The 576,716-nt window shown below is 36.4% G+C and overlaps 1 non-coding gene and 1 pseudogene across 1 annotated transcript; one reads left to right on the plus strand and one right to left on the minus strand.

Annotated features, from left to right (window-relative positions):
• Positions 1-18,016: 18,016 nt before the first annotated feature.
• LOC110665149 (trans-cinnamate 4-monooxygenase-like) lies at positions 18,017-19,561 on the minus strand (annotated as a pseudogene).
• A 172,063-nt stretch (positions 19,562-191,624) lies between these two features.
• LOC131175103 (small nucleolar RNA R71) lies at positions 191,625-191,731 on the plus strand. The gene has a single exon (XR_009145264.1). It is a non-coding gene; the product is annotated as a small nucleolar RNA R71 (small nucleolar RNA).
• The last annotated feature ends 384,985 nt before the right edge of the window (positions 191,732-576,716 follow it).

Genomic DNA, 576,716 nt, shown 5'->3' on the forward strand with positions numbered 1-576,716 from the left:
CAACAACTACAAATAAAGCATTGGAATGCCTCCATATGAAGCTTTGTATGGCAGAAAGTGCAGAACTCCCTTATGTTGGGATGAAGTAGGTGAAAGGAAGATGATTGGGCCCGAAATTGTTCAGCAGACAGAGGAAAAGATCAGATTGATCAGAGATAGACTCAAGGCTGCATCAGACCGTCAGAAGTCCTATGTTGATCTGAAGAGAAGGGATATTGAATATGCAGTGGGTGATAAGGTATTTCTCAAAGTTTCTCCTTGGAAGAGGATTATGAGATTTGGCAGAAAGGGGAAACTGAGTCCTCGTTTCATCGGACCATATGAGGTTCTGGAAAGAGTGGGTCCCTTGGCATACCGGTTGGCATTACCTCCAGAGCTAGCAAGGATACACAGTGTCTTCCATGTGTCCATGTTAAGGAGGTACAGATCTGACCCATCTCATGTACTATTGGTTGAAGAGATCGAGGTAAATCCAGACCTCTCATATGAGGAAGAACCCATAAAAATTTTGGCATATGAGGTGAAGCAGCTGAGGAATAAATAGATACACCTGGTTAAAGTGCTGTGGAACCATCATTCAAGCCAGGAAGCTACTTGGGAACGTGAAGAGGATATGAGGAGACAGCACCCACAGCTGTTCAGAGACTAATGCCAGGTAAAATTTCGAGATGAAATTTATTTAAGGGGGGGAGAATTGTAACACCCCTATGTTTGGTAGTGCGTACTACTGTTCCGGTGACCAGTGTTGTCCGGACAGCTAGAATGCCTAGAACTACACTTCGAGATGAGTGAGGAGACAAAAAATAATGAAATACAAGAAAAACAAAGGAAAAATAATAGCAAAGAAATGTAACCAAGTTAAGCGAGCCGAGAACCCTAGCGATGAGTGACCGCACCGGGAAGTCACGGCGTGAACCGTTGACTAGCCCTGGACCGTGGGGAACCCAGAAAAATATTTTTAGGACTCCAATAAATATTTATTGAAGTATAAATATCATTAGAAATATCAAAGAAAAATTAAATAATTAGTACAAAGAAAAGTGAGAAATCGAAAAACGGACAAAACCCGGTGTTACCGAAAAATCGGGAATGCAGCCTGAACAGGGGCATTGTGGTCATTTGACACCCCGAGTTGTCTTCTGACCTAAATGTCCATTAAAAATAAATAATATTACACTTGGAAAATATAATGAAAAATTAATTCAGGGGTACCTAATGTAAATAGCCAAAAGTGGAGAGTAAATGGAGTAATTAACACATTTAACATATAAAATGGTTTAATTAATGTGAGTGGACCACTAAGAATTATAAAATGTATTAAGTGGGCAGATTGCTCCACTAAAACATCATCTTCAACCTTTGAAGACCATCCATGCCGAAATGAGAAGCTTGAAATCCTCCATGGCCGTTTTGCTTTGAGCTTCATCAACCTCTTCATTTCACCTCCAAACACCTAGGTTGCTTCATTAAAATTTGTCCCCACATCACAAGGAAGAGTTTGATAACAATTTCAAAAAGTTTTGGTGAAGATTTAGAAGTCTCATCGATAGGTAAGTTTGAGTTTTTGAATATTGCTTTTTTAAAGTTTGTAAGCATGTTATGGGTGTTTGAATTATGAAGAAATTTTGAAGGTTTGATGTTGAATGGGAATGTGTAATTTTGGCAGCCATGGAAATACCTTGAAGGCAGGTTATTTGTGCTTGTAAATGGTGAATTAAATGATTGATTAAATGTATATTGTGTAGGAAATTGTTTAGGTGATATATACTTAGTGTATGTAAATGTAAAATGAGATTTAAAGCTCGGAAAGTAATGGAATGTAAGTGTACCATTGTGGCAGTTTGCTAACTCTTGAAGAATGCTGGAATTCATGCTTGGTTTATGGAATAATGATATTAAAATGTGTTGGTTGTTATGGCAGTTTGAGTGTGTGTATGGTGGTGTGAAGTGGGACATGTAAATGAGTGTAAATTGGTGATTGAATTGTTGTAAATTAGGTTTGAAAAATTCTGCACTTGTTGGTGCACATTGAATGCAATTGTAAGCTGCCAAAATGACCTATAATGTGTTATGAATTATGTTTAGGTCATGATACAACCAGAATTGGCTTGAAGGTTGAGTTTGGTAAGTGTTAAAAGTGATGTTTGATATGCATGCAAGAATTGCAATAAGGCAGTTTCAGTTTTAGGCCTATCACTTTAAGTGTGTGGCTCCACTTGGTATGAGACCAATTGGAGGTGAAACTAGGCACAAAATGTGCCAACTTTCATGAAGGAAGCTTGCCAAAATTCTGTTTGCAAAGTAGCTTGAAAAATGATCAAATTCGGATTAAGTGCAATTGAGGCTTGAAAATTGACCATTTGGGCAGCAGTTAGTGTTTAGGCCATAACTCACTCAAAATAGGTCCAATTGACCTAAAATTTTAACCATGAATAGTTAAGACCCATATCTACAAGTCTTATGAAGACATCAAAGCCCATAAATGACCATAAGCAAGCCAAACGGCTTGCACAAGTTCGGGTCCAAAAACTGGCCGAACCTAAAATGACCTAAAGTGACCAATTTTAGTGCAATTTGACCAGAAATAGTAAAATGACCATAACTTGGACTACATAACTTAGAATGACCTGAAATGTTTCCCCGCGTTCCATAAGACATAGATCTACAAGTTTGTAGTTTTGACCGAAGCCCGAAAACTGAGGGAACTAGGTCGTCCGGCTAGGTCAAACTAGTATCCCGGAATCCAGCAAATTGCAAGAAAATGCAGTATACACGAAAATGAACTTGGTAACATGTACCAACCCTAAAATACTATCGAATGTGACATATTGATAACATTAAAACCTAATTTACCTAGAATGTATCGAGGGTCAACATATTAGGTTGACTAAGCAAATATTTGAATTCAGTGAATTACTTATCAAACATTATCGTTACAGACAGTTTAAATAAGTACTGAAACACTTCAAATTGTGTTTCTCAGTTAGCAAAGACTCAGGAAAAGGGAAGGAAACACTGAGTCAAGACTAGGAGACAGTTATCAGAGGTTTGTGCACAACAACTGTTTCTTTTGAATTTTTCAATTGAAATGAATTATGACTATTTGTATATCATTGTTTTAAATTGTGGAAATGTGTTTGAATGGATACTTATTGCTTGAAAAGCATTGTAAATGGTTTGAAACTATGAAAAATTGTTTGAATGATATTGATGGATACTTATTGATTGAAAAGCATTGGAAATGATTTGAAACCACAGCTATCATGTATATTGATTGTATTCCTCACTAGCTTGTCTAGTGGGATAAATTGAATTTCCTCTCTGGCTGAAGTGTTGAGGTGTGTGCCTGTTGAGGACGAATTGAATGAGTACTCATATTTTTGCTAGCTAGCTATGTTATTCCTCATTAGTCATCGACTTTTGGGACGAATTGAACTTTGAAACATGATTAAGCTGTGTGTTATTTATTGATATGTATTATGAGATTGTGAAATGGAGTTAAATTCTTATTGACATTCACTGTCTTTTGAATTTAATCATGATTTGATTTATTGAAATTATTATTGTGATATTGAGAAATGGAGTTTAAATTCTTGTTGACATTTACTATCTTGAAATTATCTATGGTTTTAAGTATCCATCATTTTTTTAACTTATGAATTGTGATTTAAAGTTGTATTTGGTTAATGTTGTGCACCACTGAGACATTGTCTCAGCGATAGCTTTTTATTACTGTAGCAGGTAGACAGACAGACAGGGAAGCAGACTAGGCTGCTAGTACACCCAGCGAGAGATTTTTCGGGTATAACGAGTATACCATATTTTGCATTTTATACTGTAATGTATGACCACTGTATGTATATATTATTTTTGGTTTTGAGCAGTTGTAAATTAAAATTGTACATTGAAGTTGTAAAGTAAATTATGAGTTATTTTGACTTGTAAAAAAAAATTGTATTATATTTCTTATATCTCAGTCTTTGAAAAATTACTGTGGATTTGAGTTGAGAAATATGTTGTGTTGAGAAATATGTTGGAGTTGAGATTTGGAAATCTATTGAAGTGCTTTTTACAGGTTTTCTGAAGAACTGTTTTATCCAAAATACAGATGGCACTCTGCCAATTTTTACAGAAAATTTCTAATAGTCCAAATGAGTTAGCCGTTTCACTTCAGTTCACAAAAGTTTTTAACACCTGTAAATAGTGCTCACCACTGTAAAAGAAGCAAGAAAAGTTTTTAAAATCCCTTGTAGTGTATTTAATGGGTTATCAGTAGACGGAGTTGGTAATTCATTAGGTATACTACGGGATCATGTTATGCCTTACAGAGGGGTAGGGTCTGACATAATATAACAACAAGCCCTTATCATTTACTGACAACTCTGGTTTCTTATCATCCCGAGCCTCTTCTATTAACTTCACATACTTATCATCATTCTGTGCAGCTGCCTTAATTTGTTCTGTTAGCATTGGCTTCATTTGCCAAGTAGCTACCATCTACCCATCTTCATCAATCTCCAGGTTAGCATGTAATGCCCTTAACTCATGCACCATGGACAATGGAGAAACCCTTTAACCAACCATAGTCTTGCGACTTAAAGTATCAGCTACAACATTAGCTTTTCTAGGCTAATAGTCTATTAAGCAATCATAATCTTTTATCAGTTCTAACCATCTCCTCTGCCTCAAATTTAACTCCTTCTGTGTGCCTAAGTACTTCAAACTTTTATGATTTGTATATATATAACATCTCTTCCTATACAAGTAATGTCTCCAGATCTTTAAGGCAAAAATAATGGCTGCTAGCTCTAAGTCGTGCGTAGGATATTCCTCTCATGTGGTTTAAGCTAGCGAGAAGCATAGGCAATGACATTTCTATCTTGAATCAACACACAGCCCAATCCATTATGAGAAGCATCACAAAATATGGTGTACTCTTTGCCCAAGGTGTGCAAAGTTAAGACTAGAGCTTCAGTTAAACACCTCTTCAACTCATCAAAACTCTTCTGGCACTGATCAGTCCACTGAAATTTCACATCCTTCCTAAGTTGCTTAGTCAGCGGAGATGCTAGCATGGAGAATCCCTTCATAAACCTTCGGTAATACCCAACTAAATCAAGGAAACTCCAAACTTCAGTGACACTTCTAGGTAGCTTCAAATTAAGGATAGCTTCTACTTTGCTGTGATCCACCTTGATAGCCTCTGAAGATACAATATTGTAACACCCCTATGTTTGGTAGTGCGTTCTACTATTCCAGTGACCAGTGTCTGTCCGGACAGCTAGGATGCTTGGAATTATATTTAAATATTAGTGTGAAGATATAAGGTATTGAAATACAAGAAAAGAAAATACAAGAAAAACAAAGGAAAAATAATAGCAATGAAATGTAACCAAGTTAAACGAGCCAAAAATCGTAGCGATTGGTGACCGCACCGGGAAGTTGCAGCGTAGGCCGTTGACTTGCCTTGGACCGCGGAGAACCCTAGAAAATATTTTTGGGACTTAAATAAACATCTATTGAAAAATAAATGGTAGTAGAAATGTCAAAGAAAAATTAAATAATTAGTACAAAGAAGAACGAAAAATTGAAAAACCGATAAAAACTCGGTGTTATCGAAAAAGCCGAAAAGCAACCCGAATAGGGGCATTGTGGTCAATTGACATCCTGAGTTTCCTTTTAACCTAAATGTCCATTAAAAATAAATGATATTGAACTTTGAAAATTTCATGGAAATTGAAATTGGGGTACATAATATAAATAGTGGAAGAATGGTGATAAAATTGCAAAATTGGAAACTTTGGATTATTAAACATTAAAATTCACCAAGTGCTCCACCAACTCAATCCTTGGGACACCTATATAAGCTAAAGTGAGCAGATTTCATATCATCTTCAACCTCATAACAAACAGCCATAAGAACCACCATTAAAGCTCCATTGCCATCCATTGAGCAAGCCACATGCACTCCCATTCCAAGCTTCATTTCACCATAGTTCCTTCACTAAAAGTGATCACCACACCTTGGGCAGCATGCTTGGAGCAAGAAAGATAAGTTTTGGTGAGGTTTTGAAGAAGTCCAAAAGAGGTAAGTGGGTGTTTTCAATCCTTGTTTGATTAAAAGTGTAACCAAGGTTGTGGGTAGTTGATTTATGGAAGAATTTTTGTTGTTGATGAATTATTGGAATTGAGCCATTTAGGCAGCCATGAAACCTCACCATGAATAGCTTTTCCTTGCCTGTAAATGGTTGTTTGGATGATGATTTAAATGTTTAATTGTATTGAAGTTGAATTCCATGTGTAATGTTTGATTTGAAAGCTTGAAAAGTGAAAATGGAAGTTGATGGATATGTGTAAACTTGTGGTAGCCTCATGAAGAAGATTGAAGTGTTTAAGTTCAAGAAATATTGTTGAATTATGTTGCTTATGGTGGCAGCATGTGTATGTGAATAATTGTTTGGATTTGGACATGTGAATGAGGTATGTTCATGTGGTTAAATTATTGTAATTAGACTTTGAAAATTCTGAGTTATAATGTGTATGTTGAGAGTGGTTACAAGCTGCCCAAAATAACCAAAATGTGATGTAAAGTGTGTTAATGTTATGGTACCAAATCAGAATTGGCATGAAAGGTAAACTTGGTAAGTATTGAATGTGTAATTGATAAGTATTGAATGTGTAATTGGTAAGTGTTGAAGAATGTGTAGCAAGGCAGTGTGTGTTTTAGCTTAGAACCTTAAGTGTGTGACTCCAATTGGTATGAGACCAATTAGAGGTGAAACTAGGCACAAAATATGCCAACTTTCATGAAGGAAGCTTACCTAAATTCTGCCTAGAAGGTAACTTGAAAAATGACCAAATCTGGATTAGTGACTTGAAAGCTTGAAAATTGACCATTTGGGCAGTAGTTAGTGTTTTGACCATAACTTACTCAAAACAGGTCCAAATGACCTGAAATTTTTACCATGAATATTTTAGACATAGGTCTACAATTCTTATGAAGACACCAAAGCCCAAAAATTTCCAAAAACAAGCCAAATAGCTTGCACAAGTTCAAGTACCAAAACTAGCCAAACTGAAAATGACCTAAGCCTACCATTTTGGTGGATTCTATCCAGCATTGGTAAATTGACCATATCTTGGTCTACACAACTCAAAATGACCTGAAGTGCAATAAGACATAGACCTACAAGTTTGTAGTTTGGACCAAAACCCAAAAACCAAGGGAACTAGGTCATCCGGTTAGGTCAAATTAGTATACCGAAATCTAACAAATTGCAATAAAATGCAATATACTTAAAAATGAATTTGGTAATATGTACCAACACTAAAAGGCTATAAAATGTGATATATTGGTAACATTAAAATTGACTCACTTAGAGTGCATCAAGGGTTAACATTATAGGTTGACTAATGAAATGAAATGAAGGGAATAGTACCAAGAAAATTTAAATATTGGATTTTATTGTTAGAAACAAATTCATTGAGTATTGAAATACTTGTGTGTTTCAGTTGAAAATGATATTGAGAAGCATAAGGAACACTGAGTCAGGGCCAAGAGGCATATATCAGAGGTTTGTGCACAATAATTTTGATTTCTCATTTTCTACTTAAAAATTTAATTGAACATTATAGTTTTAAATTGTGTCTGTGCACAATACTTTTTATATTCACTGCTTTTACCAGAAAATTTATTTGGAGAATAGAGTTATGAATAATTTTTTATTGTTTTGACTTTGGAAATATTATTTGGAAATTATTGTGTTGCCTACTTTACAAATAAAAATTTGGAGATAAAATGTGATTTGTGATTTGTATAAAATATTGTGATTTGGAATTGTTTTGATTCACACTTGGCATGACAATGTTACTATGTTCCTCCTCCATTTATGAGGTGAGTGTGATTATATTCCTCCCTCTTTGACTGGCCAGTCTGAGGTGAGTATGGATGAGTACTCATTATCTAGCTAGCTTCCTCCCTCATTGATTTCGATTAGTGGGGTGAGTGTGCCTTGTCGTGATGTACACACGGCATGTTCGGAAAATTTGTGTCATGACCTAAATTGTGTTATTGATTGGCAACACTGTGTTATTCAATTGTTTGATCAAATTTGTGTTATGTGAGCTTTGAAAAATTGTAAATTGTTTGGATTGTAAATTGTCAATAAAAGTTTTATATACCGCATTTAAATTGTTATTGTGCACCACTGAGTAAATTTTACTTAGCGATAGCTTTTTCATTGCTGTCGTAGGTAGACAGACGGACAGAGCAGCAGAGTAGGCTGCTTGTATCACATTTTGAGATTTTGCTAGGTATATCGAGTATATCATATTGTGTAGTTTTTATTATAATATATGTGCACTGTATGTATATATTGTACTTGGTCTTAAGCAGTTGTAAATTAAATTTGTAAATTATTTTGGCTTGTAAATATTGTGATATATTTTTTTTTATCTTAGCTTTTGAAAACATTGGAAAATTATTGTGGATTTGAGTTAGCAAATGTTGAGAAACTTGTTGTGTTGATTGGATATTGGAATTTGGGGATTGAACAAAATATTGGAAGTGCTTTTTACAGGTTTTTGAAGAACTGTTTTATTCAAAATACAGTAGGCACTCTACCAAAATTTTTACAGAAATTATTAATTCTTCAAATGTGTTATCTGGTTTCACTTCAGTTAAAAAAAAAAAATTTAACACCTGTAAATAGTGCTCACCACTATAAAAAGAAGTAAGAAAAGTTTTAAAATCCCTTGTAGTATATTTAATGGGTTATCAGTAGATGAAGTTGGTAATTCATTAGGTATACTACTGGATCATGTTATGCCTTATCGAGGGGTAGGGTGGGATAAATATGCCCTAAAAATGTAATCTCCTTCAGCCAAAACTCACATTTCGATAGTTTGGCATACAACTGTTTCTCTCTCAAAGTCTGCAATGCTATCCTCAAGTGCTTGTCATGTTCCTCTGCATTATTTGAGTACACCAAAATATCATCAATGAACACCACAACAAACTGATCCAAATATGGCCTGAAGATAGTGTTCATATGGCCCATAAAAGCAGCTAGAGCATTAGTCAAACCGAATGGCATCACCAAGAACTCATAGTGGCCATACTAAGTCCTAAAGGCAGTTTTAGGAATACTCTGCTCCTACACCCTCAACTGGTAGTATCTCAATCTCAAATCAATCTTGGAGAATACTGTTACACCCTTTAGCTGATCAAATAGATCATCAATTCGTGGCAGAGGATATCTGTTCTTTATGGTCACCTTATTCAACTGTCTGTAGTCTATACATAGATGGAGAGTACCATCCTTCTTCTTCGCAAACAATACTGGTGCTCCCCAAGGTGACACACTAGGGCGGATGAAACCCTTATCTAGCAATTCCTATAATTGCACCTTCAACTCTTTCAACTTAGCAGGTGCCATCCTATAAGGAGTGATGGAAATTAGCTCCACACCAGGCATAATCTCTATTTTAAATTGCACCTCTTTCTTTGGAGGTAATCCTGGCAACTCTTCAGGAAAGGCATCCGAAAAATCACATACAGTAGGAATATCCCTTAATTCTAGACTCCCTACTTGGGTGTTTATCACATGGGCTAAATATGCTTCACACCCTTTTCTAATCATATTTTTAGCAAGTGCAACTAAAATGATGTTGGATGGTAATAACTGCCTCTCCCCATGTATTACTACATCTGCATACTCAAGAAGACCAAAAGTGACCGTCTTCAGTCTACAGTCGATCATGGCATGATGCCTGGCTAACTAATCTATAGCCAAGATGATATCATAATCTCGGAAGAGCATCTCAATAAGGTCAGACAGAAAAGTATATCCTTGGATCACCAAAGGACAATCCTTATACAACCTATTTACCCTGACCTCCTGACCTAATGGACTAGTCACTAATACATCAAAGTCCATTTTCAAGCATGGAATAGTAGCAGAACAAGCGATGGTAGCACTAACATATGAGTGAGTGGAGCCAAGATCAAACAACACATAAACAACTTGTTCAAAGATGGAGAAAGTACCAGCTATAACATCTGATGTCTCCGCCTCATCCCTCTGACGCATAGTATACACCCTGGCTGGTGCACCACTCTGCTCTAGCTGGCTTATGTGCCCTGGCTGCCAGAAGTACTGCCTCTACCCCTGTCCCAGCCTCTACCCCTGTCCCAGCCTCTACTAACTGTCTGTTGTTCTCTGGACGCAAAACCTTGAATTGATCCCACAGTGGTGGTAGGTGGCCTAGATCTATGGGCACTAGTGTAATCCCTAGCAAAATTCCCACTTCCACCACAGTTGTAGCAGGCTTCTGTGGCCTTATAACATACACCTCCATATGTCTTGCCACAGGTCTCATAGGTACGGACAGGAAAGGAACCCCTAGATGTCTACTGATTGAATCTAAGTGGCCTCTGCCCTGAGAATCTTCCCCTACCAGATCCTCTATTACTTGGTTCTTAAAAACTCTTCCTCTTACCCAGATTGCTACTTAAACTCTGACCTGTAGGCTTACTACTCTTTTTAGCTACCCCCCTTTCAGATGCCCCTTCTAGATCTATCCTTTCCAGCTCAAGGGCCTGGGATATCAACTTTGAGAAGTTCCCATGTCTGAAACCAACCACCTATAGTCATATGCTAGGCTTCAATCTAGTTTCAAATCGCTTGCATCTATCTCTGCTGGTGGTGAGTAAGTTCTTGGCATAATGGCTCAGACGTGAAAACACTCTCTCATATTCAGCCACTGTCCTGTCCCCTTATTTCAGACTTAAAAACTCCTGAAGCTTCATATCCACATAGGTATCAGGAATATACTTCTGTCTAAACTCCCTTAGAAAGTCATCCCATGTCAACACTAGGGGCTCAGCCAAACTGTGGGGAATGGTCCTCCACCACTCATATGCATCTCCATGTAGTAGAGAGACTAAGTATTCAAGCTTCAAATCATCGGTGTAGTACAGTTTCTTGAATACCCTCTCCATCCGTTCTAACCATTGCTCGGCTTCCAATGGGTCTACTGTACCCTTAAACTCTATTGCCCCATACTTCATTAACTTGTCATACTATTTGGCTAGGGGTGGTGGTTGCACTGGAGGTGCTTATACTGGAGCTTGGACAGGTATATTACCAGCTATTTGCTGAAATAGTGCAACCATCTACTGAGTGAACTGAGCCAAAAACTGTGTGGGCGAGACGAGTGCAGCTGACCCACTGGCATTTTGAGAAGCTGGGGCCTCTCCCTGTACCTCAGCTGCTACAGATTGCTCTACGGTGTGATCCCCCTCTTCCATGATGAATCACAAAGAATTTTACTCCCTGAATAACCAACACAAGGAGGTTTCCCTCCATTAGTTCATATCCATGATGTAATGCACTATATGTATCAATTTATGATAGTTAAGCAGTTGTACTTATAAAAAATTTTCAAATATAAAATTCAAACTTGTATGAAAACCAAAGCTCTAATGCCACTAAATTATATCACACCTTATCCCTTGCAAGGCATGACATGTTCCCGTAGCATACCTAATGAATTATCGAACTACACCTACTGGTAACCCATTGAATATACTACAAGGGATTGATAAGTGCATAATTTATTAATTTTACTCCCATCACATTTAGTGTTTCTAATATGTTTTTATGTTTAATTCAGTTGGTTAAGTATATTTATCATTTAGGCATATGTTTAGATAGTTGTTGGAATAATTGTGTTAAATAGAGAAATTTTCAACATTTGACCTTTGCTGTATTTTTCAGGTGTTTCTAAAGCTGTGGGTCTCCAAATTGAGTGCTGTTTAATCCATTGAAAAGCTAAGATAGAGCACTTCAAATAATAATCAGGGACCAAAGCTCAAATCAGTCTCCAAGATTGATAAAATGAGCTATGGATCTATTGCAAAAGCACACACTTGATTGTGTCAACCATTTTTAGTATTTATTTTGTATCTAGAGTCCTAGACATCAAAATGAAGCAAGCCCAAGCCCAATTGAACCTTAAGAGCTACCTCTACAACTTCTATGAAGGGCTGGATGTGAGATGAGGCCATTTTAATTGTGAAAAATGGCAATGAAATCGTCACTATGGGCTGGACTGTCTATCTGAATCAATCTTGGTTTTTGGTCCATAAATTGAGCTGTAGACCTCAGATTCAGGCAAATGAGTACCCATTGGAAAGCTAAGAAATAGGGCTACAACTTTCTTGAAGAGGGCAGAGACAAATTCAAAAAAAGAAGTCGCTGAAAAACGGCCTTGATTTTAGAGACGTGAATGCAGGTTGAAAATCTGCCTTTTGAATTTTAAAACTTTTCCTAGTTTGGTTCCTATCGTTTGGATTAGGTTTTTTATTATAAATGTGTCTTTGGGCAGCAGCTAAAACACATCCAATTCAGACCTTCATTCTCCATAGAAGACTTTCGTTCTCCATTCTCTTTTTAGATTTCTTCTTTATTTTTCTTTATTTTTCTGTAAGCCATGAACATGAGTGGCTAAGTTTTTAATTCAGTTCAAGGGATTCAAGTTCATTTGTATGATTTGTGAGACCAGGTTCTTAATTTAATTTAGATCTTTTTGAATATCTATTGTTTTCTGATTTCATTGTCTTTGATCTATTTAATGATTTGCTAAAAAGGCCTATTAGTTAATTGTTTGATGTGGTCAATTGCTAGTTCATCTTCATAATCCGTAATTGTTGTGTAAGATTGAACATGAGTAGCAATTAGGTTTTATTGATTATGATCTCAGTTTGGGATAATAACCTAAGGAAACAATAGGGTGAATTAAATAATTTATGCTTCATAAATTGTTGTTCAGCTTAACTACTTCTTATTCTTAAAGCAGTTATTAATTTGATGAGGATTGCTTAATACTAATTCAGTTAATAATTAGAGTCAACAAGAGTGCTGGGCTCGAATTAATGAGTATAGGGAAGTTAGGAGTTTACCTCGCTATTTGGTAAATCTACGTTAAGTATTCAATAAGATATAATTGTATTTCTTTTGTCTATGATCGAATTAATGCATTGGAATGCGAATTACCTTGGACTGAAGTCTGTTTAATTTGAGAGTTTTATATTTAATTTTAGTTCTTAATTTCTAATTTCTTTTTTGGATTGTGAATTACACCCATGTCACCCCCCTAAACCTTTGTTTCTTTTTCCATTACACAAGTGCACGAAATTTAGTAATTCAGTCTCTAGGGTTCGACCTGGACTTACCACTTATTGTAGAAAATATTTCATTACTGGTAATTTCAGTTAATTTAATTTCTGGTGGAATCGACAACCATAAGGGATTTTGAACAAATCATAGCTTTTTATCTTATCATTATTTTTTTTTTCAAAAAACTGTGTGGTGATAGTTAAAAACTTTAACAAAGCCCAAATATGTTGAAAGCATAATATAAGTCAAGTCAAAGATTTTTCTTCAATCCATTTCATAGCATAAAATTTTTGAATTTACATTTCAAGTGAACATTTGATTTTCAAAAGTTTCATTCATTAGAGATAATGAATTTAATATTATCAAAATCTACAATTACATAAGTCTCAAAATAAAATACAAATATATACAAACTCAAAATGTTATAACAATATAATGCTTTTTAATACAAACTGCTGCACATCCATGCATACAGCTACAAAATACATCTAAATGAAATTGCAGAGGTATACCTACTATATATACTCACAGTCAATACAAAATGCTGCTTCCAAGTCTCTCACTCTGCAGCCTTCTCTTTTCCCTTACCTATGACAGCATAAATAAGCCATTGTTGAGTATATCACTCAGTAGTGTATAAGTAATAACTTTAAAACTTAAAATAAAGTACAACTTATCAAAGCATAATAAATCATATTTTCCTTATGCATGAAAACATCACAATAGTTCTAAGTCCATAAGAACCATTTATTGAAATCACCTTCAAATGAGAAATCATACTTCACAAATCACAATTCACAAAGTATAAGTGTTGCCAATATCAACACACAGTTTAGACCATGACATAAAATTTCACGATCAATGCCGTGTTGTACACCATGACAAAGCAATCTCAAACTCACTAATCATTATTAATGAGGGAAGGGCTAGCTAGCTAGCTAATGAGAACTCATATAGTCTCACCCCAATAACTGTTATTAATGAGAGATATAATCATAATCAAATATCAAACCCCAAGCAACCGTTACTGTTAAGGAGTTTCAAAAGGGACTGTCATGCTAACTATGGTTTCAAAATAATTTTCAAAAGTTTCCCAATCAACAATCACATTTGCAAATCAATAAACACATTTAAATCATCATAAAACCCATATAGAGGTGGCAACACCCAAATTTCTCAAATGCAAGAGAAAAATGATATCTCAATCAAATTAACCTCATTCAAAGCAAATCTATTCAAATAAACTCATTCCAATCAATTTACAAGTTTAAAAACAAGGAAAAAGGTTAGTTGTGCACAAACGTTCAATGAACTCCTTTATCTTTACTTATTTCTCCTTGTTCGTCCTAACCTCTTTTTCTACTAAAAATACACAAGTAGAATGTCTCAATATTCATCTTAACTATTGCCAAAAACTCATTTCATGAATGTCTAATGCCTCCCTAATTTAGATTGGCGAATTGCAAAGAGTTTAGAACTTTGGACAGTTTGGTATCCAAATGTTTGAACCCAATTTTTACCTAGTTCTCATCATAATTTGGTGAAGTATTCTTCATAAAAATTGTTCCTCTAGGTCTTAAATTTATTTTTTATTTTGAATCACCTAATTTAGAATTGTGTAGCTCAAGTTATGACTAAAAGAGTAGTTACTATTCACATGGGCAGATTCTAGCAGATCTGGTGACTTAATTTTGCTCAATAATTTGATTGAGTTAAGTCCATAATTTGGCCATAAGTTCTTCATATGAAGTGTTCTACTATGTTTTAGGTTTCCATCGATTCAAGAATCATCTAAATTGAAGTTTTCTAGAGAGAGTTATGATAATGCAAATTTTACTATTTATGTGGTCCAAATTCTGCAAATTCGGGTTCTGACAAATTCATTGACTTAACTTTGCTCAGCAATTTCATTGAGTTAAGTTCATAATTTAGTCTTGAGTTCTTCATATGAAATATTCTTCTATGTTTAAGGTTTCCATCGGTTTAAGAATCACCTAATTTGGAGTTTTCTAGAGAGAGTTATGACAATGCAAACTTTACTATTCACATAGTCACCACTGCACATTCCAGAATTCCATCTCCAGATTCAAGGCTAGTTTAGGGTAGCTTATGGTCATTTTCGGAGCAGGGTATCTTCATGAAAATTTTAGCCCTATGTTTTAAGTTTCATTTTCAATTGGTTTCATGCCAATTGGAGTTATGTAGCTCAACTTATGGCTGTCTAAACCTGCTGGACTCAGGTTCAGAATTTTCTGCCCTAAGATTCAATTGTCACCTCCCTAATTACTTCCACTAACCAGCATCAACTCACATTTAATTTACCTCAAATGACCATAATTAAACATTAATACATCCATAACACTTTATAGCACAAAACTCCTAAATTTTCCTTAAACCCCCAAATTCCCAACTTCACAATTCATCCAATTCCATAACATTTCTTTCACCAATCATGTATACTTCATCAATTCAACATAAATTCTCAACTAAAATATGTCAAATAACCATGATTAGGTCTTATAACCCTCAATTGTATAACATACTATAAAAGCCCTAATTCTACATAAACCTTAGTTTGCAATTTTCCATAATCCATACCATTTCACTAATTCCTTTCATCTTACAATTGTCAATTCACACTCAAAGAACTTCAAATGACCATAAATTGCCATTATAAACACCAATTACACTTCATATAATAAAAGCTCTAATTTCCCAAGAACCCTAATTTTTAATTTTTTCAATTTATGCAATTTCCATGTAATTCTACAACCCTAAACATGTATACCACTTTAATTAAACTTGAATTCATCATCAATTTAACTAAAGCACATCAAACCTTAAGTTTTTCCCAAATTGGCCAAAATCACACCTCTTCATACATGCAAGATTCTCATGCTTTCTCATGTAATTTTTATCAAAATCTAACTTGATTCAAAAGTTTGTATAACTAATTGAGCAAGAAAAGAAACTTACCTCAAGTATCCAACTTCTAATCTTCAATTTCCCTTTCAAATTCCTTATTCTTCTTGCTTCAATCCCTCAATCAAAGGTCACTTTGGTGTTTTCTACCATTTAGATTGAGAACCCATGGATGAAAGGTGGGAAATCAAGAGTGGAGGGAGGTTGCAACTGGGAGAAATGAAGAAAAGAGAGAGAGAGAGAGGATGGGCAGAGGGTGGCGGCACTAATGGCAAAAGAGAAGAGGGTTTGTTTGCTTTATATATTTATCCCAATTTTGATTTATTTAATTAATTTTTAATTGATTTGTCAAAAGCCCATTGGTTATAAAATTTTAATTGTGTCATAAAGATAATTAAACTTAAGTTTTGATTTCTTTTCTTTTCTTTTTACATTTACACTTAATTTTCCTCAAAATTTCTTCATAATTCAATATATTATTTTCATTTAACTTAATTGACATTTTGGTCAAAAATCAACTCTTGAAGTGAATTGACCAAAATACCCTTCATTGGGTCATAATCCTTCTTTTTCATAATACCCAATGAGTCCTTAGGTCTTTGGTTCACTTGATGTTTAATTGCGTCTATCTCAATTAATTTTCCTTTTATTTTTGGTCCTCAAGGTGTCTTTAAACAGTACTAGTTACAGACCAAAAAAATTGGTACTATTCAGAGCTTGGAGGCTCGGGGTGTTACAGATAAAGAGTATTTCTAGTTGTTTTGGGTCTAAAATAGTGTAATGGACCTAGAATGAGAACTTTAGGACTTGATGATGGGATTTAGGTGTTTTGAACCCTAAGTTTGCACTGTAGATGAATTTTGGGTAAATCGATGGCCAAACCATGAATGTTCAGCAGTGATACATGTGAACATACAAATAAATACTACATGGCAATCTTTAAGTGCCAAACTGCTAGAGTTCCACCACTAAACATGCTTTGACTAAGAATCCCAAGATTAATTAAATTTGTTAAAGGCCTAAACTATGAACCTTTAAATCCCTTCCTTTGTAGACTTATAGATAAGGCACATAAGACTTGAAAATTAATGGATTTAAGGATTGTCTAGCAATAGGTGAGGTACTAGAGTCTAATAACTTTAGGTGAGTAGAACCTACCAAAATTTCTTTAAGTTTATTGCTTATGTTATGATATGCATGCTCACGCATCTTGAAATTACATTCTCATTAATATATTGCATTCTAGGAGCATTTGCATTTATGTTTTACTATCACAAAGATGCTTCGCATTTTTACTTATGATGTGCTAGTAGTTCATAGATGAGCCACTAGTCCCAAATGAGATAAGGAAATGCATAACATGTCAAGAACTAAATTGTCAAGAACTTACAGGTTTATTAAAATGTCAAGAACTAAGTTGTTAAGTTTCAAAATTGCAGAGGCTAATAAGTTATAGGTTTAAACAAATCTCAAAAATAAATTGTAGTTTATCCATTATTATATTATATTTTATTTATATATTATATTATAATTATATATTATTATATTCTATTTTATTATTATTTATTATTTATTATTTTTTTATTATTTTACAATATTGGCAAATGGATGCTACTCAAAGTAAGGTCCAGTTTATAAACTAGCCACCTGAGCAAAATTTCATGTCCTTTAATAATTTAGTTAAAACTCACCCTTATACATTATTTTTTCCTGCTACATTCATTTGAAAAAAAAAAACACCCCCTTTACCATGTTTGCACAGGTCGGACCAAATATTGATAGGTTGCTAATTTTCCACATGCCACCTCATAACTTTAGATAGCAAATCCATATGAGAAGAGCAGAGGAAAGGAAAAGTGTATATAATCGACATCAAATTATTAATATATAGCTAACTATTGCATCTATAGACATGAGTTCCTCCAAATTCTTAGGCTTTGGATGTCAAATCAAAATGATTAATCAATGAACAAGAAAATATACTTAATTATTGTAGAGTCTTAGAGCATCTTTGAAAGCTCATAGATTTACTATAAAACCCCAAATTATATCATAATCAACCAATCATTTCATCTCAATCCCCATATATTTTCATCAAAATCATCTTCCATCTTCCTCTTCAATAATCCATAAGCACCATTACACAAAAAATAAACATAGTGGAATTAAAATGATCTTGGCTTGGCAACAATGGTGGAGTGCTTCAATATATGCAAGCTGAATTGTCCACCTTTCTCTGTGGTATCAAGTTTTGACTATCCTGGAGGTGGTAAGAGCTTGAAATTCTGTACCAAACATCCCAAAGAAATACCAAGAATTGCAATGCAAGAATAATTCCAGGGCAGCTTCTTCTTCCAACACCGAATGGCAGGTACCTGAAATCATTTCCATTAGCCTCAACATTGGACTCCTCTTCCAAGAACCTCTTTGGCCTGAATTCTTTAGGATTCTTCCAGTGAGTAGGGTTGTTGGCAAGCCACCAAGCATTCACCAAAATTTTGCTTTCTGCAAGAATATCAAAACCTTTAAGCGTTGTGCCATGGAGATTCATGTGGGGGACAAGGAGAGGAATTGCCATTATGAGACGGAGAGTCTCTTTGATAACAGCTTCAAGATAGGGGAGCTTATGGGTGTCAGGCTCAGTGACTTTGTGACTAGGTCCAAGCACAGTGTCTATAACACCCCTATTTGCATAGCCTGGTATATTTTACTGTTCCGATAACCGGTGTCAGTTCGGATAATTAAGAGAATTAGAACCACATCTAAGACACCTAGATAAGCTCTGAACACAAATAATTAGTAATTGCCAAATAGTTAAGTATAAATAAGAAAAACAGAACGCAAAAAGTTAAATGAGCCGGAAGTCACAGCGATGGGTGACCTTCTCGGGAATGACTGCGAGGTTAGTCTAAACTCAAATTTTGAACTGTAAAATGTGACGCTGCGTTCCTTAGGACTATTGTGAACATAGTGGAAAAGAGAAAATCACGAAAAAGAATTGTTAAGCAGGTCAAATAATTAGGTCAAGGATCCGAAAGAAATGTCGAATAACTAGTAAACCGGATTGAACTAGTGAGGGGAAATTTGGTCAATTCACCCCTAGAGCTGACACCTGACCTAACTGTTCAATAAAATCAGAGAAAGGAAAATTTTGGGATCAAGAATTAAATTAGAGAACTAATGGAAAATAAATGAAAAAGAAAAAGGAAAAGAAAAGTTTAATTACATCATGAATGACATAAGCATGATGCAATAAATCTAATATTTAAATAATTAAAATTTTGGGGATAAATCCTAATAATTAAAAGATAAAAATAAAAAGAAAAAAAATTCACTTCTTCTTCTCCAAAAAACGTCACCTCTCTCTCTCCCATTTCTCTCACCACAAAACACCATGGAAGCTTGAGTTCAAGCTTATAAACTCCCACCTAACCTTACCTTGCTCCAAATTCTTCCATAAAAACTTGTTAGATCAACTTGAGAAAGAGATTGAAGAAGAAAAAGGGAGGAGAAAAGGAAAGAATTGAGGAAGTGGAACTCCAAAGTTGAGGTAAGAATTTAAATTGGAATTTTTAGTTTAAAATACATGTTTTGAGTTAATTTAACTTAGATTTCAACATAAAAATCAAAACAAACAATTGTTGGGGGAGTAAATAGGAAATTCATCCAGCTAGGGTTAGGATTTGTTATGAATGAGTTTGATGGTTTTGAATGGCTATTTGACGTGAATAAGGTGTGTAGAACATGAATACACACTTTAAATTGCATTAGATTGAGCTTTGTGTGTAGCTAGGGTTTTGAGCATGTGAAAAATTAAAGAAAAATTTGAGAATTGGCTAAATGATGTTATTGACCTTATTTGAGTTGAGAAATGGCCAATTGTGACCATTTGTGGTGTGTATGAATTGTTGGAAACAAGTTTAAATTCGGATTGGTGAGGGTCAATCTATAGGCAGCTTGACCTAGGTCCCTTTTAGGGACCAAAACTGAAAATTTACTAACCCAATTGGTGTGTTGCCAATTGGGAATGAAACTAAACATAAAATGACACATTTTTCATTTAGGAATCATGCCCAGAAAGTGACCATAACTTAGTGAACAATTAGGCCAAATCCGGAATTGGCATACTGACCTGTACAAAAATGACCAAATGAACAGTAGTTATGTAAATGACCATAACTTGGTCTAGGAAGGTCCAAATGACCTGAATTTTTACCAGTAGAAAGCTGAGACATAGCCCTACAACTTTCATGAAGAAAAAAAACCCAAAATTTGACTATAAGCTGCCCAAAAACTCACCTACAGTTAATCCACAAAAACTGCCATTAACCAGTAAATGCCCAGAATTCTGGGTAAAACCAAATCCGGCCAGCCATGTTCAAATGGCTATAACTTGAGCTACAAAACTCCAAATGGAGTGATTTAAAAAGGGAAATAAAGTTAAGACAATAAAGAACAACTTATATGAAGAAAACTTAGCCAAATTGTCACAGCAACATGACAAATGGAACAGTGCAAAACTGAACACCAAAACTGAAAATTTGAAATTTGTGCCTAAGAGACTTGAAGTTTGAGAAAACAACCAAAACTAACAAATTAGGTAACCAAAATGTGGTATGTGGGAGAAATTAGAATTCTTATACCTATTAAGCATTAGAAAGTCAACAAATTGACTTGAATAGTATCGTGAATAGTAAACCCGAAATACAAATTTCAAAGAATGTCAAATTAAGCATATTAAAGTTAGATTTAAAATTATTTTTGGACTTGTGATAATTTATGGTGCTGAACACTGTAAAATTATGCGTTTCAGTGAAAAAGAATACTGGGAAAGAACCTGAAGCATCGAGTCAAGGCTAAGAGGTGACTCGCTTAAGGTTTGTGCGTAACATTAATATTCTTTAAAATTCATTTACAATGTGCATGAAATGAATTACTTATATTACAAAATGTGTATTATGCTTTTGACTTAAATTATTGAAAGTTTACTTGTATGTGTTTGAAAAGGCAATAAATGTTTAGTAAATTGTTAAGATAGTTTTGAAACCACAGTGTCATAACCATATATTTGAATACCTCACTAGCATGACTAGTGGGAAGAAATAGTTTTGAATTTTGATTCCCTCTCTGGCTGAAGTGTTGAGGTGTGTGCCAGTAGAGGAAGAAATTGAATAGGTACCCATAGTTTGAGCTAGCTAGCCTTGTGATTTCTCATAATGTCACACCCTACCCCTCTGTAAGGCATGACATGATCCCGTAGTATACCTAATGAATTACCAACTTCGTCTACTGATAACCCATTAAATACACTACAAGGGAATTTAAAACTTTTCTTACTCCTTTTTACAGTGGTGAGCAATATTTACAGGTGTTAAAAAATTTTTTTTTTGAACTGAAGTGAAATAGTTAACACATTTGAAGAAATAATAATTTCTGTAAAAATTTTGGCAGAGTGCTATTTGTATTTTGAATAAAGCAGTTCTTCAAAAACCTGTAAAAAGTACTTCAAATATATTTCTCAATCTCAAACTCCAACATTTAATCAACACAATATGTTTCTCAACTCAAAACCACAATAAGTTTTCAATATTTCCAAAGGCTGAGATAAAAGAAATATAATACAAATTTTATAAGCCCAAAATAATTTACAATTTATTTTACAACTTCAATGTATAATTTTAATTTACAACTGCTCAAAACCAAGAACACTATATACATACAGTGATCATACATTATAATACAAAATGCAAAATATGGTATACTCAATATACCCGATGATCTCTCACTGAAGTACTAGCAGCCTAGTCTGCTGCCCTGTCAGTCTGTCTACCTGCAACAGCAATGAAAAGCTATCGCTGAGTAAAATTTACTCAGTGGTGCACAATAACAATTTGAAAAGCGATATATAAATCTTTTATTGACAATTCACAAATCAAATGATTCACAATTCCATTTCACAATTTACAAAGTTCATATAACACAAATTTGATCAAATAACTAAGTAACACAGTTTTGTCAATCAATAACACAATTTGATCAAATAACTGAACAATACAGTTTTGCCAATCAATAACACAATTTGATCAAATAATTGAATAACACAGTTTTACCCATCAATAACACAATTTGATCAAATAACTGAAGAATACAGTGTTGCCAATCGATAACACAATTTAGGCCATGACACAATTTTTCCACACATGCCGTGTTGTACACCACGACAAGACACACTCACCCCAATAATCGAAGTCAATGAGGGAGGAAGCTAGCTAAATAATGAGTACTCATCCACACTCACCTCAGACTGGCAAGTCAAAGAGGGAGGAACATAATCACACTCACCCTAGACTGATAAGTCAAAGAGGGAGGAATATAATCGCACTCACCCCATAAATGGAGGAAGAACATAGTAACAGTGTCATGCCATGTGTGAATCAAAACAATTTCAAATCACAATATTTCATACAAACCACAAATCACATTTTATCTCAAAATTTCTATTTGCAAAGTTGGCAACACAATAATTTCCAAATAATATTCCCAAAATCAAAACAATAAAAAATTATTCATAACTCATTTCTCCAAATAAATTTTTTAGTAAAAGCAGTGAATATAAAGGTATTGTGCATAGACACAATTTAAAACTATAATGTTCAAATAAATTTTTAAGTAGAAAATAAGAAATCAAAATTATTGTGCACAAACACAATTTAAAACAATAACATACAAATAATCATAATTTATTTCAATTGAAAAATTCAAAAGAAATAACTATTGTGCACAAACCTCTGATAACTGTCTCTTGGCTCAGACTCAGTGTTTCCTTCCCTTTCCTTGAGTCTTTGCTAACTGAAACACACAATTTGAAGTGTTTCAGTACTCATTTAAACTGTTTCTAAGAATAAAGTTCAATAATTAATTTATCGAATTCTATTATTTCCTTAGTCAATCTAAGATGTCGACCCTCGATGCAGTCTAGGTGAATTAGGTTTCAATGTTACCAATATGTCACATTTTATAGCCTTTTAGTTTTGGTACATGTTACCCAATTCATTTCCATGTATAGTGCACTTTAGTGCAATTTGTTGGATTTTGGTATACTAATTTGACCTAACCGGATGTCCTAGTTTCCTTTGTTTTCGGGTTTCGGTCAAAACTACAAACTTGTAGATATATGTCTTATTGCACGCAAGGAAAAATTTCAGGTCATTTTGAGTTTACTGGACCAAGTTATGATCATTTTACTATTGCTGGTCAAAGTGCATCAAAATTGGTCACTTTAGGTCATTTTAGGTTCGGCCAATTTTTGGACCCGAATTTGTGCAAGCTATTTGACTTGCTTATAGTCATTTCTAGGCTTTGGTTTCTTCATAAGACTTGTAGATATATGTCTCAACTATTCATGGTAAAAATTTCAGGTCAATTGGACCTATTTTGAGTGAGTTATGGCCAAAATACTAACTGCCGCCCAAATGATCAATTTTCAGGCCTTAAATGCACTAATCCGGATTTGGTCATTTTTCAAGTTACCTTCTAAGCAGAATTTTGGTAAGCTTCCTTCATGAACATTGGCACTTTTTGTGCCTAGTTTCACCTCCAATTGGTTTCATACCAATTGGAGCCACACACTTAAGGTTCTAGGCCAAAATGCACATTGCCCTACTAAAACACTCTTCATCACATACCAAATACACTTTTAACACTTACCAAGTTACACATTCATGCCATTTCTGTTTTGTACCATAACATGAACATATTTCACAACACATTTTTGGTCACTTTTGAAGCTTATAACCACACTCACTATGCACATTATAGTCTAGAATTTACCAAGTTCAATTTACACACAATTTAACTACACAACCAAGCTCATTTACATGTCCAAACTCAAACCCTCATACACATACACAAGCTGCCATAACAAATACTATAATTCAACAATAATATTTCACAAACCAAACCATGAAATAACATTTTTTTGGTTCACAATTCAAGCTATCGATTTGTACCTCACTTTGAATAAAGTTTCAAGCTTCCAAATTCAAGTATACATTCACATATACTTAGTATACAACACCCAATTTATTCCTACACATATAAACACTTAATTAACCCTTTAATCTACCATTTAAAAGCAAGAATAAACTGCCCTTAAGGAGTTTCCATGGCTGCCAAAACTACACATCTCCCTTAATACATCAATCTCCAAAAATCTCTCCACAATTCAAGTACCCATAACATCCTCACAAACTTTAATGAAGCAATAATCAAAAACACATACTTACCACTTTGGAAACTCTTCAAAACCTCTCCAAAACTTGGTCTTCTTGTTGCCTATCTACTGCCCAAGGTGTATGGAGAATTTTTAATGAAGGGAAGTGCAAAGAAAAGAGCTTAGATCAAGCTTGCATGAAGCATTCAAGTGGATGGCAATGGAGTTCTTCCTTTCTCCATTTTCGGCTGGTTTTCCAAGGTTGAAGAAGATGATGAATATTCTGCCCAAGATGAAGATTAAGTGGTCCACTTTGGTGGGTGAGTGGAGCACTAAGTGTTGTTTCATGTTTATTTATTCAAAAGTTTCATTTTCCCACATTTAACTCCCCATTTTTGCTATTTACATTAGGTACCACTAATTTAATTTTTCATGACATTTTCTAAGTGTAATATCATTTATTTTTAATGAAAATTTAGGTCAAAACATAACTCGGGGTGTCAAATGACCACAATGCCCCTGTTCGGGTTGCATTCCCCATTTTTCGATAACACCGGGTTTTGTCCGTTGTTTGATTTCTCACTTTCCTTTGTACTAATTAATCAATTTTTCTTTGATATTTATAATAGTATTTACACTTCAATAGACATTTATTTAAGGCCTAAAAATATTTTTCAGGGTTCCCCGCGGTCCAGGGCCAGTCAACGGTCCACGTCGCGACTTCCCGGTGCGGTCACCCATCGCTAGGGTTCTCGGCTCGTTTAACTTGGTTACATTTCATTGCTATTATTTTTCCTTTGTTTTTCTTGTATTTCATTATTTTATGTCTCCTCATCAATATCTAAGTGTAGTTCTAGGCATCCTAGCTGTCCGGACAACACTGGTCACCGGAATAGTAGAACGCACTACCGAACTTAGGGGTGTTACACATAAGCCTTCGGCTATTGAGATGAAAATGTTTCGAATGGCATGATATAACTGTTTGTTTTTATGAAATTGTTTTGAGACTCCCTAAATAAAATTGTTTGGACTAAAGGTTTATAAATCATGTTTTGTATTCATCTTTCATTTTTAGTATTGTATTTGAATAAGTATGATTTGAATTATGCATAAACTATTATTTTTAATATATTGTGCACTACTATGCCATAATACTTAGCGATGGCTGTTATTGCTGTCGCAGATATAGAGACTAGAGGAGCAGCAGAGTGAGCTGCTGAAGATCTTGGAGCTACACCCCCTGAAGTTTTGTCGGGTATATTTTATACCTTGTTTGTAATATTTATTTTGATATATGTAAATGTATGTACATGTAATAACTGGTCATGAGCAGTTGTATAGAGTTTGTAATAATAATATTTTGGATTTGTTAATGTAAAGTTTGGTTGATTAATGTAAAGTGAATTTACTATAATGAAATATGAATAGAATTATTGAGTACTATTTTTTTTGACAATTAAGTTGTGAATTATTGATTTGAATTTTGGAGTTTGAGAAATGATGTTGAAGTTTGTTGTGGTAGTTATTGAATTGATGAAACAAATTATTAGAAGTATTTTTACAAGTATTTGAAGAACTATTTTATTAAAATACAGACGGCACTCTGCCGAAATTTTTCTAAAATTTGTGGACAAATAAAAATGGACAAAAATTTAAGTAGTTTTCAAACTCTAATTAAATGTTTTTAATACCTATTAGAAAATGCTCACCATTTCTAAAAAGTAAGAAAATTGTTTTAAAATCACTTGTAAGGTACTAGATGAGTTATCGGTAGGTAAAGTTCAGTAGTTCATTAGCTATTCTATGGGATCATGTTATGCCTTACAGAGGAATAAGGTGTGACAGTGTCAAGCTCATCTTGCAGCTTCTTTTAGATTTAGACTCCCTGAGGGAATGATCTAGTGTATACTTTTAGAAAAGGGTGTGAGATCCATAAAGATCCCCAAAGGGAATGATCTAGTGTATTCTCCAAAGACCGGTTGCCTAATGATAAGGGGAATTAGGTAAGGTAATTGTGATGCCCCTTACCCATCTACTATATAGCCGAGCAAGAAGTGCCACATTTGGTGCCGGAGCATCCTATCTTGTCTTATCATGTCCATTGTAAAATTTTAATATCATTTAAAATAGGTAATCCATGTGTAGAAATTTTTTTTTTTTGTATAACTTGTTTCTGTGGAGACCCGGATAGAGCCTCCTCTGTTTTGTTAGCATTTGGTCAGTTCCACTAATCACCTGTTCATATGTTCATATTCATTTCACACATTTCTATATCATATTCTATTGTATTATATCATTCACAATTATTGATGAGATCTCAAAAGGGTATCATCTATTGCATTCATATAACAATTCATAGATAATAATTTATAAGTTTACTTATGTCACACCCTACCCCTCTGTAAGGCATAACATAATCCCGTAGTATGCCTAATGAATTACCAAATCCGTCTACTGATAACCCATTAAATACACTACAAGGGATTTTAAAAACTTTTCTTACTTCTTTTACAGTGGTGAGCACTATTTACAGGTGTTAAAAACCTTTTTGAACTGAAGCGATAAAATTAACACATTTGAATTATTTAGAATTTCTGTAAAAATTTTGGCAGAGTGCCATCTGTATTTTGGACAAAACAGTTCTTCAGAAAACCTATAAAAAGCACTTCAATATATTTCCAAATCTCAACTCCAACATATTTCTCAACACAACATATTTCTCAACTCAAATCCACAGTGATTTTTCAAAGACTGAGATAAAGAAATACAGTACAAATTTTACAAGTTAAAATATCTCATAATTTACTTTACAACTTCAATGTACAATTTTAATTTACAACTGCTCAAAACCAAAAACACTATGTACATACAGTGGTCATACATTACAGTACAAAATGCAAAATGTGGTATACTCATTATACCCGATAATCTGTCGCTGGATGTACTAGCAGCCTAGTCTGCTGTCCTGTCCGTCTGTCTACCTGCGACAACAATGAAAAGCTATCGCTGAGACAATGTCTCAGTGGTGCACAACATTAACCAAATACAACTTTAAATCACGGTTCATAAATCATATAAATGATGGATACGTAAAATCATAGTTAAATTCAAGACAATGAACGTCATAAGGAATTTAACACAATATCACAATAAATCTCAGTAATCAAAATGTAGTTAAATTCAAAAGACAGTGAATGTCAATAAGAATTTAAACACCATTTCACAAATTATCGAAGCTCATAATAACACAATTTAGTCAAATAATTTACGAACACAGTGTTGCCAATTCATACACAACTTAAGCCATGACACAAAATTTTCGATCAATGCCGCGTTGTACACCACGACAAAGCAATCACAACCCCACTAATCGAAATCAATGAGGAAGGGAGCTAGCTATATAATGAGTACTCATCCAATCACCTCAACTGGTAAACCAGAGAGGGAGAAAAATAAACGATCACGACTCCATAAATGGAGAAGGAAAATAAACGATCACAACCCCATAAATGGAGAAGGAATGATATGATACCGTCATGCTAAGTGTGAACAAAAAATCAATTCCAAACATTTTATTCAAATGATTCGTGAAAATCCAATAAATTTCTAAAGTCATAAATTCATTCACAAAATGGCAACACAATTCATAATTAACTTCAAATTTTCACAAATCACACTAAATCAAATTTTCCACAGTTTCAAACCATTTACAATGCTTTTCAAGCAATAAGTATCCATTCAAACACATTTCCATAATTGAAAACAATAATATACAAATAGTCATAATTTATTTTAATTGAAAAATTCAAAAGAAATAACTGTTGTGCACAAACCTCTGATAACTGTCTCCTGGCCTTGACTCAGTGTTTCCTTCCCTTTCCCTGAGTCTTTGCTAACTGAAAAACACAATTTGAAGTGTTTCAGTACTCATTTAAACTGTCTCTAACGATAATGCTTGATAATTAATTCACTGAATTCTAATATTTGCTTAGTCAACCTAATGTGTCGACCCTCGATGCATTCTAGGTAATTTAGGTTTTAATGTTATTAATATGTCACATTCGATAGTATTTTAGGGTTGGTACATGTTACCAAGTTCATTTTCGTGTATACTGCATTTTCTTGTAATTTGCTGGATTCCAGGATACTAGTTTGACCTAGCCGGACGACCTAGTTCTCTCGGTTTTCGGGTTTTGGTCAAAACTAAAAACTTATAGATCTATGTCATATGGAACGCGGGGCAAAATTTCAGGTCATTCTGAGTTATGTAGACCAAGTTATGGTCATTTGACTATTGCTGGTCAAAATGCATCAAAATTGATCACTTTAAGTCATTTTAGGTTCGGCCAGTTTTTGGACCCGAACTTGTGCAAGCTGTTTGACTTGCTTATGGTCATTTTTGGGCTTTAGTGTCTTCATAAGACTTGTAGATATGGGTCTTAAATATTCATGGTTAAAATTTCAGGTCAATTGGACCTGTTTTGAGTGAGTTCTGGCCTAAACACTAACTGCTACCCAAATGGTCAATTTTCAGGCCTTATTTGCACTTAATCCGGATTTGGTCATTTTTCAAGCTACATTGCAAGCAGAATTTTGGCAAGCTTCCTTCATAAAAGTTGGCACATTTTGTGCCTAGTTTCACCTCCAATTGGTCTCATACCAATTGGAGCCACACACTTAAAGTTATAGGCCTAAAACACAAACTGCCTTATTGCATTTTTTTGCATACACATCAAGGATCACTTTTAACACTTACCAAACTCAACATTCAAACCAATTCTGGTTGTACCACAACCTAAACATAATTTACAACATATTATAGGTCATTTTGGCAGCTTACAATTACATTCAATGTGCACCAACAAGTGCAGAATTTGTCCAACTCAATTTACAATAATTCAATCACCAATTCATGCTCATTTACATGTCCAACTTCACACCATCATACATGCACTCAAACTGCCATAACCCCTATCACAAATTAACATCATTATTCCATAAACCAAGTATGAATTCCAGCATTCTTCAAGAGCTAACAAACTGCCACAATGGTACATTTACATTCCATTAATTTCCAAGCTTAAAATTTCATTTCACATTTACATATACTAAGTATACATCACCCAAACAATTTCCTACACAATATAAATTTAATCAATCATTTAATTCACCATTTACAAGCAAAAATAAACTGCCTTCAAGGTGTTTCCATGGCTGCCAAAAGTACACATTCCCATTCAACATCAAACCTCAAAAATTTCTTCATAAATCAAACACCCATAATATCCTTACAAACTTTAACAAAGCAACAATAAAAAACTTAAACTTAACTATGGATGAGACTTCTTAAATCTTCACCAAAACTTCTTGAAATTGCTATCAAACTCTTCCTTGTGATGTGCGGATAAACTTTAATGAAGACAAGTAAAGAAAGTGTAGCTTGAAATGGGTGTAAGAAGCCATGCAAATGGGGCGGCCATGGGAGGCTTTGTTGGAGTTCATTCGGCAATGGTGATTCTCAAGGTTCAAGATGAAGTGTTTAGTGGAGCAATCTGCCCACTTAAGATTAAATTTAATCTATAGTGCTCCACTCACCAAATATAAATTATTTTATATGTTTAAATGTGATAATTAGTCAATTTACCCTCCACTTTTACTATTTACATTAGGTCCCATTAAATTAATTTTTCACTATATTTTCTAAGTGTAATATTATTTATTTTTGATGGACATTTAGGTCAAAAGACAACTCGGGGTGTCAAATGATCACAATGCCCCTGTTCGGGTTGCATTCCCGATTTTTCGGTAATAACGGGTTTTGTCCGTTTTTTCGATTTCTCACTTTTCTTTGTACTAATTATTTAATTTTTCTTTGATATTTCTAATGATATTTATACTTCAATAAATATTTATTTGAGTCCTAAAAATATTTTCTAGGGTTCCCCGCAGTCCAGGGCTAGTCAACGGTCCGCACAGTGACTTCCCGGTGCGGTCACCCATCGCTAGGGTTTTTGGCTCGCTTAACTTGGTTACATTTCTTTGCTATTATTTTTCCTTTGTTTTTCTTGTATTTTCTTTTCTTGTATTTCATTATTTTATGTCTCCTCACTCATATCGAAGTGTAGTTCTAGGCATCCTAGCTGTCCGGACAACACTGGTCACCGAAACAGTAGTACGCACTACCGAACATAGGGGTGTTACAACTTACAATCCCAAAGTTTAATTACAATCTAAAATGAAATACATCATGTGTTTATGTATAATGAACAAAAGAACAAGATCTAGACATACATGGGCCCTACTAACAAAATTATAATTGTTGATGTGACTGGTAGACACTGGCAAATCTGATTGGCCTCTGTATGAGCACTACTGCTGCTGCTGTGGTTGCTGGGATTGGTCTCCAGTACCTACGAGATGGAAACCAACGCGCTAAGCATAGTGCTTAGTGGTGCATAATTTATAATAACAATAACTAAACAATTGAAATAATAATTCTATATGGCAATTCATAATTTCTAGGTCTTTTACATTTTCATTGCACTTTGGAAACAATTGAAATTATCGGGATCTTTTCTATTTACTTATTATATATTAATAATTAATCATTATCAGTGCCCAAGAAACCTATAACAAACTATAAAAACTGGATACACAGGAGTATACTAGTTAGACAGCTATATGTCTATACAGTATACGTCGGTCATGTCAGGCATGAAGCCTGCGGGCAGGCATTTAAGCCAGATATAATATTAGGCACAATAGCCAACAGGCAGACATAAGGCCTGTAGAATAATCATGTCAGACAGATTTTATCTATTAATAATTATTCTTATGGGCAGTACTGCTATCTCTAGCCCTTAATTGGTATACCAATTGATCCAAATTAAATAAATCAGTCTAGGTATACTATAGGCAACTAAACATTATTACTTATTTATTTGAAATGTTCATGTCACTTTATAGTGGGAAAATAGGTCTCACATACCCCTTTAATGTGATTTAGAGTTTAATGGCTTGTTAGGGTTAAATTCTTGCCATAAGATAAATTATCTCATAGACCTTTCTTTAGGTTCAGTTTTTGTGTCTCACTTTTACCTATCCATTTGATCAGTTTGTAGCCACTATTTGGCCACACTTTCTTCATGGAAGTTGTTCCTCTATGTCTTGTCTTTATTTTCCCTTTTGAATCATGTTAATTAGGCTTTTAAAACTTAAGTTATGGTCGAATAACCATAACTAATTCATTTCCTAATTCTGGTTCCTTAACTAAGGAGCGTTTGGACTTAAAATTTACCCAATTAATGGAACATATTGCAGTCACTTTTAGGCATAGTGATCTTCACAGAAATTGTTGCCCTATGTCTTATAGTTACTTGGAATTTTTAATCACAATTTTTCAAGTTTTTTGGAATTATTTAGGGCTAATTAACTGACCTGGACTCATATACCCTGTGCCAATAGGATTTCAGTTCAGGTCAGTGACTGCAGGTCAAATTTTAAGGTTCTTAAATTCATAATTTGAGGACGGTTTCTAAAACAAAGTTGGATCCCTATTTCTTAAGTTTTTGGAAAGGTATGGCTCATCCCAATTGGATTTTTCTAGTGGGAGATATGACTAAAAGACTGTTCTAGGGTCAAATGAAGTTTGGTCAGATTCCAAGTTTTGATGTATTGACTTATTCTAATAATTTGTCCTAGTTCTCTTGATTTCTGGGGTTTGGTCAAAATATCAATTTTGTATATCTGTGTCTTTTGGACCTTTTGCCACTAGTTTCATTATATTTGAATTCTTGTAGACCAAGTTATGTCCATTTTGCCAAAACTGGTCGGGTAAGTTTATGTCCAGCAGTTTCTGGACAACCTAGTTCTAGACAGTTTTGTGACGCAAATTGGGCCAGCAATTTGGCTTGGTTTAAGGCATTTCTTAGCTTTGTGGTCTTAATGAAAATTGTAGCCCTATATCTAATCTTTCCAATGGTATAACATTCAGGTCATTTGGACCAGTATAGAGGGAGTTATGACCAAATGAATACGTACTATTCATTTGGTCATTTTCTGGTTTTTGTGCAGGGTCATCCGGATTGGGACAGTGTTTAGGTCAAGTTTTGGATTAAATTTGGGCATGGTTTCTTCATGAAAAATGGAGTGTTTTGGGTCATGTTTCACCCCCAATTGGCCTCATACCAATTGGAGTAACACGAATTTAGTTATGGCTCAAAACTCAAGCTAGACTCAATGAGTCCCAAACCTGCAGAAAAAGCACTCCCAAATTTTTAATCTCCTCCAACTTCCTTACTTCAATTGGCATACATAGCACTTCTATAAGCAACAATTTCATCTCAATTAGGTCAAATGTCAAGCAAAGACAAAATCCTCAATTCATGTACACAAACCCTAATTTCAAATTTCAACTCAATCAATTCAATCCCTTTCACTTCTCATGCATATACTCATACCAATCATCATCTTTAAACTCATTTAAATCATTTGAACACATTAAAGCCCAACACATTTCTTGGCTGTCGAAATTTGGTGGAGGGAGGAAAGAACATGGAGCTGGCCAAGGAGAGAGAGAAGAAGTGGAGAAGAAGACTTTGGATTCGTGGGGTTTATCCCTTATGTGTATATATATATATATATATATATATATATATATATATATATTATTGTACTTAAATTTTTATAATGTCACAATATCATTTTATCTTCTTTTTCTTTCATTTCTTTTCTTTTTCTTTTCTCTTCTTCTTCTTTCTTTTCTCATTTTCCACTAATAAATTTATAAATTAATTTATTTTAATTATTTTATTTCTCTCAAATTTTAATTTGACATTTAGGTCACAATTCACCTTTGGGGGTGAAATGACCAAAATGCCCTTCGTGGTGCTCATTGGGTTATTATTATTATTTTTGTACCAATTAATAAATTCTCTTAAATTTTATTTTGTTTTCTCTATTTTTTTTTATATATTCTTAACATTTATTCCATCAACTTATGCCTCCTCATTATAGTTTAAGTGTAGTTTCAGACATTCTGATTGTCCAAACAGACATTAGTCGTCGGAACAGTAGAATGTACGGACTACCTATGGTGAGGGCATTACAATTCTTCCCCTCTAAGTAAAAATTTCGTCCTTAAAATTTACCTGATGTGAAGAGCTGAGGGAACCGTTGCCTCATCGCCTCCTCACTCTCCCATGTCACTTCTTCTGTGTTGTGGTGTCTCCACAAGACTTTCACTAATGGGATCCTTTTCTTTCTGAGTTCTTTCACTTCTCGTGCCAAGATTCTGACTGGTTCTTCTTCATATGTCAAATTAGATTGCACAATTATCTCCTCTACTGAAATGACATGTGAAGGATCTGATCTGTATCTCCTGAGCATCGATACATAGAATACATTGTGAATCTTGTCCAGCTCAGGGGGTAAAGCTAGCCTATAGGCTACTAGACCCACACGTTCAATAACATCGTATGGACTAATAAACCTAGGGCTTAACTCACCCTTCTTACCAAATCTTAGCACTTCCTTCCAAGGTGATACCTTGAGAAACACCTTATCACCAACGTCATACTCTATATCCTTTCTCCTCAAGTCAGTATATGACTTCTATCTGTCTGAGGCAGCTTTCAAATTGTCTTTGATCAGTTTCACTTTTTTCTCAGTCTGTCTCACCAAGTCTGGGCCCACTACTTTCTCTTCCCCCATTTCTATTCAACATAAGGGAGTCCTGCATCTCCTCCCATATAATGCTTCATATGGAGCTATTTTTTGCTGGCTTGGTAACTATTGTTATAAGTAAACTCTATCAAAGGAAGATACTTCTCCCAACTTCCTTTAAAATCAATGATGCAGCTTCTTAACATATCCTCCAATACCTATCATATCATATCATTCATGTCATTAGAGTCAGGTCATTATTATCATTCCTTTAACAATTACAACAATTCATTAAGTTCTAAGGGTTACCTGAATCACCCTTTCTTACTGTCCATCCGTCTGTGGATGAAAAGCCATACTAAAGTGTAGTTGAGTGCCTAAACACTCCTGTAGCCTCTTCCAAAACCTCAAAGTAAATCTCGGGTCTCGGTCAGATATGATCGATGTTGGCACTCCATGTAGCCGGACTATCTCATCTATGTAAATCTCTGCTAACCTCTCCAGTAAGTAGTCAGCTCTAACTAGTAGGAAGTGAGCTGACTTGGTTAATCTATCCACAATCACCCATATAGTATCATGCTTCCTCTGTGTCAATGGTAGCCCAGTGACAAAATCCATGGTGATGCGGTCCCATTTCCACTCTGATATGGATGTAGATTGCAACAACCCTGATGGAACCTGATGCTTAGCCTTAACTTGCTGGCATGTCAAACATCTGGTCACAAAATCACCAATCTCTTTCTTCATTCCAGGCCACCAATAATGTGTTTTCAGGTCTTGGTACATCTTGGTACTTCCTGGGTGCATAGCATGGAAGCTACTGTGCACCTCTTTCAAGATATTCTTCTTCAGTTCCTCATCTCCTGGTACACATATTCTGCCTTTATAATATAGGCACCCATCTCCTTTCAACTCATAGTCAGTCTCTTTCCCCTCTTGAGTTCTGCCCATAAAAGTTAGCAACTTTTCATCCCTTAGCTATGCTTCTTGTATTTGTTGTAATAAGCTTGGCTTTACAAGCAACTCAGGCAAAAGTACCCCATCCTGTGCTAAAGACAACTGAGCATTCAGTGCTCTTAAAGCCATCATGGACTTCCTGCTTAGTGCGTCAACCACTACATTTGCCTTTCCCTGGTGATAGTCGATCACACAGTCATAATTAAGGAATTCAATCCAACTCCTCTGTCTCAGATTAGGTTCCTTCTGGGTTAGCAAATACTTCAGACTCTTATGATCCATATAGATGTAGCATTTCTCACCATATAGGTAATGCCTCCATATCTTCAATGCAAATATTATTGCCACCAATTTCGGATCATGAGTTGGGTAGTTCTTTTCATGTGGCTTTAGCTGTCTAGAAGCATAGGCAACTACTTTCCCTTCCTGCATTAGAACACACCCAAGCCCATTGCGAGAGGCATCACTGTAGATCACATAGTCTTTCTCTAACTCTGGCTGGGTCAACACTGGAGCTTCTGTAAGCATAGCCTTCAGCTTCTCGAAACTAGTTTGACATTTATCATTCCAATAAAACTTTGCATTCTTATATAGCAGTTTAGTTAGTGCGGCTGTTATAAGGGAGAATCCCTTCACAAATCTCCTATAGTATCTAGCTAACCCCAAAAAGCTTCTGACCTCTGTTACATTTCTGGGAGGCTTCCATTCAACTATTGCTTCAATCTTCTTTGAATCTACCTTGATCCCATCTGCTGACACAATGTGTCCAAGGAAGGATATCTCATCCAACCATAAGTCACACTTGGACAACTTGGCATACAACTACTTTTCCCGCAGTGTTTGTAGCACTACTCTTAGGTGTTCATCATGCTCTTTCCGGTTCTTAGAATACACCAAGATATCATCTATAAAGACCATGACAAACCGATCCAAGTAAGGATAAAAAATACGGTTCATTAGGTCCATGAAAGCTGTTGGTGCATTCGTCAGTCCAAATGGCATCACTAGAAACTCATAGTATCCATACTGAGTCCTGAAAGAAATTTTAGGAACATCTGTCTCCTTCACTTTCAACTGGTGATAGCATGATCTGAGATCTATTGTCACACCCTACCCCTCTGTAAGGCATAACATGATCCCGTAGTATACCTAATGAATTACCAACTTCGTCTACTGATAACCCATTAAATACACTGCAAGGGATTTTAAAACTTTTCTTACTTTTTTTTTTTTTTTACAGTGGTGAGCACTATTTACAGGTGTTAAAAACTTTTTGAACTAAAGTGATAGAACTAACACATTTGAATTATTAGGAATTTCTGTAAAAATTTTGGCAGAGTGCCATCTGTATTTTGGATAAAACAGTTTTTCAGGAAACCTGTAAAAAAACACTTCAATATATTTCTCAATCTCAACTCCAACAGTTAAACAACACAATATTTTCCTCAATTTAATTCCACAATAATTTTTCAAAGACTGAGATTAAAGAGATACAGTACAAATTTTAAAAGTCAAAATAACTCATAATTTATTTTACAACTTCAAGGTACAATTTTATTTTACAACTGCTCAAACCAAGAACAAAATATACATATAGTGAATATACATTACAGTACAAAATGCAAAATGAGGTATACTCAATATACCCGATGATCTCTCGCTGAATGTACTAGCAGCCTAGTCTGCTGCCCTGTCCATCTGTCTACTTGCAACAGCAATGAAAAGCTATCGCTGAGACAATGTCTCAGTGGTGCACAACATTTACCAATTATAACTTTAAATCATAATTCATAAATCATATAAATAGTGGATACTTAAAACCATAGTTAAATTCAAGACAATAAATGTCACGAGGAATTTAAACTCTATTTCGCAATATCATAATAAATCTCAATAATCAAACATAGTTAAATTCAAAAGACAGTGAATGTCAATAAGAATTTAAACTCCATTTCACAATTTCACAATACATATCAATAAATCACACATAGCTTAATCATGTTCCAAAGTTCAATTCGTCCCAAAAGCCGATGGCTAATGAGGAATAACATAGCTAGCTAGCAAAAATATGAGTACTCATTCGATTCGTCCTCAACAGGCATACACCTCGACACTTCAGCCAGAGAGGGAATTCAATTCGTCCCACTAGACAAGCTAGCGAGGAATACAATCAATATACATGATAGCTATGGTTTCAAACCATTTCCAATGCTTTTCAATCAATAAGTATCCATCAATATTATTCAAACAATTTTTCACAGTTTCAAACCATTTACAATGCTTTTCAAGAAATAAATATTCATTCAAGCATATTTACACAATTTAAAACAATAATGTACAAATAGTCATAATTCATTTCAATTGAAAAATTCAAAAGAAATAGCTGTTGTGCACAAACCTCTGATAACTGTCTCCTGGTATTGACTCAGTGTTTCCTTCCCTTTTCCTGAGTCTTTGCTAACTGAGAAACACAATTTGAAGTGTTTCAGTACTCATTTAAACTGTCTTTAATGATAATGCTCGATAATTAATTCACTGAATTCTATTACTTGCTTAGTCAACCTAATATATTGACCCTAAATGCGTTCTAGGTAAATTAGGTTTTAATGTTACTAATTTGTCACATTCAATAGTCTTTTAGGGTTGGTACATGTTACCAATTTCAGTTCCGTATACTGCATTTTCTTACAATTTGCTGGATTTCAGGATACTAATTTGACCTAGCCAGACGACCTAGTTTCCTCGATTTTCGGGTTTCAGTCAAAACTAAAAACTTGTAGATCTATGTCTTATTGCACGCGGGGCAAAATTTCAGGTCATTATGAGTTATGTAGACCAAGTTATGGTCATTTTACTATTGTTGGTCAAAATGCATCAAAATTGGTCACTTTAGGTCATTTTAGGTCAATTTTGGTTCGGCCAGTTTTTGGACCCGAACTTTTGCAAGCTGTTTGACTTGCTTATGGTCATTTATGGGTTTTGGTGTCTTCATAAGACTTGTAGATATGGGTCTTAACTATTCATGGTCAAAATTTCAGGTCAATTGGACCTGTTTTGAGTGAGTTATGGCCTAAACACTAACTGCTGCCCAAATGGTCAATTTTCAGGCCTTATTTGCACTTAATCCGGATTTGGTCATTTTTCAAGCTACCTTGCAAGCAGAATTTTGGCAAGCTTTCTTCATGAAAGTTGGCACATTTTGTGCCTAGTTTCACCTCCAATTGGTCTCATACCAATTGGAGCCACACACTTAAAGTTCTAGGCCTAAAACACAAACTGCCTTATTGCATTTCTTTCATACACATTAAGGATCACTTTTAACACTTACCAAACTCAACATTTAAGCCAATTCTGGTTGTACCATAACCTAAACATAATTCACAACATATTATAGGTCATTTTGGCAGCTTACAATTACATTCAATGTGTACCATTTAGTACATAATTTTTCAAACCCAATTTACAATAATTCAATCACCTAACCATAACACTTTTACATGTCCAACTTCACACCATCACACACATACCTAAACTGCCATAACAACCAACACAATTCAACATTAATATTCCATAATCCAAACATGAAATAACATCCTTATAGTTCACCAAACCAGGCTGCCATTTCATGCATTACATTCCCATAATTTCCAAGCATTCAAACTTCAATACATATTCACATATACTAAGTATACATCACCCAAATAATTTCCTACACCATATACATTTAATCAATCCTTTTATTCACCATTTACAAGCAAAAATAAACTGTCTTCAAGGTGTTTCCATGGCTTCCAAAAACACACTTCCCCCTTTAAACATCAAACCTCAAAAATTTCTCCATAAATCAAACACCCATAACATCCTTACAAACTTTAACAAAACAACAATAAAAAATACAAACTTACCTATTAATGAGGCTTGTTAAATCTTCACCAAACTCCCTTGAAATTAGTATCTACTTCTTCCTTGTGAGGTGGGGATCAAAATTAATGAAGACAAGTAAACAAAATTTAGCTTGAAAATGGGTGTAAAGAGCCATGCATTTGGGCGGCCATGGGAGGGTTTGAAAGCTTCATTTCGGCATGGTGAGTGAATTGAAGATGATGAAGTGTTTAGTGGAAGTAATCTGCCCACTTAGTGTATATTTTAATTCCCATAGTGCTCCACTCACCTAAGAAAATGATTTAATAAGTTTTAAGTGATAATTACTCTATTTACACACCATTTTTGTTATTTACATTAGGTACCACTAAATTAATTTTTCATTATATTTTTCAAGTGTAATATCATGTGTTTTTAATGGACATTTAGGTCAAAAGACAACTCGGGGTGTCAAATAAACACAATGCCCCTGTTCGGGTTGCATTCCCGATTTTTCGGTAACACCGGGTTTTGTCCGTTTTTCGATTTCTCACTTTTCTTTGTACTAATTATTTAATTTTTATTTAATATTTCTTATGGTATTTATACTTCAATAGGGGTCTATTTAAGTCCTAAAAATATTTGCCAGGGTTCCCCGCAGTCCAGGGCTAGTCAACGGTCCACGCCGTGAATTCCCGGTGCGGTCACCCATCACTAGGGTTCTTGGCTCGCTTAACTTGGTTACATTTCTTTGCTATTATTTTTCTTTTGTTTTTCTTGTATTTTATTTTCTTGTATTTTATTATTTTATGTCTCTTCACTCATATCGAAGTGTAGTTCTAGGCATCCTAGCTGTCCGGACAACACTGGTTACCGGAATAGTAGAACGCACTACCGAACATAGGGGTGTTACAATTCTCCCCCCCTTAAATAAATTTCATCTCGAAATTTTACCTGGCATTAGTCTCTGAACAGCTGTGGGTGTTGTCTCCTCATATCCTCTTCACGTTCCTAAGTAGCTTCCTGGCCTGAATGATGGTTCCACAGCACTTTAACCAGGTGTATCTATTTGTTCCTCAGCTGCTTCACCTCATATGCCAGAATTTCTATGGGTTCGTCCTCATATAAGAGGTCTGGATTTACCTCAATCTCTTTAACTGATAGTACATGAGATGGGTCAGATCTGTACCTCCTTAACTTGGACACATGGAAGACATTGTGTATCCTTGCTAACTCTGGAGGTAATGCCAACCGATATGCCAAAGGACCCACTCTTTCCAGAACGTCATATGGTCCGATGAAACGAGGACTCAGTTTCCCCTTTCTGCCAAATCTCACAATTCTCTTCCAAGGAGAAACTTTGAGGAATACGTTATCACCCATTGCATATTCAATATCTCTTCTCTTCAGATCAACATAGGACTTCTGACGGTCTGATGCAGCCTTAAGTCTATCTCTAATCAATCTGATCTTTTCCTCTGTCTGCTGAATAATTTCTGGCCCAATCATCTTCCTTTCACCTACTTCATTCCAACATAAGGTAGTTCTGCACTTTATGCCATACAAAGCTTCATATGGAGGCATTCCAATGCTTGATTGGTAGCTGTTATTATAAGCAAACTCAATCAAAGGCAAGTGTGTATCCCAACTACCTTCAAACTCAATCACACAAGCCCGTAGCATATCCTCCAATATATGAATTACCCTTTCAGACCGGCCATCTATCTGTGGGTGAAATGCTGTGCTGAAGTTCAATCTAGTTCCTAGGGCTCTCTGAAGACTACCCCAGAATCTAAAAGTGAACCTAGGATTTCTGTCAGACACAATTGATATTGGCACTCCATGCAGTTTTACAATCTCATATATGTACAATCTGGCCAATCTTTCCAGGCTATAGTCCATCCACACTGGCAAAAAGTGAGTAGACTTGGTCAGTCTGTCAACTATAACCCATACTGCATCATGACTATTCTGTGTCCTTGGGAGTCCTGTAACAAAATCCATAGTTATTTGTTCCCATTTCCACTCTGGTACTGATAAAGGATGTAACAAACCAGCTGGAGCTTGATGTTCTGCCTTTACTTGCTGGCAAGTTAGGCATTTGGAAACAAATTCAGCTATATCTCTCTTCATACCCATCCACCAATAATGCTATTTCAGCCCTCTGTACATTTTAGTTCCACCAGGGTGCATAGCAAAAGGAGACTCATGTGCTTCCTTCATAATGATTTGTCTCAATTCCACATCATTAGGAACGCACACTCTACCCTGATGTAGTAATAAACCATCATCTCTCACAGAAAATTCAGGTTTCTTGCCCTGCTGGACTTCTTTCAGTAACCGATATTTTTCATCACTCTGAGCGACCATTACGATCTCGATCAATCAACAGTGGCTGTACATGCCATGCAACTACTATCTGTCCCTCATCATCAATCTCTAAACTGGCATGCTGTGCTTTCAATTCATATACCATGGACAAAGGAGAAACTCTGAGACTTGCCATAGTCTTGCGACTTAAGGCGTCAGCCACCACATTTGCTTTCCCTAGCTGATAGTCTATTAAACAATCATAGTCTTTAATCAGTTCTAACCATCTCCTCTGCCTCAAATTTAATTCCTTCTAGGTACCCAAATACTTCAAGCTCTTGTGATATATGTAAATGTAACATTTCTCCCCATACAAATAGTGTCTCCAGATCTTCAGAGCAAAAACAATAGCTGCTAGCTCCAGATCATGTGTTGGGTAGTTCCTCTCATGCGGTTTCAGCTGGCGTGATGCATAAGCAATGACATTCTGATCTTGCATCAGTACACAGCCTAACCCATTGTGAGAAGTATCACTATAAACTATGTATTCCTTACCCGGAGTAGGTAAAGTGAGAACTGGAGCTTCAGTCAAACATCACTTCAACTCATCAAAACTCTGCTGGCATTTATCAATCCACTGAAATTTTACATCTTTACGAAGCAGTTTGGTCAGTGGAGAAGATAACATAGAAAACCCCTTTACAAGTTGACGGTAATATCTAGCTAAACCTAGAAAACTGTGAATTTCTGTGATATTCCTGGGCGGCTTCCAATTAAGGATAGCTTCTACCTTGCTAGAATCTACCTTGATCCCTTCAGCTGACACAACATGTCCCAAAAAAGGAGATTTCTTTCAGCCAAAATTCACACTTCGACAAGTTGGCGTATAGCTGTTTCTCCCTTAAAGTCTGCAGTACAATCCGCAGATGTCTATCATGCTCCTTTGCATTCCTCGAGTATATCAAAATGTCATCAATAAACATCACCACAAATTGGTCGAGATATGGTCTGAAGATAGTGTTCATCAGATCCATAAAAACAGCTGGAGCATTTGTTAACCCGAATGGCATTATAAGAAACTCATACCGAGTTCTAAAAGCAGTTTTTGAAATACTCTGCTCTTGCACCTTCAACTGATAATAACCAGATCGCAAATCAATTTTGGAGAATACAGCTGCACCCTTCAACTGATCAAACAGATCATCAATGCGAGACAATGGATATCTGTTCTTTATTGTCACCTTATTCAACTGTCGGTAATCTATACATAAGCGGAGAGTACCATCCTTCTTCTTAACAAGCAACACTGGTGCTCCCCAAGGTGACACACTAGGGCGGATGAAGCCTTTTTCAAGTAATCTTGCAACTGTATCTTCAACTCCTTCAACTCTGCTGGTGCCATTCTATATGGTGTTATGGAGATTGGATCCACACCAGACATAACATTAATTTCAAACTGCACTTCTCTTTCCGGAGGTAATCCTGGCAATTCATCAGGAAACACATCTGGAAAGTCATATACTGTAGGGATGTCCTTCAATGCTGGACTCCCCACTTGGGTGACTACCACATGCGCCAAGTATGCTTCACACACCTTTCTGATCATTTTTCTGGCTAGTGCAGTCGAAATGATGTTTGATGGCAATAACTGCCTCTCCCCATGTATTACCACATCACTGTACTGAGGGAGGCCAAAAGTGACTGTCTTCAGCCTACAGTCAATCACGATATGATGCCTAGCTAAGTAATCCATTCCCAAGATGATATCATAATCTCTGAAGGGCATTTCAATGAAATCAGACAGAAAAGTGTGTCCTTGGATCACCAAAGGACAATCTCTATACATTCTATTAACCCTGACCTCTTGTCCTAGCGGACTTGTTACTCGCACCTCAAAGTCCATTTTTGTACATGGAACAGCAATGCAATCAATGATGCTAGCACTCACATAAGAATGGGTAGAACCCGGATCAAATAACACAAACACATCTTGATTAAAAGTTGAGAAGGTACCAGCCACAACATCAGATGTCTCGGCCTTTTCTCTCTGTCTCATTGCATAGACTCTGACTGGAGCACTGTCTTGCTCTGAATGTTTCACTGTGCCTTAGCTGCCTGCTGGGCTACCTCTACCCCTGCCTCTACCTCTACTAGGTGGTTGTGAACTTCTGGTGACAGGGCTCTGAACTGACCCTTCTGCAGTAGTAGGAGGTGGTCCAACTCTCCGACTACTGGTGCAGTCCTTGGCAAAGTGTCCTGTGCCTCCACAGTTATAACAGGCTCCAATAGCCTTATAGCATATCCCACCATGATTTCTTCTACAAGTTTCACATTGGCGGGGAGGGTAGGAACCTCTAGTACTCTGCTGACTAGATAGGGGAGGTTTCTGTCCTGAATATCTTCCCCTACCAGATTTCTTGCCACCTCTGCTGTGTCCCCCATGGTTCTTCCTCTTTCCAGTAGGACCACTGGAACTCTATTCTGCTGATTTTCCCTCTTTTTCTGTCTTCTCTAATTTCTTTTTCTCAGGAGTAGCTTCAGACTCAATTCTTTCCAACTCTAGGGCTTGAGAAACAAGTTCAGAGAAGTTAGTGTGTTTGAATCCGACTACTTGTAATCTGATACTAGGCTTCAAGCCGGTTTCAAACCTCTTGCATCTCTCCCTGCTGGTAGAAAGTAGACTTACTGCATAATGGCTTAGGCAGGAAAATTCTCTTTCATACTCAGCCACTGATCTGCTCCCCTGTTTTAGACTTAGGAACTCTTATAGCTTCTGGTCTATATAAGCATCAGGGACATATTTTTGTCTGAATTCCATGAGAAAGTCATTCCATGTTAGCACTGCAGGTTCTACCAGACTGTGGGGAATGGTTTTCCACCAGTCATAAGCATCCCCTTGTAGCAAAGATACTGAGTATTCAAATCTGAGCTCTTTTGTACAATGTAGCTTCTTGAATACCCTATCCATCCTCTCTAACCATTGTTCAGCCTCTAGAGGATCTACTGTCCCCTTGAACTCTGTAGCCCCATATTTTATCAATTTGTCATACTGCCTAGTAGGAGACTATGGTTGTACCACTGGTGTCTGTATTGGGACTTGAGTAGGCACATTACCAGCCATTTGTTGGAATATTGCAGCCATCTCACGAGCGAATCGAGCAGAAACTGCAGATCTGCAGGGTCTTCTTTGAACCACTGACATTGTGTAGGGCTGGGGCATCCCCTTACACCTCAGCCTCTGTAGATTGATCGACTGAACGATCACGCTCTTCCATAGTCAATGCGAGGATCTTAGACCTCCTGAACAAATAACACAAGGAGATTTCCCCCCGTTAGTGCATATTTATAATGTAATGTACTGTATGTATCAAACAATGATATTGAGCAGTTGTACTATGAAGAAAGAATATTCAAGTAACAGGTGAAAACATAATTTAAAAACTAGCTCTGATACCACTAAAACATGTCACACCCTACCCCTCTGTAAGGCATAACATGTTCCCGTAGTACACCTAATGAATTACCAACTTCGTCTACTGATAACCCATTAAATACACTACAAGGGATTTTAAAACTTTTCTTACTTTTTTTTTATTTTTTTTATTTTTTTTTTTTACAGTGGTGAGCACTATTTACAGGTGTTAAAAACTTTTTGAAATGAAGTGATAAAACAAACACATTTGAATTATTAAGAATTTCTGTAAAAATTTTGGCAGAGTGCCATCTGTATTTTGGATAAAACAGTTTTTCAGGAAACCTGTAAAAAAACACTTCAATATATTTCTCAATCTCAACTCCAACAGTTAAACAACACAATATTTTCCTCAATTTAATTCCACAATAATTTTTCAAAGACTGAGATTAACGAGATACAGTACAAATTTTAAAAGTCAAAATAACTCATAATTTATTTTACAACTTCAAGGTACAATTTTATTTTACAACTGCTCAAACCAAGAACAAAATATACATATAGTGAATATACATTACAGTACAAAATGCAAAATAAGGTATACTCAATATACCCAATGATCTCTCGCTGAATGTACTAGCAGCCTAGTCTGCTGCCCTGTCCGTCTATCTAAATATTCATTCAAGCATATTTCCACAATTTAAAACAATAATGTACAAATAGTCATAATTCATTTCAATTGAAAAATTCAAAAGAAATAGCTGTTGTGCACAAACCTCTGATAACTGTCTCCTGGTATTGACTCAGTGTTTCCTTCCTTTTTCCTGAGTCTTTGCTAACTGAGAAACACAATTTAAAGTGTTTCAGTACTTATTTAAATTGTCTCTAACGATAATGCTCGATAATTAATTCACTGAATTCTATTATTTGCTTAGTCAACCTAATATGTTGACCTTAAATGCGTTTTTGGTAAATTAGGTTTTAATGTTACTAATTTGTCACATTCAATAGTCTTTTAGGGTTGGTACATGTTACCAATTTCAGTTCCGTGTATACTGCATTTTCTTGCAATTTGCTGGATTCCGGGATACTAATTTGACCTAGCCGGACGACCTAGTTCCCTCAGTTTTCGAGTTTCGGTCAAAACTACAAACTTGTAGATCTATGTCTTATTGCACGCGGGGCAAAATTTCAGGTCATTATGAGTTATGTAGACTAAGTTATGGTCATTTTACTATTGCTGGTCAAAATACATCAAAATTGGTCACTTTAGGTCATTTTAGGTCAATTTTGGTTCTGCCAGCTTTTGGACCCGAACTTGTGCAAGCTGTTTGACTTGCTTATGGTCATTTCTGGGTTTTGGTGTCTTCACAAGACTTGTAGATATGGGTCTTAACTATTCATGGTCAAAATTTTAGGTCAATTGGACCTGTTTTGAATGAGTTATGGCCTAAACACTAACTGCTGCCCAAATGGTCAATTTTCAGGCCTTATTTGCACTTAATCCGGATTTGGTCATTTTTCAAGCCATCTTGCAAGCATAATTTTGGCAATCTTTCTTCATGAAAGTTGGCACATTTTGTGCCTAGTTTCACCTCCAATTGGTCTCATACCAATTGGAGCCACACACTTAAAGTTCTAGGCCTAAAACACAAACTGCCTTATTGCATTTCTTTCATACACATTAAGGATCACTTTTAACACTTACCAAACTCAACATTCAAGCCAATTATGGTTGTACCATAGCCTAAACATAATTCACAACATATTATAGGTCATTTTGGTAGCTTACAATTACATTCAATGTGCACCATTTAGTACAGAATTTTTCAAACCCAATTTACAACAATTCAATCACCTAACCATAACACTTTTACATGTACAACTTCACACCATCACACACATACCCAAACTGCCATAACAACCAACACAATTCAACATTAATATTCCATAATCCAAACATGAAATAACATCCTTATGGTTCACCAAACCAGGCTGCCATTTCATGCATTACATTCCCATAATTTCCAAGCATTCAAATTTCAATACACATTCACATATACTAAGTATACATCACCCAAATAATTTCCTACACCATATACATTTAATCAATCCTTTTATTCACCATTTACAAGCAAAAATAAACTGTCTTCAAGGTGTTTCCATGGCTGCCAAAAGTACACTTCCCCCTTTAAACATCAAACCTCAAAAATTTCTCCATAAATCAAACACCCATAACATCCTTACAAACTTTAACAAAACAACAATAAAAAATACAAACTTACCTATTGATGAGGCTTGTTAAATCTTCATCAAACTCCCTTGAAATTAGTATCTACTTCTTCCTTGTGAGGTGGGGATCAAAATTAATGAAGACAAGTAAACAAAATTTAGCTTGAAAATGGGTGTAAAGAGCCATGCATTTGGGCGGCCATGGGAGGGTTTGAAAGCTTCATTTCGGCATGGTGAGTGAATTGAAGATGATGAAGTGTTTAGTGGAAGTAATCTGCCCACTTAGTGTATATTTTAATTCCCATAGTGCTCCACTCACCTAAGAAAATGATTTAATAAGTTTTAAGTGATAATTACTCCATTTACACTCCAATTTTGTTATTTACATTAGGTACCACTAAATTAATTTTTCATTATATTTTCCAAGTGTAATATCATGTTTTTTTAATGGACATTTAGGTCAAAAGACAACTCGGGATGTCAAATGACCACAATGCCCCTGTTCGGGTTGCATTCTCGATTTTTTGGTAACACTGGGTTTTGTTCGTTTTTCGATTTCTCACTTTTCTTTGTACTAATTATTTAATTTTTATTTAATATTTCTTATGGTATTTATACCCCAATAGGGGTCTATTTTAAGTCCTAAAAATATTTTCCAGGGTTCCCCGCAGTCCAGGGCTAGTCAACGGTCCACGCCGTGACTTCCCGGTGCGGTCACCCATCGCTAGGGTTCTCAGCTTGCTTAACTTGGTTACATTTCTTTGCTATTATTTTTCCTTTGTTTTTCTTGTATTTTCTTTTCTTGTATTTCATTATTTTATGTCTCCTCACTCATATCGAAGTGTAGTTCTAGGCATCCTAGCTGTCCGGACAACACTGATCACAGGAACAGTAGAACGCACTACCGAACATAGGGGTGTTACATCTATCTTGGAGAATAATCCAGCTCCCCTCAACTGATCAAACAGGTCATCTACCCGAGGTAAAGGATATTTGTTTTTCACAGTTTACTTATTCAGCTGTCGGTAGTCTATACATAGCCAAAGTGTACCATCCTTCTTCTTCACAAATAGCACCGGTGCTCCCCAAGGTAACACACTAGGGCGTATGAAGCCCTTGTCTAGTAGCTCCTATAACTGAACTTTCAACTCTCTCAGTTCAGTAGGTGCCATCTTAAATGGAGCAATGGATATTGGTGCAGTACCTGGCATAACTTCTATAGCAAACTCCACTTCTCTTTCAGGTGGCAAACCCAGCAACTCTTCAGGAACCACATCTAGAAATTCACATACTATGGGGATCTCCTCTATGCTTGGGCTAGTCTTTCTGGTGTCAACCATATGTGCTAAGAAAGCCTCACAGCCTTTCTTATCATTCTTCTAGTTGCTGTGGCTGATATGATAGTAGAAAGACAACTCATTCCTTCACCCACAACTGTAATCTCATCCCCTTTTACTATTTGTAGTGACATCCTCTTTAGCCGACAATCTACCATCACCTGATAACGTGATAACCAATCCATTCCCAATATCACATCAAACTCATGGAATGGTAGCTCAATCAAGTCAGCTGAAAACTCATAACCCTGTATCCTCAGAGGACAACCATTGTAGACCTTTTTCACCATGACACTATGGCCTAAAGGATTTGTAACTTGTATGTCCTCCTCTAACTCCTCTACTTGTGCCCCTTTACCAACAAGTGGTGCAATGAACACATAAGAATGTGTGGAACTAGGATCAATTAATGCACATATAGATAGATCATAAAGTGAGAAAGTACCCCTTATGACATCAGCTGGCTCTGGCTCATCTTTAGCTCTTATAGCATAGGCATGGGGTGCTACTCTAGTCTTCTACCTTTGGACTGTCTCTACAGTAGGCTTCTGTGATGTACCAGTTGTATCAGGCCTTATAGGTCTTCTACCTCTCTGTGCTGCCGGGGTAGGTCTCTCTGTCTGGAGTGGAACAGTGGGAACACTAGCATTCCTCTGTGGACAATCCTTTAGGAAGTGATCTGTAGACCCACATCTGAAACATCCACTAGTCAACAATCTGCACTCTCCTTTATGGGGCCTACCACAATGTGTACAAGCGGGTGGTGGGGTTGATCCCCGTGTAGCTGTACCTAGAGAACTACCCACTGATGCTCCAGACTGTCCTCCTCCTCTCCTTGGGGCAAATCGGGATTTTTGCTTCTTACCTCGACCCTGATTCTGACCCTGAGACTCCTTGGGCCTTTTACTACCTGTGTCTGCTGAACTAGACTGACTAGATCTAGAACCCCTCTTACGTTATCTGTCCTTTTTGGACTGCTCTTCATTTCTGACTCTCTCCACATCAAGGGCTGATGCTACCAACTAGGAGAAGTCTGTGAAGTAATGAGATGTGACTATCAACATGATATTGTCATTTAGTCAGTCCTCAAACCTTCTGCATTTATCAGTTTCTATGGGTATCAACTCCAATGCATATCCGCTAAGTCTCACAAATTCCCACTCATATTTAGAAACTGTAAGCTGCCTGTGACACCCCTTACCCGTGTACAGTATACCCGAGTAAGTAATGCCACCTGGTGTACCGGCACACTCTAATATTCCTCAATTAATTTAGACAATGCTTTTGCATATAATTTATGAAATACAATTTATTTAAAACATTTATCAAAAGTATCATTCATTTAAGGTTCCGAAAATTTTAAGGAAAATCCGGCGGAGTACCGGCTAAAAATGGAGAAAGCCGTTCTTCGGAACCTGTTAAAAACACTTCCAATAAACAAATTCATTCATTCTCAACTTCAATATCATCACAAAACTCAATATCAAGATTTAAACAATTTTTCAGTTTCAGGTTTCAACAACCTTTTCATTTCACAACATCCATTTCTCATATACAAGCAATAAATACATGCTCAAATCTTGCATTCATAGTCATAACTTTCATTATTTACATAAACATCAAAATATATTACATGAGTTCAAATACATATGAGAAAATACAAATCTGCTACAAAATATCAAAATGACAAAATGACACCTAGTGCCCTACCGATGCAATCGCAGTAGTGAGGTGACACGGACACCGAGCGTAATCGGATGGACTCACCCGATGCGTGGTCTACTGGGCTCACGGTCGGAATCTCCAGTACCTACGCGTGGCAAAGCACGCGCTAAGCAATAATGCTTAGTGGTGCAATAATATAATAGAAGAAAATAGCAAGAAAATAAATGTGTATACAATGTGTATGCTTTCTTTGTTTGATCTTGGTATATTCATTAATTCATTAACTTTGTTCACTTTTATTCATTTGATTGCCCCAAGTAACCTACACTAGGCAGTGGGTGGATAACGGGTAACCGCACTGGGTACCTAGTACCTCTGGCAGTCACACCATCGGTCACATATGCATCTCGGTGTGCATGAGCGGCTAACAAGATGTAAATAATATCATTCACAAGGCCAAGTCTCAATGCAAGGTCAGAATGGCTAAAAGCTATGAAATCACAGAATGGCATTTTTGCCATGTGCAGTACTGCTAACCGAACCCTATTGGCATGCCAAACTATCCAAACCAATCTTGTTAGGTATACTAGGGCATTTGAAACTCTTAAATTCGTCAATTTGTGAATTTCAATTTTTTTGGTGTTACTATTCATCATTGGTCAACAAAAATGTTGACTTTTAGAATAAAAATGTGTACATCAACTTTGGCACTCCCAACATACCACATTTGGTGTTTAAAACTTGTTGGCATTAAGTGTTTTTGCCATTCCAAAGTGTAACTCAACACAAACAGATTTTTCAGTTTTGGTGAGTCAACTTCACTGTTCCATTGGACACTGTTACTGTTGGAATTTGAGGAAATGTAAAACATGAAAGTTGTTCCTTATTTTGTCTAGTTGAATTTCCTTTTTTGAATCACTCCATTTGGAGTTTTATATTTCCAGATATGGCTCAAAAACCCAGGCTGTCCGGATATGCAGTCTGCAGAATTTTACCATATCTACAGTGCATGAACAGTGACTTGAGTCACTTGGTTGAATGGGTTCTAGCCATAATTTGGGGTAGGTTCCTTCATGAAAGTTGTTTGTCTATGTCTTAACTTGTTTCTGTAAAAATTTCAGACCAATTGACCAAATCTACAGTGACTTATGGCCAAATGAACAGTTTACTGTTCATTTGGTCAAATTCTGCAGAGGCAGTTTCAGGGTTCCGGATTGTGGCTGAGTTTTGACCCTTTTGCTTTGGTATTTTGGGCATGGTTTCTTCTGTAAAAATGTGCCATTATAAGCCTAGTTTCATGTCCAATTGGCCAAACATCAATTGGACAAGCACAGCTCAAGTTATGGCAGTGCAAAGGGACTGAAATTTCAGTCCCTATGCTGCTGTCCATAGGGCAGCCTGCAACCTCACCTTGCCATAGTGTTTTTCAGTCCCATTTATGGTCAACACATCTAAAATGGTTACTAATTGACCATTACAATGTGCCCTAACAATTTCCTAAGCCCATTCACACTTTCACCTTTCCAAACCCTAAGGTTCAAATCAATTTATCCATAAACCTTGATTAACATACTTAGTTTAATCTTCATGCATATTAATACCTTAACCATGATTTCCAACCATTCTAAGTTTATTAAACAATCAATCTCATACTCTCATAGGGCTGCTGAAAATTTAAAGTACCATAACACATGTAATTTACTTCAATTCCTTAAAATTTCTTAGCTCAAATGATGTTCTAATTAAGATTAAAAGAAGAAGAATGAAATTTGTAGCACTAACCTTGATTGGGCAGAATTTCCAAAGCCCTAAACTTCACTTTCTTCCCTCTTGTTGGCTGCCAAAAACTTCCCCAAGTGATATGGTCAAGGTTTAATGAAAGGGGTTAGGGTTTAGTGGTGGAAACAAAGGAGAAAGGAAGTTTTGGTTGAAAATCAATGGAGGTTTGGCTATGGGAATTGAGAGTTACGGGTGAACTTTGTAAAGGTGATGGCTGCTGGAATTTTAGGAGCTTTTTTTGTGTTTTATACATATTTTATTAGTTAATTTAAGTGTTGACTAAATGTGATTGGTGGGTAATCTTGAATGACATCACTTTGATGTCATAAATTGGCATTTGTTGCATTTTTCTTTCCTTTCCTCCACTACTCATTTTCAATTTAATTTCTAGCAATATTTCTTCATATTTTATGTCATATTAATTATTTACTCAACTGGACAAGTCGGCCAAAAATCACCTCACAAGGCGAAATGACCAAAATGCCCTCCGCTCGCTTAAACACGGGTCAAAATCGTCTATACCGATTGAAAAATTTTTCTAGGTATTTTCTTGGCATTCTAATGCCATAGGAACCTCAATAACCCTTCTCTGGAGTCCCAAAAATTATTTTATAATTTTTCCCCCGGGTCTAGGGCTCCTCGTTGCGAGAACCGCAACTTCCCTTCGGTGACCCATCGCTTGGGCACCGGCTCGTTTGACTCAGTTGTATTTTATTTTTAAAATTTTTACTAAATTTTTCTTATTAATATTTAAGTTAATTAGGGTTCCTGACTTTAGTTTAAATATTTTTCCGGATGTTCTAGCTGTCCGGACCGACACCGGTCTCCGGAACAGTAGAATGTATGGAGTGGTTACGGGGAGGGTGTTACAACTCTTCCCCTCTAATTTAAATTTCGTCCTCGAAATTTACCTGATGCAAACAGTTGAGGGAACTGTTGCCTCATCGTCTCTTCACTTTCCCAAGTTGCCTCCTCGGTGTTGTGGTGCCTCCAAAGCACTTTCACCAATGGAATTTGCTTGTTTCTCAACTCTTTCACTTCCCGAGCCAAGATCCGTAGAGGTTCTTCTTCATATGTCAAATCCGGCCGTATTTCAATTTCTTCTCTGGAGATGACATGTGAAGGATCTGAGCGATATCTTCTGAGCATAGACACGTGGAACACATTGTGGATCTTGTCCAGCTCTGGTGGTAAAGCTAGCCTATAGGCCACTGGACCCACACGTTCAATGACTTCATATGGGCCAATGAACCTAGTGCTCAACTTACCTTTTCTTCCAAACCTCAACACTTTCTTCCATGGTGACACCTTGAGGAACACTTTGTCGCCAACCACATATTCTATTTCTTTTCTCTTCAGGTCGGCATAAGATTTTTGTGCATGCGAGGCAACCTTCAAGTTGGCTTTGATTAATTTCACTTTTTCCTCACTGTTTCACTGTGCAGTCCTACCGATTTGTCTTCTCCCAATTCAGTCCAAAGACCTGGAGTTCTACATTTTCTCCCATACTGGCTTCATATGGGGCCATTTGAATGCTAGCTTGGTAGCTATTGTTGTATGTAAATTCTGCCAGTGGGAGGTATCTATCCCAACTTCCCTCAAACTCAATGACACAACTCCTCAGCATATCCTCAAGGACCTGGCAAGTATTTCACGTTATTGTTATCATTTCAATTCAATATTTGTATCAATTTCATGGGTTTCAATTGTTTACCTGGATTACTCTTTCTGATTGCCCATCCATCTGAGGATGGAAAGCTGTGCTAAAATGGAGTTGTGTACCCAAGGATTCATGCAACTTCTTCCAAAATCTCGATGTAAACCTTGGGTCTCGATCAGATATGATGGAAAGTGGGATTCCATGCAGTCTAACTATCTCACTGATATACAATTCTGCTAACTTCTCCGGTGAGTAGTCGGTCTAATCGGCGAGAAAGTGTGCTGACTTCGTCAATCTATCAACTATCACCCATGCTGCATCATGTTTCTTCCGGGTGAGAGGTAGACCACTTACAAAATCCATGGTGACCCGATCCCATTTCCATTCAGGTATGCGTATAGGCTGTAGCAAACCTGATGGAACTTGATGTTCTGCCTTGACTTGCTGACATGTCAAGCATTTAGTCACATAGTCAGCTATGTCTTTCTTCATACCAGGCCACCAATACTGAAGCTTCAGGTCATGATACATCTTTGTACTTCACAGGTGCATAGCATATACATGGTGTGTGCCTCTTTTAGAATCTTGGCCTTCAATTCCCCATCATCTGGTACACACAGTCTTCCTTTGTAATGTCTGAGACACCCATCTGCTTTCACCCCATAGTCAGTTGCTTTTCCCTCTGAGATCTTGCTCATAATAGCCATTAACTTTTCATCTGTCTTTTGCCCATCTAGTATCTGCTGTAGCAGGTTTGGCCTCACTTGCAACTCAGCCAAAATAGCTCCATCTCGAACCAAGGATAGACGGGCATTCAAAGATCTCAGAGCTGTCATGGATTTTCTACTCAAAGCATCAAGAACTACATTTGCCTTCCCGTGATGGTAATCAATTACAGTCATAATCCTTCAGAACTCAATCCATCGCCTCTGTCTAAAGTTGAGCTCCTTCTGGGTTGGCATCTATTTCTGGCTTTTGTGGTGTGTGTATATGTAGCACTTTTCCCCATACAAGTAGTGCCTCCATATCTTCAGTGCAAAGATAATTGCTGCAAGCTCTAGATCATGGGTAGGGTAGTTCTGTTCATGTGGCCTTAACTGCCTGGAAGCATAGGCGACCACCTTCCCCTCTTGCATCAATACACACCCCAGCCCATTTTGTGAGGCATCACTGTAGACCACAAAGTCCTTCCCTGACACTGGCTGTGTTAACACTGGTGCCTCTGTTAACATAGCCTTCAACTTCTCAAAAGCGGTTTGACACTTGTCATTCCGATCCGTCGACATTCTTGTGTAACAACTTAGTCATTGGAGCAGCTATTAGGAAAATCCTTCACAAATCTTCTGTAATACCCAGCTAGCCCCAAGAAGCTTCTGACCTCAGTTGTATTCCTGGGAGGCTTCCATTCCATCACTGCTTCTATTTTCTTGGGATCCACCCTAATCCCATCAGCTAACACTATGTGTCCAAGGAATGCAATTTCATTCAGCCAAAAGTCACACTTGGACAACTTAGCATACAGCTCCTTTTCTCTCAGGGTTTGTAGAACAATCCTCAAATGCTCATCATGTTCTTCCCTGGTCTTGGAATACACCAAAATATCATCAATAAAGACCACTACGAACCGATCTAAGTGTGGATGGAAGATATGGTTCATAAGGTCCATGAATGCATTGGTGCATTTGTTAAGCCAAAGGGCATCACCAGAAACTCATAATGCCCATATCGGGTCCTGAATGCAGTCTTTGGCACATCTGCATCCTTCACCCTCAACTGATGATACCCTGATCTGAGATCAATCTTAGAAAATACTCCTGCTCCTTTCAACTGATCAAACAGATCATCAATTCTAGGCAACGGATATTTGTTCTTCACAGTCACTTTATTCAACTGCCGGTAATCAATACAAAGCCTCAAAGTCCCATCCTTCTTTTTCACAAAGCAACCGAGCTCCCCATGGTGACACCTTTGGGCGTATGAACCCCTTATCAAGCAACTCTTGCAACCGAGTTTTCAACTCCCTCAATTCGATGGGTGCCATCCTATAAGGAGCAATGGAAATGGGTCTTTGTGCAGCGGTGTCTCAATGGCAAATTCAACTTCCCTTTACGGTGGCAAACGTGCAACTCTTCAGGAAATACCTCTGGGAAGTCTCTTATTGTGGGTATGTCACTCAGGTTTGGCTTAGCCTGCCTAGTATCCACCACATGTGCTAGGTAGGCTTCACAGCCTTTTTTCGTCATTCTTCTTGCAACTGTGGCTGAGATGACATTGGACAGGAAATCTGTCCTTTCCCCCACAACTGTGATCTCATTACCCTCAGGGGTTTTCAAAGAAATTCTCTTCAATTTGCAATCAACCATTGCCTGATGACGTGACAACCAGTCCATTCCCAAAATCACGTCAAACTCATGGAAAGGCAACTCAATCAAGTCTGCCAAGAATTCATACCCCTGAATCCTTAACGGGCAACCCTTGTATACTTTGTTCACTACCACACTGTGGCCTAATGGATTAGTGACCAGAATGTCTTGGTCACTCTCCCCTACCAGTATCCCCCTTTCTACGGGTAGATTGATGCAGATGTATGAATGAGTGGATCCTGGATCCACCAATGCATGCACAGGTGTAGTGTAGAGGGAGAACGTACCCCTGATGACGTCCGGGGCATCTTGCTCCTCCTGAGCTCTCAAGGCATAATTTCTGGCAGGTGGTCTGTTATCTGGCCTCTCTGCTGGCTCAGATGCAGGCCTTTGAGATGGTCCCACAGCTTCGGATTTACCAGACCTTCTACCCCTTGGTGGTGCAGGAGCAGTGCATGCGCTTGTGTCGGGCGGTGTAGTAGTTCTGCGTGGGCAGTTCCTCAACTGATGCTCTGTTGACCCACACCTCAAGCAGGCACCAGTCACTCTCCAACACTCCCCCTTATGCCATCTTTGACAGTGTGGACAGGCAGAAGATGCCGGGGCTGGTCCCCTGAACCCCATCCCTGGAGAGCTGCCCACTGATGGTGTGGACTGACCTCTCCTAGGGGTGAACTGTGGCCTGGGCCCCTGAGGTGACCACGGCCTGTGGCTGAGCTGAACTTTGTGCAGGAGGACCCTTGAACTTCTTCCCTGATGCAGGAGCTGAACTAGACTGACCCGGTCCCCTCTTCTGCTGTCTCTCTCTTCTAGTCCACTCACTAATTCTCACTTTTTCAACCTTTATGGCAGCTTCCACTAACTTGGTAAATTCTGTGATTCCCAAGGCAGTGAGCTGGATCTTGATGTTGTCATTTAGTCCCTCTTCAAATCTCTTACATCTTTCAGCTTCATTAGGGACTATCTCCCTTCCATAACGGCTTAATCGAACAAACTCCTTCTCATACTCGGCCACTGACAACTGCCTTTGCCTCAGATTAATGAATTCCCTTCTTCTCTCTTCTAGGTATACAGTACCCACATATTTCTTCTTGAACTCAGAGAGGAAGAAGTCCCAAATTCTGACTTCGGCTGCACTTCACTGACACGGTGTCCCACCATCCGTAGGCATCGTCTTGTAACAAGGATATAGCGACTTCTAAGTTACGCTGCTGGGTGCAATGGAGTTCTTTTAAGACTCTCCCCGTTCTGTTCAACCAATTCTACCGCAATGCAGTCATCTTCTCTCTTGCCATAGAAGTCCACAGCTCCAAACTTCCTTAGCCTTTCCAGGTGTGATTTCTTCTGTGGAGCTGGTGGTGGTGGTGGTGGTGGTGCTGGCATTACCCCGGCCATTTGTATAAAGAAGTCGGCCATTTGCTGAAACATGGCCTGTGGAGGCTGAGCAGGCTCTGCTTGAGCTGGCAGAGCAGATTCTCTCATGCCCCCAGTCTCAGGTGCTGCAGGTGGAGCATGACTCTCCACTTCCTCCTCAACGGCTCTCTGAGATGAAGGATCCATATCCTATTCAAAATAAGAAAAATAAACAGATCTGCGTTAGTGTCACCTCGACTCTTACAAATGCAATGCATGGTATGGACTCAATCTAGGCCCAGAAACGCCTAAACCGTGCTCTGATACCACTAAATGTGACACCCCTTACCCGTGTATAGTATACCCGAGTAAGTAATGCCACCTGGTGTACCGGCACACTCTAATATTCCTCAATTAATTTAGACAATGCTTTTGCATATACTTTATGAAATACAATTTATTTAAAACATTTATCAAAAGTATCATTCATTTAAGGTTCCGAAAATTTTAAGGAAAATCCAGTGAATCTGGCTAAAAATGGAGAAAGCCGTTCTTCGGAACCTGTTAAAAACACTTCCAATAAACAAATTCATTCATTCTCAACTTCAATATCATCACAAAACTCAATATCAAGATTTAAACAATTTTTCAGTTTCAAGTTTCAACAACCTTTTCATTTCACAACATCCATTTCTCATATACAAGCAATAAATACATGCTCAAATCTTGCATTCATAGTCATAACTTTCATTATTTACATAAACATCAAAATATATTACATGAGTTCAAATACATATGAGAAAATACAAATCTGCTACAAAATATCAAAATGACAAAATGACACCTAGTGCCCTACCGATGCACTGCAGGTAGTGAGGTGAAACGGACACTGAGCAGAACTGTCAGATGGACTCACCCAGTCTGTGGTCTACTGGGCTCACGGTCGGAATCTCCAGTACCTACGCGTGGCAAAAGCAACGCGCTAAGCAATAATGCTTAGTGGTGCAATAATATAATAGAAGAAAATAGCAAGAAAATAAATGTGTATACAATGTGTATGCTTTCTTTGTTTGATCTTGGTATATTCATTAATTCATTAACTTTGTTCACTTTTATTCATTTGATTGCCCCATGTAACCTACACTAGGCATCGGATGGATAACGGGTAACCGCCTTTGGGTACCTAGTACCTCGGGCCGTCACACCATCGGTCACAGTTGCATCTCCCGATTATTGCAGCGAGCGGCTAACAAGTGTAAATAATATCGAGCACAAGGCCAAGTCTCAATGCAAGGTCGAATGGCTAAAAGCTATGAAATCACAGAATGGCATTTTTGCCATGTGCGATCGCTAAGAACCCTATTGGCATGCCAAACTATCCAAACCAATCTTGTTAGGTATACTAGGGCATTTGAAACTCTTAAATTCGTCAATTTGTGAATTTCAATTTTTTGGTGTTACTATTCATCATTGGTCAACAAAAATGTTGACTTTTAGAATAAAAATGTGTACATCAACTTTGGCACTCCCAACATACCACATTTGGTGTTTAAAACTTGTTGGCATTAAGTGTTTTTGCCATTCCAAAGTGTAACTCAACACAAACAGATTTTTCAGTTTTGGTGAGTCAACTTCACTGTTCCATTGGACACTGTTACTGTTGGAATTTGAGGAAATGTAAAACATGAAAGTTGTTCCTTATTTTGTCTAGTTGAATTTCCTTTTTTGAATCACTCCATTTGGAGTTTTATATTTCCAGATATGGCTCAAAAACCCAGGCTGTCCGGATGTGCAGTCTGCAGAATTTTACCATATCTACAGTGCATGAACAGTGACTTGAGTCACTTGGTTGAATGGGTTCTAGCCATAATTTGGGGTAGGTTCCTTCATGAAAGTTGTTTGTCTATGTCTTAACTTGTTTCTGTAAAAATTTCAGACCAATTGACCAAATCTACAGTGACTTATGGCCAAATGAACAGTTACTGTTCATTTGGTCAAATTCTGCAGAGGCAGTTTCAGGGTTCCGGATTGTGGCTGAGTTTTGACCCTTTTGCTTTGGTCTTTTGGGCATGGTTTCTTCTGCAAAAATGTGCCATTATAAGCCTAGTTTTATTTCCAATTGGCCAAACATCAATTGGACAAGCACAGCCCAAGTTATGGCAGTGCAAAGGGACTGAAATTTCAGTCCCTATGCTGCTGTCCATAGGGCAGCCTGCAACCTCACCTTGCCATAGTGTTTTTCAGTCCCATTTATGGTCAACACATCTAAAATGGTCACTAATTGACCATTACAATGTGCCCTAACAATTTCCTAAGCCCATTCACACTTTCACCTTTCCAAACCCTAAGGTTCAAATCAATTTATCCATAAACCTTGATTAACATACTTAGTTTAATCTTCATGCATATTAATACCTTAACCATGATTTCCAACCATTCTAAGTTTATTAAACAATCAATCTCATACTCTCATAGGGCTGCTGAAAATTTAAAGTACCATAACACATGTAATTTACTTCAATTCCTTAAAATTTCTTAGCTCAAATGATGTTCTAATTAAGATTAAAAGAAGAAGAATGAAATTTGTAGCACTAACCTTGATTGGGCAGAATTTCCAAAGCCCTAAACTTCACTTTCTTCCCTCTTGTTGGCTGCCAAAAACTTCCCCAAGTGATATGGTCAAGGTTTAATGAAAGGGGTTAGGGTTTAGTGGTGGAAACAAAGGAGAAAGGAAGTTTTGGTTGAAAATCAATGGAGGTTTGGCTATGGGAATTGAGAGTTACGGGTGAACTTTGTAAAGGTGATGGCTGCTGGAATTTTAGGAGCTTTTGTTGTGTTTTATACATATTTTATTAGTTAATTTAAGTGTTGACTAAATGTGATTGGTGGGTAATCTTGAATGACATCACTTTGATGTCATAAATTGGCATTTGTTGCATTTTTCTTTCCTTTCCTCCACTACTCATTTTCAATTTAATTTCTAGCAATATTTCTTCATATTTTATGTCATATTAATTATTTACTCAACTGGACAAGTCGGCCAAAAATCACCTCAGAAGGCGAAATGACCAAAATGCCCTCCGTTCGGCTTAACGGGTCAAAATCGTCTGTACCGATTGAAAAATTTTTCTAGGTATTTTCTTGGCATTCTAATGCCATAGGAACCTCAATAACCCTTCTCTGGAGTCCCAAAAATTATTTTATAATTTTTCCCCCGGGTCTAGGGCTCCTCGTTGCGAGAACCGCAACTTCCCTCCGGTGACCCATCGCTTGGGCACCGGCTCGTTTGACTCAGTTGTATTTTATTTCTAAAATTTTTACTAAATTTTTCTTATTAATATTTAAGTTAATTAGGGTTCCTGACTTTAGTTTAAATATTTTTCCGGACGTTCTAGCTGTCCGGACCGACACCGGTCTCCGGAACAGTAGAATGTACGGAGTGGTTACCGGGAGGGTGTTACACTGCCTCTGTCTCAGTGCTAGGAATTCTCTCCTTCTGGCCTCCAAGTACACATGACTGATGTATTTCTTTCTGAATTTAGCCAGAAAGAAATCCCAAGTAATATGTACAGGCTATATCACTCTCAATACTATCACCCACCATCTATAAGCATCCTTCTGTAGCAGTGACAGAGCACACTCCATCTGCTACTCTGGGGTGCAGTGTAACTGCTGCAATACCCTCTCTGTCCTCTCCAGCTAATACTCTGTTGCGGCTGGATCATCCTCCTTTTTACCCCTGAAGTCAATTGCCCCATACTTCCGTAGTCTCTCTAGTGGGGATTTGTGTACAGGTTGCGGCCGTGGGGCCATTGGTGGCTGTACAGGTGGTAAGGGCTGTGGCTGTGGAGGTGGAGGTGGCTGTGGTTGAGGTATAGCTCCGGTGACCTGACGGAGCAGCTGAGTCATCTGTTCCAGGAAGGCCTGCTGTGCTCTCCTTGTAGTACCATGGAATGACTTGGCTCTACTGCTTCGCTCCCTACTAGGAGCAAGTGGGGGTGTGTGACTCTCTACCTCCTCCTCTATTAGTCCTGGATGTCCGTGCTCTAAAGGATCAGATGCCATCGATCCTATAAAACAGACAAAGAACATATCTGCATTAGTGTCACCTTGACTCTATTTAAAGGCCCATGCATGTGATGCATTCTATCTATTTCTAACTATCTAGGTCTAGGACCACCTAAACCTCTGCTCTGATACCACTAAATGTGACGCCCCTTACCCATCTACTATATAGCTAAGCAAGAAGTGCCACATTCGGTGCCGAAGCACCCTATATTGTCTTATCATGTCCATTGTAAAATTTTAATATCATTTAAAATAGGTAATCCATTTGTAGAATTTTCTTTTTTGTATAACTTGTTTCTGTGGAGACTCGGACAGAGCATCCTATATTTTGTTAGCATCTGGCGGATTCCACTAATCACCTGTTAACATGTTCATATTCATTTCATACATTTCCATATCATATTCTATTGTACTATATCATTCACAATTATTTATGAGATCTCAAAAGGGTATCATTTATTGCATTCATATAACAATTCATAGATAATAATTTATAAGTTTGCTTACAATCTTAAAGTTTAATTACAATCCAAAATGAAATACATCATGTGTTTATGAACAAAAGAACAAAATCTAGACATACATGGGCCCTACCAACAAAATTACAACTTTCGAGGTAACTAATAGGCACTGGCAAATCTGATCAGCCTCTGTATGAGCACTACTGTTGCTACTGCTGTGGCTGCTGGGGCTGGTCTCCAATACCTATGCAATGAAAAACGCGCTAAGCATAATGCTTAGTGGTGCATAATTTATAATAAAAATAACTAAACAATTGAAATAATAATTATATATGGCAATTCATAATTTTTAGGTCTTTTGCATTTTCATTGCACTTTGGAAACAATTGAAATGATCGGGATCTTTTATGTTTACTTATTGTAAATTAAGTCTTCTTTAATCATTATCAGCGCCCAAGAAGCCTATAACAAATTATAAAAGCTGGATACATGGGAGTATACTAGTTAGACAGTCATATGTCTATCCAGTATATGTCGGTTATGTCAGGCATGAAGACTACGGGCAGGCATTTAAGCCAGATATAATATTAGGCATAATGGCTAACGGGCAGGCATAAGGCCTGTAGAACAATTCTGTTAGACAGATTTTGTTTGTTAATGGTTATTCTTATGGGCAGTAATGCTATCTCTAGTCCCTAATTGGTATACCAATTGATCCAAATTAAATAAATAAGTCTAGGTATACTATGGGCAATTTGTAACACCCCTATTTGCGGTGATCGGTGTCGGTCCGGACAATTAAGGGAATTAGAACCACATCTATGACACCTAGATAAGCCCTGAATGCAAATAATTAGTGATTGCTAGATAGTTAAGTATAAATAAGAAAAACAGAACATAAAAGGTTAAATGAGCCGGGAGTCGTAGCGATGGGTGACCTTCTCGAGAAGTGACTGCGAGGTCAGTCTTAACCCGAATTTTGAACCTGAAAATGTGATGCCACGGTCCTTAGGACTATTGTGAACACAGTGGAACAGAGAAAATCATAGAAAAAAATTGTTAAGCGGGTCAAATAATTAGGTCAGGGATCTGAAAGAAATATTGAATTACCTGCAAATTGAATCGAACCGGTGAGAGGCAATTTGGTCAATTTACCCCTAGAGCTGACTCCTGGCCTAACTATCCAATAAAATCAGAGAAACAAAAATTTTGGAATCGGGAATTTAATTAAAGAACTATTAAAAAATTAAGGAAAAAGAAAAAAGAAAAAGTAAGGAAAATTACTTTATTACATCATCATGCTTACCTGATACATATGACATCATAAATAAAATTTAATTTCCCTACAATTTTTTACTAGGTCAAATTTGACCTAATAAAATACAAAATACATAGAAATTAAAACAAAATTCACTCTCTTCTCTCCCCACTAGTTCGGCCACCCATGCTTCCCCCTCTCTTCCATAGCCAAACCTCCATTAAAGCTTGCTCCAAGCTTTTGTTCCCTCACTAAACCCTAATTTCTTCCACAATCACTTCATAAAATCTTATTTTCTTCCCTTGAGAAGGAGATTGAGCAAGAAAGAAAGAAGGAAATAGATAAGAAATTAGTTGAGTGAACTTCAAAGTTGAGGTAAGTTATTTAAAGTGAAATTCTTTAGTTAAAGCATATTATTTAAGTTAACTTAGAATTCTACTTAAATTCAAAGAAAACAAGTATTGGGGGACCAAAGGGAATTTCGGCCAGCAATAAGTGGAGGTTGAATTGAATAATTTTGATGAACTTGAATGGTTAATTAGGTTGAATTAAGCATGTAGACAATGATTATAAACTTTAATTGCATTAGATTGCACAATTGTGTAATTAGGGTTCTTAAGCATCTTGAAGATTAGGGAAAAATTGGGGAAATGGTCAATTGGTACAAATGATCCTAATTGAAGTGAGAAATGGTCAATTGGGACCATTTGTGGTATGTTTGAATTGGTAGAAACCAAGTGCAATTCGGATTGGTTAGGGCCACTATTTTGGTAGCTTGACCTAGGTCTCTTTAAGGGACTAAAACTGAAAATTTACCAACCCAATTGATGTGAGACCAATTGGGAATGAAAATAGACACATAGTGGCACATTTTTCATTTTGGAACCATGCCCAGAAAATGACATTAACATATTGAATAATTAGGTCAAACCCAGGTGTAGTGCACTGCTACTGTACCAAAATGACCAAATGAACAGTTTTTATTCATTTGGCCATAACTTGGGTTATATAGGTATAAATGACATGCTTTTTGTGGCATTAGAAAGGTATGACATAGCACTAAACCTTTCATGAATGGCATTAGAAAGTTATGACATAGCACTACAACTTTCATGAAGAACACCAACCCAAATTCTGCCCATCCCAGTCATTTTGCCACTTAAAGTTAGTGGTCCAAAATTGCCAGAACCAAATTAGGTGCCCAGAAATCTGGGTTAAAATAATCCGGCCAGCCATGTTTAAATGGCCATATCTTGGGCTACAAAACTTCGAATAGAGTGATTCAAAAAGGGGATTAAAGCTAAGACAATAAGGAACAGCTTCTATGAAGAACACTTAACCATATTCCCACAGCAACATGATCAATGGAACAGTGCAAAACAGGACATCAAAACTGAAAATTTGAAATTGTGCCTAGGAGACCTAAAAATTGAAGGGGCAACCAAAATCAACAAATTAAGCAACCAAAATGTGGTATGCTGGTGGAATTGAAATTCCCATACCTATTAAGCATAAGAAAGTCAACAATTTGACTTAAATAGTGTCATGAATAGTAACCCCAAAATGCAAAATTCAAAGAATGTTAAATTAAGCATATTAGAGCTAGACATAAGTAATTGTGAATTTATTATACGTTATGATACTGAAACACTATAAAATTGTATGTTTTAGTTGAAAAGAATACTGGGAAAGAACCCGAGATATCGAGTCAAGGCCTAGAGGCGACTAGCATAAGGTTTGTGCACAACATAAAATTTTTCTGTAAATTCTCTTGACAATTTATTTTGATGAATAAATTGTGATTTATTTTTTATGCAAATTTGTGAATGAAATGAATATTATGCTTTTGACTTAAATTGTTAAAAATTTAATTGTATGTGTTTGAATTGTCAATAAATGTTTAGTAAAATGTTAGGATAGTTTTGAAACCACAGTGTCATGACTATATATCTGAATGCCTCACTAGCATGCATAGTGGGAGGAATTAGTTTTGAATTTTGAATTCCCTCTCTGGCTGAAGTGTTGAGGTGTTTACTAGTAGAGGAAGAAATTGAATGGGTACCCACAGTTTGAGCTAGCTAGCCTTGACATTCCTTATAAGCCTCTTGCTATTAAGATGAACATTGTACTGATGGTATGATATAACTGTGTGTTTTTATGAAATTTGTTTTGGGACTTCCGAAATGAGACTGTTTTGACTAAAATTATAAATTTTGTTTTGTATTTGTTTTCATTTTCAGTACCATATTTGAATAAAAGTGATTTCATTTATGCATAAAATTTTATTTTAGTATGTTGTGCACCAGTGAGTCATAGTACTCAGTGATGGCTGTTTATTGCTGTCGCAGATAGAGAGACTAGTAGAGCAGCGGAGTGAGCTACTGAGGATTTCAGAGCTACTTCTGGACCTTTTTTCGGGTATAATTTTATACCCTGATTGTGTCACACCCTAGCCCTCTGTAAGGCATGGCATGATCCCGTAGTATACCTAATGAATTACCAAACTTCGCCTACTGATAACCCATTAAATACACTACAAGGGATTTTAAACCTTTTCTTATTTCTTTTTATAGTGGTGAGCACTTTTGACAGGTGTTAAATTTTTTTTTAACTGAAGTGAAACAAAATAACAATTCTGAGTATCAATAATTTCTGTAAAAATTTTGATAGATTGCCATCTGTATTTTAAATAAAACAATTCTTTAAAAACCTGTAAAAAGCACTTTCAATATATTTCTACAATCCCAAACTCCAATAAATTTATTCAACACAATAAATTTTTTAACATTATCAACTCAGTTCAACAATCAATTTTCCAGTGTTTCGAAAAGCTGAGATAAGATAAATATATCATAATATTTTTACAAACCAAAATAATTTACAATTTTAGTTTACAACTGCTCAAGACCAAGTACAATATATACATACAGTGCACATATATTACAACAAAAACTACAAAATATGGTATACTCGACATACCCAGCGAAATCTCAAAATGTGGCACAAGCAGCCTACTCTACTGCTCTGTCCGTCTGTCTACCTATGACAGCAATGAAAATTCTATCGCTCAGCCAATGTCTCAATGGTGCACAACATTAAGAAAATACAATTTAAAACCATAAACCATAAATCATATGAACTGTGGATACTTAAAATCATAGTTGAATTCAAAAGACAGTGAATGTCATAAAGAATTAAACTACATTTCACAATATCACAATAAATATCAATAAATCACACACACAGCTTAATCATGATTCCATAGTCCAATTCGTCCCAAATGCCAATGGCTAGTGAGGAATAACATAGCTAGCTAACAAATAAATGAGTACTTATCATATTTGTCCTCAACTGACACACACCTCAACACTTCAGTCAGAGAGGGAATTCAAAGCCAATTCGTCCCACTGGACAAGCAAGTGAGGAATTCAATCAAATATACATGATAGCTGTGGTTTCAAACCATTTGCAATATTTTCAAGTAATAAGTATCCATCAAATTTCCATTCAAACAATTTTCCACAATTTAAAATAATAATATGCAAATTATCATAATTTATTTCAATTGAAAATTCAAAAGAAATAACTGTTGTGCACAACCCTCTGAAGAGTAACCTCTTGGCCCTGACTCAGTGCTTCCTTCCCCTTCCCTGAGTCTTTGCTAACTAAAACACACAATTTAAAGTGTTTCAGTACTCCTTTAAATTGTTTCTGACAATAAGGTTCAATAATTAATTTATTTAATTCTATTATTTTCCTTAGTCAACCTATAATGTTGACCCTTGATGCACTCTAGGTGAATTAGGTTTAATATTACCAATATGTCACATTTTGCATTTCAATATGCTACCAATATAGTGCAATTTACTATTTTTACAAGTTGGCATTCATTGCCAAATTATTTCAAGCATCATTGTATGTAAATGTTAAGTTCTCAATTTTTGTGTGCTAGATTGGTCTAGCTTAAAGTCCTAATTCTCTTGGTTTTTAGTTTCTAGTCAAAGAAGCAAAATTGTAGCTCTATGTCTTATTGCACTCGGGGCAAAATTTCAGGTCATTCTGAGTTGTATAGACCAAGATGTGGTCAATTTACTAAAGCTGGACAGATTGCACCTTTAGTGCAAAATTTGGTCAATTTTAGGTCACTTTTAGTTCTGGCAGTTTTAGCACCCGAACTTGTGCAAGCTATTTGACTTGCTTATGGTCATTTTTGGGTTTTGGTGTCTTCATAAGAGTTGTAGCTCTATGTCTAATCTATTCATGGTAAACATTTCAGGTCATTTGGACCTGTTTTGAGTGAGTTATGGCGAAAACACTAATTGCTGCCCAAATGGTCAATTTTCAGGCTTTTAAGTCACTAATCCGGATTCGGTCATTTCTCAAGTTACTTTCTGGACAGAATTTAGGTAGGCTTTCTTCATGAAAGTTGGCACATTTTGTGCCTAGTTTCACCTCCAATTGGCCTTATACCAATTGGAGTCACACACTTAGGGTTATAGGCCCATTTGTATACTGCCCTCTACATGCCTTTCAAACACCAAACCAACACACATTCACCAACTATCTCCTTACTTCTCCATACCATTCTGCATTTGGCATTAACTAAAACCATTCCATTCTCTACATTATAGGTCAACTTGGAAAGAATAGAACCACTTCAAAATACACCAAATGCAGTCACAATTCACAAAGTTCAAACCCAATAATATATACACATAAATACTTCTAATTATCACACATACTTCCATTATTAATTTACATACCTTATCACTACTATTCCACACACATATATGCTGCCATTTTTTGTACAATATTTCAACAACATTTCATGAACTTAAACACTTCAATCTTCATCATGAGGCTACCAAAAATTTACACATACACATCAACTTCCATTTTCACTTTTCAAGCTTACCATTCAAACTTTACACATGGAATTCAACTTCAATACAATTAAACATTTAAATCAACATCCCAAACTACCATTTACATGCAAAAATAAGCTATAAATGGTGAAGTTCCATGGCTGTCGAAATGCTCCATCACCAATAATTTATCAAACCTCAAAACTTCTTCCATAAATCAACTCCCCACAACCTTAGTTACACTTTTAATGCAACAAGAATTGAAAATAACCACTTACCTCTTTTGAACTTCTTCAAAACTCTACCAAAACTTATCTTTCTTGCTCCCTTATTGCGGCCCAAGGTGTGTAGGCAAAGATTAATGAAGGAAGTTCACGAATTTAGCTTGAAATGAAGGTGATCTCAAGCTTGCATGGGCGGTTTCCATAGAGAGAAGTTGAGACACCATTTTCGGCCATGAGAGAGCTTGGTGAGGATAATGAAGTGAGTGGAGGATTCTGTCCTCATTTTAAGTATTAATGTATCCAGTTAATGCTCCACTATACCAGATTAATTATATTATAATCTAAGGTTTCAATAATTGCAATTTTAACCTTAATTTCTCTTAATTTACATTTTATCTTTAATTCCATTTTTCATTTAATTTTCCCAAATGTAATACCATTTATTTTTCATTGAAATTTAGGTCAAAAGCTAACTCTAGGTGTCAAATGACCACAATGCCCCTATTCGGGTTGTATTCCCGATTTTTTGGTAACACCGATTTTTATCGGTTTCTCAATTTCTCGTTTTTCTTTGTACTAAATAATTAGTTTTTCTTTGACATTTTTAATGACATTTATACTTCAATAGATGTTTATTTAAGTCTTAAAAATGTTTTCCAGGGTTCCCCGCAGTCCAAGGCTACTCAATGGTCCACGCTGCAACTTCCCAGTGCAGTCACCCATCGTTACAGTTTTCGGCTCGTTTAACTTGGTTACATTTCATTGCTATTATTTTTCCTTTGTTTTTCTTGTATTTTCCTTTCTTGTATTTCATTATTTTATGTCTTTTCACTAACATTTAAATGTAGTTCTAGGCATCCTAGCTGTCTGGATAGACACTGGTCACCAGAATAGTAGAACGCACTACCAAACATAGGGGTGTTACAATTCTCCCCCCCTTAAAATAAATTTCATCTCGAAATTTTACCTAGTATCGATTCACGAGCAGTGTGGGTCTTTGTCTCCTCATGTCCTCTTCACGTTCCCAAGTAGCTTCCTGGCCTGAATGATGGTTCCACAGCACTTTAACCAGATGTATCTATTTATTCCTTAGCTGCTTCACCTCATATGCCAGAATTTCTATGGGTTCTTCCTCATATGAGAGGTCTGGATTTACCTCAATCTCTTCAACTGATAGTACATGAGATGGGTCAGATCTGTACCTCTTTAACATGGACACATGGAATACACTGTGTATCCTTTCTAGCTCTAGAGGTAATGCCAACTGATATGCCAAAGGACCCACTCTTTCCAGAACCTCAAATGGTCCGATAAAACGAGGACTCAGTTTCTCCTTTCTGCCAAATCTCATAATCCTCTTCCAAGGAGAAACTTTGAGGAATACCTTATCACCCATTGCATATTCAATATCACTTCTCTTCAGATCAACATAGGACTTCTGATGGTCTGATGTAGCCTTGAGCCGATCTCTGATCAATCCGACCTTTTCCTCTGTCTGTTGAACAATTTCTGGCCCAATCATCTTCCTTTCACCTACTTCATCCCAGCATAGGGGAGTTCTGCACTTTTTGCTATACAATACTTCATATGGAGGCATTCCAATGCTTGATTGGTAGCTGTTGTTATAAGCAAACTCAATCAAAGGTAAGTGTGTATCCCAACTACCTTCAAACTCAATCACACAAGCCCGTAGCATATCCTCCAATATTTGAATTACCCTCTCAGACTGGCCATTTGTTTGTGGGTGGAATGTCATGCTGAAGTTCAATCTAGTTCCTAGGGCTCTCTGAAGACTACCCCAGAATCTAAAAGTGAACCTAGGATCTCTGTCTGATACAATCAATGCTGGCACTCCATGCAGTCTTACAATCTCATTTATGTATAATCTGGCCAATCTTTCTAGGCTATAGTCCATTCGGACTAGTAAAAAGTGAGTAGACTTGGTCAGTCTGTCAACTATAACCCATACTGCATCATGACTATTCTGTGTTCTTGGAAGTCCCATCACAAAATCCATAGTTATCTGTTCCCATTTCCACTTTGGTACTGGTAATGGATGTAATAAACCAACTGGAACTTGATGTTCTGCCTTCACTTGCTGATAAGTTAGGCATTTGGAAACAAAATTAGCTACATCCCTCTTCATACCCATCCACCAGTAATGCTCATTTAGCCCTCTGTACATTTTAGTTTCACCAGGGTGCATAGCAAAAGGAGACTCATGTGCTTCCTTCATGATGATTTGTCTCAATTCCACATTATTAGGAACGCACATTCTGCCCTGATGTAGTAGTAAACCATCATCTCTCACAGAAAATTTAGGTTTCTTGACCTGCTGGACTTCTTTCAATAGCTTATGATATTTTTCATCACTCTGAGCAGCCATTCTGATATGATCAATCAACACTGGCTGTACATGCCATGCAACTATTGTCTGTCCCTCATTATCAATCTCCAAACTGGCATGCTGTGCTTTCAACTCATGTACCATGGACAAAGGAGAAACTCTGAGACTTGCCATAGTCTTGCGACTTAAGGCGTCAGCCACCACATTTACTTTCCCTGGCTAATAGTCTATTAAGCAATCATAGTCTTTAATTAGTTCTACCCATCTCCTCTACCTTAAATTCAATTCCTTCTGGGTGCCCAGGTACTTCAAGCTCTTGTGATCTATGTAAATGTAACATTTCTCCCCATACAAATAGTGTCTCCAGATCTTTAAAGCAAAAACAATAGCTGCAAGCTCCAAATCATGTGTTGGGTAGTTCCTCTCATGCGGTTTCAGCTGGCGTGATGTATAAGCAATGACATTCCGATCTTGCATCAGTACACAGCCTAACCCATTGTGAGAAGCATCACTATAAACTGTGTACTCTTTACCCAAGGTAGGTAAAGTAAGGACTGGAGCTTCAGTCAAACACCTCTTCAACTCATCAAAACTCTGCCAACATTTATCTGTCCACTGAAATTTTACATCTTTCCGAAGCAGCTTGGTCAGTGGAGAAGATAACATAGAAAACCCTTTCACAAATCGACGGTAATATCCAGTGAAACCCAGAAAACTGTGAATTTCTGTGATATTCCTGGGTGGCTTCCAATTAAGGATAGCTTCTACCTTACTGGAATCTACCTTGATCCCTTCAGCTGACACAACATGTCCCAAGAAAGAGGTTTCTTTCAACCAAAATTCACATTTCGACAATTTGGCATATAGCTGTTTCTCCCTCAAAGTCTGCAGTACAATCTGTAGATGTCTGTCATGCTCCTCTGCATTCCTGGAATATATCAAAATATCATCAATAAACACCACCACAAACTGGTTGAGATATGGTCTGAAGATAGTGTTCATCAGATCCATAAAAGCAGCTGGAGCATTAGTTAACCCGAATGGCATTACCATAAACTCATAGTGGCCATATCGAGTTCTGAAAGTAGTTTTTGGAATACTCTGCTCTTGCACTTTCAACTGATAATAACCAGATCGCAAATCAATTTTGGAGAATACAGCTACACCCTTCAACTGATCAAACAGATTATCAATGCGAGGCAATGGATATCTGTTCTTTATTGTCACCTTATTCAACTGCCGGTAGTTAATACATAAGCGGAGAGTGCCATCTTTCTTCTTAACAAAAATACTAGCACTCCCCAAGGTGACACACTAGGGTGGATGAAGCCCTTTTCAAGTTGTTCTTACAATTATATCTTCAACTCCTTCAACTCTACTGGTGCCATTCTGTATGGTGTTATGGAGATTGGATCCACACCAGGCAAAACATTAATCTCAAACTGCACCTCTCTTTCTGGAGGTAATCCTGACAATTCATCAGGAAACACATCTGGAAAGTCATATACTGTAGGGATGTCCCTCAATCCTAGACTCCCCACTTGGGTGTCTACCACATGTGCCAAGTATGCTTCACACCCCTTTCTGATCATTTTTTTGGCTAGTGCAGCAGAAATGATGTTTGATGGCAATAGCTGCCTCTCCCCATGTATTACCACATCAGCATCGAGGAGATCAAAAGTGGCATCTTGATCTCTGATCAATCATGGTGTGATGCCTGGCTAACCAATCCATGCCCAAGATGATATCATAATCTCTGAAAGGCATTTCAATGAGATCAGATAGAAAAGTATGTCCTTGGATCACCAAAGGACAATCCCTATACATTCTATTGACCCTGACCTCTTGTCTTAGCAGACTTGTTACTAGCACCTCAAAGTCCATTTTCACACACGGAACAGCAATGCTATGACACCCCTTGCCCGTCTATAGTGTAGGCAAGCAAGATATGCCACTCAATGTGCTGGAGCACCAATTCATATTTCAATTTCAATTTATCCCTTTTAATTCATTTATTTATAATTTTTGATAAATCTGAATTTTTTCGTAATTTTTATAGAAAATCTGGCAGAGTGCCGGCTATAAATTGGAAAAACAGTTCTTCTGAACCTGTTTAAAAGACACTTCCAATATAATTTCCAAATTCAAAACTCCATTATACACACATTTCAACTCAATCTCAAAATTTCAATACTATTTTCAAAATTTTTTTTTTTGTTCACATCATCACTTGAAGCATATTCATGAATATTTCTCAACATTTTATTTTTCAACATAATATACATAAAATTTCAATAACATGAAATTTCATATCTTTACATTATCACATAAGTTTAGAAGTTTGTAATTACAATCACAACTAATACAAAATGCAAAATACAAAATGCCACCCAATGTCCTAATGTCCTACTAAGTGCACTGCAGATGTGAGGTGACTCTGGACTCAGTATGCAGCTCTAAAAGTTCACCCAGTCTGATGTCTGCTGGGCTCCCCAGCTATGTCTCCAGTACCTGAGCGTGGCAAAAGCGACGCGTTAAGTAATTCTGCTTAGTGGTGATAATATAAAATAAAATAAAATAAAATAAAATAACTAAAATAATATAAATATGTAGAATGTATGTTTACATTTTTTATAGACTTAATTTCTGATATTTATTGTAGTATTATTCGATTAAAATTTGATAAAATTTATTATCATTGCCCGAGTAACCCATACTAGTCGACTGGACTGGATAAACGGGTAAACTGGCACTAGGTACTAAGTACCTCAGACCATCACAACATTGGTCACATTGTGTCTCCTGGTGTGCAACAGAACAGCTAATAAGTTGTAATAATTATCAGGGATAAAATCCGAGTGTAACAACTCAAATAACATAGCCAAAGGCTATTATGTCACAGAATGGCATGGGAAGCCATGAAAAGCAGAATGGCATGGGAAGCCATGAAACACAGAATAGCATGACGCCATATGCAGTACTGCTAACAGAACCCTATTGGCATGCCAATCTATCCAAACTAATTTTGCTAGGTATACTAGGGCATATTACATTTTTAAGTTTCATAATTCTTAAAATTCAAGTTTTGGTGTTACTATTCAATTTATTAGTCAACAAAATGTTGACTTTTACATGGATAATAGGTAAATTGGTTTTAATACTCCCAACATACCACATTTTGCATTCTAAATTTGTTGGTATTGGTTGCCAATACCATTTTCTAAGCTTAATGTTAATTGTTCAAAATTTTCAGTTTTCAAGCTTTGTGTTTACTGTTCCATTAGTCATTTTTTTAGTGGGAATTTGGCAATATGATCAACAAGAAAGTTGTTCCTCATTTTGTCTAGTTACATTTCCTTTTTCGAATCACTCCATTTGGAGTTTTGTAGCTCAAGTTATGGCCCAAACCACAACTGGCCGGATTATAATTTTTCTAGAATTTCTGGACTGACCAAATCTACAGTAATTGGAGCAGTGATTGCAGGTCACTTTTTGAATATGTTATGATCATAATTTGGGTTAGGTTTCTGCATGAAAGTTGTAGGTCTATATCTCAGCTTGTTGCTGGTAAAATTTCAGGTGAATTGGACCTTTCTACACTAAGTTATGACCAAATGACTAAATACTATTCATTTAGTCATTTTGCCCAGGCAGAATGCAGGTCACCCGGATTAGGGAAATCTTTTGGTCAACTTAGTTTGGTTTTATAGACATAGTTTCTTCACCAAAGCTGTGCCATTATGTGTCTAGTTTCATGTCCAACTGTCCTTGCACTAATTGAACCTCTACAACTCCAGTTATTGCTGCCTAAACCTGCTGGACTCATGCCCAGTCCTACAGGTCACCAAGGGCAGCCACACCAAACTCAAATCCCACTGCACAACCCACCTCATTTTTTATTCAAACAAAACCAAATGGTCACTAATTGACCATTAAAACCTACTTTCATCATCACATGATCAAAGTCTCATTTTCATCCGAAACCCTAACTCAAACATCACAAACTATGCATTATCATTTGCATTTCATCACTCCACTTAAGAGATGCATATTAAGGGCAGCCATACTACCATTTTAACTCCATAAAAATCATCACAATCTTACCCCAACCAAGGCTGCTGAAATTATGGGATGGCATACAAATGGTATTTAATAATTTTCTTTGTAATTTGCACTCATTCATAGTTCTTTAACATGAATTTAAAGAGAAAACCATGGTTAGGTCACAAACCTCTAATGGAGTGAACTTCCCAATTGCTAGGGTTCTTCTTTTTCTTTTCTTTTTGCTCCCAAAAGACTCACCAAGATGTAAGAACAATTTTTTTGTGTTGGGAATATAGGGTTTAGTTAGGTAAAAGCTATGAAAATCAAGCTTTAAAAAGCTTGGTAAGGTTGGCTGTGGAGGGAGAGGTGACGGCAAGGAAGAAGGTAAGAGAGAGTTCTGATTTTTTTCTTCATTTTTCTACCCATTTAGTCTTTTTAAATAAACTTATGCCATGTGTCAACATTGGATTGGTTGGGAGACTTTTAATGACATCATTATGATGTTATAATTCCAATTTCTATCATTTTCTATCCTTTTCTTGTCTATTTAATTTCAATTAAATTTTTAAGAACATTTATTCATATTTTATGTCATATAAATTATTTACATAAATGGACAAGTCGGTCAAAAATCATCTCTGAAGACGAAATGACCAAAATGCCCTCCGTTTGGCTTAACGAGCCAAAATTGTGTGTACCAATAGAAAAAATTTTCTAAACATTTTCTTGGCATTCTAATGCCATAAGAACCTCAATGACCCTTCTTTGGAGTCCCAAAAATTATTTTATAATTTTTTCCCCGAGTCTAGGGTTGCTAACGGCCTTCACCGTCACTTCCCTTTCGGGTTACTCATCATTAGGGTTTCGGCTCGTTTAACCTTAGTGTATTTCGTTTCTAAAAATTTTTCCTTGATTTTTATGAATATTATTTAGTTTCTTCATAACTCCTTACTCTAATCTATTTAAAATTTTAAACATTGTAGCTGCCCGGACTGACATTGGTCACCGGAACAATAGACTGTACGGACTAGCTAAAATGAGGATGTTACAAATGCAATCAATGATGCTAGTACTCTCATAGGAATGGGTAGAACCCTGATCAAATAACACAAACACATCTTGATTAAAAGTTGAGAAGGTACCAGACATAATGTCAGATGTCTCTGCCTCTTCTCTCTATCTCATTGCGTAGACTCTGACTAGAGCACTGTCTTGCTCTGATTGATTCACTGTGCCTTGGCTGCCTGCTGGACTACCTCTACCCATGCCTCTACCTCTGCTAGGTGGTTATGAACCTCTGGTGGCAGGATTCTAAACTGACCCTTCAGTAGTAGTAGGAGGTGGCCCAACTCTACGGGCACTGGTGCAGTCCTTAGCAAAGTGTCCTGTGCCTCCACAGTTATAATAGGCTCCTGTGGCCTTATAGCATATCCCACCATGGTTTCTACCACAAGTTTCACATTGGCGAGGAGGGTAGGAACTTCTAGTAGTTTGCTAACCAGATGGAGAAGGTCTCTGTCCTGAATATCTTCCCCTACCAGACTTCTTACCACCCCTATTGTGTCCCCCAAAGTTCTTCCTCTTCCCAGTAGGACCACTGGAACTCTAATCTACAGACTTCCCTTCTTTCTCTTTTTCTGTCTTCTCTGATTTCTTTTTCTCTGGGGCCGCTTCTAACTCAATTCTTTCTAATTTTAGTGCTTGAGAAATAAGCTCAGAGAAGTTAGTATGCTTGAATCCGACCACTTGTAGTCTGAGACTGGGCTTCAAGCCGGTTTCAAACCTCTTACATCTTTCCCTACTGGTAGTAAGGAGACTTCCTGCATAGTAGCTCAGCCGGGAAAATTCCCTTTCATATTCTGCCACTGATCTACTTCCTTGTTTCAGACTTAAGAACTCCTATAGCTTCTGATCCACATAGGCATCTGGGACATATTTTTGTCTGAACTCCCGCAGAAAATCATCCCAGGTTAGTACTGGAGGTTCCACCAAACTATGAGGAATGGTTTTCCACCAGTCATATACGTCTCCCTGTAGTAGTGACATCGAATACTCAAATCTGAGCTCCTCCATACAATGTAGTTTCTTGAACACCCTATCCATTCTTTCTAATCATTGTTCTGCCTCTAGAGGATCTACTGTCCCCTTGAACTTAGTAGCCCCATATTTAATCAGCTTGTCATACTGCCTAGCTAAAGACTGCGGTTGTACCACTGGTGTCTGCAGTGGGACTTGAGTAGGCATGTTACCAGCCATCTATTAGAACATTGCAGCCATCTGCTGTGCAAACTGAGCAGGGAACTGCGATACTGAGGGGGCTGGTGTAGCTGATCCACTCACATTGTGTAGGGCTGGGCCATCCCCTTATACCTCAGCCTCTATTGATTGATCGACTGTACGATACCCTTCTGCCACAATCAATTTGAGGATCTTAGACCTCCTGAATAAATAATATAAGGAGATTTCCTCCTGTTAGTGCATATTTATAATGTAATGTACTGTATATATCAAACAATGACATTGAGCAGTTGTACTATGAAGAAAGAATATTCAAATTACAGGTTAAAACAGAATTTAAAAACTAGCTCTGATACCACTAAAATATGTCACACCCTAGTCCTCTGTAAGGCATGGCATGATCCCGTACTATACCTAATGAATTACCAAACTTTGCCTACTGATAACCCATTAAATACACTACAAGGGATTTTAAACCTTTTCTTATTTCTTTTTACAGTGGTGAGCACTTTTGACAGGTGTTAAATTTTTTTTAACTGAAGTGAAACAAAATAACAATTCTGAGTATCAATAATTTCTGTAAAAATTTTGGTAGAGTGCCATCTGTATTTTAAATAAAACAGTTCTTCAAAAACCTGTAAAAAGCACTTCCAATATATTTCTATAATCCCAAACTCCAATAAATTTGTTCAACACAATAAATTTCTCAACATTATCAACTCAGTTCAACAACCAGTGTTTCCAAAAGCTGAGATAAGATAAATATATCACAATATTTTTACAAACCAAAATAATTTACAATTTTAGTTTACAACTGCTCAAGACCAAGTACAATATATACATACAGTGCACATACATTACAACAAAAACTACAAAATATGGTATACTCGATATACCTGGCGAAATCTCAAAATGTGGCACAAGCAGCCTACTCTACTGCTCTGTCCGTCTGTCTACCTGCGACAGCAATGAAAAAGCTATCACTGAGCCAATGTCTCAGTGATGCACAACTGTAACACCCTCCCTATAGCAACTCCGTATATTCTACTGGACGTCCAGAAAAATATTTAAACTAAAGTGAGGAACCATAATTAACTCAAATATTAATAAGAAAAATTTAAGAAAAATTTTAGAAATAAAATACAACCAAGTTAAATGAGCCGGTGCCCTAGCGATGGGTAAACCAGTGGGAAGTTGCGGTTCTCGCAACTAGGAGCCCTAGACCTAGAGGAAAATTCATAAAATAATTTTTGAGACTCTAGAGAAGAGCCATTGAGGTTTTTATGGCATTAGAATGCCAAGAAAAGGTTTAGAAAAATTTTTGAATTAGTACAGACAATTTTAGTCTGTTAAGCCAAACGGAGGGCATTTTGGTCATTTCGTCTTCAGAGATGATTTTTGGCCAACTTGTCCAGTTAATTAAATAATTATTATGACATAAAATGTGAATAAATATTGCTAAAAATTAAATTAGAAATGAGTAGAAAAGAAAAGAAATTTAAAATAAAAATTAGACCGATGACATAAGCCATTATGTCATAAAGTTTAAATAAAAATTTACAATAAATTAAAGTGCCAACCAATGGGAGCTTGACAAACATTTTAAGAGGATAAGAACTTAATAAATAAGGATAAAAAAATAAAAAGAAACCAGATTGTTCTTCCCAAATTCGGGCAGCCATCTTCTCCCTCCACCATTGAAGAGCTTCTCTCTTTCTCTCATGCCAAACCTTACCTTTTCACCATAAAACCCTAAACATTCTTCACTAAACCTCTTCCTCACACCTTAAACCATCTCTAGGCAGCAATTAGAAGAAGAAATTAAGGAGATTTATAAGCTCAAGTTATCTCCCAAAAGAGGTTAGTGCCAATTCCTTCTAGAAATTTTATGCATATCATATATGGAGTAGGAATTAAGTGTGAAAATTAAGTGAAATTAAACAAAAGTTGTATGATGAATTTTTACCATTTTTGGCAGCCATGGACTTATGAGAGTTTTGATGATTTTTTTTTAGATTAAAAGAGTATATAAGCTGTCCTTTGATATGAAATTAACACTTAGCACCTTATATTGTAAGTTAATGGAAGAATAGAGGAATTGAGAATTTAGGGTTTTGACCAAATTGAGGTTTTAATCCTATAATGGTGTAGGAACATTTTGATGGTCAATTAGTGACCATTTGGTTATTGGTAAACAAGAAATGAAGTGTGTTTAGTGATGGGATTTAGGTTTAGTGTGGCTGCCCTAGGTGACCTGCAGAATTGGACATGAGTCCAGCAGGTTTGGGCAGCCATAACTTGAATTGTAGAGGTTCAATTGGTGTAACGCCAATTGGAAATGAAACTAGACACATAATGACACAACTTTGGTAAAGAAACCATGCCCATAAGACCAAACCAAGTGGACCAAAAGCTTGCCCCAATCCGGGTAACCTGCAGTCTATTTCTGCAGAATGACCAAATGAACAGTATTTGGTCATTTGGCCATAACTCAGTGTAGAATGGTCCAATTGACCTGAAATTTTACCAGCAACAAGCTGAGATATATACCAACAACTTTCATGAAGAAACCTAACCCAAATTATGACCAGAACATATCCAAAAAGTGAGTTTCAGTCACTGTTCACTGCACTGTAGATATGGTCAGTCCAAAACAATTTCAATCCGGCCAGTTGTGGTTTTTGGACCATAACTTGAGCTACAAAACTCCAAATGGAGTGATTCAAAAAAGAAAATTCAACTACACAAAATAAGGAACAACTTTCATGTTGATCATTTTGTCAAATTTCCACTGCAAAATTGACCAATGGAATAGTAAATACAAGGCATAAAAACTGAAAATTCTGCCCAACTAACATTAAGCTTAGAAATGGTATTGGCAACCAATACCAACAAATTTTGAATGCAAAATGTGGTATATTGATGATATTAAAACCAATGTACCTATTGCCTATGCAAAAGTCAATATTTTTGTCGACCAATGAATGGAATAGTAACACTAAAACTTAAATTCCAAAAATTATGAAACTTAAAAGTGTGAAATGCCCTAGTATACCTAACAAGATTGGTTTGGATAGCTTGGCATGCTAATAGGGTTCAGTTAGCAGTACTGCACATGGCATTATGCATTCTGTGATTTCATGGCTTTTAGCCATTCTGACATTGTGTTGATATTTGGCCTTGTGCCTATTGTTATTACAGCTTATTAGCTGTTCTGTTGCACACCGAGAGATGCATATGTGACCGATGTTGTGACGGCCCGAGGTACTAGATACCCAGTGTCAGTTTACCCGTTTATCTAGTGCAGTCATCCAGTATAGGTTCCTTGGGCACCCAAAAATGAAAGTGAACAAATTTAATGAAATAATGAATAGAACTAGTACATAATAAATAAGATTACCAATAATGATAAAAAAAAAAGTTGTCTGCATAAGACATCAAAACATGCACTGCATATTTACTTCCAATTATTTCTTTTTATTTTATTATTGGCACCACTAAGCATTATTGCTTAGCGCATTGCTTTTGCCATGCGTAGGTTCTGGAGATACTGACCGAGAGCCCAGTAGACCACAAACTGGGTGAGACCTCCTACAGCTCTGCATAGTGTCCGTGTCACCTCACCATCTTCAGTGCATTGGTAGGACACTAAGTTTCATTTTAGTATTTTGTAACTAACTTTTATTTTCTCTTGTGTAATTGAGACTTATGTAATGTATTTTGATGTTAATGTAAATAGTGGAAATTGTGGTTAAGAATGGAAAATTGAGTATTTATTTATTGCTTATATATGAATACCATGAGAAATGAATGATTGAGAAATGGAAATGTTGTTTAAAAATATTGAGATTTTGATGATTATTTTAGTTTGAGAATGATTGGAAATGATTATTGGAAGTGTTTTTCACAGGTTCCGAAGAACTGTTTTCTCCATTTTTAGCCGGTACTCTGCCGGATTTTCTATAAAACTTTCGAAATCTCAAATAAATTATAATTTCAATAAATGACTTAAATGAATTATATTTCACAAATTTTATTCAAAACTATGATAAAAATAAATTAAGAAAGAATAAAAATAATTGAGATAAAATAGAGTGTTCCGATACACTGTGTGACATATCTTACTCGGATATACTGTAGACGGGTAAGGGGTGTCACAACAATATCAAGAAAATACAATTTAAAACCATAAATCATAAATTATATAAACTGTGGATACTTAAAATCATAATTGAATTCAAAAGATAGTGAATGTCATAAAGAATTAAACTCCATTTCACAATATCACAATAAATATCAATAAATCACACACACAGCTTAATCATGATTCCATAGTCCAATTCATCCCAAAAGCCAATGGCTAGTGAGGAATAACATAGCTAGCTAGCAAATAAATGAGTACTCATCCTATTCGTCCTCAACTGACACACACCTCAACACTTCAGTCAGAGAGGGAATTCAAAGCCAATTCATCCCACTAGACAAGCAAGTGAGGATTTTAATCAAATATACATGATAGCTATGATTTCAAACCATTTGCAATATTTTTCAAGCAATAAGTATCCATCAAATTTCCATTCAAACAATTATGACAATTTAAAATAATAACATACAAATTGTCATAATTTATTTCAATTGAAAATTCAAAAGAAATAACTGTTGTGCACAAACCTCTAAAGAGTAACCTCTTGGCCCTAACTCAGTGTTTCCTTCCCCTTCCCTGAGTCTTTGCTAACTGAAACACACAATTTAAAGTGTTTCAGTACTCCTTTAAATTGTTTCTGACAATAAGATTCAAAAATTAATTTGTTTAATTCTATTATTTTTCTTAGTCAACCTATAATGTTGACCCTTGATGCACTCTAGGTGAATTAGGTTTAATATTACCAATATGTCACATTTTGCATTTCAATATGCTACCAATATAGTGCAATTTACCATTTTTACAAGTTGGCATTCATTGCCAAATTATTTCAAGCATCATTGTATGTAAATGTCAAGTTCTCAATTTTTGTGTGCTAGATTGGTCTAGCTTAAAGTCCTATTTCTCTTAGTTTTTAGCTTCTGGTCAAAGAAGCAAAATTGTAGCTCTATGTCTTATTGCACTCGGGGCAAAAGTTCAGGTCATTCTGAGTTGTATAGACCAAGATATGGTCAATTTACTAAAGCTGGACAGATTGCACCTTTAGTGCAAAATTTGATCAATTTTAGGTCACTTTTAGTTTTGGCAGTTTTAGTACCCGAATTTGTGCAAGCTATGTGACTTGCTTATGGTCATTTCTGGGTTTTGGTGTCTTCATAAGAGTTATAGCTATATGTATAATCTATTCATGGTAAAAATTTCAGGTCATTTGGACCTGTTTTGAGTGAGTTATGGCAAAAACACTAACTGCTGCCCAAATGGTCAATTTTCAGGCTTTCAAGTCACTAATCCGGATTTGGTCATTTCTCAAGTTACTTTCTGAACAGAATTTAGGTAGGCTTTCTTCATGAATGTTGGCACATTTTGTGCCTAGTTTCACCTCCAATTGGCCTCATACCAATTGGAGTCACACACTTAGGGTTATAGGCCTATTTGCATACTGTCCTCCACATGCCTTTCAAACACCAAACCATCACACATTCACCAACTATCTCCTTACTTCTCCATACCATTCTGCATTTGGCACTAACCAAAACCATTCCATTCTCTACATTATAGGTCAAATTGGACAGAATATAACCACTTCAAAATACACCAAATGCAGTTACAATTCGCAAAGTTCAAACCCAATAATATATACACATAAATACTTCGAATTATCACACATACTTCCATTATCAATTTACATACCTTATCACTACTATTCCACACACATATATGCTGCCATTTTTTGTACAATATTTCAACAACATTTCATGAGCTTAAACACTTCAATCTTCATCATGAGGCTGCCAAAAATTTACACATACACATTAACTTCCATTCTTACCATTCAAACTTTACACATAGAATTCAACTTCAATACAATTAAACATTTAAATCAACATCCCAAACTACCATTTACATGCAAAAATAAGCTGTACATGGTGAAGTTCCATGGTTGCCGAAATGCTCCATCACCAATAATTTATCAAACCTCAAAACTTCTTCCATAAATCAACTCCCACAACCTTAGTTACACTTTTAATGAAAGAAGAATTGAAAATAACCACTTACCTCTTTTGGAGTTCTTCAAAGCTCCAGCAAAACTTATCTTTCTTGCTCCCTTATTGCTGCCCAAGGTGTGTAGGCAAAGATTAATGAAGGAAGTTCACGAATTTAGCTTGAAATGAAGGTGATCTCAAGCTTGCATGGGCGTTTTCCATGGAGGGAAGTTGGGACACCATTTTCGGCCATGAGAGAGCTTGGTGAGGATGATGAAGTGAGTGGAGGATTGTTTCCTCATTTTAAGTATCAATGTATCCACTTAGTGCTCCACTAAACCTAGATTAATTATATTATAATCTAAGGTTTCAATAATTGCAATTTTAACCTTAATTTCTCTTAATTTACATTTTATCTTTAATTCCATTTTTCATTTGATTTTCCCAAATGTAATAACATTTATTTTTCATTGACATTTAGGTCAGAAGCCAACTCTAGATGTCAAATGATCACAATGCCCCTATTCGGATTGTATTCTCGATTTTTCGGTAACACCGATATTTGTCGGTTTCTCAATTTCTCGTTTTTCTTTGTACTAATTAATTAATATTTCTTTGACATTTCTAATGACATTTATATTTCAATAGATGTTTATTTAAGTCTTAAAATTTTTTTTTCAAGGTTCCCCACAGTCTAGGGCTAGTCAACGATCCACGCCGCAACTTCCCGATGTGATCACCCATCGCTACGGTTTTCGTGTCACACCCTACCCCTCTGTAAGGCATAACATGATCCCGTAGTATACCTAATGAATTACCAACTCCGTCTACTGATAACCCATTAAATACACTACAAGGGATTTTAAAAACTTTTCTTACTTCTTTTACAGTGGTGAGCACTATTTACAGGTGTTAAAGACTTTGGTGAACTGAAGTGAAACAACTAACTCATTTGATTTATTTGGAATATCTGTAAAAATTTTGGCAAGGTGCCATTTGTATTTTGGACAAAACAGTTCTTCAGAAAACCTGTAAAAAGCACTTCAATTATTTTCCAAATCTCAACTCCAACATTTTTCTCAATATAACACATTCCTCAACTCAATTCCATAGAAAATTTTCAAAGTCTGAGATAAGGAAATATAATAGAATTTTTACAAGTCAAATAACTCATAATAAATTTACAACTTCAAGGTACAATTGGAATTTACAACTGCTCAAAACCAAAAACAAAATGTACATACAGTGTCATACATTACAGTACAAAATGCAAAATATTGGTATACTCATTATACCAAGTAATCCCTCACTGGATGTATTAGCAGCCTAGTCTGCTGCCCTGTCTGTCTCTCTACCTGCGACAGCAATAAAAAGCTATCGCTGAGACAATGTCTCAGTGGTGCACAATATTAACCAAATACAATTTTAATTCATAATTCATAAATCATATCAATAGTGGATACTTAAAACCATAGTTAAATTCAAGACAATGAATGTCATAAGGAATTTAAACTCCAATTCACAAATTATCAAAATTCATAATAACACAATTTAGTCAAATAGTTTAAGAATACCGTATTGCCAATTCATGCACAATTTGATCAAATAACTGAATAATACCTTTTTGCAAATCAATAACACAATTCGATCAAATAACTGAATAATATCTTTTTGAAAATCAATAACACAATTCAATCAAATAACTGAATAATATCGTTTTGCAAATCAATAACACAATTGATCAAATAACTGAATAATATCGTTTTGCAAATCAATAACACCATTCGATCAAATAATTGAACAATACAATGTTGCCAATCAATAACACAATTTAGTTCATGACACAAATTTTTCCATATATGCCGTGTTGTACACCACGACAAGACATACTCACCCCAATAATCGAAATCAATGAGGGAGGAAGCTAGCTATCTAATGAGTACTCATCCATACTCACCTCAGACTGGGAAGTCAAAGAGGGAGGAACATAATCATACTCACCCTGCATCGATAAGTCAAAGAGAGAGGAATAATCACACTCACCCCATTAATGGAGGAGGAACATAATATCCGTGTCATGCCAATTGTGAGTCAAAACAATTCCAAACATTTTATTCAAATGATCCGTAAGAATCCAATAAATTTCCAGAGTTATAATTTCATTCACAAAATGGCAACACAATTCGTAATTCACTTCAATTTCCACAAAAACCATTTACAGTGCTTTTCAATCAATAAGTATCCATCAATATCATTCAAACAATTTTTCACAGTTTCAAACCATTCACAATGTTTTTCAATCAATAAGTGTCCACCAAACACATTTCCACAATTTAAAACAATAATATACAAATAGTCATAATTTATTTCAATTGAAAAATTCAAAAGAAATAGCCGTTGTGCACAAACCTCTGATGACTGTCCCCCTGGTCTGGACTCAGTGTTTCCTTCCCTTTTGCTGAGTCCTTGTTAACTGAGAAACACAATTTGAAGTGTTTCAGTACTAAATTAAACTGTCTCTATCGATGGTGTTTGGTAAATAATGCACTGAACTCAATTATTCACTTAATCACCTAATATACCGACCCTCGTTGCATTTTAGGTAAATTAGGTTTTAGTGTCGTTAATATGTCACATTCGATAGGGTTTTAGGTTTGGTACGTTTTACCAAACTCGTTTCTATGTATATTGCGTTTCCTTGCATTTTATTGCAATTTGTCGGATTCCGGGATACTGGTTTGACCTAGCCGGACGGCCTAGTTCCCTCGGTTTTCGGGTTTCGGTCAAAACTACAAACTTGTAGATCTAGGTCTTATGGACCGCGGTGCAAAATTTTAGGTCAATCCGAGTTAAGTAGACCAAGTTATGGTCATTACACTATTGCTGGTCAATTGGTATCAAATTAGGTAAATTTTAGGTCAATTTGGTCAACTCTGGTTCGGCCAGTTTTTGGACCCAAACTTGTGCAAGTTGTTTGACTTGCTTATGGTCATTTTTGGGCTTTGGTGTCTTCATAAGACTTGTAGGTATGGGTCTTAACTATTCATGGTTAAAATTTCAGGTCAATTGGACCTTTTTTGAGTGAGTTATGTCCTAAACACTCACTGCTGCCCAATTGGTCATTTTTCAGGTCCTAATTGCACCTAATCCGAATTGGTCATTTTCTTAGGTCACCTTGCAAGCAGAATTTTGGTATGTTTTCTCAATGAAAGTTGGCACATTTTGTGCCTAGTTCCACCTCCAAATTGTCTCATACCAATTGAGGTTACACATTTAAAGTTATAGGTCTATTTGCACACTGTCCTCTATATGTCTTTCAAACCCCAATTCAAACACACATATACCTTGCAATTTGGTTCACTTCCCTACCAATCTGTTTTGGTACATTACCAAAAGCATTTTCTACTTTACATTAACATTACTTTGGGCAGATTACAATTACCCTCAACACACCAAATATAATTCACATTTACAAGTTCTAAATACCATTACATACACACCTAACCATTACAAATCTTACATACACTTTACAATATCAATCTACATACATATCCATCAATCCTTCTAGGTCAATATTCTGCCTATACTTGCATCAATACATACAATTATTCAAGGGTTCCCAAGCTGCCGAAAATTGTCCTTCAACACCACATTGCCCTACAATTCATCCATACTCATCCAAGTGCCAAAATCACCATATAAATGTGAAATAATTCACTAGGACATTAAATCACCATGATCAACATTATTTCTCATCAATTATGTGCATAATAAATCATTAAATGCATGACCCCATGGCTGTCCAAAATGGCTATCTCAATAACTATTTAAACTTTAAAATTTCCTTCACAAAACTAATACCCATAACATGAACATAAAGTTTAACAAAGGAATTCTCAAAATGTAAATTTACCTTTGATTGTAACTTGCTAAACCTTCACCAAACTTCTCAAATTTGGTATCAATATCTTCCTTGTGATGTGTAGACAAAGTTTAATGAAGAAACCTAAGAGGTTGGAGTTGAAAATGGAGAGTTAAGTGAAGCTTGAGAGAAACGTCAATGGTGGTTCTTTTCTTTCTCAAATCGGCATGAAGGAACTCAAATGAAGAAGGTGAAGTGCAGATGTGATAATGGGTGTACACCTGCCCCATTATGTCTTTAGTTTATTCCCTTAGTGGCCCACTCACATTATTTAACCATATTATAAGTTTAATGTGTTATTTACACCATTTCCACTCCATTTTTGGCTATTTATTTTAGGTACCACTAAACAAATTTTTCATTTCATTTTCTAAGTGTAATACTATTTATTTTTAATGGACATTTAGGTCAAAAGACAATTCGGGGTGTCAAATGACCATAGCGCCCCTGTTCGGGTTACGTTCCCGATTTTTCGGTATTACCGGGTTTTGTCTGTTTTTCGATTTCTCACTTTTCTTTGTACTATTTATTTAATTTTTCTTTGATCTTCCTAATGATATTTATTCTTCAATAAGGGTCTATTTAAGTCCTAAAAATGTTTTTCAGGGTTCCCCGCAGTCCAAGGCTAGTCAACGGTCCACGCCGTGACTTCCCGGTGCGGTCACCCATCGCTAGGTTTCCCGGCTCGTTTAACTTGATCACATTTCTTTGCTATCATTTTTCCTTTGTTTTTCTTGTACTTTCTTTTCTTGTATTTCATTATTTTATGTCTCCTCACTCTCATTGAAGTGTGGTTCTAGGCATCCTAGCTGTCCTGACAAAGATCGGTCACCGAGCAATGAACGCACTACCGAACTTAGGGGTGTTACAATTCTCCCCCCCTTAAATAAATTTCGTCCACGAAATTTTTACCCAGTAGCCATCTTACAATAGTCATACGTTTATTTCTCCTTTCTATATGATCGTATAATCTTCTTTTCCTCAAATTTGTATAAGACTTTTAACAATCTAATACCACGTTTAATTTGTTTGTATAATACTAATCTCCTCTTACTATTGTGTTGTCTAATATTTCGGTTCACGTTCCTTCTTGAATGACCCTTGAGGTCATGTTAGAATCATTCATCAGTCATTGGTCCTCTGACCATTCTAGTCCACAGTCTTCCTCACATTCGTAATATTTCTTTGTTATATATGAATCAACTGTTCAAATCTCTACTTCTATAACTCTTTTTATCTGTCAATATTCTATAACTTACTTCCTTTTGTACTGAACTATAACCTTTCGATATTCTAACTCTTGAGTTTTAGATCTCTAAGTAGGATTTTCAAACTTATTTCTAACAATTAAATTCTGTCATGGCATAACTATACCAAAACAGATGCCGTTGGCAACTATTCTTATCTAGGTGTACTATCGGGTAGTATGTAGCTCTACACAATAATCTCAAGTCAGTACTGTAATCTGCAGCTTACAGTATAAACATCAAGAACATTGCATAGTTACTACGATACATCCCAATAGATCAAACTTTGCTATCTTTTATTCTTTTTGAATTCACTGATATTCGAATCTTATTCTGATTACAATATCCATTAGCAATTTCTAACAGTAACCTCCTTGCCCTCATCTAGAGCAATTCCATTACTGCATCTTACTTTTATGTCCTCTTGCCTTACATTAAGTAGGCTCGCCAATTAGCTTTATAATTTATGGTGTGTTAGAAAATACTTTTCGCCGATAAACTCTTTCAAAACTAATTTCACTTATTATCACAATCCTTATCTTAAGGGCTAATCACTAATGCGTCAAAATTTATTCCCCTGTAAAGGAATAACAACAGAACATATAGTTCTAACACTAACGTAAAAATATGCAAACTCTAGGTCAAACAATACATATATATATCTTAGTTGCTAATTGAGAAAGTACCAGCAATGATGTCAAAAGTCTCAGTCTCTTTTCTGTCGTATAGCGTATACTCTAGTTGAAGCATCACCCTGTTTTGGCTGATTCACAGTAGTCTGACTTCTAGGTGTACTACCCCTACCTCTACCTTTGCCCCTACTAACTGATGGTGAACTTTTTGGGGTAGAAACTTGGGTTGATCCCTTTGGTGTAGTAAATGATCCAGAACGACCTGGATTTACACAATCCCTAGCAAAATGACCAGTCTCTCCACAGTTAAAACATGCTCCTACGGCTCTATAACATACCCCACTATGTGGTTTACCACAAGTTTCACAAAGTCGATCTGACAGTGCATTCCTAGGTTTCTGTTGAGTTTGCTGATCGGATCGAGGTGGTTTCTGTCCAAAAGATCTATCTCTACCGGACTTCTTACTATCTCTGTTGTATCCCCCAAAGTTTTTCCTCTTTCCAGTAGGACCACTAGAACTCTGTTCTGCTGACTTTCCCTCTTTTTTCTGCCTTCTCTGATTTCTTTTTCTCAAGAGCCGCTTCAGATTCAATTCTTTCTAATTCTAGTGCTTGAGAAATAAGTTCAGAGAAGTTGTTATGTTTGAATCAGACCACTTGTAATCTGATACTAGGCTTCAAGCCGGTTTCAAACCTCTTACATCTCTCCCTGCTGGTAGAAAGTAGACTTACTGCATAATGGCTTAGGCGGGAGAATTCTCTTTCATACTCAGCTACTGATCTGCCCCCCTATTTCAGACTTAGGAATTCTTGCAGCTTCTGGTCTACATAAGCATCGGGGACATATTTTTTCCTGAATTCCCTGAGGAAGTCATTCCATGTTAGCACTGCAGGTTCTATCAGACTGTGGGGAATGGTTTTTCACCAGTCATAAGCATCCCCCTGTAGCAAAGATACTGAGTATTCAAATCTAAGCTCCTCTGCGTGCTGCGGTTTCTTGAATACCCTATCCATCCTCTCTAACCATTGTTCGCCTCTAGAGGATCTTGTCCCCTTGAACTCTGAGCCCCATATTTCATCAATTTATCATCTTGCCTTGCGTAAGGCGTGGTTGTACCATCGGTGTCTGTATTGGGACTTGAGTAGGCACATTACCGACCATTTGTTGGGACATTGCAGCCATCTCACGAGCGAATCGAGCAGAAATCTGCGATCAGAGGGGCTGGCATCTTTGAACCACTAACATTATGTACGGCTGGGGCATCCCTTTGCACCTCAGCCTTTATAGATTGATCGACTAAACGATCACCCTCTTCCATAGTCAATGCGAGGATTCTAGACCTCCTGTACAATAATACAAGGAGATTTCCTCCCGTTAGTGCATATTTATAATGTAATGTACTGTATGTATCAAACAATGATATTGAGCAGTTGTACTGTGAAGAAAGAATATTCAAGTAACAAGTGAAAACAGAATTTAAAAACTTGGCTCTGATACCACTAAAACATGTCACACCCTACCCCTCTGTAAGGCATAACATGATCCCGTAGTATACCTAATGAATTACCAACTCCGTCTACTGATAACCCATTAAATACACTACAAGGGATTTTAAAAACTTTTCTTACTTCTTTTACAGTGGTGAGCACTATTTACAGGTGTTAAAGACTTTGGTGAACTGAAGTGAAACAACTAACTCATTTGATTTATTTGGAATATCTGTAAAAATTTTGGCAAGGTGCCATTTGTATTTTGGACAAAACAGTTCTTCAGAAAACCTGTAAAAAGCACTTCAATTATTTTCCAAATCTCAACTCCAACATTTTTCTCAATACAACACATTCCTCAACTCAATTCCATAGAAATTTTTCAAAGTCTGAGATAAGGAAATATAATACAATTTTTACAAGTCAAATAACTCATAATAAATTTACAACTTCAAGGTACAATTGGAATTTACAACTGCTCAAAACCAAAAACAAAATGTACATACAGTGTCATACATTACAGTACAAAATGCAAAATATTGGTATACTCATTATACCAGGTAATCCCTCACTGGATGTATTAGCAGCCTAGTCTGCTGTCCTGTCTGTCTCTCTACCTGCGACAGCAATAAAAAGCTATCGCTGAGACAATGTCTCAGTGGTGCACAACATTAACCAAATACAATTTTAATTCATAATTCATAAATCATATCAATAGTGGATACTTAAAACCATAGTTAAATTCAAGACAATGAATGTCATAAGGAATTTAAACTCCAATTCACAAATTATCAAAATTCATAATAACACAATTTAGTCAAATAGTTTAAGAATACCGTATTGCCAATTCATGCACAATTTGATCAAATAACTGAATAATACCTTTTTGCAAATCAATAACACAATTCGATCAAATAACTGAATAATATCTTTTTGAAAATCAATAACACAATTCAATCAAATAACTGAATAATATCGTTTTGCAAATCAATAACACAATTGATCAAATAACTGAATAATATCGTTTTGCAAATCAATAACACCATTCGATCAAATAATTGAACAATACAATGTTGCCAATCAATAACACAATTTAGGTCATGACACAAATTTTTTCCATATATGCCGTGTTGTACACCACGACAAGACATACTCACCCCAATAATCGAAATCAATGAGGGAGGAAGCTAGCTATCTAATGAGTACTCATCCATACTCACCTCAGACTGGGAAGTCAAAGAGGGAGGAACATAATCATACTCACCCCAGACTGATAAGTCAAAGAGGGAGGAATAATCACACTCACCCCATTAATGGAGGAGGAACATAATATCCGTGTCATGCCAATTGTGAGTCAAAACAATTCCAAACATTTTATTCAAATGATCCGTAAGAATCCAATAAATTTCCAGAGTTATAATTTCATTCACAAAATGGCAACACAATTCGTAATTCACTTCAATTTCCACAAAAACCATTTACAGTGCTTTTCAATCAATAAGTATCCATCAATATCATTCAAACAATTTTTCACAGTTTCAAACCATTCACAATGTTTTTCAATCAATAAGTGTCCACCAAACACATTTCCACAATTTAAAACAATAATATACAAATAGTCATAATTTATTTCAATTGAAAAATTCAAAAGAAATAGCCGTTGTGCACAAACCTCTGATGACTGTCCCCTTGGTCTGGACTCAGTGTTTCCTTCCCTTTTGCTGAGTCCTTGTTAACTGAGAAACACAATTTGAAGTGTTTCAGTACTAAATTAAACTGTCTCTATCGATGGTGTTTGGTAAATAATGCACTGAACTCAATTATTCACTTAATCACCTAATATACCGACCCTCGTTGCGTTTTAGGTAAATTAGGTTTTAGTGTCGTTAATATGTCACATTCGATAGGGTTTTAGGTTTGGTACGTTTTACCAAACTCGTTTCTATGTATACTGCGTTTCCTTGCATTTTATTGCAATTTGTCAGATTCCGGGATACTGGTTTGACCTAGCCAGACGGCCTAGTTCCCTCAGTTTTCGGGTTTTGGTCAAAACTACAAACTTGTAGATCTAGGTCTTATGGACCGCGGTTCAAAATTTTAGGTCAATCCGAGTTAAGTAGACCAAGTTATGGTCATTACACTATTGCTGGTCAATTGGTATCAAATTAGGTAAATTTTAGGTCAATTTGGTCAACTCTGGTTCGGCCAGTTTTTGGACCCAAACTTGTGCAAGTTGTTTGACTTGCTTATGGTCATTTCTGGGCTTTGGTGTCTTCATAAGACTTGTAGGTATGGGTCTTAACTATTCATGGTTAAAATTTCAGGTCAATTGGACCTTTTTTGAGTGAGTTATGTCCTAAACACTCACTGCTGCCCAATTGGTCATTTTTCAGGTCCTAATTGCACCTAATCCGAATTGGTCATTTTCTTAGGTCACCTTGCAAGCAGAATTTTGGTATGTTTTCTCAATGAAAGTTGGCACATTTTGTGCCTAGTTCCACCTCCAATTGGTCTCATACCAATTGAGGTTACATATTTAAAGTTATAGGTCTATTTGCACACTGTCCTCTATATGTCTTTCAAACCCCAATTCAAACACACATATACCTTGCAATTTGGTTCACTTCCCTACCAATCTGTTTTGGTACATTACCAAAAGCATTTTCTACTTTACATTAACATTACTTTGGGCAGATTACAATTACCCTCAACACACCAAATATAATTCACATTTACAAGTTCTAAATACCATTACATACACACCTAACCATTACAAATCTTACATACACTTTACAATATCAATCTACATACATATCCATCAATCCTTCTAGGTCAATATTCTGCCTATACTTGCATCAATACATACAATTATTCAAGGGTTCCCAAGCTGCCGAAAATTGTCCTTCAACACCACATTGCCCTACAATTCATCCATACTCATCCAAGTGCCAAAATCACCATATAAATGTGAAATAATTCACTAGGACATTAAATCACCATGATCAACATTATTTCTCATCAATTATATGCATAATAAATCATTAAATGCATGACCCCATGGTTGTCCAAAATGGCTATCTCAATAACTATTTAAACTTTAAAATTTCCTTCACAAAACTAATACCCATAACATGAACATAAAGTTTAACAAAGGAATTCTCAAAATGTAAACTTACCTTTGATTGTAACTTGCTAAACCTTCACCAAACTTCTCAAATTTGGTATCAATATCTTCCTTGTGATGTGTAGACAAAGTTTAATGAAGAAACCTAAGAGGTTGGAGTTGAAAATGGAGAGTTAAGTGAAGCTTGAGAGAAACGTCAATGGTGGTTCTTTTCTTTCTCAAATCGGCATGAAGGAACTCAAATGAAGAAGGTGAAGTGCAGATGTGATAATGGGTGTACACCTGCCCCATTATGTCTTTAGTTTATTCCCTTAGTGGCCCACTCACATTATTTAACCATATTATAAGTTTAATGTGTTATTTACACCATTTCCACTCCATTTTTGGCTATTTATTTTAGGTACCACTAAACAAATTTTTCATTTCATTTTCTAAGTGTAATACTATTTATTTTTAATGGACATTTAGGTCAAAAGACAATTCGGTGTCAAATGACCATAGTGCCCTGTTCAAGTTACGTTCCGATTTTTCAGTATACAAGGTTTTGTCTGCTTTTTCGATTTCTCACTTTTCTTTGTACTATTTATTTAATTTTTCTTTGAACTTCCTAATGATATTTATTCTTCAATAAGGGACTATTTAAGTCCTAAAAATATTTTTCAGTGTTACCCGCAGTCCAAGGCTAGTCAACGGTCCACGACGTGACTTCCTGTCTGATCACCCATCGCTAGGTTTCCTACTGCTTAACTTGATCACATTTCTTTGCTATCATTTTTCCTTTGTTTTTCTTGTACTTTCTTTTCTTGTATTTCATTATTTTATGTCTCCTCACTCTCATTGAAGTGTGGTTCTAGGCATCCTAGCTGTCCGGACAGCACTGGTCATTGGAACAGCAGAACGCACTACCGAACTTAGGGGTGTTACATTTCGGCTCGTTTAACTTGGTTACATTTCATTGCTATTATTTTTTCTTTATTTTTCTTGTATTTTCCTTTCTTGTATTTCATTATTTTATGTCTTCTGACTAACATTTAAATGTAGTTCTAGGCATCCTAGCTGTCCGGACAGACACTGGTCACCGGAACAGTAGAATGCACTACCAAACATAGGGGTGTTACAGATTGTACATGTTTATTTTGATGTAATTGATTGTATGTACATTTGTAAATTGGTCATGAGCAGTTGTACAAATTTTGTAATAATATTATTTTGGATTTTCTGATGTAAAATTTGGATTGATAAATGTAAATTAATTTTTCTTTAATGTAATGTGTACGAAATTAATTATTACTATTTTTGAAAATAATTGAATTGAAATTTTGAGTTGTGAAATATTGATTGAATTGTGGAGTTTGGAGAAAATTGTGTTGATTTGAGTTATAATGGTGGTTGTGAGTTGATGAAGTATTATATCGGAATTGTTTTCTACATGTAAAATTTTCGGTTTTCTCAAATACAGCTGGCACTCTGCCAAAAATTTTTCAAAATTTGCGAAAAAATCAAAATGGATAAAAATTTTATCAAATTTTTAAACTTCAATTAAATGTTTTTAATACCTGCTAAAAAAGCTCACCACTTTCAAAAAGTAAGAAAATTGTTTTAAAATCCCTTGTAGTGTATTTAATGGGTTATCGGTAGATGAAGTCGGTAATTCATTAGGTATACTACGGGATCATGTTATGCCTTACAGAGGGGTAAGGTGTGACATGTTTTAGTGGTATCAGAGTAAATTTTTAAAGTATATTTTGACTTGTGAATTTGTCTATTTCTTTGATAAGTACAACTGCTCATTGTCCTTATTTATTATATACAGTGCATTACATTATAAATATAAACTAACAGAGGGAAATCTCCTTGTGTTATTTGTTCAGGAGATATCCTACCCCTGATTTGAAATGGAAGAAGAGGACCGCTCAGTTAAGAAATCCGTAGAGGCTGAGGCACAAGGGACAAACCTAGCTCTTCAAAATGTCAGTGGTTCAGTGGCACAAGCACCACAAATACTGCAGTTTCCTACATAATTTGCCCAGCAGATGGTTGTGATGTTCCAATAGATGGCTGGAAGTATGCCTGCTCAAGCTCCACTCCAAACACCAGTGGTGCAACCTCAGGCTCCAGCCGGGCAGTATGATAAACTACTAAAATATTAGGCTACATAATTCAAGGGTACAGTAGATCCTCTAGAGGCAGAGCAGTGACTGGAGAGAATGGATAGAGTATTCAAGAAACTGCACTACCTGGATGAATTGAAATTTGAATATTCAATGTCACTACTTCAAGAGGATGCCTATGATTGGTGGAAGACCATCCCCCACAGCTTGGTGGAACCTCCAGTATTAACCTGGGACGACTTCATCAAAGAGTTTAGATAGAAATATGTCCCATATGCATATGTGGACCAGAAGCGATAAGAATTTTTAAGTCTAAAGCAAGGGAATCGGTCTGTGACAGAGTATGAAAGGGAGTTCTCCCGCTTAAGCCACTATGCAGGGAGTTTCCTATCTACCAGCAGAGAAAGATGTAAGAGGTTTGAAACCAGCTTGAAATCTAGTCTGCGGATGCAAGTGGTTGGATTCAGACATAATAACTTTTCTGAGCTCATCTCTCAAACACTTAAGTTAGAAAGAATTGAGTCAGAAGGGGCACTAGTGAAAGGGAAAACAGAGAAGACAGATAAATCAGAAAAGGAGAAAAGTGGAAAGGCAGTCGATCAAAGTTCCAGTGGCAATACTAGAAAAAGAAAGAAATTTGGGGGATCAGGCAAAGTTGGAAGGTTTGGTGGAGGTAGATTTTTTGGGCAGAGACCCCTTGGTTTGGTCAGCAGACATCTAGGAATTCTCACCCTCCCCGCCCTTATGAGACATGTGGCAAGACCCATGGTGGTGTATGCTATTGGGCTTCAGGAGCTTGTTTTAACTGTGGAGGCAAGGGCCATCTGGCCAAGGACTGCACCAGTGCCCGTAGATTTGGGCCAGCTCCTACCACTGCAGAAGGATCCATCTAGAGTTCTGCTACCAGAGGTTCACAACCGGTTAACGAAGGAAGAGGCAGAGGTAAAGGCAGTACTTCTGGCAGTCAAGGTACCATTAAACAATTAGAATAAAGGAGTGCTTCGGCCAAAGTTTACATGATGAGACAGTGAGAAGAGGCAGAGACTTCAGATATTGTGGCCGTAACATTTTCTATCTCTGATCAGGAAGTATTTGTCTTGTTTGATTCGGGTTCTACCCACTCATATGTTAGTGCTAGCATAGTCAATTCCCTTGCTGTTCCGTGTATTAAAATGGGGTTTGAGGTGCTAGTAACTAGTCCGTTAGGACAAGAGGTCCGGGTCAACAGAATCTATAGAGATTGTCCTTTGGTGATCCAAGGACATGTTTTTCTGTCAGATTTGATAGAAATGCCCTTCAGAGATTATGATATCTTCTTGGGCATAGATTGGTTAGCTAGGCATCATGCAATGATTGACTGTAGACTGAAGACAGTCACTTTTGGTCTCCCTCAGTATGGTGATGTGGTAATACACGGGGAGAGGTAGTTACTGCCATCAAATATTATTTCGACTGCACTAGCCAGAAAGATGATCAGAAAGGGGTGTGAAGCATACTTGGCACATGTGATAGATACCTAAGTGGGAAGTCCAGCATTGAGGGACATCCCTACAGTATGTAATTTTTCGGATGTGTTTCCGGAAAGAGAGGTGCAATTTAAGATTGATGTCATGCCTGGTGTGGACCCAATCTCCATAACACCATACAGAATGGCACCAGCAGAATTGAAAGAATTGAAAGTGTAGTTGCAAGAGCTACTTGATAAGGGCTTTATTAGCCCTAGTGTGTCACCTTGGGGAGCACCAGTGCTATTTGTTAAGAAGAAAGATGGCACTCTCCGTTTATGTATTGACTATCGGTAGTTGAATAAGGTGACAATAAAGAACAGATATCCATTGCCCCCCATTAATGACTTGTTTGATCAGTTGAGGGGTGCAGCTGTGTTCTCCAAGATTGTCATGAGATCGGGTTATTATCAGCTGAAAGTGCAAGAGCAGAGTATTCCATAAACTGTCTTCAGAACTCGATATGGCCATTATGAATTCCTAGTCTTGCCATTCGGGTTAACCAATGCTCCGGTTGCTTTTATGGATCTGATGAACATTATTTTCAAACCATACCTCGATCAGTTTGTGGTGGTATTCATCGATAACATATTGGTTTATTCGAGGAGTGTAGAGGAGCATGATCGACATCTACAGATTGTACTGCAGACTTTAAGGGAGAAATAGCTATATGCAAAATTGTCAAAGTCTGAATTTTAGCTGAAGGAAATATCCTTTTTGGGGCATATAGTATCGGCAAAAGGCATTAAGGTAGATCCCAGCAAGATAGAAGCTGTCCTTAATTGGAAGCCATCCAGGAATGTCACAGAAATTCGCAGTTTTCTGGGTTTAGCTAGATACTATTGCCGATTTGTGAAGGGGTTCTCTATGTTAGCTTCTCCACTGACGAACAAATGCCAGCAGAGCTTTGATGAGTTGAAGAGATGTTTGACTGAAGCTCCAGTCCTTACTTTACCTACACCAGGTAAAGAATATACAGTTTACAGTGACGCTTCTCACAATGGGTTAGGCTCTGTATTGATGTAAGATCGGAATGTCATTGCTTGTGCATTATGCCAGCTGAAACTGCATGAGAGGAACTATCCGATACATGACTTGGAGCTTGTAGCTATTGTGTTTGCTTTTAAGATCTGGAGACACTACTTATATGGGGAAAAGTGTTACATCTACACAGATCATAAGAGTTTGAAATATTTGGGTACTCAGAAGGAGTTGAATTTGAGACAGAGGAGAAGGTTAGAGTTGATAAATGACTATGATTGTCTGATAGACTATCAGCCAGGGAAAGCTAATGTGGTGGCTGACGCCTTAAGTGGCAAGACTATGGTAAGTCTGAGGGTTTCTCCTTTATCTATGGTGCATGATTTGAGAGCATTGCATGCCAGCTTAGAGATTAATGATGAGAGGCAGATAGCATTTGCATGGCATGTACAGCCAGTGTTAATTGATCAGATCAGAATGGCTGCTCAGAATGATAAAAAATATCAGAAGCTACTGAAAGAAGCCCGGCAGGGCAAGAAACCTGAATTCTCAATGCAAGAAGATGGCCTACTGCTACACCAGGGCAGAATGTGCATTCTTAATGACGTTGACTTGAGACAGATCATTATGATGGAAGCACATGAATCTCCTTTTGCTATGCACCCTGGTGGTACTAAAATGTATAGAGGACTGAAAGAACATTACTGGTGGATGGGTATGAAAAGAAATGTAGCTGAATTTGTATCCAAATGTCTAACTTGTTAGCAAATGAAGGCAAAGCATCAAGTACCAGCTGGTTTGTTACATCCATTAACAGTACCTGAATGGAAATGCGAACGAATAACTATGGATTTTATGATGGGACTTCTGAGGACACAGAAGAGTCATGATGCAGTAAAGGTCATTGTTGACAGACTGACCAAGTCTGCTCCTTTTCTGCCAATTCGGATGGACTATAGTTTGGAAAGATTAGCCAAATTGTATATTGATGAGATAGTGAGACTTCATAGAGTGCGAGTATCAATTGTATCAGACAAAGACCCTAGGTTCACTTCTAGATTCTGGGGTAGTCTTCAGAGAGCCCTAGGAACTAGAGTGAACTTCAGTACGGCATTCCACCCACAGACAGATGGCCAGTCTGAGAGCGTGATATAGATATTGGAGGATATGCTACAGGCTTGTGTGATTGAGTTTGAGGGCAGTTGGGACACACGCTTGCCTTTGATTGAGTTTGCTTATAACAACAACTATCAATCAAGCATTGGAATGCCTCCATATGAAGCTTTGTATGGCAGGAAGTACAGAACTCCCCTGTGTTGGGATGAAGTGGGTGAAAGAAAGATGATTGAGCCCAAAATTGTTTAGCAGACTAAGGAGAAAATCAAATTTATCAGAGATTGACTTAAAGCTGCATCAGATCGTCAAAAGTCCTATATTGATCTAAAGAAAAGGGATATTGAATATACAGTGGGTGAGAAAGTATTTCTCAAGGTTTCTCCTTGGAATAAAATTATGAGATTTGGCAGAAAAGGGAAACTGAGTCCCCGTTTCATCGGGCTATATGAGGTTCTGGAAAGAGTGGGTCCTAAAGCATACAGTTTGGCACTACCTCCAGAGTTGGAGAAGATACATAACGTCTTCCATGTGTCTATGTTGAGGAGGTACAGATCTGACCCATCTCATGTATTACCAGTGGAAGAAATTGAAGTAAATTCAGACCTCACATATGAAGAAGAACCCATAGAGATTCTAGCTTATGAGGTGAAGCAGCTATGGAACAAGCAAATATCATTGGTAAAGGTGCTGTGGAACCATCATTCAGGCAAGGAGGCTACTTGGGAACGTGAGGAAGACATGAGGAGGCAACATCCACAGCTATTCAGAGACTAATACTAGGTAAAATTTCAAGATGAAATTTATTTTTTTTTGGGGGGGGGGGGAATTGTAACACCCCTATTTGCATTGCCTGGTATATTTCACTTTTCGGTGATCGGTGTCGGTCTGGACAATTAAGGGAATTAGAACCACATTTAAGACATTTAGATAAGCCCTGAATGCAAATAATTGGTGATTGCTAGATAGTTAAGTATAAATAAGAAAAACAGAACATAAAAGGTTAAATGAGCCGGGAGTCACAGCGATGGGTGACCTTCCCGGGAAGTGACTGTGAGGTCTGTCTTAACCCAAATTTTGAATCGAAAAATGTGACCCTGCGGTCCTTAGGACTATTGTAAACACAGTAGAAAAGAGAAAATCATAGAAAAGAATTGTTAAACAAGTCAAATAATTAGGTCAGGGATCCGGAAGAAATATTAAATTATCTGTAAACCAGATCAAACCAGCGAGGAGCAATTTGGTCAATTTACCCCTAGAGCTGACTCTTGACCTAACTTTCCAATAAAATTGGAGAAATGAAAATTTCGGAATTGGGAATTTAATTAAAAAAATATTGAAAAATTAAGGAAAAAGAAAAAAGAAAAAGTAAGGAAAATTACTTTATTACATCATCATGCTTACCTCATGCATATACATCATATACAACATTTAATTTCCCTACAATTTTTGACTAAGTCAAATTTGACCTAATAAAATACAAAATACATAGAAATTAAAACAAAATTCACTCTCTTCTCTACCCACTAGTTCGGCCGCCCATGCTTCCCCCTCTCTTCCATAGCCAAACCTCCATTAAAGCTTGCTCCAAGCTTTTATTCCCTCACTAAACCCCAATTTCTTCCACAATCACTTCATAAAACCTTATTTTCTTCCTGTGAGAAGGAGATTGAGCAAGAAAGAAAGAAGGAAAGAGAGAAGAAATTGGTTGAGTGAACTTCAAAGTTGAGGTAAGTTATTTAAAGTGAAATTCTTTAGTTAAAGCATATGATTTAAGTTAAGTTAACTTAGAATTCTACTTAAATTCAAAGAAAACAAGTATTGGGGGATCAAAGGGAATTTTGGCCAGCATTAAGTAAAGGTTGAATTGAATAATTTTGATGAACTTGAATGGTTAATTAGGTTGAATTAAGCATGTAGACAATGATTATAAACTTTAATTGCATTAGATTGCACAATTGTGTAATTAGCATTCTTAAGTATCTTGAAGATTAGGGAAAAATTGGGGAAATGGTCAATTGGTACAAATGACCCTAATTGAAGTGAGAAATTGTCAATTGGGACCATTTGTGGTATGTTTGAATTGGTAGAAACCAAGTGCAATTCGGATTGGTTAGGGGCACTATTTTGGAAGCTTGACTTAGGTCTCTTTTAGGGACTAAAACTGACAATTTACCAACCCAGTTGGTGTGAGACTAATTGGGAATGAACATAGACACATAATGGCACATTTTTCATTTAGGAACCATGCCTAGAAAATGACATTAACATAGTGAACAATTAGGTCAAATCCGAGTATAGTGCACTGCTACTGTACCAAAATGACCAAATGAACAGTGTTTTTTTATTTTGCCATAACTTGGGCTATACAGGTACAAATAACCTAATTTTTGTGGCATTAGAAAAGGTATGACATAGCACTACAACTTTCATGAAGAACACCAACATTCTGCCCATAACCTAGTCATTTTGCCACTTAAAGTTAGTAGTCCAAAACTGCCAGAACCAAATTAGGTGCCCAGAAATCTGGGTTAAACTAATCCGGTCAGCCATTTTCAAATGGCCATATCTTGAGCTAAAAAACTTCGAATGGAGTGATTCAAACAGTGGATTAAAGCTAAGACAATAAGGAACAACTTCTATGAAGAACACTTAGCCAAATTCCCATAGCAACATGATCAATGGAACAGTGCAAAATAGGACATCAAAACTGAAAATTTGAAATTGTGCCTAGGAGACCTAAAAATTGAAGGGGCAACCAAAATCAACAAATTAAGCAACCAAAATGTGGTATGTGGGTGAAATTGAAATTTCCATACCTATTAAGTATAAGAAAGTCAACAATTTGACTTGAAAAGTATCGTGAATAGTAACCCCAAAATACAAAATTCAAAGAATGTTAAATTAATCATATTAGAGCTAGACATAAGTAATTGTGAATTTATTATTGAATTTATTATATGTTATGATACTAAAACATTGTAAAATTGTGTGTTTCAGTTGAAAAGAATACCGAGAAAGAACCCGCTCTAGGCCGCGCACAAGGTTTGTGAATAACATAAAATTTTTCTGTAAATTCTCTTGACAATTTGTTTTGATGAATAAATTGTGATTTATTTTTTTATGCAAATTTGTGAATGAAATGAATATTATTCTTTTGATTTAAATTGTTAGAAATTTAATTGTATGTGTTTGATTTGTCAATAAATGTTTAGTAAAATGTTAAGATAGTTTTGAAACCATAGTGTCATGACCATATATCTAAATGCCTCACTAACATACGTAGTGGGAGGAATTAGTTTTAAATTTTAAATTCTCTCTCTGGTTGAAGTGTTGAGGTGTGTGCCAGTAGAGGAAGAAATTGAATGGGTACTCATAGTTTGAGCTAGCTAGCCTTGAGAGCCTCCAGCTATTAAGATTAACATTGTACTGATGACATGATATAACTGTGTGTTTTTATGAAATTTGTTTTGGGACTTCCGAAATGAGACTGCTTTGACTAAAATTATAAATTGTGTTTTGTATTTTTTTTCATTTTTAGTATCATATTTGAATAAAAGTGATTTGATTTATGCATAAAATTTTACTTTAGTATGTTGTGCACCACTGAGTCATAGTACTCAGCGATGGCTGTTTATTGCTGTCGCAGATAGAGAGACTAGTAGAGCAGCGGAGTGAGCTGCTGAGGATTTCAGGGCTACTTTTGGACCTTTTGTCGGGTATAATTTTATATCCTGATTGTACATGTTTATTTTGATGTAATTGATTGTATGTACATTTGTAAATTGGTCATGAGCAGTTGTACAGATTTTGTAATAATATTGTTTTGGATTTTCTGATGTAAAATTTGGACTGATAAATGTAAATTAATTTTTCTTTAATGTAATGTGTATGAAATTAATTATTAATATTTTTGAAAATAATTGAATTGAAATTTTGAGTTGTGAAATATTGATTGAATTGTGGAGTTTGGAGGAAATTGTGCTGATTTGAGTTATAATGGTGGTTGTGAGTTGATGAAGTGTTATATTGGAAGTGTTTTCTACAGGTAAAATTTTTGGTTTTCTCAAATACATCCGGCATTCTGCCGAAATTTTTCTAAAATTTATAGAAAAATGAAAATGGACAAAAATTTTCTCAAATACAGCCTGTAGAACAATCATGTTAGATAGATTTTATCTGTTAATGATTATTCTTATGGGTAGTACTACTATCTCTAGTCCCTAATTGGTATGCCAATCGATCCAAATTAAATAAATAAGTCTAGGTATACTATGGGCAACTAAACATTATTACTTATTTATTTGAAATGTTCATGTCACTTTATAGTGGGAAAATAGGTCCCACATACCCCTTTCATGTGATTTAGTGTTTAATGACTTGTTAGGGTTAAATTCCTACCATAAGATAATTTATCTCATGGACCTTTTTTTAGGTTTAGTTTTTGTGTCTCACTTTTACCTATCCATTTGATAAGTTTGTAGCCACTGTTTGGCCACACTTCCTTCATGGAAGTTGTTCCTCTATGTCTTGTCTTTATTTTCCCTCATGAATCATGTCAATTAGGCTTTTAGAACTCAAGTTATGGTCAGATAACCATAAATGATTCATTTCCTAATTCTGGTTCCTTAACTAGGCAGCTTTTGGACTTAAAATTTACCTAATTAATGGAACATGTTGCAGTTACTTTTAGGCATAGTGATCTTCATAGAAATTATTACCCTATGTCTTGTGGTCACTTAAAAATTTTAATCACAATTTTTCAAGTTTTGTGGAATTATTTAGGGCCAATTAACTAACCTGGACTCATGTACCCTGTGTCAACAGGATTTTAGTTTAGGTTAGTGACTGCAGGTCAAATTTTAAGGTTCTTACATTCATAATTTGAGAAGGTTTCTATAACAAAGTTGGAGCCCTATTTCTTAGGTTCCTGGAAAGGTATGGCTCATCCCAATTGGATTTTTCTAGTGGGAGATATGACTAAAAGACTATTCTGGGGTCAAATGAAGTTTGGTCAGATTCCAGGTTTTGATGTATTGATTTATTCTAACAATTTGTCCTAGTTCTCTTGATTTCTGGGTTTTAGTCAAAATACCAATTTTGTAGATCTATGTCTTATGGACATTTTGCCACTGGTTTCATTACATTTGAATTCTTGTAGACCAACTTATGGCCATTTTGCCAAAACTAGTCAGGTAAGTTTATCTCCAGTAGTTTCTGGACAACCTAGTTCTGGACAGTTTTGTGACCCAACTTGGGCCAGCAATTAGGTTTGGTTTAAGGCATTTCTTGGTTTTATGGTCTTGATGAAAATTGTAGCCCTATGTCTAATCTTTCTAATGGTATAAAATTCATGTTATTTGGACCAGTATAGAGTGAGTTATGACCAAATGAATATGTACTGTTCATTTGGTCATTTTTTGGGTTTTGCGCAAGGTCAGCCAGATTGGGATAGTGTTTAGGTCAAGTTTTAGACAAAATTTGGGCATGGTTTCTTCATGGAAAATGAAGTGTTTGGGTCTAGTTTCACCTCCAATTGGCCTCATACCAATTGGAGCAACACAAATTTAGTTATGGCTCAAAATTCAAGCTGGACTCAATGAGTCCCAAACCTGCAGAAAAAGCACTCCCAAATTTTCAATCTCTTCCAACTTCCTTACTTCAATTGGCATACATAACACTTCTATAAGCAATAATTTCATCTCAATTAGGTCAAATCTTAAGCAAAGACAAAATCCTCAATTCATATACACAAACCCTAATTTCAAATTTCAACTCAATCAATTCAATCCCTTTCACTTCTCATACATATACTTGTACCAATCATCATCTTTAAACTCATTTACATCATGTGAACACATCAAAGCCCAACACATTTCTTGGCTACTGAAATTTGGTGATATCATGAGTTCATGAATTTTTTGTTAATTTCTTACAAATTCTACTTATCTCAAGTCACTTTCAAGAATTAAAAGAAGAATGAAGGAAGAAAAGCACTAACCTCTTGTGACCCAACTTGTAAACTTTCCAAATCTTCAACTTTCCTTCTTCTTATAGGTACCTAGAGCTTCCTTATGGTGTAGGTTAAATTTTTAATGAAGAAGGATAAGGGTTTTGGTGAGTGAGTGAGGAGAAATTCAAGCTCAAAGCTTGATAAAAATGGTGGAAGGAGGAAAGAACATGGAGCTGGCCAAGGAGAGAGAGAAGAAGTGGAGAAGAAGACATTAGGTTGGTGGGGTTTTGTCCCTTATGTATATATATATATATTTATTGTACTTAAATTTTTATAATGTCACAATATCATTTTATCTTCTTTTTCTTTGATTTCTTTCCTTTTTCTTCTCTCTTCTTCTTCTTTCTTTTCTCATTTTCTACTAATAAATTTATAATTTTAATTTATTTTAATTATTTTAATTCTCTCAAATTTTAATTTGACATTTAGGTTAAAATTCATCTCTTGGGGTAAAATGACCAAAATGCCCTTCGTGGTGCTCATCGGGTTATTATTATTATTTGTGTACCAATTAATAAATTCTCTTAATTTTTGTTTTATTTTCTTTAAATTTTTTCTATATTTTCTTAACATTTATTCCATCAACTTATGCCTCCTCACTATAGTTTAAGTGTAGTTCCAGACATTCTGACTGTCCGAACAGACATTAGTCGTCAGAATAGTAGAATGTACGGACTACCTATGGTGAGGGCGTTACAGCAATTTTTTGTCTCTAGCCTTATTTGCTTGAATATATAATTATGATTATGATATGACTAGGGAACAACTGGTGACATGAACAACCTTGATGTAAACTATTTGTGCTATGGAAACAACATGCGATTATCACATCGAACATGCATGTATGTAATTTTTTTATAATATGTTTACTCACTTTAAGTAGGCTTGTACTCGCTAAGCTCTAAGCTCATCCCCTTTTCCTAACTTCCCTTTTAAGGGGCAAGAGTTGAAGATACATCAGCATATTTAGGCTATGAGTTTCAGAGGTTGTTGCCCTATTATGTTATTAAAAGTTACATATAAAGTTTATGGAACTCTCAAGGATATGTAAATGTATAAAGGTTTACTATGCTTGTAATCAAATGTTTTATAATATAAATAAGTTGTCTTATATTTTGAAAAATGCTTTAGGACTAGAATGGGCCTTATCAATAATTATTAAAGTGATTTTTAGGCTTACTATGAGTTCTAGTAGCTCCTTGCCTACCCATTTCTTTAGTGCCAATAACAGTCTTGGATTTTAATCATTACAAAGTTGGTATTAGAGTACTAAATTATGAACTTGGACCTAGATGCTAGTTAAATAAAAATAAAGAGAATAGAAAAGAAACAGAAAGAAAATGAAAAGTGAAAGTGGGGCCCACTTATGTGAAAAAAATGATTTTCCAAAGGACAAGCATAGTAAATTTTGTACACATGCGATGTAATGTGTAGCACGGAAAATGATTGACATATAATCAAACTTTTGAAAATAAATAAGATATCCAAGACCTTAAAATAAAAATAATTAATCCAAAGTCTAAGATATAAAGCAAAGAAAGCTTTATGAAGAAGAAAATTTCATTGAATAATTCTGAAAACTTCTACATAATGAGAATAGAATGGGTATTTATAGAGTTTTAAAGGCTTATCTAATTAGAAATAAATTTAAAAGTTCTAATCTAAGTAGAAAATAATTTAAAATAGCTAAACTGAAAAAGAATAATATTTTAAAGGCCTAAATAAACTAGGAAATATAAATAAAACTTATATGAGAAAATAAAAATCCAACTAAAACTAAAAATTTTTGTGAAATATGGGAAACATAGGTCTTCAAGTCTAATATTGATTTGCACACTATGTCATTCACTACACTTTCTAAAAATTCGACATCGAATTTTAAAGTGTTGAAGAATAAAAAAATTCCATTGGTAGAACACGATATATAGTCTTCTTGGATGATGTCAGTAAGATTACCTTGAACAAAATTGAGCTGAGGAATTCAATATCTTCCTTTGCATCCTTAGAAATATTTGTATAAATAAAATCAACAAAAGCACTAGGAATTAAAAGGTTAAAAAATCTTCAATTTCCATAAACTCCATGATTTGAGTTTCTTCAATTTCCAATATAGTCTCCATAGATTGCTCCTCTTCAATTTCCATTAATATCTCCATGGTTTGTTGTTCTTCACTTTCCTCTAACTCCTCTTGCTCTATCTCATCAATCTCAACTTCTTCTTCTAGAGTAGATGGTTCAAGAATTTCCTATTCAAACTCATCATCATTCACCATAGTGAAAGGTAATACAACCAAAGTTTCAAACTCTTTAAGTTCAGATTCTTCAAGCTTATGGTATTTAACTTTGGGTTGTTTTTCTAATTCAAATTGATCTTTTTTTTTTTTTTTTTAACTTTTGCTCTCCTAAGATTTAAAAGAACAAGGTCGTTATTTAATCTATAATGGCTCTCTCTTCTAGTCTGATCTAATACATTATTCCTATTCCCATTGTAATAGCTTGAATTTGAACTGCTACTGGCGTTATAGCACTGGAAGGCATTGGGCCATCAAAACCATAGCAAGCCTTATTGTAATGTCCACTAAGTTTTCGATGCCAAAATTCTTGCAAATGTTGAATTTGCGATGAAACTTAGGGTTTTGAGTATGGTGGAAATAGTGGTGAGAGTTTTGAGTGTGTGTTATAAGTGTTATGATAGAGGACCTAGTAGGTTGAGACTTAAAGTTTTGGAGTTAAAAATGAAAAAAGGGACAGAAGGACTTTCGACTGTTGAAAGCCCCTATTTCGGTTGTTGAAGTCCTTCTTGCACCATAGGTATATAAAGGGCCAAAATAGGTGAAAATTTAGAGGAACTCTCCATTTTTCTTGGTTTAGGTATAGTTTACACTCTAAATTTCAGCTCTCTTACATACTTTCTCTTTTTGAGTTAAGTCTTGACAAGTTTATATGATTTTTGTGCTAGAAGGGAGTTAGAATTCTTCAAAGATGATTTTGTGTTGTTAAGGGGTCGGAGTCAAGCTTTAAAAAGTTAATTCTTTTCTTCCCTTTTCTTTTCTTTTCTTTTCTTTTCTTTTCTTTTGTATATATGGTTTTAAAATAGATTTTTTTTTCAATAACTTGATATAATATGTTTAAGCAAATTGGAATGTTGGTTTTAACTCCTAATAAGACATTGGTCATATGAGTTTTGATTTTATTGAGAAATGCTCCTCTCCACATGGTTTTTACTAATGGATGGTTGCATGTGCCTATTGTAAGTCCTTTTGGGGTGGTTGTTACATCACTAATACCTTTTAAGTTATGTTTTGGGGTTATGGGGCAATTGAAATGTCTTTCTTTTGTTTCAAATTTTAAATGAATTAAGAATTTTAGGGTTTTAATGAATTATGGATATATGTAGTGTTTTTAGGTTTCATGATGATAGTTGATTGTGTTATAAGTTGTAGAGATGGTTGGATCATGTTTTAAAGCTTTACAGTTTGAGTTTGGGGTGTTTGGAGCTTGATGAGTTGTTATAAGTTCGTAGTGAGGATCTAGAAATTTCCAAGTTTGATAACTGAAAGTGGAACCTTCGGCTGCCAAAGTTGCTTTTATTTTTCAGAGCACTTCTAGCTTTGAACTTCGGCAGCTGAAGTCCCTCACTTTAGCAGTCAAAGTTGATTCTACTAGCAACTTTTCTCTTTTATAAGGCTCCAAAACCTATTTTCTTGTATCTAATTGACCTAGAATTAATAGTGGGATGTATGTCCATCTTTTGTAGGATCAAAATTGAGGAACCCGAAAAACTACAGTTGGTAGGAATAGCTACAGTCCATGTTTTGCTATGGATAGCCTATAAGAGGTCAATAACACTAACCCTAATAAATGATAATAAATTATTTAATAGTAAAATAAATTTATGAGCATCCATATACATCACTTAATGTTATTATTAGGATGTATGTATCTAGGACACAAATATACATTATTATTGCATAACTACTTGTTGATGCTCAATAGATGTTGGATGACCTCACTGATTCCTCCTATTATATGGATATGATATTGATATGACATGATCATGTATGATATGATATGGTAAGACCAGGAGAGGTCTAACCAACCCCTAGCGCATGTTTATGATAGAGAAAGTCTTGAGGAGCCTCTTTATAAGTCAAGCATATTGGTATAAGTTATGTGATAAGAGGAAGTTCTAAGCAGTGTCTTTATGAGCTGGGGCACTTGGTTTGGGAAAACACTAGTGACAAGTCTATCTTATGTGAATGGTTTGTGATGTGTAAAATCAAGCACCTTATGCATTCCATATGCATAAAACAAATGAATTAATAATGATAAACTATTAGTTTACTCACTGAGCTTATCAAAGCTTACCTCTTTTCCAAAATCCCATATGAAAAACAACAGGGATAGCAATAACAATAAAGAGGATAGTTGTGCAGTGTTTAGTACTGATGGATGTATGTTTTGAGGACTTGTTTTTGGACATGTAATTTAACAATTTAATTTATGTGTAATGCTGTAACATCTTATGTATTCTTTAACTCTAAGCACTCTTTTATGAATTATGTATGAATGAATGGATTATACTTTAGCATTCATAAATGTTATGAAAAGACTAAAATTTTAAAGCTATTTTTAAATGAAATGATGAATGTTCATATATGGAAAGTAAATTATAGTTGCTAGTTTTTGTCGTTAATGGAATAAAGAAATGTTTTAACAGGTTTTAGGGTTGCTATAGGTTCCGATAACCTTAAGCTGGCCCGTTCTATAGCGCTAATAGCAACCCTTTAGCCGAGTCATTACACTTATTTACTTCAAAATCTCTTCCTTACCCATTCTTTTATATTGCAAAATAATGGATGGCCAAAAACAGTAGAAAAACAACAGAATGATATGTGTTTACAAAAATGAATTTCACAAAATGTCCATTTACCTTTGTCGACACCATATTTTGGTCGATCCCCAAAATCAATAAAACTTCGAAATCGATCCCCAGTATTAAGTCTCCCTGTGACAGCTAATCACATTTCTGATCCCACTTTGATAGACAGTCACATTTCCGATCTCTCCTCACAAAGAATTGAATCAATGCTAAGTCCTCACATCAGTCAAAGCCTTACCGATCTCTCAAACCCATTGTCGAATCTCCGGACCAGTCAAGTATATTCCTGATCTCTGTTGACAAACGAAATGAACTGACACTAGATCTTTTCTTACCAGTTTTATTGCTGATCTCCCTTTTAAAAGTTTAAGAGCTAAGGTTTTGGTCCGGTTTAATGAGGATTTCGGTCTTAAGTGTTTAAGCCGATTTTGACCAAGTCCCGTTTACCGATCTCATGCTCATTGTGTTTTCCGATCTCTCACACTTAGGTTAATAATCATTTTCAGTTATTTCAACATACTCAGACAGTCCGGTTGTTTTCCAGGAAAGCGATCAGCACTTGAGCGCCACGAGAAGGGGGCCTCGCAGGAGGTCGAGAACGACCCCCTTCTGTGCTTGGAGCAACTGGAGGAGGTGGAAGCGGCTCTTCTCGTCGAGGAGGAGGTCGGACAGCTTCTGCGATCTGCGGTCCCGAAGGTCGAGGCGGGTCCCCTTGTATCTCCCCAGGTTCATGGCCGAGTGTTTGAAGTAGTGCCGAACGCTTCATCTCTTTTACTTTCCGGGAAATCTCTCTTTCTTTCTTCCACTTCTTGGAACCTTCACCTCCCGCCATACCTGCACAAAAAAGAGGTCAGTGAGATCGCTAAGGTCCTGAGATCTGAGATGTAGAAAATACCAATGTCGAGGTCAGAGAGCGGAAGTTCACGATCTTGGCCAGTGATCAACTGTATGGTCCAATGGTGCAGCTCGGCAGTCACCGCATCTAAACAGGAGAACTTCTGAGTGGCCGCCTGATTCTTCAGTTCCATCACTATTAGGCTTTCCTCCTTGTTCAGGGTAATACGCTTCGGAATCAAGGGCCCTTGGTGCCACCAGCTACGGGGGAAGTCCTCAAAGCAGGTCGAATTTTTACTCCTCAGAATGAAGAAGCGGTTCTTCCAATTCTTAAGGGAGGAGGGTAGATCGGTAAAGAGCCCACAATGAGGCTTCGCTTGAAAAAACCAGTGCTCATCGTCCTTTCGGCGAGTTAGCCTGTGCAGTTCGGCGAACACCTTAGCCGTAGGACTGATTCCCTTAGCTCGGCACAGGCCTCGGAAGGCTACTAAGATCCGCCACGAGTTAGGGTGAACTTGAGCAATGCATACTCGATGATATTTTAGGACCTCCTTGAAGAAGTCATCCAGAGGGAACCGAAGACCGGCCTTTAACTGTTCCTCGTATACCATAACCATGTCATTCTCTTCAAAGAAGTGATCGGCTCGGTGATCGCCGTGACACCGGATAAGTTCGTACGAATCAGGACGAATATTATACTCCTGGCTAAACGATTGCAGATCGGATTCTTGCAAGATCAATGGCAGCTCGTCCATAGGAAGATTCTCCCTCCCTGAAGAAGGTACATGCCTTGACGGTGCGATCCGCCCCCGAGCTGGAACGGAGACCCTAGGAGGTTCTGGTTGTGTGCTCGGCCCGACCACCTCTTCTTCATAAGACGACCACGAGAACTGAATGGAAGGAGGGCTCGTCACTCTCTGACCTTCGGCGCCGCTCATTTTCAAAGGAAATAAAGAATTTAAACTAAAAAGAAGATCAAAGCCCTTACCGGAGTCTGATCGGCGCCGGAAGAACTTGAGAAAACGAGAGAACTTTGAATTTGTGAGCAAGAGACTGAAAATGACATACAGGAGCAAATGGCTAACCCTTCACCCCTATTTATACTCGTCCGAGCATTTAATGCTCACGAGGTTCCAGGCAGCGCATTGGTTAGCGGGACTTGCCAGCTGTTCTGACACGTCTCACGCATATTCCCAAGATCCCATGAAGAGATCAGTTAATTATAGAGCGGCAGATTCAGGTGTTTCGAATTATGGATCGGATAAGTGTCATTCAGGTAAAGAATCAGATCGGATAATCATATTAGAGCTCGGAAAATAATTAATAAGATAATAATTGACAAAATAAAATCTTTATTTCCAAGAGATCGGATTACATCATTTGGGCGATCTCAAGAGATCGGAATATATTTCCAAAAGTCAGATTACATAATTTGGGCGATCTAAAGATCGGAACACATTAGAGATCTGATTACATCAAAAGGCCGATCTCTAAAAGATCAGCGGAACATCCTATCTAAAGAGGCCTGTGTCAATAGTCAACATTGTGACCGATCCAAAGGGGTGTCACCGACCAGAACCGAGGCGCTGTCGGAACACCCAATGTGGAGGAAAGCCGCTGTCGGAACACCCAATGTGGTGAGAAGTCAAATAAACTTGGAAGAGCAACCATCAAGGGTCGGCAGAACATCAACAATTTGCTCGGTCAAAATCGGTTCGCCGATTATGCCAGTTGAACGACTCGAGATCGATACAATCAAGGTCTGCAATCCAGATTGGTTAATTGATTTAGTTCTCTCACCAACATCAGATAAGGTCATCACGATTACTCGATCACCAGGGTCATGAGTTTTCAGTCGGGGAATAAAAAGGTCCATCGAAAAAGATCAAAAACCACAATCCTGCCGGAACCACTGCCAGAATAACTAGAATAGGAAAGTAAAGAAGAAAAGAAGAAAATCAGATGGAGAAAGTTTTGGGTCAGGGTGTATATATAGGGGGAATTCAAGCATTTATTGCTGAGCAGAAAACGAAGCGGACGCTTCGGGAATTGAGGGGAATTAATGCTTTGACCAGATCGAGCCTGGTTAAGGGAAGTATTGGAATAATAGAGATCGGAAGAGGGAAGATCGGCATGAAAGATCGGAGAAGGACCATGTTGAGAAAATCGGAAAGCAAGAGAGAATAGAAAACGAAAGGGCGCCTACTGCTGTCACCATAATCAGAACCGAGGTAGTTAAAGCATTGCCAGGTAAAATCTCAACCGCACGCTCCAGAATCGCCCACGTTTCTGACATGCGCTGTACATCCTAATCTCCACCGTTGATCCAACTTGTAAGGACGAGCTCAGAGCCCTTGGATCAAAGAAGAAGACGACAAAACCAGCGCCTTTCACTCCTAGCCCTCAGATCCCCCCGGACAAGAGAATTTGGGACTGTTAGATTAGAAGAAGAAAATGACAAATTTTCTAAAGAGGATCTCAGCCGTCCGTTCTGATTCTCTTTAATTCCTGAGCCTCAGATCATGTCCTTTGAAATCCTGACCCTCCATTTCCCTCAAAATAGATCCTGACCCTTTATGGGGAGCACCCGGTTCCTATAAATACCTGCATGAAAACTGTTCAAGCAGGACGGAAAAAAAGAAAGAAGGTTGTTAATATAGTGGAAGAACTCTGAAATTTAATTCAGATTATTACTCTGCTTTCATAAGAAGAGCTTTTGGAACCAGTTTCCTGAAGTGTTTTCTTAAAAGATTTTGAACACTGGAATATTTTCATTTTCAGCTCGTTCATTATCCAGTAGCATTCCCATTTTTTTTCAGTTCCTGGTTACCTGTATTTTTATTTCCGTCGTCCATGTTCAATCTCATTTAAACTCGGGTATAATTCTGACTCGATTGCATTTAGTGAAGTACTCTTTGTTTCAAGGCGGACCTTAGTCTCCTGGCTACCGACTTGCGATCTTATTACGTTATGTGATTCTGTAGTTAGCTCACTAAATTCGACTTCTTACAGGTCAGTGTTCATATTGCCATTTTATTTAGTTCTTGTTTTGCGTATTTCTTTTTTTTTTCAGGCATGTTATTTCCTTTAAGGTCATATCACATTTGAAAATGCAAAGGTAGGTCGTGCTTCAATTGGCTTCTACGTCGGCTAAATCATATTTTTGTTGATCTTTATTATTTTGGGAACGCAAGTCATCTAGTCTTGAATAATATATAAATGGTTATGATAAAATAGGTAACTGTATTTTAGGGGTCTCTTTGAAAAAAAAGGGGGTCTAAATAACACGTCAGGAGAAATAGCTAAATTGAATCACTAGGCTGACGTAGAAGACAGGCCGGCATGACACCATAAGACGGAATAAAGATCAAATCTCAGATGAGTAAAATGGAACAGATGAAATACTGGTAAGGCGACCACATGGGAGGTCGGTAAAGTTCAGTCTAGCATCCCTTATTTAGTCACAAAGTACCAATAAGTTAAAGGAAGCCTTATTATGACCCTTGGCATCTTTAAATACTAGAACTCTTAAACTTAGGCTCTTAAGATATATAGCTGTGATCAAGTTTTGAAGAGATCGGAGGAGAGTTCTTATCCGGTCTCAATTCAAAATTTTAATGAATACTTAATAGAGATCGGAGGAGAGTTCTTATCCGGTCTCAACTCAAAATTTTAATAAATATTAAATAGAGATCGGAGGAGAGTTCTTATCCGGTCTTAACTCAAAATTTTAATAAATATTGAATAGAGATCGGAGGAGAGTTCTTATCTGGTCTCAACTCAAAATTTTAATAAATATTAAATAGAGATCGGAGGAGAGTTCTTATCCGGTCTCAACTTAGAATTTTAATAAATATTAAAGAGTTCGGAGAAGAGTTCTTATCCGATTTTTAAATTAAATTTTAATAAAATATTTCTCTCAAATAAAATTCACATACAACAGTAACTCACTAAGGTTGTCTCATTTACTTATGTATCTGGGTGATCCAAATTTAGTGAAAAATCAAATGTTCCTTTAGTCAAAAGGATTAACATGTCCATTCAAGCCCTCCTAACTAATGCAAAGTTAAATATACTTACCCTTATTAAGGGACGAGGTGGGGTGCCTAACACCTTTCCCACCCGTTTACGGACCCCGAACCAAGAATCTCTGCCTAGAAGTGGTTTCATCTCAATTTATTTTCATATACGATTTTCCTTAATTTCCCTCAAAATTAAAGTGGCGACTCCTCACTCTTTCCCACTTCGGTGAGGGTCTGCTCAGCGATCAAAACTCCTTGCGATACCGCGACTCACTGGGATGCTTGAGATTTAACCCCGGTCTAGAGGTCCAAAAGTAGATTTAATTTTTCAATCAAATTATAGTTAGGTGGGCTCACCCGGCAATATTTTATGTGTTAATTTTTGTTTATTCCTACTAACTGTTCCGCTTGTTTTGCTTGTTTTGCTTGTTTTATTCCCTACAGTGCTCTCCGTTTCAAAAAAAAGGGGAAAAAAGGAAAAAATGGGAAGAATAAAATCCCCCTGAATTGGGAAGAGGTAAAGGTATCCCTTCACACACTGAATACTCACACGATGTCCTCACACACTGAACACTCACACGATGTCCTCACACACTTCGGTCCTATACCCGGGCTTTCTTACCCTTTTAGGAAAGTAGGAGGGGGTCATGTAGCGGTACCCGTGGGTTTTACCCTGTTAGTATCCGTGAAGGCTTCTGCTCAGATTGAAACTCGTTCTATCCACTGTGATACTCGTGGAATTTTCCCGATAATATCATGGTTATGGAACGGGGCTCTACTATTACAGTAGGGGCAATTTGGGAACCTGTGGCTTTTAGAAAATTAGACCTTGAGCTAAACTATCACAATAGCTGAAAGCCGTAGTAAGCTACCTTATAAGATAGAACTATCCAATTAGGTAGCACTCATCCGGTATCAGGAGTCTCCCTATGCTAGGACAAAAGGGACATACTTACTCTTACCCTATTCTGTTTATTTTACTTTGTTTTTACTTTGAAGGGTAATCTTGAATCATATTGTTAAGAAAACCTGCACATTTTCCTACTTTGATAAATGTGTAGGTACCACTCTGCCAACAATATAATACAAGATTACCTGAATTTATCCTGCTAACGAGTTTTCCTGCAGGCATCACCAAAAGTCTGTAAAAGGATAAGCATCATTTTTAATGGCATCCTCGAGTCAGTCGGCAGAAGAAGTTCTTAGACTAGAACAGAATGCTAAACCATTGTTGAACCTGTGAGGCGGTTCGGGTCATGGTTTAGTAAATTTGTGAATGAATAATATGACTCCCGTAGGAACTTCCTCGCTAGGGTTATGTGAAAAATTGAGTGCGCTATATGGACAGGTATCATAAATGCGCATTCAATCCAGTCATTCACGGTCAGACTATCGAACGATGCCATGATAAAATTAATGCAATCATCCTTTCGCAGATTTCATTCTGGCTCTCAAACGCCACTGTATCCTTTGTCCGAACAAGAACTTTTAGTTTTTTTTACAAAATTCGAAATTCCTTAAAAACCTTTTTTCTTACAGGAAATCAACATTGCTTCAAACAAGGCAAGTCTGACCAAACACACGGTTCAACCCAAGCGAGTGTACTTAACAAGATCTCGAACAAAGAAGATAATGGAAGATCAGGAACAAGTATAGAACCTACAAGGACAGGTTTCCGAATTGAAAGATCTGGTCTCAGAACTTATGAGACTAATGAGGGAAATGTCCCAGAATAAACACACAGCAGAGCCTAGCCTACCGCTACCTCCTCCACCACCTCAAACAAATGATCCACACCAAGCTTCAACTTCTTTTACCTTCCATTCACCAATTCCGGACCCGACAATCACTGTCAATCCGGCTGCCATGAATAATGACTTACCTTACTCTCATTACCCAACCGTTTTAAACACCGACCCATACCCTTCCATTCTAATCCCTCCAGTTCACTCCACCCCTCATTTCCCAGCTGGCGGAGCATTTCATACAGTGGGAGGAGAAAATAAGACGAGAGAAAACGAGAAACTATCTGCTCTAGAAGAGAGATTGAGAGCGATAGAGGGGCTGAATATGTATGGCTCAGTTGATGTGGCATCACTTAGATTGGTTCCCAATGTGGTGGTGCCACCCAAGTTCAAGGTCCCTGATTTCGATAAGTACACAGGGAATTCAGATCCTCACATTCACTTGGCCACCTATATCGCCAAGATGTCTGCTTTGACAGAGGATGACAGACTGCTGGTCCACTTCTTTCATGAGAGCCTCTCTGGGGCAGCTTTGAGGTGGTGTCTTCAGTTGGACAGGAGCAAATTGCGCTCCTGGAAGGATTTAGCTGATGCCTTCTTAAAGAAGTACAAATTTAACTGCGATGTGGCCCCCACAAGGAGGGATCTTCAAAACCTGGTGTAGAGGGACAGGGAAAGCTTCAAGGAGTATGCCCAGAGATGGAGAGAAAAGGCGGCAGAAGTACACCCTCCGGTGACTGACAATGAGTTGTGCTCTATGTTCATTGAGACGTTGAAAGCCCCCTATTTCAATTTGATGATTGGGAACACTTCCAACAGCTTTTCTGACATCATACAGGCCGGTGAAAGAATAGAGGCCAATCTAAGAATGGGACGGTTGCAGGAGTTGGCTGAGAACCCTGCGAAGAAAACTGCCAGCTTTGGCAAGAAGAAGGAGGGTGATGTGCATTCTGTCACCCGTCAAAGCAATTATTCCCCATTCCCTCAAAACAATTACCGGCCATATCCCTCCCCTCACGGCCAAACCATCGCAAATATTCCGCCTCCTTTCCCAAATTATCCACACCCGCGCCCACAATATCCCCTACTTACAAATTACCAACCGAGACCACCTCCTCCTCCTGCTCAACCAAGACCACCACAAAACAACCCAAGACCCCCAAGAAACCCTGATCCACCTCTTCCCCTCCCACTCAGTGAAATATACCGATACCTTGTCGGTATAAACCAAATTGTACCAGTTCCCCTAGACCCGATCCAGTTGCCATACCCTAGGTGGTATGATGCCACTACCCATTGTGAGTACCATGGAGGGGCACAAGGGCATTCAACTGACAATTGCGGGGCACTCAGAGGAAAGGTGCACGCTTTAATCCGAAACGGTTGGTTGAAGATTGAGGGAAATGGTTCCCTCCCCAATGTTACCTCAAACCCATTGCCCAATCATGGTACAGGCAATGGCATGAACATGATAGAACTTGGGGATGAAAGCGAAGAATCACCTGATGAATCATCCATCGATGTCGTCCACCTGGATTCCCTGTATGAGGCTCTGGTCTCTCCAATAGCTGAGGGACAAGAACTGGACAACTGGACCGCAGAGGACATCCCTGTACTCAATTTCGAGTAAAGTACCTTTGGTGGCAAGTGTAACGTTGTAAATGGACCCTTTTCTTATGACATAAATTTTTAATGAATTAATAGCGCATTTATTTCCAAATCCTTTTTATGCTCTTCATTTGAATTCCATCTTTATAATATATTCTATTTTCGTTCATCCAGGACCTTTCATCTAACACCTAATAATCCAATAGACTCAGAGATTCCTCTGGTTAATTTTGAAATCCCCATAACTGCCATTACTTCAAGTGATTCTGAGGTGGAGCTCACAGAGGAAAGCAATGAAAACGATAAACCTTCCCTCGTGCCTTGTGGAGATGAAACACGCACCATAAACTTAGGCACGGAAGAAGTAAAGAGGGAACTTAAGGTTGTGGAGAGTGAGGAATTGGGAGATATGATCGGTTTGCTCAGAGAATTCCTAGACGTATTTTCCTGGAGCTATGATGATATGGTTGGTTTGGACCCCCAGATAGTGGCGCACAAAATTCCCCTAATTCCAGGGACAATCCCGGTAAAGCAGAAGCTAAGAAGAATGAATCCTAACACACTGCTCAAAGTTAGGGATGAGGTCAAGAAACAGTACGACGCTGGGTTCATAGAAGTAGTCAAATATCCCCAATGGATAGTTAACGTTGTCCCGGTAATGAAGAAGAACGGGAAAGTTAGAGTGTGTGTTGATTACAGGGATCTTAATAAAGCAAGTCTAAAAGACGATTTCCCTCTCCCCCACATTGATGTGTTAGTAGACAATGCTGCGGGATTGGGCAGGTGCTCATGCATTGATGGGGCATCTGGGTACAATCAAATCCCAATGGATGAGGAAGACAAAGAGAAAACCGCTTTTATCACTCAATGGGGAGTATTTTGCTATCGGATCATGCCTTTCGGACTGAAGAATGCTGGTGCCACCTATCAGTGCGCCATGGTCACATTATTCCACGATATGATGCATAAAGAAGTGGAGGTGTACGTGGATGATATGATCATCAAATCCCGGGGAGAAGAAAGCCATGTGCAGGTGCTGAGGAAAGTATTTGAGAGACTCAGAAAATATCAGCTGAAACTGAACCCTGCCAAATGCATATTCGGAGCTAGATCTGGGAAATTGTTGGGATTTATAGTAAGTGAGAAGGGAATAGAGGTTGATCCAGACAAGGTTCGAGCTATTCAAGAAATGCCATCCCCAAAAACAGAAAGGGAGGTGCGCAGTTTTCTGGGAAAGTTGAACTACATTTCGAGATTTATTTCTAATCTCACTGCCAAAGCTGAGCCTATTTTCAGACTACTCCGGAAGAATAATTCCACCCAATGGGATTCAGTTTGCCAGGAGGCGTTTGAGAAAATTAAGCAATACTTGACCAGCCCACCAGTATTGGTTCCACCCGTGGCAGGGAGGCCTCTTATCCTGTATATGGCGGTCCAACAGAACTCGATGGGGTGCGTTTTGGGACAACCTGATGATACCGGCCGAAAGGAGAGGGTTATTTATTACTTGAGCAAGAAGTTCAATGATTGTGAGTCAAGATACTCTTTCTTAGAAAGGACTTGCTGCGTATTAGCCTGGACAGCGAATCGTCTCAAGCACTACATGCTGAATCACAAGACATGGCTCATCTCCAGGATGGATCCTATCAAATATGTATTCGAAAGCCCATTCATGCCAGGCAGAATAGCCAAATGGCAGGTTATACTCTCCCAATATGACATAGTCTATATGACCCGGAAGGTGGTGAAAGGTAGCGTGATCGCTGATCTCCTAGCAGAAAATCCTATCCAGGATTATGAAGCTCTGGATTTTGAGTTCCCTGATGAGCACATCAATGAAGTAGACTGCGCGGAAGGAGGGTCAGCCGATGTATGGGAAATGTATTTCGACGGAGCTGTCAATTTGTCCGGTAATGGAATTGGAGCTGTGTTGATATCCCCAGATGGAAAACATTTTCCGATAGCTGTCAACTTGAGATTTGACTGCACCAACAATGTCACGGAATACGAAGCTTGTGTGATGGGTCTACAAGCTGCCATCGAAATGAAAATCAGGAAGTTAGAAGTATATGGAGACTCAGCCCTGATTATTTATCCAATCAAAGGAGAATGGCAAACTAAGGATCCTAAACTAATCCCATATCAGAAGTACTTACTGGAGCTGATTAAGAAATTCGAAGAAATCTCTTTCACTCACCTTAGTAGAAACAAGAATCAATTTGCTGATGCTTTAGCTACTCTAGCTGTTATGGCTCAAATCGAAGAGGGTCAGATGATTCAGATGTTGAAGATTAAGGCAAGAAGTGAGCCAGCGTATTGCTTCATGATTGAGGAAGAACCAGACGGTAAACCTTGGTATCATGACATCCTGGTCTACATCAAAACCAGAGAATTCCCTCCAGGGGCCAGTAGAAACGAAAGAAGAATGATCCGAAGATTAGCATTGGGATACTTCCCCAGTGGCGAAACCCTATACAAGAGAAGCTCCAACGGCGAATTGTTGAGATGTGTGGATGCAAAAGAAGCGAAGAAGATCCTTTTTGAGACTCATGAGGGAAATTGTGCAACCCATGCCAATGGGCACATGATGGCTAAGCAAATCATGCGACGGGGGTATTTTTGGACCACAATGGAAAAAGATTGCATCGAGTATTTTCGGAAGTGCCATAAGTATCAGATCTATGCCGATCCGATAAATGTGCCACCTCACAAGTTGTTCAACCTCGTCTCACCATGGCCTTTCGCAATGTGGGGCATCGATGTGATTGGTCCCATCAATCCCAAGGCATCCAATGGGCACAGATTCATCCTTGTGGCCATCGACTATTTCTCCAAGTGGGTCGAGGCGACATCCTATGCGCACATCACACAGAATACGTTTCTCAAATTTCTCAGAAGCAATATCATCTGCCGGCATGGTCTCCCCAATAAAATCGTCACTGACAACGCCACGAATCTCAATGGTCCAAAGATTCAAAAATTGTGTGATCAATACAAAATCCGACATCTCAATTCCTCCCCATACCGTCCCCAGATGAATGGAGCGGTGGAAGCCGCAAATAAAAATCTAAAGAGGATAATCCGAAAAATGACAGTCACATATAGGGATTGGCATGATATGCTTCCTTACGCTCTTCACGCATACCGGACTTCTGTAAGAACCTCAACCGGGGCAACTCCGTACTCGCTGGTTGACGGGATGGAAGCAGTATTACCTTTAGAAGTTGAAATTCCTTCCCTAAGGATTCTGAAGGAATCAGGGATTGATGAGTCAGAATGGATCCGATCGAGGTTGGATCAGTTAAACTTGCTGGATGAGAAAAGATTAACAGCGGCATGTCATGGGCAGTTATACCAGAGGAGAATGGCTAAGGCATTTGACAAAAGCGTTCGCCCACGCGAATTCCAACCCGGGGACCTAGTTCTGAAGAAAGTACTGCCGAATCAAAATGATCCCCGGGGCAAATGGTCACCAACCTACGAGGGACCCTATGTGGTTAAGAAGGCATTTTCTGGAGGAGCCTTGATCTTGACCCACATGGACGGTGAAGAGTTTCCAAGGCCTGTGAACACTGACACCGTCAAGAGATACTATGCCTAAAAAAAAAAAAAAAAAAAAAAAAAGAGAGAAAAGTAGGAGTGAAAACCCAAAAGGGCGCTCCTAGCAAAATGTGGGAAAGAGGGTGAAAACCTGAGAGGGCGCCTTCTGCAAAATGAGTGAAGGATGAAAACCCGAAAGGGCATCCTGAAAAAGTGAGATATTCAAAAAAAAAAAAATATATATATATATAAATATATATATATAAATCTAGGGGTGAAAACCCGTAAGGGCATCCCAAGAACCAAAAGGGAGAAATAAGAAAAGAAGCATGAGACCAAGAAGGGAAATAAACCGTCGTGACATGAGGCTTCAGAGAATTTGAAATAATGGCAGTTAAGGGATTCCAAAGCCAGCCACAAGGAATATGTGAGATCTATCCTTGTACCCTTCTTCTTTGAAACTCTGTCTTTGTTTTTATTAAAACCGTAATAAAGTTATACTTCATTCCCTGTGCTTTTATCTTTCCCTTATATTTATTCTTTAACATTATCCTTCTGCAATCTCGTTATTTAATGCGCTATTAATCAGTTAAAATTTTTGCCATAAGATTAGGATTTAACAATTGATAACCTCACATACTTTACTATGAGATTTGCAGGGAATGACCAGGAAAAGGGTACACAAAAGGAAAATAGGGATGAAAACCCGAAAGGGCATCCTTAAAAAAAGGAAAAAGGAGTGAAAACCCGAAAGGGCACTCCTAGCAAAATGTGGGAAAGAGGGTGAAAACCCGAAAGGGCATCCTTAAAAAAAGGAAAAATGAGTGAAAACCCGAAAGGGCACTCCTAGCAAAATGTGGGAAAGAGGGTGAAAACTCGAAAGGGCGCCTTCTGCAAAATGAGTGAAGGATGAAAACCCGAAAAGGCATCCTGAAAAGTGAGTTATTCAAAAAAAAAAAAAACTAGAGGTGAAAACCTGGAAGGGCGCTTCTAGTCATATAGACGAAGGGGAAGTGAAAACCCGCAAGGGTGCTTTTCGGGAGAAAGTCAAAAAACAGAAATGGAGCATTTGAAGAAATGAGGCCATAGGTCAAGTCTTGCGACTCGTCGTCCATTAATCATCGGCCTTCGGGATTCTGTTAAGTACACTTCATTGGGGAAGGACTTCTTGTGTCCGGATTAGGCTTGCTTTGTAAGTGCAATTTAAATTTCCCGTTATCAACCTCTGGTTCCTTGATCTAAGTTGATTTTAATTTTCTTGCAATTTAAATTTCTGTTATCGACCTCTGGTTCCTTGACCTAAGTCGATTTTAATTTCCAGCAATTTAAATTTCCTGCCAATTTTAATTTCCTGCAATTTATATTTCCTGCTATCAACCTCTGGTTGGTTGATCTAAGTTGATTTTAATTTTCTTGCAATTTAAATTTCCTGTTATCAACCTCTGGTTCCTTGATCTAAGTTGATTTTAATTTTCTTGCAATTTAAATTTCCTATTATCAACCTCTGGTTCCTTGATCTAAGTTGATTTTAATTTCCTGCAATTTAAGTTTCCTGTTATCAACCTCTGGTTCCTTGATCTAAGTTGATTTTAATTTTCTTGCAATTTAAATTTCCTGTTATCAACCTCTGGTTCCTTGATCTAAGTTGATTTTAATTTTCTTGCAATTTAAATTTCCTGTTATCAACCTCTGGTTCCTTGATCTAAGTTGATTTTAATTTTCTTGCAATTTAAATTTCCTGTTATCAACCTCTGGTTCCTTGATCTAAGTTGATTTTAATTTCCTGCAATTTACATTTCCTGTTATCAACCTCTGGTTCCTTGATCTAAGTTGATTTTAATTTCCTGCAATTTAAATTTCCCGTTATCAACCTCTGGTTCCTTGATCTAAGTTGATTTTAATTTTCTTGCAATTTAAATTTCCTGTTATCAACCTCTGGTTCCTTGATCTAAGTTGATTTTAATTTTCTTGCAATTTAAATTTCCTGTTATCAACCTCTGGTTCCTTGATCTAAGTTGATTTTAATTTCCTGCAATTTACGTTTCCTTTTATCAACCTCTGGTTCCTTGATCTAAGTTGATTTTAATTTTCTTGCAATTTCAGTTTCCTGTTATCGACCTCTGGTTCCTTGATCTAAGTTGATTTTAATTTCCTGCAATTTAAATTTCCTGTTATCAACCTCTGGTTCCTTGATCTAAGTTGATTTTAATTACCTGCAATTTACATTTCCTCCTATCGACCTCTGGTTCTTTGATCCAAGTTGATTTTAGTTCAACTTCTGTTGCCAATTTTTAGGTCACCAACTTAAGTGTGCTTTAGTTCCCTAACTTCGAGCACTTAATCGTCCAAAATATGAGTCTGAATCTTTACATAATTCCTATACGGGAAAATTTTTCCCTTTAATAGAAATTATGTAAAGAGGGGCAGCTGTCGACACCATATTTTGGTCGATCCCCAAAATCAATAAAACTTCGAAACCAATCCCCAGTATTAAGTCTCCCTGTGACAGCTAATCACATTTCCGATCCCACTTTGATAGACAGTCACATTTCTGATCTCTCCTCACAAAGAATTGAATCAATGCTAAGTCCTCACATCAGTCAAAGCCTTACCGATCTCTCAAACCCATTGTCGAATCTCCGGACTAGTCAAGTATATTCCTGATCTCTATTGACAAACGAAATGAACTGACACTAGATCTTTTCTTACCAGTTTTATTGTTGATCTCCCTTTCAAAAGTTTAAGAGCTAAGGTTTTGGTCCGGTTTAATGAGGATTCCGGTCTTAAGTGTTTAAGCCGATTTTGACCAAGTCCCGTTTACCGATCTCATGCTCATTGTGTTTTCCGATCTCTCACACTTAGGTTAATAATCATTTTCAGTTATTTCAACATACTCAGACAGTCCGGTTATTCTCCAGGGAAGCGATCAGCACTTGAGCGCCACGAGAAGGGGGCCTCGCAGGAGGTCGATAACAACCCCCTTCTGTGCTTGGAGCAACTAGAGGAGGTGGAAGCGGCTCTTCTCGTCGAGGAGGAGGTCGGACAGCTTCTGCGATCTGCGGTCCCGAAGGTCGAGGTGGGTCCCCATGTATCTCCCCAGGTTCATGGCCGGGTGTTTGAAGTAGTGCCGAACGCTTCATCTCTTTTACTTTTCGGGAAATCTCTCTTTCTTTCTTCCGCTTCCTGGAACCTTCACCTCCCGCCATACCTGCACAAAAAAGAGGTCAGTGAGATCGCTAAGGTCCTGAGATCTGAGATGTAGAAAATACCAATGCCGAGGTCAAAGAGCGGAAGTTCGCGATCTTGGCCAGTGATCAGCTGTATGGTCCAATGGTGCAGCTCGGCAGTCACCGCATCTAAACAGGAGAACTTCTGAGTGGCCGCCTGATTCTTCAGTTCCATCACTATTAGGCTTTCCTCCTTGTTCAGGGTAATACGCTTCGGAATCAAGGGCCCCTGGTGCCACCAGCTACGGGGGAAGTCCTCAAAGCAGGTCGGATTTTTACTCCTCATAATAAAGAAGCGGTTCTTCCAATTCTTAAGGGAGGAGGGCAGATCGGTAAAGAGCCCACAATGAGGCTTCGCTTGAAAAAACTAGTGCTCATCGTCCTTTCGGCGAGTTAGCCTGTGCAGTTCGGCGAACACCTTAGCCGTAGGACTGATTCCCTTAGCTCGGCACAGGCCTCGGAAGGCTACTAAGATCCGCCATGAGTTAGGGTGAACTTGATCAAAGCAAACTATTGGATATTTTATGAAGTCCTTGAAGAAGTCATCCAGAGGGAACCGAAGACCGGCCTTTAACTGTTCCTCGTATACCATAACCATGTCATTCTCTTCAAAGAACTGATCGGCTCGGTGATCGCCGTGACACCGGATAAGTTCGTACGAATCAGGACGAATATTGTACTCCTGGCTAAACGATTGCAGATCGGATTCTTGCAAGATCGATGGTAGCTCGTCCATAGGAAGATTCTCCCTCCCTGAAGAAGGTACATGCCTTGTTGGTGCGATCCGCCCCCGAGCTGGAACGGAGACCCTAGGAGGTTTTGGTTGTGTGCTCGGCCCGACCACCTCTTCTTCATTAGACGACCACGAGAACTGAATGGAAGGAGGGCTCGTCGCTCTCTGACCTTCGACGCTGCTCATTTTCAAAGGAAATAAAGAATTTAAACTAAAAAGAAGATCAAAGCCCTTACCGGAGTCTGATCGGCGTCGGAAGAACTTGAGAAAACGAGAGAACTTTGAATTTGTGAGCAAGAGACTGAAAATGACATACAGGAGCAAATGGCTAACCCTTCACCCCTATTTATACTTGTCCGAGCATTTAATGCTCACAAGGTTCCAGGCAGCGCATTGGTTAGCGGGACTCGCCAGCTGTTCTGACACGTCTCACGCATATTTCCAAGATCCCATGAAGAGATCGGTTAATTATAGAGCGGCAGATTCAGGTGTTTCAAATTATGGATCGGATAAATGTCATTCAGGTAAAGAATCAGATCGGATAATCATATTAGAGCTCGGAAAATAATTAATAAGATAATAATTGATAAAATAAAATATTTATTTCCAAGAGATCGGATTACATCATTTGGGCGATCTCAAGAGATCGGAATACATTTTCAAAAGTCAGATTACATAATTTGGGCGATCTAAAGATCGGAACACATTAGAGATCTGATTACATCAAAAGGCCGATCTCTAAAAGATCAGCGGAACATCCTATCTAAAGAGGCCTGTGTCAATAGTCAACATTGTGACCGATCTAAAGGGGTGTCACCGACCAGAACCGAGGCATTGTCGGAACACCCAATGTGGAGGAAAGCCGCTGTCGGAACACCCAATGTGGTGAGAAGTCAAATAAACTTGGAAGAGCAACCGTCAAGGGTCGGCAGAACATCAACAATTTGCTCGGTCAAAATCGGTTCGCCGATTATGCCAGTTGAACGACTCGAGATCGATACAATCGAGGTCCGCAATCCAGATCGGTTAATTGATTTAGTTCTCTCACCATCATCATATAAGGTCATCACGATTATTCGATAGTTTTCAGTCGGGGAATAAAAAGGTCCATCGAAAAAGATCAAAAACCACAATCCTGCCGGAACAACTACCGGAATAACTAGAATAGGAAAGTAAAGAAGAAAAGAAGAAAATCAGATGGAGAAAGTTTTGGGTCAGGGGGTATATATAGGGGGAAATCAAGCATTTATTGCTGAGCAGAAAACGAAGCGGACGCTTCGAGAATTGAGGGGAATTAATGCTTTGACCGGACCGGGCCTGGTTAAGGGAAGTATTGGAATAATAGAGATCGGAATAGGGAAGATCGGCATGAAAGATCGGAGAAGGACCATGTTGAGAAGATCGGAAAGCAAGAGAGAACAGAAAACGAAAGGGCGCCTACTGCTGTCAACATAATCAGAACCGAGGTAGTTAAAGCATTGCCAGGTAAAATCTCAACCGCACGCTCCAGAATAGCCCATGTTTCTGACATGCACTGTATATCCTAATCTCCACCGTTGATCCAACTTGTAAGGACGAGCTCAGAGCCCTTGGATCAAAGAAGAAGACGACAAAACCAGCGCTTTTCACTCCTAGCCCTCAGATCCCCCCGGACAAGAGAATTTGGGACCGTTAGATTAGAAGAAGAAAATGACAAATTTTCTAAAGAGGATCTCAGCCGTCCGTTATGATTCTCTTTAATTCCTGAGCCTCAGATTATGTCCTTTGAAATCCTGAACCTTCATGGGGAGCACTCGGTTCCTATAAATACCTGCATGAAAACTGTTCAAGCAGGACGGAAAAAAAGAAAGAAGGTTGTTAATATAGTGGAAGAACTCTGAAATTTAATTCAGATTATTACTCTGCTTTCATAAGAAGAGCTTTTGGAACCAGTTTCCTGAAGTGTTTTCTTAAAAGATTTTGAACACTGGAACATTTTCATTTTCATTTCGTTCATTATCCAGTAGCATTCCCATTTTTTTTCAGTTCCTGGTTACCTGTATTTTTATTTCCGTCGTCCATGTTCAATCTCATTTAAACTCGGGTATAATTCTGACTCGATTGCATTTAGTGAAGTACTCTTTGTTTCAAGGCGGACCTTAGTCTCCTGGCTACCGACTTGCGATCTTATTACGTTCTGTGATTCTGTAGTTAGCTCACTAAATCCGACTTCTTACAGGTCAGCGTTCATATTGCCATTTTATTTAGTTCTTGTTTTGCGTTTTTTTTTTTCATGCATGTTATTTCCTTTAAGGTCATATCACATTTGAAAATGCAAAGGTAGGTCGTGCTTCAGTTGGCTTCTACGTCGGCTAAATCATATTTTTGTTGATCTTTATTATTTTGGGAACGCAAGTCATCTAGTCTTGAATAATATATAAATGGTTATGATAAAATAGGTAACTATATTTTAGGGGTCTCTTTGAAAAAAAAGGGGGTCTAAATAACACGTCAGGAGAAATAGCTAAATTGAATCACTAGGCTGACGTAGAAGACAGGCCGGCATGACACCATAAGACGGAATAAAGATCAAATCTCAGATGAGTAAAATGGAACAGATGAAATACTGGTAAGGCGACCACATGGGAGGTCGGTAAAGTTCAGTCCAGCATCCCTTATTTAGTCACAAAGTACCAATAAGTTAAAGGAAGCCTTATTATGACCCTTGGCATCTTTAAATACTAGAACTCTTAAACTTAGGCTCTTAAGATATATAGCTGTGATCAAGTTTCGAAGAGATCGGAGGAGAGTTCTTATCCGGTCTCAATTCAAAATTTTAATGAATACTTAATAGAGATCGGAGGAGAGTTCTTATCCGGTCTCAACTCAAAATTTTAATAAATATTAAATAGAGATCGGATGAGAGTTCTTATCCGGTCTCAAATAGAGATCGGAGGAGAGTTCTTATCCGGTCTCAACTCAGAATTTTAATAAATATTAAAGAGTTCGGAGAAGAGTTCTTATCCGATTTTTAAATTAAATTTTAATAAAATATTTCTCTCAAATAAAATTAACATACAATAGTAACTCACTAAGGTTGTCTCATTTACTTATGTATCTGGGTGATCCAAATTTAGTGAAAAATCAAATGTTCCTTTAGTCAAAAGGATTAACATGTCCATTCAAGCCCTCCTAACTAATGCAAAGTTAAATCTACTTACCCTTATTAAGGGACGAGGTGGGGTGCCTAACACCTTCCCCACCTGTTTACGGACCCCGAACCAAGAATCTCTGCCTAGAAGTGGTTTCATCTCAATTTATTATCATAAACGGTTTTCTTTAATTTCCCTCAAAATTAAAGTGGCGACTCCTCACTCTTTCCCACTTCGGTGAGGGTTTGTTCAGGCGACCGCAAAACTCCTTGCGACAACCTTTAAGCTAAATTGATATAATAACCTTTAGAACTCAACTAGCCAAAATTGCTAACTGTATTTTCTGTACTTGTCCCTAAAGGGAAATATAGGGAAAGGGAGTGAACTAGGGGTTCAGTGACTAGAAGCATACTTTAGGAAAATAAAACATTGTAATAAACTAGTTTAAACATACACATGAACATGCAAAAGTCACATGATGTTCCATAGTGCAAACAATTCATAACAAGGCAGTCATGCCACCAGTGGTTCTCTAGCTTCATTATAATTACATTATATTACAATTTTAATTGTTTTACATAATTGATAACAATACATTTTACCAAACGTAACCTTATTACATTAGCATAAGGCAGTTAGATCAATAGGAGTGAACTGCATTCTTAAGGGAACTTTACTTGCATAATTAGAAGTTTAGATGCTATAATTACCACTATTAAAGAGAGTTTATCTTAATATACCTCTAATCTGAATATAATCCCATCTGTGTAAGCTAATGATTACAACACGTGGTGCAAACTAAAATATAATAATAGAAAAAAAGCCTAATAATGAACATAGTAGTGTTTATATAAGACATATAAATTCAAGTTTGAATTAGAAATTACTTAAAAGTAATTGTAGTTGTATTTGTTTTTGTCTGAAATGGTGCGTATGTCAAATTCTAATGGAGAGATGTTGACTTCAGCTTGTTAGTTCGTATCGGAGCAATGCCAACTGAAGAACACGATTGCTTTATTAAAACGCGTAAGATTATACTACCAAGAAGAAAAAAAAAAATATATATATATATATATATATATATATATGCGTGTATGTGTGTAATATTCTTATTTTTCTTGGTGATTTTTGCCACTGATTCTTTTAAAGGCTTTAAATTTTAATTGTTTATCGGTGAATTTTTCCAATGATTCTTTCAAAGGCTTTTTTTTTTTTTTTTAATTTCAGTAATTTTTTTGAATTTTAGAAAGCAGTGGTGATGCCTAATAAAGATTCCAGTAATTATTAATGGTCGTACCAAGTATTCGCCCTTTTATGATTAAATTTAGTCGCAAAATGTTAATTTTAACTCCTTCAATTCAATTTACTTTTATTTTTTTATTTAAATTAATAAAAAATTTTAATTTAAGGCTATATTTAATATGACGTAACTAAAATTATAATGTAATTGCGATTATATTATATATTTGATTACATTATTTGATAATGAAAAAAATTTGACATAATGAAATGACAATTACGTAACATAATTAATTATACTTAAAGTAATGTAATGGTTATTATATATAAAAATGAATGTAATCATGATTATTTATTTTAATTTTTTTATTTATTATAAATACTATTATTACCACCACTACTCGGTTACCATTGCTACTACTACCACTACTATTTTGTCACAACTATAACCACTACCACCAAAACCACTACCACCACCACCACCATCTTTATCACAACCACTGTCCTATTGCCATCATCGCTGTCACTATCACTTGATCTACTGTTATCACCACGTAGCTATTGTTAAGTCACCATCATTTGGCCGCTACCACCACCATCACCACCTTACATTGCCATCGCCACCATCATCTAACTATTGCTGTCATCATCACCAACACTATTTAGCCACTATTACCACTCGACTATCAATCACTATAACAATTATTACTTATTATTAACATTATAAATAAATTAAATATTAAAATAAAAATTATTATTACATTATACTATTTATATTTTTATTTTACAATCAAATAGAGAAATGTAATGATAATTACATTACATTACATTACATTACGTTTTACCAAACATAGCCTTTCCTCTTTTGCTAAGACCACCATCTTAAAAGCCTAGAATAGCAACTAGAAGAGCTTCATTATTAAATTTACAATGTAGTCGAGTGAGGCATGTCATACCTGATGCTAGAGCGCCTTAACTTATCTTATAACATTTCCTAATAATCACATTAAATTTTTATTTAATTAGGTGTAATTAATTTGTCAGAGAAACTGATGAAGTTTCCCATAATTTATTAGTAATTTTGACGATTTTTCTACCTGTTAAAAGTCTCAATAATATAATCTCCATGGCATAAATTTTCCGTAATCTAAATATTTCAGTTCATTCATCTTAAATTCAAAATTTTTATTCATACGTAACAAATAAAATGATGCTCATTCATAAACAAAATGCTTAATTTCAATTAATTTATATAATTTACAATAATTACATAAGTGTCTAATTTACGTAACAAAATGAAAGTCTAATTACAAAATAAAAAATACAAAATTTCCTGATGAAGCCTAGTGGTCCTACCACAATGCATTGCTCTGGTGAGGTGACACTAGACACAATTACAGATCTGGACTCTCACAGTAATCCCAGTCTACGATTTATTGGGCTCACGCTCCTGATCTCCAGTACCTACGCGTGGCAAAAAGTGATGTGCTAAGCATACAGCTTAGTGGTGCCAATATAATATAAAAATAAATTAAAATAATTAAATATGCAGAATTTATGATATTAATGCATGCGGATTGAAATTTTGGTAATTGTTCGTAATATTCATAATTTAGTGATTTTATGTTCATTATTTAATTAAAGAAATTGAAAACCTGTTTTAGTTGCCCAAGTAACCTATACAAATTGACTGGATTGGATAAACGAGTAAACTAGTACTGGGTATCAAATACCTCAAGCTGTCATACCATCAGTCACATAGTGTGTGTTAGGTGTGCAACAGAACGGCTAACAAGCCATAATAACCATTGGGCAATAAACCAAGTATGTCCAGAGTATCAAAATAGCTAAAAGCCACAACATCACAAAATGGCACTAAAAGCCATAAAACATGGAATATCATGAAGCCATGGGCAATATTGCAATCGAAAACCTATTGGCATACCAAACTATTCAACCAATCAATCTAGACATACTAAGACATGTTGACAAAGTTAAGTATTTGGTTATTTGCATTTGAAGTTGTGGTGGTTACTATTCACATTACTATTCATGTAAAAATATTGACTTTTTCATAATTAATAGGTATACCATTTTTTAAACACATGGTCATACCACATTTTGGGTCACAATTTTGTTGGCATTGGTTGCCAATTGTAATTCAAAGCTTATTGAAAGAAATTTTAAATTTTCAGATTTGGTCACTTATGTTTACTGTTGGATTAGATCATTCTACAATGGGAATTTGGCTAAAATTTCTTCATCAAAGTTGTTCCTAATGTGTCTACTTTAATTTTCCTTTTTGAATCACTCCATTTGGAATTTTGTAGCTCAAGTTATGGCATTTTTACCATAAATGGCCGGATTGGTCATTGTTCGGGTTTTCTAGACAATTTTGGTTCTGCTAGATTTGGTGAGCTAATTTTGGTTAGCAATTTGAATAGGTTATGGTCATAATTTGGGTTTTCGTACTTCATGAAAGTTGTTCTACTATATCTAAGCTTTCCATAGGTTTAAAAATGAGGTCATTTGAACCTCTCTACACAAAGTTATGGACATTTGAACAAACACTGTTCATTTGCTCTTTTTTCCAGGTCCAGATTTTGGTTACCCGAATTTAGGAAAATTTCATGTCACTTTAAGTTGGTTTTCTATGCAGGGCCTCTCCATGAGAAATGTGGCATTGTGTCCCTAGTTTCACCTCTAATCAGCCTTATACCAATTAAAGCTACATGAGTCAACTTATTGCTATCCAAACTCTCTGGACTGAAGCCCAGAAATTCTGGCACATAGGGCATCTTAACCATTTCACCATTCAATGCCACAAACAATTCACTCCAAATTAAGGTCAATTCACCTCAAATGGTCATTAATTGACCATTAGAACACTAATTCACCATCAATTTAGCAAAACCCTAAATTTGGCTCAAACCCTAATATCCAAACTCACCAATCTTACACTACTCATACAAATTAAAGTTCAAATCATAAAATTCATATCAAGGCCATCACCAACAATCTTTAATTTATCTAAAAGTCATCAAAACCCTAGCATGTTCATGGCTACTAAAAATTTAGGGGTGTCCTAACATGTATATTTTTGTTAAATTTCCACAATTTCTAGCTCAATTTAAAGTCCTAAGCATGCATAGGTAGAGAGATAAGTAAGAATTGGCACTAACCTTGAAGTGAACCAATTTCAAGCTTGCTAAATCTCTTTGTTTCCACTTCTTTTTGCTGCCTAGTACTTGTTCAAGGTGCAAGGATTAATTTTAGTGAAGACAACTAGAAGTTTTGAGATGAGATAAGGAAGAAAATGAAACTTACAAGTTTATAAATGGTGGAAAGCTCTTGAAGGAGTTTCGACCGGCTGAAAAAAAAGGGAGAAGACAACTGAATTTTCTTTAATTTTTATCCCTTTTTAATGGTTTTATGTGTGGCTGTTTCATTTTGATTGGTTGTAAATTTTTAATGACATCATTCTTACTTATGCATGATGTCATAATTGCATTTTAACTTTATTTTGTTTTCATTTCCTTTTGCTCTCTTCCCTACTCATTTTTAATTAAATTTTTATTAATATTTATTCACATTTCTGTCATATACCTCACTTACTTAAATGGACAAGTTGGTCAAAATCATCTCTAAAGGTGAAATGACCAAAATGCCCTTCGTTTTGCTTACAGAGTTAAATTTGTCTGTACTAATTTATAAAATTTTTTTAGCATTTCCTTGGCATTCTATTGTCATCTAAGCCTCAATAATTCTTTACTGAAGTCCTAAAAATTATCTGACAGGGTTTTCCACGAGTTTAGGGTTGCTAACTGTCTTCACAGTCGCTTCTTATTAGGGTTACCTATTGTCATAGCTTCGGCTCATTTAACCTTATCACATTTCATCTCTTAAATTCTTCCTTAATTTTTCTTATCAGTATTTGAGTTATTTATGACTTCTCACTCTAGTTTAAATATAGTTATAGACATTCTGATTGTCCAGACAGATGTTAATCATCGGAACAGTAGAATGTACGGACTACTTAAAGTGAGGGCGTTATAGTAGTAGTCCCAGAATTTGAGTGCCCAAATCCCCTAAAATTAAATTGTGATCATATTAAGCTAGTCTCATGTTATTAATTCCATGACTTAAATTATGCCTCACTCAAAATAAAATTCACAAATATTTCGCATGGAATATCTAAACTTTGATGTATTCATTTAAAAAAAAATTAAAATTAATTATTAATACAAAGAGAGAAAAGGAGCCAATTTATGTATTCCACTTCATATGGTTAGAATGCGCATGAACGGTTATGGCTATATAATTTTATAATTGTTATTTTTTAAAGAAAATTTATTTTTATCTTCTAAATAAAAAATTTAAAAATTTTAATTTATTTAACAAATAAACATAAAAAATAAATTAATATAGTATGGGAGAGATTATTTGATTATCTTATATAAGGTTAGTAAATATTTTTAAATATTAAAAAGTAAGTAAATTAACATAGAAATATATATTTTTATCAAATTGATTAATATAGAGGATGAATAATAAGTAGTGACTGCAAATAACTCACCCTAAAATTCTTCTTGATTTTTAAAGATACTTCTATTAAAGCCTAATATTGAAATTCAACTATTGATTCGGTTGTTAAAAAAGAAAAAACCTTGACAAGCGCCAGGTGTATTGATGTCTATGCACATGAATTTCTTTTATTTGAGTAGGAACTTTGCCCATGTGAGTTTGCACATTAAAGTTTATTATATTAATATAATGCATTTTTACTGAAGAAGTGGAATTGCACCTTAATTTGAATCGGTGTAAGTTATTACTGTTCAAATTTAGATGTACTCAATGTCAAATACAATATATGAATTATTAAATATTTGATTAGTCATCAGACACCAACCGCACTATGGAAATTCAATTAATTCATAATAGATAAAAAGTCAATATTATCATATATTCTTATATTGAAGTTATGTAGCAATAAAGAGAAAAAGAATAAGATAATTCTATCGTCGTTAGACTAAAATATGTAATTAACAAAACTAAAGAAATCCTACTACATATGAATAATGGAACTAAAGAAAATGATTTAAAAAAAAAAGTTCAATTGTACTTGGGACTAACAAACAAAACATAAAAAAAGTGATAAAAAGGCAAAAACTAACTTTAATTAAGAGTAAAATATAATTATGATAATTTGACATTATGACAATAAAGGATTAAATTTAATTGTTGATTGAAAATTAATATATTATACTAATATTATATCATATATGAAAAATTAATTCAAAAAAATTATATATAAAAAATAAATTATGAGTATGTATAACAAATACAAATAACGTGCAATACATGTTAATAAAAAAATTAGTAAATATAAACTTAAAATATATTTTAACTTAATATATTATTGTATTTTACAATGCCATAAATTTAAATTTAATTTAATTAAAATTAATAGAATTTATAATATAAGATTTTTAATTATAAAAATTTTTAAGAATTTATTTAAGAATATATTTGAATCTTATTATTTTAGGATTAACATTTTTAATTTTACATTATAATCATTAACAATATCATATTTTGATTGATTAAAGTGTTCTAAAAATCTCAATGTAATATGATTAAAAATACTAAAAGGTATATTATGATACGAGAATTTTAGGGGAAATTATAAAAAGGTATGCTATAGTTCCACTCATTTTCACTTTAGGGTTTATGTTTCACTTTGTGATAAGCTGTTACCCTATGATTTCACTCTATTAGCAAACCTTGAATTTCGTCTTTCATTGTCAAAACTTGCTAATGTGACATTAAATATTTAATTAAAAATTATTTTAATTATAATTATGGGTCCCACTTTTCTTTTCACATGTTCTTCATCTTCTTATTCTTCTTTTTTGATAAGCACATACTCTTCAAATTATTCAAAAGTAGCCTTTGATCCAACTAGTTGTGAGGAAGAACATTGTAGGAACTGTGGTTAGAAGTTACATCATGGTTGAAACAACATGAACAAAGAGCTGAACTAATATCCATTTTAGTGTTTATGGCACATATGGAAGAATCAGAACCAACTTATTTTTAAGTAGCATATTATGCCATTCCAGAAGGTGATTAACTCAGCCATCCAACATTATAAAGAGTTTCAAGCAGCAAAAAGTCATCACTTTGCTAATCAAGCAGTAATCAATTTATGGCACCTCCATCTCGGAAAGTTAAAATCAACTTTGATACTATGGTGTTAAAGCACAACAGAGTTAGTTCTACAGCTACCATAACTCGAGATTCCCTGAGCAACCCTTGTGGCTGGACATGCAAAAAGATTCAAGCTATTATTGATGTACTTACCATAGAGACACTGGCATGCAAGGAAGCAATGCTCCTTGCACATAATGAAGGCTTTGAGAATATAATTGTGGAAGCACATTGCCAAGTTGCTATAAGGGCCCTAAATGGAGAAGATGCAACACCTATTGAGGTCAAAGATATCTGAAGAGATTATAAAAGACTTCCATCTTCTATCACAAATGTTTCTTGCTTCTTTATACGCCAAAATGGCAACAGAGTTGCCTGATGCTAGTCGCCCATTTTAACCACCTAAATAGGGTTGGTTGCCTACCCAAATGCCAAACTAGGTGAAGGTTGGTCATCCCCGGATAAGATTTGGGAGACTATTTCCCTTGCTCAGATAGGATTTCGAGATACTCACCTAACAGAGTTAAAATCCTAGGTCCATGAGAGATTCCTTGTCCAACAAGGACTCTGCCTACTAACCAACATTTGAGATATCTAGAGTCCAAGTTCTATCTTAACTTAAACTCCTATTCCAACTAGGAGTCTAACTTATGCCTATATATATGGGAGCTGTCAGGTATGCAGAATCTCATCTTATTTTATCATTCTCTACTTTCATGCTCCAGTTCCCAATATTGATTTAAACATCAGAGAGTTTGCTCAAACTAACCTTTTGGTGCTCTCTCATATCTTGTAGATCGATACCCATAGAGATGCCTTAAGTGGCATCATTGGTGCCATCTATGGGAGAACCACCATTCTTTTAATCAATTTTTTTTATTGCTGTCATCTCCACCATATCATGGCTTCAAATCCACCACTACCACTGTTACCAGATCCACCAATTGTGGAAATTGAAAGAGAAATGCACCAATTGCAAGAATAATTCATCAATAGGTACAAATATTAGCAATTTAAAATTTTTCATAACCTAGGGTTTCATGCATCATACAACCACCTTAAGCTATTGAAAAACACATCATTTAGTCATCCTAAATCATGTTTCAATTGCTAATAAATCCTAATTGCCATTGGGAAATAATTTCCTCAAATTATAACAAGTTAGGGTTTTGGAGAATTCTTACCCTAATAGGCATAGAATCAGATTCTAAACATCTAATCTGGGAAGTAAGGCCACCAATTGCTAGCCCTCTAGCTTATCTACACAAGCTCTTTGATTAAAGCCCCTTGATTAACCCAAAACCTCTTCCTTGTGCTTCCTTGTGGTTCAGCCAAGATTAGGAAGGGAGGAAGAGTATGTTGTTTCAAGGTTTTTCTCTTTTGGAAGTGATGATAAACACTTTCTCAATTGTTATTCAAGAGGATCAATACTTGATTCTCTTGAATTCTTAGCTTCGAGGATGAAGATGAAACTAAGAGAAAGGCGAGAAGTGGCAGGCCAAGAGATGAGAACAAAAGATGATATTAATTTCTTTTTATCTCATCCTTTAAATATCTTTATTTCATAATTAATAAAAGCTAACAAGTGTGCACTTTCAATTGGCTAATTAAAAGTCTTATTTTAATCACATTGGTTCACTTGTCCAAGCTTAATATTAATTAAGAAATTAAGATTTGATTAATTACTATTAATCATGTTAATTAATTAATTAATCAACCATTAATTAATTAATTTTCCTTTCATATTTGAATAAGTCAATAGTTTGTTGGTTTTACAACCACAGCAAGTGCATGAATCGCTAACAAGTAATAAACTGATAAGTTAAGTATCATTACCACGAGAAATTTGATTAGTAAGTACAAATCTACACAGTAAATTTGACTGTTTAGGCTCTCGAACAATGAAGGAATGGAAGTTGTATATTTTAAACACTAAAATGATAAACTTAAAATGAAGTAATCTATTTTGGAATAATTTCAGAATTAAGATTTCACACTTGAATCTTGCTATGAATGTTATCTTATTTATTTACTGGTTTTGAGAATCGTTTACCTTGATGGAAATCAGTCCCAATGTATCCTAAGTCCTCTCTGTCATACCTTACTCCTCCGTAAGGCATAACGTGATCCCATAGTACATCTAATAAATTACCTTATTTTGCCTATCGGTAACCCATTAAATATACTACAAGAGATTTTAAAACAATTTTCTTACTTTTCGAAGGTGGCGAGCACTTTTGGTAGGAATTAAAAACTTTTACTTGAAGTTTAAAGACTAGTTAAAATTTTTGTACATTTTTATTTTTACGCAAATTTTGAAAAATTTTCGGCAGAGTGCCGTCTATATTGGGAAAAGCAGTTCTTCAAACACCTGCAAAAACACTTCCAATAATTCATTTCATCAAAATCAATCACTTCCACAACACAAATCAACATCATTTCTCCCAACTCCATAATTCAAAACAATTCTCAATTCAATTGTCTTCAAAAATAATATTAAATAACTTCATTCATATTCCACTAAAAAAATAATAATTTACATTCATTACAAAACTCAAAAATAAGTTTGAACATTACAATAATTTGCACTTCCATTACACACCCAAAATAATATTTCAAAAGTTTTATACATCTACTCAAATAATTTACACACATATATTTACATGCATAATCAAATCTAATATACAAGGGTATAACTAAATACCCGTACAAAAGCCTCAGTGTAGTCCCAACAATCAGCAGCTCACTCTGTTGCCTTTTTATTTCTATTTGTGATAGCAAATAAAGCTATCACTGAGTATAAAAATACTCAGTGGTGCACAATAAAATATAAAATTCAAAATATAAAACATTTGTTATTAATTCACAGTTCAAATATTTCACAATAACATTTTAATTTTTAAATCACATTTATCACCAATCACAATTTAAATATTTCACAATTTTCAAAGCTTAATATAACACAAATTTGAACAGACAATTTAATGAACATAGTGTTATCAATCACTAACACAACTTAGGTCATAACACAAAATTTTCGAACATGCTGTGTGTACATCACGACAAGGCATACTCACCCCACTAATTGAAATCAATGAGGGAGGTGGCTAGTTAGCTAATGAGTACTCATCCAAACTCACCTCCGACTGGCATGCCAGAGAGGGAGGAAAATAATCATACTCACCCCATAATGGAGGAGGAACATAGTGATATTGCCATGCCAAGTGTGAATAAAAAACAATTTAAATCAAGTTATTCAAACATTTTACGCAAAAACACAAATCAATTTTCAATTCAAATTTCATAAAATGGCAACACAGCATTTCTCGAAACCCATAATTAGTACAACTAATTCACAATGCATAGCTAAATAAGTTTTTAATTAGAAAACAATAAATTAAAGTTTATTGTGCACAAACCTCTTTTGTCGACTCAATTTACTCAAACTTTCATTTCTCCTTCGAAGATCCCTTTCCAACTAAAACACATAAATTTAAAGTGCTTCAGTACCCATTTCTAATACTTAAATTCCAACAATTTCATTACAAACTTATCCTTCCTATTATGGTTTATAAATTTTGGTTCTTTCACATTTTTGTGTATAGTGGCACTATTCATGTTAAAACGTTGACTTTTCTATACTTAATAGGTTTATTAGTTCTAATTGCACCCATATACCACATTTTGGGTGTCAATTTTGTTGGCATTGATTGCCAATTCAATTTCTAAGTCTCCTAAGAGAAATTACAATTTTTTAATTTTGGTCCCTTGTTTTCTACTGTTCCATTGGTATGGTTACTGTGAGAATTTGGCTAAGTATCCTTCATCAAAGTTGTTCCTTATTGTCTTAGCTTTAATTCCCTTTTTGAATCACTCCATTTGGAGTTTTGTAGCCCATGATATGCCTATTTAAATGGGGCTGGCCGGATTTGGTGTTACCCAAAATTCTGGGCATTTTCTGGATATTGGCAATTTTTGTACACTGACTGCAGGTGACATTTTGGATAGGTTATGGTCAAAATTTGGGTTTGTTTTCTTCATGAAAGTTGTAGGGCTATGTCTCAGCTTTCTGTCAGTATAAAAATTCAGGTCATTTGGACCTTCTTAGACCAAGTTATGGTCATTTACGTAACTACTGTTTATTTGGTCATTTTTATACAGGGTAGTGTGCCCTAATCCGGATTTGACCTAATTTTTCACTAAGTTATGGTCATTTTCTGGGCATGATTCCTAGATGAAAAATGGTCCATTTTGTGTCTAGTTTCATTCTCAATTGGCCTCACACCAATTGGGTTGATAAATTTCTAGTTTTGGTCCCTGAAAGGGACCTAGGTCAAGCTGCCTGCATATTGACCCTAACCAATCCGGATTGAAACTTATTTCTAACAATTCATACACACCACAAATGGTCACAATTGACCATTTCTCAACTCAAATAAGGTCAACTACATCAATTGACCAATTGTCAAATTTTTCTCTAATTTTTTAAAATGCTCAAAACCCTAATTACATAGAGTTCAATTCTAAGGCATTCAAAACATATATCCATAATTCACATGCACAACTCAACCTAAACAATCATTCAAACATCACAAAATCATTCATATCAAACCCTAACTAAGGCTAGCCAATATTTCCTTTTTGATCCCACAACTAGTATTTTCTTTTGATTTTAAGTTAAGATCTAAGCTACATACACTAAAAACATAAATATTAAACATAAATTTTCAATTCAAACCACTAACCTTAAACTTTGATGCTCAACTCCTCAATTTTTTCCTTTTCTTCTTTTCCTTCCTTCTTTTAAAGCTTCCTCAAGTTGATCTAACAAGCTTTTATGGACTAGTTTGGGGTCAAAGTAGGGTTAAGTGGTTGGAAGAAAGCTTGAACTCAAGCTTCAATGGTGGTTTTCATGGTGGTTAGTGAGAGAGAGGAGGGCAGCCGAATGGTTTGAAGAAGAAGATCTGATTTTCTTTTTTTTTTTTATGTATTTTTAAGTCTTTAAAATTGCTTTTGACTTGGTCAATATTGATGGGCAAAAAAAAAATATTTATGATGTCATAATTGTGATGTAAGCATGATGTAATAAACTTTTTCCTTTTTCTTTTTCTTTTGCATTTATTTTTCCATTAGTTCTTTAATTTAATTCTTGATTCCCAAAGATTGGTTTCTCCAATTTTATTGGACAGTTAGGTCAGGAGTCAGCTCTAGGGGTGAATTGACCAAATTGCCTCTTGCTGGTTCAATCCGATTTACAAATTATTTGATATTTCTTCCCGATCCCTGACCTAATTATTTGACCTGCTTAACAACTCTTTTTCGTGATTTTCTCTTTTCTACTGTGTTTGCAATAGTCCTAAGGATCACAACGTCACATTTTCCAATTTGAAATTTGAGTTAAGACTGACCTCACAGTCATTTCCCAGGAAGGTCACCCATCGTTGTGACTCTCGGCTCATTTAACTTTTTATGCTTTGTTTTTCTTCTTTATACTTAACTATTTGGCAATTACTAATTATTTGCATTCAGGGCTTATCTAGTTGTCTTAGATGTGGTTCTAATCCCCTTAATTGTCCGGACCGATACCGGTCACCGGAACAGTAACATATACCAGGCTATGCAAATAGGGGTGCTTCACTCTCTCAAGGTACCCAGGGTGTATTATAATTAACTTAAACCCAACTTTCGTGGCGATCAAATTAATTAAAATCCCTTAAGTTCTTTGACTAATTTTGAAGTTCCACAAAGTTATCAGCCTATGTCTATGTCAGAATTCCTAGGTTCAAGATCTTAATTTTCTAATATTAATCTTCACCTTTCAGTCCTTCAATTAATATCTACAATCAATACTAAGTGGGTACCAGCACATAGCATGCATTATGATCACAAGAAATTGAATCAAGGAACAAATCTCAAATCCAATAAATAAAACTTAATGTTTATCCATAACAATGATTATAAGCATTACTCTCCCAATTCCAGAATTTAAAAACTACTCACTCATGAGTTTAGCAAACATCATGATAAAAAGATAAAGAATGTAAAAAGAAATCATATAGAAGAAATAAAACAATAAGAATCCATTTAAGGAGATGGAATGAAGGAACCGAAGAGAGTTTGTAGCTTTGATCTTGAGGGACTTCGGCTGGAAGACTCCTCTTGATACTGATATTCTTCTCCTCAAGACGGTTGGAGAGAGTGCAGAATACGAGTGTTTCTAAAACTTCTAAAAGTGTTGTCAAAGAATCCCCCTCCTCCACTTTTGGATGTTTTCTCTTTCTATTTATAATAGTTGTTCTAAGCTTAGGTCATTTTGAGTCCCAAAAGCCTTAGGAGTCTAATTTGAATTTGTAAACAAGAGCGGGAATTCGAGTTTGAAAACTGGCTACCGCAAGGTACACGGCCCGTGTGTCACTACACGGCCCAGGGCCGTGTCACTTACTATAGGGGAATTGCGGAGTCTTGCATTGGCACAGAGACTTACACGAGTCTGTGCTGGCTACACGGGCCTGGTTATAAGGGCTGTGTACTTTTGTTCTCTGAAAGTTCTTCAAGCCTGTGCCCGGCAGAGACTTACACGGGTCCCTGTAGATTACACAGGTCCAATTACATGACCCATGTACTTTGGTTTCTCTATTGGCTCTTTGGCTTTCGTCTAGCAGAAGGTTACACAGGTCTGTGGCTTGGCTTACACGGCCCGTGTACTTTGTAAATTCTGTGCCTTTTGACTTCTCCAAGCTTTCCTTTTGCACTCCTATACTTTGGGGCTTCACCCAAACACCTAAAATAATGCAGAAACATGGAATTAAGGGCTTGATAATAGAAATTACAAAAACTAATGAAATCGACTACTATGCATGAGATTACTTACCTAATTGCTATGAGATAGTATACAATTGTGCTTACAAACATCTATACAATTCAAGTGCATCAAATACCCCCAAACTCAAACTTTTTCTTGTCCTCAAGTAAAACAAAACTCTGTTTTAAAACACATTTCAGGAGATACTTAGGAATATAACCAACAACTTAATAAGCACAAAAGTGAACTCCTCCAACCTTCATACCAATTACCCTCTTTCAAGGCATAAGGGTTCTAATAGCTGCCTGTTTAGAACTTCACCCCTTTTTTGGTGCTTCAACTAATTATTACTCTTTGCAAGCCCATTAATAAGCCACAAATAACCTATTTTATCAAGGTAATGTAACACCACTTTGTTCAGTAATGCGTTCTACTATTCCGATGACCAGTGTCTGTCTGGACAGTTAGAATGCCTGGAACTACACTTAAATGTTAGTGAGGAGACATGAAATAATGAAATACAATAGAGGAAAATATAAGAAAAATAAAGAAAAAATAAAAGAGAGAAAATGTAACTAAGTTAAACAAGCCAAAAACTGTAGCGATGGGTGACTGCACTGGGAAGTGGTGGCGTGGACCGTTGACTAGCCCTTGACCGCAGGGAACCCTGAAAAATATTTTTAAGACTTAAATAAACATCTATTGAAGTATAAATGACATTATATGTCACACCCTACCCCTCTATAAGGCATAACATGATCCCGTAGTATACCTAATGAATTACCAACTCCGTCTACTGATAACCCATTAAATACACTACAAGGGATTTTCAAAACTTTTCTTACTTCTTTTATAGTGGTGAGCACTATTTACAGGTGTTAAAACCTTTTTGAACTGAAGTGATAGAATTGACACATTTGAATTATTTGGAATTTCTGTAAAAATTTTGGCAGAGTGCCCTCTGTATTTTGGATAAAACAGTTCTTCAGAAAACCTGTAAAAAGCACTTAAATATGTATTTGCAAATCTCAACTCCAACATATTTCTCAACACAACATTTTTTCTCAACTCAAATCCGCAGTGATTTTTCAAAGACTGAGATACAAGAAATATAATACAAAACTATTCAAGTAAATGAAATCTCAAATTTACATTTACAATAATTTACATTTAAGTACATACCAAAATGTTTTACAAGAGTTTTTATACAACTGCTCAAATAATTTACATACATATTATTACATGCTTACATCAAAAACTATGTACATGGGTATATCTATGATATACCTGGAGCTGATCTGAATGTATCCTCAAAGCAACTTAATCACTGCTCTATGCTCTTCTTACCTGCGACAGCATGCAAAGCTATCGCTGAGTGGTGAACTCAGTGGTGCACAACTATAATTTAAAACATAGTACAATATACATTGACAAATTTCTGATAACTAATTTGAGAATCTGAATACTGATCAAATTCCAAAACTCAAAATATTCATTGCCAATAATGTAAATCATTTGTATAAATGACTTGGAGCACAAAATTCAATTTATCAAATCATGACTATCCATTTAAGTAATTCCAACAAAATCAATTATACATAAACCATAATTGAAATCACCATTCCTTACCATTCAAAAGCCATTCTGTATCTCAAAAATCATTATGTATCTCAAAAATCATACTGTATCTCAAAAATCATACTGTATCTCAAAAATCATACTGTATCTCAAAAATCATACTGTATCTCAAAAATCATACTTTATCTCAAAAATCATTCTTTATCTCACTAACCATGCAAGACTAATCCGAAAGGGCCATATTCGATGTGATTCTAACTCCTTATGGTCGGGGAGGTCGAATCAGATTCTAACTCCCTATGGTCGGGGAGGTCGAATCATCGTGCACAGTACCATCACAATAATGAATCTTCCGCAAGGGCCATAACGATAAAATAAACTTAGATCTAACCTCAAATCAGAGGAAAATCTAAGCCTGTGCACGTACCATGGTAATCAAAACACAACTAACTCCATTGTCTTCTCAACAAATGAGAGAGACGGGTAATAACCTAGTCAAGCATCTATAGTGAGATATAAAACAATATCACAATCCATTTAGTGAGCATAAATCACAATACAATTCGATTCAAAGTCAATTTCAATATCCAATAAAGTTTTATGCTCATCACAATTCAAATCATACAATTGCATTTTTCCATGAAAATTGCCATCACAATTCAAAACATGTTCTATCACAATTTTCTAAAACATAATTTATTCAATCCATAACAATGCTTAATACTTGTGGAAATACCATTTCACAAAGCTAAATTCATACATACTATAACAATTTCAATAATCATTGAATTAAATCCTATGCCTGTTAAACATAGTTCATAAGAAAATATGTCATTTAATCATATAAAATATTCAGAACAAAATCAGTTAAAACTAGTTGTGCACAAACCTCTGATGACTGTCTCCCTGATCTGGACTCAGTGTTTCCTTCCCTTTTCCTGAGTCTTTGGTAACTGAGAAACATAATTTGAAGTGTTTCAGTACTAAATTAAACTGTCTCTATCGATGGTGTTTGGTAAATAATGCACTGAACTCAATTATTCACTTAATCACCTAATATACCGACCCTCATTGCGTTTTAGGTAAATTAGGTTTTAGTGTCGTTAATATGTCACATTCGATAGGGTTTTAGGTTTGGTACGTTTTACCAAAGTCATTTCCTTGTTTAGTGCATTTTAATGCAAATTGCTGGATTCCGGAACACTGGTTTGACCTAACCGGACGATCTAGTTCCCTCGGTTTTCGGGTCTCGGTCGAAACTACAAACTTGTAGATCTAGGTCTTATTGCACGCGGTGCAAAATTTCAGGTCAATCTGAGTTAAGTAGACCAAGTTATGGTCATTACACTATTGCTGGTCAAGTGGTACCATTTTAGGTCAATTTTAGGTCAAATTGGTCAATTCTGGTTCGGCCAGTTTTTGGACCCGAACTTGTGCAAGTTGTTTGACTTGCTTATGGTCATTTCTGGGCTTTGGTGTCTTCATAAGACTTGTAGGTATGGGTCTTAACTATTCTTGGTCAAAATTTCAGGTCAATTGGACCTGGTTTGAGTGAGTTATGGCCTAAACACTCACTGCTGCCCAATTGGTCATTTTTCAGGTCCTAATTGCACCTAATCCGAATTAGTCATTTTTTTTGGTCACCTTGCAAGCAGAATTTTGGCATGGTTTCTCAATGAAAGTTGGCACATTTTGTGCCTAGTTTCACCTCAAATTGGTCTCATACCAATTGAGGTTACACATTCAAGGTTATAGGCTAAAATATACACTGCCCTCAATATGCATTTCACACCCCAACTTCAAACACACACTTACCTTTGCCATTTGTTTACTTACCTACCAAACTGTTTTGGCACATTACCAAAAGCATTTTCTACATTACATTAGCATTATTTTGGGCAGATTCCAATCACCCTCAACACACCAAATATCATTCACAATTACAATTTCTAAGTACCATTACAAACACACCAAAACATTACAAACTTTACATACACTTTACAATGTTAATTTACATACATATCATCAATCTTTCTAGGTCAATATTCTGCCCACACTTCCTTCAATATATACCATTACTCAAGTGTCCACAAGCTGCCACAAACCATTCTTCAACATCACATTGCCGTCCCATATACCAATTCCCATCAAAGTGCATAATTCACCATATAAACATGAAATAATTCACTAAGTTACTAAATCACCATGATTAACATTATTTCTCATCAATTATATGCACAAATACCTCATAAAAAACGTGACTCATGGCTGTCCAAAATGAAGACAACAATAACCCTTCAAACTCAAAATTTTCCTTCACCAAACTAACACCCATAACATGAACATAAACTTTAACAAAGAATTTCTCAAAAATGCAAACTCACCTTTAATTGTAACTTGCTAAACCTTCACCAAACTTCTCAAAATTGGTATCAATATCTTCCTTGTGGTGTGTAGACCATTTTTCATGAAGCTATCAAAGTGATTGGAGTTAAAAATGGGGAGTGCATGGAGCTTTGAAGAAAAACGTTAATGGTGGCTTTCTCCTTTCTTTAAATTCGGCAACTTTGAATCCAATGGGGAAGATGAAGTTTCAGCTGGTTAGTGGACTTACATCAGCCATATTTATGTTTAAATAAATCCCTAGTGGTCCACTAACTATGTTTAAATCATTTTATAAGTTAAACTTTCACTTAATCCCACATTAACCCATGATTTTAGTTATTTACTTTAGGTACCACCCAATTAATTTTTCATTTCATTTTCTAAGTGTAATACTATTTATTTTTAATGGACATTTAGGTCAAAAGACAATTCGGGGTGTCAAATGACCATAATGCCCCTGTTCGGGTTACGTTCCCGATTTTTCGGTAAAACCGTATTTTGTCTGTTTTTCGATTTCTCACTTTTCTTTGTACTAATTATTTAATTTTTCTTTAATCTTTCTAATGAGATTTATACTTCAATAAGGTTCTATTTAAGTCCTAAAAATATTTTCCAGGGTTCCCCGCAGTCCAGGGCTAGTCAACGGTCCACGCCGTGACTTCCTAAGTCACCCATCGCTAGGTTTCCTAAGCTTAACTTGATCACATTTCTTTGCTATTATTTTTCCTTTGTTTTTCTTGTATTTTCTTTTCTTGTATTTCATTATTTTATGTCTCCTCACTCATATTGAGGTACGGTTCTAGGCATCCTAGCTGTCCGGACAACACTGGTCACCGGAGCAGCAGAACGCACTACCGAACTTTTGGGTGTTACAATTCTCCCCCCCTTAAATAAATTTCGTCTCGAAATTTTACCTGGCATTAGTCTCTGAACAGCTGTGGGTGCTGTCTCCTCATATCCTCTTCACGTTCCCAAGTAGCTTCCTGGCCTGAATGATGGTTCCACAGCACTTTAACCAGGGGTGTCTGTTTGCTCCTCAGCTGCTTCACCTCATAAGCCAGAATTCTTATGGGTTCTTCCTCATATGAGAGGTCTGGATTTACTTCAATCTCTTCAACTGACAGTACATGAGATGGGTCTGATCTGTACCTCCTTAATATGGACACATGGAAGACATTGTGTATCCTTGCTAACTCTGGAGGTAATGCCAACCGATATGCCAAAGGACCCACTCTTTCCAAAACCTCATATGATCCGATGAAACGAGGACTCAGTTTCCCCTTTTTGCCAAATCTCACATTCCTCTTCCAAGGAAAAACTTTGAGGAATACTTTATCACCCACTTCATATCCAATATCTCTTCTCTTCAGATCAACATAAGACTTCACGGCCGACGCAGCCTTGAGTCTATCTCTGATCAATTTGATCTTTTCCTATGTCTGCTGAACAATTTCTAGCCCAATCACCTTTCTTTCCTCTACTTCATCCCAACATAAGGGAGTTCTGCACTTTCTGCCATACAAAGCTTCATATGGAGGCATTCCTATGCTTGATTGGTAGCTGCTGTTATAAGCAAACTCAATCAAAGGCAAGTGTGTATCCCAACTACCTTCAAATTCAATCACACAAGCCCGTAGCATATCCTCCAATATCTGAATAACCCTCTTTGACTGGCCATCTGTCTCTGGTGGAATGCCGTGCTAAAGTTCAATCTAGTTCTTAGGGCTCTCTGAAGACTACCCCAGAATCTAGAAGTGAACCTAGAATCTCTGTCAGACACAATCGATACTGGCACTCCATGCAATTTTACAATTTCATATATGTACAAAATGGCCAATCTTTTTAGGCTATAGTCCATCCGAACTGGCAAAAAGTGAGCAGACTTGGTTAGTTTGTCAATTATAACCTATACTGCATCATGACTATTCTGTGTCCTCAGAAATCTCATCACAAAATCCATAGTTTTCTGTTCCCTTACAATGTTTCATAGGGTGCCACTTGTATGCTAGCTTGACACTCATTATTGTATACAAATTCTGTTAGTGGGATGTATCTGTCCCATCTCCTCTCGGATTCAATGACACAAGTTCTCGATATATTCTTGAGGGCTTATCACGCATTACAGGTTATTATTATCATTTCATTTCATTATTTACAGGAACTCAATGAGTATTTTTAAAATTTACCTGAATCACTTGTTTCGACTGTCCATCCATCTGAGGATAATAAGTCGTACTGATATCTCTAAGCTTATAGCAATTACTGTGGTACAGGTAATTCACACTAATGTAACCGAGTCACTGACTCTAGCTACCTTACAAGTGTAGTCGTTTGATAGGCTAGTTCTGAAGTTTTAAATTTATGACTAAAATTTCCACATTTATTTCCAGTAATAGTACTCTATTCGGGTGCAACTGTATCAATTTATAGATTACTTACAATTATTCTTAATTTACTGTATCACGAGGAAGTACGTAGCTCTACACAATAATCCCGTATCGGTACTGTAATCTGTAGCTTACAATACAAACATCGAGAACATTATATAGTCACTACGTTATAACCTCATGAACTAGGTTTTCTAACATCTTATCTTTCTCGAATCCCCTAATATCCCAAACCGATTCTTATTACAATTTCCTTTGACAATTACTAACAGTAACATCTTTTCCCTCATCTAGAGCAATTCTATTATTGTAACTTACTTTTCGGTCCTCATGCCTTACATTAAGTAGGCTTGTCAATTAGCTTTATAATTTATGGTATGTTAGAAAATACTTTTAGCTAACAATTCTTCCAAAATTAATGTCAACCATACTTGTTATTGTAGTTATTATCCTAAAGGACTAGTCACTAATACATCAAAATTTATTCCTCAGAAGGAATAACAACAGAACATATAGTTCTGACACTAACACACAACTAAGTAGTGCTGGGATCAATAACATCTAATTGTTTCTTTAAAAAAAAAATTAAGAACTTACCAGCAGCTACATCTGAAGTTTCTGCTCTTTCTCCTTAGCGCATAGTGGACGCTCTGACTGGTGCGCTACTATATTCGGGTTGATTCATTGTGTTATAGTGGTGAGGAGTACCAACTCTATTTCTATCTTGACTCTGACTGACGGTCTGTGAAATCCGGAGAGCAGATCGAGGTGGTTTAGTACAATCTTTAGCAAAGTGTCCAAGTTTTCCACAATTGTAGCAGGCTCCAGACGCCTTATAGCATATCCCACCATGATATCTTCTACAAGTTTCACATTGGCGGGAAGGGTAGGAACTTCTAGTTGTTCGACGACTGGACCTTGATGGTCTCTGTCTTACTGATCCACCTCTATCATATCCTTGAGCTCGGGGTTCCTCAAATTCTTTTCTCTATCTCAAATTACTGTTCGAGCTCTGACCCATAGGTTTCTCCCTCTTTTCCATTTCACACTGCCCTTGTGAGGGTTGGGTCTGTACTTGGGCTTGGGCTGACAGATTATCAGCCATTTGTTGAAAGAAAGTGGCCATTTGCTGGGCCATTTGTGCAGTAATTTGTACCGGTAAAACTGGTACAGTCAGGCCTTCGACATTTTGTGGAGCTGGGGCTTCAACTTGTTCTTCTGCCATCACAGACTGTTCTATTATCTCATTCTTCTCTTCCATTTTTCTCACAGAATTTTCTATTCCTGTATAACCAACACAAGGAGATTCCTCTCCATTAGTTCACATTTATGATGTAAATGTACTATATGTATCAAACATTTGAGCAGTTGTAGTTACCGACAAAAAGATTTCAAATTCACAGTTCGAAATTCACTTTAAAACCATTGCTCTGATACCACTAAAACATGTCACACCCTACCCCTCTGTAAGGCATAACATGATCCCGTAGTATACCTAATGAATTACCAACTCCGTCTACTGATAACCCATTAAATACACTACAAGGGATTTTCAAAACTTTTCTTACTTCTTTTACAGTGGTGAGCACTATTTACAGGTGTTAAAACCTTTTTGAACTGAAGTGATAGAATTGACACATTTGAATTATTTGGAATTTCTGTAAAAATTTTGGCAGAGTGCCCTCTGTATTTTGGATAAAACAGTTCTTCAGAAAACCTGTAAAAAGCACTTCAATATGTATTTGCAAATCTCAACTCCAACATATTTCTCAACACAACATTTTTTCTCAACTCAAATCCGCAGTGATTTTTCAAAGACTGAGATACAAGAAATATAATACAAAACTATTCAAGTAAATGAAATCTCAAATTTACATTTACAATAATTTACATTTAAGTACATACCAAAATGTTTTACAAGAGTTTTTATACAACTGCTCAAATAATTTACATACATATTATTACATGCTTACATCAAAAACTATGTACATGGGTATATCTATGATATACCCGAGTCGATCTGAATGTATCCTCAAAGCAACTTAATCATCGCTCTATGCTCTTCTTACTGCGATAAAGATGCAAAGCTATCGCTGAGTGGTGAACTCAGTGGTGCACAACTATAATTTAAAACATAGTACAATATACATTGACAAATTTTACAGTAAATAATTTGAGAATCTGAATACTGATCAAATTCCAAAACTCAAAATATTCATTGCCAATAATGTAAATCATTTGTATAAATGACTTGGAGCACAAAATTCAATTTATCAAATCATGACTATCCATTTAAGTAATTCCAACAAAATCAATTATACATAAACCATAATTGAAATCACCATTCCTTACCATTCAAAAGCCATTCAGATCTCAAAAATCATTATGTATCTCAAAAATCATAATCAGATCTCAAAAATCATATCAGATCTCAAAAATCATATCAGTATCTCAAAAATCATATCAGATCTCAAAAATCATACTTTATCTCAAAAATCATTCTTTATCTCACTAACCATGCAAGACTAATCCGAAGGGCCATATTCGATGTGATTCTAACTCCTTATGGTCGGGAGGTCGAATCGATTCTAACTCCCTATGGTCGGGAGGTCGAATCATCGTGCACGCACCATCACAATAATGAATCTTCCGCAAGGGCCATAACGATAAAATAAACTTAGATCTAACCTCAAATCAGAGGAAAATCTAAGCCTGCACGTACCATGGTAATCAAAACACAACTAACTCCATTGTCTTCTCAACAAATGAGAGAGACGGGTAATAACCTAGTCAAGCATCTATAGTGAGATATAAAACAATATCACAATCCATTTAGTGAGCATAAATCACAATACAATTCGATTCAAAGTCAATTTCAATATCCAATAAAGTTTTATGCTCATCACAATTCAAATCATACAATTGCATTTTTCCATGAAAATTGCCATCACAATTCAAAACATGTTATATCACAATTTTCTAAAACATAATTTATTCAATCCATAACAATGCTTAATACTTGTGGAAATACCATTTCACAAAGCTAAATTCATACATACTATAACAATTTCAATAATCATTGAATTAAATCCTATGCCTGTTAAACATAGTTCATAAGAAAATATGTCATTTAATCATATAAAATATTCAGAACAAAATCAGTTAAAACTAGTTGTGCACAAACCTCTGATGACTGTCTCCCTGATCTGGACTCAGTGTTTCCTTCCCTTTTCCTGAGTCTTTGGTAACTGAGAAACACAATTTGAAGTGTTTCAGTACTAAATTAAACTGTCTCTATCGATGGTGTTTGGTAAATAATGCACTGAACTCAATTATTCACTTAATCACCTAATATACCGACCCTCATTGCGTTTTAGGTAAATTAAGTTTTAGTGTCGTTAATATGTCACAGTCGATAGGGTTTTAGGTTTGGTACGTTTTACCAAAGTCATTTCCTTGTTTAGTGCATTTTAATGCAAATTGCTGGATTCCGGAACACTGGTTTGACCTAACCGGACGATCTAGTTCCCTCGGTTTTCGGGTCTCGGTCGAAACTAAAAACTTGTAGATCTAGGTCTTATTGCACGCGGTGCAAAATTTCAGGTCAATCCGAGTTAAGTAGACCAAGTTATGGTCATTACACTATTGCTGGTCAAGTGGTACCATTTTAGGTCAATTTTAGGTCAAATTGGTCAATTCTGGTTCGGCCAGTTTTTGGACCCGAACTTGTGCAAGTTGTTTGACTTGCTTATGGTCATTTCTGGGCTTTGGTGTCTTCATAAGACTTGTAGGTATGGGTCTTAACTATTCTTGGTCAAAATTTCAGGTCAATTGGACCTGGTTTGAGTGAGTTATGGCCTAAACACTCACTGCTGCCCAATTGGTCATTTTTCAGGTCCTAATTGCACCTAATCCGAATTGGTAATTTTTTTTGGTCACCTTGCAAGCAGAATTTTGGCATGGTTTCTCAATGAAAGTTGGCACATTTTGTGCCTAGTTTCACCTCAAATTGGTCTCATACCAATTGAGGTTACACATTCAAGGTTATAGGCTAAAATATACACTGCCCTCAATATGCATTTCACACCCCAACTTCAAACACACACTTACCTTTGCCATTTGTTTACTTACCTACCAAACTGTTTTGGCACATTACCAAAAGCATTTTCTACATTACATTAGCATTATTTTGGGCAGATTCCAATCACCCTCAACACACCAAATATCATTCACAATTACAATTTCTAAGTACCATTACAAACACACCAAAACATTACAAACTTTACATACACTTTACAATGTTAATTTACATACATATCATCAATCTTTCTAGGTCAATATTCTGCCCACACTTCCTTCAATATATACCATTACTCAAGTGTCCACAAGCTGCCACAAACCATTCTTCAACATCACATTGCCGTCCCATATACCAATTCCCATCAAAGTGCATAATTCACCATATAAACATGAAATAATTCACTAAGTTACTAAATCACCATGATTAACATTATTTCTCATCAATTATATGCACAAATACCTCATAAAAAACGTGACTCATGGCTGTCCAAAATGAAGACAACAATAACCCTTCAAACTCAAAATTTTCCTTCACCAAACTAACACCCATAACATGAACATAAACTTTAACAAAGAATTTCTCAAAAATGCAAACTCACCTTTAATTGTAACTTGCTAAACCTTCACCAAACTTCTCAAAATTAGTATCAATATCTTCCTTGTGGTGTGTAGACCATTTTTCATGAAGCTATCAAAGTGATTGGAGTTGAAAATGGGGAGTGCATGGAGCTTTGAAGAAAAACGTTAATGGTGGCTTTCTCCTTTCTTTAAATTCGGCAACTTTGAATCCAATGGGGAAGATGAAGTTTCAGCTGGTTAGTGGACTTACATCAGCCATATTTATGTTTAAATAAATCCCTAGTGGTCCACTAACTAAGTTTAAATCATTTTATAAGTTAAACTTTCACTTAATCCCACATTAACCCATGATTTTAGTTATTTACTTTAGGTACCACCCAATTAATTTTTCATTTCATTTTCTAAGTGTAATACTATTTATTTTTAATGGACATTTAGGTCAAAAGACAATTCGGGGTGTCAAATGACCATAATGCCCCTGTTCGGGTTACGTTCCCGATTTTTCGGTAAAACCGTATTTTGTCTGTTTTTCGATTTCTCACTTTTCTTTGTACTAATTATTTAATTTTTCTTTAATCTTTCTAATGAGATTTATACTTCAATAAGGTTCTATTTAAGTCCTAAAAATATTTTCCAGGGTTCCCCGCAGTCCAGGGCTAGTCAACGGTCCACGCCGTGACTTCCCGGTGCGGTCACCCATCGCTAGGTTTCCTGGCTCGCTTAACTTGATCACATTTCTTTGCTATTATTTTTCCTTTGTTTTTCTTGTATTTTCTTTTCTTGTATTTCATTATTTTATGTCTCCTCACTCATATTGAGGTACGGTTCTAGGCATCCTAGCTGTCCGGACAACACTGGTCACCGGAGCAGCAGAACGCACTACCGAACTTTGGGGTGTTACATTATAAATGCCAAAGAAAAATTAATTAATTAGTACAAAGAAAAACAAAAAATCAATAAAAATCGGTGTTACCGAAAAATCGGGAGTACAACCCGAATAGGGGCATTTTGGTCATTTGACACCTAGAGTTGACTTTTGAGCTAAGTGTCAATGAAAAATAAATAGTATTACATTTGGAAAATCTAATGAAAAATGGAATTAAAGATAAAATGTAATTTAAGAGAAATTAAGGTCAAAATTGCAATTATTGAAACCTTAGAATATAATATAATTAAACTATGTTTAGTGGAGCACTAAGTGGACACATAAATCCACTCACTTCATCATCCTCACCAAGCTCTCTCATGGCCGAAATTGGTTTCTCTCAAACTCTCCCATAGCCGTTTCTTGCAAAGTCCTCATCTACCATGATTCAAGCCATTATTCCTATAAGTCTCTTCATTAAAAGTGGTCTACACACCTTCGGCAGCCTTTAGTGAACAAGAAAGAAGAGATTTAGTGGAGATTTAAGGAAGTCCATAAGAGGTAAGTAACCATTTCTTCATCCTTTCTTTGTTAAAGCTTATGTGGGTGTTGTGGTGAGTTGATTTATGGAAGAAATGTTGAGGTTTGATGAGTTATTGAAGTGTACCATTTTGGGCAGCCATGGAAGTGAAAGCTAAGTGGTTTGTTCTTATATGAATTTGATGGGTAATGAAATTAATTAGAGTGCTTAAATGTATAAGAGTTTGGTTTTTATGTATATGTGTGAATTGTGAATGTAAAGTGAGATCACATGTTAAAATTGGGAAGCTTGATGTATATGAACAATTTGGGCAGCCTTATGGTGAAGTTGGAAGGGTTTAAATTCATGAAAGGTTTGTTGAATTATGGTACTAAAAGTGGCAGCATATGTATATGATTTAGTAGAGAATGAATATGTAATTTGATGATGGAAGTTATGTGCAATGGTTAGGAGTATTATGTTTATATGTTATTATAAATGGACTTTGTAATTTAAGAATTGTATTTGGTGTATTTAAAGTCATTGTATTATGCCCAAAGTGACTATAAAATGAAGTGATAGATGGTTGTGGTATGATACAAATGCAGAATTTGGTTTGGGAATGAAGTATGGTTAGTTGAATGTGTGAATGGTTAAAGCTTCAAAAATGTGTTAAGGGCAGTATGTGTTTTAGGCTATAAATGGAATTGTGTGACTCCAATTGGTATGAGGCCAGTTAGAGGTTAAACTAGGCACAAAATGTGCCAATTTTCATGAAGAAAGCCTACCTAAATTCTATCCAAAAAGTGACATGAGAATTGACCAAATCCAGATTAGTGACTTTGCAAACCTGAAAATTGACCATTTGAATAGAAGTCAGTATTTTGTCCATAACTCACTCAAAACAAGTCCAAATGACCTGAAATTTATACCATGGATAGTTTAGAAATAGAGCTACAACTCTTATGAAGACAGAAAAACCCAGAAATGACCATAAGCAAGTCAAAATGCTTGCACAAGTTCGGGTATAAAAACTGCCAGAATTAGAAAAACTCAACTCAACTCAACTCAACTAAGCCTTTATCCCAAAAATTTGGGGTCGGCTATATGGATTCGCTTTTTCCACTCTGAACGATTTTGGGTTAAATCCTCAGAAATGTGTAACTGCCAGAATTAGAAATGACCTAAAAATGACCTAAAAATGACCTAAGTTTGCCATTTTAGTGCAATCTGTCCAGCAATAGTAAAATGACCATAACTTGGTTTAGTAAACTCCAAATGACCTAAAATTTGTGGCAAAAGTTCACTAAGACATAGACCTACAAGTTTGTAATTTGGACCAGAACCCGAAAACCGAGGAAACTAGGTCATTCGGCTAGGTCAAAACAACATACTAAAATCTAATAAATTGCAATAAAATGCAATAAGCTTTAAAATGAAATTGGTAACATATACCAACACTTGAGGACTATAAAATGTGATATATTGATAATATTAAAATTAATTCACCTAGTGTTCATTAAAGGTCAACATTATAGGTTGACTAATGAAAGGAGTAGTATCAATAAAATTTGATTATGGAACCTTATGATTAGAAATAATTTAACTGAGTACTAAAACACTTTGAATTATGTGTTTCAGTTGAAAAGGATATTGAAGAGCATAAGGAACATTGAGTCAAGGCCAAGAGGCGACTCATCCGAGGACTGTGCACAATACTTTTTATATTCATTGCTTTTACTAGAAAATTTATTTGGAGAAATGAGTTATGAATAATTTTGATTGTTTTGGCTTTGGGAATATTATTTAGAAATTATTGTGTTGTCTACTTTGCAAATAGAAATTTTGAGATAAAATGTGATTTGTCGTTTGTATGAAATATTTAAATATTGTGATTTGGAATTAGTTTTTATTCACACTTGGCATGGCAATATCACTATGTTCCTCCTCCATTTATGAGGTGGGTATGACTATATTCCTCCCTCTATGACTTGTCAGTCTGAGGTGAGTATGGATAAGTTTTCATTAGCTAGCTAGCTACCTCCCTCATTGATTTTGATTAGTGGGGTGAGTATGTCTTGTCGTGGTGTACAACATGGTATGTTCGAAAAAGTTTGTGTCATGACCTAAGTTGTATTATTGATTGGCAACACTGTGTTTATTAAATTGTTTGATAAAATTTGTGTTATATGAGCTTTGAAAATTGTGACATGAAATTGTGAATTATTTGAATTGTGAATTATCGATAAATGTTTTATATACCACATTTTAAATTGTTATTGTGCACCACTGAGTAAATTTTACTCAGCGATAGCTTTTTCATTATTGTCACAGGTAGACAAACAGACAGAGCAGCAGAGTAGGCTGCTTGTGCCACACTGTTGGAATTTTGCCGAGTATATTGAGTATACCACTTTCTTGTAAATATTATTGTAATGTATGTGAATTGTATGTATATATTGTACTTGGTCTTGAGCAGTTGTAAACTAAAGTTATAAATTATTTTGGCCTATAAAAATGTTGTAATATATTTTTCTTATCTCAGCTTTTGGAACTACTGAAAATTTATATTTAACTGAGTTTGACAAATGTTGAGGAAATTGATTTGTGTTGAGCCGTATTGGAGTTTGGGATTGAACAAATATATTGGAAGTGTTCTTTTTACAAGTTTTTGAAGAACTGTTTTATTCAAAATACAGACGGCATTCTGCCGAAATTTTTACAAAAATTACTGATACTTCAGATTTGTTAATTGGTTTCATTTCAGTTAAAAATTTTTTTAACACCTGTCTAAAGTGCTCACCACTGTAAAAAGAAATAAGAAAAGGTTTAAAATCCCTTGTAGTGTATTTAATGGGTTATTAGTAGACGAAGTTTGGTAATTCATTAGGTATACTACGGGATCATGTTATGCCTTATGTAGGGATAAGGTGTGACAGTAAACTTGAGAAACACTTACTCTCCCAAATTTGCCTCTTTTGTGAGTAATTGTGATGAAGTAATTCAATTCCAATTCCATAGGCAAATCTCAATTTCTTATCTCCACTAATGTAACATATACTTTTCAAAAGATCAAAAGGTCTTTAAAATGGTTGTAATGGGGCTAAAGGGATAATGACTTGGTTGCCAATGAAAGGTCTATAGGGAATGCAAATATAAGGATAGCATGTATGCATAAAATATCAATTATACTAAGTTTATTCTACTAATTTTGTATGGAGATGAAGGGTTTTTAGTTTTTATAGTGCCAAGCATGCTTCCATGATTCTTGACCCTTCCTTTTTCTCTCTTTTTTTTTTTTTAATTTAAGTACCTTTTGTCTTCTCCCCCAAACTCATTGCTTTTGTTGGGTTAGGAAGGCAGACTTTTCTTTGATTTCAATTTCACACTAACACTCTTTCTCAAGTTCTTCATCCTCTCTCCATTTTTTTTTTTTGCACTTTAATATACTTTTTACTTATGCATTTAGCTTCCTTAAAAGGGTAGGTATGTGTTTAGGCTAGGGGCTAGCTAAATAATATGTGTAAGCAAGGAAAATGTAAGGGATAAATATAGGCTTCAAGTTGGCTACAAGGGATATACATTTTAATTAGGGGTAGTTAAGGCTTAGTGAGGCTATAGCAAAGAATGCCTTAATCATTTCTTCATCAAGCATATGCTAGGATTTCGCCTTGATAGGTCCAAGAGACATGTTCTAGAGCTGCTGAAGCATTCTTAGGTTTACTTGTATTTCAAAAAATTTTCTCCTAATTTCACAAGTTCAATGTGGTAGATTAATGGCTATGAAAGGGGTTTAACTAGTCTAGTTCCACTAAAGAGATTAGGTTTTTCATAGACAACATGTTAGAATCCCTTTTTGCCTATCCAGATACGTTCATTCCTCTATCCCGTAGAGTCCAATTATTAGCTTAATAGAAATTGGTTATAATTCTAAGTTTCACACTTCAAAGTTCAAAATTTTAAAAAATTTTCAATATTTTTCTGGTTTTTGGAATTTTGATACACAAGAATATTATAGCTGAATTTAAACAATGTAATGATATGCATGTAATGATATGCAATGCACTTGTACCCCCCCAAACTAAAATAGGACATTGTCCTCAATGTTAACATAATATGCAAAATTACAGAAAACGTATACAAATTATAAGAAAGCATATTATTTATCAAGCATTGAAAAGTTTTGGAACAAAGCAAATAAAAGAGACCAATGATTGCAATCTAGGACTAAGGTATTCAAGATTTTACAATAAAGAACCTATCCTATAGTCTTAGGTCTAAAAGGCCTTTGATGGTGATTGTAACATCCTCATTTTCGTAGCTCGTACATCCTACTGTTTCGACGGCTAATGTCTGCCCCGGAAAGTCGAAATGTCTGGAACTATACTTAATTAACAGTGAGGAAGCATAAAATAATGAAATATGTGATGAGAAAAATTAAGGAAAAATAAAAGAGATAAAATGTGACTAAGTTAAACGAGCTGAACCCGTAACGATGGGTGACCACACTGGGAAGTTACGGCGATGACCGTTGACTAGCCCTAGACCGCGGGGAACCTGGGAAAATATTTTTGAGACATAATTAAAGGTCTACTGAGGTGTAATTGACATTGGAAATGTTAAAAAAAAATTAGTAAGTCAGTATAAATGGAAAACAAAAATTAAAGAAATCAGCGGTACAAGGAGTAAATCGGTAATACCGAAAAATCCGAAATACAACCTGAAGAGGGGCATTTTGGTCATTTGGCACCTAGAGTTGACTTTTGACCTAAATGTCCTTTAAAAATAAATAGTATTAAATTTTGAAAATGCCATGAAAAATAAAATTTCAAGTGTAGTATAAAAAAAAAAAATAAAGAGATATAATATGGGATAATTAAAAGTTTAATTATAACAATATTTAAACCTAAGTTAGTGGGGTTAGTGGAAGGTTAGTAGAGGTATATAAGGATGCATATGGACAGATTTCACCACTTAACAACCTCATTTTCTTCATTTTACACATCCATGGCCGAAATGAAATCCTCCCAAATCCACCATGGCCGTTTCATGCATGAGCTCAAGTCCTCTATGATCAAGCCATTATTTCTTCAAGCTCCCTTCATTAAAAATGATCCTTACACCATGGGCAACCTATAGGCAGCAAAAAGGAGAGGAAATTTTAAGGATTTGTCAAGCTGAAGTTGAGATTAGTGCTAGTTTTTCATCCCTTGCTTCATTAAACTTTGTTTTAAGGTTGTGATGAATTGAATTGACAAGAAATTTGAGAGAAATTGATGATTAGTGATGAAGCATGAATTTGTCAGCCATGGATTTTAAAGGAGTTTAATTTGTTTTTACATGTAATTAATGGGTAATGAGGTTGATTAGGCTTATTACATGTATTAGTAGTTTGGTGTTATGTGTATGCATGAAATGGGTACTTTGAAGTAAGGTTGTGAAGTGTATATGGAAGATGGAAGCATATGTACAATTGGGCAGCCTTGTGGTTCATGGAAGAGTGCTTGATTTCATGAATTTATTTGATGAATTATGGTACTAAGGGATTAATGTAGGTGTATGTAAATTATTGTGGGAATTTCATGTATTAGTTGGGTGATTTCATGTGTAAATTATGTGAACTTTGACTTTGTGAATTAGGATTGTATTTGGTATATTGAGGATTGGTATATTCTGCCCAAAATGACAAAATTGAGATGTGATGAATGATATAGAAGTGCCATGAATTCAGAATTGTAGTTTTGGGAGGAGGATGAATGACAATTGGAAGTGTTATTTCATGTGCAGGTTGTATTGTGTTGCAAACAGTAGATAATTTGAGCCATAAATAAAAATGTGTGACCCCATTTGGTATGATGCTAATTGGAGGTAAAATTAGACATGTAATGAACCAACTTTCATGTAGGAACCTTGCCTAAATTTTGTACAGAAAGTGACTCAAAAGGTGACCTAATCCGGAATAGGTAACTTGGCAAATCCAGAATTTGACCATGTGAATAGTAGCCAGTATTTTGGCCATAACTCACTCAAAACATGTCCAAATGAGCTTAAATTTATACCATGGAAAGCTTAGACATAGAGATACAACTTTGGTGAAGATCACAGAACCCAAAAATGTCATTTACTAAGTCAAATTGCTTGTACAAGTTGAGGTAATAAAACTGTCCAGAACCATTGCAACCCAGAATTTGACCATATGAACAGTAGTCACTAAAATGACCATAACTCACTCAAAACTGGTCCAAATGACCTGAAATTTATACCATGGAAAGCTTAGACATAGAGCTACAACTTTGGTGAAGATTACAGAACCCAGAAATGTCATTTACTAAGTCAAATTGCTTGCGTAAGTTGAGGTAACAAAACTGTCCAGAACCATTGCAACCCAGAATTTGACCATATGAACATTAGTCACTAAAATGACCATACCTCACTAAAAACAAGTTCAAATGACCTGAAATTTATACCATGGAAAGCTTAGACATAGAGCTACAATTCTTATGAAGACAACAAAGCCCAGAAATGACCAGAACCAAGTCAAATTGCTTGACCAAGTTAGGGTATCAAAACTGCTAGAACTGAATTTGACCTAAAATTGACCAAATTTTGCACTAAAGATGCAATCTGTCCAGCTTTAGTAAATTGACCATATCATGGTCTATACAACTCATAAGACCTGCAATCTATGCCAAAAGTTCAATAAGACATAGAGCTACAAATTTGCTTCTTTGACCAGAAGCTAAAAACCAATGGAAATAGAACATTTAGGTAGATCAATCTAGCATACTAAAACTAAAAAATTGACAATAATATGCAATGAAGCATAGAAATAATTTGGCAATAAATGCCAACTTGTGAGAATTGTAAATTGCACAATACTTGCAGCATATTGAAATGCGAATTGTGACATGTTGATACTAAAATCAACTTATGCATGATGTATGAAAAGGTCAACATTTTCATTGACCAGTGAATTGTATAATGACCAGTAAACCCTAAAAATAAATATTTAATCTTGTACTATGCCCTAGTTTGCCTAGTTTACTAGTTTGGATAGGTTGGCATGCCAATAGGATTCTGACAGCTGTTCTGTAAATGGCTTTCGTCTGTCGACACCATATTTTGGCCGATCCCCAGAATTAATAAACTCTGAAACCGATCCCCAGTACTAAATCTCTTTGTGCTAGATAATCACATTTCCGATCTCTCCTCACAAGGAATTGAATCAATGCTAAGTCCTCACATCAGTCAAGGCCTTACCGGTCTATTAAATCACTCACCGATTTCTCAAACCCATTGTCGAATCTCCTGACCAGTCAAGTATATTCCTGATCTCTGTTGACAAACGAAATGAACTGACACTAGATCTTTTCTTACCAGTTTTATTGCCGATCTCCCTTTCAAAAGTTTAAGAATAATCAAAGGTTTCGTTCCGGTTTAAGGATGATTCCGATCTTAAATGTTCAAGCCAAATTTCTAATTTTAATCAAGTTTCGTTTAGCGTTGGTTCTCTACTGATCTTATGTTCATTATGCCTTCCGATCTCTCACACTTGGGTTGATAATCACTTTCAGTTCTTTCAAGATATTCAAACAATCAAGTGTTTAATAATTTAGAAAGGTTCCGATCACAACCATTCATCGAACAAAAGAGGCATTCCATTTCATTTCATTTCAAAATTTATACAAGTTATTCAGCTGGAGGATCACCCCCAGCCTGATCTACATTTTGTCCGTCTTCTCCCTCACCCTCAGCCTCCTCCTCACTATCCTCACCCTCGCCTCCGAGAGCCAGGTCGGCCATCCAAGAGAAGTCCTCCTCTGGGTAACGCTTCTGGAGCTCGGCCAAGAGATCCTTGTGAGCATTCACAAAAGCACCGGCTATTCCTATCACCATCTCTTCATCTTTTGCCTTAAGCTCCTCAGTAAGGTGAGCGACCCGAGCAGCTTCGTTGGCCCGGAGTGCCTAGACTTCTCCAAGAGCACGATCCTTTTCAGCCAGAACATGAACCTGTTCGGCCAGCTTATCCTCATAGTACTTCATACGCCCCTCAATTTGAGATATGTAATCCTGAGCGGATGAGAGTTGGGATCGGAGGGATGCCACTTCTTGACTCTTCTTCTCGACCTCCTTACCCAGGCGGTGAGCCTTCTCCCGGACTATGTGCTGGTTCACCAGGCACTCTACATTCAGACTCATGGATCGGGTCAGAATGTCGTCGAGATTGTCCGTAGACAGCCGGTCCCGATCCTCCCGAAGGCAGATGGAAGACCCCAAGACTTTGGCAAAACCTGGGTTCTCCCGAACAGTCTGGTTCTTCTCCAGGGAAGCGATCAGCACTTGAGCGCCACGAGGAGGGGGCCTCGCAGAAGGTTGAGAAGGACCCCCTTCTGTGCTTGGAGCAACTGGAGGAGGTGGAGGCGGTTCTTCTCGTCGAGGAAGAGATCAGACAGCTTCTGCAATCGGCGGTCCCGAAGGTCAAGGCGGGCCTCTTTGTATCTCCCCAGGTTCATAAAAGGTCTAAATAATGATAAAAGGTCTAAAATGTAGGTAACGGCAACTTAAAAGTCCTTTTATAATGATAAAAGGTCTAAATAATAAGACAGGAAATTGGTGAAGCCAAATCACGAGGAAAATTCAATAGGTCATTAGGCGAGATGTCATAAGACAAAATGAAACCAAACCTTGGATAACTAAATAGAATAGATCGGGCATTAATAAGTATTGGTAAGGTGACCACATGGGAGGTCGGTACATTCAGTCTAGTATCCCCCGTCTAGTCATAAGGTATCAATTAGCTAAAAGAAGCCTTATCCCCAGCATATTTGAATGCCAGAATCCTTAGCTTTAAGACATGTAGCTGAAATTAAGATTCGGGAGATCGGAAAAGTCCCTTTCAGGCCCCTGTTAATTTAAAAGAGATCGGAGGAGAGTTCTTATCCGATTCTCAACTTAAAATTCCAATAGACACTTAAAAGAGATCGGAGGAGAGTTCTTATCCGATTCTCAGTTCAAAATTTTTAATAAGTACTTAAAGGAGATCGGAGAAGAGTTCTTATCCGATTCTCAATCCTAAAACTCTAAATACTTCAAAAAGAGATCGGAGGAGGGTTCTTATCCGATCTCCAATCAGAATTTTAATAAATATTTAAAAGAGATCGGAGGAGAGTTCTTATCCGATTCTCACACCAAATTTTAACCTGTGCACAAAAATAATCCCAAAACCAAAAATGATATGCGACGTCAATTCACTGAGGTTGTCTCATTTACTTATGTATCTGGGTAATCCAAATTTAGTGAAAAATCAAATATTCCTTTGGTCAAAAGGATTAACATTCCCATTCAAGCCCTCCTAACTAATGCAAAGTTAAATCTACTTACCCTTATTAAGGGACGAGGCGGGGTGCCTAACACCTTCCCCACCCGTTTACGGACCCTGAACCTAGAATTTCTGCCTTGAAGTGGTTTCATTTCAATTTATCTTCATAAACGGTTTTCTTTAATTTCCCTCAAAATTAAAGTGGCGACTCCTCACTCTTTCCCACTTCGGTGAGGGTTCGTTCAGGCGACCGCAAAATACCTTGCGACAACGTCATATTGTGTTTTATGGCTTATTATGCCATACTATGATTTTAATAGCCTATGGCTATACAGATTGTGTTATTATACTCGGCTTAATGCCTGATTGATTATATGGCTTTTTAGGCATACTGTTTGCACACCGGGAGATACTTTGTGACCGATGGTGTGACGGCCCGAGGTACTAGGTGCCCAGTGCTAGTATATCCGTTTATCTAGTCTGGTCAGTGTATAGGCTACACGGGCAGTCAATTAAAACATTATTCAATTCAGGCAGTTAAGTTAAGTTAAGTATACGAAAATTTCAGTACAATTAAATTAAGCATTGAATGAAATGAGTAAAAGAGATTAGCAATAGAAACATAAAAAAGATACAATTTGCAGAATCACAGAGACTTAAAATACAATACAGTTAGAATAATTGATTCCTAGATATCCGAATTATTATTTATTTCTTTCTTTATTTGTATATATTATTTCTTGTTATACTATTGCACCACTAAGCAGAAATGCTTAGATCGACAGAATTGCTTCCTCGCGCAGGTACTGAAGGTAAAACTAGTAGACTGTCGACTAAGATTTTTGGAGTCCAGATCTACAGAAGTGTAACACCCCTATTTTCATAGCCTGGTATATTTTACTGTTCCGGTGACTGGTGTCGGTCCGAACAACTAAGGGGATTAAAACCACACTTAAGACAACTAGATAAGCCCTGAACATAAATAATTAGTAATTACCAATTAGTTAAGTATAAATAAGAAAAACAGAACATAAGAAGTTAAATGAGCCGAGAGTCACAACGATGGGAGATCTTCTCGGGAAGGATTGCGAAGTCGATTTAAACTCAAATTTCAAACTGTAAAATGTAACGCTGCGGTCCTTAGGACTATTGTAAACACAGTGGAAAAGAGAAAATCATGAAAAGGAACTGTTAAGCAAGTCAAATAATTGGGTTAGGGATCCAGAAGAAATATTGAATTATTTGCAAACCGGGTCAAACTGGCCAGGGGCAATTTGGTCAATTGACCCCGAGAGCTGACTCCTGACCTAACTGTCAAATAAAATCAGAGAAAAGAAAATTTCAGAATCGAGAATTAAATTAAAGAACTAATGAAAAAATAAATAGAAAAAAAAAGAAAAAGGAAAAGTGAAAATTGGTGACATCATGCATGATGTAATAAACACTAATTAAAAAAAATAAAATTGGAGAATTAGTGGTCTTCCATAAAGGATAAAAATTTAATAAAAGAAAAAGAGAAAAAAAAAAGAAAAGAGAGTCATCTTCTTGCCGTCCCTCTGTCTCCCATAGCTCCTCCATGTGCAACCCTCCATTAAAGCTTGTTTCAAGCTTTAAAACCTTTACTAAACCCTAGTTTCTCCCATAACCACTTCTTAAAACCTTGTGTTTGAGTTTTGAGAAGAAGATTGAAGAAGAAAGAAGAGGAGAAAATTTAAAGAAAGGGAGGTGGAAAATTCTGCACTAAGGTTAGTGATCCAAACTTGAAATTTTTGGTTTAATTCTTGTGTTTATAGTTGAATAAACTTAGAAATTAACATAAAAAGAAACAAAAACAATTGTGAGAGACCAAACCTAAAATTCGGCTAGCCTATGGAGGGGAGTGATTTTCTTGTGTTTTGATTGAATTAATTATGTTAGGAAGCTTAATTGAGTGATGGAGTGATGTTAGTATGCTTTGAATTAGTTAAATGTAACAATTAGTGTAGTTAGGGTTTTGGCACCTAAGGTTTGGAAGACAAAAATTTGGAGAAGTGGTGAAATGGTGTGTTTGACCTTGTTTGAGGTGAGAAATGGTCATTTGTGACCAATTGAGGTATGTTGGAAGTGTTCGAATTGAATGGAAATTCGGATTGCTTAGGGCCACTATGCAGGCAACAGGACTAAGGTCCCTTTCAGGGACCAAAACTAAGAATTTACAAGCCCAATTGGTGTGGGGCCAATTGGGAATGAAACTAGACACAAAATGACACATTTTTCATTTTGGAATTATGCCCAAAAAGTGACCAAAACCTAGTGAACAAATTGACCAAATCCAGACATAGGCAATCTGACCTATACAAAAATGACCAAATAAACAGTGTTTGTACATTTGGCCATAACTTGGGCTAGGCAGGTCTAAATGACCTGAAATTTAACCAGTAGAAAGCTGAGATATAGAACTACAACTTTCATGAAGAACACAAACCCAAATTATGCCTTAACCAAGTCATTTAGCCACCCAAAGTTGGTGACTTAAAACTGCTAGAACCAGTTTTGGTGCCTAGAAATCTGGGTTAGGCCAATCCGGCAGCCATGTTCAAATGGCTATAACTTGAGTTACAAAACTCCAAATGGAGTGATCCAAAAAGGAAAATAAAGTTAAGATAATAAGGAACAAATTCTATGAAGGAAACTTAGCCAAATTCTATCAGCAACATAACAATGGAACAGTACAAAACAGGATACCAAAATTGAAAATTTGCAATTTTGCCTAAAAGACCTAAGTTTTGAGAAAACAACCAAAACCAACAAAATTGGTGACCAAAATGTGGTATGTGAGTATAGTTAGAGTTCTCATACCTTTTAAGTATAAGCAAGTCAATATTTTGACTTGAATAGTACCATGAATAGTAACCTCAACATGAAAATTTGCAATAATGTAAGTTTAAACATATTGGAATTAGTTATTGGAATTGTTATGAAGTAAAGATACTGAGACACTATAAATTTTGTGTTTCAACTGAAAAAGACTCGGAAGGTCTGAGAGACTGAGTCAAGGCTTAGAGGCGACTCACGTCAGGTTTGTGCATAATAAACCTTATTTGAGCATTTTGTCATTGAAAAATTGATTTGGTATGATTTATGAAAATTTGGTGTTAATCACGAATTGTGTTGCCACTTTGTGAATGAAACTATGACTTTAGAAATTTATCATATTTCTAATGAATTATTTGAATAAAATGTTTAAAATAGATTTTTGATTCACACTTAGCATGACAGTGCCTTATTATTCCTCCATTTATGGGGTGAGATCGATTATTTTTCCTCCCTCTCTGGTTTACCAGTTGAGGTTGTAGATCGGATGAGTACTCATTAGCTAGCTAGCCACCTCCCTTAGTGATTTTGATTAGTGGGGTTGTAGATCGCTTTGTCGTGGTGTACAACACGGCATTGATCGAAAATTTTGTGTCATGGCTTAAGTTGTGTATGAATTGGCAACACTATGGTTATTAAATTGTTTGACCAAAATTGTGCTATAATGAGTTTTCATAATTTGTGAAATGTAATTGTGAAATATTTAAATTGTGATTTATCAATAAATGTTTTATGTATTGCATTTCAAATCTTTATTGTGCACCACTAAGTATTTTTATACTCAGCGATAGCTTATTTTGCTATCGCAGATAGGAGCAAGGAAAAAGCAGTAGAGTGAGCTGTTGAACTGGAAAAGCCTTCGCTAATTTTGTACGGGTATTATTTTATACCCAATGCAATTTAGTTTGATGTAAATAAATATTGTTCATATGTATTAATGTAAAGTTGAGCAGTTGTATTTATAAATTGTAATAATATTATTTTTGGATTTTATATCTGTAAATTAAACTTGTGAATGTAAATTAGCTTTATTGAATGCAATATTGATGGAATTATTTTGAAATGGTTTGATTTTAGAATTTTGAGTTGAATTGAGATTATTTGGAGGTTAGGAGTTGTGGAAATTTATTAGAAGTTTTTTTTTTCCAGGTATTTGAAGAACTATTTTCTCAAAATACAGACGGCATTCTACCAAAATTTTTCTAAAATTTGCAGAAAAATAAAAATGGACAAAAATTTATACTAGTTTTAAAGCTTCGAATAAATGATTTTAATTCCTACCAAAATGCTTGCCACTTCCAAAATGTAAGAAAATAGTTTTAAAATCCCTTGTAGGATACTTAATGAGTTATCGGTAGGTAGAGTTCGGTAGTTCATTAGGTATTCTACGGGATCATATTATGCCTTACAGAGGGGTAAAGTGTGACAAGAAGTGTCAAAAGAGTTCAAGGTTGTCACCTCCTCAACAATGCATGTAGATAGGGCTCATTTTAAGCATGTTTTCTAATCTGTACATTATAATTACTGCTTATATTGTAATGTGAATTAGTAACTATAATTTCATTTGTATATCCTGTACTTGATAAATTTATGTACTTAATTGGCAAATTATATAAGTTAATGAAATATAAGAATTCTGATATTTGAATTGATTATCTAATCATAATGATTCTGAATGAGATTGAGTTTGAGAATGCTTTGAGGTAATCTGAGTTATGAATTTAAGCATATATTGAAATTATTTTTCGCAGGTTCAAAGAACTGTTAGTCCAAATTACAGTCGACACTCTGCCGGATTATTGTTAAAATTTTTGAAATTTCCAAATTAGTTAGATTTTGACAAAAGTAAAAATAGCCTAAACCTTAAATAAAGTTTTTGAATAAATAAATCAAGAGCTGTAATGAAATCAGATAAGATCAGGTGCTCCGGCACTCCGTGTGACACACTTTGCTCAACTACACTGTAAACGGGTGAGGGGTGTTACAGTGATGATGGTGATGCTAGTGATGCCCGTAGATTTGGACTTGCTGGAGTTATACGACTCCGTGTTCAGGGTAATGGAACTTTAGAAGTTGTTGTTGTTATAGAGCATGCGGTTCCTAGGGATCTCTTAGTGGCTGGTGCTGTCAAAGCCAAAGATGGCGTTGAACTCATCTATGTTCATTACTCGATCAATACCCAGGAGGCGAAATTTAATTCTGCCTCTGTCTTCCCTATGTGTAGTCTATAAGGTGGCCTTGAAACTGCCCAAAAACTCTAATGTGGTGTCCTGGTATGCTGGGAACTGGAGTTGGGCGAACCTTATCCACCCGATGCTATCGAGTAGCCCGTTGATCTCATTCTGAAGCCTGATTTGTTCCAGCAGTGCAAAATCCATGTATTTTGTGGAGCTTATTTTCTGGGTGTGAAGCCGAGTACACATTGCCTTGTGGGCATCATCACGGAATCCCTAAGGAATGGAGATTTCCGATTGGGGAACAGCTTGTGGTTGGTGTCGCAGTGGAGGATGGGTTGGTTGAGAGGGTTGAGGAGAGGCTGCCCTTGTTCTTAGGCATTAGGGTGTCGGCTAAGGGGGAGAAGGTGAGGATTCCCCTCCGTGCTTTGAGGAAGAGCCCATTCTTCGCACAGATCTCTTTGTTGGAGCCATTGATGAGTTTTTTTTTAGGAGAAGAGTAGGGTTTGGTGAAGGGAGAAGAGATTTGAGGGGTTTTTATATACTAGGAGGGGTGGAGATGAAGGGTTTTGCCTTTATGAATGGGTTTTGTCACACCTTACCCCTCTGTAAGGCATCACATGATCCCGTAGAATACCTAATGAACTACCGCACTTCACCTACCGATAACTCATTAAGTACCCTACAAGGGATTTTAAAACAATTTTCCTATTTTTGATAAGTGGTGAGCATTTCAAATAAGTATTTAAAACATTTAGTTGAAATTAAAACTAATTAATATTTTTGGCAATTTTAGTTTTCCGCAAATTTTATAAAAATTTTGACAGAGTTTCCTCTGTATTTTGAGAAAACCGTTCTTCGAATACCTGTAAAAAGCACTTCTAAAAGTTTTTCTCAACCACTACTTCAATTTCAAACTCAATCTCAATCAATTTCTCAAATTCACAAGTTCAATAATTCCTTCAAAATACTGTCTATCAATATCATTTATTCATATTCCATTCAAGATAAACAATTTATTTCATTTAAAACAAAATAATTTATACACAACCTTACAAATTTATATCAAAAGAAACACAAACTAAACTTTATTACAAACTTCGTACAAATTTGTGTACAAGCTGCTCAAGACCCATTTTTACATGTCCATACATTTATGTGCAATATATACATCAAAAGAAGTATTTCTGATTAGGGTATAAATTATACACGAATGCTTCAAGCTGATGACTTCACACACCTCAGCAGCTCAGTCTGCTACTCCTCTAGTCTCTGTATCTGGGACAGCAATAAAAGCTATCGCTGAGTACTAGGACTCAGTGGTGCACAATATACTAAAATAATCTTTATGCAAAACTTAAAGCACATTCATTCAAAAATTTGGCTAAACATGAAAATTAAATACAATCATGCATTGTAAGATTTTACATGTAAACCAAGTTCATTTCAAAGTATCAAAACACATTTCATAAAACCCACAGTTAGATCACGCCATTCGAAACAAATAGAATCTCAATAGCCAGAGGCTAAAGAGAAATCATATCACAAGGCTAGCTAGCTCAAATATATGGATATCCATTCACATCCTCTTCTACTGGCACACCTCAACACTTCTCCAGAGAAGGAATCAAAATTCGAAACTAATTACCCCCACTAGTCGTGCTAGTGAGGTGTTCAAATATATGGTCATGACACTGTGGTTTCAAAACTTATCTTAACAATTTGCTAAACATTGTCATTTCAAATATACACAATAACTTTCACAATTTAAATCAAACATCATAAAAATGCTATAATCCAATATTTCACATTATTCAAAACATTATGCACAAGATGATTATAAAAGTATATGTTGTGCACAAACCTCAAACAAGTCACCTGTTGGCCTTGACTCGAATCCTCGGGTTCTGTCCCGGTATTCTTTTCCACTGAAACACGAAATTTTCCAATGTTTCAGTACTAAAACTTAAATAAATCCAAAATAAACTTAGCTTCACATTTACCTAGCTCTAACGTGTTAAATTCGACGTTCTCGAAATTTTGTGTTTCGGGTTACTATTCACTGCACTATTTAAGTCAAATTATTGACTTTCTAAGGCTTAATGAGTATGGGAACTCCAACTTCACCCACATACCACATTTTGGTCACCAAACTTGTTGGTTTTGGTCATTTGTTTAAAGCTTAGGTCATTTTGGCAAAATTGCCAATTTTCGGTTTTGGTTCTCCGAAGTTGCACTGTTCCATTGGTCGATCTACTGCTGGAATTTGACAAAACTTCCTTCATAGAAAATGTTCCTTATTGTCTTAAGTGTATTCTCATTTTTGGATCACCCCAATCGGAGTTTTGTAGCTCAAGTTATGGCCAAAATAAGTTTACTGTTCACATGTACTGTTCATACTGAGATTTTAGTGCTGGCAGATTTTTGGTCCAACTTTGGTTAATAATTTGACCAAGTTAAGTTCATAATTTGGTCTCACTTTCTTCATATGAAATGTTGTACTATGTCTTAGGTTTCCATCGGTTCAAGAATCTCCTAAATCCGAGTTTTCTAGAGAGAGTTATAGCCATCCAAACATTGCTGCTCAATGAAAATTCTGCAAAATCTCAGTACAGTAATTTAATTTTGCTCAATGATTTTGAAAGGGTTAATGGCCTAATTTGGGTTGGTGTTCTTCATGAAAGTTTTAGGTCTATATCATATCTAATTTCTGGTAAAATTTCAGGTCAATTTGACCTACCTAGCTCGAGTTATAACCAAATGAACAGTTACTGTTCATTTAGTCAGTTTAGTGCAGTGGCAGCCTGCAATCAATCCACTTTGGTCAATTGTTTCACCAAGTTTTGGTCAGTTTTTGGCCATGTTTCCTTAATGAAAATTGTGCTCTTTTATGTCTATTTTCATCTCCAATTGGTGGCATATCAATTGGACTTGTAAAATTTGAGTGTTGGTCCTTCAAAGTGGGTTTGGTCATGCTGCCCGGCATGATGACCATTGACCTACGAATTTGGTTTAGTTTTCTATCATTCCCACACAAGTTATTTGGTCATAATTGACCATTATTTCACTTCACAATAGGTCCAAGATATCATTTATGCATTTCTCCAAAATTTTGCCTCAAAACCCTAACATTCAAACCCTAGCTCTTCCATCTCATGCATTAAATCACAACTAGTGCACTTAACCTTAACCATTCACTAATCAAAGCTTTTAAACTTATTCTAATGCATCAAATTCATGTAAATCATACTCCTCTCAAGCTGCCCAAATTTTAGTTTGGTCCTTCTCCCATGTTTTTATTTCATTTCATAACTTCTAAGCTCATGTCAACCATTGCATATGCATTTAAAGAAGTAATATAATGAGTTAACACACTAACCTTTCTTAAATCTTCAAAACCCTAACTTTTGTTCTTCTTTCTTTCTTTCTTTCTTGCTCAATCCTCTTCTCAAGTTGCCTAGATAAGCTTTAACTATGGTGGCTAATTTTTCTATGGTGAAATTTTATGATATACAAGCTCAAAATTGAGCTTTAATGGAGTTTGTGGAGATGGAGAGTTAAGAAAAAGAGAGAGATGAGAGAGGAGATGAAGGTTGACGGAAATGAAGAAGAAAAAAAACCAATTTCTTTTCTTTTTATTTTGCTTATGGAAGACCACAAAGTCACAATTTAATAATTCATTTAAATAAATTCTTTTATGACATCACCTTTGACTTTTCTAACTTCTTTCTTTTTTTTTTTCTATTTATTTTTCTATTAGTTCTTTAATTTAATTCTCGATTCCAAAATTTTCTTTTCTCCTATTTTATTTGACAGTTAGGTCAGGAGTCAGCTCTCGGGGTCAATTGACCAAATTGCCCCTCGCCGGTTCATCCCGGTTTGCAAATAATCTAATATTTCTTCCGGCTCCCTGACCTAATTATTTGACTGACTTAACAGTTCTTTTTCGTAATTTTCTCTTTTCCACTGTGTTCGTAAGGGTCCTAAGGACCGCAGCGTCACTTTTTACGGTTCGAAATTTGAGTTTAAAACGACTTCGCAGTCGTTCCCGAGGAGGTCACTCATCGTTGTGACTCTCAGCTCGTTTAACCTCTTATGTTCTATTTTTCTTATTTATAGTTAACTAATTAAACATTACTAATTATTTGTGTTTATGGGTTCTCAAGTTGTCTTAGGTGTGGCTCTAATCCCAATAATTGTCCGGACCGACACCGGTCACCGGAATAGTGAAATCTACCAGGCTATGCAACGGGGGTGTTACAATTCTCCCCCCCTTAAATAAATTTCGTCTCGAAATTTTTACCTGGTATCAATCTCTGAACAGCTGTGGGTGTTGTCTCCTCATGTCCTCCTCTCGTTCCCAAGTAGCTTCTTGGCCCGAATGATGGTTCCACAACACTTTTACCAATGGTATCTGCTTGTTTCGTAGCTGCTTCACCTCATAAGCCAGAATTTGTATGGGCTCTTCTTCATATGTGAGGTCTGGATTCACTTCAATTTCTTCTACTGATAGTACATGAGATGGGTCTGATCAATACCTCCTCAACATCGATACATGGAAGACATTATGTATCTTTTCCAACTCTAGAGGTAGTGCCAACCGATATGCCAAAGGACCCACTGTTTCCAGAACCTCATATGGCCCGATAAAACGAGGACTTAGTTTCCCCTTCCTGCCGAATCTCATAATCCTCTTCCAAGGAGAAACTTTGAGGAAAACTTTCTCACCCACTGCATACTTAATATCCCTTCTCTTCAGATCAATGTAGGACTTTTGACGGTCTGATGCAGTCTTAAGTCGATCTCGAATCACCTTGATTTTCTCTTCAGTTTGTTGAACAATTTCGGGTCCAATCATTTTTCTTTCACCCACGTCATCCCAACACAATGGGGTTCTACATTTTCTGCCATACAAAGCTTCATATGGAGGCATCCCAATGCTTGATTGGTAGCTGTTGTTATAAGCAAACTCAATCAAAGGAAAGTGTGTATCCCAACTACCCTCAAACTCAATCACACAAGCCCGTAGCATGTCCTCCAAGAACTGAATTACCCTCTCGGGTGGCCATGCATGCGTGGGTGGAATGCGATCGAAGTTCAATCTAGTTCCTAGGGCTCTCTGAAGACTACCCCAGAATCTAGAAGTGAACCTAGGATCTCTGTCTGACACGATGGATACTGGCACTCCATGCAATCTCACAATCTCATCAATGTATAACTTGGCCAATCTTTCTAAACTGTAGTCCATTCGAATTGGCAGAAAATGAGCAGATTTAGTCAACCTGTCAACAATGACCCAAACTGCATCAGGACTTTTCTGTGTCCTCGGAAGTCCCATCACAAAATCCATCGTTATTCTCTCCCATTTCCATTCTGGTACTGGTAGTGGATGTAACAACCCAACGGGTACTTGATGCTCTGCCTTTACTTGCTGACAAGTTAGGCATTTAGATACAAACTCTGCCACATCCCTTTTTAAACCCATCCACCAGTAATGCTCCTTTAGCCCTCTATACATTTTTGTGCCACCAGGGTGCATGGCAAAAGGAGACTCATGTGCTTCCTTCAAAATGATCTGCCTCAAATCAACATCATTAGGAACACATATTACGCCTCGTGTAGCAATAGACCATCATCTCGATTAAGAATTACGGTTTCTTGCCTGTCGGACTTCTTCCATCAACCGATACTTCGATCATTTTGAGCAGCCATTCTTATCGATCAATCAACACTTGCCGTACATGCCATGCAACCGCTGCCCCTCATCATTAATCTCTAAAGCGGCATGTAATGATCTCAACTCATGTACCAAAGACAAAGGAGTAACTCGTAGACTTGCCATAGTCTTGCGACTTAAGGCGTCAGCCACAACATTAGCTTTCCCTGGCTGATAGTCTATCAGACAATCATAGTCTTTTATCAACTCTAACCATCTCCTCTGTCTCAAATTCAGCTCTTTTTGGGTGCCCAAATACTTCAAACTCTTATGATCTGTGTAGATGTAGCACTTCTCCCCATACAAATAATGTCTCCAGATCTTAAGAGCAAACACAATGGCTGCAAGCTCCAAATCATGTGTCGGATAATTCCTCTCATGCGGTTTTAGCTGGCGTGATGCATAGGCAATGACATTTCGATCTTGCATCAACACACAGCCTAACCCATTGTGAGAAGCATCACTATAAACTGTATATTCTTTACCCGGGGTAGGTAAAGTTAGGACTGGAGATTCAGTCAAACATCTCTTCAATTTATCAAAACTCTGCTGGCATTTATCCGTCCACTGAAATTTTACATCTTTTCTAAGTAGCTTGGTCAATGGAGATGCCAACATGGAGAATCCCTTAACAAATCGACGGTAGTATCCAGCTAAACCCAGAAAACTACGAATTTCTGTGACATTTCTGGGTGGCCTCCAATTAAGGACAGCTTCAATCTTACTTGGATCTACCTTAATGCCCTCTTCTGATACTACATGCCCCAAGAAAGATATTTCTTTCAGCCAAAATTCACACTTCGACAATTTGGCATATAGCTGTTTCTCCCTCAAAATCTGCAGTACAATCCGCATATGTCTATCATGCTCTTCTGCATTCCTCGAATAGACCAATATATCATCTATGAATACCACAACAAACTGGTCGAGATATGGTCTGAAAATAATGTTCATCAGATCCATAAAAGCAGCCGGAGCATTAGTTAACCCGAATGGCATGACTAGGAATTCATAATGGCCATAGCGGGTTCTGAAGGCAGTTTTAGGAATACTTTGTTCTTGTACTTTCAGCTGATAATAACCTGATCTCAGGTCAACTTTGGAGAACACAGCTGCACCCCTCAACTGATCAAACAAGTCATCAATGCGGGGTAATGGATATCTATTCTTTATCGTCACCTTATTCAACTGTCGGTAATCAATGCATAACCGGAGAGTGCCATCCTTCTTCTTTACGAACAACACTGGCGCTCCCCAAGGTGACACACTAGGGCGGATAAAGCCCTTGTCAAGCAATTCTTGCAACTGCACTTTCAATTCTTTCAATTCTGCAGGTGCCATTCTATATGGCGTTATGGAGATTGGGTCCACACCAGGCATAACATTAATCTCAAATTGCACTTCTCTTTCTGGAGGTAATCCTGGCAGTTCATCAGGAAATACATCCGAAAAGTCACATACTGTAGGGATGTCCCTTAGTGCTGGACTCCTCACTTGGGTGTCTATCACATGTGCCAAGTATGCTTCACACCCCTTTCTGATCATTCTTCTGGCTAGTGCAGCCGAAATGATGTTTGATGGCAGTAAATGCCTCTCCCCGTGTATTACCACATCACCATACAAAGGGAGACCAAAAGTGACTGTCTTCAGTCTACAGTCAATCATAGCGTGATGCCTGGCTAACCAATCCATGCCCAAGATGATATCATACTCTCTGAAGGGCATTTCAATCAAGTCTGACAGGAAAACATGTCCTTGGATCACCAAAGGACAGTCTCTATAAATTTTGTTGACCCAGACCTCTTGTCGTAATGGAATAGTTACTAGCACTTCAAAACCCATTTGCACACATGGAACAGCAAGTGAACTGACTATGCTAGCACTAACATATGAATGAGTTGAACCCGGATCAAACAATACAAATACATCTTGACCAGAGATAGAGAATGTACCAGCTACCACATCAGAAGTCTCAGCCTCTTCTCACTGTTTCATTGCGTAGATTCTGGTTGAAGCACTTCCTTGTCTTTGATTGACCAATCGCGTGCTCGATCGCTGAAGCAGTGCCTCTACCTCTGCCTCTTCCTCTGCTAACTGACTGTGAACCTCTGGGAGTAGGACTCTGAATAGATCCCTCGGCAGTAGTAGGAGCTGGACCATATCTCGGAGCACTAGTACAGTCTTTAGCTATATGGCCCTTGCCTCCACAGTTAAAATAGGCTCCAGTGGCCCAATAACATTCCCCCCCATGAATCTTGCCACAAGTCTCACAGAGCGGCGTAATGTGAACCCTCGCTGATCACCGACTGCACCTAGGGGTCTCGACCGTAAAATCTACCTCTACCAAACCTTCCACCTCGACCCCTGCTGGGTCCACTAAACTTCTTTTTCTTTCCGGAGGTAGCACCAGAACTCTGCTCAACTGATTTTTCCCCCTTGTCTTTTTCTAATTTCTCGACTTTTTCCTTCACTGGGTTTGCTTCTGCTTCAACTCTCTCCAGTTCAAGTGCTTGAGACATAAGCTCTGAGAAGTTGCTGTGTCGAAATCCTACAACTTGCATCCGTATGCTGGGCTTCAAACCCGTCTCAAATCTCTTGCATCTTGCTTTACTGGTAGTAAGGAGACTCTCCGCATAGTGACTCAGGCGGGAGAACTCCCTCTCATACTCTGCCACTGATCTATTCCCTTGTTTCAAACTCAAAAATTCTTGCAACTTCTGATCAACATATGCGTCTGGGATGTATTTCTGTCTGAACTCTCTAATGAAGTCATCCCAGGTCAGCACTGGTGGTTCAGCCAAGCTGTGGGGGATGGTCTTCCACCAATCATACGCATCCCCTTGCAGTAGCGACACAGAATATTCAAACTTCAATTCATCTTGGCAGTGCAGCTTCTTAAATACTCTGTCCATTCTTTCAAGCCATTGCTCTGCCTCAAGTGGGTCTACTGTACCCTTAAATTCTGCAGCCCCATACTTCAATAATTTATCATATTGTCTGGCTGGAGGCAGTGGTTGTGCCACAGGTGGTTGGGGTGGAGATTGAACGGGCATACCCCCAGCCATTTGTTGAAACATCGCAGCCATCTGCAGGCGAATCTGGCAGAAATCGCAGATTTGTGGGGTCTTTGCCGACCCACTAACATTCTCGCAAAGTCGGGCTTCCTTGTGCCTCGGCTTCAGATCGCTCAACCGAGCGATCCTTCTTCCATTTCACCAAGTTAGGGTATCTCCTGAACAAGTAACACATGGAGATTTCCCTCCGTTAGTTCACATTCATGATGTAATGCACTGTATGTAACAATTATGGACATTGAGCAGTTGTACTTAACAAAGAAAAACACAAATTCACAATTTAAAACATAATTCAAAAATTTGCTCTGATACCACTAAAACATGTCACACCTTACTCCTCTGTAAGGCATCACATGATCCCGTAGAATACCTAATGAACTACCGCACTTCACCTACCGATAACTCATTAAGTACCCTACAAGGGATTTTAAAACAATTTTCCTATTTTTGATAAGTGGTGAGCATTTCAAATAAGTATTTAAAACATTTATTTGAAATTAAAACTAATTAATATTTTTGGCCATTTTAGTTTTCCGCAAATTTTATAAAAATTTTGACAGAGTTTCCTCTGTATTTTGAGAAAACCGTTCTTCGAATACCTGTAAAAAGCACTTCTAAAAGTTTTTCTCAACCACTACTTCAATTTCAAACTCAATCTCAATCAATTTCTCAAATTCACAAGTTCAATAATTCCTTCAAAATACTGTCCATCAATATCATTTATTCATATTCCATTCAAGATAAACAATTTATTTCATTTAAAACAAAATAATTTATACACAACCTTACAAATTTATATCAAAAGAAACACAAACTAAACTTTATTACAAACTTCGAACAAATTTGTATACAAGCTGCTCAAGACCCATTTTTACATGTCCATACATTTATGTGCAATATATACATCAAAAGAAGTATTTACAGTTAGGGTATAAATTATACCCGAATGCTTCAAGCTGATGACTTCACACACCTCAAGAAATTTCACGCTGCTCCTCTAGTCTCTCAGATCTGCGATAAAGAATAAAGCTATCATTGAGTACTAGGACTCAGTGGTGCACAATATACTAAAATAATCTTTATGCAAAACTTAAAGCACATTCATTCAAAAATTTGGCTAAACATGAAAATTAAATACAATCATGCATTGTAAGATTTTACATGTAAACCAAGTTCATTTCAAAGTATCAAAACACATTTCATAAAACCCACAGTTAGATCACGCCATTCGAAACAAATAGAATCTCAATAGCCAGAGGCTAAAGAGAAATCATATCACAAGGCTAGCTAGCTCAAATATATGGATATCCATTCACATCCTCTTCTACTGGCACACCTCAACACTTCTCCAGAGAAGGAATCAAAATTCGAAGCTAATTACCCCCATTGGTCGTGCTAGTGAGGTGTTCAAATATATGGTCATGACACTGTGGTTTCAAAACTTATCTTAACAATTTGCTAAACATTGTCATTTCAAATATACACAATAACTTTCACAATTTAAATCAAACATCATAAAAATGCTATAATCCAATATTTCACATTATTCAAAACATTATGCAAAAGATGTTTATAAAAGTATATGTTGTGCACAAACCTCAAACAAGTCGCCTGTTGGCCTTGACTCGAATCCTCGGGTTCTGTCCCGGTATTCTTTTTTACTGAAACACGAAATTTTCCAATGTTTCAGTACTAAAACTTAAATAAATCCAAAATAAACTTAGCTTCACATTTACCTAGCTCTAACGTGTTAAATTCGACGTTCTCGAAATTTTGTTTTTTGGGTTACTATTCACTGCACTATTTAAGTCAAATTATTGACTTTCTAAGGCTTAATGAGTATGGGAACTCCAACTTCACCCACATACCACATTTTGGTCACCAAACTTGTTGGTTTTGGTCATTTGTTTAAAGCTTAGGTCATTTTGGCAAAATTGCCAATTTTCGGTTTTGGTTCTCCGAAGTTGCACTGTTCCATTGGTCGATCTACTACTGGAATTTGACAAAACTTCCTTCATAGAAAATGTTCCTTATTGTCTTAAGTGTATTCTCATTTTTGGATCACCCCAATCGGAGTTTTGTAGCTCAAGTTATGGCCAAAAGAAGTTTACTGTTCACATGTACTATTCATACTGAGATTTTAGTGCTGGCAGATTTTTGGTCCAACTTTGGTTAATAATTTGACCAAGTTAAGTTCATAATTTGGTCTCACTTTCTTCATATGAAATGTTGTACTATGTCTTAGGTTTCCATCGGTTCAAGAATCTCCTAAATCCGAGTTTTCTAGAGAGAGTTATAGCCATCCAAACATTGCTGCTCAATGAAAATTCTGCAGAATCTCAGTACAGTAATTTAATTTTGCTCAATGATTTTGAAAGGGTTAATGGCCTAATTTGGGTTGGTGTTCTTCATGAAAGTTTTAGGTCTATATCATATCTAATTGCTGGTAAAATTTCAGGTCAATTTGACCTACCTAGCTCGAGTTATGTTTAGTGCAGTGGCAGCCTGCAATCAATCCACTTTGGTCAATTGTTTCACCAAGTTTTGGTCAGTTTTTGGCCATGGTTCCTTAATGAAAATTGTGCTCTTTTATGTCTATTTTCATCTCCAATTGGTGGCATATCAATTGGACTTGTAAAATTTGAGTTTTGGTCCTTCAAAGTGGGTTTGGTCATGCTGCCAGCAGCATGACCATTGACCTAGGAATTTGGTTTAGTTTTCTATCATTCCCACACAAGTTATTTGGTCATAATTGACCATTATTTCACTTCACAATAGGTCCAAGATATCATTTATGCATTTCTCCAAAATTTTGCCTCAAAACCCTAACATTCAAACCCTAGCTCTTCCATCTCATGCATTAAATCACAACTAGTGCACTTAACCTTAACCATTCACTAATCAAAGCTTTTAAACTTATTCTAATGCATCAAATTCATGTAAATCATACTCCTCTCAAGCTGCCCAAATTTCAGTTTGGTCCTTCTCCCATGTTTTTATTTCATTTCATAACTTCTAAGCTCATGTCAACCATTGCATATGCATTTAAAGAAGTAATATAATGAGTTAACACACTAACCTTTCTTAAATCTTCAAAACCCTAACTTTTGTTCTTCTTTCTTTCTTTCTTTCTTGCTCAATCCTCTTCTCAAGTTGCCTAGATAAGCTTTAACTATGGTGGCTAATTTTTCTATGGTGAAATTTTATGATATACAAGCTCAAAATTGAGCTTTAATGGAGTTTGTGGAGATGGAGAGTTAAGAAAAAGAGAGAGATGAGAGAGGAGATGAAGGTTGATTTGAAATGAAGAAGAAAAAAAAACCAATTTCTTTTCTTTTTATTTTGCTTATGGAAGACCACAAAGTCACAATTTAATAATTCATTTAAATAAATTCTTTTATGACATCACCTTTGACTTTTCTAACTTCTTTCTTTTCTTTTCTTTTTTTCTATTTATTTTTCTATTAGTTCTTTAATTTAATTCTCGATTCCAAAATTTTGTTTTCTCCGATTTTATTTGACAGTTAGGTCAGGAGTCAGCTCTCAGGGTCAATTGACCAAATTGCCCCTCGCCGGTTCATCCCGGTTTGCAAATAATCTAATATTTCTTCCGGCTCCCTGACCTAATTATTTGACTGACTTAACAGTTCTTTTTCGTGATTTTCTCTTTTCCACTGTGTTCATAAGGGTCCTAAGGACCGCAGCGTCACTTTTTACGGTTCGAAATTTGAGTTTAAAACGACTTCGCAGTCGTTCCCGAGGAGGTCACTCATCGTTGTGACTCTCGGCTCGTTTAACCTCTTATGTTCTATTTTTCTTATTTATAGTTAACTAATTAAACATTACTAATTATTTGTGTTTATGGGTTCTCAAGTTGTCTTAGGTGTGGCTCTAATCCCAATAATTGTCCAGACCGACACCGGTCACCGGAACAATGAAATCTACCAGGCTATGCAACGGGGGTGTTACAGGTTTAATGCGAGGGGTGCATTTAAAGAGCCGTTAGGACTCTTCGTTTCGCACATTTTGTACCACAGGAGTCATGTCTGCGACATGATACACAGGTCGTGTATCACTACACGGGTCCCAACATGTAGGGCCGTATAAATTTCTGCCCGAAAATTTCAAATTCTATCATAGTACATGGCCCGTGTAAATGAAGCTCTGGGACCCTTGTAACTTACTGCCTCTCGAGTTGCTTTGTTGGGCGTGTTACATGGCCCATGTCAAGTTCAAAGAGGACCGATGTAACTTTCTGTCTTCAAGTTATTTTGCTAGCAACATTATACAGTTCGTGTAAATTGGGCTATGGACCCGTGTAACTTTCTGTCTCCCTTTGAACTAAAATTGCAAGAAATTTACGGACTTCCAGAAAGTTACATGGGGCGTGTGAAACCAGTACACAACCCGTGTACTTTCTGATTTTCCAAAATTTTCCCAGATGAAAATTTTTGTTATCATAACACATGAAATGGATGCAAAGATTAGCAATAGAGCTACTTCCCCAGTTTTGTTCAATCTTCTCTTTTGTGGTTTTGACTTGGTGATTCCTCTCCTCTCTTATTCTCTACTCCCTTTTTTTTTTTTTTCCAGAAGGTCTTACAAAATGAAATACTAATAAGTATGAAACAAAAATCAATATGAAAAAGGAAAAGAAGAAAAGTTTAGAAAAATTTTGGGTTGTCTCCCAAAAAGCACTTGTTTATAGTCTTTAGCTGGACTTTGCTTGTTTATGGTCTGTCAATAGGATGGTCGAGGGTGTAATTGACTCCCATTTCTATGGGTTCTCCCTAAAAGTAAGGTTTCAGCCTCTGGCCATTGACCTTAAATGCTCCTGAGGTTTCACTCCACACTTCTACTGCTCTATGTGGAAAGACTTGAGTGACCTTAAAAGGTCCAGACCATCTTGATTTCAGCTTCCCTAGAAAGAGTTTCAATTTAGAGTTGAATAAAAGAACAAGATCTCCTTCTTTTATTTCTTTCCTTGCTATGCACCTGTCATGCCATCTTTTGGTTTTATCCTTAAAGATTTTGGCATTTTTGTATGCATCATGTCGGATTTCTTCCAACTCATTCAGTTGTAGGAGCCTTTTTTCACCAGCAGCTTTGAGATCAAAGTTTAGGATATGAATTGCCCAGTAAGCTTTATGCTCAAGTTCGACAGGGAGATGGCATGATTTTCCATAAACTAGTCGGAAGAGTGTTGTGCCAATTAGGGTTTTATATGCAGTGCGGTATGCCCACAGTGCGTCATCTAACTTCATGCACCAGTCCTTCCAGGATCTGTTTACAGTTTTCTCTAAAATCCGCTTCAATTCCCTGTTTGAGATTTCTACTTGGCTGCTGGTTTGAGGATGATAAGGTGTGGCCACCTTGTGAGTCACTCCATACTTTTTCATTAGTGTTTCGAATTGTTGGTTGCAGAAGTGACTTCCTCCATCACTGATTATTTCTCATGGTGTGCCAAATCTTGTGAAGATATTCTTCTTAAGGAACCTTATGACCACTCTAGCATCGTTGGTTGGTGTGGCTATTACTTCTACCCATTTTGACACATAATCAACACCAACCAGAATATACTTGTTTCCATGGGAAGAGGGGAATGGGCCCATGAAGTCTATCCCCCATACATCAAACAATTCTACCTCAAGTATACCATGCAGTGGCAATTCATTCCTACTTGAAGTGCTACCTGTTCTTTGGCATTGATCACAAGCTAGGACAAAGGATCTCACATCTTTAAACAAATGTGGCCGGTAAAACCCTGCTTGCAAGATCTTGGCTGCTGTTTTTGAGGTGCCAAAATGTCCTCCATATAGTGATGAATAGCAGTGATGAAGGATACTTTCCATATCTACCTCTGGTTTGTATCTTCTTATCTGCCCATCATTACATCTCTTATACAGTAGAGGTTCCTCCCATATGTAATATCTCACATCATGTAGGAATTTCTTCCTTTGCAGATAAGTCATGTTTGGCAGCAATACCCTACATACAAAAAAATTAACAAAGTCAACATACCATGGAGCCTTGGAGAATGCAAGTAATTGCTCATCAGGAAATGAGTCATTAATTGGCAAATCCTTGAAGTCTCTTGTGTACTCCAATTTTAGCCTGGCAAGATGGTTAGCCACTACATTTTTGAATCCCTTTTTATCCTTGATTTCAAGGTCAAATTCTTACAAGAGTAGAATCCATTGAATCAGCCTTGGTTTTGCTTCCTTTTTGTTCAAAAGGTACCAGATTGCAGCATGATATGTGAATACAATGACTTTTGACCCAATTAGGTAAGGTCTGAATTTGTCCATTCCAAACACTACTGGTAGGAATTCCTTCTCTTTAGTGGCATAATTGATTTGCGCATCATCGAGTGTCTTGTTAACATAATAAATGGCATGGAGCTTTTTATCTTTTCTTTGCTCGAGCACCGCTCTAACTGCAAAGTCACTCGCATTGCACATCACCTCGAATGGTAGCTCTCAATTTGGTGGTTACATTATTGGTGCTGAGATCAGGGCTTCCTTGATCCTGTTCAAAGAAACAAAGCAATTTTCATTAAAATGAAAGGGAACATCTTGACTTAACAGGTTGGTAAGTGGCTTAGGTATTTTAGAAAAATCGTTAATGAATCTTCTGTAGAACCCTACATGTCCCAAAAAGCTTCACACTCCCTTGATTGATGTTGGTGGTGGCATGTTTACATTGATCTCAATTTTTGCCTTATCAACCTCAATTCCTCTTTCTGATATCAAATGTCCCAAAACTATACCTTCCCTTACCATGAAGTGGCATTTTTCCCAATTTAGGATCAGGTTTTATTCTTCACATCTTTGCAATACTTTAGATAAATTAGCTAGGCAATCATCAAAAGTAGTTCCATAGACAGAAAAATCATCCATAAAAACTTCCATGATATTTTTCAATATAATCAGAAAAAATAGCCATCATGCATCTTTAAAAGGTAGTAGGGGCATTACAAAGACCAAAAGGCATTCTCCTATATGCAAATGTTCCATAAGGGCAAGTGAATGTAGTCTTTTCTTGGTCTTCTGGGTGAATGGGAATTTGGAAGAATCCCGAATACCCATCTAGATAACTGAAATAAAAGTGCTTTACTAAACTTTCTAACATTTGGTTGATAAAAGGGAGAGGAAAATGGTCTTTTCTGGTAGCACTATTCAATTTCCTATAATCTATGCACATTCGCTAACCATTGACTACCCTAGTGGGGATTAGTTAATTGTTTGCATTTTGAATTACAGTTGTCCCACCCTTCTAAGGAACTACATGTACTGGACTAACCCATTTACTATCAGAAATTGGGTATATGATACCTACATCTAATAGCTTTAAAATTTCTTTCTTGACTACTTCTTTCATGTTTGGGTTAAGTCTTCTTTGGTGCTCGATAGTGGGTTTACTGTTTTCTTCCATGGGTATCCTATGAATGCAAATCGAGGGGTTGATTTCTTTCATGTAACATCCTCATTTTCATAGTCCGTACATTCTACTGTTCCGACGGCTAATGTCTGCCCCAGAAAGTCAGAATGTCTGAAACTACACTTCGGTGATAATGAACAGACATATAATGATGAAATAAATAAGAAGAAAATGCAAGAAAAATCAAAGACAAATGAAAGAGAGAAAATGAAGCTAAGTTAAACGAGCCGGCACCACAGTGATGGGTGATCGCACAAGGAAGGCCGTTGCCAACCCCAGGACTGCGGGGAACCCTCGGAATTTAATTTTGAGACATAGATAAAGGTTTATTGAAATGTAATTGACACTAGAAATACCAAAGAAAAATTAATAAATTAGTACAAAGAAAAATAAAAAATCGAGAAACAGAGAAAAATCGGTGTTACCGAAAAATTAGGAATATAACCCGAAGTAGGGTATTTTGGTCATTTGACACCTAGGGTTGCCTTTTGACCTCAATGTCCATTAAAAATAAATGATATTACACTTTAGAAATGTCATGAAAAATTAAATTGTGATACAATATGTAAATAGTAAAAGAATGGAGCCAAATGAGCAAATAAAGAAACTTTAACTAATTAAACATTAAAATCCAAGTTAGTGCTCCACTAACTCTTAATTTGGGACACTTAAATATTCCTTTGGGATAGAAAAACCATCATTTTCCACCTTGAGAAATAACCAACCAAGAGAAATGGAGTTCACCATGGAAATCACCATGGATGCCCCACATGCAACCTCCACGAGTGCATGATCAAGCCACCATTTCTACTTAGTTTCTTCATCAAAGCTTGCACACACAGCTTGGGCAGTATGTTGGAAGCAAAAAGAAGAGGATTTGATGAAGTTTTGGTGAAGCTCAAAAAAGGTTAGTGCTAGTTTTTCATCCCTTGCTTCATTAAAGTTTGTATTAAGGTTGAGATGAGTTGGATGGTGAAGAAATTTGAAGGATTCGATGAGTTATTGATATATTCAATTTTGGACAGCCATGAAAGTTTATTGTAGTTGAGTTTTTCTTACCTATAATGGATGGAAATTAAGGTTGAATAACTTAAATGGAGGAAGTAGTAAGTTAAAATCTAAGTATGTTCATGTAGCGCTTGAATTAAGGGTGTGTAATGGAACCTTAATGCTTTGGGCAAACTGCCATGTTTGGCAGCCTATTAAACCATGAATTTGTGTGTGAACATGTAGTTATTAATGAAATATGATAATGTTAAATTGTGGGTAGCAAGTGTAAGTGATATTGAAGTATGATTATGTTGAAGTGTATGTGTAATATTGACATTGAGATATGTTGAATTTTGGTGGAAGTGAATGTTGAACTTAATGGTGAATTGTGTGCATTGAGCACTTGAATATTCTGTCCAAAAGTGTTGCTGGAATTGTGTACAATATATATATGGAAGTGTTATTGATTGAATATTGAAGTAATGAGGAGGAGAAGGAATATCAAATTGGAAGTGTATGTACTTTGTGCAGGTTGTGTATTGAAGGCAGTACCTAAATTAGGCCATAAGTGCCAAACTATGAACCCAATTGGTATGAGGCCAATGGGGGGATGAAACTAGACACCAAATAGGCCAACTTTCGTGTAGAAATGTTGCCAAAATTCTGCCTAGAAACTGACCTTAAAAATGACCAAATCCGAAATAGCAACCTTGCAACCCAGATTTTTGACCATATGAATAGTAGTCCTTGGGATGACCATAACTCACTCAGAACAGGTCCAATTGACCTGAAATTTTTACCATGGTTAGTTTAGACATAGAGCTACAATTCTTATGAAGACACCAAAGCCCAGAAATGGCCAGAACCAAGCCAAATAGCTTGCAAAATTTCAGGTACCAAAACTGGCAGAACCAAAAGTGACCTAAAAATGACCTAAGCCTACTATTTTAGTGCATTCCGTCTAGCATTGATAAATTGACCATATCTTGGTCTACAGAACTAAGAATGACCCGAAATTTTTCCCCGCGTGCAATAAGACATAGACCTACAAGTTTTTAGTTTGGACCGAAACCCAAAAACAGAGGGAACTAGGTCGTTTAGTTAGGTCAAAATAGTACACCGAAATCCTGTAAATTGCAATAAAATGCAATACACGTAGAAATGAAAATTGGTAACATATACCAACACTAAAGGGCTATAATATGTGACATATTAGTAACATTAGAATTGACTCACGTAGAGTGCATTAAGGGTCAACATTATAGGTTGACTAATAAAATGAATTGAAGGGAATAGTACCAAGAGAAATAGGACTTTAAGCTAGACAAATCTAGCACACAAAAATTGAGAAATTGACCAAATTTTGCACCAAAGGTGCAATCTGTCCAACTTTAGTAAATTGACCATATCTTGGCCTATACAACTCATAATGACCTGAAATTTTGCTCCGAGTGCAATAAGACATAGAGCTACAATTTTGCTTCTTTGACCAGAAGCTAAAAAACTAAGGGAAATAGGACTTTAAGCTAGACCAATCTAGCACACTAAAATAAAAAATTGGTAATTACATAAAATGATGCTTGAAGTGATTTGGCAATGAATGCCAACTTGTGAAAAGGGTAAATTGCATTATATTGACAACATATTGAATTGTAAATTGTGACATGTTGATGCTAGAATCAACCTATCCATGATGCATAAAAAGGTCAATAATTTTATTGACCAGTGAAAGGCATAAAGATGTATAAACCCTATAAATAAAGAATTAAATATGTAACATTGTAATATGCCCTAATTTGCCTAGTTGACTAGTTTGGATAGGTTGGCATGCCAATAGGATTCTGACAAATTGCTCAGAAATGAATTTACGTCATACTGTGTTTTATGGCTTATTATGCCATACTATGATTTTAATAGCCTATGGCTATACAGATTGTGTTATTATACTCTGCTTAATGCCTGATTGATTATATGGCTTTTTAGCCACACTGTTTGCACACCGGGAGATACTTTGTGACCGATGGTGTGACGGCCCGAGGTACTAGGTACCCAGTGCTAGTATATCCGTTTATCCAGTCTAGTCAGTGTATAGGCTACATGGGCAGTCAATTAAAACATTATTCAATTCAGGTAGTTAAGTTAAGTTAAGTATACAAAAATTTCAACACAATTAAATTAGGCATTGAATGAAATGAGTAAAAGAGATTAGCAACAGAAACATAACAAAGATACAATTTACAGAACCTTAGAGACTTAAAATACAATACAGTTAGAATAATTGATTCCTGGATATCCGAATTATGAGTTATTTCTTTCTTTATTTGTATATATTATTTCTTGTTATACTATTGCACCACTAAGCAGAAATGCTTAGCGCGATGGAATTGCTTCCTCGCGCAGGTACGAAAGGTAAAACCAGTAGACTGTCGACTGAGATTTTTGGAGTCTAGATCTGCAGAAGTGTCAGAAGAGTTCAAGATTGTCACCTCCTCAGCAATGCATGTAGATAGGGCTCATAATTATACATGTTATGTATTTTGTTCATTCTAAGTATATTGTAATTTCATTTGTATATCCTGTACTTGACAAATTTATGTACTTAATTGGAAAATTATATAAGTTAATGAAATGAAAGAATTCTGATGTCTGAATTGATTGTCTAATCATAATGATTCTGAATGAGATTGAGTTTAAGAAAAATTGAGAAACTGATGAGATATTATTGAGAAAAATTGAGCTATGAATTGGAATATGTTGTGAATTGTCTTTGGTAGGTTCAGAAGAACTGTTAGTCCAAATTACAGCCGACACTTTATCGGATTATTGTTAAAATTTTTGCAATTTCCAAATTAGTTAGATTTTGATAAAAGTAAAAAAAATAGCCTAAACCTTAAATAAAGTTTTTGAATAAATAAATCAAGAACTGTAATGAAATCAGATAAGATCAGGTGCTCCGGCACTCCGTGTAACACACTTTGCTTGGCTACACTGTAGACGGGTGAGGGGTGTTACATTTCAGGTCTTCTATTTTATACCTTATGGCCTTGTTATGGATCCTAAGTTCTCTTAACAATTTTTCCTCTTCTAACTTAGACAGGCTAGCATTAATTATAATAGGATATTTAGAGTTTGAGTCCATAAATGCATACCTTAGCGAGGATGGGAGAGGTTTAAGCTCTACCTGTTTGGCATTTTCCTGGAGCTTGATCTTAGGCTGTTCCTCCTTTAACTCCTTCATCTCGGAGGCTTTAGCTAGGGGTGGTAGGGGTGGATGAGTTGCTAACTATTGCACACGGGCTATTATTTCTATGTTTTCATCATTCACTGTGTGGTTGTGCACAATTCTTCTTCAACTTGTTTGTCAATTATGTCAACCTTGAAGCATTCATCAGGTTCGATTTTGTGTTTCATTGTATCAAACAAGTTGAATTCCACTTCTTCTTCTCCTACCTTGAGGGTTAGTTTCCCATTTTTGACGTCTATGATGGCTCCGGCTGTTGCCAAGAATGGTCTTCTCAAGATGATAGGGATCTGAACATCTTCTTCCATTTCAAGGACAACAAAGTCTACTGGAATGAAGAATTTGCCCACTTTGATACGGATGTTCTCAAGTATGCCCATTGGATACTTAATAGCTCAATCAGCCAATTGCATTGAAATTATCATGGGCCTCAGTTCTCCGATCTCCAGTTTTTTGCATATTGGTAGAGGCATTAAGGTCACGCTTGCCCTAAAATCACAGAGAGCCTTGTCTATTTTCTTGTTGCCAATGAGGCAGGGTATGGAAAAGCTTCCTAGATCTTTCAACTTTAGAGGCAGTTTATTTTGCAGTATGGCACTGAATTCCTCTGTTAGAGCTACTGTCCCATAGTCTTCCAACTTTCTTTTCTTTGACAGAATTTCCTTAAGAAATTTGGCATAGAATGGTATCTAAGAGAGTGCTTTAGTGAAGGGGATGTTGATATAAAGTTTCTGTAAAACTTATAAAAACTTCCCAAACTGCTTGTTCAATTTGGCTTTCTGAAATCTCTGAGGAAAAGGTGGGGGAGGCTGATATGGCTCTGGTAGCTTCTTTTTCTTCCCTGCTTCCTTTTACTAATCTTTCTTGGCTTCTCCCTCCTTTTTCTCTGCTTGGCTTTCAGATTTTCCTAAGGTCTCATCTGTTGGTTCTTTCTCTGATTATACTAGAGTTCTCCCACTCCTCAATGTAACTACCTTACAATGCTCCCTTGGGTTCATCTCCAATTGACTAGGCAGTTTACCATCAACCTTACTTGAAGAACTTGCTTACTGAGCAATTTGATTCTCCAACATCTTGTTATGGGTAGCAAGTTGGTCCATTCTAGAAGTCAGCTATTTAATCAATTCATTCTGTTATTGTTGAGCTACTAGGAACCCTTCCATCATGGATTCCATGGTCATCTTCGGCTCAAGTTGCTGAGTTTGAGGAGGCGGTGGTGGCTGTGTAAAGTTTTGGCCTCTGTTTTGAAATCCAAGGGGTGCTGATGGTTTGTATCCCTATTGCTTATTTATTGGCTGGTTTTATTGATTGGACCATGAGAAATTTGGGTGATTCCTCCATCCAGGTTTATAAGTGTTTGAATATGGATTGTTGGGCTGTCTCTGGTTAAAGTTTCCTCCATTATTCACATAGTTCATCTGTTTTGTAGAGGGTTCATTAAAGCTGTTATATTCTGAATATCCTCCTCCATAGTTGTCCTCATGTTGACTATTCATTCTTACTGCATTGGCTTGCATTTTATCAAGCCTCCTTGTGAGCTGATCAAATTGAGCATTTATCATGTTTAGGGTGTCCACTTCCAGGACTCCTGCTGTTCTCTTTGCATTTCCTCTTTCATTTGACCACTCATAATTATGGTATGCAACCCTTTCTAAAAGTTCAAGTGCTTGTGTCACTGTTTTCTCCATTAAGTCACCTTCTGCAGCTGAATCAACTGTGCTTCTTGTAGAGGGTAGTAACCCATTATAGAAATTTTGTACTAGTAGCCAATGCTCTATGCCATGGTGTGGACATTTCCTCTACAGGTCTTTATATCTTTCCCATGCGTCATAAAGTGATTCACCTTCCTTTTGTCTGAAGGTTTTGAGCTCAAGCCTCAGTTTTGTAGTCTTTATAGGTGGAAAATACCTTGCTTGAAAAGCTTGTGAGAGGTTTTCCCAAGTGGTGAACATTCTAGCTGGTTGAGAAAGTAACCACTTCCTTGCTCTGTCTCAAAGGGAGAATGGAAATGCTCTGAGTCTTATGGCTTGATCAGACACTCCATTCATCTTAAATGCGTCACAAAGGGCAAGAAAGCACTAGAGCTGATAATGTGAATCTTCTGTTGGTGAACCCGCAAACTGTGTTTGTTGAATCATTTGAAGCCATGCTGGTTTTAATTCAAAGTTATTGGCTTCCATTGTGGGTCTAGTGACACTGGGCTGAAATCCTTGGACAGATGGAGCTCTGTAGTCTCTCAAGAGTCTTGGCCTGTCATTATTATTGGCCATGGTTAGAATTTCAGGATCTTCTTAGTCGTGCTCTTGATGTTCCTTTCTCTCCTGATGGCTCTTCTAGTTCTGTCTATCTCTGGATCACAGTAAAAAATTGTCACACCCTATCCCTTATAAGGCACGACATGTTCCCGTAGCATACCTAATGAATTACCAAACTCCACCTACAGATAACCCATTAGTTATGCTACAAAGGATTTTAAAACAAATCATAACTTTTTATCTTATCAATTCTTTTGTGGAAAACTGCATGAGAATAGTTAAAATTTCATGTAAACATTCATTGGAAATAATGATAGACTAAATATTACAAAAGTTACATTTTCATAAGTCTCAAAGTAAAATACAAAATAGTTACAAACTCAAAATGAGATAGCAATGCAATGCTTTTAAATACAAACTGCTCAATATCCATACATCCATACATATAGGTACAAAATACATCTAAAGGAATCACAAGGGTATACCTAACGTAAATACCCACAAACAATACCAAAATGTTGCTTTCAAGTCTCTCACTCGACAACCTTCTCCTTTCCCTTACCTGCGACAGCATAAAGAAGCTATCGCTGAGTATATCACTCAGTGGTGCACAGCTAATAACTTTAAAACTTAAGGTAAAACACAATTTGTCAAAGCATAATAAATCACATTTTTCTTAAGCATGAAAACTTCACAAGAGTTCTAAGTTCATAAGAGCCATTTATTTGAATAATATTGCAAATGAGAAATCATACTTCATAAATCACAATTCACAAAGCATTAGTGTTGCCAACATCAACACACAGTTCAGGCCATGACACAAAATTTCACGATCAGTGCCGTGTTGTAGACCACGACAAAGCAATCTCAACCTCACTAACCGTTATTAATGAGGGAAGGGCTAGCTAGCTAATGAGTACTCATATAGTCTTACCCCACTAACCGTCATTAATGGGAGACATAATCAATATCAATTACCAATCCCAAGTAGCCGTTGCTACTGGGGAGTTCCAAAAGGGACTGTCATGCTAACTGTGGTTTCAAAACAGTTTCCAAAAATTTTCCATTCAACAATCACATTTATAAACCAATAAACACATTTAAATTCATCATAATATCCAAATAAAGGTAGCAACACCTAAATTTCTTAAATGCAAGAGAAAAACCATATTTCAGTCAAAGTAAACTTGTTCAAAGCAAACTCATTCAATTTAACACATTCCAAGCAATTTACAAATTTAAAAACGAAGAAAATGTTAGTTGTGCATAAACCTTCAATGCTCTCCTTTATTGTTACCTACTTCTCCTTGTCCGTTCAAACTTCTTTTTCTACTGAATATACACAAATAGAATACCTCAATACCAATCTCAATTGCAACCAAAAACTCATTATATGCATGTCTAATGCATCCCAAGTTAGCTTTGAAAATTTTAGAATATTTTGGTTTTGGGACAGCTTGGTGCCCCAATTTTTGAACCCAATTTTTGCCTAGTTTCGATCATAATTTGGTGAGGTGTTTTTCATGAAAATTGTTCATTTAGGTCTTAAATTTATTTTCCTTTTTGAATCGCCTAATTCAGAGCTGTGTTGTTCAAGTTATGCCCAAAACACCATTACTGTTCACGTCACTGTTCATGCTGCAGATTTTGTTCTGGCAGATTTATCGATCCAACTTCGTTTAGCAATTTGACCAAGTTAAGTCCATAAATTGATCTAATGTTCTTCATATGAAATGTTGTAATATCTCTTAGGTTTCCATCGGTTTAAGAATCACCTAAATCTGAGTTTTCTAGAGAGAGTTATAGCCTTGCAAAGTTTACTGTTTATTTGGTCAATTTTAGGTGCCCAGATTCTGGCAGATTCGGTGACTCGAATTCGTTTCGCAATTTGATTGAGTTAAGTTCATAATTTGGCCTAACATTCTTCATATGAAATATTATACTATGTCTTAGTTTCCATCGGTTCAAGAATCACCTAAATTGGAGTTTTCTAGAGAGAGTTATAGCCTTGCAAAGTTTACTGTTCATTTGGTCAATTTTAGGTGCCCAGATTCTGGCAGATTCGGTGACCTGAATTCGTTTCACAATTTGATTGAGTTAAGTTCATAATTTGCCCTAACATTCTTTGTCACATCCCGACTTAGCGGGCCCCAGCTCAAGCCCCTCTCTGGGTGGCCATCTTGCAGCGTACCCAGAGGCGGCAGACTCTACAATGTTCGCTTTGGAGTTCAATCCGCCTGCAGCTAGGATTCGAACCCATATCACCTCACGGGTTTGCTTCGCCTCTTACCAATTGAGAGCTGAGAGCTCAATTGGTAAGAGGCGAAGCAAACCCGTGAGGTGATATGGGTTCGAATCCTAGCTCTGCAGGGCGAAGGGATTGAACTCCACCAAAGCGGACAGTACCTTGTGAGTCGCACCGCCGGCCTCTAGGGGGGTACGCCGGCCAGAGAGGGGCTTGAGCTGGGGCCCGCTAAGTCGGGATGTGACAATAAAAAGGCGCAGTTGTAACACCCTCCCGGTAACCACTCCGTACATTCTACTGTTCCGGTGACCGGTGTCGGTCCGGACAGCTAGAACGTCCGGAAAAATATTTAAACTAAAGTCAGGAACCCTAATTAACTCAAATATTAATAAGAAAAACTTAGTAAAAATTTTAGAAATAAAATACAACCAAGCAAAACGAGCCGGTGCCCAAGCGATAGGTAACCAGAGGGAAGTTGCGGTTCTCGCAACGAGGAACCCTAGACCCGGGGGAAAAATTATAAAATAATTTTTGGGACTCCAGAGAAGGTTCATTGAGGTTCCCATGGCATTAGAATGCCAAGAAAATACTTAGAAAAATTTTTCAATCGGTACAGACAATTTTGACTCGTTAAGCTAAACGGAGGGCATTTTGGTCATTTCGCCTTCAGAGGTGATTTTTGGCCGACTTGTCCAGTTAAGTAAATAATTATTATGATCTAAAATGTGAATAAATATTGCTAAAAATTGAATTGAAAATGAGTAGCAAAGAAAAGAAAAAAAAATGAATTAAAATTATAATTTTGACCTCATGCTTATGTCACTAAGCACTCTCACCCAATCACATTGTGACACATGTCCATAAACCAATTAAAATGAGTCAAATGGGCAGAAAATTGAAAGGAAAAACTGAATTCTTCTTCTTCAATTCCCGTATACCAAATCAAGAAGCTTTCTCTCCATTTTTTTTCTTTTAAAGGTTGATTTTCCTAAGCTTCCTCACCTCAAAACCTTATCCTTCCTTCACAAAAAGTTATACCCACATCAAGGACAAGTGTTTGGCAACCAAGAAAAGCCAAGAAAGTGAAGGAATTGCTTGGGAAAATTCTGCTAAAAAAAAAAAGGTTAGTGCTAACTCTTACATTTTTCTTTTTATTCCATGTTAGGAAGTTCAAGTGAATAAGAAATTGTTAAGAAATTGAATAAAACACTTATGTAGGAGTATGTATGAATGGTGGCAGCCAAGTTAGGGTTAGGGTTTTGATGGTTTAATTGCAATTAAGTTGGTATATTAATGTCAATTAATGCATATATATGAATTGGAGTTTAATGGAGTTGAATTTTTTGAGTTTGTATGAGTAATTGGTTTGGACATTAGGGTTTGGAAAGGTGAAATTGTGACTTAGCTTTGGAAATGGTTAGAGGACTTTTTAATGGTCAATTAGTGACCATTTTAGGTATGTTGACCCTAATTAGAACTGAAAAATGGGATGGTAAAGTGAAAGTATAAACTGCCCTATGGACAGCAGCATAGGGACTGAAATTTCAGTCCCTTTGCACTGCCATAACTTGGGCTGTGCTAGTCCAATTGAAGTTTGGCCAATTGGACATGAAACTAGGCTTATAATGGCACATTTTTGCTGAAGAAACCATGCCCAAAAGACCAAAGCAAAAGGGTCAAAACCCAGCTCCAATCCGGATACCCTGCACTGAATTCTGCAGAATTTGCCAAATGAACAGTAACTGTTCATTTGGCCATAAGTCACTGTATATTTGGTCAATTGGTCTGAAATTTTTACAGCAACAAGTTAAGACATATACAAACAACTTTCATGAAGGAACCTACCCCAAATTATGGCCAGAACCCAGTCAACCAAGTGACTCAAGTCACTGTTCATGCACTGTAGATATGGTAAAATTCTGCAGACTGCATATCCAGGCAGCTTGGGTTTTTGAGCCATATCTGGAGCTACAAAACTCCAAATGGAGTGATTCAAAAAAGGAAATTCAACTAGACAAAATAAGGAACAACTTTCATGTTTTACATTTCTTCAAATTCCAACAGTAACAGTGTCCAATGGAACAGTGAAGTTAGGGCACCAAAACTGAAATTTTCTGCTAGTGTGGGTTACACTTTGAAATTGCAAAAACACTTAATGCCAACAAGTTTTAAACACCAAATGTGGTATGTTGGGAGTGCCAAAGTTGATGTACACATTTTTATGCTAAAAGTCAACATTTTTGTTGACCAATGATGAATAGTAACACCATAAAAGTTGAAATTCACAAATTGACGAATTTAAGAGTTTCAAATGCCCTAATATACCTAGCAAGATTGGTTTGGATAGTTTGGCATGCCAATAGGGTTCCGTTAGCAGTACTGCACATGGCAAAAATGCCATTCTGTGATTTCATGGCTTTTAGCCATTCTGACTTTGCATTGAGACTTGGCCTTGTGCCTGATATCATTTACAGCTTGTTAGCCGCTCGCTGCACACCGAGATGCATATGTGACTGATGGTGTGACGGCCCGAGGTACTAGGTACCCAGTGCCAGTTTACCCGTTATCCAGTCCAGTCGTCTAGTGTAGGTTACTTGGGCAACCAAATGAATGAAAATGAGCAATGCAAAAGAAATAAATGAATGGATATACAAATACATGACAAACAAAACATGTACATACAATACATATTTATATCTGTCATTTCTTGTTATTTTATTATTGCACCACTAAGCATTATTGCTTAGCGCGTTGCTTTTGCCACGCGTAGGTACTGGAGATCCCGATCGTGAGCCCAAGAGACCACGCATCGGGTGAGTCTATCCGATAGCTTCGATGTCCGTGTCACCTCACTACCGCAGCAGCATCGGGAGGGCACTAGGTGTCATTTTGTCATTTTGATATTTTGTAGCAGATTTGTATTTTCTCATATGTATTTGAACTCATGTAATATATTTTGATGTTTATGTAAATAATGAAAGTTATGACTATGAATGTAAGATTTGAGCATGTATTTATTGCTTGTATATGAGAAATGGATGTTGAGAAATGAAAAGGTTGTTGAAACCTGAAACTGAAAAATTGTTGAAATCTTGATATTGAGTTTTGTGATGATATTGAAGTTGAGAATGAATGATTTTGTTTATTGGAAGTGTTTTTAACAAGTTCCGAAGAACGGTTTTCTCCATTTTTAGCCGGTACTCCGCCGGATTTTCTTTAAAATTTTCGGAACCTTAAATGAATAATACTTTTGATAAATGGTTTAAATAAATTGTATTTCATAAATTATATGCAAAAGCATTGTCTAAATTAGTTGAGGAATATTAGAGTGTGCCGGTACACCGTGTGGCATTACTTACTCGGGTATACTGTACACGGGTAAGGGGTGTCACATTTAGTGGTATCAGAGCACGGTTTAGGCGTTTCTGGGCCTAGATTGAGTCCATACCATGCATTGCATTTGTAAGAGTCGAGGTGACACTAACGCAGATCTGTTTATCTTTCTTATTTTGAATAGGATATGGATCCTTCCTCTCAGAGAGCCGTTGAGGAGGAAGTGGAGAGTCATGCTCCACCTGCAGCAGCTGAGACTGGGGGTATGAGAGAATCTGCTCCACCAGCTCAGGCAGAGCCTGCTCAGCCTCCACAGGCCATGTTCCAACAAATGGCCGACTTCTTTAGACAGATGGCTGGAGTAATGCCAGCACCACCACCACCACCACTCCACACAGTAAATCACACTGAAAGGTTAAGGAAGTTTGGAGCTGTGTACTTATATGGCAAGAGAGAAGATGACTGACTCTGCGGTAGAACCTGGTTGAACAGAACGGCAGAGTACTAAAACAGCTCCACTGCATCTGCAGCAAAACTCGAAGCCGCCATCTCTTTCTTTGCAAGATGATGCCTATGAATGGTGGGACATCGTGGTTCAGTGAAGTGCAGAAGTCAGAATTTGGGATTTCTTTCTCTCGAGTTCAAGAAGAAGTATGTGGGTACTGTATATTTGGAAGAGAGAAGAAGAGAATTTATTAACTCGAGGCGAGACAATTGTCGCTGGTCGAGTATGAGAAAGAATTCGTCCGATTAAGCCGCTACGGAAGGGAGATAGTCCCAAATGAAGCTGAAAGATGCAAGAGATTTGAAGAGGGACTAAATGACAACATCAAGATCCAGCTCACTGCCTTGGGAATCACAGAATTTACCAAGTTAGTGGAAGCTGCCATAAAGGTTGAAAAAGTGAGAATTAGTGAGTGGACTAGAAGAGAGAGACAGCAGAAGAGGGACCGGTCACGAGTTCAGCTCCTGCATCAGGGAAGAAGTTCAAGGGTCCTCCTGCACAAAGTTCAGCCCAGCCACAGGGCCAGGGTCAGTCTCAGGGGCCCAGGCCACAGTTTACCCCTAGGAGAGGTCAGTCCACACCATCAGTGGGCAGCTCTCCAGGGATGGGGTTCAGGGGACCAGCCCCGGCATCTTCTGCCTGTCCACACTGTCAGAAATGGCATAAGGGGGAGTGTTGGAGAGTAACTGGTGCCTGCTTGAGGTGTGGGTCAACAGAGCATCAGCTGAGAAACTGTCCACGCAGAACTACTACAGCTGCTCCAACACAAGCGCATGCACTGCTCCCGCACTACGCAGGGGTAGAAAACTGCAAGTCTCGAGGTCAGAGGACCATCACAGAGGCCTGCATCTGAGCCAGCAGAGAGGCCTGACAGCAGACCACCTGCAAGAGCTTATGCTATTAGAGCTCAGGAGGAGCAAGATGCCCCGGATGTCATCAGGGGTACGTTCTTCCTCTACACTACACCTGTGCATGCATTGGTGGATCCAGGATCCACTCACTCATACATCTGCATCAATCTACCCGTAGAAAGGGGGATACTGGTAGGGGAGAGTGACCAAGACATTCTGGTCACTAATCCATTGGGTCACAGTGTGGTAGTGAACAAAGTGTACAAGGGTTGCCCGTTGAGGATTCAGGGGTATGAATTTTTGGCAGATCTGATTGAGTTACCCTTCCATGAATTTGACGTGATCTTGGGAATGGACTGGTTGTCACGTCATCAGGCAATAGTTGATTGAAATTGAAGAGAATTTCTTTGAAAACCCCTGAGGGTAATGAGTGAAGGAACGGAAGCGTGAAAAACACAAGATTATACCATTGAATTCAAAAATTTTCACCTAGGGTCACATGCACCATGCAAGATTTATTTTTATCTATTTGATTTCAATGATAAACAACATATTAAAACTCTTTTAATATGTTTTTGGATCTGTATTTGCCATTTAAGATTTTAAAATTAATCAGATTAATTTTAGAACCCTAGATTAAATCAAGAATGATTACACTAACCTCTTGATGTGCTACAGTTATGCGCCTTTGAGATTCGTCTTTAGGACACCAGATGTTGTCCCTCTAGCTTGTCCACACCAAGAACACCTATGGCAGCCCTTGAACAGCTTCTAAAGCATTTTCTATCAATTAGAAATTCAAGTTCTGCCTTTTAAGAGATTAGAGATGTAAACAGGACACTAGAAACAATTTCTAGTGTTCTTAATTCAAGAGATTGATGGCTAATCTCTTTGAATTGATGAGAGATGAAGAGAAATAGCTGGAGAGGCTCAAAGTGGCGTGACAATTGAGAGGAGAGGCTGCTGGTTATGTTTCTTTTCATAACCACACTTAAATAGCTAGGTTAACACATTAAACCCTAGCCACATGTCACCTTTTGATTAGCTCTAGGTTTAAGTGACCCAATCACATTGTGCCAAGTGTCAAACCTATATTTAATCTTGATTTTAATCATCTTACATGATTAAAAAAACATTTGGCAAGCTTATGTGTTATGCCATGTGTCACCATCTCATGGTGCCACGTGTCACACTGTAAAATGACCAAAATGCCCCTGTGTCTTAATTTTGAGTTCTCAACCCAAAATAATTATTTTTCTTCTTCTAATTAATTTATATCAAATATAAATTAATTAATTAATCTCTATTAATTAATTTCTCATCAATTAAATTCATATTTAAACACTTTAAATATAAATTTAATTTATACTACACATCCAATAATCTAGATTTGGTTTCAAGTCATGCTAGGGACTTTGCAATTTAATTGCAAACCAAATCTATTTAATTAATCAATTAAACTCTTTAATTAATTAATTAAATCATATTTAAATAGGTGATAACTTGTGTATGTGTGTGACTTACTAGGCTCATCACTAATTGGCAATGAGACATGATATCAACTCTTAATATCATCGAACTCTTTCTTACCATAAATGATTTCTCTAAATCATTTTATGAACCTCCTAGACCATGGTTAACACCTAGCATAGCGTGCCATGGCCACCCAATTAGTAATAAGGTTTACCTTAAATGAACCTATAATCATATGTTACCATGCACTAGAATCTCTCATTACAAAATCCCAACTCAAGCCGGGTCATGGTTTATGTCAAACTCCATTTGCTATGAATATTATGTTCTCTTTAATTCCAGTTCTTGATTAAAAGATTTTCTCATCGTAAACTCTTTTCGAATAAATCTATCTGTCTGCCAGAACTTGAAACATCAAGAACAATTAAATGAACATAGGATTTTAACTCTATTTACTTAGAGGAACAGATTCCATCTTGATCAACACCTACCTCCATATATAACTAGCAGAGCCAACAGATGCCCATATACCCATACACAAGACAAGTATGAAAGCAGATCAAACTCAAACTACCTATATACAAGATAACTGTATATCTCAGTCTAAAGATTATATGCATCGATATGATTTATGACAAAACATTGACAAGAGTAAACTCCATGTGCTTGTCATAAGTGTCACTGGTTCGGCCTACTTATCATTTATAAGTGCCTATCATGTTTGTTATATGGCATGAGACTCACCATTCCATCTTATTTATATCTCATATAAATAACTTGGGAACAAACATGAATACAATCTTTCTGGATAAGTCATGTCCTTATTATGAAGTATCCTCGATTGTGAACCTATTTATGATACTTTGTGCTAGAAATATTGTCACTCATATTCTTAACAACTTAAGAATAATATTTCTAACAAAATATCAATGGACCTTTTCTATTACACATAAATATATTATGTAAACGGAAAAGTGGAAATGCCTTTTATTATTAAAAATATGTACAAGATACATACTAAATGATATGCTCTAGGGCATACTACTAACAATCTCCCACTAGCACTAGAGCCATTTATTACAATATCTTAGACCTATCTTCTCAAGATGTCGGTCTAACTGAGTCTGTGAGATAGGCTTAGTGAATGGATCAGCTGGATTTTCAGCTGATGCTATTTTCTGCATGGCTAAATCGCCTTGCCCAACTATATCTCTGATAATGTGGTAGTGCCTTTCTATGTGTTTGGATTTTGGGTGAGACCTTAGTTCCTTAGCCTGTATGACTACTCCATTGTTGTCATAGTGTAATGGAACTGCTGACTCAATGGAAGGAACTACTGTAAGTTCTGTCACGAACTTCTTTATCCAAACAGCTTCTTTTGCAAGATCTCGATGCAGAATATACTCACCTCGTGAGTGGAATCTGCAATGCGTGCTCGCTTGGAACTCTTCCAACCGATCGCACCTCCATTACAAATGAACACATATGCAGAGGTAGACTTTCTATCATCGATATCTGATTGGAAATCAGAATTAGTATAACCATCCAATTGCAAGTCTCCACCTCCATAAATCAAGAATAAATCCTTAGTTCTTCTCAAGTACTTAAGGATATTCTTGACAGCTATCCAGTGTTCCAAACCTGGATTGGATTGATACCTGCTAGTCAAACTAACAGCATATGCGATATCCGGCCTAGTACACAACATTGCATACATTAAACTTCCAATAGCCAAAGCATATGGAATCCTGGCCATCTTTTCTCTTTCTTCAGGTGTCTTTGGAGACATCTCTTTAGAAAGGTGGATACCATGTCTCACTGGTAACAATCCTCTCTTAGAATCAAGCATGTTAAACCTCTTTAACACCTTTTCCAAGTATAGACTTTGGGATAAACCAATTATTCTTTTCGCTCTATCTCTATAGATGCGAATCCCAAGAATATAGGTTGCCTCCCCTAAGTCTTTCATGGAGAATGTATTTGACAACCATACCTTTATAGTCGTCAACATACCTATGTCATTACCTATCAACAGTATGTCATCCATATATAAGACAAGGAAAGTGATAGCACTGTCACTAACCTTCTTATATACACATGGCTCATCCTCATTTTTGATAAAACCAAAAGATTTAATGGCTTCATCAAAACGGATCTTCCAACTCCTCGAAGCTTGTTTCAACCCATAAATGGATCGCTTTAGCTTGCATACCTTGGAACCATCTTGGGATTCAAATCTCTTAGGTTGTTCCATGAAAATGTTTTCTTCAATGTATCCATTGAGAAAAGCTGTTTTGACATCCATCTGCCAAATCTCATAATCATAGTATGCTATTGCTAATAAAATCCTAATTGATTTAAGCATGGCAACAAAGCAGAAAGTCTCCTCATAGTCTATTCCTTGCCTTTGGCGAAACCCTTTCGCTACTAGCCTTGCCTTATAGGTCTCTACCTTTCCATCAGAACCAATTTTCTTCTTGAAAACCCATTTGTTCCCTATAGGTACAATACCTTCAGGTGGGTCAACAAGATCCCAAACTTGATTCTTATACATGGAATCAATCTCGGATTTCATAGCATTAATCCATTTTGAAGAGTCTATATCTGATATAGCTTCTTCATAGGTAAGTGGATCATCTCCATGATCTACTTCTTCATGAGTAGACAACTCTTGTTCTTCTTCATGAAGAAAACCATATCTCACCGTGGGTGAGATACCCTGGTTGTTCTACGAGGAACAGTGTAGATGTTTCATCAATGGGTATAGGTTGACTAGATGGATCTATATCCATCGACCATTGGTTGGTCGAATTCTCCAATTCTAACTCTATTTGCCTTCCTTTGCCTCCTTCTTGAACAAACCGTTGTTCAAGAAATGTGACATCTCTACTTATCACAACCTTTTGTGAAGTAGGCAAATAAAAATAATATCCAAAACTATCTTTGGATATCCAACAAATCGACCTCTTTACGATCCGGTCTCCAATTTATCGGTGTTCACTTTTGATATAAGCTGGACAACCCCAAATCTTAACATGCTTAAGACTTGGTTTTCTTCCATGCCATATCTCATAAGGTGTGGAAGAAACTGATTTTGATGGAATCCTATTCAGAATATATAAAGCTGATTCTAATGCAAATCCCCAAAAAGAGATTGGCATATCAGTATAGCTCATCATACTACGTACCATATCCAATAAGGTATGATTTCTCCTTTCAGATACACCATTCAGCTGTGGCGTTCCTGGAGGAGTCGGCTGAGAAACAATGCCATGCTCTCTCAAGTATTCATCAAATTCAGTACTCAAATATTCACCTCCACGATCTGATCGAAGAGCTTTAATACTTTTTCCTGTTTGATTTTCTACTTCAGATTTAAATTCCTTAAACTTTTCAAAGGATTCATGTTTGTATTTCATCAAATACAAATACCCAAACCTTGATTTATCATCAGTAAAGGTAATAAAATAATGAAAACCCCCTCTAGCCATTTCTTTAAATGGACCACATACATCACTATGTATTAGTTCCAAAATATTTTCAGCTCTTAGCCCTTGTCCAACAAAGGGTGATCTAGTCATTTTGCCTTGAAGGCAAGATTCACAAGTTGGAGTAGGCTCAGAGCCCAATGAGGATAGAATCCCCATTTTCTCCAATTTTGCAATCCTATCTTCTGCAACATGACATAACCTTAAGTGCCAAATATATTTTGAACTTGAGTTGGCTTTCACCATGGCATTGCATTCATTTAGATTACTATACTCTAGCCAGTGGAAACACTTTCTTACTGACAATGGAAACACTTTCCTGTTGGCAATGGAAACACTTTCCTGTTGGCAGTGGAGACACTTTCCTTTGCCTTTATCAGCTTTAATCATCCTTTTCTGTTTAGCTATTTTCTTGGAAGGACCAAGAATCTGAGGTTTCTTTTTCTTATTACCCTTCTTCTTGTTGGACTTTCCAGCAGAAGAAGATGCAACCAAAGCTACCTCTTTTCCTTTATTGCCTGGCATATTCTTTTGGGCAATAACGAGCATGTTGAGTAATTCACTAAGGTGCATTCTGTTTAGTCATATGGAAATTTGTCACAAAATTCCCAAAAGACTCGTGAAGGGATCAAGGATCAAATCCGTTTGTAGTTGGAAATCCATGTTGAAGTCAAGATGTTCCAAGCTGCTCAATCACCAATCATCTTGTGGACATGATCCCCAACATTCATCCCTCAGACATCCTCATACGGAATAGCCGTCTAGATATCTCATACCTAGCATTCTGCTTTGTGCTCACCATACAACTCTTGTAGGTGAAGGAGGATCTCACTTGCACTCTGCAAGTTTTCATGTTGCTTCAGAACTCATTACTCATGGAAGCAAACATTTAACACTTAGCTCTCATATCATGCTCCTTCCACTTGTCCAAAGTTTCATGTTCCTCTTAAGTGGCCTCTGGAGGTAAGGGACCAGAACATTTGAATCTAGAACATATCCTATATGTTCAAGGTTCAAGACAAGTTTCAAATTTCTTAGCCAATCGCATGATTAGGTCCTGTCAACCTGTTGTGATCAAGTATGCTTTCAATGATTTTGGATGGTGGTTGTTGTTTTGTGCTAATTTTTATCATAAAATTAAATTCAGAAAATAACCAGATTAATTAGTAAATGTATCATGTAATTAACCAAAATGATTATGGTCTTTTAATCAAATTGGTCCTCCCACTAACTTAGCGAATCCTACACTTCCAAAGTAGAAAACGGAAATCCTAGTTGGATGGATTTCTAGTGGGTGATTGAATTCTTATAATTCTATTGATCATCCTCACGTACATCCATTATTGGAATTACAATAAACTATAAGTGAGCAACTCCTTGCCCATCACATCTCATGTGAGGTTCAATCCTTTACCTAGCCCCTAATGCTCAAAATCTCAGGTACATCCATTATTGACTTATCTTGCATTAGTTAAGTTGATCCCATTGAGTCGAGAATTATGCAAATAATTTTAATGTCCTCAGTACATCCAATATTGGCCACTAAACCATTTACATATTTACAACATCTCATGCTTAACAATTATTCTTAAGAAAATCTCTTAAATAAATTGCATCTTATGCAACTATTTAAAATTTCTTAAAATAATTGCCCCAATGGAGGGCCTATGTTATAATTACTTTAATTATAGCATTTCCAACTTAATCATTTGTTTGGAAGATTTTATGGTCATTCTAATTACTATTAAGGTCTCACTTTTCACATTATCCATTTAGCATGCATATATCATATAATTGCATACATTCCCATACATCTCATGCATTCATGGATAAGCAGTAAATATGGTATGATCATGGACTTTCTAAGGGATTCAATTCTGAGCCACCAAGAATTGAATCAGGGCATTCCTAGGTGCATTTCATTCATTCATTTTACAAGAGTTGCTGAAGGAGTACATAATCAACACTTGATATTGAATTCCTCCCACTGGTCCCACCAATGCTCTTGACCTCCTTGAACTTCTTGCAATCCAATATTACATAGTAATCCTTGGCATACCAAGGCGAATTTACAAGAACTTAAATAAATGAAATTACAACCCATGAATTATTATAAACTTAATAATACATGCCCAAAATAAATTAAAATAAATTAATTAATTTACAATCCCAAAGAAACATAAAAGAAATAAATCCAATCACATTGGTCTTTTATAGTCCATGATCATCCATCATGCATATCACTATTTAACAATTAAATAAAACATACATACTTAAATTAAATTGAATATCTCATATTCAACTTAAAAATCCAGATTTGAATATGATTCAAATAAATTTAAAAATTCAGATTTGAATCTCATTCAAACAAATTTAAAAATTCAGATTTGAATCACATTCAAACAACTTCAAAAATTCAGATTTGAATCACATTCAAACATTTTTTAAAAAATCAGATTTGAATCACATTCAAATATTTTTTAAAAAATCAGATCTGAATTTTATTGAATCAATTTTAAAAAAATCAGATTTAAATATGATTCAAACAACTTTAAAAATTCAGATTTGAATCACATTCAAACAACTTTTAAAATTCAGATTTGAATCACATTCAAACAATTTTTAAAATTCTGATTTGAATCATAATTTAATTGTGTGATTAAAACAACTAATTAAACACTTTAATTAGTCAAAGAATAGGCCTTAGATCATACAATAATTGCAGAATTAAAAGCCAAACCTTGAACCACCCAAGGAACCATTGTTGCCGCCACCAATGGTGGCTTCACCATGTGTGACGCCACATCTCATGATCCAACCAGCAATGAATCTCTTGATCTCATGATTAAACACACAATTAAATTATATAATCAACAATCTAAATGGCAAATATAGTGGCTCTGATACCAATTGAAGGAACGGAAGCGTGAAAAACACAAGATTATACCATTGAATTCAAAAATTTTCACCTAGGGTCACATGCACCATGCAAGATTTATTTTTATCTATTTGATTTCAATGATAAACAACATATTAAAACTCTTTTAATATGTTTTTGGATCTGTATTTGCCATTTAAGATTTTAAAATTAATCAGATTAATTTTAGAACCCTAGATTAAATCAAGAATGATTACACTAACCTCTTGATGTGCTACAGCGTGTCTGCGCCTTTGAGATTCGTCTTTAGGACACCAGATGTTGTCCCTCTAGCTTGTCCACACCAAGAACACCTATGGCAGCCCTTGAACAGCTTCTAAAGCATTTTCTATCAATTAGAAATTCAAGTTCTGCCTTTTAAGAGATTAGAGATGTAAACAGGACACTAGAAACAATTTCTAGTGTTCTTAATTCAAGAGATTGATGGCTAATCTCTTTGAATTGATGAGAGATGAAGAGAAATAGCTGGAGAGGCTCAAAGTGGCGTGACAATTGAGAGGAGAGGCTGCTGGTTATGTTTTCTTTTCATAACCACACTTAAATAGCTAGGTTAACACATTAAACCCTAGCCACATGTCACCTTTTGATTAGCTCTAGGTTTAAGTGACCCAATCACATTGTGCCAAGTGTCAAACCTATATTTAATCTTGATTTTAATCATCTTACATGATTAAAAAAAAACATTTGGCAAGCTTATGTGTTATGCCATGTGTCACCATCTCATGGTGCCACGTGTCACACTGTAAAATGACCAAAATGCCCCTGTGTCTTAATTTTGAGTTCTCAACCCAAAATAATTATTTTTCTTCTTCTAATTAATTTATATCAAATATAAATTAATTAATTAATCTCTATTAATTAATTTCTCATCAATTAAATTCATATTTAAACACTTTAAATATAAATTTAATTTATACTACACATCCAATAATCTAGATTTGGTTTCAAGTCATGCTAGGGACTTTGCAATTTAATTGCAAACCAAATCTATTTAATTAATCAATTAAACTCTTTAATTAATTAATTAAATCATATTTAAATAGGTGATAACTTGTGTATGTGTGTGACTTACTAGGCTCATCACTAATTGGCAATGAGACATGATATCAACTCTTAATATCATCAGAACTCTTTCTTACCATAAATGATTTCTCTAAATCATTTTATGAACCTCATAGACCATGGTTAACACCTAGCATAGCATGCCATGGCCACCCAATTAGTAATAAGGTTTACCTTAAATGAACCTATAATCATATGTTACCATGCACTAGAATCTCTCTGTTACAAAATCCCAACTCAAGCTGGGTCATGGTTTATGTCAAACTCCATTTGCTATGAATATTATGTTCTCTTTTAATTCCAGTTCTTGATTAAAAGATTTTTCTCATCGTAAACTCTTTCGAATAAATCTATCTGTCTGGCCAGAACTTGAAACATCAAGAACAATTAAATGAACATAGGATTTTAACTCTATTTACTTAGAGGAACAGATTCCATCTTGATCAACACCTACCTCCATATATAACTAGCAGGAGCCAACAGATGCCCATATACCCATACACAGTACAAGTATGAAAGCGAGATCAAACTCAAACTACCTATATACAAGATAAGCTGTGCTATCTCGTGTCTAAAGATTATATGCACTGATATGATTTATGACAAAACATTGACAAGAGTAAACTCCATGTGCTTGTCATAAGTGTCACGGTTGGCCTACTTATCATTTATAAGTGCCTATCATGTTTGTTATATGGCATGAGACTCACCATTCCATCTTATTTATATCTCATATAAATAACTTGGGAACAAACATGAATACAATCTTTCTGGATAAGTCATGTCCTTATTATGAAGTATCCTCGATTGTGAACCTATTTATGATACTTTGTGCTAGAAATATTGTCACTCATATTCTTAACAACTTAAGAATAATATTTCTAACAAAATATCAATGGACCTTTTCTATTACACATAAATATATTATGTAAACGGAAAAGTGGAAATGCCTTTTATTATTAAAAATATGTACAAGATACATACTAAATGATATGCTCTAGGGCATACTACTAACAATGAGATCACAGTTGTGGGTGAAAGGACAGATTTCCTGTCCAATGTCATCTTAGCCACAGTTGCAAGAAGAATGATGAGAAAAGGCTGTGAAGCCTACCTAGCACATGTGGTGGATACTAGGCAAGCTAAGCCAAACCTGAGTGACATACCCACAGTGAGAGACTTCCCAGAGGTATTTCCTGAAGAATTACCTGGTTTGCCACCAGAAAGGGAAGTTGAATTTGCTATTGAGACAACTGCAGATGCTGACACCCATTTCCATTGCTCCTTATAGGATGGCACCCACTGAATTGAGGGAGTTGAAAACTCAGTTGCAAGAGTTGCTTGATAAGGGGTTCATACGCCCCAGTGTGTCACCATGGGGAGCTCCAGTGCTGTTTGTGAAAAAGAAGGATGGGACTTTGAGACTATGCATCGATTACCGGTAGTTGAATAAAGTGACTGTGAAGAACAAATATCCGTTGCCTAGAATTGATGATCTGTTTGATCAGTTGAAGGGAGCAGGAGTATTTTCTAAGATTGATCTCAGATCAGGGTATCATCAGCTGAGGGTAAAAGATGTAGATGTGCCCAAGACTGCATTCAGGACCCGGTATGGGCATTATGAGTTTCTGGTGATGCCCTTTGGCTTAACAAATGCACCAGCGGCATTCATGGACCTTATGAACCGTATCTTTCATCCACACTTAGATCGGTTCGTAGTGGTCTTTATTGATGACATTTTGGTGTATTCCAAGACCAGGGAAGAACATGATGAGCATTTGAAGATTGTTCTGCAAACCCTGCGGGAAAAGGAGCTGTATGCTAAGTTGTCCAAGTGTGAATTTTGGCTGAATGAGATTGCATTCCTTGGACACATAGTGTCAGCTGATGGGATTAGGGTGGATCCCAAGAAAATAGAAGCAGTGATGGAATGGAAGCCTCCCAGAAATACAACTGAGGTCAGAAGCTTTTTGGGGCTAGCTGGGTATTACAGGAGATTTGTGAAGGGATTTTCCCTAATAGCTGCTCCAATGACCAAGTTGTTACACAAGAATGTCAGATTTGACTGGAATGACAAGTGTCAGACCAGTTTTGAGAAGTTGAAGGCTATGTTGACAGAGGCACCAGTGTTAACACAGCCAGTGTCAGGAAAGGACTTTGTGGTCTACAGTGATGCCTCTCATAATGGGTTAGGGTGTGTGTTGATGCAAGAGGGGAAAGTGATTGCCTATGCTTCCAGACAGCTAAGGCCACATGAACAAAATTACCCTACCCATGATTTGGAGCTTGCAGCAATTATCTTCGCACTGAAGATATGGAGGCATTACTTGTATGGTGAAAAGTGCTACATTTACACGGACCACAAAAGCCTGAAATACTTGCCAACCCAGAAGGAGCTCAACCTTAGACAGAGGCGATGGATTGAGTTCCTGAAAGATTATGACTGTGTAATTGATTACCATCCTGGGAAGGCAAATGTAGTTGCTGATGCTTTGAGCAGAAAATCCATGACAGCTCTGAGATCTTTGAATGCCCGTCTATCTTTGGCTCGAGATGGAGCTATTTTGGCTGAGTTGCAAGTGAGGCCAAACCTGCTACAGCAGATACTGGATGGGCAAAAGGCAGATGAGAAGCTAATGGCTATTATGAGCAAGATCTCAGAGGGAAAAGCAACTGACTATGAGGTGAAGCGGATGGGTGTCTCAGTATTACAAAGGAAGGCGTGTGTACCAGTTGATGGGGAATTGAAGACCAGATTCTAAAAGAGGCACACACGGTGTATATGCTATGCACCGTGAAGTACAAAGATGTATCATGATCTGAAGCTTCAGTATTGGTGGCCTGGTATGAAGAAAGACATAGCTGACTATGTGACTAGATGCTTGACATGTCAGCAAGTCAAGGCAGAACATCAAATTCCATCGGGTTTGCTACAGCCTATACGCATACCTGAATGGAAATGGGATCGGGTCACCATGGATTTTGTGAGTGGTCTGCCTCTCACCCAGAGGAAACATGATGCAGCATGGGTAATAGTGGATAGATTGACAAAGTCAGCACACTTTTACGCGATTAGGGGTGACTACTCACTAGAGAGGTTCGCAGAATTGTATATCAGTGAGATAGTTAGACTGCATGGAATCCCACTTTCCATCATATCTGATCGAGACCCAAGGTTTACATCGAGATTTTGGAAGAAATTGCATGAATCCTTGGGTACACAACTCCATTTCAGCACAGCTTTCCATCCTCAGACGGATGGGCAATCTGAAAGAGTAATCCAGGTAAACAATTGAAACCCATGAAATTAATACAAATATTGAATTGAAATGATAACAATAACGTGAAATACTTGTCAGGTCCTTGAGGATATGCTGAGGAGTTGTGTCATTGAGTTTGAGGGAAGTTGGGATAGATACCTCCCACTGGCAGAATTTGCATACAACAATAGCTACCAAGCTAGTATCCAAATGGCCCCATATGAAGCATTGTATGGGAGAAAATGTAGAACTCAGGTGTCTTTGGACTGAATTGGCGAAGACAAGCAGTAGGGCCGGACACAGTGAAACAGACTGAGGAGAAAGTGAAACTAATCAAAGCCAACTTGAAGGTTGCCTCGGACAGACAGAAATCTTATGCCGACCTGAAGAGAAAAGAAATAGAATATGAGGTTGGCGACAAGGTGTTCCTCAAAGTGTCACCATGGAAGAAAGTGTTGAGGTTTGGAAGAAAAGGTAAGTTGAGCCCTAGGTTCATTGGCCCATATGAAGTCATTGAACGTGTGGGTCCAGTGGCCTATAGGCTAGCTTTACCACCAGAGCTGGACAAGATCCACAATGTGTTCCACGTGTCCATGCTCAGGAGATACCGCTCAGATCCTTCACATGTCATCTCCAGAGAAGAAATTGAAATACAGCCGGATTTGACATATGAAGAAGAACCTCTACGGATCCTAGCTCGGGAAGTAAAAGAATTGAGGAACAAGCAGATTCCACTGGTGAAAGTGCTTTGGAGGCACCACAACACCGAGGAGGCAACATGGGAAAGTGAAGAGACGATGAGGCAACAGTTCCCTCAACTGTTTGCATCAGGTAAATTTCGAGGACGAAATTTAAATTAGAGGGGAAGAGTTGTAACACCCTCCCGGTAACCACTCCGTACATTCTACTGTTCCGGTGACCGGTGTCGGTCCGGACAGCTAGAACGTCCGGAAAAATATTTAAACTAAAGTCAGGAACCCTAATTAACTCAAATATTAATAAGAAAAACTTAGTAAAAATTTTACAAATAAAATACAACCAAGCAAAATGAGCCGGTGCCCAAGCGATGGGTAACCGGAGGGAAATTGCGGTTCTCGCAACGAGGAGCCCTAGACCCGGGGGAAAAATTATAAAATAATTTTTGGGACTCCAGAGAAGGGTCATTGAGGTTCCCATGGCATTAGAATGCCAAGAAAATACTTAGAAAAATTTTTCAATCAGTGAGACAATTTTGACTCGTTAAGCCAAACGGAGGGCATTTTGGTCATTTCGCCTTCAGAGGTGATTTTTGGCCGACTTGTCCAGTTAAGTAAATAATTATTATGATCTAAAATGTGAATAAATATTGCTAAAAATTGAATTGAAAATGAGTAGCAAAGAAAAGAAAAAAAAATGAATTAAAATTATAATTTTGACCTCATGCTTATGTCACTAAGCACTCTCACCCAATCACATTGTGACACATGTCCATAAACCAATTAAAATGAGTCAAATGGGCAGAAAATTGAAAGGAAAAACTGAATTCTTCTTCTTCAATTCCCGTATACCAAATCAAGAAGCTTTCTCTCCATTTTTTTTCTTTTAAAGGTTGATTTTCCTAAGCTTCCTCACCTCAAAACCTTATCCTTCCTTCACAAAAAGTTATACCCACATCAAGGACAAGTGTTTGGCAACCAAGAAAAGCCAAGAAAGTGAAGGAATTGCTTGGGAAAATTCTGCTAAAAAAAAAAGGTTAGTGCTAACTCTTACATTTTTCTTTTTATTCCATGTTAGGAAGTTCAAGTGAATAAGAAATTGTTAAGAAATTGAATAAAACACTTATGTAGGAGTATGTATGAATGGTGGCAGCCAAGTTAGGGTTAGGGTTTTGATGGTTTAATTGCAATTAAGTTGGTATATTAATGTCAATTAATGCATATATATGAATTGGAGTTTAATGGAGTTGAATTTTTTGAGTTTGTATGAGTAATTGGTTTGGACATTAGGGTTTGGAAAGGTGAAATTGTGACTTAGCTTTGGAAATGGTTAGAGGACTTTTTAATGGTCAATTAGTGACCATTTTAGGTATGTTGACCCTAATTAGAACTGAAAAATGGGATGGTAAAGTGAAAGTATAAAGCGCCTATGGACAGACATAGGGACTGAAATTTCAGTCCCTTTGCACTGCCATAACTTGGGCTGTGCTAGTCCAATTGAAGTTTGGCCAATTGGACATGAAACTAGGCTTATAATGGCACATTTTTGCTGAAGAAACCATGCCCAAAAGACCAAAGCAAAAGGGTCAAAACCCAGCTCCAATCCGGATACCCTGCACTGAATTCTGCAGAATTTGACAAATGAACAGAAACTTATCATTTGGCCATAAGTCACTGTATATTTGGTCAATTGGTCTGAAATTTTACAGCAACAAGTTAAGACATAGACAAACAACTTTCATGAAGGAACCTACCCCAAATTATGGCCAGAACCCAGTCAACCAAGTGACTCAAGTCACTGTTCATGCACTGTAGATATGGTAAAATTCTGCAGACTGCATATCCAGGCAGCTTGGGTTTTTGAGCCATATCTGGAGCTACAAAACTCCAAATGGAGTGATTCAAAAAAGGAAATTCAACTAGACAAAATAAGGAACAACTTTCATGTTTTACATTTCTTCAAATTCCAACAGTAACAGTGTCCAATGGAACAGTGAAGTTAGGGCACCAAAACTGAAATTTTCTGCTAGTGTGGGTTACACTTTGAAATTGCAAAAACACTTAATGCCAACAAGTTTTAAACACCAAATGTGGTATGTTGGGAGTGCCAAAGTTGATGTACACATTTTTATGCTAAAAGTCAACATTTTTGTTGACCAATGATGAATAGTAACACCATAAAAGTTGAAATTCACAAATTGACGAATTTAAGAGTTTCAAATGCCCTAGTATACCTAGCAAGATTGGTTTGGATAGTTTGGCATGCCAATAGGGTTCCGTTAGCAGTACTGCACATGGCAAAAATGCCATTCTGTGATTTCATGGCTTTTAGCCATTCTGACTTTGCATTGAGACTTGGCCTTGTGCCTGATATCATTTACGACATTGTTAGCCGCTTACATTGCACCGGAGATGCATATGTGACCGATGGTGTGACGGCGAGGTACTAGGTACCCGGTGCGGTTACCGTTATCCATCCGATCGTCTAGTGTAGGTTACTTGGGCAACCAAATGAATGAAAATGAGCAATGCAGAAGAAATAAATGAATGGATATACAAATACATGACAAACAAAACATGTACATACAATACATATTTATATCTGTCATTTCTTGTTATTTTATTATTGCACCACTAAGCATTATTATTGCTTAGCGCGTTGCTTTTGCCACGCCGTAGGTACCGGAGATCCCGATCGTGAGCCCAGTAAACCACGCATCGGGTGAGTCTATCCGATGGGCTTCGCTTGTCCGTGTCACCTCACTACCTGCAGTGCATCGGTAGGGCACTAGGTGTCATTTTGTCATTTTGATATTTTGTAGCAGATTTGTATTTTCTCATATGTATTTGAACTCATGTAATATATTTTGATGTTTATGTAAATAATGAAAGTTATGACTATGAATGCAAGATTTGAGCATGTATTTATTGCTTGTATATGAGAAATGGATGTTGAGAAATGAAAAGGTTGTTGAAACCTGAAACTGAAAAATTGTTGAAATCTTGATATTGAGTTTTGTGATGATATTGAAGTTGAGAATGAATGATTTTGTTTATTGGAAGTGTTTTTAACAGGTTCCGAAGAACGGTTTTCTCCATTTTTAGCCGGTACTCCGCCGGATTTTCTTTAAAATTTTCGGAACCTTAAATGAATAATACTTTTGATAAATAGTTTAAATAAATTGTATTTCATAAATTATATGCAAAAGCATTGTCTAAATTAGTTGAGGAATATTAGAGTGTGCCGGTACACCGTGTGGCATTACTTACTCGGGTATACTGTACACGGGTAAGGGGTGTCACATTCTTCATATGAAATATTCTACTATGTCTTAGGTTTCCATCGGTTCAAGAATCGCCTAAATTGGAGTTTTCTAGAGAGAGTTATAGCCATTGAAACTTTACTGCTCATATGGCAATTCTGCAGTTTTGCAGATTCAGTAACTCAACTTTGCTCAATAATTTGATTGGGTTAATGGCATAATTTGGGTTTGGGTCTATATCTCATCTAACTACTGGTAAAATTTCAAGTCATTTTGACCTGCCTAGCTCGAGTTATGACCCAAATACGATTACTGTTCATGTGTATTGTTCATACTGCAGTTTTTCAAGTTTGGTCAGTTTGTTCACTAGGTTTTGGTCACTTTTTGGGCATGCTTCCTAAATGAAAATTGTGTCATTTAGTGCCTATTTTCAGTCCCAATTAGTCCCATACCAATTGGACTTGTAAAATTTCATTTTTGGTCCCTCAAAGTTGACTTTTGGTCATGCTTCATACCCAATCTGAATTTGGCTTTGATTTAAACACTTCTCACACACTCAATTAGGTCACAAATGGCCATTTCTTTCCTTAACCTATGTCAAAGACATCATTTAGCACTTCTTCACATTTTTGGTCTCTAAAACCTAATGTTCAAAACCCTAATTTTTCTCCCATTTGGCCAAAACCCTAGTTTAGGTTCCATATATGTTTTCTTTCATTTTCTTATGAAATTTCATCATAAATTAACTTCATTCCAAGCTTATACAACTAATCTAACATGAAAAGAAAATTACCTCTTATTGATTTCTGTCCAACTTCACTTTTCTTCCAATTCTTGTTCTCCTTGCTTTTAATCTCTCAATCAAAGATCTCTTTGATGTTTTCTTTTAGTGGGCTATTGAATTTATGAAGGGAATTTAAGGGAATTAAAACTTGAGAGGGGAAATCAATGAGGGGAAGAAGTGGAAGAAGAAGAGAAAAAGAGAGAGAGAGAGAGGAAGAGAGAGGAGAGGGTGGTGGCCTCTTATGAAAAAAAAAAGAAATGAAGAAGACATTTGTTTTCTTATTTATATATATATATATCCTCTTATAAAAAAAAAAGAAATGAAGAAGACATTTGTCTTCTTATATATATATATATATATATATATATATATATATATATATATATATATATATATATACATACATTTATCCCCAAAATTAGCTTATTAAAATTATAAATTTTAATTGTGTCATAAGGATAATTAAACTTAAATTTTTATTCCCTTTTTTTTTTTACATTTACACTTAATTTTTCCTTTTAATTAAATAATTAAATTTAACTATCAAAAGTCCATAAGTCTTTCATTTTAAATTTTGTCATAATGTAAATGAAAGTTTAAGTTTTCATTTCTTAAATTTTCCCTTACTTATTTTTACTTGAATTTTTCTTCAATTTTTTCCCATAATTCAATTCATTAATTTCATTTAATTTAATTGATATTTTGGTCAACAGTCAACTCTTGAGGTGAATTGACCAAAATGCCCCTCATTGGGTCATGATCCTTCTTTTTATAATACCCGATGAGTCCTTAGTTTTTTTTTTTCGCTAGAATTTTTATTGTGTCTATCTCAACTAATTTTCTATTTATTTTTGGTCCTCAAGGTGTCTTTGAATAGTATTAGTCACGGACCAAAAATGGTACTATTCATAACTCGGAGGTTCGGAGTGTTACAATTCTCCCCTCCTTAAAAATAAATTTCGTCCTCGAAATTTACCTGGTCTCAGTCTCTGAATAGCTGTGGGTGCTGTTTCTTCATGTCCTCCTCACGCTCCCATGTAGCCTCCTGGTCTGAATGATGGTTCCACAGCACTTTGACTAGAGGTATATGTTTGTTCCTCAGCTGCTTCACCTCATGTGTCAAGATCTTTATGGGCTCTTCATCGTATGTCAAGTCTGGATTCACCTCAATCTCCTCTATTGGCAAAATGTGAGAGGGGTCTGATCTGTACCTCCTTAACATGGAGACATGGAAGACATTGTGAATCTTTTCCAACTCCGGAGGCAATGCAAGTCTATATGCCAATGGACCCACTCTTTCCAGAACCTTATATGGCCCAATGAAGCGAGGACTTAGTTTTCCCTTTCTACCAAACCTCATGATCCTCTTCCATGGGAAAACTTTTAGGAACACCTTATCACCCACACTATACCGAATATCTCTTCTCTTTAGGTCAATGTAGGACTTCTGTCTATCCGTTGCAACTTTGAGTCTGTCTCTAATGAGCTTAACCTTTTCTTCTGTCTACTGCACTAATTCTGGACCAATCAACTTCCTCTCGCCCACTTTATCCCAACACAAGGGAGTTCTACACTTTCTGCCGTAAAGTGCTTCGTATGGAGGCATTCCGATGCTTGACTGATAACTGTTGTTATAGGCAAATTCAATTAAAGGCAAGTGTGTGTCCCAACTCCCTTCAAACTCAATCACACAAGCCCGAAGCATATCCTCCAAAATCTGAATTATCTTTTCAGACTGGCCGTCTGTCTGTGGATGGAATGCTGTACTAAAGTTCAATCTAGTCCCTAGGGCTTTTTGGAGACTACCCCAGAATCTAAAAGTGAACCTAGGATCTCTATCAGACACAATAGACATTGGCACTCCATGCAACCTCACCACTTCGTCAATGTATAGTTTGGCCAATCTTTCCAGGTTGTAATCCATTCTCACTGGCAAAAAGTGTGCAGACTTGGTCAATCTATCAACAATAACCCAAACTATATCATGATTCTTTTGTGTACGTGGAAGTCCTCTCACGAAATCCATAGTGATTCTTTCCCATTTCCACTCGGGAATTGGCAATGGTTGCAGCAACCCTGCAGGCACTTGGTGTTCTGCCTTTACTTGCTGACAAGTTAGGCATTTGGCAACATATTCTGCAATGTCTTTCTTCATTCCGCTCCACCAATAGTGCTCTTTCACACTTCTGTACATTTTGGTTCCACCAGGGTGCATTGCAAAAGGTGAATCATGTGCTTCCTTTAAAATGGTTTGCCTCAGTTCAACATTCTTAGGAATGCACATTCTGCCCTTATATAACAACAAGCTCTCATCATTTACTGATAATTCTGGTTTCTTGCCATCCCGAGCCTCTTCCATTAACTTCACATACTTATCATCCTTCTGCGCAACTGCTTTAATTTTTTCTGCCAGGATTGGCTTCACTTGCCAAGTAGCTACCATCTGCCCATCTTCATTAATCTCCAAATTAGCATGCAATGCCCTTAACTCATGCACCATGGACAATGGAGAAACCCTCAAACTAGCCATAGTCTTGCAACTTAAAGCATTAGCTACAACATTAGCTTTTCCAGGCTGATAGTCTATCAAACAATCATAATCTTTTATCAGCTTTAACCATCTCCTTTGCCTCAAATTTAACTCCTTTTGTGTGCCCAAGTACTTCAAACTTTTATGATCTGTGTATATATAACATCTCTCCCCATACAAGTAATGTCTCCAGATCTTCAAGGCAAAGACAATAGCTGCTAGCTCCAAGTCATGTGTAGGATAATTCCTCTTATGCGGTTTAAGCTGGCATGAAACATAGGCAATGACGTTTCTATCTTGCATCAACACACAAACTAATCCGTTATGAGAAGCATCACTATATATGGTATACTCCTTACCCAAAGTGGGCAAGGTTAAGACTGGAGCTTCAGTTAAATGCCTCTTTAACTCATTAAAACTTTCCTGGCATCGATCAGTCCACTGAAATTTTACATCCTTCCTAAGTAGCTTGGTCAGTGGAGATGCTAGTATGTAGAATCCCTTCACAAACCTTCGATAATACCCAGCTAAACCAAGGAAACTCCGAACTTCCGTGGCATTTCTAGGTGGCTTCCAATTAAGAATGGCTTCTACTTTGCTAGGATCCACCTGGATACCTTCTGCAGATAGAATATGCCCCAAAAATGAAATCTCCTTTAGCCAAAACTCACATTTCGACAGTTTGGCATACAACTGCTTCTCCCTCAAAGTCTGCAATACTATCCTCAAGTGCTTGTCGTGTTCCTCTGCATTCTTTGAGTGCACCAAAATATCATCAATGAACACCACAACAAACTGGTCCAAATATGGCCTGAAGATAGTGTTCATTAGGCCCATAAAAGCAGCTGGAGCATTAGTCAACCCGAATGGCATTACCAAGAACTCATAGTGGCCATATCGAGTCCTAAAGGCAGTTTTAGGAATACTTTGCTCCTGCACCCTCAACTGGTAGTAACCCGATCTCAAGTCAATTTTGGAGAATACAATTGCATCCTTCAACTGATCAAATAAATCATCGATCCGTGGCAGAGGATATCTATTCTTTATGGTCACCTTATTCAACTGTCTATAGTCTATGCATAGGCGGAGAGTACCATCCTTTTTCTTCACAAATAATACTGGTGCTCCCCAAGGGTGCATGAAACCCTTATCTAACAATTCCTGCAATTGTACTTTCAACTCTTTTCAACTCAGTAGGTGCCATCCTATAAAGAGTGATGGAGATTGGCTCCACACCAGGCATAGTCTCAATTTCAAACTGCACCTCTCTTTCTGGAGGCAATCTCGGTAATTCTTCCGGAAAGACATCCAGAAAATCCCATACTGTAGGAATATCTTTAAGATCTGGACTCCCTACCTGGGTGTCTATCACATGAGCTAGATAAGCTTCACATCCCTTTCTAATCATCTTTCCAGCAAGTGCAGCTGAAATGATGTTGGATGGCAATAATTGCCTCTCCCCGTGTATCACTACATCTGCATACTCGAGAAGACCAAAAGTGACTGTCTTTAGTCTACAGTCGATCATGGCGTGATGCCTGGCTAACCACTCCATGCCCAAGATGATATCATAATCTCGGAAGGGCATGTCAATTAAGTCTGACAGGAATATATGTCCTTGGATCACCAAAGGACAATCCTTATACAATTTGTTCACCCTAACCTCTTGTCCTAAAGGACTAGTCACTAGCACATCATAATCCAATTTCACACAAGGAATAGCAACAGAGCATGCAATACTGGCACTAGCATAAGAATGTGTAGAACTAGGGTCAAACAGCACATATACATCTCTATCAAAAATAGAGAAAGTACCAGCCATAACATCTGATGTCTCAGCTTCATCCTTCTGGCGTATGGTGTATACCCTAACTGGTGCACCACTCTGCTCTGGTTGGCCCACTGTGCCCTGGCTGCCAGAAGTGTTACCTCTACCCCTGCCTCTGCCTCTACTAGTTGTCTATTGTCCTCTGGAAGCAGAACATTGAACAGATCCCTGAGTGGTAGTAGGCGGTCCAGATCTGCGGGCACTAGTGCAATCTCTAGCAAAATGCCCACTTCCACCAGAGTTGTAACAGGCTCCTATGGCCTTATAACATACTCCTTCATGAGTCCTGCCACAAGTTTCACAAGCACGGGTAGGAAAGGAACCCCTAGATGTCTGCTGTCTGGATCTAGGTGGCCTCTGCCCTGAGAATCTTCCCCTACTAGATCCTCTGTTACTTGGTCCCCCAAAGCTCTTCCTCTTACCTAATTGTTACTTGGACTCTGACCTGTAGGCTTACTGTTCTTCTCATTTTCAATGATTACCTTCTCAAATGCCCCTTCCAGTTCTATCCTTTCCAATTCAAGGGCCTGTGATATCAACCCATAGAAGTTGTCATGTCGAAACCCAACCACTTGCAATCTCAAACTAGGCCTCAAACTGACCTCAAACCGTTTGCATCTGTCTCTACTGGTAGTGAGTAGGCTTCCAGCATAGTGGCTGAGGCGAGAAAAGTCTCTCTCATACTCGGCTACAGTTTTGTTCCCTTACTTCAAACTGAGAAACTCCTGTAGCTTCATATCCACATAGGTATCAGGAACATACTTCTGTCTTGTTATGGAAAGTCAATCACTATGTTATGGAAATTCAATCACTATATTATTTTTCTGTATATTTTGTGTTCTGTATTCCTATTTAGGATTTCTTATTTAGGATTTCTTCCTAATTAATAGAACACAATTATAGGAATCAATTGTATATATATACCCATGTACAGATTAATTGAAATCAATAAGAATCATCTCTTTCTACATGGTATCAGAGCAGGTCATCAATCTAGGGTGACTATTTGTTCTCACTACCCAGCTCAGGAGAGACCTTGGTCGCCGACCGGCCGTTTCAACCCCGATCAACATTGCCAGCGTTGTCTCAACCCCCTCATTCCACCACCGTGTGCTGTTGCCTGATCCAGTATAACCATTAAAGGACTTCTGAGGTTTGGCTCTCAGATCCTATTTCGGTATTTGCTTGATTTGTGATTTTGGGTTATTTTGCTGCTATAAGCACTTTGGATTAGCGTTTCGGTTAGTTTTCTTTGTCTCAACAAATGGCAGACAATAAGAATATTATTTCTAATGTGATTCCGGTGATGACCAAGATGACGAAACACAAACTTAATGGTTCGAATTACCTAGAGTGGAGCAAGACTGTTAGGGTCTATTTGCGTAGCATTGATAAGGATGATCACCTTACTAAAGATCCACCCACTGATGATACACGACAAACTTGGCTAAGGGAGGATGCTCGATTGTTTTTGCAGCTTCGGAACTCGATTCATAGTGAGGTAATTAGTTTAATTAATCACTGTGAATTTGTTAAGGAATTGATGGATTACTTAGATTTTCTGTATTCTGGTAAAGGGAATATCTCCCGTATTTATGATGTTTGTAAGGCATTCTACCGTGCTGAGAAAGAGGATAAGTCTCTCACGGCTTATTTTATGGATTTTAAACGGGTATATGAGGAACTTAATGTATTGTTGCCTTTTAGTCCTGATGTGAAAGTTCAGCAGGCCCAACGGGAGCAACTGGCTGTTATGAACTTCTTACAGGCCTTCCTTCAGAGTATGAGACTGCTAAATCTCAGATTCTCTCCAGTACTGAGATTTCCTCTTTGCATGAAACGTTCACACGGGTCCTTCGTACAGAGAGTACTCAATCTTCACAACCTGTCAGTAGTGCTCTTATTAGCCGTAATCCAAATGGACAACAGGGTAATAGAAGAGGAAGTAGAGGAGGAATTACAGGCAACAGAAGTAATCAGCGTAATGGAGAGGCTAGTTCTAATCAGGACTCAAGAGGAGTCATTTGTTATTATTGCCATGAGCCTGGCCATACAAAATATAATTGTCCGCAACTTCAGAGAAAAAATCAGCGATCACAGATGGCAAATATGGCAGCAGAGAATTCTACAGTATCTTCCTCTGAGAAAACTATTTTGGTATCTGCAGAGGATTTTGCACAATTTTCCCAGTATCAGGCATCTCTAAAGCCTACCAGTTCCCCTGTCACTGCGATCGCTGAGTCAGGTAAATCTACTACATGCCTTGTGTCTTCTTCATCCAAATGGGTTATTGATTCTGGTGCGACAGATCACATGACAGGTAATTCTAGTCTTCTATCTGCTTTTCAGTCTAATCTCACTTCCTCTACTGTTACTTTAGCTGATGGTTCTACTTCTTGTGTCATGGGTTCTGGAACTGCAAACCCGACTTCGTCAATTTCTTTGTCTTCTGTTTTGTGTCTACCAAAATTCTCTTTTAATCTACTTTCTGTTAGTAAACTTACTCGTACCTTAAATTGTTCTGTTTCCTTTTTTCCTGACCAGTGTTTATTTCAGGATCTTACGACGAAGCAGATTATTGGTAGAGGACGCGAGCCAGGTGGTCTTTACATTCTGGAAAATCATGTACCGCGGTCGCTTGTTTGCTCCAGTACCTTAACACCTTTTGAAGTTCATTGTAGATTGGGTCATCCTTCTTTGTCTACCATGAAGAAACTGTGTCCTCAATTTCAGTCTCTATCAGTACTAGAATGTGAGTCGTGTCAGTTTGCAAAACATCATCGTTTGCCTTCTGTGTCTAGAGTCAATAAACGGGCTTCATCTCCTTTTGAGGTAGTTCATTCTGATGTTTGGGGTCCTTGTTCTGTTACATCTAAAACTGGGTTTCATTATTTTGTTACTTTTGTTGATGATTACTCTCGTGTTACCTGGTTATATTTAATGAAAAATCGTTCTGAGTTGTTTTCTATCTTTTGTGCCTTTTGTAATGAAATCAAAACTCAATTTAATATTTCTGTGCGCATATTAGGAAGTGACAATGCCAAAGAATACTTTTCAGCACAATTTCAGCCTTATATGACACAAAATGGCATTCTTCATCAGTCTTCCTGTGTGGATACCCCATCCCAAAATGGCGTGGCCGAAAGAAAAAATCGCTATCTTCTTGAGGTAACTCGTGCTCTTCTTTTTCAGATGAAAGTACCTAAACACTTTTGGGCGGATGCAGTTTCCACGGCATGTTTTTTGATCAATCGTATGCAGTCTTCTGTCCTTAATGGGGATATTCCTTATACTACTTTGTTTCCTACAAAATCTTTGTTCCCTATTGAACCCCGTATTTTTGGTTGTACCTATTTTGTGCGTGATGTTCGTCCATAGGTTACTAAATTGGATCCAAAATCTCTTAAATGTGTCTTCCTTGGGTACTCCCGGCTCCAAAAAGGGTACCGTTGTTTCTCTCCTACTCTTAATCGTTATCTTGTTTCTGCAGATGTCACATTTTTTGAGTTCACTCCATTTTTTCCTCCATCATCTGTGTATGAGAGTCAGGGGGAGGAGGATGATCTCTTAATATATACTGTCCAACCAATGTCTAGTACTCTCTCACAGCCTGTTCCTTCTGTCTCTAGACCTACTCGACCTCCCGTTGTTCATGTTTATTCCAGGAGATTGGAGATTCCTGACTCAGATCCTCCACCAGCTACTTTGTTGGGAGATCCTATACCTCATACTGATCATGATTCTGATCTAGACTTACTCATTGCTCTTCGTAAAGGTAAACGTTCATGTACTTACCCTATCTCTTCTTTTGTTTCTTATAATCAATTGTCTTCTTGTTCTTGGTGTTTTGTTACTTCTTTAGACTCTGTTACTATCCCTAATACTGTTAATGAGGCACTGTCTCATCCTGGCTGGTGTGATACTATGAAAGAGGAAATGGAGGCTTTAGATGCTAATGGTACATGGGAACTATTGCCTTTACCCACTGGTAAGAAAGCTATTGGTTGTAAATGGGTATATACAGTAAAGGTAAATCCTGATGGTTCTATGGCTAGGTTAAAAGCACGCCTTGTAGCAAAAGGATATGCTCAGACATATGGGGTTGATTACTCTGATACTTTTTCTCCTGTAGCTAAACTTACTTCTATTCGCTTGTTTATCTCTTTAGCAGCTACATATGATTGGCCCCTGCATCAATTGGATATCAAGAATGCTTTCCTTCATGGTGATCTTCAGGAGGAGGTGTATATGGAGCAACCACCTGGGTTTGTTGCTCAGGGGGAGTTGGGTAAAGTTTGTAGGCTTCGAAAGTCTCTTTATGGCTTGAAACAAAGTCCTAGGGCATGGTTTGGGAGATTCAGTGAAGCAGTACAGGAATTTGGTATGCAAAAGAGTAAGTGTGATCACTCAGTATTTTATAGGCAATCTGAGGCTGGTCTAATTCTCTTGGTAGTCTATGTGGATGACATTGTCATCACCGGGAGTGACTCACAGTATTTCATCTCTTAAAACCTTCCTCCAAACTCGCCTGGACCAAAGACTTGGGATTGCTAAAGTATTTCTTGGGTATCGAAGTTATGAGAAGTAAGAAGGGTATTTTCTTGTCTCAAAGAAAATATGTCCTCGATCTATTGACAGAGACAGGAAAATTAGGTGCTAAGCCTTGTAGCACACCAATGACTCCAACTTTACAACTGTTAGCAGGGGATAGTGAGTTGTTTGAAGATCCAGAGAGATACAGGAGATTGGTAGGAAAATTGAACTACCTTACAGTCACTCGTCCTGACATTGCTTATGCCGTTAGTATGGTAAGTCAGTTTATGTCTTCCCCAACTGTTGCTCATTGGGAAGCCTTGGAACAAATCTTATGTTATCTGAAAGGCGCTCCAGGAAGAGGTTTGCTATATGGTAATCATGGGCATTTGAATGTTGAATGTTTTTCAGATGCCAACTGGGCTGGATCTAAGGTTGACAAGAGGTCAACTACTGGATATTGCGTTTTTATTGGAGGAAATTTAGTGTATTGGAGAAGCAAGAAGCAGAGTGTAGTTTCTCGATCTAGTGCTGAATCCGAATACAAAGCCATGGCACAATCAGTATGTAAGGTAATGTGGATACTTCAATTACTAGATGAGACAGGTTTTAAGACCTCCCTGCCTGTGAAATTGTGGTGTGATAATCAAGCTGCTCTTCATATTGCTTCTAATCCGGTGTTTCATGAGCGAACCAAACATATTGAGATTGATTGTCACTTTATTCGTGAAAAGATTCAACAACAGATCATCTCAACAGGACACATCAAAACTGGAGAGCAGTTAGGAGATATTTTCACAAAAGCTCTGAATGGAGCTAGGATTGACTACATTTGTAATAAGTTGGGCATGATTAACATCTATGCTCCAACTTGAGGGGGAGTGTTATGGAAAGTCAATCACTATGTTATGGAAAGTCAATCACTATATTATTTTTCTGTATATTTTGTATTCTGTATTCCTATTTAGGATTTCTTATTTAGGATTTCTTCCTAATTAGTAGAACACAATTATAGGAATCAATTGTATATATATACCCATGTACAGATTAATTGAAATCAATAAGAATCATCTCTTTCTACATGTCTAAACTCCCTTAGAAAGTCATCCCATGTCAGTACTGGCGGCTCAGCCAAACTGTGGGGAATGGTCTTCCACCACTCATATGCATCTCCATGCAGCAAGGAAATTGAATATTCAAACTTCAACTCATCCGTGCAGTGCAATTTCTTGAAGACCCTCTCCATCCGTTCTAACCATTGCTCAGCTTCCAATGGGTCCACTGTACCCTTGAACTCTGTTGCCCCATACTTCATTAACTTGTCATATTGTCTGGCTGGGGAAGGTGGTTGCACTGGAGGTGCTTGCACAGGAGCTTGGACTAGTATATTGCCAGCCATTTGCTGAAATAATGCAGCCATCTGCTTAGCGAACTGAGCAGGAAACTGCATGGGTGGGAAGGGTGCAGCCGATCCACTGACATTCTGAGGAACTGGGGCTTCCCCCTATACCTCAGCTGCTACTGATTGCTCTACTGTGTGATCCCCCTCTTCCATATTGAATCACAAGGAATTCTACTCCCTGAACAACCAACACAAGGAGATTTCCCTCCATTAGTCCATATTTATGATGTAATGCACTATATGTATCAATAATGACAATTGAGCAGTTGTACTTATCAAAAAATTTTAAACATGCAATTTCAAAACTTGTATAAAAACCTGGCTCTGATACCACTAAAACATGTCACACCCTATCTCTTATAAGGCACAACATATTCCCGTAGCATACCTAATGAATTACCAAACTCCACCTACAGATAACCCATTAGTTATGCTACAAAGGATTTTAAAACAAACCAAAACTTTTTATCTTATCAATTCTTTTGCGGAAAACTGCATGAGAATAGTTAAAATTTCATGTAAACATTCATTGGAAATAATGATAGACTAAATATTACAAAAGTTACATTTTCATAAGTCTCAAAGTAAAATACAAAATAGTTAAAAACTCAAAATGAGATAGCAATGCAATGCTTTTAAATACAAACTGCTCAATATCTGTACATCCATACAAATAGGTACAAAATACATCTTAAGGAATCACAAGGGTATACCTAACGTAAATACCCACAAACAATACCAAAATGCTGCTTTCAAGTCTCTCACTCGGCAGCCTTCTCCTTTCCCTTACCTGCGACAGCATAAAGAAGCTATCGCTGAGTATATCACTCAGTGGTGCACAACTAATAACTTTAAAACTTAAGGTAAAACACAATTTGTCAAAGCATAATAAATCACATTTTTCTTAAGCATGAAAACTTCACAAGAGTTCTAAGTTCATAAGAGCCATTTATTTGAATAATATTGCAAATGAGAAATCATACTTCATAAATCACAATTCACAAAGCATTAGTGTTGCCAACATCAACACACAGTTCAGGCCATGACACAAAATTTCACGATTAGTGCCGTGTTGTACACCACGATAAAGCAATCTCAACCTCACTAACCGTTATTAATGAGGGAAGGGCTTGCTAGCTAATGAGTACTCATATAGTCTTACCCCACTAACCGTCATTAATGGGAGACATAATCAATATCAATTACCAACCCCAAGTAGCCGTTGCTACTGGGGAGTTCCAAAAGGGACTGTCATGCTAACTGTGGTTTCAAAACAGGTTCCAAAAATTTTCCATTCAACAATCACATTTATAAACCAATAAACACATTTAAATTCATCATAATATCCAAATAAAGGTAGCAACACCTAAATTTCTTAAATGCAAGAGAAAAACCATATTTCAGTCAAAGTAAACTTGTTCAAAGCAAACTCATTCAATTTAACACATTCCAAGTAATTTACAAATTTAAAAACGAAGAAAATGTTAGTTGTGCACAAACCTTCAATGCTCTCCTTTATTGTTACCTACTTCTCCTTGTCCGTTCCAACTTCTTTTTCTACTGAAAATACACAAATAGAATACCTCAATACCAATCTCAATTGCTGCCAAAAACTCATTATATGCATGTCTAATGCATCCCAAGTTAGCTTTGAAAATTTTAGAATATTTTGGTTTTGGAACAGCTTGGTGCCCCAATCTTTGAACCCAATTTTTGCCTAGTTTCGATCATAATTTGGTGAGGTGTTCTTCATGAAAATTGTTAATTTAGGTCTTAAATTTATTTTTCCTTTATGAATCGCCTAATTCAGAGCTGTGTAGCTCAAGTTATGCCCAAAACACCATTACTGTTCACGTCACTGTTCATGCTGCAGATTTTGTTCTGGCAGATTTATCGATCCAACTTCGTTTAGCAATTTGACCAAGTTAAGTCCATAATTTGGTCTAATGTTCTTCATATGAAATGTTCTAATATGTCATAGGTTTTCATCGGTTTAAGAATCACCTAAATCGGAGTTTTCTAGAGAGAGTTATAGCCTTGCAAATTTTACTGTTCATTTTGTCAATTTTAATTGCCCAAATTCTGGCAGATTCGGTGACCCAAATTCGTTTCGCAATTTGATTGAGTTAAGTTCATAATTTGGCCTAACATTCTTAATATGAAATATTCTACTATGTCTTAGGTTTCCATCGGTTCAAGAATTGCCTAAATTGGAGTATTCTAGAGAGAGTTATAGCCTTGCAAATTTTACTGTTCATTTGGTCAATTTTAGGTGCCTAGATTCTAGCAGATTCGGTGACCCGAATTCGTTTCGCAATTTGTTTGAGTTAAGTTCATAATTTGGCCTAACATTCTTCATATGAAATATTCTACTATGTCTTAGGTTTCCATCGGTTCAAGAATCGCCTAAATTGGAGTTTTCTAGAGAGAGTTATAGCCATTGAAACTTTACTGCTCATATGGCAATTCTGCAGTTTTGCAGATTCAGTAACTCAAATTGCTCAATAATTTGATTGGGTTAATTGCATAATTTGGGTTTATGTTCTTCAGGAAAGTTTTAGGTCTATATCTCATTTAACTACTGGTAAAATTTCAGGTCATTTTGACTTGCCTAGCTCGAGTTATGACCAAATATGTTTACTGTTCATGTGTACTATTCATGTGTACTGTTCATAATGCAGTTTTCCAAGTTTGGTCAGTTTGTTCACTAGGTTTTGGTCACTTTTTGGGCATGCTTCCTGAATGAAAATTGTGTCATTTAGTGCCTATTTTCAGTCCCAAATGGTCCCATACCAATTGGACTTGTAAAATTTCATTTTTGGTCCCTCAAAGTCGACTTTTGGTCATGCTTCATACCCAATCTGAATTTGGCTTTGATTTAAACACTTCTCACACACTCAATTAGGTCACTCACACACTCAATTAGGTCACAAATGGCCATTTCTTTCCTTAAACTATGTCAAAGACATCATTTAGCACTTCTTCACATTTTTAGTCTCTAAACCCTAATGTTCAAAACCCTAATTTTTCTCCCATTTGGCCAAAACCCTAGTTTAGGTTCCATATATGTTTTCTTTCATTTTCTTATGAAATTTCATCATAAATTAACTTCATTCCAAGCTTATACAACTAATCTAACATGAAAAGAAAATTACCTCTTGTTGATTTCTGTCCAACTTTACTTTTCTTCCAATTCTTGTTCTCCTTGCTTTTAATCTCTCAATCAAAGATCTCTTTGATGTTTTCTTTTAGTGGGCTATGGAATTTATGAAGGGAATTTAAGGGAATTAAAACTTGGGAGGGGAAATCAATGAGGGGAAGAAGTAGAAGAAGAAGAGAAAAAGAGAGAGAGAGAGAGGAAGAGAGAGGAGAGGGTGGTGGCCTCTTATGAAAAAAAAAAGAAATGAAGAAGACATTTGTCTTCTTATATATCTATATATATATATATATATATATATATATATATATATATATTTATCCCCAAAATTAGCTTATTAAAATTATAAATTTTAATTGTGTCATAAGGATAATTAAACTTAAATTTTTATTCCCTTTTTTTTTTTACATTTACACTTTATTTTTCCTTTTAATTAAATAATTAAATTTAATTATCAAAAGCCTATAAGTCTTTCATTTTAAATTTTGTCATAATGGAAATGAAAGTTTAAGTTTTCATTTCTTAAATTTTCCCTTACATATTTTTCCTTGAATTTTTCTTCAATTTTTATCCCATAATTCAATTCATTAATTTCATTTAATTTAATTGACATTTTGGTCAAAAGTCAACTCTTGAGGTGAATTGACCAAAATGCCCCTCATTGGGTCATGATCCTTCTTTTTATAATACCCGAGGAGTCCTTAGTTTTTTTTTGTTCACTAGAATTTTTATTGTGTCTATCTCAACTAATTTTCTATTTATTTTTGGTCCTCAAGGTGTCTTTGAATAGTATTAGTCACGGACCAAAAATGGTACTATTCATAACTCGGAGGTTCGGCGTGTTACAAAAATTTCTTCTTTTGGCCTTGTTTTGGTCATATACTAGATCGGGCACCTAAGAGAAAAGAAAAGGAATAAAACAAATCAAACAAAATTAGATAATAAATATAATTGCCTAAATCAGCTAAATTGCCTATCGCTCGATATTACTAAAGCCAAAGATTCCCCGACAACAACGCCGAAAACTTATTTGCTGGTTTTACAACTATCGCAAGTGCACATATTGCTAACAAGTAATAAAGTGATGAGTAAAGTATCGTTCCCATGAGGAATTTGATTAGTAAGTACCAATCTACACAGTAATTTTGACTATTTAGGTTATCGAACAATGAAGGAATGGAAGTTGTCTATTTTAAACACTAAAATGATAAACTTAAAATGAAGTAATCTATTTTGGAACAATTTCGGAATTAAGATTTCACAACTGAATCTTGCTATGGATGTTATCTTATTTATTTACTGGTTTTGAGAATCGTTTACCTTGATGGAAATCAGTCCTAAGGTATCCTAAGTCCTCTCTCAAGGTACCCAGGGTATATTCTAATTAACTTAAACCCGAATTTCGTGGCGATCAAATTAATTAAAATCCCTTAAGGTCTTTGACTAATTTTGAAGTTCCACAAAGGTATCAGCCTATGTATAGGTCAGAATTCCTAGGTTCAAGATCTTGATTTTCTAATATTAATCTTCACCTTTCAGTCCTTCAATTAATATCTACAATCAATACTAAGTGGGTACCAGCACATAGCATGCATTAAGATCACAAGAAATTAAATCAAGGAGCAAATCTCAAATCCAATAAATAAAACTTAATGTTTATCCATAACAATGATTGCAAGCATTACTCTCCCAATTCTAGAATATAAAAACTACTCACTCATGAGTTCAGCAAACATCATGATAAAAAGATAAAGACGGTAAAAAGAAATCATATAGAAGAAATAAAACAATAAGAATCCGTTTATGGAGATAGAATGAAGGAACCAAAGAGAGTTTGTAGCTTTGATCTTGTGGGACTTCGGCTGGAAGACTCCCTTTGATACTGATATTCTTCTCCTCAAGACGGCTGGAGAGAGTGAATGCGAGTCTCTCTAAAACTCCTAAAAGTGCTGTTAAAGAATCCCCCTCCTCCCCTTTTGGATGTTTTCTCTTTTTATTTATAATAGTTGTTCTAAGGTTAGGTCATTTTGAAAGCCTTAGGAATCTGATTTGAATCTGTAAACAAGAGCGGGAATTCGAGTTTGAAAACTGGTTGCAGCAAGGTACACGACCCATGTGTCACTACACGGCCCAGGGTCGTGTAACTTACTAGAGTGGAATTGTGAAGTCTTACATTGGCACAGAGACTTACACGGGTCTGCGCTGGCTACACGGGCCTGGTTACACGGGCCATGTACTTTTGTTTTCAGAAAGTTCTTCAAGCCTCTGCCCGATAGAGACTTACACGGGTCCCTGTAGATTACACGGTTCTAATTACATGACTCGTGTACTTTTATTTCTCCATTGACTGTCTGGCTTTCATCTAGCAGAAGGTTACATGGGTCTATGGCTTGGCTTACATGGCCCACGTACTTTGTATCAGCAGAAATTCTAAGCCTTTTGACTTCTCCAAGCTTCCCTTTTGCACTCCTATATTCTGGGGCTTCACCCAAACACCTGAAATGATGTAGAAAACATGGAATTAAGGGCTTGATAATAGCAATTGCAAAAACTAATGAAATCGACTACTATGCATGAGATTACTTACCTAATTGCTATGAGATAGTATACAATTATGCTTAAAAGCATCTATACAATTCAATTGCATCATCAATATGGTCAAACTTTAACAAGTCAAACTAGTCAAAATTAATTTTTGCCCTTATGCTAATTTTCAAGTTTATATTTAAACACTTTAAATATTAACTTGAATACTTCCACAGATAAATTTAATTTCAAGTCATGCTAGGGACTTTGCAATCTAATTACAAATTAAATTAGTTAATTTAATTAATTAATTAATTAATTAAATTAAATTAAATTTACTTTGATCAAATTGCTCTTATGTGTGTGACTTACTTAGTTCATTACTAATTGGCAATGAGAATAGTATTAACTCCTTAATATTATTAGAATTGTTCCAAACTCAAAATAAAATTTCCTTTTCATTTAAGTTCTCATAAGTCATAGTTGACATCTAGCATAATGTGCTATGACTACCAAATTAGTTTTGAATTAGTTCTCCAATTCATAAACCTTTGATCATACATACTGTAACACCCCTATGTTCAGTAGTTTCATACATTCCACTGTTCCGGTGGCCAGTGTCTGCCCGGACAGTTTGGATGTGTAAAACTATATTTAAGTCACCTAGAAAAGCCATGAATGAAAATTAACAACAACTACATGAGGGTAAAATGGAAATGAGGAAAACAAAGCATAATGGGTTAAATGAGCCAAGGCCACAGTGATGGGTAACCGAACCAGGAAGTGACTGTGAGCTCAGTTGCAGCCCTAATTTTGTGTGGGACCCTATGGCACCCCAGGCCTAAGGATTATTGTGAAGCTAATGGTAATGTGAAAACCATAGAAAAGAATAAAGAACTAACTCAAATAATTGAACCAGAGTTTCGGAAGCAATTTAATGTTATTGGGAAAAATGGATTAGACAGATAAGGGGCAAAATGGTCAATTCACCCTTAGGGGTGACTCTTCACCTAAATGTCCATTAAAATGTAGGAAATTAAAATTATGAAAAATAAATTAAAAGAGGAGAGGTGTATGGAAGAAAAGAGAAAAAGAAAAGAAATTAGATGTTTAGGATGTTTTATGACCTCATCAATGAACTCATCAAAATTTTTATTTTTTAAATTATGAAAATTAAAGATTGTTATAACATAAATTAAGACATAAATTAAAAGGAAAAAAAAATCATTGTCTTCTACTGCAAAGTTGCCGAAATTCTCTCTCTCACTACCTCTCTCATTTTTCTTCCATGGAAGCATTTAGTAAGCTTCTAAACCCTAGTTTCTTCCCTTAAATTCCATACTTAATTAAATAAAAACTTATTCTTGCATCTTGATTTGAAGAGTGGAAGAATGAAATTCCAAAAATATTGGAAGGAAGTGAAATTGGGAAAAACTCCATATAAGGTAAGTCTGTAACACCGCTATATTTGGTAGTGCATTCTACTGTTCCGACGACCAGTGTCTGTTCGGACAACTAGAATGCCTAAAATTATACTTAAATATTAGTGACGAGACATAAAATAATGAAATATAATAGAGGAAAATACAAGAAAAATAAAGAAAAAATAATAGCAATGAAATGTAACCAAGTTAAACGAGCCGAAAACCGTAGCGATGGGTGACCGCACTGGGAAGTTGACCGTTGACTAGCCCTGGACCGTGGGGAACTCTGAAAAATATTTTTAAGACTTAAATAAACATCTATTGAAGTATAAATGACATTGAAAATGTCAAAGAAAAATTAATTAATCAATACAAAGAAAAACGAGAAATCGAGAAACTGACAAAAATTAGTGTTACCGAAAAATTGGGAATGCAACTCGAATAGGGGCATTTTGGTCAATTGACACCCCGAGTTGCCTTTTGACCTAAATTTCCATTAAAAATAAATGATATTAAACTTTGAAAATTTCATGAAAAACTAAAATTGTGGTATATAATAAAAATAGTGGAAGTTGGTGGCATATTTGCAAAACTAAGAAACTTTGGATTATTTAAATAATAAAACAAGGTTAGTGCTCCACTAACCATGCTTAAGTGGCCATGTGTAAGCCTTCTTGGACAGAAAACAACCTCATCTTCAACCTCTCACCATCCAGCCGAAACTAATTCTACATGGAACTCCATGGCTGCACCTTGAAGTCCTCCATGCATCCATGATCCAAGCTTCCAATGGTTAAGGTTTCTTCATTAAAAGTAATCACCATACCTTGGGTAGTCCAAGCTTCCAATGGTTAAGGTTTCTTCATTAAAAGTGATCACCACACCTTGGGCAGCCTTTAGGGAACAAGAAAGAAGAGATTTAGTGCAGTTTTGAGGAAGTCCACAAGAGGTAAGTAACCATTTCTTCATCCTTTCTTTGTTAAAGCTTGTGTGGGTGTTGTGGTGAGTTGATTTATGGAAGAAATGTTGAGGTTTGATGAGTTAGGGTGATGTTCCATTTCGACAGCCATGGAAGTTCAACATGTTTATTTTGTTTTTACATGTAAATGGTAATTTGAGGTGTTGATTTAAGTGTTTATATATATAGGAGTGATTTACCATGTATAAAGTTTGAATTGTAAGTTTGAAAAGTTAAAATGGAAGCTTGATGTATATGTGTTACTTGAGCAGCCTCATGGTGAAGATTGGTAGTGTTTGAATCCATGAAAATTTATTGAATTATGGTACAAAAAGTGGCTGCATATGTATATGAAATATTAGTGATAATGTATGTAATTTGGTAGTGGAAATTATATGTATTGGTTAGGAGTATTATGTGGGAAAATTATTTAGAATTGGATATTGTAAATTAGGAGTTGCATTTGGTGTATGTAAGGTCATTGTATTCTGCCCAAAGTTACTATAATGTAAACTAATGAATGGGTATGGTATGTTGCAAGTGCATAATTGTTTGGGAAGTGAAGATATAGTTGGTGAATGTGTGATGTTTGAGAGACATGTAAGGGCAGTATGCAAATGAGCCTATAACCCTAAGTATGTGACTCTAATTGGTATGAGGCCAATTGGAAGTGAAACTAGGCACAAAATGTGCCAACTTTCATGAAGAAAGCCTACCTAAATTCTGTCCACAAAGTGACATGAGAATTGACCAAATCCGGATTAGTGACTTTGCAAACCTGAAAATGGACCATTTGAATAGCAGTCAGTATTTTGGCCATAACTCACTCAAAGCAGGTCCAAATGACCTGAAATTTATACCATGGAAAGCTTAGACATAGAGCTACAACTCTTATGAAGACACTAAAACCCAGAAATGACCATAACTAAGTCAAAATGCTTGCACAAGTTCAGGTATAAAAACTGCCAAAATCGGAAATGACCGAAAAATGACCTAAGTTTGCCATTTTAGTGCAATCTGTCAAGTAATAGTAAAATAACCATAACTTGGTCTACTAAACTCCAAATGACCTAAAATATATGGTCAAAATTCACTAAGACATAGATCTATAAGTTTGTAATTTGGACCAGAACTCGAAAATCGAGGGAATTAGGTCATCCGGCCAGGTCAAAACAGCATACCAAAATTCGATAAATTGCAATAAAATAAAATACACTTGAAAATGAATTTGATAACATGTACCAAAACTAAAGGACTATAAAATGTGACATATTGGTAACATTAAAATTTATTCCCCTAGAGTGCATCAAAGGTCAACATTATAGGTTGACTAATGAATGCAATAATATTAAATAAATTAATTATTGAACCTTATTGTTAGAGACAGTTTAAATGAGTACTGAAACACATTAAATTGTGTGTTTCAGTTAGAAAAGACTCAGGAAAGGGGAACAAAACACTGAGTCAGGGCCAAGAGGTTACTCTTCAGAGGTTAATGCACAATAATTATCTCTTTTGAATTTTCACTGGAAATAATTTATGACAATTTGTATGTTATTGCTTAAATTGTGAAAAATTTTATTTGAATGATATTTGATGGATACTTATTGATTGAAAAATATTGCAAATGGTTTGAAACCACAGTTATCATGTATATTTGATAGAATTACTCGCTAGCTTGTCTAGTGGTACGAATTGGCATTGAATTCCCTCTCTGGCTGAAGTGTTGAGGTGTGTGCCAGTTGAGGACGAATAGGATGAGTACTCATATAATTACTAGCTAGCTATGTTATTCCTCATTAGCCATTGGCTTTTCGGATGAATTGGACTTTGGATTCATGATTAAGCTATATGTGTGATTTATTGATATTCATTGAAACATTGTGAAATGGAGTTTAAATTCCTTATGACATTCTCTGTCTTTTGAATTTAACCATGATTTTAAGTATCTATAGTTTATATGATTTATGGTTTATGGTTTTAAATTGCATTTTCTTAAAGTTGTGCACCACTGAAACATTAGCTCAGCGATAGCTTTTTCATTGCTGTCGCAGGTAGACAGATAGACAGAGCAGCAAAGTAGGCTGCTTGTGCTACACTTTTGGGATTCTGTTGAGTATATTGTGTATACCACCTTTTTGTAATTTTTGTTGTAATGTATGTGCACTGTATGTATATATTGTACTTGGTCTTGAGTAGTTGTAAACTAAAGTTGTAATATATTTATTTCTTATCTCAGCTTTTGAACTACTCAGTCATTTTGTAGTCTATCTTTGGAAATATTGAAAATTGATGTTGAATTGAGTTTGATAAATGTGAGAAAATTGAATTGTGTTGAGCCATATTGGAGTTTGGGATTGAACAAATATATTGGAAGTGCTTTTTACAGGTTTTTGAAGAACTGTTTTATTCAAAATACAGATGGCACTCAGCCAAAATTTTTACAGAAATTACTGATACTTCATATTTTTTATTTGGGTTCACTTCAGTTAAAAAAAAAATTAACACCTGTCAAAAGTGCTCATCACTATAAAAAGAAATAAGAAAAGGTTTAAAATTTCTTGTAGTGTATTTAATGGGTTATCAGTAGATGAAGTTTAGTAATTCATTAGGTATACTACGGGATCATGTTATGCTTTACGGAGGGGTAGGGTGTGACAAAGTCTCTCTCTACATTTAAATTGGTTTATAATTATAGAAATAATGTTGACCGAGTAGGAATTACATGGAAAATTAAAGAAATTATGTATGAATCTTCAAGAAGGAAATTCGGCCAGCTAGATTTAGATTAGGGTTTGGATAGGTTTGATCAAAATTAAACATATAATCTTGCTTAAATAATTATGTGAACATAGTTTGAGTGGTGAATTTACATGAATTAGGGAATTAAAAAATGAGGGTTCTTGGTAGAAATTGGGGATTTTGGTGAATTGATAACCAATTGACATTATTGATGCCAAAATTGGTCAATTGGTGTGCTTATAAGTGCATTTGAATGAATGGAATTGAAATGGGATTGAATGTGGTAAGTGTTGAATTCTGGACAGCTTGACCCCTGTTCACTTAGAAGGTTATAAGTTAAATTCTTTTGCTCCAATTGGTGTGAGGACAATTGGAGATGAAAATAGGGTCATAATGCAACATTTTTGCCTAAAAATTGACCTCAAATGGACCTAAAATCTGCTTGAATCCGGATTTGGTACCTTGTTACTGGGCAAAATTAACCAAATGAATAGTGCATGTTCAGTTGGCCATAACTTTGTGTAGAGAGGTCCAAATAACCTGATTATTGAACCATTGGAAAGCTTAGACATATTAAAACAACTTTCATGAAGAACACAAACCCAAATTCTGACCATAACCTAGTAAAATTGCCAACTAAAGTTGGCTCACCAAATCTGCCAGAACCTAAATTGCTCAGAATTTTTGGGTTTTGACCAATCTGGCCAGCCTTAGTAAAAAATAGCATAACTTGAGCTACAAAACTCCAAATGGAGTAATTCGAAAAAGGAATTAAGCTAGACATATTAAGGGACAACTTTGATGAAGGAAAGTTGGCCAAATTTCTACTGTAGAAAGGTCCAATGGAACAGTAAACCTTAAGGATAAAAACTGAAAAATTGCAAATTCTCTTAGGAGACTTTGAATTTTAATTGGTAACCAATTCCAATAAAATTGTCATCCAAAATGTGGTATGTGGGTGTAATTAGAACTAGTATACCTATTAAGTATGAGAAAGTCAATATTTTACCTAATTGGTCAAGTGAACAGTAACCTCATAATCTTAAATACAAAGAACTCAACTTGGAAGACCTTATAAGTAAATTTTAAATGAAAAATTTAATTGTAAGAAATAATTGAGAATGAGTATTGAAACACTTTAAATTATGTGTTTCAGTTGAAAAGGAGCCCTCTAAGGAAGGGAGAAGTGTGGACTAAGTCAAGGCTAATATAAGAGGTTTGTGCATAATAATTTTTGACTTCTTGTTTGCTATTTGAAAAATTTATTTGAATATGTATGGTGAACAATTTGTACTTTACATGAAATGTTTGAACAATATGTTTTTGAATTTGGTTTTGGATTCATACTTGGCATGGCAATATCATTGTGTTCCTCCTCCATTTATGGGGTTGAGATTGACTATTTTCCTCTTTCTTTGGCTTGTCAGTCAAAGGTTGAGATTGGATGAGTACTCATATAGCTAGCTAGCCACCTCCCTCATTGATTTCGAATAGTGGGGTGGAGATTGCTTTGTCGTGGTGTACGACACGACATTGTTTGGAAATTTTGTCTCATGACCTAAGTTGTGTTATTAATTGGCAACACTATAAATTATAAATTTTTTTGATAAAATGGTATTATAAATGTTAACATTAGTTTTGTGAAATGTGATTGTGAAAGGTTTTAAATTTTTGTTTATTGATGAATGCTTTTATCTTCAGCAACTTTAAAATTTTTATTGTGCACCACTGAGTAAAATTACTCAGTGATGGCTTTTTATTGTTATCGTAGATAGGAGAAAAGATAAAGCAGTAGAGTGAGCTGCTATAGTAGCAAAGAAGCACATTTTGAGGACTTTTTATAGGTAAAATATTTTATACCCTTATAATTTCATTTGATGTAATGTATCTATTAAACTAGTTGAGCAGTTGTACAGTAAAGTTTGTAATGATATTATTTTTGGTTTTCTCTTTGTAGATTGAGACTTTTATATGTAAATTGAGTTAAAATTATTGATGATGAGATTTATTGAAAATGTGTTGCATTGTGTTGATTGAAATGAGTTGGATTGTTGAGATTAATTAGAGTTGTGGTTGAAAGCTTTACTGGAAGTGTTTTTAACAAGTTTTTAAAGAACTATTTTCTCAAATTACGGCCGGCACTTTGCTGAAATTTTTGTAAAATTTGTGAAAATAAAGAATTAATTAAAAATTTAACTCATAACCTAAACTCTAATTAATGGTTTTTTAATAATGATTTAACATCACTTTACAATTTTAAAATGAATTGAATTTGTTTAAAATTCCTTGTAGTATGTTTAATAAGTTATCAGTAGGCGAAGTTTGTTAATTCGTTAGGTATACTACTGGATCATGTTATACCTTATAGAGGGGTAAGGTGTGACATATTTTAGTGGTATCAGAGCCATGTCTTGAATGAGTTTTGAACTATGCATTTGAATTATTTTCTTTGATAAGTATATCTGCTCAAGTGTTCTTAATTGATACATGTGATGCATTTACATCATGAATATGAACTAATGAGGATAATCCTCCTTGGGTTGGTTGACAGGGAGTAGAGAATCTCTATAAAGTTAAATGGAGAAGGAGACCGCTCTGTTGAGCAATCAGTTAAGGCTGAGGCATAAGAGGAAGCCTCAGCTTTACAGAATGCTAGTGAGTTAGCTACACCAGCTCCATCAATGCTGCAGTTTCCTACTCAGTTCGCTCAGCAGATGGCTGCCCTATTTCAACAAATGGCTAGAAGTATGCCCACCCAAGCCCCAACTGAAACCCCAGTAACACAACCACAGCCTCTAGCCAGGCAGTACGATAAATTAATGAAATATGTTACGATGGAATTTAAGGGTATTGTGGATCTGCTAGAAGCTGAGCAGCAGTTGGAGAGAATGGAAAGGGTGTTTAAGAAGCTACACTCTATAGAAGAACTAAAGTTTGAGTACACTATTTCTTTGCTACAAGGGGATGCATATGAGTGGTGGAAGACCATCCCCCATAATCTAATGGTGCCCCCAGTCCTCACATGGTCAGATTTTCTGAGGGAGTTTTGACAGAAATGGATCCCCGACACATATGTTTGCATGAAGTTACAAGAATTTCTAAGCTTGAAGAAAGGGGACAAAAAAGTAACAGAGTATGAAAGGGATTTCTCCAAGCTGAGTCACTATGCTGGGAGCTTACTTATTACTGCCAGAGATCGGTGTAAACACTTTGAGGCCGGGTTAAGGCCTAGCTTGAGAATGCAAGTAGTGGGGTTCAGACATCAAAATTTTTCAGAACTGATTTCGCAAGCTCTGGAGCTAGAGAGAATTGAATTGGAAGGGGCACCTAGAAAGGGATCAGAGGAAAAGAAGAAGGGTGGAAAGGCTACTGGTTAAGCTCCTAATAGTGGATCCAATTCACAAAAGTTTGGTAGAGGCAGATTTTCTCGGTAAAGACCACCCCGATCTAGTCAGCTAACCCAGCAGACACCTAGAGGTGCACTGTCGCCAACTTCGTGAAACCTGTGGCAAGACACACAGTGGAGTATGCTATAGAGCCACAGGAGCATGTTTTAACTATGGAGGGACTGGTCATTTTGCTAAGGATTGTACAAGTGCATGCTATTCTTGGCCACATACTACTTCAGAGGGATCAGCCCAAGTCTCTACCCTGAGGAGTTCACAATCAGTTAGTAAAGGCAGAGGCAGAGGTAGGGGTAGTACACCTGGTACTTAAAATATAGTGAACTAGCCAGAACAGGGTGGCACCTCAGCCAAAGTGTATACTATGAAAGAGAGAGAAAAGGCTGAAACTTCCGACATTATTACTGGTACTTTCTCAATCTTTAACTAAGATGTATATGTCTTGTTTGACTCGGGGTCTATACACTCTTATGTTAGTGCCAGCATTGCTTGCTTTACTATTGTTCCTTGTATAAAAATAGATTTTGAGGTGTTAGTGACTAGTCCTTTGGGATAAGAGGTTAGAGTAAACAGGATGTATAAGGATTGTCCTTTGGTGATCCAAGGACATACTTTTTGTTAGATTTGATAGAAATGCCTTGTAGAGATTATGACATTATCTTGGGCATGGATTGGTTAGCTAGGCATCATGCTATGATTGACTGTAGATTGAAGACAGTCACTTTTGGTCTCCCTCAGTATGGTGATGTAGTAATACATAGGGAGAGGCAATTATTGACATCAAATCTCATTTAGGCTACACTAGCTAGAAAAATGATAAGAAAGGGGTGTGAAGTTTACTTATCTCATGTGATAGACACCCAAGTAGGGAGTTTAACATTGAGGGATATTCCTACTATATGTGACTTCCTAGATGTCTTTCCTGATGAGTTACCAAGATTACCTCTGGAAAGAGAGGTGCAGTTCAAAATAGAGGTTATGCCTGGTGTGGACCCAATCTCCATTATTCCGTATAGAATGACACCTGCTGAATTGAAGGAGTTGAAGGTGCAGTTACAAGAATTGCTTGATAAGGGCTTCATTCACCCTAATGTGTCACCTTGGGGAGCGCCAGTGTTGTTTGTTAAGAATAAAGATGGCACTTTCCATCTGTGTATCGACTACAGGCAGTTGAATAAGGTGATAATAAAGAACAGATATTCGCTGCCCTGCATAGATGATTTGTTTGATCAGTTAAAGGGTGCAGCTATATTCTCTAAAATTAATTTGAGATCGGGCTATTATCAGTTGAAGGTGTAAGAGTAGAGTATCTCAAAAACTGCTTTCAAAACTCGATATGGCCACTATGAGTTTCTGGTCATGCCATTCGGGTTAACCAATGCTCCAAATACTTTTATGGACCTGATGAACACTATCTTCAGGCCATATTAAGATCAATTTGTTATTGTGTTTATTGATGACATATTGGTATATTTGAGGAATACAGAAGAGCATGATAAGCACCTAAGGATTGTGCTGCAGACCTTAAGAGAGAAACAATTGTATGCCATGTTAGTAGTATGCCCTAGAGCATATCATTTAGTATGTATCTTGTACATGTTTTATTAATAAATGGCATTTTCACTTTTCCATTTACATAATATATTTATGTGTAATAGAAAAGATCCATTGATATTTTGTTAGAAATTCTTTTCTTAAGTTGTTAAGAATATGAGTGACGGTATTTCTAGCACAAAGTATCATAAATTGGTTCACAATCGAGGATACTTCACAAAGGACATGACTTATCTTGAAAGATTGTATTCATGTTTGTTCCCAATGTATTTATATGAGATATAAATAAGATGGATGTTAGTAGTATGCCCTAGAGCATATCATTTAGTATGTATCTTGTACATGTTTTATTAATAAAGAGGCATTTTCACTTTTCCATTTACATAACATATTTATGTGTAATAGAAAAAGTCCATTGATATTTTGTTATAAATTCTATTCTTAGATTATTAAGAATATGAGTGACAATATTTCTAGCACAAAGTATCATAAATTGGTTCACAATCGAGGATACTTCACACAGGACATGACTTATCCTGAAAGATTGTATTCATGTTTATTCCCAATGTATTTATATGAGATATAAAAAAGATGGAATGGTGAGTCTCATGCTATATAACAAACATGATAGGCACTTATGCATGATAAGTAGGCCGAATCAGTGACATTTATGATAAGCACATGGAGTTACTATTGTAAATGCATTGTCATAAATCATATCAGTGCATATAATCTTTAGACCTGAGATAGCACAGTTATCTTGTATATAGGTGGTTTGAGTTTGATGCTACTTGCATACTTATACTGTTATGGGTATATGGGCATGTGTTGGCTCCCACTAGTTATATATGGAGATAGGTGTTGAACAAGATGGAATCTGTTACCCAAGTAAATAGGGATAAAATCCTATGCTCATTTAATTGTTCTTGATGTTTTAAGTTCCTGGCCAGGACATATAGATTTAATCAGAAAAGAGTTTCTGATGAGAAAATCTTTTTAATCAAGAACTAGAATTAAAAGAGAACATAATATTCATAGCAAATGGAGTTTGACATAAACCATGACTCCAGCTTGAATTGGGATTTTGTAACAAAGAGATTCTAGTGCATAGTAACATATGATTATAGGTTCATTTAAGGTAAACCTTATTACTAGTTGGGTGGCTATGGCATGCTATACTAGGTGTTAATCATAGTCTATGAGGTGCCTAAAATGACTTAGAGAATTCATTTAGGGTAAGAAAGAGTTCTGATGATATTAAGAGTTGATATCATATCTCATTGCCAATTAGTGATGAGCCTAGTGAGTCACACACATACACAAGTAATCACCAAGTTAAATGTGATTTAATTAATTAGTTAAAGAGTTTAATTGATTAATTAAATAGGTTTGGTTTGCAATTAGATTACAAAGTCCCTAGCATGGCTTGAAACCAAATCTAGGTTATTGGATGTATAGTATAAGTTAAATTTATATTTAAAGTGTTTAAATATGAATTTAATTATGAGAAATTAATTAATAGAGATTAATTAATTAATTTATATTTGATATAAATTCATTAGAAGAAGAGAAATTGTCACACCTTACCCCCCTGTAAGGCATAACATGATACCGTAGTATATTTAATGAATTATCGAACTTCACCTGCCGATAACCCATTAAATACACTACAAGGGATTTTAAAACAATTTTCTACTTTTTGAAAGTGGTGAGCATTTTTGGTAGGAAATAAAAACTTTTAATTGAAGTTAAACCACATATCAAATTTTCAATCAATTTAAAGATTTCAAAAATTTTATAAAAATTTTGGCAGAGTGCCGTCTATAATTGGAAAAAACCAGTTCTTTAAAACCTATGAAAACACTTCCAAATAGTGCACTTCGTCAAATCTCAACCACTAAAACTTTCAATCAATACAAATCAACCCAATCTCCACAATTCAAAACAAAATTGTCATCTCAAATATTTCAAATTAATTCATACACATTGTATTCAAAATAAATAATTTGCAATCACAATTTAATTTACAGGCATAAAAATCCAAAAGGTAATATTATTATAATTTACTATACAACTACTCAATTTTACATATATACATATGACAATACCATATTTACATCAACCAAAACACAATGGGTATAAATAATATACCCTTACAAAATCTTTAAGTTGTGCTCCCCTATTACTGTAGCAGCTCACTCTGCTGTTATATCCTTTTCCCTATCTGCGACAGTAAAAGAAAGCTATCGCTGAGTATAAAAATACTTAGTGGTGCACGATAAAATATAAAATACAAAATATAAAAAATTTATTATCAATTCATAGTTCAAATATTTCACGATTACATTTCACAATTTTTCAAATCATATTTATAACAAATCACAAAATTGAAAGCTTAATATAACACAAATTTGATCAAACAATTTAATAAACACAGTGTTGCCAATAAATAACACAACTTAGGCCATGACACAAAATTTCCAAATATGCCGTGTTATACACCACGACAAGGCAAACTCACCCCACTAATCGAAATTAATGAGGGAGGTGGCTAGCTAAGTAATGAGTACCTATCCAAACTCACCTCAGACTGGCAAGCCAGAGAGGGAGGAAAATGATCAAATATCAAACTCAACCCCACAAGTGGAGGAGGAACATAGTAAGGGATTGCCATGCCAAGTGTGAATCAAAAACAATTTCAAAATCATATTATTCAACAATTCATGCAAAACATTAATCAATTTTCATTTCAAATTTCCTTTTACAAAGTAGGCAACACAACATTTCTCAAAGTATTATTTAACATAAAATGCTCCAAAAATGTATTCAAATGAATTTTCTAATAGCAAATCGAAAGTGAAAAGTTATTGTGCACAAACCTGATGTGAGTTGCCTCTAGGCCTTGACTCAGTTTGCCCTATCCTTATCCAGGTCTTTTTTAGCTGAAACACGCAATTTATAGTGTTTCAGTATCTTATCTCACAATAAATCCAATAATTAATTCATATATACTTAATTCTAGCCCCAAAATGCTTAAACTAACATTGTTGGAAATTTTCATTTTGGGGTTACTATTCATGTCAATATGTTGACTTTCTTATGCTTAATAGGTATGGGAAATCCAATTATACCCACATACCACATTTTGGGTGCCAAATTTCTTAGTTTTGATTGTTTCTTCAAATTTTAGGTCTCTTAGGTACAATTTCAAAATTTCCAGATTTGATGTCCTGTTTTGTACTGTTCCATTGGTCATGTTGCTGTTAGAATTTGGCAAAGGTTTCTGCATATAAATTGTTTCTTATTATCTTAAATTTAATTCCCTTTTTGAATCACTACATTTGGAGTTTTGTAGCCCAAGATATGACTATTTGAATGGGGCTTACCGGATTTAGTGTTACCTGCACTGGCATTTTCTGATGCCGCGCTTTGGTATCTTGATCGCAGTGACTTTTTGGATAGGTTATGGTCAAACTTTGAGTTTGTTTTCTTCATGAAAGTTGCAGGGCTATGTCTCAGCTTTCCATCGGTATAATATTCAGGTTATTTGGACCTTCCTAAAGCAAGTTATGGTCATTTAAGTAACTACTGTTCATTTGGTCATTTTGGTACAGTGGCAGTGCACTACACCCGAGTTTGACCTAATTGTTCACTAAGTTATGGTCATTTTTTGGGCATGATTCCTAAAATGAAAAATGGTCCATTTTGTGTCTAGTTTCATTCCTAATCAGCCTCATACCAATTTGGTTGGTAAATTTTTAGTTTTGGTCCCTGAAAGGGACCTAGGTCAAGCTGTCAGCATACTAACCCTAACCAATCCGAATTGAAACTTGGTTCTAGCAATTCACACACACCACCAATGGTCCCAATTGACCATTTCTCAACTCAAGTAAGGTCAATTACATCAATTGACAAATTCTCCAATTTTTTTTCCAATTTTCAAAATGTTCAAGAACCCTAATTTTGCTACTTGATTTAATTCTTAAAATTAAAATGTATACGCATTACCTACACACTCATTTAAGCTTACATACATAATTAATTGAACTAAAATACTTCAATATCTCATAATCCTAAGACTGCTGAAAATTCACACCTCTCATACATCCATGATTTTCATGGTTCTTTGCATAATTTCATCAATTTCCTACTTGATTTAAGTATCTAATTCATAAAGATAGAGAGAAATTGAAGGAATAATCACTAACCTTTTTCCTTCAATTTCTAAAGCTCCAATTTCTTCTATTTCTTTTCCTTCTTCAATCTTCTTTTCAAGTTGCAAGAGCAAGGTTTAACTAAGTGAGTTGGGAAATTAGGGCAAATTTTTGGGTTTAGAAAGCTTAAGTGAAGTTTTCATGGACGAATGATGAAAAAAGAGAGAGAGGTGATAAAGGAGTGGCCGGCCAAGGTAGGAGAAGAGTGAAAAAAATTGCTTTTCAATTTGTTTTTATCCTTTAATTTGACTTAGTCAAATAATAATTTAAATTGATAATTAATTATATAGTCATGCTTATGTATGATTGATGATATCATAATTCTATTTTTTTTTTTTAGTTTCTTTTCTTTTTCTTTTTCTTTTCTTTTTCCTTACTTCTTTAATTTAATTATATATTTCAAAATTATCATTTTTTAGATTTTATTGGACAGTTAGGTCATGAGTCACCTCTAGGGATGAATTGACCAATTTTCCCCTCACCTGTCTGATCCGGTTTGCAAATAATTTGATATTTCTTTCGGATCTCTGACCTAATTATTTGACCTACTTAAAAATTATTTTTCATGATTTTCTCTTTTGCACTATGTTTGCAATAGTCCTAAGGACTGCGGCATCACATTTTCCGGTTCAGAATTTGAGTTAAGACTGACCTCGTAGTCACTTTCCGGGAAGGTCACCTATCGCTGTGACTCCCGGCTCATTTAAACTTTTATGCTCTGTTTTTCTTATTTTTACTTTTTCATCTGGTAATCACTATTTATTTTTGATTAGGGCTTTTCTATATGTCTTAAACATAGTTCTAATCCTCTTAATTGTTCGGACCGACAGCAGTCACCGGAACAGAAACATATATCAGGCTATGCAAATAGGGGTGTAACAATTCTCCTCCTCTTAAAATAAATTTCATCCTCGAAATTGTGTCCACTATCTGTTCTCAAATAGTCATATGTTTTGTTTTCTCATGTTTTTCTCACATTTCTACGTAGCTTCATAGTCTAAATAATAGTCCATAGCACTTTAACAAATACTATTTGCCTAATCATTGGTCCTCTGACCATTCTATTCAATAATCTTGCTGATATTCGTAACATTTCTTTATTACATCTGAACTAACTATTCAACTTTTTACTTCCATAACTCTTTTATCTATTGATATTTAATAATTTATCGTATTCTAGGTGATGTCTTTCACTAACAAACTCTTCCAAAACTGATTCTAAAAAGACTAGTCACTAACATATCAAAATTGATTTTTATACATATACATATCTTAGTTAAGAATTGAGAAAATACTAGCAACAATGTCAGAAGTCTCATCCTCGTCCCTCTGCCGCATAGTGTATACTCTAGCTAGAGCATCACCTTGTTCTGGCTGATTCATAGTACTCTGACTTCTAGGTATACTACCCCTACTTCTGCCTCTACCTCTACCAATTGATGGTGAACTCTTTGGGGTAAAAACTTGGGCTGGTCCTTCTAACGTAGTAAATGATCCATAACGGCGTGGACTTACACAATCCTTAGCAAAATGACCAGTCCCCCTATAATTAAAACATGCTCCTATAGCTCTATAACATACTCCACTATGTGGTTTACCACAAGTTTCACAAAGTCGATCCAACAGCGTATTTTTGTGTGTCTACTGAGTTTGCTGATTAAAGGTCCCTTATGTTAGTAGTATGCCCTAGAGTATATCATTTAGTATGTATCTTGTACATAATTTTATTAATAAAAGGCATTTCCACTTTTCCATTTACATAATATATTTATGTATAATAGAAAAGGTCCATGAATATTTTGTTAGAAATATTATTCTTAAGTTGTTAAGAATATGAGTGACAATATTTCTAGCACAAAGTATCATAAATAGGTTCACAATCGAGGATACTTCTTAATAAGGACATGACTTATCCAGAAAGATTGTATTCATGTTTATTACCATGTTTTTTATATGAGATATAAATAAGATGGAATGGTGAGTCTCATGCCATATGACAAACATGATAGGCACTTATAAATGATAAGTAGGCCGAACCAATGACACTTATAACAAGCACATGGAGTTTACTCTTGTCAATGTTTTGTCATAAATCATATCAGTGCATATAATCTTTAGATCTGAGATAGCACAGTTATCTTGTATATAGGTAGTTTGAGTTTGATACTGCTTTCATACTTGTACTGTGTATGGGTATATGGGCATCTGTTGGCTCCTACTAGTTATATATGGAGGTAGGTGTTGATCAAGATGGAATCTGTTCCTCTAAGAAAATAGAGATAAAATCCTATGTTCATTTAATTGTTCTTGATGTTTCAAGTTCCTGCCAGATGATAGATTTATTCAGAAAAGAGTTTCTGATGAGAAAATCTTTTTAATCAAGAACTGGAATTAAAAGAGAACATAATATTCATAGCAAATGGAGTTTGACATAAACCATGACTCCAGCTTGAGTTGGGATTTTGTAACAGAGAGATTTTAGTGCATGGTAACATATGATTATAGGTTCATTTAAGGTACATTGAATTCAAAAATTTTCACCTAGGGTCACATGCATCATGCAAGATTTATTTTTATCTATTTGATTTCAAGGATAAAGAACATATTAAAACTCTTTTAATATGTTTTTGGATCTGTATTTGCCATTTAAGATTTTAAAATTAATCAGATTAATTTTAGAACTCTAGATTAAATCAAGAATGATTACACTAACCTCTTGATGCACTGCAGCGTGTCTGCGCCTTTGAGATTTGTCTTCAGGACACCAGATGTTGTCCCTCTAGCTTGTCCACACCAAGAACACCTATGGCAGCCCTTGAACAGCTTCTAAAGCTTTTTCTATTAGTTAGAAATTTAAGTTCTGCCTTTTAAGAGATTAGAGATGTAAACAGGACATTAGAAACAATTTCTAGTGTTCTTAATTCAAGAGATTGATGGCTAATCTCTTTGAATTGATGAGAGATGATGAAGAATAGATGGAAAACCTCAAAATGGCATGACAAAGGAGAGGAGTGGCTGCTGGTTGCTTTTCTTTTCATAGCAACACTTAAATAGCTAGGTTAACACATTAAACCCTTGCCACATGTCACCCTTTGATTAGCTCTAGGTTTAAGTGACCCAATCACATTGTGCTAAGTGTCAAACCTATATTTAATCTTGATTTTAATCATCTTACATGATTAAAAAAAACATTTGGCAAGCTTATGTATAATCCCATATGTCACCATCTCATGATGCCACGTGTCACACTGTGAAATGACCAAAATGCCCCTGTATCTTAATTTTGAGTTCTTAACCCAAAATAATTATTTTTCTTCTTCTAATTAATTTATATCAAATATAAATTAATTAATTAATCTCTATTAATTAATTTCTCATTAATTAAATTCATATTTAAACACTTTAAATATAAATTTAATTTATACTACACATCCAATATTCTAGATTTGGTTTCAAGTCATGCTAGGGACTTTACAATTTAATTGCAAATCAAACCTATTTAATTAATCAATTAAACTCTTTAATTAACTAATTAAATCATTTTTAAATAGGTGATAACTTGTGTATGTGTGTGACTTACTAGGCTCATCACTAATTGGCAATGAGACATGATATCAACTCTTAATATCATCAGAACACTTTCTTACCATAAATGATTTCTCGAAATCATTTTATGAACCTCATAGACCATGGTTAACACTTAGCATAGCATGCCATGGCCACCCAATTAGTAATAAGGTTTACCTTAAATGAACCTATAATCATATGTTATCATGCACTAAAATCTCTCTGTTACAAAATCCCAACTCAAGCTGGAGTCATGGTTTATATCAAACTCCATTTGCTATGAATATTATGTTCTCTTTTAATTCTAGTTCTTGATTAAAAAGATTTTCTCATCAGAAACTCTTTTCTGAATAAATCTATCTGTCCTGGCCAGGAACTTGAAATATCAAGAACAATTAAATGAACATAGGATTTTATCTCTATTTACTTAGAGGAACAGATTCCATCTTGATCAACACCTACCTCCATATATAACTAGTAGGAGCCAACAGATGCCCATATACCCATACACAGTACAAGTATGAAAGCAGTATCAAACTCAAACTACCTATTTACAAGATAACTGTGCTATCTCAGGTCTAAAGATTATATGCACTGATATGATTAACTCCATGTGCTTGTTATAAGTGTCACTGGTTCGGCCTACTTATCATTTATAAGTGCCTATCATGTTTGTCATATGGCATGAGACTCACCATTCTATCTTATTTATATCTCATATAAATAACTTGGTAATAAACATAAATACAATCTTTCTGGATAAGTCATGTCCTTATTATGAAGTATCCTTGATTGTGAACCTATTTATGATACTTTGTGCTAGAAATATTGTCACTCATATTCTTAACAACTTAAGAATAATATTTCTAACAAAATATTAATGGACCTTTTCTATTACACATAAATATATTATGTAAACAGAAAAGTGGAAATGCCTTTTATTAATAAAATTATGTACAAGATACATACTAAATGATATGCTCTAGGGCATACTACTAACAATCTCCCACTAGCACTAGAGCCATTCATTACAATATCTTAGACCTATCTTCTCAAGATGTCGGTCTAACTAAGTCTGTGACATAGGCTTAGTGAATGGATCAGCTGGATTTTCAGCTGATGCTATTTTCTGCATGGCTACATCGCCTCGCCCAACTATTTCTCTGATAATGTGGTAGCGCCTTTCTATGTGTTTGGATTTCTGGTGAGACCTTGGTTCCTTAGCCTGTATGACTGCTCCATTATTGTCACAGTGTAGTGGAACTGCTGAATCAGTGGAAGGAACTACTGTAAGTTCTATCACGAACTTCTTTATCCAAATAGCTTCCTTTGCAGCATCTGATGCAGCAATATACTCAGCCTCTGTAGTGGAATCTGCAGTCGTGCTCTGTTTGGAACTCTTCCAACTGACTGCACCTCCATTACAAATGAACACATATCCAGAGGTAGAATTTCTATCATCGATATCTGATTGGAAATCAGAATCAATATAACCATCCAATTGCAAGTCTCCACCTCCATAAATCAAGAATAAATCCTTAGTTCTTCTCAAGTACTTAAGGATATTCTTGACAGCTATCCAGTGTTCCAAACCTGGATTGGATTGATACCTGCTAGTCAAATTAACAGCATATGCGATATCCGGCTTAGTACACAACATTGCATGCATTAAACTTCCAATAGCCGAAGCATATGGAATCCTGGCCATCTTATCTCTTTCTTCAGGTGTCTTTGGAGACATCTCTTTAGAAAGGTGGATACCATGTCTCACTGGTAACAATCCTCTCTTGGAATCAAGCATGTTAAACCTCTTTAACACCTTTTCCAAGTATAGACTTTGAGATAAACCAATTATTCTTTTCGCTCTATCTCTATAGATGCGAATCCCAAGAATATAGGTTGCCTCCCCTAAGTCTTTCATGGAGAATGTATTTGACAACCATACCTTTATAGTCGTCAACATACCTGTGTCATTACCCATCAACAGTATGTCATCCACATATAAGACAAGGACAGTGATAGCACTGTTACTAACCTTCTTATATACACATGGCTCATCCTCATTTTTGATAAAACCAAAGGATTTAATGGCTTCATCAAAACGGATGTTCCAACTCCTCGAAGCTTGTTTCAACCCATAAATGGATCGCTTCAGCTTGCATACCTTGGAACCATCTTGGGACTCAAAACCCCAAGGTTGTTCCATGAAAATGTTTTCTTCAATGTATCCATTGAGAAAAGCTATTTTGACATCCATCTGCCAAATATCATAATCATAGTATGCAGCTATTGCTAATAAAATCCTAATTGATTTAAGCATGGCAACAGGCGAGAAAGTCTCCTCATAGTCGATTCCTTGCCTTTGGCGAAACCCTTTCGCTACTAGCCTTGCCTTATAGGTCTCTACCTTTCCATCAGAACCAATTTTCTTCTTGAAAACCCATTTGTTCCCTATAGGTACAATACCTTCAGGTGGGTCAACAAGATCCCAAACTTGATTCTTATACATGGAATCAATCTCGGATTCCATAGCATCAATCCATTTGAAGAGTCTATATCTGATATAGCTTCTTCATAAGTAAGTGGATCATCTCCTTGATCTACTTCTTCATGAGTAGACAACTCTTGTTCTTCTTCATGAAGAAAACCATATCTCACTGGTGGGTGAGATACCCTGGTTGTTCTACGAGGAACAACTGTAGATGTTTCATCAACGGGTATAGGTTGACTAGATGGATCTATATCCATCTGATCTGTTGGTTGGTCAGAATTCTCCAATTCTAACTCTATTTTCCTTCCTTTGCCTCCTTCTTGAACAAACTGTTGTTCAAGAAATGTGGCATCTCTACTTATCACAACCTTTTGTGAAGTAAGCAAATAAAAATAATATCCAAAACCATCCTTTGGATGTCCAAAAATCGACCTTTTTCTGATCTGGTCTCCAATTTATCAGTGTTCAGCTTTTTGATATAAGCTGGACAACCCCAAATCTTAACATGCTTAAGACTTGGTTTTCTTCCATGCCATATCTCATAAGGTGTGGAAGAAACTGATTTTGATGGAATCCTATTCAAAATATACAAAGCTGATTCTAATGGAAATTCCCAAAAAAAGATTGGCATATCAGTATAGCTCATCATACTACGTACCATATCCAATAGGGTACGATTTCTCCTTTTAGATACACCATTGAGCTTTGGCGTTCCTGGAGGAGTCAGCTGAGAAACAATGCCATGCTTTCTCAAGTATTCATCAAATTCAGTACTCAAATATTAACCTCCACGATCTGATCGAAGAGCTTTAATACTCTTTCCTGTTTGATTTTCTACTTCAGATTTAAATTCTTTGAACTTTTCAAAAGATTCATGTTTGTATTTCATCAAATACAAATACCCAAACCTTGATTTATCATCAGTAAAGGTAATAAAATAATGAAAACCCCTCTAGCCATTTCTTTAAATGGACCACATACATCACTATTTATTAGCTCCAAAATATTTTCAGCTCTTAGCCCTTGTCCAACAAAGGGTGATCTAGTCATTTTGCCCTAAAGGGATAGAATCCCCATTTTCTATCCCTTTTTGCAATCCTATCTTCTGTAACATGACATAACCTTAAGTGCCAAATATATTTTGAACTTGAGTTGGTTTTCACCATGGCATTGCATTCTTTTAGATCACTTGCATTCAATTTGTGTTTGTCATTATTATCCAAATAGTAAAGACCATCATTCATATAACCCGAACCAACATATTTATTTCCAAAATAAATATTGCAAACATTATCTGTGAACTGAAATTCATAGCCATTTCTAGTCAAACTATATATAGAAATGATGTCTTTAAAAGCATCAGGTACATATAAAATGTCATCCAAACACAAAACATGTCCAAACATGTAAAAATATTTAGATCCTATGGCTAAAGCTTCAACAGTTGAGCCATTGCCAATCCAGACTCTAATATCTTGAGAACGCAAGCTGCTACTATTTGCTAGTTCCTGCATATCATTAGAAATGTGAAAACTGGCACCAGTATCTAAAACCCAAGCTGTAGATGAACTATGAGTATCATCAGAATCTAAATAACAAGATATGGACATAACTTCTGAAGGTGTATCCTTCTTGTCCTTCAGAGAAGCAAGATACTCTGGGCAATTCCTTTTCCAGTGCCCATCCTTTTGGCAGTGGAAACACTTTCCTTTGCCTTCATCAGCTTTAGTCTTCCTTTTCTGTTTAGCAATTTTCTTGGAAGGACCAGGAATCTGAGGTTACTTTTTCTTATTGCCCTTCTTCTTATTGGACTTTCTAGCAGAAGAAGATGCAACCAAAGCTACCTCTTTTCCTTTATTGCCTGGCATACTCTATTGGGCAATAACCAGCATGTTAAGTAAACCAGCTAAGGTGCATTCCTGTTTAGTGATATGGAAATTTGTCACAAAATTCCCAAAAGACTCAGGAAGGGACTGAAGGATCAAATCCGTTTGTAGTTGGAAATCCATGTTGAAGTCAATATGTTCCAATTGCTCAATCAGCCGAATCATCTTATGGACATGATCCCCAACATTCTGTCCCTCAGACATCCTCATACGGAATAGCTGTCTAGATATCTCATACCTAGCATTCCTGCTGTGCTCACCATACAACTTTTGTAGGTAAAGGAGGATCTCACTCACACTCTGCATGTTCTCATGTTGCTTCTGTAACTCATTACTCATGGAAGCAAGCATGTAACACTTAGCTCTCATATCATGCTGCTTCCACTTGTCCACAGTTTCATGTTCCTCTTGTGTGGCCTCTGGAGGTAAGGGACCAGGAACATTTGAATCTAGAACATATCCTATATGTTCAAGGTTCAGGACAAGTTTCAAATTTCTTAGCCAATCAGACAGATTAGGTCCTGTCAAACTATTGTGATCAAGTATGCTTGCAAGGATATTGGATGGTGGTGGTTGTTTTGTGCTCATTTTTATCAGAAAATTAACTGCAGAAAATAACTAGATTAATTAGTAAATGTATCATCTAATTAACCAAAATGATTATGGCCTTTTAATCAAATTGGTCCTCCCACTAACTTAGCGAATCCTACACTTCCAAAGTAGAAAATAGAAATCCTAGTTGGATGGATTTCTAGTGGGTGATTGAATTCTTTTAATTCTATTGATCATCCTCAGGTACATCCATTATTGGAATTACAATAAACTATAAGTGAGCAACTCCTTGCTCATCACATCTCATGTGAGGTTCAATCCTTTACCTAGCCCCTAATGCTCAAAATCTCAGGTACATCCATTATTAACTTATCTTGCATTAGTTAAGTTGATCCCATTGAGCCAGTAATTATGCAAATAATTTTAATGTCCTCAGGTAGATCCAATATTGGCCACTAAACCATTTACATATTTACAACATCTCAAGCTTAACAATTATTCTTAAGAAAATCTCTTAAATTAATTGCATCTTATGCAACTATTTAAAATTTCTTAAAATAATTGCCCCAATGGAGGGCCTATGTTATAATTACTTTAATTATAGCATTTCCAACTTAATCATTTGTTTGGAAGATTTTATGGTCATTCTAATTACTATTAAGGTCTCACTTTGCACATTATCCAATTAGCATGCATATATCATATAATAGCATACATTCCCATACATCTCATGCATTCATGGATAAGCAATAAATATGGTATGATCATGGACTTTTCTAAGGGATTCAATTCTGAGCCACCAAGAATTGAATCAGGGCATTCCTAGGTGCATTTTATTCATTCATTCATTTTACAAGAGTTGCTGAAGGAGTACATAATCAACACTTGATCTTGAATTCCTCCTACTGGTCCTACCAATGCTCTTGACCTCCTTAAACTTTTTGCAATCCAACATGGTAATCCTTGGCATACCAAGGCGAATTTACAAGAACTTAAATAAATGAAATTACAACCCAAAAATTATTACAAACTTAATAATACATGCCCAAAATAAATTAAAATAAATTAATTAATTTACAATCCCAAAGAAACATAAAAGAAATAAATCCAATCACATTGGTCTTTTATAGTCCATGATCATCCATCATGCATATCACTATTTAACAATTAAATAAAACACACATACTTAAATTAAATTGAATATCTCATATTCAACTTAAAAATCCAGATTTGAATATGATTCAAATAAATTTAAAAATTCAGATTTGAATCTCATTCAAACAAATTTAAAAATTCAGATTTGAATCACATTCAAACAACTTTAAAAATTCAGATTTGAATCACATTCAAACATTTTTTTAAAAAATCAGATCTGAATTTTATTCAATCAATTTTAAAAAAATCAGATTTAAATATGATTCAAACAACTTTAAAAATTCAGATTTGAATCACATTCAAACAACTTTTAAAATTCAGATTTGAATCACATTCAAACAATTTTTAAAATTCTGATTTGCATCATAATTTAATTGTGTGATTAAAATTACTAATTAAACACTTTAATTAGTCAAAGAATAGGCCTTAGATCATACAACAAGTGCAGAATTAAAAGCCAAACCTTGAACCATCCATGGTAGCCAAACCATGCGCACCATTGATGGTGTTTTTTTTTTTAAAGTATGCTGCTACCTTGCTTTGCAACCAGCAATGATCTTTTGATCTCATGATCAAACACACAATTAAATCATATAATCAACAATCTAAATCACAAATATAATGGCTCTGATACCAATTAAAGGAATGGAAGCGTGAAAAATACAAGTTTATACCATTGAATTCAAAACTTGTGTTTTTCACGCTTCCGTTCCTTCACCTTAGGCAAATCCCACATCGGCAAAGCATAGAGTTAGTCTTGCGTTCAAAAAGTAATGATATATAAAATGGGAAAACTAATCATTAGAGGCGCCTTTTAGTGGAATGGCCTGGAGAGTTGGAAGAACTCCAGGGTTAAGCGTGCTCGCTTGAAAGAAATCCTAGGATGGGTGACCTCTTGGAAAGTTCTCTATTCCACTTATGGGATAAAACCGTAAGACTTATGGCCAAAGCGGACAATTCCTCTAGTGGTTGGAGCCCGATCGTTACAATTGGTATCAGAGTAGCTCGCATGTCCTCTTGAGCGATGGTGGGGCAAACCTCAGCGAGGATGCTGAGTCCCGAAAGGGAAAGGGGGGGGGGGGGGGGAAAGGTTCCTTAGGTAAATCCCACATCGACAAAGCACGGAGTTGGTCTTGGGTTCAAAAAGTAATGATATATAAAATGGAAAAACTAATCACTAGAGGCGCCTTTTGGTGGAATGGCCTGGAGAGTTGGAAGAACTCTAGGGTTAAACGTGCTCGCTTGAGAGAAATCCTAGGATGGGCTCTCTTGGGAAGTTCTCCATTCCACCTATGGGACAAAACCGTGAGGCTTATGGCCAAAGTGGACAATTCCTCTAGTGGTTGGAGTCTGATCATTACAGAAATAATTATTTTGGGTTGAAAACTCAAAATTAAGACACAAGGGTATTTTGGTCATTTCACAGGGTGACATGCGACACCATGAGATGGTGACACATGGAACTACACATAAGCTTGCCATTTATCTTTTAATCAAGTAAGATGATCAAAGTCAAGATTGAATCTAATTTTGACACTTGGCGCAATGTGATTGGGTCAATTAAACTAAGAACCAATCAGAAGATGACATGTTGCAAGGGTTTTAAGTGATGATCTAACTATATAAGGGAAAGGATGAAAGAACAAAATGCAATATTCTATTCTCTCATTTTGTGCCACCACCTTTGAGCCTCTCTTCCTCTCTTCTTCTTCATCTCTCATTAATTCCAAGAGAATTGCCAACATTCTCCTGAATTAAAATTGCTAGAAATCGTTTCTAGTATCCTATATACATCTATAACATCTCTAAAGGTAAAACCTTGATTTCTAATTGATTGGAAAGGCTTGAGAAGCTGTTCAAGGAGCTTCCATTGGTGATCTTAGTGTGGACAAGCTAGAGGGATAACATCTGGTGTCCTACGTGCATCCCAAAGGTACCAAACACAACTACAGTGCATCAAAAAGTTAGTGCACATGTTCTTGAATTAATCTAGGGTTCTAATTAATTAATCTATTAATTCTAAAATCTTAAATGGAAAATGTAGATCCAAAAACATATTAAAAGTGTTTTAATATGCTGTTTAACATTGAAATCAATTAGGCAACTAATGAATCTTGCATGATGCATGAGACCCTAGAAGAAAATTTTTGAATTCAATGTTCTAAACTAATATTTTTCATGCTTTCGCTCTTTCAAATGGTATCAGACCCACTATATTTGCCATTTATATTGTTGATTATATGATTTAATTGTGTGATTTGATCATGAGATGATTGATTCATTACTGGTTGTAAAGAATAGCTGGCGGTATGATGATGAACACCTTTGGTGCGCATGGTTTGGTGCATTCAACCATGCGCATGGCTTTTGTTCTTGAATGTGGGCTTGGTTTCAAGGCCCATAATTAGGCCCATGACTAATTAAAGTGTTTAATTAGGAGTTTTAATCATTTAATTAAATTTTGATTCAAATATGAATTTTTAAATTTGTTTGAATGTGATTCAAAACTGAAATTTTAAATTTGTTTGAATGTGATTCAAAACTGAAATTTTAAATTTGTTTGAATGTGATTCAAATCTGAATTTTTAAATTTGTTTGAATCATATTCAAATCTGGATTTTTAAGTTGAATATGAGATATTCAATTTAATTTAAGTATGTATATTTTATTTAATTGTTAAATAGTGATATGCATGATGGATGATCATGGACAATAAAAGACCAATGTGATTGGATTTATTTCTTTTATGTTTCTTTGGGTTGTAAATTAATTAATTTATTTTAATTTATTTTGGTGGCATGTATTATAAAGGTTGTATTATTTTTTGGGTTATAATTTCATTTATTTGGTTCTTGTAAATTCGCCTTGGTATGCCAAGGATTACTATGTAATTGGATTGCAAGAAGATCTAGGAGGTCAAGAGCATTGGTGGGACCAGTGGGAGGAATTCAAGATCAAGTGTTGATTATGTACTCCTTTAGCAACTCTTGTAATATGAATGAATGAAATGCACCTAGGAATGCCCTGATTCAATTCTTGGTCGCTCAAAATTGAATCCCTTAGAAAGTCCATGATCATACCATATTCATTGTTTATCCATGTATGCATGAGATGTATGAGAATGTATGCAAGTATATGATATATGCATGCTAATTAGATAATGTGCAAAGTGAGACCATAATAGTAATTAGGACGACAACAAAATCTTCTAAATAAATGATTAAATTGGAAATGGTATAATTAAAGTAATTATAACATGGGCCCTCCATTGAGGCAACTATTTTAAGAAATTTTAAATACTTGCATATGATGCAATTAATTTAAGAGATTTTCTTAAGAATAATTGTTAAGCATGAGATGTTGTAAATATGTAAATGGTTTGGTGGCCAATAATGGATGTGCTTGAGGACATTAAAACTATTTGCATGTTTACTGGCTCAATGGGATCAACTTAACTAATGCAAGATAAGTCAATAATGGATGTGCCTGAGATTTTGACCATTAGGGGCTAGGTAAAGGATTGAACCTTGTAGTGATCAAATTAATCAAAACCCTTTAAGGTCTTTGACCAAGTTTTAAATTCCATAAAGGTAATCAGCCTATGTCCAGGTCAGAATTCCTAGGTTCAAAATCTTGATTTTCTAATATTAATCTTCACCTTTCAGTCCTTCAATTAACATTTATAATCAATACTAAGTGAGTACCAACACATAGCATGCATTAAGATCACAAGAAATTAAATCAAGGAGCAAATCTCAAATCCAATAAATAAAACTTAATGTTTATCCATAATAATTATTACAAGCATTACTCTCCCAATTCTAGAATATGAAAACTACTCACTCATGGTGAGTTAAGCAAACATGATAAAAATGAAGTAAAGAACAATAAAAATATGTTTAAGGAAATGGAATGAAAGAATTGAAGAGGGTTTGCAGCTTTGATCTTGTGGAACTTCGGCTGAACAACTCCTCCTTGATACTAATATTCCTCTCCTCAAGACAGTTGAAGAGAGTGCAGAAGCAAGCACTCTTTGAAACTCCTAAAAAGCTCTATGAAAAGATTGATCTCCCCCTCTTGATGTTTTCTGCTTCTATTTATAATAGTTATTCTAGGGTTAGGTCATTTTGAGTCCAAAAAGCCTTAGGAGTCTGATTTGAATGTGTAAACAAGAGCGGGAATTCAGGTTAGAAAATTGGCTATCGCATGATACACGGCCCGTGTGTCACTACACGACCCTGGGCTATGTAACTCACTGGAGCGAAATGGTGGAGTCTTCCATTGGCATAGAGGTTTACACGGGTCTGCGTTGGCTACACGGGCCTAGTTACACGACCCGTGTACTTTTATTCTCAAAAAATTCTTCAAGCTTATGCCCGGCAGATACTTATATGGGTCCCTACAAATTACACGAGTCAAATTACACGACCCGTGTACTTTTGTTCCTCTATTGGCTCTCTGGATTTCATCTGGCAGAAGGTTACACGAGTCTGTGGTTTTGCTTACACGGCCCGTGTACTTTGTATCAACAGCAATTCTTAATCTTTTGACCTCTCCAAGCTTCCCTTTGCACTCCTATGCTCTGTGACTTCACCAAAACACCTGAAATATTGTAGAAAACATGGCTTGACAATAGAAATTACAAAAACTAATGAAATCAACTACTATGCATGAGATTACTTACCTAAATGCTATGAGATAGTGTACAGATGTGCTTAAGAACATCTATATAATACAAGTGTATCAAATACCCTTAAACTTAAACTTTTTCTCGTCCTCAAGCAAAATAAGACTTTGTTTTAAAACGCATTTTAGGGGATAACTTAGGAATATAACCAACAATTCAAAAAGCATATGATTGAACTCCTCCAATCCTTCATACTATTTACCCTCTTTCAAGGCATAAGGGTTCTAATAGTTGCCTGCTAGAACTTCACCCCCTTCATGGTGTTTCAACTAATTATTCCTCTATACAAGGCCATCAATAAGTCACAAATAACCTGTTTTATTAGGATAGACTTGAGAAACACTTACTCCCCTAAATTTGCCTATATTGTGGATAATTGTGATGAAGTAACTCAATTCCAACTCCATAGGAGTATCCCAATTTTCTATCTCCACTAATGTCGCATACACTTTTCAAAAGATCAAAAGGTCTTTAAAAGGGATATAATGGGGCTAAAGGGATAATGACTTAGTTGCCAATGAAAGGTTTTTAGGGAATACAAATATGAGGATAGCATGTATGCATAAAATAACAAGTATACTAAGTTTATTCTATTGATTTCGTATGGAGAGGAGGGGCTTTTAGTTTTTTATAATGCCAAGCATACTTCCATGATACTTATCTTGGGACTTCTTCTTCTTTTTTTTTTCTTCTTTTTTTTTCTTCTTTTTTTTTTTATTTATGTCCCTTTTGTCCTCTCCCCCAAACTCATTGCTTTTACTGGGTTAGGAAGGCAGATTTCACACTTGCACTCTTTCTCGAGTTCTTCTTCCTCTGTCCATTTTCCTTTTTACACTTAATATACTTTTTACTTATGCATTTAGCTTCCTCAAAAGCGTAGGGTAAGTGTTTAGGCTAGGGGCTAGGTAAACATATGTGGGTGGACAAGGAAAATCATATATGTAAAAATATAGGCTTTAGTTGGGTGCAAGGGACATATTGTGACTAAGGGTGGCTAAGGCTCAAAGAATGCCTTAATCATTTCTTCATCAAGCATATGCTAGGATTTCACCTTGATAGGTCCAAGAGAGATGTTCTAGAGTTGGTGAGGCAAGTTTAGGTTTGTTTGTATTTAAGAAATTTTCTCCCGATTTTGTAAGTCAAGTGTGAAAAATTAATAACTATGAAGGGGTTTTAACTAGTTTAGCTTCACTAAGGTGATTTAGTTGTTTCACAGATAATAACTTAAAATCCCTTTTTGCCTATCCAGATACATTCATTCCTGTATCCCGTAGAGTCCAATTATTAGCTTACTAGAAATTGGTTAGAGTTCTAAGTTTCACAATTCAAAGTTCAAAATTTTCAAAAAGTTTTTCAATATTTTTCTAGAATTTTGATACACAAGAATAATATAGCTGAAATTAAGCAATGTAATGATATGTAAGACATGAAATGCACTTGTACCCCCCAAACTCGAATCGGACATTGTCCTCAATGTCAACATAATATGCAAAATTAGAGAAAACCATACATAAATAATAAGAAAAGCATATTATTTATTAAGCATGGAAAGGTTGGACAAAAAGCAAATAAAAGATACCTATGATTGCAATTTAGGACTAAGGTATGCAAGATTTTACAATAAAGAACCTATCCTATTGTCCTAGCTCTAAAAGGTCTCTGATGGTGATGATGGCGATAATGGCTCCTCCTCATTGAGTCTCACCATTAACAAGTCCAGATTATTGTGGGCTTTCTAAAGGCTATCCTCGATTGCTTGCATCCTGTTGTTAATGGTGCTCTCCATACACTGTAGGTATGCGAGGACTAAGTCTGTGGGTGGTAGTGTGCATGGAGGCACTCGAGTGGGGGACTTGTGAAACAATGGCTCTTGGGCTTCCGCCTGTGGCTGCGAGGTCTCACCAGGTCCTTCTTATGCTTCATCTCTCCTAGGGATGGCATTCCCTTCGGCATCAAGTCAGTAGGAGGTGTTACCGACCATCTTACATATCCCCATAGATATGCAGATGGTTTGATCGATTCTTGATGTTCCATTGATGGAGCGCAGCTTGTGATATCCTGGGACGATTCCAAAGTGGAGGGCGATGGTTGTGATGAGGCCACCAAGCACGATGTGCCCAGTAGGTTGATGACAGAGGCGGCGAAGGTGGTTAAACAAAAAGAAGCTGATGCTGCAATGCTGCCCGGTGACCATACACCACAAGATAAAGAGCTCACTGGCATTTACCACGCCAATACTGTCACCACTGCCCATTATGGTGTGGGTGGCTAACCGGTGCATGTAATGCAAGGCTAGGCTAGTGATACCTAAGGATTTGTACTTGCTGGAGTTATAAGGCTCCGTGTTCGGGGCTATGGAACACCAAAAGTTAATGCTGTTGTAGAGCATGCGGTTCTGAGGGATCTCTTGGTAGCCGGTGCTGTCGAAGCCAATGATGGCATTGAACTCATCTATATTCATTACTCGATTGACACCAAGGAGGCGAAATTCAAATCTACCTGTATCTTCCCTATTGGTAGGCCATAAGGTTGCCTTGAAACTGCTAAAAAACTCCAGTATGGTGTTCCAGTATTTGAGGAATTGGAGTTAGGCAAACCTTATCCATCCGATGCTATCGAGGAGTCCGTTGATCTTGTCCTATAGCCTAATTTGCTCTAGTAGGGCGAAATCTATGTATTTTGTGGAGCTAATTTTTTGGGTGTGAAATCGATTGCACATGGCCTTATGGGCATCCTCACCAAATTCCCAAGGAATGGAGATTTTAGGTTGTGGAGCGGCTTGTGGTTGGGGTTACAGTGTGGCTAGTTGAGAGGATTATGGTTAAGGAGGGGCTGATTGAGGAAAGGCTGTCTTTGTTCTTGGTCGTTAGGGTGTCAGCTAAGGGGGAGAATGTGAGGATTCTCCTCCTTGCCTAGAGGAAGAGCCCATTTTTCGTGCAGATCACTTTGCAAGAGCCATTGATCAGTTTTGGGAAAGAGAAAACTAGGGTTTGGTGAAGGGAGAAGAGATTTGAGGGGTTTTTATAGACTAGGATGGGTGGAGATAAAGGGTTTTCTTTATGAATGGTTTCAAGGCAAGGGGTGTATTTAAAGAGTCATTAGGACTCTTCGTTTCACGCATTTTGTGCCCTTGGAGTCGCGTCTACGATGAGATACACGGGTCGTGTATCACTACACGGGTCCCGACATGTAGGGCTGTGTAAGTTTTTGCCCAAAAATTTTAAGTTCTGTCATAGTACATGGCCTGTGTAAATAAGCTCTGGAACCCGTGTAACTTATTGCCTCTCGAGTTGCTTTGCTAAACATGTTGCATGGCCCATGTAAATTACAAAGGGGACCCGTGTAACTTTCTATCCTCAAGTTATTCTGCTAGCAACATTATAAGGCCCGTGTAAATTATAAAGGGGACTCGTGTAACTTTCTGTCTCCTTCAGAGTTAAAATTTGCAAGAGTTTTATAGACTTCTAGAAAGTTACATGGGGCATGTGAAACCTATACACGACCCATGTAATTTTCTGATTCTCCATTTTTTTCCTTACGAAAGATTTTTCCCACCACAATGCATAAAATGGATGTAAAGGTTAGCAATAGAGCTACTTCCCTGTTCTTGTTCAATTTTCTCTTGTGTGGTTTTAACTTGATGATTCCTTTCTTCTCTTGCTTCTAGCTCCTTGCTTTCCCAGAAGGTCCTACAAAATGAAATACTAATGAATATGAAACAAAAATCAAAATAAGAAAGGGAAAGAAGAAAAGTTTAGAAAAATTTTGGGTTGCCTACCAAAAAGTGCTTGTTTATAGTCTTTAGCTGGACTCTGTTTTCATCTTTCATGGTCTGTCAGGAGGGTTTTCGAAGGTGCAATTGACTCCCTTCTCTATGGGTTCTCCTTGAAAGTAAGGCTTCAGCTTCTGCCCATTGACTTTAAATGTACCTGAGGTTTTACTCCACACTTCTACTGCTCCATGCGGGAAGACTTGAGTTACCTTAAAAGGTCTGGACCATCTCGATTTCAGCTTCCCTGGAAAGAGTTTCAATCTGAAGTTGAATAACAGGACAAGGTCTGTAACGATCGAGCTCCAACCACTAGAGGAATTGTTTGCTTTGGCCGTAAGCTTCATGGTTGTGTCCCATAGGTGAAATGGAGAACTTTCCTGGAGGTCATTCATTCTAGGATTTCTCTCAAGCTAGCACGCTTTACCCGGGAGTTTTTCCAAGTCTCCAAGCCATTTCACCAAAAAGGCACCTCTAGTGATTAGTTTCCTTATTTTATATATCATTACTTTTTAAATCCAAGACCATCTCTGTGCTTTGCTCATATGGGATTTGCCTAAGGGACCTTTCTTCCCCCTTTTTGGGACTCAGCGTCCTCGCTGAGGTTTGCCCCACCATCATCCAAGAGGACACGTGAGCGGCTCTGATACCAATTGTAACGATTGGGCTCTGACCACTAGAGGAATTGTCCACTTTGGCCATAAGCCTCATGGTTTTGTCTCATAGGTGGAATGGAGAACTTCCCAGGAGGCCACCCATCCTAAGATTTCTCTCAAGCGAGCACGCTTAACCCTGGAGTTCTTCTAATTCTCCAGGCCATTCCACTAAAAGGCGCCTCTAGTGATTAGTTCTCCCATTTTATATATCATTATTTTTTGAACCCAAGACCATCTCCGTGCTTTACCGATGTGGGATTTGCCTAAGGGACATTTCTCCCCCCCTTTCGGGACTTAGTGTCCTCACTGAGGTTTGCCCCACCATTACCCAAGAGGACACGTGAGCGACTCTAATACCAATTGTAACGGTCGGGCTCTAACCACTAGAGGAATTGTCCGCTTTGGCCATAAGCCTCACGGTTTTGTCTCATAGGTGGAATGGAGAACTTCCCAGGAGGTCACCCATCCTAGGATTTCTCTCAAGCGAGCACGCTTAACCCTGGAGTTCTTCCAACTCTCCAGGCCATTCTACCAAAAGGCGCATCTAGTAATTAGTTCCCCTATTTTATATATCATTACTTTTTAAACCCAAGACTATCTCTGTGCTTTGCCGCTGTGGGATTTGCCTAAGGGACCTTTCTCCCCCCCTTTCGGGACTCAGCAACCTCGCTGAGGTTTGTCCCACCGTCGCTCAAGAGGACACGCGACCGGCTCTAATACCAATTGTAATGATCGGGCAATTGTAACATCCCTATTTGCATAGCCTGGTATATGTTACTGTTCTGGTGACCAGTGTCGGTCCGAACAATTAAGAGCATTGAACCATGTTTAAGACATATAGAAAAGCCCTGATGAAAAATAAATAGTGATAACCAGATGAAAAAGTAAAAATAAGAAAAACAGAACATAAAAGGTTAAATGAGCTGGGAGTCGCAGGGATGGGTGACCTTCCCGGGAAGTGACTGCGAGGTCAGTCTTAACTCAAATTTCAAACTGAAAAATGTAACGCCGTGGTCCTTAGAACTATTGCGAACACAATGGAAAAGAGAAAATCACAAAAAAGAGTTATTAAGCAGGTCAAATAATTAGGTCAGGGATCCAGAAAAAATACTGAATAACTTACAAACCGGATTGAACCGGTGAGGGGCGATTTGGTTAATTCACCCCTAGAGCTGACTTCTGACCTAACTATTTAATAAAATCAGAGAAACGAACCTTTGGGAATCGAGAATTAAATTAAAGAACTAATTAAAAAAAATAAAGGAAAAAGAAAAAGAAAAGAAAATAGATTAATGACATCACCCAAAATGACCTAAGCATTACCTCAAAAAATAATTTTCATTTAGAGGATAAATATCATAAAAATTGAAAAGGAATTTAGTCATCTTATTCACTAAGTGGCCGGCTCTCTTCTACTCTCTCTTTCTCTCATTACAACCTCTATGGAAGCTTGATTCAAGCTTTTGAAAATCCTCACTTTGGCCATAATTTTCCCAATCCACTAAATTAAACCTTATTCTAGCACTTTGGCTCAACTATTGATCAAGAAAAGGAAGGAGGAAAAATAGAGATTGAAGATTGGAAATTCAATGAAAGAGGTTAGTCATCAATCACCTAGTTTTTCTTTAAAATTCATGCACATATGCTTTAATAAACTTAAAAATTATATAAAATAAAATAAAAACTATTATTGGGGGACCAAATAATAATTTCAGCCAGCCTTAGTTAGGATTTGATGTTTAGGTTGAGTTGTGTTTGTGAAGTATGTGTATATGTTTTGAATGCATTGGATTTGAGCTCTATGTAATTAGGATTTTTAGCATTTTGAAAAATTAGAGAAAAAGTTGACAATTGGTCAATTGATGCAGTTGACCTTATTTGAGTTGAGAAAAGGTCAATTGTAACCATTTGTGGTGTGTGTGAATTGTTAGAAATAAGTTTCAATTCGGATTGGTTAGGGTCAATATGCAGACAGCTTGACCTAGGTCCCTTTCAGGGACCAAAACTGAAAATTACCAACCCAATTGATGTGAGTTCAATTGGGAATGAAACTAGACACAAAATGGACCATTTTCATTTAGAAATCATGCCCAGAAAATGACCATAACTTAGTGAACAATTAGGCCAAATCCAGATTAGGGCACACTACCTGTACAAAAATAACCAAATGAACAGTAGTTACTTAAATTACCATAACTTGGTCTAGGAAGGTCCAAATGACCTGAATTTTAATACCGATGGAAATCTGAGACATAGCCTTATAACTTTCATGAAGAAAACAAACCCAAATTTTGACCATAACCTATCTGAAAAACCGATTGCAATCAACAAACCAAAAAATGCTAATGTCCAGAAAATGCCCAGAATTCTGGGTAACACCAAATCTGGCCTGCCCCATTCAAATAGCCATATCTTGGGCTACAAAGCTTCAAATGGAGTTATTCAAAAAGGGAATTAAAGTTAAAACAATAAGGAACAACTTCTATGAAGAAAACTTTACCAAATTCTAACAGCAACATGACCAATGGAACTGTACAAAATAGAACACCAAATCTAGAAAATTAGAAATTGTGCCTAAGAGACTTAAAATTTGAGGAAACAACTAAAACCAACAAAATTGGTAACCAAAATGTGGTATGTGGGTATAATTGGATTTCCTATACCTATTAAGCATAAGAAAGTCAACAAATTGACTTAAATAGTATCATGCAGAGTAACCCCAAAATAAAAGTTTCCAAGAACGTTAGTTTAAGTATATTGGGGCTAGAATTAAGTATATATGAATTAATTATTGGATTTGTTATAAGATAAGTTATTGAAACACTATAAATTGCATGTTTTAGCTGAAAAAGACCTGGATAAGGATAGGGTAAACTGAGTCAAGGCCTAGAGGCAACTCACATCAGGTTTGTGCACAAAAATTTTTAAATTATACTTTTCACAATGAAAATTGATTTGTTATACATTGTGAATGTATTTTACTCATTATGAATTTTGAGAATATTGTGTTGCCTATTTTACAGTGGAAATTTGGAATGAAAATTATTTATTGATTTGTATGAAATATTTGAACAATATGGTTTTGAATTTGGTTATGGCCTTGGAAATTTTAATTGAGAATTTGTGTGTTGCCTACTTTAGAAATAAAGATTTGAGATGAAGTTTTTTGATTGTTGTATCAATTATAATTGAACATCATACTTTTAAATTGTTTTGATTTACACTTGGCATAGTAGTCCCTTACTATGTTTCTCCTCTACTTGTAGGGTTGTGTTTGTTATTTGATCACTTTCCTCCCTCTCTGGGTTGCCAGTCTGAGGTGTGTTTGGATGAGTACTTATTAGCTAGCTAGCCACCTCTCTCATTGATTTCGATTAGTGGGGTGAGTTTGCCTTGTCGTGGTGTACAACACGATATGTTTGGAAATTTTGTGTCATGGCCTAAGTTGTGTTATTGATTAGCAACACTATGTTTATTAAATTGTTTGATTAAATTTATGTTATATTAAGCTTTGAAAATTGAAATGTGATTGTGAAATATTTGAACTGTGAATTGATAAAAAATGTTTTATATTATGTATTTTACATTTTATTGTGCATCACTGAGTATTTTTATACTCAGTGATAGTTTCTTTTGCTGTCGCAGATAGGAGCAAGGAGAAAGTAGCAGAGTGCGTTACTGTTGATAAGACTACATTGACTTTTTGTACAGGTATCTTATTTATACCCTTGTAAATTTAACTTGATGTAAATAATCTTTTGTTCAAATGTGTCTAAGTAGTTAGATGAACAGTTATACATTAAATTTGTAATAATATTATTTTTTATTTTTCTTTTTTAAATTAAGATTTGTGTATGTAAATTTAATTTAATGCAATGTTTATGAGTTTATCGAATTATTTTGAAAAAATTTATGAGTTATGAATTTTGAATTGAAATTTGGTTGAATTGTATTGATTTGAGGATATATTGGCGGTTGGGGTTGAGAAATGAAATTATTGGGAGTGTTTTCACAGGTTTTGAAGAATTGGTTTTTCCCAATTATAGACGGCACTCTGCCGAAATTTTTATAAAATTTGCGAAAACTTTAAGTTGATTGAAAATTTGATATGTGGTTTATCTTCAAATAAAAGTTTTTAATTCCTACCAAAAGTGCTCGCCACCTTCGAAAAGTAAGAAAATTGTTTTAAAATCCCTTATAGTGTATTTAATGGCTTATCGATAGGTGATGTTCGGTAATTCATTAGGTATACTACGAGATCATGTTATGCCTTATAGAGGGGTAAGGTGTGACATGTTTAGTGGTATCAGAGCATGGTTTTGAAATGAATTTTGATTGTGCATGTACATATTTCCTTTGATAAGTATAACTGCTCAAGTGTCCTAAATTGATACATATGACATATTTACATCATGAATATACACTAATGGAGGTCAACCTCCTTGTGTTTGATCTCAGAGAGTAGAAAATTTCTGAAAGTAGAATGGAAGAAGGAGATCATTTTGTAGAATAATCTGTCGAGGCTGAGGCCCGAGGAGAAGCCCTTGCACTCCAGAATGTGAGTGGGTCAACCAGTCCAGCTCCTCCTTAAGCACCACAGTTTTTTGCTCAGTTTACATAGTAGATGGCTGCGTTCTTTCAACAAATAGTGGGAAATTTGCCAACACAAGCTCAGACACAATCCCCTACAGCACAACCATAGGCCCCAGCAAGACAATATAGCAAGTTAATGAAATTTAGGGCTACAGAATTCAATGGAACAGTGGATCCACTAGAAGCAAAACAGTGGTTAGAGAGGATGGAATGAGTTTTTAGAAAACTACAGTGTGCTGAAGAGTTAAAGTTTGAATATTCAGTATCACTTCTCCAAGAGGATGCATACAAATGGTGGTAGACCATCCCCCATAGCCTGGTAAAGCCACTAGTTCTCACTTGGACAGACTTTTTAAGAGAATTCAGACAGAAATGGATCACCAATACTTATGTAGACATGAAGCTGCAAGAGTTTTTAAGTCTGAAGCAAGGGGATAGAACTGTAGCAGAGTATGAGTGGGACTTCTCTCGACTAAGCCACAATGCCGGAAGCTTGGTCACCACCCCCAGAGACCCGTGTAAGAGGATTGAGGCTGGGTTGAGACCTAACTTGAGAATGCAAGAGGTGGGGTTCCGACACTAGAATTTTTCTGAATTGATTTCATAGGCCCTAGAACTGGAAAGGATAGAATCAGAAGGGGCATTGAAAAAGAGTACACAAGAGAAAGAGAAAAATGAAGAGGTTACTGGCCAAGCTACTGAGAGTGGTTCTGGAAAGAGAAAACATTTTTGAGGATCTAGCTCACGCGAATCGGGTAGAGGTAGATCTTTTGGTCAGAAACTACCCCAATCCGGTCAGCAAACTCAGCAGAGACACAGAAATACGCTGTCGAATCGACTTTGTGAGACTTGTGGTAAACCACATAGTGGAGTGTGTTATAGAGCTATAGGAGCATGTTTTAATTGAGGAGAGACTAGTCATTTTGCTAAGGATTGTGTAAGTCCATGCCGTTATGGATCATTTACCACGTAAGAAGGATCAGCCCAAGTTTTTACCCCGAAGACTTCACCAGCAGTTGGTAGAGGTAGAGGCAGAGGTAGGGGTAGTAAACCTGGAAGTCAGAGTACTGTGAATCAGCCAGGACAAGGTGATGCTCCAGCTAGAGTATACACTATGCGACAGAGGGATGAGGATGAGAATTCTGACATTGTTGCTGGTATTTTTTCAATTCTTAAGTAAGATATGTATATGTATAAAAATCAATTTTGATATGTTAGTGACTAGTCTTTTTAGAATTAGTTTTAGAAGAGTTTGTTAGCGAAATACATCACCTAGAATACGATAAATTATTGAATATCGATAGATAAAAGAGTTATGGAAGTAAAAAGTTGAATAGTTAGTTCAGATGTAATAAAAAAATATTACGAATATTATCAAGATTATTGACTAGAATGGTTAGAAGACCAATGATTAGGTAAATAGTATTGGTTTAAGTGCTATGGACTATTATTTAGACTATGAAGCTACGTAGAAATGTGAGAAAAATATGAGAAAATAACACGTATGACTATTTGAAGACAGATAGTAGACACAATTTCAAGGATGAAATTTCTTTTAAGGGGGGGGAGAATTGTAACAACCCTATTTGCATAGCCTGGTATATGTTACTGTTCCGGTGACCAGTGTCGGTCCAGACAATTAATAGGACTAGAACTATGTTTAAGACATATAGAAAAGCCCTGATAAAAAATAAATAGTGATTACCAGATGAAAAAGTAAAAATAAGAAAAACAGAACATAAAAGGTTAAATGAGCTGGGAGTCACAGCGATGGGTGACCTTCTCAGAAAGTGACTGCGAGGTCAGTCTTAACTCAAATTTCGAACCAGAAAATGTGATGCCGCGGTCCTTAGGACTATTGCAAACACAGTGGAAAAGAGAAAATAATGAAAAAGAGTTGTTAAGCAGCTCAAATAATTAGGTCAAGGATCTGGAAGAAATACCGAATAACTTGCAAATCGGATTGAACCAGTGAGGGGTGATTCAGTCAATTCACCCCTAGAGCTGACTCCTGACCTAACTGTCCAATAATATTGGAGAAACGAACCTTTGGGAATCGAGAATTAAATTAAAGAACTAATGAAAAAAAAAAAAGAAAAAAAAAAGAAAAGAAAATAGATTAATGACATCACCTAAAATGACCTAAGCATGACCTCAAAAATAATTTTCATTTAATTACATTTTTTACCAAGTCAATTAAGAGGAAAAATATCATAAAAATTAAAAAGGAATTTAGTCATCTTCTTCACAAAGGGCCAACTTTCTTCCACTCTCTCTTTCTCCCATTACAACCTCCATGGAAGCTTGATTCAAGCTTTTCAAAACCCTCACTTTGGCCACAATTTTCCCAATCCACTAAATTAAACCTTGTTATAGCACTTTAGTTCAACTATTGATCAAGAAAAGGAAGGAGGAAAAATAGATATTGAAGATTGGAAATTCAAGGAAAGAGGTTAGTCATCAATCACTTAGTTTTTCTTTAAAATTCATGCACATATGCTTTAATAAACTTAGAAATTGTATAAAATCAAACAAAAACTATTGTTGGGGGACCAAATAAGAATTCCAACCAGCCTTAGTTAGGGTTTGAAATGAATGATTTTGAGGTGTTTGAATGGTTGTTTAGGTTGAGTTGTGTATGTGAAGTATGGATATATGTTTTGAATGCATTAGATTTGAGCTCTATGTAATTAGGGTTTTGAGCATTTTGCAAAATTGGAGAAAAAGTTGAGAAGTTAATTGATGTAGTTGACCTTATTTGAGTTGAGAAATGGTCAATTGTGACCATTTGTGGTGTGTGTGAATTGTTAGAAATAAGTTTCAATTCGGATTGGTTAGGGTCAATATGCAGATAACTTGACCTAAGTCCCTTTCAGGGACCAAAACTGAAAATTTACCAACCCAATTGATGTGAGGTCAATTGGGAATGAAACTATACACAAAATGGACCATTTTTCATCTAGACTTGGTTCTGAAGAAAGTACTGTCGAATCAAAACGATCCCCGGGGCAAATGGTCACCAGGCTACGAGGGGCCCTATGTAGTTAAGAAGGCATTTTCTGGAGGAGCCTTGATTTTGACCCACATGGACGGTGAAGAGTTTCCGAGGCCTGTGAATGCTGACACCGTCAAGAAATACTACGCCTAAAAAAAAAAATAAAATAAAAAAAACCAAAAATCTAGGGGTGAAAACCCGCAAGGGCATCCCAGGAACCAAAAGGGAGAAATAAGGAAAGAAGCATGAGACCGAAAAGGGAAATAAACCGTCGTGACAAGAGGCTTCAGAATACTTGAGATAACGGCAGTTAAGGGATTTCAAGATCAGCCACGTGGAATATGTGAGATCTATCCTTGTACCCTTCTTCTTTGAAACTCCTTCTTTATCTATATTAAGCCACACTTCATTCCCCATGTTTCTATCTTTTTCTTATATTTATCTTTCTACAATCTCGTTATTTAATGCGCTATTTAAATCAGTTAAAATTTTTGCCATAAGATTAAGATTTGACAATTGATAACCTCATGAACTTTACTATGAGATTTGCAGGGAATGACCAAGAAAAAGGTATATAAAAGAAATAGGGATGAAAACCCGAAAGGGAAAAAGACAAACTAGAGGTGAAAATCCGAAAGGGCATTTCTAGTCACATGGACGAAGGGGAAGTAAAAATCCGCAAGGGCGCTTTTCGAAAAGCAGAAAAGGGGTATTTGAAGAAGTAGGGTTATAGGCTAAGTCTTGCAACTTGTCCTCCATTCGTCATTGGTCTTCGGGATTCTGTTAAGTACACTTCATCGGGGAAGAACTTCTTGTGTCCGGATCAGGCTTGCTTTGTGAATGCAATCTAAATTTCCTGCCAGTTTTAATTCCTTGCAATTTACATTTCTGTCATCAACCTCTGGTTCCTTGATCTAAGTTGATTTTAATTTCATGCAATTTAAATTTATGTCATCAACCTCTGGTTCCTTGATCTAAGTTGATTTTAATTTCTTGCAATTTACATTTCTGTCATCAACCTCTGGTTCCTTGATCTAAGTTGATTTTAATTTCATGCAATTTAAATTTATGTCATCAACCTCTGGTTCCTTGATCTAAGTTGATTTTAATTTCATGCAATTTAAATTTATGTCATCAACCTCTGGTTCCTTGATCTAAGTTGATTTTAATTTCATGCAATTTACATTTCTGTCATCAACCTCTGGTTCCTTGATCTAAGTTGATTTTAATTTCATGCAATTTAAATTTATGTCATCAACCTCTGGTTCCTTGATCTAAGTTGATTTTAATTTCTTGCAATTTACATTTCTGTCATCAACCTCTGGTTCCTTGATCTAAGTTGATTTTAATTTCATGCAATTTATATTTATGTCATCAACCTCTGGTTCCTTGATCTAAGTTGATTTTTATTTCATGCAATTTAAATTTATGTCATCAACCTCTGGTTCCTTGATCTAAGTTGATTTTAATTTCATGCAATTTAAATTTATGTCATCAACCTCTGGTTCCTTGATCTAAGTTGATTTTAATTTCATGCAATTTACATTTCTGTCATCAACCTCTAGTTCCTTGATCTAAGTTGATTTTAATTTCTTGCAATTTACATTTCTGTCATCAACCTCTGGTTCCTTGATCTAAGTTGATTTTAATTTCATGCAATTTAAAATTATGTCATCAACCTCTCGTTCCTTGATCTAAGTTGATTTTAATTTACATTTCTGTCATCAACCTCTGGTTCCTTGATCTAAGTTGATTTTAATTTCCTGCAATTTACATTTCCTGTTATCAACCTCTGGTTCCTTGATCTAAGTTGATTTTAATTTCTTGCAATTTACGTTTCCTCTTATCAACCTCTGGTTCCTTGATCTAAGTTGATTTTAATTTCTTGCAATTTACAATTCTGTCATCAACCTCTGGTTCCTTGATCTAAGTTGATTTTAATTTCCTGCAATTTACATTTCCTGTCATCAACCTCTGGTTCCTTGATCTAAGTTGATTTTAATTTCCTGCAATTTACGTTTCCTGTTATCAACCTCTGGTTCCTTGATCTAAGTTGATTTTAATTTCCTGCAATTTAAATTTATGTCATCAACCTCTGGTTCCTTGATCTAAGTTGATTTTAATTTCATGCAATTTAAATTTATGTCATTAACCTCTAGTTCCTTGATCTAAGTTGATTTTAATTTCATGCAATTTAAATTTATGTCATCAACCTCTGGTTCCTTGATCTAAGTTGATTTTAATTTCATGCAATTTAAATTTATGTCATCAACCTCTGGTTCCTTGATCTAAGTTGATTTTAATTTCATGCAATTTACATTTCTGTCATCAACCTCTGGTTCCTTGATCTAAGTTGATTTTAATTTCTTGCAATTTACATTTCTGTCATCAACCCTGCTTTTCTTGATCTAAGTTGATTTTTTTTTTTAATTTACATTTCCTGTCATCAACCTCTGGTTCCTTGATCTAAGTTGATTTTAATTTCCTGCAATTTACGTTTCCTGTTATCAACCTCTGGTTCCTTGATCTAAGTTGATTTTAATTTCCTGCAATTTACGTTTCCTGTTATCAACCTCTGGTTCCTTGATCTAAGTTGATTTTAATTTCCTGCAATTTACATTTCCTGTTATCAACCTCTGGTTCCTTGATCTAAGTTGATTTTAATTTCTTGCAATTTACATTTCCTGTTATCAACCTCTGGTTCCTTGATCCAAGTTGATTTTAATTTAACTTCTGATACCGATCCCTAGGTCACTGGCTTAGGTATGAACACCTAATCGTCCAAAATACGGGTCTGAATCTTTACATAATTCCTACACGGAAATTTTTTTTTTCCTTTAATAGAAATTATGCAAAGAGGGGCAGCTGTCGACACCATATTTTGGCCGATCCCCAAAATCAATAAAACTTTGAAACCGATCCCCGGTACTAAGTCTCCTTTGGACAGCTAATCACATTTCCGATCCCTCTTTGATAGGCGATACAATTCCGATCTCTCCTCACAAAAATTAAATCAAATTGTTAAGTTCTCGTGATCACCAAAGCCTTACTAGTCTATCGCTCACCGATCTCTCAAACCCATTGTCGAAACTCGGGACCGTCAAGTATATTCTCGATAAACGAAATGAACTGTCATAAGATCTTTTCATACCAGTTTTATTGCCGATCTCCCTTTCGAAAGTTTAAGAGCTAAGGTTTTGGTTCGGTTTAATGAGGATTCCGATCTTAAGTGTTCGAGTTAAATTTTCAATTTTAATCAAGTCCCATTCAGCATTTCTTCCCCACCGATCTCATGCTTATTGTGCTTTTCGATCTCTTATACTTAGATTAATGATTGCATTTAGTTCTTGTTTCGCTATGCTCATACAATCAAATACTTAGGCAATTCAGAGATTTTCCAATCACATCCATTCATTGAACAAAAGAGACATTCCATTTCATTTCATTTTTTTGTACAAGTTATTCAGCTGGAGGATCACCCCCAGCCTGATTTACATTTTGCTCACTCTCTCTCTCACCCTCGGCTTCCTCCTCACTGTCCTCATCGTCGCCCCCAGGAGCCAGGTCGGCCATCCAAGAGAAGTCCTCCTCTGGGTAACGCTTCTGGAGTTCGACCAAGAGGTCCTTGTGAGCATTCACATAGGCTCCGGCTATTCCCGTCACCATCTCTTCATCTTTCTCCTTAAGCTCCTCGTCTTTCTCCTTAAGCTCCTCGATGAGTTGGGCGACCTGAGCAGCTTCGTTGGCCTGTAGCGCCTGGACTTCTCCGAGAACCCGATTCCTTTCAGCCAGGACATGAGACTGTTCGGCCAGCTTGTCTTCATAAAACTTCACCCGCCCCTCAACTTGAGATATATAATCCTGAGCGGATGAGAGTTGGGATCGGAGGGAAGCCACTTCCTGATTTTTCTTTCCGATCTCCTTACCTGCACGAACCTTTTCCCGAACCATGGTCTGATTCACCAGGCACTCCACGTTCAGGCTCATGGATTGAGTCAAGATATCATCAAGGCTGTTCGGGGATAGCCTGTCCCGATCCTCCCGAAGGAAGATAGAAGACCCCAAGACTTTGGCAAAACCGGGGTTCTCCCGAACAGTCCGGTTATTCTTCAGGGAATCGATCAGTACCTGAGCGCCACGAGAAGAGGCCCTCGCAGAAGATTGGGAAGGACCCCCTTCCGCACTAGAAACAACTGGAGGAGGTGGAGGCGACTCTTCTTGGCGAGGAGGAGACCGGACCACTTCTATGGTCGGCGGACCCGAGGGTTGAGGCAGGTCCCCTTGTACTTCCCCAGGTTCATGACCAGGCGTTCGAAGCATTTCCGAACGCTTCATCTCCTTTATTTTCCGGGAGATCTCTTTGTCCTTCTTCCGCTTCCTAGAACCCTCACCACCCGCCATACCTGCACAAAGAAAAGGTCAGTGAGATCGCTAAGGTCCTGAGATCTGAGATATAGAAAATACCAATGCCGAGGTCAGAGAGCGGAAGTTCGTGGTCTTGGCAGGTGAGCAGTTGAATAGTCCAATGGTGCAGCTCGGTAGTCACCGAATCCAAACAAGAATACTTTTGAGTGGCAGCCTGACTCTTCAGATCCATCACTATTAAGCTATCCTCCTGGTTTAGGGTAATGCGCTTCGGAAGCAAGGGCCCCTGGTGCCACCAGCTACGGGGGAAGTCCTCAAAGCAGCTCGGATCTTTGCTCCTCAGAATGAAGAAACGGTTCTTCCAATTCTTAAGGGACGAGGGCAGATCTGAAAAGAGCCCGCAATGAGGCTTCGCCTGAAAGAACCAGTGTTCGTCATCCTTTCGGCGAGTTAGCCTATGCAGTTCGGCGAACACCTTAGCCGTAGGTCTGATTCCCTTAGCTCGGCACAGGCCTCGGAAGGCTACTAAGATCCTCCACGAGTTAGGGTGAACTTGAGCAATGCACACTCGGTGGAGTTTTAGGACCTCCTTGTAGAAGTCATCTAGAGGGAACCGAAGACCGGCCTTTAACTGTTCCTCGTACACCATAACTCTGTCATTCTCCTCAAAAAAGTAATCAGCTCGGTGATAGCCGTGACATTGGACAAGTTCATACGAATCAGGATGAATACTGTACTCCTGGCCAAACGATTTCAGATTGGATTCTCGAAGAACCGACGGTAGCTCGTCTATAGGGAGAGTCTCCCTCCCTGAAGGAGGTGCACGCCTTGATGGTATGACCCGCCCCCGACCTGGAACGGAGACCCTAGGAGGTTCTGTTTGCGCGCTTGGCCCGACCACTTCTTCTTCGTCAGACGACCACGAGAACTGAATCGAGGGAGGACTTGCCGCTCTTTGACCTTCGGCGCCGCTCATTTTCAAAAGAAACAAAGAACTTAAACTAAAAAGAAGATCAAAGACCTTACCGGAGTCTGATCGGCGTCGGAAGAAACTTGAGAAAATGAGAGAACTTCGGAGTTGTGAGCAAGAGACTGAAAAAGGAATGAAAGAACAACTGGCTAACCCTTCACCCCTATTTATACTAGTCTGAGCATTTAATGCTCACGAGGTTCCAGGCAGTGCATCGGTTAACGGGATTTGCCAGCTGTTCTAACACGTCTCTCGAACATTCCGAGATCGGTTAATTGGAGATCGGCATAATAAGTTGAATATTTTGAATAAAGGATCAGTTAAGAGTCATTTTGTTAGGAACCAGATCGGACAAATATATCAGAGATCGGAAAATAATCAATAAGATAATAATTGGAGAAACAAGATTTTTATTTCCAAAAGATCGGATTACATCATTAGGGCGATCTCTAGGGATCGGATTACAATAAAGGTCTAACTACATCATTTGGACGATCTCTAGAGATCTGATTACATTGATAGATTACATCATTTGGGCGATCTCTAAGGATCGGAATACACTAGAGATCTGATTATATCAAAAGGCTGATCTAAGGATCAGTTTATAACTGATCCCAAGGATATTGCCGACCGGATGCTTCATCCATTTGGAACACCCAATGTGGGAGCAAACCGCTGTCGGAACACCCAATGTGATGAGAAGCCGAATGAACTCAGTTGAGCGACTCGAGATCGGTACAACCGAGGTCCGCAATACAGATCGGTCAAATCCAGTTCTCTCACCATCGTCAGTTAAAGTCATTCGATCACCGGGATCGTAAATTTTCAGTCGGTGAGTAAAGAAGTCCATCAGAAAAAGATCAAAGCCACAGTTGTAGTCGGAACTTCACGAGCAATAGAAACAGGAAAAGTAAGAAGGAAGAGAGAAAATCAGATGAAGGAAATGTCTCTGTCGATGGGTATATATAGGGAAAATGAGCATTTATTCTTTGACGAGCAGCGAACGGCTTCGAGAATCGAGGGCAATTAATGCTTTGACGAACGGACTGAGCAAGGGAAAGATTCGAATAATATATCGGAAGATAGGAGACCAGCATGAAAGATCGAAAAAGAGCATGTGAAAGAGATCAGAAAGAGGAGGGATCGGAAGGCAAAAAGAATAAGACAAATCCCAAAAACCGTCGTCGAGAATCGGGTGAGGTAGTTAAAGTGTGGCGACGAGATCTCCACCACACGCCTAAGAATCGCCCACAATCTTGACAGTGCGGGTATGTCATGGCGATCCTGTACACCCCAATCTCCACCGTTGATCTCACTTGTAAGGACAAACCCGGAACCCTTGGATCAAGAGAGAAGACGACAATACCAGCGCCTTTCGCTCTTAGCCCTCAGATCGTTCCGGACAAGAAGATTTGGGACCGTTGGATCGAAAGAAGAAAAGGACAAATATTCTGAAGAGAGATCTCAGCCATTCATTTTGATTCTCTTTAGTTCCTGAACATCCAATCATGTCCTTCGAAATTTGACCCTCCATCTCCCTCCAAATAAATCCTGACCCTTCATGGGGAGCACCCGATTCCTATAAATACCTGCATGAAAAACTGTTCAAAGGACGGAAAATATAGGCAAGAGGCAGTGACTATAGTGGAATAACTCTAAAACTTAATTCAGTTTGTTGCTCTGCTATTTTGAGTTTTCATAAAAAAAAACTTTTGAAACTAGTTTTCTGAAGTGTTTTCTTGCAAAAGGGATTCTGGAATACTGAAACTTTTCATTTTCAGTTCGTTCATTATCCTGTGGCACTCCCACTTTCTGTCTCTGTTATCCTCTATTTCCATTCATATTATCTAAGCTCAACTCCACTCAAGCTTGGTTATTTTGACCTGTTTACATTTTAACAAAGAATACTTCATTTCGAGGCAAACCACAGTCCTCCGGCTGCCAACCTACAATCTTGCTACTTTTTACGATTCTGTAGTTAGATCAATAGACTCGACTCCCTACAGGTCAGTGTTAATATCGCCATTTTATTAAGTCTAGCTCTCGTTTCACGTATTTCCTTTGTTCTCTTTCTTATGCCTGTTGTTTTCTTTAAGTTTATGTCACGCTAAAAAAAAACAAAGCAAAAATATGTTCTAGTTTACTCCCGTGTTGGTTAACCCACACTTCCGTTAATCTTTATTATTTCTGAACGTTAGTCATCTAGTCCCGAGTTACGTAGAAACAGCTAGACAAAATGTAGGTAACTGTGTTTGAATCACTAGGCTGACGTAAAAGGCGATCCAGCAAAATGCCATAAGGCGGAATAAAAATCAAAACTCAGGTAAGTAAAAGGGTACAGATAGGATACTGATAAAGTGACCTTAGGGGAGATCAGCAAAATCCCGCAATGCCAACAAGTTAAAAGAAGTCTTTTTTCGACCTTTGGCACCTTTAAGTACCAGAACTCTTAAACTTAGGCTTTTAAGATATATAGCTGCGATCAAATTTCGAAGAGATCGGAGGAGGGTTCTTATCCGATCTCCCCTCAAAATTTTAATAAACATTAAAAAGAGATCGGAGGAGAGTTCTTGTCCGGTATCAACTCAAAAATTTTAATAAACGTCTAGAGGAGATCGGAGGAGAGTTCTTATCCGGTCTCAACTCAAAATTTTAATAAATGTATAATAGAGATCGGAGGAGAGTTCTTATCCGGACTCAACTCAAAAAATTTTTAATAAACGTCTAGAGGAGATCGGAGGAGGGTTCTTATTCGATCTTCCTCCAAAATTTTAATAAATAACTTAAAAGAGATCGGAGGAGAATTCTTATCCGATTCTCACACCAAATCTTAACCTGTACGTAAAATAATCCCAAAACCAAGATGATTCGCGACACCAACTCACTAAGGTTGTCTCATTTACTTATGTATCTGGGTAATCCGAATTTAGTGAAAGATCCAATATTCCTTTTACTAAAAGGACTAACATTCCCATTCAAGCCCTCCTAACCAATTTATAAAGAACGCCAAAATTAAATCTACTTACCCTTATTAAGGGACGAGGTGGGGTGCCTAACACCTTCCCCACCCGTTTACGGACCCCGAACCTAGAATCTCTGTCTTGAAGTGGTTTCATTTTTCCTCCAAATGGTTTTCTTTAGTTTCCCTCAAAACTAAGGTGGTGACTCCTCACTCCTTCCCACTTCGGTGAGTGATCGTCTAGGCGACCGCAAAACCCCTTGCGACACCCGTATGCATGGCTTTTATGCCCGATTATGTGATATCATGGCTTTTTAGCCATACTGACTGCATACATGGTTGACGTTCTGCGTCCCATGGTATGACGGCCCGAGGCACCGCGGTGTCCAGTGCCAACGACCCGTTATCTAGTCCAATGCCCAAAGATAGGTTACTTGGGCATGGAAAAGTATAACTGTGATTGAACTGATTATTAAAGAAAATACAAAAATTAAGAATCAGGAATGATTACAAAAATACAAAGAAGCTCAAGATCATGAAGAAAATAATTAACGAAATGCATGAAGAAGTTAATATCATAAAACATGATTAGCCCTCAACTAAACAATAAGTTAGTAATTATTCATTTCTTATGAACACAATAGCAAGGAAATTATTATTTTTATTTGCATATTATATTTTCTTGTATTATTGGCACCACTAAGCTTTATGCTTAGCGCGTCGCTTTTGCAACGCATAGGTACTGAAGAATTGGACAGAGGGCCCAGTAAACCACAGATTGGGTAAGGCCGTTCACAGTTCTGCATAGTGTCCATGTCACCTCACCATCCACAGTACATTGGTAGGACACTAGGTCCCATTTTGTATTTTGAGGTTTTTGTAAATTTTGTAATTAAACTCTTATTTTATCATGTGTATTTGAAACAAATGTAATATAATTTTGTATTAATGTAAGTACTTGTAAATTGTGATTATAAATCACATGTGAGAATTTATTTATGATTTGAGTCTAATGATGATGTGAAATGATAAATAGAGGAATCGTTAAGAAATTGTCAGAACTTGATGTGATACAAAATGTGAATTGTATATGAGTACCATGAGATGAATGATTGAGAAATAAATGAAATTGATGAAATTATTCTGAGACTTTGTTGATAATTGGAGTTGGGATTGATTGAATATGATCATAGGAAGTGTTTTTCACAGGTTCCGAAGAACTGTTTTCTCCATTTTTAGCCGGTACTTTGCCGGATTTTCTATAAAATTTTCGGAACCTCAAATAAATTACAATTTCAATAAATGAATTATATTTCACAAGTTATTTTCAAAACTATGATAAAAATATATTAAGATAAAATAGAGTGCTCCGACACACTGAGTGGCATAACTTGCTCGGCTACACTGTAGTCGGGTATGGGGTGTCACATTTAGTGGTATCAGAGCGCAGTTTAGGCGTTTCTGGATCTAGATAGATTGCATATCATGCATTGCATTCATAAGAGTCGAGGTGACACTATTGCAGATCTGTATTTCCTGTTTATTTTAGGTTAAGGTATGGAATAAGAGAGTGAAGAGACAATGAGATAGCGAATGGAGATGAGAAAGAGACTGTATTTAAGATGAAAAAGGATGAGTACATAACTGTTTGAGGATAGGATTGAGACTAAGGAGAAAGTGAAGTAGGATAACACGGAAAGGAGAAGAAATAAAGAGGTAGTAGCTCCTTGGCTATTTACATTGAATAAATTTCGAGGACGAAATTTAAATTAGAGGGGAAGAGTTGTAACACCCTCCCGGTAGCAACTCCGCATACCATCGTCTGGATCGTGTCACCTGCATACTAGAACGTCCGAAAAAATATTTAAACTAAAGTCAGGAACCATAATTAACTCAAATATTAATAAGAAAAATTTAGTAAAAATTTTAGAAATAAAATACAACCAAGTTAAACAAGCCGGTGCCCTAGCGATGGGTAACCAGAGGGAAGTTGCGGTTCTCGCAACGAGGAGCCCTAGACCCAGTGGAAAAATTATAAAATAATTTTTGGGACTCCAGAGAAAGATTACTGAGGTTCCCATGGCATTAGAATGCCAAGAAAATACTTAGAAAAATTTTTCAATCGGTACAGACAATTTTGACCCGTTAAGCCAAACGGAAGGCATTTTGGTCATTTCGCCTTCAGAGGTGATTTTTGGCCGACTTGTCCAGTTGAGTAAATAATTAATATGATATAAAATATGAATAAATATTACTAAAAATTAAAGTGAAAATGAGTAGAGAAAAGAAGAAAAGAAAATGAAAGAAAAACCTAAATATGACATCACATGATGTCATTTGGAAGGCTTCCACCAATCACAACCCAACAAGCCGAATTAAAAGAGATAAAAACTAATTAAAAAGAGACAAAATGAAAGACCAAATCTGCACTCCCATCTTCATCCTTGGGCAGCCAAAACGTAGAGAAAGAGAGGAGAGGGTTTCCACCATAGTTCAAGCTTCCAAGCTTGGAAACCTTGCTTATCTTGCACCAAAAACCCTAGATCCCTTCAATAAAAATTACCCCCACACCTTGTAGGAGTGTTTGGCAGCCAAGAAAATCCAAGAAAGTGAAGGAATTGCTTGGGAAAATTCTGCTAAAAAAAAAAGGTTAGTGCTAACTCTTACATTTTTCTTTTTATTCCATGTTAGGAAGTTCAAGTGAATAAGAAATTGTTAAGAAATTGAATAAAACACTTATGTAGGAGTATGTATGAATGGTGGCAGCCAAGAGAGGGTTAGGGTATTGATGGTTTAATTGCAATTAAGTTGGTATATTAATGTCAATTAATGCATATATATGAATTGGAGTTTAATGGAGTTGAATTTTTGAGTTTGTATGAGAATGAGATTTGATCAATTAGGGTTAGTATGAAAATTGGAGATATTTTTTTTAAATGATTAATGGACATTCTAGTGGTCAATTAGTGACCATTTAAGGCAAGTTAATCATAATTTGAAGTGAGTTAATGCATGGCAAAACTGAAATGGAAGGCTGCCCAATGAGTGCAGCAGAGGGACTGAAAATTCAGTCCACTTGCACTGCCATAACTTGGGCTATGTTGGTCCAATTGGTGTTTGGCCAATTGGACATGAAACTAGGCTTATAATGGCACATTTTTTCTGAAGAAACCATGCCCAAAAGACCAAAGCAAGTGGACCAAAACTTGGCCCCAATCCGGACACCCTGCAACAGCCCCTGCAGAAATGACCAAATGAACAGTAATTGTTCATTTGGCCATAACTCACTGTAGATTTGGTCAATTGACCTGAAATTTTTACAGAAACAAGTTAAGACATAGAAAAAAAACTTTCATGAAGAAACCTACCCCAAATTATGACCAGAACCTAACCCAAATGGCAGTCACAGCATCGCTCAAACCTGCAACTCTGCAGATTTTCATTTGAGCAGTAATGTTTGGATGGCTATAACTCTCTCTAGAAAACTCGGATTTAGGTGATTCTTGAACCGATGGAAACCTAAGGCATGGTAGAATATTTCATATGAAGGAAGTTAGACCAAATTATGAACTTAACATGGTCAAATTACTGACCAAAATTGGACCAAAATCTGCCAAAACCCAAAATCTCAGCAGGAACAGTACACGTGAACAGTAAACTAATTTTGGCCATAACTTGAGCTACAAAACTCCAAATGGAGTAATTCAAAAAAATAAATTCAACTAGACAAAATAAGGAACATTTTCTATGAAGGAAGTTTTGTCAAATTCCAACAGTAAATCGACCAATGAAACAGTGCAACTTCGGAGCACCAAAACCAAAAATTGGCAATTTTGCCAAAATGACCTAAGCTTTGAGAAAGTGACCAAAACCAACAAGTTTTAAATGAAAAATATAGTATGTTTGAAGTGCCAAAGTCAATGTACATATTTTCTATACAAAAGTCAACATTTTAGTTGACTAATGAAGTGAATAGTGATATGAAAACTTGAAATAAGCTTGGAAATGGATTTGGTAATTGATTCCAACAAGTTTTAAATGCAAAATGTGGTACATCGGGAGTGTTAAAACCAATGTACCTATTGTCTATGCAAGAGTCAAAATTTTTGTTGACCAATGAGGTGAATAGTGACACCAAAACTTGAAATTCAAAATTTGAAATTAGAAATGCATCTAGGGGATTTTAAATTGCAATTGGCAATTAATACTAGTAAATGTAAAACTCAAAATGTGGGATCTTGGTGTAATTAGAATTAATATATCCATTAAGTATAAAAAGGTCAACATTTTGGTTGACTAGTATGGTGAATAGTAATCAAAATGATTAGTGAATTAAGATGAAGACCTAGAACCAATTCTAAGCTTAAATGCTTAGAATTGTATGACAATTATGGACTATGCATCCTAGTCAAAATTGTTAAAAAGAAATTTAGGCCATAAATTTAAAATCCATGAAATATTCATGGATTACTTGAAACATGAAAAATAAGTCACCTAATTGATGTGAATAGATAGTTAGGGCATATATGCCCATCACAAATGGAATTCATAAAATATTAGTAACTCAACTTGAAATATAAAATTTGTAATTACATAAGTAGATTCTTGAATGTATAAATGAGAAAGGAAAAATGTTTTGAATACAATGGTACATGTGAACCATTGTTTAGAATTGTGATCAATATGAATAACATAATGAATGGATAAATAAACCATATTAATGTATGAATGAGACATTAGTTCTCATTATTGTAAAGAGGAGAAGTATTTTGAGTACAATGGTATAAAAGAATAATTGATGTGAATTGTGATCATATAAATGATCAAATGAATGTATGAATTATGATTGAAATTTATCATGAAATAATAAAGTCATAAAGCACAATATATATTAGCATTTTAAAGTATTAAATGCCCTAGTATTCCTAACAAGATTGGTTTGGATAGTTTGGCATGCCAATAGGGTATTGTTTTAGCAGTACTGCGAAAGGCTTTATGCCTGTATTCATCGCTTTATGCCCGTATTCATGGCTTTTTATGCCCGTATGCATGGCTTTTATGCCCGATTATGTGATATCATGGCTTTTTAGCCATACTGACTGCATACATGGTTGACGTTCTGCGTCCCATGGTATGACGGCCCGAGGCACCGCGGTGTCCAAGGTTAACGACCCGTTATCCACCCGATCGTCCAAAGATAGGTTACTTGGGCATGGAAAAGTATAACTGTGATTGAACTGATTATTAAAGAAAATACGAAAATTAAGAATCAGGAATGATTACAAAAATACAAAGAAGCTCAAGATCATGAAGAAAATAATTAACGAAATGCATGAAGAAGTTAATATCATAAAACATGATTAGCCCTCAACTAAACAATAAGTTAGTAATTATTCATTTCTTATGAACACAATAGCAAGGAAATTATTATTTTTATTTGCATATTATATTTTCTTGTATTATTGGCACCACTAAGCTTTATGCTTAGCGCGTCGCTTTTGCAACGCGTAGGTACTGAAGAATTGGACAGAGGGCCCAGTAAACCACAGATTGGGTAAGGCCGTTCACAGTTCTGCATAGTGTCCGTGTCACCTCACCATCCACAGTGCATTGGTAGGACACTAGGTCCCATTTTGTATTTCGAGGTTTTTGTAAATTTTGTAATTAAACTCTTATTTTATCATGTGTATTTGAAACAAATGTAATATAATTTTGTATTAATGTAAGTACTTGTAAATTGTGATTATAAATCACATGTGAGAATTTATTTATGATTTGAGTCTAATGATGATGTGAAATGATAAATAGAGGAATCGTTAAGAAATTGCTGTAACTTGATGTGATACAAAATGTGAATTGTATATGAGTACCATGAGATGAATGATTGAGAAATAAATGAAATTGATGAAATTATTCTGAGACTTTGTTGATAATTGGAGTTGGGATTGATTGAATATGATCATAGGAAGTGTTTTTCACAGGTTCCGAAGAACTGTTTTCTCCATTTTTAGCCGGTACTTTGTCGGATTTTCTCTAAAATTTTCGGAACCTCAAATAAATTACAATTTCAATAAATGAATTATATTTCACAAGTTATTTTCAAAACTATGATAAAAATGTATTAAGATAAAATAGAGTGCCCCGGCACACTGAGTGGCATAACTTGCTCGGCTACACTGTAGTCGGGTATGGGGTGTCACAACACCTATGGCAACCCTTGAACAGCTTCTAAAGCTTTTTCTATTAATTAGAAATTCAAGTTCTGCCTTTTAAGAGATTAGAGATGTAAACAGGACACTAGAAACAATTTTTAGTGTTCTTAATTCAAGCGATTGATGGCTAATCTCTTTGAATTAATGAGAGATGAAGAAGAATAAATGAAGAGCCTCAAAATGGCGTGACAAAGGAGAGGAGTGGCTGCTGGTTGCTTTTCTTTTTTCATAACAACACTTATATAGCTAGGTTAACACATTAAACCCTTACCACATGTCACCCTTTGATTAGCTTTAGGTTTAAGTGACCCAATCACATTGTGCCAAGTGTCAAACCTATATTTAATCTTGATTTTAATCATCTTACATGATTAAAAAACATTTGGCAAGCTTATATGTAATCCCATGTGACGCTATCTCATGGTGCCACGTGTCACACTGTGAAATGACTAAAATGCCCCTGTGTCTTAATTTTGAGTTCTCAACCCAAAATAATTTTTTCTCTTCTTCTAATCAATTTATATTAAATATAAATTAATTAATTAATCTCTATTAATTAATTTCTCATTAATTAAATTCATATTTAAAGACTTTAAATATAAATTTAACTTATACTATACATCCAATAATCTAGATTTGATTTCAAGTCATGCTAGGGACTTTGCAAATTAATTGCAAACCAAACCTTTTTAATTAATCAATTAAACTCTTTAATTAATTAATTAAACATATTTAAATAGTTGATAACTTGTGTATATGTGTGACTTACTAGGCTCATCACTAATTGGCAATGAGACATGATATCAACTCTTAATATCATCAGAACTCTTTCTTACCGTAAATGATTTCTATAAATCATTTTATAAACCTCATAGACCTTGGTTAACACCTAGCATAGCATGCCATGGCCACCCAATTAGTAATAAGGTTTACCTTAAATGAACCTATAATCATGTGTTACCATGCACAAGAATCTCTCTGTTAAAAAATCCCAACTCAAACTGGAGTCATGGTTTATGTCAAACTCCATTTGCTATGAATATTATGTTCTCTTTTAATTCCAGTTCTTGATTAAAAAGATTTTTCTCATCAGAAACTCTTTTCTGAATAAATCTATCTGTCCTGGCCAGGAACTTGAAAAATCAAGAACAATAAAATGAACATAGGATTTTATCTCTATTTACTCAGAGGAACAGATTCCATCTTGATCAACACCTACCTCCATATATAACTAGTAGGAGCCAACAGATGCCTATATACCCATACACAGTACAAGTATGAAAGCAGTATCAAACTCAAACTACCTACATACAAGATAACTGTGCTATCTCAGGTCAAAAGATTATATGCACTGATATGATTTATGACAAAACATTGATAAGAGTAAACTCCATGTGCTTGTCATAAGTGTCACTGGTTCGGCCTACTTATCATTTATAAGTGCCTATCATGTTTGTCATATGGCATGGGGCTCACCATTCCATCTTATTTATATCTCATATAAATTACTTGGTAATAAACATGAATACAATCTTTCTGGATAAGTCATGTCCTTATTATGAAGTATCCTCGATTGTGAACCTATTTATGATACTTTGTACTAGAAATAATGTCACTCATATTCTTAAAAACTTAAGAATAGAATTCCTAATAATATATTAATGGACCTTTTCTATTACACATAAATATATTATGTAAACGGAAAAGTGGAAATGCCTTTTATTAACAAAATATGTACAAGATATATACTAAATGATATGCTCTAGGGCATACTACTAACAATCTCCCACTAGCACTAGAGCCATTCATTATAATACCTTATACACATCTTCTCAAGATGTCGGTCTAACTGAGCTTGTGACAAAAGCTTAGTGAATGGATCAGTTGAATTTTTCAGTTGATGTTATTTTTCTGCATGGTTATATCGCCTTGCCCAACTATATCTCTGATAATGTGGTAGTGCCTTTCTGTGTGTTTGGATTTTGGGTGAGAGCTTAGTTCCTTAGCTCAGATGATCGCTCCATTGTTGTCACGCAGTAGTGGAACCGCGACTCAATGGAAGGAACTACTGTAAGTTCTCGGGAACTTCTTTATCTAAATGACTTCCTTTGCAAGATCCGATGCAAAGAATATACTCAACCTCAGTAGTGGAATCTGCAGTCGTGCTCTGTTTGGAACTCTTCCAACTGACTGCACCTCCATTACAAATGAACACATATCCAGAGGTAGACTTTCTATCATCGATATCTGATTGGAAATCAGAATCAGTATAACCATCCAATTGCAAGTCACCACCTCCATAAATCAAGAATAAATCCTTAGTTCTTCTCAAGTACTTAAGGATATTCTTGACAACTATCCAGTGTTCCAAACATATTGGATTGATACCTGCTAGTCAAACTAATAGCATATGCGATATCCGGCCTAGTACACAATATTGCATACATTAAACTTTCAATAGCCGAAGCATATGGAATCCTGGCCATCTTATCTCTTTCTTCAAGTGTCTTTGGAGACATCTCTTTAGAAAGGTGGATACCATGTCTCACTGGTAACAATCCTCTCTTGGAATCAAGCATGTTAAACCTCTTTAACACCTTTTCCAAGTATAGACTTTGGGATAAACCAATTATTCTTTTCGCTCTATCTCTATATATGCGAATCCCAAGAATATAGGTTGCCTCCCCTAAGTCTTTCATGGAGACTGTATTTGACAACCATACCTTTATAGTTGTCAACATACCTGTGTCATTACCCATCAACAGTATGTCATCCAAATATAAGACAAGGAAAGTGATAGCACTGTCACTAACCTTCTTATATACACATGGCTCATCCTCATTTTTGATAAAACCAAAGGATTTAATGGCTTCATCAAAATGGATGTTCCAACTCCTCGAAGCTTGTTTCAACCCATAAATGGATCGCTTTAGCTTGCATACCTTAGAACCATCTTAGGATTCAAAACCCCTAGGTTGTTCCATGAAAATGTTTTCTTCAATGTATCCATTGAGAAAAGCTATTTTGACATCCATCTGCCAAATCTCATAATCATAGTATGCAGCTATTGCTAATAAAATCCCAATTGATTTAAGCATGGCAACAGGCAAGAAAGTCTCCTCATAGTCTACTCCTTGCCTTTGGCGAAACCCTTTCGCTACTAGCCTTGCCTTATAGGTCTCTACCTTTCCATCAGAACCAATTTTGTTCTTGAAAACCCATTTGTTCCCTATAGGTGCAATACCTTCAGGTGGGTCAACAAGATCCCAAACTTGATTCTTATACATGGAATAAATCTCGGATTTCATAGCATCAATCCATTTTGAAGAGTCTATATCTGATATAGCTTCTTCATAGGTAAGTGGATCATCTCCATGATCTACTTCTTCATGAGTAGACAACTCTTGTTCTTCTTCATGAAGGAAACCATATCTCACTGGTGGGTGAGATACCCTGGTTGTTCTACAAGGAATAGCTGTAGATGTTTCATCAACGGGTATAGGTTGACTAGATGGATCTATATCCATCTAATCTGTTGGTTGGTCAGAATTCTCCAATTCTAACTCTATTTGCCTTCCTTTGCCTCCTTCTTGAACAAACTGTTGTTCAAGAAATGTGGCATCTCTACTTATCACAACCTTTTGTGAAGTAGGCAAATAAAAATAATATCCAAAACTATCTTTTGGATATCCAACAAATCGACCTTTTTCTAATCTGGTCTCCAATTTATCAGTGTTCAGCTTTTTGATATAAGCTGGACAACCCCAAATCTTAACATGCTTAAGACTTGGTTTTCTTCCATGCCATATCTCATAAGGTGTGGAAGAAACTGATTTTGATGGAATCCTATTCAGAATATACAAAGCTGATTCTAATGCAAATCCTCAAAAGGAGATTGGCATATCAGTATAGCTCATCATACTACGTACCATATCCAATAGGATACAATTTCTCCTTTCAGATACACCATTCAGCTATGGCATTCCTAGAGGAGTCAGCTGGGAAGCAATGCCGTGCTCTCTCAAGTATTCATCAAATTCAGTACTCAAATATTCACCTCCACGATCTGATCGAAGAGCTTTAATATTCTTTCCTGTTTGATTTTCTACTTCAGATTTAAATTCTTTGAACTTTTCAAAGGATTCATGATTGTATTTCATCAAATACAAATACCCAAATCTTGATTTATCATCAGTAAAGGTAATAAAATAATGAAAGCCCCCTCTAGCCATTTATTTAAATGGACCACATACATTACTATGTATTAGCTCCAAAATATTTTTAGCTGTTAGCCCTTTTCCAACATACATTACTATGTCATTTTGCCCTGAAGGTAAGATTCACAAGTTGGAGTAGGCTCAGAGTCCAATGAGGATAAAATCCCCATTTTCTCCAATTTTGTAATCCTATATTCTGCAACATAACATAAGCTTAAGTGTCAAATATATTTTGAACTTGAGTTGGTTTTCACCATGGCATTACATTCATTTAGATTGCTATACTCTGGCCAGTGGAAACACTTTCTTACTGGCAATGGAAACACTTTCCTGTTGGTAATGGAAACACTTTCCTGTTGACAGTGGAAACACTTTCCTTAGCCTTTCTCACCTTTGGTCTTCCTTTTCTGTTTAGCTATTTTCTTGGAAGGACTAGGAATCTGAGGTTTCTTTTTCTTATTGCCCTTCTTCTTGTTGGACTTTCAAGCAGAAGAAGATGCAATCAAAGCTACCTCTTTTCCTTTATTGCCCAGTATATTTTTTTGGGCAATAACAAGCATGTTGAGTAAACCAGCTAAGGTGCATTCCTGTTTAGTCATATGGAAATTTCTCACAAAATTCCCAAAAGACTCAGGAAGAGACTGAAGGATCAAATCCGTCTGTAGTTGGAAATCCATGTTGAAGTCAAGATGTTCCAACTGCTCAATCAGCCGAATCATCTTGTGGACATGATCCCCAACATTTTGTCCCTCAAACATCCTCATGCGGAACAGCTGCCTAGATGTCTCATACCTAGCATTCCTACTGTGCTCACCATACAACTCTTGTAGGTGAAGTAGGATCTCACTTGCACTCTGTATGTTTTCATGCTGCTTTTGTAACTCATTACTCATGGAAGCAAGCATGTAACACTTAGCTCTCATATCATGCTCCTTCCACTTATCCAAAGTTTAATGTTCCTCTAGAGTTGCCTCCGGAGGTAAGGGACCAGGAACATTTGAATCTAGAACATATCCTATATGTTCAAGGTTCATGTCAAGTTTCAAATTTCTTAGCCAATCAGAGAGATTAGGTCCTGTCAACCTATTGCAATCAAGTATGCTTGCAATGATATTGGATGGTGGTGGTTGTTCTGTGCTCATTATTATCAGAAAATTAATTACAGAAAATAACTAGATTAATTGGTAAATGTATCATGTAATTAACCAAAATGATTATGGTCTTTTAATCAAATTGGTCCTCCCACTAACTTAGAAAATCCTACACTTCCAAAGTAGAAAATAAAAATCCTAGTTGGATGGATTTCTAGTGGGTGATTGAATTCTTATAATTCTATTGATCATCCTCAAGTACATCCATTATTGGAATTATAATAAACTATAAGTGAGCAACTCCTTGCCCATCACATCTCATGTGAGGTTCAATCCTTTACCTAGCCCCTAATGCTCAAAATCTCAGGTACATCCATTATTGACTTATCTTGCATTAGTTAAGTTGATCCCATTAAGTCAGTAATTATGCAAATAATTTTAATGTCCTCAGGTACATCCAATATTGGCCACCAAACCATTTGCATATTTACAACATCTCATGCTTAACAATTATTCTTAAGAAAATCTCTTAAATTAATTGCATCTCATGCAACTATTTAAAATTTCTTAAAATAATTGCCCCAATGGAGGGCCTATGTTATAATTACTTTAATTATAGCATTTCCAACTTAATCATTTGTTTGGAAGATTTTATGGTCATCCTAATTACTATTAAGGTCTCACTTTAGACATTATCCATTTAGCATGCATATATCATATAATTGCATACATTCCCATACATCTCATGCATTCATGGATAAGCAGTAAATATGGTATGATCATGGACTTTCTAAGGGATTCAATTCTGAGCCACCAAGAATTGAATCAGGGCATTCCTAGGTGCATTTCATTCATTCATTTTACAAGAGTTGCTGAAGGAGTACATAATCAACACTTAATCTTGAATTCCTCCCACTAGTCCCACCAATGCTCTTGACCTCCTTGAACTTCTTGCAATCCAATTACATAGTAATCCTTGGCATACCAAGGCGAATTTACTAGAACTTAAATAAATGAAATTACAACCCAAAAATTATTACAAACTTAATAATACATGTCCAAAATAAATTAAAATAAATTAATTAATTTACAATCCCAAAGAAACATAAAAGAAATAAATTTAATCACATTGGTCTTTTATAGTCCATGATCATCCATCATGCATATCACTATTTAACAATTAAATAAAACATACATACTTAGATTAAATTGAATATCTCATATTCAACTTAAAAATCCAGATTTGAATATGATTCAAATAAATTTAAAAATTCAGATTTGAATCTTATTTAAACAAATTTAAAAATTCAGATTTGAATCACATTCAAACAACCTTAAAAATTCAGATTTGAATCACATTCAAACATTTTTTAAAAAATCATATTTGAATTACATTCAAACATTTTTTAAAAAATCAGATCTGAATATTATTCAATCAACTTTAAAAAATCAGATTTAAATATGATTCAAACAATTTTAAAAATTCATATTTGAATCACATTCAAACAACTTTTAAAATTTAGGTTTGAATCACATTCAAACAACTTTTAAAATTCTGATTTGAATCATAATTTAATTGTGTGATTAAAACTACTAATTAAACACTTTAATTAGTCAAAGAATAGGGCTTAGATCATATAACAATTGCAGAATTAAAAGCCAAACCTTGAACCACCCATGGAAGCCAAACCATGCGCACCATTGATGGTGTTTTTCAACCATGCGCACCATGGTGTTCATCATTTGTACCTCATCCTTGGCTTTGCAACCAGGAATGAACTTCTGATCTCATGATCAAACACACAATTAAATCATATAAACATCAATCTAAATGGCAAATATAGTGGCTCTGATACCAATTGAAGGAAAGGAAGCGTGAAAAACACAAGTTTATACCATTGAATTCAAAAATTTTCACCTAGGGTCACATGCATCATGCAAGATTTATTTTTATCTATTTGATTTCAATGATAAGCAATATATTAAAAGTCTTTTAATATGTTTTTGGATCTGTATTTTCCATTTAAGATTTTAAAATTAATCAGATTAATTTTAGAACCCTAGATTAAATGAAGAACAATTACACTAACCTCTTGATGCATTGCAGCGTGTCTGTGCCTTTGAGATTTGTCTTCAGGACACCAAATGTTGTCCCTCTAGCTTGTCCACACCAAGAACACCTATGGCAGCCCTTGAACAGCTTCTAAAGCTTTTTCTATTAATTAGAAATTCAAGTTCTGCCTTTTAAGAGATTAGAGATGTAAACAGGACACTAGAAACAATTTCTAGTGTTCCTAATTTAAGAGATTGATGGCTAATCTCTTTGAATTGATGAGAGATGAAGAACAATAAATGAAGAGCCTCAAAATGGCGTGACAAAGGAGAGGAGTGGCTGCTGGTTGCTTTTCTTTTTTCATAACAACACTTATATAGCTAGGTTAACACATTAAACTCTTGCCACATGTCACCCTTTGATTAGCTCTAGGTTTAAGTGACCCAATCACATTGTGCCAAGCGTCAAACCTATATTTAATCTTGATTTTAATCATCTTACATGATTAAAAAACATTTGGCAAGCTTATGTGTAATCTCATGTGCCGCCATCTCATGGTGCCACGTGTCACACTGTGAAATGACTAAAATGCCCCTGTGTCTTAATTTTGAGTTCTCAACCCAAAATAATTATTTCTCTTCTTCTAATCAATTTATGTCAAATATAAATTAATTAATTAATCTCTATTAATTAATTTCTCATTAATTAAATTCGTATTTAAACACTTTAAATATAAATTTAACTTATACTATACATCCAATAATCTAGATTTGGTTTCAAGTCATGCTAGGGACTTTGTAATTTAATTACAAACCAAACCTATTTAATTAATCAATTAAACTCTTTAATTAATTAATTAAATCATATTTAAATAGGTGATAACTTGTGTATGTGTGTGACTTACTAGGCTCATCACTAATTGGCAATGAGACATGATATCAACTCTTAATATCATCAGAACTCTTTCTTACCATAAATGATTTCTCTAAATCATTTTATGAACCTCATAAACCATGGTTAACACCTAGCATAGCATGCCATGGCCACCCAATTAGTAATAAGGTTTACCTTAAATGAACCTATAATCATATGTTATCATGCACTAGAGTCTCTCTGTAACAAAATCCCAACTGAAGCTGGAGTCATGGTTTATGTCAAACCCCTTTTGCTATGAATATTATGTTCTCTTTTAATTCCAGTTCTTGATTAAAAAGATTTCTCTCATCAGAAACTCTTTTCTGAATAAATCTATCTGTCCTGGCCAGGAACTTGAAACATCAAGAACAATAAAATGAATATAGGATTTTATCTCTATTTACTTAGAGGAACAAATTCCATCTTGATTAACACCTACCTCCATATATAACTAGTAGGAGCCAACAGATGCCCATATACCCTTACAAAGTACAAGTATGAAAGCAGTATCAAACTCATACTACCTATATACAAGATAACTGTGCTATCTCAGGTCTAAAGATTATATGCACTTATATGATTTATGATAAAACATTGACAAGAGTAAACTCCATGTGCTTGTCATAAGTGTCACTGGTTCGGCCTACTTATCATTTATAAGTGCCTATCATGTTTGTCATATGGCATGAGACTCACCATTCCATCTTATTTATATCTCATATAAATAACTTGGTAACAAACATGAATACAATCTTTCTGAATAAGTCATGTCCTTATTATGAAGTATCCTCGATTGAGAACCTATTTATGATACTTTGTACTAGAAATACTGTCACTCATATTCTTAACAACTTAAGAATAGAATTTCTAACAAAATATCAATGGACCTTTTCTATTACACATAAATATATTATGTAAACGGAAAAGTGGAAATGCCTTTTATTGATAAAATATGTATAAGATGCATACTAAATGATATGCTCTAAGGCATACTACTAACAGGTGCTGTCTCCTCATGTCCTCTTCATGTTCCCAAATAGCTTCCTTGCCTGAATGATGGTTCCACAGCACTTTGACCAGGTGTATCTGTTTATTCCTTAGCTGCTTTACCTCATAAGCCAGAATTTCTATGGGTTCTTCTTCATGTGAGAGGTATGGATTTATCTCAATCTCTTCAACTGATAATACATGAGATGGGTTAGATTTTTACCTCCTTAACATGGACTCATGGAAGACACTGTGTATCCTTTCTAGCTCTGGAGGTAATGCCAACCGATATGCCAAAGGACCCACTCTTTCTAGAACCTCATATGGTCCGATGAAACGAGGACTCAGTTTCCCTTTTCTGCCAAATCTCATAATCCTCTTCCAAGGAGAAACTTTGAGGAATACCTTATCACCCACTGCATATTCAATATCTCTTCTCTTCAGATCAACATAGGACTTCTGATGGTCTGATGGAACCTTGAGTCGATCTTTGATCAATCTGATCTTTTCCTCTGTCTGCTGAACAATTTATGGCCCAATCATTTTCCTTTCACCTACTTCATCCCAACATAGGGGAGTTCTGCACTTTCTGCCATACAAAGCTTCATATGGAGGCATCCCAATGCTTGATTGGTAGCTATTGTTGTAAGCAAACTCAATCAAATGCAAGTGTTGAAGGAACAGAAGCATGAAAAACACAAGTTTATACCATTTAATTCAAAAATTTTCACCTAGGGTCACATGCATCATGCAAGATTTATTTTTATCTATTTGATTTCAATGATAAACAACATATTAAAACTCTTTTAATATGTTTTTGGATCTGTATTTTCCATTTAAGATTTTAAATTAATTAGATTAATTTTAGAACCCAAGATTAAATCAAGAACGATTACACTAATCTCGTGATGCACTGCAGTGTGTCTGTGCCTTTGAGAATCGTCTTCAGGACACCAAATGTTGTCCTTTTAGCTTGTCCACACCAAGAACACCTATGGCAGCCCTTGAAAAGCTTCTAAAGCTTTTTCTATTAATTAGAAATTTAAGTTCTGCCTTTTAAGAGATTAAAAATGTAAACAGGACACTAGAAACAATTTCTAGTGTTCTTAATTCAAGAGATTGATGGCTAATCTCTTTGAATTGATGAGAGATGAAGAAGAATAGATGGAGAGCCTTAAAATGGCGTGAAAAAAGAGGAGTGGTTGGTGGTTGCTTTTCTTTTTCATAACAACACTTATATAGCTAGGTTAACACATTAAACCCTTACCACATGTCACCCTTTGATTAGCTCTAGGTTTAAGTGACCCAATCACATTGTGCCAAGTGTCAAACCTATATTTAATCTTAATATTAATCATCTTACATGATTAAAAACATTTGGCAAGCTTATGTGTAATCCCATGTGTAACCATCTCATGGTGCCTCGTGTCACACTGTGAAATGACCAAAAATGCCCCTGTGTCTTAATTTTGAGTTCTCAACCCAAAATAATTATTTCTCTTCTTCTAATCAATTTATATCAAATATAAATTAATTAATTAATCTCCATTAATTAATTTCTCATTAATTAAATTCACATTTAAACACTTTAAATATAAATTTAACTTATACATCCAATAATCTAGATTTGGTTTCAAGTCATGCTAGGGACTTTGCAATCTAATTGCAAACCAAACCTATTAATTAATCAATTAAACTCTTTACATCATATTTAATTATGTGATAACTTGTGTATGTGTGTGACTTACTAGGCTCATCACTAATTGGCAATGAGACATGATATCAACTCTTGATATCATCAGAACTCTTGATATCATCAGAACACTTTCTTACCATAATTGATTTCTCTAAATCATTTTATGCACCTCATAGACCATGGTTAACACCTAGCATAGCATGCCATGGCCACCCAATTAGTAATAAGGTTTACCTTAAATGAACCTATAATCATATGTTACTATGCACTAGAATCTCTCTGTTACAGAATCCCAACTCAAGCTGGAGTCAAGGTTTATGTCAAACCCCATTTGCTATAAATATTATGTTCTTTTTTAATTCCAGTTCTTGATTAAAAAGATTTTTCTCATCAGAAACTCTTTTCTGAATAAATCTATCTGTCCTGGCTAGGAACTTGAAAAATCAAGAATAATAGAATGAACATAGGATTTTTATCTCTATTTACTTAGAGGAATAGATTCTATCTTGATCAACACCTACCTCCATATATAACTAGTAGGAGCCAACACATGCCCATATACCCATACATAGTACAAGTATGAAAGCAGTATCAAACTCAAACTACCTATATACAAGATAACTGTGCTATCTCAGGTCTAAAGATTATATGCACTAATATGATTTATGACAAAACATTGACAAGAGTAAACTCCATGTGCTTGTCATAAGTGTCCTTTAGTTGACCTACTTATCATGTATAAGTGCCTATCATGTTTGTTATATGGCATGAAACTCACCATTCCATCTTTTTTATATCTCATATAAATAACTTGGGAACAAACATGAATACAATCTTTCAGGATAGGTCATGTCCTTATTATGAAGTATCCTCGATTGTGAACCTACTTATGATACTTTGTCCTAGAAATACTATCACTTATATTCTTAACAACTTAAGAATAATATTTCTAACAAAATATCAATGGACCTTTTCTATTACACATAAATATCTTATGTAAACGAAAAAGTGAAAATTCCTTTATTTAATAAAACATGTACAAAATACATACTAAATGATATGCTCTAGGGCATACTACTAACAATCTCCCACTAGCGCTAGAGCCATTCATTACAATACCTTAGACCCATCTTCTCAAGATGTCGGTCTAACTGAGTCTATGACATAGGCTTAGTGAATGGATCAACTGGTTTTTTTAGCTGATGTTATTTTTTCTGCATGGCTATATCGCCTTGCCCAACGATATCTCTGATAATGTGGTAGTGCCTTTCTATGTGTTTGGATTTCTGGTGAGACCTTGGTTCCTTAGCCTGTATGACTGCTCCATTGTTGTGACAGTGTAGTGGAACTGCTGACTCAATGGAAGGAACTACTGTAAGTTCTGTCACGAACTTCTTTATCCAAACAGCTTCCTTTGCAGCATCTGATGCAACAATATACTCAACCTCTGTAGTGGAATCTGCAGTCGTGCTCTGTTTGGAACTCTTCCAACTGACTACACCTCCATTAAAAATGAACACATATCCAGAGGTGGACTTTCTATCATCGATATCTAATTGGAAGTCAGAATCAGTATAACCATCCAATTGCAAGTCTCCACACCCATAAATCAAGAATAAATCCTTAGTTCTTCTCAAGTACTTCTGGATATTCTTGACAGCTATCCAGTGTTCCAAACCTGGATTGGATTGATACCTGCTAGTCAAACTAACAGCATATGTGATATCCGGCCTAGTACACAACATTGCATACATTAAACTTCCAATAGCCGAAGCATATGGAATCATGGCCATCTTATCTCTTTCTTCAGGTGTCTTTGGAGACATCTCTTTAGAAAGGTGGATACCATGTATCACTGGTAATAATCCTCTCTTGCAATCAAGCATGTTAAACCTCTTTAACACCTTTTCCAAGTATAGACTTTGGGATAAACCAATTATTCTTTTTGCTCTATCTCTATTGATGCGAGTCCCAAGAATATAGGTTTCCTCCCCTAAGTCTTTCATGGAGAATGTATTTGACAACCATACCTTTATAGTTGTCAACATACCTGTGTCATTACCCATCAATAGTATGTCATCCACATATAAGACAAGGAAAGTGATAGCACTGTCACTAACCTTCTTATATACACATGGCTCATCCTCATTTTTGATAAAACCAAAGGATTTAATGGCTTCATCAAAAACGGATGTTCCAACTCCTCGAAGCTTGTTTCAACCCATAAATGGATTGCTTTAGCTTGCATACCTTGGAACTATCTTGGGATTCAAAACCCCTAGGTTGTTCCATGAAAATGTTTTCTTCAATGTATCCATTGAGAAAAACTGTTTTGACATCCATCTGCCAAATCTCATAATCGTAGTATACAGCTATTGCTAATAAAATCCTAATTGATTTAAGCATGGCAACAGACGAGAAAGTCTCCTCATAGTCAAATCCTTGCCTTTGGCGAAACCCTTTCGCTACTAGCCTTGCCCTATAGGTCTCTACCTTTCCATCAGAACCAATTTTCTTCTTGAAAACCCATTTGTTCCCTATAGGTACAATACCTTCAGGTGGGTCAACAAGATCCCAAACTTGATTCTTATATATGGAATCAATCTCGGATTTCATAGCATTAATCCATTTTGAATAGTCTATATCTGATATAGCTTCTTCATAGGTAAGTGGATCATCTCCATGATCTACTTCTTCATGAGTAGACAACTCTTGTTCTTCTTTATGAAGGAAACCATATCTCACTGGAGGGTGAGATACCCTGGTTGTTCTACGAGGAACAGCTGTACATGTTTCATCAACGGGTATAGGTTGACTAGATGGATCTATATCGATCTGATCTGTTGGTTGGTCAGAATTCTCCAATTCTAACTCTATTTGCCTTCCTTTGCCTCCTTCTTGAACAAACTGTTGTTTAAGAAATGTGGCATCTCTACTTATCACAACCTTTTGTGAAGTAGGCAAATAAAAATAATATCCAAAACTATCTTTTAGATATCCAACAAATCGACCCTTTTCTGATTTGGTCTCCAATTTATCAGTGTTCAGCTTTTTGATATAAGCTGGACAACCCCAAATCTTAACATGCTTAAGACTTGGTTTTCTTCCATGCCATATCTCATAAGGTGTGGAAGAAACTGATTTTGATGGAATCCTATTCAGAATATACAAAGCTGATTCTAATACAAATCCCCAAAAGGAGATTGGCATATCAATATAGCTCATCATACTACGTACCATATCCAATAGGGTACGATTTCTCCTTTCAGACACACCATTCAGCTGTGGCATTCCTGGAGGAGTCAGCTGGGAAACAATGCCATGCTCTCTCAATTATTCATCAAATTCAGTGCTCAAATATTCACCTCCACGATCTGATCGAAGAGCTTTAATACTCTTTCCTGTTTGATTTTCTACTTCAGATTTAAATTCTTTGAACTTTTCAAAGGATTCATGTTTGTATTTCATCAAATACAAATAGCCAAATCTTGATTTATCATTAGTAAAGGTAATAAAATAATGAAAGCCCCCTCTAGCCATTTCTTTAAATGGACCACATACATCAATATGTATTAGCTCCAAAATATTTTCAGCTCTTAGCCCTTGTCCAACAAAGGGTGATCTAGTCATTTTGCCCTAAAGGCAAGATTCACAAGTTGGAGTAGGCTCAGAGCCCAATGAGGATAGAAACCCCATTTTCTTCAATTTCACAATCCTATCTTCTGCAACATGACATAACCTTAAGTGCCAAATATATTTTGAATTTGAGTTGGTTTTCACCATGGCATTGCATTCATTTATATTGCTATACTCTGGCCAGTGGTAACACTTTCTTATTGGCAATGGAAACACTTTCCTGTTGGCAATGGAAACACTTTCCTGTTGGCAGTGGAAACACTTTCCTTTGCCTTTTTTCAGCTTTAGTCTTCCTTTTCTGTTTAGCTATTTTCTTGGAAGGACTAGGAATCTGAGGTTTCTTTTTCTTATTGCCCTTCTTCTTGTTGGACTTGCCAGCAGAAGAAAATGCGATCAAAGCTACCTCTTTTCCTTTATTGCCTGGCATATTCTTTTGGGTAATAACCAGCATGTTGAGTAAACTAGCTAAGCTGCATTCCTGTTTAGTAATATGGAAATTTGTCACAAAATTCCCAAAAGACTCAGGAAGGGACTGAAGGATCAAATTCGTCTGTAGTTGGAAATCCATGTTGAAGTCAAGATGTTCCAACTGCTCAATCAACTGAATCATCTTGTGGACATGATCCCCAACATTCTGTCCCTCAGACATCCTCATGCAGAACAGCTGCCAAGATATCTCATACCTAGCATTCCTACTGTGCTCACCATACAAGTCTTGTAGGTGAAGGAGGATCTCACTTGCACTCTTCATGTTTTCATGCTGCTTCTATAACTCATTACTCATGGAAGCAAGCATTTAACACTTAGCTCTCATATCATGCTCCTTCCACTTGTCCAAAGTTTCATGTTCCTCTTGTGTGGCCTCTGGAGGTAAGGGACCAGGAACATTTGAATCTAGAACATATCCTATATGTTCAAGGTTCAGGACAAGTTTCAAATTTCTTAGCCAATCAGACAGATTAGCTCTTGTCAACCTATTGCGATCAAGTATGCTTGCAAGGATATTGGATGGTGGTGGTTATTTTGTGCTCATTTTTATCAGAAAATTAACTACAAAAAATAACTAGATTAATTAGTAAATGTATCATGTAATTAACCAAAATGATTATGGTCTTTTAATCAAATTGGTCCTCCCAATAACTTAGCGAATCCTACACTTCCAAAGTAGAAAACAAAAATCCTAGTTGGATGGATTTTTAGTGGGTGATTGAATTCTTATAATTCTATTACTCATCCTCAGGTACATCTGTTATTGGAATTACAATAAACTATAAGTGAGCAACTCCTTGCCCATCACATCTCATGTGAGTTTCAATCCTTTACCTAGCCCCTAATGCTCAAAATCTCAGGTACATCCATTATTGACTTATCTTGTATTAGTTAAGTTGATCCCATTGAGCCAGTAATTATGCAAATAATTTTAATGTCCTCAGGTACATCCAATATTGGCCACCAAACCATTTACATATTTACAACATCTCATGCTTAACAATTATTCTTAAGAAAATCACTTAAATTAATTGCATCTTATGCAACTATTTAAAATTTCTTAAAATAATTGCTCCAATGGAGGGCCTATGATATAATTACTTTAATTATAGCATTTCCAACTTAATCATTTGTTTGGAATATTTTATGGTCATCCTATTTACTATTTAGGTCTCACTTTGCACATTATCCATTTAGCATGCATATATCATATAATTGCATACATTCCCATACATCTCATGCATTCATGGATAAGCAGTAAATATGGTATGATCATGGACTTTCAAAGGGATTCAATTCTGAGCCACCAAGAATTGAATCAGGGCATTCCTAGGTGCATTTCATTCATTCATTTTACAAGAGTTGCTGAAGGAGTACATAATCAACACTTAATCTTAAATTCCTCCCACTAGTCCCACCAATGCTCTTGACCTCCTTGAACTTCTTGCTATCCAATTACATAGTAATCCTTGGCATACCAAGGCGAATTTACAAGAACTTAAATAAATGAAATTACAACCCAAAAATTATTACAAACTTAATAATACATGCCCAAAATAAATTAAAATAAATAAATTAATTCACAACCCAAAGAAACATAAAAGAAATAAATCCAATCACATTGGTCTTTTATAGTCCATGATCATCCATTATGCATATCACTATTTAATAATTAAATAAAACATACATTCTTAAATTAAATTGAATATCTCATATTCAACTTAAAAATCCAGATTTGAATATGATTCAAATAAATTTAAAATTTCAGATTTGAATCTCATTCAAACAAATTTAAAAATTCAGATTTGAATCACATTCAAACAACCTTAAAAATTCAGATTTGAATCACATTCAAATATTTTTTAAAAAATCAGATTTGAATCACATTCAAACATTTTTTTAAAAATCAGATCTGAATATTATTCAATCAACTTTAAAAAATCAGATTTAAATATGATTCAAATAACTTTAAAAATTCATATTTGAATTACATTCAAATAACTTTTAAAATTTAGATTTGAATCACATTCAAACAATTTTTAAAATTCTAATTTGAATCATAATATAATTGTGTGATTAAAACTACTAATTAAACACTTTAATTAGTCAAAGAATAGGCCTTAGATCATACAATAATTGCAGAATTAAAAGCCAAACCTTGAACCACCTATGGAAGCCAAACCATGCGCACCATTCATGGTGTTTTTTCAATCATGCCGCCACACCTCCATTGCAACCAACAATGGATAAATCATCTCATGATCAAAACACACAATTAATTATAAAATCAACAATCTAAATGGCAAATATAGTGGCTCTGATACCAATTGAAGGAACGGAAGCATGAAAAACACAAGTTTATACTATTGAATTCAAAAATTTTCACCTAGGGTCACATGCATCATGCAAGATTTATTTTTATCTATTTGATTTCAATGATAAACAACATATTAAAACTCTTTTAATATGTTTTTGAATCTGTATTTGCCATTTAAGATTTTAAATTAATCAGATTCATTTTAGAACCCTATATTAAATCAAGAACGATTACACTAACCTCTTGATGCACTACAGCGTGTTTGTGCCTTTGAGATTCGTCTTCAGGACACCAGATGTTGTCCCTCTAGCTTGTCCACACCAAGAACACCTATGGTAGCCCTTGAACAGCTTATAAAGCTTTTTCTATTAATTAGAAATTTAAGTTCTGCCTTTTAAGAGATTAAAGATATAAACAGGACACTAGAAACAATTTCTAGTGTTCTTAATTCAAGAGATTGATGGCTAATCTCTTTAAATTGATGAGAGATGAAGAAGAATAGATGGAGAGCCTCAAAATGGCATGACAAAGGAGGAATGGCTGCTGGTTGCTTTTCTTTTTCATAACAACACTTATATAGCTAGGTTAACACATTAAACCCTTGCCACATGTCACCCTTTGATTAGCTCTAAGTTTAAGTGACCCAATCACATTGCGCCAAGTGTCAAACCTATATTTAATCTTAACATTAATCATCTTACCTGATTAAAAACATTTGGAAAGCTTATGTGTAATCCCATGTGTCACCATTTCATGGTGCCACGTGTCACACTGTGAAATGACCAAAATGCCCCTATGTCTTAATTTTGAGTTCTCAACCCAAAATAATTATTTCTCTTCTTCTAATCAATTTATATCAAATATAAATTAATTAATTAATTAATCTCTATTAATTAATTTCTCATTAATTAAATTCATATTTAAACACTTTAAATATAAATTTAACTTATACTATACATCCAATAATTTATGTTTGGTTTCAAGTCATGCTAGGGACTTTGCAATCTAATTGCATACTAAACCTATTTAATTAATCAATTAAACTCTTTAATTAATTAATTAAATCATATTTAATTAGGTGATAACTTCTGTATGTGTGTGACTTACTAGGCTCATCACTAATTGGCAATGAGACATGATATCAACTCTTAATATCATCAGAACTCTTTCTTACCGTAAATGATTTCTCTAAATCATTTTATGCACCTCATAGACCATGGTTAATACCTAGCATAGCATGTCATGGCCACCCAATTAGTACTAATGTTTACCTTAAATGAACCTATAATCATATGTTACCGTACACTAGAATCTCTCTGTTATAAAATCCCAACTCAAGCTAGAGTCATGGTTTATGTTAAACCCCATTTGCTATGAATATTAAGTTCTCTTTTAATTCCAGTTCTTGATTAAAAAGATTTTTCTCATCAGAAACTCTTTTCTGAATAAATCTATCTGTCCTGGCCAGGAACTTGAAACATCAAGAACAATTAAATGAATATAGGATTTTATCTCTATTTACTTAGAGGAACAGATTCCATCTTGATCAACACCTACCTCCATATATAACTAGTAGGAACCAACACATGCCCATATACCCATACATAGTACAAGTATGAAAGCAGTATCAAACTCAAACTACCTATATACAAGATAACTGTGCTATCTCAGGTCTAAAGATTGTATGCACTAATATGATTTATGACAAAACATTGACAGGAGTAAACTCCATATGCTTGTCATAAGTGTCACTGGTTCGACCTACTTATCATGTATAAGTGCCTATCATGTTTGTTATATGGCATGAGACTCACCATTCCATCTTATTTATATCTCATATAAATAACTTGGGACCAAACATGAATACAATCTTTCTGGATATGTCATGTCCTTATTATGAAGTATCCTCGATTGTGAACCTATTTATGATACTTTGTTCTAGAAATACTGTCACTCATATTCTTAACAACTTAAGAATAATATTTCTAATAAAATATCAATGGACCTTTTCTATTACACATAAATATCTTATGCAAACGGAAAAGTGGAAATGCCTTTTATTAATAAAACATGTACAAGATACATACTAAATGATATACTCTAGGGCATACTACTAACAAGTGTGTATCCCAACTACCTTCAAACTCAATCACACAAGCCCGTAGCATATCCTCCAAGATCTGAATTACCCTCTCAGACTGGCCATCTGTCTGTGGGTGGAATGTTGTGCTGAAGTTCAATCTAGTTCCTAGGGCTCTCTGAAGACTACCCCAGAATCTAGAAGTGAACCTAGGATCTCTGTCAGATACAATCGATACTGGCACTCCATGCAATTTTACAATTTCATATATGTACAATCTGGCCAATCTCTCCAGGCTATTGTCCATCCGGACTGACAAAAAGTGAGCAGACTTGGTCAGTTGTCAACTATAACCCATACTGCATCATGACTATTCGTTGTCCTTGAAAGTCCTGTAACAAAATCCATAGTTATCAGTTCCCATTTCCACTCTGGTACTGGCAATGGATGTAACAAACTAGCTGGATCTTGATGTTCTGCCTTTACTTGCTGACAAGTTAGGCATTTGGAAACAAATTCAGCTATATCCCTTTTCATACCCATCCACCAGTAATGCTCTTTCAGCCCTCTGTACATTTTAGTTCTACCAGGGTGCATAGCAAAAGGAGACTCATGTGCTTCCTTTACATTGATCTGTCTCAATTCCACATCACTAGGAATGCACATTCTGCCCTGATGTAGCAATAACCCATCATCTCTCACAAAGAATTTAGATTTCTTGCCCTGCTGGACTTCTTTTAGTAGCTTCTGATATTTTTCATCATTCTGAGCAGCCATTCTAATCTGATCAATCAACACTGGTTGTACATGCCATGCAGCTACTGTCTGTCCCTCATCATCAATCTCTAAACTGGCATGCTGTGCTTTCAACTCATGTACCATGGACAAAGGAGAAACTCTGAGACTTGCCATAGTCTTATGACTTAAGGCGTCAGCCACCACATTTACTTTTCCTGGCTGATAGTCTATTAAGCAATCATAGTCTTTAATTAGTTCTAACCATCTCCTCTGTCTCAAATTCAATTCCTTCTGGGTGCCCAAGTACTTCAAGCTCTTGTGATCTGTGTAAATGTAACTTTTCTCCCCATACAAATAGTGTCTCCAGATCTTTAGAGCAAAAACAATAGTTGCTAGCTCCAAATCATATGTTGGGTAGTTCCTCTCATGTAGTTTCAGCTGTCATGATACATAAGCAATGACATTCCGATCTTGCATCAGTCCACAGCCTAACCCATTGTGAGAAGCATCACTATAAATTGTGTATTCTTTACCCAGAGTAGGTAAAGTAAGGACTGGAGCTTCAGTCAAACACCTCTTCAACTCATCAAAACTCTGCTGAAATTTATCTGTCCACTGAAATTTTACATCATTCCGAAGCAGCTTGGTAAGTGGAGAAGATAACATAGAAAACCCCTTCACAAACCGGCTGTAATATCCAGCTAAACTAATAAAACTGCGAATTTCTATGATATTCCTGGGCGGCTTCCAATTAAGGATAGCTTCTACCTTGCTGGAATCTACCTTGATCCCTTCAGCTGACACAACATGTTCCAAAAAGGAGATTTCTTTCAGCCAAAATTCACATTTCGACAATTTGGCGTATAGCTGTTTCTCCCTTAGAGTGTAACATCCTCATTTTAGCTAGTCCGTACAGTCTACTATTCCGGTGACCAGTGTCGGTCCAGACAGCTAGAACGTTCGGAAAAATATTTAAACTAAAGTGAGGAACCAAAAATTAACTCAAATAATTAATAAGAAAAAAATTTAGGAAAAATTATAAAATAATTCTTGGGATGTAACATCCCCACTGTACGTATTCTGTACGTTCTATTGCTCCAGTGGCCAAATAACAATCCAGGCAAGTCAGGATATCTGGAACTACACTTTGGTGATAGTGAACAGACATATAATGATGAAATAAATAAAAAGAAAATACAAGAAAAATCAAAGAAAAATGAAAGAGAGAAAATGAAGCTAAGTTAAACAAGCCGGCACCGTAGCGATGGGTGACCGCACCGGGAGGTCGTTGCCTACCCCAGGACCGTGGGGAACCCTCGAAATTTAATTTTGAGAGATAGATAAAGATTTATTGAAATGTAATTGACACTATAAATATCAAAGAAAAATTAATAAATTAGTACAAAGAAAAATGAAAAATCGAGAAACAGACAAAAATCGGTGTTACCGAAAAATCGAGAATATAACTCGAAGTGGGATATTTTGGTCATTTGACACCTAGAGTTGCCTTTTGACCTCAATATCCATTAAAAATAAATGATATTGCACTTAGAAAATGTCATGAAAAATTAAATTGTGATATATTATAAGAATAGTGAAAGAAATGGGGGGTAAACTTAGGATAATTAAAAGTTTAATTATATTAAGATATATTATAAGTTAGTGGAGAACTATGGGATTATATAAAGCACCAAATGGACAGAATTTATGACCAAAACACTTCACCTTCAACCTCACATGCCCATGGCCGAATTGGAGCTCCCAAGCTTCATCCATGGTCGCCCCATATACAAGCCTTCATCTACCCATCTTCAAACCTTGATTTTCATAAGTTCCTTCATTAAACTTAGTCTATACATCATGGGCAGTATATTGGAAGCAAAAAGAAGAGGATTTGATGAAGTTTTGGTCAAGCTCAAAAAAGGTTAGTGCTAGTTTTTCATCCCTTGCTTCATTAAAGTTTGTATTAAGGTTGAGATGAGTTGGATGGTGAAGAAATTTGAAGGATTCAATGAGTTATTGATATATTCAATTTTGGACAGCCATGAAAGTTTATTGTAGTTGAGTTTTTCTTACCTATAATGGATGGAAATTAAGGTTGAATAACTTAAATGGAGGAAGTAGTAAGTTAAAATCTAAGTATGTGAATGTAGTGCTTGAATTAAGGGTGTGTAATGGAACCTTAATGCTTTGGGCAAACTGCCATGTTTGGTAGCCTATTAAACCATGAATTTTTGTTTGAACATGTAGTTATTAATGAAATATGCTAATGTTAAATTGTGGGCAGCAAGTGTAAGTGATATTGAAGTATGATTATGTTGAAGTGTATGTGTAATATTGACATTGAGATATGTTGAATTTTGGTGGAAGTGAATGTTGAACTTAATGGTGAATTGTGTGCATTGAGCACTTGAATATTTTGCCCAAAATTGTTGCTGGAATTGTGTATAATATATATATGGAAGTGTTATTGATTGAATATTGAAGTAATGAGGAGGAGAAGGAATATCAAATTGGAAGTGTATGTGCTTTGTGCAGGTTGTGTATTGAAGGCAGTACATAAATTAGGCCATAAGTGCCAAACTATGAACCCAATTGGTATGAGGCTAATGGGGGGTGAAACTAGACACCAAATAGGCCAACTTTCATGTAGAAATGTTGCCAAAATTCTGCCTAGAAACTGACCTTAAAAATGACCAAATCTGGATTAGCAACCTTGCAACCCAGATTTTTGACCATATGAACAGTAGTCCTTGGGATGACCATAACTCACTCAAAACAGGTCCAATTGACCAGAAATTTTTACCATGGTTAGTTTAGACATAGATCTACAATTCTTATGAAGACACCAAAGCCCAAAAATGGCAGAACTAAGTCAAATAGCTTGCACAAGTTCAGGTACCAAAACTGCCAGAACTAAAATTGACCAAATTTTGCACTAAAGGTGCAATTTGTCCAGCTTTAGTAAATTGACCATATCTTGGTCTATACAACTTAGAATGACCTGAAATTTTGCCCCGAGTGCAATAAGGCATAGAGCTACAATTCTTATGAAAACATCAAAGCCCAGAAATGGCCAGAACCAAGTCAAATAGCTTGCACAACTTCGGATACCAAGATTGCCAGAACTAAATGTGACCTAAAATTGACCAAATTTTGCACTAAAGGTGTAATCTGTCTAGCTTTAGTAAATTGACCATATCTTGGCGTATACAACTCAGAATGACCTGAAATTTTGCCCCGCGTGCAATAAGACATAGAGCTACAATTTTTCTTCTTTGACTAGAAGCTAAAAACGAAGAGATATAGGACTTTAAGCCAGACCAATCTAGCACACTAAAATTCAGAATTTGACATTACATACAATGATGCTTGAAGCAATTTGGCAATGAATGCCAACTTGTAAAAATGGTAAATTGCACTATATTGGCAGCATATTGAAATACGAATTGTGACATCTTGATACTAGAATCAACTTATGCATGATGTATGAAAAGGTCAACATTTTCATTGACTAGTGAATTGTATAATGACCAGTAAACCCTAAAAATAAATATTTAATCTTGTACTATGCCCTAATTTGCCTAGTTGACTAGTTTGGATAGGTTGGCATGCCAATAGGATTCTGACAGCTGTTCTATAAATGACTTTACGTCATACTGTGTTTTATGGCTTATTATGCCATACTATGATTTTAATAGCCTATGGCTATACAGTTTGTGTTATTATACTCGGCTTAATGCCTGATTGATTATATGGCTTTTTAGCCACACTGTTTGCACACTGGGAGATACTTTGTGACTGATGGTATGACGACCCAAGGTACTAGGTACCTAGTGCTAGTATATCCATTTATCCAGTCTGGTCAGTGTATAGGCTATATGGGCAGTCATTTAAAGCATTATTAAATTCAGGAAGCTAAGTTAAGTATAATGAAAATTCAGTACAATTAAAATTGAATGAATGAGTAAAAGATATTAGCAAAAGAAACATAACAAAAATATAAATTGCAGAACCGTAGAGACTTGAAATACAATACAATTTTAATAATTTGTATACTGGGTAGTATTACTGAAAAGTTATAAACTAAGCACTTCCAAAGAGGAACAAGCTAGTATATAAGATCGTTGATACTAGAAATACTATACCAAATTAAATTGATTCTTAAGTATCCGAATTATGATTTATTTCTTTCTTTAATTGTATATATATTATTTCTTATTATACTATTGCACCACTAAGCAGAAATGCTTAGCGCGATGGAATTGCTTCCTCATGGTACCAAAAGGTAAAACCGATGGCTATCACAACCGAGATTTTTGGAGTCCAGATCTGCAGAAGTGTCAGAAGAATTGAAGGTTGTCACCTCCTCAGCAATGCATGTAGATAGGGCTCATAATTATACATGTTATGTATTTTGTTCATTCTAAATATATTGTAATTTCATTTGTATATCCTGTACTTGACAAATTTATGTACTTAATTGGAAAACTATATAAGTTAATGAAATGTAAGAATTCTGATATCTGAATTGATTGTCTAATCATAATGATTCTGAATGAGATTGAGTTTAAGAAATTTTGAGAAACTGATGAGATATTTGTTAGTAGTATGCCCTAGAGCATATCATTTAGTATGTATCTTGTACATATTTTTTATTAATAAAAGGCATTTCCACTTTTCCGTTTACATAATATATTTATGTGTAATAGAAAAGGTCCATTGATATTTTGTTAGAAATATTATTCTTAAGTTGTTAAGAATATGAGTGACAATATTTCTAGCACAAAGTATCATAAATAGGTTCATAATCGAGGATACTTCATAATAAGGACATGACTTATCTAGAAAGATTGTATTCATGTTTGTTCCCAAGTTATTTATATGAGATATAAATAAGATAGAATGGTGAGTCTCATGCCATATAACAAACATGATAGGCACTTATAAATGATAAGTAGGCCGAACCAGTGAGACTTATGACAAGCACATGGAGTTTACTCTTGTCAATGTTTTGTCATAAATCATATCAGTGCATATAATCTTTAGACTTGAGATAGCACAGTTATCTTGTATATAGGTAGTTTGAGTTTGATATTGCTTTCATACTTGTACTGTGTATGGGTATATGGGCATGTGTTGGCTCCTACTAGTTATCTATGGAGGTAGGTGTTGATCAAGATGGAATTCGTTCCTCTAAGTAAATAGAGATAAAATCCTATGTTCATTTAATTGTTCTTGATGTTTCAAGTTCCTGGCCAGGACAGATAGATTTATTCAGAAAAGAGTCTCTGATGAGAAAATCTTTTTAATCAAGAACTGGAATTAAAAGAGAACATAATATTCATAGCAAATGGAGTTTGACATAAATCATGACTCCAGCTTGAGTTGGGATTTTATAACAGAGAGATTCTAGTGCATGGTAACATATGATTATAGGTTCATTTAAGGTAAACCTTATTACTAATTGGGTGGCCATGGCATGCTATGCTAGGTGTTAACGATGGTCTATGAGGTTCATAAAGTGATTTAGAGAAATCATTTATGGTAAGAAAGAGTTCTGATGATATTAAGAGTTGATATCATGTCTCATTGCCAATTCGTGATGAGCCTAGTAAGTCACACACATGCACAAGTTATCACCTATTTAAATATGATTTAATTAATTAATTAAAGAGTTTAATTGATTAATTAAATAGGTTTGGTTTGCAATTAAATTGCAAAGTCCCTAGCATGACTTGAAACCAAATCTAGATTATTGGATGTATAGTATAAGTTAAATTTATATTTAAAGTGTTTAAATATGAATTTAATTAATGAGAAATTAATTAATAGAGATTAATTAATTAATTTATATTTGATATAAATTGATTAGAAGAAGAAAAATAATTATTTTGGGTTAAGAACTCAAAATTAAGACACAGGGGCATTTTGGTCATTTCATAGTGTGACACGTGGCACCATGAGATGGTGACACATGGAATTACACATAAGCTTGTCAAATGTATTTTAATCATGTAAGATGATTAAAATCAAGATTGAATATAGGTTTGACACTTGGCACAATGTGATTGGGTCATTTAAACCTAGAGCTAATCAAAGGGTGACATGTGGCAAGGGTTTAATGTGTTAACCTAGCTATTTAAGTGTTGTTATGAAAAGAAAAAGCAACCAGCAGCAACTCCTCTCCTTTGTCACGCCACTTTGAGGCTTTTCATCTATTCTTCTTCATCTCTCATCAATTCAAAGAGATTAGCTATCAATCTCTTGAATTAAGAACACTAGAAATTGTTTCTAGTGTTCTGTTTACATCTCTAACCTCTTAAAAGGCAAAACTTGAATTTCTAATTAATAGAAAAAGCTTTAAAAGTTGTTCAAGGGCTGCCATAGGTGTTCTTGGTGTGGACAAGCTAGAGGGACAACATCTGGTGTCCTGAAGATGAATCTCAAAGGCGCAGACATTGCGATTGCATCAAGAGGTTAGTGTAATCATTCTTGATTTAATCTAGGGTTCTAAAATTAATCTGATTAATTTTAAAATCTTAAATGGCAAATACAGATCCAAAAACATATTAAAAGAGTTTTAATATGTTGTTTATCATTGAAATCAAATAGATAAAAATAAATCTTGCATGATGCATGTGACCCTAGGTGAAAATTTTTGAATTCAATGGTATAAACTTGTGTTTTTCACGCTTCCGTTCCTTCAATATTATTGAGATAAATTGAGCTATGAATTTGAATATGTTGTGAATTGTTTTTGGCAGGTTCAGAAAAACTGTTAGTCCAAATTATTGCCAGCACTCTGCTGGATTATCATTAAAATTTTGAAATTTCCAAATTATTCAGATTTTGATAAACAGTAAAAATAGCCTAAATCTCAGATAAAGTTTTTGAACAAGTAAATCAAGAACTGTAATGAAATTAGATAAGATCAGGTGCTCCAGCACTCCGTGTAACACACTTTGCTCGGCTACACTGTAGACGGGTGAGGGGTGTTATATGGGACTCCAGAGAAAGGTCATAAAGGTTCTTATGGCATTAGAATGCCAAGAAAATACTTAGAAAAATTTTTTTCAATCGGTACAGACAATTTTGGCCCGTTAAGCCAAACAGAGGGCATTTTGGTCATTTCGTCTTCAGAGATGATTTTTGGGCCAACTTGTCCAGTTAAATAAATAATTTATATAACATAAAATATAAATAAATATTATTTAACATTTAATTGCAATTAAATAGACAAAAGATGGAGAGAAAATGAAAGAAAATGGATTTATGACATCATTATGATGTCATTAAAACTCACCCAACCAACCCAATCTTGACACATGGCATAAGCATATACAAAAGAGGTAAAATGGGCTGGAAAAAGAAAGAAAAATCAGTTGCTTCTTCAACCTTTGGGGCAGCAAAAAACATAGAGAGAGAGAGAGAGAGAGAGAGAGAGAGAGAGAGAGGAAGGAAAAACTCCATTAAAACTCACCCAAGCTCCCAACCTCACCAAATCTCACTCAAAAACCCTAGCCTTCTTCACAAAAAAATAACCTAGCACCTTGAGGAAACTTTGGGAAGTAAAAAGAAAGAAAAATCAAGAAGTTTTCTAAGCTAGGGAAACTCTCCAACAAAGTTTAGAAACCAATCCTTGCTTTCATTTAGAAATTCATGTTTAGGGACAAAAAATTGAGCTAGAAAATGAGAGAGATTTAAATGAAATTGATGATTATGTAAACCCCCATTTTCAGTAGCTATGTGAAGGGTAGGGTTTTGATTATTTTCCTCGAATAAATTTGGTATTGTGGCTGCCCATAACACTAACCTATTGTTTAGAATGGTGAAAGGCAAGTTAAATGCATGATTTGAGATGTTAGGGTTAGGGTTTGGGTATAAAATGGAGACTTTGATAATGTAATGATGAAAGTGAGTTTTAATGGTCAATTAGTGACCATTTGGTTATGTGTAAATAAGAAATGAGGTGGTTTGATTAGTGGGAATTACAGTTGGTGTGGCTGCCCATGGTGACCTGCAGAATTGGACATGAGTCCAGTAGGTTTGGGCAGCCATAACTTGAATTGTAGAGGTTCAATTGGTGCAAAGTCAATTGTATATGAAACTAGACACATAATGGCACAACTTTCATGAAGAAACCATGCCCATAAACCAAACCAAGTAGACCAAAAGCTTGCCCTAATCCGGGTGACCTACAGTCTATTTCTGCAGAAAGACCAAATAAACAGTATTTGGTCATTTGGCCATAACTCAGTGTAGAATGGTCCAATTGACTTGAAATTTTACTAGAAACAAGAGATATAGACCAACAACTTTTATGAAGAAACCTAACCCAAATTATGACCAAAACCTATCCAACAAGTGAGTTGCAGTCTTTGTTCACTGCACTATAGATATGGTCAGTCCAAAAAAATTTCAATTCGGCCAGTTGTGGTTTTTGGACCGTAACTTGAGTTATAAAACTCCAAATAGAGTGATTCAAAAAAGGAAATTCAACTAGACAAAATAAGAAACAACTTTCATGTTGATCATTTTGCCAAATTCCCAATGCAAAAATGACCAATGGAACAGTAAATATAAGGTATGAAAACTGAAAATTCTACTCAATTAACTTTAAGCTTAGAAATGGTATTGGCAACCAATACCAACAAATTTTGAATGCAAAATGTGGTATGTTGGGAGTATTAAAACCAATATACATATTGTCTATGCAAAAGTTGACATTTTGATTGACTAATGAAGTGAATAGTAACATAAAAACTTGAAATTCAAAAATTGTAAAACTCAAAAGTGTAAAATGCCCTAGTATACCTAACAAGATTGGTTTGGATAGCTTAGCATGCCAATAGGGTTCTGTTAGCAGTACTGCATATGGCTTCTTGCGATTCTGTGTTTCATGGCTCACATGCCATTCTGTGACATAATAGCCTTTGGCTATGTAATTTGAGTTGATATACTTGGGTTTTAACCTTGATAATTATTACAGCTTATTAGTCATTACATTTGCCTGCCGGAGACACAGTGTGACCGATGGTGTGATGGTCTGAGGTACTTAGTACCCAGTGCTAGTTTACCCATTTATCCAGTCCAGTCAACTAATATGGGTTACTCGAGCAATGATAATAAACCTTATCAAATTTTAAGTGAATAATACTACAAATAATACCAGAAATTAAGTCTACCAAAAAAAATGAAATCATACATTCTGCATAATTATTTTATTCTACTTTATTTTATTTTATATTGTCACCAATAAGTAAAACTACTTAGCGCGTTGCTTTTGCCACGCGCAGGTACTTGAGACCTAGCTGGGGAGCCCAGCAGACATCAGACGGGGTGAGTCTTCAGAGCTGCATCAAGAGTCCAAAGTCACCTCAAATCTGCACTGCATATGGTAGGACATTAGGACTATAGGTGGCCCTTTTGTATTTTGCATTTTGTATTAGTTTGGATTGTAACTATAAACTCCTGTAATTATGTGTTAATGTAAATATATGAAATTTCATATTATTGAGATTTTCTGCATTATGTATGTTGATAAATGAAATATTGAGAATTATTTGTGAATATGCTTCAAGTGATGAAGTGAACAGAAAAGTTTTGAAAATAGTATGGTGATTGAGATTGAGATTTTGAGATTGACTTGAATATATATAATGGAGTTTGGATTTGGAAATTATTTTGGAAGTGTTTTTAAACAGGTTCAGAAGAACTGTTTTTTCAATTTACAGCCGGCACTCTTCCGGATTTTTTATAAATTTTGCGAATAAATTCAGATTTATCAAAATTGAAAATAAATAAATTATAAAAAGGATAAATTGTAATAGAAACATAAATTGGTGCTCCGGCACATTGAGTGGCATAACTTGCTCGGCTACACTGTAGACGGGTAAGGGGTGTTACATTTAGTGGTATTAGAGCCAGGTTTAGGCGTTTATGGGCCTTGGTAGAGTACATACCATTGCATTGCATTTGTAAGTGTTGAGGTGACACTGATGCAGATCTGTTTGATTTCTTATTTTGAATAGGATATGGATCTTGCTTCACAAAGAGCAGTTGATGAAGAGGTGGAGAGTCATGCTCCACCAAGGGCTGAGTCTGGGGGCAGGGGAGAACCTGCTCCACCAGCAACTGAGGCACCTGCCAATCCTCAGTTTGCACTATTTCAACAAATGACTGAATTCTACCGGCAAATGATGGGGGCAATTCCACCATTACAACCACAACCACAACCTCCACCAGCACCACAGAAATCTCATCTAGAGAAATTTAGGAAACATGGGGCTGTGGACTTCTTTGGGAAGAGGGAAGATGATCCCATGGCCGCAGAAAATTGTTTGGATAGAACCATCAGAGTGCTGAAACAGCTAAATTGCACCCCCAAGCAGAACCTGGTAAGTGTTGTGTCCCTACTTCAGGATGATGCATATCAGTGGTGGGACACAGTAACTAGTGAGGTGCAACCTGAACGGATCACCTGGGAATTCTTCCTCACAGAGTTCAGGAACAAATATATTAGCAAAGTGTATTTAGAAGAGCGAAGAAGGGAATTTATCAGTTTGAGACAGAGACAGTTGTCAGTGGCTGAGTATGAGCGTGAGTTTGTCAGACCAAGCCGATATGGGAGGGAGATAGTCCCTACAGAGGCAGAGAGGTACCGAAGGTTTCAAGAAGGGCTCAATGACAACATCAAAGTCATGATCACAGCATTGGAGATCACAGATTTTGCTAAACTGGTAGATGCAGCATCAAAAGTGGAAAGGGTCAGAATTAATGAACGAAATAGAAGGGAAAGACAGCAGAAGAAGTGCAGTCACTCCGGACGTTTTCTGCTCCCGGCAAGAAAGAGTAAGGGTCCTCTGCTCGAGTTCAGACCACCACGAGTCGGAGTCGGATCTCGAGGCCGGACCACGATTCACACCTAGGAGAGGCCAGTCCACACCATCAACTGGCAGCTCTCCAGGGACGGTATTTAGGGGACCAGCCCCTGCATCTTCTGCTTGTCAGTACTGTCAGAAGTGGCATAAGGGGGAATGTTGGCGAGTGACTGGTGCATGCTTACGGTGTGGATCGACAGAACACCAGATCAAGAATTGTCCGAAGAGGACTACTACTATTGCTCCAACACAAACTGACAGACCTGCTCCTACACCACAAAGGGGTAGGAAGCCCAGTAAACCTGAGGCAGCTGGTCCATCACTGAGGCCTGCATCCGAGTCAACTGAGAGGCCAGATACTAGAATACCTGATAGGGCCTATGCCATTAGAGCTCAGGAGGAGCAAGATGCCCCGGATGTCATCAAGGGTATGTTTTCCCTCTATAACACTTCTGTACATGCATTGGTGGATCCAGGATCCACTAATTCCTACATTTGCATCAAACTACCCATAGAGAGGGGAGTTCTAGTAGAGGAGTGTGATCAAGACATTCTGGTCACAAATCCACTAGGCCACAGTGTGGTAGTGAATAAAGTGTATAAAGGCTTCCCGTTGAGGATTCAGGGGTATGAATTCTCAGCAGACCTAATTGAGTTGCCCTTCCACGAGTTTGACGTGATTTTGGGAATGGACTGGTTGTCACGTCATCAGGCAATAGTTGATTGCAAATTGAAGAGGATTTCTCTGAAAACTTATGAGGGTAATGAGATCACTATTGTGGGTGAAAGGACAGATTTTCTGTCCAATGTTATCTCAGCCACAGTTGCAAGAATATTGATGAGAAAAGGCTGTGAAGCTTGCCTAGCACATGTGGTTGATACTAGGCAAGCTAAGCAGAACCTGTGTGATATACCCACAGTAAGAGATTTCCCAGATGTGTTTTCTGAAGAGTTGCCTGGTTTACCACCAGAAAGGGAAGTCGAGTTTGCTATTGAGGTAATACCGGGTACAACACCCATTTCTATTGCTCCTTATAGGATGGCACCCACTGAATTGAGGGAGTTGAAAACTAAGTTGCAAGAGTTGCTTGATAAGGGGTTCATGCGCCCCAATGTGTCACCATGGGGAGCTCCGGTGCTGTTTGTGAAGAAGAAGGATGGAACTTTGAGATTGTGTATTGATTACCGGCAGTTGAACAAAGTAACTGTGAAGAACAAATATCCATTACCCAGAATCGACAATCTGTTTGATCAGTTGAAAGGAGCCGGTGTATTTTCAAAAATTGATCTCAGATCAGGGTATCATCAGTTGAGGGTAAAGGATGCAGATGTGTCAAAAACTGCATTCAGAACCCGGTATGGATACTATGAATTTTTAGTGATGCCGTTTGGTTTGATAAATGCACTAGCGGCATTTATGGACCTTATGAACCGTATCTTCCATCCATACTTAGATCAGTTTGTACTGGTCTTCATTGATGATATTCTGGTGTATTCCAAGACCAGGGAAGAACATGATGAACATTTGAGGATTGTTCTGCAAACCCTGCGAGAAAAGAAGCTATATGCTAAGTTATCCAAGTGTGACTTTTGGATGAGTGAGATCTCTTTTCTTGGACACATAGTATCAGCTGAGGGGATTAGAGTGGATCCCAAAAAGATAGAAGTAGTGATGGACTGGAAGCCTCCCAGATATACAACTGTGGTCAGATGTTTCTTGGGGCTAGCTGGGTATTACAGAAGATTTGTGAAGGGGTTCTCTCTTATAGCTGCTCCAATGACCAAGTTGTTGCACAAGAATGTGAAATTTGGCTGGAACGACAAGTGCCAAGCTAGTTTTAAAAGGCTGAAGGCTATGTTGACAGAAGCCCCAGTGTTAACACAGCTAGTGTTGGGAAAAGACTTTGTAGTCTATAGTGATGCCTCACATAATGGGCTAGGGTGTGTATTGATGCAAGAGGGGAAAGTGGTCGCCTATGCTTCCAGGCAGTTAAGGCCACATGAACAAAACTACCCTACTTATGACCTGGAGTTAGCAGCAATTATCTTCGCACTGAAGATATGGAGGCATTATTTATATGGTGAAAAATGCTACATCTATACAGACCATAAAAGTCTAAAATATTTGCCAACCCAGAAGGAGCTCAATCTTAGACAGAGGCAATGGATTGAGTCCCTGAAAGACTATGATTATGTGATAGATTATCATCCTGGGAAGGCAAATGTAGTTGCTGATGCTTTGAGCAGGAAGTCCATCATAGCTTTAAGATCACTAAATGCCTGTCTGTCCTTAGCTCAAGATGGAGCTATTTTGGCTGAGTTACAAGTGAGGCCAACCCTGCTACAGCAGATACAAGATGGGCAGAGGGCAGATGAAAAATTAATGGCCATTATGGGAAAAATTCCTGAGGGGAAGGAAACTGAATATGAGGTGGAAGCAGATGGGTGTCTATACTACAGAGGAAGAGTGTGTGTACCAGATGATGGGGAATTGAAGACTAGTATTCTGAAAGAAGCACACACTAGTGTTTATACTATGCACCCGGGGAGCACAAAAATGTATAATGATTTGAAGCCTTATTATTGGTGGCCTGGTATGAAGAGGGATATAGCTGACTATGTGACTAAGTGTTTGACATGTCAGCAAGTTAAAGCAGAACATCAAGTTCCATCGAGTTACTCTGACCTATAAGCATACCTGAATAAAAATGGGACCGGGTCACTATGGATTTTGTTAGTGGTCTACCTCTCACCCAAAAGAAGTATGATGTAGTGTGGGTGATAGTGGATAGATTGACAAAGTCAGCACATTTTCTGCCAGTTAGGACTGACTACTCATTGGAGAAGCTAGCAGAATTGTATATCAGTGAGATAGTTAGACTGCATGGAATCGTACTTTCCATCATATCTGATCGAGACCCAAGGTTTACATCGAGATTCTGGAAAAAGTTGCAAGAAGCCTTGGGCACACAACTTCGCTTTAGCACGGCTTTTCATCCCCAGACGGATGAACAGTTAGAACGAGTAATCTAGGTAAACCCAAGAACTAATAGAATTTTCGCAATTAATAAATTGAAATGATAGTAACAATGTGAATTATGATATAGATACTGGAGGATATGCTAAGGAGTTGTGTCATTGAGTTTGAGGGGAGTTGGGATAGATACCTCCCACTGGCAGAATTCGCATATAACAATAGTTACCAAACTAGCATTCAAATGGCCCCGTATGAAGCACTGTATAGGAGGAAATGTAGAACACCTGTGTGTTGGACTGAATTGGGTGAAGATAAACTGGTAATACCAGGCCTGGTGAAACAGACTGAGGAAAAAGTGAAGATAATCAAAGCTAACTTGAAGATTGCCTCAGATAGACAGAAGTTTTATGCCGACCTGAAGAGAAAAGAGATAGAGTATGCAGTTGGTGATAAAGTGTTTTTCAAAGTCTCACCATGGAAGAAAGTACTGAGATTTGGAAGGAAGGGTAAGTTAAGCCCTAGGTTCATTGGCCCATATGAAGTCATTGAACTTATGGGACCAGTGGCCTATTGGCTAGCTTTACCACTAGAACTGGATAAAATTCATAATGTGCTCCATGTTTCTATGCTGAGAAAATATCGCTCAGACCCTTCACATGTCATTTCCATGGAAGAGATTGAAATCCAACTGGACTTGACATACATAGAAGAACCTATAGAAATCCTAGCTCGGGAAGTGAAAGAACTGAGAAATAAACAAATTCCACTGGTGAAATTGCTTTGGAGGCACCACAACACTGAAGAGGCAACTTGGGAAAGTAAAGAGATAATGAGGCAACAGTTCTCTCAACTATTTGCATCAGGTAAATTTCAAGGACAAAATTTTTCTTAGAGGGGAAGAGTTGTAACATCCTCATTTTAGCTAGTCAAAATGCATTTCTTTATTCGGTGACCAGTGTCGGTCCGGACAGCTAGAACGTTTGGAAAAATATTTAAACTAAAGTGAGGAACCAAAAATTAACTCAAATAATCAATAAGAAAAAAATTTAGGAAAAATTATAAAATAATACTTGGGACTCCAGAGAAGGGTCATAGAGGTTCTTATGGCATTAGAATGCCAAGAAAATACTTAGAAAAAAATTTTCAATCGGTATAGACAATTTCGGCTTGTTAAGCCAAACGGAGGGCATTTTGGTCATTTCGTCTTCAGAGATGATTTTTGGGCCAACTTGTCCAGTTAAATAAATAATTTATATAGCATAAAATATAAATAAATATTGTCAAAAATTTAATTGCAATTAAATAGACAAAAAAATGGAGAGGAAATGAAAGAAAATGGATTTATGACATCATCATGATGTCATTAAAACTCACCCAACCAACCCAATCTTGACACATGGCATAAACATATATAAAAGAGGTAAAATGGGCTGGAAAAAGAAAAAAAAATCAGTTGCTTCTTCAACGTTTGGGGCAACCAAAAATGTGGAGAGAGAGAGAGAGAGAGGAAGGAAAAACTCCATTAAAGCTCACCCAAGCTCCCAACCTCACCAAATCTCACTCCAAAACCTAGCCTTCTTCACAAAAAATTAACCTAGCACCTTGAGGAAACTTTGGGTAGTAAAAAGAAAGAAAAATCAAGAAGTTTTCTAAGCTAGGGAAACTCTCCAACAAAGGTTAGTGACCAATCCTTGCTTTCTTTTTGAAATTCATGTAAACCCCCATTTTCAGTAGCTATGTGAAGGGTAGGGTTTTGATTGTTTTTCTTAAATAAATTTGGTATTGTGGCTGCCCATAACACTAACCTATTGTTTAGAATGGTGAAAGGCAAGTTAAATGCATGATTTGAGATGTTAGGGTTAGGGTTTGGGTATAAAATGGAGACTTTGATAATGTAATAATGAAAATAAGTTTTAATGGTCAATTAGTGACCATTTGGTTATGTGTAAACAAGAAATGAGGTGGTTTGATTAGTGGGAATTGCAGTTGGTGTGGCTGCCCATGGTGACCTACAGAATTAGACATGAGTCCAGCAGGTTTGGGCAGCCATAACTTGAATTGTAGAGGTTCAATTGGTGCAAGGCCAATTGGACATAAAACTAGACACATAGTGGCACAACTTTCATGAAGAAACCATGCCCATAAAACCAAAACAAGTGGACCAAAAGCTTGCCCTAATCTAGGTGACCGGTAGTCTATTTCTGCAGAATGACCAAATGAACAGTGTTTGGTCATTTGGCCATAACTTAGCATAGAATGGTCCAATTCACCTGAAATTTTACCAGTAATAAGCTAATATATACACCAACAACTTTCATGAAGAAACTTAACCCAAATTATGACCAGAACCTATCTAACAAGTGAGTTGCGATCCTTTATTCCTGCCTTCTGAGATATGGTCAGTCCAGAAAAATTTCAATCCGGCCAGTTGTGGTTTTTGGACCATAACTTGAGTTACAAAACTCCAAATGGAGTGATTTAAAAAAGGAAATTCAACTAGACAAAATAAGGAACAACTTTCATGTTGATAAAATGACCAATGGAACAGTAAATATAATGAATGAAAATTAAAAATTCTGCTCAATTAACTTTAAGCTTAGAAATGGTATTGACAACCAATACTAACAAATTTTGAATGCAAACTGTGGTATGTTGGGAGTATTAAAACCAATATACCTATTGTCTATGAAAAATTCAACATTTTGGTTGACTAAAGAAGTGAATAGTAACATCAAAACTTGAAATTCAAAATTTGTAAAACTCAAAAGTGTAAAATGCCCTAATATACCTAACAAGATTAGTTTGGATAGCTTCGCATGCTAATAGGATTCTATTAGCAGTACTGCATATGGCTTCATGCCATTCTGTGTTTCATGGCTCCCATGCCATTGTGTGACATAATAGCCTTTGGCTATGTTATTTGAGTTGATATACTTGGGTTTTAACCCTGATAATTATTACAGCTTATTAGCTGTTTTGTTGCACACCGGGAGACACAGTGTGACCGATGGTGTGATGGTCTGAGGTACATAGTACCCAGTGCCAGTTTACCCATTTATCCAGTCCAGTCAACTAGTATGGGTTACTCGGGCAATGATAATAAACCTTATCAAATTTTAAGTGAATAATACTACAAATAATACAAGAAATTAAGTCTACCAAAAAAAATAAAATCATACATTCTGCATAATTATTTTATTCTATTTTATTTTATTTTATATTGTCACCACTAAGCAGAATTGCTTAGGGCGTCGCTTTTGCCACGCGCAGTTACTGGAGACCTAGCTGGGGAGCCCAGCAGACATCAGACGGGGTGAGTCTTCAGAGCTGCATCAGAAGTCCAAAGTCACCTCACATCTGCACTGCATATAGTAGGACATTAGGACATTTTGCATTTTGTATTAGTTTGGATTGTAACTATAAACTCCGGTAATTATGTATTAATGTAAATATATGAAATTTCATATTATTGAGATTTTCTGCATTATGTATATTGATAAATGTAATGTTGAGAATTATTTGTGAATATGCTTCAAGTGATGAAGTGAACAGAAAAGTTTTGAAAATAGTATCGTGATTGAGATTGAGATTTTGAGATTGACTTGAATATATATGTAACACCCCTAAGTTCGGTAGTGCGTTCTGCTGTTCCGGTGACCAGTGCTGTCCGGACAGCTAGGATGCCTAGAACCACACCTTGTTATGAGAGAGGAGACATAAATAATGAAATACAAAAAAAGAAAATACAAGAAAAACAAAGGAAAAATCATAGCAAAGAAATGTAACCGAATAAGTGAGCCGGGAAACCTAGCGATGGGTGACCGCACCGGGAAGTCACGGAGTGGACCGTTGACTAGCCCTGGACTGCGGGGAACCCTGGAAAACATTTTTAAGACTTAAATAGACCCTTATTGAAGAATAAATATCATTAGAAAGATCAAAGAAAAATTAAATAATTAGTACAAAGAAAAGTGAGAAATCGAAAAACAGACAAAATACGATTATTACGAAAAATTGGGAATGCCACGAGCAGGGCATTATGGTCATTTGACATCCCGAATTGTCTTTTGACCTAAATTTCCATTAAAAATAAATAATATTACACTTAGAAAATGAAATGAAAAATTTGTTTAGTGGTACCTAAAATAAATAGCCAAAAATGGAGTGGAAATGGTGTAAATAACACATTAAACTTATAATATGGTTAAATAATGTGAGTGGGCCACTAAAGGAATAAACTAAAGACATAGTGGGGCAGGTGTACATCCATTATCCAAGGCAGAAACTTCATCTTCTCCATTGTACCAAAGTTGCCGTGAATGAAGGAGAGGAAACTCCATGGACATTTTCATGCAAGCTTGATCCATCCCTCCATTTCAACTCCATTCACTTGGGTTCCTTCATGAAACTTTGTCTACTCATCACAAGGAAGAGTTTGATACTAAATTTGAGAAGTTTAAGCAAGGTTTAACAAGCTCCAAGCATAAGGTAAGTCCATAATTTTGAAGATAGCTTTGTTAAGTTTTGTGTGCATGTTATGGGTGTTGGTTTTGTGAAGGAAAATTTTGAGTTTGAAGAGTTATTGTTGTTTTCATTTTCGACAGCCATGGAGTCACGTTTTTGATGACATATTTATGCATATAATTGATGAGAAATAATGTTGATCATGGTGATTTAATATCCTAGAGGATTATTTCACATATATATGGTGATTTATGCACTTGGATGGGAATTGGTAAATTGTAGGGCACTTTGATTTTGAAGAAGGTTTTCGGCAACTTGGGGACCCTTGAATAATTGTATGTATTGATGGAAGTATTGGCAGAATGTTGACATAGAAGAATTGATGAATGTGTATGTAAATTAGTAGTGGAAATTATATGTAATGATTAGGTGTAATTATGTACATATATTGCTAAATTTGGACTTTGTGGTTTAGGGTTGTAATTGATGTATTGAGAATGTTTGTATTCTGTCCAAATTGACCATAGTAAGAAGTGATAAATGAATATGGAATGGTATAACATCAGAATTGGGTATGGGGATTTAAGGTAGAGCAAGTTAAATGTGTGTTTGAATTGGGGTTTGAAAGACACATAGAGGACAGTGTGCAAATAGACCTATAACTTTAAATGTGTAACCTCAATTGGTATGAGACCAATTGGAGGTGAAACTAGGCACAAAATGTGCCAACTTTCATTGAGAGAACATACCAAAATTCTGCTTGCAAGGTGATGTGAAAAATGACCAATTCGGATTAGGTACACTTGAGACCTAAAACTGACCATTTGGGCAGCAGTGAGTGTTTAGGCCATAACTCACTCAAAACAGGTCCAATTGACCTGAAATTTTAACCATGAATAGTTAAGACCCATACCTACAAGTCTTATGAAGATACCAAAGCCCAGAAATGACCATAAGCAAGTCAAAAGCCTTGCACAAGTTCGGGTCCAAAAACTGGCCGAACCAGAGTTGACCAAATTGACCAAAAATTGACCTAAATTGATACCATTTGACCAGCAATAGTGTAATGACCATAACTTGGTCTACTTAACTCGGATTGACCTAAAATTTTGCCCCGCGTGCAATAAGACATAGATCTACAAGTTTGTAGTTTTGACCGAAGCCCGAAAACCGAGGGAACTAGGCCGTCCGGCTAGGTCAAACCAGTATCGAAATCCGACAAGTTGCATTAAAATGCACTAAACAAGGAAACGAGTTTGGCAAAACGCACCAAACCTAAAACCCTATCGAATGTGACATATTAACGACACTAAAACCTAATTTACCTAAGCATAGCGAGGGTCTGTATATTAGGTGTTTTAGTGAATTATTGAGTTCAGTGCATTATTTACTAAACACAATCGTTAGAGGCAAATTATATTAGCTGAAACACTTCAAATTGTGTTTCTCAGTTAACAAGGACTCAGCAAAAGGGAAAGAAACACTGAGTCAAAACCAGGAGACAAATATCAGAGGTTTGTGCACAACAACTATTTCTCTTGAATTTTCAATTGAAATAAATATTGACTATTTGTATATTATTGTTTTAAATTGTGTTTGTGCACAACAATTGTTTCTTTTGAATTATTTTCAATGGAAATAAATATTGACTATTTGCATATCATTGTTTTAAATTGTGGAAATGTGTTTGGTGGACACTTATTGATTGAAAAACATTGTGAATGGTTTGAAAATGTGAAAAATTGTTTGAATGGTATTTTATGGATAATTATTGATTGAAAAGCAACGTAAATGGTTTTGTGGAAATTGAAGTGAATTACGAATTGTGTTGCCATTTTGTGAATGAAATTATAACTTTGGAAATTTATTGGATTCTTACGGATCATTTGAATAAAATGTTTGGAATTGTTTTGACTCACAATTGGCATGACACTGATAATATGTCCTCCTCCATTAATGGGGTGAGTGTGATTATTCCTCCCTCTTTGACTTATCAGTCTGGGGTGAGTATGATTATGTTCCTCCCTCTTTGACTTCCCAGTCTGAGGTGAGTATGGATGAGTACTCATTAGATAGCTAGCTTCCTCCCTCATTGATTTCGATTATTGGGGTGAGTATGTCTTGTCGTGGTGTACAACCACGGCATATATGGAAAAAATTGTGTCATGACTTAAATTGTGATATTGATTGGCAACCTTTGTATTCTCGATTATTTGATCGAATGGTGTTATTGATTTGCAAAGCGATATTATTCAATTATTTGATCGAATTGTGTTATTGATTTGCAAAAGCGATATTATTCGATTATTTGATCAAATTGTGTCATTGATTGGAAAAAGCGTGTTATTCAGAATTTGATCAAATTGTGTATGAATTGGCAATACGGTATTCTTAAGCTATTTGACTAAATTGTGTTATTATGAATTTTGATAATTTGTGAATTGGAGTTTAAATTCCTTATGACATTCATTGTCTTGAAATCAACTATGGTTTTAAGTATCCACTAATGATATGATTTATGAATTGTGATTTAAAATTGTATTTGGTTAATGTTGTGCACCACTGAGACATTGTCTCGATAGCTTTATTCTTGTCGCAGTAGAGATAGACAGCGGCGAGACTAGGCTGCTAGTACCGCCAGCGAGAGATTTTGGGTATAGTGAGTATACCATATGTGGCATTTTGTACTGTAATGTATATTCACTGTATGTATATTTTGTTCTTGGTTTTGAGCAGTTGTAAAATAATTATGAGTTATTTGGCTTGTAAAAATTGTGTTATATTTTTGTATCTTAGTCTTTGAAAATCACTGTGGATTTGACTTGAGAAATGTGTTGTGTTGATAAAAATATTGGAGTTGAGATTTGTAAATTTATTGAAGTGCTTTTTCTGAGTTTTCAAGAACTGCTTTGTCAAAATACAAATGGCACCTTGCCAAAATTTTCTGAGATACTCCAAATAAATCAAATGAGTTAGTTGTTTCACTTGATTCACCAAAGTCTTTCACACTGTAAATAGTGCTCACCTGTAAAGAAGAAGAAAAGTTTTAAAATCCCTTGTAGTGTATTTAATGGATTATCGATGAAGCGGAGTTGGTAATTCATTAGGTATACTACGGGATCATGTTATGCCTTCTGAGAGGGTAGGGTGTGACATGTTTTAGTGGTATCGAGCAATGGTTTTAAAGTGAATTTGGTGTGAATTTGAAATCTTTATGTCAGTAACTACAATTGCTCATATGTTTGTTACAGACAGTTCATTTCATTATAAATATTCACTAACGTGAGTAAATCTGATTGTATTATTGTACAGGAGTTCAGGTTAATAAATTTTTATTCATTATTGAGTAGTCCTTTAGGATTAGGATGGTGATAACAAGTGAAATTAGTTTTGGAAGAGTTTATCGTGAAAAGTATTTCTTGACACACCATAAAATTATAAGCTAATTGGCGAGCCTACTTAATGTAAGGCAAGAGGGCGTAAATGTAAGATGCGATAATGGAATTGCTCTAGATGAGGGAAAGAATGTTACTGTTAGAAATTGCTAATGTATATTGTAATCAGTATAAGATTCGAATATCAGTGAATTCAAAAAGATTAAATGATAACACAGATTGATCTATTGGGATGTATCGTAGTAACTATGCAATGTTATTGATGTTTATCTTTGTAGTGCAGATTACAAGATTGACTTGAGATTATTGTGTAGAGCTACGTACTAACCGATAGTACACCTAGATAAGAATAGTTGCCAACGGCATCTGTTTTGGTATAGTTATGCCATGACAGAATTTAATTGTTAGAAATAAGTTTGAAAATCCTACTAAGGGATCTAAAACTCAAAAGATCAAATAACGAAAGGTTATAGTTCGATACAAAAGGAAGTAAGTTATAGAATATTGTGAGATAAAAGAGTTATGAAAGTAGAGAATTGAGCAGTTGATTCATGCGTAGCAGAGAAATATTACAAATGTGAGGAAGACTATGGACTAGAATGGTGGAGGACCAATGACTGATGAATGATTCTAACATGACCTCAAGGGTCATTCAAGAGCAACGTGAACCAAAATATTAGACAACATAATAGTAAGAGGAGAGTGGTTTTATCCAAATAAATGAAACATTGTATTAGATTGTTTTAAGTCGTACGATCATATAGAAAGGAGAAATAATCGTATGACTATTGTAAGATGGCTACTGGGTAAAAATTTCGTGGACGAAATTTATTTAAGGGGGAGAATTGTAACACCCTAAGTTCGGTAGTGCGTTCATTGCATTCGGTGACCGGTCTTTGTCAGGACAGCTAGGATGCCTAGAACCACACCTTGTTATGAGAGAGGAGACATAAATAATGAAATACAAAAAAGAAAATACAAGAAAAACAAAGGAAAAATCATAGCAAAGAAATGTAACCGAATAAGTGGTAGGAAACCTAGCGATGGGTGACCTTAGGAAGTCACTGAGTGGACCGTTGACTAGCACGGACTGCGGGAACCACGGAAAACATTTTAAGACTTAAATAGACCCTTATTGAAGAATAAATATCATTAGAAAGATCAAAGAAAAATTAAATAATTAGTACAAAGAAAAGTGAGAAATCGAAAAAGCAGACAAAATACGATTATTCTGAAAAATTGGGAATGCCACCCGAGCAGGGCATTATGGTCAATTGACATCCCGAATTGTCTTTTGACCTAAATTTCCATTAAAAATAAATAATATTACACTTAGAAAATGAAATGAAAAATTTGTTTAGTGGTACCTAAAATAAATAGCCAAAAATGGAGTGGAAATGGTGTAAATAACACATTAAACTTATAATATGGTTAAATAATGTGAGTGGGCCACTAAAGGAATAAACTAAAGACATAGTGGGGCAGGTGTACATCCATTATCCAAGGCAGAAACTTCATCTTCTCCATTGTACCAAAGTTGCCGTGAATGAAGGGAGAGGAAACTCCATGGACATTTTCATGCAAGCTTGATCCATCCCTCCATTTCAACTCCATTCACTTGGGTTCCTTCATGAAACTTTGTCTACTCATCACAAGGAAGAGTTTGATACTAAATTTGAGAAGTTTAAGCAAGGTTTAACAAGCTCCAAGCATAAGGTAAGTCCATAATTTTGAAGATAGCTTTGTTAAGTTTTGTGTGCATGTTATGGGTGTTGGTTTTGTGAAGGAAAATTTTGAGTTTGAAGAGTTATTGTTGTTTTCATTTTCGACAGCCATGGAGTCACGTTTTTGATGACATATTTATGCATATAATTGATGAGAAATAATGTTGATCATGGTGATTTAATATCCTAGAGGATTATTTCACATATATATGGTGATTTATGCACTTGGATGGGAATTGGTAAATTGTAGGGCACTTTGATGTTGAAGAAGGTTTTCGGCAACTTGGGGACCCTTGAATAATTGTATGTATTGATGGAAGTATTGGCAGAATGTTGACATAGAAGAATTGATGAATGTGTATGTAAATTAGTAGTGGAAATTATATGTAATGATTAGGTGTAATTATGTACATATATTGCTAAATTTGGACTTTGTGGTTTAGGGTTGTAATTGATGTATTGAGAATGTTTGTATTCTGTCCAAATTGACCATAGTAAGAAGTGATAAATGAATATGGAATGGTATAACATCAGAATTGGGTATGGGGATTTAAGGTAGAGCAAGTTAAATGTGTGTTTGAATTGGGGTTTGAAAGACACATAGAGGACAGTGTGCAAATAGACCTATAACTTTAAATGTGTAACCTCAATTGGTATAAGACCAATTGGAGGTGAAACTAGGCACAAAATGTGCCAACTTTCATTGAGAGAACATACCAAAATTCTGCTTGCAAGGTGATGTGAAAAATGACCAATTCGGATTAGGTACACTTGAGACCTAAAAACTGACCATTTGGGCAGCAGTGAGTGTTTAGGCCATAACTCACTCAAAACAGGTCCAATTGACCTGAAATTTTAACCATGAATAGTTAAGACCCATACCTACAAGTCTTATGAAGATACCAAAGCCCATAAATGACCATAAGCAAGTCAAAAAGCTTGCACAAGTTCGGGTCCAAAAACTGGCCGAACCAGAGTTGACCAAATTGACCAAAAATTGACCTAAATTGATACCATTTGACCAGCAATAGTGTAATGACCATAACTTGGTCTACTTAACTCGGATTGACCTAAAATTTTGCCCCGCGTGCAATAAGACATAGATCTACAAGTTTGTAGTTTTGACGAAGCCGAAAACCGAGGGAACTAGGCCGTCCGGCTAGGTCAAACCAGTATCCCGAATCCAGAAGTTGCATTAAAATGCACTAAACAAGGAAACGAGTTTGGCAAAACGTACCAAACCTAAAACCCTATCGAATGTGACATATTAACGACACTAAAACCTAATTTACCTAAAACGCAACGAGGGTCGGTATATTAGGTGATTAAGTGAATAATTGAGTTCAGTGCATTATTTACTAAACACCATCGTTAGAGGCAAATTAAATTAGCACTGAAACACTTCAAATTGTGTTTCTCAGTTAACAAGGACTCAAAGAAAAGGGAAAGAAACACCGAGTCAAAACCAGAGACAAATATCAGAGGTTTGTGCACAACAACTATTTCTCTTGAATTTTCAATTGAAATAAATATTGACTATTTGTATATTATTGTTTTAAATTGTGTTTGTGCACAACAACTATTTCTTTTGAATTATTTTCAATGGAAATAAATATTGACTATTTGCATATCATTGTTTTAAATTGTGGAAATGTGTTTGGTGGACACTTATTGATTGAAAAACATTGTGAATGGTTTGAAACTGTGAAAAATTGTTTGAATGGTATTTGATGGATACTTATTGATTGAAAAGCAATCAGAAATGGTTTTGTGGAAATTGAAGTGAATTACGAATTGTGTTGCCATTTTGTGAATGAAATTATAACTTTGGAAATTTATTGGATTCTTACGGATCATTTGAATAAAATGTTTGGAATTGTTTTGACTCACAATTGGCATGACACTGATAATATGTCCTCCTCCATTAATGGGGTGAGTGTGATTATTCCTCCCTCTTTGACTTATCAGTCTGGGGTGAGTATGATTATGTTCCTCCCTCTTTGACTTCCCAGTCTGAGGTGAGTATGGATGAGTACTCATTAGATAGCTAGCTTCCTCCCTCATTGATTTTGATTATTGGGGTGAGTATGTCTTGTCGTGGTGTACAACACGGCATATCTGGAAAAAATTGTGTCATGACTTAAATTGTGATATTGATTGGCAACACTGTATTCTCCAGTTATTTGATCGAATGGTGTTATTGATTTGCAAAACGATATTATTCAATTATTTGATCGAATTGTGTTATTGATTTGCAAACGATATTATTCGATTATTTGATCAAATTGTGTCATTGATTGGAAAAAGCGTGTTATTCAAGAATTTGATCAAATTGTGTATGAATTGGCAATACGGTATTCTTAAGCTATTTGACTAAATTGTGTTATTATGAATTTTGATAATTTGTGAATTGGAGTTTAAATTCCTTATGACATTCATTGTCTTGAAATCAACTATGGTTTTAAGTATCCACTAATGATATGATTTATGAATTGTGATTTAAAATTGTATTTGGTTAATGTTGTGCACCATCGAGACATTGTCTCGTGATAGCTTTTATTGTCGCGCAGTAGAGAGATAGGCAGGCAGACTAGGTCGCTAGTACGCCAATGAGAGATTTTGGGTATAGTGAGTATACCATATGTGGCATTTTGTACTTGTAATGTATATTCACTGTATGTATATTTTGTTCTTGGTTTTGAGCAGTTGTAAATTTAAGTTGTACAATAAAGTTGTAAAATAATTATGAGTTATTTGGCTTGTAAAAATTGTGTTATATTTTTGTATCTTAGTCTTTGAAAATCACTGTGGATTTGACTTGAGAAATGTGTTGTGTTGATAAAAATATTGGAGTTGAGATTTGAAAATATATTGAAGTGCTTTTTACAGGTTTTCTGAAGAACTGTTTTGTCCAAAATACAAATGGCACCTTGCCAAAATTTTTACAGATACTCCAAATAAATCAAATGAGTTAGTTGTTTCACTTCAGTTCACCAAAGTCTTTCACACCTGTAAATAGTGCTCACCACTGTAAAAGAAGAAAAGTTTTTAAAATCCCTTGTAGTGTATTTAATGGATTATCAGTAGACGGAGTTGGTAATTCATTAGGTATACTACGGGATCATGTTATGCCTTACAGAGGGGTAGGGTGTGACAATATATAATGGAGTTTGGATTTAGAAATTATTTTGGAAGTGTTTTTAAACAGGTTCAGAAGAACTGTTTTTCCAATTTACAGCCGGCACTCTGCCGGATTTTCTACAAAATTTGTGGATAAATTCAGATTTATCAAAATTGAAAATAAATGAATTATAAAAGGATAAATTGTAATAGAAACATAAATTGGTGCTCCAGCACACTGAGTGGCATAACTTGCTCGGCTACACTGTAGACGGGTAAGGGGTGTTACATAGAGTCTGCAGTACAATCCGTAGATATCTGTCATGCTCCTCTGCATTCCTCGAATATATCAAAATATCATCAATAAACACCACCACAAATTGGTCGAGATATGGTCTGAAGATAGTGTTCATCAGATCCATAAAAGCAGCTGGAGCATTTGTTAACCCGAATGGCATTACCAGAAACTCATAGTGGCCATACCGAGTTCTGAAAGCAGTTTTTGGAATACTCTGCTCTTGCACCTTCAACTGATAATAACCAGATCGCAAATCAATTTTGGAGAATACAGCTACACTCTTCAACTGATCAAACAGATCATCAATGCGAGACAATGGATATCTGTTCTTTATTATCATCTTATTCAACTGTCGGTAGTTAATAAATAAGCGGAGCGTGCCATCTTTCTTCTTAACAAATAATACTGGCGCTCCCCAAGGTGACACACTAGGGCGGATAAAGCCCTTTTCAAGTAGTTCTTGCAACTGTATCTTCAACTCCTTCAACTCTGCTGGTGCCATTTCGTATGGTGTTATGGAGATTGGATCCACACCAGCCATAACATTAATTTCAAACTGCACCTCTCTTTCTGGAGGTAATCCTGGAAATTCATCAGAAAACACATCTGGAAAGTCATATACTGTAGGGATGTCCCTCAATGCTGGACTCCCCACTTGGGTGTCTACCACATGTGCCAAGTATGCTTCACACCCCTTTCTGATCATTTTTTTGGCTAGTGTAGCCGAAATGATGTTTGATGGCAATAGATGCCTCTCCCCATGTATTACTACATCACTGTATTGAGGGAGACCAAAAGTGACCGTCTTCAATCTACAGTCAATCATGGCATGATGCCTGGCTAACCAATCCATGCCCAAGATGACATCATAATCTCTGAAGGGTATTTCAATGAGATCAGATAGAAAAGTATGTCCTTGGATCACCAAAGGACAATCTCTATACATTCTATTAACCTTGACCTCCTGTCCTAGTGGACTTGTTACTAGCACCTCAAAGTCGATTTTTGTACATGGAATAGCAATGCAATCAATGATGCTAGCACTCACATAAGAATGGGTAGAACCCGGATCAAATAACACAAACACATCTTGATTAAAAGTTGAGAAGTTACCAGCCACAACATCAGATGTCTTAGCCTCTTCCTCTGTCTCATCGCATAGACTCTGACTGGAGCACTATCTTGCTCTGATTGTTTCACTGTGCTTTGGCTGCCTGCTGGGCTACCTCTACCCCTACCTCTACCTCTACTAGGTGGTTGTGAACCTCTAGTGACAGGGCTCTGAACTGACCCTTCTGCAGTAGTAAGAGGTGGTCCTACTCTGCGAGTACTGGTGCAGTCTTTGGCAAAGTGCCCTGTGCCTCCACAGTTATAACAGGCTCCAATAGCCTTGTAGCGTACCCCACCATGATTTCTCCCACAAGTTTCACATTGGCGAGGAGGGTAGGAAGCTCTGGTACTCTGCTGACCAGATAGAGGAGGTTTCTGTCACTCCTTACCCCTCTGTAAGGCATAACATGATCTCGTAGAATACCTAATGAACTACCGAACTTCACCTACCGATAACTCATTAAGTACCCTACAAGGGATTTTAAAATAATTTTCTTATTTTTGATAAGTGGTGAGCATTTCTAATAAGTATTTAAAACATGTAATTAAGTGAAAGGCTAGTTGGAAATTTTGGCCCATTTTGTTTTTTCGTAAATTTTATAAAAATTTTGACAGAGTTCTGTTTGTATTTTGAGAAACCAGTTCTTCAAATACCTGTAAAAAAAGCACCTCTAAAAATTTTTCTCAACTACTACTTCAATTTCACAATCAAACTCAATCAATTTCACAATCATTTCAATAAATTTCTCAAGTTCAAAATTTAATAATCCTCAGCATACTAGCAACACATTTCATTTAAATTAAATAAAATAGTTGTACTCATATTTCATTAGAGACAAAACAATTTATATACATTCTTACAAAATTTACATTAAGAGAGTTTCAAACTACAATATATATTACAACTTTATACAAATTTTATATAAACTGCTCAAGATCCATTTTTACATGTCCATACATTTATGTGCAATATATATACATAAAAAGAAATATTTACAGTTAGGGTATAAATTATACCCGAAGACTTCAAGCTGAATGATCCTCAATCTTGACTCGATCTCTTTGCTCCTCTAGTCTCTAAATCTGCGACAGCAATAAAAGCTATCGCTGAGTACTAGGACTCAGTGGTGCACAACATACTAAAATAATCTTTATGCAGAATATAAATCACATTTATTCGAAATTTTAACTAAACATGAGCATTAAACACAAAACACGAATTATGAAATTTTAATGCAAACCAAGTTCATTTCGAAGAATCAAAACACATTTCATAAAATCCACAGTTAGATCATGCCATTCGAAACAAATAGAATCTCAATAGCCAGAGGCTAAAGAGAAATCACATCACAAGGCTAGCTAGCTCAAATATATGGATATCCATTAACATCCTCTTCTACCGGCACACCTCAACACTTCTCCAGAGAAGGAATCAAAATTCGAAACTAATTACCTCCACTAGTCGTGCTAGTGAGGTGTTCAAATATATGGTAATGATACTGTGGTTTCAAAACTTATCTTAACAATTTGCTAAACATTGTTATTTCAATATACATAATAATTTTTAACAATTTAAATCAAAACATCATAAGAATGCCATAATTCAATATTTCACATTATTCAAAACAGTATGAAAAAGATGATTATAAAAATTATACGTTGTGCACAAACCTCAAATGAGTCGCCTGTTGGCCTTGACTCGACTCCTCGGGTTCTGTCCCGATATTCTTTTCCACTGAAACACACAATTTCACAGTGTTTCAGTACCATAACTTAGCATAAATCCAATAATAAATTTAACTTCACTTTTACCTAGCTCTAACGTGCTAAATTCGACGTTCTTGAAATTTTGTGTTTTGGGTTACTATTCACTGCACTATTTAAGTCAAATTATTGACTTTCTAAGGCTTAATAGGTATGAGAATTCCAAATTCACCCACATACCATATTTTGGTCACTAAACTTATTGGTTTTGGTCATTTTCTCAAAACTTAGGTCTTTTAGGCAAAATTGCCAATTTTCAGTTTTGGTGTCCCTAATTGTATTGTTTCATTGGTCAGTTTACTGTTGGAATTTAGCAAAACTTTCTTCATAGAAAATGTTCCTTATTGTCTTAAGTTTATTCTCCTTTTTGAATCACCACAATTGGAGTTTTCTAGCTCAAGTTATAAGCAAATAATGTTTACTGTTCATGTTGTAGAATTTTATTCTGGCAGATTATTGATTCTAACTTTGTTCAGCAATTTGATCAAGTTAGGTCCATAATTTGGTCTAATTTTCTTCATATGAAATGTTTTAATATGTCTTAGGTTTCCATCGGTTCAAGAATCACCTAAATCGGAGTTTTCTAGAGAGAGTTATAGCCATTGAAACTTTACTGTTCATATGGCAATCTACAGTTCTGCAGATTCAGGTCACCAACTTTGCTCAGTATTTTGATTGGGTTAATGGAATAATTTGGGTTGTTGTTCATCATAAAAGTTTTAGATCTATATCTTATCTAACCCCTGGTAAAATTTCAGGTCATTTTGACTTGCCTAGCTCGAGTTATGACCAAATGAACAAACACTGTTCATTTGGTTAGTTTGTGCAGAGGCAGCCTGCGATTTTCCGACTTCGGCCACTTTGTTCACTAGGTTTTAGTCACTTTTTGGGCAGGCTTCCTAAATGAAAATTGTGTCATTTAGTGGCTATTTTCATCCCCAATTGGTCCAATATCCATTGGACTTGTAAAATTTCATTTTTGGTCCCTCAAAGGAGATTTTGGTCATGCTGCCAGCACATGACTTTATCCAATCCGAATTGGCTTTTAATTCCAACACTTCTAACACACCTCATTTGGTCACAAATGACCATTTTTCACTTCACATTAGGCCAAATATATCATTTACCAATTTCTCCAAATTTTTTCCTCAAAACCCAAGGGTTTAAACCCTAACCACACTAATTCATTGTAATTAACTAATTCAAAGCATATAAACACAATCTTTCAACTCATTCAAGCATTTTAACATGTTTTACTCACTCAAACTCATGCAAATCACTCTCCCCTCCCTACTGGACGAATTTTAGTTTAGTCCCTCATACATATTTTTTTTCATTTTAAGCATATTACAAGCTAATTCAAGCTAAAAACACAACAAGTAAACTAATTTTGCACCTTAAATCACTCACCTTTGTGTAGCAACTTCTAACTCTCCTTTTCTCCAATTTTCTTTCTTTTTCTTGCTCCTCTATACTCTTCAAGATGCAAGGATGAGGTTTAGTGAAGAATTTTAGGGGAACTTTGAAAGAATGGAAGCGTGAAAAACACAAGTTTATACCATTGAATTCAAAAATTTTCACCTAGGGTCACATGCATCATGCAAGATTTATTTTTATCTATTTGATTTCAATGATAAACAACATATTAAAACTCTTTTAATATGTTTTTGGATTTGTATGTGCCATTTAAGATTTTTAAAATTAATCAGATTAATTTTAGAACCCTAGATTAAATCAAGAACGATTACACTAACCTCTTGATGCACTGCAGCGTGTCTGCGCCTTTGAGATTCATCTTCAGGACACCAGATGTTGTCCCTCTAGCTTGTCCACACCAAGAACATCTATGGCAGCCCTTGAACTGCTTCTAAAGCCTTTTCGATTAATTAGAAATTCAAGTTCTGCCTTTTAAGAGATTAGAGATGTAAACAGGACACTAGAAACAATTTCTAGTGTTCTTAATTCAAGAGATTGATGGCTAATCTCTTTGAATTGATGAGAGATGAAGAAGAATAGAGGGAGGGATGCAAAATGGCGTGACCAAGGAGTGTGGCTGTTGGTTGTATTTTGTTTTCTCATAACAACACTTAAATAGCTAGGTTAACACATTAAACCCTTGCCACATGTCACCCTTTGATTAGCTCTAGATTTAAGTGACCCAATCACATTGTGCCAAGTGTCAAACCTATATGTAATCTTGATTTTAATCATCTTACATGATTAAAAAAATTTTTGGCAAGCTTATGTGTTATGCCATGTGTCACCATCTCATGGTGCCACGTGTCACACTGCAAAATGACCAAAATGCCCCTGTGTCTTAATTTTGAGTTCTCAACCCAAAATAATTATTTTTCTTCTTCTAATTAATTTATATCAAATATAAATTAATTAATTAATCTCTATTAATTAATTTCTCATTAATTAAATTCATATTTAAACACTTTAAATATAAATTTAACTTATATTATACATCCAATAATCTAGATTTGGTTTCAAGTCATGCTAGGGACTTTGCAAACTAATTCCAAACCAAACCTATTTAATTAATCAATTAAACTCTTTCATTAATTAATTAAATCATATTTAATTAGGTGATAACTTGTGTATGTGTGTGACTTACTAGGCTCATCACTAATTGGCAATGAGACATGATATCAACTCTTAATATCATCAGAACTCTTTCTTACCATAAATGATTTCTCTAAATCATTTTATGAACCTCATAGACCATGGTTAACACCTAGCATAGCATGCCATGGCCACCCAATTAGTAATAAGGTTTACCTTAAATGAACCTATAATCATATGTTACCATGCACTAGAATCTCTTTGTTACAAAATCCCAACTCAAGCTGGAGTCATGGTTTATGTCAAACTCCATTTGCTATGAATATTATGTTCTCTTTTAATTCCAGTTCTTGATTAAAAGATTTTCTCATCGAAACTCTTTTACAATAAATCTATCTGTCTGGCAGAACTTGAAACATCAAGAACAATTAAATGAACATAGGATTTTATCTCTATTTACTTAGAGGAATAGATTCCATCTTGATCAACACCTACCTCCACATATAACTAGTAGGAGCCAACACATGCCCATATACCCATACACAGTACAAGTATGAAAGCAGTATCAAACTCAAACTACCTATATACAAGATAACTGTGTTATCTCAGGTCTAAAGATTATATGCACTGATATGATTTATGACAAAACATTGACAAGAATAAACTCCATGTGCTTGTCATAAGTGTCACTGTTCGCCTACTTATCATTTATAAGTGCCTATCATGTTTGTTATATGGCATGAGACTCACCATTCCATCTTATTTATATCTCATATAAATAACTTGGGAACAAACATGAATACAATCTTTCTGGATAAGTCATGTCCTTATTATGAAGTATCCTCGATTGTGAACCTATTTATGATACTTCATGCTAGAAATATTGTCACTCATATTCTTAACAACTTAAGAATAATATTTCTAACAAAATATCAATGGACCTTTTCTATTACACATAAATATATTATGTAAACGGAAAAGTGGAAATGCCTTCGATTAATAAAAATATGTACAAGATACATACTAAATGATATGCTCTAGGGCATACTACTAATAATCTCCCACTAGCACTAGAGCCATTCATTACAATATCTTAGACCTATCTTCTCAAGATGTCAGTCTAGCGAGTGCGTGACATAGGCTTAGTGAATGGATCACTGGATTTTCAGTGATGCTATTTTACGCATGGCTACATCGCCGCCGCCCAACTATATCTCGATAATGTGGTAGTGCCTTTCTATGTGTTTGGATTTACGGTGAGACCTTGGTTCCTTAGCTCAGTATGATTGCTCCATTATTGTCACGCGATTAGTGGGCTGGCGACTCAATGGAAGGAACTCTTGTAAGTTACATCACGAACTTCTTTATCCAAACAACTTCCTTTGCGACATCGATGCGAGAATATACTCGACCTCAGTAGTGGAATCTGCGATGCGTGCCTGTTGGAACTCTTTCAACTGACTGCACCTCCATTACAAATGAACACATATCCAGAGGTAGACTTTCTATCATCGATATCTGATTGAAAATCAGAATCAGTATAACCATCCAATTGCAAGTCTCGACCTCCATAAATCAAGAATAAATCCTTAGTTCTTCTCAAGTACTTAAGAATATTCTTGACAGCTATCCAGTGTTCCAAACCTGGATTGGATTGATACCTGCTAGTCAAACTAATAGCATATGCGATATCTGACCTAGTACACAACATTGCATACATTAAACTTTCAATAGCCGAAGCATATGGAATCCTGGCCATCTTATCTCTTTCTTCAGGTGTCTTTGGAGACATCTCTTTAGAAAGATGGATACCATGTCTCACTGGTAACAATCCTCTCTTGGAATCAAGCATGTTAAACCTCTTTAACACCTTTTCCAAGTATAGACTTTGGGATAAACCAATTATTCTTTTTGCTCTATCACTATAGATGCGAATTTCAAGAATATAGGTTGCCTCCCCTAAGTCTTTCATGGAAAATGTATTTGATAACCATACCTTTATAGTCGTCAACATACCTGTGTCATTACCCATCAACAGTATGTCATCCACATATAAGACAAGGAAAGTGATAGCACTATCACTAACCTTCTTATATACACATGGCTCATCCTCATTTTTGATAAAACCAAAGGATTTAATGGCTTCATCAATACGGATGTTCCAACTCCTCGAAGCTTGTTTCAACCCATAAATGGATCGCTTTAGGTTGCATACCTTGGAACCATCTTGGGATTCAAATCCCCTAGGTTGTTCCATGAAAATGTTTTCTTCAATGTATCCATTGAGAAAAGTTCTTTTGACATCCATCTGCCAAATCTCATAATCATAGTATGCAGCTATTGCCAATAAAATCCTAATTGATTTAAGCATGGCAACAGGCGAGAAAGTCTCCTCATAGTCGATTCCTTGCCTTTGGCGAAACCCTTTCGCCACTAGCCTTGCCTTATAGGTCTCTACCTTTCCATCAGAACTAATTTTCTTCTTGAAAACCCATTTGTTCCCTATAGGTATAATACCTTCAGGTGGGTCAACAAGATCCCAAACTTGATTCTTATACATGGAATCAATCTCGGATTTCATAGCATCAATCCATTTTGAAGAGTCTATATCTGATATAGCTTTTTCATAGGTAAGTGGATCATCTCCATGATCTACTTCTTCATGAGTAGACAACTCTTGTTCTTCTTCATGAAGGAAACCATATCTCACTGGTGGGTGAGATACCCTGGTTGTTCTACGAGGAACAGCTGTAGATGTTTTATCAACGGGTATTGGTTGACTAGATGGATCTATATCCATCTGATCTGTTGGTTGGTCAGAATTCTCCAATTCTAACTCTATTTGCCTTCCTTTGCCTCCTTCTTGAACAAACTGTTGTTCAAGAAATGTGGCATCTCTACTTATCACAACCTTTTGTGAAGTAGGCAAATAAAAATAATATCCAAAACTATCTTTTGGATATCCAACAAATCGACCTTTTTCTGATCTGGTCTCCAATTTATCAGTGTTCAGCTTTTGATATAAGCTGGACAACCCCAAATCTTAACATGCTTAAGACTTGGTTTTCTTCCATGCCATATCTCATAAGGTGTGGAGGAAACTGATTTTGATGGAATCCTATTCAGAATATACAAAGCTAATTCTAATGCAAATCCCCAAAAGAAGATTGGCATATTAGTATAGCTCATCATACTACGTACCATATCCAATAGGGTACGATTTCTCCTTTCAGATACACCATTCAACTGTGGCGTTCCTGGAGGAGTCAGCTGAGAAACAATGCCATGCACTCTCAAGTATTCATCAAATTCAGTACTCAAATATTCACCTCCATGATCTGATCGAAGAGCTTTAATATTCTTTCCTGTTTGATTTTCTACTTCAGATTTAAATTCTTTGAACTTTTCAAAAGATTCATGTTTGTATTTCATCAAATACAAATACCCAAACCTTGATTTATCATCAGTAAAGGTAATAAAATAATGAAAACCCCTCTAGCCATTTCTTTAAATGTACCACATACATCACTATGTATTAGCTCCAAAATATTTTCAGCTCTTAGCCCTTATCCAACAAAGGGTGATCTAGTCATTTTACCCTGAAGGTAAGATTCACAAGTTGGAGTAGGCTCAGAGCCCAATGAGGATAGAATCTCCATTTTCTCTAATTTTGCAATCCTATCTTCTGCAACATGACATAACCTTAAGTGCCAAAAATATTTTGAACTTGAGTTGGTTTTCACCATGGCATTGCTTTCATTTAGATTGCTATACTCTGGCCAGTGGAAACACTTTCTTACTGGCAATGGAAACACTTTCCTATTGGCAGTGGAAACACTTTCCTTTGCCTCCATTAGCTTTAGTTTTCCTTTTCTGTTTAGCTATTTTCTTGGAAGGACCAGGAATCTGAGGTTTCTTTTTCTTATTGCCCTTCGTCTTGTTGGACTTTCCAGTAGAAGAAGATGCAACCAAAGTTACCTCTTTTCCTTTATTGCCTGGCATATTCTTTTGGGCAATAACCAGTATGTTGAGTAAACCAGCTAAGGTGCATTCCTGTTTAGTCATATGGAAATTTGTCACAAATTTTCCAAAAGACTCAAGAAGGGACTGAAGGATCAAATCCGTCTGTAGTTGGAAATCCATGTTGAAGTCAAGATGTTCCAACTGCTCAATCAGTCGAATCATCTTGTGGACATGATCCCCAACATTCTGTCCCTCAGACATCCTCATACGGAATAGCTGTCTAGATATCTCATACCTAGCATTCCTGCTGTGCTCACCATACAATTCTTGTAGGTGAAGGAGGATCTCACTCGCACTCTGCATGTTCTCATGTTGCTTCTGTAACTCATTACTCATGGAAGCAAGCATGTAACACTTAGCTCTCATATCATGCTCCTTCCACTTGTCCAAAGTATCATGTTCCTCTTGTGTGGCCTATGGAGGTAAGGGACCAGGAACATTTGAATCTAGAACATATCCTATATGTTTAAGGTTCAGGACAAGTTTCAAATTTCTTAGCCAATCAGACAGATTAGGTCCAGTCAACCTATTGTGATCAAGTATGCTTGCAAGGATATTGGATGGTGGTGGTTGTTTTGTGCTCATTTTTATCAGAAAATTAACTGCAGAAAATAACCAGATTAATTAGTAAATGTATCATGTAATTAACCAAAATGATTATGGTCTTTTAATCAAATTGGTCCTCCCACTAACTTAGCGAATCCTACACTTCCAAAGTAGGAAACGGAAATCCTAGTTGGATGGATTTCTAGTGGGTGATTGAATTCTTATAATTCTATTGATCATCCTCAGGTACATCTATTATTGGAATTACAATAAACTATAAGTGAGCAACTCCTTGCCCATCACATCTCATGTGAGGTTCAATCCTTTACCTAGCCCCTAATGCTCAAAATCTCAGGTACATCCATTATTGACTTATCTTGCATTAGTTAAGTTGATCCCATTGAGCCAGTAATTATGCAAATAATTTTAATGTCCTCAGGTACATCCAATATTGGCCCCCAAACCATTTACATATTTACAACATCTCATGCTTAACAATTATTCTTAAGAAAATCTCTTAAATTAATTGCATCTCATGCAACTATTTAAAATTTCTTAAAATAATTGCCGCAATGGAGGGCCTATGTTATAATTACTTTAATTATAGCATATCCAACTTAATCATTTGTTTGGAAGATTTTATGGTCATTCTAATTACTATTAAGGTCTCACTTTGCACATTATCCATTTAGCATGCATATATCATATAATTGCATACATTCCCTTACATCTCATGCATTCATGGATAAGCAGTAAATATGGTATGATCATGGACTTTCTAAGGGATTCAATTCTGAGCCACCAAGAATTGAATCAGGGCATTCCTAGGTGCATTTATTCATTCATTTTACAAGAGTTGCTGAAGGAGTACATAATCAACACTTGATCTTGAATTCCTCCCACTGGTCCCATCAATGCTCTTGACCTCCTTGAACTTCTTGCAATCCAATATTACATAGTAATCCTTGGCATACCAAGGCGAATTTACAAGAACTTAAATAAATGAAATTACAACTCAAAAATTATTACAAACTTAATAATACATGCCCAAAATAAATTAAAATAAATTAATTAATTTACAATCCCAAAGAAATATAAAAGAAATAAATCCAATCACATTGGTCTTTTATAGTCCATGATCATCCATCATGCATATCACTATTTAACAATTAAATAAAACATACATACTTAAATTAAATTGAATATCTCATATTCAACTTAAAAATCTAGATTTGAATATGATTCAAATAAATTTAAAAATTTAGATTTGAATCTCATTCAAACAAATTTAAAAATTCAGATTTGAATCACATTCAAACAACTTCAAAAATTCAGATTTGAATCACATTCAAACATTTTAAAAAAAAATCAGATTTGAATCACATTCAAACATTTTTTAAAAAATCAGATCTGAATTTTATTCAATCAATTTTAAAAAATCAGATTTAAATATGATTCAAACAACTTCAATCATACCGCCACACCTCCATTGCAACCAGCAATGGATCAATCATCTCATGATCAAATCACACAATTAAATCATATAATCAACAATCTAAATGGCAAATATAGTGGCTCTGATACCAATTGAAAGAACGGAAGCGTGAAAAACACAAGTTTATACCATTGAATTCAAAAATTTTCACCTAGAGTCACATGCATCATGCAAGATTTATTTTTATCTATTTGATTTCAATGATAAACAACATATTAAAACTCTTTTAATATGTTTTTGGATCTGTATTTGCCATTTAAGATTTTTAAAATTAATCAGATTAATTTTAGAACCCTAGATTAAATCAAGAACGATTACACTAACCTCTTGATGCAATCGCAGTGTCTCGCGCTTTGAGATTCGTCTTCAGGACACCAGATGTTGTCCCTCTAGCTTGTCCACACCAAGAACACCTATGGCAGCCCTTGAACAGCTTCTAAAGCCTTTTCTATTTATTAGAAATTCAAGTTCTGCCTTTTAAGAGATTAGATATGTAAACAGGACACTAGAAATAATTTCTAGTGTTCTTAATTCAAGAGATTGATGGCTAATCTCTTTGAATTGATGAGAGATGAAGAAGAATAGAGGGAGGGCTGCAAAATGGCGTGACCAAGGAGTGTGGCTGCTGGTTGTATTTTGTTTTCTCATAACAACACTTAAATAGCTAGGTTAACACATTAAACCCTTGCCACATGTCACCCTTTGATTAGCTCTAGATTTAAGTGACCCAATCACATTGTGCCAAGTGTCAAACCTATATGTAATCTTGATTTTAATCATCTTACATGATTAAAAAAAATTTGGCAAGCTTATGTGTTATGCCATGTGTCACCATCTCATGGTGCCACGTGTCACACTGCAAAATGACCAAAATGCCCCTGTGTCTTAATTTTGAGTTCTCAACCCAAAATAATTATTTTTCTTCTTCCAATTAATTTATATCAAATATAAATTAATTAATTAATCTCTATTAATTAATTTCTCATTAATTAAATTCATATTTAAACACTTTAAATATAAATTTAACTTATATTATATATCCAATAATATAGATTTGGTTTCAAGTCATGCTAGGGACTTTGCAAACTAATTCCAAACCAAACCTATTTAATTAATCAATTAAACTCTTTAATTAATTAATTAAATCATATTTAATTAGGTGATAACTTGTGTATGTGTGTGACTTACTAGGCTCATCACTAATTGGCAATGAGACATGATATCAACTCTTAATATCATCAGAACTCTTTCTTACCATAAATGATTTCTCTAAATCATTTTATGAACCTCATTGACCATGGTTAACACCTAGCATAGCATGCCATGGCCACCCAATTAGTAATAAGGTTTACCTTAAATGAACCTATAATCATATGTTACCATGCACTAGAATCTCTCTGTTACAAAATCCCAACTCAAGCTGGAGTCATGGTTTATGTCAAACTCCATTTGCTATGAATATTATGTTCTCTTTTAATTCCAGTTCTTGATTAAAAAGATTTTCTCATCGTAAACTCTTTTCTCGAATAAATCTATCTGTCTGCCAGGAACTTGAAACATCAAGAACAATTAAATGAACATAGGATTTTATCTCTATTTACTTAGAGGAATAGATTCCATCTTGATCAACACCTACCTCCACATATAACTAGTAGGAGCCAACACATGCCCATATACCCATACACAGTACAAGTATGAAAGCAGTATCAAACTCAAACTACCTATATACAAGATAACTGTGCTATCTCAGGTCTAAAGATTATATGCACTGATATGATTTATGACAAAACATTGACAAGAATAAACTCCATGTGCTTGTCATAAGTGTCACTGGTTCGGCCTACTTATCATTTATAAGTGCCTATCATGTTTGTTATATGGCATGAGACTCACCATTCCATCTTATTTATATCTCATATAAATAACTTGGGAACAAACATGAATACAATCTTTCTGGATAAGTCATGTCCTTATTATGAAGTATCCTTGATTGTGAACCTATTTATGATACTTTGTGCTAGAGATATTGTCACTCATATTCTTATCAACTTAAGAATAATATTTCTAACAAAATATCAATGGACCTTTTCTATTACACATAAATATATTATGTAATCGAAAAAGTGGAAATGCCTTTGATTAATAAAAATATGTACAAGATACATACTAAATGATATGCTCTAGGGCATACTACTAACAAACCTATGGTTAATTTAGAGTGTATAAAGCTTGAGCTAAGAGCTCCAATGGAGGTTTGAGAGTGAGCTTTGGGAGAGGGAAAGTGGATGGTTGGTTTTGGGGGAGAAGATGAGAATAATTTCTTTTTTTTTATGTTGTTTTTATCTTATTTAAAAGATATTTAACTTAGTCAAATTTGGTAGGAAAAGAATTTTTTTATTATGACATCATCCTTGATGTGACACATGATGATGTCACTACCTTTTTACTTTTTCATTTTCCTTTTTTTTATTTATTTTTCTATTAGTTCTTTAATTTAATTCTCGATTCCGAAATTTTCTTTTCTCCGATTTTATTTGACGGTTAGGTCAGGAGTCAGCTCTCGGGGTTAAATGACCAAATTGCCCCTCGCCGGTTCATCCCGATTTGTAATTAATTCCATATTTCTTCCTACTTCCTGACCTAATTATTTGGCTGGCTTAACAGTTATTTTTCGTGATTTTCTCTTTTCCACTGTGTTTATAAGGGTCCTAAGGACCGCAGCGTCACTTTTTACGGTTGGAAATTTGAGTTTAAAACGACTTCGCAGTCGTTCCCGAGAAGGTTACCCATCGCTGTGACTCTCGGCTCGTTTAACTTCTTATATTCTATTTTTCTTGTTTATACTTAACTAATTGGACATTACTAATTATTTGTATTTATAGCTTCTCTAGTTGTCTTAAGTGTGGTTCTAATCCCCTGAATTGTACGGACCGACACCGATTACTGGAATAGTAAAATATACCAGGCTATAGAAATAGGGGTGTTACAATTCTCCCCACCTTAAATAAATTTCGTCTCGAAATTTTACCTGGTATCAATCTCTGAATAGCTGTGGGTGCTGTCTTCTCATGTCCTCTTCTCGTTCCCAAGTAGCCTTCTGGCCCGAATGATGGTTCCACAACACTTTTACCAACAGTATTTGCTTGTTTCGTAGCTGCTTCACCTCATAAGCTAGAATCTCTATTGGTTCTTCTTCATAGGTGAGGTCTGGATTCACTTCAATTTCTTCTACTGGTAGTACATGAGATGGGTCTGATCGATACCTCCTCAACATAGACACATGGAAGACATTATGTATCTTCTCCAACTCTGGAGGTAGTGCCAAACGATATACCAAAGGACCCACTCTTTCCAGAACCTCATATGGCCCAATGAAACGACGACTCAGTTTCCCCTTTCTGCCGAATCTCATAATTCTCTTCCAAGGAGAAACCTTGAGGAAAAATTTCTCACCCACTGCATACTCAATATCCCTTCTTTTCAGATCAATGTAGGACTTCTGACGGTCTGATGTAGTCTTAAGTCGATCTCGAATCACCCTGATTTTCTCTTCAGTTTGTTGAACAATTTTGGGTCCAATCATCTTTCTTTCACCCACGTCATCCCAACACAACGGGGTTCTACATTTTCTGCCATACAAAGCTTCATATGGAGGCATCCCAATGCTTGATTGGTAGCTGTTGTTGTAAGCAAACTCAATCAAAAGCAAGTGTGTGTCCCAACTGCCCTCAAATTCAATCACACAAGCCCGTAGCATGTCCTCCAAGATCTGAATTACCCTCTCAGACTGACCATCTGTCTGTGGGTGGAATGCAGTACTGAAGTTCAATCTAGTTCGTAGGGCTCTCTAAAGACTGCCCTAGAATCTAGAAGTGAACCTAGGATCTCTGTCTGATACGATGGATACTGGCACTCCATGCAGTCTCATAATCTCATCAATGTACAACCTGGCCAATCTTTCTAAACTATAGTCCATCCGGACTGGCAGAAAATGAGCAGACTTGGTCAGTCTGTCAATAATGACCCATACTGCATCATGACTCTTCTGTGTCCTCGGAAGTCCCATCACAAAATCCATTGTTATTCTCTCCCATTTCCATTCTGGTACTGGTAGTGGATGTAACAACCCAGTGGGTACTTGATGCTTTGCCTTTACTTGCTGACAAGTTAGGCATTTGGATACAAACTCTGCCACATCTCTTTTCATACCCATCCACCAGTAATGCTCCTTGAGCCCTCTATACATTTTTGTGCCACCAGGATGCATGGCAAAAGGAGACTCATGTGCTTCTTTCAAAATGATCTGCCTCAAATCAACATCATTAGGAACACACATTCTTCCCTGGTGTAGCAGTAAACCATCATCTCTGATTGAGAATTCTGGTTTCTTGCCCTGCCGAACTTCTTCCAACAGCTTCTGATACTTCTGATCATTCTGAGCGGCCATTCTAATCTAATCAATCAACACTGGCTGTACATGCCATGCAACTGCTGTCTGCCCATCATCATTAATCTCTAAGCTGGCATATAATGATCTTAACTCATGTACCAAAGACAAAGGAGTAACCCGTAGACTTGCCATAGTCTTGCAACTTAAGGCGTCAGCCACAACATTAGCTTTCCCTGGCTGATAGTCTATCAGACAATCATAGTCTTTTATCAACTCTAACCATCTCCTCTGTCTCAAATTCAGCTCTTTCTGGGTGCCCAAATACTTTAAACTCTTATGATCTGTGTAGATGTAACACTTTTCCTCATACAAATAGTGCCTCCAGATCTTAAGAGCAAACACAATAGCTGCAAGCTCCAAATCATGTGTTGGATAATTCCTCTCATTCGGTTTTAGCTGGCGTGATGCACAGGCAATGACATTTTGATCTTGCATCAATACACAGCCTAACCCATTGTGAGAAGCATCACTATATACTGTATATTCTTTACCCGGAGTAGGTAAAGTCAGGACTGGAGCTTCAGTCAAACATCTTTTCAATTCATCAAAACTCTGTTGGCATTTATCCGTCCACTGAAATTTTACATCTTTTCTAAGCAGCTTGGTCAATGGAGATGTCAACATTGAGAATCCCTTCACAAATCTATAGTAGTATCCAGCTAAACCCAGAAAACTACGAATTTCTGTGATATTTCTGGGTGGCCTCCAATTAAGGACAGCTTCAATCTTACTTGGATCTACTTTAATGCCCTCTTCTAATACTACATGCCCCAAGAAAGATATTTCCTTCAGCCAAAATTCACACTTCGACAATTTGGCATATAGCTATTTCTCCCTCAAAGTCTGCAGTACAATCCGCAGATATCTATCATGCTCTTCTGCATTCCTCGAATAGACCAATATATCATCTATGAATACTACAACAAACTGGTCGAGGTATGGTCTGAAGATAGTATTCATCAGATCCATAAAAGCAGCCGAAGCATTAGTTAACCCGAATGGCATAACCAAAAACTCATAATGGCCATAACGGGTTCTGAAGGCAGTTTTAGCAATACTCTACTCTTGTACTTTCAACTGATAATAACCTGATCTCAAGTCAATTTTGGAGAACACAGCTGCACCCCTCAACTGATCAAACAAGTCATCAATGCGGGGCAATGGATATCTATACTTTATTGTCACCTTATTCAACTGCCAATAATCAATACACAAATGGAGAGTGCCATCTTTCTTCTTTACAAACAACACTGGCGCTCCCCAAGGTGACACACTAAGGCGGATAAAGCCCTTGTCAAGCAATTCTTGCAACTGCACTTTCAACTCTTTTAATTCTGTAGGTGCCATTCTATATGGGGTTATAAAGATTGGGTCCACACCAGGCATAACATTAATCTCAAACTGCACCTCTCTTTCTGGAGGTAATCCTGGCAATTCATCAGGAAACACATCCGGAAAGTCACATGCAGTAGGGATGTCCCTCAATGCTGGACTACCCACTTGGGTGTCTATCACATGTGCCAAGTACGTCTCACACCCTTTCCTAATTATTTTTCTAGCCAGTGCAGCTGAAATGATATTTGATGGCAGTAAATACCTCTCCCCATGTATTACCACATCACCGTACAAAGGGAGACCAAAAGTGACTGTCTTTAGTCTACAGTCAATCATGGCATGATGCCTGGCTAACCAATCCATGCCCAAGATGATATCATACTCTCTGAAGGGCATTTCAATCAAGTCTGATAGGAAAACATGTTCTTGGATCACCAAAGGACAGTCTCTATAAATTCTGTTGACCCGGACCTCTTGTCCTAATGGACTAGTTACTAGCACTTCAAAACCCATTTGCACACATGGAACAGCAAGTGAACTGACTATGCTAGCACTAACATATGAATGGGTTGAACCCGGATCAAACAATACAAATACTTCTTGATCTGAGATAGAGAATGTACCAACTACCACATCAGAAGTCTCAGCCTCTTCTCGCTGTCTCATTGTGTAGATTCTGGTTGAAGCACTTCCTTGTCCTGACTGACCAATCAGTGCTCGATCATCAAGTAGTGCCTCTACCTCTGCCTCTTCCTCTGCCAACTAATTGTGAACCTCTGGGAGCAGGACTCTGAATAGATCCCTTGGAAGTAGTAGGAGCTGGACCATATCTCGAAGATGGAGCACTAGTGCAGTCTCTTGCTAAATGACCTTTGCCTCCACAGTTAAAGCAGGCTCCAGCGGCCCAATAACACTCCCCCCCATGAATCTTGCCACAAGTCTCACAGGGGCGGGCAGAATGTGAACCCTTGCTCGATCACGACTGCACTAGGGGTCTCTGTCCGGAGAATCGGCCCGTACCAAATCTTCCACCTCGACCCTTGCTGGGTCCACTAAACTTCTTTCTCTTTCCAGAGGTAGCACCAGAACTCTGTTCAACTGATTTTCCCCCTTGTCTTTTTCTGATTTCTTAGCTTTTTCTGATTTTTCTTTCACTGGGGTTGCTTCTGATTCAATTCTCTCCAGTTCAAGTGCTTGAGACATAAGCTCTGAGAAGTTGCTGTGTCGAAATCCCACAACTTGCATCCTTATGCTGAGCTTTAAACCCGTCTCAAATCTCTTGCACCTTGCCTTGCTGGTAGTAAGGAGACTCCCCGCATAGTGACTCAGGCGGGAGAACTCCCTCTCATACTCTGCCACTGATCGATTTCCTTATTTCAAACTAAAAAATTCTTGCAGTTTCTGATCAATATATGCATCTGGGATGTATTTCTGTCTAAACTCTCTAATGAAGTCATCCCAGGTCAGCACTGGTGGTTCAACCAAGCTGTGGGGGATGGTCTTCCACCAATCATACGCATCCCCTTATAGTAGCGACATAGAGTATTTAAACTTCAGTTCATCTTGGCAGTGCAGCTTCTTAAATACTCTGTCCATTCTTTCAAGCCATTGCTCTGCCTCCAAAGGGTCCACTGTACCTTAAATTCTGCAGCCCCATACTTCAATAACTTATCATACTGTCTGGCTGGAGGCAGTGGTTGTGCCACAGGTGGTTGGGGTGGAGCTTGAACAGGCATACCCCCAGCCATTTGTTGAAACATTGCCGCCATCTGCTGTGCAAACTGTGCAGGGAACTGCGGCATTTGCGGGGCTGGTGCTACTGACCCACTGACATTCGGTAAAGCTGGGGCTTCCCCTTATGCCTCAGCTTCAACAGAGTGCTCAACTGAGCGATCCCCTTTTTCCATTTCAGGCTGAAGTTAGGATATCTCCTGAACAAGTAACACATGGAGATTTCCCTCCGTTAGTTCATATTCATGATGTAATGCACTGTATGTAACAATTATGGACATTGAGCAGTTATACTTAAAAAAGAAAAGACACAAATTCACAATTTAAAACATACTTCAAAAACTTGCTCTGATACCACTGAAACATATCACACCTTACCCCTCTGTAAGGCATAACATGATCCCGTAGAATACCTAATGAACTACCGAACTTTACCTACCGATAACTCATTAAGTACCTTACAAGGGATTTTAAAATAATTTTCTTATTTTTGATAAGTGGTGAGCATTTCTAATAAGTATTTAAAACATGTAATTAAGTGGAAGGCTAGTTGGAAATTTTGGCCCATTTTATTTTTCCGCAAATTTTATAAAAATTTTGACAGAGTTCTGTCGGTATTTTGAGAAACCAGTTCTTCAAATACCTGTAAAAAAAGCACTTCTAAAAATTTTTCTCAACTACTACTTCAATTTCATAATCAAACTCAATCAATTTCACAATCATTTCAATAAATTTCTCAAGTTCAAAATTCAATAATCCTCAGCATACTAGCAACACATTTCATTTAAATTAAATAAAATAGTTGTACTCATATTTCATTAGAGTAAGGGTCCTAAGGACCGCAGCGTCACTTTTTACGGTTCGAAATTTGAGTTTAAAACGACTTCGCAGTCGTTCCCGAGAAGGTCACCCATCGTTGTGACTCTCGGCTCGTTTAACTTCTTATATTATGTTTTTCTTGTTTATACTTAACTAATTGGACATTACTAATTATTTGTATTTATAGCTTCTCTAGTTGTCTTAAGTGTGGTTCTAATCCCCTTAATTGTCCGGACCGACACGGGTCACCAGAATAGTAAAATATACCAGGCTATACAAATAGGGGTGTTACAGTTTCTGTCTTGAATATCTTCCCTTACCAGACTTCTTGCCACCTCTGCTGTGTCCCCCATGGTTCTTCCTCTTTCCAGTAGGACTACTGGAACTCTGTTCTACTGATTTTCCCTCTTTCTCTATCTTCTCTGATTTCTTTTTCTCTGGGGCTACTTCAAATTCAATTCTTTCTAACTCTAGTGCTTGAGAAATAAGTTCAGAGAAGTTGTTATGTTTGAATTCGACCACTTGTAATCTGATACTGGGCTTCAAGCCGGTTTCAAACCTCTTACATCTCTCCCTGCTGGTAGTAAGTAGACTTACTGCATAATGGCTTAGGCGGGAAAATTCCCTTTCATATTCAGCCACCGATCTACTCCCCTGTTCCAGACTTAAGAACTCTTGCAGCTTCTGGTCCACATAAGTATCAGGGACATATTTTTGTCTAAACTCCCTGAGAAAGTCATTCCATGTTAGCACTGAAGGTTCTATCAGAATGTGGGGAATGGTTTTCCACCAGTCATATGCATCCCCCTGTACCAGAGATACTGAAGGAATCAAGTGGAAAAATAGCTTGGATCATGCTTGCATGAAGGTTTTTCAAATTCGGCCATGGAGGAATTTCTTTCTTCCATTTTCGGTTGGATTTTGAGAGGTTGAAGAAGGTGAGTTTCTGCTATCCAAAATGAAGGTTAATGGTCCACTTTAGGTGTTAGTGGACTACTAAGTGGAGAATGTAATATTTGTTTATTCTTAAGTTCCCATATTCCCACATTAATTCCCTATCTTTTGCTATTTGAATTAGGTATCACCAATTTAATTTTTCATGACATTTTCAGGTGTAATATCATTTATTTTTAATGGACATTTAGGTCAAAAGACAACTCGGGGTGTCAATTGGCCACAATGCCCCTGTTCGGGTTGCATTCCCGATTTTTCGGTAACACCGATTTTTGTCGTTTTCTTGATTTCTCACTTTTCTTTGTACTAATTAATTAATTTTTCTTTGATGTTTCTAATGATATTTATACTTCAATAGACATTTATTTAAGTCCTAAAAATATTTTTCAGGGTTTCTTGCAGTCCAGGGCTAGTCAACGGTCCACGCTGTAACTTTCCGGTGCGATCACCTATTACTAGGGTTCTCGGCTCATTTAACTTGGTTATATTTCATTGCTATTATTTTTCCTTTGTTTTCTTGTATTTCATTATTTTATGTCTCCTCACTCATATCTAAGTGTAGTTCTAGGCATCCTAGTTGTCCGGACAACACTGGTCACAAGAACAGTAGAATGCACTACCGAACATAGGGGTGTTACAATTCTCCCCCCCTTAAAATACATTTTGTCTTGAAATTTTACCTGGCATTAGTCTCTGAACAACTGTGGGTGCTGTCTCCTCATGTCCTCTTCACGTTCCCAAGTAGCTTCCTGGCCTGAATGATGGTTCCACAGCACTTTGACCAGGTGTATCTGTTTATTCCTTAGCTGCTTTACCTTGTAAGCCAGAATTTATATGGGTTCTTCTTCATATGAGAGGTTTGGATTTATCTCAATCTCTTCAACTGATAATACATGAGAAGGGTCAGATCTGTACCTCCTTAACATGGACACATGGAAGACACTGTGCATCCTTTCTAGCTCTGGAGGTAATGCCAACCAATATGCCAAAGGACCCACTCTTTCCAGAACCTCATATAGTCAGATGAAACGAGGACTCGATTTCCCCTTTCTGCTAAATCTGATAATCCTCTTCCAAGGAGAAACTTTGAGGAATATGTTATCACCCACTACATATTCAATATCTCTTCTCTTCAGATTAACATAGGACTTCTGACGGTCTGATGCAGCCTTGAGTCGATCTCTAATCAATCTGATCTTTTCCTCTGTCTGCTGAACAATTTCTGGCTCAATCATTTTCCTTTCACCTACTTCATCCCAACATAGGGGAGTTCTGCACTTTCTGCCATACAAAGCTTCATATGGAGGCATCCCAATGCTTGATTGGTAGCTATTGTTATAAGCAAACTCAATTAAAGGCAAGTGTGTATCCCAACTACCTTCAAACTCAATCACACAAGCCTGTAGCATATCCTCTAAGATCTGAATTATCCTCTCAGACTGGCCATCTATATGTGGGTGGAATGCTGTGCTGAAGTTCAATCTAGTTCCTAGGGCTCTCTAAAGACTACCCCAGAATCTAGAAGTGAACCTAGGATCTTTGTCAGATACAATCGATACTGGCACTCCATGCAATTTTACAATTTCATATATGTACAATCTGGCCAATCTCTTCAGGCTATAGTCCATCCGGACTAGCAAAAAGTGAGCAGACTTGGTCTGTCTGTCAACTATAACCCATACTGCATCATGACTATTCTGTGTCCTTGGAAATCCCGTAACAAAATCCATAGTTATTCGTTCCCATTTCCACTATGGTACTGGCAATGGATGTAACAAACCAGCTGGAACTTGATGTTCTGCCTTTACTTACTGACAAGTTAGGCATTTGGAAACAAATTCAGCTATATCCCTCTTCATACCCATCCACCAGTAATGCTCTTTCAACCCTCTGTACATTTTTGTTCTACCAGGGTGCATAGCAAAAGGAGACTCATGTGCTTCCTTCACAATGATCTGTCTCAATTCCACATCACTAGGAATGCACATTCTGCCCTGATGTAGCAATAACCCATCATCTCTCACAGAGAATTCAGGTTTCTTGCCCTGCTGGACTTCTTTCAGTAGCTTCCGATATTTTCATTATACTGAGTAGCCATTCTGATCTGATCAATCAACACTGGCTGTACATGCCATGCAACTATTGTCTGTCCCTCATCATCAATCTCTAAACTGGCATGCTGTGCTTTCAACTCATGTACCATGGACAAAGGAGAAATTCTGAGACTTGCCATAGTCTTGCGACTTAAGGCATCAGCCACCACATTTGCTTTTCCTGGCTGATAGTCTATTAAGCAATCATAGTCTTTAATCAATTATAACCGTCTCCTCTGTCTCAAATTCAATTCCTTCTAGGTGACCAAGTACTTCAAGCTCTTGTGATCTGTGTAAATGTAACATTTCTCCCCATACAAATAGTGTCTCCAGATCTTCAGAGCAAAAACAATAGCTGCTAGCTCCAAATCATGTGTTGGGTAGTTCCTCTCATGCCGTTTCAGCTGGCGTGATGCATAAGCAATGAGATTCCGATCTTGCATCAGTACACAGCCTAACCCATTGTGAGAAGCATCACTATAAACTGTGTATTCTTTACTCGGAGTAGGTAAAGTAAGGACTGGAGCTTTAGTTAAACACCTCTTCAACTCATTAAAACTCTGCTAACATTTATCTGTCCACTAAAATTTTACATCTTTTCGAAGTAGCTTGGTCAATAGAGAAGATAACATAGAAAACCCCTTCACAAACCAGTGGTAATATCCAGCTAAACCCAGAAAACTGCGAATTTCTGTGATATTCCTGGGCAGCTTCTAATTAAGGATAGCTTCTACCTTGCTGGAATCTATCTTCATCCCTTCAGCTGACACAACATGTCCCAAGAAGGAGATTTCTTTTAGCCAAAATTCACAGTTCGACAATTTGGCGTATAGCTGTTTCTCCCTTAGAGTCTGCAGTACAATCCGCAGATGTCTTTCATGCTCCTCTGCATTCCTCGAATATATCAAAATATCATCAATAACACCACCACAATTTGGTTGAGATATGGTCTGAAGATAGTGTTCATCAGATCCATAAAAGCAGCTGGAGCATTTGTTAACCTGAATGGCATTATTAGAAACTCCTAATGGCCATACCGAGTTCTGAAAGCAGTTTTTGGGATACTCTGCTCTTGCACCTTCAACTGATAATAACCAGATTGCAAATCAATTTTGGCGAATACAGCTGCACCCTTCAACTGATCAAACAGATCATCAATGCGAGGCAATGGATATCTGTTCTTTATTATCACCTTATTCAACTGTCGGTAGTCAATAAATAAGTGGAGGGTGCCATCTTTCTTCTTAACAAATAATATTGGCGCTCCCCAAGGTGACACACTAGGGCGGATAAAGCCATTTTCAAGTAGTTCTTGTAACTGTATCTTCAACTCCTTCAACTCTGCTGGTGCCATTCTGTATGGTGTTATGGAGATTGGATCCACACCAGGCATAACATTAATTTCAAACTGCACCTCTCTTTCTGGAGGTAATCCTGGTAATTCATCAGGAAATGCATCTAGAAAGTCATATACTGTAGGGATGTCCCTCAATGCTGGACTCCCCACTTGGGTGTCTACCACATGTGCCAAGTATGCTTCACACCCCTTTCTGATCATTTTTTTGGCCAGTGCAGCCAAAATGATGTTTGATGGCAATAGCTGCCTCTCCCCATGTATTACCACATCACTGTACTGAGGGAGACCAAAAGTGACTATCTTCAGTCTACAGTCAATCATGGCATGATGCCTGGCTAACCAATCTACGCCAAAGATGATATCATAATCTCTGAAGGGCATTTCAAAGAGATCAGATAGAAAAGTATGTCCTTGGATCACCAAAGGACAATCTCTATACATTTTATTAACCCTGACCTCCTGTCCTAGTGGACTTGTTACTAGCACCTCAAAGTCCATTTTTGTACATGGAACAGCAATGCAATCAATGATGCTAGCACTCACATAAGAATGGGTAGAACCCGGATCAAATAACACAAACACATCTTGATTAAAAGTTAAGAAGGTACCAACCACAACATCAGATGTCTCGGCCTCTTCTCTCTGTCTCATTGCATAGACTCTGACTGGAGCACTACCTTGCTCTGATTGTTTCACTATGCTATGGCTGCCTGCTGGGCTACCTCTACCCCTGCCTCTAGCTCTACTAGGTGGTTGTGAACCTCTGGTCACAGGGCTCTGAACTGACCCTTCTGCAGTAGTAGGAGGTGGTCCAACTCTGCGAGTACTGGTGTAGTCTTTGGCAAAGTGCCCTGCGCCTCCACAATTATAACAGGCTCCAATAGCCTTGTAGCATACCCCACCATGATTTCTTCCACAAGTTTCACATTGGCGAGGAGGGTAAGAACCTTTGGTACTCTGCTGACCAGATAGAGGAGGTTTCTGTCCTAAATATCTTCCCCTATCAAACTTCTTGCCACCTCTGCTATGTCCCCCATGGTTCTTCCTCTTTCTAGTAGGACTACTGGAACTCTGTTTTACTGATTTTCCCTCTTTCTCTATCTTCTCTGATTTCTTTTTCTCTGGGGCTGCTTCAGATTCAATTCTTTCTAACTCTAGTGCTTGAGAAATAAGATAAGAGAAGTTGTTATGTTTGAATTCGAACACTTGTAATCTGATACTGGGCTTCAAGCCGGTTTCAAACCTCTTACATCTCTCCCTGCTGGTAGCTAGTAGACTTACTGCATAATGGCTTAGGCGGGAAAATTCCCTTTTATATTCAGCCACCGATCTACTCCCCTGTTTCAGACTTAGGAACTCTTGCAGCTTCTGGTCCACATAAGCATCAGGGACATATTTTTGTCTGAACTCCCTAAGAAAGTCATTCCATATTAGCACTAAATGTTCTATCAGACTGTGGGGAATGATTTTCCACCAGTCATATGCATCCCCCTGTACCAGAGATACTGAATATTCAAATCTGAGTAGCTTCTTGAATACCCTATTCAAATCTGCCTCTAGAGGATCTATTGTCCCCTTGAACTCTGTAGCCCCATATTTCATCAATTTGTCATACTGCCTAGCAGAAGACTCTAGTTGTACCACTGGTGTCTGCAGTGGGACTTGAGTAGGCACATTACCAGCCATTTGTTGAAACATTACTGACCATCTCGAGCAACCGAGTAGGAAAGCTGCGATCGAGGGGGTGCAGCTGATCCACTGACATTGTGTAGGGCTAGGGCATCCCCTTATACCTCAGCCTCTATAGATTGATCGACAGAATGATCACCCTCTTCCATAGTCAATGCGAGGATCTTAGACCTCCTGAACAAATAACACAAGGAGATTTCCTCCTGTTAGTGCATATTTATAATGTAATGTACTGTATGTATCAAACAATGACATTGAGCAGTTGTACTATAAAGAAAGAATATTCAAATTACAGGTAAAAACAGAATTTAAAAACTTGCTCTGATACCACTAAAACATGTCACACCCTACCCCTCTGTAAGGCATAATATGATCCGGTAGTATACCTAATGACTTACTAACTTCGTCTACTGGTAACCCATTAAATACACTACAAGGGATTTTAAAACTTTTCTTACTTCTTTTTATAGTGGTGAGCACTATTTACAGGTGTTAAAAACTTTTTTGAACTGAAGTGAAACAGCTAACACATTTAAATTATTAGTAATTTCTTTAAAAATTTTAGCGGAGTGCCATCTGTATTTTGAATAAAACAATTCTTCAAAAACCTGTGAAAAGCACTTCAAATATATTTATCAATCTCAAACTCCAAAATTTAATCAACACAATATGTTTCTCAAAAATTGCCAGCTCAATTGCACAATAATTTTTTTCAGTATTTTCAAAAGCTGGAATAAAAGGAATATATCATAATAATTACAAACCAAAATAATTTACAATTTATTTTTACAACAATGTACAATTTTAATTTATAACTGCTCAAAACCAAGAACACTATATGCATACAGTGAACATACATTACAATACAAAATGCAAAATACGGTATACTCAATATACCCGATGATCTCTCATTGTTGCCCTAGCAGCCTAGTCTGCTGCCCTGTCAGTCTGTTTACCTGCGACAGTAATGAAAAGCTATCACTGAGACAATGTCCCAGTGGTGCACAACATTAACCAAATATAAATTTAAATCACAAATCATAAGTCATATAAATAGTGGATACTTAAAACCATAGTTAAATTCAAAGACAATGAATGTCATAAAGAATTTAAACTCCATTTCACAATATCACAATAAATCTCAATAAATCAAAACATGGTTAAATTCAAAAGGCAGTGAATGTCAATAAGAATTTAAACTCCATTTCACAATCTCACAATACATATCAATAAATCACACACAGCTTAATCATGTTCCAAAGTTTAATTCGTCCCAAAAGCCGATGGCTAGTGAGGAATTCAATTCGTCCCAAAAGTCGATGGCTAATGAGAAATAACATAGCTAGCTAGAAATAATATGAGTATCATTCTATTCATCCTCAACAGGCACACACCTCAACACTTCAGCCAGAGAGGGAATTCAATTCGTCCCACTAGATAAGCTAGCGAGGAATTCAATCAATATACATGATAGCTGTGGTTTCAAACCATTTACAATGCTTTTCAATCAATAAGTATCCATCAAATATCATTCAAAGAAATTTTCACAATTTAAAATAATAATATATAAATAGTCATAATTTATTTCAATTGAAAATTCAAAAGAAATAACTGTTGTGCACAAACCTCTGATAATTGTCTCTTGGCTCTGACTCAGTGTTTCCTTCCCCTTCCCTAAGTCTTTGCTAATTGAGAAACACAATTTGAAGTGTTTCAGTACTCATTTAAACATTCTCTAACGATAATGCTTAATAATTAATTCATTGAATTCTATTATTTCCTTAGTCAACCTAAGATGTTGACCCTCGATGCAGTCTAGGTGAATTAGGTTTTAATGTTACCAATATGTCACATTTGTAGCCTTTTAGTATTGGTACATGTTACCAAATTCATTTCCATGTATATTGTGTTTTATTGTAATTTGTTGGATTCCGGTATACTAATTTAACCTAACCGGATGACCTAGTTCCCTCGGTTTTCAGGTTTTGGTCAAAACTACAAACTTGTAGGTCTATGTCTTATTGCACGCGAGGCAAATTTTAGGTCATTCTGAGTTATGTAGACCAAGTTATGGTCATTTTACTATTGCTGGTCAAAATGTACCAAAATGGTTATTTTAGGTCACTTTTAGGTCACTTTTGGTTCAGCCAGTTTTTGGACCTGAGCTTGTGCAAGCTATTTGACTTGCTTATGGTCATTTCTGGGTGTTTGTGTCTTCATAAGAGTTGTAGATATATGTCTCAACTATTCATGGTAAAATTTCAGGTCAATTGGACCTGTTTTGAGTTAGTTATGGCCAAAATACTAACTGCTACCGAAATGGTCAATTTTCAGGCCTTAAATGCACTAATCCGGATTTGGTCATTTTTCAAGTTACCTTCCAAGCAGAATTTTGGTAAGCTTTCTTTATGAAAGTTGGCACTTTTTGTGCCTAGTTTCACGTCCAATTGGTCTCATACCAATTGGAGCCACACACTTAAGGTTCTAAGCCAAAACCTACACTGCCCTATTGCTCATTGTTCATCACTCATCAATTACACTTTTAACACTTACCAAGTTACACATCCATGCCAATTCTGGTTTGTACATAACATAAACACATTTCACAACTCATTTTTGGTCATTTTGGCAGCTTATAACCACACTCAATATACACATTATAGTCCAGAATTTTCCAAGTCCAAATTATAAACAATTTAGCCACATAACCTAGCTCATTTACATGTCCACATTCAAACCTTAATACACATATACAAGCTACCATAACAAGCACCATAATTCAACCATATAATTCCATAAACCAAACCACAAAATAACATATCTTGATATACACTTCAACTTTGCCAAATTGTACATCTCTTCAATTAACTTCCAAGCTTCCAAAATCAAGTGCACTTTCATATACATTTAGTATACATCACCCAAATTATTCCTACACACATAAACACTTAATCAACACTTTAAACTACCATTTACATGCAAGGATAAACTGCCCTTATTGAAGTTTCATGGCTGCAAAAAATGGACCTCTCCCTTAACTCATCAAACTTCAAAAATCCTTCCACAATTCAACTACCCATAACATCCATACAAAGTTTAATGAAACAATAATAAAAAATACATACTTACCACTTTTGAAACTCTTCAAAACCTTGACTAAACTTGATTTTCTTGCTGCCTATCTACTGCCCAAGTTGTGTAGAATAATTTTTGTGAAGGAATCAAGTGGAAAAATGGCTTGGATCATGCTTGCATGAAGGTTCTTCAAATTCGGCCATGGAGGAATTTCTTTCTTCCATTTTCGGCTGGATTTTAAGAGGTTGAAGAAGGTGAGTTTCTGCTGTCCAAAATGAAGGTTAATGGTCCACTTTAGGTGTTAGTGGACCACTAAGTGGAGAATGTAATATTTGTTTATTCTTAAGTTCCCATATTCCCACATTAATCCCCTATCTTTTGCTATTTGAATTAGGTATCACCAATTTAATTTTTCATGACATTTTCCAAGTGTAATATCATTTACTTTTAATGGATATTTAGGTCAAAAGACAACTCGGGGTGTCAATTAGCCACAATACCCCTGTTCGGGTTGCATTCTCGATTTTTCAGTAACACCGATTTTTGTCATTTTCTCGATTTCTCACTTTTTTTTGTACTAATTAATTAATTTTTCTTTGATATTTCTAATGATATTTATACTTCAATAGACATTTATTTAAGTCCTAAAAATATTTTCTAGGGTTCTCTGCGATACAGGGTTAGTCAACGGTCCACGCCGCAACTTTCCGGTGCGGTCACCCATCGTTAGGGTTCTCGGCTTGTTTAACTTGGTTACATTTCATTACTATTATTTTTCCTTTGTTTTCTTGTATTTTCTTTTCTTGTATTTCATTATTTTATGTCTCCTCACTCATATCTAAGTGTAGTTCTAGGCATCCTAGCTGTCCTGACAACACTAGTCACAGGAACAGTAGAATGCACTACCGAACATAGGGGTGTTACATATCTAGTCATTGGTCCTTTGACCATTCTAGTCAATAGTCTTCCTCACATTTGTAACATTTCTTTGTTATATCTGAACCAACTGTTCAAATTTTTACTTCCACAATTCTTTTTATCTATTAATATTCTATAACTTACTTCCTTTTGTACTAAACTATAACCTTTTGTTTTTCTAACTTTTGAGTTTTAAATCCCTAAGTAGGATTTTCAAACTTATTTCTAACAATTAAATTCTGTCTTGGCATAACTATACCAAAACAGATGCCGTTGGCAACTATTCTCATCTTGGTGTACTATCGAGTAGTTTGTAGCTCTACATAATAATCTAAAGTCAGTACTGTAATCTGCAGCTTACAGTATAAACATCAAGAACATTGCATAGTTACTACGATACATCTCAATAGATCAAATTTTTCGATATTTTATCCATTTCGAATTTGCTGATATTCAAATCTTATTCTGATTACAATATCCATTAACAATTACTAACAGTAACATCCTTGCCCTCATCTAGAGCAATTCTATTACTGTAACTTACTTTTACATCCTCTTGCCTTACATTAAGTAGGCTTGCCATTTAGCTTTATAATTTATGGTGTGTTAGAAAATACTTTTTGTCGATAAACTCTTTCAAAACTAATTCCACTTATTATCACAATCCTTATCTTAAAGGACTAATCACTAATGCATCAAAATTTATTCCCCTGTAAAGGAATAACAACAGAACATATAGTTCTAACACTAACATAAAAGTATGCAAACTCCAAGTCAAACAATATATATATATATATATATATATATATATATATATATATATATATATATCTTAGTTACTAATTGAGAAAGTACCAGCAACAATGTCAAAAGTCTCAGCCTCTTCTCTTTGCCGTATAGCTTATACTCCAACTGAAGCATCACCCTGTTCTGGCTGATTCACAGTACTCTGACTTCTAAGTTTACTACCCCTACCTCTACCTCTGCTTCTACTAACTGATGGTGAACTCTTTGGGGTAGAAATTTGGGTTGATCCCTCTGGTGTAGTAAATGATTCAAAACGGCATGGATTTATACAATCTATAGCAAAATGACCAATCTTTCAACAATTAAAACATGCTCTCATGGCTCTATAACATAACCCACTATGTGGTTTACCACAAGTTTCACAAAGTCGATCTGATAGTGCATTTCTGGGTTTCTATTGAGTTTATTGATCCGATCGGGGTGGTTTCTGTCCAGAAGATCTATCTCTACCGGACTCCTTACCACCTCTGTTGTTTTCCCCAAAGTTTTTCCCCTTTCCAGTAGGACCACTGGAACTCTGTTCTACTGACTTTCCCTCTTTTTCTATCTTTTCTGATTTCTATTTCTCAGGGACCACTTCAGATTCAATTCTTTCTAATTCTAGTGCTTGAGAAATAAGCTCAGAGAAGTTGTTATGTTTGAATCCGACCACTTGTAATCTGATACTATGATTCAAGCCAGTTTCAAACCTCTAACATCTCTCCCTACTGGTAGAAAGTAGACTTACTGCATAAGGCGGGAAAATTCCCTTTCATATTCAGCCACCGATCTACTCCCCTATTTCAGACTTAGGAACTCTTGCAACTTCTGGTCCACATAAGCATCAGGGACATATTTTTGTCTAAATTCCCATAGAAAATCATTCCATGTTAGCACTGAAGGTTCTACTAGACTATGGGGAATGGTTTTCCACCAGTCACATGCCTCCCCCTATAGCAGAGGCACTGAATATTCAAATCTGAGCTCCTCTGTGCAGTGCAGTTACTTGAACTCCCTATCCATTCTCTCTAACCACTGTTTTGCCTGTAGAGGATCTACTATCCCCTTGAAATCAATAGCCCCATATTTCATCAATTTGTCATACTGCCTAGTAGAAGACTGTGGTTGTACCACTGGTATCTGTAGTGGGACTTGAGTAGGCACGTTACCAGCCATCTGTTGGAATATTGTAGCCATCTGCTGAGCGAACTGAGCAAGAAACTACGGTACTGAGGGGGCTGGTGTAGCTGATCCACTGACAATGTGTAGGGCTGGGGCATCCCCTTGTACCTCAGCCTCTATCGATTGATCGACTGAACGATCACCCTCTTCCATAGTCAATTCGAGGATTTTAGACCTCCTGAACAAATAACACAAGGAGATTCCCTCTCGTTAGTGCATATTTATAATGTAATGTACTGTATGTATCAAACAATGACATTGAGCAGTTGTACTATGAAGAAAGAATATTCAAATTACAAGTGAAAACAGAATTTTAAAACTTTGCTCTGATACCACTAAAACATGTCACACCCTACCCCTCTGTAAGGCATAACATGATCCCGTAGTATACCTAATGAATTACCAACTTCGTCTACTGATAACCCATTAAATATACTACAAGGGATTTTAAAACTTTTCTTACTTCTTTTTACAGTGGTGAGCACTATTTACAGGTGCTAAAAAAAATTTTTGAACTGAAGTGAAACAGCTAACACATTTGAATTATTAGGAATTTCTGTAAAAATTTTGGCGGAGTGCCATCTGTATTTTGAATAAAACAGTTCTTCAAAAACCTGTAAAAAGCACTTCAAATATATTTCTCAATCTCAAACTCCAACATCCAAATCAACACAATAAGTTTCTCAACATTTGTCTACTCAATCCACAATAATTTTCCAATGTTTTCAAAAGCTAAGATAAAAGAAATATATCACAATATTTACAAACCAAAATAATTTACAAATTTAGCTTACAACTTTAATGTACAATTTTAATTTACAATTGCTCAAAACCAAGAACACTATATACATACAGTGAACATACATTACAATACAAAATGCAAAAAATGGTATACTACATATACCAGATGAACTCTCAATATAGCATTAGCAGCCTAGTCTGCTGCCCTGTCAGTCAGTCTACCTGCGACAGCAATGAAAAGCTATCACTGAGTAAAATTTACTCAGTGGTGCACAATAACAATTTGAAATGCGATATATAAATCTTTTATTGACAATTCACAAATCAAATAATTCACAATTCCATTTCATAATTTACAAAGTTCATATAACACAAATTTGATCAATCAATTGAATAACATAGTTTTGCCAACCAATAACACCATTTGATTAAATAATTGAATAATACAGTGTTGCCAATCAATAGCACCATTTGATCAAATAACTGAATAATACAGTGTTGCCAATCAATAACACAATTTAGGCCATGACACAATTTTTCCGCACATGCCATGTTGTACACCACAACAAGACACACTCACCCTAATAATCGAAATCAATGAGGGAGGAAGCTAGCTAGATAATGAGAACTCATCCACACTCACCTCAGACTGGCAAGTCAAAGAGGGAGGAATTTAATAACAGTGTCATGCCAAGTGTGAATCAAAACAATTCCAAATCACAATATTTCATACAATTCCCAAATCACATTTTATCACAAAATTTCCATTTGCAAAGTAGGCAACGCAATAATTTCCAAATAAGATTCTCAAAGCCAAAACAATAAAAAATTATTCATAACTCATTTCTCCAAATAAATTTTCTAGTAAAAGCAGTGAATATAAAAAATATTGTGCACAGACACAATTTAAAACTATAATGTTCAAATAAATTTTTAAGTAGAAAATAAGAAATTAAAATTATTGTGCACAAACACAATTTAAAACAATAACATACAAATAATCATAATTTATTTCAATTGAAAAATTCAAAAGAAATAAATATTGTGCACAAACCTCTGATATATGCCTCTTGGCCTTGACTCAGTATTCCTTATGCTTCTCAATATCATTTTCAACTGAAACACACAATTTAAAGTGTTTCAGTACTCAATGAATTTGTTTCTAACAATAAAATCCAAAATTTAAATTTTTCTTGGTACTATTCCCTTCAATTCATTTAATTAGTCAACTTATAATATTGACCCTTGATGCACTCTTAGTGAGTCAATTCTAATGCTACCAATATGTCATGTTCAATAGCCTTTTAGTGTTGGAACATGTTACCAAATTCATTTTCAAGTACATTGCATTTTATTGCAATTTGCCGAATTTCGGTATACTAATTTGACCTAGCCGGATGACCTAGTTTCCTTGGTTTTCGAGTTTCAGACAAAACTAAAAACTTGTAGGTCTATGTCTTATTGTACCCGGGGCAAAATTTCAGGTCATTCTGAGTTTACTAGACCAAGTTATGGTCATTTTACTATTGTTGGTCAGAATGTACCAAAATGGTCATTTTAGGTCATTTTTAGGTCACTTTTGGTTTAGCCAGTTTTTAGACCTGAAATTGTCCAAGCTATTTGACTTGCTTATGGTCATTTCTGGGATTTGGTGTCTTCATAAGAATTGTAGATATATGTCTTAACTATTCATGGTAAAAAGTTCAGGTCAATTGGACCTGTTTTGGGTGAGTTATGGCAAAAAAATCAACTGCTGCTCAAATGGTCAATTTTCAGGCCTTAAATGCACTAATTCGGATTTGGTCATTTTTCAAGTTACCTTCCAAGCAGAATTTTGGTAAGCTTCCTTCATGAAAGTTGGCACATTTTGTGCCTAGTTTCACTTCCAATTGGTCTCATACCAATTGGAGTCACACACTTAAGGTTCTAAGCCCAAAACATACACTGCCCTATTGTATATTATTCACCACTCATCAATTACACATTTAACACTTACCAAATCATTTCCTTCATGCCATTTCTGGTTTGTACCATAACATAAGCACATTTTACTTCACATTGTTGGTCATCTTGGTAGCTTGTAACCACACTCAATATGCACCCTATAGTACAGAATTCTCCAAGTTCAAATTACAAACAATTTAACCACATGACAAGCTCATTTACATGTTCAAACTCAAACCTTTATACACATATATAAGCTGCCATAACAAGCACCATAATTCAACCATATAATTCCATAAACCAAACCATTAAATAACATATTTTGGTCCACACTTCAAGTTTGCCTAATTATACATCTCTTTTACTTACTTCAAAGCTTCCAAAATCAAGTGTATAATCACACACACATTTAGTATACATTATCCAATTTATTCCTACACACATAAACACTTCATCAACACTTTAATCTACCATTTACATGCAAGGATAAACTGCCCTTATTGAAGTTCCATGGCTGCCAAAAATATGCCTCTCCCTTAACTCATCAAACTTCAAAAATCCTTCCACAATTCAACTACCCATAACATCCTCACAAGGTTTAATGAAACAATAATAAAAAATATATACTTACCACTTTTGAAACTCTTCAAAACTTCACCAAAACTTGATTTTCTTGCTGCCTATCTACTGCCCAAGTGGTGTAGAACAATTTTAGTGAAGGAATCAAGTGGAAAAATGGCTTAGATCATGGGAATTGGAAGCTTGCATGAATTCGGCCATGGAGGAATTCCTTTCTTCCATTTTTGGCTGGTTTTTGCAATGTTGAAGAAGGTGAGTTTTTGCTATCCAAAATGAAGGTTAATGGTCCACTTTAGGTGTTAGTGGACCACTAAGTGGAGATTTAATGTTTGTTTATTCTTAAATTTCCAAATTCTCATATTAAGCTCCTATCTTTTGCTAATTGAATTAGGTACCACCAATTTAATTTTTCATGACATTTTCCAAGTGTAATATCATGTATTTTTAATGGAAATTTAGGTTAAAAGACAACTCGGAGTGTCAAATAACCACAATGCCCCTGTTCGGATTGCATTCGTGATTTTTCGATAACACCGAGTTTTGTCATTTTCTCGATTTCTCGTTTTTCTTTGTACTAATTAATTAATTTTTCTTTGATATTTCTAATGATATTTATACTTCAATAGACATTTATTTAAGTCCTAAAAATATTTTCCAGGGTTCCCTGCGGTCCAGGGCTAGTCAACGGTCCACGCTGCAACTTCCCGTTGTGGTCACCCATCGCTATGGTTCTCGGCTCGTTTAACTTGGTTACATTTCATTGCTATTATTTTTCCTTTATTTTTATTGTCTTTTCTTTTCTTGTATTTCATTATTCTATGTCTCCTCACTAATATTTAAATATAGTTCTAGGCATTCTAGCTGTTCGGACAGACACTGGTCACCGAAGCAGTAGAACGCACTACCGAACATAGGGGTGTTACACTTCTGACCTCAGTTATATTTCTGGGAGGCTTCCATTCCATCACTGCTTCTATCTTCTTAGGATCCACTCTAATCCCATCAGCTGACACTATGTGTCCAAGGAATGCAATCTCACTTAACTAGAAGTCACACTTGAACAACTTAGCATATAACTTCTTTTCTCTCAGGGTTTGCAGAACAATCCTCAAATGTTCATCATGTTCCTCCCTGGTCTTAGAATACACCAGAATATTATCAATAAAGACCACTATGAACCGATCTAGGTATGGATGGAAGATACGGTTCATAAGGTCCATAAATGCTGCTGGTGCATTTGTTAGGCCAAAGGGCATCACCAGGAACTTATAATGCCCATACCGGGTACTGAATGCAGTCTTTGGCACATCAGCATCCTTTGCCCTCAGCTGATGATACCCTGATCTGAGATCAATTTTGAAAAATACTCCTGCTCACTTCAACTAATCAAACGAATCATCAATTCTAGGCAACGGATACTTGTTCTTCATAGTTACTTTATTTAACTACCGATAATCAATGCAAAGCCTCAAAGTCCCATCCTTTTTCTTTACAAACAGCACCAGAGCTCCCCATGGTGACACACTGGGGCGTATAAACCCCTTGTCCAGTAACTCCTGCAAATGGATTTTTAGCTCCTTTAATTCTGTGGGTGCCATCCTATAAGGAGCAATGGAAATTGGTGTTGTATCCGACAGTACCTCAATAGCAAATTTGACTTTCCTTTCTGGTAGTAACCTAGACAATTCTTCAGGGAACACATCTGGGAAGTCTCTTACTGTGGATATATCACATAGATCTGGCTTAGCCTACCTAGTATCAACCACATGAGCTAGGTAGGCTTTACAGCCCTTTCTCATCAGTTGCAACTGTGGCTGAGATGACATTGGACAAGAAATCTATCCTTTCCCCCACAATTGTAATCTCATTACCATCAGGAGTTTTCAAGGATATCCTCTTCAATTTACAGTCAACCATTGCCTGATAACGTGACAACCAGTCCATTCCCAAAATCACGTCGAACTCATGGAAAGGCAATTTGATAAGGTCTGCCGAGAATTCGTACCCCTGAATCCTTAACAGGCAACCTTTATATATCTTATTTACCACCACACTGTGGCCTAATGGATTAGAGACCAAAATGTCTTGATCACTCTCCTCTGCTAATATCCCTCTTTTTATGGGTAGATTGATGCAGATATATGAATGGGTAGATCCTGGATCCACCAATGCATGCACAGGTAAGGTGTAGAGGAAGAACATACCCCTGATGACATCTGGGACATCTTGTGTTAGTAGTATGCCCTAGAGCATATCATTTAGTATGTATCTTGTACATGTTTTTATTAATAAAAGGCATTTCCACTTTTCCATTTACATAATATATTTATGTGTAATAGAAAAGATCCATTGATATTTTGTTAGAAATTCTATTCTTAACTTATTAAGAATATGAGTGACAGTATTTCTAATACAAAGTATCATAAATAGGTTCACAATCGAGGATACTTCATAATAAGGACATGACTTACCTAGAAAGATTGTACTCATGTTTGTTCCCAAGTTATTTATATGAGATATAAATAAGATGGAATGGTGAGTCTCATGCCATATAACAAACATGATAGGCACTTATAAATGATAAGTAGGCCGAACCAGTGACACTTATGACAAGCACATGGAGTTTACTCTTGTCAATGTTTTGTCATAAATCATATCAGTGCATATAATCTTTAGACCTGAGATAGCACAGTTATCTTGTATATAGGTAGTTTGAGTTTGATACTGCTTTTATACTTGTACTGTGTATGGGTATATGGGCATGTGTTGGCTCCTACTAGTTATATATGGAGATAGGTGTTGATCAAGATGGAATCTGTTCCTCTAAGTAAATAGAGATAAAATCCTATGTTCATTTAATTGTTCTTGATGTTTCAAGTTCCTAGCTAGGACAGATAGATTTATTTAGAAAGAGTTTCTGATGAGAAAATCTTTTTAATCAAGAACTGGAATTAAAAGAGAACATAATATTCATAGCAAATGGAGTTTGACATAAACCATGACTCCAGCTTGAGTTGGGATTTTGTAATAGAGAGATTCTAGTGCATGATAACATATGATTATAGGTTCATTTAAGGTGAACCTTATTACTGATTGGATGGCCATAGCATGCTATGCTAGGTGTTAACCATGGTCTATGAGGTGCATAAAATGATTTAGAGAAATCATTTATGGTAAGAAAGATTTCTGATGATATTAAGAGTTGATATCATATCTCGTTGCCAATTAGTGATGAGCCTAGTAAGTCATACACATACACAAGTTATCACCTAATTAAATATGATTTAATTAATTAATTAAAGAGTTTAATTGATTAATTAAATAGGTTTGGTTTGCAATTAGATTGCAAAGTCCCTAGCATGACTTGAAACCAAATCTAGGTTATTGGATGTATAGTATAAGTTAAATTTATATTTAAAGTGTTTAAATATGAATTTAATTAATGAGAAATTAATTAATAGAGATTAATTAATTAATTTACATTTGATATAAATTGATTAGAAGAAGAGAAATAATTATTTTGGGTTGAGAACTCAAATTTAAGACACAGGGGCATTTTGGTCATTTCACAGGGTGACATGTGGCACCATGAGATGGTGACACATGGCATTATACATAACCTTGCCAAATGTCTTTTAATCATGTAAGATTATTAAAATTAAGATTAAATATAGGTTTCACACTTGGCACAATGTGATTGTGTCAATTAAACCTATAACCAATCAGAGGGTGACATGTGACAAGGGTTTAATGTGCTGACCTAGCTATATAAGTGTTATTATGAAAAGAAAACAACACAACCAGCAGCTGCTCTTCTTTTTGCCACCACCTAAAGGCTCCTTTCCGTCTCTTCTTCTTCATCTCTCATATATTCTAAGAGATTAGTAAACAATCTCTTGAATTAAAAATATTAGAAATTGTTTCTAGTGTCCTGTTTACATCTTTAATCTCATAAAAGGCAAAACTTGATTTTCTAATTAATAGAAAAAGCTTTAGAAGCTGTTCAAGGGCTGCCATAGGTGTTCTTGGTGTGGACAAGCTAGAGGGACAACATCTGGTGTCCTGAAGATGCATCCGAAAAGGCACAAATACACTGCAGTGCATCAAGAGGTTAGTGCATTTGTTCTTGATCTAATCTAGGGTTCTAAAATTAATCTGATTAATTTTAAAATCTTAAATGGCAAATACAGATCCAAAAGCATATTAAAAGAGTTTTAATATGTTGTTTATCATTGAAATAAATAGATAATAATAGATCTTGCATGATGCATGTGACCCTAGGTGAAAATTTTCAAATTCAATGGTATAAACTTGTGTTTTTCATGCTTCCGCTCCTTCAATTGGTATCAGAGCCACTATATTTGCCATTTAGATTGTTGATTATATGATTTAATTGTGTGTTTTGATTATGAGATGATTTATCCATTGCTGGTTGCAATGGATGTGTGGCGGCATGCTTGAAGAACACCATCTTTGGTGAGCCAATTTTGGCTTCCATGGGTGGCTCAAGGTTTGGCTTTTAATTTGCAATTGTTGTATGATCTAAAAGCTCATCCTATGTCTAATTAAATTGTTTAATTAGAATTTTAATCACAAAATTAAATTTTGATTCAAATCAGAATTTTAAAAATTGTTTTAATGTGATTCAAATTTGAATTTTAAAAGTTGTTTGAATGTGATTCAAATCTAAATTTTTAAAGTTGTTTGAATCATATTTAATTCTGATTTTTTGAAGTTGTTTGAATAATATTTAGATCTGAATTTTTAAAAATTGTTTGAATGTGATCCAAATCTGATTTTTTAAAAATTATTTGAATGTGATTCAAATCTGAATTTTTAAGGTTGTTTGAATGTGATTCAAATCTTAATTTTTAAATTTGTTTGAATGAGATTCAAATCTGAATTTTTAAATTTATTTGAATCATATTCAAATCTGGATTTTTAAGTTAAATATGAGATATTTAATTTAATTTAAGTATGTATGTTTTATTTAATTGGTAAATAGTGATATGCTGATAGATGATCATGGACTATAAAAAACCAATGTGATTGGATTATTTCTTTTATGTTTCTTTGGGATTGTAAATTAATTTATTTATTTTAATTTATTTTGGGCATGTATTATTAAGGTTGTAATAAATTTTGGGTTGTAATTTCATTTATTTAGTTCTTGTAAATTCGCCTTGGTATGCCAAGGATTACTATGTAACATGGATTGCAAGAAGATCAAGGAGGTCAAGAGCATTGATGGGACCAGTGGGAGGAATTCAATATCAAGTGTTGATTATGTACTCCTTCAGCAACTCTTATAAAATGAATGAGTGAAATGCACGTAGGAATGCCCTTATTCATTTCTTAGTGGCTCAGAATTAAATCTCTTATAAAGTCCATGATCATACCATATTTACTGCTTACCCATGAATGCATGACGTGTATGGTAATGTATGCAATTATATGATATATGCATGCTAAATGGATAATGTGCAAAGTGAAAGCTTAATAGTAATTAGGATGACCATAAAATCTTCCAAACAAATGATTAAGTTGGAAATGCTATAATTAAAGTAATTATAACATGGGCCCTCCGTTGGGGCAATTATTTTAAGAAATTTTAAATAGTTGCATAAGATGCAATTAATTTAAGAGATTTTCTTAAGAATAATTGTTAAGCATGAGATGTTATAAATATGTAAATGGTTTGGTGTCCAATATTGGATGTACCTGAGGACATTAAAATTATTTTCATAATTACTGGCTCAATGGGATCAACTTAACTAATGCAAGATAAGTTAATAATGGATGTACCTGAGATTTTGAGCATTAGGGGCTAGGTAAAGGATTGAACCTCACATGAGATGTGATGGGCAAGCAGTTGCTCACTTATAGTTTATTGTAATTCCAATAATGGATATACCTGAGGATGATCAATAGAATTATAAGAATTCAATCACCCACTAGAAATCCATCCAACTAGGATTTTCGTTTTCTACTTTGAAAGTGTAGGATTCGCTAAGTTAGTGGGAGGACCAATTTGATTAAAAGACCATAATCATTTTGGTTAATTACATGATATATTTACTAATTAATCTGATTATTTTCTGCAGTTAATTTTCTGATAATAATGAGCACAGAACAACCATCACCATCCAATATCCTTGCAAGCATACTTGATCGCAATAGGTTGACAGGACCTAATCTGTCTGATTGGCTAAGAAATTTGAAACTTGTCCTGAACCTTGAACATATAGGATATGTTCTAGATTCAAATGTTCCTGGTCCCTTACCTCCAGAGGCCACTCAAGAGGAACTTGAAACTTTGGACAAGTAGAAGGAGCATGATATGAGAGCTAAGTGTTACATGCTTACTTCCTGGTCCCTTCCTGAGTCTTTTGGGAATTTTGTGACAAATTTCAATATGACTAAATAGGAATGCACCTTAGCTGGTTTTCTCAACATGCTAGTTATTGCCCAAAAGAATATGTCGGGCAATAAAGGAAAAGAGATAGCTTTGATTGCATATTCTCGTACTGGAAAGTCCAATAACAATAAGGGAAATAAGAAAAAGAAATATCAGATTCCTGGTCCTTCCAAGAAAATAGCTAAACAGAAAGGGAAGACTAAAGCTAATGGAGGCAAAGGAAAGTGTTTCCACTGCCAAAAGGATGGGTACTAGAAAAGGAACTGCCCATAGTATCTTGCTTCTCTGAAGGATAAGAAGGATACACCTTCAGAAGGTATGTCCATATCTTGTTATTTTGATTCTGATGATACTCATAGTTCATCTACAGCTTGGGTTTTAGATACTGGTGCCAGTTCTCACATTTCTAATGATATGCAGGAACTAGCAAATAGTAGCAGCTTGCATTCTCGAGATGTTAGGCTCTAGATTGGCAATGGCTCAACTATTGAAGCTTTCACTATAGGATCTAAATCTTTTTACATGTCTGAACATGTTTTGTAACATCCCCACTGTACGTATTCTGTACGTTCTATTGCTCCAATGGCCAAATAATAATCCAGGCAAGTTAGGATGTCTGGAACTACACTTCGGTGATAGTGAACAGACATATAATGATGAAATAAATAAAAATAAAATACAAGAAAAAATCAAAGAAAAATGAAAGAGAGAAAATGAAGCTAAGTTAAATGAGCCGGCACCGCAGCGATGGGTGACTGCACTGGGAAGGCCATTGCCGACCCCAGGACCGCGAGGAACCCTCGAAATTAAATTTTGGGACGTAAGTAAAGGTTTATTGAAATGTAATTAACAGTAGAAATATCAAAGAAAAATTGATAAATTAATACAAAGAAAAAAAAAATGAAAAATCAAGAAACAGACAAAAATCAGTGTTACCGAAAAATCGGGAATATAACTCGAAGTGGGGTATTTAGGTCATTTGAAACCTAGGGTTGCCTTTTTACCTCAATTTCCATTAAAAATAAATGATATTGCCCTTAGAAAATGTCATGAAAAATTAAATTGTGATACATTATAAGAATAGTGAAAGAAATGGGGGATAAAATCCAATTTATGAAACTTTGAAAAATTAACATTAAAATCCAAGTTAGTGCTCCACTAACTTGGATATTGGGACCCTTATCACAGCCTTGGGATAGCAGATAGCACTCAGCATCATCTTCTTCATCACCCCATTTTACCTTGCCGAAATGAAGTCCACCATGGAAATCACCATGGCCACCCCACATGCAACCTCCATGGATGCATGATCAAGTCACCATTTCTACTTAGTTCCTTCATTAAAGCTTGCCTACCACCTTGGGCAATATGTTGGAAGCAAAAAGAAGAGGATTTGATGAAGTTTTGGTGAAGCTCAAAAAAGGTTAGTGCTAATTTTTCATCCCTTGCTTAATTAAAGTTTGTATTAAGGTTGAGATGAGTTGGATGGTGAAGAAATTTGAAGGATTCAATGTGTCACACCCTACCCCTCTGTAAGGCATAACATGATCCCGTAGTATACCTAATGAATTACCAACTTCGCCTACTGATAACCCCTTAAATACACTACAAGGGATTTTCAAAAACTTTTCTTACTTCTTTTACAGTGGTGAGCACTATTTACAGGTGTTAAAAACCTTTTTGAACTGAGGTGAATTAACTAACACATTTAGACTATTAGTAATTTCTGTAAAAAATTTTGACAGAGTGCCCTCCGTAATTTGGATAAAACAGTTCTTCAAAAACCTGTAAAAAGCACTTCAATATTTTTCTCAATCTCAAACTCTAGCATAATTCAACACAAATCCACAATAATTTTTCAAAGACTGAGATACAAGAAATATAATACAATTTTTACAAGTCCAAATAACTCATAATTTATTTTACAACTTTAATGTACAATTTTAATTTATAACTGCTCAAAACCAAGAATACTATATACATACAGTGAACATACATTATAATATAAAATGCAGAATATGGTATACTCAATATACCCGATGTTTTCTTGCTGAATGTACTAGCAGCCTAGTCTCTGCCACTGTCGATCTGTCTACTGCGGCAAGAATGAAAAGCTATCGCTGAGTAAAATTTACTCAGTGGTGCACAATAACAATTTGAAATGCGATATATAAATCTTTTATTGACAGTTCACAAATCAAATGATTCACAATTCCATTTCACAATTTACAAAATTAACCTAACACAAATTTGATCAAGTAATTGAATAATATCGTTTTGCAAATCAATAACACAATTTGATCAAATAACTGAATAATACTGTTTTGCAAATCAATAACACAATTCGATCAAATAACTGAATAATACCGTTTTGCAAATCTATAACACAATTCGATCAAATAACTAAATAATACCGTTTTGCAAATCAATAACACAATTCGATCAAATAACTGAATAATACTGCTTTGCAAATCAATAACACAATTCGATCAAATAACTGAATAATACAATGTTGCCAATTAATAACATAATTTAGGCCATGACACAATTTTTCCACACATGCCGTGTTGTACACCACGACAAGACATACTCACCCCAATAATCGAAATCAATGAGGGAGGAAGCTAGCTGAATAATGAGTACTCATCCACACTCACCTCAGACTGGCAAGTCAAAGAGGGAGGAACATAATCACACTCACCCCAGACTGATAAGTCAAAGAGGGAGGAATATATAACAGTGTCATGCCAAGTGTGAATCAAAACAATTTAAAATTACAATATTTCATACAAACCATAAATCACATTTTATCTCAAAATTTCCATTTGCAAAGTTGGCAATACAATAAGTTCCAAATAATATTCCCAAAACCAAAGCAATAAAAAAATTATTCATAACTCATTTCTCCAAATAAATTTGCTAGTAAAAGCAGTGAATATCAAAATTATTGTGCACAAACACAATTTAAAATAATAACATATAAATAATCGTAATTTATTTCAATTGAAAAATTCAAAAGAAATACTTATTATGCACAAACACAATTTAAAACAATACAAATAATCATAATTTATTATAATTGAAAAATTCAAAAGAATTAATTATTGTGCACAAACCTCTGATAACTGTCTCTTGGCTCTGACTCAGTGTTTCCTTCCCCTCCCTGAGTCTTTGCTAACTGAGAAACACAATTTGAAGTGTTTCAGTACTCATTTAAACTGTCTCTAACGATAATGCTTGATAATTAATTCACTGAATTCATTTATTCGCTTAGTCAACCTACTATGTCGACCCTTGGTACATTCTAGGTAATTTAGGTTTTAATGTCATTAATATGTTACATTCGATAGTCTTTTAAGATTGGTACATGTTACCAAATTCATTTCCGTGTATACTGCATTTTCTTGCGATTTGCTGGACTCCGGGATACTAGTTTGACCTAGCCGGACGACCTAGTTCCCTCTATTTTCGGGTTTCGGTCAAAACTACAAACTTGTAGATCTATGTCTTATGGAACGCGGGGCACAATTTCAGGTCATTCTAAGTTATGTAGACCAAGTTATGGTCATTTTACTATTGCTGGTCAAATTGCATCAAAATTGGTCACTTTAGGTCATTTTAGGTCAATTTTGGTTCGGCCAGTTTTTGGACCCGAACTTGTGAAAGCTGTTTCACTTGCTTATGGTCATTTCTGGGCTTTTGTATCTTCATAAGACTTGTAGATATGGGTCTTACTATTCATGGTCAAAATTTTAGGTCAATTGGACCTGTTTTGAGTGAGTTATGGCCAAAACACTAACTGCTGCCCAAATAGTCAATTTTCAGGCCTTATTTGCACTTAATCCGAATTTGGTCATTTTTCAAGCTACCTTGCAAGCAGAATTTTGGCAAGCTTCCTTCATGAAAGTTGGCACATTTTGCGCCTAGTTTCACCTCCAATTGGTCTCATACCAATTGGAGCCACACACTTAAAGTTATAGGCCTAAAACACAAACTGCCTTATTGCAATTCTTGCATACATATCAAATATCACTTTTAACACTCACCAAACTTAACATTCAAACTAATTCTGGTTGTACCATGACCTAAACATAATTCACAACACATTATAGGCCATTTTGGCAGCTTACAATTACATTCAATGTGCACCAACAAGTGCAGAATTTGCCCAACTCAATTTATAACAATTTAACTCCATAACCAAGCTCATTCACATGTCTAACCTTCACACCACTATACATACATTCAAACTGCCATAACAACCAACACATTTTAACATCATTATTCCATAAGCCAAGCATGAGTTCCAGCATTCTTCAAGGGTTAGCAAACTGCCACAATGGTACACTTACATTCCATTACTTTCCAAGCTTTAAATTTCATTTTACATTTACATATACTAAGTATACATCACCTAAACAATTTCCTACACAATATACATTTAATCAATCATTTAATTCACCATTTACAAGCACAAATAAACTGCCTTCAAAGTGTTTCCATGGCTGCCAAAAGTTCACTTCTCCATTTAAACATCAAACCTCAAAAATTTCTCCATAATTCAAACACCCATAACATCCTTACAAACTTTAATTAAACAATAATAAAAAACACAAACTTACCACTTTGGAAATTCTTCAAAACCTCACCAAAACTTCTCTTTCTTGCTTCCTACATACTGCCCATGATGTATAGAACAAGTTTAATGAAGAACAATTGGAGAAATTCTGGCTTGATCATTAGGAGTGGAGCTTGCATGCAAGGTGTGGCCATGGTGGACAATGGAGAGAAAATTCAATTCGGCAAAGTGAGGATTTGAGAGGAAGAAGAAGACAATAGTGGAGTAATCTGCCCACTTAGTGAATTTTTAATTCCCTTAGTGGTCCACTCACCTTAATTAAATCATATTATATGTTTTAATTGATAATTACTCCATTTACCCTCCATTTTTGCTATTTACATTAGGTACCCCTAAATTAATTTTTCATTATATTTTCCAAGTGTAATATTATTTATTTTTAATGGACATTTAGGTCAAAAGACAATTCGGGATGTCAAATGACCACAATGCCCCTGTTCGGGTTGCATTCTCGATTTTTCGGTAACACCGGGTTTTGTCCGTTTTTCGATTTCTCACTTTTCTTTGTACTAATTATTTAATTTTTCTTTGATATTTCTAATGGCATTTGTACTTCAATTGGTGTCTATTTAAATCCTAAAAATATTTTCTAGGGTTCCCCGCGGTCCAGGGCTAGTCAACGGTCCACGCCTTGACTTCCCGGTGCGATCACCCATCGCTAGGGTTTTCGGCTCGCTTAACTAGGTTACATTTCTTTGCTATTATTTTTCATTTGTTTTTCTTGTATTTTCTTTTCTTGTATTTCATTATTTAATGTCTCTTCACTCATATCGAAGTGTAGTTCTAGGCATCCTAGCTGTCCGGACAACACTGGTCACCGGAACAGTATAACGCATTACCGAACATAGGGGTGTTACACAATGAGTTATTGATATATTCAATTTTGGACAGCCATGAAAGTTTATTGTAGTTGAGTTTTTCTTACCTATAATGGATGGAAATTAAGGTTGAATAACTTAAATGGAGGAAGTAGTAAGTTAAAACCTAAGTATGTGCATGTAGTGCTTGAATTAAGGGAGTGTAATGGAACCTTAATGCTTTGGGCAAACTGCCATGTTTGGCAGCCTATTAAATCATGAATTTGTGTGTGAACATGTAGTTATTAATGAAATATGCTAATGTTAAATTGTGGGCAGCAAATGTAAGTAATATTGAAGTATGATTATGTTGAAGTGTATGTGTAATATTGACATTGAGATATGTTGAATTTTAGTGGAAGTGAATGTTGAACTTAATGGTGAATTGTGTGCATTGAGCACTTAAATATTCTACCCAAAATTGTTGCTGGAATTTTGTACAATATATATATGGAAGTGTTATTGATTGAATATTGAAGTAATAAGGAGGCGAAGGAATATCAAATTGGAAGTGTATGTGCTTTGTGCAGGTTGTGTATTGAAGGCAGTACATAAATTAGGCCATAAGTGCCAAACTATGAACCCAATTGGTATGAGACCAATGGAGGGTGAAACTAGACACCAAATAGGCCAACTTTCATGAAGAAATGTTGCCAAAAGTCTGCCTAGAAACTGACCTTAAAAATTACCAAATCCAGATTAGCAACCTTGCAACCCAGATTTTTGACCATATGAATAGTAGTCTTTGGGATGACCATAACTCACTCAAAACAGGTCCAATTGACCTGAAATTTTTACCATGGTTAGTTTAGACATAGATCAACAATTCCTATGAAGACACCAAAGCACAGAAATGGCCAGAACTAAGTCAAATAGCTTGCACAAGTTCAGGTACCAAAACTGCCAGAACTAAAACTGACCAAATTTTGCACTAAAGGTGCAATCTGTCCAGCTTTAGTAAATTGACCATATCTTGGTCTATACAACTCAGAATGACTTGAAAATTTTCCCCGAGTGCAATAAGACATAGAGCTACAATTCTTATGAAGACACCAAAACCCAAAAATGGCCAAAACCAAGTCAAATGGCTTGCACAAGTTTCGGTACAAAAACTGCCGAACCGAAAGTGACCTAAAATTGACAATATTTTGCACTAAAGGTGCAATCTATCCAGCTTTAGTAAATTGACCATATCTTGGTCTATACAACTCAGAATGACTTGAAATTTTGCCACGAGTGCAATAAGACATAGAGCTACAATTCTTATGAAGACACTAAAGCTCAGAAATTGCCAGAACTAAATGTGACCTAAAATTGACCAAATTTTGCACTAAAGGTGCAATCTATCCAGCTTTAGTAAATTGACCATATCTTGGTGTATACAACTTAGAATGACCTGAAATTTTGCCCCGCGTGCAATAAGACATAGACCTACAAGTTTGTAGTTTGAACCGAAACCCAAAAATCGAGGGAACTAGGTCGTCCGGCTAGGTCAAAATAGTACACCGAAATCCTGTAAATTACAATAAAATGCAATACACTTGGAAATGAAATTGATAACACATACCAACACTAAAGGGCTATAAAATGTGACATATTGGTAACATTAGAATTGACTCACGTATAGTGCATCAAGGGTCAACATTATGAGTTGACTAATGAAATGAATTGAAGGGAATAGTACCAAGAGAAATAGGACTTTAAGCTAGACAAATCTAGCACACAAAAATCAACAAATTGACCAAAATTTGCACCAAAGGTGCAATCTGTCTAGCTTTAGTAAATTGACCATATCTTGGTCTATACAACTCATAATGATCTGAAATTTTGCCCTGGGTGCAATAAGACATAGAGCTACAATTTTGCTTCTTTGACCATAAGCTAAAAGCCAAGGGAAATAGGACTTAAGCTAGACCAATCTAGCACACTAAAATTGAAAATTGGTAATTACATAAAATGATGCTTGAAGTGATTTGGCAATGAATGCCAACTTGTGAAAAGCGTAAATTACATTATATTGACAACATATTGAATTGTAAATTGTGACATGTTGATGCTAGAATCAACCTATCCATGATACATAAAAAGGTCAATAATTTTATTGACCAGTGAAAGGCATAAAGATGTATAAACCCTATGAATAAAAAAATTAAATATGTAACATTGTAATATGCCCCAATTTGCCTAGTTGACTAGTTTGGATAGGTTCACATGCCAATAGGATTCTGACAGCTGTTCTGTAAATGACTTTACGTCATACTGTGTTTTATGGCTTATTATGCCATACTATGATTTTAATAGCCTATGGCTATACAGATTGTGTTATTATACTCGACTTAATGCCTGATTGATTATATGGTTTTTTAGCCACACTGTTTGCACACCGGGAGATACTTTGTGACCGATGGTGTGACGGCCCGAGGTACTAGGTACCCAGTGCTATTATATCCATTTATCCAGTCTGGTCAGTGTATAGGCTACATGGGCAGTCAATTAAAACATTATTCAATTCAGGCAGTTAAGTTAAGTTAGGTATATGAAAATTTTAGTACAATTAAATTAAGTATTGAATGAATGAGTAAAAGAGATTAGCAAAAGAAACATAACAAAAATGTAAATTGCAAAACTGTAGAGACTTGAAATATGATACAGTTAGAATAATTTGTTTACTGGGTAGTATTACTGAAAAGTTATAAACTAAGCACTTCCAAAGAGGAACAAACTAGTATATAAGATCGTTGATACTAGAAATTCCATACCAAATTAAATTGATTCTCGAGTATTCGAGTTATGATTTATTTCTTTCTTTATTTATATATATTATTTCTTGTTATACTATTGCACCACTAAGCAGAAATACTTAGCGCGATGGAATTGCTTCCTCGCGCAGGTATTGAAGGTAAAACCAGTAGACTGTCAACTGAGATTTTTAGAGTCCAGATCTGCAGAAGTGTCAGAAGACTTCAAGATTGTCACCTCCTCAGCAATGCATGTAGATAGGGCTCATTTTAAGCATGTATTATAATCTGTACATTATAATTACTGCTTATATTGTAATGTGAATTAGTAACTGTAATTTCATTTGTATATCCAGTACTTGACAAATTTATGTACTTAATTGGAAAATTATATAAGTTAATGAAATGTAAGAATTCTGATGTCTGAATTGATTGTCTAATCATAATGATTCTAAATGAGATTGAGTTTAAGAAATTTTGAGAAACTGATGAGATATTATTGAGATAAATTGAGCTATGAATTTGAATATGTTGTGAATTGTCTTTGGCAGGTTCAGAAGAACTGTTAGTCCAAATTACTGCCAGCACTCTGCTGGATTATCATTAAAATTTTTGAAATTTCCAAATTAGTCAGATTTTGGTAAACAGTAAAAATAGCCTAAACCTCAGATAAAGTTTTTGAACAAGTAAATTAAGAACTGTAATGAAATCAAATAAAATCAGGTGCTCCGGCACTCCGTGTAAAACACTTTGCTCGGCTACACTATAGACGGGTGAGGGGTGTTACATTTAGTGGTATCAGAGCACGGTTTAGGCATTCCTAGGTAAAGATAAATGGAAAGATAGTGTGCATACATGCATTGCATTCATAAGAGTCGAGGTGACACTAATGCAGATCTGTTTACTTTTGATTATTCAAAGTTAAGATATGGACTCAGAGTCGCAGAGGGCATTAGAAAAAGAAGTAGAAAACCTAGTTCATGAGGTTATAACGTAATAACTACGTAATGTTCTTGATATTTGTATTGTAAGCTGCATATTACAGTACCGACATGAGATTATTGTGTAGAGCTACGTGCTTCCTCGTGGTACAATAAACTAAGAATATTTGTAAGTAATCTATAATTTGATACAGTTACGCCCGAATAGAGTACTATTACGGGACATAAATGTGAAAATTCTAGTCAGAAATTTAAAACTTCAGAACTAGCCTATCAAAAGACTACACTTCTAAGGTAGCTAGAGTCAGTGACTCGGTTACACTAATGTGGACTACCATTACCACAAAAATTGCTATGAACTTAGAGAATTCAGTATGGCTATAAATTAGAAAGAAAACCTGGAGGATGAAGATATCTGGACATCGATATGGAGTCTTATCAGTATTTTAATATTTTTGACAGAAAGGAATGATGTAGGTGTTTGGGAATACATTTAGAAATTGTATTGATGCTCTCTCCGGAAGTAAGAATAGATACCTTCCATTGATGGAGTTCTTTTGGCTGAGTTGCAAGTGAAGCCGAATCTGTTACAACAGATACAGGATGGGCAGAAGACAGATGAGAAATTAATGGCTGTTATGGGCAAAATCACTGAGGGAAAGGAAACTGAATATGAAGTGAAAGAAAATGGGTGCCTATACTATAAAGAAAGAGTATGTGTACCAGATGATAAAGAGTTGAAAACCAGTATTCTGAAAGAAGCACATAACAGTGTGTATGCTATGCACCCAGGAAGCACAAAAATGTACCATGACCTAAAACTCCGATACTGGTGGCCAGGTATGAAGAAGGACATAGTTGACCATGTAACTAGATGCTTGACATATCAGTAAGTCAAAGCAGAACATCAAGTTCCATCAGGTTTGTTACAGCCCATAAACATACCTGAATGGAAATGGGACCGAGTCACTATGGACTTTGTTAGTGGTCTACCTCTCACTCATAAGAAGCATGGTGCAGTATGAGTGATTGTAGATAGGTTAACCAAATCAGCACATTTTTTGCCAGTCAGAACTGATTACTCACTGGAAAAGCTAGCAGAATTATACATCAGTGAGATAGTTAGACTACATGGAATTCCACTTTCCATTATATCTAATAGAGACCCGAGGTTTGCATCTAGATTTTGGAATAAATTATAAGAATCCTTGGGCACACAACTCCATTTTAGTACGGCTTTTAATCCTCAGACGGATGGACAGTCAGAAAGAATAATCCAGTTAAATTTTGAAACTCATTGAGTTATTGCAAGCAATAAACAGATAAAAATGATAGTAATAACTGAATATGTGTGATAGGTCCTCGAGGAAATGCTGAGAAGTTGTGTTATTGAGTTTGAGGGAAGTTGGGACAGATACCTTCCACTGGCAGAATTTGCATATAATAATAGCTATCAAGCTAGCATATAAATGGCACCCTATGAAGCACTGTATGGGAGAAAATGCAGAACACCTGTATGTTGGACTGAATTGGGTAAAGATAAGCTAGTGGGGCCAGACCTAATAAAATAGATAGAGGAAAAGGTGAAACTGATAAAGGCCAATTTGAAAGTTACCTCAGACCGACAGAAATCTTATGCTGACTTGAGGAGAAAAGACATTGAGTATGAAGTTGGCGAGAAGGTATTTCTCAAAGTATCACCGTGGAAGAAAATGTTGAGATTCGGGAAAAAGGAAAAATTAAGCCCTAGGTTCATTGGCCCATATGAAGTTATTGAACGTGTGGGACCAGTAGCCTACCGATTAGCCTTACCACCTGAGTTGTACAAGATACATAATGTGTTCCATGTCTCGATGCTCAGAAGATACAGATCAAATCCTTCACATGTCATCTCAGCAGAAGAAATTGTGGTAAAACCTGACCTAACATATGAAGAAGAACCAATTAAAATCTTGGCACGAGAAGTAAAAGAGCTCAGAAACAAGACAATTCCACTAGTGAAAATCCTATGGAGAAACCACAACACGGAAGAGGCAACATGGGAGAGTGAGGAGACAATGAGGCAATAGTTCCCTCAGCTCTTCACATCAGGTAAATTTTGAGGACGAAATTTTTATTTAGAGGGGAAGAGTTGTAACATCCCCACTGTACGTATTCTGTACGTTTTATTGCTCTAGTGGCCAAATAACAATCCAGGCAAGTTAGGATGTCTGGAACTACACTTTGGTGATAGTGAACAGACATATAATGATGAAATAAATAAAAAAAAATACAAGAAAAATAAAAAAAAATGAAAGAGAGAAAATGAAGCTAAGTTAAATGAGCCGGCACCGCAGCGATGGGTGACTGCACTGAGAAGGCCGTTGTCGACCCCAGGACGGCGAGGAACCCTCGAAATTAAATTTCGGGATGTAAGTAAAGGTTTATTGAAATGTAATTAACACTAGAAATATCAAAGAAAAATTGATAAATTAGTACAAAGAAAAAAAAATGAAAAATCAAGAAACAGATAAAAATCGGTGTTACCGAAAAAATCGGGAATATAACCCGAAGTGGGGTATTTAGGTTATGAAAATTTATTGTAGTTTAGTTTTTCTTACCTATAATGGATGGAAATTAAGGTTGAATAACTTAAATGGAAGAAGTAGTAAGTTAAAATCTAAGTATATGCATGTAGGGCTTGAATTAAGGGTGTGTAATGGAACCTTAATGCTTTGGGCAAACTGCCATGTTTGGCAGCCTATTAAACCATGAATTTGTGTGTGTACATGTAGTTATTAATGAAATATGCTAATTTTAAATTGTGGGCAGCAAGTGTAAGTGATATTGAAGTATGATTATGTTGAAGTGTATGTGTAATATTGACATTGAGATATGTTGAATTTTGGTGGAAGTGAATGTTGAACTTAATGGTGAATTGTGTGCATTGAGCACTTAAATATTCTGCCCAAAATTGTTGCTGGAATTTTGTACAATATATATATATGAAAGTGTTATTGATTGAATATTGAAGTAACGAGGAGGAGAAGGAATATCAAATTGGAAGTGTATGTGCTTTGTGCAGGTTGTGTATTGAAGGCAGTACCTAAATTAGGCCATAAGTGTCAAACTATGAACCCAATTGGTCTGAGACCAATGGACGGTGAAACTAGACAGCAAATAGGCCAACTTTCATGTAGAAATGTTGCCAAAATTCTGCCTAGAAACTGACCCTAAAAATGACCAAATCCGGATTAGCAACCTTGCAACCCAGATTTTTGACCATATGAACAGTAGTCCTTGGGATGACCATAACTCACTCAAAACAGGTCAATTTGACCTAAACATTTTACCATGGTTAGCTTAGACATAGATCTACAATTCTTATGAAGACACCAAAGCCCAGAAATGGCCAGAACTAAGTCAAATAGCTTGCACAAGTTCAGGTACCAAAACTTCCAGAACTAAAACTGACCAAATTTTGCACTAAAGGTGCAATTTGTCCAGCTTTAGTAAATTGACCATATCTTGGTCTATACTACTTAGAATGACCTGAAATTTTTCCCCGAGTGCAATAAGACATAGAGCTACAATTCTTATGAAGACACCAAAACCCAGAAATGGCCAGAACCAAGTCAAATGGCCTGCACAAGTTCAGGTACAAAAACTGCCAAACCAAAAGTGACCTAAAATTGACCAAATTTTGCACTAAAGGTGCAATCTGTCCAGCTTTAGTAAATTGACCATATCTTGGTCTATACAACTCAGAATGACCTGAAATTTTGCCCCGAGTGCAATAAGACATAGAGCTACAATTCTTATGAAGACACCAAGGCCCAGAAATGGCCAGAACCAAGTCAAATAGCTTGCACAACTTCGGATACCAAAATTGCCAGAACTAAATGTGACCTAAAATTGACCAAATTTTGCACTAAAGTGCAATCTATCCAGCTTTAGTAAATTGACCATATCTTGGTGTATACAACTCAGAATGACCTGAAATTTTGCCCCGCGTGCAATAAGACATAGACCTACAAGTTTGTAGTTTGGACCGAAACCCAAAATGTCACACCTTACCCCTATGTAAGGCATAACATGATCTCGTAGAACACTTAATGAACTACCGAACTTCACCTATCGATAACTCATTAAGTACCCTACAAGGGATTTTAAAACAATTTTCTTACATTTTGGAAGTGGTGAGCATTTTGGTAGGAATTAAAACCATTTATTCAAAGTTTAAATACTAGCAAAAATTTTTGTCCATTTTAATTTTGCCGTAAATTTTATAAAAATTTTGACAGAGTTCCGTTTGTATTTGGAGAAAACTGTTCTTCAAATACCTAAAAGAAACACTTCTAAAAATTTTCCACAACTCCCATCCTCTAATAAATCTCAATCAACTCAATTTAAATCACTTCAAAGTAATTCCACAATCCAAATCAAAATTTATCATCTCAAAATATTTAACAACTTCATTCACAAGGCATAAAATGTGAAATTCACATGTACAATTATTAATTTACAGAAGGAAATCCAAAAATAATATGATTACAATTTATTTACAACTGCTCAACTTACATTGATACATATAACATTACTATATTTACATCAAAATTAACTACAAGGGTATAAAGTAATACCCGTACAAAAAGATCAGTGGAGGCCTCAACTCAATAGCAGCTCACTCTGCTGCTTTCTCCTTACTCTTATCTGCGACAGCAAAATTAGCTATCGCTGAGTATAAAATACTCAGTGGTGCACAATAAAAATTTAAAATGTAATACATAAATCATTCATTGATGAAACATAATTTTAATACTCCTCAATCACATTTCACAAATATCAAAGCTCATAATAACACCATTTAGTCAAATAATTTATTAAACACAGTGTTGCCAAAATCATATACACTTAAGCCATGACACAAATTTTCCAATCAATGCCGTATTGTACACCGCGACAAAGCAATCTACAACCCCATTAATCGAAATCAATGAGGGAGGTGGCTAGCTAGCTAATGAGTACTCATCCGATCTCAACCTCAACTGGCAAGCCAGAGAGGGAGGAAAATAAACGATCTCAACCCCATAAATGGAGGAGGAATAATGTGATACTGTCATGCTAAGTGTGAACATAAAATCAATTCAAAACAATTTATTCAAATAATTTATTGAAAATCTGGTAAATTTTCAAAGTCATATTCACAATCATAAATGGCAACACAATTCGTAATTAACTCAAGAAAATTCAAATTTTCAAGAATCATATATTTAAACAACAATTACTGTGCACAGACCTGACGTGAGTCGCCTCTAGGCCTCGACTCAGTCTCTTCAGAGCTTCCAAGTCTTTTTTAGCTGAAACACACAATTTCACAGTATTTTAGCACCATAACTTAGCATAAATTCAAAAATAAATTGCACTTCATTTTTACCTAGCTTTAATGTGCTAATTTCGATGTTCTCGAAGTTTTTGTGTTTCGGGTTACTATTCACTACACTATTCATGTCAAATTGTTGACTTTTTAAGGCTTAATAGGTATGAGAACTCCAACTTCACCAACATACACATTTTGGTCATTAAATTTGTTGGTTTTGGTCATTTTCTCAAAACTTAAGTCCTTTTGGCAAAATTGTCAAATTTTCAGTTTTGGTGTCCCTAATTGCACTGTTCCATTGGTCAATCTACTTTTGGAATTTGACAAAACTTCCTTCATAGAAAATGTTCCTTATTGTCTTAAGTTTATTCTCATATTTGGATCACCCCAATTGGAGTTCTGTAGCTCAAGTTATAGCCATTTGAACCAGGGCTGCCGGGTTAGACACAACCCATATTTTCTGAGCAATTTGTGGTGCTGGCAGTTTTGGGTCACCAACTTAAGCATTTCAATCTTACTACCATTCTCATACAAGTTTACTAACACATTTAATTCATTCAAAACACATCATACCCTCATACATCCATGCCTAGCCAAAATTTCACTTTAGTCCCTCACACATATTTTTATTTCATTTTGAGTTTATTTACAAGTTCTTAATGCCATACATACACTAATTAAACTAAAAAAAATTGAAGTTTGTATTACTAACCTTGTGCATAATTTTCTTTCTTCTTTTCTTCAAATTTTTCTTCTTTCTTTTCCTTGAATCCTCTTTCCTAGTTGCCCAAACAAAGTCTAGTTATGGTAGGACAATTTTCTATGGTTGGATTTTGGGTTCTTCAAGCTAAAAAATGAGCTTTCATGGTGGTTTTGTGAGAGAGCTTTGGGAGAGGGAAGGGAGACGGCAACTTGGGTTACGGAAGATGACTTTTTATTTTTTTTTTCTTTTCTTTTCTTTTATCTTTATCACTTAAAGAAGACCAAAAATCCAAATTAATAAATAAGTTAATTATTTCCTTTATGGCATCATGCATGAGGTCATGCATGATGTCATCACCTTTTTACTTTTTCCTTTTTCTTTTTTTTTTTATTTTTCTATTAGTTCTTTAATTTAATTCTCAATTCTGAATTTTTCCTTTCTCTGATTTTATTTGACAGTTAGGTCAGGAGTCAGCTCTCGGGGTCAATTGACCAAGTTGCCCCTCACCTGTTCATCCCGGTTTTCAAATAATTTCATATTTCTTCTGGCTCCCTGACCTAATTATTTGACTGGCTTAACAGTTCTTTTTTATGATTTTCTCTTTTTCACTGTGTTCATAAGGGTCCTAAGGACCGCAGCGTCATATTTTACGGTTCGAAATTTGAGTTTAAAACGACTTCGCAGTCGTTCCCGAGGAGGTCACCCATCGCTGTGACTCTCGGCTCGTTTAACTTCTTATGTTCTGTTTTTCTTATTTATACTTAACTAATTGAACATTACTAATTATTTGTTTTTATGGTTTCTCTAGTTGTCTTAAATATGGTTCTAATCCCCTTAATTGTCCGGACCGACATCAGTCACCGGAACAGTGAAATATACTAGGCTACACAAATAGGGGTGTTACAATTCTCCCCCCCCTTAAATAAATTTCATCTCGAAATTTTACTTGGTATCAATCTCTGAACAGCTATGGGTGTTGTCTCCTCATGTCCTCCTCTCGTTCCCAAGTAGCCTCCTGGCCAGAATGATGGTTCCACAACACTTTTGCCAATGGTATCTGCTTGTCCCGTAGCTGCTTCACCTCATAAGCCAGAATCTTTATGGGTTCTTCTTCATATGTGAGGTTTGGATTCACTTCAATTTCTTCTACTAGTAGTACATGAGATGGGTCTAATCGATACCTCCTCAACATAGACACATGGAAGACGTTATGTATCTTCTCCAACTCTGGAGGTAGTGCCAAACGATAAACCAAAGGACCCACTCTTTCCAATACCTCATATGGCCCGATAAAACGAGGACTTAGTTTCCCCTTCCTGCCGAATCTCATAATCCTCTTCCAAGGAGAAACCTTGAGGAAAACTTTCTCACCCACTGCATACTCAATATCCCTTCTTTTCAAATCAATATAGTACTTCTGACGGTCTGATGCAGCTTTAAGTCGATCTTTGATCACCCTAATTTTCTCTTCAGTCTGTTGAACAATTTCGGGTTCAATCATTTTTCTTTCACCCACGTCATCCCAACACAATGGGGTTCTACATTTTCTGCCATACAAAGCTTCATATGGAGGCATCCCAATGCTAGATTGGTAGCTATTGTTGTAAGCAAACTCAATCAAAGGCAAGTGTGTATCCCAACTACCCTCAAACTCAATCACACAAGCCCGTAGCATGTCCTCCAAGATCTGAATTACCCTCTCAGACTGGCCATCTGTGTGTGGGTGGAATGCAGTACTGAAGTTCAATCTAGTTCCTAGGGCTCTCTGAAGACTACCCCAGAATCTAGAAGTGAATCTAGGATCTCTGTCTGATACAATGGATACTGGCACTCCATGAAGTCTCACAATCTCATCAATGTACAACCTGGCCAATCTATCCAAATTGTAGTCCATTCGAATTGGCAGAAAATGAGCAGACTTAGTCAGTCTATCAACAATGGCCCATACTATATTATGACTCTTCTGTGTCTTTGGAAGTCCCATTCCAAAATCCATTGTTATTCTCTCCCATTTCCATTCTGGCACTGGTAGTGGATGTAACAACCTAGTTAGTACTTGATGCTCTGCCTTTACTTGCTGACAAGTCAGGCATTTGGATACAAACTCTGCCACATCTCTTTTTAAACCCATCCACCAGTAATGCTCCTTTAGCCCTCTATACATTTTTGTACCACCAGGGTGCATAGCAAAAGGAGACTCATGTGCTTCCTTCAAAATGATCTGCCTCAAATCAACATTATTAGGAACACATATTCTACCCTGGTGTAGCAGTAGACCATCATCTCTGATTAAAAACTCTGGTTTCTTGCCCTGTCTGACTTCTTCCAACAGCTTCTGATACTTTTCATCATTCTGAGTAGCCATTCTGATATGATCAATCAACACTGGTTGTACATGCCATGCAACTACTGTCTGCCCCTCATCATTAATCTCTAAACTGGCATGTAATGATCTCAACTCATGTACCAAAGATAAAGGAGTAACCTGTAGACTTGCCATAGTCTTGTGACTTAGGGCGTCAGCCACAACATTAGCTTTCCCTGGCTGATAGTCTATTAGACAATCATAGTCTTTTATCAACTCTAACCATCTCCTCTGTCTCAAATTCAACTCTTTATGGGTGCCCAAATACTTCAAACTCTTATGATCTGTGTAGATGTAGCACTTCTCCCCATACAAATAATGTCTCCGGATCTTAAGAGCAAACACAATAGCTGCAAACTCCAAGTCATGTGTCGGATAATTTCTCTCATGCGGTTTTAGCTGGCGTGATGCATAGGCAATGACATTTCGATCTTGCATCAATACACAGCTTAACCCATTATGAGAAGCATCGCTGTAAACTGTATATTCTTTACCCAGTGTAGGTAAAGTCAAGACTGGAGCCTCTGTCAAACATCTCTTCAATTCATCAAAACTTTGCTGGCATTTGTCCATCCACTAAAATTTCACATCCTTTCTAAGTAGCTTAGTCAATGGAGATGCCAACATGGAGAATCTCTTCACAAATTGATAGTAGTATCCAGCTAACCCCAGAAAACTGCGAATCTCCGTGACATTTCTGGGTGGCTTCCAATTAAGGACAGCTTCAATCTTGCTAGGATCTACCTTAATACCCTCTGCTGATACTATGTGCCCCAAAAAGGATATCTCCTTCAGCCAAAATTCACATTTCGACAATTTGGCGTATAGCTGTTTCTCCCGTAAAATATGCAGTACAATCCGCAGATGTCTATCATGCTCTTCTGCATTGCTCGAATGGACCAATATATCATCGATAAATACCACAACAAACCGGTCGAGGTATGGTCTGAAGATAGTGTTCATCAGATCCATAAAAGCAGCCGGAGTATTAGTTAACCCGAATGGCATGACCAAGAACTCATAATGGCCATAGCGGGTTCTGAAAGCAGTTTTAGATATACTCTGCTCTTGTACTTTCAACTGATAATAGCCTGATCTCAGGTCAATTTTGGAGAATACAGCTACACCTCTCAACTGATCAAATAAGTCATCAATGCGGGGCAATGGGTATCTGTTCTTTATTGTCACCTTATTCAACTGTCGATAGTCAATGCATAACCGGAGAGTGCCATCCTTCTTCTTTACAAACAACACCGGCGCTCCCCAAGGTGAAAGACTAGGGCGAATGAAGCCCTTATCAAACAGCTCTTGCAACTGTATTTTCAATTCTTTTAGTTCTGCTGGTGCCATTCTGTACGGTGTTACGGAGATTGGGTCCACACTAGGCATAACATCAATTTCAAACTGCACTTCTCTTTCTGGAGGTAATCCTGGCAATTCATCAGGAAACACATCCGGAAAGTCACATATAGTAGGAATGTCCCTTAGTGCTGGACTCCCCACTTGGGTGTCTATCACATGTGCCAAGTACGCCTCACAACCTTTCTTAATCATTTTCTTGGCCAGTGCAGCTGAAATGATGTTTGAAGGTAATAACTGTCTCTCCCCATGTATTACTACATCACCATACTAAGGAAGACTAAAAGTGACTGTCTTCTGTCTACAGTCAATCATCGCATGATGCCTGGCTAACCAATCCATGCCCAAGATAATGTCATAATCTCTGAAGGGCATTTCAATTAAATCAGATAGAAAAGTATGTCCTTGGATCACCAAAGGACAGTCCCTATATAGCCTATTTACCCTGACCTCCTGGCCTAATGGACTAGTTACTAGCACATCATAGTCCATTGGTACACACTGAATAGCAGTAGAACACATCACATTAGCACTAACATACGAATGTGTGGAGCCAGGATCAAATAACACATGTACATCTTGGTTAATGATGAAAAAATTACCAGTTACAACATCTGATGTTTCAGCCTCCTCCCTCTGATGCATGGTATACACTCTAACTGGTACGCCACTGGGTACTGGCTGGTTAACAGTGTTTTGACTTCCAGGAGTGTTACCAGGACCCCTACCTCTGCCTCTACCTCTAGCAGCTGACTGTGACCCTCTAGGTGCAGAGACTTGGGCTGATCCTTCAGATGTAGCAAAAGATCCAGACCGGCGTGGACTAGTGCAATCTTTAGCGAAATGTCCACTCCCTCCACAGTTAAAACATGCACCGGTGGCCTTGAAACAAACCCCACCATGAGTTCTACCATAAGTTTCACACTGCTGGACTGATAGAGCTCCTCGGGGTGTCTGCTGGGTCTGCTGACCAGACCGGGGTGGTCGTTGGCCAGAAAATCTGCCTCTGCCAGATCTACGGGAGCTGGATCCCCCAAACTGTTTCCTCTTTCCAGAACCACTCTCAGATGCTTGTCCCACAGTCTTTTCAGTCTTCTCTTTTTCTTGTGTACCCTTTCTCACTGCCCCTTCTGATTCTATCCTTTCCAGTTCCAGGGCCTGTGAGATCAATTCAGTAAAATTCTGATGTCGAAAACCCACAACTTGCATTCTCAAATTCGGCCTTAATCTGGACTCAAACCTCTTACATCTGTCTCTGGGGGTAGAGACTAAGCTTCCAGCATAGTGGCTTAGCCTTGAGAAGTCTCTCTCATATTCTGCTATGGTTCTGTCCCCTTGTTTCAAACTCAAGAATTCTTGTAATTTCATATCTACATATGCATCAGGAACCCATTTCTGCCTGAATTCCCTCAGGAAGTCTGTCCATGTCAGCACAGGTGGCTCAACCAGGCTGTGGTGGATAGCCTTCCACCATTCATATGCATCCCCTTGTAACAAGGAAACAGAATACTCGAACTTCATCTCTTCTGTGCACTGTAGTTTTCTGAAAACTCGTTCCATTCTTTCCAACCACTGTTCTGCCTCTAGTGGATCCACAGTGCCTTTGAACTCGGTGGCCCCAAATTTCATCAACTTTTCATATTGTCAAGCTGAGGGTTGTGGTTGTGCTACAGGTACTTGCATCTGAGCTTGGGGTGGCACATTACCCGCCATTTGCTGGAAAAACGCAGCCATCTGCTGTACAAATTGAGCAGGGAACTGCGATGCTAGAGCAGGAGCTGGAGTGGCTGACCCACTCACATTCTGGAGTGCTGGGGCTTCCCCTTGAACCTCAGCCTCAACAGATTTTTCTATGGAATGATCTCTTTCTTCCATTCCGTTTTCCCAAATTTTCTACTTCCTGAAATCAAACACAAGGAGGTTAACCTCCGTTAGTGCATATTCATGATGTAAATATGTCATATGTATCAATTAAAGACACTTGAGCAGTTGTACTTATCAATAAAATGTTCATACACATAGTCAAAATTTATTAAAAAGCCATGCTCTGATACCGCTAAAACATGTCACACCTTACCCCTATGTAAGGCATAACATGATCCCATAGAATACTTAATGAACTACCGATAACTCATTAAGTACCCTACAAGGGATTTTAAAACAATTTTCTTACATTTTGGAAGTGGTGAGCATTTTGGTAGGAATTAAAACCACTAATTCAAAGTTTAAATACCAGTAAAAATTTTTGTCCATTCTAATTTTGCCGCAAATTTTATAAAAACTTTGACAGAGTTCCATTTGTATTTGGAGAAAACCGTTCTTCAAATACCTAAAAAAAACACTTCAAAAAATTTTCCACAACTCCCATCCTCCAATAAATCTCAATCAACTCAATTCAAATCACTTCAAAGTAATTCCACAATCCAAATCAAAATTTACCATCTCAAAATATTTAACAACTTCATTCACAAGGCATAAAATGTGAAATTCACATTTACAATTATTAATTTACAGAAGGAAATCCAAAAATAATATGATTACAATTTCTTTTACAACTACTCAACTTACATTGATACATACAACATTACTATATTTACATCAAAATTAACTACAAGGGTATAAAGTAATACCCGTACAAAAAGATTAGTGGAGGCCTCAATTCAATAGCAGCTCACTCTGCTGCTTTCTCCTTGCTCTTATCTACGACAGCAAAATAAGCTATCGCTGAGTATAAAATACTTAGTGGTGCACAATAAAAATTTAAAATGCAATACATAAATCATTTATTGATGAAACACAATTTGAATACTCCTCAATCACATTTCACAAATATCAAAGCTCATAATAACATTTAGTCAAATAATTTATTAAACACAGTGTTGCCAAAATCATATTGTAGACCCTTATTTTGTGATGAGTATGTGCATTGAGGCCGTGGGAAACCCGATGATGAAAAATTATATGACTGTAAGATGTAATTGGAGGCATGGAGCTGAATTATTAATTCCGTGGCATGATCTTGAAAAAATAAAAATAATAATAAAGTTTTGGGGAAATTAATTTAATTAAATTTAAATAAAATTTTATTTTATTTAAATTTAATATGGGTAGTTCTTAAATGGATCTAATTAAGTTTGATTGGGCTCCATGGGCCTAAGAAAGCCTAGTTAGGAATTTTAAATGGGACCCATTTAGTTATTTTCTAAAAATTAAAATAACAAAATATCTCTCTCCTCCTTGGCCCCACTCTCTTCCTCACTCCCTATTGGTGTCACCCCCTTTCCCTCTCTTTCTATTGGTTGGAACACCTCACCCATATTCCAGTCTCATTCAAATTCATCAATCCTAGTCATTTAAGTTATCTGAATTTTATCACACTAGGACTCCAAACCCTACCACACCTCTTCCTCACTCTCTATTGGTGCTTTCCATTTTTTCCTGTCTTCCTATTGGTTGAAACACCTCACCCATATCCCAGTCTTATTCGAATTCTGCAATCTTAGTTGTTTAAGTCATCTAAACTTTATCACTTTAAGACTCCAAACCCTATCACACCTCTCTCCCAAAACACTATAAATACCCTACTAAAAAAGGGAGGAGGAGGAAAAAGAGGAAAAAAGGAAGAGGATGGGAGGAAAGAGGAAGAGAAAATTCAGAGCTATATGAAATTTAGAGATATTCAAGGCTCTTTGAGTTCTTCCTTATTTTTTCGTTTCTTCAAGAAGATTTTCATACAAGATTTCTGGAAGGTCAGTCTTTATTATTTTCTTTTCAAGATCTATGACACATAATATTTTAATTCTATGCTCCTTGTCTTCAATTTATTTTATATGTTCATATTGATCATGTAATCATGTTTAATTTGAGGGGATACACAACTCTGCACATGTTTAGTTTCTATCTCTAGTATTTTTATTATTTTTCTTTATTTTATGAATCTGTAAAAAATTTGTAAAAATTATATTCATATTCTACACGAAATTACATTAATTTTAGGCTCAAGAATCACTAAAAAAGCTTTACTATTTTGTAAGTTATGGCTGTTTGAAGTTAGGGTTCCTGTAAAATCTGATTTGCAGGATATCCGAATTGTGGAGCCCATATCTCCCTTGTTCCTTAATATTTTTGTGCAAATCTAGTGTCTAAAATTAACATCAGAATCTTATGAATCTTTTCCAATTGGCTTTGCATTCATATCTATTGTGGTTAATGAGTTATGAATTTTACAAAAAAATAGTACGATTTTGTCACTTAGAAAAGTTACGATTTATGTAGACCATTCGGCTAGGGTTTTGTTTGATTTATAAATTTTATGATCTTTTATGATATATAGGCTGTCTTCTGTAAATTTTTTTATGATTTTTAGGTATGTATAACTATTTTTAAAAAATCGGATTTCTTGCTACCGTTAATTTGCCAGAATTTAGAAATTGCATATTTATGCATGTTCTTGTATTTTTTTAGGTTTTAATTGATATTTGATCTATTTTTCTGTGTTCTTTCAATTCAAGAAGTGTTATGAAGTGTTGGATCATGTTAGAAGACTTAGACTATTAGGTAGTTGTAACTAATTAGGAGTCTTAACCTTTTAGGAGACTAGAGTTAGAATCCAATGTAAACTGTTATTAATATTTTCTTTATTTCTTTTATTTTCTTTAGTTTCTTTATTTTTTATTACAAACAAAATTGGTAAGTAGCCTTAAGGTAAGTACCAAAGAGGGCATTTGCGTGGAGCTTATATGGAGCTAAACGGGAGTAAGCCAGGGATATCATTGCCATACTAAAAGAGAAGACCCTTTTTTAAGGGTAGCTTGCCCCAATGGCAACTGCATTTACCAACAGGTAAGTAGCTCTAAACTTCTCGAATAACCATTGGCATGAAATTGTAGTAATAATAGAACTTTTATTTGGTAAATTAAAAATAACTTTATTTTTAATTTAACTGACTTTTGCATGTAATTAATTTAAATAAATACTTTGTAAATTAAAATTAATATTGTTTGTAAATTAAACTAACATTGGCATGTAAATAAATTTAATTTAATACTTGGTAATTGTAAAAATAAATTTGCATGTTAAAAATCTTTATTAGGTTGTAATTGTTTGGGCCTTATGTGATATTAAAATAAATTACACATGTACATAATTAACTTAGTTTAATTATCCTTATGGTAAATTGGTGAAAATTAATTAATTAGGTTAAATAGAAACGTAGGGTTATTTGAAATTGAATTTGTTTGTAAATTAAATTCTCAATAATAAATTAATTTTAGTCATCTGGTAAATATCATTTAAATAATTAGCAACCCCATAGATAGGAATTACTTGTGCATGAAAATTATGTGTAAACATCAATCCTTTTGTTAATTACTTGCGTGTGTAGGATTAGAATTGCATTTTTAGGATAAAGTTTAATAAATGAATAATAAACAAGACTTCTAGAAACATTAGTAGAGGACTGGCACTCGAATTAACGAGGTTAGACCAGGCGTAAGGGGTGCCTAACACCTTCCCCTTACGTACCCACTATCCCGAACCTAGACATTGGGCTATGGTAATGATGGTTGTGGAAACTCTGCAAGGAGTAAGTTGCCATCCATGACCCTCGAAAGAAACACTGAATATGTCCCGGTTATTACCCGGGTGGTGACTCCTGTCTATCTATGCCTTCGTGGCATAAATTCTTAGTACCATGTTAGTGTTATGGGAAGACGGTACTTACCAGTGGTTTGATTCTATTAGGATTGTATGAAGTGTGTGTCTAGGAAATGCTGTCTAAGGAGGTGGTACTTAAGTGAGACCATTGTGACTCCACCATCTTTCCTGGGCATTACCTGGTGCATTTTATAATATTTTAATGGATGATATTTCGCCTTACCCCCCACCCCCACAGTTTGGCGACTCCGCTGGGGACTAAATGGATAGTTACTCCAACATGTTTCTATTAGTCTAATATTATTCCTTCGTTAAACTTTTTGCATTGCACTACACTATCACACGGATCACCCTTACCCTTTTAGGCTCGTTAGTACTAGCCAAGGAGACCATGGTTCTACTCGAGCTATGACAAATTGGTGAATGCTAGTACCCCATGCGCGTACCTTCGAGTATATAAAAGAGCCACAGCTCCGGCCATTGTGCTTAATGGATAAGCTCTCGCATGGGTGACCTTTTTCCTACCCGATGAAGCCCATGAGCCATAGATTTTAACCTTAAGTACCCCATAGATTTTTGTTTTGCTAGATTTATAACCTTACTGTTCAAACCATAAGTTCTAGTGTTAGTTGAGATGAACCTAGGCCTATGCATAGGCCCAATGTGTGTATAGGCCTAAGTCCATTTCAAAACCCATGTTAAGCAAGAGGATGCTTACTTATGGTTAAACTTTAAGGATATAAATCCTTTATTTGTGAGGGAAGGATTGTCCTGGACCATCCCCTGTTGGTGTGTCCAGTGTACCATAGCCTAGGATAGAATTTTTTCCCTGCACGTGAGAGTTGAAGGTATAAGGGGGCGAAGATTCAGTTCTGGAGATTTTTTTTTTATTTTTTCCGGTTTTGAGTCAGTCTTTGGTCCGATTTTAGTTCAGTTTATATGGTCTAGTTTTGGTTCAGTTTTCGTTCTATTGGTATGGTTCAGTTTTCATTTTGTAAAAGTAAAGGCAAAAAAAAAAATAAAAAAAAAGAAGAAAATGGTCCATTCATGCATTGCATTCATGTACATAGCATGCTTGGGTTAACCCTTAAATCCTTTTTTTTTTTTTTTAGCAAACATAGCCTCGAAATACACCAAAGAGACTTCCAATCAGGTCACTTGGATTAGGGAAGGGAAGAGACTAGTAAGGATTTCACCTCCACTACTTAAGATGAAAGAAACTATGGCCGTGCTTAATGAAATATTGAACAGCAAGATGTTTGAGCTAGAAGAGACAATTGTGGTCAACTTTAGAAAGAGGCCCCGAGGTACCCCGAGGTAGGCCAATTAAGTGGCATTAAAGTTATTGAGGTTCAAATTTTGTCTCACACCCCAAGGAGATTTTTTCCAATTCAGCCAACCCTTATCTGAAGTTTTGGAGCGTCTCAAAGTGCAAAACCTCCTGTAGCTCTTAGCACCCAGACCACTACCTAATCCACTCCCACTTAGCTATGATATCAACCAATTTTGCCGGTTCTACCAAGCCCACAGTCATGACACCGACTGATGCTTTAAACTTAAGCATGATATCTAAGACCTAATTGATGCCAAAAGGATAATTGACCCAGAAAATCAACCCAAAAGCCCCATGCCTAGCCAAAATTTCTACCTACACCAGGTCTCTATATGATCTCCATCACCCCAAATAACCCTAATAGAATTATTGACTTTATCCAACCCATCCAAAAGCCCAATGAACTTATCCAACCCATCCAAAAGCCCAATGAACCTATCCAACCCGTCCAAAAGCCACATGAACCTCAATTTATAATGGTTGTTGACATTTGTCATAATTCTAGCTATGATGAGGGTCCTCCAGATGTTTGGACCAATTTTGATGAAGAGGTAGTTGCATTACAACGAGATGGTTCAGTTCCACTAGTGTCTGATTTTCAAGTTATTGGGATCTATAAAAACTAAATGGATCTAAAAGTGGCTACTATGAAGAAAGGGATGAAGTTTTTTCTTAGCATAGGCTTAGGAGAAAGTATAGATGGTTTGGTAACTTTTCTTGAGATGAAGGGGCAGATCACGAGTCATGGTCTGGGTTATGAGCCAACAGAAGAGGAAGAAGAGCCAAAGCCTCCTAAGTTCTTGAAAGAGGGGGCAATTACCTTGACATATGATTAGAGGTTACCACATGTGAAAGAGCTAAAGTAGAAAATCAGCACCATTGATCTAAGGACTGCATGAAAAGCCAAACACCTAAAGCTATACCCCTATGTTTGAGTCTATCTTTTATAATGCTCACAGTAGTGATATTGATGTTTCCAATTCTGATGTACTTGACAAAGATTTCGAGGCAAAGATCAATAACATTCCCAGTCCTTCTGCTTACTTGTTTGATGTTTATTCTAATAGGCGTATGCATGGCATTCATAATCATTTAGAATTTATTTCTATTAATGCATCAAAATCAATCTCTATTAATTTGGGTACACCAAATAATCCTAAAGCCATTAAGTTAGCTGAAGATTTAACCCAAGAAGAAAGAAATAAATTTATAGCCTTGTTAACAAAGTATCAAGAAGCACATGCCTCAAGCTTAAAATTAGATGGCTGATTCCCAAGCCAAGCTAGTGTCCCCATACGAAAAGAATGATCAAAAGTTGACTTAGCTAGTTATCCTAATGAGGAGTAAAATTTCATGCTATGAAGGATTAGTAGTAGCACATGTGGACCTAGAGGGAGAAGGAAAATGATATGAAGAAATAAGGAGGTCTCTGGAAGTGAGAGAATAATCGCAGTAAGCCTACAAAAGAGATAGAGCAACAATTCATAGATTAGCCACTCAACTTACTTTAGCTGGGGGGCAATTCTACAAACTCTTATGTGTGATAGAAAAATAGGCTGAGCAAATAATGAAAGAAGTACATGCAGGAATCTGTGGTCCCCATATAATTGGAAAGGTTTTAGTTGGAAAGAAAAAAAATGTTTGAAACATATAAGGATTGGCCTGAAAAACTCCTTTATGTTCTTTAAGGTTATCATAGTACTACAAGGACATCCACGAGGGCAACCCCATTCTCTTTAGTGTATTGGACTAAAGTAGTACTATCCATTAAGCAAGAGGTCAAATCCTTAAGAGTGATGCTAGAAGCTAAGATCCTAGAAAATGAGTAGGCCTAGAAGAGATATGAGAAACTAGCTTTGATTGATGAAAAGAGGATGTGAGCCTTGTATCGTATGCAGGCTTATCAGAAGAAGATAACTAGAGCCTTTAATGAAAAGGTGAAGCTAAGAAAGATCAAAGAGGGAGACATGGTTTTGAAACAAGCTCGGCCCGTCCCTTTTGATTTAAGAGAAAAGTCTAACCCAAGCTAGGATGGTCCATACATAGTCAAAAAGATCTTGCTACTGTAAGAATATCAGACTTGGATGGGAATGAATTTCAAGAACCAGTCAATTTAGACAGGCTTAAATGGTACTTTGTGTGAGACAGGCCCTCTAGGCTGAAAACCTTTAAAAGGCGGTCTAGGCAAAAGTAAGGGTCAAAGAAAAAAAGAAAAGAAAAGAAAAATGCTAGATTGAAAATCTGCAAAAGGTGGTTTAGGCAAAAGGAGAGATGAGAGAAGATCTGGATGGAAAACCTGAAAAGGCCATTCAGCAGGTTATAAGCTTATTTCTAACTTTGGAAGGTTAAAAATTTGGTAAAACTAAATGTAAGAGGGAGTAATGGTGTACCTAAATAAATAAAGAAATTTTTATTGCATTAACCAGGAATAGGTTTTATTTAATTATGATTATGAATGTTTGTGTCTTGAGGGATACATCAAAAGATTAAGTAATTGAACTGCATTGTTTTGATTTAACCTATTATCTTGTGAGCATGATAGAATAGGTGCTTGATATGAATATCCTGGTGATTGTCTAATTTCAAAACAAAAAAAAGAGAGAAAGAATAAGAAAAAGAAAAGAAAAAAGAAAGCTCGCTAAGTGGAAAACCCGAAAGGGTTGCTTAGGCAAAAGTTAGAGCAAGCCTGCTGAGATGAAAACTCGAAAGAGCATTTTAGGCAAAAGTTAGGGCACAAAGAATTGAGTTCATGGAAGAGAAAGGAGTCAAGGCAGAAAAAGTTTTGAAATAGCTGTAGAGTAATGAAGCATGGGGGAGAGAAGAAAAAGAAAAAGAAAAATCAGAAGGAAATTGTATTGTGACCTTAAGGAAGTTATTTTTGGTGAACAGTTCTTCTCAAAAATTTTAAGGTTATAAGAAATTTTTTGCAAAAAGAGGTTCCCCAGAAGACTAAGTTTTCTTAGAATCTCTAGCAAAATCAGCATGCCCATGATAGAAAGCAGCATACACGAAGCACAAAAATCACAAAAAGAGTTTTGAGACCCAGTCATCTCAATTTTTTCAAATCATGAAATAGATATTTTTTGGTAAGTCCTTAGACGTTGTTTAGGGCGCACGACATAGTTGTATAAGGCATAGAAGAACATGCATCAACATGTCACCTGTAGGTATGTAAGGCATAGAATAACATGCATCACCACAGTTTCAAGTGTCGAACTATGAGGGGGTCTGATTCTTCCTCAGGATAGCGAGGGAGATACGTAGGTAGTTTAGGACCGCGGTCCTAAATACGAACCCATAACATTTCATGACAGATATTTTTTGGTAAGTCCTTAGACGTTGTTTAGGGCATATGGCATAGTTGTGTAAGGCATAGAAGAACACGCATCAACATGTCACCTGTAGGTGTGTAAGGCGTAGAAGAACATGCATCACCACAGTTTCAAGTGTCGAACTACGAGTGGGTCTGATTCTTCCTCAGGATAATGAGGGGGATACGTAGGTAGTTTAGGACTGCGGTCCTAAATACGAATCCACAACATTTGAAATCACACAGTCGCCATTGTCATGAGACCGTAGCTAGTCTCATGACACAGAGTGTATCGACAGAGCAAGATGCACTCAATTTTCACATGACACAGTTATCACTGTTATGAGACCGTAGCTAGTCTTATGACGCAGAGTGTATCGACAGAGCAAGATACACTCATTTTTCACATGACACAATTATTACTGTTATGAGACTGTAGCTAGTCTCATAACATAGAGTATGCCGACCGAGCAAGATATACTTGATCCTCATAGCCAATGTTTCATAGTTATTAGAAATTTGAGTTTCACTTTGACCAAACTTGAGCAATGCTTTCGCATTGATTTCAACTTTCGCCAAAGTGGGGGGCAAACTGTAGACCCTTATGTTGTGATGATTATGTGCATTGAGGCCGTGGGAAACCCGATGATGAAAAATTATATGACTGTAAGATGTAATTGGAGGCATGGAGCTGAATTATTAATTCCGTGGAATGATCTTGAAAAAATAAAAATAATAATAAAGTTTTGGGAAAATTAATTTAATTAAATTTAAATAAAATTTTATTTTATTTAAATTTAATATGGGTAGTTCTTAAGTGGATCTAATTAAGTTTGATTGGGCTCCATGGGCCTAAGAAAGCCTAGTTAGAAATTTTAAATGGGACCCATTTAGTTATTTTCTAAAATTTAAAATAACAAAATATCTCTCTCCTCCTTGGCCCCACTCTCTTCCTCACTCCCTATTGGTGTCACCCCCTTTCCCTCTCTTTCTATTGGTTGGAACACCTCAGCCATATTCCAGTCTCATTCAAATTCATCAATCCTAGTCATTTAAGTTATCTGAATTTTATCACACTAGGACTCCAAACCCTAAAACACCTCTTCCTCACTCCTTATTGGTGCTTTCCATTTTTTCCTGTCTTCCTATTGGTTGAAACACCTCACCCATATCCCAGTCTTATTCGAATTCTGCAATCTTAGTTGTTTAAGTCATATGAACTTTATCACTTTAAGACTCCAAACCCTATCACACCTCTCTCCCAAAACACAATAAATACCCTACTAAAAAAAGGAGGAGGAGGAAAAAGTGGAAAAAAGGAAGAGGATGGGAGGAAAGAGGAAGAGAAAATTCAGAGCTATAGGAAATTTAGAGATATTCAAGACTCTTTGAGTTCTTCCTTATTTTTTCTTTTATTCAAGAAGATTTTTATACAAGATTTCTAGAAGGTCAGTCTTTATTATTTTCTTTTCAAGATCTATGACACACAATATTTTAATTCTATGCTCCTTGTCTTCAATTTATTTTATATGTTCATATTGATCATGTAATCATGTTTAATTTGAGGGGATACACAACTCTGCACATGTTTAGTTTCTATCTATCGTATTTTTATTATTTTTTCTTTATTTTCTGAATCTTTAAAAAATTTGTAAAAAATATATTCATATTCTACACGAAATTCCATTAATTTTAGGCTCAAGAATCACTAAAAAAACTTTAATATTTTGTAAGTTATGGCTGTTTGAAGTTAGGGTTCCTGTAAAATCTGATTTGCAGGATATCCGAATTATAGAGCCCATATCTCCCTTGTTCCTTAATATTTTTGTGCAAATCTAGTGTCTAAAATTAACTTCAGAATCTTATGAATCTTTTCCAATTGGCTTTGCATTCATATCTGTTGTGGTTAATGAGTTATGAATTTTACAAAAAAATAGTATGATTCTGTCACTTAGAAAAGTTACGATTTATGTAGACCATTCGGCTAGGGTTTTGTTTGATTTATAAATTTTATGATCTTTTATGATATGTAGGCTGTCTTCTGTAATTTTTTTTATGATTTTTAGGCATGTATAACTATTTTTAAAAAATCGGATTTCTTGCTACCATTAATTTGCCAGAATTTAGAAATTGTATATTTATGCATGTTCTTGTATTTTCTTAGGTTTTAATTGATATTTGATCTATTTTTCGGCGTTCTTTTAATTCAAGAAGTGTTATGAAGTGTTGGATCATGTTAGAAGACTTAGACTATTAGGTAGTTGTAACTAATTTGGAGTCTTAACCCTTTAGGAGACTAGAGTTAGAATCCAATGTAAATTGTTATTAATATTTTCTTTATTTCTTTTATTTTCTTTATTTTTTATTACAAACAAAATTGGTAAGTAGCCCTAAGGTAAGTACCAAAGAGGGCATTTGCGTGGAGCTTTTATGGAGCTAAACGGGAGTAAGCCAGGGATATCATTGCCATACTAGAAGAGAAGACCCTTTTTTAAGGGTAGCTTGCCCCAATGGCAACTGCATTTACCAACAGGTAAGTAGCTCTAAACTTCTCGAATAACCATTGGCATGAAATTGTAGTAATAATAGAACTTTTATTTGGTAAATTAAAATTAACTTTATTTTTAATTTAACTGACTTTTGCATGTAATTAATTTAAATAAATACTTTGTAAATTAAAATTAATATTGTTTGTAAATTAAACTAACATTGGCATGTAAATAAATTTAGTTTAATACTTGGTAATTGTAAAAATAAATTTGCATGATAAAAATATTTATTAGGTTGTAATTGTTTGGGCCTTATGTGATATTAGAATAAATTACACATGTACATAATTAACTTAGTTTAATTATCCTTAGGGTAACTTGGTCAAAATTAATTAATTAGGTTAAATAGAGACGTAGGGTTATTTGAAATTGAATTTGTTTGTAAATTAAATTCTCAATAATAAATTAATTTTAGTCATCTGGTAAATATCATTTAAATAATTAGCAACCCCATAGATAGGAATTACTTGTGCATGAAAATTGTGTGTAAACAACAATCCTTTTGTGAATTACTTGCGTGTGTAGGATTAGAATTGCATTTTTAGGATAAAGTTTAATAAAGGAATAATAAACAAGACTTCTAGAAACATTAGTAGAGGACTGGCACTCGAATTAACGAGGTTAGACCAGGCGTAAGGGGTGCCTAACACCTTCCCCTTACGTACCCACTATCCCGAACCTAGACATTGGGCTATGGTAATGACGGTTGTGGAAACTCTGCAAGGAGTAAGTTGCCATCCATGACCCTCGGAAGAAACACTGAATATGTCCCGGTTATTACCCGGGTGGCGACTCCTGTCTATCTATGCCTTCGTGGCATAAATCCTTAGTACCGTGGTAGTGTTATGGGAAGACGGTACTTACCAGTGGTTTGATTCTATTAGGATTGTATGAAGTGCGTGTCTAGGAAATGTTGTCTAAGGAGGTGGTACTTAAGTGAGACCATTGTGACTCCACCATCTTTCCTGGGCATTACCTGGTGCATTTTATAATATTTTAATGGATGATATTTCGCCTCACGCCCCCTTGCCCTACACATATACACTTAAGCCATGACACAAAATTTTCGATCAATACCGTGTTGTACACCACGACAAAGCAATCTACAACCCCATTAATTGAAATAAATGAGGGAGGTGGCTAGCTAGCTAATGAGTACTCATCCGATCTCAACCTCAACTGGCGAGCCAGAGAGGGAGGAAAATAAACGATCTCAACCCCATAAATGGAGGAGGAATAATGTGATACTTTCATGCTAAGTGTGAACATAAAATCAATTCAAAACAATTTATTCAAATAATTTATTGGAAATCTGGTAAATTTTCAAGGTCATATTCACAATCATAAATGGCAACACAATTCGTAATTAACTCAAGAAAAATCAAATTTTCAAGAATTATATATTTAAATAACAATTATTGTGCACAGACCTGACGTGAGTCGCCTCTAGGCCTTGACTCAGTCTCTCAGAGCTTCCAAGTCTTTTTCAGCTGAAACACACAATTTCACAGTGTTTCAGTACCATAACTTAGCATAAATCCAAAAAATAAATTTCACTTCATTTTTACCTAGCTTTAATGTGCTAATTTCGACGTTCTCGAAGTTTTTGTGTTTTAGGTTACTATTCACTACACTATTCAAGTCAAATTGTTGACTTTTTAAGGCTTAATAGGTATGGGAACTCCAACTTCACCCACATACCACATTTTGGTCATTAAATTTGTTGGTTTTGGTCATTTTCTCAAAACTTAAGTCCTTTTGGCAAAATTGTCAAATTTTCAGTTTTGGTGTCCCTAATTGCACTGTTCTATTAGTCAATCTACTGTTGGAATTTGATAAAACTTCTTTCTATAGGTATGGGAACTCCAACTTCACCCACATACCACATTTTGGTCATTAAATTTGTTGGTTTTGGTCATTTTCTCAAAACTTAAGTCCTTTTGGCAAAATTGTCAAATTTTCAGTTTTGGTGTCCCTAATTGCACTGTTCTATTGGTCAATCTACTGTTGGAATTTGATAAAACTTCTTTCTATAGGTATGGGAACTCCAACTTCACCCACATACCACATTTTGGTCATTAAATTTGTTGGTTTTGGTCATTTTCTCAAAACTTAAGTCCTTTTGGCAAAATTGTCAAATTTTCAGTTTTGGTGTCCCTAATTGCACTGTTCTATTGGTCAATCTACTGTTGGAATTTGATAAAACTTCCTTCATAGAAAATGTTCCTTATTCTCTTAAGCTTATTCTCATTTTTGGATCACCCCAATTGGAGTTTTGTAGCTCAAGTTATGGCCATTTGAACCAGGGCTGCCGGGTTAGGCACAGCCCAGATTTTCTGGGCAATTTCTGGTGCTGGCAGTTTTGGGTCACTAAATTGGGGTAGCCAAATGGCTTGGTTGCTGGCAGAATTTGGACTTGTGTTCTTCATGAAAGTTTTAGGTATATATCTCATCTAACCACTGGTAAAAGTTCAGGTCATTTGGACCTGCCTAGCTCGAGTTATGACCAAATGAACAAATACTCATTTGGTCAGTTTGTAAAGTGGGAGACTGCACTTATCCAACTTTGGTCAATTTGTTCACTAGGTTTTGATCACTTTTTGGGCATGGTTCCTCAATGAAAATTTTGTCATTTTATGTCTATTTTCATCCCCAATTGGTGCCATATCAATTGGACTTGTAAAATTTCATTTTTGGTCCTTCAAAGTTGACTTGGTCATGCTGCCAGCAGCATGACTATACACCCTCCGAATTTAACTTAATTTCCAACCATTCCCACACAACTCATTTGGTCACAATTGACCAATTTTCACTTCAAAATAGGTCAAACACATCATTTACTCATTTCTCCAATTTTTTGCCTCAAAACCCTAGGCCTCCAAACCCTAATAACACTAAATTGTTGCATTTAATCACACTTAAGCATTTCAATCTTACTACCATTCTTATACAAGTTTACTAACACATTTAATTCATTCAAAACACATCATACCCTCATACATCCATGGCTGGCCAAAATTTCAGTTTAGTCCCTCACACATATTTTTATTTCATTTTGAGTTTATTTACAAGTTCTTAATGCCATACATACACTAATTAAACTAAAAAAAATTGAAGTTTGTATTACTAACCTTGTGCAGAATTTTCTTTCTTCTTTTCTTCAAATTTTTCTTCTTTCTTTTCCTTGAATCCTCTTTCCTAGTTGCCCAAACAAAGTCTAGTTATGGTAGGACAATTTTCTATGGTTGCATTTTGGGTTCTTCAAGCTCAAAAATGAGCTTTCATGGTGTTTTTGTGAGAGAGCTTTGGGAGAGGGAAGGGAGACGGCAACTTGGGTTAGGGAAGATGACTTTTTGTTTTTTTTTTTCTTTTCTTTTCTTTTATCTTTATCACTTAAAGAAGACCAAAAATCCAAATTAATAAATAAGTTAATTAATTCCTTTATGGCATCATGCATGATGTCATCACCTTTTTACTTTTCTCTTTTTCTTTTCTTTTTTTTTTATTTTTTTATTTTTCTATTAGTTCTTTAATTTAATTCTCGATTTCAAAATTTTCTTTTCTCCTATTTTATTTGACAGTTAGGTCAGGAATTAGCTCTCGGGTTCAGTTGACCAAGTTGCCCCTCGCCGGTTCATCCCGGTTTGCAAATAATTCCATATTTCTTCCGGCTCTCTGACCTAATTATTTGACTGGCTTAGCAGTTCTTTTTCGTGATTTTGTCTTTTCCACTTTGTTCATAAGGGTCCTAAGGACCGCAGCGTCACATTTTATGGTTCGAAATTTGAGTTTAAAATGACTTCACAGTTGTTACCGAGGAGGTCACCCATCGCTGTGACTCTCGGCTCGTTTAAAATCTTATGTTCTGTTTTTTTTTATTTATACTTAACTAATTGAACATTACTAATTATTTGTTTTTATGGTTTCTCTAGTTGCCTTAAATATGGTTCTAATCCCCTTAATTGTCCGGACTGACACCGGTCACCGAAACAGTGAAATATACCAGGCTATACAAATATGGGTGTTACACAAAAATCGAGGGAACTAGGTCGTCCGGATAGGTCAAAATAGTACACCGAAATTCGGTAAATTACAATAAAATGCAATACACTTAGAAATGAAATTAGTAACATATACCAACACTAAAGGGCTATAAAATGTGACATATTGGTAACATTAGAATTGACTCACGTAGAGTGCATCAAGGGTTAACATTATGGGTTGAGTAATGAAATGAATTGAAGGGAATAGTACCAAGAGAAATAGGACTTTATGCTAGACAAATCTAGCACACAAAAATTGACAAATTGACCAAAATTTGCACCAAAGGTGCAATCTGTCCAGCTTTAGTAAATTGACCATATCTTGGTCTATACAACTCATAATGACTTTAAATTTTGCCCTGCGTGCAATAAGACATAGAGCTACAATTTTGCTTCTTTGACCAGAAGCTAAAAGCTAAGGGAAATAGGACTTAAGCTAGACCAATCTAGCACACTAAAATTGAAAATTGGTAATTACATAAAATGATGCTTAAAGTGATTTGGCAATGAATGCCAACTTGTGAAAAGGGTAAATTGCATTATATTGATAACATATTGAATTGTAAATTGTGACATGTTAATGCTAGAATCAACCTATCCATGATGCATAAAAAGGTCAATAATTGTATTGACCAGTGAAAGGCATAAAGATGTATAAACCCTATGAATAAAAAAATTAAATATGTAACATTATAATGTGCCTTAATTTGCCTAGTTGACTAGTTTGGATAGGTTGCCATGCCAATAGGATTCTGACAACTGTTCTATAAATGACTTTACGTCGTACTGTGTTTTATGGCTTATTATGCCATACTATGATTTTAATAGCCTATGGCTATACAGATTGTATTATATGGCTTTTTAGCCACACTGTTTGCACACCGGGAGATACTTTGTGACCGATGGTGTGACGGCCCAAGGTACTAGGTACCCAGTGCTAGTATATCCATTTATCCAGTCTGGTCAGTGTATAGGCTACATGGGCAGTCAATTAAAACATTATTCAATTTAGGCTGTTAAGTTAAGTTAGGTATACGAAAATTTCAATACAATTAAATTAAGTATTGAATGAATTAGCAAAAGAAACATAACAAAAATGAAAATTGCAGAACCGTAGAGACTTGAAATACGATACAGTTAGAATAATTTGTATACTGGGTAGTATTACTGAAAAGTTATAAACTAAGCACTTCCAAAGAGGAACAAACTAGTATATAAGATCGTTGATACTAGAAATACCATACCAAATTAAATTGCTTCTTGAGTATTCGAGTTTTGATTTATTTCTTTCTTTATTTGTATATATTATTTCTTGTTATACTATTGCACCACTAAGCAGAAATGCTTAGCGCGATGGAATTGCTTCCTCACGCAGGTATTGAAGGTAAAACCAGCAGAATGTCAACTGAGATTTTTGGAGTCCAGATCTACAGAAGTGTTAGAAGACTTCAATATTGTCACTTCCTCAGCAATGCATGTAGATAGGGCTCATTTTAAGCATGTATTATAATCTGTACATTATAATTACTGCTTATATTGTAATGTGAATTAGTAATTGTAATTTAATTTGTATATCCTATACTTGAAAAATTTATGTACTTAATTGAAAAATTATATAAGTTAATGAAATGTAAGAATTCTGATGTCTGAATTGATTGTCTAATCATAATGATTCTGAATGAGATTGAGTTTAAGAAATTTTGAGAAACTGATGAGATATTATTGAGATAAATTGAGCTATGAATTTGAATATGTTGTGAATTGTCTTTGGCAGGTTCAGAAGAACTGTTAGTCCAAATTACTGCCAGCACTCTGCTGGATTATAATTAAAATTTTTGAAATTTCCAAATTAGTCAGATTTTGATAAACTGTAAAAATAGCCTAAACCTCAGATAAAGTTTTTGAACAAGTAAATCAAGAACTGCAATGAAATCAGATAAAATCAGGTGCTCCGGCACTCCGTGTAAAACACTTTGCTCGGCTACACTGTAGACGGGTGAGGGGTGTTACATGTTTTGTGTTTGGTTAATATTTTATATGTACCTGATGCTTTTAAGAACATCATTTCTATATCTAGTTTGACTAGAAATGGCTATGAATTTCAGTTCACAGATAATGTTTGCTATATTTTTTTTGGAAATAAATATGTTGGTTCAGGTTATATGAATGATGGTCTTTATTATTTGGATAATAATAATAAACACAAAATGAAAACAAGTGATCTAAATGAATGCAATGCCATGGTGAAAACCAGCTCATGTTCAAAATATATTTGGCACTTGAGGTTATGTCATATTGCAGAAGATAGGATTGCAAAATTGGAGAAAATGGAGATTCTATCCTCATTGGGCTCTGAGCCTACTCCAACTTGTGAATCTTGCCTTTAGGGAAAAATGACTAGATCACCCTTTGTTGGATAAGGGGTAAGGGCTGAAAATATTTTGAAGCTAATACATAGTGATATATGTGGTCCATTTAAGGAAATGGCTAGAGGCAGTTCTCATTACTTTATTACCTTTTCTGATGATAAAGTAAGTTTTGGGTATTTGTATTTGATGAAATACAAACATGAATCCTTTGAAAAGTTTAAAGAATTTAAATCTTAAGTAGAAAATCAAACAGGAAGGAGTATTAAAGCTCTTCGATCAGATCGTGGAGGTGAATATTTAAGTGTTGAATTTGATGAATACTTGAGAGAGCACGACATTGTTTCCTAGCTAACTCCTCCAGGAATGCCACAGCTGAATGGTGTATCTGAAAGGAGAAATTTTACCCTATTGGATATGGTATGTAGTATGATGAGCTATACTGATATGCCAATCTCCTTTTGGGGATTTGCATTAGAATAAAATTTGTATATTCTGAATAGGATTCCAATCAAAATCAATTTTTTTCACACCTTATGAGATATGGCATGGAAGAAAACTAAGTCTTAAGCATGTTAAGATTTGGGGTTGTCCAGTTTACATCAAAAAGCTGAACACTAATAAATTGGAAACCAGATCAGAAAAAGGTCGATTTATTGGATATCCAAAAGATAGTTTTGGATATTATTTTTATTTGCCTGCTTCACAAAAGGTTGGGATAAGTAGAGATGCTACATTCTTGAACAACAGTTTGTTCAAGAAGGAGGCAAAGGAAGGCAAATAGAGTTAGAATTGGAGAATTCTGACCAACCAACAGATCAGATAGATATAGATCCATCTAGTCAACCTACTCCCATTGATGAAACATCTACAGCTATTCCTCGTAGAACAACCAAGGTATCTCACCCACTAGTGAGATATGGTTTCCTTCATGAAGAAGAACAAGAGTTGTTTACTCATGAAGAAGTAGACCATGGAGATGATCCACTTACCTATGAAGAAGCTATATCAGATATAGACTCTTCAAAATGGATTGATGCTATGAAATCCGAAATTGATTCTATGTATAAGAATCAAGTTTGGGATCTTGTTGACCCACCTGAAGGTATTGTACCTATAGGGAACAAATTTTCAAGAAGAAAATTGGTTCTGATGGAAAGGTAGAGTGTCACACCCTACTCCCCTGTATGATGTAACATGATCCCGTAGTACACCTAATGATTTACCGTACTTTGCCTACCGATAACCCATTAGATATACTACAAGGGATTTTAAAATAATTTTTATGAAATTTAAATCATCGATTAAAATCTAGTGTTATAAAATTTTTTTCAAAATTTCGGCAGAGTGCTTGCTATATTTTGAAAAAACAGTTCTTCAATTTTGCAACGGAAAATACTCCCAATATGTTTTCTCAAATACAACTCAAATAAACTTCATTTCATCTTATTATTCAAATCTCAATAATCAAATCAATTCATTTTCAAACCAACCTCATCATAAAAGAAACATTTCATTGATTACAAGACTCAAAAATTAATATTATAAAACTATTCAGGTAAATGAAATCTCAAATTTACATTACAATGATTTGCATTTAATTACATACCAAAATATTTTACAAGATTTTTTATACAACTGCTTAAATAATTTACATACATATTATTAGATGCATACATCAAAACCTATGTACATTGGTACATCTGGAGCTGATTTGAATGTCTCTTCAAAGAAGCTTACTCAATTGCTCTATGCTCTTTTCACCTGCGACAGGATACAAAGCTATCGTTGAGTGGTGAACTCAGTGGTGCACAACTATAATTTAAAACATAGTACAATATACATTGATAAAATTTACAGCAATTAATTTAGAAATCTGAATACTCATCAAATTCCAAAACTCAAAATATTCATTGCCAATAATATAAATCATTTGTATAACATGACTTTGATCACGGATTTCAATTTATCAAATCACAACTAAACATTTAAGGTAATTCCAACCAAATCAATTATACATAAATCATAATTGAAATCACAATTCTTTACTATTCAAAAACCATTCTTTATCTCAAAAGCCATTCTTTATCTCAAAAAACCATTTTTTTATCTCAAAAGCCATTCTTTATCTCAAAAACCATTCCTTATCTCAAAAGTCATTCTTTATCTCAAAAACCATTCCTTATCTCACTAACTATGCAAGACTAATCCCTATGGTCGGGGAGGTCGAATCATCGTGCACAGTACACAATACAATAATGAATCTCTCGAAAGGGCCATAACATAGAAACTTAGATCTAACCTCTAATAAGAGGAGAATCTAAGCCTGTGCACATACTATAATAATCAAAACACAACTAACTCCATTGTCTTCTCAACAAATGAGAGAGACGGGTAATAACCTAGTCAAGCATCTATAGTGAGATATAAAATAATATCACAATCCTTTTAGTGAGCATAAATCACAATACAATCCAATTCAAAGTCAATTCCAATATCCAATAATTTTTATGCTCATCACAATTTAAATCATAAATTTGCATTTTTCCATGCAAATTGCCCATCACAATTCAAAACATGTTCTATCACAATTTTCTAAAACATAATTTATTCAATCCACAATCATGCTTAATACTTGTGGAAATACCATTTCACAAAGCTAAATTCATACATACTATAACAATTTCAATAATCATTGAATTAAATCCAATGCTTGTTAAACATAATACATAAGAAAAATATGTCATTTAATCATATGAAATATTCAGAACAAAATCAGTTAAAAACTAGTTGTGTAGAAACCTAATTTAAGTCGCTCCTAGGCCTTGACTCAATGTTTTTTATGCTTCTCAATATCCTTATCAACTGAAACACACAATTTAAACTATTTCAGTACTCAATGAATTTGTTTCTAATAATAAAATCCAATATTTAAATTTTCTTCATATTATTCCCTTTAATTCATTTCATTAGTCAACCTATAATGTTGACCCTTGATGCACTCTAAGTGAGTCAATTCCAATGTTACCAATATCTCACATTTTATAGCCTTTTAGTGTTGGTATATGTTACCAAATTCATTTTCAAGTGTATTGCATTTTATTTCAATTTATTGGATTTTGGTACACTATTTTGACCTAGCCGAACGACCTAGTTCCCTCGGTTTTCGGGTCCCGATCCAAACTACAAACTTGTAGATCTATGTCTTATTACACGCAGGGTAAAATTTCAGGTCATTCTGAGTTGTGTAGACCAAGATATGGTCAATTTACCAATGATGGACAGAATGCACTAAAATGGTAGGCTTAGGTCATTTCTAGGTCACTTTTGGTTCGGCCAGTTTTGGTACCCGAACTTGTGCAAGCTATTTGGCTTGGTTCTGGCCATTTATGGGCTTTGGTGTCTTCATAAGAATTGTAGATCTATGTCTAAACTATTAATGGTAAAAATTTCAGGTCATTTGGACCTATTTTGAGTAAGTTATGATAAAAAAACTAACTGCTGCCCAAATGGTCAATTTTCAGGCTTTCAAGTCACTAATCCGGATATGGTCATTTTTCAAGTCACCTTATAGGCAGAATTTAGGTAAGCTTCCTTCATGAAAGTTGGCAAATTTTGTGCCTAGTTTCACCTCCAATTGGTCTCATACCAATTGGAGCCACACACTTAGGGTTATAGGTCCATTTTCACACTGCCCTCTACATCCTTTTCAAACACCAAACCAAACACAAGTTTACTAATTATATCTTCATTTCCCCACCATATTCTGCATTTGGCACTAGCCAAAACCATTCCATTTTCTACATTATAGGTCAACTTGGACAGAATATAACCACTTAAAATACACCAAATGCAGTCACCATTCACAAAGTTCAATCCCAACATTGTATACACATAAATACTTCTAATCATCACACAAACTTCCATCATCAAATTACATACCTATCACTACTATTCCACACACATATATGCTGCCAAATTTTGTACAATATTTCAACAACATTTCATGAATTTGAACATTACAAATTTTGATTTTGAGGCTGCCCAAAAATTATACATACACATTAACTTCCATTTTCACTTTTCAAGCTTACCATTCAACTTCACACATGGAATTCAACTTTAATACAATTAAACATTTAATTCAACATCTCAAACTACCATTTACATGCACAAGCAAGCTATACAATATGAAGTTCCATGGCTGCCAAAATGGAGCATCATCATAACTCACCAAACTTCAACTTTCATTCCATAAATCCATTCACCACAACACCCACACAAGCTTTAATGGAGAAAGGATGAAGAAATGAACATGTACCTCAAGTGAAGCTTGTCAAAACTCCCTCAAATCTCTCCCTTCTTGCTCCCAAATTACTGACCAAGGTGTGTAGGCAAAGATTAATGAAGGAAACTAGTGGAAAGGAGGGCTTAAATTGAGGTGCATGAAGCTTAGAAAATGGTGCGGCAATAGAGTTTTCATGGTGGATCAATTCAGCTGGATGAGAGGAGGTTGAAGATGATGGCATTTTCTGTCCCAAATGGCTGATAAAGGTGTCCCAATTTATGAGTTAGTGGAGCACTAACTTGGATTAAAGTATTAAATTAGTCCAAGTTTCCAATGTCCCACATTTTCCACATATCTTTTACTATTTAGATTATGTACCACCATTTTAATTTTCGTGATATTTTCAAGGTTTAATATCATTTATTTTTAATGGACATTTAGGTCAAAAGGCAACTCGGGATGTCAATTGACTACAATGCCCCTATTCGGGTTGCATTCCCAATTTTTCGGTAACTCCGAGTTTTGTCGTTTTCTCGATCTCTTGTTTTTCTTTGTACTAATGAATTAATTTTTCTTTGATATTTCTAATGACATTTATACTTCAATAGATGTTTATTTAAGTCTTAAAAATATTTTCCAGGTTTCCTTGCGGTCCAGGGCTAGTCAATGGTCCACGCTACAACTTCCCAGTGCGGTCACCCATCGCTATGGTTTTTGGCTCGTTTAACTTGGTTACATTTTATTGCTATTATTTTTCCTTTGTTTTTATTGTATTTTCCTTTCTTGTATTTCATTATTTTATGTCTCCTCACTATCATTTAAATGCAGTTCTAGGCATCCTAGTTGTCCGGACCGACATTGGTCACCAGAACAGTAGAACGCACTACCGAACATAGGGGTGTTACATAGAGACCTAAAGGCAAGGCTAGAGCGAAAGGGTTTCGCCAAAGGAAAGGAATTGACTATGAGGAGACTTTCTCGCCTGTTGCCATGCTTAAATCAATTAGGATTCTATTAGCAATAGCTACATACTATGATTATGAGATTTGGCAGATGGATGTCAAAACAGCTTTCCTCAATGGATACATTGAAGAAAACATTTTCACGGAAAAACCTAGGGGTTTTGAATCCCAAGATGGTTCCAAGGTATGCAAGCTAAAGCGATCCATTTATGGGTTGAAGCAAGCTTCGAGGAGTTGGAACATCCATTTTGATGAAGCCATTAAATCATTTGGTTTTATCAAAAATGAGGATGAGCCATGTGTATATAAGAAGGTTAGTGACAGTGCTATCACTTTTCTTGTCTTATATGTGGATGATATACTGTTGATGGGTAATGACACAGGTATGTTGACAACTGTAAAGGTATGTTTGTCAAATACATTCTCCATAAAAGACTTAGGGGAGGCAACCTATATTCTTGGGATTCGCATCTATAGAGATAGAGAGAAAAGAATAATTGGTTTATCCCAAAGTCTATACTTGGAAAAGGTGTTAAAGAGGTTTAACATGCTTGATTCCAAGAGAGGATTGTTACCAGTGAGACAATGGTATCCACCTTTCTAAAGAGATGTCTCCAAAGACACCTGAAGAAAGAGATAAGATGGCCAGGATTCCATATGCTTCGGCTATTGGAAGTTAAATGTATGCAATGTTGGGTACTAGGCCGGATATCGCATATGCTGTTAGTTTGACTAGCAGGTATCAATCCAATCCAAGTTTGGAACACTGGATAGCTGTCAAGAATATCCTTAAGTAATTGGATGGTTATACTGATTTTGATTTCTAATCATATATTGATGATAGAAAGTCTATCTCTGGATATGTGTTCATTTATAATGGAGGTGCAGTTAGTTGGAAGAGTTCCAAACAGAGCACGATTGCAGATTCCACAACCCAGGCTGAGTATATTGCTCCATCAAAGGTTGCAAAGGAGGCTGTTTTGATAAAGAAGTTCGTGACAAAACTTACAGTAGTTCCTTCCATTGAGTCAGCAGTTCCACTACACTGTGACAACAATGGAGCAGTCATATAGGCTAAGGAACCAAGGTCTTACCAGAAATCCAAACACATAGAAAGGCGCTACCACATTATCAGAGAAATAGTTAGACGAGGCGATGTAGCCATGCAGAAAATAGCATCAGCTGAAAATCCAGCTGATCCATTCACTAAGCCTATGTCACAGACTCAGCTAGACTGACATCTTGAGAAGATGGGTCTAAGATATTGTAATGAATGGCTCTAGTGCTAGTGGGAGATTTATAGTAGTATGCCCTAGAGCATATCATTTAGTATGTATCTTGTGCATGTTTTTATTAATAAAAGGCATTTCCACTTTTCCGTTTACATAATATATTTATGTGTAATAGAAAAGGTCCATTGATATTTTGTTAGAAATTCTATTCTTAAGTTGTTAAGAATATGAGTGACAGTATTTCTAGTACAAAGTATCATAAATAGGTTCACAATCGAGGATACTGTTAGTAATATGCCCTAGAGCATATCATTTAGTATGTATCTTGTACATATTTTTATTAATAAAAGGCATTTCCACTTTTCCGTTTACATAATATATTTATGTGTAATAGAAAAGGTCCATTGATATTTTGTTAGAAATATTATTCTTAAGTTGTTAAGAATATGAGTGACAATATTTCTAGCACAAAGTATCATAAATAGGTTCACAATCAAGGATACTTCATAATAAGGACATGACTTATCCAGAAAGATTGTATTCATGTTTGTTCCCAAGTTATTTATATGAGATATAAATAAGATGGAATGGTGAGTCTCATGCCATATAACATACATGATAGGCACTTATACATGATAAGTAGGCCGAACCAGTGACACTTATGACAAGCACATGGAGTTTACTCTTGTCAATGTTTTGTCATAAATCATATCAGTGCATATAATCTTTAGAGCTGAGATAGCACAGTTATCTTGTATATAGGTAGTTTGAGTTTGATACTGCTTTCATACTTGTACTATGTATGGGTATATGGGCATGTGTTGGCTTCTGCTAGTTATATATGGAGGTAGGTGTTGATCAAGATGGAATCTGTTCCTCTAAGTAAATAGAGTTAAAATCCTATGTTCATTTAATTGTTCTTGATGTTTCAAGTTCCTGGCCAGGACAGATAGATTTATTCAGAAAAGAGTTTCTGATGAGAAAAATCTTTTAATCAAGAACTGGAATTAAAAGAGAACATAATATTCATAGCAAATGGAGTTTGACATAAACCATGACTCCAGCTTGAGTTGGGATTTTGTAACAGAGAGATTCTAGTGCATGGTAACATATGATTATAGGTTCATTTAAGGTAAACCTTATTACTAATTGGGTGGCCATGGCATGCTATGCTAGGTGTTAACCATGGTCTATGAGGTTCATAAAATGATTTAGAGAAATCATTTATGGTAAGAAAGAGTTCTTATGATATTAAGAGTTGATATCATTTCTCATTGCCAATTAGTGATGAGCCTAGTAAGTCACACACATACACAAGTTATCACCTATTTAAATATGATTTAATTAATTAATTAAAGAGTTTAATTGATTAATTAAATAGATTTGGTTTGCAATTAAATTGCAAAGTCCCTAGCATGACTTGAAACCAAATCTAGATTATTGGATGTGTAGTATAAATTAAATTTATATTTAAAGTGTTTAAATATGAATTTAATTGATGAGAAATTAATTAATAGAGATTAATTAATTAATTTATATTTGATATAAATTAATTAGAAGAAGAAAATAATTATTTTGGGTTAAGAACTCAAAATTAAGACACAGGGGAATTTTGGTCATTTCATTAGTGACACGTGGCACCATGAGATGGTGACACATGGCATAACACATAAGCTTGCCAAATATTTTTTTAATCATGTAAGATGATTAAAAACAAGATTAAATATAGGTTTGACACTTGGCACAATGTGATTGGGTCACTTAAACCTAGAGCTAATCAAAGGTGACATGTGGCTAGGGTATAATGTGTTAACCTAGCTATTTAAGTGTGGTTATGAAAAGAAAACATAACCAGCAGCCTCTCCTCTCATATGTCACGCCACTTTGAGCCTCTCCAGCTATTTCTCTTCATCTCTCATCAATTCAAAAAGATTAGCCATCAATCTCTTGAATTAAGAACACTAGCAATTGTTTCTAGTGTCCTGGTTGCATCTCTAATCTATTAAAAGGCAGAACTTGAATTTCTAATTTATAGAAATGGCTTTAGAAGCTGTTCAAGGGCTGCCATAGGTGTTCTTGGTGTGGACAAGCTAGAGGGACAACATCCGTGTCCTCAAGACGATCTCAAAGGCGCAGACACGCTGCAGACATCAAGAGGTTAGTGTAATCGTTCTTGATTTAATCTAGGGTTCTAAAATTAATCTGATTAATTTTAAAATCTTAAATGGCAAATACAGATCCAAAAACATATTAAAAGAGTTTTAATATGTTGTTTATCATTGAAATCAAATAGATAAAAATAAATCTTGCATGGTGCTTGTGACCCTAGGTGAAAATTTTTGAATTCAATGGGATAATCTTGTGTTTTTCACGCCTGCCTTATATTGGTATCAGAGCCACTATATTTGCCATTTAGATTGTTGATTATATAATTTAATTGTGTGTTTGATCATGAGATCAAGAGATTCATTGCTGGTTGGATCATGAGGTGTGGCGGCACACATGGTGGAGCCACCATTGGTGGCGGCAACAATGGTTCCATGGGTGGTTCAAGGTTTGGCTTTTAATTCTGCAATTGTTGTATGATCTAAGGCCTATTCTTTGACTAATTAAAGTGTTTAATTAGTTGTTTTAATCACACAATTAAATTATGATTCAAATCAGAATTTTAAAAATTGTTTGAATGTGATTCAAATCTGAATTTTAAAAGTTGTTTGAATGTGATTCAAATCTGAATTTTTAAAGTTGTTTGAATCATATTTAAATCTGATTTTTTAAAATTGATTCAATAAAATTAAGATCTGATTTTTTAAAAAATATTTGATTGTGATTCAAATCTGATTTTTTAAAAAAATGTTTGAATGTGATTCAAATCTGAATTTTTGAAGTTGTTTGAATGTGATTCAAATCTGAATTTTAAATTTGTTTGAATGAGATTCAAATCTAAATTTTTAAATTTATTTGAATCATATTCAAATCTGGAATTTTAAGTTGAATATGAGATATTCAATTTAATTTAAGAATGTATGTTTTATTTAATTGTTAAATAGTGATATGCATGATGGATGATCATGGACTATAAAAGACCAATGTGATTGGATTTATTTCTTTTATGTTTCTTTGGGATTGTAAATTAATTAATTTATTTTAATTTATTTTGGGCATGTATTATTAAGTTTATAATATTTTTGGGTTGTAATTTCATTTATTTAAGTTCTTGTAAATTCGCCTTGGTATGCCAAGGATTACTATGTAATATTGGATTGCAAGAAGTTCAAGGAGGTCAAGAGCATTGGTGGGACCAGTGGGAGGAATTCAATATCAAGTGTTGATTATGTACTCCTTCAGCAACTCTTGTAAAATGAATGAATGAAATGCACCTAGGAATGCCCTGATTCAATTCTTGGTGGCTCAATTGAATCCCTTAGAAAGTCCATGATCATACCATATTTACTGCTTATCCATGAATGCATGAGATGTATGGGAATGTATGCAATTATATGATATATGCATGCTAAATGGATAATGTGCAAAGTGAGACCTTAATAGTAATTAGGATGGCTATAAAATCTTCCAAACAAATGATTAAGTTGGAAATGCTATAATTAAAGTAATTATAACATAAGCCCTCCATTGGGGCAATTATTTTAAGAAATTTTAAATAGTTGCATGAGATGCAATTAATTTAAGAGATTTTCTTAAGACTAATTGTTAAGCATGAGATGTTGTAAATATGTAAATGGTTTGGTGGCCAATATTGGATGTACCTGAGGACATTAAAATTATTTGCATAATTACTGGCTCAATGGGATCAACTTAACTAATGCAAGATAAGTCAATATTGGATGTACCTGAGATTTTGAGCATTAGGGGCTAGTAAAAGGATTGAACCTCACATGAGATGTGATGGGCAAGGAGTTGCTCACTTATAGTTTATTATAATTCCAATAATGGATGTACCTGAGGATGATCAATAGAATTATAAGAATTCAATCACCCACTAGAAATCCATCCAACTAGGATTTCCGTTTTCTACTTTGGAAGTGTAGGGTTCGCTAAGTTAGTGGGAGGACCAATTTGATTAAAAGACCATAATCATTTTGGTTAATTACATGATACATTTACTAATTAATCTGGTTATTTTCTGCAATTAATTTTCTGATAATAATGAGCACAAAACAACCACCACCATCCAATATTCTTGCAAGCATACTTGATCACAACAGGTTGACAGGACCTAATCTGTCTGATTGGCTAAGAAATTTGTAACTTGTCCTGAGCCTTGAACATATAGGATATGTTCTAGATTCAAATGTTCCTGGTCCCTTACCTCCAGAGGCCACACAAGAGGAACATGAAACTTTGGACAAGTGGAAGGAGCATGATATGAGAGCTAAGTGTTACATGCTTGCTTCCATGAGTAATGAGTTCTGAAGCAACATGAGAACATGCAGTGCGAGTGAGATCCTCCTTCACCTACAAGAGTTGTATGGTGAGCATAGCAGAAAGCTAGGTATGAGATATCTAGACAAACTATTCCGTATGAGGATGTCCGAGGGACGTAATGTTGGGGATCATGTCCACAAGATGATTCGGTGATTGAGCAGTTGGAACATCTTGACTTCAACATGGATTTCCAACTACAAACAGATTTGATCCTTCAGTCCCTTCTGAGTCTTTTGGAAATTTTGTGACAAATTTCTATATGACTAAACAGGAATGCACCTTAGCTGGTTTACTCAACATGCTGGTTATTGCCCAAAAGAATATGCCGCAATAAAGGAAAAGAGGTAGCTTTGATTGCATTTTCTTCTCTGGAAAGTCCAACAAGAAGAAGCACAATAAGAAAAAGAAATCTCATTCTGGTCCTTCCAAGAAAATAGCTAAACAGAAAAGGAAGATTAAAGCTGATAAAGGCAAAGGAAAGTGTCTCCACTGCCAACAGGAAAGTGTTTCCATTGCCAATAGGAAAGTGTTTCCATTGCCAGTAAGAAAGTGTTTCCACTGGCCAGAGTATAGTAATCTAAATGAATGCAATGCCATGGTGAAAACCAACTCAAGTTCAAAATATATTTGGCACTTAAGGTTATGTCATGTTGCAGAAGATAGGATTGTAAAATTGGAGAAAATGGGGATTCTATCCTCATTGGGCTCTGAGCCTACTCCAACTTGTGAATCTTGCCTTCAAGGCAAAATGACTAGAACACCCTTTGTTGGACAAGGGCTAAGAGCTGAAATATTTTGGAACTAATACATAGTGATGTATGTGGTCCGTTTAAAGAAATGGTTAGAGGGGGCTTTCATTATTTTATTACCTTTACTGATGATAAATCAAGGTTTGGGTATTTGTATTTGATGAAATACAAACATGAATCCTTTGAAAAGTTTAAGGAATTTAAATCTGAAGTAGAAAATCAAACAGGAAAAAGTATTAAAGCTCTTCGATCAGATCGTGGAGGTGAATATTTGAGTACTGAATTTGATGAATACTTGAGAGAGCATGGCATTGTTTCTCAGCTGACTCCTCCAGGAACGCCACAGCTGAATGGTGTATCTGAAAGGAGAAATCGTACCCTATTGGATATGATACGTAGTATGATGAGCTATACTGATATTCCAATCTCCTTTTGGGGATTTGCATTAGAATCAGCTTTGTATATTCTGAATAGGATTCCATCAAAATCAGTTTCTTCCACACCTTATGAGATATGGCATGGAAGAAAACCAAGTCTTAAGCATGTTAAGATTTGTGGTTGTCCACTTATATCAAAAAGTCAACACCGATAAATTGGAGACCGGATCGTAAAAGGTCGATTTGTTGGATATCCAAAAGATAGTTTTGGATATTATTTTTATTTGCCTACTTCACAAAAGGTTGTGATAAGTAGAGATGCCACATTTCTTGAACAACGTTTGTTCAAGAAGGAGGCAAAGGAAGGCAAATAGAGTTAGAATTGGAGAATTTCGACCAACCAATGCATCGATGGATATAGATCCATCTAGTCAACCTATACCCATTGATGAAACATCTACACTGCTCCTCATAGAACAACCAGGTATCTCACCCACCGGTGAGATATGGTTTTCTTCATGAAGAAGAACAAGAGTTGTCTACTCATGAAGAAGTAGATCATGGAGATGATCCACTTACCTATGAAGAAGCTATATCGGATATAGACTCTTCAAAATGGATTGATGCTATGAAATCGAGATTGATTCCATGTATAAGAATCAAGTTTGGGATCTTGTTGACCCACCTAAAGGTATTGTACCTATAGGGAACAAATGGGTTTTCAAGAAGAAAATTGGTTACGATGGAAAGGTAGAGACCTATAAGGCAAGGCTAGTAGCGAAAGGGTTTCGCCAAAGGCAAGGAATAGACTATGAGGAAACTTTCTACTTTGTTGCCATGCTTAAATCAATTAGGATTTTATTAGCAATAGTGCATACTATGATTATGAGATTTGGCGGATGGATGTCAAAGCGACTTTTCTCAATGGATACATTGAAGAAAACATTTTCATGGAACAACCTAAGGGATTTGAATCCCAAGATGGTTCCAAGGTATGCAAGCTAAAGCGATCCATTTATGGGTTGAAACAAGCTTGAGGAGTTGGAACATCCGCTTTGATGAAGCCATTAAATCTTTTGGTTTTATAAAAATGAGGATGAGCCATGTGTATATAAGAAGATTAGTGATGCTATCACTTTCATTGTCATATATGTGGATGACATACTGTTGAGGGGAAATGAAAAATGTATGTTGACGACTATAAAGGTATGGTTGTCAAATACATTCTCCATGAAAGACTTAGGGAGGCAACCTATATTCTTGGGATTCGCATCTATAGAGATAGAGCGAAAAGAATAATTGGTTTATCCCAAAGTCTATACTTGGAAAAGGTGTTAAAGAGGTTTAACATGCTTGATTCCAAGAGAGGATTGTTACCAATAAGACATGGTATCCACCTTTCTAAAGAGATGTCTCCAAAGACACCTGAAGAAAGAGATAAGATGGCCAGGATTCCATATGCTTCGGCTATTGGAAGTTTAATGTATGCAATGTTGTGTACTAGGCCGGATATCGCATATGCTGTTAGTTTGACTAGCAGGTATCAATCCAATCCAGGTTTGGAACACTGGATAGCTGTCAAGAAAATCCTTAAGTACTTGAGAAGAACTAAGGATTTATTCTTGATTTATGGAAGTGGAGACTTGCAATTGGATGGTTATACTGATTCTGATTTCCAATCAGATATTGATGATAGAAAGTCTACCTCTGGATATGTGTTCATTTGTAATGGAGGTGCAGTCAGTTGGAAGAGTTCCAAACAGAGCACGACTGCAGATTCCACTCGAGGTCGAGTATATTCTTTGCATTAGATGCTGCAAAAGAAGCTGTTTGGATGAAGAAGTTCGTGACAGAACTTACAGTAGTTCCTTCCATTGAGTCAGCAGTTCCATTACACTGTGACAACAATGGAGCAGTCATATAGGATAAGGAACTAAGGTCTCACCCAAAATCCAAACACATAGAAAGGCACTACCATATTATCAGGGATATAGTTGGGCAAGGCGATATAGCCATGCAGAAAATATAACATCAGCTAAAAAACCAGCTGATCCATTCACTAAGCCTTTGTCATAATCTCAGTTAGACTGACATCTTGAGAAGATGGGTCTAAGATATTGTAATGAATGGCTCTAGTGCTAGTGGGAGATTGTTAGTAATATGCCCTAGAGCATATCATTTAGTATGTATCTTGTACATATTTTTATTAATAAAAGGCATTTTCCACTTTTCCGTTTACATAATATATTTATGTGTAATAGAAAAGGTCCATTGATATTTTGTTAGAAATATTATTCTTAAGTTGTTAAGAATATGAGTGACAATATTTCTAGCACAAAGTATCATAAATAGGTTCACAATCAAGGATACTTCATAATAAGGACATGACTTATCCAGAAAGATTGTATTCATGTTTGTTCCCAAGTTATTTATATGAGATATAAATAAGATGGAATGGTGAGTCTCATGCCATATAACATACATGATAGGCACTTATACATGATAAGTAGGCCGAACCAGTGACACTTATGACAAGCACATGGAGTTTACTCTTGTCAATATTTTGTCATAAATCATATCAGTGCATATAATCTTTAGACCTGAGATAGCACAGTTATCTTGTATATAGGTAGTTTGAGTTTGATACTGCTTTCATACTTGTACTATGTATGGGTATATGGGCATGTGTTGGCTCCTGCTAGTTATATATGGAGGTAGGTGTTGATCAAGATGGAATCTGTTCCTCTAAGTAAATAGAGTTAAAATCCTATGTTCATTTAATTGTTCTTGATGTTTCAAGTTCCTGGCCAGGACAGATAGATTTATTCAGAAAAGAGTTTCTGATGAGAAAAATCTTTTAATCAAGAACTAGAATTAAAAGAGAACATAATATTCATAGCAAATGGAGTTTGACATAAACCATGACTCCAGCTTGAGTTGGGATTTTGTAACAGAGAGATTCTAGTGCATGGTAACATATGATTATAGGTTCATTTAAGGTAAACCTTATTACTAATTGGGTGGCCATGGCATGCTATGCTAGGTGTTAACCATGGTCTATGAGGTTCATAAAATGATTTAGAGAAATCATTTATGGTAAGAAAGAGTTCTGATGATATTAAGAGTTGATATCATTTCTCATTGCCAATTAGTGATGAGCCTAGTAAGTCACACACATACACAAGTTATCACCTATTTAAATATGATTTAATTAATTAATTAAAGAGTTTAATTGATTAATTAAATAGATTTGGTTTGCAATTAAATTGCAAAGTCCCTAGCATGACTTGAAACCAAATCTAGATTATTGGATGTGTAGTATAAATTAAATTTATATTTAAAGTGTTTAAATATGAATTTAATTGATGAGAAATTAATTAATAGAGATTAATTAATTTATTTATATTTGATATAAATTAATTAGAAGAAGAAAATAATTATTTTGGGTTAAGAACTCAAAATTAAGACACAGGGGCATTTTGGTCATTTCACGATTGTGACACGTGGCACCATGAGATGGTGACACATGGCATAACACATAAGCTTGCCAAATATTTTTTTAATCATGTAAGATGATTAAAATCAAGATTAAATATAGGTTTGACACTTGGCACAATGTGATTGGGTCACTTAAACCTAGAGCTAATCAAAAGGTGACATGTGGCTAGGGTTTAATGTGTTAACCTAGCTATTTAAGTGTGGTTATGAAAAGAAAACATAACCAGCAGCCTCTCCTCTCATATGTCACGCCACTTTGAGCCTCTCCAGCTATTTCTCTTCATCTCTCATCAATTCAAAAAGATTAGCCATCAATCTCTTGAATTAAGAACACTAGAAATTGTTTCTAGTGTCCTGTTTGCATCTCTAATCTCTTAAAAGGCAGAACTTGAATTTCTAATTAATAGAAAAGGCTTTAGAAGCTGTTCAAGGGCTGCCATAGGTGTTCTTGGTGTGGACAAGCTAGAGGACAACATCTGGTGTCCTCAAGACGAATCTCAAAGGCGCATACGCAAGCACATCAAGAGGTTAGTGTAATCGTTCTTGATTTAATCTAGGGTTCTAAAATTAATCTGATTAATTTTAAAATCTTAAATGGCAAATACAGATCCAAAAACATATTAAAAGAGTTTTAATATGTTGTTTATCATTGAAATCAAATAGATAAAAATAAATCTTGCATGGTGCTTGTGACCCTAGGTGAAAATTTTTGAATTCAATGGTATAATCTTGTGTTTTTCACGCTTCCGTTCCTTCAGATACTTCATAATAAGGACATGACTTATCCAGAAATATTATATTCATGTTTGTTCCCAAGTTATTTATATGAGATATAAATAAGATGGAATGGTGAGTCTCATGCCATATAACAAACATGATAGGCACTTATACATGATAGGTAGGCCGAACCAGTGACACTTATGACAAGCACATGGAGTTTACTCTTGTCAATGCATTGTCATAAATCATATCAGTGCATATAATCTTTAGACCTTAGATAGCACAATTATCTTGTATATAGGTGGTTTGGGTTTGATACTGCTTTCATACTTGTACTGTGTATGGGTATATAGGCATGTGTTGGCTCCTACTAGTTATATATGGAGGTAGGTGTTGAGCAAGATGGAATCTGTTCCTCTAAGTAAATAGAGATAAAATCCTATGTTCATTTAATTGTTCTTGATGTTTCAAGTTCCTAACCAGGACAGATAGATTTAATCAGAAAATAGTTTCTGATGAAAAAATCTTTTTAATCAAGAACTGAAATTAAAAGAGAACATAATATTCATAGCAAATGGGGTTTGACATAAACCATGACTCCAGCTTGAGTTGGGATTTTGTAACAGAGAGATTTTAGTGCATGGTAACATATGATTATAGGTTCATTTAAGGTAAACCTTATTATTGATTGGGTGGCCATGGCATGCTATGCTAGGTGTTAACCATGATCTATGAGGTGCATAAAATGATTTAGAGAAATCATTTATGGTAAGAAAGAGTTATGATGATATTAAGAGTTGATATCATATCTCATTGCCAATTAGTTATGAGCCTAGTAAGTCACACACATGCAAAAGTTATCACCTAATTAAATATGATTTAATTAATTAATTAAAGAGTTTAATTGATTAATTAAATAGGTTTGGTTTGCAATTAGATTGCAAAGTCCCTAGCATGACTTGAAATCAAATCTAGGTTATTGGATGTATAGTATAAGTTAAATTTATATTTAAAGTGTTTAAATATGAATTTTATTAATGAGAAATTAATTAATAGAGATTAATTAATTAATTTATATTTGATATAAATTGATTAGAAGAAGAGAAATAATTATTTTGAGTTGAGAACTTAAAATTAAGACATAGGGGCATTTTGGTCATTTCATAGGGTGACATATGGCACCATGAGATGGTGACACATGGCATTATATATAAGCTTGTCAAATGTCTTTTAATCATGTAAGATGATTAAAATTAAGATTAAATATAGGTTTGACACTTGGCACAATGTGATTGGGTCAATTAAACCAATAACCAATCAGAGGGTGACATGTGGCAACGGTTTAATGTGTTGACCTAGCTATATAAGTGCTGTTATGAAAAGAAAATAACACAACCAGCAGCTGCTCTTCTTTGTGCTGCCACCCAAAGGCTCCTCTCCCTCTCTTCTTCTTCATCTCTCATCTATTCTAAGAGATTAGCAAACAATCTCTAGCAAACAATATCTTGAATTAAAAATACTAGAAATTATTTCTAGTGTCCTGTTTACATCTTTAATCTCTTAAAAGGAAAAATTGATTTTCTAGTTAATAGAAAAAGCTTTAGAAGCTGTTCAAGGGCTGCCATAGGTGTTCTTGGTGTGGACAAGCTAGAGGGACAACATCTAATGTCCTGAAGATGCATCCGAAAGGCACAAATACACTATAGTGCATCAAGAGGTTAGTGTATTTGTTCTTGATCTAATCTAGGGTTCTAAAATTAATTTGATTAATTTTAAAATCGTAAATGGCAAATACAGATCCAAAAACATATTAAAAGAGTTTTCATATGTTGTTTATCATTGAAATCAAATAGATAAAAATAAATCTTGCATGATGCATGTGACCCTAGGTGAAAATTTTTTAATTTAATGGTATAAACTTGTGTTTTTCATGCTTCTGCTCCTTCATCTTGCCCCTCTGAGCTCTCATGGCATAAGCCCTGGCAGGTACTCTAACCTCTGGCCTCTCGGCTGTCTTAGATGCAGGTCTCTGTGATGGACCAGATGCCTCAAATTTGCTAAGCCTTCTACCCCTTTGAGGTGTAGGGGTAGGCCTGTCTGCTTGTGCTAGAGCAGCTGTAGCAGTTCTGCGTGGACAGTTTCTTAGCTGATGCTCTATAGACCCACACCTTAGGAAAGCACCCGTCACTCTCTAACACTCCCCCTTATGCCACTTCAGACAGTGTGGACATGCAAAAGATGTTGGGGCTGGTCCCCTGAACACCATCCCTGGAGAGCTGCCCACTGATGGTGTGGACAGGCCTCTCCTAGGTGTGAACTGTGATCTGGGCCCCTAGGACTGACCCTAACCTTGAGGCTGACCTGAACTCTGAGTAGGTGGACCTTTAAATTTCTTCCCAGGTGAAGAAGAGGAACGGGACTGACCTGGAACTCTCTTCTGCTGTCTCTCCCTTCTATTCTGCTCATTTATTCTGACTTTCGCAACTTTTAATACTGCTTCAACTAATTTGGTGAAATCCATAATCCCTAAAGTGGTAATCATTATCTTAATGTTGTCATTGAGTCCTTCTTCAAACCTCTTACACCTTTCAGCTTCATTGGGGACTACTTTCCTTTCGTAGTGGCTTAGTCTGACAAACTCTCTCTCATACTCTGCTACTAAGAGCTACCTCAGCCTCAGACTAATGAATTCTCTTCTTCTTTCCTCTACATACACATTGCCCACATATTTTTTTTTTCTGAACTCGGTGAGGAAGAAGTCCCAGGGGATTTGCTCTGGCTGCACCTCACTAGACACTGTGTCCCACCATTGATAGGCGTCATCTTGTAGTAGAGACATAGCACCCTCCAGGTTCTACTCTGGGGTGCAGTGGAGTTGCTTTAATACTCTTATAATTCGGTCTAACCAATTTTTAGCTGCCACTAGGTCATCTTCTTTCTTACCCAAGAAGTCCACAGCTCCAAATTTCCTCAGTTTTTCTAGGTGAGATTTCTGTTGTGGAGGTGGTGGTAGTGGCATAACCCTAGCCATCTGTCTGAAGAATTCTGCCATTTGCTGAAACATAACCGGCGGAGGCTGTGTAGACACTACTGGTGTTGGTGGAGCAGGTTCTCCCCTGCTCCTAGTCTCAGCTGCAGGGGGAGCATGACTCTCCACTTCTTCCTCAACTACCCTCTGTGACGTAGGGTCCATATCATAATCAAAATAAGAAAGACAAACAGATCTGCATTAGTGTCACCTTGACTCTTACAAATGCAATGCATAGTATGGACTCTATCTAGACCTAGAAACGCACTAAACTTTGCTTTGATACCACTAAATGTGACACCCCTTACCTGTTTACAGTGTAGCCAAGTAAGATATGCCACACAGTGTGCCGGAGCAACAAATCTTATTTTTTTTAATTTATTTATTTATCAAAAATTGAAATTTATGTCATTTAATTTATTTATTGAAATTTTGAATTAATTTAAGTTTCCAAAAGTTTTACAGAAAATCCGGCAGAGTGCAAGCTAAAAATGAAGAAAAAAGTTCTTTAGAACCTGTAGAAAACACTTTCAATAATTATTCAAATCCACAACTCCAAATATGTCATCAATTCTCAACAAATTCTCATTAATTTCTCAAACTTTCCAATTATTCAATTCATATCATATTTATACTCAAATTATAAATAAATACTCAACTTTTATTTATGAACACAATTTACGGAAAATTTCATTAATACATAATCACATAAGTTCCAAATATACATGATAAAATAAAAGTTTGATAAAACACAAAATACAAAATGTAGCCTAGCATCCTACCAGTGCACTGTAGCTGAGAGGTGACACAGGACACTTGCAGATTTGATCCTCACACGGATTGGGGTCTACTGGAATCACGCTCTGTACCTCTAGTACCTATGCATGGCAAAAGTAACGCGCTAAGTAATACTGCTTAGTGGTGCCAATAATAAAATAAAAAGAACTAAAAAGAAACAAAACATGTAGTGTATATGTTGATTTCTTATACGGACAAACTTTTGGTAATTATTTGTAGTATTATTTATTTGGTACTTTTTATATCAATAATTGATTAAAATTTATCAATATTTATTTTTGGTTGCCCAAGTAACCTATACCAGTTGACTGGATTGGATAATGGGTAAACTAGCACTGGGTACCAAGTACGTTGAGCCGTCACACCATCGGTCACAATGTGCCTCCCGGTGTACAACAGAACAGCTAATAAGCTGTAATAAATATTAGGCACAAGGCTAAGTATCACAATAGTGTTAGAATGGCTAAAAGCCATAAAATCACAGAATGGCCATTTAAGCCATGAATCATAGAGTGGCATGATGCCATATGCAGTACTGCTAACAGAACTCTATTGGCATGCCAACCTATCCAAACCAATCACACTAGGCCTACTAGGGTATTTAACACTTTTAATTACGCAATTTTTTTTTGAAATTGAAATTTAATTGTTACTATTCATTCCATTACTCAACTAAAATGTTGAATTTTTCATAGACAGTAGGTTTATTGGTTCTAATATCCCCAACATACCACATTTTTCATTCTAAATTTGTTGGCATTGGTTGCCAATACCATTATAATTTAAAATTTTCAGATTTCAAGCACTAAGTTTACTGTTCCATTAGTTATTTGTACAGTAAGAATTTGATAAAATTCTCTTCATGAAAGTTGTTCTTTTATGTGTCTTCTTTAATTCCCTTTTTGAATCACTCCATTTGGAGTTTTCTAGCTCAAGATATGCTAATTTGAACAAAGTTGGCTGGATTGGTATCTGCCCAGAATTTCTGGGCAGAATCCCATTCTGCTAGATTTGGTAGCTCAAATTTGGCCAATAATATCATTTGGTTAAGTCAAGAATTAGAGTTTGTGTTCTACATGAAAGTTGTTTTAAATTGTCTAAGCTTTTCATTGATATAAATTTCAGGTCAATTTGACCTTTCTACACTGAGTTATGACCAAATGAATTAATTTTTGGGTCAGTCTATTGTGGTTTTCTGGGCAGGGTTCCTTCATTATAGTTATGGCATTATGTATCTAGTTTCATGTCCAATTGGCCTTGTAACAATTGAATCTACCCAACTCCAGTTATAACTGCCCAAATCTCCTGGACTCACACCTAGCCCTGCAGGTCACACTAGGCAGCATACCTAACTTCGATTCCCATGACACAAATCACTTCACTTCATAATCACACAAAGCCAAATGGTCTCTAATTGACCATTAGAACTTCCTTTCACCAATACATGAGCAAAATCTCAAATTTGTGCCCTAAACCCTAACTCCAACCATTTCAATTCTTCAAACACATACATATATGGATCAATTCATACTCCCAATGATGCATACACAAAGTTTAAAAGATTAATTTCTAAGCTTGCTAAACCTTACTTTTTCTTCTTCTAATTACTACCTCAAGCTTGCTCTAGTGATAGGAATAAATTTTTGTGAAGAGAGGATGAGATTTTAAGGTGAAAGCTTAATGAAGCTTTAATGGTGGATTGGGGTTAGAGAGGGATTTCGACTGGGCTATGGGAGGAAGAAGAGTGTAGTTTTTCTTTTCAATTTTCTACCCATTTTACTCTTTTAATTTGGGTTTATAAACATGTGTGACAATGTGATTGGGTGGAAGTGTTTTAATAACATCATAGTGATGTCAAAATTCTAATTTAATTCATTTTCTTTTCTTTTCTTTTCTACTAATTTTCAATTAAATTTTTAACAATATTTATTCATATTTTATGTCATCTAATTTATTTACTTAATTGGACAAGTTGGTCAAAACTCATCTCTGAAGACGAAATGACCAAAATGCCCTCTGTTTGTCTTAAGGAGCCAAAACTGTCTGTACCGATCTAAAAATTTTTCTAAGCATTTTATTGGCATTCTAATGCCATTGAAACCTCAATGACTCTTCTCTGGAGTTATAAAAATTATTTCACGAATTTTTCCCTTGGGTTTAAGGCTTCTAACTGTGAAAACAATAACTTCCCGTTAGGTTACCCATCGCTAGGGCGCATGCTCATTTAACTTGGTTGCATTTTATTTCTAAAATTTTTCTTAGATTTTTCTTACTATTATTTGGGTTATTTATGATTCCCCACTCTAGTCTAGATATAGTTACAGACATTCTACCAGAACAGTAGAATATACGGAATGGCTATAGTGAGGGTGTTACAGTTTGGGTCCGTGGTAAATTCCTCTTAGGACAATCTTTCAGACGATGGTCCATGGCCCCACATCTATAACAGGCTCCAGTCAATCCCCTACATTCACCTTTATGCCAATTGTTACAATGGTCACATTTTCTTGCTAGTCTTAGTTCACTCACCACCACTAGTATCTCTGATTGACCTCTTCTGGGTATAGGCCTGGGTTTAGGTCTCCTATTTTGATCAAATGTCTGACTTAACTGTTCTCTCAGCCTCTTATTACTAGACTGTCCAAATTTTCTCTTTTACTGATCGCCACTCCTCTTCTATTCCTCTTCATGAACACAACTAATATATTTCTTTCTGAACTCTATTGGAAAGAATTCCCAAGTAACCTCGGCTGGTGGCACTGCCTTGGTTACGACATCCCACCACTGATATGCAACTTCTTGTAGTAGTGAAACTGCACACTCTAAACTCTGTTCTGGTGTGCAATGGAGTTGCTGCAGGACTCTTTCAGTCCTTTCTAACCAATACTCCACAGCTAAAGAATCGTTCTCCTTTCTACCATTGAAATCTACAGCTCCATACTTCCTAATTTTTCACAAAGGTGATTTTTGCTGAGGCGGTGGTGGACTAGTCCCAGTTATCTATCAAAAGAATTCATTCATTTGCTCAAACAAGGCCTGTTGGGGTTGTACAGGCACCTCTTGCACTGGTGGAGCAGGATCTCCCTAATTTCCAACATCACTCCTAGTCGGGATACGGCTTACTACTTCTTCCTCTACTGCCCTCTGTGATTCTGAGTCCATACCTTAACCTAAAATAACCAAAGAAAATAGATCTATATTAGTCTCACCTTGTTTCATATGAATGCAATGCATGTTATGCACGCTATCTCATTCTATCTATCGATGCCTAGGAACACCTAAACCGTGCTCTGATACCAATAAATGTAACAACCCTCACCCGTCTCTAGTATAGCGAAGCAAGGTGTGCTACATTCGGTGCCGAAATACCCTATTTTATCTTACTTTATTCCTTTAAAAATTTTGTTCTCATTATATTTTAATATCAATTATTTTTCTATGAAGAAACCAGTAGAGTTTCCCCTCTTTCTATTACCATTTGGCGTATTTCACTATTCACCTATTTTAAATTTAACAACATTTTCACAATAAAATCTTATCAGTTATTTTCATAATCATCTAATCACACATTCAATTCTTGCAACTCATTTGCATACATATCCATTCATACTCAATTTATGTATCAAATTTCTCAAACTTTATAATTTACATGATTTACAAGCTAATTTCATAAATTCACAATTTACATGATGTACAAATTAATTACAATACCATAATTTACATTACAATTAATAACTTGTGACACCCCTTACCCGTCTACAGTATATCCGAGTAAAATATGTCACACAGTGTACCGGAACACTCTATTTTATCTCAACCATTTTTATTCTTCCTTAATTTATTTTTATCATAGTTTTGAATATAATTTGTGAAATATAATTCATTTAAGTCATTTATTGAAATTATAATTAATTTGAGATTCCGAAAATTTTATAGAAAGTCCGGCAGAGTATCGGCTAAAAATGAAGAAAACAGTTCTTCGGAACCTGTGAAAAACACTTCCACTAATCATTTCCAATCATTCTCAAACTCCAATAATCATCAAAATCTCAATATTTTTCAACAACATTTTCCATTTCTCAATCATTCATTTCTCATGGTATTCATACATAAGCAATAAATAAATACTCAATTTTCCATTCATAAACACAATTTCCATTATTTACATTAACATCAAAATACATTACATAAGTCTCAATTACACAAGAGAAAATAAAAGTTAGTTACAAAATACCAAAATGAAACCTAGTGTTCTACCAATGCACTGAAGATGGTGAGGTGACACGAACACTATGCAGAGTTGCAGGAGGTCTCACCTAGTCTGTGGTCTACTGGGCTCTCGATCAGTATCTCCAGAACCTACGCGTGGCAAAAGCAACGCGCTAAGCAATAATGCTTAGTGGTGCCAATAATAAAATAAAAAGAAATAACAGAAAATAAATATGCAGTGAATGTATTGATGTCTCATTGCAAATAAATTTTCGTTCAGTATTTGTAAACTTACTTATTTTATGCTTGTTATATTCATTATTTCATTAAATTTAACCACTTTCATTTTTGGTTGCCCAAGTAACCTATACTGGATGAATGGACTGGATGAACGGGTAAACTGGCATTGGATATCATGTACTTCGGGCCGTCACACCATCGGTCACATATGTATCTCCCGGTGTGCAGGTAATGGCTAATAAGTCAGATAACATTAGGCACAAGGCCAAGTCTCAACACAATGTCAGAATGGCTAAAAGCCATGAAATCACAGAATGGCATAATGCCATGTGTAGTACTGCTAACTGAACCCTATTGGCATGCCAAGCTATCCAAACCAATCTTGTTAGGTATACTAGGGCATTTCACACTTTTAAGTTTCACAATTTTTGGAATTTAAGTTTTAGTGTTACTATTCCGTTCATTGATCAACAAAAATGTTGACTTTTGCATAGGCAATAGGTACATTGGTTTTAATATCATCAACATACCACATTTTGCATTCAAAATTTGTTGGTATTGTTTGCCAATACCATTTCTAAGCTTAATGTTAGTTGGGCAAAATTTTCAGTTTTTATGCCTTGTGTTTACTGTTCCATTGGTCAATTTTGCAGTGGGAATTTGGCAAAATGATCAGCATGAAAGTTGTTCCTTATTTTGTCTAGTTGAATTTAGTTTTTTGAATCCCTCCATTTGGAGTTTTGTAGCTCAAGTTATGGTCCAAGAACCACAACTGGCCGGATTAAAATTTTTCTGGACTGACCATATCTATAGTGCAGTGAACAGTGACTTCAACTCACTTGTTGGATAGGTTCTGGTCATAATTTGGGTTAGGTTTCTTCATAAAAGTTGTTGTTATATATCTCAGCTTGTTGTGGGTAAAATTTCAGGTCAATGGGACCATTCTACACTGAGTTATGGCAAAATGACCAAACACTGTTCATTTGGTCATTCTGTAGAAATAGGCTGCAGGTCACCCGGATTGGGGCAAGCTTTTGGTCTACTTGGTTTAGTCCTATGGGCATGGTTTCTTCACCAAAGTTGTGCCATTATGTGTCTAATTTCATTTTCAATTGGCCAAACACCAATTTAACCTCTACAATTCAAGTTATGGCTGCCCAAACCTACTGGACTCATGTCTAATTCTGTAGGTCACCTAGGGCAGCCACACTAAACCTAAATCCCATCACTAAACACACTTCATTTCTTGCTTACCAATAACCAAATGGTCACTAATTGACCATTAAAACTCACTTTCAACATTACATGAGCAAACATTATTGTTGTTAATTGTCCACATTTTCCATGTTCATACATGCCTAAACTTTGTATTTCACTTACACAATTTGGTTCAATTAATCATTTAATACCAAGGGCAGCCTATGAACCACTTTACTTTAAGCAAACTCATCAACCCTAATCAACCCTAAGCTACCAAAATTCAAGGAAATAAATACACATAATTTTTATTTTGTTTTTCTTACATTTTCTACTTATCTCATGGCATTAAGCATGAATTAAGTAAAAGTAGTAAGAGTTTGGACACTAACCTTGTGAGCAAAATTTTTCCACTAAAAATTCTTTCACTTTCTTTGGCTTTCATGGTAGCCAAACACTTGCTTAAGATGTAGAGACAAATTTTATTGAAGTGGACTTAGGATTTTAAGTGAGATATGGGTGGGTTATAAAGCTTTGGTAAGCTTTCAATGGTGGAATGGGTATAGAGTTTGAGGGATACGACTGGATTTTTGTGAAGGTGATGGTTGCTGGGTTTTTTGAGCTTTTGCTGTATTCTTATCCACATTTTATTAGTTAATTTAAGTGTTAATTAAATATGATTGGTGGGTAACTGTTTAATGATATCATATGATGTCATAATTGGTATTTTCTTCCATTTTTTTTCTTCTCTTCTCTACTCATTTTCAATTTAATATTTAGCATTATTTATTCACATTTTATATTATAATAATTATTTACTTAACTGGACAAGTCGGCCAAAAATTACCTTTGAAGGCGAAATGACCAAAATGTCCTCCGTTTGGCTCAACGGGCCAAAATTGTCTGCACCAATTGAAAAATTTTTCTAAGTATTTTCTTGGCATTCTAATGTCGTAGAAACCTCAATGACTCTTCTCTGGAGTCCCAAAAATTATTTTATGAATTTTCCCCTAGGTCTAGGTCTCCTAGTTGTGAGAACCGCAACTTCCCACTGGGTTACCCATCGCTAGGGCACCGGCTCATTCAACTTAGTTGTATTTTATTTCTAAAATTTTTCTAAATTTCTCTTATTAATAATTGAGTTAATTATGGTTCCTCACTTTAGTTTAAATATTTTTCCTGACGTTCTAGCTGTCCAGACCGACACTGTTCACCGGAACAGTAGAATGTACGGAGTTGCCACAGGGAGGGTGTTACAACTCTTCCCGTCTAATTTAAATTTCATCATCAAAATTTACCTGATGCAAACAGTTGAGGGAACTGTTGCCTCATCGTCTCTTCATTTTCCCATGTTGCCTCTTCGGTATTGTGGTGCCTCCAAAGCACTTTCACCAGTGGAATCTACTTATTCCTCAACTCTTTCACTTCCCGAGCCAGGATCCTTATGGGTTCTTCTTCATATGTCAAATCCGGTTGTACTTCAATTTCTTCCATGGAGATGACATGTGAAGGATCTGAGCGGTATCTTCTTAGCATAGACACGTGGAACACATTGTGGATCTTGTCCAGCTCTAGTGGTAAAGCTAGCCTGTAGGCTACTGGTCCCACACGTTCAATGACTTCATATGGGCCAATGAACCTAGTGCTCAACTTACCTTTTCTTCCAAACCTCAGTACCTTCTTCCACGGTGACACCTTGAGGAACACTTTGTCGCCAACCGCATATTCTATTTCTTTTCTCTTCAAGTCGGCATAGGATTTTTGTCTGTCTGAGGCAACCTTCAGATTGGCTTTAATTAGTTTTACCTTCTCTTTAGTCTGTTTCACCAAGTCTGGGCCTACCAGTTTGTCTTTGACAAATTCAGTCCAGCACACTGGAGTTCTACATTTTCTCCCATATAGTGCTTCATACGGGGCCATTTGGATGCTAGCTTGGTAGCTATTATTGTATGCAAATTCTGCCAATGGGAGGTATCTATCCCAACTTCCCTCAAACTCAATGACACAACTCCTCAGCATATCCTCAAGGACCTGACATATATTTCATGTTATTATTATCATTTTAGTTCAATATTTGTATTAATTCAATTGGTTTCAATTGTTTACCTGGATTACTCTTTCTGATTGCCCATCCGTTTGAGGATGGAAAGCTGTGCTAAAGTGAAGTTGTGTACCCAAGGATTCATGCAACTTCTTCCAAAATCTCAATGTAAACCTTGGGTCTCGATCAGATATGATGGAAAGTGGAATTCCATGCAATCTAACTATCTCACTGATATACAATTCTGCTAATTTCTCTAGTGAGTAGTCAGTCCTAACTGGCAGAAAGTGTGATGACTTCGTCAATCTATCTACTATCACCCATACTGCATCATGCTTCTTTTGGGTGAGAGGTAGACCACTTATAAAATCCATGGTGACCCGATCCCATTTCCATTCAAGTATGCGTATAGGCTGTAACAAACCCAATGGAACTTGATGTTCTCCCTTAACTTGCTGACATGTCAAGCATTTAGTCACATAGTCTGCTATGTCCTTCTTCATACCAGGCCACCAATACTGAAGCTTCAGATCATGATACATTTTTGTACTTCCTGGGTGTATAGCATAAACACTGGCATGTGCCTCTTTCAGAATACTGACTTTCAATTCCCCATTATCTGGTACACATACTCTTCCTGTAACACCCCTAAGTTCGGTAGTGCGTTCTGCTGCTCCGGTGACCAGTGTTGTCTGGACAGCTAGAATGCCTAGAACTACACTTCAATATGAGTGAGGAGACATAAAATAATGAAATACAAGAAAAGAAAATACAAGAAAAACAAAGGAAAAATAATAGCAAATAAATGTAACCAAGTTAAGCGAGCTGGGAACCCTAGCGATGGGGGACCGCACCGGGAAGTCACGGCGTGGACCGTTGACTATACAGCTGCGGGGAACCCTGGAAAACATTTTTAGGACTTAAATAGACCCTTATTGGAGAATAAATATCATTAGAAAGATCAAAGAAAAATTAAATAATTAGTACAAAGAAAAGTGAGAAATCGAAAAATAGACAAAATCTGGTGTTACCGAAAAATCGGGAATGCAGCCCGAACAGGGGCATTATGGTCATTTGACATCCCGAATTATCTTTTGACCTAAATGTACATTAAAAATAAGTAATATTACACTTAGAAAATAAAATGAAAAATTAAATTGAGGGTACCTAATACAAATAGCCAAAATGGAGTGAAAAATGTGTAAATAACACATTTAAGCTTATTATATTGTTAAATGGTGTGAGTGGACCATTAGTGAATAAAATACACACATAGTGGGACATGTGTACACCTAATATGCAGCTGAATACTTCATCTTCTCCATTTCCATAAACTAGCCGAATTGAAGAAGAAAAGAAACCTCCATTAACGTTTTCATGCAAGCTTCATCCCCTCCCTCATTTCAACTCCAATCACTTAGGTTCCTTCATCAAAAATTGTCTACACATCATAAGGAAGAGCTTGATACCAAATTTGAGAAGTTTAATCAAGGTTTGGCAAGTTCCAACCATAAGGTAAGTTTGCATTTTTGAACTTTGCTTTGTTAAACCTTGTGTACATGTTATGGGTGTTGGATTTGTGAAGAAAATTTGCAAGTTTGAAGAGTTATTGAAATGTCCATTTTGGAAAGCCATGGAGTCATGTATTTAATGATTTATTATACATATATTTGATGAGAAATGATGTTGATTTTGGTGATTTAATAACTTAGTAAAATACTTCATATGTATAAGGTGATTTTTGCACTTGGATGAAAATTGATGATTATAGGACACTTTGGTATTGAGGAAGATTTTCGGCAGCTTGGGGATTCTTGAATAAATGTGTGTGTTCATGAAGGTGTTGGCAGAATATTGACATAGAAGTTTGATGGATATGTATATAGATTGATTGTGTAAAGTGTATGTAAGAATGAGTAATGGTTAGGTGTATATGTGATTGTACTTAAACTTTGTAAATTTGAGTGTTAATTGGTGTATTGAGGATAATTGTAATCTTCCCAAAGTGATGATAATGTAAAGTGGAATATGGTTTTGGTAATGAACCAAAACAGAAATGGTAAGGGGAAGTGCACATATAGTAATGAAGTGTGTAATTGATGTATGTTAAGTAAGGTAGTTAAGGGCAGTGTACATTTTAGCCAATACGTTTAAATGTGTAACTCAATTGGTATGAGACCAATTGGAGGTGAAACTAGGCACAAAATGTGCCAACTTTCATTGAGAAAACATACCAAAATTCTGCTTGCAAGGTGACCTAAAAAAATGACCAATTCGGATTAGGTGCAATTAGGACCTGAAAAATGACCAATTGGGCAGCAGTGAGTTTTTAGGCCATAACTCACACAAAACAGGTCCAATTGACCTGACATTTTAACCATGAATAGTTAAGACCCATATCTACAAGTCTTATGAAGACACCAAAACCCAGAAATGACCATAAGCAAGTCAAAAAGCTTGCACAAGTTTGGGTCCAAAAACTAGCCGAACCAGAGTTAACCAAATTGACCTAAAATTGACCTAATTTGATACCATTTGACCAGCAATATGTTAGTAGTATGCCCTAGAGCATATCATTTAGTATGTATCTTGTACATATTTTATTAATAAAAGGCATTTCCACTTTTCCGTTTACATAATATATTTATGTGTAATAGAAAAGGTCCATTGATATTTTGTTAGAAATATTATTCTTAAGTTGTTAAGAATATGAGTGACAATATTTCTAGCACGAAGTATCATAAATAAGTTCACAATCGAGGATACTTCATAATGAGGACATGACTTATCCAGAAAGATTGTATTCATGCTTGTTCCCAAGTTATTTATATGAGATATAAATAAGATGGAATGGTGAGTCTCATGCCATATAACAAACATGATAGGCACTTATAAATGATAAGTAGGCCGAACCAGTGACACTTATGACAAGCACATGGAGTTTATTCTTGTCAATGTTTTGTCATAAATCATATCAGTGCATATAATCTTTAGACCTGAGATAGCACAGTTATCTTGTATATAGGTAGTTTGAGTTTGATACTGCTTTCATACTTGTACTGTGTATGGGTATATGGGCATGTGTTGGCTCCTACTAACTTATATATGGAGGTAGGTGTTGATCAAGATGGAATCTGTTCCTCTAAGTAAATAAAGATAAAATCCTATGTTCATTTAATTGTTCTTGATGTTTCAAGTTCCTGGCCAGGATAGATAGATTTATTCAGAAAAAAGTTTCTGATGAGAAAATCTTTTTAATCAAGAACTGGAATTAAAAGAGAACATAATATTCATAGCAAATGGAGTTTGACATAAACCATGACTCCAGCTTGAGTTGGGATTTTGTAACAGAGAGATTCTAGTGCATGGTAACATATGATTATAGGTTCATTTAAGGTAAACCTTATTACTAATTGGGTGGCTATGGCATGCTATGCTAGGTGTTAACCATGGTCTATGAGGTTCATAAAATGATTTAGAGAAATCATTTATGGTAAGAAAGAGTTCTGATGATATTAAGGGTTGATATCATGTCTCATTGCCAATTAGTGATGAGCCTAGTAAGTCACACACATACACAAGTTATCACCTAATTAAATATGATTTAATTAATTAATTAAAGAGTTTAAATTGATTAATTAAATAGGTTTGGTTTGCAATTAGATTGCAAAGTCCCTAGCATGACTTGAAACCAAATCTAGATTATTGGATGTATAATATAAGTTAAATTTATACTTGAAGTGTTTAAATATGAATTTAATTAATGAGAAATTAATTAATAGAGATTAATTAATTAATTTATATTTGATATAAATTAATTAGAAGAAGAAAATAATTATTTTGGGTTAAGAACTCAAAATTAAGACACAGGGGCATTTTGGTCATTTTGCAGTGTGACACGTGGCACCATGAGATGGTGACACATGGCATAACACATAAGCTTGCCAAATGTTTTTTAATCATGTAAGATGTTTAAAATCAAGATTAAATATAGGTTTGACACTTGGCACAATGTGATTGGGTCACTTAAACCTAGAGCTAATCAAAGGGTGACATGTGGCAAGGGTTTAATGTGTTAACCTAGCTATTTAAGTGTTGTTATGAGAAAATAAAATACAACCAGCAGCCACACTCCTTTGTCACGCCATTTTGCAGCCCTCCCTCTATTCTTCTTCATCTCTCATCAATTCAAAGAGATTAGCCATCAATCTCTTGAATTAAGAACACTAGAAATTGTTTCTAGTGTCCTGTTTACATCTTTAATCTCTTAAAAGGCAGAACTTGATTTTCTAATTAATAGAAAAAGCTTTAGAAGCACTTCAAGGGCTGCCATAGGTGTTCTTGGTGTGGACAAGCTAGAGGGACAACATCTGGTGTCCTGAAGATGAATCTCAAAGGCGCAGACACGTTGCAGTGCATCAAGAGGTTAGTGTAATCGTTCTTGATTTAATCTAGGGTTCTAAAATTAATCTGATTAATTTTAAAATCTTAAATGGAAAATACAGATCCAAAAACATATTAAAAGAGTTTTAATATGTTGTTTATCATTGAAATGAAATAGATAAAAATAAATCTTGCATGATGCATGTGACCCTAGGTGAAAATTTTTGAATTCAATGGTATAAACTTGTGTTTTTCACGCTTCCGTTCCTTCAATTGGTATCAGAGCCACTATATTTGCCATTTAGATTGTTGATTATATGATTTAATTGTGTGTTTGATCCTGAGATCAAAAGTTCATTGGTGGTTGCAAAGCAAGTTGGCGGCATACTTGAAAAAAACACCATCAATGGTGCGCATGGTTTGGCTTCCATGAGTGGTTTAAGGTTTGGCTTTTAATTCTGCAATTGTTGTATGATCTAAGGCCTATTCTTTGACTAATTAAAGTGTTTAATTAGTAGTTTTTATCACACAATTAAATTATGATTCAAATCAGAATTTTAAAAATTGTTTGAATGTGATTCAAATCTGAATTTTAAAAGTTGTTTGAATGTGATTCAAATCTGAATTTTTAAAGTTGTTTGAATCATATTTAAATCTGATTTTTTAAAATTGATTGAATAAAATTCAGATCTGATTTTTTAAAAAATGTTTGAATGTGATTCAAATATGAATTTTTGAAGTTGTTCGAATGTGATTCAAATCTGAATTTTTAAATTTGTTTGAATGAGATTCAAATCTGAATTTTTAAATTTATTTGAATCATATTCAAATCTGGATTTTTAAGTTGAATATGAGATATTCAATTTAATTTAAGTATGTATGTTTTATTTAATTGTTAAATAGTGATATGCATGATGGATGATCATGGACTATAAAAGACCAATGTGATTGGATTTATTTCTTTTATGTTTCTTTGGGATTGTAAATTAATTAATTTATTTTAATTTATTTTGGGCATGTATTATTAAGTTTGTAATAATTTTTGGGCTGTAATTTCATTTATTTAAGTTCTTGTAAATTCGCCTTGGTATGCCAAGGATTACTATGTAATATTGGATTGCAAGAAGTTCAAGGAGGTCAAGAGCATTGGTGGGACCAGTGGGAGGAATTCAAGATCAAGTGTTGATTATGTACTCCTTCAGCAACTCTTGTAAAATGAATGAATGAAATGCACCTAGGAATGCCCTGATTCAATTCTTGGTGGCTCAGAATTGAATCCCTTAGAAAGTCCATGATCATACCATATTTACTGCTTATCCATGAATGCATGAGATGTATGGGAATGTATGCAATTATATGATATCTGCATGCTAAAAGGATAATGTGCAAAGTGAGACCTTAATAGTAAATAGAATGACCATAAAATCTTCCAAACAAATGATTAAGTTGGAAATGCTATAATTAAAGTAATTATAACATAGGCCCTCCATTGGGGCGATTATTTTAAGAAATTTTAAATAGTTGCATAAGATGCAATTTATTTAAGAGATTTTCTTAAGAATAATTGTTAAGCATGAGATGTTGTAAATATGTAAATGGTTTAGTGGCCAATATTGGATGTACCTGAGGACATTAAAATTATTTGCATAATTACTGGCTCAATGGGATCAACTTAACTAATGCAAGATAAGTCAATAATGGATGTACCTGAGATTTTGAGCATTAGGGGCTAGGTAAAGGATTGAACCTCAAATGAGATGTGATGGGCAAAGAGTTGCTCACTTATAGTTTATTGTAATTCCAATAATGGATGTACCAGAGGATGATCAATAGAATTATAAGAATTCAATCACCCACTAGAAATCCATCCAACTAGGATTTCCGTTTTCTACTTTGGAAGTGTAGGATTCGCTAAGTTAGTGGGAGGACCAATTTGATTAAAAGACCATAATCATTTTGGTTAATTACATGATACATTTACTAATTAATCTGGTTATTTTCTGCAATTAATTTTACGATAGAAATGAGCATAAAACAACCACCACCATCCAATATCCTTGCAAGCATACTTGATCACAATAGGTTGTGACAGACCTAATCATCTGATTGGCTAAGAAATTTGAAACTTGTCTGAACCTTGAACATATAGGATATGTTCTAGATTCAAATGTTCTGGTCCCTTACCTCCGAGGCCACACAAGAGGAACATGAAACTTTGGACAAGTGGAAGGAGCATGATATGAGAGCTAAGTGTTACATGCTTGCTTCCATGAGTAATGAGTTACAGAAGCAACATGAGAACATGCAGAGTGCGAGTGAGATCCTCCTTCACCTACAAGAGTTGTATGGTGAGCATATAATGAATGCTAGGTATGAGATATCTAGACAGATATTCCGTATGAGGATGTCTGAGGGACAGAATGTTGGGGATCATGTCCACAAGATGATTCGGATGATTGAGCAGTTGGAACATCTTGACTTTAACATGGATTTTCAACTACAGACGGATTTGATCCTTCAGTCCCTTCCTGAGTCTTTTGGGAATTTTGTGACAAATTTCCATATGACTAAACAGGAATGCACCTTAGCTGGTTTACTCAACATGCTGGTTATTGCCCAAAAGAATATGCCAGGCAATAAAGGAAAAGAGGTACCTTTGGTTGCATCTTCTTCTACTGGAAAGTCCAACAAGAAGAAGGGCAATAAGAAAAAGAAACCTCAGATTCCTGGTCCTTCCAAGAAAATAGCTAAACAGAAAAGGAAGACTAAAGCTAATGGTGGCAAAGGAAAGTGTTTCCACTGCCAAAAGGATGGGCACTGGAAAAGGAACTGCCCAGAGTATCTTGCTTCTCTGAAGGACAAGAAGGATACACCTTCGGAAGGTATGTCCATATCTTGTTATTTTGATTCTGATGATACTCATAGTTCATCTACAGCTTGGGTTTTAGATACTGGTGCCAGTTCTCACATTTCTAATGATATGCAGGAACTAGCAAATAGTAGCAGCTTGCTTTCTCAAGATGTTAGAGTCCGGATTGGCAATGGCTCAACAATTGAAGCTTTAGCCATAGGATCTAAATCTTTTTACATGTTTGGACATGTTTTGTGTTTGGATAATATTTTATATGTACCTGATGCTTTTAAGAACATCATTTCTTTATCTAGTTTGACTAGAAATGGCTATGAATTTCAGTTCACTGATGATGTTTGCAATATTTATTTTGGAAATAAATATATTGGTTCGGGTTATATGAATGATGGTCTTTATTATTTGGATAATAATGACAAACACAAATTGAATACAAGTGATCTAAAAGAATGCAATGCCATGGTGAAAACCAACTCAAGTTCAAAATATATTTGGCACTTAAGGTTATGTCATGTTGCAGAAGATAGGATTGCAAAACTGGAGAAAATGGGGATTCTATCCTCATTGGGCTCTGAGCCTACTCGACTTGTGAATCTTGCCTTGAGGCAAAATGACTAGATCACCCTTTGTTGGACAGGCTAAGAGTGAAAATATTTTGGAGCTAATACATAGTGATGTATGTGGTCCATTTAAAGAAATGGCTAGAGGGGGTTTTCATTATTTTATTACCTTTACTGATGATAAATCAAGGTTTGGGTATTTGTATTTGATGAAATACAAACATGAATCTTTTGAAAAGTTCAAAGAATTTAAATCTGAAGTAGAAAATCAAACAGGAAAGAATATTAAAGCTCTTCGATCAGATCGTGGAGGTGAATATTTGAGTACTGAATTTGATGAATACTTGAGAGAGCATGGCATTGTTTCTCAACTGACTCCTCCAGGAACGCCACAGCTGAATGGTTTATCTGAAAGGAGAAATCATACACTATTGGATATGGTACGTAGTATGATGAGCTATACTGATATGCCAATCTCCTTTTGGGGATTTGCATTAGAATCAGCTTTATATATTCTGAATAGGATTTCATCAAAATCAGTTTCTTCCACACCTTATGAGATATGGCATGGAAGAAAACCAAGTCTTAAGCATGTTAAGATTTGGGGTTGTCCAGCTTATATCAAAAAGCTGAACACTGATAAATTGGAGACCAGATCAGAAAAAGGTCGATTTGTTGGATATCCAAAAGATAGTTTTGGATATTGTTTTTATTTGCCTACTTCACAAAATGTTGTGATAAGTAGAGATGCCACATTTCTTGAACAACAGTTTGTTCAAGAAGGAGGCAAAGGAAGGCAAATAGAGTTAGAATTGGAGAATTCTGACCAACCAATGCATCGGATGGATATAGATCCATCTAGTCAACCAATACCCATTAATGAAACATCTACAGCTGTTCCTCGTAGAACAACCAGGGTATCTCACCCACCAGTGAGATATGGTTTTCTTCATGAAGAAGAACAAGAGTTGTCTACTCATGAAGAAGTAGATCATGGAGATGATCCACTTACCTATGAAGAAGCTATATCAGATATAGACTCTTCAAAATGGATTGATGCTATGAAATCTGAGATTGATTCCATGTATAAGAATCAAGTTTGGGATCTTGTTGACCCACCTAAAGGTATTATACCTATAGGGAACAAATGGGTTTTCAAGAAGAAAATTGGTTCTGATGGAAAGGTAGAGACCTATAAGGCAAGGCGAGTAGCGAAAGGGTTTCGCCAAAGGCAAGGAATCGACTCTGAGGAGACTTTCTACTTTGTTGCCATGCTTAAATCAATTAGGATTTTATTAGCAATAGCTGCGTACTATGATTATGAGATTTGGCGGATGGATGTCAAAGCGACTTTTCTCAATGGATACATTGAAGAAAACATTTTCATGGAACAACCTAAGGGATTTGAATCCCAAGATGGTTCCAAGGTATGCAAGCTAAAGCGATCCATTTATGGGTTGAAACAAGCTTCGAGGAGTTGGAACATTCGTTTTGATGAAGCCATTAAATCCTTTGGTTTTATCAAAAATGAGGATGAGCCATGTGTATATAAGAAGGTTAGTGACAGTGCTATCACTTTCCTTGTCTTATATGTGGATGACATACTGTTGATGGGCAATGACACAGGTATGTTAACGACTATAAAGGTATGGTTGTCAAATACATTCTCCATGAAAGACTTAGGGGAGGCAACCTATATTCTTGGGATTCGCATCTATAGAGATAGAGCGAAAAGAATAATTGGTTTATCCCAAAGTCTATACTTGGAAAAGGTGTTAAAGAGGTTTAACATGCTTGATTCCAAGAGAGGATTGTTACCAGTGAGACATGGTATCCATCTTTCTAAAGAGATGTCTCCAAAGACACCTGAAGAAAGAGATAAGATGGCCAGGATTCCATATGCTTCGGCTATTGGAAGTTTAATGTATGCAATGTTGTATACTAGGCCGGATATCGCATATGCTGTTAGTTTGACTAGCAGGTATCAATCCAATCCAGGTTTGGAACACTTGATAGCTGTCAAGAATATCCTTAAGTACTTGAGAAGAACTAATGATTTATTCTTGATTTATGGAGGTGGAGACTTGCAATTGGATGGTTATACTGATTCTGATTTCCAATCAGATATCGATGATAGAAAGTCTACCTCTGGATATGTATTCATTTGTAATGGAGGTGCAGTCAGTTGGAAGAGTTCCAAATAGAGCACGACTGCAGATTCCACTACAGAGGCTGAGTGTATTGCTGCATCAGATGTTGCAAAGGAAGCTGTTTGGATAAAGAAGTTCATGACAGAACTTACAGTAGTTCCTTCCATTGAGTCAGCAGTTCCACTACACTGTGACAATAATGGAGCAGTTATACAGGCTAAGGAACTAAGGTCTCACCCAAAATCCAAACACATAGAAATACACTACCACATTATCAGAGATATAGTTGGGCAAGGCTATATAGCCATGCAGAAAAATAACATCAGCTGAAAAACCAGCTGATCCATTCACTAAGCCTATGTCACAGATTCAGTTAGACCGACATCTTGAGAAGATGGGTCTAAGGTATTGTAATGAATGGCTCTAGTGCTAGTGGGAGATTGTTAGTAGTATGCCCTAGAGCATATCATTTAGTATGTATCTTGTACAAATTTTATTAATAAAAGGCATTTCCACTTTTCCGTTTACATAATATATTTATGTGTAATAGAAAAGGTCCATTGATATTTTGTTAGAAATATTATTCTTAAGTTGTTAAGAATATGAGTGACAATATTTCTAGCACGAAGTATCATAAATAGGTTCACAATCGAGGATACTTCATAATGAGGACATGACTTATCTAGAAAGATTGTATTCATGTTTGTTCCCAAGTTATTTATATGAGATATAAATAAGATGGAATGGTGAGTCTCATGCATATAACAAATATGATAGGCACTTATAAATGATAAGTAGGCCGAACCAGTGACACTTATGACAAGCACATGGAGTTTATTCTTATCAATGTTTTGTCATAAATCATATCAATGCATATAATCTTTAGACCTGAGATAGCACAGTTATCTTGTATATAGGTAGTTTGAGTTTGATACTGCTTTCATACTTGTACTGTGTATGGGTATATGGGCATGTGTTGGCTCCTACTAGTTATATATGGAGGTAGGTGTTGATCAAGATGGAATCTGTTCCTCTAAGTAAATAGAGATAAAATCCTATGTTCATTTAATTGTTCTTGATGTTTCAAGTTCTGGCAGACAGATAGATTTATTCGTAAAAGAGTTTCTGATGAGAAAATCTTTTTAATCAAGAACTGGAATTAAAAGAGAACATAATATTCATAGCAAATGGAGTTTGACATAAACCATGACTCCAGCTTGAGTTGGGATTTTGTAACAAAGAGATTCTAGTGCATGGTAACATATGATTATAGGTTCATTTAAGGTAAACCTTATTACTAATTGGGTGGCTATGGCATGCTATGCTAGGTGTTAACCATGGTCTATGAGGTTCATAAAATGATTTAGAGAAATCATTTATGGTAAGAAAGAGTTCTGATGATATTAAGAGTTGATATCATGTCTCATTGCCAATTAGTGATGAGCCTAGTAAGTCACACACATACACAAGTTATCACCTAATTAAATATGATTTAATTAATTAATTAAAGAGTTTAATTTGATTAATTAAATAGGTTTGGTTTGCAATTAGATTGCAAAGTCCCTAGCATGACTTGAAACCAAATCTAGATTATTGGATGTATAATATAAGTTAAATTTATATTTAAAGTGTTTAAATATGAATTTAATTAATGAGAAATTAATTAATAGAGATTAATTAATTAATTTATATTTGATATAAATTAATTAGAAGAAGAAAATAATTATTTTGGATTAAGAACTCAAAATTAAGACACAGGGGCATTTTGGTCATTTTGCAGTGTGACACGTGGCACCATGAGATGGTGACACATGGCATAACACATAAGCTTGCCAAATGTTTTTTAATCATGTAAGATGATTAAAATCAAGATTAAATATAGGTTTGACACTTGGCACAAAGTGATTGGGTCACTTAAACCTAGAGCTAATCAAAGGGTGACATGTGGCAAGGGTTTAATGTGTTAACCTAGCTATTTAAGTGTTGTTATGAGAAAATAAAATACAACCAGCAGCCACACTCCTTTGTCACGCCATTTTGCAGCCCTCCCCCTATTCTTCTTCATCTCTCATCAATTCAAAGAGATTAGCCATCAATCTCTTGAATTAAGAACACTAGAAATTGTTTGTAGTGTCCTGTTTACATCTTTAATCTCTTAAAAGGAAGAACTTGATTTTCTAATTAATAGAAAAAGCTTTAGAAGCTCTTCAAGGGCTGCCATAGGTGTTCTTGGTGTGGACAAGCTAGAGGGACAACATCTGGTGTCCTGAAGATGAATCTCAAAGGCGCAGAACACTGCGATTGCATCAAGAGGTTAGTGTAATCGTTCTTGATTTAATCTAGGGTTCTAAAATTAATCTGATTAATTATAAAATCTTAAATGGCAAATACAGATCCAAAAACATATTAAAAGAGTTTTAATATGTTGTTTATCATTGAAATCAAATAGATAAAAAATAAATCTTGCATGATGCATGTGACCCTAGGTGAAAATTTTTGAATTCAATGGTATAAACTTGTGTTTTTCACGCTTCCGTTCCTTCACAATAGTATAATGACCATAACTCGGTCTACTTAACTCGGAATGACCTAAAATTTTGCACCGCGGTCCGTAAGACATAGATCTACAAGTTTGTAGTTTTGACCGAAACCCGAAAACCGAGGGAACTAGGCCGTCCGGCTAGGTCAAACTAGTATCCCGGAATCCAGCAAGTTGCAATAAAATGCACTAAACTAAGAAATGAAATTGGTAGCGTGTACCAAACCTAAAACCCTATCGAATGTGACATATTAATGACATTAAAACCTAATTTACCTAGAACGCATCGAGGGTCAGTATATTAGGTGATTAAGCAAATAAAGGTATTCAGTGAATTAATTATCGAATATTATCGATAGAGACAATATAAATTAGTACTGAAACACTTCAAATTGTGTTTCTCAGTTACTAAAGACTCAGGGAAAGGGAAGGAAACACTGAGTCCAGACCAGGAAGACAGTCATCAGAGGTTTGTGCACAACAACTATTTCTTTTGAATTATTTTCAATTGAAATAAATATTGACTATTTGTATATTATTGTTTTAAATTGTGGAAATGTATTTGAATGAATATTTATTGCTTGAAAAGCATTGTAAATGATTTGAAACTGTGAGAAATTGTTTGAATGACATTGATGGATACTTATTGATTTAAAAGCATTGGAAATGGTTTGAAACCACTGCTATCATGTATATTGATTGTATTCCTCATTAGCTTGTCTAGTGGGACGAATTGAATTCCCTCTCTGGCTGAAGTGTTGAGGTGTGTGCCTGTTGAGGACGACTTGGATGAGTACTCATATTTTTGCTAGCTAGCTATGTTATTCCTCATTAGTCATCGACTTTTGGGACGAATTGAATACCTCATTAGCCATCGGCTTTTGGGACGAATTGAACTATGGATCATGATTAAGCTGTGTGTGATTCATTGATATGTATTGTGAGATTGTGAAATTGATTTAAACTCTCATTGACATATACTGTCTATTGAATTCAACCATGATCTGACTTATTGAAAATTATTGTGATATTGACAAATGGAGTTTAAATTCTTGTTGACAATTACTGTCTTGAATTTAACTATGATTTTAAGTATCCACTATTGATATGATTTATGAATTGTGATTTAAATTGTATTTGGTTAATGTTGTGCACCACTGAGACATTGTCTCAGCGATAGCTTTCTATTGCTGTCGCAGGTAGAGAGACGGACAGGGCAGCAGACTAGGCTGCTAGTACCGCCAGCGAGAGATTTTTGGGTATAGTGAGTATACCACATTTGGCATTTTGTACTGTAATGTATATTCACTGTATGTATATTTTGTTTTTGGTTTTGAGCAGTTGTAAATTCAAATTGTACCATGAAGTTGTAAATTAATTATGAGTTATTTGACTTGTGAAAATTGTATTATATTTCCTTATCTCAGACTTTGAAAAATTTCTATGGAATTGAGTTGATAAATTGTTGTGTTGAGAAATGTATTGGAGTTGAGATTTGGAAAATTATTGAAGTGTCTTTTACAGGTTCTGTGAAGAACTGTTTTATCCAAAATACAGATGGCACTCTGCCAAAATTTTTACAGAAATTCCAAATAAATAAAATGAGTTAATTGTTTCACTTCAGTTTACCAAAGTTTTTAATACCTGTAAATAGTGCTCACCACTGTAAAAGAAGTAAGAAAAGTTTTTAAAATCCCTTGTAGTGTATTTAATGGGTTATCAGTAGACGGAGTTGGTAATTCATTAGGTATACTACGGGATCATGTTATGCCTTACAAAGGGGTAGGGTGTGACACTTCCTTTGTAGTATAGACACCCATCTGCTTTCACCTCATAGTCAGTTGCTTTTCCCTATGAGATTTTGCTCATAATAACCATTAACTTTTCATCTGCCTTTTGCCCATCTAAAATATGCTGTAGCAAGTTTGGCCTCACTTGTAACTCAGCCAAAATAGCTCCATCTCGAACCAAAGATAGACGGGCATTCAATGATCTCAAAGCTGTGATGGATTTTCTGCTCAAAGCATCAGCAACTACATTTGCCTTCCCAGGATGGTAGTCAATTACACAATCATAGTCCTTCAGGAACTCAATCCATCGCCTCTGTCTAAGGTTGAGCTCCTTCTGAGTTGGCAAATATTTTAGACTTTTGTGATCTGTGTAAATGTAGCACTTTTCACCATATAAGTAGTGCCTCCATATCTTCAGTGCGAAGATAATTGCTGCAAGCTCTAGATCATGGGTAGTGTAATTCTGTTCATGTGGCTTTAGCTGTTTGGAAGCATAAGCAACCACCTTCCCCTCTTGCATCAATACACACCCTAACCCATTATGAGAGGCATCACTGTAGACCACAAAGTCCTTTCCTGACACTGGCTATGTTAACACTGGTGCCTCTGTCAACATAGCCTTCAACTTCTCAAAACTAGTTTGACACTTGTCATTCCAGTCAAATCTGACATTCTTGTGTAACAACTTGGTCATTGGAGCAGCTATTAAGGAAAATCCCTTCACAAATCTTCTGTAATACCCAGCTAGCCCCAAGAAACTTTTGACCTCAGTTGTATTCCTGGAAGGCTTCCATTCCATCACTGCTTCTATTTTCTTGGGATCCACTCTAATCCCATCAGCTGACACTACGTGTCCAAGGAATGCAATCTCATTCAACGAAAAGTCACACTTGGACAACTTAGCATACAGCTTCTTTTCTCTCAAGGTTTGCAAAACAATTCTCAAATGCTCATCATGTTCTTCCCTGGTCTTGGAATACACCAAAATATCATCAATAAAGACCACTACGAACCGATCTAGGTATGGATGGAAGATACGGTTCATAAGGTCCATGAATGTCACTGGTGCATTTGTTAGGCCAAAGGGCATCACCAGAAACTCATAATGCCCATACCGGGTCCTGAATGCAGTCTTTGGCACATCTGCATCCTTCACCTTCAACTGATGATACCCTGATCTAAGATCAATTTTTGAAAATACTCCTGCTCCCTTCAATTGATCAAACAGATCATCAATTCTAGGCAATGGATACTTATTCTTCACTATCACTTTATTGAACTGTCAGTAATCAATGCATAACCTCAAAGTCCCATCCTTCTTTTTCACAAACAGCACTGGAGCTCCCCATGGTGACACACTGGGGCGTATGAACCCCTTATCCAGCAATTCCTGTAACTGGATTTTCAGTTCCTTCAATTCTGTGGGCGCTATCCTATAAGGAGCAATAGAGATTGGTGCTGTACCCGGCAGTACCTCAATAGCAAATTCAACTTTCCTTTCTGGTGGCAAACCAGGCAATTTTTCAGGGAACACATCTGGGAAGTTTTTTGCTGTGGATATGTCACACAAATCTGGCTTAGCCTGTCTAGTATCCACCACATGTGCTAGGTAGGCTTCACAGCCTTTTCTCATCAGTTTTCTTACAACTGTGGCTGATATGATATTGGACAAGGAATCTGTCCTTTCCCCCACAACAGTGATCTCATTACCCTCAGGAGTTTTCAAAGAAATCCTCTTCAGTTTACAATCAACCATTGCCTGATGACGTGACAACCAGTCCATTCCCAAAATCACGTCAAACTCATGGAAAGGCAACTCAATCAGGTCTGCCAAGAATTCATACCCCTGAATCCTTAACGGGCAACCCTTGTATACTTTGTTCACCACACACTGTGGCCCAATGGATTAGTGACCAGAATGTCTTGGTCACTCTCATCTACTACTATCCCCCTTTCTACTGGTAGGTTGATGCAGATGTATGAATGAGTGGATCCTGGATTCACCAATGCATGTACATATGTATTGTAGAGGGAGAACGTACCCCTGATGACGTCCGGGGCATCTTGCTCTCATGGCATAGGCTCGCAGTGGTCCGCCTCGAGCCTCTCTCGTTGGCTCGATGCGCAGCCTCGTGATGGTCCCACCGCCTCAGATTTGCCGATTTTCTACCCTTTGTGGTGCAGAGCAGTGCATGTCGCTTGTGTTGGATCAGCTGTAGTAGTTCTGCGTGGACAGTTCCTCAGCTGATGCTCTGTCGACCCACACCTTAAGCAGGCACCAGTCACTCTCCAACACTCCCCCTTATGCCACTTCAGGCAATGTGGACATGCAGAAGATGCTAAGGCTGGTCCCCTGAACCCCATCCCTGGAGAGCTGCCCACTGATGGTGTGGACTGACCTCTCCTAGGGGTGAACTGTAGCCTGGGCCCCTGAGACTGACCCTGACCTTGTGGTTGACCTGAACTCTGTGCAGGTGGACCTTTGAACTTCTTCCCAGGTGCAGGAGATGAACTAGACTGACCCGGGCCCCTCTTCTGGTCTGCTCACTTATTCTTACTTTTTAAACTTTTATTGCAGCTTCCACTAACTTGGTGAAGTATGTGATTCCCAAGGCAGTAATCATGATCTTTATATTGTCATTTAATCCCTCTTCAAATCTCTTACACCTTTCAGCTTCATTAGGGACTATCTCCCTCCTGTAGCGGCTCAATCTGACAAATTCCTTTTCATACTCGGCCACTGTCAACTGTCTCTGCCTCAGGTTAATGAATTCCCTTCTTCTCTTTTCTAGGTATACACTACCCACATATTTCTTCTTCAATTCGAAGAGGAAGAAGTCCCAAGTTATTACTTCTGGCTGTACTTCACTGGACACCGTATCCCACCATTCATATGCATCATCTTGCAACAGAGATACAACAGCTTCTAGATTTTGTTCAGGAGTGCAGTGGAGTTGTTTTAAAACTCTACTGCTTGCATTCAACCAATTTTCGCTACAATGTAATCATCTTCTCTCTTGCCAAAGAAGTCCACTGCTCCAAATTTTCTCAATCTTTCCAAGTGTGATTTCGGTTGTGGAGGTGGTGGTGGTGGTGGCATTACCCCAGCCATTTGTTTGAAGAATTCAGCCATTTGCTGGAACACGGCCTGTGGAGGTTGAGCAGGCTCTGATGCAGCTAGTGGAGAAGGTTCTCCCCTACCCCCAGTCTCAGCTACTGCAGGTGGAGCATGACTCTCCACTTCCTCCTCAACTGCCCTCTGAGATGTGGGGTCCATATCCTAATCAAAATAATAAAGACAAACAAATCTGCATTAGTGTCACCTCGACTCTTACAAATGTAATGCATGGTATGGACTCAATCTAGGCCCAGAAAAGCCTAAACCAGGCCCTGATACCACTAAATGTGACACCCCTTACCCGTCTACAGTATATCCGAGTAAAATATGTCACACAGTGTACCGGAATACTCTATTTTATCTCAACCATTTTTATTCTTCCTTAATTTATTTTTGTCATAGTTTTGAATATAATTTGTGAAATATAATTCATTTAAGTTATTTATTGAAATTATAATTTATTTGAGGTTCCGAATATTTTATAGAAAGTCCGGTAGAGTACCGGCTAAAAATGAAGAAAACAGTTCTTCGGAACCTGTGAAAAACACTTCCACTAATTATTTCTAATCATTCTCAAACTCCAATAATAATCAAAATCTCAATATTTTTAAACAACATTTTCCATTTCTCAATCATTCATTTCTAATGGTATTTATAAATAAGTAATAAATAAATACTCAATTTTCCATTCATAAACACAATTTCTATTATTTACATTAACATCAAAATACATTACATAAGTCTCAATGATACAAGAGAAAATAAAAGTTAGTTACAAAATACCAAAATTAAACCTAGTGTCCTACCAATGCGCTGAAGATGGTGAGGTGACACAGACACTATGCAGAGTTGTAGGAGGTCTCACCCAGTTTGTGGTCTACTGGGCTCTCGGTCAGTATCTCCAGAACCTACGCATGGCAAAAGCAACGCGCTAAGCAATAATGCTTAGTGGTGCCAATAATAAAATAAAAAGAAATAACAGAAAATAAATATACAGTGAATGTATTGATGTCTCATTGCAAATAAATTTTCATTGAGTATTTGTAGACTTACTTACTTTATACTTGTTATATTCATTATTTCATTAAATTTATCCACTTTCATTTTTGGTTGTCCAAGTAACCTATACTGGACAATTAGACTAGATAAACGGGTAAACTGGCACTGGGTATCAAGTACCTCGGGCTGTCACACCATTGGTCACATATGTATCTCCCGGTGTGCAATAGAACAGCTAATAAGCTGTAATAACATTAGGCACAAGGCCAAGTCTCAACACAATGTCAGAATGGCTAAAAGCCATGAAATCACAGAATGGCATAATGCCATGTGCAGTACTGCTAACTGAACCCTATTGGCATGCTAAGCTATCCAAACTAATATTGTTAGGTATACTAGGGCATTTCACACTTTTAAGTTTCACAATTTTTGGAATTTAAGTTTTAGTGTTACTATTCTGTTCATTAGTCAACAAAAATGTTGACTTTTGCATAGGCAATAGGTACATTGGTTTTAATATCATCAACATACCACATTTTGCATTCAAAATTTGTTGGTATTGGTTGCCAATACCATTTCTAAGCTTAATGTTAGTTGGGCAGAATTTTCAGTTTTTATGCCTTGTGTTTACTATTCCATTGGTCAATTTTGTAGTAGGAATTTGGCAAAATGATCAACATGAAAGTTGTTCCGTATTTTGTCTAGTTGAATTTCTTTTTTTGAATCACTCCATTTTGAGTTTTTTAGCTCAAGTTATGGTCCAAGATCCACAAATGGCCTGATTGAAATTTTTTTGGATTGACCATATCTATAGTGCAGTGAATAGTGAATTCAACTCACTTGTTGGATAGGTTCTGGTCATAATTTGGGTTAGGTTTCTTCATATAAGTTGTTGTTCTATATCTCAGCTTGTTGTGGGTAAAATTTCAGGTCAATTGGACCATTCTACACTGAGTTATGGCCAAATGACCAAACACTGTTCATTTGGTCATTCTGCAGGAACAGGCTGCAGGTCACCCGGATTGGGGCAAGCTTTTGGTCTACTTGGTTTGGTCTTATGGGCATGGTTTCTTCACCAAAGTTGTGCCATTATGTGTCTAATTTCATGTCCAATTGGCCAAACACCAATTGAACCTCTACAATTCAAGTTATGGCTGCCCAAACCTGCTGGACTCATGTCTAATTCTGCAAGTCACCCAGGGCAGCCACACTAAACCTAAATCCCATCACTAAACACACTTCATTTCTTGCTTACCAATAACCAAATGGTCACTAATTGACCATTAAAACTCACTTTCATCATTACATGAGCAAACCCTATTGTTGTTAATTGTCCACATTTTCCATGTTCATACATGCTTAAACTTTGTATTTCACTTACACAATTTGGTTCAATTAATTATTTAATACCAAGGGCAGCCTATGAACCACTTTACTTCAAGCAAAATCATCAACCCTAATCAACCCTAAGCTGCCAAAATTCTAGGAAATAAATACACGTAATTTTTATTTTATTTTTCTTACATTTTCTACTTATCTCATGGCATTAGGCATGAATTAAGTAAAAGTAGTAAGATTTTGGACACTAACCTTGTGAGCAGAATTTTTCCACTCAAAATTCCTTCACTTTCTTCTGCTTTCTTGGCAGCCAAACACTTGCTTAAGATGTAGAGACAAATTTTATTAAAGTGGACTTAGGTTTTAAGTGAGATTTGGGTGGGTTATAAAGCTTTGGTAAGCTTTCAATGGTGGAATGGGTATGGAGTTTGAGGGATACGGCTGGATTTTTATGAAGGTGATGGTTGCTCGGTTTTATGAGTTTTTGCTGTATTCTTATCCACATTTTAGTAGTTAATTTAAGTGTTAATTAAATATGATTGGTGGGTAAGTGTTTAATGACATCATATGATGTCGTAATTGGTATTTTCTTCCATTTTTTTTTCTTCTCTTCTCTACTCATTTTCAATTTAATTTTTAGCATTATTTATTCATATTTTATATTATAATAATTATTTACTTAACTGGACAAGTCGGCCAAAAATCACCTCTGAAGGCGAAATGACCAAAATGCCCTCCGTTTGGCTCAACGGGCCAAAATTTTCTGTACTGATTGAAAAAATTTTTTAAGTATTTTCTTGGCATTCTAATGCCATAGAAACCTCAATGACTCTTCTCTGGAGTCCCAAAAATTATTTTATGAATTTTCCCCTAGGTCTAGGTCTCCTAGTTGTGAGAACTGAAACTTCCCACTGGGTTACCCATCGCTAGGGCACCGGCTCATTCAACTTAGTTGCATTTTATTTCTAAATTTTTTCTAAATTTTTCTTATTAATATTTTAGTTAATTATGGTTCCTCACTTTAGTTTAAATATTTTTCCGGACGTTCTAGCTATCTGAACCGACACTGGTCACCGGAACAGTAGAATGTACGGAGTTGCTACAGGGAGGGTATTACATAACTAATTATAAATACATAAAATAACTTTTGTGAGCCCTATCTGCATGCATTGCTGAGGAGGTGACAACTTGAATACTTCTGACACTTCTGCAGATCCCAGTATAATATCCACAAGGCTTTATCTTCAGTACTTGCGCGAAGGAAACAAATCCATCACGTTAAGCATTTCTGCTTAGTGGTGCAATAATATAACAATAAAATAATATATACAAATAAGAAAGACTAAAGTATAATTTAGATCTTCGAGTGTCAATTAAATTTGGTATGATATTTCTAATATCAACTATCTTATATTATATTTTGTCCCTCTTTGGAAGTGTTGAGTTTATACTGTAATAATATTTGATATACAGATTAATTCTAGCAGTATTGTATTTTTGGTTCCTATAATTCTGAAAATTTCATTTGAACTACTTGATTTAGTTATGTTTCCTTTACTAATCTTTTTCTTCATTTCATTCAATACTTTCTAATGTTTTTAATTACTAATATTCTTAAAAAATTTCAGTAATTTACACTGTCCAGGTAATCTATGACAGGCTGACTAAACTGGATAACGGGCCATTGGCATTGGACATTGTGGTGCCACGGGCCATCATACCATGGGACGCAGAACGTCAACAACGCATGCAGTCAGTATGGTTAAAAAGCCAGGATAACATATAATTGAGCATAAAAGCCATGAGTGCGGACATAAAGCCATGAGTGCGGGCATAAAGCCATGAATGTGGGCATAAATCCATGAGTGTGGGCATAAAGCCTTACACAGTACTACTAAAACAATACCCTATTAGCATGCCAATCTATCCAATCTAACACACGTGTCTAGGCAATACATGGGCACATAGTACCATTAGATGTTAATTTATTATTTTTTTTATGACTTCATTATTTCATGATAAATTCCAATTATAATTTGTAACATTTCAATTCTATTCCTAACAGAAGTATAAATTTTTAAAATACATTTCTACATAAATTTTACCTTCATCATAATTCACATATTTATTCATTATATCATTTGTATTGATCACATTTCACAACAATGGTTCTCATATACCATTGTACTCAAAATACTTTTCCTTTTTACAATAATGAGAACTAATGTCTCATTCATACATTAACATAATTCATTTATTCATTACACTATTTATATATAAATTATCAAGTAATCCATGAACATTTTATGGATATCAACCTCACTATCGATTTATCATTTAGCTAATTTATTACACCAATTTACAGGTGCCTAGGTTCAAGTATTTTCATTTATATGTACCTAGATTCAAGTATTTTCATTTGTATTCATAAAAGAAACCTAAGTCTCAAATATTATTTGTACATCATTTATACCTTTAATATTTCATTTATAGTCATTTATAAATCACATTTCAAATTAAATTAACAATATCCCCTAAGTTCTACTTGTGATGAGAATACAACCCTCATCTACACATTTACACAATTTAAACATTCATTAAATCATTTAAGTGGGGTACCTTTCACTCCATTAATTTTGGTTGTTACTATTCACTTAGCCATTCCTACTCAAAGTTGACTTTTAATTCATAATAGATTTGTTAAGGCTAAGTTCACCAAGATACCACATTTTGCATTTTATTTTTGTTGGCATTGATTTCCAATACCATTTCAAAGCTTATTTTATGTTATTCAAAATTTTCAGATTTCATACCTTAAGTTTACTGTTCCATTAGTCATTGTTACAGTAGAAATATGACAAAATTCTCTTCATCAAAGTTGTTCTTTAATGTGTCTTCTTTAATTTCCTTTTTGAATCACTCCATTTGGAGCTTTGCAGCTCAAGTTATGGTCAATTTACCATATCTGGCAGGATTGGTTCTTACCCAGATTTTCTTGGCAAATTTGGTTCTGCCAGATTTTGTGTCCTAACTTGGACTAACAATTTGAATTGGTTAGGTTTAGAATTTGAGTTTGTGTTCTTCATGAAAGTTATTCTAAATTGTCTAATCTTTCTATTGATATAAAATTCAGGTCATTTGGATATTTCTACACTGAGTTATGGCCAAGTGAACAGAACTGTTCATTTTGTCAATTTCCAAGACTAGTAGGTTGGTTACCCGGATTTGGTCAATTTTTAAGGTATCCTAAGTTTTTTTTTTATGGGCAAGGTTTCTTCATTAAAGTTGTGCCATTATGTATCTAGTTTCATGTCCAATTGGCATTGCACCAATTGAACCTACACCACTCAAGTTACATCTGCCCAAACTTGCTGGACTCATATCTAGCCCTAGAGGTCCTATGAGGCAGCATACCCAACCTCAAATTCAAAGCCATAACTCACTTCAATTCCTCATCAAACATGGCCAAATGGTCACTAATTGACATTAGGACTTCCATTCACCAACACATGAGCAAAACCCTAACTTCATGCCTCAAACCCTATTTCTCAAATATCCATTCATGCACATACATCAATTCAACATACTTAATGATGTTATAAGTCTCATAATCACATTCAAAGCCACCCATAAACAATTTTAACTCATTCAAAACTCATCAAACACTTCAATTATCAAGGCTGCCAAAAATTAAAGTTGGTCCATACATGATTATTTTCTTTCAATTCCTTCAATTTCCAACTCAATTCATGCCCCCAACATGAAATCTAAAGAGAAAGTAAAGAGAAATAGCACTAACCTCTTTGAAAGCTAACCCCAAGCTTGATAAACTTCTTGGTTTCCCTTCCTTTTTGCTGCCTAGGGGTTGTTCAAGGTGCTAGGATTAATTTTTGTGAAGACAACTAGTAAGTTTGGGATGAGATAAGGAAGGAAATAAAGCTAAAAAATTCATCAATGGTGGAAGGCTCATGGAAGTGTCTCGGTAAGCTGAAGAAGAAGAAGGAAAATCTAATTTTTTTTTCTTTAATTTTTATCTCTTTTAATTGTTTTAAGAAAGCTTATTGCATTGTGATTGGTGGAGGCATGTTAAATGACATCATCTTATGTTATAATTCCAATTTTTATTCATTTTCTTTTCTTTTCTTTCCTACTCATTTTTAATTTAATTTTTAGCAATATTTATTCATATTTAATGCCATATAATTCACTTACTTAAATGGACAAGTTGGTCAAAAATCATTTCTGAAGGTGAAATGACCAAAATGCCCTTCGTTTGGCTTAAGGAGCCAAAATCGTCTGTACCGATTGATAAAATTCTCCTAACCTTTTCTTGGCATTCTAATGCTACCTAGGGCTCCATAACTCTTCTCTGGCATCCCAAAAATTATTTCACGAGATTTCCCTTGGGTTTAGGGTTACTAGCTATCTTCACCGCTACTTCCCGTTAGGGTTACCCATCAACGGTACACCGGCTCATTTAACTTTATTGTATTTTATTTCTAAAATTTTTCCTTAATTTTTGTTACACTTATTTGAATTATTTATGACTCCTAACTCTAGTCTAAATATAGTTCCAGACATTCTAGCTGTCCGAATCGATACCGGTCACCAGAACAGTAGAATGTACGGACTTGCTAAAGTGAGGGTGTTACAATTGTTACTAGTAAGACATGATATCCACCTTTCTAAAGGGATGTCTCCAAAGACATCTGAAGAAAGAGATAAAATGGCCAGGATTCCATATGCTTCGGCTATTGGAAGTTTGATGTATGCAATGATGTGTACTAGGCCGAATATCGCAGATGCTGTTAGTTTGACTAGCAAGTTTCAATCCAATCCAGGTTTGGAACATTGGATAGTTGTCAAGAATATCCTTAAGTACTTGAGAAGAACTAAGGATTTATTCTTGATTTATGAAGGTTGTGACTTGCAATTGGATGGTTATACTGATTCTGATTTCCAATCAGATATCGATGATAGAAAGTCTACCTCTGGGTTAGTGTTCATTTGTAATAGAGGTACAGTCAATTGGAAGAGTTCCAAATAGAGTACGACTGCTGATTCCATAGAGGCTGAGTATATTGCTGCATCAAATGCTGCAAAAGAAGCTATTTGGATAAAAAAGTTCGTGATAGAACTTGCAGTAGTTCCTTCCATTGAGTCAACAGTTCCTCTCTACTGTGACAATAATGGAGCAGTCATACAGGCTAAGGAACCCCGGTTTCACTAGAAATCCAAACACATAGAAAGGAGCTACCACAATATCAGAGAGATAATTAGGCGAGGCGATGTAGCCATGCAGAAAATAGCATCAGCTGAAAATCCAGCTGATCCAGTCACAAAGCCTATGTCATAAGCTCAGTTAGACTGACATCTTGAGAAGATGGGTCTAAGATATTGTAATGAATGGCTCTAGTGCTAGTAGGAGATTATTAGTAGTATGTCCTAGAGCATATCATTTAATATGTATCTTGTACATATTTATTAATAAAAGGCAATTTCACTTTTCCATTTAAATAATGTATTTATGTGTAATAGAAAAGGTTCATTGATATTTTGTTAGAAATTCTATTCTTAAGTTGTTAAGAATATGAGTGATAGTATTTCTAGCATAAACTATCATTAATTGGTTCACAATCGAGGATACTTCACAGAGGACATGACTTATCCAGAAAGATTACATTCATGTTTGTTCCCAAGGTATTTATATGAGATATAAATAAGATGGAATTGTGAGTCTGTAACACCCTCACTGTAGCAATTCTGTATATTCTACTGTTCAGGTGACTAGTGTAGGTCTAGACAGCTAGAATGTCTGGAAAAATATTTATACTAAAGTGAGGAGTCATAATTAATTCAAATAATAATAAAAAAAATTTAGGAAAAAATTTTAGAAATAAAATACAACCAAGTTAAATGAGTTAATGCCCTAGCGATGGATAACCCAGTGGGAAGTTGCGGTCTTCACAGCTAGAAGCCCTAAACCCAGGGAAAAATTTATGAAATAATTTTTGGGACTCCAGAGAAGAGTCATTGAGGTTTCGATAGCATTAGAATGCCAATAAAATGTTTCTGGAATTTTATCAATCGATACAGACAATTTTGGCTCAATAAGCCAAACGAATGCCATTTTGATCATTTCGTCTTCAGAGATGATTTTTGGCCAACTTGTCCAGTTAAATAAATAATTTGTATAACATAAAATATGAATAAATATTGCTAAAAATTGAATTGAAATTACATAGAAAAGAAAAGAAAACAAAAATGAAAAAAATGGGGCTTTTGACATCACATGATGTCATTAAAATTTCTCTCCACCAATCACAATCAAGCAAATTCATTAAAAAGGGAAAATGAGGCAAAATTGAAAAAAAAAATGTTCTTTTTCCTTCATCAATCGATAGCTTCTCTCTCTCTCTCGACCTCCATTAAACCTCACTTCCCAAGTTTGATTCTTACTTTGTTTCACCACAAAACCCTAACGTCTCTTCATTAAAATTTTACCCCACACCTTAAACAAATTTTACCCCCCTTTGTGTATACATCATGAAGAACATGAATTGAGTGTGAAACTAAGCTAATTTAAATAAATTTTGCATGGCTGAATTTCAACAAATTTTGTCAGCCTTAGGGTACATTAGGGTTCTTTTAATTTGAATGAATTATAGTTGTACATGGCTACCATTGAATATGAACTTGATGTCTTAACTCATTGATTGTATGTGTATGAAGTATTGAAGTTGTTAGAGTTAGGGTTTGGGGGAAAACTTGGGATTTTGCTTATTTGTTGGTAAATGGAAGTTCTAACAGTCAATTAGTGACCATTTGGCTGAGTATAATGAGGAATTGAAGTGAATGGTAGCTTGGGATTTGAGGCTGGGTGTGCTGCCTTGAGTGCCCTGCAGGTTTAGATGTGAGTCTAGCATGTTTGGGCAGTTATAACTTGCATTGTGTAGGTTCAATTGGTGCAAGGCCAATTGGACATGAAATTAGACACATAATGGCAAAATTTTTGTGAAGAAACTCTATCCAGAAACTAAACATAGGATGCCCTAAAAATTGACCAAATTCGGGTGACTTACATTCTGCCTGGGCAAAATGGCTAAATGAACAATATTTATTATGGAGTTTACTCTTGTCAATGCATTGTCATAAATTATATCAGTGCATATAATCTTTAGACCTGAGATAGCACAGTTGTCTTGTATATAAGTGGTTTGAGTTTGATACGGCCTTCATACTTGTACTGTGTATGGGTATATAGGCATGTGTACTAGTTTTATATAGAGGTAGGTGTTGATGAAGATGGAATCTATTACCCTAAGTAAATAGGGATAAAATCCTATGTTCATTTAATTGCTCTTGATGTTTCAAGTTCCTGGCTAGGACAGATAGATTTAATATGAAAAGAGTTTCTGATGAGAAAATCTTTTAATCAAGAACTGGAATTAAAAGAGAACATAATATTCATAGCAAATGGAGTTTGACATAAACCATGACTCCAGCTCGAATTGGGATTTTGTAACAGAGAGGTTCTAGTGCATGGTAACATATGATTATAGGTTCATTTATGGTAAACCTTATTACTGATTGGGTGGCCATGGCATGTTATACTAGGTTTTAGCCATGGCATGCTATGCTAGGTGTTAACCATGGTCTATGAGGTGCATAAAATGGTTTAGAGAAATTATTTATGGTAAGAAAGAGTTCTGATGATATTAAGAGTTGATATCATGTCACATTGCCAATTAGTGATGAGCCTAGTAAGTCACACACATACATAAGTAATCACTAAATTAAATATGATTTAATTAATTAATTAAAGTGTTTAATTGAATAATTAAATAGGTTTGGTTTGCAATTAGATTGCAAAGTCCCTAGCATGGCTTGAAACCAAATCTAGGTTATTGGATGTATAGTATAAGTTAAATTTATATTTAAAGTATTTAAATATGAAATTAATTAATGAGCAATTAATTAATAGAGATTAAATAATTAATTTATATTTGATATAAATTGATTAGAAGAAGAGAAATAATTATTTTGGGTTGAGAACTCAAAATTAAGACACAGGGGCATTTTGGTCATTTCACAAGGTGACATGTGGCACCATGAGATGGTGACACATGGCGCTACACATAAACTTGCCATATGTCTTTTAATCATGTAAGATGATTAAAATCAAGATTAAATATAGGTTTGACACTTGGCACAATGTGATTGGGTCGATTAAACCTAGAGCTAATCAAAAGGTGACATGTGGTAACGATTTGAAGTGGTGACCTAGCTATATAAGTATAAGGATGAAAGAAAAAATCACACAAGCTTCTCATTCTCTCTTTGTGCCACCACCCTTGGTTGCCCTCTCCTCTCTTCTTCTTCATCTCTCATCAATTCAAAGAGATTAGCAAACAATCTCTTGAATTAAAAATACTAGAAATTATTTCTAGTGTCCTGTTTACATCTGTAATATCTCAAAAGGCAAAAATCGATTTTCTAATTCATAAAAAAAACTTTAAAAGTTGTTCAAGGGCTACCATAGGTGATCTTGTTGTAGGCAAGCTAGAGGGACAACATCTGGTGTCCTAAAGACGCATCCCAAAGGTGCCAAACACACTGTAGTGCATCAAGAGGTTAGTGCACTTGTTCTTGATCTAATCTAGGGTTCTTAAAATTAATCTGATTAATTCTAAAATCTTAAATGGCAAATATAGATCCAAAAACATATTAAAAGAGTTTTAATATGTTGTTTATCATTGAAATCAAATAGATAAAAATGAATCTTGCATGATGCATGTGACCCTAGGTGAAAAATTTTGAATTTAATGATATAAACTTATGTTTTTCATGCTTTTGCTCCTACAATTGGTATCAGAGCCACTATATTTCCCATTTAGATTGTTGATTATACGATTTAATTGTGTGGTATGATCATGAGATGATAGATCCATTGCTAGTTGCAAAGAAAGGTGGCGACTTTATGATGAACACCATTGTATGCGCAAGGTTTGTTCATCCCTTATGGTGCGCATGGTTTTGAGCAATATTTATGCAATTGTTGTATGATCTAATGCTCATAATTATGTCCATTTTATGTCTAATTAAATTGTTAATTAGAGTTTTAAAATCACACAATTAAAGTTTAATTCAAATCTGAATTTTAAAAATTATTTGAATGTGATTCAAATATGAATTTTTAATGTTTTTTGAATGTGATTCAAATCTGAATTTTAAAAGTTGTTTGAATTAGATTCAAATCTAAATTTTCAAAGTTGTTCGAATGTGATTCAAATCTGAATTTTTAAAGTTGTTTGAATGTGATTCAAATCTGAATTTTTTGAATTTGTTTGAATGTGATTTAAATCTTAATTTTTAAATTTGTTTGAATGTGATTCAAATCTGAATTTTTAAATATGTTTGAATCATATTCAAATCTGGATTTTTAAGTTGAATATGAGATATTCAATTTAATTTAAGTATGTATGTTTTATTTAGTTATTAAATAGTGATATGCATGATGGATGATCATGGACTATAAAATACCAATGTGATTGGATTTATTTCTTTTATGTTTCTTTGGGTTGTAATTTAAATTAATTTATTTTAATTTATTTTTGGGCATGTATTATTAAGGTTGTAATAATTTTTGGGTTGTAATTTCACTTATTTAGTTCTTGTAAATTCACCTTGGTATGCCAAGGATTACTATGTAATTGGATTGCAAAAAGATCAAAGAGTTAAAGAGCATTGGTGGGACCAGTGGGAGGAATTCAAGATCAAGTGTTGATTTTGTACTCCTTCAGCAACTCTTGTAATATGAATGAATGAAATGTACCTAGGAATGCCCTGATTCAATTCTTGGTGGCTCAGAATTGAATCCCTTAGAAAGTCCATGATCATACCATATTTACTGTTTATCCATGAATGCATGAGATGTATGGGAATGTATGCAAGTATATGATATATGCATGCTAAATGGATAATGTGCAAAGTGAGACCTTAATAGTATTTAGGATGACCATAAAATCTTCCAAACAAATGATTAAGTTAAAAATGCTATAATTAAAGTAATTATAACATGGGCCCTCCATTGGGGCAATTATTTTAAGAAATTTTAAATAGTTGCATATGATGCAATTAATTTAAGAGATATTCTTAAGAATAATTGTTAAGCATGATATGTTGTGAATATGTAAATGGTTTGGTGGCCAATATTGGATGTACCTGAGAACATTAAAATTATTTGCATAATTACTGGCTCAATGGAATCAACTTAACTAATGCAAGATAAGTCAATAATGGATGTACCTGAGATTTTGAGCATTAAGGGCTAGGTAAAGGATTGAACCTCACATGAGATGTGATAGGCAAGGAGTTCCTCTCTTATAGTTTATTGTAATTCCAATAATGGATGTAACTACGGATGATCAATAGAATTATAAGAATTCAATCACCCACTAGAAATCCATCCAACTAGGATTTCCCTTTTCTACTTTGGAAGAATAGGATTCGCTAAGTTAGTGGGAGGACCAATTTGATTAAAAGACCATAATCATTTTGGTTAATTACATGATACATTTACTAATTAATCTGGTTATTTTCTACAGTTAATTTTTTGATAATAATGAGCACAGAACAACCACCACCATCCAATATCCTTACCAGCATACTTGATCGCAATAGGTTGACAGGACCTAATCTGTTTGATTGGCTAAGAAATTTGAAACTTATCCTGAACCTTGAACATATAGAATATGTTCTAGACTCAAATGTTCCCGGTCCCTTACCTCCAGAGGCCACTCAAGAGGAATATGAAACTTTGGACCAGTGGAAGGAGCATGATATGAGAGCTAAGTGTTACATGCTTGCTTCCGTGAGTAATGAGTTACAGAAGCAGCATGAAAACATGCAGAGTGCGAGTGAGATCCTCTTTTACCTACAAGAGTTGTATGGTGAGCACAATAGGAATGCTAGGTATGAGATATCTAGACAATTCTTCCACATGAGAATGTCTGAGGGACAGAATATTGGGAATCATGTCAACAAGATGATTTGGCTGATTGAGTAGTTAGAACATCTTGACTTCAACATAGATTTCCAACTACAGATGGATTTGATCCTTCAGTCCCTTCCTGAGTCTTTTGGGAAATTTGTGACAAATTTCCATATGACTAAGCAAGAATGCACCTTGGCTAGTTTACTCAACATGCTGGTTATTGCCCAAAAGAATATGCCGGGCAATAAAGGAAAAAAGGTGGCTTTGATTACATCATTTTCTGCTGGAAAGTCCAACAAGAAGAAGGACAATAAGAAAAAGAAACCTCAAATTCCTGGTCCTAAGAAAATAGCTAAACAGAAAGGGAATACTAAAGCTGATGGAAGCAAAGGAAAGTGTTTCCACTGCTAAAAGGATGGGCACTGAAAAATGAACTACCCAGAGTATCTTGCTTCTCTGAAGGACAAAAATAGACCTTCGAAAGGTATATCTATATCTTGTTATTTAGATTATGATGATACTCATAGTTTATCTATAGCTTGGGTTTTAGATACTGGTGCCAGTTCTCACATTTCTTATGATATGCGGGAACTAGCAAATAGTAGCAGCTTGCATTCTCGAGATATTAGAGTTCGGATTGGCAATGGCTCAACTGTTGAAGCTTTAGCCATAGGATCTAAATCTTTTTACATGTTTGGACATGTTTTGTGTTTGGATAATATTTTATATGTACCTGATGCTTTTGAGAACATCATTTTTATATCTAGTTTAACTAGAAATGGCTATGAATTTCAGTTCACTGATGATGTTTGCAATATTTATTTTGGAAATAAATATGTTGGTTCGGGTTATGTGAATGATGGTCTTTATTATTTAGATAATAATACAAACGCAAAATGAATTCAAGTGATCTAAATGAATGCAATGCCATGGTGAAAATCAACTCAAGATCAAAATATATTTGGCACTTAAGGTTAGGTCATGTTACAGAAGATAGGATTGCAAAACTGGAGAAAATGAGGATTCTATCCTTATTGGGCTCTGAGCCTACTACAACTTGTGAATCTTGCCTTTAGGGCAAAATGACTAGATCACCCTTTGTTGGACAAGGGCTAAGAGCTGAAAATATTTTGGAGCTAATACATAGTGATGTGTCACACCCTACCCCTCTGTAAGGCATAACATGATCCCGTAGTATACCTAATGAATTACCAACTCCGTCTACTGATAACCCATTAAATACACTACAAGGGATTTTAAAAACTTTTCTTACTTCTTTTACAGTGGTGAGCACTATTTACAGGTGTTAAAAACCTTTTTGAACTGAAGTGATAGAACTAACACATTTGAATTATTTGGAATTTCTGTAAAAATTTTGGCAGAGTGCCATGTGTATTTTGGATAAAACAGTTCTTCAGAAAACCTGTAAAAATCACTTCAATATTTTTCCAAATCTCAACTCCAACATATTTCTCAACACAACATGTTTCTCAACTCAAATCTATAGTGATTTTTCAAAGACTGAGATAAAAGAAATATAATACAATTTTTACAAATCAAAATAACTCATAATTTACTTTGCAACTTTAATGTACAATTTTAATTTACAACTGCTCAAAACTAAAAACAATATGTACATACTGTGGTCATACATTACAGTACAAAATGCAAAATGTGGTATACTCATTATACCCGAAAATCTCTCGCTGGAGGTACTAGCAGCCTAGTCTGCTGCCCTGTCTATCTGCCTACCTGCGACAGCAATAAAAAGCTATCGATGAGACAATGTCTCAGTGGTGCACAACATTAACCAAATACAACTTAAATCACAATTCATAGTCATTTAAATGATGGATATGTAAAATCATAGTTAAATTCAAGACAATGAGTATCAGAAGGAATTTAACACTGTCACACCCTACCCCTCTGTAAGATGTAACATGATCCCGTAGTATACCTAATGAATTACCAACTCCGTCTACTGATAACCCATTAAATACACTACAAGGGATTTTAAAAACTTTTCTTACTTCTTTTACAGTGGTGAGCACTATTTACAAGTGTTAAAAACTTTGGTGAGCTGAAGTGAAACAACTAACTCATTTGGTTTATTTGGAATTTCTGTAAAAATTTTGGCAGGGTGCCATCTGTATTTTGGATAAAACAGTTCTTCAGAAAACCTGTAAAAAGCACTTCAATCTGTATTTGCAAATCTCAACTCCAATATAATTCTCAACACAACATTTTTCTCAACTCAAATCCTCAGTGATTTTTCAAAGACTGAGATAAAGGAAATATAATACAAAACTATTCAAGTAAATGAAATCTCAAATTCACATTTACAATAATTTACATTTAATTACATGCCAAAATATTTTACAAGAGTTTTTATACAACTGCTCAAATAATTTACATACATATTATTACATGCATACATCAAAACCTATGTACATGGGTATACCTATGATATACCTGGAGCTTATCTGAAAGTGTCCTCAAAGCAACTTAATCACTGCTCTATGCTCTTCTTACTGTGATAAAGATGCAAAGCTATCACGAGTGGTGAACTCTGGTGCACAACTATAATTTAAAACATAATACAATATACATTGACAAATTTTAAAGAAATAATTTGAGAATCAATCTTGATCAAATTTCACAACTCAAAATATTCATTGCCAATAATGTAAATCATTTGTATAAATGACTTGGAGCACAAAATTCAATTTATCAAATCATGACTATTCATTTAAGTAATTCCAACAAAATCAATTACACACAAACCATAATTGAAATCACCATTCCTTACCATTCAAAAGCCATTCTCAGATCTCAAAATCATTTTGTATCTCAAAATCATCTCAGATCTCAAAAGTCATTATGCATCTCAAAAACCATGTTGTATCTCAAAAATCAAACTTTATCTCACTAACTATGCAAGACTAATCTGAAAGGGCCATATTCGATGTGATTCTAACTCCCTATGGTCGGGGAGGTCGAATCATCGTGCACAGTACCATCACAATAATGAATCTTCCGCAAGGGCCATAACGATAACATAAACTTAGATCTAACCTCAAATCAGAGGAAAATCTAAGCCTGTGCACGTACCATGGTAATCAAAACACAACTCACTCCATTGTCTTCTCAACAAATGAGAGAGACGGGTAATAACCTAGTCAAGCATCTATAGTGAGATATAAAACAATATCACAATCCTTTTAGCGAGCATAAATCACAATATAATTCGATTCAAAGTCAATTCCAATATCCAATAATTTTTATGCTCATCACAATTCAAATAATAAAGTTTGCATTTTTCCATGAATATTACCATCACAATTCAAAACATGTTCTATCACAATTTTCCAAAACATAATTTACTCAATCCATAACAATGCTTAATACTTATGGAAATACCATTTCACAAAGCCAAATTCATACATACTATAACAATTTTCAATAATCATTGAATTAAATCCAATGCTTGTTAAACATAATACATAGGAAAAGTATGTCATTTAATCATATGAAATATTCATAATAAAATCAGTTAAAAACTAGTTGTGCACAAACCTCTGATGACTGTCTCTCGGTCTGGACTCAGTGTTTCCTTCCCTTTTCCTGAGTCTTTGGTAACTGAGAAACACAATTTGAAGTGTTTCAGTACTAAATTAAACTGTCTCTATCGATGGTGTTTGGTAAATAATGCACTGAACTCAATTATTCACTTAATCACCTAATATACCGACCCTCGCTATGCTTTTAGGTAAATTAGGTTTTAGTGTCGTTAATATGTCACATTTGATAGGGTTTTAGGTTTGGTATGTTTTACCAAAGTCATTTCCTTGCTTAGTGCATTTTAATGCAAATTGCTGGATTCCGGGACACTGGTTTGACCTAGCCGGACGGCCTAGTTCCCTCGGTTTTCGGGTTTCGGTCAAAACTACAAACTTGTAGATCTAGGTCTTATGGACCGCAGTGCAAAATTTTAGGTCAATCCGAGTTAAGTAGACCAAGTTATGGTCATTATACTACTGCTGGTAAAATGGCACCAATTTAGGTCAATTTTAGGTCAATTTGGTCAACTCTGGTTCGGCCAGTTTTTGGACCCGAACTTGTGCAAGTTGTTTGACTTGCTTATGGTCATTTCTGGGCTTTGGTGTCTTCATAAGACTTGTAGGTATGGGTCTTAACTATTCTTGGTCAAAATTTCAGGTCAATTGGACCTGGTTTGAGTGAGTTATGGCCTAAACACTCACTGCTGCCCAATTGGTCATTTTTCAGGTCCTAATTGCACCTAATCCGAATTGGTCATTTTTTTAGGTCACCTTGCAAGCAGAATTTTAGCATGGTTTCTCAATGAAAGTTGGCACATTTTGTGCCTAGTTTCACCTCAAATTGGTCTCATACCAATTGAGGTTACACATTCAAGGTTATAGGCTAAAATATACACTGCCCTCAATATGCATTTCACACCCCAACTTCAAACACACACTTTGCCATTTGTTTACTTACCTACCAAACTGTTTTGGCACATTACCAAAAGCATTTTCTACATTACATTAGCATTATTTTGGGCAGATTCCAATCACCCTCAACACACCAAATATCATTCACAATTACAATTTCTAAGTACCATTACAAACACACCAAAACATTACAAACTTTACATACACCTTACAATGTTAATTTACATACATATCATCAATCCTTCTAGGTCAATATTCTGCCCACACTTCCTTCAATATATACTATTACTCAAGTGTCCACAAGCTGCCACAAACCATTCTTCAACATCACATTGCCGTCCCATATACCAATTCCCATCAAAGTGCATAATTCACCATATAAACATGAAATAATTCACTAAGTTACTAAATCACCATGATTAACATTATTTCTAATCAATTATATGCACAAATACCTCATTAAAAACGTGACTCATGGCTGTCCAAAATGAAAACAACAATAACCCTTCAAACTCAAAATTTTCCTTCACCAAACTAACACCCATAACATGAACATAAACTTTAACAAAGAATTTCTCAAAAATGCAAACTTACCTTTAATTGTAACTTGCTAAACCTTCACCAAACTTCTCAAAATTGGTATCAATATCTTCCTTGTGGTGTGTAGACCATTTTTCATGAAGCTATCAAAGTGATTAGAGTTGAAAATGGGGAGTGCATGGAGCTTTGAAGAAAAACGTTAATGGTGGCTTTCTCCTTTCTTTAAATTCGGCAACTTTGAATCCAAATGGGGAAGATGAAGTTTCAGCTGGTTAGTGGACTTACATCAGCCATATTTATGTTTAAATAAATCCCTAGTGGTCCACTAACTAAGTTTAAATCATTTTATAAGTTAAACTTTCACTTAATCCCACATTAACCCATGATTTTAGTTATTTACTTTAGGTACCACCCAATTAATTTTTCATTTCATTTTCTAAGTGTAATATTATTTATTTTTAATGGACATTTAGGTCAAAAGACTCTTCGGGATGTCAAATGACCATAATGCCCCTGTTCGGGTTACGTTCCCGATTTTTCGGTAACACCATATTTTGCCTGTTTTTCGATTTCTCACTTTTTTTTGTACCAATTATTTAATTTTTCTTTGATCTTTCTAATGATATTTATTCTTCAATAAGGTTCTATTTATGTCCTAAAAATGTTTTCTAGGGTTCCCCGCAGTCCAGGGCCAGTCAACGGTCCACGCCGTGACTTCCCGGTGCGGTCACCCATCGCTAGGTTTCCCGGCTCGCTTAACTTGATCACATTTCTTTGCTATTATTTTTCCTTTGTTTTTCTTGTATTTTCTTTTCTTGTATTTCATTATTTTATGTCTCCTTACTCATATTGAGGTACGGTTCTAGGCATCCTAGCTGTCCGGACAACACTGGTCACCGGAGCAGCAGAACGCACTACCGAACTTTGGGGTGTTACAATTCTCCCCCCCTTAAATAAATTTCGCCTCGAAATTTTACCTGGCATTAGTCTCTGAACAGCTGTGGGTGCTGTCTCCTCATATCCTCTTCACGTTCCCAAGTTGCTTCCTGGCCTGAATGATGGTTCCACAAAGACTTTAACCAGTGGGTATCTGTTTGTTCTCACCGCTTCACCTCATAAGCCAGAATTTTTATGGGTTCTTCCTCATATGAGAGGTCTGGATTTACTTCAATCTCTTCAACTGATAGTACATGAGATGGGTCTGATCTGTACCTCCTTAACATGGACACATGGAAGACATTGTGTATCCTTGCTAACTCTGGAGGTAATGCCAACCGATATGCCAAAGGACCCACTCTTTCCAAAACCTCATATGATCCGATGAAACGAGGACTCAGTTTCCCCTTTTTGCCAAATCTTACATTCCTTTTCCAAGGAAAAACTTTGAGGAATACTTTATCACCCACTGCATATCCAATATCTCTTCTCTTCAGATCAACATAAGACTTCTGACGGTCTGACGCAGCCTTGACTCTATCTCTGATCAATTTGATCTTTTCCTATGTCTACTGAACAATCTCTGGCCCAATCATCTTCTTTCACCTACTTCATCCCAACATAAAGGAGTTCTGCACTTCCTGCCATACAATGCTTCATATGGAGGCATCCCAATGCTTGATTGGTAGCTGTTGTTATAAGCAAACTCAATCAAAGGCAAGTGTGTATCCCAACTACCTTCAAATTCAATCACACAAGCCCGTAGCATATCCTCCAATATTTGAATAACCCTTTGAGGTTGGCCATCTGTCTGTGGATGGAATGCTGTGCTGAAGTTCAATCTAGTTCCTAGGGCTCTCTGAAGACTACCCCAGAATCTAGAAGTGAACAAAGGATCTCTATAAGATATAATCGATACTGGCACTCCATGCAATTTTAGAATTTCATATATGTACAATCTGGCCAATCTCTCCAACTATAGTCCATTTAGAATGGCAAAAAGTGAGTAGACTTGGTTAGTCTATCAACTATAACCCATACTGCATCATGACTATTCTGTGTCTTCAGAAGTCTCATCACAAAATCCATAGTTATTCGTTCCCTTACAGTGTTTCATAGGGTGTCATTTGTATGCTAGCTTGATACTTATTATTGTATACAAATTCTGTTAGTGGAAGGTATCTGTCCCATTTTCCCTCGATTCAAGACGTAAGTTCTCAGTATATTCTCGAGGGTTTATTACATTTTACAGGTTATTATTATCATTTCATTTCATTATTTATAGAAACTCAATGACTTTCAAAATTTACCTGAATCACTTGTTTCGACTGTCCATCCGTCTGAGGATGATAAGTCGATCTTGATATCTCTAAGCTTATAGCAATTACTGTGGTACAGGTAATTCACATTAATGTAACCGAGTCACTGACTCTAGCTACCTTACAAGTGTAGTCGTTTGATAGGCTAGTTCTGAAGTTTTAAATTTATGACTAAAATTTCCACATTTATTTCCGGTAATAGTACTCTATTCGGGTGCAACTGTATCAATTTATAGATTACTTACAATTATTATTAATTTCTTGTATCACGAGGAAGTGCGTAGCTCTACACAATAATCGTATCAGATGCATCAGAATCAGTAGCTTACAATACAAACATCGAGAACATTATATAGTCACTACGTTATAACCTCATGAACTAGGTTTTCTAACATCTTATCTTTCTCGAATCCCCTAATATCCCAAACCGATTCTGATTACAATTTCCTTTGACAATTACTAACAGTAACATCTTTTCCCTCATCTAGAGCAATTCTATTATTGTAACTTACTTTTCGGTCCTCATGCCTTACATTAAGTAGGCTTGCCAATTAGCTTTATAATTTATGGTATGTTAGAAAATACTTTTAGCTAACAATTCTTCCAAAATTAATGTCAACCATACTTGTTATTGTAGTTATTATCCTAAAGGACTAGTCACTAATACATCAAAATTTATTCCCCTGTAAAGGAATAACAGCAGAACATATAGTTCTAACACTAACACACAACTAAGTAGTGCTGGGATCAATAACATCTAATTGTTTCTTTAAAAAAAAATTAAGAACTTACCAGCAGCTACATCTGAAGTTTCTGCTCTTTCTCCTTGGCGCATAGTGGACACTCGGACTGGTGCGCTACTGTATTCGGGTTGATTCGCTGTGTTATAGTGGTGAAGAGTACCAACTCTATTTCTATCTTGACTCTGACTGACGGTCTGTGAAATCCGGAGAGCCGATCGAGGTGGTTTAGTACAATCTTTAGCAAAGTGTCCAAGTTTTCCACAATTGTAGCAGGCTCCAGACGCCTTATAGCATATCCCACCATGATATCTTCTACAAGTTTCACATTGGCGGGAAGGGTAGGAACTTCTAGTTGTTCGACGACTGGACCTTGATGGTCTCTGTCTTACTGATCCACCTCTATCATATCCCTGAGCTCGGGGCTCCTCAAATTCTTTTCTCTTTCTCAAATTACTGCTCGAGCTCTGACCCATAGGTTTCTCCCTCTTTTCCATTTCACACTGCCCTTGTGGGGTTGGAGTGCAGATTGGGCTTGGGCCGTGATTATCAGCCATTTGTTGGAAGAAAGTGGCCATTTGCTGGGCCATTTGTGCAGTAATTTGTACTGGTAAAACTGGTACAGTTGGGCCTTCGACACTTTGTGGAGCTGGGGCCTCAACTTGTACTTCTGCCATCACGGACTGTTCTATTATCTCATTCTTCTCTTCCATTTTTCTCACAGAATTTTCTATTCCTGTACAACCAACACAAGGAGATTCCTCTCCATTAGTTCACTTTTATGATGTAAATGTACTATATGTATCAAACATTTGAGCAGTTGTAGTTACCGACAAAAAGATTTCAAATTCACAATTCGAAATTCACTTTAAAACCATTGCTCTGATACCACTAAAACATGTCACACCCTACCCCTCTGTAAGATGTAACATGATCCCGTAGTATACCTAATGAATTACCAACTCCGTCTACTGATAACCCATTAAATACACTACAAGGGATTTTAAAAACTTTTCTTACTTCTTTTACAGTGGTGAGCACTATTTACAGGTGTTAAAAACTTTGGTGAGCTGAAGTGAAACAACTAACTCATTTGGTTTATTTGGAATTTCTGTAAAAATTTTGGCAGGGTGCCATCTGTATTTTGGATAAAACAGTTCTTCAGAAAACCTGTAAAAAGCACTTCAATCTGTATTTGCAAATCTCAACTCCAATATAATTCTCAACACAACATTTTTCTCAACTCAAATCCGCAGTGATTTTTCAAAGACTGAGATAAAGGAAATATAATACAAAACTATTCAAGTAAATGAAATCTCAAATTCACATTTACAATAATTTACATTTAATTACATACCAAAATATTTTACAAGAGTTTTTATACAACTGCTCAAATAATTTACATACATATTATTACATGCATACATCAAAACCTATGTACATGGGTATACCTATGATATACCTGGAGCTTATCTGAAAGTGTCCTCAAAGCAACTTAATCACTGCTCTATGCTCTTCTTACCTGCGACAGCATGCAAAGCTATCGCTGAGTGGTGAACTCAGTGGTGCACAACTATAATTTAAAACATAATACAATATACATTGACAAATTTTACAGTAAATAATTTGAGAATCTGAATACTGATCAAATTTCACAACTCAAAATATTCATTGCCAATAATGTAAATCATTTGTATAAATGACTTGGAGCACAAAATTCAATTTATCAAATCATGACTATTCATTTAAGTAATTCCAACAAAATCAATTACACACAAACCATAATTGAAATCACCATTCCTTACCATTCAAAAGCCATTCTGTATCTCAAAATCATTTTGTATCTCAAAAATCATACTGTATCTCAAAAGTCATTATGCATCTCAAAAACCATGTTGTATCTCAAAAATCAAACTTTATCTCACTAACTATGCAAGACTAATCTGAAAGGGCCATATTCGATGTGATTCTAACTCCCTATGGTCGGGGAGGTCGAATCATCGTGCACAGTACCATCACAATAATGAATCTTCCGCAAGGGCCATAACGATAACATAAACTTAGATCTAACCTCAAATCAGAGGAAAATCTAAGCCTGTGCACGTACCATGGTAATCAAAACACAACTCACTCCATTGTCTTCTCAACAAATGAGAGACGGGTAATAACCTAGTCAAGCATCTATAGTGAGATATAAAACAATATCACAATCCTTTTAGCGAGCATAAATCACAATATAATTCGATTCAAAGTCAATTCCAATATCCAATAATTTTTATGCTCATCACAATTCAAATAATAAAGTTTGCATTTTTCCATGAATATTACCATCACAATTCAAAACATGTTCTATCACAATTTTCCAAAACATAATTTACTCAATCCATAACAATGCTTAATACTTATGGAAATACCATTTCACAAAGCCAAATTCATACATACTATAACAATTTTCAATAATCATTGAATTAAATCCAATGCTTGTTAAACATAATACATAGGAAAAGTATGTCATTTAATCATATGAAATATTCATAATAAAATCAGTTAAAAACTAGTTGTGCACAAACCTCTGATGATCGTCTCTCGATGCGGACTCGTGTTTCCTTCCCTTTTCGAGTCTTTGGTAATCGAGAAACACAATTTGAAGTGTTTCAAGATTAAATTAAACTGTCTCTATCGATGGTGTTTGGTAAATAATGCACTGAACTCAATTATTCACTTAATCACCTAATATACCGACCCTCGTTGCGTTTTAGGTAAATTAGGTTTTAGTGTCGTTAATATGTCACATTTGATAGGGTTTTAGGTTTGGTATGTTTTACCAAAGTCATTTCCTTGCTTAGTGCATTTTAATGCAAATTGCTGGATTCCGGGACACTGGTTTGACCTAGCCGGACGGCCTAGTTCCCTCGGTTTTCGGGTTTCGGTCAAAACTACAAACTTGTAGATCTAGGTCTTATGGACCGCGGTGCAAAATTTTAGGTCAATCCGAGTTAAGTAGACCAAGTTATGGTCATTATACTACTGCTGGTCAAATGGCACCAATTTAGGTCAATTTTAGGTCAATTTGGTCAACTCTGGTTCGGCCAGTTTTTGGACCCGAACTTGTGCAAGTTGTTTGACTTGCTTATGGTCATTTCTGGGCTTTGGTGTCTTCATAATACTTGTAGGTATGGGTCTTAACTATTCTTGGTCAAAATTTCAGGTCAATTGGACCTGGTTTGAGTGAGTTATGGCCTAAACACTCACTGCTGCCCAATTGGTCATTTTTCAGGTCCTAATTGCACCTAATCCGAATTGGTCATTTTTTTAGGTCACCTTGCAAGCAGAATTTTAGCATGGTTTCTCAATGAAAGTTGGCACATTTTGTGCCTAGTTTCACCTCAAATTGGTCTCATACCAATTGAGGTTACACATTCAAGGTTATAGGCTAAAATATACACTGCCCTCAATATGCATTTCACACCCCAACTTCAAACACACACTTACCTTTGCCATTTGTTTACTTACCTACCAAACTGTTTTGGCACATTACCAAAAGCATTTTCTACATTACATTAGCATTATTTTGGGCAGATTCCAATCACCCTCAACACACCAAATATCATTCACAATTACAATTTCTAAGTACCATTACAAACACACCAAAACATTACAAACTTTACATACACCTTACAATGTTAATTTACATACATATCATCAATCCTTCTAGGTCAATATTCTGCCCACACTTCCTTCAATATATACTATTACTCAAGTGTCCACAAGCTTCCACAAACCATTCTTCAACATCACATTGCCGTCCCATATACCAATTCCCATCAAAGTGCATAATTCACCATATAAACATGAAATAATTCACTAAGTTACTAAATCACCATGATTAACATTATTTCTAATCAATTATATGCACAAATACCTCATTAAAAACGTGACTCATGGCTGTCCAAAATGAAAACAACAATAACCCTTCAAACTCAAAATTTTCCTTCACCAAACTAACACCCATAACATGAACATAAACTTTAACAAAGAATTTCTCAAAAATGCAAACTTACCTTTAATTGTAACTTGCTAAACCTTCACCAAACTTCTCAAAATTGGTATCAATATCTTCCTTGTGGTGTGTAGACCATTTTTCATGAAGCTATCAAAGTGATTAGAGTTGAAAATGGGGAGTGCATGGAGCTTTGAAGTAAAACTTTTATGGTGGCTTTCTCCTTTCTTTAAATTCGGCAACTTTGAATCCAAATGGGGAAGATGAAGTTTCAGCTGGTTAGTGGACTTACATCAGCCATATTTATGTTTAAATAAATCCCTAGTGGTCCACTAACTAAGTTTAAATCATTTTATAACTTAAACTTTCACTTAATCCCACATTAACCCATGATTTTAGTTATTTACTTTAGGTACCACCCAATTAATTTTTCATTTCATTTTCTAAGTGTAATATTATTTATTTTTAATGGACATTTAGGTCAAAAGACTCTTCGGGATGTCAAATAACCATAATGCCTGTTAAGATTCGTTCGATTTTTCCGTAACACCGTATTTTGCCTGTTTTTCGATTTCTCACTTTTTTTTGTACCAATTATTTAATTTTTCTTTGATCTTTCTAATGATATTTATTCTTCAATAAGGTTCTATTTATGTCCTAAAAATGTTTTATAGGGTTCCCCACAGTCCAGGGCCAGTCAACGGTCCACGCCGTGACTTCCCGGTGCGGTCACCCATCGCTAGGTTTCCCGGCTCGCTTAACTTGATCACATTTCTTTGCTATTATTTTTCCTTTGTTTTTCTTGTATTTTCTTTTCTTGTATTTCATTATTTTATGTCTCCTCACTCATATTGAGGTACGGTTCTAGGCATCCTAGCTGTCCGGACAACACTGGTCACCGGAGCAGTATAACGCACTACCGAACTTTGGGGTGTTACAAACACAATATCACAATAAATCTCAGAGATCAAAACATAGTTAACTTCAAAAGACAGTAAATGTCAATAAGGATTTAGCTCCATTTCACAATCTCATAATACAAATCAATAAATCACACACAGCTTAATCATGTTCCAAAGTTCAATTCGTCCCAAAAGTCGATGACTAATGAGGAATAACATAGCTAGCTAGCAAAAATATGAGTACTCATCCAATTCGTCCTCAACAGGCACACACCTCAACACTTCAGCCAGAGAGGGAATTCAATTCGTCCCACTAGACAAGCTAGCGAGGAATACAATTAATATACATGATAGTTGTGGTTTCAAACCATTTCCAATGCTTTTCAATCAATAAGTATCCATCAATATCATTCAACAATTTCTCACAGTTTCAAACCATTTACAATGCTTTTCAAACAATAAATATCTATTTATACATATTTCCACAATTTAAAACAATAATGTACAAATAGTCATAATTCATTTCAATTGAAAAATTCAAAAGAAATAGTTGTTGTGCACAAACCTCTGATAATTGTCTCCTGGTCTGGACTCAGTGTTTCCTTCCCTTTGCCTGAGTCTTTACTAACTGAGAAACACAATTTGAAGTGTTTCAGTACTAAATTAAACTGTATCTATCGATAATGCTTGATAAGTAATTCACTGAAAGCTATTATTTGCTTAATCACCTTATATATCGACCCTCGATGCGTTCTAGGTAAATTAGGTTTTAGTGTTACTAATATGTCACATTCGATAGTCTTTTAGGATTGGTACATGTTACCAATTTCATTTCCTTGTTTGGTGCATTTTATTGCAACTTGCTGGATTCCAGCATACTCGTTTGACCTAGCCGGACGACCTAGTTCCCTCGGTTTTCGGGTTTCGGTCAAAACTACAAACTTGTAGATCTATGTCTTATGGAACGCGGGGCCAAATTTTAGGTCATTCTGAGTTATGTAGACCAAGTTATGGTCATTTTACTATTGCTGGTCAAATGGCATCAAATTTGGTCATTTTAGGTCAACTTTGGTCAACTTTGGTTCGGCCAGTTTTTGGACCCGAACTTGTGCAAGCTGTTTGACTTGCTTTGGTCATTTCTGGGCTTTGGTGTCTTCATAAGACTTGTAGATATGGGTCTTAACTATTCATGGTTAAAATTTCAGGTCAATTGGACCTGTTTTGAGTGATTTATGGCCTAAACACTAACTGCTACCCAAATGGTCAATTTTCAGGCCTCAATTGCACTTAATCCGGATTTGGTCATTTTTCAAGCTACCTTGCAAGCAGAATTTTGGTATGTTTCCTTCATGAAAGTTGGCACATTTTGTGCCTAGTTTCACCTCCAATTGGTCTCATACCAATTGGAGTTACATATTTAGAGTTATAGGCTAAAATGCATACTGTCCTTAAATACATTGCTTAACATCTATCAATTGCACATTTACTTGCTATAAGTCCACTTCTCTTACCAATTCTGTTTTGGTACATTACCAAAACCATATATCACTTCACTTTAAAGTCACTTTGGGCAGAATACAAATATCTGCAATACACCAAATGAAACTCTAATTCACAAAGTCCAAATACAACCATAAATACACATAAACACTCCTAATTGTTACATACAATTTCCACAACCAATTTACATACATATTCATCAATCCTCAATGTCACAATTTACCCAATATCTTCATGAATTTAAACACTCATCAAGAAGCCTCAAGGCTGTAGAAATGCTTCACATTGCCAAAGTGTCCATAATTTCGTCAACTTCAATCCCAATTGCACAATCACCACATATACATGGAAATAACTTACTAGGACATTAATCACCCTGCTCAACATAATTTCCCATCAAATATATGTAAAAATAAATCATCAAGTATACAACTCCATGGCTGTCAAAACTGGATATATCAATAACTCCTCAAAACTTAAAAATTTCTTCACAAAGCAAACACCCATAACATGTTTTCAAACTTTAACAAAGAAATATTCAAAAACTCAAACTTACCTATTGTTGGGACTTGCTTAATCTTCACTAAAACTTCTTAATATTGGTATCTACTCCTTCCTTGTGAAGTGGGGATAAATTTTAATGAAGATAGGTGTGGGAAAAGGAGGCTTGATCATGGGATTGTTAAGCTTTGAAGGTGGGCGGCCATGGGAGCTTTTCACTTCTTCATTTCGGCATGCGTGAACCAAGTGAGGAAGACGAAGTGTTTAGTGGAGCAATTTTGCCCACTAAACACATATTATAATCCTAAGTGGTCCACTTACACCAAATCAAATATATTTTATGTTTAATTCTCATTTATTCCACATTAAACCCAGAATTTTTGCTATTTATTTTATATACCACCAATTTAATTTTTCATTATATTTTCCAAGTGTAATATTATTTATTTTTAATTGAAATTTAGGTCAAAAGACAATTAGGGATATCAAATGACCACAATGCCCCTGTTCGGGTTGCATTCCCGATTTTTCGGTAACACCGAGTTTTGTCTGTTTTTCGATTTCTCACTTTTCCTTGTACTAATTATTTAATTTTTCTTTGATATTTCTAATGATATTTATACTTCAATTGATGTCTCGTAAAGACCTCAAAATATTTTACAGGGTTCCCATGATCCAGGGCTAGTCAACGGTCCACGCCGTGACTTCCGTCTGATCACCCATCGCTAGGGTTCTCGGCTCGCTTAACTTGGTTACATTTCTTTGCTATTATTTTTCCTTTGTTTTTCTTGTATTTTATTTTCTTATATTTCATTATTTCATGTCTCCTCACTCATAACGAAGTGTAGTTCTAGGCATCCTAGCTGTCCGGACAACACTGGTCGCCGGAACAGTAGAACGCACTACCGAACATAGGGGTGTTACATGATGTATGTGGTCCATTTAAGAAAAATGGCTAAAGGCAGTTTTCATTACTTTATTATCTTTACTTATGATAAATCAAGGTTTGGGTATTCGTATTTGATGAAATACAAACATGAATCCTTTGAAAATTTCAAAGAATTTAATTCTAAAGTAGAAAATCAAACAGGAAAGAGTATTAAAGTTCTTCGATAAGATCGTGGCGGTGAATATTTGAGTACTAAATTTGATGAATACTTGAGATAGCACGGCATTGTTTCCTAGCTGACTCCTCTAGGAACACCACATCTGAATGGTGTATCTAAAAGGAGAAATCGTACCCTATTGGATATGGTACGTAGTGGAAGAGTGAAAGCATGAAAAACACAAGTTTATACCATTGAATTCAAAAATTTTCACCTAGGGTCAGATGCATCATACAAGATTTATTTTTATCTATTTGATTTCAATGATAAACAACATATTAAAACTCTTTTAATATGTTTTTGGATCTGTATTTGCTATTTAAGATTTTAAAACTAATCAGATTAATTTTAGAACTCTAGATTAAATCAAGAATAAATACACTAACCTCTTGATGCACTACAGCGTATTTGTGCCTTTGGGATGCATCTTCAGGACACTAGATGTTGTCCCTCTAGCTTGTCCACACCAAGAACACCTATGGCAGCCCTTGAACAGCTTCTAAAGCTTTTTCTATTAATTAGAAAATCAGGTTTTGCCTTTTAAGAGATTAAATATGTAAACAGGACACTACAAACAATTTCTAGTATTTTTAATTCAAGAGATTATTTGCTAATCTCTTGGAATTGATGAGAGATAAAGAAGAGGAGAAGGGAGAGCTTTTTGGGTGGAGGCACCAAAGATATCAGCTGCTGGTTGTTTTGTTTTCTTTTCATAACAACACTTATATAGCTAGGTCACCACTTAAACCCTTGCCACATGTCATCCTTTGATTGGTTCTAGGTTTAATTGACCCAATCACATTTTGTCAAGTGTCAAACCTATATTTAATCTTAATTTTAATCATCTTATATGATTAAAAAAACATTTGGCAACTTTATGTGTAGTGCCATGTGTCACCATCTCATGGTGCCACATGTCACCCTGTGAAATGACCAAAATACCCCAGTGTCTTAATTTTGATTTCTCAACCCAAAATAATTATTTCTCTTCTTCTAATAAATTTATGTCAAATATAAATTAATTAATTAATCTTTATTAATTAATTTCTCATTAATTAAATTCATATTTAAACACTTTAAATATAAATTTAACTTACCCATATACATCTAATATGTAACACCCCGAACCTCCGAGTTATGAATAGTACCATTTTTGGTCTGTGACTAATACTATTCAAAGACACCTTGAGGACCAAAAATAAATAGAAAATTAGTTGAGATAGACACAATAAAAATTATAGTGAACAAAAAAACTAATGACTCATCGGGTATTATAAAAAGAAGGATCATGACCCGATGAGGGGCATTTTGATCAATTCACCTCAAGAGTTGACTTTTGACCAAAATGTCAATTAAATTAAATGAAATTAATGAATTGAATTATGGGATAAAAATTGAAGAAAAATTCAAATAAAAATATGTAAGAGAAAATTTAAGAAATGAAAACTTAAACTTTCATTTCCATTATGAAAAAATTAAAATGAATGACTTATGGGCTTTTGATAGTTAAATTTAATTATTTAATTAAAAGGAAAAATTAAGTGTAAATGTAAAAAAAAAAAAAAAAGGGAATAAAAATTTAAGTTTAATTATCCTTATGACACAATTAAAATTTATAATTTTAATAAGCTAATTTTGGGGATAAATATATACATATATACATATATATAAATAAGAAGACAAATCTCTTCTTCATTTCTTTTTTTCATAAGAGGCCACCACCCTCTCCTCTCTCTTCCTCTCTCTCTCTCTCTCTCTCTCTCTCTCTTTTTCTCTTCTTCTTCCACTTCTTCCTCTCATTGATTTCCCCTCCCAAGTTTTAATTCCCTTAAATTCCCTTCATAAATTCCATAGCCCACTAAAAGAAAACATCAAAGAGATCTTTGATTGAGAGATTAAAAGCAAGGAGAATAAGAATTGGAAGAAAAGTGAAGTTGGAAAGAAATCAACAAGAGGTGATTTTCTTTTCATATTAGATGAGTTGTATAAGCTTGGAATGAAGTTAATTTATGATGAAATTTCATAAGAAAATGAAAGAAAACATATATGGAACCTAAACTAGGGTTTTGGCCAAATGGGAGAAAAATTAGGGTTTTCAACATTATGGTTTAGAGACCAAAAATGTGAAGAAGTGCTAAATGATGTCTTTGACATAGTTTAAGGAAATAAATAGCCATTTGTGACCTAATTAAGTGTGTTATAGGTGTTTAAATCAAAGCCAAATTCGGATTGGGTATGAAGCATGACCAAAAGTCAACTTTGAGGGACCAAAAATGAAATTTTACAAGTCCAATTGGTATGGGACCAATTGGGACTGAAAATAGGCACTAAATGACACAATTTTCATTTAGGAAGCATGCCCAAAAAGCGACAAAAACCTAGTGAACAAACTGACCAAACTTGAAAAACTGTAGTATGAATAGTACACATGAACAGTAATCGTGTTTGGGGCATAACTTGAGCTACACAGCTCCGAATTAGGCCATTCAAAAAGGAAAATAAAGTTAAGACCTAAATGAACAATTTTCATGAAGAACACCTCACCAAATTATGATCGAAACTAGGTAAAAATTGGGTTGAAAGATTGGGGCACCAAGCTGTCCCAAAACCAAAATATTCTAAAATTTTCAAAGCTAACTTGGGATGCATTAGACATGCATATAATGAGTTCTTCGCAGCAATTGAGATTGGTAGTGAGGTATTCTATTTGTGTATTTTCAGTAGAAAAAGAAGTTGGAATGGACAAGGAGAAGTAGGTAACAATACAGGAGAGCATTGAAGGTTTGTGCACAACTAATATTTTCTTCATTTTTAAATTTGCAAAATGCTTGGAATGTGTTAAATTGAATGAGTTTGCGTTGAACAAGTTTACTTTGACTGAAATATGGTTTTTTTCTTGCATTTAAGAAATTTAGGTGTTGCTACCTTTATTTAGATATTATGATGAATTTAAATGTGTTTATTGGTTTATAAATGTGATTGTTGAATGGAAAATTTTTGGAAACTGTTTTGAAACCACAGTTAGCATGACAGCCCCTTTCGGAACTCTCCAGTAGTAACGGCTAATTGGGGTTGGTAAATGATATTGATTATGTCTCCCATTAATAACGGTTAGTGGGGTAAGACTATATGAGTACTCATTAGCTAGCTAGCCCTTCCCTCATTAATAACGGTTAGTGAGGTTGAGATTGCTTTGTCGTGGTGTACAACACGGTACTGATCATGAAATTTTATGTCATGGCCTAAACTGTGTGTTGATGTTGGGAACACTAATGCGTTGTGAATTGTGATTTATGAAGTATGATTTCTCATTTGCAATGTTATTCTAATAAATGGCTCTTGTGAACTTAGAACTCTTGTGAAGTTTTCATGCTTAAGAAAAATGTGATTTATTATGCTTTGATAAATTGTGTTTTACCTTAAGTTTTAGAGTTTTTAGTTGTACACCACTGAGTGATATACTCAGCGATAGCTTCTTTATGCTGTCGCAGGTAAGGGAAAGGAGAAAGCTGCCGAGTGAGAGACTTGAAAGCAGTATTTTGGTATTGTTTATGGGTATTTACGTTAGGTATACCCTTGTGATTCCTTTGGGTGTATTTTATACCTATATGTATGGATGTACGGATATTGAGCTGTTTGTATTTAAAAGCATTGCATTGTTATCTCATTTTGAGTTTGTAACTATTTTGTATTTTAGTTAGAGACTTATGAAAATATAACTTTTGTAATATTTAGTCTATCATTATTTCCAATGAATGTTTACATGGAATTTTAGTTATTCTCATGCAGTTTTTCATAAGAGAATTGATAAGATAAAAAGTTATGGTTTGTTTTAAAATCCTTTGTAGCATAAGTAATGGGTTATCTGTAGGTGGAGTTTGGTAATTCATTAGGTATGCTATGAGAACATGTCGTGCCTTATAAGGGTTAGGGTGTGACATGTTTTAGTGGTATCAGAACTTTGGTTTTTGTAGAAGTTTTGAAATTGCATGTTTAAAAAATTTTTGATAAGTACAACTGCTCAATTGTCATTATTGATACATATAGTGCATTACATCATAAATATGGACTAATGGAGGGAAATCTCCTTGTGTTGGTTGTTCAGGGAGTAAAATTCTTTGTGATTTAATATGGAAGAGAGGGATCACACAGTAGAGCAATCAGTAGCAGTTGAGGTACAGGGAGAAGCCCCAGCTCCTCAGAATGTCAGTGGATCGGCTGCACCCTTCCCACCCATGCAGTTTCCTGCTCAGTTCGCTCATCAGATGGCTGCATTATTTCAGCAAATGGCTAGCAATATACCAGTCCAAGCTCCTGTGCAAGCACGTCCAGTGCAACCACCTTCCCCAGCCAGACAATATGATAAGTTATTGAAGTATGGGGCAACAGAGTTCAAGATTACATTGGACCCATTGAAAGCTAAGCAATGGTTAGAATGGATGGAGAGGGTCTTTAAGAAATTGCACTGCACGGATGAGTTGAAGTTTGAATATTCAATTTCATTGCTGCATAGAGATCCATATGAGTGGTGGAAGACCATTCCCCACAGTTTGGCTGAGCCGCCAGTGCTGACATGGGATGACTTTCTAAGGGATTTTAGACAGAAGTATGTTCCTGATACCTATGTGGATATGAAGCTATAGGAGTTTCTCAGTTTGAAGCAAGGGAACAAGACTGTAGCCGAGTATAAGAGAGACTTTTCTCGCCTCAGCCACTATGCTGGAAGCCTACTCACTACCAGTAGAGACAGATACAAACGGTTTGATGCCGGTTTGAGGCCTAGTTTGAGATTGCAAGTGCTTAGGTTTCGACATGACAACTTCTCTGGGTTGATATCACAGGCCCTTGAATTGGAAAGGATAGAACTGGAAGGGGCATTTGAGAAGGTAATCACTGAAAAAGATAAGAGCAGTAAGCCTACAGGTCAGAGTCCAAGTAACAATTCAGGTAAGAGGAAGAGCTTTGGGGGACCAAGTAACAGAGGATCTAGTAGGGGAAGAAGATTCTCAGGGCAGAGGCCACCTAGATCCGGACAGCAGACATCTAGGGGTTCCTTTCCTACCCGTGCTTGTGAAACTTATGGCAGGACTCATGGAGGAGTATGTTATAAGGCCATAGGAGCCTATTACAATTGTGGTGGAAGTGGGCATTTTGCTAGAGATTGCACTAGTGCCCGCAGATCTGGACCGCCTACTACCACTCAGGGATCTGTTTAAGGTTCTACTTCCAGAGGACAACAAAAAACTAGTAGAGGCAGAGGCAGGGGTAGAGGTAACACTTCTGGCAGCCAGGGCATAGTGAGCCAACCATAGCAGAGTGGTGCACCAGTCAGGGTGTACACAATGCTCTAGAAGGATGAAGCTGAGACATCAGATGTTGTGGCTGGTACTTTCTCCATTTTTGATAGAGATGTATATGTGCTATTTGACTCTGGTTCTACATATTCTTATGCTAGTGCCAGTATTGCATGCTCTGTTGCTATTCCTTGTGTGAAATTGGATTATGATGTGCTAGTGACTAGTCCTTTAGGACAAGAGGTTAGGGTGAACAAATTGTATAAGGATTGTCCTTTGGTGATCCAAGGACATACATTCCTGTCAGACTTAATTGACATGCCCTTCCGAGATTATGATATCATCTTGGGCATGGATTGGTTAGCCAAGCATCACGCCATGATCGACTGTAGACTAAAGATAGTCACTTTTGGTCTTCCCGAGTATGTAGATGTAGTGATACACGGGGAGAGGCAATTATTGCCATCCAACATCATTTCAGCTGCACTTGCTAGAAAGATGATTAGAAAGGGATGTGAAGCTTATCTAGCTCATGTGATAGACACCCATATAGGGAGTCCAGATCTTAAAGATATTCCTACAGTATGGGATTTTCCAGATGTCTTTCCAGAAGAATTACCGGGATTGCCTCCAGAAAAAGAGGTGCAGTTTGAAATTGAGACTATGCCTGGTGTGGAGCCAATCTCCATCACTCCTTATAGGATGGCACTTGCTGAGTTGAAAGAGTTGAAGGTACAATTGCAGGAATTGTTAGATAAGGGTTTCATCCACCCTAGCGTGTCACCTTGGGGAACACCAGTATTATTTGTGAAGAAGAAGGATGGTACTCTTCGCCTATGCATAGACTACAGACAGTTGAATAAGGTGAGCATAAAGAATAGATATCCTCTGCCACGGATCGATGATTTATTTGATCAGTTGAAGGATGCAACTGTATTCTCCAAAATTGACTTGAGATTGGGCTACTACCAGTTGAGGGTGCAGGAGCAAAGTATTCCTAAAACTGCCTTTAGGACTCGATATGGCCACTATGAGTTCTTGGTAATGCCATTCAGGTTGACTAATGCTCCAGCTGCTTTTATGGGCCTAATGAACACTATCTTCAGGCCATATTTGGACCAGTTTGTTGTGGTGTTCATTGATGATATTTTGGTGTACTCAAAGAATGCAGAGGAACACGACAAGCACTTAAGGATAATATTGCAGACTTTGAGGGAGAAGCAGTTGTATGCTAAACTGTCGAAATGTGAGTTTTGGCTAAAGGAGATTTCATTTTTGGGGCATATTGTATCTGCAGAAGGTATCCAGGTGGATCCTAGCAAAGTCGAAGCCATTCTTAATTGGAAGCCACTTAGAAATGTCACGGAAGTTCGGAGTTTCCTTTGTTTAGCTGGGTATTATCGAAGGTTTGTGAAGGGATTCTCCATACTAGCATCTCCACTGACCAAGCTACTTAGGAGGGATGTAAAATTTCAGTGGACTGATCGATGCCAGAAAAGTTTTCATGAGTTAAAGTGGCATTTAACTGAAGCTCCAATCTTAACCTTGCCCACTTTGGGTAAGGAGTAAACCATATACAGTGATGCTTCTCATAACAGATTAGGCTGTGTGTTGATGCAAGATAGAAACATCATTGCCTATGCTTCACGCCAGCTTAAACCGCATGGGAGGAATTATCCTACATATGACTTGGAGCTAGCAGCCATTGTCTTTGCCTTGAAGATCTGGACACATTACTTGTATGGGGAGAGATGTTATATATACACAGATCATAAAAGTTTGAAGTACTTGGGCACACAAAAGGAGTTAAATTTGAGGCAAAGGAGATGGTTAGAGCTGATAAAAGATTATGATTGTTTGATAGACTATCAGCCTGGAAAAGTTAATGTTGTAGCTGATGCTTTAAGTCGCAAGACTATAGCTGGTTTGAGGGTTTCTCCTTTGTCCATGGTGCATGAATTAAGGGCTTTGCATGCTAATTTGGAGATTAATAAAGATGGGCAGATGGTAGCTACTTGGCAAGTGAAGCCAATGCTGGCAGAACAAATTGAAGCAGTTGCACAGAAGGATGATAAGTATGTGAAGCTGATGGAAGAGGCTCGGGATGGCAAGAAACCATAATTATCAATAACTGATGAGAGGTTGTTGTTATATAAGGGCAGAATGTGCATTCCTGAGAATGTTGAACTGAGGCATACCATTTTAAAAGAAGCACATGACTCACCTTTTGCAATGCACCTTGGTGGAACCAAAATGTATAGAAGTGTGAAAGAGCACTATTGGTGGAGAGAAATGAAGAAAGACATTGCAGAATATGTTGCCAAATGCCTAACTTGTCAGCAAGTAAAGGCAGAACACCAAGTGCCTCTGAGGTTGCTCTGACCATTGCCAATTCCTGAGTGGAAATGGGAAAGAATCACTATGGATTTCGTGACAGGACTTCCACATACACAAAAGAATCATGATGCAGTTTGGGTTATTGTTGACAGCTTGACCAAGTCTGCACACTTTTTGCCAGTGAGAATGGATTACAGCCTGGAAAGATTGGCCAAACTGTACATTGATGATGTTGTGAGGTTACATGGAGTGCCAATGTCTATTGTGTCTGATAGAGATCCTAGGTTCACTTCTAGATTCTGGGGTAGTCTCCAAAAAGCCCTAGGAACTAGATTGAACTTGATCTGACATTCCATTCACGATGATGACGGCTAATCCGAAAGGATCATTCAGATTTTGGAGGATATGCTTCGGGTTTGTGTGATTGAGTTTGAAGGGAGTTGGGACACACACTTGCCTTTAATTGAATTTGCCTACAACAACAGTTATCAGTCAAGCATCGGAATGCCTCCATACGAAGCACTTTATGGCAGGAAGTGTAGAACTCCCTTGTGTTGGGATGAAGTGGGCGAGAGGAAGTTGATTAGTCCAGAATTAGTGCAGCAGACAGAAGAAAAGGTTAAGCTCATTAGAGACAGACTCAAAGTTGCAACGGATAGACAGAAGTCCTATATTGACCTAAAGAGAAGAGATATTCGGTATAGTGTGGGTGACAAGGTGTTCCTGAAAGTTTCCCCATGGAAGAGGATTATGAGGTTTGGTAGAAAGGGGAAACTAAGTCCTCGCTTCATTGGGCCGTATGAGGTTCTGGAAAGAGTGGGTCCATTGGCATATAGACTTGCATTGCCTCCGGAGTTGGAAAAGATTCACAATGTCTTCCATGTCTCCATGTTAAGGAGGTACAGATTAGACCCCTCTCACATTTTGCCAATAGAGGAGATTGAGATGAATCCAGACCTAACATATGATGAAGAGCCCATAAAGATTTTGGCACATGAGGTGAAGTAGCTGAGGAACAAACATATACCTCTAGTCAAAGTGTTGTGGAACCATCATTTAGGTCAGGAGGCTACATGGGAGCGTGAGGAGGACATGAGGAGACAGCACCCACTTCTATTCAGAGACTGAGACCAGGTAAATTTCGAGGACGAAATTTATTTTTAAGGAGGAGAGAATTGTAACACCCCGAACCTCCGAGTTATGAATAGTACAATTTTTGGTCCGTGACTAATACTATTCAAAGACACCTTGAGGACCAAAAATAAATAGAAAATTAGTTGAGATAGACACAATAAAAATTCTAGTGAACAAAAAAACTAAGGACTCATCGGGTATTATAAAAAGAAGGATCATGACTCGATGAGGGGCATTTTGGTCAATTCACCTCAAGAGTTGATTTTTGACCAAAATGTCAATTAAATTAAATGAAATTAACGAATTGAATTATGGGATAAAAATTGAAGAAAAATTCAAGTAAAAATATGTAAGGGAAAATTTAAGAAATGAAAACTTAAACTTTCATTTCCATTATGACAAAATTAAAATAAAATACTTATGGGCTTTTGATAGTTAAATTTAATTATTTAATTAAAAGAAAAAATTAAGTGTAAATGTAAAAAAAAAAAAAGGGGAATAAAAATTTAAGTTTAATTATCCTTATGACACAATTAAAATTTATAATTTTAATAAGCTAATTTTGGGGATAAATATATACATATATACATATATATAAATAAGAAGACAAATGTCTTCTTTATTTCCTTTTTTTCACAAGAGGCCACCACCCTCTCCTCTCTCTTCCTCTCTCTCTCTCTCTCTCTCTCTCTCTCTCTCTCTCTCTCTCTCTTTCTCTTCTTCTTCCACTTCTTCCCCTCATTGATTTCCCCTCCCAAGTTTTAATTCCCTTAAATTCCCTTCATAAATTCCATAGCCCACTAAAAGAAAACATCAAAGAGATCTTTGATTGAGAGATTAAAAGCAAGGAGAACAAGAATTGGAAGAAAAGTGAAGTTGGAAAGAAATCAACAAGAGGTAATTTTCTTTTCATATTAGATTAGTTGTATAAGCTTGGAATGAAGTTAATTTATGATGAAATTTTGTAAGAAAATAAAAGAAAACATATATGGAACCTAAACTAGGGCTTTGGCCAAATGGGAGAAAAATTAGGGTTTTGAACATTAGGGTTTAGAGACCAAAAATTTGAAGAAGTGCTAAATGATGTCTTTGACATAGTTTAAGGAAAGAAGTGGCCATTTGTGACCTAATTAAGTGTGTTAGAAGTGTTTAAATCAAAGCCAAATTCGGATTGGGTATGAAGCATGACCAAAAGTCGACTTTGAGGGAGCAAAAATGAAATTTTACAAGTCCAATTGGTATGGGACCAATTGGGACTGAAAATAGGCACTAAATGACACAATTTTCATTTAGGAAGCATGCCCAAAAAGTGACCAAAACCTAGTGAACAAACTGACCAAACTTTAAAAACTGCAGTATGAACAGTACACATGAACGGTAATAGTGTTTGGGGCATAACTTGAGCTACACAGCACCAAATTAGGCAATTCAAAAAGGAAAATAAATTTAAGACCTAAATGAACAATTTTCATGAAGAACACCTCAACAAATTATGATCGAAACTAGGTAAAAATTGGGTTGAAAGATTGGGGCACCAAGCTGTCCCAAAACCAAAATATTCTGAAATTTTCAAAGCTAACATGGGATGCATTAGACATGCATATAATGAGTTCTTGGCAGCAATTGAGATTGGTATTGAGGTATTCTATTTGTGTATTTTCAGTAGAAAAAGAAGTTGGAATGGACAAGGAGAAGTAGGTAACAATAAAGGAGAGCATTGAAGGTTTGTGCACAACTAACATTTTCTTCATTTTTAAATTTGTAAATTGCTTGGAATGTGTTAAATTGAATGAGTTTGCTTTGAACAAGTTTACTTTGACTGAAATATGGTTTTTCTCTTGCATTTAAGAAATTTAGGTGTTGCTACCTTTATTTGGATATTATGATGAATTTAAATGTGTTTATTGGTTTATAAATGTGATTGTTGAATGGAAAATTTTTGAAAACTGTTTTGAAACCACAATTAGCATGACAGTCCCTTTCGGAACTCTCCGGTAGTAACGGCTACTTGGGGTTGGTAATTGATATTGATTATGTCTCCCATTAATAATGGTTAGTGGGTTAAGACTATATGAGTACTCATTAGCTAGCTAGCCCTTCCTTCATTAATAACGGTTAGTGAGGTTGAGATTGCTTTGTCGTGGTGTACAACACGGTACTGATCGTGAAATTTTGTGTTATGGCACAGCGTGTGTTGATGTTGGCAACACTAATGCTTTGTGAATTGTGATTTATGAAGTATGATTTCTCATTTGCAATGTTATTCTAATAAATGGCTCTTATGAACTTAGAACTCTTGTGAAGTTTTCATGCTTAAGAAAAATGTGATTTATTATGCTTTGACAAAATGTGTTTTACCTTAAGTTTTAAAGTTATTAATTGTTCACCACTGAGTGATATACTCAGCGATAGCTTCTTTATGCTGTCGCAGGTAAGGGAAAGGAGAAGGCTGCCGAGTGAGAGACTTGAAAGCAGCATTTTGGTATTGTTTGTGGGTATTTACGTTAGGTATACCCTTGTGATTCCTTTGGATATATTTTGTACCTATATGTATGGATGTACGGATATTGAGCAGTTTGTATTTAAAAGCATTGCATTGCTATCTCATTTTGAATTTCTAACTATTTTGTATTTTACTTTGAGACTTATGAAAATGTAACTTTTGTAATATTTAGTATTTCCAATGAATGTTTACATGGAATTTTAACTATTCTCATGCAGTTTTCCGCAAAAGAATTGATAAGATAAAAAGTTATGGTTTATTTTAAAATTCTTTGTAGCATAACTAATGGGTTATCTGTAGGTGGAGTTTGGTAAGTCATTAGGTATGCTACGGGAACATGTCGTGCCTTATAAGGGTTAGGGTGTGACATAATAATCTAAATTTGGCTTCAAGTCATGCTAGGGACTTTGCAATCTAATTGTAAACCAAACCTATGTAATTAATCAATTAAACTTTTTAATTAATAAATTAAATCATATTTAATTAGGTGATAACTTGTGTATGTGTGTGACTTACTAGGCTCATCACTAATTGGCAATGAGATATGATATCAACTCTTAATATCATCATAACTCTTTCTTACTATAAATGATTTCTCTAAATCATTTTATGCACCTCATAGACCATGGTTAACACCTAGTATAACATGCCATGGCCACCCAATTAGTAATAAGGTTTACCTTAAATGAACCTATAATCATATGTTACCATGCACTAGAATCTCTCTGTTACAAAATCCCAATTCAAGCTGGAGTCATGGTTTATGTCAAACCCCATTTGCTATGAATATTATGTTCTCTTTTAATTTCAGTTATTTATTAAAAAGATTCTCTCATCAGAAAATCTTTTCTAATTAAATCTATCTGTCCTGGCCAGGAACTTGAAACATCAAGAATAATTAAATGAACATAGGATTTTATGCCTATTTACTTAAAGGAACAGATTCCATCTTGATCAACACCTACCTCCATATATAACTAGTAGGAGCCAACACATGCCCATATACTCATACACAGTACAAGTATGAAAGCAGTATCAAACTCAAACCACTTATATACAAGATAATTGTGCTATCTCAGGTCTACAGATTATATGCACTAATATGATTTATGACAATACATTGACAGGAGTAAACTCCATGTGCTTGTCATAAGTGTCACTGGTTCGGCCTATTTATCATGTATAAGTGCCTATCGTGTTTGTCATATGGCATGAAACTCACCATTCCATCATATTTATATCTCATATAAATAACTTGGGAACAAACATGAATACAATCTTTCTGGATAAGTCATGTCCTTATTGTAAAGTATCCTCGATTGTGAACCTATTTATGATACTTTGTGCTATAAATACTGTCATTCATATTCTTAACAGCTTAAGAATAGAATTTCTAATAAAATATCAATGTACCTTTTCTATCACACATAAATATATTATGTAAACGGAAAAGTAGAAATGCCTTTTATTAATAAAACATGTACAAGATACATACTAAATGATATACTCTAGGGCACACTACTAACAATCTACCACTAGAACTAGAGCCATTCATTATAACATCTTAGACCCATCTTCTCAAGATGTCGGTCTAGCTGAATCTATGACAAAGGCTTAGTGAATGGATTAGTTGAATTTTTAGCTGATGCTATTTTCTGCATGGCTACATTGCCTCGCCCAACTATTTCTCTGATAATGTGGTAGCGCTTTTCTATGTGTTTGGATTTCTGGTGAGACTTGGGTTCCTTAGCCTGTATGATTGCTCCATTATTTTCACAGTCTAGTGAAACTGCTGACTCAATGGAAGGAACTACTGTAAGTTCTGTCATGAACTTCTTTATCCAAACAGCTTCCTTTATAGTATCTGATGCAGCAATATACTTAGCCTCAGTAGTAGAATCTGCAGTCGTGCTCTATTTGGAACTCTTCCAACTAACTGCACCTCCATTACAAATGAACACATATCCAGAGGTAGACTTTCTATGATTGATATCTGATTAGAATTCAGAATTAGTATAACCATCCAATTGCAAGTCTCCACCTCCATAGATCAAGAATAAATCCTTAGTTCTTCTCAAGTACTTAAGGATATTCTTGACAGCTATTTAGTGTTCCAAACCTGGATTGGATTGATACCTGCTAGTCAAACTAACAGCGTATGCGATATCTGACCTAGTACACAATATTGCATACATTAAACTTCCAATAGCTGATGCATATGGAATCTTGGCCATTTTATCTCTTCCATCAGGTGTCTTTGGAGCCATCTCTTTAGAAAGATTGATACCATGTCTCACTGGCAACAATCCTCTCTTGGAATCAAGCATGTTAAACCTCTTTAACACCTTTTCCAAGTATGACTTTGGGATAAACCAATTATTCTTTTTGCTCTATCTCTATAGATGTGAATCCCAAGAATATAGGTTGCCTCCCCTAAGTCTTTCATGGAGAATGTATTTGACAACCATACCTTTACAGTTGTCAACATACCTGTGTCATTACCCATCAACAGTATGTCATCCACATATAAGACAAGGAAAGTGATAGCACTGTCACTAACCTTCTTACATACACATGGCTCATCCTCATTTTTGATAAAACCAAATGATTTAATGGCTTCATCAAAACGGATGTTCCAACTCCTTGAAGCTTGTTTCAACCCATAAATGGAACGCTTTAGCTTGCATACCTTGGAACCATATTGGGATTCAAAACCCCTAGGTTGTTCCATGAAAATGTTTTCTTTAATGTATCCATTGAGAAAAGCTATTCTGACATCCATCTGCCAAATCTCATAATCATAGTATGCAGCTATTGCTAATAGAATACTAATTGATTTAAGCATGGAAATAGGCGAGAAAGTCTCCTCATAAGCGATTCCTTGCCTTTAGCGAAACCCTTTCAGTACTAGCCTTGCCTTATAGGTCTCTACCTTTCCATTAGAACCAATTTTCTTCTTGAAAACCCATTTGTACCCTATAGGTGCAATACCTTCAGGTGGGTCAACAAGATCCCAAACTTGATTCTTATACATGGAATCAATCTCGCATTTCATATCATCAATCCATTTTGAAGAGTCTATATCTGATATAGCTTCTTTATAGGTAAGTGGATCATCTCCATGATCTACTTCTTCATGAGTAGACAACTCTTGTTCTTCTTTATGAAGGAAACCATATCTCACTGGTGGGTGAGATACCCTGGTTGTTCTACGAGGAATAGCTATAGATGTTTCATCAATGGGTGTAGGTTGACTAAATGGATCTATATCCATCTGATCTGTTGGTTGGTTAGAATTCTCCAATTCTAACTCTATTTGCCTTCCTTTGCCTCATTCTTGAACAAACTGTTGTTCAAGAAATGTGTCATCTCTACTTACCACAACCTTTAGTGAAGTAGGCAAACAAAAATAATATCCAAAACTATCTTTTAGATATCCAACAAATCGACCCTTTTCTGATCTAGTTTCCAATTTATTAATGTTTAGCTTTTTGATATAAGCTGGACAACCCCAAATCTTAACATACTTAAGACTTGGTTTTCTTCCATGCCATATCTCATAAGGTGTGGAAGAAACTAATTTTGATGGAATCCTATTCATAATATACAAAGCTGATTCTAATGCAAATCCCCAAAAGGAGATTGGCATATCAGTATAGCTCATCATACTACGTACCATATCCAATAGGGTACGATTTCTCCTTTCAGATACACCATTCAGCTATGGTGTTCCTAGAGGAGTCAGCTGGGAAACAATGTCGTGCTCTCTCAAGTATTCATCAAATTCAGTATTCAATTATTCACCTCTACGATCTGATCGAAGAGCTTTAATACTCTTTCCTGTTTGATTTTCTATTTCAAATTTAAATTTTTTGAACTTTTCAAAGGATTCATGTTTGTATTTCATCAAATATAAATACCCAAACTTTGATTTATCATCAGTAAAGGTAATAAAATAATGAAAACTACCTCTAGCCATTCTTTAAATGGACCACATACATCACTATGTATTAGCTCCAACATATTTTCAGCCCTTAGCCCTTGTCCAACAAAGGGTGATCTAGTTATTTTGCCCTGAAGGCAAATTCACAAGTTGAAGTAGGCTCAGAGCCCAATGAGGATAGAATCCTCATTTTCTCCAATTTTGCAATCCTATCTTCTGCAACATGACATAACCTTAAGTGCCAAATATATTTTGAACTTGAGGTGGTTTTCACCATGGCATTGTATTTATTTAGATCCCTTGCATTTATTTTGTATTTGTCATTATTATCCAAATAATAAAGACCATCATTCATATAACCCGAACCAACATATTTATTTCCAAAATAAATATTGCAAACATCATATGTGAACTGAAATTCATAGCCATTTCTAGTCAAACTAGATATAGAAATGATGTTCTTAAAAGCATCAGGTACATATAAAATATTATCCAAACAAAAAACATGTCCAAACATGTAAAAAGATTTAGATTCTATGGTTAAAGCTTCAACAGTTGAGCCATTGCCAATCCAGACTCTAACATCTTGAGAATGCAAGCTGCTACTATTTGCTAGTTCCTGCATATCATGAGAAATGTGAGAATTGGCACCAGTATCTAAAACCCAAGCTATAGATGAACTATGAGTATCATCAGAATCTAAATGACAAGATATGGACATACCTTCCGAAGGTCTATCCTTCTTGTCCTTCAGAGAGGTAAGACACTCTGGGCAGTTCCTTTTCCAGTGCCCATCCTTCTAGCAGTAAAAATACTTTCCTTTGCCTCCATCAGCTTTAGTCTTCCCTTTCTGTTTATCTATTTTCTTGGAAGGACCAAGAATCTGAGATTTTTTTTTTCTTATTGCCCTTCTTCTTGTTGGACTTTCCAGTGGAAGAAGATGCAATCAAAGCTACCTCTTTTCCTTTATTGCCCGGCATATTCTTTTGAGTAATAACCAGCATGTTGAGTAAACCAGCCAAGGTGCATTCCTGTTTAGTCATATGTAAATTTATCACAAAATTCCCAAAAGACTCAAGAAGGGATTGAAGGATCAAATCCGTCTGTAGTTGGAAATCTATGTTGAAGTCATAATGTTCCAACTGCTCAATCAGCCAAATCATCTTGTGCACATGATCCCCAACATTCTGTCTCTTAGACATCCTTATGTGAAATAGCTGTCTAGATATCTCATACCTAGCATTCCTGCTGTGCTCACCATACAACCCTTGTAGGTGAAGGAGGATCTCACTCGCACTCTTCAGGTTCTCATGCTGCTTCTGTAACTCATTACTCATGGATGCAAGCATGTAACACTAAGCTCTGATACCAATTGAAGGAGTGGAAGCATGAAAAATACAAGTTTATACCATTGAATTCAAAAATTTTCACCTAGGGTCACATGCATCATGCAAGATTTATTTTTATCTATTTAATTTTAATGATAAACAATATATTAAAACTCTTTTAATATGTTTTTGGATCTGTATTTCCCATTTAAGATTTTAAAATTAATTAGATTAATTTTAGAACCCTAGATTAAATCAAGAACAAATACACTAACCTCTTGATGCACTGCAGCATAATTGTGCCTTTGGGATGCATCTTCAGGACACTAGATGTTGTCCCTCTAGCTTGTCCACACCAAGAACACCTATGGTAGCCCTTGAATAGCTTCTAAAGCTTTTTCTATTAATTAGAAAATCAAGTTTTGCCTTTCAAGAGATTAAAGATGTAAACAGGACACTAGAAACAATTTTTAGTATTTTTAATTTAAGAGATTGTTTGCTAATCTTTTGGAATTGATGAGAGATGAATAAGAAGAGAAGGGAGAGCTTCTTTTATGGTGGCACCAAAGATATCAGTTGCTAGTTGTTTTGTTTTCTTTTCATAATAACACTTATATAGCTAGGTCACCACCTAAACCCTTGCTACATGTCATTCTCTGATTGGTTCTATCTTTAATTGACCCAATCACAATGTGCCAAGTGTCAAACCCATATTAAATCTTAATTTTATTCATTTTACATGATTAAAAAAATATTTAGCAAGCTTATGTATAGTGCCATGTGTCACCATCTCATGGTGCCATATGTCACCCTGTGAAATGACCAAAATATCCCTGTGTCTTAATTTTGAGTTCTCAACCCAAAATAATTATTTATCTTCTTCTAATCAATTTATATCAAATATAAATTAATTAATTAATCTTTATTACTTAATTTCTTATCAATTAAATTTATATTTAAACACTTTAAATATAAATTTAACTTACCCATATACATATAATAATCTAGATTTGGTTTCAAGTCATGCTAGGGACTTTACAATCTAATTGCAAACCAAACCTATTTAATTAATCAATTAAACTCTTTAATTAATTAATTAAATCATATTTAATTAGGTGATAACTTTTGTATATGTGTGACTTACTAGGCTCATAACTAATTGGCAATGAGATATGATATCAACTCTTAATATCATCATAACTCTTTCTTACCATAAATGATTTCTCTAAATCATTTTATGCACCTCATAGATCATGGTTAACACCTGGCATAGCATGCCATGGCCACCCAATCAGTAATAAGGTTTACCTTAAATGAACCTATAATCATATGTTACCATGCACTAGAATCTCTCTATTACAAAATCCCAACTCAAGCTGGAGTCATGGTTTATGTCAAACCCCATTTGCTATGAATATTATGTTCTCTTTTAATTTCAGTTCTTGATTAAAAAGATTTTCTCATCAGAAACTATTTTCTGATTAAATCTATTTGTCCTGGCCAGGAACTTGAAACATCAAGAACAATTAAATGAACATAGGATTTTATCCATATTTACTTAGAGGAACAGATTCCATCTTGATCAACACCTACCTCCATATATAACTAGTAGGAGCCAACACATGCCCATATACCCATACACAGTACAAGTATGAAAGCAATATCAAACTCAAACCACCTATATACAAGATAACTGTGCTATCTCAGGTCTAAAGATTATATACACTAATATGATTTATGATAATACATTGGCAAGAGTAAACTCCATGTGATTGTCATAAGTGTCACTGTTTCGGTCTATTTATCATGTATAAGTGCCTATCATGTTTGTCATATGGCATGAGGCTCACGATTCCATCTTATTTATATCCCATATAAATAACTTGGGAATAAACATGAATATAATCGTTATGGATAAGTCATGTCCTTATTGTGAAGTATCCTCGATTGTAAACCTATTTATGATACTTTGTGCTAGAAATACTGTCACTCATATTCTTAACAACTTAAGAATAGAATTTCTAACAAAATATCAATAGACCTTTTCTATTACATATAAATATATTATGTAAATGGAAAAGTGGAAATGCTTTTTATTAATAAGACATGTATAAGATACAAACTAAATGATATGCTCTAGGGCATACTACTAACACATAGTATGATGAGCTATACTGATATGCCAATCTCTTTTTGGGGATTTGCATTAGAATCAACTTTGTATATTCTGAATAGGATTCCTTCAAAATTAGTTTCTTTCACACCTTATGAGATATGGCATGGAAGAAAACCAAGTCTTAAGCATGTTAAATTGGAAACCAGATCAAAAAAGGTCGATTTGTTAGATATCCAAAAGATAGTTTTGGATACTATTTTTATTTGCCTACATCATAAAAGGTTGTGATAAGTAGAGATGCCACATTTCTTGAGCAACAGTTTGTTCAAGAAGGAGGCAAAGGAAGGCAAATAGAGTTAGAATTGGAGAATTCTGACCAACTAACAGATCAGATGGATATAGATCCATCTAGTCAATCTACACCCGTTGATGAAACATCTACAACTGTTCCTCGTAGAACAACCAGGGTTTCTCACCCACCAGTGAGTTATAGTTTCCTTCATGAAGAAGAACAATAGTTGTCTAGTCATGAAGAAGTAGATCATGGAGATGATCTACTTACCTATGAAGAAGCTATATCAAATATAAACTCTTTAAAATGGATTGATGCTATAAAATTCGAAATTGATTCCATGTATAAAATCAAGTTTGGGATCTTATTGACCCACCTGAAGGTATTGTACCTATAGGGAACAAATGGGTTTTCAAGAAAAAAATTGGTTTTGATGGAAAGGTAGAGACCTATAAGGCAAGGCTAGTAGCGAAAGGGTTTTGCCAAAGGTAAGGAATCGACTATGAGGAGACTTTCTCGCCTGTTGTTATGCTTAAATCAATTAGGATTCTATTAGCAATAGCTGCATACTATGATTATGAGATTTGGCAGATGGATGTCAAAACAACTTTTCTCAATGGATACATTGAAGAAAACATTTTCATGGAACAACCTAGGGGTTTTGAATCCCAAGATGGTTCTAAGGTATGCAAGCTAAAGTGATCCATTTATGGGTGGAAACAAGTTTCGAGGAGTTGGAACATCTGTTTTGATGAAGCCACTAAGTCACTTGGTTTTATAAAAAATGAGGATGAGCCATGTATATATAAGAAGGTTAGTGACAGTGCTGTCACTTTTCTTATCTTATATGTGGATGACATACTATTGATGGGTAATGAAACAGGTATGTTGACAACTGTAAAGGTATGGTTGTCAAATACATTCTCCATGAAAGACTTAGGAGAGGCAATCGATATTCTTGGGATTCACATCTATAGAGATAGAGCGAAAAGAATAATTGATTTATCCCAAAGTCTATACTTGGAAAAGGTGTTAAAGAGGTTTAACATTGGAAAAGGTGTTAAAGAGGTTTAACATGCTTGATTCCAAGAGAGGATGGTTACCAGTGAGACATGGTATCCACCTTTCTAAAGAGATGACTCCAAAGACACCTAAAGAAAGAGATAAAATGGCCAAGATTCCATATGCTTCAGCTATTGGAAGTTTAATGTATGCAATATTGTGTACTAAGCCGGATATTGCATATGCTGTTAGTTTGACCAGCAGGTATCAATCCAATCCAGGTTTAGAACACTGGATATCTATCAAGAATATCCTTAAGTACTTGAGAAAAACTAAGGATTTATTCTTGATTTATGGAGGTGGAGACTTACAAGTGGGTGGTTATACTAATTCTGATTTCCAATCAGATATCGATGATAGAAAGTCTACCTCTGGGTATGTGTTCATTTGTAATGGAGGTGCAGTCAGTTGGAAGAGTTTCAAACAGAGCACAACTGCAGATTCCACTATCGATGCTGAGTATATTGCTGCATCAGGTGCTACAAAGGAAGCTGTTTGGATAAAGAAATTTGTAACAGAACTTGCAGTAGTTCCTTCCATTAAGTCAGTAGCTCCACTTCACTGTGACAACGATGGAGTAGTTATACAGGCTAAGGAACCCTGGTCTCACCAGAATTCCAAACACATAGAAAGGCACTACCACATTATCAGAGAAATAGTTGGTCGAGGCAATGTAGCCATGTAGAAAATCGCATCAGCTGAAAATCTAGCTGATCCATTCACTAAGCCCATGTCATAGACTCAGCTAGACCGACATCTTGAGAAGATGTGCCTAAGATATTGTAATGAATGGCTCTAGTGCTAGTGGGAGATTGTTAGTAGTATGCTCTAGAGCATATCATTTAGTATTTATCTTGTACTTGTTTTATATATAAAAGGCATTTTCTGTCACACCTTACCCCTCTGTAAGGCATAACATGATCCCGTAGTATACCTAATGAATTACCAACTCCGTCTACTGATAACCCATTAAATACACTACAAGGGATTTTAAAAACTTTTCTTACTTCTTTTACAGTGGTGAGCACTATTTACAGGTGTTAAAAACTTTGGTGAACTGAGGTGAAACAACTAACTCATTTGATTTATTTGGAATTTCTGTAAAAATTTTGGCAAGGTGCCATCTGTATTTTGGATAAAACAGTTCTTCAGAAAACCTGTAAAAGCACTTCTATAATTTTCCAAATCTCAACTTCAATACATTTCTCAACACAACAATTCATCAACTCAATTCCATATAAATTTTTCAAAGTCTGAGATAAGGAAATATAATACAACTTTTACAATCCAAAACACTCATAATTAATTTACAACTTCAAGGTACAATTTAATTTACAACTGCTCAAAACCAAAAAGAAAATATACATACAAAGGTCATACATTACAAGATAAAAGCAAAAGGTATACTCAATATACTGTAATCCCTCATTGGATGTATATGCACCTAGTCTCACGCTCTGCCTATCTCTCTACCGCGACAAAGAATAAAACCTATCGCTGAGACGATGTCTCAGTGGTGCACAACATTAACCAAATCCAATTTAAATCACAATTCATAAGTCATGTAAATAGTGGATACTTAAAATCATAATTAAATTCAAGACAATAATTGTCAACAAGAATTTAAACTCCATTTCTCAATATCACAATAATTTTCCATAAGTCGATCAGGTTTGAATTCAAAAGACAAGAGATGTCAATGAGAGTTTAAATCCATTTCACAATCTCACAATACACATCAATAAATCACACACAGCTTAATCATGATCCATAATTCAATTCATCCCAAAAGTCGATGACTAATGAGGAATAACATGGCTAGCTAGCAAAAATATGAGTACTCATTCTATTCGTCCTCAACAGGCACACACCTCAACACTTCAAACAGAGAGGGAATTCAATTCATCCCACTAGACAAGCTAGAGAGGAATACAATCAATATACATGATAGCTGTGGTTTCAAACCATTTCTAATGCTTTTAATCAAGAAGTATCCATCAATGTCATTCAAACCATTTTTCACAGTTTCAAACTATTCACAATATTTTTCAATCAATAAATATTCCTCAAACACATTTCCACAATTTAAAATAATGATATACAAATAATCAATATTTATTTCCATTGAAAATAATTCAAAAGAAACAGCTTGTTGTGCACAAACCTCCGATATTTGTCTCCGGTCTTGACTCAAGATTTCTTTCCCTTTGTCGAGTCCTTGTTAATCGAGAAACACAATTTGAAGTGTTTCAGTACCAAATTAAACTATCTCTATCGATGGGGTTTGGTAAATAATGCAATCGAACTCAATTATTCGCTTAATCACCTAATATACCGACCCTCGATGCTTTTAGGTAAATTAGGTTTTAGTGTCGTTAATATGTCACACTCGATAGGGTTTTAGGTTTGGTATGTTTTACCAAAGTCATTTCCTCGCTTAGTGCATTTTAATGCAAATTCTTTGGATTCCGAACACTGGTTTGACCTAACGGACGATCTAGTTCCTCGGTTTTCGGTCTCGGTCGAAACTACAAACTTGTAGATCTAGGTCTTATTGCACGCGGTGCAAAATTTCAGGTCAATCCGAGTTAAGTAGACCAAGTTATGGTCATTACACTATTGCTGGTCAAATGGTACCATTTTAGGTCAATTTTAGGTCAAAGTGGTCAATTCTGGTTCGGCCAGTTTTTGGACTGAACTTGTGCAAGTTGTTTGACTTGCTTATGGTCATTTCTGGGCTTTTGTGTCTTCATAAGACTTGTAGGTATGGGTCTTAACTATTCTTGGTCAAAATTTCAGGTCAATTGGACCTGGTTTGAGTGAGTTATGGCCTAAACACTCACTGCTGCCCAATTTGTCATTTTTCAGGTCCTAATTGCATCTAATCCGAATTGGTCAAATTTTTAGGTCACCTTGCAAGCAGAATTTTGGCATGGTTTCTCAATGAAAGTTGGCACATTTTGTGCCTAGTTTCACCTCAAATTGGTCTCATACTAATTAAGGTTACACATTCAAGGTTATAGGCCAAAATATACACTGCCCTTAATATGCATTACACACCCCAACTTCAAACACACACTTACCTTTGCAAGGTTTACTTCCATACCCTACCAAACTGTTTTGGCACATTACCAACAACATTTTCTACATAACATTAGCATTATTTTGGGCAGATTCCAATCACCCTCAACACACCAAATATCATTCACAATTACAATTTCTAAGTACCATTACAAACACACCTAAACATTTCAAACTTTACATACACTTTACAATGTAAATTGACATACATATCATCAATCCTTCTAGGTCAATATGCTGCCCACACTCCCTTCAATATACACCATTATTCAAGTGTCCACAAGCTGCCACAATTCATTCATCAACATCACATTGCCGTACCATATGCCAATTCCCATCAAAGTGCATCATTCACCATATATACATGCATTAAATCACTAGGTTACTAAATCACCATGATTAACATTATTTCTCATCAATTATATACACAAATACCTCATCAAAAACGTGACCCATGGCTGTCCAAAATGGCAACAACAATAACCCTTCAAACTCAAAATATTCCTTCACCAAACCAATACCCATAACATAAACATAAACTTTAACAAAGAACTTCTCAAAAATGCAAACTTACCTTTAATTGTAAATTGCTAAACCTTCACCAAACTTCCCAAAATTGGTATCAATATCTTCCTTGTGATGTGTAGACAAATTTTAGTGAAGAACACTAAGTGAATGGAGTTGAAATGGAAGGAGGATCAAGCTTGCATGAAAATGTCCATGGAGTTTTCTCCCTTCATTCACGGCTTGGATGGTAAATGAAGAAGATGAAGTGGCTGCTGGACATAGTGGACTTACATCAGCCCCATAATGTGTTTATTTTATTCCCTTAGTGGTCCACTTACTCTAATTAATTCATATTATAAGTTACTTTCACTTAATCCCACATTAAACCCTTAATTCTCACTATTTACTTTAGGTACCACCAATTTAATTTTTCATTTCATTTTCTAAGTGTAATATTATTTATTTTTAATGGAAATTTAGGTCAAAAGACAATTCGGGATGTCAAATGACCATAATGCCCCTGTTCGGGTGGCTTTCCCGATTTTTCTGAATAACCGTATTTTGTCCTGATTTTCGATTTCTCACTTTTCTTTGTACTAATTATTTAATTTTTCTTTGATCTTTCTAATGATATTTATACTTCAATAAGGGTCTATTTATGTCCAAAAAATATTTTCCAGGGTTCCCCGCAGTCCAGGGTTAGTCAACGGTCCACGCCGTGACTTCCCGGTGCGGTCACCCATCGCTAGGTTTCCCGGCTCGTTTAACTTGATCACATTTCTTTACTATGATTTTTCCTTTGTTTTTCTTTTCTTGTATTTCATTATTTTATGTCTCCTCACTCATATTGAAGTACGGTTCTAGGCATCCTAGCTGTCCCGACAACACCGTCACCGGAGCAAGAGAACGTATCACCAACTTAGGGTGTTACAATTCTCCACCCTTAAATAAATTTCGCCTCGAAATTTTACTCCGCATTAGTCTCGAACAGCTGTGGGTGCTGTCTCCTCATATCCTCTTCACGTTCCCAAGTTGCTTCCTGGCCTGAATGATGGTTCCACAGCACTTTAACCAGGTGTATCTGTTTGTTCCTCAGCTGTTTCACCTCATAAGCCAGAATTTTTATGGGTTCTTCCTCATATGAGAGGTCTGGATTTACTTCAATCTCTTCAACTGATAGTACATGAGATGGGTCTGATCTGTACCTCCTTAACATGGACACATGGAAGACACTGTGTATCCTTGCTAGCTCGGAGGTAATGCCAACCTGTATGCCAAGGGACCCACTCTTTCCGTAACTTCATATGGTCCGATGAAACGAGGACTCGCTTCCCCTTTCTCGCCAAATCGCATAAACCTCTTCCAAGGAGAAACTTTGACGAATACATTATCACCCAATGCATACTCAATATCTCTTCTCTTCAGATCAACATAGGACTTTTGACGGTCTGATGCCGCCTTGAGCCTATCTCTGATCAATCTGATCTTTTCCTCTGTCTGCTGGACAATTTCTGGCCCAATCATCTTCCTTTCACCTACTTCATCCCAACATAAGGGAGTTCTGCACTTCCTGCCATACAAAGCTTCATATGGAGGCATCCCTATGCTTGATTGGTAGCTGTTGTTATAAGCAAACTCAATCAAAGGCAAGTGTGTATCCCAACTACCTTCAAATTCAATCACACAAGCCCGTAGCATATCCTCCAATATCTGAATAACCCTCTCGATCGCCATCTGCTCGTGGGTGGAATCTTTGTCTTTGAAGTTCGCCTAGTTCCTAGGGCTCTCTGAAGACTACCCTGCAATCTAGAAGTGAACCTAGGATCTCTGTCGGACACAATTGTTACCGCACTCCATGCGCTTTACAATCTCATATATGTACACCGCCAATCTTTCCGTGCTATAGTCCATCCGAATCGCAAAAAGTGAGCAGACTTAGTCAATCACAACTATAACCCATACCGCATCATGACTACTCGTGTCCTTGGAAGTCCTGTAACAAAATCCATAGTTATCCGCTCCCATTTCCACTGCATCGACAAAGGATGTAACAAACCACCGAACTTGATGTTCGCTTTACTTGTCGACAAGTTAGGCATTTGGAAACAAATTCAGCTATATCTCTCTTCATGCCCATCCACCAAGAATGTTCTTTCAACCCTCTCAGACATTTTAGTTCCACCAGTGGTGCATAGCAAATGGAGACTCATGTGCTTCCTTCATAATGATCTGCCTCGTTCCACATCACTAGGAACGCACATTCTCGCCTCGATGTAGCAATAAACCATCATCTCTCAGAGAATTCGTGTTTCTTGCCCGATGAACTCTTTTCAGCAGCCTTCCGATATTTTTCATCACTGCGCAGCCATTCTGACCGATCAATCAACACCGGCCGTACATGCCATGCAACTACCGTCATCCTCATCATCAACCTCTAAACCGGCATGTCAGGCTTTCAATTCATATACCATGGACAAAGGAGAAACTCGAGACTTGCCATAGTCTTGCGACTTAAGGCGCCACCACCACATTTGCTTTTCTGGCCGATAGTCTATTAAGCAATCATAATCTTTAATGAGTTCTAGCCATCTCCTCTCGCCTCAAATTCAATTCCTTCCAGGTACCTAAGTACTTCAAGCTCTTGTGATCTGTGAAGATGTAGCATTTCTCTCCATACAGATAGTGTCTCCGGATCTTCAGAGCAAAAACAATAGCCGCTAACTCTGCATCATGTGTTGGGTAGTTCCTCTCATGCGGTTTCAATCGGCGTGATGCATAAGCAATGACATTCGATCTTGCATCAAGACACACCTAACCCATTGTGAGAAGCATCACTATAAATCGTGTATTCTTTACCCGAGTAGGTAAAGTGAGAACTGAGCTTCTTAAGCACCTCTTCAACTCATCAAAACTCACGACATTTATCACCCACCGAAATTTTACATCTTTCCGGCAATTGGCTGGAGAAGATAACATAGAAAATCCTTCACAAACCGACGGTAATATCACTAAGCCTAAAATCGCGAATTCTCGTGATGTTCTGGCGGTTTCCAATTAAGGATAGCTTCTACCCATCGAATCTACCTTGATCCCTTCAGGTGACACAACATGTCCCAAAAAGGAGATTTCCTTCACCAAAATTCACATTTCGACAATTTGGCGTACTGCTTTCTCCCTTAAAGTCTGCAGCATACCCGCAGATGTCTATCATGCTCCTCTGCACTCCTCGAGTATATCAAAATGTCATCAATAAACACCACCACAAATTGATCAAGATATGGTCTGAAGATAGTGTTCATCAGATCCATAAAAGCAGCTGGAGCATTTGTCAACCCGAATGGCATTACTAGAAACTCATAGTGGCCATATCGAGTTAAAGCGCTTTTGGAATACTCGCTCTTGCACCTTTAATCGATGATAACCAGATCGCAAATCAATTTTGGAGAATATCACTGCACCCTTCAATCGATCGAATGGATCATCAATGCGAGGCAATGGATATTCGTTCTTTATTGTCACCCTATTCAACCGCTCAGTAGTCAATGCATAAGCGGAGAGTACCATCCTTCTTCTTGACAAACAACACCGTGCTCCCAAGGTGACAAACTAGGGCGGATGAAGCCCTTTTCAAGTAATTCTTGTAATCAGTATCTTGACTCCTTCAACTCACTGGTGCCATTCTGTATGGCGTTATGGAGATTGGATCCACACCGAGCGAACATTAATTTCAAACTGCACTTCTCTTTTCGGAGGTAATCCTGGCAATTCATCAGGAAACACGTCTGGAAAGTCATGTACTGTAGGGATGTCCTTCAATGCTGGACTCCCCACTTGGGTGTCTACCACATGTGCCAAGTATGCTTCACACCCTTTTCTGATCATTTTTCTGGCTAGTGCAAATTAAATGATGTTGGATGGCAATAGCTGCCTCTCCTTGTATTACCACATCACTGCATCGAGGAGACCAAAAGTGACTGCCTTCACCTACAATAATCATGGCATGATGTCTAGCTAACCAATCCATGCCCAAGATGATATCATAATCTCTCAAGGGCATTTCAATGAAATCGACAGAAAGTGTGTCCTTGGATCACCAAAGGGCAATCTCTATACATCCTATTAACCCCGACCTCTCCCTAGCGGACTTTTTACTAGCACCTCAAAGTCCATTTTTGTACATGGAACAAAGAATGCAATCAATGATGCTAGCACTCACATAAGAATGGGTAGAACCCGATCAAATAGCACAAATACATTCGTTAAAAGTTGAGAAGGTACCAGCCACAACATCGATGTCTCTCGCCTCTTCTCTCTGTCTCATGGCATAGACTCGATCGAGCATTGTCTTGTTCTCGACTGCTTTATCGTGCCTTGGCTGCTCCTGGGTTACCTCTACCCCGCCTCTACCTCTGCTAGGTGGTTGTGAGCTTCGTGACAGTGGCTCAATCGACCCTTCTGCAGAGTAGGAGGTGGTCCAACTCTGCGACTACGGGTGCAGTCCTTGGCAAAGTGTCCTGTGCCTCCACAGTTATAACAGGCTCCACTAGCCTTGTAACAGATTCCACCATGAGTCTTTCCACAAGTTTCACATTGGCGGGGAGGATAGGAACTTCTGGTACTGACCGACTGATAGGGAGGTCTCTGTCCCGAATGTCTTCCCCTACCGATTTCTTGCCACCTCTGCCATGTCCCCATAGTTCTTCCTCTTTCCAGATGACCACCGGAACTCGATCTATCGATTTTCCCTCTTTCTCTGTCTTCTCTCGACCTCTTCTTCTCGAGAGCGCCTCAAACTCAACTCTTTCCAACTCTAGGGCTTGAGAAACAAGTTCGTAGAAGTTAGTGTGTTTGAAGCCGAGCACTTGTACTCTAATACTGGGCTTCAAGCCAGTTTCAAACCTCTTGCATCTCTCCCTGCTGGTAGAGAGTAGACTCATTGCATAATGGCTAAGGTGGGAAAATTCTCTTTCATACTCACCACCGATCCGCCTCTGTTTCAAACTTAAGAATTCTTGTAGCTTCGGTCTACATAAGCATCGTGGATGTATTTGCCTCAATTCCCGAGGAAGTCATTCCAGTCAAGACTGCAGTTCTACTGCATCGTGGGAATGGTTTTCCACCATCATAAGCATCCCCGTAGTAAGGATACGGAGTATTCAAGTCCGAGCTCCTCGCACAATGAAGTTTCTTGAACACCCTATCCATCCTCTCTAACCACTGCTCAGCTTCTATAGGATCTATCGTCCCTTAAACTCAGAGCCCCATACTTCATCAATTTATCATACGCTTGTAGGAGATCGTGGTTGTACCACGGGTGTCCGAATTGGGACTTGAGTAGGTGCATTACCACCATTTGTTGGAATATTGCAGCCATCTCACGAGCGAATCGAAAGCAGAAATCGCAGATCGCAGGGCCGGTGTCTTCTAACCACTAACATTTTGTAGGCCAGGGCATCCCTTGCACCTCACCTCAATAGATCGACGATCAACGATCACCCTCTTCCATATTCAATGCGAGGATTTTAACTTTCTGAACAAATGACACAAGAATATTCACTCGTTAGTGCATATTTATATCAGAATGTCTTGTATGTATCAAACAATGATATTGAGCGGTTGTACTATGCAGAAAGAACATTCAAATAACAGTGAAAACAGAATTTAAAACTTTGCTCGATACCACTAAAACATGTCACACCTTACCCTCCGTAAGGCATAACATGATCCTGTAGTATACCTAATGAATTACCAACTCCGTCATCGATAACCCATTAAATACACTACAAGGGATTTTAAAACTTTTCTTACTTCTTTTACAAAGTGGTGAGCACTATTTACAGTGTTAAAAACTTTGGTGAACTGAGGTGAAACAACTAACTCATTTGATTTATTTGGAATTTCAGAAAATTTTGGCAAGGTGCCATCTGTATTTTGGATAAAACAGTTCTTGAAAACTCAGAAAAGCACTTCTATAATTTTCCAAATCTCAACTTCAATACATTTCTCAACACAACAATTCATCAACTCAATTCCATAGAAATTTTTCAAAGTCCGAGATAAGGAAATATAATACAACTTTTACAATCCAAAACACTCATAATTAATTTACAACTTCAAGGTACAATTTAATTTACAACTGCTCAAAACCAAAAAGAAAATATACATACAAAGGTCATACATTACAAGACAAAAAGCAAAAGCGGTATACTCAATATACCGTGTAATCCTCATTGGATGTATATGCAGCCTAGTCACGCTCTGTCTATCTCTCTACTGCGACAAAGAATAAAGCTATCACGAGACAATGTCTCGATGGTGCACAACATTAACCAAATCCAATTTAAATCACAATTCATAAGTCATGTAAATAGTGGATACTTAAAATCATAATTAAATTCAAGACAATAATTGTCAACAAGAATTTAAACTCCATTTCTCAATATCACAATAATTTTCCATAAGTCAGATCAGGTTTGAATTCAAAAGACAGTATATGTCAATGAGAGTTTAAATCCATTTCACAATCTCACAATACACATCAATAAATCACACACAGCTTAATCATGATCCATAATTCAATTCATCCCAAAAGTCGATGACTAATGAGGAATAACATGGCTAGCTAGCAAAAATATGAGTACTCATTCTATTCGTCCTCAACAGGCACACACCTCAACACTTCAGCCAGAGAGGGAATTCAATTCATCCCACTAGACAAGCTAGAGAGGAATACAATCAATATACATGATAGCTGTGGTTTCAAACCATTTCTAATGCTTTTTAATCAATAAGTATCCATCAATGTCATTCAAACCATTTTTCACAGTTTCAAACTATTCACAATATTTTTCAATCAATAAATATTCCTCAAACACATTTCCACAATTTAAAATAATGATATACAAATAATCAATATTTATTTCCATTGAAAATAATTCAAAAGAAACAGTTGTTGTGCACAAACCTCTGATATTTGTCTCCGGTCTTGACTCAAGATTTCTTTCCCTTTTCTTTGAGTCCTTGTTATCTGAGAAACACAATTTGAAGTGTTTCAGTACCAAATTAAACTATCTCTATCGATGGGGTTTGGTAAATAATGCAATCGAACTCAATTATTCGCTTAATCACCTAATATACCGACCCTCGATGCATTTTATGTAAATTGGTTTTAGTGTCGTTAATATGTCACAATCGATAGGGTTTTAGGTTTGGTATGTTTTACCAAAGTCATTTCCTCGCTTAGTGCATTTTAATGCAAATTGTCGATTCGAACACTGGTTTGACCTAACCGACGATCTAGTTCCTCGGTTTTCGGTCTCGGTCGAAACTACAAACTTGTAGATCTAGGTCTTATTGCACGCGGTGCAAAATTTCAGGTCAATCCGAGTTAAGTAGACCAAGTTATGGTCATTACACTATTGCTGGTCAAATGGTACCATTTTAGGTCAATTTTAGGTCAAAGTGGTCAATTCTGGTTCGGCCAGTTTTGGACCCGAACTTGTGCAAGTTGGTTGACTTGCTTATGGTCATTTCTGGGCTTTGGTGTCTTCATAAGACTTGTAGGTATGGGTCTTAACTATTCTTGGTCAAAATTTCAGGTCAATTGGACCTGGTTTGAGTGAGTTATGGCCTAAACACTCACTGCTGCCCAATTTGTCATTTTTCAGGTCCTAATTGCATCTAATCCGAATTGGTCAAATTTTTAGGTCACCTTGCAAGCAGAATTTTGGCATGGTTTCTCAATGAAAGTTGGCACATTTTGTGCCTAGTTTCACCTCAAATTGGTCTCATACTAATTAAGGTTACACATTCAAGGTTATAGGCCAAAATATACACTGCCCTTAATATGCATTACACACCCCAACTTCAAACACACACTTACCTTTGCAAGGTTTACTTCCATACCCTACCAAACTGTTTTGGCACATTACCAACAACATTTTCTACATAACATTAGCATTATTTTGGGCAGATTCCAATCACCCTCAACACACCAAATATCATTCACAATTACAATTTCTAAGTACCATTACAAACACACCTAAACATTTCAAACTTTACATACACTTTACAATGTAAATTGACATACATATCATCAATCCTTCTAGGTCAATATGCTGCCCACACTCCCTTCAATATACACCATTATTCAAGTGTCCACAAGCTGCCACAATTCATTCATCAACATCACATTGCCGTACCATATGCCAATTCCCATCAAAGTGCATCATTCACCATATATACATGCATTAAATCACTAGGTTACTAAATCACCATGATTAACATTATTTCTCATCAATTATATACACAAATACCTCATCAAAAACGTGACCCATGGCTGTCCAAAATGGCAACAACAATAACCCTTCAAACTCAAAATTTTCCTTCACCAAACCAATACCCATAACATAAACATAAACTTTAACAAAGAACTTCTCAAAAATGCAAACTTACCTTTAATTGTAAATTGCTAAACCTTCACCAAACTTCCCAAAATTGGTATCAATATCTTCCTTGTGATGTGTAGACAAATTTTAGTGAAGAACACTAAGTGAATGGAGTTGAAATGGAAGGAGGGATCAAGCTTGCATGAAAATGTCCATGGAGTTTTCTCTCCCTTCATTCACGGCTTGGATGGTAAATGAAGAAGATGAAGTGGCTGCTGGACATAGTGGACTTACATCAGCCCCATAATGTGTTTATTTTATTCCCTTAGTGGTCCACTTACTCTAATTAATTCATATTATAAGTTACTTTCACTTAATCCCACATTAAACCCTTAATTCTCACTATTTACTTTAGGTACCACCAATTTAATTTTTCATTTCATTTTCTAAGTGTAATATTATTTATTTTTAATGGAAATTTAGGTCAAAAGACAATTCGGGATGTGAAATGACCATAATGCCCTGCTCGGGTGGCTTTTCCGATTTTTCAGAATAATCGTATTTTGTCTGTTTTTCGATTTCTCACTTTTCTTTGTACTAATTATTTAATTTTTCTTTGATCTTTCTAATGATATTTATACTTCAATAAGGGTCTATTTATGTCCAAAAAATATTTTTCAGGGTTCCCCGCAGTCCAGGGTTAGTCAACGGTCCACGCCGTGACTTCCCGGTGCGGTCACCCATCGCTAGGTTTCCCGGCTCGTTTAACTTGATCACATTTCTTTACTATGATTTTTCCTTTGTTTTTCTTTTCTTGTATTTCATTATTTTATGTCTCCTCACTCATATTGAAGTACGATTCTAGGCATCCTAGCTGTCCGGACAACACTGGTCACCGGAGCAGTAGAACGTACTACCGAACTTAGGGGTGTTACATTTTCACTTTTTCGTTTACATAATATATTTATGTGTAATAGAAAAGGTCGATTGATATTTTGTTAAAAATATTATTCTTAAGTTGTTAAGAATATGAGTGACAGTATTTCTAGCACAAAGTATCATAAATATATTTACAATCGAGGATACTTCGTAATAAGTACATGACTTATCCAGAAAGATTGTAATCATGTTTGTTCCCAAGTTATTTATATGAGATATAAATAAGATGAAATGGTGAGTCTCATGCCATATAACAAACATGATAGGCACTTATACATGATGAGTAGGCCAAACCAGTGACATTTATGACAAGCACATGGAGTTTACTCTTATCAATGCATTGTCATAAATCATATCAGTACATAAAATCTTTAGACCTGAGATAGCACAGTTATCTTGTATATAGGTGGTTTGAGTTTGATACTGCTTTCATACTTGTACTGTGTATGGGTATATGGGCATGTGTTGGTTCCTACTAGTTATATATGGAGGTAGGTATTGATCAAGATGGAATCTGTTCCTCTAAGTAAATAGGAATAAAATCCTATGTTCATTTAATTGTTCTTAATGTTTCAAGTTCCTGGCCAAGACAGATAGATTTAATCAGAAAAGTGTTTTTGATGAGAAAATCTTTTAATCAAGAACTATAATTAAAAGAGAACATAATATTCATAGCAAATGGGGTTTAACACAAACAATGACTCCAGCTCAAATTGGGATTTTGTAACAGAGAGATTCTAGTGCATGGTAACATATGATTATAGGTTCATTTAAGGTAAACCTTATTACTGATTGGGTGGCCATGGCATGCTATGCTAGGTGTTAACCATGGTCTATGAGATGCATAAAATGGTTTAGAGAAATCATTTATGGTAAGAAAGAGTTATGATGATATTAAGAGTTGATATCATTGAAGGAGCGGAAGCATGAAAAATATAAGTTTAGATAATTGGAATTCAAATTTTTCATCTAGGGTCATATGCATAATGCAAGATTTATTTTTATCTATTTGATTTCAATGATAAATAGCATATTAAAAATCTTTAGGTATGTTTATGGATCTACATTTGCCATTTGAGATTTTAGAATTATCAGATTAATTCATTAGAACCCTAGATTAGATCAAGAATAAATGCACTAACCTTTTTCATGTACTGCAGTGTGTTTGGCACCTTTGGGATGGGTCTAGGACACCAGATGTTGTCCCTCTAGCTTGTCCACACTAAGATCACCAATGGCAGCTCTTGAACAGCTTCTAAAGCTTTTTCTATCAATTAGAAAAATAAGTTTTGCCTTTTGAGAGATTACAGATTTAGTAAACAGGACACTAGAAACGATTTCTAGTATTTTTAATTCAAGAGATTGTTGGCTAATCTCTTTGAATTGATGAGAGATGAAAAAGAAGAGAGGGGAGATGTTCTTTGGGTGGCAGCACCAAAGAAGAGCAGCAGACACATTTTACTCTTTCATAACAACCCTTATATAGCTAGGTTATCACTTAAAGCAGTTGCCACATGTCACTTTCTGATTGGCTCTTGGTTTAATTGACCCAATCACATTGTGCCAAGTGTCAAACCTAGACTTAATCTTGAGTTTGATCATCTTACATCATTAAAAGACAATTAACAAGCTTATGTGTAGTGCCATATATCACCATCTCATGGTGCCATATGTCACCCTATGAAATTACTAAAATATGCCTGTGTCTTAATTTTGAGCTCTCAACCCAAAATAATTATTTCTCTTCTTGTAATCAATTTATATCAAATATAAATTAATTAATTAATCTCTATTAATTAATTTCTCTTTAATTAAATTCATATTTAAACACTTTAAATATAAATTTAACTTAGACTATACATCTAATAACCTAGATTTGGTTTCAAGCCATGCTAGGAACTTTGTAATCTAATTGCAAACCAAACCTATGTAATCAATCAATTAAAGTCTTTAATTAATTAATTACATCATATTTAGTTTGGTGATTACTTGTGTATGTATGTGACTTTCTAGAACCATCACTAATTGGCAATGAGACATGATATCAACTCTTAATATCATCAGAACTCTTTCTTACCATAAATGATTTCTTTAAATCATTTTATGCACCTCATAAATCATGGTTAACTCCTAGCATAGCATGCCATAGCCACCCAATTAGTAATAAGGTTTACCTTAAATGAACCTATAATCATCTGTTACCATACACTAGAATCTCTCTGTTACAAAATCTCAATTCGAGCTGGAGTCATGGTTTATGTCAAACCCTATTTGCTATGAATATTATGTTTTTTTTTTTTTAATTCGAGTTCTTGATTAAAAAGATTTTCTCATCAGAAACTCTTTTCTGATTAAATCTATCTGTCCTAGCCAGGAACTTGAAACATCAAGAACAATTAAATGACCATAGGATTTTATCCCTATTTACTTAGACGAACAGATTCCATCTTGATCAACACCTACCTCCATATATAACTAGTAGGAGCCAACATATGCCCATATACCTATACACAGTACAAGTATGAAAGCAGTACCAAACTCAAACCACCTATATACAAGATAATTGTGCTAATTCTTTCATGGAGAATGTATTTGACAACCATACCTTTGCAATTGTCAACATACCTGTGTCATTACCCATCAACAAAATGTCATCCACATATAAGACAAGGAAAGTGACAGCACTATCACTAACCTTCTTATATACACATGGCTCATCCTCATTTTTGATAAAACCAAATGACTTAATGGCTTAATCAAAATGGATGTTCCAACTCCTCGAAGCTTGGTTCAACCCATAAATGGATCACTTTAGCTTGTATACCTTGGAACCATCTTGGGATTCAAAACCCCTTAGTTGTTCCATGGAAATATTTTCTTCAATGTATCCATTGAGAAAAGCTGTTTTGACATCCATCTGCCAAATCTCATAATCATAGTATGTAGCTATTGCTAATAGAATCCTAATTGATTTAAGCTTGACAACAGGCGAGAAAGTCTCCTCATAGTTGATTCCTTGCCTTTGGCGAAACCCTTTTATTACTAGCCTTGCCTTATAGGTCTCTACCTTTCCATCAGAACCAATTTTCTTCTTGAAAACCCATTTGTTCCCTATAGGTACAATACCTTCAGGTGGGTCAACAAGATCCCAAACTTGATTCTTATACATGGAATCAATTTCGGATTTTATAGCATCAATCCATTTTGAAGAGTCTACATCTGATATAGATTCTTCATAGGTAAATGGATCATCTCCATTATCTACTTCTTCATGAGTAGACAACTCTTGTTCTTCTTCATGAATGAAACCATATCTCACTGGTGGGTGAGATACCCTAGTTGTTCTATGAGGAACAACTGTAGATGTTTCATCAATAGGTGTAGGTTGACTAGATGGATCTATATCCATCTGATAAGTTGGTTGGTCAGAATTCTCCAATTCTAACTCTATTTGCCTTCCTTTGCCTCCTTCTTGAACAAACTGTTGTTCAAGAAATGTGACATCTCTACTTGTTACAACCTTTTGTGATGTAGGCAAATAAAAATAGTATCCAAAACTATATTTTGGATATCCAACAAACCCTTTTCTAATCTAGTTTTCAATTTATCAGTTTTCAGCTTTTTTATATAAGCTGGACAACCCCAAATCTTAACATGCTTAAGACTTGGTTTTCTTCCATGCCATATCTCATAAGGTGTGGAAGATACTAATTTTGATGGAATCCTATTTAGAATATGCAAAGCTGATTCTAATGCAAATCCCCCAAAGGAGATTGGCATATCAGTGTAGCTCATCATATTGCGTACCATATCCAATAGGGTATGATTTCTCCTTTCAGATACACCATTCAACTATGGTGTTCCTAGAGGAGTCAGCTGAGAAATAATGTCGTGCTCTCTCAAGTATTCAACGAATTAAGTACTCAAGTATTCACGTCCACGATTTGATCGAAAAGCTTTGATACTCTTTCCTGTTTGATTTTCTACTTCAGATTTAAATTCTTTGAACTTTTCAAAGGATTCGTGTTTGTATTTCATCAAATACAAATACCCAAACCTTGATTTATCATCAGTAAAGGTAATAAAGTAATGAAAACCGCCTCTAACCATTTCCTTAAATGGACCACATACATCACTATGTATTAGTTCCAAAATATTTTTCAGCTCTTAGTCCTTGTCCAACAAGGGTGATCTAGTCATTTTGCCTGGAAGGCAAGATTCACAAGTTGGAGTAAGTCCAAAACCCAATGAGGATAAAATCTTCATCTTCCCCAGCTTTGCAAACCTATCTTCTATAACATGACCTAACCTTGAGTGCCAAATATATTTTGAACTTGAGTTGATTTTCACCATGGAATTACTTTCTTTTAGATTGCTATACTATGGGCAGTTCCTTTTTCAGGTGCCCATCCTTCTGATAGTGGAAACACTTTCCTTTGCCTTTATCAGCTTTAAACTTCCCTTTTTGTCTAGCTATTTTCTTAGAAGGACTAGGAATCTGAGGTTTCTTTTTCTTATTGCCCTTCTTCTTATTGGACTTTCCAGCAGAAGAAGATGCAATCAAAGCTACCTCTTTTCCTTTATTGCCCGGCATATTCTTTTGGGCAATAACCAGCATGTTGAGTAAACCAGCCAAGGTGCATTCCTGCTTAGTCATTTGGAAATTTGTCTCAAAATTCCCAAATAACTCAGGAAGGGACTGAAGGATCAAATCCATCTGCAGTTGGAAATCCATGTTAAATTCAAGATGTTCCAATTGCTCAATCAGTCGAATCATTTTGTGGACATAATCCCCAATATTCTATCCCTCAAACATCCTCATGTGGAATAACTGCCTATATATCTCATACCTAGCATTCCTGTTGTGCTCACCATACAACTCTTGTAGGTGAATGAGGATCTCACTCGCACTCAGCATATTCTCATGCTGCTTCTGCAACTCATTACTCATAGAAGCAAGCATGTAATACTTAGCTCTCATATCATGCTCCTTCCACTTGTCCAAAGTTTCATGTTCCTCTTGAGTGGCCTCTGGAGGTAAGGGACCAGAAACATTTGAGTCTATAACATATCCTATATGTTCAAGGTTCAGGACAATTTTCAAATTTCTTAGCCAATCAGACATATTAGGTTCTGTCAACCTATTGTGATCAAGTATGCTTACAAGGATATTGGATGGTGGTGGTTGTTCTATACGCATTATTATTAGAAAACTAACTGTAGAAAATAACCAGATTAATTAATAAATATATAATGTATCTAACCAAAATGATTATAGTCTTTTAATCAAATTGGTCCTCCCACTAACTTAGCGAATCCTACACTTCCAAAGTAGAAAATGGAAATCCTATTTGGATGGATTTCTAGTGGGTGATTAAATTCTTATAATCCTATTGATCATCCTCAAGCGCATCCATTATTGGAATTACAATAAACTATATGTAGCACCCCTATATTTGGTAGTGCGTTCTACTGTTTCAATGATAGTGTCTGTCCGGACAGCTAGGATGCTTGGAATTATATTTAAATATTAGTGTGGAGATATAAGGCAGTGAAATACAATAGAGGAAAATACAAGAAAAAATAAAGGAAAAATAAAAGAGAGAAAATGGAACTAAGCTAAACGAACAAAACCGTACCGATGGGTGACCACACCGGGAAGTTGCGGCGTGCGCCGTTGACTAGCCTTGGACTGCGGGGAACCCTGGAAAATATTTTTGAGACTTAAATAAACATCTATTGAAAATAAATGATATTAGAAATGTCCAAGAAAAATTAATAAATTAGTACAAAGAATAGTGAAAAATCGAGAAACAGACAAAAATCAGTGTTACCGAAAAAGCTGAAAAGCAACCTGAATATGGGCATTGTGGTCAATTGACACCCCAAGTTGCCTTTTGACCTAAATGTACATTAAAAATAAGTGATATTAAATTTTTGAAATACCATGAAAATTAAAATAGTGGTCCATAATTTAAATAGTGAAAGAAAAGGGGTATAATGTTGAATAATTGAAAGTTGAATGAAATTAATCTTATTCTTACATTAGTGGACCACTAAGCACTTTGAAAATCAATAAAAATGCTGTCAAATTCCACTATCTTCTGCAAATCTTCTTCTTCCTCAAATTCTCTCCATTGCCGAAACCAAACCTTCTCCAAGTCTTCCATGGCCGTCCACCATGCAAAGGATAATCCACCATCATCAAGCCATTAGTTCTTCTAGGTTTCTTCACTAAAATTATTCTATACAACTTGGGCAATATTTTGGGAGTAAGAAAGGAAAGTTTTGGTGCAGTTTTGAAGAAGTCCATAAGAGGTAAGTGTGTATTTTTCAATCTTGCTTCATTAAACTTTGAGTGGATGTTATAGGGAATTATTTTGTTGAAGAAATTTTAGAGTTTGATGGAGTAATGGTGGTACACCATTTCGGCAGCCATGGAAACTCACTATTTATTGTTTGTTTTCACTTGTAAATGGTTGTTTAAGATATTGGTATAAGTGTTTATGTGTATAGAAATAATTTGGATAATGTATACTAAGTGTATGTGTGATAGTGCACTTGGTTTTGGAAGCTTGGAAGCAATTTGAAAGAGATGTGTAATTCGGCAACTTTTAAAGTGTAGTTGAAATTTGTTGTTTCATGGTTTGGTTTATTGAATTATGTTGTTTATGGTGGTAGCATGTATATGTGTATAATAGATTGGAATTGGATATGTAAATGGGGTATGTTCATGTGGTTAAATTGTGTAAATGGACTTTGGAAAATTCTGAGTTATAATGTGTATGTTGAGAATGGTTACAAGCTATCCAAAATGACCAAAATGTGTTGTTAAGTGTGTTAATGGTATGGTACAAACAAGAATTGGCATGAAAGAGTTAGCTTGGTAAGTATAGAATGTGTAATTGGTAAGTGATAAAGAATGTGTAGTAGGGCAGTGTATGTTTTAGCTTAGAACCTTAAGTGTGTGACTCCAATTGGTATGAGACCAATTAGAGGTGAAACTAGGCACAAAATGTATCAACTTTCATGAAGGAAGCTTACCTAAATTCTGTGACACCCCTTACCCATCTATAGTGTAGCTGAGCAAGATATGCCACACAGTGTACCGGAGCACCATTTTTTTTTTTCAATCATTTAATTATTTTTATTCTTCCTTATTTATTTCTTTCATAGTTATGAAATACAATTTGTGAAGTATAATTCATTTAAATCATTTATGAAGAACATAAATTTATTTGAGGTTCCACAAATTTTATAGAAAATCCGGCAGAGTACCGGCTAAAAATGGAGAAAATAGTTCTTTGAAACCTGAGAAAAACACTTCCAAATTTCTTAATCAATCCCAAACTCCATTTCATCATCAAAATCTCAATATTTTTCTACAATATTTCCATTTCTCAATCATTTATTTCTTATGATATTCATATATGTGTCATACATAAATATTCAATTTTTTTCATTCATAAACACAATTCTCACTATTTGCAATAATACAAAAATACATTACATGAGTTTTAAGTGCACATGAGAAAGTGAAAGTTAATTACAAAATATCAAAATAAAACCTAGTGTCCTACCAATGCACTGATGACGGTGAGGTGACATGGATACTATGCAGAGATGCATGAGGTCTCACCCAGTCTGTGGTCTACTGGGCTCTCGGTCGGTCTCTCCAGAACCTACGCATGGCAAAAAGCAATAATAGAAAATAAATATGCAGTGTATGTTCTGATGTCTTATACAGATAATTTTTTAATTATTATTGGTAATCTTATTTATTTAGTATTTGTTATATTCATAATTTCATTAAATTTATCCGCTTTCATTTCTGGTTGCCCAAGTAACCTATACTGGATGACTGGATTGGATAAACGGGTAAACTAGTACTGGGTATCAAGTACCTCGGACCGTCACACCATCGGTCACATATGTATCTCCCAGTGTGCAACAGAATGGCTAATGAGCTGTATTAACATTAGGCTCAAGGCCAAGTATCAACATAATGACAGAATGGCTAAAAGCCATGAAATCACATAATGGCATAATGCCATGTGCAGTACTACTAACTGAACCCTATTGGCATGCCAACCTATCCAAACCAATCTTGCTAGGTGTACTAAGGCATGTTACACTTTTAAATTTCTCAATTCTTGAAATTTAAGTTTAAGTGTTACTATTCATTTCATTAGTCAACTAAAATATTGACTTTTTCATAGACAATAGGTACATTGGTTCTAATACTCCCAACATACCACATTTTGTATTCTAAAATTGTTGGTATTGGTTGCCAATACCATTTCTAAGCTTAGTGTTAGTTATTCAAAATTTTCAGATTTCTAGTCTCATATTTACTGTTTCATTGGTCATTTGTACAGTAGGAATTTGACAAAATTGTCTTCATGAAAATTGTTCCTTATTTTGTCTAGTTACATTTCCTTTTTTGAATCACTCCATTTGGAGTTTTGTAACTCAAGTTATGGCCTAAACACCATAACTGGCCGGATTGGACAGAATCCAAAATTCTAGGCAAAAGTGGTTCTGCCATATTTGGTAACCAATGTTTGCTTGGCAATTTGACTAGGTTATGTTCAAAATTTGGATTTTTGTTTCTCATGAAAGTTTTAGGCCTATGTCTCAGTTTTCTACAGGTAAAATTTCAGGTCAATTGGACCTTTCTACATTGAGTTATGACCAAATGAATAGACACTGTTCATTTGCTCATTTTGCACAGGCAGAATGCAAGTCACCTGGATTAGGGCAATTTTTAAGCCAACTTGGTTTGGTTTTTTGGGCAGGGTTTCTTCACCAAAGTTGTGCCATTATGTGTCTAGGTTCATGTCCAATTAGCCTTGCACCAATTGAACCTTTACAACTCCATTTACAACTGCCCAAACCTACTAGACTCATACTCAGTCTTGCAGGTCAGCCAAGGCAGCTCACCTAAACTCAAATCCAACATCCTTACTCACTTCAATTCCTTCTCACACACATTCAAATGGTCACTAATTGACCATTACAAGGTTAATAAATCATTACATGAGCAAACCCTAGCTAACCCTAGCTGCCAAAATTTTTAGAGTGCACACACACACATTTTTATCTTGTTTTCTTACATTTCCTACTTACTTCATGCCATTAAACATGAATTTAATCAAAATAGCAAAAGTTTGGACACTAACCTTGATTTAGCTAATTATCAAAGCTTGAGAACTCCTCTTTTTCTCTTTCTTTTTGCTGCCCAAGACTTGCTCTAGGTGTAAGGGTAAATATTTGTGAAGGAAAGCTAGGGTTTTGGGGTGATTTGGGTGGTGAACTCAAGCTTAGTGAAGCTTTAATGGAGTTTTCCTTCCTCTCTCTCTCTCTCTCTACGTTTTTTGGTTGCCCAAAGGTTGATGAAGCAACTAATTTTTCTATTTTCTTTTTGCCCATTAAGTCATTTTAAATAAGTTAATGCCACGTGTCAAAGTTTGATTGGGAGGGAGGATTTTTAATGACATCATAATGATGTCATAATTCTAATTCCTTTAATTTTCTTTCCTTTTCTTGTCAGGTAAATTTCAATTTAATTTTTAGCAATATTTATTGACATATTATGTCATAATAATTATTTACTTAATTGGACAAGTCGGCCAAAAATCATCTCTAAAGATAAAATGACCAAAATGCCCTCCATTTGGCTTATTGAGCCAAAATCGTCTGTATTGATTGAAAAAATTTTTCTAAGCATTTTCTTGGCATTCTAATGTCATAGAAACCTCAATGACCCTTCTCTAGAGTCCTAAGAATTATTTTATGAATTTTCCCCCTGGTCTAGTGCTTCTAGTTGCAAGAACCGCAACTTCCCACTGGGTTACCCATCGCTAGGGCACCGACTCATCTAAAATTTTTCCTAAATTTTTCTTATTAATATTTGAGTTAATTATGGTTCCTCACTTTAGTTTAAATATTTTTCCGGGCGTTAAATATTTTTCCGGACGTTCTAGCTGTCCGGACCGACGCTGGTCACCAGAATAGTAGAATGTATGGAGTTGCTACAGGGAGGGTGTTACAACTCTTCCCCTCTAATTTAAATTCCTTCCTAGAAATTTACCTGATTCAAATAGTTGAGGGAACTGTTGCCTCATCGTCTCTTCACTTTCCCAAGTTGCCTCCTCCATGTTGTGGTGCCTCCAAAGCACTTTAACCAGTGGAATTTGCTTATTCCTCAACTCTTTCACTTCGCGAGCCAAGATCCGTATGGGTTCTTTTTCATATGTCAAATCTGGTTGTACTTTAATTTCTTCTATGGAGATGACATGTGAAGGATCTGAGCGGTATCTTCTTAGTATAGATACGTGGAACACATTGTGGATCTTATCCAACTCTGATGGTAAAGCTAGCCTGTAGGCCACTAGACCCATACGTTCAATGACTTCATATGGGCCAATGAACCTAGGGCTTAACTTACCTTTTCTTCCAAACCCTAGTACCTTCTTCCATAGTGACACCTTGAGGAACACTTTGTCGCCAATCGCATACTCTATTTCTTTTCTCTTCAGGTCGGCATAGGATTTTTATCTGTCTGAGGCAACTTTCAGATTCGCTTTGATTGGCTTTACCTTATCCTCAGTCTGTTACACCAGGTTTGGCCCTACTAATTTATCTTCGCCCAATTTAGTCCAGCACACTGGAATTCTACATTTCCTCCCATACAGTGCTTCATACGGGGCCATTTGGATGCTACCTTGGTAGCTATTGTTGTATGCAAATTCTGCTAGTGGGAGGTATCTACCCCAACTTCCCTCAAACTCAATGACACAACTCCTCAGCATATCCTCAAGGACCTGACATATATTTCACGTTATTATTATCATTTCAGTTCAATATTTGTATTAGTTCAATTGGTTTTAATTGTTTACTTGGATTACTCTTTTTGATTGCCCATCCGTGTGAGGATGGAAAGCTGTGCTGAAGTGGAGTTGTGTACTGAAGGACTCATGCAACTTCTTCCAAAATCTCGACGTAAACCTTGGGTCTCTATTAGATATGATGGAAAGTGGAATTCCATGTAGTCTAACTATCTCACTGATATACAATTATGCTAACTTCTCCAATGAGTAGTCAGTCCTTACTGGCAGAAAGTGTGCTGACTTCGTCAATCTATCTACTATCACTCATACTGCATCATGCTTCTTCTGGGTGAGAGGTAGACCACTTACAAAATCCATGGTGACCCGATCCCATTTCCATTCAGGTATACGTATAGGCTGTATCAAACCCAATGGAACTTTATGTTCAGCCTTGACTTGCTGACATGTCAAGCATTTAATCACATAGTCAGCAATGTCCTTCTTCATACCAGGCCACCAATAATGAAGCTTCAGATCATGATATATTTTTGTACTTCCTGGGTGCATAGCATAAACACTGGTGTGTGCCTCTTTTAGAATATTGGCTTTCACTTCCTCATTATTTGGTACACATACTCTTCCTTTGTAGTACAGACACCCATCTACTTTCACCTCATAGTCATTTACTTTCCCTTCTGAGACTTTACTCACAGTAGTCATTAACTTTTCATCTACCTTTTGCCCATCTAAAATCTGCTGTAATAGGTTTGGCCTCACTTGCAACTCAGCCAAAATAGCTCCATCTCGAGCAAAAGATAGGTGGGCATTCAATGATCTTAGAGCGGTGATGGATTTTCTGCTCAAAGCATCAGCAACTACACTTGCCTTTCCAGGATGGTAGTCAATCACACAATCATAGTCCTTCAGGAACTCAATCCATCATCTCTGTCTAAGGTTGGGCTCTTTCTGGGTTGGCAAGTATTTTAGGCTTTTGTGGTTTGTGTAAATGTAACACTTTTCACCATACAAGTAATACCTCCATATCTTCAGTGTGAAAATAATTACCGCAAGCTCTAGATCATGGCTAGGGTAATTCTGTTCATGTGACCTTAGCTGCCTGGAAGCATAGGCGACCACCTTCCCCTCTTGCATCAATACACACCCTAACCCATTATGCGAGGCATCACTGTAGACCACAAAGTCCTTTCCCAACACTGGCTGTGTTAACACTGGTGCCTCTGTCAACATAGCCTTTAACTTCTTAAAACTGGCGTGACACTTGTCATTCCAGTCAAATCTGACATTCTTGTGTAACAACTTGGTCATTGGAGCAGCTATTAAAGAAAATCCCTTCATAAATCTTCTATAATACCCAGCTAGCCCCAAGAAACTTTTGACCTCAGTTGTATTTCTGGGAGGCTTCCATTCCATCATTGCTTCTATTTTCTTAGGACCCACTCTAATCCCATCAGCTGACACTATGTGTCCAAGGAATGCAATTTCATTCAACCAGAAGTTACACTTGGACAACTTAGCATACAGCTTCTTTTCTCTCAGGGTTTGTAGGACAATTCTCAAATGCTCATTATGTTCTTCCCTAGTCTTGGAATACACCAAAATATCATCAATAAAGAACACTACGAACTGATCTAGGTATGGATCGAAGATACATATCATAAGGTCCATGAATGTCGCTGGTACATTTGTTAGGCCAAAGGGCATCACCAGGAACTCATAATGCCCATACCGGGTCCTGAATGCAGTTTTTGGCACATCTGCATCCTTCACCCTTAACTGATGATACCCTGATCTGAGATCAATTTTGGAAAATACTCCTGCTCCCTTCAATTGATCAAACATATTATCAATTCTAGGCAACGGATACTTATTCTTCACTGTCACTTTATTCAACTGCCGGTAATCAATGCATAACCTCAAAGTCCCATCCTTCTTTTTCACAAACAGCACTGGAGCTCACCATGGTGACACACTGGGGCATATGAACCCCTTATCCAGTAACTCCTGTAACTAGATTTTTAGTTCCTTTAATTATGTGGGTGCCATCCTATAAGGAGTAATAGAGATTGTTGCTGTACCCGATAGTATCTCAATAGCAAATTCGACTTCCCTTTCTGGTGGTAAGCCAGGCAATTCTTCAGGGAACACATATGGGAAGTCTCTTACTGTGGGTATGTCACATAGATCTGGCTTAGCTTGCCTAGTATCCACCACATGTGCTAGGTAGGCTTCACAGCCTTTTCTCATCAGTTTTCTTGCCACTGTGGCTGAGATGACATTGGACAATAAATCTGTCCTTTCCCCCACAACTGTGATCTCATTACCCTCAGGAGTTTTCAAGGAAATTTTTTTCAATTTACAATCAACCATTTCCTGATGACGTGATAACCAGTCCATTCCCAAAATCACGTCAAACTCATGGAAAGGCAACTCAATCAGGTCTGCCAAGAATTCATACCCCTGAATCCTTAACGGGCAACCTTTGTACACTTTGTTCACCACTACACTGTTGCCTAATAGATTAGTGACCAAAATGTCTTGGTCACTTTCCCCTACTAATATCCCCCTTTCTACAGGTAGGTTGATGCAGATGTATGAATGAGTGGATCTTGGATCCACCAATGCATGCACAGATGTATTATAGAGGGAGAATGTACCCCTGATGATGTCCGGGGCATCTTGCTCCTCCTGAGCTCTCATGGCATAGGCTCTGGCAGGTGGTTTGCCCTTAGGCCTCTCTACTGGCTCAGATGCAAGTCTCTGTGATGGTCCCACTGTCTCAGATTTGCCAGATTTTCTACCCCTTTTTGGTGCAGGAGCAGGTCTGTCTGCTTGTGTTGCAGTAGTTGTAGCAGTTCAGCGTGGACAGTTCCTCAACTGATGCGCTGTCGACCCACACCATAAGCAGGCACCAGTCACTCTCCAACACTCCCCCTTATGCCATTTTAGGCAATGCGGACATGCAGAAGATGCTGGGGCTGGTCCCCTGAACTCGTCCTTGGAGAGCTGCCCACTGATGGTGTGGACTGACCTCTCCTAGGGGTGAACTATGGCTTGGGCCCCTGAGACTGACCCTGATCTTGAGGTTAACCTGAACTCCGTGCAGGTGGACCTTTGAACTTCTTCCCAGGTGCAGGAGATGAACTAGACTGACCCGGGCCCCTCTTCTGCTGTCTCTCTCTTCTGGTCTGCTCACTTATTCTAACCTTTTCAACTTTTATTGCATCTTCCACTAACTTGGTGAAGTCTATGATTCCCAAGGCAGTGATCATGATTTTTATATTGTCATTTAATCCCTCTTCAAATCTCTTATACCTTTCTGCCTCATTAGGGACTATCTCCCTTCTGTAGTGGCTCAGCCTGACAAATTCCTTTTCATACTCTGCACTGTCAGCTATCTCTGCCTTAAATTAATGAACTCTCTTCTTCTCTCTTCTAGGTATACACTACCCACATATTTCTTCTTGAATTCTGAGACGAAGAAGTCGCAAGTTATTACTTACATTGTACTTCACTTTGGACACGTATCCCACCATTCATATGCATTATCTTGCAACAGAATCTGTGACTTCTAGGTTTTGCTCGAGTACAGTGAAGTTGTTTTAAAACCCTTCTGTTACATTCAACCAATTTTCTTTGCATGTAATCATCTTCTCTCTTGCTAAAGAAATCCACTGCTCCAAATTTTCTCAGTCTTTCCAGGTGTGATTTCTGCTGTGGAGGTGGTGGTTGTGGTGGCATTACCCCAGCCATTTGTCTAAAGAATTCGGCCATTTGCTGGAACATGGCCTGTGGAGGCTGAGCAGGCTCTGCTGGAGCTGGCGGAGCAGGTTCTCCCTTACCCCCAGTCTCAGCTGCTACAGGTGGAGCATGACTCTCCACTTCCTCCTTAACTGCCATCTGAGATGCGGGGTCCATATCCTATTCAAAAAAACAAAGACAAACAGATCTGCATTAGTGTCACCTTGACTCTTACAAATACAATGCATGGTATGGACTCAATCTAGGCTTAGAAACGCCTAAACCGTGCTCTAATACCACTAAATGTGACACCCCTTACCCGTCTACAGTGTAGTTGAGCAAGATATGCCACACAGTGTACCGGAACACCATTTTTTTTTTTCAATCATTTTAAATATTTTTATCCTTCCTTATTTATTTCTTTCATAGTTATGAAATACAATTTGTGAAGTATAATTCATTTAAATCATTTATGAAGAACATAAATTTATTTGATGTTCCGCAAATTTTATAAAAAATCCGGCAGAGTATCGGCTAAAAATGGAGAAAACAGTTCTTCGAAACCTGAGAAAAACACTTCCAAAATTCTCAATCAATCCCAAACTCCATTTCATCATCAAAATCTCAATATTTTTCAACAACATTTCCATTTCTCAATCATTCATTTCTTATGATATTCATATACAAGTCATACATAAATATTCAATTTTTTTCATTCATAAACATAATTCTCACTATTTACATTAATACCAAAATACATTACATGAGTTTGAAGTGCACATGAGAAAGTAAAAGTTAATTACAAAATATCAAAATAAAACCTAGTGTCCTACCAATGCACTAAAGACGGTGAGGTGACACGGATACTATGCAGAGCTGCAGGAGGTCTCACCCAATCTGTGGTCTACTGGGCTCTCAGTCGGTCTCTCCAGAACCTACGTGTAGCAAAAAGCAACACGCTAAGCAATGATGCTTAGTGGTGCCAATAATAATATAAAAGAAATAACAGAAAATAAATATGCAGTGTATGTTCTGATGTCTTATACAGACAATTTTTTTTATCATTATTGGTAATCTTATTTATTTAGTATTTGTTATATTCATAATTTCATTAAATTTATCCGCTTTAATTTCTGGTTGCCCAAGTAACCTATACTGGATTACTGGACTGGATAAACCGGTAAACTGACTGTAACACCCTCCCTGTAGCAATTTCGTACATTCTACTGTTCCGGTGATCGGTGTCGGTCCGGACAGCTAGAATGTCAAGAAAAAAATATTTAAACTAAAGTGAGGAACTATAATTAACTCAAATATTAATAAGAAAAATTTAGAAAAAATTTTGGAAATAAAATACAACCAAGTTAAATGAGCCGGTGCCCTAGCGATGGGTAACCTAGTGAGAAGTTGCGGTTCTCGCAACTAGAAGCCCTAGACTCGGGGGAAAAATTATAAAATAATTTTTGGGACTCCAGAGAAGGGTTATTGAGGTTCTTATGGCATTAGAATGCCAAGAAAATACTTAGAAAAATTTTTCAATCGGTACAGACAATTTTGGCCCGTTAAGCCAAATGGAGGGCATTTTGGTTATTTCGTCTTCAGATATGATTTTTGACCAACTTTTCCAGTTAAATAAATAATATATATAATATAAAATATGAATAAATGTTGTTAAAAATTTAATTGAAATTAAATAGTCAGGAAATGGAGAGAAAATGAAAGAAAATGGCATTATGACATCATAATGATGTCATTAAAATTCTCCCAACCAATCAAAGCTTGACACTTGGCATAATCTTATTTAAAAGAGGCTAAATGGGCAAGAAATGAAAAAAAAAAATCAGAACACCATCTCCTTTCTTCTTCTTGGCGTCACCCCACCCACCATTGCCAACCTTGAGCAAGCTTTCAAAGCTTGATTTCTCTAAGTTTTACCCAACAAAACCCTAACCTAGCAACATAAAAATTTGTCCTTACATCCTAGTGAAGCTTGTGAGAACAAAAAGAAAAGGAAACCAAGACTTTGAGCAAGTGGGAAATTCACTCCATAAGAGGTTAGTGACCTAAACCTTGAATTTCACTTTAGTTTCATGTTTAAGAACTATATATGTGAGCAAATGACAAAGAAATTTGATGAAAGACCATTGGTATGCTAATCCTAGATTTTGGCAGCCATGGTTAGGGTAATAGGGTGATGATTTTTGGGGAGCTAACATGCAAGTATGGCTGCCCTTAATGTGTAACTTATAAGTGAATTGATAAATGCAATGATAATGCATGGTTTTGAATTTTTGAGTTAGGGTTTGGGTTAAAGAATGAGACTTTGATCTTGTGATGATGGAAGTAGGCTTTAATGGTCAATTAGTGACCATTTGGTTTGGTTTGAACCAAAAATGAAGTGAATTGGGTTGTGGGATTTGAGGTTGGAGTGGTTGCCTTGTGTGACCTGCAGGTGTGGCTGTGAGTCCAGCCTGTTTGGACAGCCATAACTTGAATTGTAGAGGTTCAATTAGTGTTTGGCCAATTGTACATGAAACTAGACACATAATGACACAACTTTGATGAAGAAACCATGCCCAGAAAACCAAACGAACTTGACCAAAAGTTTACCCTAATCCGGGTTACCTGCAATCTGCCTGGGCAAAATGACCAAATGAACAGTATTTGGTCATTTGGCCATAACTCAATGTAGCAAGGTCCAATTGACCTAAAATTTTACCAGCAACAAGGTAACATATAGACCAACAACTTTCATGAAGAAACATGACCCAAATTATGACCATAACTTAGTCAAATTGCCAACCAAACTTAGGTTACCAAATCTGGCAGAACTAGTTTTGCCCAGATTTTTGGAATCTGCCCAATCCGGCCAGTTATGGTTTTTTGGCCATAACTTGTGCTAAAAAACTCCAAATGGAGTGATTCAAAAAACGAAATTCAACTAGACAAAATTAGGAACAACTTTCATGTTTACCATTTTTCGAAATTCCCACTACAACAGTAACTAATGGAACAGTAAACCCAAGGCTTGAAAATTGAAAATTCTGTACAATTCACATTAAGCTTAGAGATGGTATTGGCAACCAATACCAACAAGTTTAAAATGCAAAATGTGGCATGTTGATGATATTTAAACTAAATTACCTATTGTCAATGCAAAAGTCAACATTTTGGTAGACTAATGAAATGAATAGTGGTCATAAAAATTTCAATTTCAAAGAATTACACAAATTAAAAGTGTTAAATGCCCTAGTAGGGCTAATGTGATTGGTTTGGATAGGTTGGCATGCCAATAGGGTTCTCATTAGCGATCGCATATGGCTTTATGCCATTCTGTATTTCATGGCTTCCCATGCCATTCTGTGACATAATAGCCTTTGGCTATGATAATGAGTTATTATACTCGGGTTTAATCCCCGATAATTATCACAGCTTATTACCTGTTCTGTTGCACACACGGAGACACAATGTGACCGATGGTGTGATGGTCTGAGGTACTTAGTACCCAGTACCAGTTTACCCATTTATCCAGTCCAGTCAACTAGTGTAGGTTACTCGGGCAGTATTAATAAATTTTACCAAACTTTAATCGAATAATATTGCAATAAATATTTGAAATTTAGTCCACCCAAAAATGTAAATATACATTTTGCACACATGTCTTATTTTATTTTATTTTATATTGTCACCACTAAGCAGAATTGCTTAGCGCGTCGCTTTTGCCACGCGCAGGTACTGGGGACATAGCTGGGGAGTCCAGCATACCTCACACAAGGTGAGCCTTCATATCTACACTCAGAGTTCAGAGTCACCTCACATTGCAGTGCATTTGGTAGGACATTAGGCCATTTTGTATTTTGATGTAAATATCTGTGAAACATGTTCAGTAATTAATTGAGCATTTTTTTTTATTGAGTTAACTGTGGTTTGAATTTAATTGAATTTTGAGATATTGAAGTGAATTCAGAAATTGTTGAGAATATATTGGAGGCTGATTGAGAATAAGGTGATGATATTATTGGGAGTGTTTTTAACAGGTTCAGAAGAACTGTTTTTCCAATTTATAGCCGGCACTCTGTCGGATTTTCTATAAAATTTGCGTAAAAATTTAGTTTTATCAAAAATTATAAATAAATGAATTGAAAAGGATTAATTGAAATTGAAACATGAATTGGTGTTCCGACACACTGAGTGGCATAACTTGCTCGGCTACACTGTAAACGGGTAAGGGGTGGCACATTTAGTGGTATCAGAGCATCGGTTTAGGCGTTTCTAGGTCTAGATAGAGTGTATACCATTGTATTGCATTTGTAAGTGTTGAGGTGACACTGATGCAGATCAGTTTGCTTTCTCATTTTAAATAGGTTATGGATCCTGCTTCGCAAAGAGCAGTTGATGAAGAGGTGGAGAGTCATGCTCTACCAAGGGCTGAGTCTGGAGGCAGGAGAGAATCTACTCCACCAGCAGCTGAGGCACCTGCCCAACCTCAGTTTGCTCTGTTCCAGCAAATGACTGAATTCTACTGGCAAATGATGGGGGCAATTCCACCACCACAACCACAGCCACAACCTCCACCAGCACCACAAAAATATCATCTAGAGAAATTACGAAAACATGGGGCTGTAGACTTCTTTGGGAAGAGGGAGGATGATCCCATGGCTGCAGAAAATTGGTTGGACAGAATTATCAGAGTACTGAAACAGTTAAATTGCACCCCCGAGCAGAACCTGGTGGGTGCTGTGTCCCTACTTCAGGATGATGCATATCAGTGGTGGGACACAGTAACCAGTGAGGTGCAACCTGAACGGATCACCTGGGAATTCTTCCTTACAGAGTTCAGGAAGAAATATATTAGCAAAGTATATTTAGAAGAGCGAAGAAGGGAATTCATCAGTTTGAGACAAAGACAGTTGTCAGTGGCTGAGTATAAGCGTGAGTATGTCAGACTAAGCCGGTATGGGAGGGAGATAGTCCCTACCGAGGCAGAGAGGTGCAGACGGTTTGAGGAAGGGCTCAATGACAACATCAAAGTTATGATCACAGCACTAGAGATTACGAATTTTGCTAAACTGGTAGATGCAGCATTGAAAGTGGAAAGGGTCAGAATCAATGAACAAAATAGAAGGGAAAGACAGCAGAAGAGGGGTCCGGGTCAGTCCAGTGCATTTTCTGCTCCCAGTAAGAAGAGTAAGGGTCCTCCTTCTCAGAGTTCAGGACCACCATAGGGTCAGGGTCAGTCTCAGGGGCCCAGACCGCAGTTCACACCTAGGAGAGGCCATCCCACACCATCAATGGGCAGCTCTCCAGGGACGGTGTTTAGGGGACCAGCCCCTGCATCTTTTACTTGTCAATACTGTCAGAAGTGGCATAAGGGGGAGTGTTGGCGAGTGGCCGGTGCATGTTTACGGTGTGGATCGACAGAACATCAGATCAAGAATTGTCCAAAGAGGACTACTACTGTTGCTCCAACAAAAGCGATGCACCGCCTCCCGCACCACAAAGGGGTAGGAAACATGGTAAACCCGAGACACCGGTCCATCATCGAGGCTGCATCGAGTCACCGAGAGGCCAGACACTAGAATACTAGCCAGGGCCTATGCCATCAGAGCTCAGGAGGAGCAAGATGCCCCGGATGTCATCAGGGGTACGTTTTCCCTCTACAACACTTCTGTACATGCATTGGTGGATCCAGGATCCACTCATTCCTATATTTGCATCAAACTACCCATAGAGAGGGGAGTTCCAGTAGAGGAGAGTGATCAAGACATTCTGGTCACAAATCCACTAGGCCACAGTGTGATAGTGAATAAAGTGTATAAAGGTTGCCCGTTGAGGATTCAGGGGTATGAATTCTCGGCAGATCTAATTGAATTGCCCTTCCACGAGTTTGACGTGATTTTGGGAATGGACTGGTTGTCACGTCATCAGGCAATAGTTGATTGTAAATTGAAGAGAATTTCTCTGAAAACTTCTGAGGGTAATGAGATCACTGTTGTGGGTGAAAGGACAGATTTCCTGTCCAATGTTATCTCATTCATTGCAAGAAGAATGATGAGAAAAGGCTGTGAAGCTTACCTAGCACACGTGGTTGATACTAGGCAAGCTAAGCCAAACCTGAATGATATACCCACAGTAAGAGACTTCCCAGATGAATTTCCTAAAGAGTTGCCTGGTTTACCACCAGAAAGGGTAGTCAGGTCTGCTATTGAGGTAATGCCGGGTACAGCACCCATTTCCATTGCTCTTTATAGGATGACACCCACTGAATTGAGGGAGTTGAAAACTCAGTTGCAAGAGTTGCTTGATAAGGGGTTCATACGCACCAGTGTGTCACCATGGGGAGCTCCGGTGCTGTTTGTGAAGAAAAAAGGATGGAACCTTGAGATTGTGTATCGATTACCGGCAGTTGAACAAAGTAACTGTGAAGAATAAATATCCATTGCCCAGAATCGACGATCTGTTTGATCAGTTGAAAGGAGTCGGTGTATTTTCAAAAGTTGATCTCAGATCAAGATATCATCAGCTGAGGGTAAAGGATGCAGATGTGTCAAAAACTGCATTCAGAACTCGGTATGGGCACTATGAATTTCTAGTGATGCCGTTTGGGTTAACAAATGCACCAGCAGCATTTATGGACCTTATGAACCGTATCTTCCATCCATACTTAGATCGGTTTGTAGTGGTTTTTATTGATGATATTCTAGTGTATTCCAAGACCAGAGAAGAACATGATGAACATTTGAGGATTGTTCTGCAAACCCTATGAGAAAAAAAGCTGTATGCTAAGTTGTCCAAGTGTGACTTCTGGATGAGTGAAATCTCTTTCCTTGGACACATAGTATCAGTAGAGGGGATTAGAGTGGATCCCAAAAAGATAGAGGCAGTGATGGAATGGAAGCCTCCCAGAAATACAACTGAGGTCATAAGTTTCTTGGGGCTAGCTGGATACTATAGAAGATTTGTGAAGGGGTTTTCTCTTATAACTGCTCCAATGACCAAGTTGTTGCATAAGAATGTGAAATTTAGCTGGAACGACAAGTGCCAAGCCAGTTTTGAGAGGTTAGAGGCTATGTTGACAGAAGCACCAGTGTTAACACAGCCAGAGTCAGGAAAAGACTTTGTGGTCTACAGTGATGCCTCACATAATGGGCTAGGGTGTGTATTGATGGAAGAGGGGAAAGTGATCGCCTATGCTTCCAGGCAGTTAAGGCCATATGAATAGAACTACCCTACTCATAACCTGGAATTAGTAGCAATCATCTTCGCACTAAAGATATGGAGGCATTATTTATATGGTGAAAAATGCTACATTTACACAGACCACAAAAGTCTAAAATATTTGCCAACTCAGAAGGAACTCAACCGTAGACAAAGGCGATGGATTGAGTTCCTGAAGGACTATGATTGTGTGATAGATTATCATCTTGGGAAGGCAAATGTAGTGGCTGATGCTTTGAGCAGGAATTCCATCATCGCTTTAAGATCACTAAATGCATGTCTGTCCTTAGCTCAAGATGGAGCTATTTTTGCTGAGTTGCAAGTGAGGCCAACCCTACTACAGCAGATACAAGATGGGCAGAAGGCAGATGAAAAACTAATGGCCATTATGGCTAAAATTCCTGAGGGGAAGGAAACTGAATATGAGGTGAAAGCAGATGGGTGTTTATACTACAGAGAGAGTGTGTGTGTACCAGATGATGGGGAACTGTGTGACACCCCTTACCCGACTACAGTTTAGCCGAGCAAGTTATGCCACTCAGTGTGCCGAGCACTCTATTTTATCTTAATTCATTTTTATCATAGTTTTGAAAATAACTTGTGAAATATAATTCATTTATTGAAATTGTAATTTATTTGAGGTTCCGAAAATTTTATAGAAAATCCGGCAAGGTACCGGCTAAAAATGGAGAAAACCGTTCTTCGGAACCTGTGAAAAACACTTCCTATATTCTTATTCATTCATCTCAACTCCATTTATCAAAATCTCAATATTTTTCAGTTCACATTCATTTCTCAATCATTCATCTCATTTGTTAATCATGTACAAGTCATAAATAGACATTCACTCTTCCATTCACAAATACAATTTTCATTATTTACATGAAAATCAAAATATGTTACATAGATCCAAATACATATGAGAAGATAAAAATTTAGTTACAAAATATCAAAATGACACCTAGTGTCCTACCAATGCACTGCAGGTGACGAGGTGACACGGACACTATGCAGAACTGTGAACTGCCTTACCGAATCTGTGGTCTACTGGGCCCTCTGTCCAAATCTTCACCTCACGCGTTGCAAAGCGACGCGCTAAGCAGAAAGCTTAGTGGTGCCAATAATACAAGAAAATATAATATGCAAATAAAAATAATAATTTCCTTGCTACTGTGTTCATAAGAAATGAATAATTACTAACTTATTGTTTAGTCGAGGGCTAATCACGTTTTATGATATTAACTTCTTCATGCATTTCGTTAATTATTTTCTTCATGATCTTGAGCTTCTTTGTATTTTTGTAATCATTCCTGATACTTAATTTTTGTATTTTCTTTAATAATCAGTTCAATCACAGTTATACTTTTCCATGCCCAAGTAACCTATCTTTGACGATCGATCGATAACGGGTCGTTGGCACTGGACACCGCGGTGCCTCGGGCCGTCATACCATGGGACGCAGAACGTCAACCATGTATGCAGTCAGTATGGCTAAAAAGCCATAATATCACATAATCGGGCATAAACTCCATGAATACGGGCATAAAAGCCATGAATACGGGCATAAAGCCATGAATACAGGCATAAAGCCTTTCGCAGTACTGCTAAAACAATACCCTATTGGCATGCCAATCTATCCAAGCCAATCACATTAGGCCTACTAGGGCATTTTGCACTTTTAAGTTTCACAATTTTTGAATTTCAAGTTTTCATGTCACTATTCATTTCATTAGTCAACTAAAATGTTGACTTTTGCATAAACAATAGGTACATTGGTTTTAGTACTCCCAACATACCACATTTTGTATTCAAAACTTGTTGGTTTTGGTCACTTTCTCAAAGCTTAGGTCATTTTGGCAAAATTGCCAATTTTTGGTTTTGGTGTCACTATTCACCTCATTGGTCAACAAAAATGTTGACTTTTGGATAGAAAATAGGTGTATTGGTTTTAACACCCCAAACATACCACGTTTTGTATTTAAAACTTATTGGTATTGGTTGCCAATACCATTTCTAAGCTTAATGCTAATTGAACAAAATTTTCAGATTTGGTGCTTCATCTTTACTGTTCCATTTGTTATTTTTACAGTGGGAATTTGAGGAAATGGTAAACATGAAAGTTGTTCCTTATTCTGTCTAGTTGAATTTCTTTTTTTGAATCACTGCATCTGGAGTTTTGTAGCTCAAGTTATGGCCAAAATAAGTTTACTGTTCACGTGCACTATTCATGCTGCACTTTTGGGTTTTGGCAGATTTTGGTCTAACTTTGGTCAGTAATTTGATCAAGTTAAGTTCATAATTTGGCCTAACTTTCTTCATATGAAATGTTCTACTATGCCTTAGGTTTTCATCGGTTCAAGAATTGCCGAAATCTGAGTTTTCTAGAGAGAGTTATAGCCATCCAAACATTACTGCTCAAATGAAAATTCTGGAAATCTCAGTACAGTAAACTTCACTTTGCTCAATGATTTGTTTAGGTTAATGGAATAATTTAGATTTGTGTCCTTCATGAAAGTTGTTTGTCTATATCTTATCTTGTTTCTGTAAAAATTTCAGGTCAATTGACCATATCTACAGTGAGTTATGGCCAAATGAACAGTTACTGTTCATTTGGTCATTTCTGCAGGGGCTGTTTGCAGGGTATCCGGATTGGGGCCAAGTTTTGGTCCTCTTGCTTTGGTCTTTTGGGCATGGTTTCTTCAGCAAAAATGTGCCATTATAAGCCTAGTTTCATGTCCAATTGGCCAAACACCAATTGGACCAACACAGCCAAAGATATGGCAGTCCAAGTGGACTGAAATCTCAGTCACTATGCTGCTGTCCCTAGGCAGCCTACCATTCCACTTTGCCATGCCATATTTTAGTCCAATTTATGGTCAAATCACCTAAAATGGTCACTAATTGACCATTAAGATGTTCTCTAACAATTTCCTAAGCCAAGTCAATTTTTCACTTCTCAAAACCCTAGTTTTCCCTTATGATTCACACATACACCTAATTAAGCACTTCCATTCATTATTTATGTGTATATACACCTTAAACATAATCTCTAATTCATTCTAAGTCCATTAAAACCATCAAAAACACTCCACCTTTGTTCCTCCCTTAGGGCAGCCGAAATTCATAGGGTCCATATACATAGATTCCATTCATTTAATTTACAAAACCTTACTCACTTTAAGTCTTTAACATGAATTAAAAGAGATTTAAGTGTAAATAGGCACTAACCTTTAGGTGGCAGATTTTTCAAGCTACCCAAACTCCTTCTTTCTTCTTCTTTTGGCTACCTAGAGGTTGCTTAGGATGTGGGGACAAGTTTTAGTGAAGATAACTTAGGGTTTTGAGGTGAGAAAGGGTGTGGATTCAAGCTTTGTAAGCATGAAAATGGAGAAGGGAAAAGAGAAGCATGAAACGTTTTATTGGGGAAGAAGAGTAGCTGTAGAAAATTCTCTAAAATGGTCTTCTTTTTCTTCCCATTTATGTATTATAAATGTCTTCCTTTAATTTGATTGGCTAAGGGGTTCTAATTACATAAAGCTTACGTCATTAATGCCTTTTTATTTGATTTTTCTTTCTTCTTTCTTTAACTAATTTCTAATTAAATTTTTACTAATATTTATTCATATGTTAGATCATAATAATTATTTACTTAACTGGACAAGTCGGCCAAAAATCACCTCTGAAGGCGAAATGACCAAAATGCCCTCCGTTTGGCTTAACGGGTCAAAATTGGCTATACCGATTGAAAAATTTTTCTAAATATTTTCTTGGCATTCTAATGCCATAGGAACCTCAATGACCCTTCTCTAGAGTCCCAAAAATTATTTTATGAATTTTTTTTCCAGGTCTAGGGCTCCTTGTTGCGAGAACCGCAACTTACCTCTGATTACCCATCGCTTGGGCACCGGCTCATTTGACTTGGTTGTATTTTATTTCTAAAATTTTTACTAAATTTTTCTTAGTAATATTTGAGTTAATTATGGTTCCTCACTTTAGTTTAAATATTTTTCCAGAAGTTTTAGCTGTCCGGACCGACACCGGTCACCGGAACAGTAGAATGTACGGAGTTGCTACCGGGAGGGTGTTACAAACTGAGGACTAATATTCTGAAAGAAGCACACACTAGTGTATATGCTATGCACTTGGGGAGCACAAAAATGTATAATGATTTGAAGCCTCATTATTGGTGGCCTGGTATGAGGAGGGATATAGCTGATTATGTGACTAAGTGTTTGACATGTCAGCAAGTCAAAGCAGAACATCAAGTTCCATCGGGTTTGTTACAGCCTATAAACATACCTGAATGGAAATGGGACCGAGTCACTATGGATTTTGTTAGTGGTCTACCCCTCACCCAAAGGAAGCATGATGCAGTATGGGTGATAGTGGATAGATTGACGAAGTCAGCACATTTTCTGCCAGTTAGGACTGAGTACTCACTGGAGAAGCTAGCAGAATTGTATATCAGTGAGATAGTTAGGCTGCATGGAATCCCACTTTCTATCATATCTGACCGAGACCCAAGGTTTACATCAAGATTCTGGAAGAAGTTGCATGAATCCTTGGGTACACAACTCCACTTCAGCACAGCTTTTCATCCTCAGACGGATGGGCAATCAGAAAGAGTAATTCAGGTAAACAACTGAAACCAATTGAACTAATGCAAATATTGAACTGAAATGATAATAATAACATGAAATATATGTCAGGTCCTTGAGGATATGCTGAGGAGTTGTGTCATTGAGTTTGAGGGAAGTTGGGATAGATACCTCCCACTGGCAGAATTCGCATACAACAATAGCTACCAAGCTAGCATTCAAATGGCTCCGTATGAAGCACTGTATGGGAGGAAATGTAGAACCCCAGTGTGTTGGACTGAATTGGGCGAAGATAAGCTGGTAGGACCAGACCTGGTGAAACAGACTGAGGAAAAAGTGAAAATAATCAAAGCTAACCTGAAGATTGCCTTTGATAGACATAAGTCTTATGCCGACCTGAAGAGAAAAGAGATAGAGTATGTAGTTGGTGATAAAGTGTTTCTCAAAGTCTCACCATGGAAGAAAATATTGAGGTTCGGAAGAAAAGGTAAGTTGAACCCTAGGTTTATTGGCCCATATGAAGTCATTGAACGTGTGGGTCCAGTGGCCTATAGGCTAGCTTTACCACAAGAGATGGACAAGATCCACATTGTGTTCCACGTGTCCATGCTCAGAAGATACCGCTCAGACCCTTCACATGTCATCTCCATGGAAGAAAATGAAGTACAATCGGATTTGACATATGAAGAAGAACCCATACGGATCCTGGCTCGGGAAGTGAAAGAGTTGAGAAATAAACAGATCCCACTGGTGAAAGTGCTTTGGAGGCACCACAACACCGAGGAGGCAACTTGGGAAATTGAAGAGACGATGAGGCAACAGTTCCCTCAATTGTTTGCATCAGGTAAATTTCGAGGACGAAATTTAAATTAGAGGGGAAGAGTTGTAACACCCTCCCTGTAGCAATTTCGTACATTCTACTGTTCCGTTGATCGGTGTCTGTCCGGACAGCTAGAATATCTGGAAAAAAATATTTAAACTAAAGTGAGGAACTATAATTAACTCAAATATTAATAAGAAAAATTTAGGAAAAATTTTAGAAATAAAATACAACCAAGTTAAATGAGCCGATGCCCTAGCGATGGGTAACCTAGTGAGAAGTTGCGGTTCTCGCAACTAGGAGCCCTAAATCTGGGAGAAAAATTATAAAATAATTTTTGGGACTCCAGAGAAGGGTTATTGAGGTTCTTATGACATTAGAATGCCAAGAAAATACTTAGAAAAATTTTTCAATCGGTACAGACAATTTTGGCCCGTTAAGCCAAACGGAGGGCATTTTGGTCATTTCGTCTTCAGAGATGATTTTTGACCAACTTTTCCAGTTAAATAAATAATTTATATAATATAAAATATGAATAAATGTTGTTAAAAATTTAATTGAAATTAAATAGACAAGAAATGGAGAGAAAATGAAAGAAAATGGCATTATGACATCATAATGATGTCATTAAATTCTCCCAACCAATCAAAGCTTGACACATGGCATAATCTTATTTAAAAGAGGCTAAATGGGCAGAAAATGAAAAAAAAATCAGAACACCATCTCCTTTCTTCTTCTTGGCATCATCCCACCCACCATTGCCAACCTTGAGCAAGCTTTCAAAGCTTGATTTCTCTAAGTTTTCCCTAACAAAACCCTAACCTAGCAACATAAAATTTGTCCTTACATCCTAGTGAAGCTTGTGGGAGCAAAAAGAAAAAGAAACCAAGACTTTGAGCAAGTGGGAAATTCACTCCATAAGAGGTTAGTGACCTAAACCTTGAATTTCACTTTAGTTTCATGTTTAAGAACTATATATGTGAGCAAATGACAAAGAAATTTGATGAAAAACCATTGGTATGCTAACCCTAGATTTTGGCAGCCATGGTTAGGGTAATAGGGTGATGATTTTTGGAGAGCTAACATGTAAGTATGCCTGCCCTTAAAGTGTAACTTCTAAGTGAATTGATAAATGCAATGATAATGCATGGTTTTGAATTGTTGAGTTAGGGTTTGGGTTGAAGAATGAGACTTTGATCTTGTGATGATGGAAGTAGGCTTTAATGGTCAATTAGTGACCATTTGGTTTGGTTTGAACCAAAAATGAAGTAATTTGGGTTGTGGGATTTGAGGTTGGAGTGGCTGCCTTGTGTGACCTGCAGGTGTGGCTATGAGTCCAGCTTGTTTGGACAGCCATAACTTGAATTTTAGAGGTTCAATTGGTGTTTGGCCAATTGGACATGAAACTAAACACACAATGGCACAACTTTGATGAAGAAACCATGCCCAGAAAACCAAACCAACTTGACCAAAAGTTTACCCTAATCCGGGTGACCTGCAATCTGTCTGGGCAAAATGACCAAATGAACAGTATTTGGTCATTTGGCCATAAATCAATGTAGCAAGGTCCAATTGACATGAAATTTTACCAACAACAAGGTGACATATAGACCAACAACTTTCATGAAGAAACTTGACCCAAATTATGACCATAACTTAGTCAAATTGCCAACCAAACTTAGGTTAACAAATATGGCAGAACTAGTTTTGCCCAGATTTTTGGAATCTGCCTAATCCGTTCAGTTATGGTTTCTAGGCCATAACTTGAGCTACAAAACTCCAAATAGAGTGATTCAAAAAAATAAATTCAACTAGACAAAATGAGGAACAACTTTCATGTTTACCATTTTTCCAAATTCCCACAGTAACAGTAAGTAATGGAACAGTAAACCCAAGGCTTGAAAATTGAAAATTCTGTCCAATTCACATTAAGCTTAGAGATGGTATTGGCAACCAATACCAACAAGTTTAAAATGCAAAATGTGGTATGTTGATGATATTTAAACTAAATTACCTATTGTCAATGCAAAAGTCAACATTTTGGTTGACTAATGAAATGAATAGTGGTCATAAAAATTTCAATTTCAAAGAATTACACAAATTAAAAGTGTTAAATGCCCTAGTAGGCCTAATGTGATTGATTTGGATAGGTTGGCATGCCAATAGGGTTCTGTTAGCAGTACTGCATATGGCTTTATGCCATTATGTATTTCATGGCTTCCCATGTCATTCTGTGACATAATAGCCTTTGGCTATGATAATGAGTTATTATATTCGAGTTTAATCCCCGATAATTATCACAGCTTATTAGCTGTTCTGTTGCACACCGGGAGACACAATGTGACCGATGGTGTGATGGTCCGAGGTGCTTAGTACCCAGTACCAGTTTACCCGTTTATCCAGTCCAGTTAACTAGTGTAGGTTACTCGGGCAGTATTAATAAATTTTACTAAACTTTAATCGCATAATATTGCAATAAATATTTGAAATTTAGTCCACCCAAAAATGTAAATATACATTTTGCACACATGTCTTATTTTATTTTATTTTATATTGTCACTGTCACAAGGGTTTTGCGGTCGCCTGGACGAACACTCACCGAAGTGGGAAAAGTGAGGAGTCGCCACTTTAATTTTGAGGGAAATTGAAGAAAACCATTTGTGAAAGTAAGTTAGAATGAAACCACTTTAAAAACAGAGATTCTAGATTCGGGGTCCATGAACGCGTAGGGAAGGTGTTAGGCACCCCACCTCGTCCCTCAACGAGGGTAAGCAGATTTAACTTCACGTTCTTCAAAGTTAGGAGGGCTTGAATGGAAATGTTAATCCTTTTGACCAAAAGGAATGTTTGATTTTTCACTAATCCGGGTTACCTAGATACATAAGTAAATGAGACGACCTTAGTGAGTTGCAGTTGCGTATTAATTTTATTTTAGGGGGAATTATCTTACGTATTTGTTGAAATTTAATTTTGGAAATCGGATAAGAACTCTCCTCCGATCTCCTTTTAAATATTTATTAAAATTTTTAAGCTTGAGAATCAGATAAAAACTCTCCTCCGATCTCCTTTTAAATATTTATTAAATTTTAAGTGGAAACCAGATAAGAACTCTCCTCCGATCTCCTTTTAAATATTTATTAAAATTTTAAGTGGAAACCGGATAAGAACTCTCCTCCGATCTCCTTTTATTATAATAGGGATCGGATAAGAACTTTTCCGATCTCTTGAAACTTGATTACAGCTGCCCATTACGAAATCCTAGAACTAAGGGTTTTGGCATTTTAAGGAGGCGGGGGCTCGGAATAAGGCTTATTTTAATTCATTGGTATCTTGTAACTAGTCAGGAGGTACCAAACCGAATTTTCCGATCTTCCTTTGTGGTCGCCTTACCAGTACCTTTTGATACCCGATCTATCCCGTTTATCTATCTTAAAGTTCGGTTTTACTCTGCCTTGTGTTGTTTTACTCAATTGTCTTTTGCATTATTCTAATGAATCGGCCTTACTATTTTCCGACTCATTGTTTAGACCTTTTATTCTTTTTAAAGAGACCCTTTAGATACGGTTACCTACATTTTACCCGACCCCTTATACATTACTCGAGACTAGAAGATTTGCGTTTAGAAATAACAAAGATTAATAAAAAGAATGGACTGATCAACAAAGAAGTAAACCCAAGAGTAACCTTTTGGTATTCTTTAGCGCGATATAAACTTAGAAAAAAAAAAGAACTATGTATATAAAAGAATAAAGGAAATACGAAAAATGCAAACGAGCACTTAATGAAATGGCAATACGAGCACTCACCTGTAGGGGGCCAAATCTATTAAACTAAGTATTGAATCACAAAGCTTAATAGAACTGCAGGTTGATAACTGGAAGATTAAGGTCCGCCTTGAAACGAAGGATGCTTTGCTAAAATGCAATCAGGTCGAAATAATACCCGACTTTAAATGAGGTTGAGCCTGGACAATGGGAGTGGAACTAAATAAAACAAAGAGCTGAAAATGAGAGCACCACAGGATAATGAAAAAACTAAAAATAAAGAGTTTCAGTATTCAAGAATCCCTTTTGCAAGAAAATACTTTAGAAAACTGGTTTCCAAAGTTTTTCTGGTGAAAGCTTCAAAAATAGCAGAGGAACGAGCTGAATTGAGTTTCAGAGTCCTTCCGCTATATCCACTATCCTTTTTTTTGTCCTCTTGAACAGTTTTTCATGCAGGTATTTATAGGAACCGGGTGCTCTCCATGAAGGGTCAGGATCTGTTTTGGGGGAGATAGAGGGTTAAGATTTTGAAGGACATGATCTAAGGGTTCAGGAATTAAAGAGAATCAGAACGAATGATTAGGATCCCTTCCAGAGTATTTGTCCTTTTCTCTCTTCTAATCTGACGGCCCAAAATTTCTTATCAAGAGCGATCTGAGGGCTAGGAGTGAAAGGCGCTGATCTTATCGTTTTCTTCTTCGATCCGAGGGCTCCGAGCTCCTCCTTGCAAGTAAGATCAACGGTAGAGATTAGGATGTACAGCGCTTTCCTGACATACTCTGACACATGTTAGTAGTGCGGGCGATTCTGGGGCGTGCGGTTGAGATTTCACCTGCAACGCTTTTAACTACCTCGGCTCTGATTATGGCGATAATCGGCAGGAGCTGTCTTATTCTCTTTGTATTCCGACCTTCTCTCCTTTCCGCTTTTCAATGTGATCCTTTTCCGATCTCTCATACCGGGTTCCCCTCTTCCGATCTCTCCTGACACGCTCTATTCCGATCTTTCATGCCGGTCTCCCTTCTACCGATCTTTACCACACCAGTCTTCCTTTTTATCGGGTTCGGTCCAGTCAAAGCATTTATTTCCCTCAATTCTCGAGGCGTCCGCTTCGTTTCCTACTTGCAATAAATGCTCAAATTTTTCCTATATATACCTTCAACCAGGAAGCCCTACCTCACTTGACTTTCTCCTTTATTCTCTTCATTTTCTCGGTTCTAGCTGCTCCGACAGCAATCCCGGATAAAATGACCGCCTTTAATCTTTTTCCGGTTGTCCCTTTTGTTCCTTCCCTGAAAATTTACGATCCCGGTGATCGAAAAATAATGATGACCTTATATGATGACAGTGAGAGAACTGGACTAATTAACCGATCTGGATCGAGGAACTCGATTGTGCCGATCTCGAATCGTTCGCCCGATATAATCGGCGAACTGATTCAGCGAGAAAGGCGCTAATATTCCCCTCAACACCGGTGATTGCTCTTTGGCGTTCATCTGGCTCCTCTCCACACTGGGTGTTTCGACAGCGGCTCGGTTTCGAGCGGTAACTTTGATGACGACCTCTCTCATTCTCATGAGAGTTATAGTCCCCCCAGCCGGTCTCCTGGTCAAACACATCTTTTGACTCAGCCACGAGACTAGGATTTGACATAGGCCTTTTAGATAGGATGTTCCGCCGGTCTCTAAAGATCGCCCTTGTGATGTAATCAGACCTTTAATGTAATCCGATCTTTATAGATCGTCCAAATGATGTAATCAGACCTTTAATGTGATTCGATCTCCCGAGATCGTCCAAATGATGTAATCAGATATTTTCAAAAATAAAATTTATTTTGACAACTGTTGTTTTATTATTATTGCATTGATTATTTTCCGATCCCTGAAGTATTTATCCGATCCGACTCTTAATTTGAATGACACTTATCCGATCCGTAATTCAAAACACCTTAATCTGCCGCTCTACAGTTAACCGATCTCTTTATGGAATCTTCAAAATATTCATGAGACGTGTCAGAACAGCTGGCAAGTCCTGCTATCCAATGCACTACCTGGAACATCGTGAGCATTAAATGCTCGGACGAGTATAAATAGGGGTGGGATTAGCCAGTTGCTCCTTTATGTCATTTTCAGTCTCTCGTAAACAACTTCCAAATTCTCTCGTTTTCTCAAGTTCCTCCGACACGGATCAAGCTCTGGTAACGGTTTTGATCTTTCTTTTAGTTTAAATTTTCTGTTTCATTTGAAAATGAGCAGTGCCGAGGGTCAGAGAGCAGTAAGCCCCCCTTCCATTTAGTTCTCGTGGTTGTCCGATGAGGTGGAGGTGGTCGGACCAAGCGCGCAGCCTGAACTTCCTAGGGTCTTCGTTCCGGTTCGGGGACAACCAGCACCATCAAGGCATGTGCCCTCTTCGGGGAGGGAAAATCTTCCCATGGACGAGCTGCCATCAATCTTGCAAGAAACTGACCTGCAGTCGTTCAGCCAGGAGTACAACATCCGGCCTGATTCCTACGAATTGATTAAGTGTCACGGTGATCTTCGTGCTGATCACTTCTTCGAGGAGAACGATATGATCATGGTCTACGAAGAACAATTAAAGGCTGGTCTATGGTTCCCTTTGGACGACTTCTTCATGGAAGTTTTAAAACCACCAAGTGTGCATCGCTTAAGTTCACCCGAACTCGTGGCGGATCTTGGTAGCCTTCCGAGGCCTATGCCGAGCTAAAGGGCTCCGACCCACGGCTAAGGGGTTCGCTGAACTGCACCGGTTAACTCGTTGCAAGGATGACGAGTATTGGTTCTTCCAGGCGAAACCCCATTGTGGGCTTTTTACAGACCTACCTTCCTCCTTGAAGAATTGGAAGAACCGGTTTTTTATCTTGAGGAGCAAAATCCGAACAGCTTTGAGGGCTTCCCTCGGAGCTGGCTGCATCAAGGTCCTTTGCTTACGAAGCACATCGCCCTAAATAGGGAAGAGGGTGCAATGGTGATGGAGTTGAAGGAACAGGCATCCAGAGAGAAGTTCTCTTGTTTGGAAGCAGTGACGGCCGAGCTACACCATTGGACTATGCAGCTGGTCACCGGTCAAGATTGAGGGCTTCAGCTCTCTGATCTCGGCATCGGTATTTTCCATATCTCAGATCTTTAGACCTTAGCGATCTCACTGACCTCTTTTTTGTGCAGGTATAGCAAGTGGCAAAGCTTCTAAGGATAGCCGGAAGCGGAGGAGAGAGATCTCCCGGAAGGTACGGGAGATGAAGCGTTCCGAGCTGCTTCAAACACCTAGTCATGAGCCTGGGGAAATACAGGGAGGCTCGTCTCAACCTTCTGGGCCTCCGGTTATAGAAGTGGTCCGATCACCTCCTCGCCGAGAAGAGCTGCCTCCACCTCCTCCAGTTGCTCCGAGTGTGGAAGGGGGTCCTTCCCAACCTCCTGTAAGGTCCTTTTACCGTGGTGCCCAAGTGCTGATCCACTCGTTGGAGAAAAATCGTACGGTTCAAGAGAACCCTGGTTTCGCCAAGGTCTCGGCGTCCTCCATCTGTCTTCGAGAAGATCGGGATAGGCTGTCTCCGGATAACCTTGATGATATCTTGACCAGATCTATGAGCCTAAACGTGGAGTGTTTGGTGAACCAGCACATGGTCCGGGAGAAGGCTCATCGCCTGGGTAAGGAAGTCGAGAGGATGACTCATGAGGTGTCTGCTCTTCGATCCCAACTTTCGTCCGCTCAGGACTACATATCTCAAATTAAGGGACGAATGAAGTTCTATGAGGACAAGCTGGCTGAGCAAGCTCATGTTCTGGTCGAGCGAGATCGTGTTCTCGAGGGAGTTCAGGCACTCTGAGCTGATGAAGCTAATCAACTCACTCATCTTGCTGAGGAGCTCAAGGCGAAAGAAGAAGAAATGGTGACCGGAGTGGCCGGCGCTTATGTGAATGCACATAGAGATCTCCTGGCTGAGCTCAAGAAGCATTATCCTGAGGAGGACTTCTCCTGGATGGCCAACCTGGCTCCCGAGGACGAAGGTGAGGATAGCGAAGAGGAGGCTGAAGGTGAGAGAGAAAATGAACATGTAGTTCCGGCTGGGGGCGATCCCCCAGCCGAATGACTTGTATAAATTTTGAAATGAAATGAAATGAAAGCTTCCCTTTTGTTCAATGATTGATTGTGATCGGAAAGTTTCTAAATTGCGTAAGCACTTGATTGTTTGAACATATTAGAATGACAACTGAAAGTGATTTTTAATCTAAGTATAGGAGATCGGAAAACACAATATGCATGAGATCAGTTACGAAACGGGACTTTGTTAAAATTAGAAATTTGGCTTCGAACACTTAAGATCGGGATCATCTTTAAACCGAGTCGAAACCTTTATCATTGTCAAATTTTTAAATGAGAGACAGGCAACAAGACTGGTGGTACGAAGGCCTTATGTTGGTTCAATCTTATTTGACAAGAAAGATCGAAAATATGATTAAATGATAAGGGGACTCGAGAATTGGTTTGAGGGATCGGTGAGGCTTTAAATGACCTGGAGACTTGGCATTAATTAAATTCCTTTTGAGAGGAGATCGGAAGTGTGGTCGGTTGTCAAAAGGGGATCGGCTTCAAAGTTTAATTAATTCAGGGGGATCGGCCAAAATATGGTGTCGACAGCTGCCCCTCTTTACATAATTTCTATTGAAGGGAAAAAATTTTCCCATGTAGGAATTATGTAAAGATTCAGACCCATATTTTGGACGACTTAAAATTTGAAATTTAAAGTCCGGAGGCTAAAACCCACTTGGGTCAAAACTTTGAGGTTGGTCACAAGAAATTAAAATGCTAGAAAATTAAAATCAACTTAGATCAAGGAACCAGAGGTTGATAACAGAAAATTTAAAACGCTGGAAAATTAAAATCAACTTAGATCAAGGAACCAGAGGTTGATAACAGGAAATTTATATTGCTGGAAAATTAAAATCAACTTAGATCAAGGAACCAGAGGTTGATAACAGGAAATTTAAATGCATGAAATTAAAATCAACTTAGATCAAGGAACCAGAGGTTGATAACAGGAAATTTAAATTGCTGGAAAATTAAAATCAACTTAGATCAAGGAACCAAAGGTTGATAACAGGAAATTTAAATGCATGAAATTAAAATCAACTTAGATCAAGGAACCAGAGGTTGATAACAGGAAATTTAAATGCTGGAAAATTGAAATCAACTTAGATAAAGGAACCAGAGGTTGATAACAGGAAATTTAAATGCAGGAAATTAAAATCAACTTAGTTCAAGGAACCAGAGGTTGATAACAGGAAATTTAAATGCATGAAATTAAAATCAACTTAGATCAAGGAACAAGAGGTTGATAACAGGAAATTTAAATGCTGGAAAATTAAAATCAACTTAGATCAAGAAACCAGAGGTTGATAACAGGAAATTTAAATGCTGGAAAATTAAAATCAACTTAGATCAAAGAACCAGAGGTTGATAGCAGGAAATTTAAATGCATGAAATTAAAATCAACTTAGATCAAGGAACCAGAGGTTGATAGCAGGAAATTTAAATGCATGAAATTAAAATCAACTTAGATCAAGGAACCAGAGGTTGATAGCAAGAAATTTAAATGCATGAAATTAAAATCAACTTAGATCAAGAAATCAGAGGTTGATAACATGAAATTAAAATCAACTTAGATCAAGAAACCAGAGGTTGATAACATGAAATTTAAATGCATGAAATTAAAATCAACTTAGATCAAGGAACCAGAGGTTGATAACAGGAAATTTAAATGCATGAAATTAAAATCAACTTCGATCAAGGAACCAGAGGTTGATAACAAGAAATTTAAATGCTGGAAAATTAAAATCAACTTAGATCAAGGAACCAGAGGTTGATAACAGGAAATTTAAATGCATGAAATTAAAATCAACTTAGATCAAGGAACCAGAGGTTGATAACAGGAAATTTAAAATGCTGGAAAATTAAAATCAACTTAGATCAAGGAACCAGAGGTTGATAACAGGAAATTTAAATGCAGGAAATTAAAATCAACTTGGATCAAGGAACCAGAGGTTGAGAATAGGAAATTAAAATCAACTTAGATCAAGGAACCAGAGGTTGATAACAGGAAAATTAAATGCAGGAAATCAAAATCAACTTACAAAGCAAGTCTAATCTCGAGACAAGAAGTTCTTCCCCGATGAAGTGTACTTAACAGGATCCCGAAAGCCGATGCTTAATGGAGGATGAGTTACAAGACTTGGCCTACGACCTCATTTCTTCGGATGCCCCTTTTCTGTCTTTTTATTTTGCGAAAAGCGCCCTTGCGGGTTTTCACTTTCCCTTCGTCCATTTGGCTAGAAGCGCCCTTCCAGGTTTTCACCTCTAGTTTTTTTTTTTTTTTTTTTTTTTTTTTTTTTTTCAGGCCATTCCCTGCAAATCTCATAGTAAAGTGCGTGAGATTATCAATTTCAAATCCAAATCTTATAGCAAAATTTTAAATGATTAATAGCGCATCAGGTAAAAAAGATTAAAGAAGGGCAATGTCAAAGAAGAAAGATAAAAGTAAATAGATAGGAAAATATGACTTTATTATGGTTTTAGGAAACAAAGGTACAGTGTCAAAGGAGAAGGGTACAAGGATAGATCTCACATATTCCTTGTAGTTAGCTCTGAAGTCTTTTAACTGCCATTATTTCAAGTACTCTGAAGCCTCATGCCACGACGGTTTATTTCCATCCTCGGTTTCATTGCCCCGTTCCTTATTTCTCCTTTTTGGTTCTTGGGATGCCCTTTTGGGTTTTCGCCCCTAGATTTTTTTTTTTTTAGCTCGCTTTTTTCGGACGCCCTTTCGGGTTTTTGCCTTCTTTCACACATTTTGCTAGGAGCGCCCTTTCGGGTTTTCACCCCTACCCTTTTTTATTTTATTATTATTATTGTTTTTTTTCAGGCATAGTATCTCTTGACGGTGTCAGCATTTACAGGTCTTGGAAATTCTTCACCGTCCATGTGGGTCAAGATCAAGGCCCCACCAGAAAATGCCTTTTTAACCACATAGGGACCCTCGTAGGTTGGTGACCATTTGCCCCGGGGATCGTTTTGAGTTGGCAACACTTTCTTCAGAACTAGGTCCCCGGGTTGAAATTCGCGAGGGCGAACACTTTTGTTAAATGCCCTGGCCATTCTTGTTTGGTACGGCTGTCCGTGACATGCCGCCGCTAACCTCTTCTCATCCAGCAAGTTTAATTGGTCCAACCTTGACTGGATCCATTCTGACTCATCAATCCCCGATTCTTTTAGAATTCTTAGAGAAGGAATTTCTACCTCAATAGGTAATACAGCCTCCATCCCATAAACTAACGAATAAGGAGTTGCACCGGTTGAGGTCCTTACAGAAGTCCGGTATGCGTGAAGAGCGTAGGGAAGCATATCATGCCAATCCCTAAATGTGACCGTCATTTTTCGAATTATCCTCTTGAGATTTTTGTTTGCGGCTTCCACTGCTCCATTCATCTGGGGACGGTATGGGGAGGAATTGAGATGTCGAGTCTTGTATTGATCACATAACTTCTGGATCTTTGGGCCATTCAAGTTCTTGGCGTTGTCAGTGAAAATTTCATTGGGGAGACCGTGCCAGCAGATAATATAATTTCTGAGGAATTTGAGAAATGTGTTCTGCGTAATGTGAGTATATGATGTTGCTTCGACCCATTTAGAGAAATAATCGATAGCTACCAGGATAAATCTATGCCCATTGGATGCCTTAGGGTTGATGGGACCAATCACATCGATGCCCCACATTGAGAAAGGCCATGGCGAAGTGAGATTGAACAGTTGGTGAGGCAGAACATTTATCGGATCCGTGTAGATTTGACACTTATGGCACCTTCGAAAATACTCGATGCAGTCCTTTTCCATGGTAGTCCAAAAATATCCCCGCTGCATGATTTGCTTAGCCATCATATGCCCATTAGCATGGGTGGCACAGTTCCCTTCATGAGTCTCGAAAAGGATTTTCTTCGCCTCTTTTGCATCCACACATCTCAACAATTCACCATTGGAGCTCCTTTTGTATAGGATTTCTCCACTGGGGAAGTATCCCAATGTTAATCTCCGAATCATCCTCTTTTCGTTTTTGCTTGCCCCAGAGGGGAATTCTCTGGTTCTGATGTAGAGCAAGATGTCATGGTACCAAGGTTTACCATCAGGTTCTTCTTCGATCATGAAGCAGTAAGCTGGCTCACTTCTTGCTTTAATCTTTAGCACCTGGGTCGTCTGTCCTTCTTCCATCTGAGTCATAACAGCCAGGGTGGCTAAGGCATCTGCAAATTGATTCTTGTCTCGACTAAGGTGAGTGAAAGAGATTTCCTCAAATTTCTTAGTCAGCTCTAGTAAGTACTTCTGATATGGGATTAGTTTGGGGTCTTTAGTTTGCCATTCTCCCTTGACTTGGTAAATGATCAGAGCTGAGTCTCCATACACCTTCAACTTTCTGATTTTCATTTCGACGGCAGCTTGTAGACCCATTACACAAGCTTCATATTCTGCGATATTGTTGGTGCAGTCAAATCTCAACTTGATAGCTATCGGAAAGTGTCTCCCATCCGGGGATAACAATACAGCTCTGATTCCATTACCGGACAAATTGACTGCTCCGTCGAAATACATTTCCCAAACATCAGTTGGCTCTTCTTCTCTGCAGTCTACTTCATTAATATGCTCATCAGGGAACTCAAAATCCAAAGCTTCGTAATCCTGGATGGGGTTTTCTGCTAAGAGATCTGCGATCATGCTACCTTTCATCAATTTCTGGGTCATATAGACAATGTCATACTGGGAGAGTATGACCTGCCACTTGGCTATCCTTCCCGGCACAAATGGGCTTTTGAATACATACTTGATAGGATCCATTCTAAAAATGAGCCATGTCTTGTGATTCAACATGTAGTGCTTGAGGCAATTCGCTATCCAAGCTAGTGCGCAGCAAGTTTTCTCTAGGAAAGAATACCTTGACTCAAAATCATTGAACTTTTTGCTCAGGTAATAAATTGCTCTTTCCTTTCGGCCGTTGTCATCATGTTGTCATAAAACACATCCCATTGAGTTTTGCTGGACTGCCATATACAGAATCAGAGGCCTTCCAGCCACTGGTGGAACCAACACTGGTGGGTTGGACAAGTACTGCTTGATTTTCTCAAAAGCCTCTTGGCAAACTGAATCCCATTGAGTAGTGTTATTCTTTCGGAGTAGTCTAAAGATAGGCTCAGCCTTAGCGGTGAGATTGGAAATAAACCTTGATATGTAATTCAATTTCCCTAAGAAACTGCGCACCTCCCTTTTTGTTTTTGGGGATGGCATCTCTTGAGTGACTCGGACTTTGTCCGGATCAACTTCTATTCCCTTCTCGCTCACTATGAATCCCAACAATTTCCCAGATCTAGCTCTGAATATGCACTTGGCAGGGTTTAGCTTCAACTGATATTTCCTAAGCCTCTCGAATACTTTCCTCATCACCTGCACATGGCTCTCCGCTCCCCGGGTTTTGATGATCATATCATCCACATACACCTCCACTTCCTTATGCATCATATCGTGGAATAATGTGACCATAGCACGTTGATAGGTGGCTCCAGCATTCTTTAATCCGAAAGGCATGACCCGATAGCAAAATACCCCCCATTGAGTGATAAAAGCAGTTTTCTCCTTGTCTCCCTCATCCATTGGGATTTGATTGTACACTGATGCCCCATCGATGCACGAACATCTGCCCAATCCCGCAGCATTGTCTACTATCACATCAATGTGAGGGAGAGGGAAATCATCTTTCAAGCTTGCTTTATTAAGATCCCTGTAGTCAACACATACCCTAACTCTCCCGTCCTTCTTCATTACTGGGACAACGTTAGCTATCCATTGGGGATATTTGACTACTTCCAGGAATCCAGCATCATACTGTTTCTTGACCTCATCCCTAACTTTGAGCAATGTGTCAGGATTCATTCTTTTTAGCTTCTGCTTTACCGGGACTATCCCCGGAATTAGGGGAATTTTATGCATCACTATCTGGGGGTCCAAACCAACCATATCATCATAGCTCCATGAAAATACATCTAGGAATTCCCTGAGCAAACTGATCATATCTCCTAATTATTCACTTTCCACTACCTTAAGTTCCCTTTTAAATTCTTCTGTGCCTAAGTTTATGGTGTGCGTTTCGTCTCCACAAGGCACTAGGGAAAGTTCATCCCTTTCATCCCTTTCCTCTGTGAGCTCCACCTCAGAATCACTTGAAGTAATGGCAGTTATGGGGATTTCAAAATTAACCGGAGGAATTTCTGAGTCTGTTGAATTATTAGGTGTTAATTGATGAATGGTCTTGAATGAATGAAAATAGAATATATTATAAGGATGGAATTCAAATGGAGAAAAGAATTGGAAATGAATGCACTATTAATTCATTAAAAATTTATGACATAAGAAAGGGTCCATTTACAATGTTACACTTGTCATCATGGACAAAATGATCAAGTGTAGATAACTAAAGGTACTTTACTCGAGATTAAGTACAGGGATGTCCTCTGCTGTCCAGTTGTCCAACTCTTACCCCTTAGCTATTGGAGAGACCAAAGACTCATACAAGGAATCTAGGTGGATGACGTCGATGGATGGTTCTAGAAGGACTCTTTGCTTTCATCCCCAGGTTCTATCATGTTTACTCCATTGCCCGCATTATGATTGGGCAACGGGTTTGAGCTAACATTGGGGAGGGAACCATTTCCCTCAATCTTCAACCACTCGTTCCGGATTAAAGCATGCACTCTCCCTCTGAGTGCCCCGCAGTTGTCAGTTGAATGCCCTTGTGCCCCTCCATGATATTCACAACGGGCAGTGGCATCATACCACCTGGGGTATGGTGGCTGGATTGGGTCTAGGGGAACTGGTACAATCTAGTTTATACCGACGAGGTATCGGTATATTTCACTGAATGGGAGGGGAAGGGGTGGATCAGGGTTTCTTGGTGGTCTTGGATTATTTTGAGGTGGTCTGGGTTGAGTAGGTGGAGGAGGTGGTCTGGGTTGGTAATTTGTAAGTGGGTATTGCGGGCATGGGTGTGGATAATTTGGGAAAGGAGGTGGAATGTTTGCAACTATTTGGCCATGAGGGGGAGGACATGGCCGGTAGTTATTTTGGGGAAATGGGGAGTAATTATTTTGACAGGTGATGGAATGCACATCACCCTCCTTCTTCTTGCCAAAGTTGGCAGTCTTCTTCGCAGGGTTCTCAGTCAACTCCTGCAACCGTCCCATCCTTAAATTAGCTTCTATCCTTTCACCGGCTTGGATGATGTCAGAGAAGCTGTTGGAGGTATTCCCAATCATCAGGTTGAAGTAAGGAGCCTTCAATGTTTCGATGAATAGGGAGCAAAGTTCATTGTCGATCACCGGAGCATATACTTCTGCGGCCTTTTCCCTCCATCTTTGGGAATACTCTTTGAAGCTTTCCCTGTCCCTCTGCACCAAGTTTTGGAGATCTCTCCTTGTGGGGGCCACGTCGTAGTTGAACTTATATTGTGTCAGGAAAGCATCAGCTAAATCCTTCCAGGAGCGGAGCTTGCTTCTATCCAACTGAATGCACCATCTCAGGGCTGCTCCGGAGAGGCTCTCATGGAAGAAGTAAATTAGAAGTCTGTCATCTTCTGTCAAGGCAGACATTTTGGCAATGTAGGTTTCCAGGTGGATGCGGGGATCTGAGTTCCCGGTGTACTTGTCCAAATCCGGAACTTTGAATTTGGGTGGCACCACCACATCTGGCACCAATATCAGTGACGCCACATCGACTGAACCATATATGTTCAGCCCTCTATTGCTCTCAATCTTTCCTCTAGAGCAGACAGTTTCTCGTTTTCCCTGGCCTTACTTTCTCCTCCTACTGCAAAAGATACTCCCCCAGCTGGGAAATGAGGGGTGGAGTGAACCGGAGGGATTACTATTGAAGGGTATGGGTCAGCATTTGAGGCAGCTGAGTAATGGGAGAAAGGTAGGTCATTATTTATGGTAGCTGGGTTGACAGTGACTGTCGGATCCGGGATAAGTGACTGAAAGGTGAAAGAGGTTGAAGCTTGGTGAGGATCCATTATCGTAGGTGGTGGGGGAGGTAATGATAGGTTAGGTTCTGAAGTGGATTTATTTTGGGACATCTCCCTCATTAGTTTCATAAGTTCTAAGACCTGAACCTGTCCTTGTAGGTTCTGTACTTGTTCCTGATCTTCCATTATCTTCTTTGTTTGGGATCTTGTTAAGTACACTCGCTTGGGTTGAACCGTGGGCTTGATCAGACTTGCTTTGTTTGAAGCAATGTTGATTTTCTGTAAGGAAATAAATAGCTTTTAATGAATTTCGAATTTCGTAAAAACTAAAGGTCTTGGTTTAGACAAAGGATACAGTGGCATTTGGGAGCCAAAATGAAATCTGTAGAAAGATGGTTGCATCAATTTTATCATGGTATCATTTGATAGTCTGACTGTGAATGACTGGATTGAATGCGCGTTTATGATACCTGTTCATATGGCATATCTAATTTTTCGCATAACCCTAACGAGGGGGTTCCTACGAGAGTCATACTATTCATTCACAATTTTGCTAAACCATGGCCCGAACCGCCTCTTAGGTTCAACAATGGTTTAGCATTCTGTTCTGGTCTAAGAACTTCTTCTGCCGACTGACTCGAGGATGCCATGTTACAAATGATGCTTATCCTTTTACAGACCTTACTTTGGTGATGCCTGCAGGAAAAACTGGTTAGCGGGATAAATTCAGGTAATCTTGAATTATACTGTTGGCAGAGTGATGCCTACACATTTATCAAAGTAGGAAAATGTGTAGGTTTTCTTAACAGTATGATTTGAGATTACTCTTAAAAATAAGAACAAAATAAAATAAACAGAATTGAGTAAGAGTAAGTATGCCCCCTTTGTCTTAAAGTAAAGGAAAGTCCTAACACCGGCTGGGTGTTATCTAGTTGGATAGTTCTATCTTACAAGGTAGCTCGCTATGGCTTCCAACTATCGTGATAGTTTAGCTCAGGGTCTAATTTTCTAAAAGCCACAGGTTCCCAAATTGCCCCTACTGTATATAGTAGAGCCCCATTCTATCCCCCACGATACTATCGGGAAAATTCCACGGGTATCACGGTGAATAAAACGAGTTTCAATTTGAGCAGAAGCCTTCACGGATACTAATGGGATAAAACCCACGGGTACCGCTACATGACTCTCTCCTACTTTCCTAAAAGGGTAAGAAAGCCCGGGTATAGGGCTGAAGTGTGTGAGGACATCGTGTAAGTGTTCAGTGTGTGAAGGGACACCTTTACCTCTTCCCAATTCAGGGGGATTTTTATTTTTCCTTTTTTTTTCTTTTAAGCGAAGAGCGCTGCAGAAAGTAAACAAGCAAGACAAGCAAAATGGTTAGCAGAGATAACAATAATTAATATATTGAATTTCGCAGAGTGAGCCCATCTAACTATGATTTAATCACAAAATTAGATCTACTTTTGGACCTCTAGACCGGGGTTAAGTTTTATGTTGGTGTCCCCAGTGGAGTCGCCAAGCTGTCGCAAGGGTTTTGCGGTTGCCTGGACGAACACTCACTGAAGTGTGAAAAGTGAGGAGTCGCCACTTTAATTTTGAGGGAAATTAAAGAAAACCATTTGTGAAAGTAAGTTAGAATGAAACCACTTTAAAAACAGAGATTCTAGATTCGGGGTCCATGAACGGGTGGGGAAGGTGTTAGGCACCCCACCTCGTCCCTCAATGAGGGTAAGCAGATTTAACTTCACGTTCTTCATAGTTAGGAGGGCTTGAATGGAAATGTTAATCCTTTTGATCGAAAGGAATGTTTGATTTTTCACTAATCTGGGTTACCCAGATAAATAAGTAAATAAGATGACCTTAGTGAGTTGCGGTTGCGTATTAATTTTATTTTAGGGGGAATTATCTTACGTATTTATTGAAATTTAATTTTGGAAATCGGATAAGAACTCTCCTCCGATCTCCTTTTAGATATTTATTAAAATTTTTAAGCTTGAGAATCGGATAAGAACTCTCCTCCGATCTCCTTTTAAATATTTATTAAAATTTTAAGTGGAAACCGGATAAGAACTCTCCTCCGATCTCCTTTTAAATATTTATTAAAATTTTAAGTAGAAACCAGATAAGAACTCTCCTCCGATCTCCTTTTAAACATTTATTAAAATTTTAAGTGGAAAACGGATAAGAACTCTCCTCTGATCTCCTTTTAAATATTTATTAAAATTTTAAGTGGAAACCGGATAATCCGATCTAGTTTTATTTTAATAGGGATCGGATAAGGACTTTTCCGATCTCTTGAAACTTGATTACAGCTACCCATCACGAAATCCTAGAACTAAGGGTTTTGGCATTTTAAGGAGGCGGGGGCTCGGAATAAGGCTTCTTTTAATTCATTGGTATCTTGTAACTAGTCAGGAGGTACCAAACCGAATTTTTCGATCTTCCTATGTGGTCGCCTTACCAGTACCTTTTGATACCCAATCTATCCCGTTTATCTATCTTAAAGTTTGGTTTTACTCTGCCTTGTGTTGTTTTACTCAATTGTCTTTTGCATTATTCTAATGAATCGGCCTTACTATTTTCTGACTCATTGTTAAGACCTTTTATTCTTTTTAAAGAGACCCTTTAGATACGGTTACCTACATTATACCCGACCCCCTATACATTACTCGAGACTAGAAGATTTGCGTTTAGAAATAACAAAGATTAATAAAAAGAATGGACTGATCAACAAAGAAGTAAACGCAAGAGTAACCTTTTGGTATTCTTTAGCGCGATATAAACTTAGAAAAAAAAGAACTATGTATATAAAAGAATAAAGGAAATACGAAAAATGCAAACGAGCACTTAATGAAATGGCAATACGAGCACTCACCTGTAGGGGGCCAAATCTATTAAACTAAGTATTGAATCACAAAGCTTAATAGAACTGCAGGTTGATAACCAAAAGATTAAGGTCCGCATTGAAACGAAGGATGCTTTGCTAAAATGCAATCGGGTCGAAATAATACCCGAGTTTAAATGAGGTTGAGCCTGGACAATGGGAGTGGAACTAAATAAAACAAAGAGCTGAAAATGAGAGCACCACAGGATAATGAATGAACTGAAAATAGAGAGTTTCAGTATTCAAGTATCCCTTTTGCAAGAAAATACTTTAGAAAACTGGTTTCCAAAGTTTTTCTGGTGAAAGCTTCAAAAATAGTAGAGTAACAACCTGAATTGAGTTTCAGAGTCCTTCCGCTATATCCATTATCCTTTTTTTCGTCCTCTTGAACAGTTTTTCGTGCAGGTATTTATAGGAACCGGGTGCTCCCTATGAAGGGTCAGGATCTGTTTTTGGGGAGATGGAGGGTTAAGATTTTGAAGGACATGATCTAAGGGTTCAGGAATTAAAGAGAATCAGAACGAACGATTAGGATCCCTTCCGGAGTATTTGTCCTTTTCTCTCTTCTAATCTGATGGCCCAAAATTTCTTGTCAAGAGCGATCTGAGGGCTAGGACTGAAAGGCGCTGATCTTGTCGTTTTCTTCTTCGATCCGAGGGCTCCGAGCTCCTCCTTGCAAGTAAGATCAACGGTGGAGATTAGGATGTACAGCGCTGTCCTGACGTACTCTGACACATGTCAGTAGTGCGGGCGATTCTGGGGTGTGAGGTTGAGATTTCACCTACCTCGGCTCTGATTATGGCGATAATCGGCAGGAGCTGTCTTATTCTCTTTGTATTCCGAACTTCTCTCCTTTCCGGTCTTTTCAACATGATCCTTTTCCGATCTCTCGTACCGGGTTCCCCTCTTCCGATCTCTCCTGACACGCTCTATTCCGATCTTTCATGTCGGTCTCCCTTCTACCGATCTTTACCACACCAGTCTTCCTTTTTATCGGGTTCGGTCCAGTCAAAGCATTTATTTCTCTCAATTCTCGAGGCGTCCGCTTCGTTTCCTGCTTGCAATAAATGCTCAAATTTTTCCTATATATACCTTCAACCAGGAAGCCCTACCTCACTTGACTTTCTCCTTTATTCTCTTCATTTTCCCTGTTCTAGCTGCTCCGACTGCAATCCCGGACAAAATGACCGCCTTTAATCTTTTTCTGGCTGTCCCTTTTGTTCATTGCCTGAAAATTTACGATCCCGGTGATCAAAAAATCATGATGATCTTATCTGATGACAGTGAGAGAACTGGACTAATTAACCGATCTGGATCGAGGACCTCGATTGTGCCGATCTCGAATCATTCGCCCGATATAATCGGCGAACTGATTTCTGGCGAGAAGACTGCTAATATTCCCCTCAACACCGGTGATTGCTCTTTGGGGTTCATCTGGCTCCTCTCCACACTGGGTGTTCCGACAGCGGCTCTGTTTCGAGCGGTAACTTTGATGACGACCTCTCTCATTCTCATGAGAGTCATAGTCCCCCCAGCCGGTCTCCTGGTCAAACACATCTTTTGACTCATCCACGAGACTAGGATTTGATATAGGCCTTTTAGATAGGATGTTCCGCCGGTCTCTAAAGATCGCCCTTGTGATGTAATCAGACCTTTACTGTAATCCGATCTCCCGAGATCGTCCAAATGATGTAATAAGATCTTTTTGGAAATAAAATTTATTTTGACAACTATTGTTTTATTATTATTGCATTGATTATTTTCCGATCCCTAAAGTATTTATTCGATCCGACTCTTAATTTGAATGACACTTATCCAATCCGTAATTCAAAACACCTTAATCTGCCGCTCTACAGTTAACCGATCTCTTTATGGAATCTCCGGAATATTCGTGAGACGTGTCAGAACAGCTGGCAAGTCCCGCTATCCGATGCACTACCTGGAACATCGTGAGCATTAAATGCTCGGACGAGTATAAATAGGGGTGGGATTAGCCAGTTGCTCCTTTATGTCATTTTCAGTCTCTCGCAAACAACTTCCAAATTCTATCGTTTTCTCAAGTTCCTCCGACACCGATCAAGCTCCGGTAAGGGTTTTGATCTTTCTTTTAGTTTAAATTTTCTATTTCCTTTGAAAATGAGCGGTGCCGAGGGTCAGAGAGTAATAAGCCCCCCTTGCATTCAGTTCTCGTGGTTGTCCGATGAGGTAGAGGTGGTCGGACCAAGCGCGCAGCCTGAACTTCCTAGCGTCTCCGTTCCAGTTCGGGGACAACCAGCACCATCAAGGCATGTGCCTTCTTCGGGGAGGGAAAATCTTCCCATGGACGAGCTGCCGTCAGTCTTGCAAGAAACCGACCTGCAGTTGTTCAACCAGGAGTATAACATCCGGCCTGATTCCTACGAATTGATTAAGTGTCACGGCGATCTTCGTACTGATCACTTCTTTGAGGAGAACGATATGATCATGGTCTACGAAGAACAATTGAAGGCTGGTCTGTGGTTCCCTTTGGACGACTTCTTTAAAGAAGTTTTAAAATACCACCAAGTGTGCATCGCTCAAGTTCACCCAAACTCGTGGCGGATCTTGGTAGCCTTCCGAGGCCTATGCCGAGCTAAAGGGCTCCGACCCACGGCTAAGGTGTTCACTAAACTGCACCGGTTAACTTGTCGCAAGGACGACGAGTATTGGTTCTTCCAGGAAAAACCCCATTGTGGCCTTTTTACAGACCTACCTTCCTCCTTGAAGAATTGGAAGAACCGTTTTTTTATCTTGAGGAGCAAAACTCTGAACAGCTTTGAGGGCTTCCCTCGGAGCTAGCTGCATCAGGGTGCTTTGCTTACGAAGCACATCGCCCTAAATAGGGAAGAGGGTGCAATGGTGATGGAGTTGAAGGAACAGGCGTCCAGAGAGAAGTTCTCTTGTTTGGATGCAGTGACGGCCGAGCTACACCATTGGACTATGTAGCTGGTCCCCGATCAAGATCGAGGGCTTCAGCTCTCTGATCTCGACATCAGTATTTTCCACATCTCAGATCTTTAGACCTTAGCGATCTCACTGACCTCTTCTTTGTGCAGGTATGGCAAGTAGCGAAGCTTCTAAGGATAGCCGGAAGCGGAAGAGAGAGATCTCCTAGAAGGTATGGGAGATGAAGCATTCCGAGCTGCTTCAAACACCTAGTCATGAGCCCGGGGAAATACAGGGAGGCTCGTCTCAACCTTCTGGGCCTCCGGTTATAGAAGTGGTTCGATCACCTCCTCGCCGAGAAGAGCTGCCTCCACCTCCTCCAGTTGCTCCGAGTGCGGAAGGGGGTCCTTCCCAACCTCCTGTAAGGTCTTTTTCCCGTGGTGCCCAAGTGCTGATCCACTCATTGGAGAAAAACCGTACGGTTCGAGAGAACCCTGGTTTCGCCAAGGTCTTGGCGTCCTCCATCTGTCTTCGAGAAGATCGGATAGGCTGTCTCCGGATAACCTTGATGATATCTTGACCAGATCTATGAGCCTGAACGTGGAGTGTTTGGTGAACCAGCACATGGTCCAGGAGAAGGCTTATCGCCTGGGTAAGGAAGTCGAGAGGATGAGTCATGAGGTGTCTGCTCTTCGATCCCAACTTTCGTCCGCTCAGGACTACATATCTCAAATTGAGGGCCAAATGAAGTTCTATGAGGACAAGCTGGCCGAGCAAGCTCATGTTCTGGCCGAGCGAGATCGTGTTCTCGAGGGAGTTCAGGCGCTCCGAGCTGATGAAGCTGCTCAACTCGCTCATCTTACTGAGGAGCTCAAGGCGAAAAAAGAAGAAATGGTGACCGGAGTGGCCGGCGCTTATGTGAATGCACATAGAGATCTCCTGGCTAAGCTCAAGAAGCATTATTCTGAGGAGGACTTCTCCTGGATGGCCAACCTGGCTCCCGAGGACGAAGGTGAGGATAGCGAAGAGGAGGCTGAAGGTGAGAGAGAAAATGAACATAGTTCGTGGGGCGATCCTCACCAATGACTTGTATAAATTTTGAAATGAAATGAAATGAAAGCTTCCCTTTTGTTCAATGATTGATTGTGATCGGAAAGTTTCTAAATTGTGTAAGCACTTGATTGTTTGAACATATTAGAATGACAACTGAAAGTGATTTTCAATCTAAGTATAGGAGATCGGAAAACACAATATGCATGAGATCAGTTACGAAACGGGACTTAATTAAAATTAGAAATTTGGCTTCGAACACTTAAGATCGGGATCATCTTTAAACCGAGTCGAAACCTTTATCATTCTCAAATTTTTAAATGAGAGACCGGCAATAAGACTGGTGGTACGAAGGCCTTATGTTGGTTCAATCTTATTCGACAAGAAAGATCGGAAATATGATTAAATGATCAGGGGACTCGAGAATTGGTTTGAGGGATCGGTGAGGCTTTAAATGACCTGGAGACTTGGCATTAATTAAATTCCTTTTGAGGGGAGATCGGAAGTGTGGTCAGTTGTCAAAAGGGGATCGGCTTCAAAGTTTAATTAATTACGGGGGATCTGCCAAAATATGGTGTCGACAGTCACCACTAAGCAGAATTGCTTAGCGCGTCGCTTTTGCCACGCGCAGGTACTGGAGACATAGCTGGGGAGTCCAGCAGACCTCACACAAGGTGAGCCTTCATATCTGCACTCAGAGTTCAGAGTAACCTCACATTGCAGTGCATTTGGTAGGAAATTAGCCATTTTGATATTTTGATATTTTGTATTTTGTAACCTTCTGTAATGTATATTATAAATTCATGTAATTATGCTTTTGATGTAAATATCTGTGAAACATGTTCAGTAATTAATTGAGCATTTTTTTTATTGAGTTGACTATGGTTTGAATTTAATTGAATTTTGAGATATTGAAGTGAATTGAGAAATTGTTAAGAATATATTGGGGTTTGATTGAGAATAAGGTGATGATATTATTGGGAGTGTTTTTAACAGGTTCAGAAGAACTGTTTTTCCAATTTATAGCTGGCACTCTACCGGATTTTCTATAAAATTTGCGGAAAAATTTAGTTTTATCAAAAATTATAAATAAATGAATTAAAAAGGATTAATTGAAATTGAAACATGAATTGGTGTTCCGACACACTAAGTGGCATAACTTGCTCGGCTACACTGTAGACGGGTAAGGGGTGTCACACTGACACTGGGTATCAAGTACCTCGGCCCGTCACATCATCGGTCACATATGTATCTCCCGGTGTGCAACAGAACAGCTAATAAGCTGTAATAACATTAGGCACAAGGCCAAGTATCAACATAATGACAAAATGGCTAAAAGCCATGAAATCACATAATGGCATAATGCCATGTGCAGTACTGCTAACTGAACCTTATTGGCATGCTAACCTATCCAAACCAATCTTGCTAGGTGTACTAGGGCATGTGACACTTTTTAATTTTTCAATTCTTGAAATTTAAGTTTAGGTGTTACTATTCATTTCATTAGTCAACTAAAATGTTGACTTTTGCATAGACAATAGGTACCTTGGTTCTAATACTCCCAACATACCACATTTTGCATTCTAAAAATGTTGGTATTGGTTGCCAATACCATTTCTAAGCTTAGTGTTAGTTATTCAAAATTTTCAGATTTCAAGCCTCATATTTACTGTTCTATTGGTCATTTGTACAGTAGGAATTTGGAAAAATTGTCTTCATGAAAGTTGTTCCTTATTTTGTCTAGTTACATTTCCTTTTTTGAATCACTCTATTTGGAGTTTTGTAGCTCAAGTTATGGCCTAAACACCATAACTAGCCGAATTGGACAGAATCCAAAATTCTGGGCAAAATTGGTTCTGACAGATTTGGTAACCTAGGTTTGGTTGGCAATTTGACTAGGTTATGGTCAGAATTTGGATTTTTGCTCTTCATGAAAGTTTTAGGTCTATATCTCAGCTTTCTACTGGTAGAATTTCAGGTCAATTGAATCTTTCTATACTGAGTTATGACCAAATGAATAGACATTGTTCATTTGGTCATTTTGCTTAGGAAGAATGCAAGTCACCCGGATTAGGGTAATTTTTAGGCCAACTTGGTTCTGTTTTCTGGGTAGGGTTTCTCATCAAAGTTGTGCCATTATGTGTCTAGTTTCATGTCCAAATTGCCTTGCACCAATTGAACCTCTACAACTCCATTTATAGCTGCCCAAACCTGCTGGACTCATACTCAGTCTTGCAGGTCAGCCAAGGCAGCTCACCTAAACTCAAATCCAACATCCTTACTCACTTCAATTCCTTCTCACACACATTCAAATGGTCACTAATTGACCATTACAAGGTTAATAAACCGTTACATGAGTAAACCCTAGCTGCCAAAATTTTTAGAGTGCACACACACATTTTTATCTTATTTTCTTATATTTCCTACATACTTCATGCCATTAAACATGAATTTAATCAAAATAGCAAAAGTTTGGACACTAACCTTGATTTAGCTAATTCCCAAAGCTTGAGAACTCCTCTTTTTCTCTTTCTTTTTGCGGCCCAAGAATTGCTCTAAGTGTAAGGGCAAATATTTGTGAAGGGAAGCTAGGGTTTTGGGGTGATTTGGGTGGTGAACTCAAGCTTGGTGAAACTTTAATGGAGTTTTCCTTCCTCTCTCTGTCTACGTTTTTTGGCTGCCCAAAGGTTGAAGAAGCAACTGATTTTTCTTTTTTTTTTTTTTCTTCCCATTACGTCATTTTAAATAAGTTAATGCCATGTGTCAAAGTTTGATTGGGCGGGAGGACTTTTAATGACATCATATTGATGTCATAATTCTAATTCCTTTAATTTTCTTTCCCTTTTTTGTCTACTAAATTTCAATTTAATTTTTAGCAATATTTATTCACATATTATGTCATAATAATTATTTACTTAACTGGACATGTCAGCCAAAAATCATCTCTGAAGACGAAATGACCAAAATGCCCTCCATTTGGCTTATTGAGCCAAAATTGTCTGTACCGATTGAAAAAAATTTTCTAAGCATTTTCTTGGCATTCTAATGTCATAGAAACCTCAATGACCCTTCTTTGCATTCTCAAAAATTATTTTATGAATTTTCCCCCCTGTCTAGGGCTCCTAGTTGCAAAAACTGCAACTTCCCACTGGGTTACCCATCGTTAGGGCACCGATGTTAGTAGTATGCCCTAGAGCATATCATTTAGTATGTATCTTGTACATATTTTATTAATAAAAGGCATTTCCACTTTTGCGTTTACATAATATATTTATGTGTAATAGAAAAGGTCCATTGATATTTTGTTAGAAATATTATTCTTAAGTTGTTAAGAATATGAGTGACAATATTTCTAGCACAAAGTATCATAAATAGGTTCACAATCGAGGATACTTCATAATAAGGACATGACTTATCCAGAAAGATTGTATTCATGTTTGTTCCCAAGTTATTTATATGAGATATAAATAAGATGGAATGGTGAGTCTCATGCCATATAACAAACATGATAGGCACTTATAAATGATAAGTAGGCCGAACCAGTGACGCTTATGACAAGCACATGGAGTTTACTCTTGTCAATGTTTTGTCATAAATCATATCAGTGCATATAATCTTTAGACCTGAGATAGCACAGTTATCTTGTATATAGGTAGTTTGAGTTTGATACTGCTTTCATACTTGTACTATGTATGGGTATATGGGCCTGTGTTGGCTCCTACTAGTTATATATGGAGGTAGGTGTTGATCAAGATGGAATCTGTTCCTCTAAGTAAATAGAGATAAAATCCTATGTTCATTTAATTGTTCATGATGTTTCAAGTTCCTGGCCAGGACAGATAGATTTATTCAGAAAAGAGTTTCTGATGAGAAAAATCTTTTTAATCAAGAATTGGAATTAAAAGAGAACATAATATTCATAGCAAATGGAGTTTGACATAAACCATGACTCCAGATTGAGTTGGGATTTTGTAACAGAGAGATTCTAGTGCATGGTAACATATGATTATAGGTTCATTTAAGGTAAACCTTATTACTAATTGGGTGGCCATGGCATGCTATGCTAGGTATTAACCATGGTCTATGAGGTTCATAAAATGATTTAGAGAAATCATTTATGGTAAGAAAGAGTTCTGATGATATTAAGAGTTGATATCATGTCTCATTGCCAATTAGTGATGAGCCTAGTAAGTCATACACATACACAAGTTATCACCTATTTAAATATGATTTAATTAATTAATTAAAGAGTTTAATTGATTAATTAAATAGATTTGGTTTGCAATAAAATTGCAAAGTCCCTAGCATGACTTGAAACCAAATCTAGATTATTGGATGTAGTATAAATTAAATTTATATTTAAAGTGTTTAAATATGAATTTAATTGATGAGAAATTAATTAATAGAGATTAATTAATTAATTTATATTTGATATAAATTAATTAGAAGAAGAAAATAATTATTTTGGGTTAAGAACTCAAAATTAAGACACAGGGGCATTTTGGTCATTTCATTAGTGACATGTGGCACCATGAGATGGTGACACATGGCATAACACATAAGCTTGCCAAATATTTTTTTAATCATGTAAGATGATTAAAATCAAGATTAAATATAGGTTTGACACTTGGCACAATGTGATTGGGTCACTTAAACCTAGAGCTAATCAAAAGGTGACATGTGGCTAGGGTTTAATGTGTTAACCTAGCTATTTAAGTGGGGTTATGAAAAGAAAACACAACCAGCAGCCTCTCCTCTCATATGTCACGCCACTTTGAGCCTCTCCAGCTATTTCTCTTCATCTCTCATCAATTCAAAGAGATTAGCCATCAATCTCTTGAATTAAGAACACTAGAAATTGTTTCTAGTGTCCTGTTTGCATCTCTAATCTCTTAAAAGGCAGAACTTGAATTTCTAATTAATAGAAAAGGCTTTAGAAGCTGTTCAAGGGCTTCCATAGGTGTTCTTGATGTGGACAAGATAGAGGGACAACATCTGGTGTCCTGAAGACGAATCTCAAAGGCGCAGACACGCTGCAGCACATCAAGAGGTTAGTGTAATCGTTCTTGATTTAATCTAGGGTTCTAAAATTAATCTGATTAATTTTAAAATCTTAAATGGCAAATACAGATCCAAAAACATATTAAAAGAGTTTTAATATGTTGTTTATCATTGAAATCAAATAGATAGAAATAAATCTTGCATGATGCATGTGACCCTAGGTGAAAATTTTTGAATTCAATGGTATAAACTTGTGTTTTTCACGCTTCCGTTCCTTCAACTGACTCATTTAACTTGGTCGTATTTTATTTCTAAAATTTTTCCTGAATTTTTTTTATTAATAT

The sequence above is a fragment of the Hevea brasiliensis genome, chromosome 16 (genome assembly GCF_030052815.1).
Source record: "Hevea brasiliensis isolate MT/VB/25A 57/8 chromosome 16, ASM3005281v1, whole genome shotgun sequence".
NCBI lineage: Eukaryota > Viridiplantae > Streptophyta > Magnoliopsida > Malpighiales > Euphorbiaceae > Hevea > Hevea brasiliensis.